Source organism: Chiloscyllium punctatum, chromosome 3 (genome assembly GCF_047496795.1).
Source record: "Chiloscyllium punctatum isolate Juve2018m chromosome 3, sChiPun1.3, whole genome shotgun sequence".
NCBI lineage: Eukaryota > Metazoa > Chordata > Chondrichthyes > Orectolobiformes > Hemiscylliidae > Chiloscyllium > Chiloscyllium punctatum.
The window spans coordinates 17,636,401-18,114,762 of record NC_092741.1 but is presented as its reverse complement, the minus strand read 5'-3'; the positions used below and the strand labels follow the sequence as shown (position 1 = coordinate 18,114,762).

At 45.3% G+C, this 478,362-nt stretch overlaps 3 protein-coding genes and 1 non-coding gene across 14 annotated transcripts; 3 read left to right on the top strand and 1 right to left on the bottom strand.

The window, feature by feature from the left end:
- Positions 1-12,232: 12,232 nt before the first annotated feature.
- LOC140456405 (toll-like receptor 5) lies at positions 12,233-43,157 on the top strand. 3 transcript variants are annotated; one of them, XM_072550734.1, is made up of 4 exons: positions 12,233-12,833; positions 12,914-13,077; positions 35,141-35,208; positions 39,960-43,157. In XM_072550734.1, exon 4 carries the CDS (start codon positions 39,969-39,971, stop codon positions 42,618-42,620), a length of 2,652 nt encoding a protein of 883 aa, XP_072406835.1. In that variant the 5' UTR covers positions 12,233-12,833; positions 12,914-13,077; positions 35,141-35,208; positions 39,960-39,968; the 3' UTR covers positions 42,621-43,157. The 3 variants fall into 3 exon arrangements, with proteins under 3 accessions (XP_072406835.1, XP_072406836.1, XP_072406834.1); XM_072550735.1 differs by lacking the exon at positions 12,914-13,077; XM_072550733.1 differs by having other exon boundaries at positions 12,233-13,077.
- A 20,430-nt stretch (positions 43,158-63,587) lies between these two features.
- Positions 63,588-68,111, top strand: LOC140453979 (toll-like receptor 5). Its single transcript, XM_072548878.1, has 3 exons — positions 63,588-65,517; positions 65,986-65,989; positions 67,674-68,111. The coding sequence occupies exons 1-3, from the start codon at positions 63,593-63,595 to the stop codon at positions 68,109-68,111; spliced, it is 2,367 nt and encodes a 788-aa protein (XP_072404979.1). The 5' UTR covers positions 63,588-63,592.
- Positions 68,112-87,455: 19,344 nt separating this feature from the next.
- Positions 87,456-448,336, bottom strand: disp1 (dispatched homolog 1 (Drosophila)). Of its 9 annotated transcripts, none has more exons than XM_072550729.1 (10): positions 447,955-448,336; positions 399,747-399,856; positions 331,328-331,447; positions 221,173-221,355; positions 128,534-128,563; positions 113,771-113,894; positions 110,357-110,484; positions 101,698-101,795; positions 96,443-96,540; positions 87,456-93,802 (listed from the first exon to the last, which is right to left on the bottom strand). In XM_072550729.1, the coding sequence occupies exons 4-10, from the start codon at positions 221,298-221,300 to the stop codon at positions 90,947-90,949; spliced, it is 3,462 nt and encodes a 1,153-aa protein (XP_072406830.1). In that variant the 5' UTR covers positions 221,301-221,355; positions 331,328-331,447; positions 399,747-399,856; positions 447,955-448,336; the 3' UTR covers positions 87,456-90,946. The 9 variants fall into 9 exon arrangements, with proteins under 9 accessions (XP_072406830.1, XP_072406824.1, XP_072406831.1 ...); XM_072550723.1 differs by having other exon boundaries at positions 220,781-221,355; positions 447,955-448,334; XM_072550730.1 differs by lacking the exon at positions 331,328-331,447.
- An 891-nt stretch (positions 448,337-449,227) lies between these two features.
- On the top strand, positions 449,228-449,309 carry trnas-gcu (transfer RNA serine (anticodon GCU)). Its single transcript has one exon. It is a non-coding gene; the product is annotated as a tRNA-Ser (tRNA).
- The last annotated feature ends 29,053 nt before the right edge of the window (positions 449,310-478,362 follow it).

The window sequence follows — 478,362 nt, the reverse complement described above, 5'->3', positions numbered from 1 at the left end:
CCCCTCAACCCCTGGTTCCCACACTCACTCCCCACCCCCTCAGCCCCCAGTTCCCACACTCACCCCTTCACCCCCTCAGCCACCTGCACCCATATTCACCCAACTCCCAGCCCCCTGTTCCCATACTCACCCCTCACACCCTGTTCCCACACCCACCCACCCACCCCCTCAGCCCCCTGTTCCACACTCACTCCCCCACCCCCAGTTCTGACACCCAACCCCACCCCCTTAGCCCTCACTAACCCCCACATCCCTCAGCCCCCTGTTCCCCCACTCACCAGTCATTCCCTCAGCCATCCATAACCACACTCACCCCCCACCCCTTCAGCTCCCTGTTCCACACTCACCCCCTACCCCCTCAGCCCCCGGTTCCCAAACCCACCTCCCACCGCCTCAGCTCCCTGTTCCCACACTCACTCCCCACCCCCTCAGCTCCCTGTTCCCACACCCACCCCCACCCCCTCAGCTCCCTGTTCCCACACTCACCCCCACCCCCTCAGCCCCCTGTTCCCACACCCACCCCCACCCCCTCAGCCCCCTGTTCCCACACTCACTCCCCACCCCCTCAGCTCCCTGTTCCCACACTCACTCCCCACCCCCTCAGCTCCCTGTTCCCACACTCACCCCCCACCCCTTCAGCCCCCTGTTCCCACACCCACCCCCAACCCCTCAGCCCCCTGTACCCACATTCACCCCCACCCCCTCAGCTCCCTGTTCCCACGCTCATACACCACCCCCTCAGCTCCCCGTAACTACACTCACCCCCCCACCCCTTCAGCCCCACATTCCCACACTCACCCCCCCCACCCCTTCAGCCCCACATTCCCACACTCACCCCCCCCACCCCTTCAGCCCCACATTCCCACACTCACCCCCCCCCACCCCCCTCAGCCCCCTGTTCCCACACTCACCCCCCCACCCCTTCAGCCCCACATTCCCACACTCACCCCCCCCCACCCCTTCAGCCCCACATTCCCACACTCACCCCCCCCACCCCTTCAGCCCCCTGTTCCCACACTCACCCCCCCACCCCTTCAGCCCCACATTCCCACACTCACCCCCCCACCCCTTCAGCCCCCTGTTCCCACACTCACACCCCACCCCCTCAGCCCCCTGTTCCCACACTCACCCCCCCCACCCCCTCAGCCCCCTGTTCCCACACTCCACACCCCACCCCCTCAGCCCCCTGTTCCCACACTCACCCCCCCACCCCTTCAGCCCCACATTCCCACACTCACCCCCCCCACCCCTTCAGCCCCCTGTTCCCACACTCACACCCCACCCCCTCAGCCCCACATTCCCACACTCACCCCCCCCACCCCTTCAGCCCCACATTCCCACACTCACCCCCCCCACCCCCTCAGCCCCCTGTTCCCACACTCACCCCCCCACCCCTTCAGCCCCACATTCCCACACTCACCCCCCCACCCCTTCAGCCCCACATTCCCACACTCACCCCCCCCACCCCTTCAGCCCCCTGTTCCCACACTCACCCCCCCACCCCTTCAGCCCCCTGTTCCCACACTCACCCCCCCACCCCCTCAACCCCTGGTTCCCACACTCACTCCCCACACCACCTCAGCCCCCTGTTCCCACACTCACCCCCCCCACCCCCTCAACCCCTGGTTCCCACACTCACTCCCCACCCCCTCAGCTCCCTGTTCCACACCCACCCCCACCCCCTCAGCCCCCTGTTCCACACTCACCCCCCCACCCCCTCAACCCCTGGTTCCCACACTCACTCCCCACACCACCTCAGCCCCCTGTTCCCACACTCACCCCCCCCACCTCCTCAACCCCTGGTTCCCACACTCACTCCCCACCCCCTCAGCCCCCAGTTCCCACACTCACCCCTTCACCCCCTCAGCCACCTGCACCCATATTCACCCCAACTCCCAGCCCCCTGTTCCCATACTCACCCCTCACAACCCTGTTCCCACACCACCCACACCCTCAGCCCCCTGTCCCACACTCACTCCCCCACCCCCAGTTCTGACACCCAACCCCACCCCCTTAGCCCTCACTAACCCCCACATCCCTCAGCCCCCTGTTCCCCCACTCACCAGTCATTCCCTCAGCCATCCATAACCACACTCACCCCCCACCCCTTCAGACCCCTGTTCCCACACTCACCCCCTACCCCCTCAGCCCCCGGTTCCCCAAACCCACCTCCCACCCCTTCAGCCCCACATTCCCACACTCACCCCCTACCCCCTCAGCCCCCGGTTCCCAAACCCACCTCCCACACCCTCAGCCCCGGTTCCCATACTTACCCCTTCACCCCCTCAGCCACCTGCACCCATATTCACCCCCAACCCCCAGCCCCCTGTACCCATATTCACCCCCTCAGCCCCCTGTTCCCCCACTCACCACTCATCCCCTCAGCCCCATGTTTCCTCACTCACCCCCACCCTCTCAGCCCCCAGTTCACACACTCACCCCCACCCCCTCAGCCCCCTGTTCCCACCATCACCCACCGCCCTTTCAGCTCCCGGTTCCCACACCCACCCCCACCCTCTCAGCCCCCTGTTCCCACACTCAACCCACCCCCTCAGCCCCCTGTTTCCTCACTCACCCCTTCACCCCCTCAGTCCCCTGTACCCATATGCACCCCCACCCCTCAGCCCCCTATCCCCACACTCACCCCCCCACCCCAAGTTCTGACACCCAACCCCACCCCCCTCAGCCCCCTGTTCCTACACTAACCCCCCACCTCCTCAGTCCCCTCTTCCCACACTCACCCCCAACCCCAGTTCTGACACCCAACCCCACCCCCTCAGCCCCCTGTTCCCACACTAACCCCCCACCCCCTCAGCCACCCATAACCACACTCACCCCCCCACCCCCTCAGTCCCCTGTTACCACACTCACCCCCTACCCCCTCAGTCCCCGGTTCCCAAACCCACCTCCAACACCATCAGCCCCCGGTTCCCACCCCCACCCCCCACCCCCTCAGCCCCCCGTTCCCACACTCTCCCCCACTCCCTCAGCTCCCTTTTCCCACACTGACCCCCCCACCCCTTCAGCCCCCACATTCCCACACTCACCCCCCCACCCCATCAGCCCCCTGTTCCCACACTCACCCCCCATCCCCTCAGCTCCCAGTTCCCACACTCACCCCCACACCACCTCAACCCCCTGTTCCCACACTCACTCCCCCGCCCCCAGTACCGACACCTAACCCCACCCCCTTAGCCCCCTGTTACCACACCCACCCACCCACCCCCTCAGCCCTCTGTTCCTACACTCACCCCCCACCCCCCCCAGTCCCCTTTTCCCACACTCACCCCCCACCCCTCAGCCCCCAGTTCCCACACTCACCCCTTCACCCCCTCAGCCCCCTGTACCCATATTCACACCCTCAGCCCCTGTTCCCACACTCACCCCCACCCCCTCAGCCCTTAATTCCCACACCCACCCCCACCCCCTCAACCCCGTGTTCCCACACTCAACCCCACTCCCTCTGCTCCCTTTTTCCCACACTCACCCCCCACCCCCTCAGCCCCTGTTCCCACACTCACACCCCACCCCCTCAGCCCCTGTTTCCTCACTCACCCCCACCCTCTCAGCCCCCTGTCCCCACACTCACCCCCCACACCCTGTTGCCACACCCACCCACCCACCCCCTCAGCCCCCTGTTCCCACACTCACCCCCCACCTCAAGTTCTGACACCCAACCCCACCCCCTCAGCCCCCTGTTCCCACACTAACATCCCATCCCCTCAGCCCCCAGTTCCCACACCCACCCACCCACCCCCTCAGACCCCTTTTCCCACACTTACCCCCCCACCCCCAGTTTCGACACGCAACCCCACCCCCTTAGCCCCCTGTTCCCACACTAACCCCCACATCCCTCAGCCCCCTGTTCCCCCACTCACCACCCAACCCCTCAGCTCCCCGTACCCACACTAACCCCCCACCCCCTCAGCCATCCGTAACCACGCTCACCCCCCACCCCTTCAGACCCATGTTCCCACACTCACCCCCCACACGATCAGCTCCCTGTTCCCACACCACCCCCACCCCCTCAGCCCCCTGTTCCCCCACCCACCCCCCCACCCCCTCACCTTCCCGTACCCACATTCACTCCCCACCCCCTCAGCTCCCTGTACCCACATTCACCCCCACCCCCTCAGCCCCCTGTTCCCCACCCACCCCCCCACCCCCTCACCTTCCCGTACCCACATTCACTCCCCACCCCCTCAGCCCCCTGTTCCCACACTCACCCCCCACCCCTTCAGACCCATGTTCCCACACTCACCCCCCACCCCCTCAGCCCCTGTTCCCACACTCACCCCCCCCGCCCCCTCAGCCCCATTTCCTCACTCAACCCCACCCCCTCAGCTCCCTGTTGTCACACCCACCCCCACCCCCTCAGCCCCCTGTTCCCCCACCCACCCCCCCACCCCCTCACCTTCCCGTACCCACATTCACTCCCCACCCCCTCAGCTCCCTGTACCCACATTCACCCCCACCCCCTCAGCCCCCTGTTCCCCCACCCACCCCCCCCACCCCCTCACCTTCCCGTACCCACATTCACTCCCCACCCCCTCAGCCCCCTGTTCCCACACTAACCCCCCACCCCCTCAGCCACCCGTAACCACACTCACCCCCCCACCCCCTCAGCTCCCTGTTCCCACACTCACCCCCTACCCCCTCAGTCCCCAGTTCCCAAACCCACCCCCCACCCCCTCAGCCCCCCGTTCCCACACTCTCCCCCACTCCCTCAGCTCCCTTTTCCCACACTGACCCCCCCACCCCATCAGCTCCCTGACCCCATACTCACCCCCCACCCCCTCAGCTCCCCGTACCCACACTTACTCCCCACCCTCTCAGCCCCCTGTTCCCTCACTCACCCCCACCCCCTCAGCCCCCTTTTCCCACACTCACCCCCACCCCCTCAGCCCCCTTTACCCACAGTCACTCCCCATCCCCTCAACTCCCTGTTCCCACTCTCACTCCCCCACCCTCTCAGCCCCCTGTTCCCTAACTCACCCCCACCCCCTCAGCCCCCTGTTTCCACACACCCCTCCCCCTCTCAGCGCCCTGTTCCCACACTCACTCCTTCACCCCCTCAGCCCCCTGTTCCCACACACCCATCCCCCTCTCAGCGCCCTGTTCCCACACTCACTGCTTCGCCCCCTCAGCCCCCTGTTCTCACACACCCCTCCCCCCTCAGCCCCCTGTTCCCACACACCCCTCCCCCCCTCAGCCCCCTGTTCCCACACACCCCTCCCCCCCACAGCCCCCTGTTCTCACACACCCCTCCCCCCCAGCCCCCTGTTCTCACACACCCCTCCCCCCAGCCCCCTGTTCCCACACACCCCTCCCCCCTCAGCTCCCTGTTCCCACACTCACCCCCCACCCCCTCAGTCCCCTGTTCCTACACTCTCTCCTTCACCCCCTCAGCCCCTGTTTTCACACACCCCTCCCCACCAGCCCCCTGTTCCCACACACCCCTCCCCCCTCAGCTCCCTGTTCCCACACTCACCCCCCCACCCCCTCAGTCCCCTGTTCCTACACTCACTCCTTCTCCCCCTCAGTCCCCTGTTCCCACACACCCCTCTCAACCTCAGCCCCCTGTTCGCACACACCCGTCCCCCCGCAGCCCCCTGTTCCCACGCACCCCACCCCCCCACAGCTCCCTGTTCCGACACTCATTCCCCCACCCGTCAGCCTCCTGTTCCCAGAGGGAAGTGTGGGAAGTAGGCAGCATCCGAGGAGCAGGAGAGTTGACGTTTCAGACATATCCTTTCCTCAGGAATGTTGGGAGAGGGGGATGTGGTGGGAAGGGGCTGGAGAGATAAATAGGAAGGTTGGGGATGGAGCAAGAAAGCTGGGAAAGTGATAGGTTGATGCGGATGTGGGGTCATGGAGATGTTGGAGGTGAAGGTGGAGTGGAATGGAATAAGAGTTATTCTGTAACTGAGGGAGAGACTGTGGGGACTCTGTAACTGTGGGAGAGACTATGGGGACACTGTAACTGTGGGAGAGACTGTGGGGACACTGTAACTGTGGGAGAGACTATGGGGACACTGTAACTGTGGGAGAGACTGTGGGGACACTGTAACTGTGGGAGAGACTGTGGGGACACTGTAACTGAGGGAGAGACTGTGGGGACACTGTAACTGTGGGAGAGACTGTGGGGACACTGTAACTGTGGGTGAGACTGTGGGGACACTGTGTAACTGTGAGAGAGACTGTGGGGACACTGTAACTGTGGGAGAGACTATGGGGACACTGTAACTGTGGGAGAGACTGTGGGGACACTGTAACTGTGGGAGAGACTATGGGGACACTGTAACTGTGGGAGAGACTGTGGGGACACTGTAACTGTGGGAGAGACTGTGGGGACACTGTAACTGTGGGAGAGACTGTGGGGACACTGTAACTGTGGGTGAGACTGTGGGGACACTGTGTAACTGTGAGAGAGACTGTGGGGACACTGTAACTGTGGGAGAGACTGTGGGGACTGTGTAACTGTGAGAGAGACTGTGGGGACACTGTAACTGTGGGTGAGACTGTGGGGACACTGTAACTGTGGGAGAGACTGTGGGGACACTGTGTAACTGTGAGAGAGACTGTGGGGATACTGTAACTGTGGGTGAGACTGTGGGGACACTGTAACTGTGGGTGAGACTGTGGGGACACTGTGTAACTGTGAGAGAGACTGTGGGGACACTGTAACTGTGGGAGAGACTGTGGGGACACTGTAACTGTGGGAGAGACTGTGGTGACACTGTAACTGTGGGAGAGACTGTGGGGACACTGTAACTGTGGGAGAGACAGTGGGGACACTGTAACTGTGGGAGAGACTGTGGGGACACTGTGTAACTGTGAGAGAGACTGTGGGGACACTGTAACTGTGGGTGAGACTGTGGGGACACTGTAACTGTGGTTGAGACTGTGGGGACACTGTGTAACTGGGAGAGAGACTGTGGGGACACTGTAACTGTGGGAGAGACTGTGGGGACACTGTGTAACTGTGGGAGAGACTGTGGGGACTGTGTAACTATGGGAGAGACTGTGGGGACACTGTAACTGTGGGAGAGACTGTGGTGACACTGTAACTGTGGGAGAGAATGTGGGAACACTGTGCAACTGTGGGAGAGACTGTGGGGAGACTGTTACTATGGGAGAGACTGTGGGGACACTGTAACTGTGGGAGAGACTGTGGGGACACTGTAACTATGGGAGAGACTGTGGGGACACTGTAACTGTGGGAGAGACTGTGGTGACACTGTAACTGTGGGAGAGAATGTGGGAACACTGTGCAACTGTGGGAGAGACTGTGGGGACACTGTGTAACTGTGGGAGAGACTGTGGGGACACTGTAACTGTGGGAGAGACTGTGGGGACACTGTAACTATGGGAGAGACTGTGGGGACACTGTAACTGTGGGAGAGACTGTGGGGACACTGTAACTGTGAAAGAGACAGTGGGGACACTGGATCTGTGGGAGAGACTGTGGGGACACTGTAACTGTGGGAGAGACTGTGGGGACACTGTGTAACTGTGGGAGAGACTGTGGGGACTGTGTAACTGTGGGAGAGACTGTGGTGACACTGTAACTGTGGGAGAGAATGTGGGAACACTGTGCAACTGTGGGAGAGACTGTGGGGACACTGTGTAACTGTGGGAGAGACTGTGGGGACTGTGTCACTGTGGGAGACACTGTGGGGACACTGTGACTGTGGAAGAGACTGTGGGGACTGTGTCACTGTGGGAGACACTGTGGAGACACTGTAACTGAGGGAGAGGCTGTGGGGACACTGTAATTGTGGGAGAGACTGTGGGGACACTGTAACTATGGGAGAGACTGTGGGGACACTGTAACTGTGGGAGAGACTGTGGGGACACTGTAACTGTGGAAGAGACAGTGGGGACACTGGAACTGTGGGAGAGACTGTGGGGACACTGTAACTGTGGGAGAGACGGTGGGGACACTGTAACTGTGGGAGAGACTGTGGGGACACTGTAACTGTGGGAGAGAATGTGGGGACACTGTGTAACTGTGGGAGAGACTGTGGGGACACTGGAACTGTGGGAGAGACTGTGGGGACACTGCAACTGTGGGAGAGAATGTGGGGACACTGTGTAACTGTGGGAGAGACTGTGGGGACACTGTAACTGTGGGAGAGACAGTGGGGACAATGTAACTGTGGGAGAGACAGTGGGGACACTGTAACTGTGGGAGAGACAGTGGGGACACTGTAACTGTGGGAGAGACAGTGGGGACACTGTAACTGTGGGAGAGACTGTGGGGACACTGTAACTGTGGGAGAGGCTGTGGGGACACTGTAACTGTGGGAGAGACTGTGGGGACTCTGTAACTGTGGGAGAGACAGTGGGGACACTGTAACTGTGGGAGACACTGTGGGGACACTGTAACTGTGGGAGAGACTGTAGGGACTGTGTCACTGTGGGAGACACTGTGGGGACTCTGTAACTGTAGGAGAGACAGTGGGGACTGTGTAACTATGGGAGAGACTGTGGGGACACTGTAACTGTGGGAGAGACTGTGGGGACTGTGTAACTGTGGGAGAGACTGTGGGGACACTGTAACTATGGGAGAGACTGTGGGGACACTAACAGTGGGAGAGACTGTGAGGTCACTGTAACTGTGGGAGAGACTGTGGGGACACTGTAACTGTGGGAGAGACTGTGGGGACACTGTAAATGTGGGAGAGAATGTGGGAACACTGTGCAACTGTGGGAGAGACTGTGGGGACACTGTAACAGTGGGAGAGACTGTGGGGACACTGTAACTGTGGGAGAGACTGTGGGGACTGTGTAACTGTGGGAGAGACTGTGGGGACACTGTAAATGTGGGAGAGACTGTGGAGACTGTGTCACTGTGGGAGAGACTGTGGGGACACTGTAACTGTGGGAGAGACTGTGGGGACACTGTAACTGTGGGAGAGACTGTGGGAACAGTGTAACTGTGGGAGAGACTGTGGGGACACTGTAACTGTGGGAGAGACTGTGGGAACACTGTAACTGTGGGAGAAACTGTGGGGACACTGTAACTGTGGGAGAGACTGTGGGGACACTGTAACTGTGGGAGAGACTGTGGGGACACTGTAACTGTGGGAGAGACTGTGGGAACACTGTAACTGTGGGAGAGACTGTGGGGACACTGTAACTGTTGGAGAGACTGTGGGGACACTGTAACTGTGGGAGAGACTGTGGGGACTGTGTAACTGTAGGAGAGACTGTGGGGACACTGTAACTGTGGGAGAGACTGTGGGGACTGTGTAACTGTAGTAGAGACTGTGGGGACACTGTAACTGAGGGAGAGGCTGTGGGAGAGTCTGTGGGGACTGTGTAACTGTCGTAGAGACTGTGGGGACACTGTAACTGTGGGAGAGGCTGTGGGGACACTGTAACTGTGGGAGAGACTGTGGGGAGGCTGTAGCTGTGGGAGAGACTGTGGGGACACTGTAACTGTGGGAGAGACTGTGGGGACTCTGTAACTGTGGGTGAGACTGTGGGGAGGCTGTAGCTGTGGGAGAGACTGTGGGGACACTGTAACTGTGGGAGAGACTGTGGGGACTGTGTAACTGTGGGAGAGACTGTGGGGACTGTGTCACTGTGGGAGAGACTGTGGGGACACTGTAACTGTGGGAGAGACTGTTGGGACTGTGTAACTGTGGGAGAGACTGTTGGGACTGTGTAACTGTGGGAGAGACTGTGGGGACACTGTAACTGTGGGTGAGACTGTGAGGACACTGTAACTGTGGGAAACACTGTGGGGACTCTGTAACTGTGGGAGAGACTGTGGGGACACTGTAACTGTGGGAGAGACTGTGGGGACACTGTAACTGTGGGTGAGACTGTGAGGACACTGTAACTGTGGGAAACACTGTGGGGACTCTGTAACTGTCGGAGAGACTGTGGGGACACTGTAACTGTGGGAGAGACTGTGGGGACACTGTAACTGTGGGAGAGACTGTGGGGACTGTGTAACTGTAGGAGAGACTGTGGGGAGACTGTAACTGTGGAAGAGACTGTGGGGACTGTGTCACTGTGGGAGAGACTGTGGGGAGACTGTAACTGTGGAAGAGACTGTGGGGACTGTGTCACTGTGGGAGACACTGTGGGGACACTGTTACTGTGGGAGAGACTGTAGGAGGAATTCAGACTGTAGGTGGAATGCACTTTGGGAAGGTCTGTGGAGGTGGTTATGGCTGTGGGAGGGACTCTGAGTACGGGAGTGACTGTAGGATGGAATGGGCGGGACTCTGTAACCGTGGGAGGGAGGGACTAAGGGAGGGATACTCTGTGGGAAAGTCAGATTGGAGGAGATAATACTGTGGGAGGGACTCTAACTGTGGGAGAGACTGTGGGGACTGTGTAACTGTGGAAGAGACTGTGGGGACACTGTGACTGTGGAAGAGACTGTGGGGACTGTGTCACTGTGGGAGAGACTGTGGGGACACTGTAACTGTGGGATAGACTGTGGGGACTGTGTAACTGTAGGAGAGACTGTGGGGACTGTGTAACTGTGGGAGAGACTGTGGGGACACTGTAACTGTGGGAGAGAATGTGGGGACTGTGTAACTGTGGGAGACACTGTGGGGACACTGTAACTGTGGGAGAGACTGTGGGGACTGTGTAACTGTGGGAGAGACTGTGGGGACACTGTAACTGTGGAAGAGACTGTGGGGACTGTGTAACTGTGGGAGACACTGTGGGGACACTGTAACTGTGGGAGAGACTGTGGGGACTGTGTAACTGTGGGAGAGACTGTGGGGACACTGTAACTGTGGAAGAGACTGTGGGGACTGTGTCACTGTGGGAGACACTGTGGGGACACTGTGACTGTGGAAGAGACTGTGGGGACTGTGTCACTGTGGGAGACACTGTGGGGACACTGTAACTGTGGGAGAGACTGTGGGGACACTGTAACTGTGGAAGAGACTGTGGGGACTGTGTCACTGTGGGAGACACTGTGGGGACACTGTAACTGTGGGAGAGACTGTGTGGACTGTGTAACTGTGGGTGAGACTGTGGGGACACTGTAACTGTGGGAGAGACTGTGGGGACACTGTAACTGTGGGAGAGACTGTGTGGACTCTGTAACTGTGGGATAGACTGTGTGGACTGTGTAACTGTGGGTGAGACTGTGGGGACAGTGTAACTGTGGGAGAGACTGTGGGGAAACTGTAACTGTGGAAGAGACTGTGGGGACTGTGTCACTGTTGGAGACACTGTGGGGACACTGTAACTGTGGGAGAGACTGTGGGGACACTGTAACTGTGGAAGAGACTGTGTAACTGTGGGAGAGACTGTGGGGACACTGTAACTGTGGGAGAGACTGTGCGGATACTGTTACTGTGGGAGAGACTGTAGGAGGAATTCAGACTGTAGGTGGAATGCACTTTGGGAAGATCTGTGGAGGTGGTTATGGCTGTGGGAGGGACTCTGAGTACCAGAGTGACTGTAGGATGGAATGGGCGGGACTCTGTAACTGTGGGAGGGAGGGACTAAGGGAGGGATACTCTGTGGGAAAGTGAGATTGGAGGAGATAATACTGTGGGAGGGACTCTAACTGTGGGAGAGACTGTGGGGACTGTGTAACTGTGGGAGAGAATGTGGGGACACTGTAACTGTGGGAGAGACTGTGGGAACACTGTAACTGTGGGAGAGACTGTGGGGACTCTGTAACTGTGGGAGAGACTGTGGGGACACTGTAACTGTGGGTGAGACTGTGGGGACTGTGTAACTGTGGGAGAGACTGTGGGGACTGTGTAACTGTGGGAGAGACAGTGGGAACACTGTGACTGTGGGAGAGACTGTGGGGACTGTGTAACTGTGGGTGAGACTGTGGGGACTGTGTAACTGTGGGAGAGACTGTGGGGACTGTGTAACTGTGGGAGAGACAGTGGGAACACTGTGACTGTGGGAGAGACTGTGGGGACTGTGTAACTGTGGGTGAGACTGTGGGGATTGTGTAACTGTGGGAGAGATTGTGTAACTGTGGGAGAGACTGTGGGGACACTGTAACTGTGGGAGAGACTGTAGGAGGAATTCAGACTGTAGGTGGAATGCACTTTGGTAAGATCTGTGGAGGTGGTTATGGCTGTGGGAGGGACTCTGAGTATGGGAGTGACTGTAGGATGGAATGGGCGGGACTCTGTAACTGTGGGAGGGAGGGACTAAGGGAGGGATACTCTGTGGGAAAGTCAGATTGGAGGAGATAATACTGTGGGAGGGACTATAACTGTGGGAGAGACTGTGGGGACTCTGTAACTGTGGGAGAGACTGTGGGGACTGTGTAACTGTGGGAGAGACTGTGGGGACACTGTAACTGTGGGAGTGACTTTGGGGACACTGTAACTGTGGGAGAGACTGTGGGGACACTGTAACTGTGGGAGAGACTGTGGGGACTGTGTAACTGTAGGAGAGACTGTGGGGACTCTGTAACTGTGGGAGAGACTGTGGGGACACTAACTGTGGGAGAAACTGTGTGGACACTGTAACTGTGGGAGAGGAAGTGGGGACGCTGTAACTGTGGGAGAGACTGTGGGGACACTGTAACTATGGGTGAGACTGTGGGGACACTGTAACTGTGGGAGAGACTGTGGGGACTGTGTAACTGTGGGAGAGACTGTGGGGACACTGTAACTGTGGGAGAGACTGTGGGGACACTGTAACTGTGGGGACACTGTAACTGTGGGAGAGACTGTGGGGACTGTGTCACTGTGGGAGAGACTGTGGGAGGATTTCACATTGTGTACCCACACTGGCTGGCATTGCCAGTCGCTGGGAATGAGTACAGGAATCAGTGCCTCAGAGTCTGCAGCTCGATCCTGGAGCTCACAGGAAAGGTCAGTAAAACACCACGTCCTCATTTCCCAATGATTCAGGCTGGGCACTTCACGTTCTGAACATTTCTCTTTCCCGAGAGTCAGAGAGAGAGAGACAGACAGATCGTCAGAGAGAGAGAGGGAGGGAGATCTGGGGAGACTCAAAGGGCCAGTTCCCATTCCGGATTCATTTGCTGTCAATTTAAAAACGAACAACAGCGAATGTTGGAAATCCGAAACGGAAACAGCAGGAGGAAGCCAGCAGGTAAGGTCAGATCCAAGGAGAGAAAGCACAGGGTCCAGTGACCATTAAAACATTCACTCTGCTCTCTCTCCCCAGATACTGTGAGACTGGCAGCATTTCAGAAGTAATTTCCACTTCCCTTCCGGTTAGTGACATCTCCTCAACTTGATTCATCTATTTGTGGACTGAGACAACCTGACTCTCTGTCAATCTGGTCTCACTCACTGTCAGTCTGGTATCACTCTCTGTCAGTCTGATCTCACTCCCTGTCAGTCTGATCTCACTCTCTGTCAGTCTGATCTCACTCACTGTCAGTCTGGTCTCACTCTCTGTCAGTCTGATCTCAATCTCTGTCAGTCTGATCTCACTCACTGTCAGTCTGATCTCACTCCCTGTCAATCTGATCTCACTCTCTGTCAGTCTGATCTCACTCTCTGTCAGTCTGATCTCACTCTCTGTCAGTCTGATCTCCATCCCTGTCAGTCTGGTCTCACTCCCTGTCAGTCTGGTCTCACTCACTGTCAGTTTGATCTCACTCACTGTCAGTCTGGTCTCACTCACTGTCAGTCTGATCTCACTCTCTGTCAGTCTGATCTCAATCTCTGTCAGTCTGATCTTAGTCTCTATCAGTGTGATCTCACTCCCTGTCAGTCTGATCTCACTCTCTGTCAGTCTGATCTCAATCTCTGTCAGTATGATCTCACTGTCAGTCTGATCTCACTCTCTGTCAGTCTGATCTCACTCACTGTCAGTCTGATCTCACTCTCTGTCAGTCTGATCTCACTCCCTGTCAGTCTGATCTCAATCTCTGTCAGTATGATCTCACTGTCAGTCTGATCTCATTCTCTGTCAGTCTGATCTCACTCACTGTCAGCCTGGTCTCACTGTTAGTCGGAACTCAATCTCTGTCAGTCTGGTCTCACTGTCTGTCAGTCTGATCTCACTCTCTGTCAGTCTGATCTCACTCACTGTCAGCCTGGTCTCACTGTCAGTCTGATCTCACTCACTGTCAGCCTGGTCTCACTATCAGTCTGATCTCACTCACTGTCAGTCTGATTTTAGTCTCTGTCAGTCTGGTCTCACTCACTGTCAGTCTGATCTCACTCTCTGTCAGTCTAATCTCACTCACTGTCAGTCTGATCTTAGTCTCTGTCAGTGTGATCTCACTCACTGTCAGTCTGATCTTAGTCGCTGTCAGTCTGGTCTCACTCACTGTCAGTCTGAGCTCACTCTCTGTCAGTCTGATCTCACTCACTGTCAGTCTGGTCTCACTCACTGTCAGTCTGATCTTTGTCTCTGTCAGTGTGATCTCACTCACTGTCAGTATGATCTCACTCTGTCAGTCTGATCTCAGTCTCTGTCAGTCTGATCTTAGTCGCTATCAGTCTGGTCTCACTCACTGTCAGTCTGAGCTCACTCTCTGTCAGTCTGATCTCACTCACTGTCAGTCTGGTCTCACTCACTGTCAGTCTGATCTTAGTCTCTGTCAGTCTGGTCTCACTCTCTGTCAGCCTGATCTCACTCTCTGTCAGTCTAATCTCACTCACTGTCAGTCTGGTCTTAGTCTCTGTCAGTGTGATCTCACTCACTGTCAGTCTGATCTTAGTCTCTGTCAGTCTGATCTCACTCGCTGTCAGTCTGATCTCCCTCACTGTCAGTCGGATCTCCCTCACTGTAGTCTGATCTTAGTCGCTGTCAGTCTGGTCTCACTCACTGTCAGTCTGAGCTCACTCTCTGTCAGTCTGATCTCACTCACTCTCAGTCTGATCTTAGCCTCTGTCAGTCTGGTCTCACTCTCTGTCAGCCTGATCTCCCTCACTGTCAGTCGGATCTCCCTCACTGGCAGTCTGATCTTAGTCGCTGTCAGTCTGGTCTCACTCACTGTCAGTCTGAGCTCACTCTCTGTCAGTCTGATCTCACTCACTCTCAGTCTGATCTTAGCCTCTGTCAGTCTGGTCTCACTCTCTGTCAGCCTGATCTCACTCTCTGTCAGTCTGATCTCACTCACTGTCAGTCTGATCTTAGTCTCTGTCAGTCTGATCTCACTCGCTGTCAGTCTGACCTCACTCACTGTCAGTCTGTTCTCCCTCACTGTCAGTCTGATCTCATTCTCTGTCAGTCTAATCTCACTCACAGTCAGTCTGATCTTAGACTCGGTCAGTCTGATCTCACTCTCTGTCAGTCTGACCTCACTCACTGTCAGTCTGATCTCACTCACTGTCAGTCTGATCTCACTCTCTGTCAGTCTGATCTCACTCACTGTCAGTCTGATCTAAGTCTCTGTCAGTCTGGTCTCACTCACTGTCAGTCTCATCTCACACTGTCAGACTGATCTCACTCTCTGTCAGTCTGATCTCACTCCCTATCCGTCTGATCTCACTCTCTGTCAGTCTGATCTCACTCTCTGCCAGTCTGATCTCACTCACTGTCAGTCTGATCTCACTGTCAGTCGGATCTCAATCTCTGTCAGTCTGATCTCAATCCCTGTCAGCCTGATCTCACTCTCTGTCAGTCTGGTCTCACCCTCTGTCAGTCTGATCTCACTCTCTATCAGTCTGATCTCACTCACTGTCAGTCTGATCTCACTCACTGTCAGTGTGATCTCACTCTCTGTCAGTGTGATCTCACTCACTGTCAGTCTGATCTTACTCTCTGTCAGTCTGATCTCACTCCCTATCAGTCTGATCTGACTCTCTGTCAGTCTGATCTCACTCTCTGCCAGTCTGATCTCACTCACTGTCAGTCTGATCTCACTGTCAGTCGGATCTCAATCTCTGTCAGTCTGATCTCAATCCCTGTCAGTCTGATCTCACTCTCTGTCAGCCTGATCTCACTCTCTGTCAGTCTGGTCTCACACTCTCTCAGTCTGATCTCACTCTCTGTCAGTATGATCTCACTCTCTGTCAGTCTGATCTCACTCACTGTCAGTCTGATCTCACTCACTGTCAGTCTGATCTCACTCTCTGTCAGTCTGATCTCACTCACTGTCAGTCTGATCTCACTCACTGTCAGTCTGATCTCACTGTCAGTCTGATCTCAATCTCTGTCAGTCTGATCTCACTCTCTGTCAGTCTGATCTCACTCTGTCAGTCTGATCCTAGTCTCTGTCAGTCTGATATTAGTCTCTGTCAGTCTGATCTCACTCACTGTCAGTCTGATCTAACTCTCTGTCAGTCTGATCACACTTATTGTCAGTCTGATCCCACTCTCTGTCAGTCTGATCTCACTCACTGTCAGACTGATCTCAGTCTCTGTCAGTCTGACCTCTCTCACTGTCAGTCTGATCTAACTCTCTGTCAGTCTGATCACACTTACTGTCAGTCTGATCCCACTCTCTGTCAGTCTGATCTCAATCCCTGTCAGTCTGATCTCACTCTCTGTCAGCCTGATATTAGTCTCTGTCAGTCTGATCTCAGTCTCTGTCAGTCTGATCTCACTCTCTGTCAGTCTGGTCTCGCCCTCTGACAGTCTGATCTCACCCACTGTCAGTCTGATCTCAGTCTCCGTCAGTCTAATCTCAGTCTGTGTCATTCTGATCTCACTTTCAGTCAGTCTGATCTCACTCACTGTCAGTCTCATCTCACTCTCTGTCAGTCTGGTCTCAGTCTCTGTCAGTCTGATCTCACTCTCTGTCAGTCTGATCTCACTCACTGTCAGTCTGATCTCACTCACTGTCAGTCTGATCTCACTGTCAGTCTGATCTCACTCTCTGTCAGTCTGATCTCACTCTGTCAGTCTGATCTTAGTCTCTGTCAGTCTGATATTAGTCTCTGTCAGTCTGATCTCACTCACTGTCAGTCTGATCTCACTCACTGTCAGTCTGATCTCACTCTCTGTCAGTCTGATCTTAGTCTCTGTCAGTCTGATATTAGTCTCTGTCAGTCTGCTCTCAGTCTCTGTCAGTCTGATTTCACTCACTGTCAGTCTGATATCACTGTCAGTCTGGCCTCACCCTCTGACAGTCTGATCTCACCCACTGTCAGTCTGATCTCAGTCTCTGTCAGTCGAATCTCAGTCCCTGTCAGTCTGATCTCAGTCTCTGTCAGTCTGATCTCAGTCTTTGTCAGTCTGATCTCACTCACTGTCAGTCTGAGCTCACTCTCTGTCAGTCTGATCTCACTCACTGTCAGTCTGGTCTCACTCACTGTCAGTCTGATCTTTGTCTCTGTCAGTGTGATCTCACTCACTGTCAGTCTGATCTCACTCTGTCAGTCCGATCTCAGTCTCTGTCAGTCTGATCTTAGTCGCTATCAGTCTGGTCTCACTCACTGTCAGTCTGAGCTCACTCTCTGTCAGTCTGATCTCACTCACTGTCAGTCTGGTCTTAGCCTCTGTCAGTCTGGTCTCACTCTCTGTCAGCCTGATCTCCCTCACTGTCAGTCGGATCTCCCTCACTGGCAGTCTGATCTTAGTCGCTGTCAGTCTGGTCTCACTCACTGTCAGTCTGGTCTCACTCACTGTCAGTCTGATCTTAGTCTCTGTCAGTCTGGTCTCACTCTCTGTCAGCCTGATCTCACTCTCTGTCAGTCTAATCTCACTCACTGTCAGTCTGGTCTTAGTCTCTGTCAGTGTGATCTCACTCACTGTCAGTCTGATCTTAGTCTCTGTCAGTCTGATCTCACTCGCTGTCAGTCTGATCTCCCTCACTGTCAGTCGGATCTCCCTCACTGTCAGTCTGATCTTAGTCGCTGTCAGTCTGGTCTCACTCACTGTCAGTCTGATCTCACTCTCTGTCAGTCTGATCTTAGCCTCTGTCAGTCTGGTCTCACTCTCTGTCAGCCTGATCTCCCTCACTGTCAGTCGGATCTCCCTCACTGGCAGTCTGATCTTAGTCGCTGTCAGTCTGGTCTCACTCACTGTCAGTCTGAGCTCACTCTCTGTCAGTCTGATCTCACTCACTCTCAGTCTGATCTTAGCCTCTGTCAGTCTGGTCTCACTCTCTGTCAGCCTGATCTCACTCTCTGTCAGTCTGATCTCACTCACTGTCAGTCTGATCTTAGTCTCTGTCAGTCTGATCTCACTCGCTGTCAGTCTGACCTCACTCACTGTCAGTCTGTTCTCCCTCACTGTCAGTCTGATCTCATTCTCTGTCAGTCTAATCTCACTCACAGTCAGTCTGATCTTAGACTCGGTCAGTCTGATCTCACTCTCTGTCAGTCTGACCTCACTCACTGTCAGTCTGATCTCACTCACTGTCAGTCTGATCTCACTCTCTGTCAGTCTGATCTCACTCACTGTCAGTCTGATCTAAGTCTCTGTCAGTCTGGTCTCACTCACTGTCAGTCTCATCTCACACTGTCAGACTGATCTCACTCTCTGTCAGTCTGATCTCACTCCCTATCCGTCTGATCTCACTCTCTGTCAGTCTGATCTCACTCTCTGCCAGTCTGATCTCACTCACTGTCAGTCTGATCTCACTGTCAGTCGGATCTCAATCTCTGTCAGTCTGATCTCAATCCCTGTCAGCCTGATCTCACTCTCTGTCAGTCTGGTCTCACCCTCTGTCAGTCTGATCTCACTCTCTGTCAGTCTGATCTCACTCACTGTCAGTCTGATCTCACTCACTGTCAGTGTGATCTCACTCTCTGTCAGTGTGATCTCACTCACTGTCAGTCTGATCTTACTCTCTGTCAGTCTGATCTCACTCCCTATCAGTCTGATCTGACTCTCTGTCAGTCTGATCTCACTCTCTGCCAGTCTGATCTCACTCACTGTCAGTCTGATCTCACTGTCAGTCGGATCTCAATCTCTGTCAGTCTGATCTCAATCCCTGTCAGTCTGATCTCACTCTCTGTCAGCCTGATCTCACTCTCTGTCAGTCTGGTCTCACACTCTCTCAGTCTGATCTCACTCTCTGTCAGTATGATCTCACTCTCTGTCAGTCTGATCTCACTCACTGTCAGTCTGATCTCACTCACTGTCAGTCTGATCTCACTCTCTGTCAGTCTGATCTCACTCACTGTCAGTCTGATCTCACTCACTGTCAGTCTGATCTCACTGTCAGTCTGATCTCAATCTCTGTCAGTCTGATCTCACTCTCTGTCAGTCTGATCTCACTCTGTCAGTCTGATCTTAGTCTCTGTCAGTCTGATATTAGTCTCTGTCAGTCTGATCTCACTCACTGTCAGTCTGATCTAACTCTCTGTCAGTCTGATCACACTTATTGTCAGTCTGATCCCACTCTCTGTCAGTCTGATCTCACTCACTGTCAGACTGATCTCAGTCTCTGTCAGTCTGACCTCTCTCACTGTCAGTCTGATCTAACTCTCTGTCAGTCTGATCACACTTACTGTCAGTCTGATCCCACTCTCTGTCAGTCTGATATCACTCTCTGCCAGTCTGATCTTAGTCTCTGTCAGTCTGATATTAGTCTCTGTCAGTCTGATCTCAGTCTCTGTCAGTCTGATCTCACTCACTGTCAGTCTGATCTCACTCTCTGTCAGTCTGGTCTCGCCCTCTGACAGTCTGATCTCACCCACTGTCAGTCTGATCTCAGTCTCCGTCAGTCTAATCTCAGTCTGTGTCATTCTGATCTCACTTTCAGTCAGTCTGATCTCACTCACTGTCAGTCTCATCTCACTCTCTGTCAGTCTGGTCTCACTCTCTGTCAGTCTGATCTCACTCTCTGTCAGTCTGATCTCACTCACTGTCAGTCTGATCTCACTCACTGTCAGTCTGATCTCACTCTCTGTCAGTCTGATCTCACTCTGTCAGTCTGATCTTAGTCTCTGTCAGTCTGATATTAGTCTCTGTCAGTCTGATCTCACTCACTGTCAGTCTGATCTCACTCACTGTCAGTCTGATCTCACTCTCTGTCAGTCTGATCTTAGTCTCTGTCAGTCTGATATTAGTCTCTGTCAGTCTGCTCTCAGTCTCTGTCAGTCTGATTTCACTCACTGTCAGTCTGATATCACTGTCAGTCTGGCCTCACCCTCTGACAGTCTGATCTCACCCACTGTCAGTCTGATCTCAGTCTCTGTCAGTCGAATCTCAGTCCCTGTCAGTCTGATCTCAGTCTCTGTCAGTCTGATCTCAGTCTTTGTCAGTCTGATCTCACTCACTGTCAGTCTGATCTCACTCTCTGTCAGTCTGATCTCACTCTCTGTCAGTCTGATCTCACTCTGTCAGACTAATCTTAGTCTCTGTCAGTCTGGTCTTACTCTCTGTCAGTCTGATCTCTCCCCGTCAGTCTGACCTCACTCACTGTCAGTCTGATCTCACTCGCTGTCAGCCTGATCTTAGTCTCTGTCAGTGTGATCTCAATCACTGTCAGCCTGATGTCACTCACTATCAGTCTAATCTCACTCACTGTCAGTCTGATCTCACTCACTGTCAGTTTGATCTCGCACATTGTCAGTCTGATCTTATTCTCTGTCAGTCTGGTCTCACTCACTGTCACTTTGATCTCAGTCTCTGTCAGTCTGATCTCAGTCTCTGTCAGTCTGATCTTAGTCTCTGTCAATCTGATCTCACTCACTGTCAGTCTGATCTCAGTCTCTGTCAGTCTGCTCTCAGTCTCTATCAGTCTGATTTCACTCACTGTCAGTCTGATCTCACTGTCAGTCTGGCCTCACCCTCTGTCAGTCTGATCTCACTCACTGTCAGTCTGATCTCACTCTCTGTCAGTCGTCTCACTCACTGTCAGTCTGATCTCACTCTCTGTCAGTCGTCTCACTCACTGTCAGTCTGATCTCACTCACTGTCAGTCTGATCTCACTCACTGTCAGTCTGATCTCAATCTCTGTCAATCTAACCTCACTGTCTGTCAGTCTGATTGCACTCTTTTAGTTTGATCTCTCTCTCTGTCAGTCTGATCTGAGGTCCTGACCATCTGACCTCACTCCCTGTCAGTCTGATCTCACTCCCTGTCAGTCTGATCTCACTCCCTGTCAGTCTGGTCTCACTCTCTGTCAGTCTGATCTCACTCCCTGTCAGTCTGATCTCACTCCCTGTCAGTCTGGTCTCACTCTCCGTCAGTCTGATCTCACTCTCTGTCAGTCTGATCTCACTGCCTGTCAGTCTGATCTCACTCTCTGTCAGTCTGATCTCACTGCCTGTCAGTCTGATCTCACTCTCTGTCAGTCTGCTCTGGTGGACGGGTATAATTTTGGCTTTAAGAACTGCTCATTTTTTGCGGTATGTTTTGAGCTGTTTCCCTGAAACTATAAGCTGTTGTATTGTGCTGGAGTTTGGGGCAGAAAGATCAAAACATCATCACTTTGAAAAGGAGATAAGGAGGCAAAGGCAGGGAGCACATGGTCAGAGAGAGAGAGAGAGAGAGAAACCAACACTGCTGTCTGACACAGCATTGAATCTGCACAGCAACTGCTTTTGTTGCTTGAGTTCAAGTGTCTCTGGACATCGGAGTGCGCCTTAGAAAAAGAGAAAACAGTGGAAATTCCCAGCTGACCTTGGAGGAACCTGTGTGGGAGAACTCACAGCACAGGAACAGATCAATGCATCGTTTTTCAGTGTAACCTTGATGTAAATCTACAATAGAAAGTAGAGTATGTTCTTCTTTAATTAAATGTTTTATTGAGATCTATCTCTTGATTAAATTTTAAAAATATAAAGCAGAGGTACTCAGTTAGCCTGGAGCAGTGTTTTTCGAGCTGTAAGACGGTGTTATTTTCTGGGTCTGTAGACTGTTAAGGAGCAAAGATGGCCTTTAGTAGAGTAATGTGCTCTTCCTGTTGGATGTTGGAGATGATGGAGGGTTTCCAAGTTACTGATGATTATGTCTGCAGGAAGTGTGTTTGGTTGTGAATTCTATCAGATAGCGTGGATCGGTTGGAGGGGCATTTAGAGGCAATAAGGAATTTACAGCAGCTGGGGGTGTGATAGATGGCAGTTATAGGAAGGGAGAAAAATCACAGATACAGTCAGGTAGACGGGTTACTGCTAGGAGAGAGAGGCAGGTAGTGCAGACACCACCTGTGGCTATCCCCATCTCAAACAGGTATCCTGTTTTGGAAAATGTCGGGGGTGATGGACTCTCAGGGGAATGTAGCACGAACAGCCAAGTTTCTGATACAGAGAATAGCTGTAATGTAATGGGGGGGTACATCAGGTTCCAAGCGATCGATTGTGACAGGGGACTCCCACATCCGAGGTACAGACAGATGTTTCTGTGGCCAGCAGCAAAAAAGCAGAATGGTGTGTTGCTTCCCTGGTGCCAGGATCAAGGATGTGTCAGAGAAGACGCAGAATGTTCCCATGGGGGAGAGGGGCCAGCAAGAGGTCATTGTCCACATTGGAACCAACGACACAGGAAGGGAAAAGGTTGAGATTCTGAAGGGAGATTACAGAGAGTTAGGCAGGAATTTAAAAAGGAGGTCCTCAAGGGTAGTAATATCTGGATTACTCCCAGTGCTACGAGCGAGTGAGGGCAGGAATAGGAGGATAGAGCAGATGAATGCATGGCTGAGGAGCTGGTGTATGGGAGAAGGATTCACATTTTTGGATCATTGGAATCTCTTTTGGGGTAGAAGTGACCTGTACAAGAAGGACGGATTGCACCTAAATTGGAAGGGGACTAATATACTGGCAGGGAAATTTGCTAGAGCTGCTCGGGAGGATTTAAACTACTAAGGTGGAGAGGTGGGACCCAGGGAGATAGTGAGGAAAGAGATCAATCTGAGACTGGTACAGTTGAGAAAAGGAACAATTCAAACAGTCAGGGCAGGCAGGGACAAAACAGAGAACAAGGTAGGACTAATAAATTAAACAGCACTTATTTCGATGCAAGGGGCCTAACAGGGAAGGCAGATGGACTCAGGGCATGGTTAGGAACTTGGGACTGGGATATCATAGCAATTACAGAAATATGGTCAGGTCAGGTCTGGTCAGGTCTGGCAGTTTAATGTTCCAGGATACAAATAGAAAAAGGGGCAATAGAGGAAGAGGAGTGGCATTTTTGTTAAGAGATAACATTTCGGCTGTACTGAGGGAGGATATTCCTAGGAATACATTCAGGAAGTTATTTGGGTGGAACTGAGAAATAAGAAAGGGATAATCACCTTATTGGGATTGTATTACATACCCCCCAGTAGTCAGCAGTCAGTTTAGTAATCAGTCTCTCGGGGATAATAGTGTCGAAGGCTGAACTGTAGTCAAGGAGTAGGATTCTTACGGAGCTGTCCTTGGTGTCAAGGTGTTCCAGGGAGGAGTGAAGGGCAAGTGATATGGCATCTGATGTGGAATGAGCTGCCAGAGGAAGTGGTGGAGGCTGGTACAATTACAACATTTAAAAGGCATCTGAATGGATATATGAATAAGAAGGGTTTAGAGGGATATGGGCTAAGTGCTGGCCAATGGGACGAGATGAGGTCAGGATGAGGTCGGCATGGATGAGTTGGACCGAAGGTGTCTATCTCTATGACTCGATGCTGTCATTCTGATCTCAGTCTCTCTCAGTCTGATTCTGTCACTGTCAGACTGGTATCACTCTCTCACAGTTACATTATATCTGCTCAATTTAATCTTCATTCTGCTGTTAACATACAATCACAAAGTGTTAAACAGCAAAATGACACCAGTCTGGGGAGCATTGCTACATGATGTACACGTGCTTTCTCAAATTTCCTCCCCGATCGCCAGCCTCTTCCCTCCCTGCATACTTCCTGAGGCTTCACTAACCCGGGTCATCGTCTCCTTCCCCTATTGGACAGGAATCAGTGGCTATTGTCTTTGGAATCAAACTGCAGAACCAACTATCCCTCTGCCAGCTCATGAGAAGCAGCTGTTTTTGTTAGAAGCATGTGCATCTGAGTTGTTTGGTGCTGAGTACAATTAAACCAAATTAACTCTGACAAGGAATGAGTGAGATTTGTGCTGACTGATTTATCTAGTCATAGAGATGTACAGCACGGAAACAGACCGTTCAGTCCAACCCGTCCATGCCGACCAGCTATCCCAACCTAATCTAGTCCCACCTGCCAGCACCCGGCCCATATCCCTCCAAACCCTTCCTATTCATCTACCCATCCAAATGCCTCTTAAATGTTGAAATTGTACCAGCCTCCACCACATCCCCTGGCAGCTCATTCCATACACGTACCACCCTCTGTGTGAAAAAGTTGCCCCTTAGGTCCCTTTTAAATTTTTCCCCTTTCACCCTAAACCTATACCCTCTAGTTATGGATTTCCCCACCCCAGGGAAAAGAGCTTGTCTATTTATCCTATCCATACCCCTCATGATTTTATAAACCACCCTTCAGCCTCTGAGACTCCAGGGAACAAAGCCCTAGCCTATTCAATCTCTCCCTATAGCTCAAACCTTCCAACCTGGCAATATATTTGAAAATCATTTCTGAATCCCTTCAAGTTTCACAACGCCCTTCCTTGTGCCTTATATCGCTAGTTGAGCTGCACACTTTGCTGAGATACTTGAGGGTGAAAACTGTACCTTTCTGCATTAAGCCACACCTTGTGTGTGCTGCCCCCTGAACTCTGTAGGAAAACATGGAACTGACTCAAAGCACTCAGGAATGAGGAGAAAATTAGCTAAAGGTGAAATGAAGATTTGTGCTGTGTTAAAATATATGTAACATCAAAGTTAGGTAGTGAAGGGATCTGGGGATATGGTTTAAAGTGGGTAATGAAAGACTGAGATGAGTGACATTTTTATGGTCCATTGTTATTCACCTTTCAAGGTGGGGAACCAGACTTCATTTCACCTTTAGAGTCGAAGAGTGTGGTGCTGGAAAAGCACAGCTGGTCAGACAGCACCCGAGGAGCAGGAGAATCGACTGAAAGATCACTCTCCTGGTTCTTGGATGCTGAATTGAATTGAATTGAATTTATTGTCACATGTACCGAGGCACAGTGGAAAACTTTGTCTTGCGAGCAATACAGACAGATCACAGAGTTGAGTGGCATAGATCAATAAATAATAGGTAAACAGCAGCAAAACAAAAACACAGGTACGTTAAGAGTTTGAGAGTCCATTCAGTATTCGAACAACAGTAGGGTAGAAACTGATTCGGAACCGGCTGGTGCATGTGTTCAGGCTTCTGTACCTTCTCCCCGATGGTAGAGGCTGTAGAAAAACCTTGCCAGGGTGGGATGGATCTTTGAGAATGCTAGTGGCCTTTTCTTGACAGCGGGCCTGGTAGATGGATTCTATAGATGGGAGGTTGGCCTTTGTGATTGTCTGGGCCGAGTTCACCACTCTCTGTAACCGTCTCCGATCTTGAATGGTACAGTTGCCATACCAGGGAGTGATACAGCCAGACAGAATGCTCTCGATGGTGCACCTATAAAAGTTGGCAAGGGTATTCACCTTTCCTCAGCTGCCCGAGGAAGAAGAGATGTTGTTGGGCCTTTGTAACCAGTGCGTCCACATGAAGAGACCAAGAAAGCTTGTTGTTGATGACCACTCCCAGGAGCTTGACAACCTCCACTCATTCCACCTCTGTGATGTTAATGTGTAGGGGGGCATGAGTATCATCCCACCGAAAGTCAATAATGAGTTCCTTGGTTTTGCCAGCATTGAGGGCTAGGTTATTCTGAGTGCACCATTTTCCAGATCTTTCATCTCCCGTCTGTAGTCTGTTACGTCGCCATCTGAGATACAACTGATTATAGTGGTGTCATCGGTGAACTTGTGAATGGCATTAGTCTGGTATTTGGTGACGCAGTCATGGGTATACAGCGAGTACAGTAGGGGGCTGCATGCACACCCCTTGGGGGGCTCGGGTGTTGAGTGTTAGTGAGGATAAAATATTGTCCCCAATCTTCACTGACTGTGGCCTGTGGGTCAGGAAACTGAGGATCCAGTTGCAGAGAGTGGGGCTTAGTCTGAGATCGCTAAGTTTAGTCATCAGTCTCGAGGTGCTGCCTGGCCAGCTATGCTTTCCCAGCCCCACACTCTTCAACTCGGATTGACAGCATCTGCAGTCCTCACTGTCTCCTTCATTTCACCTTTCGCTAATTTTCTCCTCATTCCTGAGTGCTTTGAGTCAGTTCCATGTTTTCCTACAGAGTTCAGGGGGCAGCACACACAGGGTGTGGCTTAATGCAGAAAGGTGCAGTTTTCACCCTCAGGTATCTCAGCAAAGTGTGCAGCTCAACTCGCGATATTGAGTAGGAAGGAAAACATCACCTGGTCAGAGCAGGGCAGAGAAATCGGAGTCTGATTCAAAGCCAGCCTGTTTAGACAGTTCCAGTCAGAGCCTTGGCTTAGATAAATCCTCAGCATGTGTTTTTAATGTTAGTTAAGCAGACCCTCTCATGTGGAGTTTGTAATGCTATGCTGCTGCTCTGTCCGTAACTCAGTCTCTCATTTTCCTCCACTGGAACGTGGCCGACCTCTAGTGGTGATGAGATTCATCTGCAGGATGTGGGCATTGCTGGAAAATGCAGCAAAAAGGGTTAACTGTTGAGCATGTACAGAGGAAGCTTTGCCAATGATGATGCAGAGAGAAAGAAGCAAGAATAGCAACTTGCACCGAGTACTTCGCTGGAGGGTAGAACCTTGATTGTGTATTACTAAAGACTTGCTTCCACAAATCGTCAGCCAGCCAGTCAGAGAGAGAGAGAGAGAGGGAGAGAGCCAGCCAGATCTTCTCAAAGACGTCACGTGAAAATGGCAGGACAATCTCCCCCCGTCTTGAGAAGGTGGTGTGGAGCTGCGTTGTTAAACCATTGCAGTTTGAGCGGTGGAGGTACATCCTCAGTGCTGTTCGAAATTTTGATTTTGATCCAGGAATAGAGAGGAAACATGCGTTCAATTCTGGTCTCCCTCTTTTGGGAAAGATGTTGTGAAACTTGAAAGGGTTCAGAAAAGATTTATGAGGATGTTGCCATTATTGGAGAGTTTGAGTTATAAGGAGAGGCTCAACAGGCTGGGGCTGTTTTCCCAGAGGCTGAGGGGCGACCTTACAGATCAGACCACAAGACATAGGAGCAGAAATTAGGCCATTCAGCCCATCGAGTCTGCCCCACCATTCAATCATGGCTGATAAGTTTCTCACCCCCCATTCTCCTGCTTTTTCCCTGGAACCCTTGGTCCCCTCAAGAACCTACCTATCTCTGTCTTAAATATACTCAATGACCTGACCTCCACAGCCTTCTGGAGCTGTGAATTCCATCGATTCCCCACTCTCTGGCTGAAGAAGTCTCTCCATACCTCCATTCTAAAAAGTTCTCCCTTTACTCTAAGGCTGTGGCCTTGGGTCCTAGTCTCTCCCACCAACGGAAACATCTTCCCAACACCCACTCTATCCAGTCCATTCAGTATTCTGTATATTTCAATTAGATACACCCCCATCCTTCTCAACTCCATCGAGTGTAAACCCAGAGTCCTCAAATGTTCTTTATATGTTAAGCTTTTCAATTCTGTTTACAAAATCATGAGGGGCATGGATTCGATAAATAGACAAACCCTTTTCCCAGGGGAGGGGAGTCCAAAACTAGGGTTTACAGTGAGAAGAAAAAAAAATTAAAAGGGATCTAAGTGGAAACGTTTTCACGCAGAGGGTGGTGTGTGTGTGGAATGAGCTGCCAGAGGATGTGGTACAATTGCAACATTTAAGATGCATTTGGGTGAGTATATGAATAGGAAGGGTTTGAAGGGATATTGGCTAAGGGCTGGCAAATGGGACTAGATTAGCTTAGGATATCTGGTCAGCATGGACGAGTTAGACCAAAGGGTCTGTGCTGTACATCTCTGACTCGATCCAAGTCAGGATGGTGTGTAAATTGGAACACTGATATCCATTCTCAGGATGTGGGCAAGTTGCCCGTCCCTAGTAACTCAGAGGGTAGTTAAGAGCCAGCCACATTGCTGTGGGTCCAGGCTCATGTGTCAACCAGGCCAGGCCAGAACAGCAGCTTTCCCCCCGGAAAGGGCATTGGTGAATCAGTTGGTTTATGTCACTGGGTTGGAATACCATGTTTTGCCATTCCTACCATGTCACATCTGACAGAGTAAGAAAAGAGAATGGATTTATTGGCTGATTCATGGAACATGGACTCTGAATCCAAATCATGAATATCATACATAGACTAGTCAAGGAGGAAGTTAGAGAAATATTTCAACCCCGTTCACCTGCTCTCACAGGGAGGTGCAGCATTGACTGATTCAGCTGCGTTGGCAAATTGGTTTAGTCCTCAGGGCAAAAACCGTCACTTGATGACGGTGTGTTCCCAGAACAATCAGATTATTGTACTCCAGCTGAGGACAGTTTAAAATAGAAACTTCACTCCTTGGAACGAGAGGAGGGTGGGACACGTGGACAAATTCCACCGAAACCAAACAAATTTGAGGGAAACAGCGAGTGAACACAAATACACAAACATCAGAAACAAACAGTAAAGGTTCACAGATACTAGAGACATGAGCCAGATCACGGAGACAGGAGCATTCCACTCCCACAGTCCAATCAGGATCATTATCGCCCACCGAGAAACTATGATCGCGACAGCAAACATCAAACATTGTCTAGGACAGAGCTCCTATCTCTCCCCTCACACTGGGACCCTCACTGATACCACACTCCCCTCACACTGGGACCCTCACTGATACCACACTCCCCTCACACTGGGACCCTCACTGATACTGCACTCCCCTCACACTGGGACCCTCACTGATACCACACTCCCCTCACACTGAGACCCTCACTGATACTGCACTCCCCTCACACTGGGACCCTCACTGATACCACACTCCACTCACACTGGGACCCTCACTGATACTGCACTCCCCTCACACTGGGACCCTCACTGTTACCGCACTCCCCTCACACTGAGACCCTCACTGATACCACACTCCCCTCACACTGGGACCCTCACTGATACCACGCTCCCCTGACACTGGGACCCTCACTGATACCACACTCCCCTCACATTGGGACCCTCACTGATACCACACTCCCCTCACACTGGGACCCTCACTGATACCACACTCCCCTCACACTGGGACCCTCACTGATACCACACTCCCCTCACACTGAGACCCTCACTGATACCACACTCCCCTCACACTGGGACCCTCACTGATACTGCGCTCCCCTCACACTGGGACCCTCACTGATACCACACTCCCCTCAAACTGGGACCCTCACTGTTACCGCACTTCCCTCACACTGGGACCCTCACTGATACCACACTCCCCTCACACTGGGACCCTCACTGATACTGCACTCCCCTCACACTGGGACCCTCACTGATACTGCACTCCCCTCACACTGGGACCCTCACTGATACCACACTCCCCTCACACTGGGACCCTCACTGATACCACACTCCCCTCACACTGGAACGTTCACTGATACCACACTCCCCTCACACAGGGACCCTCACTGTTACTGCATTCCCCTCACATTGGGACCCTCACTGATACCACACTCCCCTCACACTGAGACCCTCACTGATACCACACTCCCCTCACACTGGGACCCTCACTGATACCACACTCCCCTCACACTGGGACCCTCACTGATACCACACTCCCCTCACACTGGGACACTCACTGATACCACACTCCCCTCCCATTGGGACCCTCACTGATACTGCACTCCCCTCACACTGAGACCCTCACTGATACTGCACTCCCCTCACACTGGGACCCTCACTGATACCACACTCCCCTCACACTGGGACCCTCACTGATACCACACTCCCCTCACACTGGGACCCTCACTGATACCACACTCCCCTCACACTGGGACACTCACTGATACCACACTCCCCTCACATTGGGACCCTCACTGATACTGATATTCCACAATGCCGTGAGAATCTTTATGTTTGTCGTACAGATGTGACCTCTCTGTACTGTGTTGAAATGTAGCTGTTGTGTTCGGTCCCAGTGCCTTTTGGTCTGTATCCCAATAAGAGACATGTTCATGATGTCACCACTGTTTTTGCCATGTCACTTGAGTGTTTTCAGTCTCAGACTCCACCTTATCCTGTGATGACCTGGATAATGACACTCTACAGAAGAAAGCCCCTCTGTTGTAAATGTATATCCTTGTCCTGTCCCAGTGTATTTGAAGAAGGTAATGTTTGTGCGTGATAACCTTCTATAGTTCAGTATCCACGCCAGTGTCTTACATTATTAGATATAACATAAACAATTCTCTGTCAGGTAAAACCCCCTCTTAGCTCCTGGTTCACCCCACTGTTACCAATGGCGGCCCTCTGTAAACCAGACTTCATAATCGTGATGGTAAATATTTTAAAAACTATTTGACCACCAACTGGTCAACACCAACCATTGGAGAATTTGGATGAAGAACAGTCTGTCTCTTATTCCTGATTGAAGGGGCTTTTGCCCGAAACGTCGATTTCGCTGCTCCTTGGATGCTGCCTGAACTGCTGTGCTCTTCCAGCACCACTAATCCAGTATTTGCTTTCCAGCATCTGCAGTCATTGTTTTTACCTCACAGTCTGTGTCTCTCCCACTGTTCAACAGCATCAGTTTGTAAAGTCTCTATCAGATTCTTCAGGGGCTGGACAGGGCAAATGCTGAGCAGGTCTTCCCCATCATGCGAGAGGACGAGAGGGCGCAGTCTCAGAATAAATGACTTAAGACTGAGATCTGGAAGGTTCTTCACAATCAGCTCAAGGAAAGAAATGACTTCAGGATCAACAGCCTCGTGTCAAACAGAGAGCAATCCTGAGAGTCAAAGAACCATCTTGTTTAAGGTATTATAGTGAAGAGTGGCTTTCCCCAAACAGGAAGTGTCAGGGAGGCTCATCGGATTAATTATCAGCTCTCCAACAGTTCAACACATTCAGGAGGATCTGTACGGCAAGAAGAGATAGATATTATTGGTCTGTTACTGAGGACTGACACAAATATGGAGCCCTAGGGTAGGTGGAAGACAATCACACGCTTTAATTGCAGCTTACATTGATGCTGTGGTGAGTGAGGTGAACGAAACTGGCAGAGTCTGCCACAAGATGTGGTTTACCATCAGAGCTTCTCCTGATTCTGGACTGTCCATGGTGATAATGGTCCATGGAAGCCTGGTCCCAAAGGCCAAGCCTGACCCCAGAAAAACATGCCACTCAAAAAACAACACTGACAACACAGAGGGTGTTAAGATGAGGCACTGGATAGAGTTCAGAGTGAACCAGGAGAAAGACAAATGTCAGAAGATGATCCAGCTTTCTATTTTGTTAACCTCACAAACCGCGTCAACAGTACAAGGTGACCTGGAGCTGTAACATTGATTAATAAATAGCATGTGCTTGATGATTGGTGAGATTCACACCACGCCACAGTCAACAATATCCAAACAGGGGACTTTGAAGTGAGGAAAATCCAATCTGATACACCAAACAGATTCCCCACCCCCTCACAAAGACCACAATGTTCCTTTTGAGCCACACCTGATGCTCCAGACTGCAGTGTTAGACATGTTCTCGAGGTTAATCTGTTACTTTGGCCAGAGCCTGTGTGAACAGTTGCAATGGGTAACTGCTTAAGTTGAGCAACCACAAAAACTGGTAAAGACTATTATCCAGTGATGGGCTGACAGTAACAAGGAAGACCCTGAGAACATTGGCTCATTTTATACAAGGATGAACTCTGTGTATTACAGCAAGCCATTTCAATGGCTGATAAGTCCATATCAAAATACTACGTTACACCAGGGACACATGGGTATTGAATTCACAGGACAGCTGCAGGGGAGTCTGTAGACTGGCTGGGATGAATCAGGATATCCAATGATTGATGATCATATGTGAGAGATGCCAAATATATCAACCTCAGCAGCAAAGGGACCCTCTACATCCACACACTGTTCCTTCCACTCCTTCGACAGAATCAGCACTGGACACATTCACTCCATTGAATAGACACATGGGGAAATTTACTCCTCCACATTTCCCAGCATTCAATGACTTAGCAACATAATAAGCATGACCATTGCTGTCATGTTTTCAGTGTCTCACAGAGTACATGGTACATACCATCAAAACCATCAGCACGAACCGCTGCCCAGCAAAACTAGGCTTTTGCCCCATATGGCTACATTTTCATGTAATGTCAATGGGAAAGGCATTAACATCCCCCGATTGATTTTATATTCGGAAGGCCTTGGCCAATTATCGAGCCTTTCGGAAACATGGGACACTCTTCCTCAAAGACAGAGGTCAATTTGTGATGATGCTGCTCCTTTAACAAGGTTAGGTTGTCCTTGGCTTTTTTTTTTCAGAGAGTTTATAAAAGCAATGATTCGGAAAGTTCTAGGTTTGGAGGTTTTAGGGCCCATTTGATTATAGCTGACAGACACTGCCTCGGTTCAACGGCTTACAAGTTTAAAAACAACTGCTGCAATGAACGAGGAGAGTCCAGTTCTCCCAGCTCAGCTTTACTCTGGTCTGGTCTGGTCTGGCTGGTTTGGTTTGGTTTAGTTTGGTTTGGTTTGGTTTTTGTAGTCTGGCTGTTCAGAGAAAGCAGTCAGTGAGTTTTTGAGTCTGCTGGTCCAAGAAACAGCTCCATGGAGGAAGGTGTTCCAAGCTGAATCTCTCTGTCATCTCTCTGTCTTCTGCAAAACCCTGGATTTGATTTTACCTTTGGTACCAAGGGGTGTTTATGGCGAATATTGCAAGTATTTGGAACAGCAACGTTACGTTGGGATGGTCAGTTGGCTTTTCGAATAGGTTAAGTTATTCTATATCCTGTTCTGTGTTTCATTCGGTAATCTTGTAAATAAATTCTATTTTATTTCAAACTAAGTGGTTGGACCAGCTGCATCCCTCCTGGAATATCCACTCTCCCCCTGTTTAAAACAACTCACAAAGTTAGGGTCTGGGCGACTTTCTTGAAATGTTTTAAGGGGGTCTGCCCTGGTCCATTATAAATTAAAGAGATACATGACGATTGAGGAACTGGAGAACTATCAAACTGTAAACTAGACAGATAGTCTGAGATCTGAATCCAAACACTGAGGAACAAACAAGGGTTTCTCAAATACCCCACCAGCCTGGATCATGTGAAGTCATTACTGAGTTGGAGCTACTTTGGGAAACAGCGGCTCTAACCAATATCCAGCCCTCTCACCAATTCTTCACGAAGAGACTGAGGAAGAACACTTGGATGATGATGATTGTTGTGATGCTAAGTGATAGCGACCAGCAACAAGATGACCAAGTTGTCAAAGGGGTACAGCAGAAAAACAACCCAAACCTCTCCAGACAGGTTCCAGGTACCAGGTCAGGGACAAACTGACAACCCACCAGAGAGCTCTGTTGTGACCCAGTGAGCTGAGGGACGCTGGGTAATCTGATGGGTTTTGAATGGTCTGTGGACAGGGCTCTCTGTTGGTACCTGGATAAAATAGTGATGTCAATGTTTGATTGATTCGATACTGCTGGATAATCTGGCCTGGGGGGTGGGGGGGGGGGAGGGGGGTGGGGAGGGGAGGTTTATGTACAGAACAGTTACTCAACAAGAAAAGGCCATTTGATTCACCTTCTCCCATTCTTCTAGTTACACACCATAACAATCAGAATGATACAGCACCGTCTCATCCCACACACCTCTGTCAGTTCATTCCATCAATTATTCAATTCAATCCATCCGACTGCCTTTCCCCAAAAGGCCCTAAAATCTCTCCGTCCAGGCATTTATTCAATTCCTGTTGAAAGGTTATTAACTCCACACTTTCAGGCAGTGTGTTTCAATTCCTCTTCGCCTGCTGTTAAAAAAAAGTCTTATCTTGCAAGATCCCTGGATTTTTGCCAGTCACCGTAAATCTCTGTCCCCGATTACAGAACTTTAGAAAGAGGAGCAAGAGTAGGCCATTCGGCCCTTTCAGGGCTCTGCCATTCAATACGATCATAGCTGATGATCCAACTCAGTCCCCTGTCGCCACTTTCTCCCCATATCCTTTTGATCCCTTTATCCCTAAGAACAATATCTGACTCCTTCTTGAAAAAGTTTTCAACTGCTTTCTGGGGCAGAGAGTTTCAGCCTCCCCACTCCCTGGGGGAAACAGTTTCCCCTCCTCTCGGTGACCCCTGGTTCTAGACTCCCCTGTCATTGGAAACAACCTTCCTGTATCTACCCTGGTCAGTCTCGGTAGGATTTTATAGGATTCTGAGTGATCCTCCTCATTCTTCAAAACTCCAGTGAATATTGTCCTAACTGATATGTCAGTCCTGCCAAACCCAGGAATCAGTCTCTGTTCATAACTGAAGACTTGCATCCTTGGGACGATTCAGATTAGATTAGATTCCCCACAGTGTGGAAACAGACCCTTCGGTCCAACAAGTCCACACCAACCCTCTGAAGAGTAACCCACCCAGTCCCATTTTTCTCTGACTAATACACCATAACACGACGGGCAATTTAGCATGGCCAATTCACCTGACCTGCACATCTTTTGGACTGTGGGAGGAAACCGGAGCACCCGGAGGAAACCCAGGCAGACACGGGGAGAATGTGCAAACTCCACACAGACAGTCACCCGAGGCTGGAACCGAACCTGGGACCCTGGTGCTGTGAGGCAGCAGTGCTAACCACTGACCCACTGTGCCACCCTATTTCAAGAAAATACGTGAATTGAATTGATGTAAAAATAGAGGAAGCGTCAAAAATACAACAGACCTAACTGTGAATGATCACACACTTTGACTGTTTTTTGATATTATTTTGTCAGAAATCTTTAAAACAAACTTTCGATTAAGTTGTGTAGAATTAAGACAGTTTTTTAGTTATGGAGTTTTACAAAAATTTCTAATTGCACATTGAGACAATTTATCAGCTCAGCTCAGTTACTTTAAACCAATAATAGTTTTAGCCATTAAACCTGGTCCTTCAATCAAACATATTATCTATAACTGTGATGTTACTAAACTACTCTCACAGGTTCATTTAGTGTACAATATTCTCTTTTGGTTAATAATTTGAAAGCAGAAAGTGAATCCCAGCAGTGAAAACTTGGCTTTTGCTTCTCTTCATTTCTCAGCGTTTTTATTCTTATTGGGATTCAACCCTGACTGTCCTTAAATAAGCAAGGAAGCAGCCATTGAGGGTAGCATTAAAGTATTTCACGTGGTTCTGGATCTGTGCCTGAGTGAGTTTATCCCAGTGATTAATCATTAATAATGATTGTTTCTGCAGATCAGTTTTGAGACTCCCTCACATGAAGTGAAGACTGTGATCTCTGGTTTCTGCAGGCTGTGGACAAGGTAAACCACCACACCACATCCTACATGGTTCAGAATTCATTACACCTCTATTTCCAGTGAGGAGATGTCTGGTTAGGCCTCAGTCCCAGCTCCGTTAGCTGAACAGCTGCTAGGATGTGCAGAGTTCAAACCCTGCACTGGCTTACATCACGGGAAAGGACTCTCCTTCTCAATCCTTCCCTTGCCTAAGGGTTTGGTGACCCTCAGGTTAAACCCCACCAACAACCATCTCCCTGTAATGGGAAAGCAGCCCTATGGTCTGAGAAGACTGTGGTGATTTTACCCTTACTGTCCTTAAATAACGTAAGCAAGGAAGCAGCCATTGAGGGTAACATAGTGGTAATGTAACTGGGCTAGAGCCCCAGAGAGTAATGGGGACATGGGTTCAAATCCCACCATGGAAGGATGGAAGAGGAGCTATTGCAAGTAAGACCACAAGATATCCAAAGATGTGCAGGTTAGGTGAATTGGCTATGCTAAATTGCCCATAGTGTTAAGCTATATGCAAGTAAAGTGTATTAGTCAGGGGGAAATGTGGAGTAATATGGTAAGGGAATGGTTCTGGGTGGGTTACTCTTCAGAGGGTGGGTGTGGACTTGGGCCAAATGGCCTATTTCCACACTGTAGGGATTCTATGATACTATGCTGTATAATTCCAGAGATGTAGAGGAAAGGATAGCAAAGATAATTCTGGATAGGAGTGAGAGTAACAGGGTAGTTGTTATGGGGGTTTTTAACTTTCTAAATGTTGACTGGGAACACTATAGTTTGAGTACTTTAAAAGGGTCAGTTTTTGACCAATGTGTGCAGGAGGGTTTCCTGACACAGTATGGAGACAGGCCAACAAGGGGTGAGGCCACATTGGATTTGGTACTGGCTAATGGACTTGGCAAGGTGTTAGATTTGGAGGTAGGTGGGCACTTTGGTGGTAGTGACCACAATTCGGTTCTGTTTACTTTAGAGATGGAAAGGAATCAGCAGGGCAAGAATTATTCCTGGGGGAGAGGCATTTATGATGTGATGAGGCAAGATTTAGGATGCATAGGATAGGGAAGGAAACTGCAGGGGACGGGCACAAATGAAATGTGGAGCTTATTCAAGGAACAGCTACTGCGTGTCCTTGATAAGTATGTACCTGTCAGGCAGGGAGGAATAGGTCCAGTGAGGGAGCCATGGTTGAGTAAAGACGTTGACTCACCTGTCAAGAGGAAGAAGATGGCTTATATTAAGATGAGATGTGAAGGCTCAGTCAGGGTGCTTGATAGTTACAAGTTAGCCAGGAAAGACCTAAAGAGAGAGCTAAGAAGAGTCAGGAGGGGACATGAGAAGTCATTGGCAGGTAGGATTAAGGAAAACCCTAAAGCTTTCCAAAGGTATATCAGGAATAAAAGAACAACTAGAGTAAGATTAGGGTCAATCAAGGACAGTAGTGGGAAGTTATGTGTCGAATTGCCTTTGATCTTTGTGTCGTTATTGTCTACAGGAATAGTGCCTGAAGACTGGAGGATAGCAAATGTTGTCTCCTTGTTCAGGGAAGGGAGTAGAGACAACCCTGGTAATTATAGACCAGTGGGCCTTACTTTAGTTGTGGGTAAAGTGTTGGAAAAGGTTATAAAAGATACAATTTATAATCATCTAGAAAGTAATAAGTTAATTAGGGATAGTCAACATGGTTTTGTGAAGGAAGGTCTTGCCTCATAAACCTTATTGAGTTCTTTGAGAAGGTGAACAAAGAGGTGGATGAGGGTAAAGTGGTTGATATGGTGTATGTGGACTTCAGTAAGGTGTTTGATAAGGTTCCCCACCGTAGACTATTGTACAAAATACGGAGGCATGGGATTGAAGGTGATGTGGCAGATTGGATCAGAAATTGGCTCGCTAAAAGAAGACATAGGGTGGTGGTTTATGGGAAATGTTCATTCTGGAGTTCAGTTACTGGTGGTGTACCACAAGGATCTGTTTTGGGGCCACTGCAGTTGGTCATTTTTATAAATGACAGAGATGAGGGCATAGAAGGATGGATTAATAAATTTGCGGATGACACTAAGGTCGGTGGAGTTGTGGATAATGCTGAAGGATGTTGCAGGTTACAGAGGGAAATAGATAAGCTGCAGAGCTAGGCTGAGGTGGAAAATGGAGCTTAATGCAGAAAAGTGTGAGGTGATTCACTTTGGAAGGAGTAACAGGAATGCAGAATACTGGGCTAATGGCAAGTTTCTTGGCAGAGTAGATGTGCAGAGAGATCTGGGTGTCCATGTTCACAGATCCCTGAAAGTTGCCACCCAGGTTAATAGGGTTGTCAAGAAGGCATACGGTGTATTAGCTTTTATTAGTACGGGGATTGAGTTTTGGTGTCAAGAGGTCATGTTGCAGCTGTACAAAACTCTGGTGCGGTCGCACTTAGTATTGCATGCAGTTCTGGTCACCGCATTATAGTAAGGATGTGGAAGCTTTGGAAAGGGTCTAGAGGTGATTTATTGGGATGTTGCCTGGTATGGAAGGAAGGTCTTACGAGGAAAGGCTGAGGGACTTGAGGCTATTTTCGTTGGAGAGAAGAAGGTTGAGAGGTGACTTAATAGAGACATAAAAGATGGTTAGAGACATAAAAGAGGGTTAGATAGGGTGGACAGGGAGAGCCTTTTTCCAAGTATGGTAACGGTGAGCAAGAGGGGACATAGCTTTAAATTGAGGGGTGATAGATATAGGACAGATGTCAGAGGTAGGTACAGAGAGTAGTAGGGGTGTGGCACGCACTGCCTACAACAGTAGGAGACTCGCCAACTTTGAGGGCACTCAAATGGTCATTGGCCAGACATATGGATGTAAATGGAATAGTGTGGGCTTGATGGGCTTCAGATTGGTTCCACAGGTCGGTGCAACATCAAGGCCAGAAGGGTCTATCCTGTGCTGTCATGTTCTATGTTCTGTGATGTAGGAACAGAATTAGGCCATTCAGCCCATTGAGTTTGCTCTGCCATTTAATCCACAATCCCTTTGCGATTGAGATTTCTGAAGCCTTTCCCTGTTTAGATTAGATTCCCTACAGTGTAGAAACAATTGTACACACAACAGTTGAACCTGTCTTGTGGAAATGGTAACCAATGCTTAACCAATTATACATTCTAAAACTGACATGGAAAACATTGTTATCAGCCTGATTTATTCGAGGATGTGAGACAATGCAGAGCAGGAGTGAGGGGTTAAGGGTCCTCCTTTTCAATTATGTTTTCAATCTTTGTCAAACAAGCCTCTGCTGTAGTATTGTGTAGAATTCTGTGATCCACACTTTATAAAAGATATCCAGGCACTAGAGAGCGAGTGCAGAACTAACCAGAAGACAAAGATTGGCAAAAGAATGAGAGGTCACCGAGGGAATATAGGAACACAAGAAATAGGAGCAATTGGCCAAATAGCCCAAGTCCACTTCCCCATTTAAAATAGAAGCATTGGTGTACGTTAACACCACCTTATAAAAATCTACCGATCTCAGTCTTAAATGTTTTCACTGCTGGAGTAACCCATAAACAGCTGGGGTAGAGAATTCCAAGTAATGTTTCCTCAACCAGTCTGAATTGGTTGGTTCCTTCTCTTGACCTTGTGTTCAATATTCCCTGAGCAGCAGCACCAATCTCTCCACAACGACCCTGTTAACCCCCACTACAGAACGTGAGGCTTGAATCAGATCATCGCTCATTCTTCGGAAACTCTGGGGAAATGGTTTCCCCCTCAGTGAGTTGTGATCTGGAATGCGCTGCTACAAAGGTTGGCTGAAACAGATTCAATAATAACCTCCAGAAGGGAGTTTGGACTTGGGAAGGAAATTTTACAAGGTGACCAAGGAGCAAGGGAATGGTGACTAACAGGGGGCTAGCTCACAGAGCCAAATGACCAATCCCAATGGTGTCATAAAGGGCGGCACGGTGGCAAAGTGGTTAGCGTTGCTGCCTCACAGCGCCAGAGACCCGGGTTCAATTCCCGCCTCAGGCGACTCTCTGTGTGGAGTTTGCATATTCTCCCCGTGTCTGCGTGGGTTTCCTCCGGGTGCTCTAGTTTCATAGAACATAGAAGAATACAGCACAGTACAGGCCCTTTGGCCCTCGATGTTGTGCCAATCCTAGCCCACTATCCTCCATATGCCTATCCAATGCCCATTTAAATGCCCATAAAGAGGGAGAGTCCACCACTGCTACTGGCAGGGCATTCCATGAACTCACGACTCGCTGAGTAAAGAACCTACCCCTAACATCTGTCCTATACCTACCACCCCTTAATTTAAAGCTATGCCCCCTCGTAATAGCTGACTCCATATGTGGAAAAAGGTTCTCATGGTTAACCCTATCTAAACCCCTAATCATCTTGTACACCTCTATCAACTCACCCCTAAACCTTCTTTTCTCCAATGAAAACAGCCCCAAGTGCCTCAGCCTTTCCTCATACGATCTTCCTACCATACCTGGCAACATCCTCCCACAGTCCAAAAATGTGCAGGTTAGGTGAATTGGCCATCCTAAATTGCCCATAGTGTTAGGTGAAGGGGTAAATGTAGAGGGAATGGGTCTGGGTGGGTTGCTCTTTGGAGAGTCGGTGTGGACTTGTTGGGCCGAAGGGCCTGTTTCCACACTGTAAGTAATCGAATCTATGTTTCTGTGATCAGAAGAGCCAAGGTTATTGAGAGGTGGTAATGTGTAATCCCATCTATGATGAATGGTTGATGATTTCTTGAGCAATAATCTGTCTTTTCTCTTTAATAGGACACCATCATGCTGTTCTCGTTTCTGTGCCTCCTTGTAGCTTTCACTGCAGCTCTGAAACCTTCCATCAAATCTTGCTCCAGGGACCAGAACAACCTGAGCTGTGTGAATCGCAATTTTACTGAGATCCCCCAAGTGCCAACAGATGTCATCCAGCTCAACTTAATCCAAAACAGAATCAGGCTTATTGAAGAGACATCATTTTCTCAGTCACTAGCTCAGCTACAGATTCTCTTAATTGGATTACAGACAGAGCCGCCAATGCGTGTTGGAGCAAGAGCGTTTACCAATCTTCCCAATCTGATTTACCTCGATCTGGGAGGAAATAAAGAATTAGACCTGGACATAGAGGCATTTGCTGGGCTTCACAAACTGGAAATCCTTTATCTTGATTACAACGGTCTGACTGACTCAGTCCTGCAACATGGATATTTTAAAGATTTAACCTCACTGCACACTCTCATTCTTGATGGAAACAATATAAAACAAATCAGACCAGATTCAACATTTTCTAACCTGAACGCTTTGAGCAATGTTCATTTTAAGGCAAATGACATTCGTCAGATTTGTCAGGGTGATCTGGACAATGTCCGACCGAGGTATTTTAAAACATTCATCATCTCCTCAAACAGACTCTTGTACAAAAGTGAAAGCTTTGATTGGAAGCAGTGCGGCAATCCTTTCAAGGGCATATTGCTGTACACATTGGACATTTCAGGAATTGCCCTTAATGTCCAGCAGCTGGAGAAGATGTTTATAGCTATGAAAGGAACACTTATTATCCACCTGAAGATGCAATATCTGTCCACCGTTGGTAGTTCATTTGGTTTTCACAACATAGAAGATCCAAACAAGCAGACACTGGTTGGTCTCGGTGACAGTTCGGTCCTGAATCTGGATATGTCCCACGGGTCCATCTTTACACTTGTAACCCAAGTATTTTCACACTTACCTTCCTTGCAGCTGCTTACATTATCTTTCAACAAGATCAATCAGATTGAAAAGAACGCATTCTTTGGCCTTGACTCCCTTCTCCAATTAAACCTTTCCTTCAATCTACTGGGGGAGATCTACTCATCGACCTTCGAAGGTCTGAGGAATGTCACCTTAATTGATTTGCAACACAACCACATTGGAATTATTCAACACGATTCGTTCCATGGACTGGATCAGCTGACGACATTGAATCTTCGGGACAATGCCCTCTCGGTTATTTCTGGCTTCCACTATCTCCCAAAAATGACTTATTTCTTAGTGGGTCTGAACCGACTCACAACAGTTTATGGCCTGGAGGCAGTTTCCGTGAGCACCTTTCTTGATTTCTCGAACAATGCCTTTACCAACCTCAATGTTTTCTATACGATAATGCACCTTCCTTTTGTGATGCATCTTTTGTTGAGGGAAAACCGTATCTCGATGTGCACACCTGGCCGGACTGATATCATTCCAAAAAACAACCACTTAATCCACCTGGACCTGTCAAGTAACTTCCTCGAGTTGGTCTGGATATCGAAGCAGTGCTGGGAAGTGTTCCATAACCTGAATAACCTAACTGTTCTTCTTCTCAACCAAAACTATCTCACCCAGCTGCCCCAAGATATTTTTAAAGGTTTGGATTCTCTGAAGAGACTCAACTTATCATCGAACTCTCTGTCCCAGCTCAGTCAGGACCTGTTTCCCGGCTCTCTTGAAATTCTCGACCTATCTAAAAACCGCCTTGTCTCACCCAGTCCAGACGTGTTCAGTTTTGTGAGTCACTTGGACTTGAGGGATAACCAGTTCATCTGCGAGTGTAGTCTCAGGGTCTTTATCGAATGGTTAAATAGCACTGAGGTGGACTTGGCAGAACCATTAACAGATATGTACTGTGTGTCTCCAGAAAACTTACAAGGGGTACCTCTTCTTGAGCTGAACACTGATGGGTGTGACGAAGATGCTAAGGTAGAGGCAATTCAGTTTACTCTCTTTGTCGTCTTCACGACCATGTTACTGATTGTCATCTCGTGTGTTCTTCTCTACAATCACGGCAGAGGTTTGTTCTTCATCTGGTACAAGAGAACAACAAACAAGATCATTAATGGTCAGAGGGCAGATGGGGAAGGGAAGGACTACAGGTTTGATGCCTACCTCTGTTTCAGCAGGAATGACATTGAGTGGGTGAAGAATTCCCTTCTGCAGTTCTTGGACTCTCAGTTCAATGAGAAGAGCAGGCTTCAAATGTGCTTTGAAGACCGTGACTTCATTCCTGGGGAGGATCATATTACAAACATACGTGACGCCATCTGGAGCAGTAAGAAAACAGTCTGCATTGTGACCAGGCAGTTCCTGAAGGACGGCTGGTGTGTGGAGGCCTTCAATATCGCACAGAGTCGCCTGTTCCATGAACTGAGGGACGTGATGGTTGTCTTGGTGGTTGGTAGGCTCCCTGATTACCAGTTGATGAAGTACCAGCCCATCAGGGCGTACATCCAGAACAGGCAGTACATGCGCTGGCCAGATGACCCACAGGACCACGAGTGGATCTTAGACAGACTGACCGATCAAATTTCACAAGAGGCCAGAAGGAAAACAGAGAAACCTTTCAGCCGCCTGAATTTCTTCAGAAGGAATAAGGCAAATGACAACATCGGGTTGCAACAGATTGCGACAGTGGCACGATAAGCAACCCTGTTCATTGTCTGCAGGAGATAGTGGCTGCATGCCAACTGCGAGATTCAACTCCATCTCCTTTTAAATGGCTCTTCCAGCCTCTGGACAGCAAAGTACACCATCAATAGGTGACCGTGGCTTCAACACTTGTCTGCTGGAACATAACGACTACCTCAACAAATGTGCTTCAGTAAGATACAGGTCAGGCAGCCTGTTGTCAACCTCCCAGTACCCTCTGAGTTACAGCCCCACCCAGCTCCCCACCTCGACAGAGACCAGGAGAAGAACACACGCCCAAATCATTTCATATCCTTTTTGTTAAAACAGTCTCAGCCTTCAGCTCCTCCCTCCATCAGACAGGTATTCCAACGTAAATAAAACAAGGAACTGTGGGATGCTGGAGACCTGAAACAAAGGCAGAAATTACTGGGGAAATTCACCAGCTCTGGCAGCATCTGTGGGAAGGAAGTAGAGTTTGAACATTTCAGGCCCAATTCTCAGAAAGAGTCACTGCTTCCTTCCCACAGATGCTGAGTTTCTGCAGTAAGTTCTGTGCTATTCCAAATTAGCCATTCAGACAGTTTGTACTGTCAGGGGCACTGCCACAGGCACTGCCAGGGGCACTGCCAGGGACACTGTCAGGAACACTGCCAGGGGCACTGTCACAGGCACTGTCAGGAACACTGCCAGGGGCACTGTCAGGGGCACTGTCAGGAACACTGCCAGGGGCACTGCCAGGGGCACTGTCAGGGGCACTGTCAGGAACACTGCCAGGGGCACTGTCACAGGCACTGTCAGGAACACTGCCAGGGGCACTGTCACAGGCACTGTCAGGAACACTGCCAGGGGCACTGTCAGGGGCACTGTCAGGAACACTGCCAGGGGCACTGCCAGGGGCACTGTCAGGAACACTGCCAGGGGCACTGTCACAGGCACTGTCAGGAACACTGCCAGGTGCACTGCCACAGGCACTGTCAGGAACACTGCCAGGGGCACTGCCAGGGGCACTGCCAGGCACACTGCCAGGGGCACTGCCAGGGGCACTGTCAGGAACACTGCCAGGGGCACTGCCAGGGGCACTGCCAGGCACACTGCCAGGGGCACTGTCAGGAACACTGCCAGGCACACTGCCAGGGGCACTGTCAGGAACACTGCCAGGCACACTGCTAGAGACACTGTCAGAGACACTGCCAGGGACACTGTCAGGAACACTGCCAGGCACACTGCTAGAGACACTGGCAGAGACACTGTCAGAGACGCTGTCAGGGGCACTGCCGGAGACACTGTCAGGAACACTGCCAGGGGCACTGTCAGGAACACTGCCAGGAACACTGCCACAGGCACTGCCAGGGGCACTGCCAGGGGCACTGTCAGGAACACTGCCAGGGGCACTGCCACAGGCACTGCCAGGGGCACTGTCACGGGCACTGTCAGGAACACTGTCAGGAACACTGCCACAGGCACTGTCAGGAACACTGCCAGGGGCACTGTCAGGGGCACTGTCAGGGACACTGCCAGGGGCACTGCCACAGGCACTGCCAGGAACACTGCCAGGGGCACTGCCAGGGACACTGTCAGGGACACTGCCAGGGGCACTGCCAGGAACACTGCCAGGGGCACTGTCAGGAACACTGCCAGGGGCACTGCCAGGGGCACTGTCAGGAACACTGCCAGGGGCACTGCCAGGGGCACTGTCAGGGACACTGTCAGGGGCACTGCCAGGAACACTGTCAGGAACACTGCCAGGGGCACTGTCAGGAACACTGCCAGGGGCACTGCCAGGGGCACTGTCAGGAACACTGCCAGGGGCACTGTCAGGAACACTGCCAGGGGCACTGCCAGGCACACTGCCTGGGGCACTGCCAGGCACACTGCCAGGGGCACTGTCAGGAACACTGCCAGGGGCACTGTCAGGAACACTGTCAGGAACACTGCCAGGGGCACTGCCAGGGGCACTGTCAGAGACACTGTCAGGAACACTGTCAGGAACACTGCCAGGCACACTGCTAGAGACACTGTCAGAGACACTGTCAGAGACACTGTCAGAGATGCTGTCAGGGGCACTGCCGGAGACACCGTCAGGAACACTGCCAGGGGCACTGTCAGGGGCACTGCCAGGTGCACTGCCACAGGCACTGCCAGAGACACTGTCAGGAACACTGCCAGAGGCACGGCCAGGGGCAATGCCAGGGGCACTGCCAGAGACGCTGTCAGGGGCACTGCCAGAGACACTGCCATGGGCACTGTCAGAGACACCGTCAGGAACTCTGCCAGGGGCAATGCCACGGGCACTGCCAGAGACACTGTCAGAGACATTGTCAGGGACACTGCCACGGGCACTGCCAGAGACACTGCCAGGGACACTGCCAGAGACACTGTCAGGAACACTGCCAGGGGCACTGCCACGGGCACTGCCATGGGCACTGCTGGAGACACTGTCAGGAACACTGCCAGGGGCACTGCCAGAGACGCTGTCAGGAACACTGCCAAGGGCACTGCCAGAGACGCTGTGAGGGGCACTGCCAGGGGCACTGCCACGGGCACTGTCAGAGACACTGTCAGGGGAAAAGTCAGGAACACTGCCAGAGGAATGCCGGGGGCACTGCCAGAGTCACTGTCAGGAACACTGCCAGGGGCACTGCCAGAGACACTGTCAGAGACACTGTCAGGAACACTGCCAGGGGCACTGCCAGAGACACTGTCAGAGACACTGTCAGGAACACTGCCAGGGGCACTGCCAGAGTCACTGCCAGTGAGGTGGAAGGACAGCTGGCCTGTAGCAGTAGACAAACACATAGCGTGTGGGAAGGTGATCTTGTGATCTATTGGGGAGCCTCTGAGGGAAGAGCTGTGGATTCTAGTCCATCTCCAGGTTTGGGTGGCGAAGGAAGATGCCATTACAACTCAAGATTGTTTCGGGAGGGGTTGGTTGGCTTACTAGCCAGAGCAGATCAGACCATGACCATCAGCCTGGGGTCTGATCTGGTTCAGGGATAACTTCAGCACTTGCCCTCCTTGATCCCTATGCTGTAGGTTGCACTGTGCTTTAGGCAGAAAACTGAAGAAGTCAGACACTCCATAGGAGACAGGGTCCATTTCATCATTTCAATTGATCAGTGGAGATGTTGAGAGCACGTGGAGAATTTATGACCTAAAAAAGCACAGATATAACCAAATGGAACAATCCATTTTGCCCAACTCATCCACATGGGGGTTGATCTGCTCCATGAGCAGTAATGACTAATCCTATGTGCCTGTTCCCAAATCTCATATTCACCATTCCTTTGGTCACACACATAACTGATTCTTAACTACTGACACCATCCTCCTTTCAACACTGACTCTAGGACAGCATTCCCACAGTCTGGAACCTTCCGTGTATAAAATACAATAAGAATCTCTTCTATCCTGGGGCTGACATCTTGTATTTCCTGGTTCTGGTTTTAGTAAGTTGCAAACAAACGCTCAGATCCCCAGGCACTCTTCACCATTCCATTGAACCATAGCTGATCTGACTGGAACCTCAGATCCACGTCCCCATCTTCTACCCCCATAACCTTTCACCCCTTACTTAACAAGAATCTATCCAGCAAAGGCATAAAAATATTCAAGGCCTTTTCTTCCACCATCTTTTCAGGAGGATCATTCCTAAGACATGTGATCGTCTGAGAGAAAAACCATTTCACCTCATCTCTGTTTTGAATAGATGGCTACTGCTTTTTAAAAGTTGATCTGTAGTTCGAGATTCTCCAACAAGAGGAAGGATCCTTTCCACATCCGCCCTGTCAAGATCCCTCCCCCCACCCCCCAGGATCTTATATGTTCTGACCTCCAGCAGATACAAACTTTGCCTGAATGACTTCTCCTCACACGATACCTGCCCATTCCAGTCTTCTCTGACCTTCTGAAACCATTAGCACCTTTTGTAAATAAGATAACTAACACTGTGCACTGTTTTCTAAACATGCTCTCACTAAATCTCTGTATAACTGAAGCATAACCTCCCAGCCTCTGTATTCCATTTCCCTTCATGATAAATCTGTTTTCCTATTTACTTGCTGTTCCTGCACACTAACCCCATTTCAGCAGAACAACCAGATCCCTCTGCATCTCAGAGCTCTGTAATCTCGAACCTTTCAGATAATATGCTTCTTTTTATCGTTCCTGCCAAAGTTGGAGAATTTCACATCTTCCCACATGATACTCCATTTGCCAATTTCCTTTGCCTCATCACTTAACCAATCAGTATCTTTTTGCAGCTTCTTGTCCTCTTCGTGACTTACTTTCCAAACTATCGTTGTGTAATTTTCTGATTGCAACCAGACCATCCAGCCCTTCCCCACCAAGTCATTCCTCTGAACGGTGAACGATTGAGAAGGTGTTACATTCACTATCTTCCAAACTAATGGACCTTCCCTGGATCAAGGGAGGTTTGGAAAATGAAAGCCTATGTGTCGACGATCTCACTAACCACTTCCTTTAAGTCCCTTGTCAGCCCAGAGCTCCAACAATTCATTCTCAATCAGTGAAATCTACTCGGTCCCATCCTTTGATAATTGTAGACACCTCTTGTTCAATTGTTCCATTCCTCTGCTTTAATGAAGTCAGCTTGTTTTTAAGTCTATGTTTTAATTTCCTTACCGTCAGCAGTTTCCTCCCTGCTGTACCTTCCCCATTGCTTTAACATCTCTCCTGTAGTGTGGAGACCTTAAACTGCACCCAGGACTCTGACTGTGGTTTTAACTCAGGGTTAGTACTGATTCAGTGCTTTATCCTGACTTTTATGTTTTATAACCCTTACCATAATGAATCAAACTCATAGTTCCATTAGAAACTTGGGTCTTGTTTCTGCCGTTGGTTTAGAGTCAGAATTGTACAGTAAAGAAGGAGGCCATTCGACCCATTGTGTCTGTACCAGCTCCTGAAAGCCTATTTCTGAAAGCCATTCTCCAGCCCAATCACCATAGCCCTCTACATTCATCACTTTCAAATATATATCCAGCTCTCGTATGGAAGCCACGTGCACCACCCAGGCAGCTAATTCCAAATTCTAACCATTCTGAGTAAAGAAGTTTCCCTTTATCTCACTTCTTTGTGACATTCTGGAAATTGTGACCCCTGGTCACTGCTATCATAGTAATGCTGTGTGTTATAGAATGAATCATAGAATCCCTACAGAGTGGAAACAGGCCCTTCAGCCCAACAAGTCCACACCAACCCTCTGAAGAGTAACCCATCCAGACCCATTCCCCTACCCCGTATTTACCCCTGACTAATACACCTAACCTACAGATCCCTGAACACTGTGGGCAATTCAGCATGGCTAATTCACCTAACCTGCACATCTGTGGACTGAGGGAGGAAACCCCACGCAGACACGGGGAGAATGTGCAAACTCCACACAGACAGTCGCCTGAGGCTGGAATTGAACCTGGATCGCTGGCGCTGTGAGACAACAACGCTAACCACTGAGCCACTGTGATGCCCCTGTGTTGGCAGTCATGCTTGAGTGAAACTGAGGAAGATCCTTTTTTACTGTCACCATCTCCCTCCCATTTCTGCAGCCACTCCATCTCTCAGACAAGCAACTAGGAGGCAGCGCCTTCAGATAATGTTCCATCTGTGCTTCTGGGAGTGTGTCTGCTACTTTCCCTCTCTCTATATCTGCCCAGGTCAGCTCTTACAATGGGCCCACCATACTGCTCCCTGCATCATGTTGGTTTTCCCAGTGTCAGTTAGTGTCCCATTCCAGTGAGATAGAGCAATGGGTTCCCTCCTCTGTGTGGTCTGGGTGAGTTGCCCAGCTGTGCTGAAGAGGTTTAATGCCACGATTGTAAGACTGTTGAAACATTCTGTGTTGTGTGTGATTGTACTGTGAGTGATCCCCTGCCTCACTTGCCCCTTTGTTAAAGACTGTTATCGTATTGATTTACCAAAATGGACTATGTTGGAATTTGGAGAAAGTGAGGACTGCAGATGCTGGAGATCTGAGCTGAAAATGTGGTGCTGGAAAAGCGCAGCAGGCCAGGCAGCATCCAAGGAGCAGGAGAATCGACGTTTCGGGCATGAGCCCTTCTTCAGGAATGAGGAGGGTGTGCCAAGAGGCTAAGATAAAAGGTAGGGAGGGGGGACTTGGGGGAAGGGGCCTCCAACAAACATGCTCCACAAATGAAATATCAATCCAAATGTAATTCTTTTGGTTTTTAAATGTAGGTAGAAAATGGGAACATTTTTTATATCCTGCTTTTGTATGTTATATATCTTTTTATATCCTACAATAAACGTGGTTATATTTTACTGAATAAAAAATGTGAACATTGTAACGAGCTTTCTTGTGAAATCCTGCACCAGACATTGCGTTCCTGTTAAGGCTGTGTGTCACTGGTATGTAGCCATGACCTCTCACGTTGTACAAGTCCGTGATGATGTGGGATAGCAGCAGGTGATTAGGGTGAACGGAGTGTTTGGGGAAGGTCGTGGCATAGTGATATTATCACTGGACTAACGTTCCAAAGACCCAGGCTCAAGCCTGGACATAGGTTCAGATTCCATCAGAGTAGTGACATTTGAAATGTGGAATTGAAAACTAGCTGAATTGGTGACTATGAAGCCATTGTCGATTGTCACAAAACCCCATCTGATTCTGCTTTTCGACGTCCTGTAATTACCCAGTCTGGCCTGCGTGTGTCTCTAGACCCACAGCAATGTAGTTAATGCTAAACTACCCTCTGAAATGATCTAACAAGCCACTGAGTTCACAGGCAAATAGGGAGGGGTAATAAATGCACCTTGTAAATGAATGAAGACAAATGATTGACTGTCCAACAGCCTCTATTAGGAAGGGGAGCGACTTAGAGAAAAGGTACAGCAGCAATTCCAGCTGAGGATTGAATGGGGGAAAGGCCTGTCTGAAAAATACTTTTGTGACCATGAAAAGGATCATTGACCTTCGAGGACAGCAGTGTCTATGGGTCACAGTCACAAATGTCCTAATAAAGCCCCAACATCACTCAACATTGGGAAAGTTACAGCAAATCCACATTCACCATACTAACGTGCAATGTTCATCAGATACTGAGAATTGTCCATTACGCAGTCCTCAGTTACTGTACCTTATGTTCATGGGCTCAAGGTCTCCTCTCCAAGACTGTATCCATGGAGACAGATTCCATAATGTTACCAGGGCTAATCTTACATAGCAATCTGGTGATTACATGGTCACTACTAGATGAGTTTTTGTTTTAATTCCTGATTATATATAGAATTCATATTGCATCACCCAGCATAGTGGGATACAAACCCTGCCCTAGAATATTAGCCTGTGTCTCTGGATATGTCCATTGACATTACCATTATCGCAAGTACCTCCCCATTCTGAGCACAAATGGAATATTGTCATTTGTTGCAAGTAGAACAGAATATAACAGAAGAGTACTTTTACTGCAGCTGTACAGGGCGTTGGTGAGACCACGTACTGTGTCCAGGTTTGTCTCCTCATTTTCCACAGAATATAATTGCTTTTGAAGCAGCTCAGAGAAAGTTCATTTGACCCAGTCCTGGGATGAAGGGCTTTTCTTGTGAAGAAAGATGGAACAGGTTTGGGCAAAAAACCCCAAAGAACTGCAGGCCCTGGAAAGCAGAAACACAAACAGAAGTTGCTGGAAAACCCCACCACTCCTTGTGGTGGAGTCAAAAACGAGGGGGTCAGAGTTTAATAAGGGATCATTCATCTCAGGCTGAGGTCTGAGGAATTTCCTTGGAGGTGTGTAAGGCTGTGCGATTCTCTTCCCCAGAGAACAGTGAGGCAGGGTCACTGAATCTATCCAAGGCTAAGTTACACAGTTTATTCCTGCTCTGATTTCTTCTCTAGTGTCCAATTCTAGACAGCAGACTCTTGATAAGATATGAAAGCCTTGGACAGAAATGTTACCAGGAACAGATGGGATTTAATTCCTATAAGATAAAACCTTTAATTCCTATAAGTGTGAGGTGCTGCATTTATGGAGGTTTCATTTGGGAATGATACACATAACGAATGGTAAGTCCCTGGGGAGTACTGAGGAACAAAGGGACCTTGGTGTGTAAGTCCATCGATCCCTTAACGCTGTGAATACAACAGGCTGCAGCATCACATCAACATTCATACAAGGTGGTCATACAGCTGCTATCCCAGTACTTTGGCTGCATGGTGGTTAACTTAGCAAGCAGGAGTCGAGAGTGGGTCCAGTTGGAGTTCGAAACAAACAAGTGGAAGATATCCAGGAAGGAGGTAAGGCTGGAGACGGTGGGAACAGCCGCAGTAGGTTATTTGGCCCTTTCAGCTGGCTTTCTCATGGCTGATCAGACTGTAACCTTAACTCCATGTACAATCTCTGTCTCCCTTGTAGATCAAAATCTAACTCTGCCTTGAAGTCACAAGGTGATCAGGCAGCGCCAACAAATCTTTGTGAAACAAAAATCATATTCTCACTAATCTAGTAGATCTTTCAGCTACATGTGCTTTGTCCCACCACCCCAGCCTTTTCCACCTCTGTTGCCCCCCCCCCAGTGTTGTTCTGCCAATTGTTGACCACCCCCTTGCACTATCCTGCTGCCCACTCACTCCTTAAGAGTAACAGTGTCTCTACTAGCACCACTTGAAGGGACAGGATATGATGGACATTTGGAGAGATACATGAAAAGGAAAGGGTGTGGGGGATATGGGCCAGGAGCAGGCAGGTTCACTTTGGGATTATGTTCAGCTTGGGCTGGTTGGAGCGAAGGGTCTGTTTCTGTGCTGTATGACTCCACGAGTGACCCACCAACAATATGGAGGAACAGCAGAGTGCTCCTGTATCTCAGTGTGACACCAGGCTGGGTGGTGTATATGTTGAAGCTGAACACAGCCTTACACAGAGGGAACTACACAGTGAGTAACTTGGAGGGGCACTTGCAAACAGCAGCTGTCAATCCAAAACAACAGAAGATGCAGACAGCCCAGAGGTGACAAAATGTAACAGAGCTCAGGCACCTGGCTCCACCCGTCCCCCTCCCATTCTCTGCATCAGCGTGGACTGTGGGAAGGGAACACCGTCATTATCTCCTGGCCTGCTCTCACTTACAGCCAAACACAATGGTAAAAGATAGGCTTCAGAACCTCACCACAGGCTGTACCTGGCCCAGGGCGGGTGCAGAAAGGAATTAGGGGATTGCAACTCAATTTAAACTAGATCCAGTCTGACATTTTGCTTCCACATCAACAGAATAATGGAACTGGGGTAAGGATTCAGGCGAAGAATCTTCCGGGGTCTGAATCTAACTGTGTAACTACTCTGTTCTGAACCATAAGAATCAAGTGTTTCCTCAGCTCCCCCCCCCCCCGGGTAATGGTGAACTCACAAAGTGAGGGGATAATCATAATGTTGCATTGGCCTCAAAGTACTGGGGGCAGGCTGAGTATATTTACCCAGTCTGCCTGCTCTCGATGGCTGTACAGTCACTCTGGACACTCCCTGGGAATGTGGGAAGAAGCTGATTGGGGATTCAGTGTAACTTCTCTTATTATCACTTGGCTATCAATTCAGAGGCCCAGGTAATGTCCTGCAGGACCTGGTTTAAATCTTGCCGTGGAAGTTGCTGGAAATTTAAGGGTCCAACGATGACCATGAATCCATTGTCAATTGTCAGAAAAACCCATTTCATTCACTAATATCCTTAGGAGAGTAATCTGCCACCCTGACCTGGTCTGACCTTCATGTGACTCCAGACCCACAGCAATGTGCTTGACTCTTAACTGCCCTCTGGGCAATTAGGGACGGGCAATAAATGCTGGGCCAGTCAGTGACACCCACATCCCACAAATGAGGAAATGAAAAGAAAGAGCCAGTTCAGTTGAAGAAGCCAATGATATGTTCTATCCTGTTTCACCCAAATTAAGAAACCTGGGACTGACCCCTCAGCCTGATTAGTGACCGAGGCACGGACTGTTGCAATGTTTAATCTGCAGTGAGGGGCCAAACTCAGCCTCTCTGTCCTGTTTGTCTCCAGGGGCTTATTTCGCCAAAAGTTAAGAGCCAGACACAGATTGTTTGACCTGATGGAAAATGTTTTTCCACAGGTACTGCACGTGGATAAAACTGACCCTCATTGAATCTATCCAAACTACCATCTCCTCTCAGTCTGAGCTAGTGAGCTTTGTGTTCAGAGGCACTGTTTCTCCAGAGGCTGGTTAGAATGTGAAACTCTGTCAAACTGGTTGGTTAGAGTGAGTAAGACTGGTCCATTCAAGCGCAAACTAGGTGAATGTGTGAGAGGGAAAGAATAGAAAGATATATTGATGGGTGTCCATCTGGAGGATTGTATGAAATAGAAATACCAGAATAAGGCCAAAATACTGCAGAGGCTGGGCATCTGAAACGAACACATGCTGGAGAAACTCAGAGTTCACATTTCCAGTCTGACTTCCAGGCTCTTTCAGAGTTGCTGTGTCACCAGCATTCTCTGTGTAAATACCAGGCCACAAAACAACTTTTCCATTTCTAACCCATTAATCTCTGAAGAATCTTAGAGGTTTCAATAAGGTCATCTCTCATTATTCTCTATTCAAACCAGTGCAGGCCTAATCTACTCAATGTGTCCTAAGGCAGCTCTCCCATGTCTAGGGTCAGTCTAGTGAACCTTCCCTGGTCTGTAGCCAATGTCAGTGTACCTTTCCATAGACAAGAGCATTAAATCTGTTCACAGCTCTGGTCTGTCTAGTGCCTTGTATTGGTTTAACAAAACCTCCATGGCTTTAGACACCCTTTCCTTTTGGAATAAAGGTTAGCACTGGCTGTCTGAAATTGGATGCTAGCTTTTTGTGATTCATGAACAAGGATTCTCAAATCTCTCGGTTCTGAAGCTGTTTGCAGTTTTTCTTCCTTTAAATAATATTCAGCTTCCCTTTTTCCTGCCAAAATGTATACCCTCCCATTTCCCCACATTAAATTCCATCTGCCAGGGTTTTGTCCCATTCACTTAAACCTGTCTCTATCTCGGTCAACTGCAACATTGGAGAAAGTACATTCACTTTCCTCACCCAAGTCATTAACCCTTTTTTTAGACAATTATGGCCCCTGTACTGATTCGGTGACATACCATTCGTTTTAAACCGTTCCATCAGAAAAAGAAGCATTTTTCACCCCAAACTCAACAGGATGTTTTTTTTGTTCAGAAATAGCAGCGATCATAGGCCTCATTTTCCCACAACATTTCAAAAGCCTAGTTGTCCAAGCGAGATGAAATAGGAGAACATTTTCACGATGATGTTCAGAACACTTCCCTCTGAGGATTGTTTTGTTTTGGAATTCAGTTCCCAGATTACAGGAGGGTTAGTCAGTGAGGACATTTTAAGGCTGTGTTAGATTTACCCCCTATATTGTCAGGAATCGAGATGGAGGTGGAGATAAGGTCACTATCAGGTCAGCCATGATCCCCCTGAATAGCAGAACGGGCTCAAGGGGCCAAATGGCCTCTTCCTGCTCTTTGTTCATAACTTCCCGGGACTGTGTGGGAGGTGCTCTGTCTGTGTAGGGGGCACTGTCTGTGAGGGAGGGTCTAGTCTGTGTGGGAGGGTCTAGTCTGTGTGGGAGGGCCTCGTCTGTTTGGGAGGGTCTAGTCTGTGTGGGAGGGTCTAGTCTGTGTGGGAGGTTCTAGTCTGTGTGGGAGGGTCTAGTCTGTGTGGGAGGGCCTAGTCTGTGTGGGAGGGCCTAGTCTGTGTGGGAGGGTCTAGTCTGTGTGGGAGGGCCTAGTCTGTGTGGGAGGGCCTAGTCTGTGTGGGAGGGTCTAGTCTGTGTGGGAGGGCCTAGTCTGTGTGGGAGGGTCTAGTCTGTGTGGGAGAGTATAGTCTGTGTGGGAGGGTCTAGTCTGTGTGGGAGAGTATAGTCTGTGTGGGAGGGTCTAGTCTGTGTGGGAGGGTCTAGTCTGTGTGGGAGAGTATAGTCTGTGTGGGAGGGTCTAGTCTGTGTGGGAGGGTCTAGTCTGTGTGGGAGAGTATAGTCTGTTTGGGAGGGTCTAGTCTGTGTGGGAGGGTCTAGTCTGTGTGGGAGGGCCTCGTCTGTTGGGTGGTCTCTGTGAGGGTGGGTCGTTTTAAGTCTGTTGAAAGGAGATACTCTTTCTGTGTTTTTGACTTTCTGTGAAGGAGGTGTAAAGGTCTAGATTTTGTATTGTCAGTGTCAGGCATTCAGCCTGGTGTGGGAGGGACTCTGACTTTGGCAGGAGTCTGACTGTGAAGGCACAGCAAGGATTCCAGGAACGTGACAGGAAGTCTGACTGTGGAAGGGAATTGGGAATCAGGATTGTGACTGTAGTAGAGTGGCTGTACGTGGGACTCTGGGACTGTAGTAGCTGGGATTCTATATTATAGGAATGACTTTGCATATAGGAGGGACTGTGTGGGAGGGACTGACACAAAGTGAGGGCTGCAGATGCTGGAGATCAGCGTCGGAAAGTGCGGTGCTAGAAAAGCACAGCCAGTCAGGCAGCATCCGAGGAGGAGAGTCAATGTCTCAGACATAAGCCCTTCATCAGGAATGTGGGAGATCTGGGGGGGGGGGGGTGCAGATTCATAGTCCCTTGAAAGTAGATTCCCAGTGAAGGAGGTTTTCGCTATGCTTTCCTTTATTGGTCAGACTGTTGAGTACAGGAGTTGGGAGGTCACGTTGTGGCTGTACAGGATCGTTGGAATATTGCGAGCAATTCTGCTCACCTTCATATTGGAAGGATGTTGTGAAACCTGAAAAGGTTCAGAAAAGATTTATAAGGATGTTGCCAGGGTTGGAGGAATTGAGCTGTAAGGAGAGGCTGAATCGACTGGGGCTGTTTTACCTGGAGTGTCGGAGGCTGAGGGATGACCTTATAGAAGTTGATACAATTATGGGGGGACATGGATCGGAGAAATAGAGAAAGTCTCGAACTAGAGGGCATAGGTCTAAGGTGAGAGGGGAAAGATATAAAAGAGATCTAAGGGCAGCTTTTTCACACAGAAGGTTGTACACTTATGGAATGAGCTGCCAGAGGATGTAGTGGACGCTGGTAAATTTACAACATTTAAGAGGCATCTGGATGGGTATGTGAATAGCAAGGGTTTACAGGGATATGGGCCAAGTGGTGGCAAATGGGAGGAGATTAGGTTAGGATATCAGGTTGGCATGCACAAAATGCAGCGAAGGATCTGATTGTGTGCATTATATCACGATAACTACGAGAGTGACTGCAACAGGCAATGGGAGGGACACAAACGTTCGGAGAGACGGTGGGGACTCTAACTGTGGGAGAGACTGTGGGGACTCTGTAGCTGTAGGAGTGTGGTGCTGCAATTGTGATGCTGGAAAAGCGCAGCAGGTCAGGCAGCATCCAAGGAGCAGGAGAATCGACGTTTCGGGTCTGCCCTTCTTCAGGCTCATGCCCGAATCGTTGATTCTCCTGCTCCTAGGACGATGCCTGACCTGCTGCGCTTTTCCAGCAACACATATTCAGCTCTGATCTCCAGCATCTGCAGTTCTCACGTTCTCCTACGAGACAGTGTGGGGAATGTGTAACTGTGGGAGAGACTGTGGCAACACTGTAACTGTGGGAGAGACTGTGAGGAATCTCTAACTGTGGGAGAGACTGTGGGGACTCTGTAACTTTGGTAGAGACTGTGGGGACTCTGTAACTGTGGGAGAGACTGTGGGGACACTGTAACTGTGGGAGAGACTGTGGGGACTGTGTAGCTGTGGGAGAGATTGTGGGCACTCTGTAACTGTGGGAGAGACTGTGGGGACACTATAACTATAGGAGAGACTGTGGGGACACTGTAACTGTGGGAGAGACTGTGGGGACTGTGTAACTGTGGGAGAGACTGTGGGGGCACTGTAACTGTGGGAGAGACTGTGGGGACACTGTAACTGTGGGAGAGACTGTGGGGACACTGTAACTATGGGAGAGACTGTGGGGACACTGTAACTGTGGGAGTGACTGTGGGGACACTGTAACTGTGGGAGAGACTGTGGGGACACTGTAACTGTAGGAGAGACTGTGGGGACACTGTAACTGTGGGAGAGACTGTGGGGACACTATAACTATAGGAGAGACTGTGGGGACACTGTAACTGTGGGAGAGACTGTGGGGACACTGTAACTATGGGAGAGACTGTGGGGACACTGTAACTGTGGGAGAGACTGTGGGTACACTGTAACTGTGGGAGTGACTGTGGGGACACTGTAACTGTGGGAGAGACTGTGGGGACACTGTAACTGTAGGAGAGACAGTGGGGACACTGTAACTGTGGGAGAGACTGTGGGGACTCTGTAACTGTGGGAGAGACTGTGGGGACACTGTAACTGTGGGAGAGACTGTGGGGACTGTGTAACTGTGGGAGAGACTGTGGGGACACTATAACTATAGGAGAGACTGTGGGGACACTTTAACTGTGGGAGAGACTGTGGGGACACTGTAACTGTGGGTGAGACTGTGGGGACACTATAACTGTGGGAGAGACTGTGGGGACACTGTAACTGTGTGAGAGACTGTGGGGACTCTGTAACTGTGGGAGAGACTGTGGGGACACTGTAACTGTGGGAGAGACTGTGGGGACTGTGTAACTGTGGGTGAGACTGTGGGGACACTGTAACTGTGGGAGAGACTGTGGGGACACTGTAACTGTGGGAAACACTGTGGGGACTCTGTAACTGTGGGAGAGACTGTGGGGACTGTGTAACTGTGGGTGAGACTGTGGGGACACTGTAACTGTGGGAGAGACTGTGGGGACACTGTAACTGTGGGAGAGACTGTGGGGACGCTGTAAGTGTGGGAGAGGAAGTGGGGACACTGTAACTTTGGTAGAGACTGTGAGGACACTAACTTTAGGAGAGACTGTTGGGACTCTAACTGTGGGGAAGACTGTGGGAACTCTGTAACTGTGGGAGAGACTGTGGGGACACTGTAACTGTGTGAGAAACTGTGGGGACAAGGTAATTGTGGGAGAGACTGTGCGGCTGAAAATGTGTTGCTGGAAAAGCGCAGCAGGTCAGGCAGCATCCAAGGAGCAGGAGAATCGACGTTTCGGGCATGAGCCCTTCTTCAGCCCTTCTTCAGGCTCATGCCCGAAACGTCGATTCTCCTGCTCCTTGGATGCTGCCTGACCTGCTGCGCTTTTCCAGCAACACATTTTCAGCTCTGATCTCCAGCATCTGCAGTCCTCACTTTCTCCTACGAGACACTGTGGGGAATGTGTAACTGTGGGGACACTGTAACTGTGGGAGAGACTGTGGGGACACTGTAACTGTGGGAGAGACTGTGGGGACACTGTAACTGTGGTAGAGACTGTGGTGACTGTGTAACTATGAGAGAGACTGTGGGGACACTGTAACTGTGGGAGAGACAGTGTGGACACTGTAACTGTGGGACAGAGTGTGGGGACTCTGTAACTGTGGGAGAGACTGTGGGGACTCTGTAACTGTGGGAGAGACTGCGGGGACACTGTAACTGTGGGAGAGACATTGGGGACTGTGTAACTATGGGAGAGACTGTGGGGACACTGTAACTGTGGGAGAGACTGTGGGGACTGTGTCACTGTGGGAGAGACTGTGGGAGGATTTCACATTGTGTACCCACACTGGCTGGCATTGCCAGTCGCTGGGAATGAGTACAGGAATCAGTGCCTCAGAGTCTGCAGCTCGATCCTGGAGCTCACAGGAAAGGTCAGTAAAACACCACGTCCTCATTTCCCAATGATTCAGGCTGGGCACTTCACGTTCTGAACATTTCTCTTTCCCGAGAGTCAGAGAGAGAGAGACAGACAGATCGTCAGAGAGAGAGAGGGAGGGAGATCTGGGGAGACTCAAAGGGCCAGTTCCCATTCCGGATTCATTTGCTGTCAATTTAAAAACGAACAACAGCGAATGTTGGAAATCCGAAACGGAAACAGCAGGAGGAAGCCAGCAGGTAAGGTCAGATCCAAGGAGAGAAAGCACAGGGTCCAGTGACCATTAAAACATTCACTCTGCTCTCTCTCCCCAGATACTGCGAGACCGGCAGCATTTCAGAAGTAATTTCCACTTACCTTCCGGTTAGTGACATCTCCTCAACTTGATTCATCTATTTGTGGACTGAGACAACCTGACTCTCTGTCAGTCTGGTCTCACTCTCTGTCAGTCTGATCTCACTCACTGTCAGTCTGATCTCAGTCTCTGTCTGTCTGATCTCACTCCCTGTCAGTCTGGTCTCACTCTCTGTCAGTCTGATCTCACTCCCTGTCAGTCTGGTCTCACTCACTGTCAGTCTGATCTCACCCCGTCAGTCTGACCTCAGTCTCTGTCAGTCTGATCGCCATCCCTGTCTGTCTGCTCTGACTCTGTGTCAGTCTGACCTCACTCCCTGTCAGTCTGATCTCACTCACTATCAGTCTGATCTCATAGACTCATAGAGTCATAGAGATGTACAGCACAGAAACAGACCCTTCGGTTCAACTTGTCCATGCCAACCAGATATCCCAACCCAATCTAGTGCCACCTGCCAGCACCCGGCCCATATCCCTCCAAACCCTTCCTATTCATATACCCATCCAAACGCCTCTTAAATGTTGCAATTGTATCAGCTTCCCCCACTTCCTCTGGCAGCTCATTCCATACACATACCACCCTCTGCGTGAAAAAGTTGCCTCTTAGGTCTCTTTTATATCTTTCCCCTCTCACCCTAAACCTATGCCCTCTAGTTCTGGACTCCCCGACCCCAGGGAAAAGACTTTGCCTATTTACCCTATCCATGCCCCTCATAATTTTGTAAACCTCTATAAGGTTACCCCTCAGCCTCTGACGCTCCAGGGAAAACAGCCCCAGCCTGTTCAGCCTCTCCCAATAGCTCAAATCCTCCAACCCTGGCAACATCCTTGTAAATCTTTTCTGAATCATTTCAAGTTTCACAACATCTTTCCGATAGGAAGGAGGCCAGAATTGCACGCAATATTCCAACAGTGGCCTAACCAATGTCCTGTACAGCCGCAACATGACCTCTCAACTCCTGTACTCAACACTCTGACCAATAAAGGAAAGCATACCAAACACCTTCTTCACTATCCTATCTACCTGCGACTCCACTTTCAAGGAGCTATGAACCTGCACTCCAAGGTCTCTTTGTTCAGCAACACTCCCCAGGACCTTACCATTAAGTGTATAAGTCCTGCTAAGATTTGCTTTCCCAAAATGCAGCACCTCACATTTATCTGAATTAAACTCCATCTGCCACCTCTCAGCCCATTGGCCCATCTGGTCAAGATCCTGTTGTAATCTGAAGTAACCCTCTTTGCTGTCCACTACACCTCCAATTTTGGTGTCATCTGCAAACTTACTAACTGTACCTCTTATGCTCGCATCCAAATCATTTATGTAAATGACAAAAAGTAGAGGGCCCAGCACCGATCCTTGTGGCATTCCACTGGTCACAGGCCTCCAGTCTGAAAAACAACCCTCCTCCACCACCCTCTGTCTTCTACCTTTGAGCCAGTTCTGTATCCAAATGGTTAGTTCTCCCTGTATTCCATGAGATCTAACCTTGCTAATCAGTTTCCCATGGGGAACCTTGTCCAACGCCTTACTGAAGTCCATGTAGATCACATCTACTGAGTCCCTGTCAGTCTGATCTCACTCATTGTGACTCTGATCTCAGGATCTGTCAGTCTGATCTCAGTCCCTGTCAGTCTGACCTCACTTAGCTGTCAGTCTGATCTCTCTCACGGTCAGTCTGGTCTCAGTCCCTGTCAGTCTGATCTCACTCATTGTGACTCTGATCTCAGGATCCGTCAATCTGATCTCAGTTCCTGTCAATCTGATCTCAGTTCCTGTCAGTCTGATCTCAGTCCCTGTCAATCTGATCTCAGTCCCTGTCAGTCGGATCTTGGTTTCTGTCAGTCTGATCTCGGTTACTGTGAGTATGATCTCACTGTCAGTCTGATCTCACTCTCTGTCACTCCTATCTCACTCTCTGTCAGTCCTATCTTACTCTCTGTCAGTCTGATCTCAGTCCCTGTCAGTCTGATCTCATACACTGTCAGTCTGACCGCAGTGTCAATCTGATCTCCCTCTCTGTCAGTTTGATCTCACTCTCTGTCAGTCTGATGTCTCTCCCTCTCAGTGTGATCTCTGCCCCTGTCAGTCTGATCTCACTTGCTGTTGGTCTGATCTCAGACTCTCTGTCAGTTTAATCTCAGTGCCTGTCAGTCTGACCAGTGTCAGTCTGATCTCCCTCTCTGTCAGTCTGATCTTTCTCCCTCTCAGTGTGATCTCAGTCTCTGTCAGTCTGATCTTTCTCCCTCTCAGTGTGATCTCTGCCCCTGTCAGTCTGATATTGCACTCTGTCAGTCTGATCTCAGTCCCAGTCAGTCTGATCTCACTCTCTGTTAGGCTGGTCTCAGTCTCTGTCAGACTGATCTCAGTCATGGGGAAGGGGAGAGTCCAGTTCTCCCAGCTCAGCTTTACTCTGGTCTGGTCTGGTCTGGGCTGGTTTGGTTTGGTTTAGTTTGGTTTGGTTTGGTTTTTGTAGTCTGGCTGTTCAAAGAAAGCAGTCAGTGAGTTTTTGAGTCTGCTGGTCCAAGAAACAGCTCCATGGAGGAAGGTGTTCCAAGCTGAATCTCTCTGTCATCTCTCTGTCTTCTGCAAAACCCTGGATTTGATTTTACCTTTGGTACCAAGGGGTGTTTATGGCGAATATTGCAAGTATTTGGAACAGCAACGTTACGTTGGGATGGTCAGTTGGCTTTTCGAATAGGTTAAGTTATTCTATATCCTGTTCTGTGTTTCATTCGGTAATCTTGTAAATAAATTCTATTTTATTTCAAACTAAGTGGTTGGACCAGCTGCATCCCTCCTGGAATATCCACTCTCCCCCTGTTTAAAACAACTCACAAAGTTAGGGTCTGGGCGACTTTCTTGAAATGTTTTAAGGGGGTCTGCCCTGGTCCATTATAAATTAAAGAGATACATGACGATTGAGGAACTGGAGAACTATCAAACTGTAAACTAGACAGATAGTCTGAGATCTGAATCCAAACACTGAGGAACAAACAAAGGTTTCTCAAAAACCCCACCAGCCTGGATCATGAGATAGGTATCAGACAGATGTCAGAAATAGTTACAGAGAGTAGTAGGGGTGTGGCACGCACTGCCTGCAACAGTAGTAGCTGCCTGAACTGCTGTGCTTTTCCAGCACCACTAATCCAGAACAGTAGGAGACTCGCCAACTTTGAGGGCACTCAAATGGTCATTGGCCAGACATATGGATGTAAATGGAATAGTGTGGACTTGATGGGCTTCAGATTGGTTCCACAGGTCAGTACAACATCAAGGCCAGAAGGGTCTATCCTGTGCTGTCATGTTCTATGTTCTGTGATGTAGGAACAGAATTAGACCATTCAGCCCATTGAGTTTTCTCTGCCATTTAATCCTCAATCCCTTTGCGATTGAGATTTCTGAAGCCTTTCCCTGTTTAGATTAGATTCCCTACAGTGTAGAAACAGGCCCTCACCTTGGTTCAATTCCCGCCTCAGGCGACTGACTGTGTGGAGTTTGCACATTCTCCCCGTGTCTGCGTGGGTTTCCTCCGGGTGCTCAGGTTTCCTCCCACAGTCCAAAGACGTACAGGTTCGGGGAACTGCCCATTGTATTAGGTGCATTAGTCAGTGGGAAGTCGGTTACTCTTCGGAGGGTCGATGTGGACTGGTTGTGCCGAAGGGCCTGTTTCCACACTGTAGGGAATCTAATCCACCTATCTTTGTGTCATCTGCAAACTTAGCAACAATGCACTTAGCTCCTTGGTCCAGATCGTTAATGTTTAACATGAATAGTTGTGCTCTCAACACAGACAAATGATACTCATGGCTGAGATTATTTCGGTCCGAACAGAACTGGCTGGGTATGGTGCTCTCATCTCGATTGACGGTGCTAAAGCAATGAGGAGGATGTTGTGTTTAGCCCTGTCAGGCTGGGAAAGACAGTGTAGGGAAGTCTAACTTGGCAGCAGTCCCCTCCAGTGTTTATTGTGACTTTAATAAGATGCATTGTGGCAGGAGTTGAAAGCTGTCTGGTGGGATTCAATAGGGAGTCTGGGGAAAGATGGACACTGATTGAGGAGGTGACAAAATGTTTGGAGAATTTGAAGGGAACAGGAAGTTTGAGACAGGGAATTCTGACGCTACAGGGAAAACAGGCCTCTGCTGTAGTATTGTGTAGAATTCTGTGATCCACACTTTATAAAAGTTATCCAGGCATTAGAGAGCGAGTGCAGAACTAACCAAAAGACATAGATTGGCAAAAGAATGAGAGGTCAATGAGGGAATATAGGAACACAAGAAATAGGAGCAATTGGCCAAATAGCCCAAGTCCACTTCCCCATTTAAAATAGAAGCATTGGTGTACGTTAACACCACCTTATAAAAATCTACTGATCTCAGACTTAAATGTTTTCACTGCTGGAGTAACCCATAAACAGCTGGGGTAGAGAATTCCAAGTAATGTTTCCTCAACCAGTCTGAATTGGTTGGTTCCTTCTCTTGACCTTGTGTTCAATATTCCGTGAGCAGCAGCACCAATCTCTCCACAATGACCCTGTTAACCCCCACGACAGAACGTGAGGCTTGAATCAGATCATCGCTCATTCTTCGGAAACTCTGGGGAAATGGTTTCCCCCTCAGTGAGTTGTGATCTGGAATGCACTGCTACAAAGGTTGGCTGAGACAGATTCAATAATAATCTCCAGATGGGAGTTTGGACTTGGGAAGGAAATTTTACAAGGTGACCAAGGAGCAAGGGAATGGTGACTAACAGGGGGCTAGCTCACAGAGCCAAATGACCAATCCCAATGGTGTCATATTCTATGTTTCTGTGATCAGAACAGCCAAGGTTATTGAGAGGTGGTAATGTGCAATCTCACCTATTATGAATGGTTGATGATTTCTTGAGCAATAATCTGTCTTTTCTCTTTAATAGGACACCATCATGCTGTTCTCGTTTCTGTGCCTCCTTGTAGCTTTCACTGCAGCTCTGAAACCTTCCATCAAATCTTGCTCCAGGGACCAGAACAACCTGAGCTGTGTGAATCGCAATTTTACTGAGATCCCCCAAGTGCCAACAGATGTCATCCAGCTCAACTTAATCCAAAACAGAATCAGGCTTATTGAAGAGACATCATTTTCTCAGTCACTAGCTCAGCTACAGATTCTCTTAATTGGATTACAGACAGAGCCGCCAGTGCGTGTTGGAGCAAGAGCGTTTACCAATCTTCCCAATCTGGTTTACCTCGATCTGGGAGGAAATAAAGAATTAGACCTGGACATAGAGGCATTTGCTGGGCTTCACAAACTGGAAATCCTTTATCTTGACTACAACGGTCTGACTGACTCAGTCCTGCAACATGGATATTTTAAATATTTAACCTCACTGCACACTCTCATTCTTGATGGAAACAATATAAAACAAATCAGACCAGATCCAACATTTTCTAACCTGAATGCTTTGATAAATGTCCATTTTAAAGCAAATGACATTCGTCAGATTTGTCAGGGTGATCTGGACAATGTCCGACCGAGGTATTTTAAAACATTCAGCATCTCCTCAAACAGACTCTTGTACAAAAGTGAAAGCTTTGATTGGAAGCAGTGCGGCAATCCTTTCAAGGGCATATTGCTGTACACATTGGACATTTCAGGAATTGCCCTTAATGTCCAGCAGCTGGAGAAGATGTTTATAGCTATGAAAGGAACACTTATTATCCACCTGAAGATGCAATATCTGTCCACCGTTGGTAGTTCATTTGGTTTTCATAACATAGAAGATCCAAACAAGCAGACACTGGTTGGTCTCGGTGACAGTTCGGTCCTGAATCTGGATATGTCCCACGGGGCCATCTTTACACTTGTAACCCAAGTATTTTCACACTTACCTTCCTTGCAGCTGCTTACATTATCTTTCAACAAGATCAATCAGATTGAAAAGAACGCATTCTTTGGCCTTGACTCCCTTCTCCACTTAAACCTTTCCTTCAATCTACTGGGGGAGATCTACTCATCGACCTTCGAGGGTCTGAGGAATGTCACCTTAATTGATTTGCAACACAACCACATTGGAATCATTCAACACGATTCGTTCCATGGACTGGATCAGCTGACGACATTGAATCTTCGGGACAATGCCCTCTCGGTTATTTCTGGCTTCCACTATCTCCCAAAAATGACTTATTTCTTAGTGGGTCTGAACCGACTCACAACAGTTTATGGCCTGGAGGCAGTTTCCATGAGCACCTTTCTTGATTTCTCGAACAATGCCTTTACCAACCTCAATGTTTTCTATATGATCATGCACTTTCCTTTTGTGATGCATCTTTTGTTGAGGGAAAACCGTATCTCGATGTGCACACCTGGCCGGACTGATATCATTCCAAAAAACAACCACTTAATCCACCTGGACCTGTCAAGTAACTTCCTCGAGTTGGTCTGGATATCGAAGCAGTGCTGGGAAGTGTTCCATAACCTGAATAACCTAACTGTTCTTCTTCTCAACCAAAACTATCTCACCCAGCTGCCCCAAGATATTTTTAAAGGTTTGGATTCTCTGAAGAGACTCAACTTATCATCGAACTCTCTGTCCCAGCTCAGTCAGGACCTGTTTCCCGGCTCTCTTGAAATTCTCGACCTATCTAAAAACCGCCTTGTCTCACCCAGTCCAGACGTGTTCAGTTTTGTGAGTCACTTGGACTTGAGGGATAACCAGTTCATCTGCGAGTGTAGTCTCAGGGTCTTTATCGAATGGTTAAATAGCACTGAGGTGGACTTGGCAGAACCATTAACAGATATGTCCTGCGTGTCTCCAGAAAATTTACAAGGGGTACCTCTTATTTTTCTAAACACTGATGGATGTGTTATGCAGTAGTAGGTGTGTGTAGTACCTTTAAGAGAGTGTGGAAGCTGGCAAGGACTGACTGCAAGCACAGAGTGTGCTGAACAATTTAAAAATGTAACATTTGGCTGAGTTGCCATGGCACACAACAAATTTGAATTTGGCCAATCAGTTTAAATTATCCCCCAAGATACCAAAATCCAATCGCTTTTGAATTTTACTGTTTTGATGACATCAAACCAATGAGAAGGTCTGATGTTTTCCAGTGTATAAAATCAGGCGTTTTGAACAGTTAGCTTGAGCAGCAATGAGCACAAACAGACTGCACCCACAGAATCACTCTCTGTAAGGTACCTTTTCATACAAAATCCATGAAGCAGAAGACCGAAGAAAAGAATACAGGAAGATACAGAGGAAGGTACAAAGGGAAGACCGGAAGCTGACTGGTTTTGAAATTTGAATTTTTTGTTAAATTTAATCATGGTTTTCTAAATCAGATCAGTACAGTGGTGTAGAGTGAGTGGTCGATAAATTGATCAGACAAAGGAGGATTACAGTGTAGATAGTTTTTGTTTAATGTTCTCTTTGTTTTTTTCTTTAAACTCAAGAATAAATTGTTATTTTTTTCTTTAAATGGTGGGATTTGGTAGTTCTTTGTCACTCATACTTAAACAGATTACGAGGTGAGGTGAGCTTTTCTGTGTGTCTGGTTTAAATTGGCAGAAGGGTTTAACCTGTGTCATAACAGGTGTGATGAAGATGCTCATGTGGAGCCAAAACAATTTACTCTCTTTGTCGTCTTCATGACCATGTTACTGATTATCATCTCGTGTTCTTCTCTACAATCATGACAGAGGTTTGTCTTTCATCTGGGACAAACAGGATGTACATGTATTTGGAAAGACTGATGAGGGATAGTCAACATGGCTTTTTGCATGGGAAATCATGTCTCACAAACTTAATTGAGTTTTTTGAAGAAGTAACAAAGGGGATTGATGAGGGCAGAGTGGTAGATATAATCTATGTGGACTTCAGTAAAGCGTTCGACAAGGTTTCTCATGGGAGACTGGTTAGCAAGGTGTGATCTCATGGAATACAGGGAGAACTAATGATTTGGATACAGAGCAGGCTCAAAGGTAGAAGACAGAGGGTGGTGGTGGAGAGTTGTTTTTCAGACTGGAGGACTGTGACCAGTAGAGCACCACAAGGATTGGTGCTGGGTTCACTAATTTTCATCATTTATACAAATGATTTGGATGTGAGCATAAGAGATATTGTGAGTAAGTTTGCAGATGACTCCAAAATTGGAGGTGTAGTAGACAGCAAAGAAGGTTTCCTCAGATAACATTGGGATCTTGATCAGATGGGCCAATGGGCTGAGAAGTGGCAGATGGAGTTTAATTCAGATAAATGCGAGGTGCTGCATTTTGGGAAAGCAAATCTTAGCAGGACTTATACACTTAATGGTAAGACCTAGGGAGTGTTGCTGTACAAAGAGACCTTGGAGTGCAGGTTCATAGCTCCTTGAAAGTGGAGTCACAGGTAGATAGGATAGTGAAAAAGGCGTTTGGTATGCTTTCCTTTATTGGTCAGAGTATTGAGTACAGGAGTTGGGAGGTCATGTTGCGGCTGTACAGGACATTGGTTAGGACACTGTTGGAATTTTGCGTGCAATTCTGGTCTCCTTCCTATCGGAAAGATGTTGTGAAACTTGAAAGGATTCAGAAAAGCTTTACAAGGATGTTGCCAGGATTGGAGGATTTGAGCTACAGGGAGAGGCTGAACAGGCTGGGGCTGTTTTCCCTGGAGCGTCGGAGGCAGAGGGGTGACCTTATAGAGGTTTATAGAATCATGAGGGGCATGGATAGAATAAATAGACAGTCTCTGCCCTGGGGTGGGGGAGTCTAGAACTAGAGGGCATAGGCTTAGGATGAGAGGGGAAAGATATAAAAGAGAACTAAGGGGCAACTTTTTCACACAGAGGGTGATACGTGTATGGAATGAGCTGCCAGATGAAGTGGTGGAGGCTGGTACAATTGCAATATTTAAAAGGCATTTGGATGGGTATATGAATAGGAAGGGTTTGGAGGGATATGGGCCGGGTGCTGGCAGATGGGACTAGATTGGGTCGGGATATCTGAACGGCATGGACAGGTTGGACCGAAGGGTCTGTTTCCATGCTGAGCATCTCTATGACTCTATAACAAACAAGATCATTAATGGTCAGAGGGCAGATGGGGAAGGGAAGGACCACAGGTTTGATGCCTACCTCTGTTTCAGCAGGAATGACATTGAGTGGGTGAAGAATTCCCTTCTGCAGTTCTTGGACTCTCAGTTCAATGAGAAGAGCAGGCTTCAAATGTGCTTTGAAGATCGTGACTTCATTCCTGGGGAGGATCATATTACAAACATACGTGACGCCATCTGGAGCAGTAAGAAAACAGTCTGCATTGTGACCAGGCAGTTCCTGAAGGACGGCTGGTGTGTGGAGGCCTTCAATATCGCACAGAGTCGCCTTTTCCATGAACTGAGGGAAGTGATAGTTGTGTTGGTGGTTGGTAGGCTCCCTGATTACCAGCTCATATCTCCTCACACGATACCTGCCCATTCCAGTCTTCTCTGACCTTCTGAAACCATTAGCACCTTTTGTAAATAAGATAACTAACACTGTGCACTGTTTTCTAAACATGCTCTCACTAAATCTCTGTATAACTGAAGCATAACCTCCCAGCCTCTGTATTCCATTTCCCTTCATGATAAATCTGTTTTCCTATTTACTTGCTGTTCCTGCACACTAACCCCATTTCAGCAGAACAACCAGATCCCTCTGCATCTCAGAGCTCTGTAATCTCGAACCTTTCAGATAATATGCTTCTTTTTATCGTTCCTGCCAAAGTTGGAGAATTTCACATCTTCCCACATGATACTCCATTTGCCAATTTCCTTTGCCTCATCACTTAACCAATCAGTATCTTTTTGCAGCTTCTTGTCCTCTTCGTGACTTACTTTCCAAACTATCGTTGTGTAATTTTCTGATGGCAACCAGACCATCCAGCCCTTCCCCACCAAGTCATTCCTCTGAACAGTGAACGATTGAGAAGGTGTTACATTCACTATCTTCCAAACTAATGGACCTTCCCTGGATCAAGGGAGGTTTGGAAAATGAAAGCCTATGTGTCGACGATCTCACTAACCACTTCCTTTAAGACCCTTGTCAGCCTAAAGCACTAACAATTCATTCTCAATCACTGAAATCTACTCGGTCCCATCCTTTGATAATTGTAGATACCTCTTGTTCAATTGTTCCATTCCTCTGCTTTAATGAAGTCAGCTTGTCTTTAAGTCTATGTTTTAATTTCCTTACCGTCAGCAGTTTCCTCCCTGCTGTACCTTCCCCATTGCTTTAACATCTCTCCTGTAGTGTGGAGACCTTAAACTGCACCCAGGACTCTGACTGTGGTTTTAACTCAGGGTTAGTACTGATTCAGTGCTTTATCCTGACTTTTATGTTTTATAACCCTTACCATAATGAATCAAACTCATAGTTCCATTAGAAACTTGGGTCTTGTTTCTGCAGTTGGTTTAGAGTCAGAATTGTACAGTAAAGAAGGAGGCCATTCGACCCATTGTGTCTGTACCAGCTCCTGAAAGCCTATTTCTGAAAGCCATTCTCCAGCCCAATCACCATAGCCCTCTACATTCATCACTTTCAAATATATATCCAGCTCTCACTGAAGCCCCATACAAGTCCGTGATGATGTGGGATAGCAGCAGGTGATTAGGGTGAACGGAGTGTTTGGGGAAGGTCGTGGCATAGTGATATTATCACTGGACTAACGTTCCAAAGACCCAGGCTGAAGCCTGGACATAGGTTCAGATTCCATCAGAGTAGTGACATTTGAAATGTGGAATTGAAAACTAGCTGAATGGGTGACTATGAAGCCATTGTCGATTGTCACAAAACCCCATCTGGTTCTGCTTTTCGACGTCCTGTAATTACCCAGTCTGGCCTGCGTGTGTCTCTAGACCCACAGCAATGTAGTTAATGCTAAACCACCCTCTGAAATGATCTAACAAGCCACTGAGTTCAAGGGCAAATAGGGAGGGGTAATAAATGCACCTCGTGAATGAATGAAGACAAATGCTTGACTGTCCAACAGCCTCTATTAGGAAGGGGAGCGACTTAGAGAAAAGGTACAGCAGCAATTCCAGCTGAGGATTGAATGGGGGAAAGGCCTGTCTGAAAAATACTTTTGTGACCATGAAAAGGATCATTGACCTTCGAGGACAGCAGTGTCTATGGGTCACAGTCACAAATGTCCTAATAAAGCCCCAACATCACTCAACATTGGGAAAGTTACAGCAAATCCACATTCACCATACTAATGTGCAATGTTCATCAGATACTGAGAATTGTCCATAAAGCAGTCCTCAGTTACTGTCCCTTATGTTCATGGGCTCAAGGCCTCCTCTCCAAGACTGTATCCATGGAGACAGATTCTAATCTTAACATTATGTCCGTGGGAGGAAGAAAATAAATACTTACTTTCCTGCAGCACCTTACAAGACAGCAGGATATTCTAAAGTGACTTACAGCCAATTGTTAGAACTCTCACTGAATTTTCATTATTTTTATCCTTTTATCAATTTTGCGTTATGAACTGGAAATGACTCATGGACTTTGGGAGAACTTGTGTTAAAAAGAAAGAATTGACCAAACAGAAAGAGGATTGTGTTTAACCAGCAAGCAGAAATTGGCTACTCACAAGGTTGGGACATTGGAACTGGTTCTGGCAAGTCTGGAAGTGACCCTGTATTTAAGCAGATGGCAGTTGTTGAATGGTAATTGAGGTTTTGGGGAGAGTCAGTCAGTCTATCAGGGCAGAAGCAGGAATGAAGTTGCTGTTTTTTCTGAGTTATATTTTCTGAGAGATGGCTCAAGGCAGCTGCTGAGACAGCAGGACCATTTGAAAGCTCCCTGTCCAATCGGACACACCAGCTTCAGGAAGCCTAACGAGTCGAAAGCTGAGTTGGATGTTTTGCTCGCTTTGCCTGGGTGAACTGAGAAGGTGTGAAATAGTGCACCGTGAAAGTAGATGAAGCGATTTGGCCAGTTTTGTTATTTTATTTATCCTTTGGCTGTTTGTTTGTCTGTCTTTTGTGTCAATGGGAGCTGGCCGGAATCAAATGTTTTGGTCTTTAAGCACTGACATTAACCAGCTCACTATGTTGCTTAACCTTCTCTCTGCTCATGCTATTTTGTGTCGACTAAATAGTTAAGTCTTTACTTTGAGATGCAAAACCAGTATCTGGAAGTTAATTATTCACGAAGTCTGGGATTGGTTATTCAAGAGTCTGATTGGAGGATTTTGACAGTTTGATATTGTGAGTACAGGTTCAGCTGCCTGTCTCTGTGTCATATCATAATGAAGATGTTTATAAAGTATGATCGCTGTTGTCATATAGTCATCATGTTATTGACATCACAGTCCATCCCAGCTCTCTGTGAAATAATCCAGACATTTCCACTCAGGCCATGACCACTCACTATGTAATAAATCCCCCTTCTAATTCTCTTGGCCAAAGTTTTAAATCTGTCTTCCCCCACATGGAGGCTGGTACAAAAGGTAAAGTCTCAAGGGATCCGGGGTGTGCTGGCGAGATGGACACTGGCTTGGTCATAGAAGTCAGACAGTAGTGGTAGAAGGGTGCTTTATGGAATGAAGATCAGTAATGAGTGGTGTAGTGCAGGGATCAGTGCTGTAATGTATATAAATGATCCAGAGGAAAATGCAGGTGCTCTGATCAGTAGGTTTGTGGGTGACACCAAAATTGGTGGACTTGCAGATAGTGAGGGGAATTGTCAAAGGATTCAGCGGATATAAATAGATTGTAGATTTGGGCAGGGAAATGCGAGGTGATGCATTTTGGAAGAGCAAATTCAGGCGCAAATTACACAATAAATGTCAGAACCCTTTGGAGCACTGAAATATCCAGGGATCTGGGTGGACAGGTCTACAGATCCCTGAAAGTGACAACCACAGGTAGATAAGGTAGTCAAGGCAGCACACAGCACGTTTACCTTTATCAACCAGGGCACTGAATATAAATGTTGGCAAGGTACATTACAGCTGTACAAAACTTTAGTTAGGTCCCATTTGGAAGATTGTGTGCAGATCTGGTCACCACACTACCAGAAGGAATGTGGATGCTTTGGAGAGGGTACAGAGAAGGTTTACCAGGATGGTGCCTGGTCTGGAGGGTTTTCGTTATGAGGAGAGCTTGGATAAAATCGGATTGTTTTTGCTCAAAATATGGAGGCTAAGGGGTGACCTGACAGAGGTCTCCAAAATTATGAGAGGCATGGATAAGGTGGTTAGTCAGAGGCTTTTTCCCAGGGTGGAAAGGTCAACTACAAGGGGGCACAGGTTCAAGGTGAGAGGGGGAAGGTTTCAGGGAGGAGTGTTGGGAATATTTTTCTCTCGGAGGGTGGTGACTGCCTGAACCGCACTGCCAGTGAAGATGGTGGAAGCAGACACATGAGCAACGTTTAAGATCTATCTTGATAGACACATGAATGGGAGGTCAACAGAGGGATCGACACCCTGCATGGGCAATATGAGGTGGGTCTAATTAAGGAATAGGAATCGGAGCAGGTTTGGTGAGCTGAAAGGCCTGCTCTTGTGCTGTATTATCCTTGTAGGATCTGACAATAGGAAGCGTTTTTCCTTTCCAGTGTTCAAGCTTGTCATACTCTTGTAGACCTCGATCAAACCTCCCTCCTGTCTCTCTAAGGATTACAACACAAGCTTACCAACCCAACCTTTTAACTAAATAAAGTGTAGTCACTGGGGGAGATTCAAGATGGCGGTAGTCTGAAAAGTCTGCTGTGTTGGGCTCTGTGCCATACCACAGGCAAGTTGGGTTCCTACCCTACCCCTCCATTAGCCATCCCTGAGGGAAGTCTTTAGTATAAAGCAGGCAGAGCACCTAGACCCCCCTGTGAATGAGGGTTTGGAGGCTCTGGAGTCAAAATGAAGAGGACTAAAAGAAAGGGAGCTAGGGGAGTGCAGCAGGCAGAGCATTCCCCTGCTGTGTCGGTACACAGCCTTGACCCCTGTGGTGGTGCCTTTAAGCTTGTTGGAGCAGCAGCACCAACTCACAGAGTTTGCAAAACACCGTGAAAAATTCAAAACAGCGCTGGAACTGATTACCGCCATGCAGACAAAACACGAGCAGGAGATCCAGGCGTTGGAGCGACGTGTGGAAACGGTTGAGAAAAGGACCGTGGCCTCAGAGACTGCGACAAAGAACTCCGAGGGACGGGTCCGAACCTTGATAGTCCTGGTTCGGGCTTTGATGGAACAGGTCGATGACCTGGAAAATCAAGGTCAGAGAAAAAATGTATGTGTCGTGGGTCTTCTGGAGCATGAGGAGGACAAGAACCTGACTGAGTTCCTAGAGAGGTGGCTCCCAGAGTTGCTGGGACTGGAGATCGAGTTGGGCCAGGTGAGTGTGGAATGGATCCAACAGATCACCATGCACAGGTCCGGGTCAGATCAGTGCCCCCACCTGGTCCTAGTGCGACTCCAGCACAATAAAGAAAAGCAGTTAATGGAAACGTCCAGAAGATTGGGAAGAGATCCACAGTCTCTGGTTTATAAAACAGCCGAGTCGGCATATTATAGGTTAGGTTACGATGGGTCACGGCTCTCTGGGCTGCTTTGGACTCTGTGCTCACACATGTGGCGAAAAGAGGGTTCTCCTTTGCAAAGCAAAGGCTGTTTGAATATGGGGATAAGCCATGAGTAGATACCTGGCTCATCTGGCTAGGAAGAAAAGTGCTCCACAGTCCATTGTGTCTGTTAGGGAGAGAACTGGCAACATCCATCACTCATGAGCTGAAAAAGATTAATGCCAGATTGTGGGAATTCTATGGGGAGTTATACCAGTCGGAGGGCTGTGGGGATGGAATAACAAGAATGGAATCCTTTTTTGCAAACCTGGCCCTCCCTGGTAAAAACGCAGATCAGACCTTTTTAAATGCACCTCTGACGATACATGAGGTGCAAGAGGCAGTAGGGCAGCTCCAAGGTGACAGGCACCCAGTCCAGACGGGTACCCAAGTGAATTTTACAAAGAGTTTATACACATGTTAACTGAACAACTCCTGGAGATGTATAGTCATTCATATAGCCAGGACTACCTTCCACCCTCTCTTAGGGAGACCAATATCTCCCTTATTTTAAGGAAAAGGAAAGACCCTGAGGATTGTGCATTGTACAGACCCATCTGGTTATTGAATGTAGACTTCAAAATTCTATCAAAGGTGTTGGCTCTGAGGTTGAAAAGGTGTTGCCCGTTACTATTAAAGAGGACCAGATGGGTTTTATCAAGGGCTGCAGCTCTTCCAATAATATCAGGAGGGTATTGAACATAGTGTAAGTATGACAACAGAGATTGGTTCCGAGCTTGGTGTTCTCCTTAGATGCAGAAAGGCTTTTGATCGTGTGGAATGGTCATACCTCTTTGATGCTCTAGATTGCCTTGGTCTAAGGGAGGGGCCTTCGCCAGGTGGGTGGCAGTGTTATAGAGAGACCCCAAGGTGGTGGTTATTATGAATGGGGTCAAATCGAGCAATTTTAGTGTGGGGAGAGGCAGCTGATAGGGATGTCCGCCCTTGTCACTGCTGGCTACCCTGGTAATTGAGCTGTTGGCGGAGGCCATCGTAAAGCACCCTGAAATAGTAGAACCAAAGATGGGAATTGGGGAACAGAAAATTACTCTTATGCAAAAAATTACTCTTATTACCCTTCTGTTTCTGGTTAACCTGGAAAAGTCCATACACTGGCTAATACAAATAATTAAATTATTTGGCAGCTTTTTAGGATAAATTTTCAAAGTTGGAAGTCATGCCCGTGGGGGGAGAGGTGGAAGTCAGAAGCTGGAGGATGGAATGGAATTTCCTTTTAGGTGGTCACAGAAAGGTTTTCTCTATCTGGGAATTTTGATTATCTCTACCTTCCATCAGCTGTACACAGCTAACTTTGTACAATTGCTTGAGAGAATAAAGCAGGACTTGCAGTGGTAGAAGGGGTTACCCATATCATGCCTTCTATAACCAATACACACGCACCCCCAGTCCCTTGGCACTCTTTCAAATTCTGCTGCTAAATCGACGTGGTCTCTCCTGCTGAAATGCATCACCTCATAACTGCTCTGTATTCTACCTGACTGGCCACAGCTTGGCCCATTCTGCTAGTCTACCCTTCTGCTGCTACAGGTGATCCATATCTTCCTTACCTCACTGTTTGGCACCCCTCACATCTAACATCGTTGTGGTTCTGTTGGCCGAGCTGGGAATTTGTGTTGCAGACGTTTCGTCCCCTGTCTAGGTGACATCCTCAGGGCTTGGGAGCCTCCTGTGAAGCGCTTCTGTGATGTTTCCTCCGGCATTTATAGTGGAGGAAATGCCAGAGGAAACATCACAGAAGCGCTTCACAGGAGGCTCCCAAGCACTGAGGATGTCACCTAGACAAAGGACGAAACGTCTGCAACACAAATTCCCAGCTCGGCCAACAGAACCACAACAACGAGCACCTGAGCTACAAATCTTCTCACAAACTTTGAACATCTAACATAGAACATAGAACAATACAGCACAGAACAGGCCCTTCGGCCCACGATGTTGTGCCGAACTTCTATCCTAGATTAAGCACCCATCCATGTACCTATCCAAATGCCGCTTAAAAGTTGCCAATGAATCTGACTCTACCACTCCCTCGGGCAGCGCATTCCATGCCCCCACCACTCTCTGGGTAAAGAACCTACCCCTGACATCTCCCCTATACCTTCCACCCTTCACCTTAAATTTATGTCCCCTTGTAACACTCTGTTGTACCCGGGGAAAAAGTTTCTGACTGTCTACTCTATCTATTCCTCTGATCATCTTATAAACCTCTATCAAGTCACCCCTCATCCTTCGCCGTTCCAACGAGAAAAGGCCGAGAACTCTCAACCTATCCTCGTACGACCTACTCTCCATTCCAGGCAACATCCTGGTAAATCTTCTCTGCACCCTCTCCAAAGCTTCCACATCTTTCCTAAAGTGAGGCGACCAGAACTGCACACAGTACTCCAAATGTGCCCTAACCAAAGTCCTGTACAGTTGCAACATCACCTCACGACTCTTGAATTCAATCCCTCTGCTAATGAACGATAATACTCCATAGGCCTTCTTACAAACTCTATCCACCTGAGTGGCAACCTTCAAAGATCTATGTACATAGACCCCAAGATCCCTCTGTTCCTCCACCTGACCAAGAACCCTACCATTAACCCTGTATTCCGCATTCTTATTTGTTCTTCCAAATGGACAACCTCACACTTGGCAGGGTTGAACTCCATCTGCCACTCCTCAGCCCAGCTCTGCATCATATCTAAGTCCCTCTGCAGCCGACAACAGCCCTCCTCACTGTCCACAACTCCACCTATCTTTGTATCATCTGCAAATTTACTGACCCACCCTTCGACTCCCTCATCTAAGTCATTAATAAAAATTACAAACAGCAGAGGACCCAGAACTGATCCCTGCGGAACTCCACTTGTAACTGGACTCCATGCTGAATATTTACCATCTACCACCACTCTCTGACTTCGACCGGTTAGCCAGTTTTCTATCCAATTGGCCAAATTTCCCTCTATCCCATGCCTCCTGACTTTCCGCATAAGCCTACCATGGGGAACCTTATCAAATGCCTTACTAAAATCCATGTACACTACATCCACTGCTCTACCCTCATCCACATGCTTGGTCACCTCCTCGAAGAATTCAATAAGACTTGTAAGGCAAGACCTACCCTTCACAAATCCGTGCTGGCTGTCCCTAATCAAGCAGTGCCGTTCCAGATACTCGTAAATCCTATCCCTCAGTACCCTTTCCATTACTTTGCCTACCACAGAAGTAAGACTAACTGGCCTGTAATTCCCGGGGTTATCCCTATTACCTTTTCTGAACAGGGGCACAACATTCGCTACTCTCCAGTCCCCTGGTACCACCCCAGTTGCCAGTGAAGACGAGAAGATCATTGCCAACGGTACTGCAATTTCCTCTCTTGCTTCCCACATAATCCTAGGATATATCCCGTCAGGCCCGGGGGACTTGTCTATCCTCAAGTTGTTCAAAATGTCCAACACATCTTCCTTCCTAACAGGTATCTCTTCTAGCTTATCAGTCCGTTTCACACTCTCCTCTTCAACAATACGGTCCCTCTCGTTCATAAATACTGAAGAGAAGTACTTGTTCAAGACCTCTCCTATCTCTTCCGACTCAATACACAGTCTCCCACCACTGTCCTTGATCGGACCTACCCTCGTTCTCGTCATTCTCAGGTTTCTCACATACACATAGAATGCCTTGGGGTTATCCTTGATCCTATCCGCCAGGGATTTTTCATGCCCTCTCTTAGCTCTCCTAATCCCTTTCTTCAGGTCCCTTCTGGCTATCCTGTATCCCTTATCATTTACAATTTTAAGATTTTACTCTACTCCAAGATTTAAGTTATTTATAGACTGTAAAAAATAACTCCTCGCACCAATCCTTGGAGAATACCACAGCTCACCTCATTCTCTGTCCATTAGACAATTCTTTTTATCTAACTGGACATTACCAAACTGATTCCAACAAACAGCAAACCAACCATTTATTTTGTGCTTTTCCAAATTCATCCTTAAAGTCCAGAAAAATAAGTTCCAATGCATTCCCTTCCATCAACCATCTCTGACAGTTCTTCAGACAATCCAATAGGTTCATTCAGCATGATCTGCCTTTTGCAAACCAGTAGTGGCTGTCCTATTCCTCGGGCTGTATTCCAAAACACTGACCCACGGCGATGTTCAATTGCAAACTGTCGAAGCTTGAGGAAGGAGTGGGGCTCCAAAAGCTTGCATTTTCCAATAAACCTGTTGGCCCAAACCTGCTGTCGTCTGATGTTTGACCTTGTCTACTCTAGTCCAACTCTGGGACCTCCACATCATTTCCCAGGAAGATTCAAAATGGAAGTGAGAACAAATGACATTACTGTGTGTCCTGGTTCCTGCCCAGTACAGAACACTCTCCTCAAGCACATCAGTGAACCTAATACTCTCTGAGGCAACACTTCAGAAACAGGAGTATGCCATTCCGCCCCGCTATTCAACAAGATCATGGCTACTTCCCCTTCTCTAACATTATCGGTCACCATTCCTACTTCAGCTCATCCGCCGAAGTCCCCTCCCATTACATCTCCAGTCTTGATGACACCAATAGTTCTGGTTGGCTTCTCCATAAACTTGAACTCATTCAAAACTTCCACACAGTATCCTGTTCACCCATCTCCCCCGCACATACTGCCCTCTACTGGCTCCCTGGTCCAGCAAACACTTGATTTTAAAATTCCCATAGCTCCACCCCTTGCAGCATCTATGAACGATAATTTGTATTTCTATAGAGTCTTTAATGCAATGAAACATCTAATAAAGCCACACACGGCAAAATTACTCTAAATGACCAAAAGTGTAGTCAGAAAGATTGAAGAAATGCCTTGAGAGACAAAAGTGAGTTGAAGAAGCTGAGTGAGGGAATTACAGAGCGTGGAGCTGAAGGATTTGAAGATGTGGTCACCAACACTGGGGTAATTTGGGAATGAACAGATTACCAGAATGAAAGGAGTTGAGATAGCTCAAACAGTTGTGAGGCTGGAGGAGATTATAGAGTCAGGGAGGGGTTGGGTGCTGGTGGTCTTTGACGAAAAGAATAAAACCCATGTTAAGAGGTTGGTTGATTGGGAGCTCAGAGGAGTTATGGGATTGGATATCCTGCAAGTTATCATGATCCATGCGTTTTGGGAAGAATGCTGCTAGAATTGCATGCGAGACAATCTATTTTTATAATTTGCCTTTGCCCAGGGAGTGTCTATGGGATGTTATTATATTGGAGCAGTTAATTAGTCATTAATACCCCTATTATTTTGTTAAACATTTTGATAGGGTTACAGTGATTCATTTTTATTTTGTCTGTATTTTAATTGCCATGTAAAAACAAAGTATATTTTGCTTTAAGGCCTAGTAGTTTTACCAACTGAAATGCATCTGGAATGCAACACCTTCGACGTACCTTTAAAATGGAAACAGGTTTGGGGGTCTTGGCTGTCATCTGAATATATTGTGAATGGGGTTGGTCTGGTCCATAACAACACCTTTTCACATTTTACAATATGGCAGACTTTATATAAATGCAAGTTGATGTTCATGTTAGAAGAATACAGCCAATTCCTTTTCTAACCCAATATCTGACCCTTCCACAGTGGTTCAGGTCAGGCTACTGCATTGCATCTTGTTAAATATGTTGAATATGTTCCAGAAGTTGCTGGAAAAACCCAGCAGGTTTGGCAGCGTTGTGGAGGATGGAACAGGTTTAGCTTGTACTCATTGGAGTTTAGATGAAAGAGAGATCTCATTGGAACATATAAGATCTTGAACAGACTTGACAGAGTGGATATCTGGAGGAGAATAAGGCTAGGGGACATAATTAAGTAATCTCCCTTTTAAGATATAAACCAGAAGAAGTTTTGACTGAGTGTTGTTAGTGTATGCAACCCTCTTCCCCAGAAGGCAGTGTAGACTGAGAGAGGTTGGTTCTTGATTGACAGGAATGTGAAGCCTCATGGGGTCAGACAGGAAATTGGGGCTAGGACACCAGTCAAAGCAGGCATGATCTTCCACAAAGGGCCAAGTGGCCCACTCTGATTTCATGTGGAACTCGCTACTACAGGGAGTGGTTAAAGTGAAGAATACAACATTTATAGGGAAGATGGGCAAGCTTGTGAGGGAGAAGGATGATAGATTCAGAGGAGGAAGAATGCTCGAGTGGAGCATTAATACCAGCGTGGCCCAGACGAGTGGAAAGACCAGCTCCTCAAATAAGCCACATTAAGAGGCTCCAATAACATTCTCCTAGTCATTCTTGAAGTGATCCCTTCTATTAAACTGCAAATCAGTGAAGCCAAGTTACTGGTCTACATAGATACTGCAGAAAGTTTTCACAGACATAAAGATAACCTTCTCTCCAGCATATGATTTGGTGAATCTTTTCTACTGATGATTGCATTGTTCTTGCTGGTCACTTTACCTACCTAGTGATATAGTCGCATGAGAAACATTTCAGAGAAGCTTCATGAGTCTGGTTCCTGGGATAAAGGAGCTTTGTCACATGGAAACAATCAACAGGTTGGGCTGGGACCCAACAGAGTTTAGAAGATAATCTATTGAAACATATAAGATGCTGAGGAGATGTGGCGGGTTGATACTGAGAGAATTTGTTCTCCTTGTGGAGGAGTCAAAAACGAGGGGGTCAGAGTTTAATAAAGGATCATTCATCTCAGGCTGAGGTCTGAGGAATTACTTTGGAGGTGTGTAAGGCTGTGCGATTCTCTTCCCCAGAGAACAGTGAGGCAGGGTCACTGAATCTAACAAAGGCTGAGTTAGACAGCTTATTCCTGCTCCTATTTCTTCTGTCATGTCCAATTCAAGTGGTTCCAGGAACAGCTGGAATTTAATCCCTGCTAGTGTGAGGTGCTGCATTTACAGAGGTCTAACTAGGGAATGATACACATAATGAATGGTACGTTCCTGGGGAGTACTGAGGAACAAAGGGACCTTGGTGTGTAAATCCATCGATCCCTGAAAGTGGCAGCACAAGTAGATAGAGCAGTGATTGCCTTTATGTAGAATATGGGAACAAGGAATTCTTGTTCGAATTTTATAAAACATTCGCTAGGCTACTATTGGAGTACTGTGTGCACTTCTGGTTGCCACACTATCAGAAAGACGTGATTGGACTGGTGAGGGTGCAGAGGAGATTCACCACGATGTCACATGGGATGGAAAAGTCTCAGTTATGAGGAGGGACTGGATAGACTGGGATTGTTTTCCCTGGAGCAGAGGAGACTGAGAGGGGATGTAATTGAGGGATACAACATTAGTAGATTGTGAGAATCTTTCCCTTGGCAGGAATTTTTAAGACCAGAGGATATTGGTTTGGAGGGGGGGGGGGGGGGTATCTGAGGAATTTCTTTCACTGAAAGGGTGGAAGAAATGTGCAGCGTGGTGCCTGAGAGAGACGAACAGGTAATCTCACAAGACTGACGGGCAGAGGGGGTGGGGTGGCCTTGTTGGTAAGGGAGGATATTCAGTCCCTTGCGCGGGGGGACCTAGAGTCAGTGTGGATAGAGCTTCGAAACACTAAGGGTAAAAAGACTCTCATGGGAGTCATCTACAGGCCCCCAAACAGTAGTCTGGATGTCGGATGTAAGTTGAATCAGGAGCTGAAATTGGCTTGTCGCAAAGATGTTACTACAGTTGTTATGGGGGATTTTAACATGCAGGTAGACTGGGAGAATCAGGATGGTATCGGGCCTCAAGAAAGAGACTTTGTGGAGTGCCTCAGAGATGGATTTTTAGAGCAGCTGGTGCTGGAGCCGACCAGGGATAAGGCGATTCTGGATCTGGTATTGTGTAACGAACCAGAATTGGTCAGTGACCTCGAAGTGAAGGAGCCATTGGGAAGTAGTGACCATAATACAATAAGCTTCAATCTGCAATTTGAGAGGGAGTGGGTACAATCGGAAGTGACAATATTTCAGTTGAATAAAGGGAAATATGGAGCTATGAGGGAGCAACTGGCCAAAGTTCAATGGTGCAATACCTTAACAGGGAAGACCGTGGAGGAACAATGGCGGATATTTCTGTGTATAATGCAGAAGTTGCAGGATCAGTTCATTCCTAAAAGGAAGAAAGATCCCAGGAGGAGACATGGGCGGGCATGGCTGACGAGGGAAGTAAAGAAACATATAAAGTTAAAAGAGAAAAAGTATAACTTAGTGAAGATAAGTGGGAAAACTGAGGACTGGGAAGCTTTTAAAGAACAACAGAGGATTAGTAAGAAGGAAATACGCTGAGAAAAAATTAGGTACGAAGGTAAACTGGCCAAGAATATAAAGGAGGATAGTAAAAGCTTTTTTAGGTATGTCCAAGGCAAAAAAATGGTTAGGACAAAAATTGGGCCCTTGAAGACAGAAACAGGGGAATATATTACGGGGAACAAAGAAATGGCAGAGGAATTAAATGGGTACTTCAGATCTGTGTTCACTGGGGAAGACACAAGCAATCTCCCTGAGGTAACAGTGGCTGAAGGACCTGAACTTAAGGGAATTTATATTTGCCAGGATTTGGTGTTGGAGAGACTGTTAGGTCTGAAGGTTGATAAGTCTCCGGGACCTGATGGCCTGCATCCCAGGGTACTGAAGGAGGTGGCTCGGGAAATCGTGGATCCGCTGGTGATTATTTTCCAGAGTTCAATAGAATCGGGGTCGGTTCCTGAGGATTGGAGGGCGGCTAATTTGGGCCACTTTTTAAGAAGGGTGGGCGGGAGAAAGCAGGAAATTATAGACCAGTTAGTCTGACCTCAGTGGTGGGAAAGATGCTGGAATCTATTATAAAGGATGAAATTATGGCACATCTGGATAATAGTAACAGGATAGGACAGAGTCAGCATGGATTTATGAAGGGGAAATCATGCTTGACTAATCTTCTTGAATTTTTTGAGGATGTAACTCGGAAGATGGACGAGGGAGATCCAGTGGATGTAGTATACCTGGACTTTCAGAAAGCTTTTGATAAAGTCCCACACAAGAGGTTAGTGAGTAAAATTAGGGCGCACGGTATTGGGGGCAAAGTACTAGATTGGATAGAGAATTGGTTGGCTAATAGGAAACAAAGGGTAGTGATTAACGGCTCCATTTCGGAATGGCAGGCAGTGACCAGTGGGGTACCGCAGGGATTCGTGCTGGGACCGCAGCTTTTTACAATATATGTAAATGATATAGAAGATGGTATCAGCAATAACATTAGCAAATTTGCTGATGATACAAAGCTGGGTGGTAGGGTGAAATGTGATGAGAATGTTAGGAGATTACAGGGTGACCTGGACAAGTTAGGTGAGTGGGCAGATGCATGGCAGATGCAGTTTAATGTGGATAAATGTCTGGTTATCCACTTTGGTGGCAAGAACAGGAAGGCAGATTACTACCTCAATGGTATCAAATTAGGTAAAGGGGCTGTTCAGAGAGATCTGGGTGTTCTTGTCCACCAGTCAATGAAGGCAAGCATGCAGGTACAGCAGGTCGTGAAGAAGGCTAATAGCATGCTGGCCTTCATAACAAGAGGAATTGAGTATAGAAGCAAAGAGGTGCTTCTGCAGCTGTACAGGGCCCTGGTGAGACCACACCTGGAGTACTGTGTACAGTTCTGGTCTCCAAATTTGAGGAAAGACATTCTGGCTATTGAGGGAGTGCAGCGTAGGTTCACGAGGTCAATTCCTGGAATGGCAGGATTGCCTTACACGGAAAGACTGAAGCGACTGGACTTGTATACCCTTGAGTTTAGAAGACTGAGAGGGGATCTGATTGAAACGTATAGGATTATGAAAGGATTGGACACTCTGGCAGGAGGAAACATATTTCCGCTGATGGGTGAGTGCCGAACCAGAGGACACAACTTAAAAATACGGGGTAGACCATTTAGGACAGAGATGAGGAGAAACTACTTCACCCAGAGAGTGGTGGCTGTGTGGAATGCTGTGCTCCAGAGGGCAGTGGAGGCCCAGTCTCTGGATTCATTTAAGAAAGAATTGGATAGAGCTCTTAAAGATAGTGGAGTCAAGGGTTATGGAGATAAGGCTGGAACAGGATACTGATTGGGAATGATCAGCCATGATCATATTGAATGGCGGTGCAGGCTCGAAGGGCTGAATGGCCTACTCCTGCATCTATTGTCTATTGTCTATTTAAGAAGCATCTGGACCAGCATTTAAAGTACCAGGTTATAGTAGGCTGTGGACCAAGTGCAAGTAATTGGGATTAGTGCAGTTTGGTGCTTGTTGATCAGCACAGAGACAGTGGGCTGAAGGGCCTGTTCCTATGCTGTACCACTCTATGACTAACATGATGTAACTGGGGCTGTGACTAGAGCAGGGGCGGTTACGGGAAGATCCAAGACTCAAAATTCAAATTCAGGCGAAAGATCCAACCGGCAGTAGGGCCTATAAGTAAATTTATGGTAATTGAGAAGAAAATAGAATAGATTGAAGGAGAATTGTGGGGAGTTGTTGAGCGTTGGACAGACTGCATCACGGGATGGTGGTAACAGGTTGAATTATAACTTCAAAAAGAAATCTAAAAAGTATCTGTAAGGGAAATGCATTTCTTGGTTGTAGGGAGTGATTTGGGGGGTGCGTGATACTTCTTCCAAAGAGCCAGCACCACAATGATGAGCTGAATTGCCTCCTGAGTTCAAGATGAAATATGGAACAGTGTGTTGCCTCCACCTGCTGGTGAGAATACCACAGTGCAGCTCTCTGCCAAATCCATGGCAGCAGCAATGGACTTCATTGAATCTTTTTGGATTAGGTCAAGGTCTTGCTGAGTGGGAGTATCTGTAAAAGGGGCAGAATTGATCAGTGACACTTAATGCCTTGAATTCCCAACATACAACAGGCTGCAGCATCATGTCAACATTCATACAAGGTGGTCATACAGCTGCAATCCCAGTACTTTGGCTGCATGGTGGTTAACTTAGCAAGCAGGAATCGAGAGTGGGTCCAGTTGGAGTTCGAAACAAACAAGTGGAAGATATCCAGGAAGGAGGTAAGGCTGGAGACGGTGGGAACAGCCGCAGTAGGTTATTTGGCCCTTTCAGCTGGCTTTCTCATGGCTGATCAGACTGTAACCTTAACTCCATGTACAATCTCTGTCTCCCTTGTAGATCAAAATCTAACTCTGCCTTGAAGTCACAAGGTGATCAGGCAGCGCCAACAAATCTTTGTGAAACAGAAATCATATTCTCACTAATCTAGTAGATCTTTCAGCTACATGTGCTTTGTCCCACCACCCCAGCCTTTTCCACCTCTGTTGCCCCCCCCCCAGTGTTGTTCTGCCAATTGTTGACCACCCCCTTGCACCATCTGCTGCCCACTCACTCCTTAAGAGTAACAGTGTCTCTACTAGCACCACTTGAAGGGACAGGATATGATGGACATTTGGAGAGATACATGAAAAGGAAAGGGTGTGGGGGATATGGTAAAGGAGCAGGCAGGTTCACTTTGGGATTATGTTCAGCTTGGGCTGGTTGGAGCGAAGGGTCTGTTTCTGTGCTGTATGACTCCATGAGTGACCCACCAACAATATGGAGGAACAGCAGAGTGCTCCTGTATCTCAGTGTGACACCAGGTTGGGTGGTGTATATGTTGAAGCTGAACACAGCCTTATAAAGAGGGAACTACACAGAAACTGCAGCTCTGTAACTCGGATGTTCCACATCCATTCTCCCCTTCAATGTGGGCATGACAGGATAAAACGCCAAGGGAAAACTGTAGATCCAAAGACTCCCAATCTGTAAAAGTAAATCCGAATCTTTGCCAGGTCGACTGAAGTTTAGAATCCCCATTCCAATTACGTCCCAAACCCTGGACAATGCGATACACAGCAGATAGGAATACTTAGTTTAATAGCTGTAGTAACATTTCTTTTTAAATAGCATAAAGCATACATTAAGAATGCAAGTGTTAAATTATTCACCCAAAACTTAACTTGGGTCAAAAAGAAATAAAAAGTGGAATCAGATGGAGGTGAATGGGCTGATCGACTGAAGGATTCAAATTCACTGTCATTTCAAATTGCTCCCAACACGTGTACAAAAACCTCGGTAAAAATATGACATGGGCCCACTTATTCCTGATGTTTACTGGAAACGATGTTATGGGGAGACAGAGCGCGGTGTGAGTAAAGAGAGACATCACTAATCCAATGGTTCATGATGGGCAATACCTGAAAAGGTCTGATGGGATTTGATTGGTTTTCCTGGTCAGGAAGGGGAGCCTGCACTCAGAGATCGGTCAGGCGGGAGGAACAAGTGTTCACTGATAGCCACATAGACCATGTGTCAGCAATGGTCATGTGTCAAACACTGTGTCATAGAGTTTGAACTATGACAGTACATTCCAATTGGCAGGACACTGGCATAGCTCCACAGCTGTCAAAATGCAAACACGTGTGTGCAGTAAATGGAGTGTCCCATATTATTGCACTACGGTCATGGTCTCAGCACTACAACAATGGCATATCAAAAGTAGTCCTCTATTAGGGAAGCATTCTCCTCGAAGGTCTGTGAAAGGAGGGTGGTCTTCTTTGAAAATCCATTCCCAGGAGTGGTGTGTTGCTGGCTGGGTCAGTACGAACTGCCCATCCCTGACCCCTTTTCACAAGGTGAAGCTGAGCTGCCTTCTTGAACCACTGCAATTCATGTGCTGTTGGAGCACCCACAGTGTTGATCATGGAGGGAGGGCCAGGGGTTTGGCATAATGCTGAAGGAATGGGGATATATCTCCAAGTCAGAACAGTGAGAACTTGGAGGGGCACTTGCAAACAGCAGCTGTCAATCCAAAACAACAGAAGATGCAGACAGCCCAGAGGTGACAAAATGTAACAGAGCTCAGGCACCTGGCTCCACCCGTCCCCCTCCCATTCTCTGCATCAGCGTGGACTGTGGGAAGGGAACACCGTCATTATCTCCTGGCCTGCTCTCACTTACAGCCAAACACAATGGTAAAAGATAGGCTTCAGAACCTCACCACAGGCTGTACCTGGCCCAGGGCGGGTGCAGAAAGGAATTAGGGGATTGCAACTCGATTTAAACTAGATCCAGTCTGACATTTTGCTTCCACATCAACAGAATAATGGAACTGGGGTAAGGATTCAGGCGAAGAATCTTCCGGGGTCTGAATCTAACTGTGTAACTACTCTGTTCTGAACCATAAGAATCAAGTGTTTCCTCAGCTCCCCCCCCCCCTTGGGTAATGGTGAACTCACAAAGTGAGGGGATAATCATAATGTTGCATTGGCCTCAAAGTACTGGGGGCAGGCTGAGTATATTTACCCAGTCTGCCTGCTCTCGATGGCTGTACAGTCACTCTGGACACTCCCTGGGAATGTGGGAAGAAGCTGATTGGGGATTCAGTGTAACTTCTGTACCTTGCCCTGCCCCCCACCCCCCACCCATTCCCTGATCCAAGACCCCGCTAACATTGGCACAGTGTGAGGAGTCACCTCATTGGTAAGAACTGTTGGCATTTTCAGGACAGTCTCACAAGGAGATGTGCTGTGGAAGACAGAGGGAGGATAGAGACAAAGAAATACTTTAGAAAACAAATTATCATGGCACCATCTCAGACTTACATTGAGTTTCTTTAACTGCATCTTATTTCAGTTTTTATTGTTGGGCCTCACTCCGATCAGCCCGTGTCCCCCGTCCTACCCACCCACCCCTTTGAAAAGGCGTAAAGGCGTGTGCCTTTAGCTTGAAATAAGCACCCTCGCAGTGTCCTCCCCTTCATATAACAAAGGGTTCACACATTAGTTCTGAGTGCACTGTCCAGACAACAAGGCGTGCTGGCTTCATTCAGCCTTTGGAAGAACAGAGTCGATACAATTGCACTTTGTTATCACCAGGGATCAGTCGCTGAGCTGTGACACAAGGCAGCAAATGGAAGGGAGGGCGCGCTGCCCCAGAACGTGGGGATTCTGTCCACTTCAGTCCTGGCTCAGAGGGCACCGTTTAGCAGTATCGCTGGGCTTGGTTACAATGTGGCCCATTGTAATCTGCTTCATGTGCTCTCTTTCTCCATGAAGTCAGTGGAGTTGATGGATCAAGAACCCTTTGGTTTTGGCATGTGCTGTCCTGAGGAGTTTCCATGATTAAGAGACAGGGACACAAAGACAATACAGGGATTGGTGTTTGTAGACCTCCCAGGGAGATGCTGCTGTCTGAAAGGCTCCCAAGCATTGGTCCCACCTTCAAGCGCCCCCCCCCCCCCCACCCCCACCCCGGTCCTCTCTACATGTGAGAGCTGACACACCTTGTTCAGCTCCTTAATCTCTTATGGGGCGGAAAGACAGGCAGGAGCTTCCAGGAGGAGAACTTCCAGGTACCTGCATCTCTGAAATGAAGACTGGCAGGATAGTAAATAAGGGAATGGGTTACAGGGGGATCAGGGAGAGGGATTGGGGTCAGGATGGTAAATAAGGGAATGGGTTACAGGGGGATCAGGGAGAGGGATTGGGGTCAGGATGGTGAGTGGGGTGTGGGTTGGAGGGGGATCAGGGAGAGGGATGGGGGTCAGGATGGTGAGTAGGGGAGTGGGTTGGGGAGGGGTCAGAGAGAGGGATGGGGGTCAGGATGGTGAGTCGGGGAGTGGGTTGGGGAGGGGTCAGGGAGAGGGATGGGGGTCAGGATGGTGAGTCGGGGAGTGGGTTGGGGAGGGGTCAGGCAGAGGGATGGGGGTCAGGATGGTGAGTAGGGGAGTGGGTTGGGGAGGGGTCAGGGAGAGGGATGGGGGTCAGGATGGTGAGTAGGGGAGTGGGTTGGAGGGGGATCAGAGAGAGGGATGGGGTTCAGGATGGTGAGTAGGGGAGTGGGTTGGAGGGGGATCAGGGAGAGGGATGGGGTTCAGGATGGTGAGTAGGGGAGTGGGTTGGAGGGGGATCAGAGAGAGGGATGGGGGTCAGGATGGTGAGTAGGGGAGGGGTCAGGGAGAGGGATGGGGGTCAGGATGGTGTGTAGGGGAGTGGGTTGGAGGGGGGTCAGGGAGAGGGATGGGGGTCAGGATGGTGAGTAGGGGAGTGGGTTGGGGAGGGGTCAGGGAGAGGGATGGGGGTCAGGATGGTGAGTGGGGGAGTGGGTTGGGGAGGGGTCAGAGAGAGGGATGGGGGTCAGGATGGTGAGTAGGGGAGGGGTCAGGGAGAGGGATGGGGGTCAGGATGGTGAGTAGGGGAGGGGTCAGGGAGAGGGATGGGGGTCAGGATGGTGAGTAGGGGAGGGGTCAGGGAGAGGGATGGGGGTCAGGATGGTGAGTAGGGGAGGGGTCAGGGAGAGGGATGGGGGTCAGGATGGTGAGTAGGGGAGTGGGTTGGGGAGGGGTCAGGGAGAGGGATGGGGGTCAGGATGGTGAGTGGGGGAGTGGGTTGGGGAGGGGTCAGGGAGAGGGATGGGGGTCAGGATGGTGAGTAGGGGAGTGGGTTGGAGGGGGATCAGGGAGAGGGATGGGGGTCAGGATGGTGAGTGGGGGAGTGGGTTGGGGAGGGGTCAGGCAGAGGGATGGGGGTCAGGATGGTGAGTGGGGTGTGGGTTGGAGGGGGGTCATGGAGAGGGATGGGGTCAGGATGGTGAGTGGGGAGGGGTCAGGGAGAGGGATGGGGGTCAGGATGGTGAGTGGGGTGTGGGTTGGAGGGGGCTCATGGAGAGGGATGGGGTCAGGATGGTGAGTAGGGGAGTGGGTTGGGGAGGGGTCAGGGAGAGGGATGGGGTCAGGATGGTGAGTGGGGAGGGGTCAGGGAGAGGGATGGGGGTCAGGATGGTGAGTGGGGGAGTGGGTTGGGGAGGGGTCAGGGAGAGGGATGGGGGTCAGGATGGTGAGTAGGGGAATGGGTTGGGGAGGGGTCAGAGAGAGGGATGGGGGTCAGGATGGTGAGTGGGGGAGGGGTCAGGGAGAGGGATGGGGGTCACGATGGTGAGTAGGGGAGTGGGTTGGGGAGGGGTCAGGGAGAGGGATGGGGGTCAGGATGGTGAGTGGGGGAGGGGTCAGGGAGAGGGATGGGGGTCAGGATGGTGAGTAGGGGAGTGGGTTGGGGAGGGGTCAGGGAGAGGGATGGGGGTCAGGATGGTGAGTAGGGGAGTGGGTTGGAGGGGGATCAGGGAGAGGGATGGGGTTCAGGATGGTGAGTAGGGGAGGGGTCAGGGAGAGGGATGGGGGTCAGGATGGTGAGTAGGGGAGTGGGTTGGGGAGGGGTCAGGGAGAGGGATGGGGGTCAGGATGGTGAGTAGGGGAGGGGTCAGGGAGAGGGATGGGGGTCAGGATGGTGAGTAGGGGAGTGGGTTGGGGAGGGGTCAGGGAGAGGGATGGGGGTCAGGATGGTGAGTAGGGGAGGGGTCAGGGAGAGGGATGGGGGTCAGGATGGTGAGTAGGGGAGGGGTCAGGGAGAGGGATGGGGGTCAGGATGGTGAGTAGGGGAGTGGGTTGGGGAGGGGTCAGGGAGAGGGATGGGGGTCAGGATGGTGAGTGGGGGAGTGGGTTGGGGAGGGGTCAGGGAGAGGGATGGGGGTCAGGATGGTGAGTAGGGGAGTGGGTTGGGGAGGGGTCAGGGAGAGGGATGGGGGTCAGGATGGTGAGTGGGGGAGTGGGTTGGGGAGGGGTCAGAGAGAGGGATGGGGGTCAGGATGGTGAGTAGGGGAGGGGTCAGGGAGAGGGATGGGGGTCAGGATGGTGAGTAGGGGAGGGGTCAGGGAGAGGGATGGGGGTCAGGATGGTGAGTAGGGGAGGGGTCAGGGAGAGGGATGGGGGTCAGGATGGTGAGTAGGGGAGTGGGTTGGGGAGGGGTCAGGGAGAGGGATGGGGGTCAGGATGGTGAGTAGGGGAGTGGGTTGGGGAGGGGTCAGGGAGAGGGATGGGGGTCAGGATGGTGAGTAGGGGAGTGGGTTGGAGGGGGATCAGGGAGAGGGATGGGGGTCAGGATGGTGAGTGGGGGAGTGGGTTGGGGAGGGGTCAGGCAGAGGGATGGGGGTCAGGATGGTGAGTGGGGTGTGGGTTGGAGGGGGGTCATGGAGAGGGATGGGGTCAGGATGGTGAGTGGGGAGGGGTCAGGGAGAGGGATGGGGGTCAGGATGGTGAGTGGGGTGTGGGTTGGAGGGGGCTCATGGAGAGGGATGGGGTCAGGATGGTGAGTAGGGGAGTGGGTTGGGGAGGGGTCAGGGAGAGGGATGGGGTCAGGATGGTGAGTGGGGAGGGGTCAGGGAGAGGGATGGGGGTCAGGATGGTGAGTGGGGGAGTGGGTTGGGGAGGGGTCAGGGAGAGGGATGGGGGTCAGGATGGTGAGTAGGGGAATGGGTTGGGGAGGGGTCAGAGAGAGGGATGGGGGTCAGGATGGTGAGTGGGGGAGGGGTCAGGGAGAGGGATGGGGGTCAGGATGGTGAGTAGGGGAGTGGGTTGGGGAGGGGTCAGGGAGAGGGATGGGGGTCAGGATGGTGAGTGGGGGAGTGGGTTGGGGAGGGGTCAGGGAGAGGGATGGGGTCAGGATGGTGAGTAGGGGAGTGGGTTGGAGGGGGGTCATGGAGAGGGATGGAGTTGTTATCAGTGTGGTGGCACCACCACGTGGGCATTTGCATGACCTTCCAAGCAGCCCAACGGTGGCAACACATGACCCCTGAAGAGCTAGGCACAGAGGAAGTGGGATGAGAAACCACACGCAGTCTGCTAACATTGTAGACTCCAATGCTCTGCACTCCCCTGCCCGGGGTGATGAAAGAGAGGGGGCTTTAATGGGGATTGGTGTGAACCCGGGCAGTGACGCTCTCCAGTGAGTGCGGGACACTGTTCAGCCGCGTGCTGATCTGAACAAAGCGGATTGGAGGCAGCTGCAGGTTGGCTGTGGCTCGGCTCGGTCTGCCAGGGTGACAAGCGGGCACACGGGTTCCGTTGAATAACCGAGGATCAGCGCCCAGCTCATCGCTGTCACCCATGGTGCCTGATCTCTTCTCACCAGCTTCACCACCGTCTGTGGTGGCCAGGGGCTCAAGTTCGTAATGTTCATGCTCAGCGTCCAGGTGGTCACTCTCACCAGTTGCCTGCTGTTTGTGGGTACGGTAGGCCCTCTTACCCTCCCTCTGCCTGTGACCGCCATGGGAAGGTGCTGGCAGCGCCAAGCTGTGGCACTGCAACCTTTTGGGCAGAGGAATGGTGCCACAGGATCCCTGTGGGCCCAGGCAGCGACACATACACTGGAAGAAGAAGGTGGCAAAGCCCCAGCTGATGCACATGATGAGCATCATGAAGGTCCCCAGCTGCGTGTATGCCAAAACCGTGGAGGGCATCATCATGGCGCCTGCCACAAAGGTGGTAAGGGCAGCCATGGCAATGGCTGAGCCCATCCGGCTCAAGGAGAAGACCACTTTGCCCTCGCGGTCTGTCTCCGGTGCCAGGCGGTAAGCCACACCGTAATGGACGGCAAAGTCAACAGCCAAACCCACAGCCACAGAGATGGTGACAGACTCCAGCACGTTCAGCTCCCAACCCAGCAGCACCAATGAGCCCACTGTGACAAAGATGGTGCCGGTGATGGAGACGATGGCGTAGAGGCTGATCACCACGTTGCGGGTGGTGAGTAACATGACACTGAAGGCCACAGCCACTGAGAGGCCCATAGCCACCAGGGTGCCATCGGAGAGGCTGTCCTGAAGGTCAAAGAATTCCAGGCCGCTGACAAACCAGCCGTTGGCAAGGCCAGCTGGAGCGCCCTTCAGCTCCTCTGTGATCCAGGCATCCACCTCCTTGTAGAACTGGCTCATCTTCTCATAGGCCAGCGTGAAGAGGTAGGTGCTCTGAAACTGCAGCACCACAGCCCGGATGGTGTCGTTGATGTCAAAGCGGGGCCCCGGGGTCTTGCTGTCTAAATGGTAGCCAGTGCTGTGCTCCAGCTCCATAATGGCCCGCTTGATGCACAGTTCAAACACCTCTTGCTTGTAGGGGAAGGTGGACTGACTGCAGCACGGGTACAAGGTGGGCTCCTCACAGTCCTGGTTCTCCATCCACTGGCGGAAGGTCTCGATGAAGCAGCTGGTGAAGTCCTGCTCGTCGGTCTGCTGGAAGAAGCTCTGGTTCCTCAGACGCTGGCAGAAGTGCAGGAGCCAGAGCTGGGAGCCGGGAGCGGCCACGTCAAAGGTCGAGTCCAGCTGCAGCTGGCCCTTGTTGTGAGGGTTGAGGGGGTCTCCAGCGTCCACGGGGGCAATGCCCCACACCAGCGTGATGGGCATGTGTAGCTCCTCACCATGGTGCACCCGCTCAAACACAAACAGCCGGCGGAACTCAGCATCGTAGCGCTCAAAGGGGTGCGAGGAGCGGAACACCTGGAACTCGGAGAGCTCCAGAGACGGCAGCTTCATCTTGGGGTCCACGCAGACGATGTAGGCACCGCCAACGGTCAGCGCAAGGAACCAGCAGAGCCAGATGTAGCGGAACTTGATGACGATGCAGGGCAGCACCTTCTCGAAGAATACACGGGAGGTCTCGGAGGCAGTCAGCAGGAGGCGCTGCAGCTGGCAGCAGAGCTGAGCCAGGCAACCGGTGAGCTCCGTTTGCCGGCCAGGCCTCTCACCGCACTGGAACAAATGCAGCAGGTAACGCTCGTGTAGCACCACCACTGCCGGCAGCCAGGTCACCATCAAAATGTAATTGACCAGGATGGCAGTGCCAGCATAGACACCAAAGCAGCGGATAGCAGTGATGTTGCTGACATAGTTGGCGTAGAAGGCAGCTGCAGTGGTGAAGCTGGTGACAAACATGGAGAGGGCAGCGTGATGCAGGGTGATACTCACTGTTTCCGCCAACTCAGCCTTGGGCTTGTCGAACTTGGTATGGTTCCAGACATCGCACAGCACAAAGGCATCATCGGCCCCTATCCCCACCAGAATAATGAGTGCGGTGAGGTTCATGAAAGGGAAAAACTTGAAGCCAAACACAATCCTGTACAGGAAGTAGGAGACGATCAAGGAGCTGATGATGGCGAACATGGTCATCAAAGTGATGAACATGGACCTGGTGTACATGCACATGATCAACAGAACAATCACAATGGCAATGGCAGGATACACAGTATCCATCAGAAGGTAGTCCTGGAACAAGTTGTGCTTGATCCCAAACTCGATCCCTGCAATGGTGGTGACACCATCTGAACAGTTCCAGTTCTCAAAATTGTCCAAGTAAATGTCCATCATGCTTTTCCCTTTCTCGGTGGGGACAAACAGCATGCTGTACTTTAACGCTGGAATCACATAGTCCAATGTCTGTGGGCTCAAAAAGTCTTTGTCCACCAAATAATGAAGGATCTGGTAAACAGCGTTATACTTGGTGCACTTGCGAGGCACGGACATGCACTTGAGCTGGTCTTTACGGCGTGTGGTCTTGTCCCAGCATTCAGGGCCCAGGGTCCCATTGTGGTAATATTTAACACAGGAACGGAGCAGTTTTAGGGTGTGGGCCACATCTCGCTCAGTGATTTTCTGGCAGGAGGATCGATTGTTGAGGATGGCGATGTAATTGCCCAGTGTCCAGCTGGGGCAGCATGAGGCAGCTGAGGTCCTTTGACAAAGTTCCCCAAACTGCGCGTGTGAACGAATCTGCAGTAATAAAGACCACATAAAAAGGATTCAAACCAGTTTTAGATACTGCCAAATAAAAACAGGGCTTTTTGGGTTCTATAAGATAATAGATTTTGTTTTAATGAATTGAGTAATTAGGAAACTCTCTAGATTCATTTCAAGTCTTGGTATTACTCAAAGAGATGGTTGAGTGGAATTAGGATGAGCATCAAATTAGAATGACTCTTGCTGTGGTCCTATATCTCTTGTCTTAAAAGCCAATGCTCCATGATCTTTACCATGGCCTTGGCAACAGGAGCAGTAGCTTTCAACATCCTTTGAATACAACCACCCCCGACCCCAGGCAACCTGCAGCACCAACCTCCCTCTATTATAAGGACAGCAACTTAAACAGGAGGGTCTTCACAAAATATTCCAAAACTGTCATGAAGACTATTGAAGCAGGTGTTAGAAATGGGTTCAACAGTGGGTTGAACAATGGGTGCTCCATGGTGGCTCAGTGGTTAGCACCGCTGCCTCACAGAGCCTGGGGACCTGGGTTAGCACTGCTGCCTCACAGAGCCTGGGGACCTGGGTTAGCACTGCTGCCTCACAGAGCCTGGGGACCTGGGTTAGCACTGCTGCCTCACAGAGCCTGGGGACCTGGGTTAGCACTGCTGCCTCACAGAGCCTGGGGACCTGGGTTAGCACTGCTGCCTCACAGAGCCTGGGGACCTGGGTTAGCACTGCTGCCTCACAGAGCCTGGGGACCTGGGTTAGCACTGCTGCCTCACAGAGCCTGGGGACCTGGGTTAGCACTGCTGCCTCACAGAGCCTGGGGACCTGGGTTAGCACTGCTGCCTCACAGAGCCTGGGGACCTGGGTTAGCACTGCTGCCTCACAGCGCCTGGGGACCTGGGTTAGCACTGCTGCCTCACAGAGCCTGGGGACCTGGGTTAGCACTACTGCCTCACAGCGCCTGGGGACCTGGGTTAGCACTGCTGCTTCATAGAGCCTGGGGACCTGGGTTAGCACTGCTGCCTCACAGAGCCTGGGGACCTGGGTTAGCACTGCTGCCTCACAGCGCCTGGGGACCTGGGTTAGCACTGCTGCCTCACAGCGCCTGGGGACCTGGGTTAGCACTGCTGCCTCACAGAGCCTGGGGATCTGGGTTAGCACTGCTGCCTCACAGCGCCTGGGGACCTGGGTTAGCACTGCTGCTTCACAGCACCTGGGAACCTGGGTTAGCACTGCTGCCTCACAGAGCCTGGGGACCTGGGTTAGCACTGCTGCTTCATAGAGCCTGGGGACCTGGGTTAGCACTACTGCCTCACAGACCCTGGGCACCTGGGTTCGATTCCATCTTGAGACAACTGCTTGCACATTCTCCATGTGCCAGCGTGGGTTTCTTTGGGTGCTCCAGTTTCCTCCCGCAGTCCAGAGATGTGCAGGTTAGGGGGATTGGCCATGCTAAATTGCTGGAAGTGTCCAGAGATGTGCAGGATAGGTGAGTTAGCCATGGGAGATGTGGAGTTATGGGGATAGGATAGGGGCTGGGTCTCGGTGAAGTGCTCTTCTGAGGGCCAGTGTAGACTTGATGGGCCAAATGGTCTACTTCCACACTCTATGGATTCTATGAACAGAACTTTCCAAATAGGGAAAACAAGTCAGGGATATGATTCAAAACTGGGTTGGTGAGGCTCAAATCAATTAAAAGGTCTGCAGTTAGAATCAGACTGTACAGCAGAGGGCCTTTGGCCTGTTGAGTTAGTTTTGCCAAACAAAAACTAACGTCAACAGTGTGGTGCTGCAAGGTCAGGCAGCATCCGAGGAGCAGGAAAATCGACTTTTTGGGCAAAAGCCTTTCATCAGCAATCAGGCTTTTGCCCGAAATGTCGATTCTCCTGCTCCTCGGATGCTGCCTGACCTGCTGTGCTTTTCCAGCACCACTCTCTCTCGATTCTGATCTCCAGCATCTGCAGTCCTCACTTTTGCCGAAAAAATAAACTAACTCTCACTTTTTTAGATTAGATTACATTACAGTGTGGAAACCCTTCGTTCCAACAAGTCCACACCGACCCGCCGAAGTGCAACCCACCCATACCCCTACATTTACCCCTTACCTAACACTACGGGAAATTTAGCATGGCCAATTCACCTAACCTGCACATTTTTGGACTGTGGGAGGAAACCGGAGCACCCGGAGGAAACCTACGCAGACAGAGGGAGAATGTGCAAACTCCACACAGTCAGTCACCTGAGGCGGGAATTGAACCCGGATCTGTGGCGCTGTGAGGCAGCAGTGCTAACCACTGTGCCACCAACAGCACTAGGCCCAGAGGCCTGAATGTTCCGCCATTCCAAGTGCTCATCCACATATTTTTGCAAGGGGTATGGAGGTTTCTCGCCTTAACTACTCTCCCAGACAGTGCATTCCAGACCCCCACTGCCCTCTGGGTGAAAAACATTTTTCCTCAAATCCTGTCAAATTCCTCTCAACCTTCACCTTCAAATACGCCCCCTTGTGATTGGCTTGTTGAAGTCAACAATCTTGCCTTCAATAAAAAGTTGCTCTTTTTTATCCCACCCTTGATGCTCAGGATAAAGCAGAAGCTCAAGGGAACAACATGGAAACAGAAAATAAATATTTGCGATAACAAGAAACCAGTCTGTACATACCCTGGCATTGTCAAGATTGCACATCGATTTAATTGATTGCGTTCGCCATAAGTTTTCCCCATCTGCTGAGGCAAACACGACCCGAGAGTAACGGTCACCTGGGGGTGGGGGGAGGAGACAAGACAGTTAGGAGCTTGCAAAGATTTCAACATATATTTCTTAAAAGTTCAAACAACAGTCCTGCAGTTTCCTCCATGACTTGCTGTGTAAAGGTTAAGGCAGTTACACAACTCGGCTACTGATTAAGAGGCTGGATGTGAGTAAAGGGTAAGGTAATATGACTTATGTGGAACAGAAATCTACAGTACTGGAATATTAATTACTGAGAACGTGAGATTAAATCCCTCTATACCAACTTGAGAACTTAAAATAGGGTTTAAAAATGTGGAAATAATAATTTCAGGATCATTAAGGGAACATAAAACACATTTGGCTGAGGTACAGGGATAGGGTAGGGACTGGGTCTGGGTGGAATGCTCTCCAGATGGCCAGTGTAGACTTGATGGGCCAAATGGCCTGCTTCCACACTGTATGGATTCTATGAACAGACCTTTCCAAACAAGGAAAACAAATCAAAAGTGGATTGGTGAGGCTCAGATCAATTAAAAGAAGCTCTGCAGTTAGAATCAGACTGTACAGAAGAGGCCTGTCGAGTCTGTATTGCCAAATAAAAAAATAACGTCAAGAGTGTGGTGCTGGAAAAGCACTGCAGGTCAGAAGAGTTCCTAAAGCTCAGTGGGGAAGGAAATCTATCAACCTTGCTTCATCTGACTGTTACTTTAATCCGTTCCACATCAATATGAATTATGCCAGTCTATATATTTATAACTAGGAGAAAGTGAGGACTGCAGATGCTGGAGATCTGAGCTGAAAAATGTGTTGCTGGAAAAGTGCAGCAGGTCAGGCAGCATCCAAGGAGCAGGAGAATCGACGTTTCGGGCATAAGCCCTTCAACACATTTTTCAGCTATATATTTATAACTAACATGTTCGGAAATATTATACATACATACATACAGATGTACAGCACGGAAACAGCCCCTTCAGTCCAACCCGTCCATGCTGATCAGATATCCCAACCCACAATCTAGTCCCACCTGCCAGCACCCGGTCTATATCCCTCCAAACCCTTCCTATTCATATACTTACCCACATGCCTTTTAAATGCTGCAACATGTCTGAGACGTGGCATGAGAACACAGAAGCAGGGACACTCCCAGTGCACCAGGCAGCCCTCAGGTCATTGAGAGATGCAATGCACACAAATATTTCAGTGTTCTGTTCATTCATGAGATCCCCAACACCAACTCCCCACTCCCCACTCCCCCACCCTGATACACAGCACTGGCATTCACTGTATTTTGCTTTGATTTATCCTTACTTTTGTAATAATTTCCTTTTATAAGAAAGTACAACATTCCATTCAGTTTGTTGCTCCTGCAGTACCATAAGGCCTTAAGACAGAGGAGCAGAAATTAGGCCAGTCAGCCGAGCAGTCTGCTCCGCCATTTAATCATGACTGATAAGTGTTTCAACCCCATTCTCCCACTTTCTCCCAGCAACCCTTGATCCCCTTGACAATCAAGAACCTATCTATCTCAGTCATAAATATACACAATGAGCTCACCTCCACAGCCTTCTGTGACAGTGAATTCCTCAGATTCTCCCACTCTCTGGCTGAAGGAGCTTCTCCTTATCTCCATTCTAAAGGGTCTTCCCTTTACTCTAAGGCTGTGGCCTTGGGTCCTAGTTTCTCCTATCATTGGGAACATTTTCCCAACATCCACACTGTCCAGGCCATTCAGTATTCAGCAAGTTTAGAGTCGTAGAGATGTACAGCACGGAAACAGACCTTTCGGTCCAACCCGTCCATGCCGACCAGATATCCCAACCCAATCTAGTCCCATCTGCCAGCACCCAGCCCAGATCTCTCCAAACCCTCCCTGTTCATATACCCATCCAAATGCCTCTTAAATGTTGCAATTGTACCAGCCTCCACCAATTCCTCTGGCAGCTCATTCCATACATGTACCACACTCTGCATGAAAAAGTTGCCCCTTAGGTCTCTTCTATATCTTTCCCCTCTCACCTTAAACCTATGCCCTCTAGATTAGATTAGATTACTTACAGTGTGGAAACAGGCCCTTCGGCCCAACAAGTCCACACTGCCCCGCCGAAGCGCAACCCACCCATACCCCTACATTTACCCCTTACGTAACACTACGGGCAATTTAGCATGGCCAGTTCACCTGACCTGCACATCTTTGGACTGTGGGAGGAAACCGGAGCACCCGGAGGAAACCCACGCAGACACGGGGAGAACGTGCAAACTCCACACAGTTAGTCGCCTGAGGTAGGAATTGAACCCGGATCTCTGGCGCTGTGAGGCAGCAGTGCTAACCACTGTGCCACCGTGCCGCCTCTAGTTCTGGACTCCCTGACCCCAGGGAAAAGACTTTGTCTATTTATCCTATCTATGCCCCTCATAATTTTGTAAACCTCTATAAGGTCACCCCTCAGCCTCCGACACTTCAGGGAAAACAGCCACAGCCTGTTCAGCCTCTCCCTGTAGCTCAGACCCTCCAACCCTGGCAACATCCTTGTAATTCTTTTCTGAACCCTTTCAAGTTTCACAACATCTTTCCAATAGGAAGGAGACCAGAATTGCACACAATATTCCAACAGTGGCCTAACCAATGTCCTGTACATGACCTCCCAACTCCTGTACTCAATACTCTGACCAATAAAGGAAAGCATACCAAACACCTTCTTCACTATCCTATCTATCTGTGACTCCACTTTCAAGGAGCTAAGAACCTGCACTCCAAGGTCCCTTTGTTCAGCAACACTCCCTAGGACCTTACCATTAAGTGTATAAGTCCTGCTAAGATTTGCTTTCCCAAAATGCAGAACCTTGCATTTATCTGAATTAAACTCCATCTGCCACTCCTCAGCCCATTGGCCCATCTGGTCAAGATCCTGTTGTAATCTGAGGTAACCCTCTTTGCTATCCACTACACCTCCAATTTTGGTGTCATCTGCAAACTTACTAACTGTACCTCTTATGCTCACATCCAAAATCATTTATATAAATGACAAAAAGTAGAGGACCCAGCACCGCTCCTTGTGGCATTCCACTGGTCACAGGCCTCCAGTCTGAAAAACAACCCTCCACCACCACCCTCTGTCTTCTACCTTTGAGCCAGTTCTGTATCCAAATGGCTAGTTCTCCCTGTATTCCATGAGATCTATCCTTGCTAATCAGTCTCCCATGGGGAACCTTGTCGAACACCTTACTGAAGTCCATATAGATCACATCTACCGCCCTGCCCACATCATTCCTCTTTGATACTTCTTCAAAAAACTCAATCAAGTTTGTGAGACATGATTTCCCACACACAAAGCCATGTTGACTATCCCTAATCAGTCCTTGCCTTTCCAAATACATGTACATCCTGTCCCTCAGGATTCCTCCAACAACTTGCCCACCACCGAGGTCAGGCTCACTGGTCTATAGTTCCCTGACTTGTCCTTACCATCCTTCTTAAACAGTGGCACCACATTAGCCAACCTCCAGTCTTCCGCCACCTCACCTGTGACTATCGATGATACAAATATCTCAGCAAGAGGCCCAGCAATCACTTCTCTAGCTTTCCACAGAGTTCTTGGGTACACCTGATCAGGTCCTGGGGATTTATCCACCTTTACCCATTTCAATTAGATGCCCCTTCATCCTTCTAAACTCCGTTGAGTGTAGACCCAGGCACCTGGGACCATTTGCGTGATCCTTGCATAAAACCATGGTGACTATCCCTAATCAGTCCTTGCCTTTCCAAATGCACGTAAATCCTATCTTTCAGAACCCCCCTCCAACAACTTACCCACCACCGATGTCAGACTCAAGTCGATAGTTCCCAGGCTTCTCCTTACAGCTTTTCTTAAACAATGGTCCAACATTAACCACCCTCCATTCTATTGGCACCTCACCCGTGGTTATAGATGATACAAATATTTCCTTCCAAACCTCCCACAATATCCTGAGATACACTTGATCAGATCACAGAATTATCCACTTTTATGTTTTCGAAGACCTCTAGCACTTCCTCTTCTGTAACGTGAACTTTTTCAAAACATCAATATTTATTTCCCGGAGTTTCATGGTCTCCAATTCTTTCTTCACAGTAAAGACTGACATGAAATATTCATTTAATCTCTCTTCCATCTCCTGCGGTTCAACTCAAAGACGACCTTGTTGATCTTTAAGGGGCCCTACTCTCTCTCCCTAATTGCTCTTAGTGTATTTATAGAATTTCTTTAGATTATCCTTAACCTTACCTGCCAAGGCTATCTCATGTCCCCTCTTTGTTGTCCTGATTTCCCTCTTAAGAATGCCCCTATACTCTTTATACTCTTCAAGATTAATTTGTCTACATCTAATGTATGATTTGTTTTTATTCTGACTAGAACCGCAATATTTTTTTTATCCACTGTTCCCTTTAGCAGCCATATCTTTTACTCTCATGGGACATATTGCCTCTGACCTCTCGTAATTACATTTTTGAAAGCCTTCTACTTGTCAGACATCCCTTTCCTGCGAACAGTCGGTCCCAATCAATTTTTGGAAGTTCTTGTCTCATACCATTAAAATTTGCCTTACTCCAATTAAGAAATGTAACTTTTATGGAAGGCTTATCCTTTTCCATAACAATTTTAAAACTAATAGAATTGTGATCACTAGTCCCAAAGTGTTCCCCCCCTAATCCTTCAGTCACTTGCCCTGTCTTATTTCCCACCAGAAGGTCACGATTTGCTCCTTCTCTAGGAGGAACATTTACATATTGAATACTATGATAATGTACATATTTTCATTATCTGCTCCAGGATCTCTATGTTTTAATCTCTGACAGCCACTACGACAGTCTGTCATTCCCCATTCCCTGCTGTTTTTAATTCTGACCTTGATCAGCTAGCTGAACCCCAGGACAGGAGCTGGTGATAAACAAGTAAATTCAGCAAAAGAAAGGAATCATCCCAACTCTTAGCCTCCACTTGGCTTTAGAATGTGCTTGTTTAGATAGCTCTCATCAGGCGAACTGCAGGGTTAGAAGAGATGAGCCAAGTTAGACATAGCTTCCACTTCAGGTGGTCAACAACAGTCAGGCTGCAGATCTCTATAAAACCCTGATCAATGCTCCTGGAGGTCGATTCAGTGTTTCAACAAAGGCCTAGTGACTCTACCACGAGTATGGCACTTACTGGGAACATCACAGAAGAAGCTGTCCTTGTGGAAATTCCACTCTGCCTGCCGCTTGTCTCTGTCGTAGGGATCATCTGACCATCGGTCATCTCGATGACTTGGTGAAAACAGAAAGAAATCATAAAATGAAGAAACTTTACTATAATTAAATGAGATGGGCTTTGTTAACTTCTCTGTACTTCTCTCATTTTAAAACGGTATAAGAATACAAGTCTGTCAGAGTAGGTCAGAAACCAGAAATATTTAGATCATGGTAGGCACCATTTGATTGTCACAATTTAAAAAAACACACACACACACACACAGGGCAGAAACTATTACTGGTCATACTGATGAATGAATGCACTGTGTAAAAGGAGGCCATTGGGCCCACACTATCTGTACTCTCCCTGTGCCTTTCCATCATAACTCTGCACATCCTTTCTGTTTAAATAACCTTCCAATGTCTTCCCAATTGCCACAAGTGAACCTGTCTTTACCCGAATTCCAGACGGAGCATTCCTTAAAGGATGCCAGCAAGTCACTTCGATTCTCCCTTCACCAAACCATGCTGACCCTTCCCATTCAATCTGCATTTTTGTATGCAACTATTAATTCCATCCCGAATAATTCTGGAAATTACCCCACCACTGACGTTAAACAGAGCGGTCTGATCTTTACAACCAATCCAGGGAAGACTGAAGAAAGATGATGAATGCCTCTTCAATTTCCATTCTCACATCTTTCAATATTCTTGGATATTTCTTGCCTGGCTCTGGTGCCCTATTGACTTTAAATGCCAACTGTTCATCCAATACCACCTCCTTATCAATTTTAAACTCTCCCAGTGATTGAATTTCCTCCTCAGTCATTATGGCAAAGCCAGCATCGGTTTTATAGGTAAAGACAGATGGAGAATACTCATTTAACACCTCAAGCATGCCTCTCGCTTCTGAATGTAAATCCCCTTTGGTCTTGAATTGACCCTGTTCCTCCTTCTATCACTCTCCTATATTGATATTGTGGCCGGACAGGCTGCTCAAATTAATGAATTTATGATGGATTTACAAAGATTGGACAAGGCATGCTGGGAAATGAAGGCCAGCCTTGACCAAAGTGGCTGTGGTAATAAACATGCTGCAGAATCAAGACAGGGTGTAGCTACCAACGAACTGTTTGCAATCGACCCAGAAGCAGCAGACCCTACAATACACACCCAAATTTGGGTTTGAATGGAGTCAATGGAATAGCATCCTCAGGGCGATCGGAAACACCGAGGTGTGTACCAGACACCGGGGCACCTCACACCCTTATTTGGAGGAGGCTATGTGTGCCCAGCACCTTCAGGAATGGATGCCTAAGGACCACCGTACTATCAACATGCCCCAGCCTGGTTGGGTCTGATTGATCAGGGTGATCAAGCTTGGTCAATCTATTGGTGAACAGTGAAGACTCTCCCAAAAGGGCACGAAGACTTTCAGGCAAAAGAATCATCACCACACCACGCTCAGGGCAGTAACTCAAGAGCAAGAAGACACCCCTGGGACCACCGGGAGAAGACGACCAGACGATCATTGCCACGTAGAGCACAGCCAAGCTCTAGTGTGGTGGGATATGATCATCCAGAGTTAAGCTCAAGCATAAGATAGCACTTGTAGTGAAAATTGTTCATTTTATTGTGACAGTATTAATTCTATCAAATAAATGAATATTACTGTTTATTGTTACGAACAGCCGACTCATGAGTTAAAACACTCCGTGTGGCGCACACAACAAGGTGCATATAGAAGACTTTGGGATTGCATTTTATGTTAGTTGTCAGTGTTCTTCCACGATCTCTCTTTGCTTTTTCACTTTCTTTCTGAACTCGCTGTATTTAGTTTGGTTCTCAACTTCTACCCACTACCTGACACAAGCACACCTTTCCTTCATTTCTACCTCCTTTGTCATCCAAGGAGCTCTGGATTTGTTTGTTTAATCTCTTTGTTTTGCAAAAAGCATTTGCTCTCCGTCAGCCTTTGGTGGTGAAAGCCCTGATGTAAGGGGCTGTCCCCTCAACTAGTGTTTGCTAATATTTCAAATCACTATTTTCAGCTTAGCATGTTATACCCAGGTATGAGTGAGCATTTAACGACAGATCGTAGGAACATAGGGTTCAGAGGGACACAGTTCCTGAGGTGTGGTCAAGAAAATTTTCTACAGCGGTATACTTCAACCCAAGGAGAAAAGTAGCACTGTTAGACAGGGATTTTGGGAATGAGCTTGATCCAAGTGAATCATGTACTAGCAGTTAATATTTAAGGGAAAGCGCTCATTGAACCAGAAGGTTCAGGCTGGCGATCATAACATGGAGCAAAGTGGAGTAAGAATAATTAACTCAGGACAATTTAACTTCAGGGGGGGAGAGAATGGATCTGACCCGGATAAACTGGAATCAAAGATTGGATGACAGAACTGTGACTGAGCAATAGGCTACTTTTTAAAAAAAAGATAGTTTGGGCAAATTCAAGGTGTATTCCCATAAAGTGAAAAGGTGGTGCAAGCCATCCAGAGCTCCCGGAGATACCTGGTTGGCACGGAGGAGTTGGACTGAAGGGTCTGTTTCTGTGTCTGTATGACTCCAAGACAAAGTGTGCTCATGACTGATGTCAGAAGCTAATACAAATTAAAAGCTCAGCTGAACAAGGAAGGTTCAGAGAGGAACCGTAAAAATCTTCACCCAATTGAGGATCAGGAGAGTGAGAGAAGAGAATGACAGCCAACACAAAATGTGTTCGGCTGGTAAACAAACAGTAAAAGGATGGTAAAGGGAGTGGAGCTGATAAGCAAACAAAGAGGTAATTTATTCATGAAGGGAGAGGGGGTGGCTGAGGTATTAAATGGATATTTTCCATCCACCTCTCCCAAGGAAAAGATGCTGCACAAATCACAGTGAAAGAGAAGGTAGTTCAGACACTTGAAAGGTTTAAAGTTACTAAGGAAAATGTATTAAATAGGTTGTCTGGACTTCAACTTGATAAAGTACCAAGAGCTGAGGGAACTGAGCAACTGAGGGAAATGAAAGTGGAAGGTGCACAGGCACTGTCCATAATTTACTGCCTTCTTTAGACTCCGGGATGATGTGAGGAATTACAAATTTTGTCCCCTTGTGGGGTGATTTATATTGAAGTTTTCTTAGATTTTGAATTTTAAACTAGTGGCATATGAATACTGATACCTTTTTGTGAAGGCGTTTAAATATTAATTCAGTCAGTCTTTCCAGAACCATAATTTTAAACCACTTCTGGTGCTTCCAAGAGAGTTAATGGAAGTTTTTTTCATACTGTGGGGGTTTATGACTGGAGAGAGAAAATATCAAGCCATTAGCACAGCAGAATCTAGGACAAGCAAGTCTGTTTTAAGTTTAGTCCAAATGCTTCTGGGCAGTTAAAAGGAGACCTCACTGAAGTCAGACACAAGTATAGAATATCCTGTAAAAAGGGAATTGCCTCTAGCAGTTAAGGAAATAAGTTACTTTGGTCTAATAGTTGATGTTTCTAAGAATGTCCAGACAAGCAGAAGCCTGCCTTAGTTATTTATAACTGAGAAAGTCTAAGACCTCAGACGAAGAGGGTCTACAGCTCACAGGGAGAAAGTTCAGACTGCAAATGCTGGAGATCAGAATCGGGAGTGTGGTGCTGGTACCCCCCCCACCTTTTCTTCCACTACATCGATGACTGTATCAGCGCTACCCCGTGCTCCCAGGTGGAAGTTGAACAGTTCATCAAATTCACCAACATCTTTCACCCCAAATTCAACTGGACCATCTCAGACACCACTCTTCCCTTCCTGGACCTCTCCACCTCCAGTGATCGACTAACCACAGACATCCAACGCCTACCACAGCTACCTGGACTACCACCTCCTCCCACCCTTCCTCTTGTAAAAATCCCATCCCATCCACTGCATCTGCTCCCAGGATGACCAATTCCACCACAGAACATCCCAGATGGCCTCCTTCTTCAAAGACCGCAATTTTCCCTCCCATGTTGATTGATGATGCCCTCCAGCGCATCTCCTCCACTTCCCACACCTCCGCCCTTGAACTCCTCCCTTCCAATTGCAACAAAGATAGATCCCCCCCCCACCCCCCCCCCCACCCCCACCCCCAGTCCTTACCTTCCACCCCAGCAACCCCTGGATACATCGCAGCATCTTCCACCACTTCCACCAACTGCCAACACACCCCACCACGAGGGATGTATTTCCCTCCTCACCCCTGTCTGTGTTTTGGAGAGACCATTCCCTCTGCAACTCCCTTGTTAGGTCTATGCCCCCCACCAGCCCTCACCTCACTCCCAGCACCTTCCCCTGCCAACGCAAGAAGTCCAAAACCTGCACCCGGATCTCCCCTGTCACCTCCATCCAAGGCCCCAAAGGATCTTTCCACATCCAATAGAAATTTACCTGTACCTCCACACGTCATCTACCGTATCCGTGGCACCCGATATGGTCTCCTCTACATTGGGGAGATAGGATGCCAACTTGCGGATCATTTCAGAGAACATCTCTGGGACACCTGCACCAACTGACCTCACTGTCCAATGGCTGAACACTTAACTCCCCCCTCCCACTCTACCAAGGACATGCAGGCCCTGGGCCTCATCCACTGCTAAACCCTAACCACCCGATGCCTGGAGGAAGAACACCTCATCTTCCAACTTGGAAGCCTATAACCACGTGGGATCAATGTGGATTTCACCAGTTTCCTCATTTCCCCCTCCACCCACCTTATCTCAGTCCCAAGCCTCCAACTCGACACCGCCCTCTTGACCTGTCCATCTTCCCTCCCACCTATCTGCTCCACCCTCCTCTCCGACATATCGCATTCATCCCCCATCTTCTTCTACCTATCACATTCTCAGCTACCTTTCCCCCCCCCCAGCCCCACCGCCCTCCCGTTTATCTCTCAGCCCCCCTGATCCACAAGTCTCATTCCTGATGAAGGGCTCATGCCTGAAACATTGATTCTGCTGTTCCTCAGATGCTGCCTGACTGACTCCACAGCTCACAGGACGAGAACTGAAAGGAAGCAGTGACGAAAATCCTATAGGTTTGCTGGAGAAGGAATTTCCCTGGACTTTTGAATAACTGTAATATGATGGCATTGGGGAGTAGATGAGATTTTGTTTTTCTTTCAAACTGTGTTATATGTGGACAATTTGGTTTTTTTATTAAGTAATAAACTCCTGTCTTGTTGTTAAAAGCAAATCTGGAGAGTGTGCTTACGCTATGACTATCATGTTAATTTAAAGGAAAACATAATTGATCAGGCCAGATCTCACTTTAGTATTTGACTGTTCAGTGGTAACATCAACTGGGTTTAGAACACTTGCTCAAAAAAATGGTGTAATGATAAGCTCAGCAACTACATTTATGCTAGACTGAATTATGTAGAACAAAGCTAACAGTCAATTAATACTTCCAAAGAGGAGTTACAGTGTGATTGAAATGTCATCTGTTTCCCTCTCCACAGATGCTGCCATACCTGCTGAAGTTTACTCTTCAAATGAATAGCTATTTGACCAAATGTAGGTTAATTAAAGAAAGACAATGTGAACTTGTTAAAGGCAAATTATGTTTACTATCACGCTTGAGTTTTTTGATGAGATACAGATTTGGACGGTGAGGGCAATGTCAGTGTTGTAGCATATACAAACTTTCAAAGGCATTTGATAACATGTCACAGATGAGTGATAGAGCAAAGTGTGCAGAGGACTGTGAAATACTGCAGAGGGAAATAGATAGTTTAAGTGAGTGGGCAAAGGTCTGGCAGATGGAGTACAATGTTAATAACTGTGAAGTCATCCATTTTGGTAGGAATAACATTAAAAAGGACGATTACTTGAATGGTAAAAAATTCCAGCATGCTGCTGTGCAGAGGGACCTGGGTGTCCTTGTCCATGAAGAACAGAAGGTTGGTCTGTAGGTGCAACAGATAATTTAGAAAACAAATGAATTTTGTTCTTCAGTGCTAAAGGGATTGAGTTTAAAAGCAGGGAAGTTATGTTTCAGCTGTATAGGGTGCTGCTGAGGCCACACCTGGAGTATTGCGTGCAGCATTGGTCCCCTTACTTGAGAAAGGATGCGCTGGCACTAGAGGGAGAGCAGAGGTGGTTCACTCTGGAGTTGAGGGGGTTGGCTTTTGAGGAAAGACTAAGTAAACAGGGATTATATCCATTGGAATTCAGAAGAATGAGGGGGGAATCTTATAGAAACATATAACATTGTGAAGGGAATAGATACGATAGAAATAGAGAGCATGTTTCCACTGGTGGGTGAAACTGGGACAAGAGGGCACAGCCTCAAAATTACAGGGAGCAGATTTAGGACTGAATTGAGAAGGAACTTCTTCACCCATAGAGTTGTGAATCTGTGGAATACCCTGCTTAGTGAAGTAGTTGTGGTTTTCTCATTGAATGCTTTTAAAGCTAAGAGAGATAATCTTTTGAGCAGTAAAGGAATTAAGGGTTACGGTGAGAGGGCGAGTAAGTGGAGCTGATGCCACAAAAGATCAGCCATGATCTTATTCAATGGCGTAGTAGGCTCAAAGGGCCAGACGGCCTACTCCTGCTCCTAGTGCTTATGTTCTAGAATAGGTTCGAGCCTATCAGAGTTGAAAAACTGTAGTGCTGGAAAAGCACAGCAGGTCAGGGTGCATCCGAGGAGCAGGAAAATTGACGTTTCAGGCATAAGCTCTCCATCGGGAACATGTGAAGCACTGATGAAGGGCTTATGCTCAAAATGTCAATTCTCCTGCTCCTCAGATGCTGCCTGACCTGCTGTGCTTTTCCAGCACCACACTTTTTGACTCTGATCTCCAGCATCTGCAGCCCTCACTTTCTTCGAGCCTATCAGAGATCAAGGAATAAAAGGAACTGCAGTAAAATGGTTACAAAATTGGTTGAGGAATAAGAAGCAAAGAGATAATAGTTGCTTATCACACTGGGAAAAGTTTTACATTGGATGTACCCGGGGTTAGTGTTTGAACTATATAAATGATTGAGACGTATTGTGAACTGTGAGGTGGATAGGGTAGAATTTCACATGGAGACGGATAGATTTTGAAATAGACAGACCAGTGACAGGTGAAATTTAATGATTCATGTTGGCAGGAACACCACGAAGAGACAATGTAAAGCAAAGGACACAATTGCAAAGATGTAACAGGAAGTGATACATGTACATAAGTCATGGAACGTGGCAGGACAAGTTAAAGCATGAAGCATCTTCATGAGGGGAATAAAGTACAAAGAGCAAGAAAGCTGTGGTAAAACTGAGTAAAATATTGGCTCAGCTTCATTGGCACCACACTTTATAAAGGATATGAAAGTGTTAAGGAGAATACAGAAAAGATTGACAAGATGTTTCCGTGAATGAGGAACTTGAGTTACATCAACAGACTGGAGAAGGTGGGACTGTTTCTTCTCAAGCAATTTGATCGACGTATTGATTGTAATATTTTTAAGGTCAAGTTAGGTTGAATCTCCAGATAATGGAAATCTCAGGGTACAGTGATAAGCAGGAAAGCAGAATCGAGGTCTAAATGAGATTAGTCAGGATCTTATTAATTGGTGGAGCTGGAGTCAAAACAGCCTCCACCAGTTCCTTACTCACCACATTCAAAATCATGAGGGGTCTGGACAGAATAGTGACAGAGAAACGGTTCCTGTTGGTGGTAGCATTGAGAACCACAGACTCAGGGTTAAAGTAAGGAAGCAATGGTGACATGAAAAGAAAGTTGTGACCACTTTTTGAGTGGTTAGGGTCTGGAATATACAGTGTCAGAGGAAATTGGACTATCATCTGAAAGATAAGTGCGTGCAGGGCTAAAGGAAGGCGACATTGATGAATTGTACGTTCTGATAATCAGCGTACATATGGCAGGCTTATTGGATCATTCTGGACTGGAGCCATTCGAGAATTCTATAATTAAAGAATACAACAGCTTCACAGCCAATTAGCTATTTTCCCTCCATAAATGTCTCACTTTGTTGATCTTTCCCCTTGAATACGTGGTGTATTATTCTTCCCCAATTCAAGCACTCTCACTGCACAGTGTTAATAAAAGAGTTCCCAACATCAAATTCATAGAATCCCTACAGAATGGAAGCAGGGCATTCGGCCCACCAAGTCTACACTGACCTCCTACCGAACAACATCCCTCTTATCCTTGCAACCCTGCATTTCCCATGACTAATCCACCTAACCTACACATGTTTGGACTGTGGGAGGAAACTGGAGGAGCTGGAGGAAACCCACACAGACACAGGGAGAATGTGCAAACTCCACGCAGTCACCCAAAGATGGATTCGAACCCAGGTCCCTGCTGCTGTGAGGCAGCAGTGCTAACCATTGAGCCACCGTGCCACCATAATTGTCCTGCTGTGAAACTAATAATGAACCACAAAGTACATTTTCATGGAAAATACAATGATCTGGTCATTTCACAGGAAAACTGTAATCACAGTCAAGTACAACCCTTTCTTGAAGCTTTCATTAGCAGCACATCTTTTCTTCAATGCAAGCTGTATTTGTGACACAAACACAGTCTGGCCAATTTGTTCCCATTGCTCTGTTTTTTTTTAACATGGGACCACAGATAATTACACAATCGTTTTACTGCAGTATCTCACTTACCTTTTGGCTTGTTCCTCTGCGTATTTGAAAGGATAATTTGCAAGTGTTGCTTGATACCCTGTGTTTTTCACCATGTTATTCCAGGTGACCAATCTCTGGCCAATCGCTGTTCCTCTCGGCTCAAAGCCCTACAAATATTTGAAAACTGAACATGAACCTTTTTATTATTCAATCGTTTGGCAACAAGTGCTTCATCTTGCCCTTATAAAGTCCAACCCCATGTGCCACTGTCACATACCAGGCAGTGTTTCCAATGTGTTCAGGGTATCTTTGCTCACTCCTCCCCTCAGTACATGCCAGTGCTACTGCATTTGTACTGGCTCCTGCTACCCTCTGCTTTCCTCTCTTTAGGCACCATCAGATGAAAGACTTACATGGAATTCAAATTATTGTTGGGAGCGGATTAGCGCCAGCATAGACTAATGCTGAAATCTGTGTGGATTTCTGGCTGAAGTCTGAGTGGAATGGACAGACAGCATGACCATCAAACCCCATGAGGTCATGCCATTCACAGACAAACAGGGCTGTTCTGCAGGGGTCATATAATTATGTTGATTCCCTTTCCCTTCCATCACATTCAATGAGTTCTCACCCAATTGTAGAACATCTTATACAATCTAGACTTGTACAGCATGGAACTGACCCTTCGGTCCAACTCATCCATGCTGACCAGATATCCTAAATTAATCTAGTCCAATTTGCAAGGATTTGGCCCATATCCCTCCAAACCCTTCCCATTCATATTCACATCCAGATGCCTTTTAAATGTTGTAATTGTATCAGCCTCCACCACATTCTCCAACAGCTCATTCCATACACACGCCACCCTCTGTGTGAAAAAGTTGCCCTTTAGGCCCCTTTTAAATCTTTCCCTTCTCACCTTAAACCTATGCCCTCTAGTTTTGGACTCCCCCCCCACCCTGGGAAAAAGGTCTTGGCTATTCACCCTATCTATGTCCCACATGATTTTATAAACCTCTGTAAATTCACCCTCAGCCTCAAATGCTCCAGGGAAAATAGCCCCAGCCTATTCAGTGTCTCCCCATAGCTGCTCAGGATCAGCTAGCTGAACAGAGACCCGGGAATGAAACTGGGAAGTTGTTAGCTTTGCTTAGTCACCAAGGAAACAATTGTTTGGGGAAATTTTTGGCACAATTGAATTATGCTCCATTGGCCTCTGCCTCACCTCTCCATACAATAGCCTTGTGGAAGGAAAACAGAGGTCTGAAAATATCTCCCATTCATAGAGCTAGTCACAACATTGGACTGATCAATCCAATTCTTCTAGTTGCATTCTTCCCAGCATCCTGTAGGTGGCAATATCAAACAGCAAACGATCTAAATGTTCTACTGAATTGTCAGCCACATCAGAGGAAACTCATCCCAGTCTTTAGCAAGCTCTTGTCATTATGTGACGTACTTTCAAATTGCTCATTTTAATCAGCTGAGTGTAGAACAATCCAATTACATCGTATAAACATCAGAAGACTGCTCACATAGTTAGTTTCCAAACACTGGTCAGTTCACAGCTCTCCAAAATTACAGAATTGTACAATATAGGAGGCCATTCGCTCCATCATGATCATGCTGGCTTTCTGAAATCTATCCAATCAGTCCCATTCTCTGGATCTTTCCCCATAGCTGAACAAATCTTCCCTGCAAATATTTGTACACTATCCTTTTGAATCTTATTAAACCTGTTTTTCACCTTTCGGGCAGAAGATTTACATCATAACATTGCATTGTTAACACGATGATTTCTGATTCTTTACTTCATTATTGTGAACCACTAGCTTTGGTAAAAAGCTCTCAATATCTTTTTAAACAATTGACTCCTGCAAGCAGCAAGATGCTCTGCTTGCAAATAAAAGCAGTGCCCCATTTGTGCATAGCTTCCTTCACAAAAGCTACAGGATAGATCGCTAAACCCATTTTTAGCAGTTTTGAAGGTAGCCAGGTCATTGCAAGAGCCCCTCAAATTAAAACAAAGTACTGTAGATGCTGCAGCTGTGGAATGAAAATAAAATGCTGGAGAAACTCATCAGGTCTGGCAACATCTATGAAGAGACAAGTGGATTTTAGAATCTGAAAGACATATCAGTCTAGAAATAAAAGGTGAAAGAAATGCGGATGCTGTAAATCAGAAATAAAAACAAATTGCTGGAAAAGCTCAACAGATCTGGCAGCATCTGTAGCAAGACGTCACAGTAACATTTCGGGTCAAAAGACCCTTCCTCAGAATGGTGTTCTGAGGCTGCCAGAGCTGCTGAATTTCTCCAGCACTTTCTGCTTTTATTTCGGCAGGGGACTGTATTTTGCAGTGGATTGTGTTATGGAATATTGAGTGACCTCCATTTAACATCGCTACCAAACAGGTGACAGTAGTAGCTTTGAACTAACACCCCTCCTGAAGAGAAACAGTGAAGCTCCAGCAATGATCTGAACAAGCAGCATTGCTGACAGCAACTGACAGCAATCGGAGTACAATCCTCACTGTTTATTCAGCTGTCACTAGCTCTTGCTAAGGCAGCACAATATACCGACTGGAATTGGAGTTGGAGTCTTAATTGCTCTGGGTTGAATGCTGATCTGTATGTCACTCCACTCACATTTAACAGTGATGGTGATTTGATCTTGACTGGTCTGACTAACTATTCCTGAATCAAACTGTGTCTGTTCCTCTCAGCCCACCTCATTACTTCCTTTCTTGTTGTCTCAGCAGTGTAACTTCCATCTAAATTCTCAAGTTTGACCTCTCATGGTGTTGCGCTGACTGATGTCTCCACTGTCATCAACAAACATGAACTGTCTGGGAGTGGGGTCACAGACAAAGGCATAATCCCATGTGCATGCTGAACTCAGTAATGGGTCCACACGTTTTTGGGGAGAGGAACTTTGGTGAGGTATGGGGAGAAGGAAATAGGGGTTTCTGTGACTGGACGTCTTCCCCGTGACTGGTGCAGACTGCGACAGGTATAAGGTGGGCATGTATTGAGAATGGCAGCTGGAGGTTTGTTGGATAGATGGTGAGCCTCATTGACCAGAGTGTCCATTCCTACTGTGGCACAGTAATATATATAAATAAATATCTGACATTTATGAGCAATCAATTCAGTTGGCAAAAGTAGGTGTGCTGTGGAATTGTTTGTCTCACTGAAGTATTCCTTGATACTAAAAAGGTTGGGAACAATTATTCCACAGACTGAGATATTTTCAAGAATCAGAACCAATTTGCTTTCAAATCTGTTGAACCATTTGCAACAGTTGGACTCTCATCAAAGCGGCAATAGCACAAAAAAAAAAGCCACCGAATTCCGGCCACAAATTTTCACAGAAGGAACAAACCTCCATGAAAGGGAACAAGGTTGCAGTGATCTGTAGAATTCACAACAGAACGATGGGAGAATCACTCACCAGCAATGGGTCCGAGAAGTCGGGAAGATCTGGTACCAGGATTCCAACCAGTGCACAGATCACAATGAGAACTGTGCATAGCCCTAGGACCACCACTGGCCAGTCAGCTATCAGAGCCGCATAGCTGAAAACAGAAACAGCGTCACTACATCAGATACAGACTACAACAGGCAATTCGCTCATTTGAACTAAAAAAGCACATTCATCTGATCTGGGTCCTGGACATTCAAGACCATTTTGCACAATGAGGAACCTCACATATGGCTTTTTAAAAGGCACCATCAACTGGTGACTGGAATCCCAGTTCCAAAGGCTTTTGTTCTTCAGCACCTGACGGAGTGGTCATTTTTTTCCACAGGAACTTAAACAATAAAATTAGCAAATGTCTTTCAAGAAGAATAGATAAAACACTAGATTTACTCTGTTCTTTAAGGGACTTGTCATAGAGTCATAGAGATGTACAGCATGGAAACAGACTCTTCGGTCCAACCCGTCCATGCCGACCAGATATCCCAACCCAATCTAGTCCCACCTGCCAGCACCCGGCCCATATCCCTCCAAACCCTTCCTATTCATATACTCATCCAAATGCCTCTTAAATGTTGCAATTGTACCAGCCTCCACCACTTCCTCTGGCAGCTCATTCCATACACGTACCACTCTCTGTGTGAAAAAATTGCCCCATCAGTCTCTTTTATATCTAGTCCCTCTCACCCTAAACCTATGCCCTCTAGTTCTGGACTCCCGACCCCAGGGAAAAGACTTTGCCTATTTACCCTATCCATGCCCCTCATAATTTTGTAAACCTCTATAAGGTCACCCCTCAGCCTCCAGGGAAAACAGCCCCAGCCTGTTCAGCCTCTCCCTATAGCTCAAATCCTCCAACCCTGGCAACATCCTTGTAAATCTTTTCTGAACCCTTTCAAGTTTCACAACATCTTTCCGATAGGAAGGAGACCAGAATCGCACGTAATGTTCTAACAGTGGCCTAACCAATGTCCTGTACAGCCACAACATAACCTCCCAATTCCTGTATTCAAAACTCTGACCAATAAAGGAAAGCATACCAAACACCTTCTTCACTACACTATCTACCTGCGACTCCACTTTCAAGGAGCTATGAACCTGTACTCCAAGGTCTCTTTGTTCAGCAACACTCCCTTGGACCTTACCATTAAGTGTATAAGTCCTGCTAAGATTTGCTTTCCCAAAATGCAGCACCTCGCATTTATCTGAATTAAACTCCATCTGCCACTTCTCAGCCTATTGGCCCATCTGGTCCAGATCCTGTTGTAATCTGAGGTAACCCTCTTCGCTGTCCACTACACCTCCAATTTTGGTGTCATCTGCAAACTTACTAACTGTACCTATTATGCTCGCATCCAAATCATTTATGTGAATGACAAAAAGTAGAGGATTTATCTTAGTACTTCTGATAGTACAACACTAAGGGGATGTTTTAAAGCATTTACTACTTCTTTTTCAAAATCCCTGTGGCCCCCTCCATCTTTAAAGTGGCTCCAATCAGAACCATGAAAGGAACGGTGGACATAGTTGGTGACAATCACTCTACGGGCAGTCTGCTGTTCGGCCTGAAGAAGCATGTTGTTGAGGTCAGTGTTAAATGAGAACAGTTTAATGTTTTCATTTACTGCAACAGGAATGACAATGTGAACAGGAGCTCATTCAGTCCATTGAAGCTGATCAGTACCATTCGGTGGCACCATGGCTGGTCTGACCATGGCATTAACTCAACATGCCTAGCAGTCCTGCAAGACCTAGATGGGTAATGTTGTAGAACAGAGAAAACCTAGGGGTTCAGGTACATAATTCATTGAAACTTGCATCACAGGTAGACAGGGTGGTTAAGAAGGTGTTTTGCACATTTGCCTTCATTGTTCAGATCTGAGTATAGCAGTTGAAACATTATGTTGAGGTTACACAGGATGTTGGTGAGGCTTCTTATCATAGAATCCTTACACAGTATGGAAGCATGTCATTTAGCCCATCGAGTCCACACCAACCCTCCAAACAGCATCCTACCCAGACCCACTCTCTTAACCTATCCCTGTAACACTACATTTCCCATGGCTAATTCACCAAGCCTGCACACCTCGAGACACTATAGGCAATTTAACATGGCCAATCCACTTAAACTGCACATCTTTGGACTGTGGGAGGAAACTGGAGCACCCGGAGGAAACCCATGCAGACATGGGGAGAAGGTGCAAACTCCACACAGTCACCTGAGGGTGGAATTGAACTGTGATCCTTGGCGCTGTGGGGCAGCGGTGCTAACCACTGGAGTTGCCCTGGAGTACTCTTCTGGAGTATTGCTTGCAGTTCTGTTGGCCCTGCTATAGGAAGAATATTATTAAATTGGAGAAGGTTCAGAAAATATTTGTGAGGATGTTGCTGGGAATAGAGGGTTTGAATTATAAGGAGAGGATGGTTAGGCTGGGACTCTTTTGACTGGAGCATAGGAGGTTGAAGGGTGACTTTACAGAGGTTTATAAAATCATGAGGGGCATAGATAAAGGTGAATAGCAAAAGTCTTTTCTCTAGGGTGGGGGGGGGGTCTTCAAAACTAGGGGGGCAGCTTTTAAGGTGAGAGGAAAATGTTTTAAAAAGGACATTAGGGGCAATGTTTTTATAGGGAGTGGGGTCCATATGTTGAACAAACTGCCGGAGGAAGTGGGAGATCTGGGTACAATTACAATACTTAAAAGACATTTGGATAAGTACATGAATATGAAAGGTTTGGAGGGATATGGGCCAGGAGCAGGCAGGGGAGAGGAGTTTACTTTGGGAATATGGTCAGTGTAGACGAATTGGACCAAAGGGGCTGAGTCCATGCTGTAGGACTCCATGACTCTATGAGAACTCTGTCAAACCCAGCCTTGGACAATTTCAATGACTCACTCCTCAACTTCATCTTAAATGAAATAACCCTTGTTCCCTTGTCCAAGATTCCTCATTGAGGGGCAGTGTTGTTTCAAACCCTTCAGAATCTCGTAATTATAGATAAGGACAAAGATAAAAGTTCTGAATTGGGGAAAGGTCAATTTCATTAGGATAAGATAGGGTTTGGTCATAGTGAACTGGGAGCGGCTACTTGCAGGAAAACCCACATTGGAGCAGTGGGAATCATTCAAAGGGAGACATTCATAGTGAGAGTGTAGGATCGACACGTTCCCATAAAGGTAATGGGTGGAGGCAGCAAGTGCAGAGAACTCTGCATGGCAAGGATTGGATCAGAAAAAAAAACACTTAAGGTAGCAACCAAAGACTCCAAACAGTGGATGCTCCCAGAGGAACACAGAAAGGTGCAGGGGTTGCTTAAAAAATAAAACAAGTAGAGTGAAGAGGGGAAAGTGGAAAAACACTGCTGGCTAACGTTAAGAAAAATGCAAAGGCTTTTTATAAGTATGTTAAGAACAAGTGACTAACCAGGGAAAGGTTACAGCGTATTAGGATCAAACGTAGCGATCTGTGTGGAGCCAGAAGACATAGCTGAGGTTTTAAATGATTTCTTTGCATCTGTATTCGCTGCAGAGAAGGACCATGTAAGTCTAGAAATTAGTGAGGGGGGACTGTGATACATTTAAACAATTAGCACTGAGAGGGAAGAAATATTAATGGTTTTAGTGGGCTGGAAAGTGGATAAACTCCCAGCCTACAGTGGGAGACAAGAGAGGAGATTGCAGCAGCTCGGACACTACTCTGCAGAGAAGGTTGAGCGGGAATTTCATCGAGGTGTACAAAGGTCTGAGAGGCATAGGCAGAATAAACAGCCAGAAACACTTCCCCTTAGCAGAGGGGTCAATAACCAGAGGGGACCATTTTAAGGTGAGGAGGATTAGAGGGTGAGAGGGGATTTTGAGGAAACAGTTTTCTCCCCCAGAGGGTTGTGGATATCTGCAACTCCATGCCTGAAGGAGCAGTGGAGGCAGGAACCCTTTAGGCATTTAAGAAGTAGTTAGATTGTCATATGAAACCTCACAGCATAAAAAGCAAGAAGTCATATGCTGGAAAATGGGATTTGAAGAGATGGATGTTTGATGATTGGCACAGATATAATGGACCGAGAAGCTTCTTTCAATGATGTAAAAACTCTTAAGAGTTATATATTTTAACAAGATCACCTCTCATTTTTCTAACAACTGATGCGTATAGGCCCAACTTGTTGAACCTTTCCTCATTTAAGGCAACCCCTAATCTCAAGAATCAGACCATCAAGGCTTCTCTGAACTTACCCCAATCAAACATATCCCTCCTTAAGGAAGGAAACCAAAACTGTACTCCAGATATCAGAATATCCAATATAGTTGTCACAAAACTCCCATACTTTTATATAAATTGAAGCAAATTTCCAAACTGGAAATTTAAGACAGCAACAGGATATACAGAAGATAGTCATGCCATTCTGAATTGTTATTGGAATCAAAGTGTGAACACTTTCTTTCTTCACCCATGCTGCCAGACCTGCTGAGTGTTCTCAGCAGTTTCTGGTTTACTCCCTACTTTTGTATTCTATTTCCCTCACAATAAGGACCAAGGTCAAAATTTTCAGAGGTGGAATAAGGGAGGGTGCCAACACCTTGCAAACTGACATGGCTGGCTCCGTTGTAGGGCTAGACCATTCCTACACTGTAATTTTTGTGCAGTCAGGCCAGATAACTCCGTGACTCATTGTTCACTGCCCTCAAGAGAGTCAACACCCATTGTCTCTACTTCAAATGGTTCAAAACACATTGCCCATGCCAGTTTTATGCCAATTCAGCACCCCTCTCACTCCAATAGACCTTCGCACTCTCAGTGCCAACTCTTTCCTCACAATTGATCCGCAATGGCCCTTCACAGTCCATGCCAAGTCAATGCCAATTTATGCCTCTTCCATGCCCATCCACCCAGCAAGCGTTAAATACATAGCCAATGAGCCACATAATAGCAATGGCAAGTGTAGAACTGGTGTGAGCGATAGAAATATTCAGAAATTTTATTTAAAAAAGAAACTGCTGTTCCTATAACCCTATAAATGTGCCAAAAGGACAGAAAGTAAAGTATGAAAAATACAGTCTTGAAAGACTTCATACCTCTTAATCTTGTCCAAGCATGCAAGTGCAGCAGGCAATGAAAAAGACAAATGGTAATGAGATGATTCAAGTATAGGGGAAGAGATGCCTGGCTCAGAGCCAGACCCTCGGGAGAGACCACATCCAGAATACCGTGCTGGCAGTTTTCGATTCCTTATCTGGCTATGGAGGGAGGTTTACCAGACCGACTCCAGGGATGGCAGGACTGATGTATGAGGAGAGATTAGATGGGTTAGGACTATATCCATTACAGGTTAGAAGAATGAAGGGAATCTCAGAAATTTATAAAATTCTAAGAGGAATGGACACATAAATACTAGAATGATTTCTTGGATCAACTCCGGAATGAAATTTCTTCACCCAGAGGATAGTGATCCTGTGGAATTCTCTGCCACGGAAGGTGTTTGAGGCCAAGATGTTGAATATTTCAAGGAGTTAGATATAATTTTTCAGGCTTAAGGGATCAAAAGAGTATAGAGAGTGTAATGATTGCAATGAGGTCAGTCACTGGACCTCATTGAGTCCCCTGACTGGGTTGTTAATCTGATCCAATCAGGGAATCCTGACTGACAGATTGAAAAAAAACAAAACAGTAGTGTGAAGAAAATAAAAAAGAAAAAAACCGGAGAGTCAGAGGTTCAGGTCACAAAAAAGAAAGAACAGGAGTTTCAGGCATCCTGTTCACTCTGAGAGCTAGCTTTGAGGGGGCTGGATCAGTGTGTGTGCAAAGACTCTCCTCCTTGACTGTGTCTGAGAGGAAGGGGACTGTCCCTGGACCAGCTGCCTCATATTGAGAGTGCTGAAGGAAGGAAGAAAGAGGAGGAGGAGGAGGCAGAAGGAAGTGAGAGTTCTGAGTCCTGGGCCTACTTTTGGAGCTGCAGCCCAGGCCTCACCCAGGTCAAGGGAGTGTCACTGCTGGTCTCTGGAACCCTGCCCGGACTTGCCTCAGCTGTTACTGCTTGGGGCCTGCCTCACTGCTGCTGTCTGGGACTCACCTTGGGCCCCTCCCAGGACCTCCACCGCTGCCGCTGTTGTCAGAGGCCCACCTCCACTGCTGCTGCCTGGGACTAAATTTTGGGGCTGCTTGGGACTTGCCTTGGGGATCCTCCCCAACAGGTCTGCCCCCACCGCTGCGACCAAGGGCCTACCTGGGACTCGCCCGAGGCCGGTCTCCACCATTGCTGCCTGGGACTCGCCTTGGACACCTCCCCAGGACCTCCGCCACTGCTGCTGCCAGAGGCCCACCTCCACTGCTGCTGCCTGGGGCCTACCAACATCCAGCAGTAGAGTATGGCGAGCCCGAAGGTCGCAGGGCCCAGCCGCACCTACGCCAGGGTAGCCGCTGCCTTAGGCTCGGCTGTCCCAACCCCTGCTGCAACCGCAACCCCCTTCAGGCACCTGACTAAACGCCTGGGGGTCAAGGCCTATCCCCACGCCAATATGACGATCGAGGCCTGCAGCAAGGCCATGGCTAGTGTGGTCGGCCCACTGGCCATCGTCACTGCGGCCTGGATGTATGGGAAGGCCGTCTTCTTCCTGAAGAAGGTCGTGATCTCCAATGTCCTGCCCTTCATTGCCAGTGAGCTCCTTCTTCCCCACCTCAACACCTTGGGGGAGATCCAGTCAGGTGTCCAACCGCTCCTGCTCGGTCTTAAGGACCCTGCCCTGCGGCACGTATACTCCTTCTGACGCCAGGTGTTTATTTGCCTGGCCTGAGAGGAGGTCACCGAGGGCTCGTTCACACTGCTCCACGAGGGCGCGGCCTACCATGTCGTCTGGACGGCGGACGGCGTGCGGTGCCACCTGTGCCGCGAGGTGGGGCACATTAGGAAAAACTGCCCCACACAGAAGGCCAGCCAGCCCACGCCAACGGCTGAGGGTGGCGCCACCGCACCCACTCCCCCTCCTCTGAAGACTACACCACAAGCCCCAGCAGTGGGGGCTAAGCCAGAGGCTTCCAATGCCTCAGCCTCTAATGGGGGGGGGGGGAGCATCCGACCAGCCGGAAGGCACTCAGGAAGACGCGAGTCAGGCCTGCCCACGGGGAGACCATCCTATCCCCTTCCCCGACACTTAGCCCACGACCTGCCCTGCCCTGGCACAACAATGCCCCTGCGGCCATGTCAGCATCGCCCCGGCACGGGAACCCTGATCCCCAAACCCGTACCTGATCCTGGTCCCACACCCAACCCTGCCTCACCTCCTGCAGCGACCATGTCTCTGGGCCCCAGAGAGTAAACGGGGCCCCTGCCCTGCCCTGCCCACCATCACCTGATAAACCAGGGGCAGGGCAGAAAGCAACACAGCTGACGCTCCCCACCCTGGCCACTCGTATTCCGGGAAAGGCTGGGGGGGGGGACCTTGGGCCCCATGACCACCAAGGCGAGCGGGGAGGGGAAGGCCCATAAACTCCCCCCTGTCTCTCTGGGGAAGAGGTGCTGGGCCTTGGAGAGGAGAGACACGACAGCAATGTGCCGGTAGCGCTACTCCTCTCCTGTGGATGAGCCTACGGTGCCTCTTGATTGTCCTGCACTGCAGCCTGACCTACCCAAACCCCCAGGGGCTGCAGCAGGGCCTTCTGGCCCCTGGGGAGGACTTTAATAACCACATGGGCCGTGGTGCGGGTGACAACGGAGAATCCTCTGCTGGGTTGTCAAGTGGTGGAGCGGAGGAAGGTGTTTATCCTTGCTCCTCCCTCCCAGACTGTTTTTCTGGGGGGCCTTGGCCCTGGGGGAGGACCTTTTCCCCGAGGAGCCGGGCGTCCTGGTGCCGGGAGAGGAGCGGGGCCCCGAGTCTCTGCCTGATGACCCGAACTTGGGGCATTCTGGGAAGGGATGTGCTGAGGAAGGTACTGCTGGTGACCCTGAGGGTGGAGTCACTTGGGGTTTGAGGCCAGTTGGCGGTGCCAGACCAGCCCCCATTCTCTCACCCAGGGGTCGGTGACTGAGGGTGACCTCCCAGAGGAGGGGGGATCTACATGAGTCACCTCACCTGCAGATATGGCGGGGTGGCTATCTTGTTGGCCCCGCATTTTCAGCTGGAGATCTTGGTGGTGGGTGGGTGGGTGGGGGTCAGGGAGCCCGTGCCAGGCCGTTTGCTTCACCTGACGGTTCGGCTGGGAGGCGCGGTGCTCCACTTGGTAAACATCTACGCTCCCCTGGCCGGGCCGAGGCAAGCGAGCTTCTTCGGAGAAGTGTCCGCTCATCTCGCCTCCATCGACGAGAACCAGTGCGTCGTCCTCGGGGGAGATTTTAACTGCATCCTCGAGGGCAGGGACCACGGCGGTGCCCGCACTGGCTGGGCGTCGGGGAAGAGGTTGGGGGACTTGGTCAAGTCCTTCGACCTGGTGGACGTCTGGCGGAATCTCCATCCCGACTCCATCGCCTTCACCTTTATGAGGCCCGGGGTCGGAGCGTCCAGAATCGACCGCCTGTACGTTTCGCGGGCGTACGCCTCCTGTTTTCCAAAGGCCTCCACGCGGCAGGTGTCGTGCACGGACCATCACCTGGTGTGGGCGAACTCCTTCCGTTCGGCGCCAGGCTCGGCTCCGCGTACTGGCACTTTAACAACCTGCTGCTGGAGGAAGAGCGCTTCCGGGACTCGTTTCGTCGTTTCTGGGCCGGCTGGAGAAGGAAGTGGGGAAGCTTCCCCTCCCTGAGGCTATGGTGGGACGTGGGCAAGGCTCATGTCCGCGTCTTCTGTCAGGAGTACGTGAGGGGGTCGACCAAGAAGCGGAAATCCAGAATCGTGGAGTTGGAGAGGGAGATGCTCGACCTGGAGTCACGCCTCGGTCAGCCCGACGCGGACCCGGCCCTGCACGGGGTGTACGAAGAGAAGAAGGCCGCGCTCTGGGACCTGCAGCTCGTCGGGGCTCGGGGCGCATACGTGAGGTCGCGGATCCAGCTCCTCCAGGACCTCTGCTCCCTCTTCGTCTACTCGCTGGAAAAAAAGGCGCGGCACCTGTCAGCAGCTCCTTGTGCTGCTGGCCGACGACGGGTCCCTCGTCTCAGATCCGGAGGGCATCAGGGCCCATGTCCGAAACTATTACACGGCTCTGTTCTCTCCAGCTCTGTCCAGCGAGGACGCTCGCAGAGTTCTGTGGGAGGACCTGCCGCAGCTCGGCCCGGAGGACGCCGGAATGCTAGACACTCCCATCCGGTCTCTTTCCTCCTCCTCCTCCTCCCCGCCCCCCCCCCCCCAGCACGGACTACAAAATCTTCGCCAGGGTGTCGTCTTCTCGTCTGGCCTCCATGCTGGCCCACATGATTCACCCGGACCAGTCCTACATGGTCCCGGGCCGGAGGATACACGACAACGTCCACCTGGTCCGGGACCTGATCCATTTCTGTCGACAGGCTGGTTTGCCGAGTGCCTTCCTGTCTCTCGACCAGGAGAAGGCGTTCGACAGGGTCGATCACGAGTACCTGCTCGGGACTCTGCGGGCATTCGGGTTCGGGACGCAGTTCGTCGCCCGGATCCGACTTTTGTACGCCGCCGCAGAGTTTCTGGTTAAAGTTAATGGGTCCCTGACGGCGCCCCTTCGCTTCGGGAGAGGAGTGCGTCAAGGCTGCCCCCTGTCCGGCCAGATGTATTCCCTGTGTGTGCCTTTCCTGCGCCTCTTGCGGAGAAGGTTGTCGGGGCTGGTTTTGCGTGGCGCGGGCATAGGGGTGGTCCTCTCTGCCTACACCGCCGTGCTCCTCACTTTCGCTGACCTGGGGAGGATGCGCGAGTGCCAGGCCGTGTACTCGGCAGTGTCCTCTGCCAGGATCAACTGGGCCAAATGTTCCGGACTACTGGTCGGTCCGTGGCGGGTGGACTCTCTGCCAGAGGAGTTTCGGGGGTTCAGCTGGAGTACCACCCATCTCCTCTACCTGGGGTCTACCTCAGCCCGGCTGAGGAATCCTGGCCGGCCAACTGGCAGGAGCTGGAGGCCAAAGTCTCGGCTCGCCTAGACCGCTGGACAGGACTGCTCCGAGTGCTATCTTACAGGAGTCGAGTGCTGGTCATAAACCAGCTGGTGGCCGCCATGCTGTGGTACCGGCTGGTCACTTTGGTCCCTCCTCCTGGCTTTGTCGCTGACATCCAGAGAATGTTGGTCGACTCCTTCTGGGACAAAAAGATGCACTGGGTCGCCACGCAGGTTCTGAGTCTCCCTATTGAGGAGGGCGGTCAGTCGCTGGTGTGCGTTCGCACCCAGGTCGCAACGTTCCGCCTTCAGACCTTGTGGCGATATCTTTACGTCAAGCCTCCTCCAAGGTGGTGCGCCCTGGCGACGTATTTTTTCTGCCAGGTGCGTAACCTCAACTACGACACGCAGCTCCTGTCCGTCGACCGTGACGGTTTGGAGATCGCCCTCAAGACGCTGCCTGTCTTTTACCAGGATCTGATCACTGTCTGGAACATGGTCGAATCGCGTCGCGCCTACCCTCCGGCTGGAGTAGTGGCTGTCGTCAGGGAGCAGTTGCTCAGGAATCCACACCTCCGTACTCGCGGGTTCGAGTGGCTGTCGGAGGGGAGGGCCGTGGCGGCGAGGGCGACCAGGGTCGGGGACGTGCTCAGTGCCGGGGGCCTGGGCTGGACGCTGCCGCAGGACATAGCGAGCAGGGCAGCGGTAGACGTCCGGTACGTGGCCACCGCCATCCGACGCCTTAAAATGGTGGTGCTCGGACCTGACATAATCCACCAGTTGGAAGACGCTCAGGTGTGCGGTAGGATCCCGTCCGCGCTCACCCCAGCCTGGACGGAATTTCACATTGGCCCCAAGGTCCCGTACTTCCTGCAGGAGCCTGTACCCTACAACCTGAGCCGCCCCCAGAATTTTAATTTTGTTTCCTTACAGGGGGTAAAAAGGCAGGCCCTGTATAGACCGTCCACCTCTTCTCCCTCATCCACTGTCCTGGCGTGTCCATTTGCCACTGGGTGGTGGGGATCCCCAGTGGAGGGCTCTCTACCCAGGAGTCCTCCCCCTTTCTCTCAGGGATCTGGGGTGGAGGGTGCTGCACGCAGCAGTCCCCTGCAACCGCAGATTGCGGTGGTTCACTGACTCCCAGCCCAACTGCTTGTTCTGTGGAGTCCGTGGACCATGTATATATTGGGTGTGGGCGTTTGCACTCCCTTTTTGATTTTCTTTTAAAAACCTCCTCCTCTGCTTTTGGTTGCACTTCAGTCCCACGCTCCTGATCTTCGGGCACCCCGTACAGAGGAGAGAGGGTAAGTCTGAAGACCTCCTCGTGGGTCTGGCCAAACTGGCCATCAACAGGTCCAAACAGCAGGCCGTGGAGGGGGTAGTTAGGGCCGACTGCCTGCCCCTCTTCCGCGGTTACGTTAGAGCCCGGGTGTCCTTGGAGAAGGAGCATGCGGTATCTACCGCCACCCTGGAGTTGTTCAGGGAGAGGTGGGCGCCGCAGGGAGTGGAGTGCATTATTTCCCCCTCCAACTCTATTTTGATTTAATCCCTACCCTTCCCTTCACTGTTTTGATCACACAGCATTGCCCTTTGATGTGAAGGGCACGGCTTGTCACTGGCCACCCGGGTGTTTCCTTTCTTCCTGGTGGTGGAAACTGAATAAAGATTCATGCACCTCGTGTGTCTCACACCTGCACACACATGGGTGCTGGGGGGGAAAAAAAATAAACAGAAGGGTCAGGAAAAAAAAATGTGTGAAAGATTCTGCTCAAAAAAAATGGTGAGTGTCAGTGAGTGATATTCTGGTATCTGACTCTGAATGAGGCAGTGCTATAGTCAAGGTTCATGTGTAAATAAGGGGTGACTTGGGGATGGGATACAGGGGACAGAGTTCGATAATCAGGCCTGATCAAATTGAATTGTCAAGCAGGCTCAAAGAGCTAAATGGTCTACTCCAGCTTCTATTTTCTATGTTTAAGTCAACATAGACATCATCAAAAGCATTCACAGGAAGAACAATTATTATAAATGCTCAAAGATGCCAATTAATGTCAATAATTCACTTCAATGGTCAAAGCAGAGTTGTGTGCTGAGCAAATGCTTTTATTGGTCCTTTGTGGTGGATGATGACAGACAGCAATAGAGGAGGATCATTGGTCAACCGTGTCAAAGGCTGCAGAAAGGTCAAGGAGGACAATTAGGGCAAGTTTATCTTTGTCACAGTCCCATAGGATATTATTTTGGGTGCTCTGGCAGGAAATACAAAACCAGATTGGAGTGTTTCAAACAGGCATTCAAACATTCAATAGGGCTCCTAGTTGCAGTACGACACCCAGCACCTCCACCTCACCAAGATCGTCCTTTGCTGTCTCCAACCTGTCAAACCTGACCTCTCAACCCTCTTTGCTAGGGCTTGCCAATCTAGTCCCAGTGAAAACCCCACTTACTGTGCAGCCTCAGCATTGCTCTCCTCTGGGGACTGCCTATAGTCTTCGCAGTTCCAACACCCCCACCCCTGATTGGTGCTGCTGAGACCACAGAACTGCTCATTGGTTGGCACCTTTCCAAGGCAGGGATTTCTGTTTCTGAGGAACAGAAGTCTCATCTCTAGCCTATTAACAGCCACCTGACCTTTAAGTAACAGTGGTACAGGTTGTTACCCTTGGACAGGCACCTGATTGATTTCTTATGCTAGGGAGTGAGAATTACGTGCCCTCTTGGATCTAGCCCAGAAGTCCTGCTTTCCAAAAAAAGATAGCCATTGAGAAATAAGTTACAATGAACAGGAAAGACAAAACATCCAAATATACAAAAATAAATCCTTCCTCCACATTCAGAGTGTTGAAATGTAGATCAGCTTATTTGTTGTCAGAACCAGAGACTCTTCAACAGGCTCTTCCTTTTCCCAAACTCAACATACTTTGAAACCTCAAGTTTAATCAAATTTCCTCCTGGCTTTACACACCAGTGCTGCTACAGGACTTTGCTTTTAAACCAAATTTCTCACTTAAGATAGAGGCACCCCGTGTGGATTCATCTTGCTCAGCTGTCAATAGCAGATTTTTAATATTTATGACCACTCTCCAAGTTTCGATGAAAGATGTTAGCGTTGGAACCACAGTGTGTACCAGACTATTATTAGGTTAGGCATAAAGCTTGGCAAAGGTACAACTATTGGGTCTGAATCCTGTCGAGGATGGAATTTCCTTCAGACAGCATTTGGCTCTGTTTGGTATCAGTGGAATCCACCCAAGGAAGAAAGGTTGGCAGTCCTATTTTTAGTGCTTCTTCATGACTTGCACTTCCTAGCAGATGTTTGCAAACCCAACAAGCACAGACCACCGACTGTGCTCTTGGAGAAAGTTACATCAAGAAATGCAGGGCACCTTGAATGAGACAGTCACATATTGAATCAGCCCGAGTGTTTAAAAAGGAAGTGGTGAGGGTATTGAGGAATATGAAGGAGGCAGAAAAGTGGGATGCTAAAACATTGGTGAGTCAGGCTCAAAAAAACGGTTTATCTCACTTCTGGTTCTGTAGATCTGGGTAGCTAAGTTGGTTTAGGCAGTGAATAGCTGAGTTGTAATGAGTTTACAGATTCAATCGCTGTTTATGTTGAATTAAGCAATTTTGCAAAAGGGCGGTTTTGGAGGTGAGGGTTAAGGCGCCCACTGTGTGTTGTTGGTGTTGCTAGCAAGGTCAATATTTATCACTAATTGTTCTGATGGTGTCATGCTGAATTGCCTTCATAAATAGAACTGAGTAACTTGCTAAGCTATCTGAGAGCTGTGCTGTGGGACTGGAATCACAGCCAGAGTGGGAAAGGCTGTCGATCACCTTTCCTAAAGAACACTGGGTACTTGCAATAACCTGGTAGTCTCAAGGTGCCATTATTGATAACGTTTTTATTCTGGACTTATTTAACTAACTGAATGTAAAATTCCCGAGCAGGCACAGTGGCATTTGAACTCATGTCCCTGGATTATTAATACAGTAGTATAATCACTGTTGCCATACTCCCTACCATTATCCTTTTCTCTTGCAATTAAATGTGGGTGTCAAGGTAAAAGTAGATAGAATAAAGTCTTAAGTAAAATAAAAATGAATTGCTTTCATGCTTTTAGATACATTCTCTCAAATTATATGGACATCCTTTTGAATTTGCAGCTGTAATACGCTGTTAATGCTCTTCAGTACCTCCAAATTGCTATGCCCTGGGGACAGCAATTAATTGTGTAGTGTAATTATGATCTTTCTTCTCTGGATAGCTTTCATATTCTTTGTAGATACAAAACCGGAGCACGTTTGTTGGTTATCTGTGTCATCCAATAACCCCGACATTACAGCATTATACCAAAAATTCAACAAAACAAAACATTGCAGATGCTGGAAATCTAAAATAAAAACCAAGAACGCTGGAAATAATCAGCAGGTCAGATAGCTTCTGTAGCAAGAAATAAAAAGTTAACATTTCTGACTGAATTCCAGTTTCAATATTCCAGTTCTGATGAAAGATCACCAACTGTAAAATTCAAATATTTTTCTAACTCCAAAGATGCTGCCTGACATGCTGAGTACTTCCAACATATTCATTTACAGTGAATTGTGTAGCTGAATGTGATGATTTCTGAATTGCATCAGTTGATCAGATTCCCAGCGTACTGAGCAGTGCTCTGCACATGTGGCTGTGAAGGTCAGAATGGAGCTGCCCTGGGAAGGTCATGCACACAGGCAGCATTGCCAATATTTTAAACCACTCACCTTCGGGGAAATCGAAAAAGCCTGGGAGGTCTGAAAGGAAAACACAGAAAAAGGTCAAGTTTCATTCTCAAATTAAAAAGAGTGTTCCTTATTTTAAATTAAAGAAAAATTCACCCTTGGTCCTGTCCACAGTTAACCTCAGGTCTTTGAAAGCTAACATTAAAAACGAGCTGACAGGAAAGGCCAAGGGAACTATCTTTACAATCTTTCTTTCTCCCTGTGGAAAGTACTTGGATTCATTTGGCATCTCCCCTCTGTAAGCAAAGTCAACCATATTGCTCTAGTCAGACCAGGTAAGGGCAATAGATTTTGTTTTCCTTATAAAGGTTATAATGAACCAGATGGGCTTTCGTGACAATTGATGGTAGTTTCATGCCACTTTTACAATCCACTGATTGGCATCACATCCACCAGAGACACTCAGCAGCAACAATGCACACCATCAACAAGACATACTGCAAAGATTCTCCAAGGCTCCTTAGACAGCACCTTCCAAACCCACCACCATGACCATCTAAAAGGTCAAGGGTACGAGGTGGATGAAACCACCATCACCTGCTAGCTCCCCATCCTGACATGAAATGTACTTTGCTGTCACTCAGTCAAAATCCTAGAATTCCCTCCCTAACAGTATTGTGAATTTACCCACAACAAACGCACTGCAGTAATGCAAGACCATAAGATGTAGGAGGCAGAAGTAGGCCATTTGGATAATTAAGTTAGTACACACATTCAGTGAAATCATGGCTCATCTGGTAATCTTTAAGTCCATTTTCTTGTTCTATAACCCTTGATTCAAAAAGGGAGACAAAATATCAGGTAACTATATCAGATAGTGAAAGACTGGAGCGACTGGGCTTGTATACCCTTGAGTTTAGAAGACTGAGAGGGGATCTGATTGAGACATATAAGATTATTAAAGGATTGGACACTCTGGAGGCAGGAAACATGTTTCCGCTGATGGGTGAGTGCCGAACCAGAGGACATAGATTAAAATTACAGGATAGACCATTTAGGACAGAGATGAGGAGAAACTTCTTCACCCAGAGAGTGGTGGCTGTGTGGAATGCTCTGCCCCAGAGGGCAGAAGAGGCCCAGTCTCTGGATTCATTTAAGAAAGAGTTGGATAGAGCTCTCAAGGATAGTGGAATCAAGGGTTATGGAGATAAGGCAGGTACAGGATACCTCCCACTTACTCCAGACCAAAGGGGTAGCCATGGGCACATGTATGGGCCCCAGCCATGCCTGTCTCTTTGGTGGCTACATAGAACAGTTGATCTTCAGTAATTACACCGGCACCACTCCCCACCTCTTCCTCCGCTACATTGATGACTGCATTGGCGCCACCTCCTGCTCCCGCGAGGAGGTTGAGCAATTCATCAACTTCACCAACACATTCCACCCTGACCTTAAATTTACCTGGACCATCTCTGACACCTCCCTCCCTTTCCTGGACCTCTCCATCTCCATTAGTGACGACCAACTTGACACTGACATTTTTTACAAACCCACCGACTCCCATAGCTACCTGGATTACACCTCTTCCCACCCTATCTCTTGCAAAAATGCCATCCCGTATTCCCAATTCCTCCGCCTCCGCCGGATCTGCTCCCAGGAGGACCAGTTCCACCACAGAACATACCAGATGGCCTCCTTCTTTAGAGACTGCAATTTCTCTTCCCACGTGGTTAAAGATGCCCTCCAACGCATCTCGTCTACATCCCGCACCTCCGCTCTCAGAACCCACCCCTCCAACCGTAACAAGGACAGAACGCCCCTGGTGCTCACCTTCCACCCTACCAACCTTCGCATAAACCAAATCATCCGCCGACATTTCTGCCACCTCCAAACAGACCCCACTACCAGGGATATATTTCCCTCCCCAGCCCTTTCCGCATTCCGCAAAGTCCCTCCGTGACTACCTGGTCAGGTCCACGCCCCCAAACAACCCACCCTCCAATCCTGGCACTTTCCCCTGCCACCGCAGGAACTGTAAAACCTGCGCCCACACCTCCTCCCTCACCTCTACCCAAGGCCCTAAAGAAGCCTTCCACATCCATCAAAGTTTAACTTGCACATCCACTAATATCATTTATTGTATCCGTTGCTCCCGATGCGGTCTCCTCTACATTGGGGAGACTGGGCGCCTCCTAGCAGAGCGCTTTAGGGAACATCTCTGGGACACCCGCACCAATCAACCACACCGCCCCGTGGCCCAACATTTCAATTCCCCCTCCCACTCTGCCGAGGACATGGAGGTCCTGGACCTCCTTCACCGCCGCTCCCTCACCACCAGACGCCTGGAGGAAGAACGCCTCATCTTCCGCCTCAGAACACTTCAACCCCAGGGCATCAACGTGGACTTCAACAGTTTCCTCATTTCCCCTTCCCCCACCTCACCCTAGTTCTAAACTTCCAGCTCAGTAACTGTCCCCATGACTTGTCCGGACTTGTCCGACCTGCCTATCTTCTTTTCCACTTATCCACTCCACTCTCTCCTCCTTGACCTATCACCTTCATCCCCTCCCCCACTCAACCATTGTACTCTATGCTACTTTCTCCCCACCCCCACCCTCCTCTAGCTTATCTCTCCACGCTTCAGGCTCACTGCCTTTATTCCTGATGAAGGGCTTTTGCCCGAAACGTCGATTTCGAAGCTACTTGGATGCTGCCTGAACTGCTGTGCTCTTCCAGCACCACTAATCCAGAATCTGGTTTCCAGCATCTGCAGTCATTGTTTTTACCTTACTGATTGAGGATGATCAGCCATAATCATATTGAATGGTGGTGCAGGCTCGAAGGGCAGAATGGCCTACTCCTGCACCTATTTTCTATTGTCTATAGACAAGTTATTTGTCATAGGGGAAACATTAGGATTTATTAAAGGAAGAATTAGCAAAATATTTCAAAATACATTATAAAGTCATTTTAGCTTCATGAAGGGGAAATCATGCCTGAAAACTTATTACTGATTATAATCTGTTCATCTCAGGCCTGAATATACTGAATGGCCCACACTCCACAACTATCTGCAGTGAAGAATTCCACAGATTCACTATCCTCTCTGATTCAGGAGCAAAGACTGATATTCCTCTGTGCTGGAGCTTTCTACAGTCTTTCCCCACTTTAAAAAAAATCAGTTCTATTCATCCTTCTAAAGTGCATAAACTCACATTTCCCATATCATAGTCCAGATGCCTAGCGTTTGCCCATTCATTAACTTGTCTATATCCATCTGTAGATGTTTTGTGTTATCCCCACTACTTGCTTTCCCAGCTATGCTTGTTTCATCACAAACTTGCCCATAGTACATTCACTTCCATCATAAAAGTCATTACTAATATATATTCTAAAAAAAATTGTGCGCCCAGCACTTATCCCTGAAGAACTCCACGAATTACAGGTTACTATCTGGAAGATCAATTTTCTGTCTTCTCTTAGTTAGCCAATCTGCTACTCATAATATACTACCCCTAACACCACCGGCTCTTGTTAAGTAGTTTTATATGTAGTGCTTGTAGTGATTATTATGAGGACAGCCAGGTGGACCTCATAGAATAGGAATTCCCTGTTTGCAGCTTTTAATCTGGTTCAATCAGGGAGTCCTGATTGATAGAAATAAACAGTGTCAGAGATTCTGTTCATTCTGAGAGCTAGCTCTGAGGAAGTTGGATCAATGTCAAGGACGATCCAGGTGTAAATAAAGGGGAACTTGGTAATGGGATATCAGCCTCTGTGGAGTTATTTCAGTACCTTCTTGAACATCTTTTGGAAATCCAAATATATTACACCTACTGATTCCCTGTTATCTTTCCTGCTTGTTACTTCCTCAAAAAACTGACATAAATCTGTCAGGAACAATTTTCCTGTCATGAAAAAAATATTGACTCTGCTTGATTTTTTAAATGCATTTCTAAATGTTCTGCTAATATTTTCGATATAATTAATCTGAACAATTTCCTCATGACCAATATTAAGCTAACAGGTGCACAGTTATCTTTTCTTGTCTCTCTCCATTTCCAAATAAGGGTGTTACATTGGTAGTTTGAGAAGATAGCTCATCATTACCTTCACAAGGGAAACTAGCGGTGAGCAATAAATCCTGGCCTGGACAGTGGTGCCAACACTCCTTGAAAGAATTTTTAAAGTTGGTAATTGAATATAGATTCCACCACCTGATATGGTGGGATTTGAAGCAGTGTCCTGAGCCATTAGTCTAGACCTCTGGAATATTAGTCTGGAATATTGATTGTGGATACTGCATGACATACAAATCAGATTTGTTGCTCAACACTAGGGTCTCATGTGGCACCACAAATTATTACAATAACTTGCATATCTATAGCACATTTAACGTAGTGAAACATTCCAAGATTTTCTTTCACAGAAGTTATGATCAGATGGAAGTTGACACTGGATCTGTATATAATTATACAGGCTGTTAACATAAGACTGGTCAAAGAAGTGGGAACTTTTTAATGAAATGCTGATGACTTGATAGCCATGCCTTCAAATGAGAGGCGTTCTGGGCCACTCCAGAGGGCAGTTAAATGTAAACCACATGGCTGTAGGCCAGACTGGGTAAGGATGGCAGATTTCTTTTCCTAAACATCAGTTCTGTACTAGGTGGGTTTTTGTGGCAATAGACGGTGTTTCATGACACTTTTAGTGACACTATCTTTATATTCCAGATCGATAGTTCAACCCACTGATTGGTACCACATCCACCCCCTTATCCACCGACACTGAGTCACTGCATTCACCAAAGATCCTTAGACAGCACTTTCCTAACCCACAACCAATTCCATCCAGAAAGAGCAAAATGGAAACACCAGCCTTCTAAACCACTCACCATCCTGACTTGGAAACATATCGCTGCTCTTTCAGTGTCAGTAGGTCAAACATCTCAAACTCCCTTCCTAACAAGACTGCATGCCTACCTACGTCAAATAGACTGCAATGGTTCAAAAAGGTTTTTCACCACCACCTTCACGAGAGTAACTAGGGAAGGATGAGAAATACTGGCTCCTTGATGTGGTGGCATGGTGGTGTGATGTCATAAGAAGAGTTGGAAATGAGGAGAGAGGCAGAGAGTTTAAGGACGTAACTTCAGAACTATACGGTAACATAAGGAAAGTGAAGGTGGGGATACTTATTTACATATATTGGTATGGCTTAACCGATGAGGAGAAGTTGACAAGGTTGAACTAGGTGGAGACTGTGAATGGTGAGGAGTACATAAAGAGGTTTCAGGGTGATTAAGACAGTCAGGTCACTGCGAAAATGCAGGGCATTGCAGTATAAAATGGATCAGTGTGAGGTGGCTCACTCTGGAAGGAAAACAGAACGGCAGAATACTATTTACACAGTGACAGATTGGGAAATGTTAATCAACAGATTGAAGCACCATACCATACGAGGTTATGCTGATGGTACTGTGTTCATCACATACACACAGAAAGTCAACTATATGGCCCAGCTCACCCGATTGATTTACATAAGACAAACTTGTTACCCGAGGAATTAATGTGGTGAATCTTCACTGTGTTCCCTGTATGCCTCCCTATGTCTATTGTTACAACACGGGGTAAGTTCTCCTGTTTAATGTAAACCAGCAACACAGAAAAGATTTATCCTGAGTACCAATCTGTGAAAATTCGAGAGGTCAAGAACTATTTCAAGTAAATATTAACAACTTTATTTCTTAAAGTATAACAGAGAATAATTAACTAACAACTATTTACAACTTCTTCCTCGAGCCTATCCCTTCTCTAATAGTAGTCTGATAAAACTCCCGATTATAATTTACAAAACCACACTTCTTATCTCAAAACCAGGCAGCTTTCAGTTCTTCTCTGTATTTCAGTCTTTTCTTCTTTGGGATTCTGCTTCACAAGTTACTGAGCGATAAAGAGAGCTTTTTTTTGGGCAGTCTTTTTATGTGTGGGTGGCTTGGCAGTTCTCCTCTCAACTGTTCAATTTTCCCCCATCTTATACCCCCCCCCCCCAAAGCAACGGATTGCGTCATTGGCTTTTAATATTGTCAATATATGAAATTCAAACTGGATTGGAGTTTGGTATTTTTCGGTGTATAATTTAAACTGATTGACCGAATTCAAATCTGTTTTGTCGTTTCCAGGCAACTAGCTAATTGAGTTGTTTGACTTAAATGTTATATTATTTTTGCTCTATCAGCTAGTTATGTTGCTTTAAGCACTCTTAAAGGTGCAGTACACCCGCATCTTCATAACATCTGCCTCCTTAAGAGAAAAATGAACCATCATAATGAAAAGATGGCTTCATTCTTTTTTTTCTATTTTTTAAACACATTAATTTAACATACAGATAACTTCAACATAAGTTCACCTTAACTTCTTCCCATATACCTGTCCATATATAACATTAAGTAAATACAAATCTCATCTCAACTTCATCAGTTAAATCTGTGATAACATATCTGCGATTACATTCTTACAACCCACAACATGTATGATTTTTAAATTAGAAGTCTGTAACATAAGACCCCAAGAAATAGTCTCATATTCCTGTCTTTAAAGCATTCTAATAATGGAAGTGGATTGTGATCCGTGTACACAACCATCTCCAACACATTGTTAGCGACATAAACATTAAAATGTTATTAAGGCAGTACCAAACTCAATAGTTCCTTTTCACTTGTGGAATATTTTCTATGATGGATGTTCAGCTTCTTCAAAAAGTAACTAACTGGCAATTCAATCCCATCTTCATCTTCCTGTAGGAGTACACCTCCAACTCCAATGTCACTGGTGACTTTAAAAGGTTTTGAAAGGTTTGGTGTAGCTAAAACTGGTTTGGGGGTTAATATTGATTTCAAATGATCGAATGCCTCTTGGCATAGTTCTGTCCATCAAAACTTTGTGCTCTTCTTCAGCAAATCAGTTGAACACTGCTGAACTTTGGAACAAACTTCTAATAGACTCCGTTGAGTCCCAAGAATTGAAGCACCTCTTTCTTCGAGGCTGGTCATGGAAATTCCTTGATGGCCTTCATTTTGTGTTCTGTGGGGTCAATCTTCCATGACTGATGTTATGTACCAAGAACGTCACCTCTGCTTTTGCAAATTCAGTTTTATTTAAGTTTGTCACTAGTTTTGCTTCTCGTAGTCATTCAAAGTGCTCTGCCAACTGTCCAGTGTGATATTTCCAAGTCTTACTAAAGAGCACTACATCATCCAAACAGACTGCAATTTGTTAACCCAGCCACAACCATTCATGATTCTTTGGAATGTGGCAGGTGTGTTCTTCATTCCAAAGGGCATCACTTTAAACTGATATAGTCCATTTGGAGTAACCACGCATGAAGCCCAACTTGGTGATGTAACTGACTTGTCAGACTTTCTCGATTCAGTCCTCCAATCTAGGAATTGAATATGAGTCTGATTTTGTAACGGTGTTGATCTTCTGATAATCCACGCAGAAAATCGTTGAGTCCAGTCCGGTTTGGGAAGTAAGACGATCGGCGAACTCCACTCGCTCTGGCTTGGTTCGATAGTGTTGTTGTCGAGCATGGCTTCCACCTTCATCTTGACTTGTCTGGCTTTGAAGGGATTAAGCCTATATGGGTGTTTTTTTTTAATCAGAGCAGTATTCCCTACGTCTACCTCATGTACAATAGCATTAATCCTCTCCATTTGATTCTTACATATGTCCTCATAGTGCAGTAACAAATCTTTCAACTGCGTTCTATGCTCTTGAGACAGATAGCTTACTAACCTATCCCACTCCTCAAGGACTCATTCATTTTTTAATCTATCTTTCAATTGAATTGAATTGAATTTATTGTCACGTGTACCGAGGTACAGTGAAAAGCTTTGCCTTGTGAGCAATTCAGGCAGATCCCAGTGTTAAGTAGCATAGATAAGTAAATAATAGGTAAACAGCGGCAAAAACCAAAACACAGGTACAGGTGAATGTTAAGAATTTGAGAGTGCACTCAGTATAATAACAACAGTAGGGTAGAAATTGTTTCGAAACCGGCTGGTGTATGTGTTCAGGCTTCTGTACCTTCTCCCCGATGGTAGAGGTTGTAGAAAAACATTGCCGGGGTGGGATGGATCTTTGAAAATGCTGGCGGCCTTTTCTTGACAGCGGGCCTGGTAGGTGGATGCTGTAGCTGGGAGGTTGGCCTTTGTGATTGTCCGGGCCAAGTTCACCACTCTTTGTAATCGTCTCTGATTTTGAATGGTACAGTTGCCATACCAGGTAGTGATACATCCAGACAGAATGCTCACAATGGTGCACCTATAAAAGTTGGCAAGGCTATTCACCGTCATTCCAAATTTCCTCAGCTACCTGAGGAAGAAGAGACATTGTTGGGCTGTTGTAATCGGTGCATCCACATGAAGAGTCTAAGAAAGCTTGTTGTAATGACCACTCACAGGGTTTGACATTCTCCACTCATCCTGCTGAAAGTCAATAATGAGTTCCTTGGTTTTGCTGACATTAAGAACTAGATTGTTCTCAGTGCACCATTTTTCCAGGTCTTCCACTTCCCATCCGTAGTCTGTTTTGTCGCCATCTGAGATTCGACCGACTATAGTGGGGTCATCAGCGAACTTGTAAATGGCATTAGTCTGGTATTTGGTGATGTAGTCATGTGTATACAGCGAGTACAGTAGGGGGCTTAGTACACACCCCTGGGGGGCTCGAGTGTTGAGTGTTAGTAAAGATAAAATATTGTCCCCAATTTTCACTGATTGTGGCCTGTGGGTCAGGAAACTGAGGATCCAGTTGCAGAGAGTGGGGCTTAGTCCGAGATCACTAAGTTTAGTAATCAGTCTCGAGGGATAATAGTGTTGAAGGCTGAACTGTAGTCTTTGAGTAAGATTCTTATGGAACTGTTCTTGGTGTCAAGATGTTGTAGGGAGGAGTGAGGGGCGAGTGATATGGCATCTGGTGTGGATCTGTTGGTCCAATAGGCAAATTGGAGTGGGTCAAGAGTAGTGGGGAGGCTGGAGTTGGTTAATGCCATGACAAGCCTTTCAAAGCACTTCATGACCACCGGAGTTAGGGTCACTGAGACATAATGCATGAGTTTTTTTAGGCACAGGGATGATGTTGGCTCTCTTGAAACAGGCAGGGACAGTGACTTGCTGCAGGGAGAGTTTGAAGGTGTCAGAGAAGACCTCTGCCAGTTGATCTGCACATGCCCTCAGTGTATGGCCTGGTACTCCATCTGGTCCCATCGCTTTTCTTGGATTCACACAAAGGCACATCAAAATCCTCATCATCTGGATTTGATTCCTCAGTCTGTGGGACAGTAACCAAAACCTGTTTCTCCAGTTCTTTCTCTCTAGAATAATAGTTTCAACATGTTCACATGACATACTTGATGCTTTTTTTTTCTATCTGGTATCTTTACTACATAGTTCACCTGACAACTTTTTCTCAATTTGATAGGGACAACTAAACCTGGGTTTGAAGGAATCTCCTATCACTGGTAACAGCAGTAACAATGTCATCTCCTCGGGAAAACATCAGAGTCTCAGAGCTTTTATCTGCCACCTGCTTCATTCTACACTGTCCCCTCGTTGAGTTTTGTTTAGCTAACTCACCTACTCTATTTAGTCTCCCTCTCACCTCCGATACCTAATCAAGTGTGAGATCTCTGACTTTGGTCCTGTCAATTTTTCTTTAATTAATTTCAAAGGGCCTCTCACTTAACGACCTAATATTAACTCAAAGGGAGTGAACTGAGTAGATTTGTTTGGGGCGTCTCTAACGGCAAACAAAACAAGTGGATTACCTTTACCCCAATCATTCGGTAATCCCGACAGTACGCTCTCAACATGGTCTTCAAAGTCTGATGTCACCTTTCTAAATCTCCCTGGGATTCAGGATGATACGCTCTGGATTTAAAGTGCTGTATATCTAAGCTATCCATAACCTCTTTAAACAGCCTAGCAGTAACATTAGACCCTCAGTCCGACTGAATCTCTCTGAGTAGCCCATACTGTATGAAGAAAGCTACTACCTCTTCTATGCTTTTTGCCTTGAAACTCCATAATGGAATTGTCTCCAGAAATCTGGTAGACACATTCATTATGGTTAACAAGGACTGGTTCCCACTTCTTGTTCTCTGGAAGAAACCTATAAAATCAAATAACCCACGTCAAAGGTTTTTCAAATGTAGGAATTGGCAACAAAGCTGTTGGTTTTGTTACCGCCTGTAGCTTACCTACTATTTGGTATATCTGACATGCTTGGCAGAAGTTAACCATATCTTTGTGCATTCCAGGCCAGTAGAAATGTTTTTGTACCTTAGCCTGAGTCTTTTGTACCTGTAGGTGACCTCCTACAGGTAGTTCATGTGCTACCCATAACACCTCCTGGCTGTATGCTACCGGCAACACAATCTGGTGCACTTCGGCCCATTTCTCCTCTGCACTAACCTGCCGTGGTCTCCATTTCCGTCTTAGAATTCTACCTTTCAGAAAATAACTCTCCAGAATATTCTCTGTCTCCATTTCAGAGTACGCCTCCACAAATACATCTTTTATTGTCTTGTCTTGCTGTTGCAAGTCCCTTAGCCTTTCAGGACTAAACACTTCTGTCTGACCCTCTGCCTGTTCAGGTTTTAACTGCAGCATTATGTCAAACAAGTTTTCCACGAACTGAACCTCAACTCCTTCATCTTTCTCTTTATTTTTCACTTTGTGCTGTGACTTACGATAGTGGGATCGGGTTACCACACAGTCTGGGAAATTATCAGGATATTTCTGTTTTAACTCCTCAGTTTCTTGGTCTTCCTTGGGCTTCTCCACAACAAGGGGTGTCACTCCCACCTTGGATCTTGCCAACTCATTCCAAAGAGGGGAAAGGTATAAAAGAGCACTGCGCGGCAACTTTTTCACAAAGAGGGTGGTATGTGTATGGAATGAGCTGCCAGAGGAAGTGGTGGAGGCTGGTACAATTGCAACATTTAAGAGGCATTTGGATGGGTTTATGAATAAGAAGGGTTTGGAGGGATATGGGCCGGGTGCTGGCAGGTGGGACTAGATTGGGTTGGATTTCTGGTCGGCATGGACGGGTTGGACCGAAAGGTCTGTTTCCATGCTGTGCATCTCGATGACTCTACGAATCACTGGATCTCACACTCGGTCAATCACACCCACTGTAACTTCCCCAGTTTTGAGTTGGCACTCCAACTTGATCTTACATAGGAGAACGCTAAATTTCTGTCCATCTATCCCACAAATTACCACACTCTCGGGCAACAGATCAGAAAGAGTGCATATTCGTTCACCTCTTACTATCAGTGACTGGTTAGATCCTGTGTCTCTCAAAATTATAACTGTCTTGTCCTTCTCTCCCTGTTTTTTCTGACTAAACTTTACCCAGGGTGGTGAATTCTTTATAGAGATCAGGTACTAACTCCAAACCCAGTCCCTGCCTAGGCTGTGCACTCTCCTGCAGCTCCTCGGCTCTTCTTGGAGTTTCCTTTACTACCTTCACTAATGCCACTAGCTTAGCTTCTTTTATCACATCTTTAACGACCAGCACTGTGACTTTATGTATCCCACTTTGCCACAGTGGAAACACCTGAGGCCTTTCACCTCCTTTCCACTCTCTTGGGCTTCATTTTTATTCTGTGGTAAATTCTTACCACTATTTTCTACTCTTGGTTTCGCAGTGTAGGATCTCCCCTTCTCCCTAGTTCTCTCCCTCACAGGATGAAATTCTGGCCGGAAGCTGGTCTTTTGCACCAACCTGTCCTCACCTGCTAATTCTGCTGCCCTTCTCACTTCCTGAACTTTCTGTACCTCCTCTTACCATCTCCGGAAGTGAGTTTCTAAACTCCAGCAGAATAATCTCTCTTAGACCCTCACTGGTCTATTTTCAAAGCACGCACCCATTGATTAAAATGACTATGTTTAGTTCTTTCGAACTCAACGTAAGTCTGACCTGGTTCCTTCTATGTGTTTCTGAACCACTGTCTATGTGCTTCTGGTACCAATTTATAAGCACTTTAAACAGCCTGCTTAACTTCTTCATAATCTCTTGATACCTCATCTGACAGCATAGCAAATACCTCACTCACTCTGCCTACTAGTTTTGTCTGAACTAGCACTACCCGTAAATTCTCAGACTTCTTCATCTGCCTAGCCAATTTTTCAAATGAAATAAAGAACGCTTCAACACTTTCTCATCAAAATGTGGCAGAGTTTTGACCTATTTATAAATATCATTACCTTCTCTTTTAATCTCCATCCTGTTAACTTGACTTTGGTGAATAAGTCGCAACTTCTCAAGTTCAAATTCTCTCTCTTTTTGCTCAGCTAAGATCTTTCTCTCTCTTTCTTTTTCCTCTCTCTCTGTCCTCTCTATTTCCCCTTCTTCTCTCTCTCTCTTTGCTCAGCCAAGATTCTTGTCTCTCTCTCTTTTTCCTCTCTGTCCCATTCTTCCCTCTCTCTTTCCCTTTCTCTCCCTTTGTTTATCTTCTAACTCCATTTTCCTCAATTGTAATTTAAGTTTTTCTACCTCTACTGCACCTGTCTATTTCTCTTACACACTTAAGTGTTTGAATAACTCCCTTACAATTTCAGTGTTACTTCTGTCCTTGGTTAAACCCAAATCTAACTTATTTGTTAATTCTAAAGGTATGGCCTTTTTCTTTCCTTCTAAACTTTCTTGGCAAATTTGAGAACCATCTTCAAATCCCAGACCTCTTTAGCAATTTTAAGAGCCATTTCTCTCACTTTTCAGTTAATCAGCCACAAGTCACTGAAATTAAACAAATTGTCTCACCTACATTTTATTTAAAGATCTGGGACACTAACCTGCAAATGTTTAAATCTGCTAGGAAATCTATTCAAATCTGTCAAAACCAGTTCAAATCCTGACGATGAACCCCAAACTGTGATGACACAGGGGAAACTCTCCTGCCTAATTTAAAGCAGCAACACAGGAAAGGTTTATCCCATGCAGCAATCTGTGAAAATTCGATTGGCCAAGAATTATTTCAAGTAAAAATTAACAACCTTATTTTGTGATGTATAACAGAGAATAATTAACTAACAACTATTTACAACTCCTCCATCTAGGCAAAAGTGAGGACTGCAGATGCTGGAAACCAGAGTTTAGATTAGAGTGGTGCTGGAAAAGCACAGCAAGATGCTGCCTGAGCTGCTGTGTTTTCCAGCACCATTCTAATCTAAGCTCCTTCATCTAACCTATCTTTTACCTTCCCTTCTATACTAATCTGATAAAACTCCCAATTACGATTTACAAAACTATACATCTTATCTCAAAACCAGGAAGCTTTCAGCCCTTCTCTGTCTTTCGGTCTTTTCTTTTTGGGGATTCTGTTTCACAGGTTACTGATCAATAAAGGTACTTTTAAGAGAACTATTTTTCGGGCAGTCTGTTTACATGTTGGTGGCTTAGTGGTTCTCCTCTCAACTGTTCAATTTTCCCTGGTCTTATACCCCCAAAACATCAGATTGTGTCATTGACTTTTAAGATTGTCAAGATACTAAATTCAAACTGGATTGGAGTTTGGTATTTTTGGGGGTATAATTTAAGCTAATTGGCCTAATTAGAATCTGTTTTGTCATTTCCAGGCAACCAGTTAATTGAGTTGTTCAACCAAATGGTACATCTTTTTTTTCAGAACACTTGGTTCTGTCAGATAGTTCTATTGCTTTTAACTCTCTTAAAATACAGTCACATCTTCAGAACACTATTCTTAGGTAGGAAGATACACATTACACTCAGCACTAAGGCCCTATACAGACTTGCTTGCTGCTGTACTCAAGCCCTCTTACAATGAAGGACAACATGCCAGCTGTTTTCCAAATTGCTTTTAATGACTGATGTACAAGGTAATCAAACCATTAAAGTTTTACTGCACAGAAAGAGGTCCTTTGGCCCATCATGTACCAGTCAGTCATCAAGTACTTATCTGCTCTAGACCCATTTTCTAGCACTTGGATACAAGAACTCTGAAACAGAATTACACGTTACTGGAAAACTTCAGCAAGTCTGGCAAAATCTGTGAGGAGAAAGCAGAGTTAATACTCCTAAAGGAACTACCCCTTACCCTCAGACTATAATTCCTGGTCATCAAGAACGTCCTTTCCACATTGATCCTATCTAATCCTGTTAGAATTTTATAAGAAATACCCCTCATTCTTCTAAACTCCAGTGAATACTGTCCTAACCAATGTGGTCTCTCCTGTCATTCCAGGAATGAAACTGTAAACTTTGCACTCCTTTAATAGGCAGAACACATCACTGATGATCGACAGTAGCCTGATGGGTAGTAATTAGTGGTTTTGTCCTGCTTTCTGTGTACAGGACACACCTGGGCAATTTTTCATATTGTCAAGGAGATACCAGTGCTGTAGCTGTACCGAACAGCCTGGTTAGGGGAGCAACAAACTTTGGAACAAACATTTTCAGTATTATTTCTGGAATGTTTTGAGTCTCGTAACCTTTGCATTATCAAGTGCCTCCAACTGTTCCTTGATATCACATGAAGTGAATCGATTTGGCTGAAGACTTGAGAGATGACCACTGGAGGAGGCCGAGATGGATCACCCACTCGGCACTTCTGTCAGAAGATTGCTGCGAATGCTTCAGCCTTGTCTTTTGCCCTGATGTGCTGGGTTCTTCCACCATTGAGGATGGAGATATTTGTGGAGCCTCCTCCTCCAGTGAGTTGCTTAATTATCCACCACTATTCACAACTAGATATGGCAGGACTGTACAGCTTAGGTCTGAAGTAGACCAGAATTTGCTCAGTTCTGAAAAAGAGTCACTTGACCCGAAACATTAATCCTATTTTCTCTCCTCAGACCAACTGAGTCTTTCCAACAATTTCTGTTTGAGCTTCTGATTTCCAGGATACACAGTTCTTTGGTTTTTCTCCAGACATTACTTGGATGTCTTGATTACTAGGTCAGAGGTATTGCCACTACGTCACTGCCACCCAGATGCAACCAACTATGAAATGGACTGACATGCTGCCCTGGAATCCAGGTGTTAGGAAGATGGAGTGATGGTAGTGGGCTGGGGGTCAGGGGGAGGGGCTGGGGGGGGGGGGGTGACTGAATATTATCAAAGCAGAGGATAGTTGTTTCCTCACCAATAAGGAAGTGAAAGGGTGTGAGGACCACATAGGACAGTTGTGCCAGATCAAATAGTGAAGCAGGTTTGAGGGACTGAAAAGCTTATTCTTGCTCTGCATTTGTATGTTTCATGACTTTTAGCTATTCTTGGCATCTCATGTAAGGGCAAAATCACAAATATAAAATCTTGAGGGGCATAAATGGGGTCTTATCCCTAAGGATAAGATCTCCTAAGTATGCAAGCACTCATTACGTAGAAGTGGCTCTGGCAGCTTTGCAGAAAGGAAGATGGTTACATAGCCGAGGATATCCTGTCTAAAGAGATAGTCGGAATACTCAGAGCTAGATGAACATTAGATGGCTGAAACTCTGGTTCGACGATACTTCCAAACACACTAGCCTAATAGCCCAAAATATTTTCACACGTAGGAGATATTAGCCAAACACTGTGAGTAATAGGAATATTACCAGGCCTGGCATGTGCCCCTATGATGATCAATGCAGCAGGATGCCAGCAGACATCAACACTGGAAACAACTTCCCACAGTGACACCTAGTGACCTTCTCACACGCTGCAGTGATGGAACTGCTTCCGATAGATCCGTTCCTTCAGCCAACAGCGGAAGTGAACTGTGTGAAGCTATTGCATTGCCAATGGATTTGCTGCTGACCAACGCTCCAGATATGAAACAAGCAATTTCTGTCCTTGAAGTAACCCAGATTTCTGGATCAGGCTTTATCTTTCTGAATGGCAGAGGTTTGTTCTTGGCAGTGTGCTTGCTGCTGACACCAAGTAATTTCTTCTTGTTGTGGAGTGACCTTACAGAGATTCATAAAATCATGAGGGGCATAAATAGGGTCGATAGACAAGGTACTTTCCCTGGGATGGGGGAGTCCAGAACTAGAGGGCAAACATTTAGGGTGAGAGGGGAAAAATATAAAAGGGCTCTAAGGGGCAACCTTTTCACGCAGAGGATAGTGTGTGTGTGGAACAAGCTGCCAGAGAAAGCGGTGGAGATTGGTACAATTACATTTAAAAGGCATCCGGATGGGTACTTGAATAGGAAGGGTTTAGAGGGATATGAGTCAAATAGCAGCCAATGGGACCAGATTAAGTTAGGATATCTGGCCGGCATGGACAAGTTGGACTGAAGGGTCTGTTTCCGTGCTGTATGACTGTATGACCATGTCCTGAATCTTTGGACACTGGCCTAGCTTTTAGGGAGTTGACACAGCTCATCTCCCCTGATATTTTAGTCACCTGAGGAGATGATGGAGTGGTGCTAATGGAAGTTGGTGACATTTAAATTTAATGACATTGGGTGAGAAGCTCAGGAGAATATGTTCTCTAAGTTCAGATGAGGGGTTAGTTAACCTGATGGTGTGTGTTACAAGTGTTGTAGCTCCTTTTATGGCTTATGTTGGATGTTTGGCAGATGTGTGACATATAGTGCATCATGGTACTATACTAGCAGCTGCAATGAAGTGAGACACAGATTGCACATGACACACACCCCACCACCAGTGCAGTAGATCATTCATCCTCTTGTATTGTTAGAGCCAGGATCTCATGAGATGGCACATGTGCTGATATTCACAGCCACCTCTGTCCAGCTGCCTTCACCAATCAGGATGAGCTCTTGTTGTCATCCACAGAGAAAATACTCGATTGACTGATTGATTTATTGTTGCCACATGCAGCGAGACACAGTGGATGGTGTTGTACAGGCAGATTGTAATATACAAAGTGCATTAGGAAGCAGAATAAAGTGCAGAGTACAGTGTGACAGCCACAGAAAAGGTGCAAAGAAAGAGAGAGATCAGGATTAACACATGAGAGGTTATAGTGTGTTTTAAGAAGATGTGTAGCTCAGGTTGAGGTTGTGGATCTAAGTTTGTTCGTTAAGCTGGAAGGGACAATTTCAGATGTTTCGTCATCATACTAGGTAACATTGTCAGTGAGCCTCCGGTGAAGTACTGGTGTTATGTCCTGCTGTCTACGTATGTGTTTTGGGTTTCCTTGGGTTGGTCATGTCATTTCCGGTTCTTTTTCTCAAGGGGTGGTAGATGGGGTCCAAATCCACGTGTTTGTTGATAGAGTTCCAGTTGGAATGCCATGCTTCTGGGAATTCTCGTGCATGTCTCTTTTGGCTTGTCCTAGAATGGATGTGTTGTCCCAGTCAAAGTGGTTTCCTTCCTCACCTGTTTGTAAGGATACTAGTGATAATGGGTCACGTCTTTTTGTGGCTAGTTGATGTTCATGTATCCTGGTGGCTAGTTTTCTGCCTGTTTGTCCAATGTGGTGTTTGTTACAGTACATGCAAGATATTTTGTAAATGACGTTTGTTTTGTTTGTTGTCTGTATTGGGTCTTTTAAATTCATTAGCTGCTGTTTTAGTGTGTTGGTGGGCTACCATAATGCCAAGGGGTCAGAGTAGTCTGGCAGTAATTTCTTAGATGTCTTTGACGTAGGGGAGAGTGGCTAGGGTTTCTGGGGGAGTTTTGTCTGCTTGTTTGGGTTTGTTGCTGAAAACTCGGCAGACCATGTTCATTGGGTATCCGTTCTTTTTAAATACGCTGTATAGCTGGTTTTCCTCTGCTCTTTGCAGTTCCTCTGTGCTACAATGTGTGGTAGCTTGTGAAATAATGTTCTAATGGAGCTTTGTTTGTGTGTGTTGGGATGGTGTCAGAATTTACAGGATATCTCCAGAAACAGAAAAGATTGGAAACCATTGTCTTATGCAGCCTTGACATTTTGATTAGGTTTTCTCTATACCGTTCTCAGTGCTATTTGCCAACCCTCCTCTCGCATGCCATGTTAAACATAAACAAAAATAAAGACGGTGAAAATAAGCTGTGAGGAAAAACCTGTAAGTAACATCAGGATGGAGAGCAAGAGATTATTTAAATATATGAAAAGAGAGAAGCCATAGTGAACATAGGTCCCTTAGAGGACGAGGCTGGGGAAATAATAATGAGGAAATCAGAGTGGCCCAGGAGTTGAATAAATACTTTGCATCAGTCTTCACAATAGAAGGCACGAGTAACATTGCAAAATTGCTGAATATTCAAGAGGCAAATGCAGGTGTGGAAATACACATATAAGACCTATCACGAGAAAAAAATGTGCCAGGGAATCAAATGGGGCTGATGAGATCCACACTCAGATATTAAAGGATACAGCTACAGAGTTAGTGGATGCACTGGCAGTAATCTTCCAGAAACCCTTAGACTCTGGAAAGTCTCAGATGTTTGGAAAACTGCTATTGTAGCACCTTTACTTGAAAAGGGAAGGAGACAGAAAGCAGGTAACTATCAGCCAGTTAGCTTAATCTCTGTAACTGGGAAACGTTGAGTCCATGATAATGTCTGCAATGGCAGAGCTTTTAGCAATATAAACTATGATCAAGCAATGGTTTCATGAAGGAGAAATCATATTTACTAGAATTTGGTGAGGAGGTAACAAGTGGGTTCGATCAAGGGTAAGCAATGGATGCAATGTATTTCAATTTTCAGAAGGTGTTTGATAAGGTGCCACACATTAGGCTACTTAATAAGATGAGCCCATAATGTTGGAGGTAATATATTCATGAGGATAAAGGATTGGCCAACTTATGGAAGACAGAGGTTTGGGATTTGGGAGCATTTTCAGGATGGCACCCTGCAACTAATGTTGTGCCACAGGGATCAGGGACAATTATTTACAATAGATTAACGACTTGGATGTGAAAAGTAAATGTATTCTCGCCAAGTTTGTGGATGACACAAAAATAGGTGGGAAGGCAAGTCGTGAAGATGACACAGAGAGTATGCAGAGGGAATAGAGACAGGTTAAGCCAGTGGGTAAAAGCTTGGAATATAATGTGAGAAAATGTGAGGTTATGCACTTTGACAGGAAGGTTAGAGGAGCTGAATATTATGTAAATGGAGAAAGACTGTAGAAAGTTGCAGCACAGAGGGATTTGAGAATCCTAGTTAATGAATCTCAAAAATCTAGCATGCAAATTCAGCAAGTTAAAAAAGGAATGCAAATGAAATGTTGGCTTTTATTTCAAAGGGAATAGAGTATAAAAGTAGGGAGGCTTTTAATCAGAGTGGCACAGGAGTTGAATAAATACTTTGCATCAGTCTTCACAATAGAAGGCACTTGTCAGACTACAGCTGAAATAGTATGACCACTTTTGATCCTTTTATCTAAGAAGAAATACACTGATATTGGAGGCAGTCCAGAGAAGGTTCATTAGGCTGATACCACATATGGAGGACTGTCTTAAGAGGAGAAATTGTAGATTAGGCCTGAACTCATTAGAGTATAGAAGACTGAGGCAGTCTTATTGAAACATACGAGATTCCCAGGGCCGAGATCTATGAGCTGAGGTTATAATCTCAGAATAATAATCACACTTTTAAGACAGAGATGAGGAGGAATTTCTTATTCTTTACCACAGAGGCTAAGTAAGTTCAAGGCTGAGATAGATATTTAATCACAAGGGATAGGGAAAAGGCAGAAACATGGAGTTGAGGATTATCAGATAAGTCATGATCTCATTGAATGGCAGAGTAGACTTGTTGGGTGAAATGCCCTATGGCTTATAGTTTTACATCATAAAAATGGAAAGAAATTAGTGCCTATAGCCATATTATTGTCCTCTGGTGATAGTATCTGAGGAGAGGAGAGTGGATTTACCTATCACCTGATCTTTGGTACAATAGTGCATGACTGGCACATGCTTAGACAGCAGCTGTGCCTGCTCACTCTAGTGCCATTTACCCACTTGTTCACACTAATCAATCACTGCCTCTCACTTGCTCATTATTGCATAGCTGAGAACAGCTCTGTTAGTTAAACATCCCCTTTGAAGTGATTGCCAAGTTTCATAGTATTCAGAAGCTATGTTTTGAAACATAAAACACAGGATGGAGGAAAAGTGCCTGAGGAGATTTGATAGCTGTACTCATACAGTCCATCCCCCTCCCAGAACCACTTAAATTTCATGAATTGTAAGGATAATGGACTGCGTTTGATTTCAGAAAATAAATGCTTCCTAAAATTCCTGTTTGTGGTAACAGTTAAGACGCTAACAGACTACGAGGCTGAGACATTGCTCGCACAGGTCTCTGGGGTCAATCCAGTGATGGCGTGGTATTTAGGAATCATCCTTTTTGGTTTTAGAAAGAATTCACTGACTTTTTGCACATTGTATCCTTTCGCTGGCAAGGATTCTGAATCTGTGCTTGCAGTCACTTTCAAACACAGTAGAATGATGTGTATAAATTGATAACAGGTTCCTAGATTACAACAGTGCGTACAACTCAAAAAAGTACTAAATTGGATGCTATGAGTTTAGGAAAATCTTGAGTGTGCCTTCCCATCTCGCTATTAAAGAAAACGGTTACTCTCTTCATATTGAATGCAAAATATTTCAGCACTGCCTCGACCACCTTGCTCCTTTTAAGGTTTAGCACACACAGGATGGGTTCAATAGTCTTGCTCTGTTCTATAAACCTCTTTCTAATAGTTGCTTCCATCTTGAGTTGGCTTAATGTTTATGTCACTGCATCTTGGGTCCTGAGCACTAATCGCTTCAAGAGTTAACAAGCCTTGGAAGATTTTTAAGCACATTCTCTATTGTGTTATTACTATACATTAAATAAATGATAAATACATGCACACATTATTCTGCTGAGTGAGTACAATACACTGACACCTTGCTTCAGCAGTAGTCTATATGCTACAAATGATCTTCTACAATCAATAGACCATCAGGCAACAAATATTAGAAATAAGCCTTAAATTGAGGCATAGGATTAAAGAGCACTGCATCCACTTACTTGCTGTGTTGGTGCCTATCTCATTCTTCATCGCTTGTTACAACCAGGTGTGGAGGCTGTTGGAAGGTGTGTGCAGGGGCGGGACTGTGTGTGAGGGGGCAGGACCGTGTGAGGGGCGGTACTGAGTGTGAGGGGGCAGGACTGAGTGAGGGGGCAGAACTGAGTGAGGGGGCAGGACTGTGTGAGGGGGCAGGACTGAGTGTGAGGGGGCAGGACTGAGTGTGAGGGGGCAGGACTGAGTGAGGGGGCAGGACTGTGTGAGGAGCGGGACTGAGTGTGAGGGGGCAGGACTGTGTGAGGGGGCAGGACTGTGTGAGGGGGCAGGACTGTGTGAGGAGCGGGACTGAGTGTGAGGGGGCAGGACTGTGTGAGGGGGCAGGACTGAGTGTGAGGGGGTGGGACTGTGTGAGGGGGCAGGACTGTCAATGAGGGGGCAGGACTGTGTGAGGGCGGGACTGAGTGTGAGGGGGTGGGACTGTGTGAGGGGGCAGGACTGTCAATGAGGGGGCAGGACTGTGTGAGGGGCGGGACTGAGTGTGAGGGGGTGGGACTGTGTGAGGGGGTGGGACTGTGTGTGAGGGGGCAGGACTGAGTGAGGGGGCAGGACTGTGTGAGGGGGCAGGACTGTGTGAGGGGGCAGGACTGAGTGTGAGGGGGCAGGACTGTGTGAGGGGGCAGGACTGTGTGAGGGGGCAGGACTGTGAGAGGGGCAGGACTGTGTGAGGGGGCAGGACTGAGTGTGAGGGGGCAGGACTGTGTGAGGGGGCAGGACTGTGTGAGGGGGCAGGACTGTGAGAGGGGCAGGACTGTGTGAGGGGGCAGGACTGTGTGAGGGGGCAGGACTGAGTGTGAGGGGGCAGGACTGAGTGAGGAGCGGGACTGAGTGAGGGGGCAGGACTGAGTGAGGGGGCAGGACTGTGTGAGGAGCGGGACTGAGTGAGGAGCGGGACTCAGTGTGAGGGGGCAGGACTGAGTGAGGGGGCAGGACTGTGTGAGGGGGCAGGACTGAGTGTGAGGGGGTGGGACTGTGTGAGGGGGCAGGACTGTGTGAGGGGGCAGGACTGTGTGAGGAGCGGGACTGAGTGTGAGGGGGCAGGACTGTGTGAGGGGGCAGGACTGTGTGAGGGGGCAGGACTGAGTGTGAGGGGGTGGGACTGTGTGAGGGGGCAGGACTGTCAATGAGGGGGCAGGACTGAGTGTGAGGGGGTGGGACTGTGTGAGGGGGTGGGACTGAGTGAGGGGGCAGGACTGAGTGAGGGGGCAGGACTGAGTGAGGGGGCAGGACTGTGTGAGGGGGCAGGACTGTGAGAGGGGCAGGACTGAGTGAGGGGGCAGGACTGAGTGTGAGGGGGCAGGACTGTGTGAGGGGGCAGGACTGTGTGAGGGGGCAGGACTGAGTGAGGGGGCAGGACTGAGTGAGGGGGCAGGACTGTGTGTGGGGGCAGGACTGTGTGAGGGGGCAGGACTGAGTGTGAGGGGGCAGGACTGAGTGTGAGGGGGCAGGACTGAGTGAGGGGGCAGGACTGTGTGAGGGGGCAGGACTGAGTGAGGGGGCAGGACTGAGTGAGGGGGCAGGACTGAGTGAGAGGGCAGGACTGTGTGAGGGGCAGGACTGTGTGAGGGGGCAGGACTGAGTGTGAGGGGGCAGGACTGAGTGTGAGGGGGCAGGACTGAGTGTGAGGGGGCAGGACTGAGTGAGGGGGCAGGACTGAGTGTGAGGGGGCAGGACTGAGTGAGAGGGCAGGACTGTGTGAGAGGGCAGGACTGTGTGAGGGGGCAGGACTGTGTGAGGGGGCAGGACTGAGTGTGAGGGGGCAGGACTGTGTGAGGGGGCAGGACTAAGTGAGGGGGCAGGACTGAGTGTGAGGGGGCAGGACTGTGTGAGGTGGGCAGGACTGTCAATGACGGGGCAGGACTGTGTGAGGGGCGGGACTGTGAGGGGGTGGGACTGTGTGTGAGGGGGTAGGACTGTGTGAGATGGGCAGGACTGTCAATGAGGGGGCAGGACTGTGTGAGGGGCGGGACTGAGTGTGTGGGGGTGGGACTGTGTGTGAGGGGGTAGGACTGTGTGAGATGGGCAGGACTGTCAATGAGGGGGCAGGACTGTGTGAGGGGCGGGACTGAGTGTGAGGGGGTGGGACTGTGTGAGGGGGTGGGACTGTGTGTGCGGGGTTGGAACTGAGTGAGGGGGTGGGACTGTGTGAGGAGCGGGACTGAGTGTGAGGGGGCGGGGGTGGGACTGTGCGTGAGGGGGTGGGACTGTGCGTGAGGGGGTGGGACTGTGTGTGAGGGGGCGGGGCTGTGTGTGAGGGGGTGGGACTGTGTGTGAGGGGGCGGGGCTGTGTGTGAGGGGGCGGGGCTGTGTGTGAGGGGGCGGGGCTGTGTGTGAGGGGGCGGGGCTGTGTGCGAGTGGATGGTAGTGAAGTTAAAAGGAATAGCATGGGGTGGGGTGAAGAAGTGGTTTCAGAAACAGACCGCATATATGGAGCAGACACAGTGAGGTGATTTCAAAATCAGAGAAAGCAGCGAGACAGTGGTCAACATAGAATAGTACAGCACAGAAGCAGGCCCTTCAGCCCACTATGTCTGCACCGACCATAATGCCATTCTAAACTAATCCCATATGTCTGTACATGATCCTAATCACCCTATTCCCTGCCTGCTCATGTGTCAATCTAAATCCTTCTTAAACATTTCTATCATATGTTTCTACCAGCTCCCCTGGCAGCATGTTCCAGGTACCTACTACCCTCTGTGTAAAGAATTTGCCTCACACATCTCCCTTAAACTGTTCCTCTCTCACCTTAAACCTATCCACCCTAGTACTTGTGATTTTTCCCCTGGTAAAATACTCTGACTCACCATCCTACCAATTCCTCTTGTAATTTTATACACTTCTGCCAGGTCCCTCAGCCTCCAATGCTCTAACAAAAACAGTCCAAGTTTGTCCAACCTCTCCCTATAGTAAGGCCGTTGTCACGGACATGTACCTAAACCTTTGAGGGGAATGTGACTTTCAGAATTGTTTTATGTTTGGAAATGATTCTGGCAGCAGTGCAGGTTAATGGCATTCTGCAGTCTTGCCTTCTCACATTCTGAAGTTTTTGTGAGTCTTTTTGAATCTTTCCCTTCCACTGTTTGATTGCTCAGCTTGTCCTGAGTCATGGATGTTGCAGAGCGAAATAACATGGCTTTGCTGCTGTCTCATGATAAATTGTTGGAAATTGCTCATTTTGGCATCAAGGTCTTTTGGTAGTGATTTTAGTCTTCTGCCACAACACTAGACATTTGTAACCCATTATGTGGCTACTGCAACTAGCTATCCCTTTGAAATTGCCACTGGAGTTTGCCTTGATTCAATTAAGTGGTTATACAGGCATTGTATTTCTGGTGACAATATAACCATTCTGACAATTCCCAAAACCTATTCAGATATAATCAGCTCCTCAAGACCAGGCCAGGCTCATCCCTCTTCCCAATGCACACCTGGTCTTCGGCATCTTTCTCACAGTGGATTTATTCTTCCACTTCCGTTCTACACCGTTTCTCACTAACACTAAATTCCATCCTGTAGCGCGGTTTCTGATGGATGGGCAAACATTACAGCTTTTGTTTGAACCCAGATTTGTATTTCATTTGGTTTGCCAGTGGATTCATTCCTGTTGATCGTACTCTGTGCGGTATCTGCTGTTGGAAATGTCTACATGTCCATATCACGTGCTTAATCCCATTTGTTGACTTACTAAACGAGTAAAACGACTTACTAAGGTGAGAAGTTGATGCAAATTTCTAATGCAAATTAGGTACTGAATAATTACTTTGCATCAGTCTTCACAATAGAAGACATGAGTAAAATCCCTAAAGTTCAAGAGAGTCAGGGGACAGAGCTGAGTATGGTGGCCATCACCAAGGAGAAGGTGGATAAATCACCTGGACCAGATGGACTACACCCCAGAGTTCTAAAAGAGATAGAGGAAGAGATAGTGGAGGTGTCGCTAGAGTCAGGGAGAGTCCCAGAGGACTGCAAACTTGCTAATGTGACATCCCTGTTTAAAAATGGAGTAAGGCAAAAGACAGAAAATATAGCAAAGATGTATGACAATGTAACCTTTTGCTATAAATTCTGTGTCTTATGATCCCATTCCACAGATATCTGATGAAGGAGCAATGCTCCGAAAGGTTGTACTTCCAAATAAACCTTTTGGACTATAACCTGGTGTTGTGTGGTTTTTAACTTACGAAAAAGAAGCCATTGCTACATTATTACTTTGACACTAGATGTCACCATCACACGTTGCTGGAACAGTAGGAATAATTGATTGACCTTATTAACCACTCTTAAAACAAGAAAAGCCATGGTTCTGACTGTCGCCTGAACAATAAAACTCCTATCCTCACTCGGTGTTTCAAGTTTGACTTTCTGATCTTAAAGACAAATATTCTTGTTAAAAAGCATATTTGATCTTTGGCTTTATAAAGGGAGAAAGCACAAACTAAGAAGATTCTGTTAAATAATTATGAAAGACTGATTAGGTTCCAGGTGGAGTATTGTGTCCAATTCTGGGCACCATATTTTAGGAAGGATGTCAAGACCTTAATTAATTTATTAAAACTGTACCAAAAGTGAATGACTTCAGTTATGCAGAGGGACTGAAGAGGAGAAAATTATGGCAATATTTAAGAGAGGTGCTTAAATTCATGAGGGTTTTCATTAAAACATGGAGAAATGATTTCCAATTGAAGCAAGGGTCACCAACCAGAGGAAACACACATTTAATTGAATTGGCAAATGAGCCAGAGGGGAAGATGAAGAAGGTTTGTTATAGTGAGATGTTATAATTTGGAATGAACTGCTCAAAAATATGGTAAAAGTAGATGAAAATGACTTTGAAAAGAGAATTAGATTGATATTTAAAGAGGGTGGGACTAACTGGATAGCTCTTTAAAAAAGTACAGAAATGATAAGCTGAGTGGTTTCAAGTGCTGCAGGGTTCTGTCATTCTATGATGTAACATTCTGTCCTTATAAAATACTCAATTCTCCAATTACCCACAAACAACATAATGCTATCCATGAGTAATGTCAGAAAGATCCACTGACTTGTATAAAATATATTAAATGTGCTGTTCATTACTCCATCACCAATCTCTCCATCTGGATGTTTTCAATCTGACAGTGGGCTACAAATGATTCAATAGGAGTATCCATACATTAGGCTGCTTCATAATCCTTGAATTGGCCGGGGGTTTGGCGTCAGGGGAGAGAACTGATACATCTCACAAACACCAAGCCGCTACACATTCTTATATCCTAAGCTAACTGCAATTGTCAGATGCTTTCTGAAATTTAAAAATGTACTGTCTCCCTTTTGTAACGTGATTCATTTTGTGATTATTAATCTTGATTTGTCAGGTCTTTTGTGCTTTTTACCCCTTCTGGCAGTTTAAACTCTGGGCCTCTACCATTTTCATAGGTTTCTGGAGCACCATCTGGAGCACCATCTGAGTTTACAGGAGCAGTCATAGACTCACAGAAATGTACAGCACGGAAACAGAGCCTTTGGACCAACTTGTCCATGCCGACCAGGGATCCTAAATTAATCTAGTTCCATTTGCCAACATTTGGACCATTTCCCCTTAACCCCTCCTATTCTTATACCTATCCAGAGTCCTTTTAAATGCTGTAATTGTACCAGCCTCCACCACTTCCTCTGGCAGTTCATTCCATACACGTACCACCCTCTGCATGAAAACCTATGCCCTGTGGATTTGGACTCGACTACCTTGAGAAAAGGATGTTGGCTGTTCATCTATCCATGTCCCTCATGATTTTACAATTCTCTATAAGGTCACCCGTCACCCTCCTAACACTCCAGGGAAAACAGCCCCAGCCTAATCAGCCTCTCCCTATGGCTCGAACCCTCCAACCCTGGCAACATCCTTGTAAATCTTTTCTGCGCCCTTTCAAGTTTCACAACATCTTTCCTATAGCAGAGAGACCAGAATTGCATGCAGTACTCCAAAAGTGGCCTAACCAATATCCTGGGAGAAAGTGAGGACTGCAGATGCTGGAGATCAGAGCTGAAAAATGTGTTGCTGGAAAAGCACAGCAGGTCAGGCAGCATCCAAGGAGCAGGAGAATCGACATTTCGGGCATAAGCCCTGAAGAAGGGCTTATGCCCAAAACATCGATTCTCCTGCTCCTTGGATGCTGCCTGACCTGCTGCGCTTTTCCAGCAACCAAAATCCTGTACAACATGACCTCACAGCTCCTACACTCAATGTACTGACCAATAAAGGTAAACCTAAAAAATGACAAATCTACAGGTAAATAGTGTTCATAGAAGGTTCTGCAGTAAAGTGTACAATGAAAAGGAATGATTTCTCACTTTGTGAGTTTTGTGTCAAGTATTCTTCTATTTTGCATTCCCAGATGGAAGAAATAAATCATCATAATATTGTGTCTCATCACACTGTCAAAATATCTCAAAACACTTCACACAGTGATTGCTTTTTAACGGCAGCAACTACTGAGCAGGCAAATAAGTCATCATCTGCCTTTATCTTAGTGCTGTATGAACACTGTCAGATCAAATGGGACTAGATTAGTTTAGGGTATCAGGTCAGCATGGACTGAAGGATCTGTTTCCTGTGCTGTACATCGCTATGACTCTGTAACTACATATCCTATCAAGCAGGATCCATGGAGCCAGAACCGCCACTTTTACTAAGGCTGTAGCTGGGAAGATCTAACACAGTGGCCACAAAGGATCAAATAAAACCAGATTGGAGGAAATAGTCAAAATACTGAGTAAGGCCAGATCAGAAGGGGTAAGAATTGGTACAGAAAGAAAGTTAGAGGAAGACAGAAGCATTTAATACCCTTCTGAATGCCTCAAAACTGAGGATACTGTTTATGTTAGTACCACTCACACAGCCAGTCCTTCAGTGACATCTTTACAATGATTTCTCAGCATCTGGCTATCCTTCCCTACTCACCACTGACAAGGTTGTGGTCAGCCATTTTCTTGAACCATTGCAATCCTGTGGTGTCGGTGTGTGCACACTGCTGTTCGAACAGGATTCTACAATTCTCACCCAGCGACAGTGAAGGATTGGCAATATGTTTCCAAGTCAGGACGGTGAATGCCTTAGAAGGGGGCAGTGTTCCCATATATCTGCTGGCCTTGTCCTTTGAGATGGGAGTGGTCATAGATTTGGTAGTGCTGCCAATTGAGCCTTGGAGAATTTCTGCAATGCATTTTGTATTCAGTACACACCGCTGCCGCTGCTGAGTGTCGGTGGTGGAAGGAGTGGATGCTTGTGGATGTGGTGCCAATCAAACAGGCTGCTTTGTACTGGATGGTAGGTAAAAACAATGACTGCAGATGCTGGAAACCAGATTTTGGATTAGTGGTGCTGGAAGAGCACAGCAGTTCAGGCAGCATCCGAGGAGCAGTAAAATCGATGTTTTGGGCAAAAGCCCTTCATTCCTGATGAAGGGCTTTTGCCCCAAACGTCGATTTTACTGCTCTTCGGATGCTGCCTGAACTGCTGTGCTCTTCCAGCACCACTAATCCTTGTACTGGATGGTGTCAAGCTTCTTCACTCGTGTTGAATCTGCACCCATCCAGGCAAGTGGGCAGCATTCCATCACCTCCTGACTTGTTCCTTCGCGATGGTGGGCAGGCTTTGGGGAGTCAGAAGTCGAGTGACTTGCTGTAGTGTTCTTAGCCTCTGACCTAACCACAATATTTATTAGACTTGTTTAGTTCAGATTCTGCTCACTTGTAACCTCCAGAGTATTGATAGTTGGGAAATTCAGCGATGGTAATGCCATTCAATGTTCAGGGTCTTATTGGCAATGGTTATCACCCAGCATTTGTGTGGTGCAAATGTTACTTGCCACTTGTTAGCCCAAGCCTGGATATTGTCCAGATCTTACTGCATTTGAACATGGACTGCTTCAGTATCTAAGGAATCATGAATGGTGCTGAACATTGAACAATCATCAGTGAACATCCCCACTTCTGACATTCTGATGGAAGGAAGGTCATTGATGAAGCAGCTGAAGATGTTTCGGCCTAGGACACTACCCTGAGGATGTAACAGCTCTTGCAGTGCAATGGTAGTGTCTCTTCCTCTGAGCCAAGTGGCTCAGGTTCAAATCTCACCATCTCCAAATGTGGAAACAATGTGGAAACAGGCCATTCAGCCCACTGAGTCCAAATAAATCTTCTGAAGGGCAACCCATCACACCCTACCCTACCCTCTGTAACCTCACATTTCCCATGGCTAACCTACCTAGCCCACACATCCCTGGACACTATGAGCAATTTAGCATTGTCAATCTACCTGACCTGCACATTTTTGAACTGTGGGAGGAAACCGGAGCACCCAAAGGAAAACTATGCGGACAGGGGTAGAATGCACAAACTCCACATAGTCGCCCAAGCGTGGGATCAAACCTGGATCCCTGGCACAATGAGGCAGCAGTGCCAACCACTGAGCCACTGTGCTACCCACATAATAACATCCCTGAACACCTGCAGGTTTGTCCTGGAACTGAGATCACTGACCTCCAACAACCACAGCCATTTTCCTGTGTGCCAGGTATGTTTCCAAACAGCGGATAGTTCTCCCCCGATACCCATCGATTCCAGTTGTGTTAGGGCTCCTTGATGCCGCACTCAGTTGAATGCAGTTTTGATATCAAGGGCACTCTCCTTTCACCTCAGGAATTCACCTCTTTGTCCATGTTTGAACAACGCTGTAATGAGGTCAGGAGCTGAGTGATCCTGGTGGAACCCAAACTCTGTGGCACTGAGCAGGTACTGCTTGACAGAACTGACAATCACATTTTCCATCACTTTACTGATGATAGAGAGTAGACTGATGGGGCAGTAACTGCCAGGTTGGATTTGTCCTGTTTTGTGTGTACAGGACATACCTGCACAATTTTCCATATTGTCAGGTAGATATCGGCACGGTTACTGGTGTATTTAAAATCACAAGCTTTCAGAGTACTGTTCCTTCAAAAGGTGAAGTGACTTCACCTGACAAAGGAGCAGCACTCCGAAAACTTGGGATCTTAAATAAACCCGTTGAAGTCAACCTGGTGTCATGAGACTTCTGACTTTATCGATCCCAGTCCAACACGGGCATCTCCACATCAGTGATATAATCGTACTGGAACAGCTTGGCTGGTGGTGCAGCACGTTCTGGAGCACAAATCTTCTGTAGTATCGCTGGAATATTGTCGCTGCTGTTTGGTATGTAAGTAGTCCTGATTGATGGCCTCAGCAGATTGACACCACGTTTTTAGGGACACCTGGTGCTACTCCCAGCACTCGCCATTGAACCAGGGTTGAGCCCCTGGCTTGGTGGTAATGGTTGGGTGGGGTATATGCTGGGCCGTGAGGTTACAGAATGTGCCGGAGTACAAAGTCTACTGCTATGCATGGTCCACAGCGCCTCGTGGATGCCTAATCTTGAGCTTCTGCTCATGTTAAGAATAAATATGTATGCAGTATAATTACTTGATTTTCCTTCCTCTTCTCCAACTCAAATGTAATAATCATACCGTTTGTCACCTCTCACCTCTCAATCTCTGAAGATTTGTGGTCACAATGCTCAAGCTAGCCAATTGAGCCCACTATGTAGGATCAACGTAACATCCTTCTTTTGTCTTCAATCACTTTATGTCCTGCTTTGCTAATCACTTTCTCAAAATGTATTGGCATCTTCAAAAGTTACAAATTCGATCTCACTCTCTCACCCTCACTACTCCAGCTCCTCCAATCACACAATCTCACTCTCCCACCCTCACTGCTCCAGCTCTTCCAATCACAGATTCCCTTTCTGTCACTCTTTCTGCCAATGACTATCCTCCAATTACAGAGTCTAGATTGAGATAAAAAAACTCTGCAAATGCTGGAATCCAAAGTAGACAAACGGGAGGCTGGAAGAACACAGCAAGCCGGACAGCATCAGGAGATGGAGAAGTCAACATTTTGAGTATTAACCTTCTTCAGGACTTCAGAATGATGCTGATTCTGATGCTTCCTGGCTTGCAGTATTCTTCCAGGCTCCTGTTCATCTACAGAACTGCAGGAGCAGAAAGTTGGAGCAGTGACGGTGGGATAGTGAGGTTCTGTGATTGGAGGAGCTGCAGCAGTGAGGGTGAGATAGTGAGGTTGTGTGATTGGAGGAGCTGGAGCAGTGAGGGTGGGAGAGTGAGAATCTGTGATTGGACGAGCTGGAGCAGTGAGGGTGGGAGAGTGAGGTTCTGTGATTGGAGGAGCTGCAGCAGTGAGGGTGGGAGAGTGAGATTCTGTGATTGAATGAGCTGGAGCAGTGAGGGTGGGAGAGTGAGATTGGAGGAGTTGGAGCAGTGAGGGTGGGAGAGTGAGGTTCTGTGATTGGAGGAGCTGGAGCAGTGAGGGTGGGAGAGTGAGATTGGAGGAGCAGGAGCAGTGAGGGTGGGAGAGTGTGATTGGAGGAGCTGGAGCAGTGAGGGTGGGAGAGTGAGACTGTGTGATTGGACGAGCTGGAGCAGTGAGGGTGGGAGAGTGAGAATCTGTGATTGGACGAGCTGGAGCAGTGAGGGTGGGAGAGTGTGATTGGAGGAGCTGGAGCAGTGAGGGTGGGAGAGTGAGACTGTGTGATTGGAGGAGCTGGAGCAGTGAGGGTGGGAGAGTGAGATTGTGTGATTGGAGGAGCTGGAACAGTGAGGGTGGGAGAGTGTCAGTGGAGGAGCTGGAGCAGTGAGGGTGGGAGAATGTGATTGGAGGAGCTGGAGCAGTGAGGGTGGGAGAGTGTGATTGGAGGAGCTGGAGCAGTGAGGGTGGGAGAGTGTGATTGGAGGAGCTGGAGCAGTGAGGGTGGGAGAGTGTGATTGGAGGAGCTGGAACATTGAGGGTGGGAGAGTGTGATTGGAGGAGCTGGAGCAGTGAGGGTGGGAGAGTGTGATTGGAGGAGCTGGAGCAGTGAGGGTGGGAGAGTGTGATTGGAGGAGCTGGAACAGTGAGGGTGGGAGAGTGAGACTGTGTGATTGGAGGAGCTGGAGCAGTGAGGGTGGGAGAGTGAGACTGTGTGATTGGAGGAGCTGGAGCAGTGAGGGTGGGAGAGTGAGATTGGAGGAGCTGGAGCAGTGAGGGTGGGAGAGTGAGATTGGAGGAGCTGGAGCAGTGAGGGTGGGAGAGTGAGATTGTGTGATTGGAGGAGCTGGAGCAGTGAGGGTGGGAGAGTGAGATTGGAGGAGCTGGAGCAGTGAGGGTGGGAGAGTGTGATTGGAGGAGCTGGAGCAGTGAGGGTGGGAGAGTGTGATTGGAGGAGCTGGAGCAGTGAGGGTGGGAGAGTGTGATTGGAGGAGCTGGAGCAGTGAGGGTGGGAGAGTGAGATTGTGTGATTGGAGGAGCTGGAACAGTGAGGGTGGGAGAGTGAGATTGGAGGAGCTGGAGCAGTGAGGGTGGGAGAGTGAGATTGGAGGAGCTGGAGCAGTGAGGGTGGGAGAGTGAGATTGTGTGATTGGAGGAGCTGGAGCAGTGAGGGTGGGAGAGTGAGATTGTGTGATTGGAGGAGCTGGAGCAGTGAGGGTGGGAGAGTGAGACTGTGTGATTGGAGGAGCTGGAGCAGTGAGGGTGGGAGAGTGTGATTGGAGGAGTTGGAGCAGTGAGGGTGGGAGGGTGTGATTGGAGGAGTTGGAGCAGTGAGGGTGGGAGAGTGTGATTGGAGGAGCTGGAGCAGTGAGGGTGGGAGAGTGTGATTGGAGGAGCTGGAGCAGTGAGGGTGGGAGAGTGTGATTGGAGGAGCTGGAGCAGTGAGGGTGGGAGAGTGAGATTGGAGGAGTTGGAGCAGTGAGGGTGGGAGAGTGAGGTTCTGTGATTGGAGGAGCTGGAGCAGTGAGGGTGGGAGAGTGAGATTGGAGGAGCTGGAACAGTGAGGGTGGGAGAGTGAGATTGGAGGAGTTGGAGCAGTGAGGGTGGGAGAGTGAGATTGTGTGATTGGAGGAGCTGGAGCAGTGAGGGTGGGAGAGTGAGATTGGAGGAGTTGGAGCAGTGAGGGTGGGAGAGTGAGGTTCTGTGATTGGAGGAGCTGGAGCAGTGAGGGTGGGAGAGTGAGATTGGAGGAGCAGGAGCAGTGAGGGTGGGAGAGTGTGATTGGAGGAGCTGGAGCAGTGAGGGTGGGAGAGTGAGACTGTGTGATTGGACGAGCTGGAGCAGTGAGGGTGGGAGAGTGAGAATCTGTGATTGGACGAGCTGGAGCAGTGAGGGTGGGAGAGTGTGATTGGAGGAGCTGGAGCAGTGAGGGTGGGAGAGTGAGACTGTGTGATTGGAGGAGCTGGAGCAGTGAGGGTGGGAGAGTGAGATTGTGTGATTGGAGGAGCTGGAACAGTGAGGGTGGGAGAGTGTCAGTGGAGGAGCTGGAGCAGTGAGGGTGGGAGAATGTGATTGGAGGAGCTGGAGCAGTGAGGGTGGGAGAGTGTGATTGGAGGAGCTGGAGCAGTGAGGGTGGGAGAGTGTGATTGGAGGAGCTGGAACATTGAGGGTGGGAGAGTGTGATTGGAGGAGCTGGAGCAGTGAGGGTGGGAGAGTGTGATTGGAGGAGCTGGAGCAGTGAGGGTGGGAGAGTGTGATTGGAGGAGCTGGAACAGTGAGGGTGGGAGAGTGAGACTGTGTGATTGGAGGAGCTGGAGCAGTGAGGGTGGGAGAGTGAGATGGTGTGATTGGAGGAGCTGGAGCAGTGAGGGTTGGAGAGTGTGATTGGAGGAGCTGGAACAGTGAGGGTGGGAGAGTGTGATTGGAGGAGCTGGAGCAGTGAGGGTGGGAGAGTGTGATTGGAGGAGCTGGAACAGTGAGGGTGGGAGAGTGAGATTGTGTGATTGGAGGAGCTGGAACAGTGAGGGTGGGAGAGTGAGACTGTGTGATTGGAGGAGCTGGAGCAGTGAGGGTGGGAGAGTGAGACTGTGTGATTGGAGGAGCTGGAACAGTGAGGGTGGGAGAGTGAGATTGGAGGAGCTGGAGCAGTGAGGGTGGGAGAGTGAGATTGGAGGAGCTGGAGCAGTGAGGGTGGGAGAGTGAGATTGTGTGATTGGAGGAGCTGGAGCAGTGAGGGTGGGAGAGTGAGATTGGAGGAGCTGGAGCAGTGAGGGTGGGAGGGTGTGATTGGAGGAGTTGGAGCAGTGAGGGTGGGAGAGTGTGATTGGAGGAGCTGGAGCAGTGAGGGTGGGAGAGTGTGATTGGAGGAGCTGGAGCAGTGAGGGTGGGAGAGTGTGATTGGAGGAGCTGGAGCAGTGAGGGTGGGAGAGTGTGATTGGAGGAGCTGGAGCAGTGAGGGTGGAAGAGTGTGATTGGAGGAGCTGGAGCAGTGAGGGTGGGAGAGTGAGATTGTGTGATTGGAGGAGCTGGAGCAGTGAGGGTGGGAGAGTGAGATTGTGTGATTGGAGGAGCTGGAGCAGTGAGGGTGGGAGAGTGAGACTGTGTGATTGGAGGAGCTGGAGCAGTGAGGGTGGGAGGGTGTGATTGGAGGAGTTGGAGCAGTGAGGGTGGGAGGGTGTGATTGGAGGAGTTGGAGCAGTGAGGGTGGGAGAGTGTGATTGGAGGAGCTGGAGCAGTGAGGGTGGGAGAGTGTGATTGGAGGAGCTGGAACAGTGAGGGTGGGAGAGTGAGACTGTGTGATTGGAGGAGCTGGAGCAGTGAGGGTGGGAGAGTGAGATTGTGTGATTGGAGGAGCTGGAACAGTGAGGGTGGGAGAGTGTGATTGGAGGAGCTGGAGCACTGAGGGTGGGAGAGTGTGATTGGAGGAGCTGGAGCAGTGAGGGTGGGAGAGTGAGATTGGAGGAGCTGGAGCAGTGAGGGTGGGAGAGTGAGATTGGAGGAGCTGGAGCAGTGAGGGTGGGAGAGTGAGACTGTGTGATTGGAGGAGCTGGAACAGTGAGGGTGGGAGAGTGAGACTGTGTGATTGGAGGAGCTGGAGCAGTGAGGGTGGGAGAGTGAGATTGTGTGATTGGAGGAGCTGGAACAGTGAGGGTGGGAGAGTGAGACTGTGTGATTGGAGGAGCTGGAGCAGTGAGGGTGGGAGAGTGAGATTGTGTGATTGGAGGAGCTGGAACAGTGAGGGTGGGAGAGTGAGACTGTGTGATTGGAGGAGCTGGAGCACTGAGGGTGGGAGAGTGATACTGTGTGATTGGAGGAGTTGGAGCAGTGAGGGTGGGAGAGTGAGATTGGAGGAGCTGGAGCAGTGAGGGTGGGAGAGGGTGATTGGAGGAGCTGGAGCAGTGAGGGTGGGAGAGTGAGATTGGAGGAGCTGGAGCAGTGAGGGTGGGAGAGTGTGATTGGAGGAGCTGGAGCAGTGAGGGTGGGAGAGTGAGATTGGAGGAGCTGGAGCAGTGAGGGTGGGAGAGGGTGATTGGAGGAGCTGGAGCAGTGAGGGTGGGAGAGTGAGACTGTGTGATTGGAGGAGCTGGAGCAGTGAGGGTGGGAGAGTCAGATTGTGTGATTGGAGGAGCTGGAGCAGTGAGGGTGAGAGAGTGAGATTGTGTGATTGGAGGAGCTGGAGCAGTGAGGGTGAGAGAGTGAGATTGTGTGATTGGAGGAGCTGGAGCAGTGAGGGTGGGAGAGTGAGATTGTGTGATTGGAGGAGCTGGAGCAGTGAGGGTGGGAGAGTGAGATTGGAGGAGGTGGAGCAGTGAGGGTGGGAGAATGTGATTGGAGGAGCTGGAGCAGTGAGGGTGGGAGAGTGTGCTTGGAGGAGCTGGAGCAGTGAGGGTGGGAGAGTGTGATTGGAGGAGCTGGAGCAGTGAGGGTGGGAGAGTGTGATTGGAGGAGCTGGAGCAGTGAGGGTGGGAGAGTGAGACTGTGTGATTGGAGGAGCTGGAGCAGTGAGGGTGGGAGAGTGAGACTGTGTGATTGGAGGAGCTGGAGCAGTGAGGGTGGGAGAGTGAGATTGTGTGATTGGAGGAGCTGGAGCAGTGAGGGTGGGAGAGTGAGATTGTGTGATTGGAGGAGCTGGAGCACTGAGGGTGGGAGAGTGTGATTGGAGGAGCTGGAGCAGTGAGGGTGGGGGAGTGAGATTATGTGATTGGAGGAGCTGGAGTAGTGAGGGTGAGAGAGTGAGATTGTGTGATTGGAGGAGCTGGAGCAGTGAGGGTGGGAGAGTGAGATTGTGTGATTGGAGGAGCTGGAGCAGTGAGGGTGGGAGAGTGTCAGTGGAGGAGCTGGAGCAGTGAGGGTGGGAGGGTGTGATTGGAGGAGCTGGAGCAGTGAGGGTGGGAGAGTGAGATTGGAGGAGCTGGAGCAGTGAGGGTGGGAGAGTGAGATTGGAGGAGCTGGAGCAGTGAGGGTGGGAGAGTGAGATTGTGTGATTGGAGGAGCTGGAACAGTGAGGGTCGGAGAGTGAGATTGTGTGATTGGAGGAGCTGGAACAGTGAGGGTGGGAGAGTGAGATTGTGTGATTGGAGGAGCTGGAGCAGTGAGGGTGGGAGAGTGAGATTGTGTGATTGGAGGAGCTGGAGCAGTGAGGGTGGGAGAGTGAGATTGGAGGAGCTGGAGCAGTGAGGGTGGGAGAGTGTGCTTGGAGGAGCTGGAGCAGTGAGGGTGGGAGAGTGTGATTGGAGGAGCTGGAGCAGTGAGGGTGGGAGAGTGAGATTGGAGGAGCTGGAGCAGTGAGGGTGGGAGAGTGAGATTGGAGGAGCTGGAGCAGTGAGGGTGGGAGAGTGAAATTGTGTGATTGGAGGAGCTGGAGCAGTGAGGGTGGGAGAGTGAGATTGGAGGAGCTGGAGCAGTGAGGGTGGGAGAGTGAGATTGTGAGATTGGAGGAGCTGGAGCAGTGAGGGTTGGAGAGTGTGATTGGAGGAGCTGGAGCAGTGAGGGTGGGCGAGTGAGATTGTGTGATTGGAGGAGCTGGAGCAGTGAGGGTGGGCGAGTGAGATTGTGTGATTGGAGGAGCTGGAGCAGTGAGGGTGGGCGAGTGAGATTGTGTGATTGGAGGAGCTGGAGCAGTGAGGGTGGGAGAGTGAGATTGTGAGATTGGAGGAGCTGGAGCAGTGAGGGTGGGAGAGTGTGATTGGAGGAGCTGGAGCAGTGAGGGTGGGAGAGTGAGATTGGAGGAGGTGGAGCAGTGAGGGTGGGAGAGTGAGATTGTGTGATTGGAGGAGTTGGAGCAGTGAGGGTTGGAGAGTGTGATTGGAGGAGCTGGAGCAGTGAGGGTGGGCGAGTGAGATTATGTGATTGGAGGAGCTGGAGTAGTGAGGGTGGGAGAGTGTGATTGGAGGAGCTGGAGCAGTGAGGGTGGGAGAGTGAGACTGTGTGATTGGAGGAGCTGGAGCAGTGAGGGTGGGAGAGTGAGATTGTGAGATTGGAGGAGCTGGAGCAGTGAGGGTGAGAGAGTGAGACTGTGTGATTGGAGGAGCTGGAACAGTGAGGGTCGGAGAGTGAGACTGTGTGATTGGAGGAGCTGGAGCAGTGAGGGTGGGAGAGTGAGATTATGTGATTGGAGGAGCTGGAGTAGTGAGGGTGGGAGAGTGAGACTGTGTGATTGGAGGAGCTGGAGCAGTGAGGGTGAGAGAGTGAGATTGTGTGATTGGAGGAGCTGGAGCAGTGAGGGTGGGAGAGTGAGACTGTGTGATTGGAGGAGCTGGAGCAGTGAGGGTGAGAGAGTGAGATTGTGTGATTGGAGGAGCTGGAGTAGTGAGGGTGGGAGAGGGTGATTGGAGGAGCTGGAGCAGTGAGGGTGGGAGAGTGAGATTGGAGGAGCTGGAGCACTGAGGGTGGGAGAGTGTGATTGGAGGAGCTGGAGCACTGAGGGTGGGAGAGTGAGACTGTGTGATTGGAGGAGCTGGAGCAGTGAGGGTGGGAGAGTGAGATTGGAGGAGCTGGAGCAGTGAGGGTGGGAGAGTGTGATTGTGTGATTGGAGGAGCTGGAGCAGTGAGGGTGGGGGAGTGAGATTATGTGATTGGAGGAGCTGGAGTACTGAGGGTGGGAGAGTGTGATTGGAGGAGCTGGAGCAGTGAGGGTGGGAGAGTGTGATTGTGTGATTGGAGGAGCTGGAGCAGTGAGGGTGGGGGAGTGAGATTATGTGATTGGAGGAGCTGGAGTACTGAGGGTGGGAGAGTGAGATTGTGTGATTGGAGGAGCTGGAGCAGTGAGGGTGGGAGAGTGAGATTGGAGGAGCTGGAGCAGTGAGGGTGGGAGAGTGTGATTGGAGGAGCTGGAGCAGTGAGGGTGGGAGAGTGAGATTGGAGGAGCTGGAGCAGTGAAGGTGGGAGAGGGTGATTGGAGGAGCTGGAGCAGTGAGGGTGGGAGAGTGTGATTGGAGGAGCTGGAGCAGTGAGGGTGGGAGAGTGAGATTGTGTGATTGGAGGAGCTGGAGCAGTGAGGGTGGGAGAGTGAGATTGTGTGATTGGAGGAGCTGGAACAGTGAGGGTGGGAGAGTGAGATTGGAGCAGCTGGAGCAGTGAGGGTTGGAGAGTGTGATTGTGTGATTGGAGGAGCTGGAGCAGTGAGGGTGGGAGAGTGAGATTGGAGGAGCTGGAGCAGTAGGGTGGGAGAGTGTGATTGTGTGATTGGAGGAGCTGGAGCAGTGAGGGTGGGAGAGTGAGATTGGAGGAGCTGGAGCAGTGAGGGTTGGAGAGTGTGATTGGAGGAGCTGGAGCAGTGAGGGTGGGAGAGTGTGATTGTGTGATTGGAGGAGCTGGAGCAGTGAGGGTGGGAGAGTGAGATTGGAGGAGCTGGAGCAGTAGGGTGGGAGAGTGTGATTGGACGAGCTGGAGCAGTGAGGGTGGGAGAGTGAGATTGGAGGAGCTGGAGCAGTGAGGATGGGAGAGTGAGATTGGAGGAGCTGGAGCAGTGAGGGTGGGAGAGTGAGATTGGAGGAGTTGGAGCAGTGAGGGTGGGAGAGTGAGATTGGAGGAGCTGGAGCAGTGAGGGTGGGAGAGTGAGATTGGAGGAGCTGGAGCAGTGAGGGTGGGAGAGGGTGATTGGAGGAGCTGGAGCAGTGAGGGTGGGAGAGTGAGATTGTGTGATTGGAGGAGCTGGAGCAGTGAGGGTGGGAGAGTGAGATTGTGTGATTGGAGGAGCTGGAGCACTGAGGGTGGGAGAGTGTGATTGGAGGAGCTGGAGCAGTGAGGGTGGGAGAGTGAGACTGTGTGATTGGAGGAGCTGGAGCAGTGAGGGTGGGAGAGTGTGATTGGAGGAGCTGGAGCAGTGAGGGTGGGAGAGTGTGATTGTGTGATTGGAGGAGCTGGAGCAGTGAGGGTGGGAGAGTGAGATTGGAGGAGCTGGAGCAGTAGGGTGGGAGAGTGTGATTGGACGAGCTGGAGCAGTGAGGGTGGGAGAGTGAGATTGGAGGAGCTGGAGCAGTGAGGGTGGGAGAGTGAGATTGGAGGAGCTGGAGCAGTGAGGGTGGGAGAGGGTGATTGGAGGAGCTGGAGCAGTGAGGGTGGGAGAGTGAGATTGTGTGATTGGAGGAGCTGGAGCAGTGAGGGTGGGAGAGTGAGATTGTGTGATTGGAGAAGCTGGAGCACTGAGGGTGGGAGAGTGAGATTGTGTGATTGGAGGAGCTGGAGCAGTGAGGGTGGGAGAGTGAGATTGTGTGATTGGAGGAGCTGGAGCAGTGAGGGTGGGAGAGTGAGATTGTGTGATTGGAGGAGCTGGAGCAGTGAGGGTGGGAGAGTGAGATTGGAGGAGCTGGAGCAGTGAGGGTGGGAGAGTGTGATTGGAGGAGCTGGAGCAGTGAGGGTGGGAGAGTGAGATTGGAGGAGCTGGAGCAGTGAGGGTGGGAGAGTGAGATTGGAGGAGCTGGAGCAGTGAGGGTGGGAGAGTGAAATTGTGTGATTGGAGGAGCTGGAGCAGTGAGGGTGGGAGAGTGAGATTGTGTGATTGGAGGAGCTGGAGCAGTGAGGGTGGGAGAGTGAGATTGTGAGATTGGAGGAGCTGGAGCAGTGAGGGTGGGCGAGTGAGATTGTGAGATTGGAGGAGCTGGAGTAGTGAGGGTGAGAGAGTGAGATTGTGTGATTGGAGGAGCTGGAACAGTGAGGGTCGGAGAGTGAGACTGTGTGATTGGAGGAGCTGGAGCAGTGAGGGTGGGAGAGTGAGATTGTGTGATTGGAGGAGCTGGAGCAGTGAGGGTGGGCGAGTGAGATTGTGAGATTGGAGGAGCTGGAGTAGTGAGGGTGAGAGAGTGAGATTGTGTGATTGGAGGAGCTGGAACAGTGAGGGTCGGAGAGTGAGACTGTGTGATTGGAGGAGCTGGAGCAGTGAGGGTGGGAGAGTGAGATTGTGTGATTGGAGGAGTTGGAGCAGTGAGGGTGGGAGAGTGAGATTGTGTGATTGGAGGAGCTGGAGCAGTGAGGGTGGGAGAGTGAGATTGTGTGATTGGAGGAGCTGGAGCAGTGAGGGTGGGAGAGTGAGATTGTGTGATTGGAGGAGCTGGAGCAGTGAGGGTGGGAGAGTGAGATTGGAGGAGCTGGAGCAGTGAGGGTGGGAGAGTGTGATTGGAGGAGCTGGAGCAGTGAGGGTGGGAGAGTGAGATTGTGTGATTGGAGGAGCTGGAGCAGTGAGGGTGGGAGAGTGAGATTGTGTGATTGGAGGAGCTGGAGCAGTGAGGGTGGGAGAGTGAGATTGGAGGAGCTGGAGCAGTGAGGGTGGGAGAGTGTGATTGGAGGAGCTGGAGCAGTGAGGGTGGGAGAGTGAGATTGGAGGAGCTGGAGCAGTGAGGGTGGGAGAGTGAGATTGGAGGAGCTGGAGCAGTGAGGGTGGGAGAGTGAAATTGTGTGATTGGAGGAGCTGGAGCAGTGAGGGTGGGAGAGTGAGATTGTGTGATTGGAGGAGCTGGAACAGTGAGGGTCGGAGAGTGAGACTGTGTGATTGGAGGAGCTGGAGCAGTGAGGGTGGGAGAGTGAGATTGTGTGATTGGAGGAGCTGGAGCACTGAGGGTGGGAGAGTGAGATTGTGTGATTGGAGGAGCTGGAGCAGTGAGGGTGGGAGAGTGAGATTGTGTGATTGGAGGAGCTGGAGCAGTGAGGGTGGGAGAGTGAGATTGTGTGATTGGAGGAGCTGGAGCAGTGAGGGTGGGAGAGTGAGATTGGAGGAGCTGGAGCAGTGAGGGTGGGAGAGTGTGATTGGAGGAGCTGGAGCAGTGAGGGTGGGAGAGTGAGATTGGAGGAGCTGGAGCAGTGAGGGTGGGAGAGTGAGATTGGAGGAGCTGGAGCAGTGAGGGTGGGAGAGTGAAATTGTGTGATTGGAGGAGCTGGAGCAGTGAGGGTGGGAGAGTGAGATTGTGTGATTGGAGGAGCTGGAGCAGTGAGGGTGGGCGAGTGAGATTGTGAGATTGGAGGAGCTGGAGTAGTGAGGGTGAGAGAGTGAGATTGTGTGATTGGAGGAGCTGGAACAGTGAGGGTCGGAGAGTGAGACTGTGTGATTGGAGGAGCTGGAGCAGTGAGGGTGGGAGAGTGAGATTGTGTGATTGGAGGAGTTGGAGCAGTGAGGGTTGGAGAGTGTGATTGGAGGAGCTGGAACAGTGAGGGTGGGAGAGTGTGACTGGAGGAGCTGGAGCAGTGAGGGTGGGAGAGTGAGACTGTGTGATTGGAGGAGCTGGAGTAGTGAGGGTGGGAGAGTGAGACTGTGTGATTGGAGGAGCTGGAGTAGTGAGGGTGGGAGAGTGAGACTGTGTGATTGGAGGAGTTGGAGCAGTGAGGGTGGGAGAGTTTGATTGGAGGAGCTGGAGCAGTGAGGGTGGGAGAGTGAGATTGGAGGAGCTGGAGCAGTGAGGGTGGGAGAGTGTGATTGGAGGAGCTGGAGCAGTGAGAGTGGGAGAGTGTGATTGGAGGAGCTGGAACAGTGAGGGTGGGAGAGAGATAGAATTTGTAACTTTTGAAGATGCCAATACATTTTGAGAAAGTGATTAGCAAAGCAGGACATCAAGTGATTGAAGACAAAAGAAGGATGTTATGTTGATACTACATAAGGTTCTGCCTAGGCTCCAACAAGACTACAGTGTCTAGTCTGGTCACTACAGTTGAAGAAAAATAGGAGCAATGGACGAATACCAGTAATACTCACACTGAGTGAGTAACTAAAGAAGAGTGCATGAATGTTTGACATGTATGCATTGTACCAAGTGGTTTGCGCTCTGTAAAACCTATTCAATATTTTCTAAACTTGTTTTGGAAGAAAGCACTGTATTCTGGGATAATTCAAAATCAAATGGACATATGTTTTGTTGAAAGTAAGATAGTGAAAATACAGACAATGTGAGGGATGGTGTTTATTTCCCTCATGGTCAGAGACCACATATTCTTATAGGTCGCCAATGTTAAATAACTGACAATTATGTACAAGTTCATATCATGGAAACAGTCCAAAGAATAATTTTCACTTTATCACATTTTAAAGAGGAATCCTTCATGTAATAAATCCAAGAAGGAATTCAAGAAAATGTGTTGATTCAGAATCATTGGGATATGGAACTTATTGCCAGGTGTTTACCTCAACTACAGCGCACACAGTTCATTGGAGTAACTATGCATACCCCGTATATAGGGGAAAGAAACAAAAGGAGACAGTGACTGTACTATGAATTGTAGTGATAGGTAGTGGAGTGGAACTTAAAGGCTGATATAAATGGTCCTTTTCTACATTGTACACTCTATTTCATAAAATTGTAGTCCCACCTCTTTTTCTCCCTCTGCAAGGTGTCAAAGGCTCATTTCTTCATCACCCCAAGGTAACTCTGCCACAGCCAAGTGAGGTGTATGATAGGCAGGTTTGTTTGTCACCTCCTCCAACCTTCCCTCTGTCTGGACTCAAGAAAGGGGACACTTTGAAATAGTTACTTCAAGGTTGAAACATCTTCAAAAACAAAGTTGGTGTGGTTGTGATGGGAGGGTTAAAAGGCCACAGTATTTTCCTTTTACCTTGTTATGGGAAATTTCTGGAATGTAGTAACTAGAGGTTGCTATGGGAGTCAGAGGCACAGATAATAAAAAACCATAGGTTAGAATGCTCGCGCCCAGCTGGGAGGTTGTTGGAGCTCCTTTAGTGGTGGTTACTGATAGCAGTACAACAAACAGACGTGGGATAAAGGAAGAGCAGATAGGAAAAAAATATTTCAACTATTTGTTCACTTATTTCAGTTTTGATAGAAATTCACCTTGATGTGTTCATGGTTGGAGCAATTACTAAAGTTTTGTTTTTGAGTCTGAACTTTTTGTAAATTGTAAGAGATAGATCTAGTCAATTGTTATGATACAAATCAACATTAATCCACTATGTAAATTGCTGATGTGTGAAAATAGTGTTTGTATCAGGTGCCAGGTTGGTTTAGCTCGACAGGGGTAGCAGCTAATGATGGTACCATTGATATCAATGTGTCACTTACTCAGCAGTCGGGTAAAAAATAACAAGAGAAGCAGAGGATCAATGTCTAACTGCTACCCTGTGACTTGGCTGTGATTATTCAATTCTCTGCCTGATATTAGGGGTGCATAAGGACAGGATTAGGTCAAAGGCCCTTTTGGTCAACTAACCCACTTACACTACACTGGTTGTGTCCCTGTATAGATAGTACCCATTTTGGAGATGTATCAGAGGGAGGCAGCCAGTAACCATCAACGACAGCAGGGTAAAGGGGCTGCTCAGGTCAACGTGTCCATTTTAATGTTTATACTCCATAAGAGCTGTAATTCCAATCATATGTGCCTACTCAAACACACAATGCTAGAGCAACTAGTGACGAACTCAGAGCATGGATCAGTACTTGGAACTACGATGCTGTGGCCATTATGGAGTCTTGGATATCACAGAGGCAGGAATGGTTGTTGGATGTTCCAGGGCTTAGATGTTTCAAAAAGAATGGGGGGTGGGGTGGAGGCAGGAAAAGAGCTGGTGGACTGGCATTGCTAATAAGGGATAGTATCACAGCTGCAGAAAGGGAGATTGTCAAAGAGGGTTGTCTACAGAGTCAGTATGGGTGGAAGTCAGAAACAGGAAAGGTGCAGTCATTTTATTAGGAGTTTTCTACAGACCCCCCAGTAGCAACAGATTGGGAGGCAGATTTTGGAAATGTGTGGAAGTAATAGGGTTGTTGTCATGGGTGACTTTAACTTCCCCAATATTGATTGGAACCTACTTAGTTCAAATAGTTTGGATGAAGCAGTTTTTGTCAGGTGTGTCTAGGAAGGGCTCCAGATGCAATATGTAGAGAGGCTGACTAGAGGGGAGGCCATATTGGATGTGGTCCTACGCAATGAACCATGCCAGGTGTCAGAACTCTCATTGGGAGAGCATTTCAGTGATAGTGATCACAACTCCATGACCTTTACTATACTCATGGAGAGGGATAGGAGCACATGGTATGGGGAAGTAATTTCTCCTCCCCCAATTAAATACAATGCTGTTAGGCAGGGGTGCCTAAATTGGGAACAGATGTTCTTAGGGAAATGCACAACAGAAATGTGGAGGTTGCTTAGGAAGCACCTGCTGATAATGCTGGATAGGTTTGTCCCACTGAGGCAAGGAAGAGATAGTAGGGTGAAGAAACCTTGGGTGATAAGGGATATGGAACATCTCGTCAAGAGGAAGAAGGAAGCTGACTAAAGGTTGAGGAGGCAAGGTTCAGACAGGTCTTTAGAGAGTTACAAGGTAGCCAGGAAGGAAATGAAGAATGGACTCAGGAGACATAGAAGGGGGCATGAGAGGTAGGATTAAGGAAAACTCTAAGGCGTTCTACACTTACATGAGGAACAAGAGAATGGTCAAAGTGAGGGTAGGGCTGATCAGAGATAGTGGAGGAAACTTGCGGCAGGCATCAGAGGAGGTAGGGGAGGTCCTTAATGAATACTTTGCTTCAGTATTCACTACTGAGAGGGACCTTGACATTTCTGAGAACAGCATGAAACAGACTGACGTGCTCGAACAGCTTGAAGGTGGGGAGAAAGATATGTTGAAAATTTTGAAAAACCGAAGGACAGATAAATCCCCTGGGTCAGACAGGATATACCCAAGGTTACTACAAGAAGTGAGGGAAGAGATTACTGCGCCTATGGCGGTGATCTTTGCATCCTCACTCTCCGCTAGAGTAGCACCAGATCATTGGAGATTGTCAAATGTTATTCCTTTGTTCAAGAAAGGGAATAGGGATAATCCTGGGAATTTCAGACCAGTCAGTCTATGTCAGTGGTGGGCAATGTATTGGAGAGGATTCTGAGAGACAGGATTTATGATTACTTGGAAAACCATAGTTTGGTTAGAGATAATCTGAGAATGTGACAAAACACACTGATTAAGGTAGAACAGTAGATGTGGATTACATGAATTTTAGCAAGGCTTTTGATAAGGTTCCCCATGGTAGGATCATTCATAAAGTAAGGAAGCATAGGATACAGGGAAACCTGTCTGTCTGGATTCATAATTGGCTGGCCCATAGAGGACAGAGGGTGGTAGTAGAAGGAAGATATTCAGCCTGGAGCTCAGTAACCAGTGGTGTTCTGCAGGGATCACTTCTGGGACCTCTGCTCTCTGTGATTTTTATAAATGACTTGGATGAGAAAGTGGAAGGGTAGGTTAGTAAGTTTGCCAATGACATGAAGATTGGTGGAGTTGTGGATAGTGTGGAGGGCTGTTGTAGGTCGCAACAAGACATTGACAAGATGCAGAACTGGGCTGATAAGTGGCAGATGGCGTTTTCATCCTGGAAAAGTGTGAAGTAATTCACTTTGGAAGGTTTAAGTTGAATGCAGATTACAGGGTTAAAGGCAGGATTCTTGGCAGTGTGGGGGAACAGATGGACCATGGGGGTCCATGTCCATAGATCCCTCAAAGTTTTCAATAAGGTCGATAGGGTTGTTAAGAAGGCATATGGTATGTTGGCTTTCATTAGCAGGGGGATTGAGTTTAAGAGCCGTAAGGTTATGCTGCACTTTGAATATTGTGTTCAGTTCAGGTTGCCTCAATATAGGAAAGATGTGGAAGCTTTAGAGAGGGTGCAGAGGAGATTTACCAGGATGCTGCCTGGACTGGAGGACATGTCTTATGAAGAAAGGATGAGGGAGCTAGGGCTTTCCTCATTGGAGCAAAGCAGGGTGAAAGGTGACTTGATAGAGGTGTACAAGATGATGAGAGGCATAGACAGAGTGGATAGTCTGAGACTTTTTTCCATGGTGGAAATGTCTATCATGAGGGGGCATTATTTTAAGGTAATTGGAGGTAATTAGTCTGATCTTAGAGTAGGATAAAAGGCTGGCACAACATCAAGGGCTGAAGGACTTGTTCTGTTCTATGTTCTCACAATTTATCAAATTTTATTTTTCCTGTTTAGCTAATCCTTTCCATTTTCCTTCCCATTTACAGTTCAAAGTTATTTGGCAAGTTTTTTTTTATTCTTTCAGGGATGTAGGCATCACCTGTTGGCCTAGCACTTATTACCTCACCCTATTAGCCCAGAGGACTGAAAAGTATCAACAACATTGCTGGGATTCTGGAGTCTCATTTAGACCAGGTAAGGACAGAACACTTCCTTCCCTAAAGGGTATTAGTCAACTAGATGGCATGTTAATAATTTACAGTGCTGTGGTTGCCATTAAATTAGCTGCTCCATATTTTTTATGAAATTCTGTGACTTCCAACATAGAGATTAAGCAGACTGTTGATACGTAACACCCTAGTCAAACTCCTCTTACAATTACACCTGGTTCTGACTCCCTATTCAGCACTCTCACAGTTGCCCCATGAGTCACCCATCTCTTCAGTCTGCTCCAATATCTTACAGTACTGTCAATAGCCTAATCCAGTCAACTTGATTGAGTGCTTTTACAAAATCAATGAAACAAACATAATTTGTGACCAAACTCTGCTCATTAACCTTACAATGCCAGTGGCTTTTCTTGCCTTTTTTCTTCTCCAGAATCTAAACTGGTCGTCTTCGATGAAATTTTGTACTCACCCATACATTCTTAACATAACCATTGATGTACAAAAGTCAGAGCATTGGCATGCCTTTGATTTTTTTGTTAGGGCTATCATGATCATCTATATAACCTCCTGATGAGTATATGTTTTTCCACAGCTTAGTAAACATTAATCTTTCAATAAATCCAACAGGGAATTAAAATGCATTTAGATGTGATGGCAAGGCTATTGGCCAGGTGCTACAAAATGGAATTAGAAAAATTAGATGGTTGTTTTTGACTGGTGTAGACTCAATGGGCTGAAGGACCTTTTTCTGTGTTGTAGACCTCTATGACTCTATTCAGAGAAACCGGAGAGTGGTTAGAATCTGCAACTCACCATAACAAAACAGTAGAGGTGAATTACATTGATTATATCTACCTAAATGGAAACTGGGGAGGTTCTTGTGGCACAATGGTGGTGTCCCTATCTCTGAGCTAGGAAACCCTGGTACAAGTCCCACTTGCTCCAGACGTGTGTCATAACACATCTGAATAGATTTACTAAACATATCTAAAGGGAAACTAGGAGGGTTCTTGTGATGTTGTGGTCATGTCCTTGTGTCTGGCTCACGAGGCCCAGAAATGGGCCTGAACAGGTTAATTAGAGAATATCTAAAGGGAAGTGGTGAAATTTAAAATTTAGTGTCCTATCTCTGAGCCAGGAGATCTGGTTCAAATCCTACTTGTTCCAGAGGTGTGTCTTAACATCCCTGAACAGGTTGATTAAAAATTTTAAGAAAAGGGAATCTGGGTAACTATATGAGGGGAAGAAGAGTAGAATGGTTATAGCATTAAGCAGAGTGGCTGCGTGTTTGTCTGGAGTGGACCACTGGCATGGGAGATAGGGACCAACTCTTATGAAGTAATATAAGAGCCACTTTGACCATGGGACAGGAGGGCAAATGGTGTCTTTGTGAACCAGGGCAGTGCTGGTGCAAGTGGACAGAGAGTCCTTAATAAGAATTCTGTGACTGAAAAATTAAAATTGCCCAGTTCAAGTTTTGCTGGTCACTAAGGACATCAACTTCACCTTGTGGTCGACTTCAGGAGTGTAGTGTGACTGTGTAACTCATGAAGTGGAGACCATAGGGAGTCTTCTAGAACATTAACTCAGATGGCTGGCCATACATTCAATTAAATGGTGGAACAGGCTGAGGGACAGAATCCTGTTTCCACATCCCAAAAAAAACTGTCGGTTCCATTGAGGCACAGAATGAGAACACTATCCCTATTCCTTACTGGACCAACTTAGACACAGTGCAGTTAATTATGTTGGTATTATATTGGGACCTATATATTGAGTTCTGGTGGCCCAGCGCAGGATTATGTGCAATCTGAAGCTAACTAAAGACAGGTCTATATTTCGGCTGGGATGCTTGGTCAGCTCAGCCATTCATACTCTGCATAGTCACAGCTGTGATATTTTAATGCGCTCTCTTTTTATTTCAGATTTTGACCATGTGGATTTTCTTTTACCTTACTTAAATGCAAAATGCTGAAACAGGCTGTTGATTTGTTTTGAAATATACATTTGTTATCATTAACAGTGAATTGATTTATTCAATCCATCAGCGATTATTGTGAAAACAGCAACCGACATTCATCGTGCAATATCTGTGTGCTGATGGACAAACAAAACAAATACAAAACTTTCCAATAACAATCATCAACCCAGGTTGATGATTAATCTCCCATGTCATATCCCAGTTGTGGAAAATTCCTGCCCAAGCAATGTGGATCACTTCCATCGCTTTTACTGTGACTGACTCATTGAACACATGACTGAAAAGAGACTGTCACAAAATATATACTGCCCATTTACACCAGAACTCCCAAAGCAAAATTCACAAAAAATACAATTCTAAAATCTTCAAATAATATTCTATTCTTCACTGTCTCATTTTACAAAATGCCTACAGATAACCCAATCATAGGTATCATTTTAAATTTCTCTTGACTTTGATTTCATCTGATATCAGTATAATCTACCAACTTGTCTATGTTGTCATGAATTTACTTGCAGTCACATTTGTCATAACGCCCGATCTAGTTTAACACTGTCAGTTAAGGATTAAAATCTGCTATTCTTATCTGATTTGGTTGAGAAATAAACTTTAGATTAACAGCGAGGTGGCTGATTGTTTTGCTTGGCTGTTCCAGAGGATAATTAACATTCAGCTTACTATCACCTTCTCAAGGACAATTTGCAAATTACACCCACATCCTACAAATAATCAACTAAAACTTCAGAATTAAGCCTAGTTGCATGACATGAACACAGCAAATGATGAAAAAACTCAGCAGGTCTGGTATTATCTATAGAAAGAAAGTAGAGTTAATGTTTCAGGTCCAGTGAACCTTCTTCATGTTCTGATTTCCAGCATACACACTCCTTTAGATTTTTTTATATCTGTATGCTATTTGTACACTTGGATATTATATCTCCAATGAAAAATAAGATCATTTTTAGAATACAGTGTACCCAATGTTCCAGGGAATAACACTGCTTCAATTTCTTGGGTCTGAAAAATATCCATTAATCAAATTTTAATAAATGTCCTAACCAGGCTGTGGAATTCCCTTTATTATCGCATATGTTACTTTAACAGACTGAGGTAAAGGAAAGAACTTTGAGTTTATGCAATGTCTTTCACAAGAACATCCCAATACCTTAACAGTTGCCAATTTGTAATGTTGGCTTTGCAGCTGTCAATTAGTGTATAGCAAGATATCAGAAACAATAATAAAAAATCAATTAGTTATTATAATGTTAATAGGTAAATATAGACCAGTTTGCCAAAGAGAACTCCTCTGCTCTTTTTTGCAATAGTGACATGCAATCTTTTACATCCACCCAAGACTCTCGACATTTCATTCAAAAGATAGCAATCTTTGAATATGACCCTGAAGTATTGGCCTTAGTAGCTTTTGACATTCTTTATGTGAAACATTCCTTTGTCATTGCATTTTGCACTTTACTTGAATATCTTAATTCTTTGATCAATCCTGCCATTTGCCACCATTTCAGTTGTCTTCAGTGTCAGTAAAGTGATTAAGGTACTATTGACCAGCTCACTGACATCATTCTGACCTCATTCACCATGCATGACAAAAGAACAAAATCATAGTGGGGAGGTGAGAATGAGTGTCCCTAATATCAAAGTTGCATTTGATTGATGGCCTCAAGGAGCCCTAGCAAAACTAGCATCAATGGGAATCGGAGAAAAACTCTCCAGTGGTTGGGGTCATACCTAGCACAAAGGAAGATGGTTGTGGATGCTGGAGGTCAATCATCTCAGCTCCAGGATATCTCTGCAGGAGTTCCTCAGGGTAGTGTCCTAGGCCCAACCATCTTCAGCTGCTTCATCAATGACCTTCCCTCTACCATAAAGGTCAGAAGTGGGTTTGTTCAGTGATGATTGTGCAATATTCAAGACCATTCGCAACTCTTTAGATACCGAAGCAATCCATGTTCAAATGTAGAAAGACTTGGACAATATCCTGGCTTGGGATAAGAAGTGTCAAGTACGTTTCATGCCACAGAATTGGCAGATAGTAATCATCTCCAGTTGGCTTGATAGCTGGTTTGTGATACAGAGTGATGCCAACAGTGTTGGTTCAATTCCCACATGGACTGAGGTTACCATGAAGGCCTCTCCTTCTCAACCTTTTCCCTTTTCTGAAGTGTAATGACCCTCAGGTTAAACCACCACTTGTCCCTCTCCCTCTCTCTCATGAGAGAGCTGCACTATAGTCTGGTAGGACTAAAATGACTATCTTTATTGTAACTGGTCAAAATCCTCGAACTCTGTCCTGATAACACTGTGTGTATGCCTACACCACATGGACTGCAATGATTCAAGATGATTCATCACTACCATGTTAAAAATATTGAGAATAGGCTTAAATCCCATAAAAAATTACAAGAAAATCTATTAGATAGAGTGAATAAAAGGTAAGTGGTTTACATCTATTGCTATATCGAACAGACACTGTGGTGATTATCCTTTTTCTCTGCAGCATCACTTTCAGATCCAAAAACTGGTTGTAGTCAGAACTTCTGGTATTCTCTCTCTCTGACTTCCCTTACATTCTGGGATGAATGCTCTCAGGACACCATGCATTTCCCAATTGGAGATCCATCAGCACCTTTCTATTTATCCCATCTAAATGTTGTGTCTCATCCATCTCTAACCTTTCATTCCTGTGAGGACCAAACTGAAGATATGAAGAAAAGCTTGGCAGAAAGCCATCAGAAATAAAAAATAAATCTGCACTTAACATACTTAAAGGAGTATTGTGCATTTCAGAAATCAACTTTGAAGTTCTTTGAATAGCTAAGATTTGTGACCAGTGTGAAACACAGTCCAGGAGGTTCCAGATTGGACTCTTGGGCCAAGATTTTCATGAAGTCAGTGCCGAAAAGAAACAGATCCTAGTTTTGCCTAGAAATAGCCTTAAGAGAGATTTTAAATTAATGGAAGAGATGCTACTGCTGGTGAGGTGCAGATAACATCAGCAGTACGTCAAGTTTTTAGCTTATTTCACACCTGAAGAAGTGTGTACAGTTTTCCTATGGAAGAATATACTTAACATAGAGGGATTCCAATGGACATTCACCAGTCTAATTCCTGGGATGGCAAGACTGAGGAGACTGGGCCTGTATCTCTAGACTGCAGAAGAAACACAGGTAATCTAATTGAGACTTACAAAATACTCAATGGGCGAGGCAGAGTGGAGGCAGAAATGATTTTTCACCTCACTGGAAGTCTAGCACCAGGTGACACCAATTTCAGTGGAAGAACAGCAATTTGGAATGGAGATGAAGAGGAATGTTTTTCATGGGTTGGAATTCTCTACCCCAAAGAGTTGTGGAAGCTCAGTCACTAACTGTGTTCAACAAAGAGACCAACAGATATCTAAATATTAAAGATATTAAAGGAGAGGGGGAATACTGTGGGAAATGATCTTGAATTAGATGGCTAGCTATCATCTAGAATGGTGGAGCAGACTTTGACAAGCGTAATGGCCTACTCCTGTTCCTAAGTTTCTAAAATCCCATATTTTAAAAACACTGAAAATGAAACAATCTACATGTGTCAGTATGTTGAAAAAAAAATGCTCCATCCATTATATCAGCTGCTTGTTGACATTACCTCAAGGGACATTATTTTCTCATTATTAATGCTAGCTGCTTTCCAAAGTCTTCAGCAGAGGACCCTAGCTTCACAGTTTAATTGACAGTTCAAAGCTGTTATTAAAGGAATGCACCTTTGATGTATCACCACTTATTTTATTTTTCTAAGGGATTAAATACTTGCGAAGCTTTTAAAATTTTGAATGGGTTTCATGAATGGAATTTTTTTAATATAGGGAATGCTGTTAATAGATAGTTAGATCTCTATTTTAGCATAACAGAACTCCTGCCATAGACGCTTGCTGAATGGAAGATAAAGGGTGCTGGTTGCATTGGCAGGAATTGGCATTAAATTGGCAAGGAACCTTATGAGAGGACATTAGTTTGGTTGAGGGTCTGAGTTGGCATTGTGAACATGAAGATCTTTCAGACGGAGGGCCATAATCTTCAAGGATAGACAGGGGAGTGGGTAATGAGACAAATGTTTGAGGGTTAGAGGACCTAAAGTTTAAGGAAACACTGGGATCAAGTCCTAGTGAACAGCTTGCCTCAGCAGTCATGGCTCCTTTTAGGTTGTTCATGCATGCATGGTGGAATAGCAGCTGGCCTCACTCTATCCTGGTTCTGACCCAGTCCCCTAGCTCCACCCCAATGTAAAGACATGATCTGATGGGTCCCTTTCTCCTGAGGCTGGTCTGTAGAACCAGGTCACACATTGTGAACCGGGGACATGAACCCAGCTCTTTGTCTGTGCTCACTCCGTTGAGCTCAGGTGGGATACAATAATCATGTGGGTGACGTGAAGTTATTTCTAGGAAGACCCCAAATTAGCGACCAATGATACCTGCTGGGGTGTGCACATGCACACATTGGAAAGAAAGGCAGGCTAGGAAGAAACAGCAATTTATTCACAGGATCAAATAGCCCGATAATGCTCTGAAACATGTTTGCAGGAACAACAGTTACAAGGAGCAGACACTGCCTGTACATGGGTAGGCACCGGCCTGGGGATGGGAGGTAGATATAACTCACTATAAAAAACCCAGACAGAACAAAATGTCAGCATTTAGATACCATTTAATTTTAATTATTATTACCATCTAATAAAAATGATTTTCAGGGGGGGGGAAAACATCTCCTTGAAGGAAACAGTGAGAACAAAGAAAATAGTTGATCTGGCCATTTGCCCGATTTTTATTTACTATTATGCTGACAACATTTGTTTTATAAATGTTGTAGTATAAATTCATGTAACTGCAGCACTAAATACTGCAACAGACCATACAGATGGAGCTACTGCATTCACGAACCTGACATCATCATAATCTGAGATTACTGCAGAAGTGCTCCACGACGCTGTATTGCTGCACAGAGAGTTCTTTCTTTATTCATTCTTGGGATTTGGTTAGTAGTAGTTACGCCGCTGCAAATAAAATAAGGAATAGGTGCAGGAGTAGGCCAGTTAATCCCACTCCATCATTCATTGAGATCATGCCAGATCATCTACTGCAACGTACATTTTTCTTGCACCTTCTCCATTTCCTTCAATGTTATTATGTGTAGAAATCTATCGGTCTCAGTCTTAAACAGACTCAGCAACAGCCCACTCGGGTAAAAAAAAATTCCAATGATTCACAAACCCTGAAAGAAGCTCCTCTTTATCTCAGTTCAAAATTGTCTACCCCTTATTCTGACATCATACTTTTAGGCCCATCTCCGGCCAGGAAAGTTATCTTTCCTGCATCTAACCTGTCAATCCCATTAGAATTTTGTATGCTTAAACTAAATCACCTCTCATTCTTCAAAATTCTAGAGAGTATAGCCCTGTCTATTTAATCTTTCCTTGGAGCACTGTCATCAACAGTGCTACCAAGCAGCACCAGCTCAGCAATAACCTGCTCAGTGATGCCCAGTTTGAGTTCCACTAGGACCACTTAGCTCCTGACCGCATCCGAGCCTTGGGTCTTCCGTGGACAAAACAGTTGAATTCCAGAGAGGCGGGGACAGTGACACAGAACATAGAACATAACAGCTCAGTATAGGCCCTTCGGCCCCTGATGTTGCACCAACCTGTGAAACCAATCTGAAGCCCATCTAACCTGCACTATTCCATTATCATCCATACATTCATCTAATGACCATTTAAATGCCCTCAAGTTGGAGAGTTCTACTACTGTTGCAGGCAAGGCATTCCATGCCCCTACTACTCTCTGAGTAAGGAATCTACCTCTGACATCCATCCTATATCTATCACCCCTCAATTTAAAGCTACATTCCTTCGTGCTAGCCCTCACGATCAAGGAAAAAGGCTCTCACTATCCACCTTATCTAATTCTCTGATCATCCTGTATGTCTCTATTAAGCTACCTCCTAACCTCCTTCTCCCTAAAGAAAACAGCCTCATATCCCTCAGCCTTTCCTCGTAAGATCTTCCCTCCATACCAGGCAGCATCCTAGTAAATCTCCTCTGCACCCTTTCCAAAGCTTCCACATCCTTCTTATAATGCGGCGACCAGAACTGTACACAATACTCCAAGTGTGGCTGCACCAGAGTTTTGTACAGCTGCAACATGATCTTATGACTCCAAAACTCAATTCCTCCGCCAATAAAAGCTAACACACTGTATGCCTTCTTAACAACCCTATTAACCTGGGTGGCAACATTCAGGGATCTGTGAACATGGATATCAAGATCTCTCTGCTCATCCATTCTACCAAGAATCTTACCATTAGCCCAGCATTCAAAGTGAATCACCGCATTAAACTCCATTTACCATCTCTCAGCCCAGGTCTGCAGCTTATCTAAGTCCCTCTGTAACCTACAAATTTCTTCCACACTACCACAACTCCACTGCTTGATTGTCATCCGCAAATTTACTAACTCATCCTTCTATGCCCTCATCCAGACCATTTATAAAAATGACAAACAGCAGTGGCCCCCAAACAGATCCTTGTGGTATACCACTAGTAACAAAACTCCAGGATAAACATTTCCCTTCAACTACCACCCTCTGTCTCTTTACAGCTAACTAACTTCTGATCCAAACCGCGAAATCACCCGCAATCCCATGCCTCTGTACTTTTGCAATAGCCTACTATAGAGAACCTTAAGAAACGCTTTACTGAAATCCGTATACACCACATCAACCGCTTTATCCCCATTCACCTGTTTGTGAGGCAAGATCTACACTTCACAAAATAGTGTTGACTATCCCTAATCAAATTATTCCTTTCTAGATGATTATAAATCCTATCTCTTATAACCCTTTCCAACACTTTACATACAACCAAAGTAACGCTCACTGGTCTATAATTACCAGGGTTGTCCCTACTCCCCTTCTTGAACAAGGGGACAACATTTGCTATCCTCCATCTTCTGGCACTATTCCTGTAGACAATGATGACATAAAGATCAAAGCCAAAGGCTCTGCAATCTCCTCCCTGGCTTCCCAGAGAATCCGAGGATAAATGCCATCAGGCCCAGGGGACTTATCGATTTTCACACTTTCCAGAATTGCTAACACCTCCTCCTTATGAACCTCATTCCCATCTAGACTAATAGCCTGTATCTGAGTATTCTCCTTGACACCATCGTCATTTTCCAGTTTGAATACTGACAAAAATATTCATTTCGCACCTCTCCTATCTCTTCAGCCTCCATGCACAACTTTCCACTACTGTCCTTGACTGGCCTTAATCTCTCTCTATTCACTCTTTTATCCCTGACACACCTATAGAAAGCTTTAGGGTTTTCCTTGATCCTACCCGCCAAAGACTTCTCATGTCCCCTCCTGGCTCTTATTAGCTCTCTCTTTAGGTCCTTCCTGGCGAACTTGTATCTCTCATGTGCCCTAGCTGAGCCCTTGACTAGGTTGCATTTAATTGAGTTTGACAAAACTGGAATAAATGGGAATCAAAAGGAAAATTCTCCATTGGTTGAAGTCATTACTAGCATAACGAAGATGATTACGGTTGCTAGAGGTCAGTCATCTCAGTTCCAGGACATCTCTGTCGGAGTTCCTCAGGGTAGAGTCCTCAGCTGCTCCTTTGATAAGGTACCACACATGAGGCTACTTAATAAAAGAGCCTATGGTGATGCAAGTAGAAATATTAGCATGGACACAGAATTGGCAAATTCACAGAAAAAACAGAGCTGGGATAAGGGAGGGCATATTTTCATGATGGCAACCTCTAACTAATGGTATACTACAGGGATTAGTATTGGGGCCACAATTATTTACAATACATCCTCGGGGAGAGGCAATGGCCTAGTGGTATTATTACTGGACTATTAATCCAGAGACCCAGGTCAGGTTCTGTGGAACTGGCTTTGAATCCCGCCATGGCAGATTTTGAATTTAACACATTGCACTTACTTGTAGCAGGTTGTATGGAACCAGCATTTTTTAAATACCTCAGGACAATAACTCTGAATGGAAATCATCCTTGTTTTGCCTAAGAAGTGTCAACATGGGTACAGACCAGTTCGCTATATGTTCAATGTAAACTCTGATTAAGATGCTGCATTATGGTTGTCAACATCTCCATCACTCACTAAATGACTGGTTCGTCATTCTTGGCCAGCAGGCTGACATTTTAAAGTTCCCACAGGACCACTATCATCATCCCTTGCCTCAAAAGACCCCGTGTTCTTGTTAGATACCATGGATTTCAATTCTCTAAAGTCCTTCAGCCTCTTGCCATTTCTCAAATCCCTGCATATTTTTTCCTGTTTCTCTTTGTTTGGATCACATCATCCTCCCTCATCAGCCTGACTTGGACATTCCAGGAATCAGCATCATGAATAAAGATTATGCTGCATTTCCCCATATACAATAGTAAGCACACTTCAATAAAATTAATTAGATATCGAGTCATAGAGCTGTACAGCAAAGAAACAGATCCTTCGGTCCAACCCGTCCATGCTGACTGGATATCCTAAATTAATCTTGTCCCATTTGCCAGCATTTGGCCCATATCCCCCTAAACCCTTCCTATTTGTATACCCACCCAGATGCCTTTTAAATGTTGTAATTGTACCACCCTGCGGCAGCTTAATCCATACACGCACCACCCTCTGCATAAAAATGTTGCCCCTCAGGTCACTTTTGAATCTTTTCCCTCTCACCTTAAACCTATGCACTCTAGTTTTGGACTTCCCTACTCTAGGAAAAAGACTTTGTCTATTTACCCTATCCATGCCCCTCATGATTTTATAAACCTCTACAAGGTCACCTCTCAGCCTTGGACGCTCCAGGGAAAAAAGTCCAAGCCTATTAGCCTCTCCCTACTAAACTCTCTAACCCCAGCAACATATTTTATAACTCTTTTCTGCACCCTTTCAAGTTTAACAACATTTTTCCAACAACAGGGAGACCAGAACTGAACACGTTATTCCAAAAGTGAACTAACCAATGTCCTGTACAGCTGTAACATGACATCCCAACTCCTCTACTCAATGCACTGAGCAATGAAGGCAAGTGTACCAAAACCCTTTCTTCACCACCCTATCTACCTGGAACTCCACTTTCAAGAAACTATGCACCTGCACCCTTAGGTCTCTTTGTACGGGAGCATTCCCCAGAGCCCTACTTTGAGTGTTTTAAGATTGCGAAACTCACTATAGAAACCTAATGTCCTTTTCCATCTTTTCTTTTGCTCACCTGAGAGACGTAGGCATTGCTGGCTGGGCCAGCATTTATTGCCCAACCAGAGTAGTCCTTAAGAAGGTGGTGGTGAGCTGTCTTCTTGAGCCGCTGCAGGTGTACCAACAGTGCCACTAGGAAAGAAGCTCTTTCTTTCTAACTGCAACCATGATGCATTATTCTTCCCCTTTTCTTCTGCAGCCTCTGACACAGGCAAGCACAATGTTAACATTGTTAATCCATGGTCCCATTGACATGAGGAATTTAATAGAATTAAAGAGTGACAAATCACCCGGGGGTGTTAAAGGAAGTAGGGGAGCGCGTTGTAGACATCCTATCTATAATCTTTCAGAGTTCCCAAGATACAGGAGTCTTACTCTGGATTAGAAAATTGTACTTGTCACTCCATCTCCCATTAACATTAATTTGTTGGTCAATAATCATAGAGTCATAAAGATATACAGCATGGAAACAGATCCTTCAGTCCATGCCAAGCAGATATCCCAACCCAACCTAGTCCCACCTGCCAGTACCCAGCCCATATCCCTCCAAACCCTTCCTATTCATATACTCATCCAAATGCCTCTTAAATGTTGCAATTGTACCAGCCTCCACCACTTCCTCTGGCAGCTCATTCCATACACGTACCACCCTCTGTGTGATAAAGTTGCCCCATAGGTCTCTTTTATATCTTTCCCCTCTGACCCTAAACCTATGCCCTCTAGTTCTGGACTCCCCCAACCCCAGGGAAAAGACTTTGTCTATTTACCCTATCCATGCCCCTTGCAATTTTGTAAACCTCTATAAGGTCACCTCTCAGCCTCTGACACTCCAGGGAAAACAGCCCCAGCCTGTTCAGCCTCTCCCTGTAGCTCAAGTCCTCCAACCCTGGCAACATCCTTGTAAATCTTTTCTGAACCCTTTCAACTTTCACAACATCTTTCCGATAGGAAGGAGACCAGAACTGCACGCAATATTCCAACGGTGGCCTAACCAATGTCCTGTACAGCCGCAACATGACCTCCCAATACTCTGACCAATAAAGGAAAGCATACCAAAAGCCTTCTTCACTACCGTATCTACCTGCGACTCCACTTTCAAGGAACTATGAACCTGCACTCCAAGGTCTCTTTGTTCAGCAACACTACCTAGGACCTTAACATTAAGTGTATAAGTCCTGCTAAGATTTGCAGCACCTCACATTTATCTGAATTAAACTCCATCTGCCACTTCTCAGCCTATTGGCCCATCTGGTCAAGATCCTGTTGTAATCTTTGCTGTCCACTACACCTCCATAGCTAGAAGTGACGAAATGACAAGCTTAGTTAGGGAAGGCTGTCTTATACAGAGTAATGGATTCTCTGAAGTGAGGTACAGAATGTAATCTAATCAACAGCATCAGATAGTTTATCTGTAGAAGAATGGGTGAACCTAATTGAGAAATAGTGAATTATAGAATAACATAACTGCTAATGATTACATGGCTGCAATATAATTTAGAGCTTTACCTGATCTTTGCATATAGGATAATGGATAGCTTAAAATAATAAAAGATGAAATCTAATTGAAGGTTTCAGGTATCAACAACCACAAAAGTAAGGCTCAAGGAGCCTTAGATATTAGATTATAGCATTGAGGTTGCTGTTGATATTTTTCTAATCATAGACGACTAAGTTTTACCTTTTTCTCATCTTTCATAAGTATTCATCTTTGTACTGACAATCCAATAGTAGTTTCCTCAGCTGTTTTCATACATCCAACCTTCTCTATATTATGACATATTACAGAAAACCGCATTAACATCTTAGTAGGCCCATTCTCTAATCTACCCAAAGACCATTTCACTCGGATATTGTATAGATACCTAGTGATGTCACTAGCTTTGATCACACACTATAATCACAGAGTGTTATTAAATTAATTGGCACCATTTGTGAAAGCTGTAAATAGTAACACAACTGGGTTACTATATAATGACACCATAACCCCAAGGTGAGATTACTGCAGCCAAGGGGACTAAAGATGATGACTCTCCAGCAGCCGATATTAAACACAGGGATGTGGTATCCAAATGACTTGGCATCTTTTTTGTGCCAATGCCCAGAGGAAATGGATCTTTGAAAAAAAGTCCAAAGAAGCCTGCAGATCATTAAAAATCTAAATCAACAAGGCAGTTTATTTTATACAAGGTACACAATTATTGTTAAAGTTATTTACTTACAGAATATTCCTTGAACTATTGGGAAAAAGAAATCATCTGCATAACTAACAGGAAATGCAACTACTCTGCTGGGTTAGAATATGAAGAACATGCCAGAATCTCCATCCACCACCAAAATGAAATTCATGTTCTTCAATCCTAGGGTTATTCACTGGGACAAATGAGAGAGAAAGGCTATACTCCGAGCTCACCATATCATTGCTCTTACTGGGTTTTAAAATGACAAAATAAGTATTATTTTCTAATACAAAAAGAGGGAAGAACCATTTGGCACAAAAATAGTCCACCCACGTACTTCTGTTTCCAGTAATTGCAGAAATGTCTGAAGAGGCAAGGGTGGATTATCATGATCTAGGGAGTATCTCCAACCGGCTTCTACTGCAGCCATTCTACCACCAAGCCATTCCCTCAGGTTTTGTTTTGTATAAATCCTTACTCTGACCCTTCCCTTGTGCTACAGTTTAAAGGCTAGTGTTCCACGCTCAGATGGCACTCGGTGTGGCTGTGGCTTGGGCATTAAAGTGCAGATACCCAGAGATGGACCCTCACAGTGGGGAGCGCAGATCTGAAACTATATTCTATCCATGTTTTCGAACACCCTGTACAACTGTGCCTAATCAGGCTATTCCTTCGTAGTGCTCAGGCTGCCACTTTATAAGTGACTAGTGTTTCAGTGGGATAAATCTGAGCCAAAATTCTACCTCGATTGATCTCCTTTCCAATCAAAATGTTGTGTCTTCAACAATTTGTAATCAGCGTTAATTGCTTAATGGAACTAATGAGCCGCTTTATAATAATGAAAAACCAAGTGGAAACATCTATCGCTAAAGCCAGCAACTTTCCAGACACACCATTGGAATAAAGCTCTTCCAACTCTTATTATGTGAAATGAAACCAGAAAACACTGAAAACCCTCAGCAGATGAGGGAGTATCCAGGGGCAGAACAAACAATTCACTGTTTTAAAAATGGAACTATACTCAAAACATTAACATGTGTGTTTTCCCTACAAACACTATCCTTTCACTTCTTTATGGGATATGGATATCACTGACAAGGTCAGTGTTAGATGAGAAATGTCCAAACCAAATGCATGCACCCATCAAAATAGACAAACAATTTGCTTATTCCACAGGGGGAAAATATGACAAACTTGAATAATACAGGATGTTGATAATGAGAAGGGATCTCACAAAAGGGGCATTTTAAGCATCTTGGATATATTTCTTCCACAAAGGGACTGCTAGCTCTTTTGGGGATGACAGTTTTCGCAAGGTCTGGCAGTAAGCATGGGACAATGCTCTCAAAAAAGAAAGAGTTTTCTCATAGTTATCTGGCATATCACTACATTTAGAGGTGGGAAAGGGGAAAAGGGGGAGATAAGAAATGAAATTGTGGCTTAGGATATGCAAAGGTAAATGTCCTCATAAGGAATGAGAAAGAGTACGTGCAATTCAATAGCTGGCAAGTGAGTAAGAGGTGAGTGAGACAAGCATTTTGCTGTGAAACTAATCCTGCTTTCACTCAGGACTGCTGTAGTTCATGAATTAATTATAAATACACAATGATTGCTCAGTAAGCAGGCTCTTCACTCTCGTGTGCCATTGAAATAAACAGCCTGCTGTGTATTGTTTACTGCAAGTCCTGCCTTAAGTCACACCCTAACGAGAATTCATTGGCTGAGTCGTGTCCCCAGTAGAAATGGGCACATATATGTGTTTCTGTGGACAGTGTTACCACATGGCAGCATATGATGGGGATTTGTATAAATCGTGAATGGCTTTGGAGTTAACAGTCTTGTGAGTGAAGTGGATCCATTGTTAAAGATACAATAACTGTACACAAAGGACCAGAACAGAATCTTGTCTTCTTGTTACTCCTTTGAGCTGAGGATGATAGGATTCATCCGGGTGTTAGTAGGGTTCCAATGGGTGGGTGACTGCTAAAGGCCAATTTGCACACAGAAGGCTCTGCTAGAAAAAGAACCTGATAATGTTTTGAACAAATTGCTGCCTCAGTATTTCTTCCCCTTGTGTTTTCACTCTGCCTCTGATTTGTATTTGCTCTCAATGGAGGCTACAATTGTTTGCTTGGTTGTTCCAGGTGCTGCAAACCAAAGAACTTCTTCCAGGATTCAAACTCAATGTCAAAACTTCTAAATGAGGCATTCAGAGAGATCCTGTAGCAGTCCCTTTGACAGCCTGACCTGAACTCTCCTTTGGCAAATTGAGTGTTAGGCTATCTGGGTCCACAAGGTAAAAACAATGACTGCAGATGCTGAAAACCAAATACTGGATTAGTGGTGCTGGAAGAGCACAGCAGTTCAGGCAGCTGCTCGTTGGATGCTGCCTGAACTGCTGTGCTCTTCCAGCACCACTAATCCAGTATTTGGGTCCACAACCAAGTCAATACAATAATGACTGGCTCAAAATGGTGTGAACATCTGGCACACTAACTTGAGTGAGTACCTCAGTGTCTGGAATTTTGTGCTGCCATCTGAAGGCAGATGAAGAGAAAGCAGTTGAACTTCTTGGCATTGGCAGTGGTACACCATTCAAGTCAACAATCCAACAACAAATCAGAATGGTAGGGTACCTTCCTCAAACTTGGGAGACAAAGAGGATGAGGAGGGAGAATCTACCCCATTCAAGGATAGTGATCATGAATGGATTTGACTGGGCCCATTTCAGTGCTGAGAGAGATGTAAAAAAATGAACTGAAAGCATTTGAACAGATTTTTAAAAGTGAGATGGACAATTGAGCTGGGAGGCAAAAGTACGCTCAAGCACTTTAGAGAAGAAAGGAAAATGCAAAATTTGATGGAAATTGGCAACAACAAAGCATAACAATAAATAGTTTGAGAAGGAGGGCAGTTCTGACAATTTTGAAGGGAAGTTAAAGCAGTGCCTACATAGAGAAACCTCACTGACAACATCAAATAGCCTGGCTGCAAGATTCAGTATCTTCAGGACAAGAGAAAATTGGAGGGAGCGGTGTAGTAAAAATAAATATTGCTCATTAGTGTGGAAAGCATTCAGAGCCTGGGTATGTGTCTATTTGTTAAAACATGTTTCAGTTACCTGCTGGTGACAGTTCAATTTGGCGTAGCTTCCCACACTGCATTAGGGCTTACAACCCATCATCTGTTTAAATGAGATTTGTCATGTGTGGCACCATGATAAAGCATGAAGTTAAATTTAAAACACTTTAGTGCAGTTTGTAATTATCCTCTGGATTGTTTATGCATTCTCAGTACACAGGATTTATTGACTGTCACTATTACCTCTCACTTTTATAGCCTGGGTCTATCACCCTTGGGACTGAGCTAGTGATAATAAATCTTTACTCCAGCTCTATGGGGCTGTGAACCTGTAATACTTGAGAAAGCTGAAGTGATTTCATCAAATGTCAGCCTCTACAATTAATGTTGCATTCACTTAACAAGTCCTGGCAATAGTTGGTCCCTACTGCCCTAACCATCTCTATCAGAAACCTTCTGCAGTTAATGTAATCATTTACTAACACATCAGGGCACTTCACTGTGACCACTTTGTTTTAATACAATTGTTACAAAATGATACCTTCTCATTGGCGTAGGTTAGAAGTGGCAACGTTTGCCAATGATTGCACAATATTCAGCACCATTTGCAACTCCTCAGATACTGAAGCAGTTCATGCTCAAACGCAGTAAGACCTGAATAATATCCAGGCTTGAGTTGAAAAGTGGCAAGTGATATTTATGGCGTAAATATCTACTTCCTCAGGAGGCTAAGGAAATTCGGCATGTCCACAATAACTCTTACCAATTTTTATACATGCACCACAGAAAGCATTCTATCCAGATGCTTCACAGTTTGGTACGGCAACTGCTGTGCACAAGACCCAAAAGAAATTACAAAGAGTCGTGAGTGCAGCCCAGTCCATCACACAAACCAGCCTTCCTTCCACTGACTCTGTCTATGCTTCCCACTGCCTCGGGGAAGCAGCCATCATAATCTCAGAGCCCTCCTACCCCAGTCACACTCTCTTCCACCAGCTTCCATTGGGCAGACGATACAAACCTTTTAATATGCGTACCAACAGCTTCAAGAACAGCTTCTTCCCTGCTGTTTTCAGACTTTTGAATGGACCTCTCCTTTATTAAAGTTGATCTTTCACTGTATATGTAACACCCTAATCTGCATTCTGTTCTATTACCCTAATATAATGATGTAAGGTATGGTTTATCTGGTTAGCATACAAAACAATAGTTTTCACTGTATTTTGGTACGTGACAATAATAAATCAAATCAAATAAATACCAGGCAATGATCATCTTCAACAAGAGGCGGCATGGTGGCACAGTGGTTAGCACTGCTGCCTCACAGCGCCAGAGACCTGGGTTCAATTCCCGCCTCAGGCGACTGACTGTGTGGAGTTTGCACGTTCTCCCCGTGTCTGCGCAGGTTTCCTCTGGGTACTCCGGTTTCCTCCCACAGTCCAAAGATGTGCAGGTCAGGTGAATTGGCCAAGCTAAATTGCCCGTAGGTAAGGGGTAGATGTAGGGGTATGGGTGGGTTGCGCTTCGGTGGGGCGGTGTGGACTTGTTGGGCCGAAGGGCCTGTTTCCACACTGTAAGTAATCTAATCTAATCTAATCTAAAGACAATCTAACCGTTAATGGCATTACCATCACTGAATCCTTCCCTACCAATCCTGGGGGTACCCAGGAGTGGTTGCAAGAACAGGTCAGAGGATAGGAATTCTGCAGCAAATAACTCACCTCCTGACTCCCCAAAGTTTGTCTACAAGGCACAAGTCAGGAGTGTGATGGAATACTTCCTACTTGCTTGATGGGTACAGCTCCAACATCATTCAAGAAACTTGACACTACCTCGGACAAAGCAGCCTTCCTGATTGGCACCACACCCACAATCATCTACACCCTCCATCACCAAGGCTCAGTAACATGCACCACAGGAATTCACCAAAGCTCCTTAGGTAGCACCTTCCAAACCCATGGCCACTTCCATCTAGAAAGACAAAGGCAGCAAACAAATGGGAACATCATCACGTGCAGGTTCCCCTCCAAGCCACCCACCATCCTGACTTGGAAATATATCACTGTTCCTTTAGTGCCACTGGGTCAAAATCCTGGAACTCCTTCCCAAACAGCATTGTGAGTTGACCTGCAAAACATGGATTGCAGTTCTTCAGGAAGGCAGCTCACCACCACCTTCTTAGATTAGATTAGATTAGATTACTTACAGTGTGGAAACAGGCCCTTCGGCCCAACAAGTCCACACCAACTCTCTGAAGAGCAACCCACCCAGACCCATTCCCCGACATTTACTCCTTCACCTAACACTACAGGCAATTTAGCATGGACAATTCACCTAACCTGCAGATTTTTGGGCTGTGGAAAGAAACCGGAGCACCCGGAGGAAACCCACACAGACACAGGGAGAATGTGCAAACTCCACACAGACAGTTGCCCGGGTCTCTGGTACTGTGAGGCAGCAGTGCTAACCACTGTGTCACCGTGCCACCCCAGTGACAATACGGGATGGGCAATAAATGCTGGCCCAGCCACTGAAGCCCACAGCTCTGAATGAATACAAATTAAAGAACAGTAGATAACTATTTCATGCATTGAGTCTGTGCTGCCTCTTGGAAAGGGCTACTGAATTAGCCCCACTCCTCTGCTCTTTCCACGCAGCTCTGTTACATTTTGACCCATTTAATTTTTAATTGAATTCCTTTTTAAAATTATTCTTAAAGTTTCCTCAATCCTTTCAGGCAATGCATTCAAGATCATAACTACCTGTGTAAAATGATGTCACCTCATCTCACCCCAATTCTTCTGTCAATTATTTTAAATCTGTTACTGACACATACTCCTCCACCAACGAAGAATGTTTATCAGCAGCTTGAATTATAACAAAACAAAAAGAACACTAACTCAAAAAAAACATATCACCATTGAGCTTGGCTCTACAATTCAGGCATGGCACCAGGCCATCTAAAACCAGGACAGCCCAACATGAATTAACTGGTTTCAGCTGTGGTGCGGGAATCGGTCTCCACCTCCCACCACTCGCACGGAAAAATGATGAAGCATGGGTTAGATGTGACAAAATCCAAAGCTCTCTACAATCCATGACATGGCTATAGGCCATCTGTGAACCATTTTCTCTTAACCCTTGGCAAACACACTGCTCTCCATATGTGGCCTGTCTGATTACAGAAGTTGGCCAAACAAAGTTTTTCTTGCTTTGCAGCAAAACAACAGAGAAATGTTACAGGGAAGCAGGGTCCTCCCAGCTGTTATGAGGAATCCCAGCAAATAGCTCAACATAACAACTGATCTTTTTGTTTTTTTATCCTGTGGGTGAGTTTCTGGCCTCTAGTTAATAACTGTCTACAGTATCTATGCTGGAAGATATTGATTTTTGGAAGGGTGATTGCAGATAGGGGACCATTGGTAATCATGCTTTAATTTCCCACTTGGTAGACTTTATCAGACTTTTGAGTGAGTTGTCTGACATAGGGCAAGATTGCGCCAGATTATGGATAGCATTGTGCTGTGACCTGTAATTTCTTGAAACTGGGAACTCACTGTCCAGACTTCTTGTGCTATCATCAAAAGTTTGGTTGACATGGTTGACTACTTTGATTTCCTTTAATGGCTCCCCACCCTCACCAACAGACCCAGTTTCTTGGGTCTGTTCTTGCTAGATCCATGCCACACATCTGTAGGCAACCAGGCATTTCCTTGTGATGCCATCCCTGACCACCTCAGTTATCTCCAGGATGTTCCAAGAATCCATCCATAGTTCCCTCTTCTCTAGGAATTCCCACGTGTCTTTGTTTAGCTTGTCCCAGGATGGATGTATTGTTCCAGTCGAACTCGTGTCCCTCTTCATCTGTGTGTATGGATACCAGTGGTACTTGGCCTGCCTTTTGGTGGCTAGTTGATGCTCATGTATCTTGGTGGCTAGTTTCCTCCCTTTTGTCCAATGTAATGTTTGTTGAGTCCTTGCAGGGTATTTGGCATTTGGAGATGACGACCAGATTAGGCATTATGGTAGTCCACAAACCTAACACGACATTGAAACAGCTCCTGATGAATTTAAAGGATCCTGTACCAACAACCAGCAGAATGAACATTGTATACAAAATATCCTGCAAGGACTGCAACAAACTTTAAATTGGACAAATGGGCAGGAGGCTAGCCACCAGGATACATAAGCACCAACTAGCCACCAAAAGACATGACCAACTATCACTAGTATCCATACACATGGACGAAGAGTGACACCAGTTCGACTAGGACAATACATCCATCCTGGGACAGGCTAAACAAAGACACGCACGGAAATTCCTACAGGGCTGGCATTCAAACCGGAATCCATTAACAAACATATTGATGTGGACCCCATTTACCAACCTCTCAGAAACTTAATCAGAAATCATATCACCCACCACAACAAACTGAGACGGATAAATAGCCAGCGGGACAGAACACCAACACTTCATTGGAGGCTCACTGATGATGTTACCTAGCATGGTGACGAAACATCTGAGAACAAATCTACCAGCTCAGTGAGCAAACTTACAACCTAGCCATTGGTGCCATTTCGTCCACCCACACACTCTTGAGGCAGCTGGTTGTAACCTTGGCATTCTGTTCAATCCTGACTTGTGATTGAAATGTGAAGAAAGTAAATGGCATGTTGGCCTTCATAATGAAAGGATTTGAGTATGGAAGCTGGGAAGTCTTGTTGCAATTAAACAGAGCCTTTGTAAGATCACACCTCGGATATTGTGTGCAGTTTTTGGTCTCTTTATCTCAGGAAAAGTGTTTTGGCTGTGGAGGGATTGCAATAAGGGCTTACCAGACAGATTCCTTGAACAGCGGAACCGATTTAAGGGGACAGACTGGATTTGTTAGGACTGTATTCATTGGGGTTTTGCAGAATGAGGGAGAAACGTACAAAATTCTGGACAGTGTAAACACAGGAAAGATGTTCCTGATGAACATGAGTCCAGAACCAAGGTTCGCAGTTTAAGGATACAGGTTAGGCCATTTCGGGCCAGATGAGAAAATGTTTGTTCACCCAGAGAGTGACAAGATTGTGGAATTCTCTGCGACAGAACACGATCTAAACCCAAAAGTCAAAAGTTATCATGAAGGCGTTAGATATAGTTCTTAGGGTAATGGGGATCAAAGCATACAGGGAGAACTGGATGACCTGTCATGATCAAATTGATTAGCTTACTCCAGTTCCTATTTTCTATATTTCTGTGTTATGTATTATAATGTATTTTGCCCAGAACTAATTTCCCATCCACCATCCTGCCTTGCTCCACCTTTAGAACTTCCATCACTGACAATATATTATCTCAAGATTCAGTCACTTGAATGCTATTATCCACAAACTCCAACTTGTCCAAACCTTTGCTATCTTCCTTCTATCCTCCACCAAACCCTAATCCCCCATCTCCCATACCCTCGATCCAGCCCCCAGAGCAATCAGTTCAAAATGATGGTTTTCATTGACAGTTCTTTCCTAGGAGGCAACTTTAGTATAACTGAGGAATTGGTCAGCACATCAAAAAGAAACTTCAAAATACCTGACAAGAAGGATAAAGAAACCCAATGAAGTAGTGGAGACGTTGTGGACCCAGATACACATTGGTGTCCATTTCTGAATACAGCGTGATCTCATTAGCTCCATGCGTTGCACTTGTATCCAAGTTGAGTTAGAAGAGAGTTGCGATTCATATCGCTCGAAAAAATATTTGCAGAAGACATAGTTCATGAAAACTTATAATCAGATTTTGAAGGAAAGTCCAGAGTTCAAACATTCCCATAATTTTGCTTGATTAGACCACATTAGTTAGTAAATGTGCCAACTGCTAAGGTTAATGCTTTAAATTGGAGGTTTATGAAGTGGTTCAATGCCACATGAATCTGAACTATATCTACCTGATGTAAGCAAGAAAAAAATGCTTTGAACATCATCTGCCTCATGGGATTTGGAAACTCTTATGTAGTGAGGCATGAAGACGAGGTGGTGAAAATTATTATTTAAAACAAAGGTTCTGAAAGAGTTAAATGTTGAAATAACATTAATTCCACCCAATCCCAGTCTTTGGTTGGAGGCGGTTGAGTTCTATACTCCCTTTTCCAAGGAGCAGATATATTCCATACACTTCCTAAGAGTCTTAGTAATTAGTGAGTTTTGAGAAGATTTGTAGCTCACTAAGGAGGTGGAAAACAACAACAAACTGTCATTCCTAGATGTCACAGTAGAATGAACAGCTAATGGGGGAACTTCAAATCAACATCTACAGGAAAACAACACATGCAGACTAAATATTGAATTACAGAAGCAATCATCCCAACATCCACAAACACTGCATTATAACACTATTTCAATGAGCCACCACACACTGCAGTACAGAGGTATTAGGCAGAGCAGATGAAAATCACCTATACAGTGTATTCAAAAAGAACAATATCCAATGAACACAGGCCGGGTACCAAACAAGCAAACAAAACATGTCCAAAAACCCTGGCCACTCTCCCCTACATCAAAGACATCTCGGAAATGACTGCCAGACTACTCAGACCCCTTGGCATCATGGTAGCCCACAAACCCACCAACACACTAAAACAGCAGCTAATGAACTTGAAAGATCCTGTACAGACACTAGCAAAACTAATGTCATCTACAAAATATCTTGCATGTACTGTAACAAACACTACATTGGACACACAGACAGAAAACTAGCCACCAGGATACATGAACATCAACTAGCCACAAAACAACATGACCCACTCTCACTTGTATCCTTACATACTGATGAGGAAGGACACCACTTCGACTGGGACAACACATCCATCCTAGGACAAGCCAAACAGAGACATGCACGAGAGTTCCTAGAAGCATGGCATTCTGACCAGAACTCTATCAACAAACACATTGACTTGGATCCCATCTACCACCCCTTCAGAAAAAGAACAGAAAATTACATCATCATAGGAAATGATGTCACCATAGAAAATGACATCACCAACCCAAGGAAACTCAAACAGATAAATAAAAAGCGGGCTACACCACTAGTGCTTCATTCGGAGGCTCACTGAAGATGATACCTAGTATGGTGATGAATTGTCAGAAAACAAACCTTCCAGCTCAGTGAGCAAACCTACATCCAGTCCAGGTAATTATGACTGTTGCTATCATGCATTAAACCATCTTGTTAACTAAGGCAAGTGCTTCTTCTGCAAAAAAAGTGACATGGTGTACCCTCCATCACTGATTGCTAGCACATCTCTGGAACTAAATATATCCGCATGTATAGATGGTATGGGAGAAATGGTGAGAGAAAATATCAAAAATTCAGAAAGTGTTTGGTTCAACTTGATGCAGAATGAACATCTTCTCTCAGCTATTGTTTAAGGAAAAGTATATATCTTATCAAAATCACCAATTTTTGCTACTGATATGATATGATGATGTGAAGCACTGTCTCGGTGACAAAAACCAACACACAACTCCTCTAATTACAAATATATGGACAAGAAACAAGATCATAGCTGATCTGATTTTAACCTCAACTCCACATTCCTGCATATCCCTTATAATCTACGTTCCCCTTGGTCATCAAAAATCTGTCTAACTCTGTCTTAAAAATATTTTTAAAATGCAGGGATTTCCAAAAGCTCACAATTCTCAGAGAAAAAATGATCCCTCACCTCTGTTTTAATTCTTCTTTCAGAAGTAATAACTAGTTTACCAGATATGAAGTCATGAAATCCTACGCTCCTTTTGACTTAAGGCAACACATAGGCTCCTTATTATTTTGTATAATTGTTTCACGAGATGACAGCATCACCAGCAAGGCCAATATTTGCCAATTCTTAATTGTCCGAGTGGTGTTGGTGAGCTGCCTTTACGACCTGCTGTAGTTCATGTGCACCCACAGTGCTGTTATGTAAGGAATTTCAGGGTATTGACCCCGAACATGAAGGATGTACTTCCAAGTCAGGACGGTGTGTGACTTGGTGGGTAACCTGTAGTTGGTGGTGTTTCCATGCATCAGTTGGCCTTGTTCCTCTAAGTGGTAGGGATTGCAGTTTAACATAGAACATAGAACATAGAACATTACAGCACAGTACAGGCCCTTCAGCCCTCAATGTTGCACCGACCTGTCATACCAATCTGAAGCCCATCTAACCTACACTATTCCATGTACGTCCATATGCTTGTCCAATGACAAATTAAATGTACTTAAAGTTCGCAAATCTACTACCGTTGCAGGCAAAGCATTCCATACCCATACTACTCTGAGTAAAGAAACTACCTCTGATATCTGTCCTATATCTATCACCCCTCAATTTAAAGCTATGCCCCCTCGTGCTCGCCACCACCATTCTTGGAAAAAGGCTCTCCCTGTCCACCCTATCTAACCCTCTGATCATCTTATATGTCTCTATTAAGTCACCTCTCAACCTTCTTCTCTCTAACGAAAACAGCCTCAAGTCCCTCAGCCTTTTTTTGTAAGACCTTCCCTCCATACCAGGCAACATCCTAGTAAATCTCCTCTGCACCCTTTCCAAAGCTTCCACATCCTTCTTATAATGCGGTGACCAGAACTGTACACAATAATCCAAGTGCGGCCGCACCAGAGTTTTGTACAGCTGCAGCATAACCTCATGGTTCCGGAACTTGATCCCTCTATTAATAAAAGCTAAAACACTGTATGCCTTCTTAACAACCCTGTCAACCTGAGTGGCAACTTTCAAGGTTCTGTGTACCTGGACACCGAGATCTCTCTGCTCATCTGCACTACCAAGAATCTTACCATTAGCCCAGTACTTTGCATTCCGGTTACTCCGACCAAAGTGAATCACTCTCACTTGTCCGCATTAAACTCCATTTGCCACCTCTCAGCCCAGCTCTGCAGCTTATCTATGTCTCTCTGAAACCTACATCCTTTGTCACTATCCACAACTCCACCGACCTTAGTGTCGCCTGCAAATTTACTAACCCACCCTTCTTCGCCCTCATCCAGGTCATTTATAAAAATGACTAACAGCAGTGGACCCAACACCAACCCTTGCAGTACACCACTGGTAACTGGACTCCAGGATGAACATTTCCCATCAACCACCACCCTCTGTCTTCTTTCAGCAAGCCAATTACTGATCCAAACTGCTATATCTCCCACAATCCCATTCCTCTGCATTTTGTACAATAGCCTACTGTGGGGAACCTTATCGAACGCCTTGCTGAAATCCATATACACCACATCAACCGGTTTACTCTCATCTACCTGTTCGGTCACCTTCTCAAAGAACTCAATAAGGTTTGTGAGGCACGACCTACCCTTCACAAAACCGTGTTGACTATCCCTAATCAAATAATTATTTTCTAGATGATTATAAATCCTATCTTTTATAACCTTTTCCAACACTTTACCAACAACTGAAGTAAAGCTCACTGGTCTATAATTACCAGGGTTGTCTCTACTCCCCTTCTTGAACAGGGGAACCACATTTGCTATCCTCCAGTCTTCTGGCACTATTCCTGTAGACAATGACGATTTAAAGATCAATGCCAAAGGCTCGGCAATCTCCTCCATGGCTTCCCAGAGGATCCTAGGATAAATCCCATCCTGTCCAGGGGACTTATCTATTTTCACACACTGCAGGATTTCTAATACCTCTTCCTTGTGAACCTCAATCCCACCTAGTCTAGTAGCCTGTATCTCAGTATTCCCCTCGACAACATTGTCGTTTTCTAGAGTGAATACTGTCGAAAAATATTCATTTAGTGCTTCCCCTCTCTCCTCTGACTCTACACACAACTTCCTACTACTATCCTTGATTGGCCCTAATCTTACTCTCGTCATTCTTTTATTCCTTAAATACCTATAGAAAGTCTGAGGGTTTACCCTGATCCTATCGGCCAACAACTTCTCATGTCTCCTCCTGGCTCTTCTGAGCTCTCTCTTTAGGTCTTTTCTGTCTACCTTTAACCCCCAAGTACCCTAACTGAGCCTTCACATCTCATCCTAACATAAGTCTTCTTCTTCCTCTTGACCAGAGGTTCCACTTCCTTCGTAAACCACGGCTCCCGCGCTCTACAGCTTCCTCCCTGCCTGACAGGTACATACTTATCTAGGACACACAGGAGCTTTTCCTTGAATAAGCTCCACATTTCTAATGTACCCATCCCCTGCAGTTTCCTTCCCCATCCTATGCTTCCTAAATCTTGCCTAATCACATTGTAATTGCCTTTCCCCCAGCTGTAACTCCTGCCCACTGGTATACACCTATCCCTTTCTATCACTAAACATAACAGAATTGTGATCGCTATCACCAAAGTGCTCACCTACTTCCAAGTCTAACACCTGGCCGGGCTCACTACCCAGTACCAAATCTAATGTGGCTTTGCCCCTTGTTGGCCTGTCTACATACTGTGTCAGGAAGCCCTCCTGCACACACTGGACAAAAACTGACCCATCTATAGTACTCGTATTATAGTGTTCCCAGTCAATATTTGGAAAGTTGAAGTCCCCCATGACAACTACCCTGTCTCTCTCACTCCTATCGAGAATCATCTATCCTTTCCTCTACCTCTCTGGAACTATTTGGAGGCCTATAGAAAACTCCCAACAGGGTGATCTTTCCTTTCCTATTTCTAACTTCATAGAACATAGAACATAGAAAAATACAGCGCAGTACAGGCCCTTCGGCCCACCGATGTTGCGCTGACTGAAGCCTACATAACCTACACTAGCCCAATAACCTCCATATGCTTATCCAATGCCCGCTTGAATGACCATAAAGAGGGAGAGTCCACCACTGATACTGGCAGGGCATTCCATGAACTCACAACCCGCTGAGTAAAGAATCTACCCCTAACATCTGTCCTATACCAACCTCCCCTTAATTTAAAGCTGTGTCCCCTAGTAACAGCTGACTCCATACGCGGAAAAAGGTTCTCCCTGTCAACCCTATCTAAACCCCTAATCATCTTGTACAGCTCTATCAAATCTCCCCTAAACCTTCTTTTCTCCAATGAGAACAGCCCCAAGTGCCTCAGCCTTTCGTCATACGATCTTCCTCCCATACCAGGCAACATCCTGGTAAACCTCCTCTGCACCCGTTCCAGTGCCTCCACATCCTTCCTATAGTATGGCGACCAGAACTGTACACAATACTCCAGATAAGGCCGCACCAGAGTCTTATACAACTGCAACATGACCTCAGGACTCTGGAACTCAATTCCTCTACCAATAAAGCCCAGTACACCATATGCCTTCTTCACAGCACTATTTACCTAGGTGGCAACTTTCAGAGATCTGTGTACATGGACACCAAGATCCCTCTGCTCATCGACACTACCAAGTAGTCTACCATTAGCCCAGTAATCCATCTTCTTGTACTCCTACCAAAGTGAATGACTTCACACTTAGCTACATTGAACTCCATTTGCCACCTTACTGCCCAGCTCTGCAACTTATCTATATCCCGCTGTAACCTGCCATATCCTTCTTCGCTGTCCACAACTCCACCGACTTTCGTATCATCCGCAAACTTGCTCACCCAGCCTTCAAGCCCCTCCTCCAGGTCATTTATAAAAATGACAAACAGCAATGGTCCCAAAGCAGATCCTTGTGGAACACCGCTAGTAACTGTGCTCCAAGATGAACCTATACCATCAACTACTACCATCTGTCTCCTTCCAGCCAGCCAATTCCTAATCCAAACCTCTAATGCACCCTCAATGCCATACCTCCGTAATTTTTGCAGTAGCCTACCATGGGGTACCTTATCAAACACCTTGCTAAAATCCATATACACCACACCTACTGCTTTACCCTCGTCCACTTCCTTGGTCACCTTCTCAAAGAATTCAATAAGGTTTGTGAGGCACGACCTGCCCTTCACAAAATCATGCTGACTATCCTTGATCACATTATTCCTATCCAGATGTTCATAAATCTTATCCCTTACAATTCTCTCTAAGACTTTGCCCACAACAGAAGTGAGACTCACTGGCCTATAGTTACTAAGGCTGTCCCTACTCCCCTTCTTGAACAAGGGGACCAGATTCGCTATCCTCCAGTCTTCTGGCACTATTCCTATAGACAACGGCGACATAAAAATCAAGGCCAATGGCTCCGCTATCTCTTCCCTAGCTTCCCAGAGGATCCTAGGATAAATGCCATCAGGCCCAGGGGACTTATCTATTTTCACCCTTTCCAGTATTCCCCGGACCTCTTCCCTACATACCTCAAAGCCATCCATTCTAATCACTTGTGACTCAATATTCACATCAGCAACAATGTCCTGTTCCTGAGTGAATACTGACGAAAAGTATTGATTTAATGTCTCTCCAATCTCCTCTGCCTCCACGCACAACTTCCCACTACTATCCTTGACTGGACCGATACCTACCCTAGTCATCCTTTTATTCCTGACATACCTTAGAAAGCCTTAGGGTTTTCCCTAATCCTACCAACCAAGGACTTTTCATGTCCCCTTCTCGCTGCTCTTAACTCTCTCTTTAGATCCTTCCTGGCTACCTTATAACTCTCAATCACCCCAACTGAACCTTCATGCCTCATCTTTACAAAGGCTGCCCTCTTCCCTTTTACAAGGGATTCCAAGCCCCACATATCATTTGTGTCCTTCCCTTGAAGCCTATTTTTCCAATCCACGCATCCTAAGTCATGCCTCACCGCATCATAATTTCCCTGCCCCCAGCTATAACTGTTGCCCTGCAGTGCACACTTATCCCTCTCCATCACTAGAGTAAAAGTCACCAAGTTGTAGTCACTGCCCCCGAAGTGCTCACCTACCTCCAAGTCTAACACCTGGCCTGGTTCATTACCTAGAACCAAATCCAGTATAGCCTCACCTCTTGTTGGCCTGTCTACATATTGTGTCAGGAAACCCTCCTGCACACATTGGACAAACACCGACCCATCTAATGAACTTGAGCTATAGCTTTCCCAGTCAATATCTGGGAAGTTAAAGTCCCCCATAACAACCACCCTGCTACTTTCACTCTTCTCCTGAATCATCCTCGCAATACTTTCCTCTACTTCTCTCAGACTATTAGAAGGCCTGTAGAAAACTCCTAACAGGGTGACCTCCCCTTTCCTATTCCTAACCTCAGCCCAAACTACCTCAGATGGCGAGTCTTCATCCATCGTCCTTTCCACCGCTGTAATACTATCCTTGATAAGCAATGCCAGACCTCGCCTGCGCGCTTTTATAGAGAAAAGAACCTTCCCAGGTAAGCTAGCGCGACACCAGCTTCCGGGTCCGCTAGGCGTTTAAAAAAAAACTTTAAATTTTAACCATTAAAAAAAACAATAACTGGACTATACCGTGACTTAAGATAAACACCACCAGACAGCCGTTACCTGCTTCGCCGAGAGAGTTAGCCATACTACCTCAGCTGACGAGTCCCCAAACATCCTGTCTGCAACTGTAATACTGTCCTTGACCAACAATGCCATACCTCCCTCTTTTACCATCTTCTCTGTTCTTACCGAAACATCTAAATCCTGGAACCTGCAACAACCATTCCTATCCTTGCTCTAACCATGTCTCCAAAATGGCCACAACATTGAAGTCTCAGGTCCCAACCCATGCTGCAAGTTCGCCCACCTTATTCCGGATGCTCTTGGCATTGAAGTAGACATACTTCAAACCAACTTCTTGCTTGCCGGTGCCATCTTGTGTCCCTGAAACTTGATTTTGGACCTCCCTACTCTCAACCTTTCCTATACTCGAACTACAATTTTGGTTCCCATCCCCCTTCTGGATTAGTTTAAACCCACCCCAATAGCCTTAGCAAATTTTCCCCCCCCGCCCCAGGATATTGGTACCCCTCCGGTTCAGATGAAGACCATCCTGCTTGTAGAGGTCCCACCTACCCCAGAAAGAGCCCCAATTATCCAAGAATCCAAAACCCTCCCTCCTGCACCATCCCTGTAGCCATGTGTTCAACTCCTCTCTCTCCCTATTCCTTGCCTCACTAGCTCGTGGCACGGGCAACAAGTTTGGGAGGCTTGGCAAGTTTGCAATGTTAAAATGTGGAGAAAATCACAAGAACCTTTTTTTTCATTTGCGCCAGTTAATAATTAGAAGCCATGAGCCATTCTGAAGGAAGAAAATGTGTCCCCACCTTATTGAGTCATAAGCATGGAAATAGACCCTTTGGCCCAAATTGTCCATGCTGACCAGACTTCCTAAACTGAACTCGTCCCATTTGCCTGCATTTGGCCCATATCCCTCTAAGCCTTTCACATCCATGTACCTGTCCAAATGTGTTTTAAATGTTGTAATTGTACCTGCACCTACTACTTCCTCTGGCAACTCATTCCATACATGCACTATTCTATGTGCGGAAAAGTTGACCCTCAAGTCCATTTTAAATCTTTCTCGTTTCACCATAAACCAATGCCCTCTACTTTTGGATTCCCCTATCTTGGGGAAAAAAAGATTCTTCCGATTTTCTCCACATTCTTCCATTGCAAACTTGTCAAGCCTCCCAAACCGCATTCTCTATTTACTTTATCTACACCCCTCATGATTTTAAAAATCTCTTGACTCAAAACGTAGCCTTACCAATGTTGTGTATAGCTGTAACATGACATCCCAGGTCCTGTACTCAGTGGTCTTAGTGATGAAGGCAACTGTGCCAAATGCCTTCTTCACCACCCTATCTATCTGTGGTGCCACTTTCAAGACCTGTGTACCTTCTGGGAGGCTCCACAATGCGTGGCTTGCAAACCGCAAAAAATAGCTACAGATAAAATACAATATTCATCTGGAACACTCGCCATTTAAGTGAGAATAAATTGAACATAAATTACTTTAGTAGCAGTATTGTTGAGTCTCAAACAAAAAAAAAATTTACCTAGATAAACTTTTACCAATATGTTTATTCAGCACACATTACAGCTCAAATTAGCGCATGTGGGAGTGTGACACATGCAAAAAAACATGTAATGCTTGAGTCCAAGTGGTTTAAATTTGTATAAAACAGCAACAAAATGTAACAGAATAGAAAACCCATCGAATAACAAGTAGTTTCACTCAGAGTGATGAATATGTTGAAACTGCTGAGGCCAAAACATTGAAGACTTTCAACAAAGATATAGATTATAGTTCTGAGGAATAAAAGAATCTGGGGCGAAAGCAGGAACAGGGGACTGAACTGGATGATCAGCCATGATCATATTAAGTGGTGGAGCAGGTTCAAAGGGCTGAAAGGCCTGCTCCTGCTCCCATTGTCTATGTTTCTAAAAAAAAAGACACTTGCCTCCTGTTCTTTTTCCTTGAACTCTAATAATCCGATTTCTGCCCATGGTGAAGACCTGAGGATCCACAAACACTAATCTAGAACAGATTTTCCTTAGCAGTGGCAATTAGCCTCCAACCGCTATCAGAATGTGCCTATTTCAAACAATTCGACTTTGCAGCCTCATAGAGACAGAGCACTTTATGCATGGCTCCACCTGAACAGGAGAGAGCTTTTCTTGCAGCAATCTGTTTATGCTCATTTGGAAATGAAGTGTGAAGGTGACAACATTTCCCTTTTCATAATGTAACATTACATTATGTACAACTGTTGTCGCAAAATAGCACATCCTATGATTTACACTGCAGGACTGCTATTGTTTAAAAGAAGGGCAAAGGATGCTGGGACTTGGTCAGATTCCTGTCTCTGCTACCAGGGAGAATTTTATTTTCAACCTGGACCCTTCTAACTCCAGTTTTATATTCTTTCTTAAAAATAGAGTTTTTGAACAATCATTGTGTCCTCAGTTTGATGTGATTTAAGTAGTATGTGAAAATCCAAGCCTCAAATCAATCCTGAAATGAGCCAAGACAGAGCTTACATTATGCATCATCACCTTTGGGTTTTGGAAAGATCCCAATGAATGAGTGATCTAAAAAATACAGGAATGAACATCCCATTAGTGCGAAAGAGTACAGGGGAGGAATTAAGTGCCAACACCATTACTAAAGAAGTTGTATTAGACAAACTAATGGGACCAAAGGTAGATAAATCCCTGGCTCTGATGGCTTGCATCCCAGGATCCTAAAGGAAGTAGCAGAGATAGTGGATTGCATTCGTCATAATTTTTCTAAAATCCTTGGATTCTGAAGGAGTACTGCCAATGTGGCATCCCTACTCAAAAAGGGTAGGAGGCAAAAAGTGGGAAAAGTGTTGGAAAACTGTTGGAACTAATTATTAAGAAAGTGAGAGCAGCACACTTGGAAAACCAAAACCTAATCAGAGTCACTACAGTTTTATGAAAGGGACATTGCATCTGATTAATTTATGAGATTTTCTCAAGGTAGTCTCAATCAGAGTGGACAGTATTTGGACTTCCAGAAGACCTTTGATAAAGTACCTCATGAAAGGTTAAGTCATAAAACTCATGGTGTTGGAGATAGTATAGTGGCATGGATAGGGAACTGGTTAATGGGTTGGAAACAGTGAATGGGGGTAAAGAATTCTTTTGCAGGTTGGCAATCTGTGACCAATGAGATTCCACAGGGATCAGTGCTGGGACCACAACTATTTACAGTATATATTCAATTATTGGAGAAAGGAAGTGAATGTATTGTTACCAAATTTGCAGACAACACTAAAATAGGTGGAAAGGCAAGTTGTGAGAGGGACACAAAGTAGTTTACACAGAGATGTTGATTGAGATAGAGTCCTACCGCATGGAGACAGGCCCTTTGGCCCAAACTGGTCCATGCTGACCAAAATGCCCGTCGATGCTAACCCCCCTTGTTAAGTAATTCAGCAAAAAGTCAGCAAATGGAGTGTAATTTTGGGAAAATGCGAAGTTGTTCATTTTGGAAAGGAGAACAAAAGAACAGAGCATCATTTAAATGGAGAAAAACTGCAGAGAGCTACAACACAAAGGCACATTGGGGTACTTGTACACAAAACAAAGAAAGCTAGCACACGTGCATCAGATAATCAGAAAGGTAATGGAATGTTGACCCTTATTTCAAGGGGACTGGAATATAAGGGTTGGAAAGTCTTATTGTAACTGTACAAAGTGCTGGTGAGACCACATCTGAGGAACTGGGAGCAGTTTTCATCCCTTTATTTAAGGAAAGATGTTGTTCCATTGGGGGAAGTTCAGAGAATATTTATTAGGATGATCCTTAGTATAAAGGGATTGTCTTATGAGCAATGGCTAAACAGGTTGGGATTCTATACATTGGAATTGAGAAGAATGAGAGGTGATCTCATTGAAACATATAGAATCTTTAAGGGCTTGACAAGGTAAATACTGAGAGGATGTTTCCCCTCATGGGAGAGTCTAGGACCAGAGGGCAGCATTTCAGAATAAAAAGGGCTCCAATTTAAGACTGAGATGAGGAGGATTTTGTTTTGTCTCAGAGGGTTGGAACTCCTTACCACAGAGAGCTTGGGCGCAAAATCTTTATGTATATTTAAGGTTGAGATAGATTCTTGCTCAGAAGGGGATCATGGGTTCTGGGGAAAGGGCTGGAAAGTGGATGTGAGGAGTGTTGGATCAGTCATGACCTGACCGAATGGTAGAGCAAACTCAAGAGGCCTAAAAGCCTACTCCTGTTTCTATTTCTTCGGAGTTTGTGGAAGTAGGTTGAAGGTATTCTTGGCTGTGGTCACTGTTTTTGATTGATTCATTCATTGGATGTGGGCATCCCTGTCTGGATTTTTGCGTGTTGCTCTGGAGAAGGTAGTGATGTGATTCCTTCTTGACCACTGTAGTTTTTGGGTTAGGGACACCACAGAGTTTTTAGGAAAGGAGTTCCAGGATTTTTGTTAAGAGTAATCTGCAAGGTGCAAATAAACAAATTATTCTTCTAAATCTGATTGCAAAATGAAATTGTGGAATTAATAAAACCTATTGTGTCATAATCAGCTTCTGGGACTGGCCAGTAATGCTTTAGACTCTCCAGTGACTCCGTAGGGAAATGTGTTTAATACCTAATACCCAGGTAGGAAAGTATAAGTACTCTTTCAAGTATGACAAGTATAATTCCCAACTGTGTATTGTTCAACTGACCTCACAAGAGTGGAACTGCACTGTAGGTCTGGTGAGGGCAAGTAAAATCAAAAGGGAGCCACACCTGGTCACTCAGTTAGACACAAAAAAACTGCAGGTGCTGGAATCCAAAGTAGACAAGCAGGGCGCTAGAAGAACACAGCAAGCCGGGCAGCATCAGGAGGTGGAGAAGTCAATGTTTTGGGTATAACCCTTCTTCAGGACTGGGGTGAGGGTGAGGGGAGCTGCAGATAAAGGGGGGTGTTTAGGTGGGGAGAGAGGTGGAGTGGTGAGGTATTGATAGGTGAAGGCAGGTAGAGGGTACAGCCTGGTTGGTCGATGTGTGGTATGAATCCAGCCGGTGACTGGAAGGAAGGGTTAGTAAGTGGAATGGAAAGGAGGAGGGGGGGCTGGAAGGGGAGTCGGGGGATAGGAAGGGTGGTTATTCGTAGTTGGAGAACTCAATGTTGAGACCTCTGGGCTGTAGGCTGCCCAGGGGGAAGATGTTACACACAAGCTTCTTTGTTGAAGGGACTGGGTCAGTAGTAAAGTTTCCTGCTTTTAATACCTTTCCTCTGAGCAGTTATTAGGTGGTGACTAGAATCTTTCCCACATGGACAGCCCAGACAGGCAGCACAATTTTTTTAAAAATTGTAGCAGTAAGAGGCCTAATCATAAGCAAATTTGTGGGGGCCATCTGAAAAGCAGGTTGAGGTGTTGTTCCTCCAATTTGTGGTCCAATACCTCATCGTCTGCCTGGGCAGCCTACAGCACTGAGTTCTCCAATTTCAAATAACCTCCCTTCCTAATTCCCCTACTCCCTTTCCAGCCCCTCCTCCTCCCTTCCATTCCACTTACTGATTCTTCCTTCCAGCCATCAACCGGATTCATTCCTCCCATCAATGAGCCAGGCCGTACCATCTACCTGTGTTCACCTACCACTACCTCACCAGTCCATCCCTCTCCCCACCCAAACACCATTCCCCACCCCCTCCCACTTTATCTGCAACTCACCTCATCCCCACCCTGAGTCCTAAAGCAGGGTTACACCCAAAATGTCAACCCCTCCACCTCCTTATGCTGCCTGTTCTTCCAGCCTCCTGCTTGTTTATGCCTGGTCACTCCCCAGCGACCGTAATCAATAGAACCATTAGGACGTGATGCACTTGACTGTGACAGTTTGTGCTATCAAACATCCTCCCAATGCTGGCTTTGCAGTAACACAGATTTTAAAAAGGCTATTTTGGTAAGGTAATGGAAGGCACAAAAAATGTGTATTCAAAGGGAAGTGGACAAAAGGCAGCAATTTGGATTCAAGAGTACACCAACTGGTTTTTAAATATCTACCATCTCCTTTTCAGGCTCATTTTCTAGTTGGCATTAGAATACAATACTAGCAATGCTAAAAATCTGATAAAATCATCCGTTTGTTACAGGAAGAAGATAGTATTGATTAGATTAGATTTCCTACAGTGTGGAAACCGGCCCTTCAGCCCAACCAGTCCACACCGACCCTCCGAAGAGTAACCCACCCAGACCCACTTCCCTCTGACTAATGCACCTAACACTATGGGCAATTTAGCTTGGCCAATTCACCCAACCTGCACATCTTTGGACTGTGAGAGGGAACTGGAGCACCCAGAGGAAATCCACACAGACACGGGGAGAATGTGCAAACTCCACACAGACAGTCGCCCAAGGCTGGAATCGAACCTGGGATCCTGGTGCTGTGAGGCAGCGGTTCTAACCACTGAGTCACCAGTAAAAATGGGCAAAAGAATATGATAATATCATCCTCCCACTTTGTGCACTTCACGTCCCTCTCCTGATCCCTCAAATGTAGGGCACCACTAGGTAAACACAAAGCTCAGCCTTTCAGTGACAGTGCCTTTAGTGAGAGATACAGGGCACGGGAATTGTATGTTCAAATATTGTTCATTCTTAATGATCACAACATCTGTGTGAAAAGGTTAAGGGATCAACATTTTTATAACAGAGCACTTCATACCAGTCAGTGGCTGGTGTAAATTTCAGAAGTTATTAGAAAAGGACAGTAATGACTTTGCCAGAACTTGCACTGATGGCTCAGGTCCTCTAGTACTGGGGAAGATGGAGTGAAACAAAATGCATTTTGCGTCTTCATTTTCAGCTGATGATGTTGAGGGGCAGGCAAAGTAAACCTGCTCGCGCCAATCGGGATTTAATTAAAAGCAAAGCATTCATTATCCAATGTTTATAGAAACACTTTGTTTTCAAAAGGATTTTAAATACAAATTCCTTCCTCTTGTTTTTAAAATGTTAGTTTTTATGGTTAAGCTCTGACAGTCCTCTGGAACCTTATAATTGCATATTTCTGGAGTGAACACCAATAAAGCAGAACCTCAAACCCCAGAGGATTCCTGGCTTTCCTACCTAACCTGATGACTATAACATACCTTCTGGTGACTGAATACAGATTAATGGAAGATTTGGGGCTTTCATTTCTGTAAAATTCAGAGCTGCACATCTCACGTCTCACCACCAAGTCCGTGGAGATACTAGAAACCTGTTATTAACTGTCTAACACCACGTTACATACAAGCTTCTTTGTTGAAGGGACTGGGTCAGAAGTAACGTTTCCTACTTTTAATACCTTTCCTCTGAGCAGTTATTAGGTGGTGACTAGAATCTTTCCCACATGGACAGCCCAGATACGCAACCCAGATAGGTGGCTCAGTGGTTAGCACTGCTGCCTCACAGCACCATGGACCCAGGTTCGATTCCAGCCTCGGGCGACTGTCTGTGTGGAGTTTGCACGTTTTCCCTGTGTCTGCGTGGGTTTCCTCCGGGTGCTCCAGTTTCCTCCCACAGTCCAAAGATGTGCAGGTCAGGTTAATTGGCCATGCTAAATTGTCCATAGTGCATTAGTCAGACAGAAATAGGTTTGGGTGGGTTTCTCTTCGGAGGGTCGGTGTGGTCTTGTTGGGCCGAAGGGTCTGTTTTCACACTGTAGGGAATCTAATAGTTGCAGTAAGAGGCCTAATCGTAAGCAAATTTGTGGGGGCCATCTGAAAAGCAGACTGATAAAGAGTAACTATTAGGTAGCTTTACATGCAATATTTTCTAAGAAGGTATATTGACAGGTCCAGCAGAAAATTGGTTTATGTTTAGAATTTAGTTTTGGGGAAGGGTGTACTCTTGTGGTGACATTGTCCCTCCCTCTGGACCATCTGCTCCAAAAGAACATAGCAATGTCTCTCAACAGGATGATTAGAAAATATCAATAAATTTTCATTTGGCATTTGAAATGACTCGGAATTTGGAGTTGAATTCACCTACACTGCTTTACTCAGCAGCTTCATGTAATCGAGACGAAGCAACCATATTTAATATCCCATCCTACACTGGTTCCTCATTGGATGAAATACGCTGGAGTTACAGCAAACCTACTTTGTCCAATCAGGGTTAGTGTATTGTTCCAAAGAGCCAAACAATTTGAATATCCATTTAAGGTTAAAATATTCATCAACTCCCCCGTGCAGTATGTTTCCTATTAGCAGGGAATCATTAAACCCATTATGACCAGAATTCCAACATAGTTTTGGGTCTCTTGATGCATAATTTTCTGTATTACAAGCCCAACTCTGATGCATTTTTCTACTCCTTTTCCTCTGTTTTTGTTCTGTGTTATACATTTCCTGCCTGAAAGGGTAGACAAAGGTTGAGGTTCTCCCAGCATTAGGTCTCCCACTGATCCAACAGAAAAGTGAAGAGTTGGGCAAGGCAGCCTGAATGGTCTCTCACTCTGTTGTAACTACCTGTATTCTACAATTCTAAGCTTTTTAGGTGAATTCATGAACTCTCACGCTGAAGTGTTAAAGTATAATAATATATCAAGAGCTTATGTCTCATGTCATCCCAAATCATACACATTAAAAGGAAATGTACACAGCAACTGAAGAGATTTTACATCATTGACATAGCAGGTTAGCAAAGGAAAGGTTGTCCGTTTCCAAATACAACACAATACAACCAATACAACACTTCTGAAGTATAGTCAGGATTGAAATATAGGATGTGACAGACAAGTTGTGAGCATCTGTGCCAGATCTCACAAAAATCAACATGCTGTTGACCAATAATTCATTTTTATTGATCAAGAAAAAGATTGCAATGATATGCCTTCTTGAAGTGATACATTTTAGGTAGGTAAACCTACAATGCTTTTTGGGTAAGGGAGGGGTTCCAGGAATTTGACCCAACGATGGTGAAGGAACAGTAATATATTTTCATGTCAGTATACAGAATGGCTTGGAGAGGAACTCAAAAGTGTTGTTTCCATTTATCTGCTGCCCTTGTTCTCACATATGACAGAAGGTGCAGTTTTGGAAGCTGTTGTTAAAGGAACCTTAGCAGGTTGCTGCATTGCATTTTATATATCGTACAGAGGGCTGCCTCATTGTATGGATGCTGGAGTAAGTGGATTTCAGAAATGTAGCTCAGCTCCTGCAGTGAGGCCTCAGAACTGAGATGACTTGTTTTCAACAACCACTAATTTCCTTAATACAGTAGCACCTTGACTTACGAACTTAATCCGTTCCGGGACCCGGTTCGCGAACCGAAAAGTTCGCCAACTGAATCAATTTTCCCATTGTTTGGATATTCAAAGCGCACGTAGCAAAGCAGAACAATGACAATGAAACCACTGGCTTTTTGCGTTCGTACCTTCGTTCGTACCTTGAATTTCGTACGTGTGTTGAAGCAAACTTTTATGTACAATCCTGTTCGTAAACCGATTTGTTCGTGAATGGGGTCGTTCGTATGTCGAGGCACTACTGTACTAGGAATAATGCCAACCAGTGTTTTTCCCCAAATCTTATTGACTTTAGTTTTGCTAGAGCTCTTTGATGACATGTTCAGTTAAACACTGTCTTGATGTTAAGTGCAGTCACTTCTCACCTCACCTTGGGAATTCAGCTGTTTTGCACATGTTTGGCCAAAGGCTGGAAAGACGCCTGAGCTCCAAAGGAACCCACTTTGAACAAGTCAGCAAGTTATAGCTGAGTGAGTGCTGTTTGATAGATCCAATTAACTTTGTCACCAGTGCCAAGAGATTATTCTTTTTTAAACATAAATCTTGAATAGGTAAGACATCTAATCAGATTTTCTTGCCCTAAAGCGATTACTCATTATAGTACTTACTGGAAAATACTGGAAATATCAAAAGATAAAGAGTAACCAAGACAATACCTGAAGTGGAAAGGCCCCTCCAAATATGAAAGAAGGAAAACGATCACCCATGTTTATTGGCTTCTGATGGTATTTGTTATCTACTAAACAGTAGTCTCAGCAAAGCTGGCTGTGTCCGACAGGAAGATGCCATGATTTTTCCTGCAAATTCCTGCAACAGTTCCATGTTAAATATTGCAGACTGTTGTGAACAGCCCTGCTTTCTCAGTGTGAGTTTACAAGGGAGCTGTGAGAAACTTTGCAGGTATATGTTTCACAATATACCAAGGCAGTGAGGCCATCACAAGGAACCGAGGAAGTTTGATGTGCCAAGGAGAGTAAAATGCTGCAAGTGAGGAATCCATGTTTATTAAAATAATTTTTTTTTAAATCACAAAGAGGTTCAAAGAGGAAACTACTCTCCCCATTTCCTCTGTCTCCGCTGGGTTAAAACTTTATGGACATACATCAATTAGGCTCTAGCACCTCAGCCAAGTGACTGTCCTTCAAACATGAGTCTAAAAACGCAGTATCTGGAAGGCCATTCTACCACAATGGACAGCACTTTTAGGCTCACAGCTTCTGCTCACTAAAGTTCACAAAGGCACATTTTACAGGACTGTCCAGATTATGAAGAGGAGGAAGGGACGATGATTGAAAATCCTAGAAAACAGTTACAGTCCAGGATGTAATGCAGTCCTCCCCCACATCTTCCCCACTGCCCTTCCAATAGTTTCTCTTTGGATACTATCGAATTCCCTTTGAAATCAATGATTAAATCTGCTCCCACCACACTCTCATGTAGTGCATTCCAGATCCTAGCCACTCAACTACAGAAACAAAACTGTAATCCCATTTTGCAGATGGTTCTTTTGGTAATTATATGGAACCAGCACATTCCTGATGAAGGGCTTATGCCCGACATATCGATTTTCCTGCTCATCAGATGCTGCCTGACCTGCTGTGCTTTTCCAGCACCACACTCTCGACTCTGATCTCCAGCATCTGCTGCCCTCACTTTCTTCGAATCGCAATTGATTGGTTCTGGTTCTTGGCCCTTCGGGAATAGTTTCTCTCTACCTGCTCTGTCTAGACACCAATCATTTTGAACAACTCTGCCAAATCTTCTCTATAGATTACAGCAACAGTTTCCCTAAACTACCCAAATGGCAAGTCTCTCATGCCTGGTAGTATTCTCGTAAATCTTTTCTGCATCCTCTCTAAAGCTTTCAGATCCATGGACACAATATTCCAGTTAAGGTTGAGCTACTGCTTTATAAAGTGTAAAGGAACACACATTTTTCCCTGTTTGTGACTACAAAGCTGAAATGGAGTTGAACTGGCATGCAGGTAAAATACCAGGAGGTTTTTGCAACTTAGATAAAGCAAATTCTGCACATTTTAGTTGTGCAAGACAATGTTGGTTTTTGAAACAACAAGGGAGTTACTTTGAGACAAGAAGCGTCACTGAGTTGCAGAAATTCTGCCTGCCATCAGCTTCTCATTGGTTGAGTTGCAGTTTGTTACAAAGCTGCAAGTGCAAGGGCAGCCAGAGACATCCAGTGCCTGCAAGCTGAAAACATCTCTCTCCCAGCACCATGCTCCCTGTCCACGTGAGTGAAAAGACTCGAAAACAAGAAAGCGTAAAAGAAGGAATTCTAACAAAGATCTAGGTTCACCTGATCAATCAGTGAAGTGACCCACTGCATTACAGACAACAGAGTCATCATTGCTGAAATCAGAAGGGCTAAGAGAGACACTAGAAACTCCCTTAGTCATTTAGATGTTCAAAGACTGTAATTTTACTTTCCCTGTCTATTTTGCTCCACTCGTGATATCTGTGTCAAACTGTCTGTTGTCTAGGTAAAAACAATGACAGCAGATGCTGGAAACCAGATTCTGGATTAGTGGTGCTGGAAGAGCACAGCAGTTCAGGCAGCATCCAAGGAGCTTTGAAATCGACGTTTCGGGCAAAAGCCCTTCATCAGGAATAAAGGCAGTGAGCCTGAAGCATGGAGAGATAAGCTAGAGGAGGGTGGGGGTGCGGAGAAAGTAGTGTAGAGTACAATGGTTGAGTGGGGGAGAGGATGAAGGTGATAGGTCAGGGAGGAGAGGGTGGAGTGGATAGGTGGAAAAGAAGATAGGCAGGTAGGACAAGTCCAGACAAGTCATGGGGACAGTTACTGAGCTGGAAGTTTAGAACTAGGGTGAGGTGGGGGAAGGGGAAATGAGGAAACTGTTGAAGTCCATATTGATGCCCTGGGGTTGAAATGTTCCGAGGCGGAAGATGAGGCATTCTTCCTCCAGGTGTCTGGTGGTGAGGGAGCGGCGGTGAAGGAGGCCCAGGACCTCCATTTCCTCGAGGTAAAAACAATGACTGCAGATGCTGGAAACCAGATTCTGGATTAGTGGTGCTGGAAGAGCACAGCAGTTCAGGCAGCATCCAAGGAGCTTCGAAATCGTCGTTTCGGGCAAAAGCCCTGATGAAGGGCTTTTGCCCGAAACGTCGATTTCGAAGCTCCTTGGATCCTCCATGTCCTCGGCAGAGTGGGAGGGGGAGTTGAAATGTTGGGCCACGGGGTGGTTTGGTTGATTGGTGCGGGTGTCTCGGAGATGTTCCCTAAAGCGCTCTGCTAGGAGGCACCCAGTCTCCCCAATGTAGAGGAGACCACATCGGGAACAAGGGATACAATAAATGATATTGGTGGATGTGCAGGTAAAACTTTGATGGATGTGGAAGGCTCCTTTAGGGCCTTGAATGGAGGTGAGGAAGGTGTGGGCGCAGGTTTTACAGTTCCAGCGGTAGCAGGGGAAGGTGCCAGGATGGGAGGGTGGGTTTTAGGGGGGCGTGGACCTGACCAGGTAGTTACGGAGGGAACGGTCTTTGCGGAAGGCGGAAAGGGGTGGGGAGGGAAATATATCCCTGGTGGCGGGGTCTGTTTGGAGGTGGCGGAAATGTCAGCGGATGATTTGGTTTATGCGAAGGTTGGTAGGGTGGAAGGTGAGCACCAGGGGCGTTCTGTCCTTGTTACGGTTGGAGGGGTGGGGTCTGAGGGCGGAGGTATGGGATGTGGACGAGATGCATTGGAGGGCATCTTTAACCACGTGGGAAGGGAAATTGCGGTCTCTAAAGAAGGAGGCCATCTGGTGTGTTCTGTGGTGGAACTGGTCCTCCTGGGAGCAGATACGGCAGAGGAGGAGGAATTGGGAATACCGGATGGCATTTTTTCAAAAGGTAGGGTGGGAAGAGGTGTAATCCAGGTAGCTGTGGGAGTCGGCAGGTTTGTAAAAAATGTCAGTGTCAAATCAGTCGTCATTAATGGAGACGGAGAGGTCCAGGAAGGGGAGGGAGGTGTCAGAGATGGTCCAGGTAAATTTAAGGTCAGGGTGGAATGTATTGGGGAAGTTGATGAATTGCTCAACCTCCTCGCGGGAGCACGAGGTGGCACCAATGCAGTCATCAATGTAGCGGAGGAAGAGGTGGGGAGTGGTGCCGGTGTAATTACGGAAGATCAACTGTTCTACGTAGCCAACAAAGAGACAGGCATAGCTGGGGCCCATACGTGTGCCCATGGCTACTCCTTTGGTCTGGAGGAAGTGGGAGGATTCGAAGGAGAAATTGTTAAGGGTGAGGACCAGTTCGGCCAAACGAATGAGAGTGTCGGTGGAAGGGTACTGTTGGGGACGTCTGGAGAGGAAAAAATGGAGGGCTTGGAAGCCCTGGTCATGGCGGATGGAGGTGTAGTGGGATTGGATATCCATGGTGAAGATGAGGCGTTGGGGGCCAGGGAAACGGAGATCTTGGAGGAGGTGGAGGGCGTGGGTGGGGTCTCGAACGTATGTGGGGAGTTCCTGGACTCGGGGGGATAGGACAGTGTCGAGGTAGGTAGAGATGAGTTCAGTGGGGCAGGAGCATGCTGAGACAATGGGTCGGCCAGGGTGGTCAGGCTTGTGGATCTTGGGAAGGAGGTAGAACTGGGCAGTGCGGGGTTCCCGGACTATGAGTTTGGAAGCTGTGGGTAGGAGATCTCCTGAGGTGATGAGGTTGTATGGTCTGGGAGATGATGGTTTGGTAATAGGGGGTAGGGTCATGGTCAAGGGGGCAGTAGGAAGAGGTGTCCTCGAGTTGGCGTTTGGCTTCAGCGGTATAGAGGTCAGTGCGCCAGACTACCACTGCGCCCCCTTTATCCGCTGGCTTGATGGTGAGGTTGGGATTGGAGCAGAGGTTCCACATTGATGCCCTGGGGTATCTCAATCATGAATGATTGTGTATGTTTAAGGGTTTTAATGGGGGGTAGTTGTAGATTCTGAGTCCTTTCTATTCTGTGTCACTTGTTAAAGTACAATAAATTGAGTAATTTTCTGTTATAGAAGAAGCCTAATGTGAACTGCTTTTTGTTCTGGTTGGCAATCACTCAGGCAATATGGCCATTTTAGTATTTCATTGTGATTTTAAATATTTATACACTTTGTGCCGCATTGTGGAACAGTGGGGGATAATTAATCCTCCTTGTTAATTCATATCAAAGAGTTCTCTTTTCAAATCTTGTTTTTCTGCTCTGTACCTCTACGTATAAAGCCCAGAATTTTGTCTGTTTTCTAACCACTTTCTCAGCTTGTCCTGTTCACTTTCTAAGAGTTGTGCATCTTTCTGAAGGTCTCTGTGTTCTGCATCCCCTTTGTGTTATATTGCCTCTCCTCGCTTTACCTGCAAAATGCACTTCACATTTCCATGACATACTGCATTACATTTAGCTGCCACATGTCTGTCCATTCAGCCATCATGTCTTGAATTTTAACACTATTCTCTTCACAGCTTAAAATATTTCTAAAGGTTACAACACCTTAAAACTTTGTAATTTTTCATTTTACATCCACATTAGACAATCTATACAGAGAAGCTGTGTTCCTAATAGTAATGGCTAGGAAACACAACTGTATACCTTCTTCCAGTGAAAAGAAAATCAACCATTCACCATAATTCTTTCCTGTTACTCAATCTACCTGAATCCATGCCACCAATTTTCCTTTCATTCCATGGTCTTCCACCTTTATAACAAGCCTAGTAGTATGTAGATGTATATAACATGATAGTTTACTAATTGCCTTTTGAAGTCCATGTACAACACATCAATCAATCTACTGTTCACAGGTTTTCCTTTATTAATCCACCATGTTGATGGCTGTTAATTTTGTCTCACTGAGGTTAAACTGACTGGCCTCTGGCTGCTGTACTTATTTATGAAGCACCAGCAGAGAATGGGTCAGACCAGGCAGATGGCTGTGTAGCTGCAATATTACTGAACCAGGAATCCAGCGGGAACATAGATTGAAATGTCATCATGGCAGTGTGTGAAATTTAAATTTAAATAATAAATAGATCTGGAATATAAAGCTGGTGTCACAACTGATGCCATAACTATCATCGCTTGTTGTGATGGGTGGCATGGAAATCGGTCAGCCTTACCTGGTCCTCCAGATTCACAGCAATTTGGCTGAGTCATAGCTGTCCTCTGGCAAGCCACTCTGTTCAAGAGTAATTAGAAATTGGCATGTCGGCCTGACTAGACACTCACATCCCCCAAGAAAACAAAGCAAAAGGGCCTGTCTTTTGGGGCAAAGCATACATCGATGAAATAAACACTTCACTCCACCGCTAATAATTTAACGATTGATCCCGTTGCATAGTGTTATACACCTCAAAATGTTCTTTCCAAATACAACCCAAAGTGTGAAACAAATACATACGTAAACCAGGTTGTACACAAGAGTTTATAAGTCAAACCACACCACATTAAAGTACTTATATTGACCCCCACACAACTGTTCTCTGAAGTCTCTCCTTCACGTAAGGAGAGTTTAAGCAGGAAAATTCCATTTTGAACCCAGACATAAATATTTTCGATTACACATTACACTTGACATATATTTTTGAAGAGTTTTAAGGATATTTTCATTCAATTAACTAAAACTTAATTTTCATCCATCACGGTATACTTATCTGGGATTATCAACAAGGAAAAGGTTTACTCACTACAGAAATGAAAGACCATGTAAGTGGAGCATACCTGATGTCGGGGATGTGTTGCTGTTGCACAGGTTGATGCTGGAAATGGTCAGGCCACCGATGATGAAGACAAAGGGGAGCGTGATCGATGAGAGAAGAGACAGGCTGGAGGCAGCAGCCAGCTGCATGGAGAGGGGAAGTGTTTTGGCACATAGATGTTGGGTACTCGGAGTGAGTTTGCAGGCAGGAAGATGTCAATGGAGAGGTGATGGTGATATTTCCCAAAGAATGGCAATCTGGTTGGTTACTGTGACAACACAAAGGATGATGGTATGGACAATGGTGGCAACATTGTGGCAGCAATGCCACAGGTCTTTGGCTGTTTATCATATTGTCTGTAAAGAGGCAAGGCTTAACAGTACCATTTGGCAGCGTACCGCTGTTGTGACTCACTTTTGCCCTTGAAGTCTCCTTGGCTGACAGCTGCTCGGAGAGGTGGTCTCCATCGCAGGCTGCAGTGACGCTGTTACCGTTAGCATTTGATGGGACACTGCCATTGCTCTGAACCATGAAGTCACCATTCCCGTTGCTCATAGCCATGCTCGTTTCACCAGCTTCTTCACATCCGTCACACGTCTAAAAACAGGATAAAGAAAACAAGATGCTAAACCACTCTCAGATGAAGCATTTAGAAAACTGCAGAATATATCATATTTCCTGAGCCCATGGAGTAATATCTCTTCTCCTGATAAGTGAGCAAAATAGGAGAAGGGACATCTCAAAACACCACCTAGAAAATCTCCGACTTACGTTACCTCACTCCAGAGAATAGAATGACTGAGCAAAGAGCTAGACTAATTCACCTTCATAATAATTTGAAGAGGACCAACCACATTTTCCCTCCAATTTTGTGATAAATAAAAAAATTTAGCTTTGTGAAAAATCATGATAAAGTTCTATGAAGAAACCTGAAACAGCAGATCGATAGCAGACCCTTTCTGCCAGACCCTCTCTTTCTCAGACTTACATACAGCATGCTGCCAAACGCTCAAACTCTTTCCTGTGTTCTGTCTTGTCATATTTTTGAGATCCGATCTACAACAGTGATGTCATCAGCAAACTCGTAAATGGAGTTGGGGTGAAAATTGGCCTCAGGGTTGGGAGTGTATAATGAGTATAGGAAGGGGCTATGTATGCAGCCTTGTGGGAACCGTAGTTGAGGATTGTTGTGGAGAAGGTGTTGTCACCTGTTCTTACTGATTGCGGTCTGTGGGGCAGGAAGTTGAAGATCCAGTTGCAGAAGGGGAGCAGAGTCCTAGGTCTCAGAGGTTAGAGATGAGTTTGTTTGGAATTATGGTACTGAAGGCAGAGTTGTAGTCAATAAGTAGGAGCCTGATATAGGTATCCTTATTATCTGCATGTTCCAGGGATAAATGTAGGACCTGGGAGATGTCATCTGCTGTGGATCTGTTGTGATGATTGGTGAATTGCAAAGGATCAAGGCAATCTGGTAGGCTGGAGTTGATGTGAGCCATGGCTAACCTCTCAAAGCTCTTCATAATTTTGGAGGTCAGAGCCACTGGACGGTGGTCATTGAGGTACACTGTATGATTTTTTTCTTTGGCTCCAGGAAGATGTGATCTTCTTAAAGCAGGTGGGAACTTTGAATGTCTGCGAATACTCCTACCAGCTAGGCTGCACAAGATCTGAGTACATGGCCAGATCAACTATAGCAACTATTCAGGCCAGTTGCTTACTGTGGGTTCACTCTCAAGAAGGCTGACAGTGGGTACAGGTGCATCCAAGGCTGTTGGGAAAGGTGACATCATTTCTCTGACCTTCTGATCAAAGTGAGCGTAGAATGCATTGAGCTGATTGGGGAAGGATGTATTGTTGCCCGCGATTTTCTGTGATTGAAGCATACAAGATTCTACACACAAAGATACATGGAAATGTTTTCCATAAACCCAGTGGAAACCCGACCAGTTATTAACTTTAACTCTGAGCAGATAATTTTCTGTTAAGCAAAGATATTAATATAATGGGCCAGAGGGATATGGAGTTAGGCTACAGATCAGACATGATTCCACTGAATGGTAGAACAGGCTCGAGGAGCTGATTGGCCTACTCCTGTCGCTATGTTCTTATGAGACTTGACAGGGTAGATGTGGAAGGCTGGGCCTAGACTTTCCCACAAGGAGAAACAAGGGGCATAATCTCAGGAATAAGCAGTTGCACATTTAAGACCGAGATGAGGAGGAAGTCCTTTGAGGGTGGTGAATCTGTGGAATCCTTTACCACAGAGAGCAATTGAGGCTGGGCTACTAAGTATATTCAAGGCTGAGGTGAATAGACTTTTAATCAGTAAGAGCATTAAGGCTTATGGGGAAAAGGTAGAAAAACAGAGTTAAGGATTATCAGATCAGTTTTGAAATCACTGATTGACAAAATAGACTGGAGATCTTATAAAGATGCTTCATATTTCATAATTCCTAGAGGGCTTATGCTCTGAAAGATTTATTTCAAATTTTGTGGAAATATCTGGAGCAATTTATTTAAAAGAGGTGTTGAAAGGTCACTGGATACAAGATTGTTTTCAAACAAGGCTTCCTGGAAATCACATGGCTGGTGTAAATACTTTTTTTTTGCTGTAGACTCCTGTTTTCATCAATGACAGGTTTAAAGACAGTGTATTGGTATCTGATATTAGTTGGGGCAACAAGCAGCCTGTGAGGAAGGGCTGCCCACCTGATCTTTCACATTTCTAAAAACAAAACTGTGGTTGAGTTCAGAGTGAAACCTAACTATTCTGAAATAGTGTTTTGAGGATCAATATTCTATTTCCTGTGCAAGCTCACTCAGAAAAATTCCACAGACAACCATGCGTGGGTAGTGACACCACCATATCAGCTAGAACATCAGAGGGACAGACTGCAGAACACTTTATACTTTATCCTTTTGCCTTCAAGAATAATCCATAGGACAAAGCATTTTGTCAGCAAGCCGACCTCTGCAGAGAAATCTGTTTTTTGCCTCTTTTCCTGAAGACAGACTGTGTGTGTGTGCGTGAGAGTGTGTGCGTGATAGTGTGTGAGAGAGAGAGAGTGTACGTTTTGGGGCTATTTAGATGGATGAGCATTTCAGTGTTACTGTCTGTATATGTTAACCAATTATTGCATTGTCATTGAATAAGTTCTGTTTCGATAATAAACCAGAAAGTGTGATGATAGATTTTTTAAAAACTTGATAGGTATTTAATTTGACATTTAGGTAACTGAGAGAATTACAGCGCACTCCTCTAGCTTCGGTTGTACATAAGCGTTTTATATATGTGAATTATTTTTAATATAGTATGGCAAAAAAGCCTACCTGCAATCCCTTGTTCTAACACCACTGCATCTACCTAATGGGATAAAGGAGACACATGCAGAACCACAAAAGGATCCAGTCAAGAGTTAGCTCTGTATCATAACTGGTCTACAACAGAGTTTAGTAATAAGACCAGCAGAATGCATGATGGGAATAGGAAAACAAATGGCATTCACATTAATTATTAGTGAAGTAATTAAAGGAAATAAAAGCAGAAGATACCAAAAATCGTCAGCAGATGAATATACTGTATTTCTGGTATTTATGGTTTTTATTTCAGGTTTTTAGTATCTCTTGCAATTTGGTCTTGTTCAAATGAAAGAAACAGCGTTGTAGCTTTCAACATAATTATCTTGGTTCTAATTTTTAGTGAGAGCTGTTAAAACATACCTCATTACACAAAGAAGGAATAAAAGTGTCAAATTTGAAAAGGCCAAGATCATCAGAAGCATCTGTGCAAGGCCCTTCAAGGTGTTGATGCTACAGATTTCAGTGCAATTAAATGGTCACTTTAACAGGCAATAAATAGGCTAACAATCAGCATGGATTAAAATGATCAAAGGACAGCCTCCACCTGCTTCTGGACTGAGTTTAAAACACACAAAAACTATACAAGATTGTAGCTGGCATGGGAGTGCACGCATCCTAGAAAGCAAGAGATTGGGGGTGGCTAATGATGGTTTTTCTTTTGCTCTTAAGCATTCTAATTATTGAAAGTGCAGGCTTGGCAGCTGCCAGGTGTTAACACAAAACACAGTCTTCAGTCACTGGCTTTTTAGATGCCAGTTTTGGTTGGCAAGGTTGGAGAACCACTGGCTTCCCATCACAAAGGAATGATATTGCATCAAGCATTCATATTATGCACAGTACTCGGAAATCAGGCACATGATGCTACTCAATTCAGATTCTGTGGAATCTGCAACTGTGACAAATCAGAGGCTGCTATCTTTCCAGACCTCTTGTGCATTTCCAGAATTTTCTGTTTGATATGAAACTTCGAAATGGAGGTGCTAGTGTTGGATTGGGGTGGATAAAGTCAGAAGTCACACGACACCAGGTTAGAGTCCAACAGATTTATTTGAAACACAAGCTTTCTGAACACTGCTCCTTCATCAGATGATGTCACGTTTTCCTCTGTTTATCACTTGCTGCTTATGTTTGGCAAATAGGTATTCCTGTTTCATAGCTTCACTCAAGTTAACACCTCATTTTTGGATAGTGCCTGCTGCTACTCCTGCTTATGTTTGCAGATTATGTTTGAATACAATTCTGCTGCTGTCGATGAATGCCCAGTTGAGTTGCTATATCTGCTCGAAGTCTGTCCCATTTAGCACATTTAATGATAGTGCCATACAACACGATGTACAGTATTCTTAAAGGTGAAGGTGGGATTCTGTCTCCACGAAGGACTGTGCAGTGGGCACACTTATCAACACTGCCATGCATATGCATCTGTGGCAGGTGGGTTGGTGAGAAAGAGGTCAAATATATTTATCCCAACTGCTGGTTCCCTCATTACTTGCTGCAGACCCAGTCTAGCAACTATGCCCTTTAAGACTTGACCAGCTTGACCAGTAGTGCTGCTACTTTCTGAGATGGACATTGCAATCCCCCACCCAGAGTTCATTTTGTACCTTTGCCACTCTTAGTGCTTCCTCCAGGTGTTGTTCAACATGGAGGAGTACTGACTCATCAGCCAAGGGAGGACGGTATGTGGTAATCAGCAGGGAGTTTTCTTGTCCATTTTTGACCTGACACCATGGACTTTATGGGGTTTGCAGTCCACGTTGAGGTCTCCCAGGGCAACTCTCTAAAGACTGTATATCACTGTGCCATCACCACTGAGACCATAAGACACAGGTGCAAAATTAGGCCACTTGGCCCATTCAGTCTGTTCTACCATTCGATTGTTGATTATGTGTTTGTCAACCCATTCTCCTACCTTCTCCCTGTAACCCTTGATCCTCTTACCAATCAAAAACCTATCTCTGTCTTAAATTAATGACTTGCAGCATTGCCCTCTGTGGCAATGAGTTCCATAGATTAACCACTCTCTGCCTGAAGAAATTCTAAAGGGTTATTCCTTCACTAGGGCTGTGCTTCTGGGTTCTAGTCTCTCTTACTTATGGGAATATCTTCTTCATGTCCACTATCTATGCCTCTTGGTATTCTGTAACTTTCAATCAGATTCCCCCTAATCTTTCTAAATTCCACTGAGTACAGAGTCCTCAACTGCTCCTCATATGACAAGCCCTTCATGCCTAGGGTCCTCTGGACCCCCTCCAAAACCAGCACATCCTTCTTTAGGCATGGAGCTAAAAACTGCTCACAATATTCCAAACAAAAACAGAAATTGCTGGAAAAGCTCAGCAGGTCTGGCAGCATCTGAGGAGAGAAATCAGAGTTAACCTTTCGGGTGGTGTGACCCTTCCTCAGAACTGACATTCCAAATGTGGTCTGCACAGCCTCAGGAGTACATCACTGCTTTTGTGTTTTAGCCCTTTTGAAATGAATGCTAGCATTACACTTGCCTTCCTAACAATCAACTGAACCTGCATGTTAACGTTATATGTAAAGTCAAATTCCAGGAGTATGACAACATCATGCCTTTGCTCAATTGGTCTGTGAGACAGTTTTTGTTTTACTTTTTTAAAAAAACAGTTTATTCACACACAGGAAGCAGGTGTCAGTGGCTGGCCAACGTTTATTGCCTGTCCCTCATTGCCCCTGAGATAGTGGTGGGGAGCTGGTTTCTTGAATCACTGCAGTCCACTTGACAGGACCCTGCAGACGTTAATAAGGGCTTGGCATGGTCAACTCATGGTGGGTTTGCTGTCCCTAGGTCTATGCCAGGTGGTCAGTCCAGGTTTGATTGCAGTTTGATAGAGCTGAATGGTGCTAGGCCCTTTCAGAGGGCACTTAAGAGTCAACCATTTTGCTATGGGTCTGGAGTCAGATACAGAGCAGAGCAGCTAAGGATAGTAGACACCATTTCCCTAAGGGTTATCAGTCAACTTACATATGTTTTTATAACAATCAACAATGGCTTCATTGTCACCATCACTTTTATTCCAGTTAATTTTAATTCAATTTCCACCATTTGCCCTGATGGAATTCAAACCTATGACTCCAGCTCAGCACTGTCCCCATGACTTGTTCTACCTGCCTATCTTCCTTCCCACCTATCCACTCCACCCTCCTCTCTGACCTATCACCTCTATCCTCCCCCCCATTCACCTATTGTACTCTATGCTACCTTCCCCCACCCTCCTCTCTGACCTATCACCTCTATCCTCACCCCCATTCACCTATTGTACTCTATGCTACCTTCCCCCATCTCTCCACCCTGGAGGCTCCCAGCCTCCATTCCTGATGAAGGGCTTTTGCCCGAAACATCGATTTTCCTGCTCCTCGGATGCTGCCTGACCTGCTGTTCTTTTCCAGCACAACTCTAATCTAAACACGAGACTGTATAAGTTGATATCCAGCCACTCACGCTGGAAGGTGTTTGAAAACCGACCACATTATGTTCTGCTTTGTTGTTCCTACCATCACAGAGCTTAGCAACATAGACCATCTGGCTTTTTGCAGATCAATGAGCAACCTACTAAATGGCTACTGTTGCTGAAGTGCACTCAAGCAACAGTATAAACCTATAGGAGAGGGTAGGAACATTACAACGGAGGAATAAGAGAATTTGTTGCCTAAACCATAAGAAATAGAAACAGGACTTCTGCCCCTTGCATGTTCTGCCATTCAATAGGATCATGACTGATGCAACATTTTTCACATCCAACTTCCTGCCTTTTCCCCATAACCTATGATTCCTAACTGATCAAGAATCCATCTCAGCCTTAAATATACACAAGGACTTTATCCCCATAGCTCTCTGTGACAAGGACTTCCAAAGACACACACTCTCTGAAAGAAGAAACTCCGGCTCATCTCAGTCTTAAATTTGCAACCCTTTATTCTGAGACTATGCCCTCTGGCCACAGAATCTCCCATGAGTGGAAACATCCTCTCAGCATTTACTCTGTCAAGCCCCTTAAGAGTCCAATATTCTTCAATGAGATCACCTCTCAATCTTCTAAACTCCAGTGAGTTAAGTCCCAATCTGTTTAGCCTTTGCTCACAAGGCAATCCCTGCATGCCAGGGAACATCCTAGAGAACCTTCTCCGAACTGCCTCCAATGAAATTATATTTTTTAAATAAGGTGACCAAAACTGCTCACAGTACTTCAGATGCACCATGTGCAGTTACAGTACGACGTCTGTACTCTTATATTCCAACTGCCTTGAAATAAGGGTCAATGTTCCATTAGCCTTCCTGCTTAGCTGCTGTTCCTTTGTGCTAGCTTTCTGTGTTTCATGCACAAGCAGCCCCAAGTCCCTTGTATTGCCTGTTTCTGCAGTTTTTCTCCATTTAAATAATGCTTTTGTACTCCCTTCCAAAATGAACAGACTTGGCATTTTCCCACATTTTATTTCAATTGCCAACTTTTTGTCCACTTACTCAACCTATTAATATCTCTCTGTATCCGTATCACAAGCTGCAATCCCACCTACTTTTGTGTCTGCGATTGGGCTGCAGCACACTTACTTCCTTCTCCAACACATTAATGCATATTGTAAACAGTTGCAATTCAGCACCTGATCCCTGTGGAATCCCACTGGTCACAGGTCACCAATCTGATTTTAAAAAATACCCTTACCCACTTGTTCTTTCCTTCTCATAAGCCATTTCCTAGTCCAAAAGTAAAATAAAGTTTAGTTTAAAGAAATTTCAGTGTGAATCACACAACGCCTACCACTCCATTCCTTAGGATTACAGGTCAGCAACATAAATCAACACGGTCGTAGAAAGAATTGAAAAGCAGGGATTGAAAAGAATGAGGTCTGAGAAACATTCCTTCCATTGGCCACGTATTTATTATCTGATGTATTGTATGAACTACTGAAATATATTTCTCCATGCTAAAATCTAACCTATCTTATGAACTCCCCCTTAGACACACATACAGACAGGCAGGCAAAAAAATGGTGCTACGGGGCAGAGGGAACCGTTCATGTCCACAGGGTTTGCTCAGCTGATCCAAATGCTGTTTCCCAATCTTAGTTCTCCAGATACTTTTATCTCTTTGCAGCAGGCACAGAGTGACTGGCTCACATTTATAAAATATCTGTGTTCAATGTTCTATCTGTGACCTATAACAACTGATGAGGGGAAAGACACTGGGTACATCGAGGCGTGAGATGGTTTTTACTACAGAGGCAAAACTGCTCCTTCCCTTCCAGAAGGTCTAATACCGTCTGCCCAAACATTGACCATCACCACCACCATCACCAACCCGGCCCCCTTCCCCCCTCAAACTGTTCAGCTACCTGACAATTGTTGGCAGGCAGAAAGCCTTTGACATCAATTGGTCACCATTTCACAGAGCAATCAGCTATCTGTCACTAATCAAGTCTTCATTTGTACATATACCTCTGCTTTAGTCAGTTTTGTAACCAGACTTTGCCTCCAGTTTGCACAAGCAGCTGTGGAAACAGTAATTACAAGTGTCAAGTAAGTCGCTTTTAAAAAGTACAGTAATCCTTCAAAAATCCTCAGAATTTAACCCAGTCCTTTTCCCATTTCAGTCCAAATCAAAAATATAAATACAATATTTACACTTCAAATTCCTCTAGGTCTTCAGTTCTCCCTATTTCTACAATTTCCTCTCAACCTACAACTCCAAGACTCAGTAATCCTTCAATCTTTTCCTTTTGTGCATACCTGATTTATACCTTTTTTTCAGTTGCTGTGGTTCAGGGTATCTGAGGGTCAAGTTGTCACAGAGCTCGAAGGTTAGAGTGGTAACAGCTGGGTGGCAACAAGAGATTAATACTAAATAAAAACTGAAAGAATTGTGGATGCTGTAAATCAGGGTCACCTGACCTGAAATATCAACTCTGATTTCTCTTCACCGATGCTGCGAGGCCTGCTGAGCTTCTCCAGCAACTTCTGTTTTTGGCAACAAGAGGTTGATTGGTCATTGGACTAGTGACCAGTTAGCAATGACAAAAGCCTTCTGCCTGCCATCAACCATGTGACTGGCTCTCAGGTAACTAGAGTCATAGAGTCATACAGATCTACGGAAACAGACCCTTTGGGGTCCAACCTGTCCATGCCGACCAGATATCTCAACCCAATCTAGTCCCACCTGCCAGCACCCGGCCCATATCTCTCCAAACCCTTCCTATTCATATACCCATCCAAATGCCTCTGAAATGTTCCAATTGTACCAGTCTCCACCACTTCCTCTGGCAGATCATTCCATACACGTACCACCCTCTGTGTGAAAACGTTGCCCCTTAGGTCTCTCTTATATCCTTCCCCTCTCACCTATGCCCTCTAGTTCTGGATTCCTCCACCCCAAGGAAAAGGCTTTGTCTATTTATCCTATCCATGCTGCTCATAATTTTGTAAACCTCCATAAGGTCACCCCTCAGCCTCCAACGCTCCAGGGAAAACAGCCCCAGCCTCTTCAGCCTCTCCCTATTGCTCAAACCCTCCAACCTTGGCAACATCCTTGTAAATCTTTTCTGAACCCTTTCAAGTTCCACAACATCAGTAAATAGTTCAGGGCTGGACACAAGATAGAGAGAAGTGGTTTGACCTCTATTAGTACAGGAGCTGTTTCTCTGTTGGCTGCAGTTAAACCCATTTTAAACCTGAAGAAAACCAGGAAATCTTTTCTTTCGCAATTGTTGTGAGCTGTAACCTTTGACTGATAAAGGCAAAGACCTTATATAAGTAAGTCAGCCTCATAATGTCTCTTACATACAGGTGGAAGGATCCAATAGAAAGACAAGTGAAAAGCAATGTTCTGATCAGCTTAAGGATAGTATCTGAAAGCTGTGAATAGGAACACTGAACTGCCTCCCAGCTTTGCTCTGCCCATAACTTACATTTTCCAGTCTGTCTGTCTTAATGTATGTAAAGGGCAGTTTGTAAGAGCATTAGAGTTTTAATTGTTGACAGTTTATAACTGTTTATCTATAGCTGGAATCTAATTATTTGTGATAAATAGGGAAGCTTTTTCTTACCTTTCCAAACCCCAAAAAAGCTTCAAAGATGCAGAACTGAATGACCCAGCAACTTAATGCAGCAAACACACCACCAAAATACCAGGTCCCAGAGTTGACTTTGTATTCCAGCCTAGGGTCATTATTAACATTGATTAACAGGAGAGAAAAAGACCAGCCTCATAATCGATTAAAACACACCATTCTCTGTTTCTTGTATCAGGTCACTTCTGCCAAAAGAACTATGCAGGTCCATTTTAAATGTACTAACAGGATCCACTTCGATTGTGTTAATGGACAATCCATACTTCCAGTTTGGAGTAAAACCAAAAGTAAAGAATCCATTCTTAGTTAGCTTTCACTGTTGCCTCAAACATTAGGGACGGAGCAGAGCAGTCTGATATCAACCCAGCAGTGATTGAAGCTCATTACACCACAATTAAAATAAACACAAAATGCTGATTTGATATGAAATCAGTCAGAAACATTAGAAAACTTTTTTTAAAAAGGAAATAAAACTTTGAAGTACAAGTGGCAGAGCACTTTAAATGTGCAATGTTGAATAATTTACCTGCCTCCCAGCTCTTCCATAAACAATGTCCCTTTCCATCAATACCACATTTTGAAACATTAATATCTGTTGTGGTTCTGTTCTCTTGGGAGCACTTCACAGGAGGCTCCCAAGCACTGAGGATGTCACCTAGACAGGGGACGAAACATCTGCAACACAAATTCCCAGCTCGGCGAACAGAACCACAACAACGAGCACCCGAGCTACAAATCTTCTCACAGACTTTGAACATTAATATCTAGCGTGGCTTCAAGGTAGGCAAGAAATAACCATGATCAATTGAGAAAGAACAATGGGGTGTTTTCTAAAGAAAAAAACATGTTTTCAGGGGACACCCACAAAACAGATTACATTCAATATGTTTGCACAGAGAATAGCCCGTTGCAAATTCAGATTAGAGCTACAACTAAGTATTCAGGTCTTATTTTCAGGATGCCATGCACTCCTAGCAGGGTGTTTTTGCACAAACATCGATGACCAACTTTCTGTAATTCCATACAGCAAAAACGTTTTGGATGACCATAAATCCATAGGATACAGGAGCAGAATGAGGCCATTAAGCCCATCAAGTCTGACCTGCCATTCAGTATGATCATAGCTGATCTGGTCATTCTCAGCTTTACTTTCTTACCCTTTCCCCATTATCCTTTGATTCTTTTAATTATTAAAACTTTGTCTATCTCAGCATTCATTATATTTAGTGACCCATCCTCAGTGGATCTCTGGTAAACAATTCCACAGACTCACTACCCACAGAGAGAAGAAAATTCTCATCTTGGTCTTAAATAGGCAACCCATATTCTAAGATTATACTTTCTGGTCCTAGACCCTCCCACAAGGTAAATATCTTTTTGCATCTATCCTGTCAAACCCTCTAAGAATCTTGTATGGTTGCATCTCATTCTTCTATAATCCAATGAGCACAGGCCCAATCTATTCAACTTCTCATAAGACCGTCCCTCCATATCTAGTATCACGTCATCAAACAATCTCTGGAACTGCCTCCAATTCCAGTATACTTTTCATTATATACAGGGCCAAAACTGTTCACAATATTCAAGTTGTGTTCTGACTAGTGCCTTGTATATCTTTAACACAACATCCCTGTTTTTATACTCCATCCATTCTCTTTGAAATAAAGACCAACATTCCATTTGCCCTCCCTATTACCTAATGAACCTTTTTTTTGAGATTCATGGACAAGGACTCTCAAATCCTTCGGTTCTGTAGATTTCTATAGTCTTTCTTCACTTACACAATATTCAACTCCTATTTTGTTCCTGGCAAAGTGCAATATCTTACATTTCCCCACAGAATATTCCATCTGCCAAGTTTTTTTGCCTATTCATTTAACCTGTCAAAATCCCACAGCAAACTCTTTGTGTCATTTTTACCACTTACCTTCCCACCTATTTTTGTTCCATGTGCAAACTTGGTTACAGTGCATTGACTTTTCTCATCCAAGTCATTAATATGTATTCTACATAATTTTAGGCTTAGCACTAGTGTCTGTGGCACTCAACTATCACAAGTTGCTATTCTGAAATTGCCCATTTTCCTAACTCTGTCTTCTATTAATTAGCCCATCCTCTATCCATGTTCATCCTTCATCATCATGGGTTACCTTATTAAGTAAGCTAATGGGTGGTACCTTACCAAATGTCTTCTGAAAATCCATATTTGTTAGATCCACTGCTTCCCCTTTATTTATCCTGTTGTTACCTCCTCAAAGAGGAGGCAATAAATTTGTCAGGTATGAATTCCCCTTCATGAAGCCATAATGATTCTACTTGGTCATATTACATATTTCTAAATGCTCTGATATTGTATTCTTTCTAATAGGCTCTAACATTTTCCCACCAGCAGACATTAAGTTAACTGGCCTATAGCTAGCTGTTTTAAATAAAGGTGTTACGTTGGCAGGCTTCCAATCCTCTGGGACTTTTCCATAATCTAAGGATTCCTGGAAGATTATTGCTAGTTCACTCACTAACTCTGTAGTTCCTTCCTTTAATATCCTCGGATATATCCCATCAGTTCTAGGGGACTTATCAGTCTTTAGCACCACTGGCTTCTTTTACACTTTTCTCAAGTGATATATATTTCCTTTCCTCCTTTTGTCCCTTTGAATATTTAACAACTTTGGAATGCCACTAAGAGTCTTCTATTGTGAAGACTGTCACAATGTATTTATTCAACTCTTCTGCCATTTTCTGATGCCCCATTATTATTTCCCCGGCCTCATTCTTTATATTCACTTTGGCCACTTTTCATGTGTTTTTAAAAAGCTCTTACTGTCCACATTAATAGTATTTTGCAAATTTACTGTCAGTTTATTTCCCCTCTCTTTACTCTTTTTTGGTCATCTTTTATCAGTGGCGAAGAGAGGGAGTGGTTGAGGATATGGTGCCAATCAAGTAGGCTGCTTTGTCCTGGATGGTGTCAAGCTTCTAGAGAGTTGTTAGAGCTGCACTCATCCAGGCAAGTGGGGAGTATTCCATCACACTCCTGACTTGTGCCTTGTAGACAGGCTTTGGGGTGTCAGGAGGTGAGTTAATCACTGCAGGATTCCTAGACACTTGTACCCACTGAGTTATACATAGTTAATGCAGTTCAGTTTCTGGTCAAAGATAAAGCCCCAGGGTGTAGACAGTGGGAGATTCAGTGATGTTTATGCCATTGAATGTCAAGGAGTGATGGTTAGATTCTCTTTTGTTAGGCACTTGCATGATACTTCCCACTTGTCAGCCAAGTCTAGATATGGTCCAGATCATGTTGCATTTGAACATGGACAGTTTCAGTATGTAAGGAGTTACAAATGACGGTGCACACTGTGCTATCATCGAATGGAGCCTAAATATCAACACAGGCAGTTCAGTGCCTTATATCCTATGTACATCTATTTTCAAACGAGCCAAACCATTCTCAATCTTGCATTCCTTTTTGATACAATTAGGAAAAACCTTTAGTTACAAAGCTAAGGTTATTCAACTCTAGCCTCTGTTTGTACTTATCCTCCACACAAGCAGTCATCTTAATCTCATTTACCCTTTTCTCCCCCCATTCCATTTAGCTACCTATTTCTTTGACACTTTCTATCCCCCTCTATCTCATTCCTACTATTTTTCATCAACTTTGAATGAACAATGAACATATGATAGAGATTAGCTATCACCTCACTAGGTGATAGGCCAGGTTGTAGGGATAAATGACCCACTCCTGTGTCATTAATCCTTTACATAGTTAGACCAACTCTGAAAAACCAAGTTACACCCAAAAGCTAACCTGTCTTTTTCTGGTATGTCTCCAGCATCTTCATGCTCATGACAGATTTTCACCATTCAACAGATTTTCTCTTTATCCCTGGTTCAGAATTTGACTGCAAGGCACAGCTGCTATATTTGTTGCCTCTCTGAGCAGAAAACTGTCCATGCACTGGAAAGCTGCAGGGGAACCCACCTGCTATGTTGAACTGCGCAGTGCAATTTTCAGTCAGCACAATAGAACTGAACAACTTCAGCGCCTTCTGCTTGATTACAAACCAGTTCTGCTGATTATTAACTTTCAAGTTCAGGATGATCATCTTAGCAAGCATCACCTGCTCAAAAGCCCACTCTTGAGAACATTGCAACATGTTGTATCATAGTGTAATGGAACCTGGATTTGACCATAATTCTCCACACATCTAACTTGATTTTCAATCATGTAATTAGCAGGCATTTCATATCAAGAGGCCAGGCAATTCCTCATGGGAATAGAAATTAAAACTATAGGCGTCATTGTTTAATTAAATGATTCTATTAAAATAAAGCATTTACATTTCTCTATAATCAGCAATAAAGACCTACCTCCTCACATCTTTAAACTGCCTCATTTACCTAAACAGCACAAATTGGAAAGGGAACAGTACTGACCACAGCATCCTACTGTGAGACTACTTCTGAGTAACCGGCAAATGACAGACTCATTCAATTAGGAAGACAATTCATAGGAAATAATATGGATAGACATCAATTCCGAAAGGTAAAACTCTATTCATTTATTTCATTATAACACATCCTTCTGCAGGCTGAGATCTAGAAGAGATAGAAAATTAATTGACATAAAAGAAAATTGAAAGAATGAAAAACAGGAAAACAATAACAGAATGTGCATTTCACAACTATGAGATTTTGATAGAGTGAGAATGGGGAAAGTGTTGCCATTCATAGAACAAATGGCAGTAGAGGGCAAACGTTTAAGGTAATTATCTATAGAATGGACATGAAGGGAAAACAAACAGGTCCATGAGGATAAAAAAAGTGAATGAATTAGTTGGATAATTCTTTCAAGGAGTGTATGCAGGCATGGTGCACCAAATGACTTCCTTTTGTAACACCAGATTTTATGGTTGAATATATTATTTGGATGCAGTGGGAAAGAGACCATATTAAAGTTAAAAGATAAAGTCTCCTTACCAGATCATAGGGTTGCTGTCTCACTGGAGGGTGGGGGGTGTGGGAGGTGGTGTTGTTGTTGGTGGTGGCAGGAGAAGAGAGAGAGAGGGGGGGTGGACTGGTGGTGGTTCAATCTGAGGGTCATCACACACATGGCGAAAGGTGTTACTCTGCATTGTAAACCACCATTCAGCTAACTGAGCTAACTGACCTCCCTGGTTTGTGATGCACAGTGATGCCAACAGTGTGAGTTCAATTCCCACAGCAGCTGAGATGACCACAAAGGACTTTCCTCTTGTTTGAGGTGCAGTGACCCTCAGGTTAAACCACCACCAGTTGCCTCTCTCTAACAAACAGTAACTCTATGGTCTGGTCAGACTATAGCGATTTTAACTTTTTCTAAGAGACCCCATTGTACAAGAGGAAAAAGACATACAATATCAGCGAATGAGATAAGGAGGAACATAAGGATAGGAATGCACAAGGCATGATTAGTAAGTTTACAGATGACAACAAAATAAGCAGTACTATGGACAGTGAGGCAGGTTATCAGAAATTGCAGCAGGACCTTGATCAGTTGAGGAATTGGATTGAAAAATGGCAAACTGAGTTTAATATAGATAAGTGTGAGGTCTTGCATTTTGGAAAGTCAAATCAAGGTCGGAGTTTCATGTTGAATGGTAGAGTCTTAAGGAGTGTCATAGAACAGAGGGATCTTGTAGTCAGGTGCATGGTTCTCTGAGAGTGGAGTCATAGATAGACAGGGATAAAAGGCTTTTGGCACACTAGCCTTCATCAGTCAGGGCACTGAGTATAGAAGTTGGGAAGTTACATTGCAGTTGTATAGGACATTGATGAGGCTGCACTTGGAGAACTGTTTTCAGTTTTGGTCACCTTGCTATAGGAAGCATGTTATTAAACTGGGAAGAGTGCAGAACAAATTTACAATGGTGTTGCCAGAACTCAACAGTCTGAGTAATAGGGAGAGGTTGGACAAGCCAGGACATTTTTCTTTAGAGTGTGGGGGACTGAGGGGGGGGATCTTGTAGACTCATACATGATCATGAGAAGCATGGGTAGGGTGAATGCAATGTGTAGGACTAGAAGTTTCAAGAGGAAAGAATAAAAGAGAACCTGAGGTGTAACCTTTGTACACAGAGGGAGGTACACATATGGAATGAGCTGCCAGTGAAAGTGGTTGAGGTGGGTACATTACCATTTAAAAGGCATTTGGACAAATACATGGATAGGAAAGGTTTCGAAGGATATGGGCCAATTGCAGAGAAATAGGATTCACATGGATGGATATTTTAGTCGGCATGGACCAGCTTGAAAGACATTCTGGCTATTGAGGGAGTGCAGCGTAGGTTCACAAGGTCAATTCTTGGAATGGCAGGATTACCTTACACTGAAAGACTGGAGCGACTGGGCTTGTATACCCTTGAGTTTAGAAGACTGAGAGGGGATCTGATTGAGACATATAAGATTATTAAAGGATTGGACACTCTGGAGGCAGGAAACATGTTTCCGCTGATGGGTGAGTGCCGGACCAGAGGACACAGCTTAAAAATACGGGGTAGACCATTTAGGACAGAGATGAGGAGAAACTTCTTCACCCAGAGAGTGGTGGCTGTGTGGAATGCTTTGCCCCAGAGGACAGTGGAGGCCCAGTCTCTGGATTCATTTAAGAAAGAGTTGGATAGAGCTCTCAAGGATAATGGAATCAAGGGTTATGGAGATAAGGCAGGAACAGGATACTGATTAAGGATGATCAGCCATGGTCATATTGAATAGTGGTGCAGGCTCGAAGGGCAGAATAGCCTACTCCTGCACCTATTGTCTATTGTCATAGCTTGGGCTGAATGGCTTGTCTCTGTGCTGTAGGACTCTATGACTCTAGATGGGAGAACTGGGAGTAGACAGTGAGGAAGTTAAGCCCTGTTGCTGGAATGCACAATTTCTGGCTTTGCTGAGAAATGACTGCTTTCAGGGCCTAATGGATCAATGTAATGAAATAGTGTATCCCTGTCTCATGTGCAGCAACGAGAAAGGAGGATTACAGGTAGCTTCAGAAACAAACCCTCAAAGCCATCGCTATTTATCAAAGAATGTCCAATATTGTTCCATTAAAATGAAATATCCTAACTGCAAACATTTACCCAACAACCCACCAAGTGAGGTCTCCTATTGCACATGTTCTTTCACTACCAGGAATGATGGCAATGACACTGCATATCAATGATGTGGCTGTGCCTGTGTTGGAGTGGGGTGGGCAAAGTTAAAAATCACAGTGTGGAGGCCAAGGATTGCAACTCCTGCCATGTTCTGGCCAAAGTGCAGAAGGTGTTAAAGTGAAGGGTAGTACCAGCTGAGTTCTGGTTACCTCTGATGGCTGGGAGATGATGCAAGCAGTTGCCTAAGAAATGCAGCATGAAAACGTAGCCATGGGATCGGGAAAGGTCACACATTGAGCCCACGTGACAGGATGCCAGTTCAGTTCTAACTGGAGCTGGCTTTTCAGACATAGTAGGGAGCAGGGGGTCAGTCCGGCCCACGTGAGTTGTGATCGTTCAGTGAAACAATGAGTCTCTGGATCAGAGGAACCTGTGGAGTGAAGTGGTTGGCTGCTCAGTATCAGGCCAACACAGTGGGATGCAGCATCCAAAGAAAAGATTGAGCAGCTGGGACGCGGCCAGTCACTGGGGTATTTTTAGTAGCAGTCTCGTTACCTGAAACTAACTTTCAGGAAGAACAAAGAGGGGGGCATTCAGGCTGCATTGAAGCTGCTGGTGAAAGGAATAGTGGCCAGATCTCCAAATAAGAGGCAATTTCTAAAGGAGAATGAGGAAGACGGTGCGCCTTAAGGTTTTTGAAGAATCATTTTGGTTCACTGTGGGTCTGTGTTGGTTGGATTAACCTTTTCGTAGCAATCACAGTCAGCCGTGGTTCATTCTTTTGGCAATCAGAATTTCAAATGTCATCCAATTTTTAAAATGTTGCTCATCCCCAAGGTAAGCAGTCTCATCCAGGATCATTAAGCACTCTGCTTTAATGTGTATTAAATTATATGGGATTAGATACCCAGGATCATTGAAAAGTTTGCAACTCACATAAGACTTATAATTGTAGGAAACAATAAGGGAACATAAACAGGAGGACACAGACTGGTGAAATGGTCAGACACATGAAACTTAAAGCATAGCAGCGCAAGATGACACATTTTTGTACAAAGGATAAAGAAATAATATATATTAATGATATTATTTGGAAGGGGGTGCAGGTTCACAATTGCCTATCAAGTCTGCTCTGCCATCCAATGGAGATCATTATCTGATCTGAGAATCCTCGACTCCACTTTCCTCTCATTTCCCCCTAACCCTTGATACCCTTACTGATAAAAAATATGTCTCTCTCAGCTATGAATATACTTAACAACACAGTCTCAGCCGAAACAATTCCACAGATTCACTATCTTCAAAGAATATATTCCTCCTCACCTCTGTGTGAAATATGCAGCTCCTTATGCTATGATTATGCTATCTGATCCTAGACTTCCCCATAAAGGGAAACCAGCTTTCCACATCTGCCCCATCAAATTCTCTCGGAATCTTGTATGTTACAATTGCATTGTCTCTCACTCTTCCAATGAGACGAAAAGTGTTATGCTGGAAAAGCACAGCAGGTCAGGCAGCAACCGAGGAGCAGGAGAATCGACATTTCGGGCATAAGCCTAGTCAGTGGCCTTGTGAATCCAGACTCACAGCAATATAGTTGACTCTTAACTGCTCCTCCAGATTAGGTCATAGATGCTGGCTGAACCAGCGATACCCTCATCCCGTGAATGAATTTTAAAAAGTCCCATTTGCATTTCCTATTACCCACTGGACATGGATGCTAGCTTTTTCATGGACAAAGACTCCCAAATCCCTCTATTCTGTAACGTTCTGCTCTTTCCCCATTTAAATAATATGCAGTCCTTTATTCTTCCTGCCAAAGTGCATAATCTCACATTTCCCCACATTATATTTCAGCGACCAAATTTTTGCCACTTGTTTAACCTGTCTATATCTCTCTACAGGCTCTTTGCATCAACCTCACCACTTGCCTTTCTACCTGTTTTTGTGTCATCAGCAATATCGCTAATAGTATATTCATTTTCCTAATCAAGTCATTAATATATATTGTAAATTATTGTGGTCCCACTACATCTACATAGAGTTATAGAGCACAGAACAACTCCCTTCAGTCCAACTCTCCTGTGCCAACCAGATATCCCAACACATCTTCTGATCCGAGATTATTTCTTGTTATCATATTTGTTCCATTTGTAGCAACAATGTTACTCCATCACCCATTCCTTCCTGCCTGTCTTTTCAGAAAGTCACATACCTCTGAATATTTAGTTCCCAGGTTTGGTCTCCTTGCAACCATGCCTCCGAAATGGCTACAAAATCGTACCACTAACCATTTGTGCGGTTAATTAATCTATTTTGTTCCAAATATTATGTGCATTCAAGGAAAGAGCGCTTAAAGTTACATTTTTACCATTATATTCCATTTTGACCCTTCTTACTGCTGTTTTTCTATGTTTGCATACTCTATCCCTTCCAGTCCCATTCTGGATTATCAGTGTAGTCGCCATGTAATTCTATACCCCCCCTCCCCTCCCAAACCCCACACCTTTCTAATTAGTTTAAAGACCCCTCTATAGCCCGAGCTATTTGATTGACCAGATACTGGTCCCAGCACAGTTCAAATGAAGCCAATTCACCAGAACAGCTCCCTTCTCCTCAGTACTGATACCATTGCCCGATGAGCTGAAAGCCATTCCACCCACACCATTCTTGGAGCCAAATAAACCTTTTGACAGGTTGCAAAACAATGAGACTCTCCAAGCTGCATTAAAGCTGATTGTAGAGATCTAAGGTTCAGTGTTTTTTTTTCCCTAATGACAATTTAAGGTGCTAAAACTAGAGGATGAAATTTGAAGGGTTTAAAGTTCATGGGCTGCAATTGTTGGATTAACTGTCTGTATTTAAATCTGATGGAGAAGCAACAGGAATGATTGTGATGTATCCAATGATATTGAAGGATGTAAGAATGGGAATGGGATAGACACTGACAACCATTTCTAATCCTCCTCAGACTCAGGGGCAGTCCCAGAGGACTGGAAAATTGCAAAGGTTACACCATTTTCAAACAATAAGTCTGGCATTTCCAGCCCAACCAGCTTAACAGTGCTGGGAGGCTGCTCGAAACAATAGTTCAGAACAAAATATATAGAAACATGGAGAAAGATGCATTAATTAAGGAAAGCCAGCATGGATTGTTTAAGGACTCTCTGCCCTCATGTTAGCCTGGCCTGGGACTCTCTGCCCCCGCACTGGCCTGACCTGAGACACTCTGCCCCCGTGTTGGCCTGACCTGGGATTCTCTGCCCCCACGTTGGCCTGGCCTGGGACTCTCTGCCCCCGCACTGGCCTGACCTGGGACTCTCTGCCCCGGCACTGGCCTGGCCTGGGACTCTCTGCCCCCGCACTGGCCTGATCTGGGACTCTCTGCTCGCTACGTTGGCCTGACCTGGGACTCTGCTCCTGCGTTGGCCTGACCTGGGATTCTCTGCCCTCATGTTGGCCTCGCCTGGGACTCTCTGCCCCCGTGTTGGCCTGGCCTGGGACTGTCTGCCCCCGTGTAGCCTGCCCTGGGACTCCCTGCCCCCATGTTGCCTAGCCTGCAACTCTCTGCCCCGGCGTTGGCCTGGCCTGGGACTCTCTGCTCCCGCGTTGGCCTGGCCTGGGACTCTCTGCTTCCACGTTGCCCTGGCCAGGGACTCTCTGGCCCCGTGTTGGCCTGGCCTGGTACTCTCTGCTCCTGCGTTGGCCTTGCCTGGGACTCTCTGCCCCCCGCATTGTCCTGGCTTGGGACTCTCTGCTCCTGCGTTGGCCTGACCTGGGACTCTCTGCCCCTGAACTGGCCTGGCCTGGGACTGTCTGCCCCTGTGTAGCCTGCCCTGGGACTCTCTGCCCCCATGTTGCCTGGCCTGCGACTCTCTGGCCCCCGCGTTTGCCTGGCCTGGGACACTCTGCTCCTGCGTTGGCCTGACGTGGGACTCTCTGCCCTCATGTTGGCCTGGCCTGGGACTCTCTGCTCCTGCGTTGGCCAGACCTGGGACTCTCTGCCCTCATGTTGGCCTGGCCTGGGACTCTCTGCCCCCGTGTTGGCCTGGCCTGGGACTCTCTGGCCCCGTGTTGGCCTGGCCTGGGACTGTCTGCCCCTGTGTAGCCTGCCCTGGGACTCCCTGCCCCCATGTTGCCTAGCCTGCAACTCTCTGCCCCCGTGTTGGCCTGCCCTGGGACTCTCTGCCCCCGTGTTGGCCTGCCCTGGGACTCTCTGCCCTCATGTTGGCCTGGCCCGGGACTCTCTGGCCCCCACGTTGGCCTGGCCTGAGACTCTCTGCTCCTGCGTTGGCCAGACCTGGGACTCTCTGCCCTCATGTTGGCCTGGCCTGGGACTCTCTGCCCCCGTGTTGGCCTGGCCTGGGACTCTCTGGCCCCGTGTTGGCCTGGCCTGGGACTGTCTGCCCCTGTGTAGCCTGCCCTGGGACTCCCTGCCCCCATGTTGCCTAGCCTGCAACTCTCTGCCCCCGTGTTGGCCTGCCCTGGGACTCTCTGCCCCCGTGTTGGCCTGCCCTGGGACTCTCTGCCCTCATGTTGGCCTGACCTGGGACTCTCTGCTCCCGCATTGGCCTGGCCTGGGACTCTCTGCCCCCCGAGTTGGCCTGCCCTGGGACTCTCTGCCCTCATGTTGGCCTGGCCCGGGACTCTCTGGCCCCTATGTTGGCCTGGCCTGAGACTCTCTGCTCCTGCGTTGGCCTGGCCTGGGACTCTCTGCATCTGCGTTGGCCTGACCTGGGACTCTCTGCCCTCATGTTGGCCTGGCCTAGGACTCTCTGCCCTTGCGTTGGCCTGGCCTGGCCTGACCTGGGACTCTTTGCCCCTGTGTTGGCCTGGGACTCTCTGCCCCCGGGTTGGCCTGGCCTGACCTGGGATTCTCTGCCCCCGTGTTGGTCCTGCCTGGGACTCTCTGCCCCTGCGTTGGCCTGGGACTCTCTGCCCCCGAGTTGGCATGTCCTGGGACTCTCTGCTACCGTGTTGGCCTGGCCTGGGAATCTCTGCCCCCATGTTGGCCTGGCCTCGGACTCTCTGCTCCCATGTTGGCATGTCCTGGGACTCTCTGCTACCGTGTTGGCCTGACCTGGGACTCTCTGCCCTCCGCTTTGGCCTGGCCTCGGATTCTCTGCCCCTGTGTTGGCCTGACCTGGGACTCTCTGCCCCTGCATTGACCTGACCTGAGACTCTCTTTCCTCTGTGTTGGCCTGGCCTAGGACTCTCTGCCCTCTGCGTTGGTCTGTCCTGGGACTCTCTACTCTTGTGTTGGCCTGACCTGGGACTCTCTGCCCCCGTGTTGGCCTGGCCTGGGACTCTCTGCACCTGCATTGGCCTGGCCTGGGACTCTCTGCCCCTGCGTTGGCCTGGGACTCTCTGCCCCCTGAGATGGCCTGGCCTGGTAAACTCTGCCCTTGCGTTGGCCTGGCCTGGGTCTCTCTGCCCTTGCGTTGGCCTGGCCTGGGTCTCTCTGCCCCCGTGTTGGCCTGGTCTGGGACTCTCTGCCCTCCGTGTTGGCCTGGCCTGGCACTCTCTGCCCCCGTGTTGGCCTGGTCTGGGACTCTCTGCCCCTGCGTTGGTCTGACCTGGCACTCTCTGCCCCCGCGTTGGTCTGACCTGGGACTCTCTGCCCCCGCGTTGGTCTGACCTGGGACTCTCTGCCCCCGCGTTGGCCACGCCTGGGACTCTCTGCTCCCACGTTTGCCTGGCCTGGGACTGTCTCCCACCGTGTACCCTGGCCTGGGACTCTCTGTCCCCATGTTGGCCTGCCCTGGGACTCTGCCCTATGCGTTGGCCTGGCCTGGCACTCTCTGTCCCCATGTTGGCCAGGCCTGGCACTCACTGCCCCTGTGTTGGCCTGACCTGGGACTCTCTGCTCCAGCATTGGCCTGGCCTGGGACTCTCTGCCCCCCGAGTTGGCCTGCCCTGGGACTCTCTGCCCTCATGTTGGCCTGGCCCGGGACTCTCTGGCCCCTATGTTGGCCTGGCCTGAGACTCTCTGCTCCTGCGTTGGCCTGGCCTGGGACTCTCTGCATCTGCGTTGGCCTGACCTGGGACTCTCTGCCCTCATGTTGGCCTGGCCTGGCCTAGGACTCTCTGCCCTTGCGTTGGCCTGGCCTGGCCTGGCCTGACCTGGGACTCTTTGCCCCTGTGTTGACCTGGGACTCTCTGCCCCCGGGTTGGCCTGGCCTGACCTGGGATTCTCTGCCCCCGTGTTGGCCTGGTCTGGGACTCTCTGCCCCTGCGTTGGCCTGGGACTCTCTGCCCCCGAGTTGGCCTGGCCTGGGAAACTCTGCCTTCGTGTTGTCCTGGCCTGGAACTCTCTGCCCCCATGTTGGCCTGGCCTCGGACTCTCTGCTCCCATGTTGGCATGTCCTGGGACTCTCTGCTACCGTGTTGGCCTGACCTGGGACTCTCTGCCCTCCGCTTTGGCCTGGCCTAGGACTCTCTGCCCCTGTGTTGGCCTGACCTGGGACTCTCTGCCCCTGCATTGACCTGACCTGAGACTCTCTTTCCTCTGTGTTGGCCTGGCCTAGGACTCTCTGCCCTCTGCGTTGGTCTGTCCTGGGACTCTCTACTCTTGTGTTGGCCTGACCTGGGACTCTCTGCCCCCGTGTTGGCCTGGCCTGGGACTCTCTGCACCTGCATTGGCCTGGCCTGGGACTCTCTGCCCCTGCATTGGCCTGGGACTCTCTGCCCCCTGAGATGGCCTGGCCTGGTAAACTCTGCCCTTGCGTTGGCCTGGCCTGGGTCTCTCTGCCCTTGCGTTGGCCTGGCCTGGGTCTCTCTGCCCCCATGTTGGCCTGGTCTGGGACTCTCTGCCCTCCGTGTTGGCCTGGCCTGGGACTCTCTGCCCCCGTGTTGGCCTGGTCTGGGACTCTCTGCCCCTGCACTGGCCTGGCCTGGCACTCTCTGCCCCTGCGTTGGTCTGTCCTGGCACTCTCTGCCCCCGCGTTGGTCTGACCTGGGACTCTCTGCCCCCGCGTTGGTCTGACCTGGGACTCTCTGCCCCAGCGTTGGCCTGGTCTGGGATACTCTGCCCCCGCGTTGGCCACGCCTGGGACTCTCTGCTCCCACATTTGCCTGGCCTGGGACTGTCTCCCACCGTGTACCCTGGCCTGGGACTCTCTGTCCCCATGTTGGCCTGCCCTGGGACTCTCTATCCCCGTGTTGGCCTGACCTGGGACTCTGCCCTATGCGTTGGCCTGGCTTGGCACTCTCTGTCCCCATGTTGGCCTGGCCTGGCACTCTCTGCCCCTGTGTTGGCCTGACCTGTGACTCACTGCCCCCATGTTGCCCTGGCCTGGGACTCTCTGCCCTCGCATTTGCCTGGCATGGGACTCTATGGCCCAGTGTTGGCCTGGCCTGGGACTCTCTGCTCCTGTGTTGGCCTAACCTGGAACTCTCTGCCCTCATGTTGGCCTGGCCTGGGACTCTCTGATACCACGTTGGCCTGGCCTGGGACTCTCTGCTCCTGCATTGGCCTGACCTGGGACTTTCTGTCCTCATGTTGGCCTGGCCTGGGACTCTCTGCTCCTGCGTTAGACTGGCCTGGGACTCTATGCCCCCACGTTAGCCTGACCTGGGACTCCCTCTCCCCGCTTTGGCCTGGTCTGGCCTGGATCTCTCTGCTCCCGCTTTGTCCTGGCCTGGGACTCTCTGCTCCCGCTTTGTCCTGACCTGGGACTCTCTGCTCCCGCTTTGTCCTGACCTGGGACTCTCTGCTCCCGCTTTGTCCTGGCCTGGGACTCTCTGCTCCTGCGTTGGCCTGACCTGGGACTCTCTGCCCTCATGATGGCCTGGCCTGGGAAACTCTGCCCTCGTGTTATCCTGGCCTGGGACTCTCTGCTCCCGCTTTGTCCTGACCTGGGACTCTCTGCTCCCGCTTTGTCCTGACCTGGGACTCTCTGCTCCCGCTTTGTCCTGACCTGGGACTCTCTGCTCCCGCTTTGTCCTGACCTGGGACTCTCTGCTCCTGCGTTGGCCTGGCCAGGGACTCTCTGCCCTCATGATGGCCTGGCCTGGGAAACTCTGCCCTTGTGTTATCCTGGCCTGGGACTCTCTGCCCCCGCATTGGCCTGGCCTGGGACACTCTGCCCCCTTGTAGCCTGGCCTGGGACACTCTGCCCCCCACGTTGGCCTGACCTGGGCCTCACTGCCCCCTTGTAGCCTGGCCTGGGACTCTCTGCCCCACGCGTTGGCCTGGCCTGGGAGTCTCTGCCCCCACGTTGGCCTGGCGTGGGACTCTATGCCCTCCGCATTGGCCTGGCCTGGGACTCACTGCCCCCATGTCGGCCTGGCTTGGGACACTCTGCCCCCGTGTTGGCTTGGCCTGGCCTGGGACTCTCTGCCCTCATGTTGGCCGGGCCTGGGACTCTCTGCCCCTGAATTGGCCTGGCCTGGGACTCTCTGCCCCTGAGTTGGCCTGGCCTGGGACTCTCTGCCCTCGTGTTGGCCTGGCCTGGCCTGCCATTCGCCTCCGGGTTTCGCCACCGATGATCTTCAGTTTTCTCCATCAACCTCTAGATAAGTTCGTTAAAAGTTTGAAAAAAAGAGAATAGAATGAAAAGAATGGGCAGAGCAGAGGAGCTCCGGCTGAAGCATCTTATTCTGCCCCCATCTTGGACTGTTGGGCTGTCGGACTAACGTGCTGGTTAAAACAAACTTTGGGGTATATAAAATTATTAGAGATTTAGATTGGGTGGATGGTTAGGGATTTTTTGCCAGGGAGGAGATTTCAAATACTAGGGGGCATAGGATTAAGTGGGGAGGGGAAAGGATTAAAGGAGATGTGCAAGGCAAATGTTTTTTTACACAGTGGACAGTAAGTGCCGAGAACATGCTGCTCTGGCAGATCGCAGAAGCAGGTATGACAGTAATGTACACAGACACATGACCAGACAGGGAGCATTTGTAGACAGATAGGATTAGTTTCTAAAGGCATCATGACTGGTGCAGACATGGAGGGTTGAAGGGCCTGTTCCTGTGCTCCACTGTTCAATGTCTGTTTTTTTTGGCAATACTCAAGCTGTGCACCACTTCGCAACTATTTTCAAAGAATGTGAAATTTTGTCATTTTTGGGAAATTTGACATTTTGCAAATCCAAAATTAGCTTCTTGTGGCCAATTAGAGAATTTAAAGCTAATTATGAAGTTAATACACTGTCAAAAATTCAGTTACACTTCATTTGGGGTGACAAACAGACTTAAAGGAAAAGCTCTTGTGAATTTGATCGATATTCTATTGTTTATAATCTCGAATTGCCTTAATAGTGCATTCCCTGGAGAAGCACAGAATTACTGATCTACAATTCTGTGTTCTTCAGCGCAGTCTATTCTGTGGACTTATGAGGTTGCTGTCAATTTCAGTGATGTCAGTGAATGAAGAGAATTTCATTATTATTACAATAAAATATAAAAACAAGGAATGTAAAAGACACTTATTAAGAAAGGTCTAAACAGAATTTCCAGGTGAAACAGCATTTCTCACCTGTATACCCTCCAATCTTGTGTATTGTATTTGCTGCACCCAATGTGGCCTACTCTACACTGGAGAAACCAAACACAGACTGGGTGACCGCTTTGCAGAACACGTTAAGTCTGTGTGCAAGCAGGATCCCAACCTTCCCATAGCCAGTCGTTTTAACATAACACTTCTCTACATCACTGAGACCAAATGTAAACTAAGGGCATATTTCACAGAGCATCTCAGCCAGTCACAAGGGCCAAACTGACCTCCCAGTCACCATCCATTTTAATTCCCCTTCCCATTCCCTCTACAACATGTCCATCCTCAGCCTCCTCCATTGCCACAGTGAATCAGACCGCAGATTGGAGGAGGAAAACCTCACCTTCCGCCTGGGCAGCCGATAGCCCGAAGCACTCAACACAGAGTTCTCCAATTTCAAATAACCCCCCTTCCTATCCACCAACTCCCTTTCCAGCCCCTCCTTGTCCCTTCTATTCCACTTTTTCCAATCACCAATCGGATTCATTCCTCCCATTGACCAACCAGGCCACACCCTCCCTACTTGTGTTCACTTATCACTACCCCTCTCCCCAATCAAAACCCTCCCCCATCCCTAGTCCTGAAGAAGGGTTCTACCAGAAACATTGACTTCCCCACAGCTGCCTGTCTTGCTGTGTTTTTCCAGCCTCCTTCTGGTCATTTTAACACAGCATTCTGCTCACATGACTAGGTGTCTGTCCTCAGCATGCTGCAATGCTCCAAAAGAATCCCAATACAAACTGGAGGAACAACATCTCATCGTCAGACTAGGCACTTTACAGCCTTCTGAACTTAATAGTGAGTTCAACACCTTTAAATTGTGTACATTTCTTCCCTTCCTTTTAGCTTGTTATCATGTCCTCCCCTCCCACATCCCACTTACTATCCTTTCAAGTCTGGCAGGACACCCACCATTGTTCTGCTATTCTCACATTCCAATCACTTAATCTGAACCATGACCATCTTTTCTTCACCAGCATCCTAACGCTACCCACCTCCCACCATTCCCGTACCCCCCAAACTATAGCATAGATGCTGCTCCCTCCATACTCCCGCTTTTTTTTTTAAGATTACTTACAGTGTGGAAACAGGGCTTCGGCCCAACAAGTCCACACCGACCCGCCGAAGAGCAACCCAGCCAGACCCATTCACCTGCTAATACGGGCAATTTAGCATGGCCAATTCACCTAACCTGCACATCTTTGGACTGTGGGAGGAAACCAGAGCAACCCCACACAGACACTGGGAGAATGTGCGAACTCCACACAGACAGTTGCCCGAGGCGGGAATTGAACCCCGGTCTCTGGCGCTGTGAAGCAGCAGTGCTAACCACTGTGCCACCGTGCCACCCAGCTTTGATAAAGAGTCACCTCAACTTGAAACGTTAGCTCTCTCTCCATGGATGCTGTCTGACCTGCTGTGATTTCCAGTATTTGTTGTTTTCAGTCCAGATCCCAGCATCTGCTGAGATTTGTTCATACTTATTAAAAAAAACCTTGTCAGGCCTGAGCTGGAGTACTGTCTTCATTTCTGGGTATCATGCTTTGATATAGATTGCTGCCCGCAGCAGAAGGATCAGTAACCAGATTACACAGATTGAAGGAGTTGCATAAAAGAGCTTGAGGAAACTAACTTTTTTTTTAAACTGGGAAGAATTGTGATCTGGAAGGTTCAATGCCACAGAAGTGATGGAAGCAGATTCAATAGTAACCTTCAAAAGGGAACTGGATAAATACTTAAAGGCAAAAGAAATCAGGACCTTGGAGGAATAGCAAGGTGAGAGACTGATCTGAATGGTCTCCTCAGCTGTGCAATTCTATGATGGACCTAACCCACATCACAGTACGACAGCTATCAATGTTTTATTTGAGGTAGCCATTTCTGTCTCTGTCCAAACACCCACCCACCACTGCTTCCTTATTAAATGGTGATTTATGAAATTACAGTATCAGGCAATTTTTCTTCTTCGAAGTCAGACAATCCCACAGAGAACTTGAATGTGCAGTCTTCTACAGCTTAACACTTGCGACGTTTCATCAAAACGTTTAATGTGATTTCAGCAGGAATGTTTTTATAAAGTACAAACAGTGGAACTTTTTAAAAAATTTCGACTTTAACGTTAACAGTAAATATTCAGAGCATATTTAAGTGAATGTTGCATTTTTATTTCACAGATTCTGGGGGTAATCCAAGAAGGAGCACGGGAAAAATTTCTGGCTGTAAGAGCAGCAATTAGTTTTATATGCTGTTGCATTGTTTTGGAACTTTGGGGAAAAAAAAGTCAAAACAACAGCAGTTTTAAACGGGAGAAGAACAGACAAAGGAAGCACATGGTGAGGTCATTGCAGGGGGGAGAGAGAGAGAGAGAGAGAGAGAAAGAACCTGCAAGTAACTGCCTTTGATGTTTGAATTCATGTATCGCTGGACATCAGAGTGCATCTGGGAAAAATTATTAAATAGTGAAATTCACAACTGATCTTGGAGGAACTGTTGGGTGAATTTCGCAGCACAGAATCAGATCAGTTAATCGTTGTTTTAAGTGTGGCCTACAGAGAATCTGCAGTAGTGAGAACAGTGGGTTCTTCTTGATTACATGATTTTGGAGATCAGTCTCTTGATTAAACTTAAAATATAAGCCATAAATATTCATTTAAGCTGGGGCAGTGTTTGTAGAGGAATAAGATGGTGTTATTTGCTGGGTCTGTAGATTGTGAAGGGGCAAAAATGGCCTTTAAAGGAGTGATATGTACTTATTGTCAGATGTGGGAGTTTAAAGAGAGTTTAAGGGTTACTGCGGATTATATCTGCCATAAATGCTGTTGGATGTGAATCTTATCAGATCAAATGGATCGGTTGGAGAGACAGTTAGAAGCAGTGTGGAATTTGTAACAGCAACAGTATGTGATGTTATAGGAAGGGGGGAAATCTCAGATACAGTCACATAGCTGAGTTAACTCCAGGAAAGGTAAGAGAGGTAGACACTAGTGCAGGAGTCTTTTGTGGATATACCCATTTCAAACAGGTGTGCTGTTTTGGAAAATGTAGGGGGTGATGGATTCTCAGGGGAACGTAGCACGAACAGCCAAGTTTCTGGCATTGAAACTGGCTCTAATGCAACGGGGGGGTACGTCGGGTTCCAAGAGATCAAGTGTGTTAAGGGATTCTCTACTTCGAGGTACAGACAGGCGTTTCTGTGGCCAGCAGCGAAAAATCAGAATGGTGTGTTGCTTCCTTGGTGCCAGGATCAAGGATGTCTCAGAGAGAGTACACAATGTTCTCACGGGGGAGAGGGGCCAGCAAGAGGTCATTGTCCACATTGGAACCAACGACACAGGAAGAGAAAAGGTTGAGATTCTGAAGGGAGATTAGAGAGTTAGGCAGAAATTTTAAAAAAAGAGAGGTCCTCGTGAGTAGTAATATCTGGATTACTCCCAGTGCCACGAGCTAGTGAGGGCAGGAATAGGAGGATAGAGCAGATGAATGCATGGCTGAGGAACTGGTGTATGGGGGAAGGATTCACATTTTTGGATCATTGGAATCTATTTTGGGGTAGAAGTGACCTGTACAAGAAGGACAGATTGCACCAAAATTGGAAGGGGACAATATACTGGCAGGAAGATTTGCGAGGGCTACTCGGGAGGATTTAAACTAGTAAGATGGTAGGATGGAGGGGGGGACCCAGGGAGATAGTGAGGACAGAGATCAATCTAAGACTGGTACAGTTGAGAACAGAAGTGAGTCAAACAGTCAGGCAGGCAGGGACAAGGTAGGACTAATAAATTAAACTGCATTTATTTCAATGCAAGGGGCATAATAGAGTAGGCAGACTAACTCAGGACATGGTTAGGAACATGGGACTGGGATATCATAGCAATTACAGAAACATGGCTCAGGGATGGGCAGGACTGGCAGCTTAATGTTCCAGGTTACAAATGCTACAGGAAGGATAGAAAGGGAGGCAAGAGAGGAGGGGCAGTGGCATTTCTGATAAGGGATAGCATTACAGCTGTGCTGAGGGAGGATATTCCCAGAAATAACAACCAGGGAAGTTATTTGGGTGGAACTGAGAAATAAGAAAGGGATGATAACCTTATTGGGATTGTATTATAGACCCCCTAATAGTCAGAGGGAAATTGAGAAACAAACTTGTAAGGAAATCTCAGCTATCTGTAAGAAAAATACAGTGGTTATGGTAGGGGATTTTAACTTTCCAATCATAGACTGGGACTGCCACAATGTTAAGGGTTTAGATGGAGAGGAATTTGTTAAGTGTGTACAAGACAATTTTCTGATTCAGTACGTGGATGTACCTACTAGAGAAGGTGCAAAACTTGACCCACTCTTGGGAAATAAGGCAGGGCAGATGACTGAGGTGTCAGTGGGGGAGCACTTTGGGACCAGCAACCATAATTCTATTAGATTTAAAATAATGATGGAAAAGGATAGACCAGATCTAAAAGTTGAAGTTCTAAATTGGAGAAAGGCCAATTTTGATGATATTAGGCAAGAACTTTCAAAAGCTGATTGGGGGCAGATGTTCACAGGTAAAGGGACGGCTGGAAAATGGGAAGCCTTCAGAAATGAGATAACGAGAATCTAGAGAAAGTATATTCCTGTCAGGGTGAAAGGAAAGGCTGGTAGGTATAGGGAATGCTGGATGACAAAAGAAATTGGGGGTTTGGTTAAGAAAAAGAAGGAAGCATATAATCCTTAGAGGAGTACAAAGGAAGTAGGAGTATACTTAAGAGGGAAATCAGGAGGGCAAAAAGGGGACATGAGATGGCTTTGGCAAATAGAATTAAGGAGAATCCAAAGGATTTTTACAAATATATTAAGGACAAAAGGGTAACTAGGGAGAGAATAGGGCCCCTCAAAAATCAGCAAGGCGGCCTTTGTGTGGAGCCACAGAAAATGGGGGAGATACTAAACGAGTATTATGCATCAGTATTTACTGTGGAAAATGACATGGAAGATATAGATTGTAGGGAAATAGATGGTGACATCTTGCAAAATGTCCATATTACGGAGAAGGAAGTGCTGGATGTCTTGAAACACATAAAAGTGGATAAATCCCCAGGAGCTGATCAGGTGTACCTGAGAACTCTGTGGGAAGCTAGAGAAGTGAATGCTGGGCCTCTTGCTGAGATATTTGTATCATCGATAGTCACAGGTGAGGTGCTGGAAGAGTGGAGGTTGGCTAACGTGGTGCCACTGTTTAAGAAGGGCGGTAAAGACAAGCCAGGGAACTATAGACCAGTGAGCCTGACTCCGGTGGGTGGGGAAGTTGTTGGAGGGAATCCTGAGGGACAGGATGCACATATATTTGGAAAGACAAGGACTGATTAGGAATAGTCAGCATAGCTTTGTGCGTGGGAAATCATGTCTCACAAACTTGATTGAGTTTCTTGAAGAAGTAACAAAGAGAGTTGATGAGGGCAGAGCAGTGGATGTGATCTCTATGGACTTCAGTAAGGTGTTCGACAAGGTTCCCCATGGGAGACTGATTAGCAAGGTTAGATCTCATGGAATACAGGGAGAACTAGTCATTTGGATACAGAACTGGCTCAAAGGTAGAAGACAGAAGGTGGTGGTGGAGGGTTGTTTTTCAGACTGGAGGCCTGTGACCAGTGGAGTGCCACAAGGATCGGTGCTGGGTCCTCTACTTTTTGTCATTTACATAAATGATTTGGATGCGAGCATAAGAGGTACATTAACTAATTTTGCAAATGACACCAAAATTGGAGGTGTAGTCGACAGCGAAGAGGGTTACCTCAGATTACAACAGGATCCTGATCAGATGGGCCAAGGGGCTGAGAAGTGGCAGATGGAGTTTAATTCAGATAAATGTGAGGTGCTGCATTTTGGGAAAGCAAATCTTAGCAGGACTTATACACTTAAAGGTAAGGTCCTAGGGAGTGTTGCTGAACAGAGACCTTGGAGTGCAGGTTCATAGCTCCTTGAAAGTGGAGTCGCAGGTAGATAGGATAGTGAAGAAGGCGTTTCATATGCTTTCCTTTATTGGTCAGAGTATTGAATACTGGAGTTGGGAGGTCATGTTGCGGCTGTACAGGACATTAGTTAGGCCACTGTTGGAATCTTGCGTGCAATTCTGGTCTCCTTCCTATCGGAAAGATGTTGTGAAACTTGAAAGGGTTCAGAAAAGATTTACAAGGATGTTGCCAGGGTTGAAGGATTTGAGCTATAGGGAGAGGCTGAACAGGCTGGGGTTGTTTTCCCTGGAGCATCGGAGGCTGAGGGGTGACTTCATAGAGGTTTACAAAATTATGAGGGGCATGGATAGGGTAAATAGGCAAAGTCTTTTCATTGGGGTCGGGGAGTCCAGAACTAGAGGGCACAGTTTTAGGTTGAGAGTGGAAAGATATAAAAGCAACTTTTTCACACAGAGGGTGGTACGCGTGTGGAATGAGCTGCTAGAGGAAGTAGTGGAGGCTGGTACAATTGCAACATTTCAAAGGCATTTGGATGGGTATATGAATAGGAAGGGTTTGGAGGGATATGGGCCGGGTGCTGGCAGGTGGGACTAGACTGGGTTGAGATATCTGGTCGGCATGGACGGGTTGGACCGAAGGGTCTGTTTCCATGCTGTACATCTCTATAACTCTATAACAGTGCACCTCGGATTCACGTAGGCAGTGCCAGGATCGCTCATCTCTCTCGAACTGTGAGAGATGGCTACATGTACCACTTTTTCATATTGTTAAGGGCCAGGTAAGGAAAATTTGGCAGGGGGGGAATCGAGACAAATGCAGAGGCAGATATAGAGGCATGTGGGGAAGGGAAGCAGAGGGAGAAGGGTAAGGGAGAGAGGACGATGTATGGGTTACAACGGGGATGTAACAAATTCCAGTGCTCTGAGAGAAAGGCGGCACAAGTAAATAGGAGTGCAGTGTGCCTTGACTCTCATTCATCAAACAACTTTGGTCTAATGCAGACCAAAAAGGAGCTGGTGAATCCATTTTACTCTTATTGCTTCATTTCCCACCCCCACAGTTCAGGAATGTGCACTATTTCCCAATGGAATTCACAGCTGATTTTGGCCACCTGCAGCTGCTATCTCACTCAGAATGTCTTGCCTCAAGGTCCCAGTTGATTACAAGATTCCCATCTGTTCCATCTTGAGGAGCATTGCTAGTGTCCAGTTCTAAGACGCCACCAATTCTAAAGAAAAGGCATTTTTTCCATAATACTCCACATGTATATACGTGCAAAAGGTGAACGCACAAAAATAATAGGGACACTCAAAAAAAAATCACATTGGGTGGGATAACACACAGAGTAAGAAAATATGCAAAGTACAAGAGTGCTTCAGTCTGCGTGCAGATGAAGAGTGAGCTAAGAAAGAAAAAGAATTAGTGGAGGAGTGTTATTGGGAGGGACTGATATTCAGGGAGGTATGATGTTGAGAAGGTCCAAGATGTCTGTGTAGAAAGAACTGGAGAATGAAAAGTGCAGTTAAAACAAACTCAGCCAAAACAGAAGGCAGGCAAACAGGCTGATCACATACATACACAGTACTTCATAGCCAAAGTTTATATTTAATAAAGACTCTCCACACCACCATCCCACGTTTCCCCCCGCCCCAACCCCCCACACCCCCCACACCCCACCCCCACCCCCACCATTTAACAGATCCACTGAAACCTTGGGAAGTTACTCTGGGACTGATTTATTGACCAAGTTTACTTACAGCTACTAAGAAAAATAATAAACACATTTACCAAAAAAAGTGACATAGCTAAGTGGAAACTATTCCATGCCAGGGGTTATCAGAGCCTTTGACAGTTTGTTAGAAAATGTTTACAGAATCCTAGCTAATTACAGAGAGTTCTACTATTTAAAAAAAACCTTAAACTCAGAAGTTCATTTGCTATGATGTAGAATGACTTGCTACTCAAATGTGGACAAATTACATCCTACTGCTTTATTTTCCTGCCTCACACACATCCACATTCAGCCCAAACTGAGAAGTTTACTCGTCTAACACATCAGAAACAGTAGACATCTTTACACAAGCAAAACAAAGATTCCAGATTATACATCAACAACTTTTCTAGGGACAGAAAATTCTTGGCAAATAAGATTTTAAAACATTATTGCTGAATAATCCTGAGAAATGAGTTCCCTAAAACGGACGTTTTTTCCAATTTTTTTTTTACTGCCATTTCCACTGGGAGAGAAATACAATCCCCAGTAGTAGAATTATTTCCGTCACTGTTCATACAACTTACAAAGATTTTTTAGTTGCTAATTTAGGCACTGCATTGGTTATCAAATTCAAATACTAGGTACAGCCAGTTATTGTGTTTTTGTACACCACTTATTGCAATCTCCAAACCTTACCTCCTCCTTCTTCCAAAGTAGGTGCAACAAATACCTCCTCTCACACTCAAGTGAGGAGAGTTCCGTATAGCCCCGTGCTGTATGCAGTACTGTAACAGTGCAGAACAATTAAACATCAGGAATGTACAGCACATTAAAATTACTGGTGCTGACTTAGTAACACAATCAATGACAGGCATGCGTTGATCATTTTGGGCAGGACAAGTTACGTATGGGGCTGTAATTTTTAAAGCTAGGCCACTCCTCCTGGAAATGACAGCTGGGTACATCTGCAGCTTAAAACTCACAAACGTTGAGCTTAAAGAGGACAGCTGCCCTCATGTGTCACGTATCTGGCATGAGGCTCACAGCCATGGAAGGGGGATAGAGAGAGCAGAGGGAGAGCAAAGCAGAGGAGGAGCAGCTGGTGGAAGGACAAGAGGAATGTGAGTGAGCAGGGAAGGGAAAGCAGGAGGTATGGTGGGGTAAAATGGGATGAAGAGAATGAAGAGGAGGGGAGAGCAAAGAAGGGGTGCTGGGAGAACGAAGGAGGGATGTGGGCAGAGCAAAGGAAGGATGTGAGGAAAGTGAAGGAGGGGTGCGAAGAGAGAAGGAAGCAGGAAAGCAGGGCTGCAGGACATTTTCCAGCTTGTTCTGCTAAGATTACTTACTATTCCTGGTTCATCCTGGATTGCTAAGATAACCATCACCTTCTTCTCTCCTCTGCAATACACCTTTCCAACCTCTCTATCCCCGTCTCCTTTTGCCAATAAAAAAAAGTGTGTAGTACTCATAGAATTCTTTGTTACCAAGATCAAGACAACAGAAGCAGCTCCCTGTCACATCCCTCCCTTCCACTGGCCCATTTGGCCCAAATGTCCTTTGATGGTCTCTACACTCCATCTCTGAACTCACATCATCTGTCATTTCTCTGTAATCTCTCCTCATTCCTTCCCTGAATTCATCTTGTCCTTGTCACCCACTGTCCACTCCCTCTATCCTGTTCCATCTAAACTCCTCACGAGCCAACTTTCCTTCCTTGTCTCCACGTTAGTCTCTCTCTGTAGGTGTTATACTTCTCTCCTTTAAATCTATTTCTCTTTAGGTCTTGATGCCATATGCTAGAAAGCTGCTATCCTATCTCAAACTTCCCTCTTCTTCAAAAAGGCCCTGATATTGAATCATAGCCAGAATAGCACTTCCAAAGGCTTCTCTTCCACATAGGTATCGGGACTTCCATTGTCCTGCAAGCACCTACGCTTGGCTCCCTCCAATATCATATCTATATGCCACTCAGTGAAATTATCCAAAAACACAGCATTAATTTGCAGATGTACACTGATAATAACCAACCTCATTTTGTCACCACACAGAATTGGCTGCGGATAGGCACATTTATACAATCATCGAGTTAGAGAGATGTACAGCATGGAAACAGACCTTTCGGTCCAACCTGTCCATGCCGACCAGATATCCCAACCCAATCTAGTCACACCTGCCAGCACCCGGCCCATATCCCTCCAAACCCTTCCTATTCATATACCCATCCAAATGCCTTTGAAATGTTGCAATTGTGCCAGCCTCCTCCACTTCCTCTGGCAGCTCAGCCCATACACGTACCACCCTCTGCGTGAAAACGTTGCCCCTTAGGTCTCTTTTATGTCTTCCCCCTCTCACCCTAAACCTATAATTCTGGACTCCCCCACCCTAGGGATGAGACTTTGTCTATTTATTCTATTCATACCCCTCATAATTTTGTAAACCTCTATAAGGTCACCCCTCAGCCTCTGAGACTCCAGGGAAAACAGCCCCAGCCTGTTCAGCCTCTCCCTGTAGCTCAATTCCTCCAGTACTTGCTGCTTGCCATTATTGTAATGCTAATCGCTGAGCACATGGACAGAAGCAGGATTAAGCCAGTCAAAGAGGAACATGTCCTCATATCTCTTCCTCACTGTCCATTTTGTCCACATGTTACATGCACGTTGTAGGAGGGAAAGACAACATGTGGGAAAGACAGGATGAACGTATAGGGTTGAATAACCTATACCTGCTCCTTATCTGACTCCCATATTTGTATGAATTCTGCTAAGGCCAGCTTGCAATGCTCAGCACCAGGGGCAAGCCAAGGCCAGAATTAGTTAAAGCCAACTCCTGAACTTGCTTCTGGCCCCCAACCACTTCCCTGGTGACCAGGACTTGGGGCCTATTCCGTTACTCTTCCCAGGTTTGCTGCTAAAATAGAAAAGACAAGCAACCATGTTACTGGGGTGAGGGGCAGGGGAATAAATGATGTTGGCTCTCCTGATTTTAATGGCTATTTCTATTATTGATTTATTCATTTTTATTCTTGTACCAAATTTTATCTTTCACTGTCCCATTGAGTGAGAGACAAACTGAAGTGTGGAAAGATTGGACAATCTTGCTGTGAAGCTTTTTGTTTGTTTTTTTCTGATGGCACAGGAGCATCAGTGCAAAGCCAGCATTTCCTACTTGGTCCCAAACTTACTAGGCCATCTCAGAGGGAAGTTAACAGTGTACCACATTGCTGCAGATCTGCTATCACACGTAGGCCACGGTGTCAGCAAACCAGATGGGTTTTTCTGACAATCACTACCGAAACAAGTTTTCAATTAATTGAATTTAAATTTCACCAGTTGCTGGGGTTGGATTTGAAACCATGCTCCCCAAACGTTAGCCCATGCCTCTGGATTACTAGCCAAGTGGCATCATTGTGCCACCCTTGACACATGTCCCTATAGCCTGAGGCTATTGGCTTGAGCCAGCCAAATGCTGTTACGCTTTAGTGTAGTCAGTACTTGACTTCACTGAGATGGTATTTATAATCAAATAACAGGTCAGCACTCATCGTATTCTGTAGAGACTGTAAAGCCAGCAGACAGCAGCTTTCCAGCAAGTGAAAATTACTCTTTCTTAAAGTATGAAAGTGACCAAATTATGGAGTTAAACTGAAATATTGCTCACAAAGTACACATTCACAAAGAAGCCAAATTCCCACTTTCATGTGAAATGGATCTTAACACATCAGAAGCTGGATAGTGTGCTGTTCAGCAGAATTTGGACAGTGTATGTAATCTAACCCTGGCACTTCTTGGGAAGAGAAGTTATTTCTTTGATATCTTTCTGCATTAACTCATTGGATACTGGAACTGCAAGTCACTTTGATGAATACAACTCATCTTTTATATCCTATTACAGAACGAAGGGACTCAGAAACACCTCTAAACAATAGCCTAAGGCAGGGAGCACAGATTTTCATAGAAAATACAGCAGAAGAACAAGCAATTTGCTGATTCTGCTTGAGATTTTAGAGGGTCTATTCCCAGAGCAGCAATTTGCTGCTTTCGTACCTCTGACTGTAACATACTCCTGATACCAGCAGATCTCTATGTGAGGGGCACATTGAGTTTACTTCAGATACTTTGTTGCTCGAATGTTGTTCAGGTCTTGCTGCATATGGACAGGAACAGCTTCAGAATTTCAGTAAATCACAAATCATACAATCTCTACAGAGTGGAGGCAGGCTATTCAGCCCATCGAGTTCACGCTGAAGAGCATCCTACCCAGCCTTATCCTCCTTACCCAATCGCTATAACTCGGCGTTTCCCATGGCTTATCCACCTAGCCTGCACATCCCTGGACACTATGAGTAATTTAGCATGGCTAATTCACCCGAATCTGCACATCTTTGGACTGTGGGAGGAAACCAGAGTACACAGAGAAAAACTACACAGACACAGAGAGAATGCAAAAACACCAAGCAGACAGTTGCCTGAGAGTGGAATTGAATCTGGGTTCCTGATGCTGTGAGAGAGCAAAGCTAACCACTGGGCAAACATGCCACCAAGTGGGACTGAACATTACGATAGGTGAATATCCTCATTCTTTGTGATGGAATGAAAGTCATTGATGAAACAGCTGAAGTTGGTTGGGCCTAGAGCATTATTCCAAGGGCCTCTTGCAGAGATGTCCTGGAACTGAGATGATTGGTCTCCAACAACCACGAGCATCTTATAGAATCATCGAGTCCCTACACTGTGGGAAAAGGCCATTTGGTCCAACAAATCTACACCGACCCTCCAAACAGTAACCCACCCAGACCCATTCCCCTACCCTATTACTCTACATTTACCACTGAATAATGCATCTAACCTACCCATCCCTGAACACGATGGGCAATTTAGCATGGCCAATTCACTAACCTGCACATTTTTGGATTGTGGGAGAAAACCAGAGCACCCGGAAGAAACCCACACAGACACGGGGAGAACGTGCAAACTCCACACAGACAGTCGCCCAAAACTGAATCGAACCCAGGTCTCTGGCACTGTGAGGAAGCAGTGCTAACCACTTAGCCACCGTGCCACCCCGAATTCATGTTAGGTATGATTCCAACCAGCAATTTTTCCCAATTCCCACTAGCTCCGATTTTGTTGGGGCCCTTTATACCACAGTTGGCCAAAATCAAGGACAGTCACCCTCAACAACTTAGCACTGTTCATGTTGGGCTCAAAAGTGCGAAGGGCCTGGACATTTGAAGATCAATGGGTAATACAACTTGGGGAAGCAGAGAGAAGTGAGCACATTCAAAACTGGGAGTTAATATGGACCAGCTCCTATAAAAAGACTGTGAATATGCTTTAAGGTAGAACCAAAGCGTAGGATTTTTGAGTACATTAAAACTCGAATAGGGGATGTCTTCTCTGTAATTTTGAGTATTGGTAATGTTGATTTTATTTTGTTTGTTATATGAAATATCTTAAATCCTGAAACATTGTTGCATGATGTTTTAAATCAGTCACTGAGAATTAAATTATTTTTAAAAGGTTACTGGTCTCTACAGGGATAGTAACATTATGTATTCCTCATTGATATAATGGTTGAGTGAGGAAAATGCTTAACCATGAGATTTTCGATTGTTGACGAGTAAAAAGCTGATGTTGCCCAAGCCTAAATGTTGGTCAGATCTTGTTGCACACACTTCAGTGTTTGAGGAAGTGAAAATGGAATCACAATAATCTACAAGCATCCCAAGTTTTGAACTCATAATGGAGAGACAGTCATTGACCAAACAGCTGAAAATGACTGAACCTATGACATTGTCCCAAGAAACACTTGCAGCAATATCTGAGGTTGAAATGACCAGCATCCACAGCCATCTTCGTGTGTGAGGTTTGACACTTGTTAGTGGAGTATTTTTCTGTTGATGTACAGCTCAATATTGCAAAGAATGTCAACTTACATTTCAAGGTAACAGGAATGTGATTCAACAATTTTGTGTAAGTAGGATCAAGGCAGAAACCTCACATGTTCAAGTCAGCCTTTTTAGATCAAAACTAAAACACCAAATTACCCAGAAACAATGCTGTCCAAAAACAAACTATTTCCTTACTTCATCTTCCCTTTTGAAGTTTAGAAACTGCAGAAAGTCCAGGCATAGCATCAAGCTTACCTTTAGAGTAGCCTGAAATGCTACAGATAACTTTTTCTAACAGCTTTAGGTCAGAAGTGGGTCTCATGACAGACACACAGTAAATAATAGGTGAAGTCAACTGCATGCAATTCATGCTATTTCTGAAAATAAGACAAATGCTGGCATTCAAAATACTTTCTACAAAGTGACAGTGACTAATGAATTTGAATGTTTTTTTTCTCTCTGGGTAAAAAGTGTGTTTAACTGTGGCAACAATCATTTTAATCATTTGTGGTGCAGTAGGAAATAACATATTATCCAGATCTCAAATCAACTGTATGATGATACTTGGGAGCTAGGGCTTTTAAAAATAGGGTTGACCTACATTTCTGCATTTAATTAGTTAATTATTAGATTTCAATACTTTGAACATTAGAAATAAAAGGTTATAATCCGTGGTCCATTGAAACATTTGGAAAACTGTGTAATGGATCAATGACACACTAATTGGGCACTAACCTGTACAGGGTGGACAGCCTATCAGTTTTAAAAGAGCTGACGCCGAACAAACCTTCAGCCACTAGATGTGGCAGACACTTTTAATGAACACCATACCGAGAACATTGGTATTGTTGCATTTTTTTTTCATTTCTTAAATTATGCAGATATATCAACATACGTGAATCTGGGGAACTACAAACTCTGTGTGAATAAGTGGCTTAAAGTGATCAGAACTGGATACTTAATATTCAAGTCTAGAAAGTGTTCAGAAAAGGGAATAAAAGAGAACTGGGGTGACAGGACTGTTTAGGGAAGACACTGTAGCATTGAAACGGGAGGGTGTTTTTAAGGAGTAAGGACAGAATCCATTTGGTTAGAGTTGAGAATTACAATGGTGTTACACGAGCTATTGGGAGAGGCTGAATAGGCTGGGACTGTTTTCCCTGGAGCGTCAGAGCCTGAGGGGTGACCTTGTGGAGGTTTATAAAATTGTGAGGGGCATGGATAGGGTAAATAGACAAAATATTTTCCCTGGGGTGGGGGGAGTCCAGAACTACAGGGCACAGGTTTAGGATGAGAGGGAAAAGATATAAAAGGGATCTGAGGGGCAACGTTTTCACGCAGAGGGTGGTGCGTGTATGGAATGAGCTACCAGAGGAAGTGGTAAAATTGCAACATTTAAAAGGCATCTGGGTATATGAGTAGGAAGGGTTTGGAGGGATATGGGCCGGGCTCTGGCAAATGGGACTAGATTAGGTTAGGATCTCTGGTCGGCATGGATGAATTGGACCGAAGGGTTTGTTTTCATGCTGTACATTTCTATGACTACTTGAGATGAACTATAGGCATTCAACTAGTAAAGGACCAATAGGGAAACAAATCGGAAGGGAAATCAGAGAGGAGCTTGGGGATTTTGGGGCATTTTAATTACCAAATATTAGAATAGTAGATCAATTGTCTATGAAGGAACATTTTTGTCAAGGTGATCATCATATAAAGTTTGGGTTGGTAATAGAGAGAAAAGTAATGAATTATATAAAATATACCACATAGATTGGAAGAGGGCTACTTTCAATAATAATTAGAACACATCTAGTCAGCTAAAATAATTCAAAGACTGACAGGAACAGTGAGAATGACCTGTAAGGAAGAGATGCTTCACATGCAAGTTACATAAGTTCCAGCAAGGGCAAAACTGTCGGAAGACCAAAGCCAGAGCTCCTTGGATGATGTAAGAAATAGATTTTTCTGTTTCTGTTTTAAAAGCTGAGTATACTAATGAGTTAAGGACTGTTAGAGCAGCACATGTCCAGGAGCAAAGAGGCACGATACTCAACTAAGGAAACTATTTTGTATTTGTATGTTATCAGTCTCTCTGCTAATTAACTCTGTTTGAAATCTGCAAATAAATTGAATTTGTGCTACTTACTAATCCACACTGAGAATGTTCACTCTTGGTTAAAGAAAACAACATAGAAATAACACAGACATTATGATGAAACATAAAAAGAGTCTGATGGACATCAGATGAATTTTCAAGTGTGAACCAGGTCAAAACCAATGTGTTTGGAGAAATGCATTTGTACCTAGTGAGCACACTTGCTTATTTAGGAGATAAAACATTGAAAATATTGGCAGGAGTAGACCATCTGGCCCTTTGAGTATGCTGTGCCATACAATATGATCATGATTGTTATCCTGCTTTCTCCTGCATACACTCTAATCCCTCCAGCTTTAAGAACTATATCTAATTCCTTCCTGAAAATATTTAATGTTTTGGCCTCAAATGCTTTCTGTGGCAGAGAACGCCACATACTCTCTTAGTGAAGACATTTCTCCTCTTTTCAGTCCTGATTGGTTTACCCTGTTCCCACAGATTGTGACCACCAGTCCTGGACTCCCTGGGAATATCCCTTCTGTATTTACCCCATCTAGTCCTGTTAGAATTTAATGTTGTTAGAATCATGTGATCTCTACCTCTGCTGTAAGTGCTTTCAATTTGATTAGAGGCAACCATTAAACAATTTACATGAAAAGCAGCATCAGAAGAGGGGACTGAGATTGAGTGAAATTTCAGAGCTGAACGAACGTCAGCTACTGCAAAAAAAATTAAACCATAGTCTGCAAATTTAAATTACTGGGGGAGTTAGAAAGACTGTAAATGTTCCAGTCCCAGATGCTGTAGAAATGAAATGAGGTATGAAACAGAATTGGAATTTGTTCCACTCTTTGTTGTAAAAGTATGAAATAGCTATAGATTGAATAAAAAGACTGAGAAATAAAATGCTCCAAGCTAGATCTCGGAAGCTGAGCGTTTGAAGGCTTTGAAGACATCTTGAATCTTATATGCACAGTATGAGTTCAACATCAGAGCTCACGAGAGGGGGTGACTATTGGTCAGTATGTGACAGCACTGACACATCAAGCTGAATCTTGCGAGTTTAGACAATTGAAAGATGATCTCATCAGAGACAGGATTCTCTTAGGCATATGTGGTCCTGATAGAATAGCACAACTACTGAAGGAGTAAAAATGGACATTGAAGAAAAGCGCAGGAGCTTGGGGGCTGTCAATAATCAGCTGAATGGATTAATTGGTGAATGGTGGAGGCTTTACATTATGCTGAGAACCAATCCAGGCTGAAGGTGAACAAAGCATTGGGGGAAAAAAGGAAGACATATTTGCCCAAGGACCAATGGAAGATCAAGGCCAAGAGCAGAATGTCAATATTGTAGAGGACATCAGACCAAGGACAAGAAAGCATGTCCAGCATGTGGAAATCAGTGTTTAACTGCAAGATGCTGCATCACTTTACTCACAAGGGTTTAGCTAAAAAGAAGCAAAGCAAGCTTAGAAGCTAGCTGCTGAAGAGATGTCAGATAATGATACCAACAAATCACTCTACGCCATTGAACAGATTGGCATTGTCAAGCTTAAAGCTGTGGAATGGTTTGTGATTGTTAGAATGCTGACTACAGAAGGAGAGCATTAAGTAAACATGAAGTGTCAAGTAAACCGTGAAGTTATGTTTAACACGATGAGCTTGCAGACAAAGTGGCTCAAAATGGTGACTCTAAAATCTAGTCTTGAAATATAGAGATTGGTTGAAAGGTTGTCTTTCCTTTCAAGTACAAGCACTTCTATATTAAATCTTACAAAATCTCCCATATCACTGCTAGGACTAAAGCAATTGATACACGAGTACAAGTTGATGTTGCATAAAGATACATACTCTTTAATTCAAGAAGTCATTCATGTTCTGCATTCCCAAAATTAATGACTTATATATTTATTATTGAGGTGCAGGTGAATTTATGGATAGCAAGAAACAATGCTCTTAAGTAGCACTAACCCATCTATAAGTGCTGTTTCAAGATACAATTTGCGTCAACCATGTTATAGTGGGATCACAGTATATTGTGGCTATAAGAACAGATCACGGCTGAGGTATTCTGTGGTGAGTGACTCAACTCCTGATTACCTAGTTATTCCACATTTATACAATACAATACAGGAGTGTAATGGAATATTTGCCATTGCCTAGATGAGTACAGCTCCAACAACCCAACAACCACCTTCAACAATCACACCCTCCCCAGTGGGCACTCAGTACCACTTAAAAGCAGCACTGCAATAACTTGCATGGCTTGCTCAACAGCACTAGCCTCAACAATGACATCTATCACCAAGAACAATACAGAAAGCAGCTGCCGAGGAACATGCTTGTCAGATTCTTTCTCCTCTCTTTGCCATTCTAACGTGGAATTATGTTGTTTTTCCTTCACTGTTGCTATGTAAATCCTGGAACACACTCTTTCACTGTGGGCTGTAACTCCATCACACACTGGATGTAGGGTTAAAGTAAGCAGCTCAAAACAAACTTCTGAAGGTAATTGGGGCAGCATAGTGGCACAGTGGTTAGAACAATGCCAGGGACCTGGGTTCAAGTCCAGCCTTGAGTGACTGTCTACGTGGAGTTTGCAAGTTCTTCCTGTGTCTGCATGGGTTTCCTCCCATAATCCAAAGCTGTGCAGGTTCGATGGGTTGGCCCTGCTAAGTTGCTCCATGGAGTCCAGGATGGGCAGGCTAGGTGGAATAGCCATGGTAAATGTGGGGTTACAGGGATAGGGTCAGGGGTGGGTCTGGGAAGGATGCTCTTCAGTGGGTTAATGCAGACTCCATGGACTGAATGGCCTCTTTCTGTATTGTAGGGATTCTCGGATTCTAACAAATTAGAGTGACCCCATATTGTGAGACTGACATTTGTTTCTAAACAATCTAATTTCATGCTTTCAACCGTTCCTATTTTGTGGCACCTTATCTCTTTGGCTACAAGAGCAGGGCAGGGAATGGGTATTGCGCAGCAAGTGACTCAACTCCCGACTCCTCAAAGTCTTTCCACCACCTACAAGGCACAAGGCACAAGGCAGGCATTAACATTGGGAAGGCAGGACTAGGAGCTCATTCCAAGACAAAATAAATCAAACTGAGTAAATTTACTTTGTTCACTCTTGTTTTGAGTAAAACAGGCAGTTTGCACGTATGACAGAATTATTACACAAGAATAAGAAAACTATGAAAGTAGTTTTCACAATTCCCTTAAAGGGGTGCAGATCTGCATTGCACTTATATGATATTATTCTGGAAGGATGGTTTATGTGCTACATTCCTTTGATTTTCATCTTTAGTTTTTTTTCTATTCAAGGATCCAAGCTCTACACAAAAGGCATTGAGGAGGGTGCCTAATGTGCCACAGTCAGAGTCATACAGCAGAGAACCTTCAGCCCACCAAGTATGTGCTGACCTACCTATACTCGTCTCACTTTCCACTTGACCCAAACCCTTGAACGTTATGACACTTCAATGCTCATCCACGTACTTGAAGGTTGTGAGGTTTCCCACCTCTACTACCCTCTGACGTAGTGCATTCCAGATTCCCACCACCTTCTGGGAGAAAAACATTTCCTCAAGATCCCTCTCCAGACTTTGACTTAAAAACTATGCCCTCTCATTATTGACCCTTTAACTTAGGGGAATAGCTGCTTTGTATCCACCCTGTTCAAGCCCCTTATAATCTTATACACATCTATCAGGTTCCTCCTTAGCCTTCTCTGTTCTAAAGAAAATAATCTGAGTTTATCCCACCTTTTCTCATAACTAAATTGCTCCACATAAACTGATGCAGCATGATGGGAGTGGCTCGGCTTGCCCTACAGCTGGGTAGTACAGAGTGAAGTTGAATAATTCCATTGTCCAGCGATGTTTTGTGCTTGGCAGATCAAAAGAGGTACAACAATACATTTAGCTTAAAATTAAGGGTGCGAGCAGCAGAGAACCTTACAGCAAGTGTCCTGGCGACATTGATAATTACCAGAGGATAGAGATAAAGGCTCGAGTCTTTGTTGTTTGATACTATGAATATGGTTTACTCAGCTTTATAAATACAGATTCCATCCTCCTCCAGCTTTACCGCTCAAATGACAAAAAAATGTTGCTAGAATTACAAGTTTTCCTTAGAGAATTATAATTACTTCTTAACTTAATCCAGTTTTATTCTCTCATCAATAAACCATTTATCTTGTGGAAAAGAGATCTCAGTGCTTACAGAGCCCTTATACAATCTTAGAATGGTCACAGCACAGCAAGTCATTCAGCCTCTCATAGCCAGGCCAATTTTCAACAGGAACATCTCAACTCCTTCACTTCCCAGTATGGCTTTTCCTCATAGTAGTCCAATTCCCTTTGGAAGGCATGATTAAATCTGCCTCCACCATACACAGAGTAGACAGGCACGAGGCTGGAAGAACACAGCAAACCAGGCAACATCAGGAGGTGGAGAGGTCAATGTTTCAGGTATAACCTTGTTTCAGTTGCCTGTCTGCTCTGGATTTCAGCTTCTGCAGTTTGTTTGTTTCCACCATACATAGGGACAGGGCAACTCAGATCCTAAATTGTTCATTTAAAAAATCTCTCATTTCATCTCTGGTTCTTTTGCAAGTGACTTTGAATTTGTCTGCTTTGGTTCCTAATCCTTTAGTCAACGGGAACAGTTCTACCTCTTTACTCTGTACAGAATCCTCAAGGTTTTGAACACCAAACTCTCTATGAAGTCTCTGCCTTCGATAATGCCAGCAGCAGTCCAGATTCTCCAATCTGACTGGACAGTAGGGATCACTTCGCTCTTCTTAGAAATTGTTTTTCAGCCTTTCTGATCACTTTGAAAATTTTCTTAAAAGGTTCAAGCCAGCATTTGACATTATAATTCAGTTGGTGCTTATACTGTTCTAAAAAGGTTCACCATTTCATCATTAATGCCTGCATTTATTAATGTCCAACATACCAAGAACCTTGTTAAGTAGTTTCACAACCGGCTCTGCCACCTTCAATGATTTGTGCCCATTTTCTTCTACTCCTGCACCAGTTTTACTTGAATTCTTTATTTTTTATTTCTTCTCATTCTTCTTACTGACATCTATCACTTCGTATTTTATCAAATTTCATCTGTCATTCTATCAGCCTATGCCCTGTTGAAATCAAATCACTATCCTTCTCATAACAGAGGATATTTTGAGGATTTGAAATTACACCCTACGTTTCCAAGTAAGGATCATTAATGTAGATCAAAAAAAACCAGTGGCCTCATACTGTGTCCTGGGAACCAGAAGATCATAAGATATCAGAACAGAATTAGGCCATTTGACTCATCAATTCTGCCCCACTATTTGATCCTGGTTGATATGTTTCTCAACCCCATTCTCCTGCCTTCTCTCTATAACCCTTATTCCTCTAACTAATCAACAGCCTATCTCTGTATTAAATATACTCAATGACTTGTCCTTCACAGCCCTTTGCAGAAGAGTCCTATAGATTCACCACCTGTGAAGAAATTCCTCCTCATCTCGGTTCTAAAGGGTAATCCCTTCACTCTGAGGTTGTGCCCGAATCTCTGAGACTGGGTCCTAGTCTCTCCTACTAGTGGAAACATCTTCTCCACATCCATTCTATCCCCACTATCTATCTTTCTCCAGTCCAAAAAACAATGGTTCACCCCACTATTTCCAGTCACTTGGTCAACATTGTGTCCATGCTGATTTTATTTCATGAGCTTTATCTTTGTCAACAATATACTGTTGGCTAGAATCACAGATTGACAACACGGAAAAAGGCCCTTCAGCCTATTGCATCAAAGTTGGTCAAAAACGACCACCTAACTATTCTAATCCCATTTTCCAGCATCTGGCCAAGAGCATCCCAAATGCACATCTAAATTTTGAGTCTTTACAAGCAGTGAGTTCTAGATTGTCACCAGCCGCTGGGTGAAAATGTTTTTCCTCTCCTTTAAACCTCCTGCTCTTTCCCTTAAATCTAAACCCTCCAGTCAGTGATCCCTCCAACAAGGATGTTTGCCTGTCTATGCCCCTCGATATATCTCAATCATGTACCCCCTCAGTTTCTTCTGTTCCAAGGGAAAAAAAACGACAGTCTGTCCAATCTCTCTTCATAACTGAGACTCTCTAGCCCAGGCTAAACCCCGGTAAATCTCCTCTGCATCCTCTCCAGTGCTATCACATCACTCCTACAATGTGGATTCCAGAACTGCTCACAATCCTCTAGCTGCGGTCTAATCAATGCTTCACACCATTCCAGTATCACCTCAAACTGCAGCCGGACTCCAGAAAAACACAAATGTCAGTACACAGGCTGTCAGCCATCCCCAACCACAACCTAGCCTTGAAAATCTTTCTGGTCAATATTCAACAAATGAGTGAGAGCCTTGAGAAAGACTTCACACATAGAAGATCAATCAAAAGCAAATTCTTTCAAAACACTCGCCTTCAATGTGTTTTAGAAACCACTACAGTTCACATTCTCTCCCACTGCATATGGTATGGATCAGTCCTTTTCTTCTCTCAGAATAATAGTCAAAACATAATAAGTCACAATGGAGATTTTCCAATCCAGATGGTTTTATTCAGACAAAAGTCAAGGTGAGCCATGTGTTTTCACAACCCTTTCCCTGTAACTCCTAAGGCTCAAACAGTAAAATCACACAATAACTACCAGATGGAACAGCTAATATTGCTGTACAATGAAAGACTCATCAGTTTACTAATGACACTAATCAGTGGCTCGTAAGCAATTCATCAAGGCAGAAAGCAATTTCTCATTAAAATTAAAGACAAAAACTAAGTACACCTGCTGTGTTTCAGTGGTTTAGGTTAAAATGAATTATTGTACCAGTTTACAGTTAATTGCATATATAATTTATCACATCAAATTGCCCTGAGAACACTTTAACAGCGGTCACTATTTTAATGCTTAGATTGCTAAAAGGACTTCAGAAAACGCTGTTTTCCCGAGGCAAGAAGTTTTACATGCTTTCACTGCACTACTTGGACATCGAAAGAATCACCAACATTCTAATAATACTACTCAAATGTCAAAAGACTTTACTTTTTATAGTACCATTAACTCTTTGGATCTCAAAGGCAGATCTTATCAGAAGGTTTTAGTCTACTCCCTCCCTTCCTTTGTTGTATCTTTAAAGTACAATTTTACTTCCTTTCTCTCACCTTCTTTCTACTGCCCAAGGCTCCTTTAACTTTCTATCTTCCTTCCCTCCTGTAACACAGCTTTTCTAACCTCCGACTGAGCCAACATTTTAGAGGTGGGAGAAGGATTTAAATTAGAATTTTACTGACAATAGAGTAGAATCAGAGACAGGAATAATCAATGTGGATTTGCGATGCTAATTAATTGACTAACAACTTGACGAACAGGCCTCAACACATGCCATCTGAATGTTGTACTCCTTATCTAATTTGCCCACAAGGAATTTAATTCAGATAAATGCGAGGTGCTGCATTTGGGAAAGCAAATCTTAGCAGGACTTATACACTTAATGGTAAGGTCCTCAGGAGTGTTGCTGAACAAAGAGACCTTGGAGTGCAGGTTCATAGCTCCTTGAAAGTGGAGTCGCAGGTAGATAGGATAGTGAAGAAGGTGTTTGGTATGCTTTCCTTTATTGGTCAGAGTATTGAGTACAGGAGTCGGGAGGTCATGTTGCGGCTGTACAGGACATTGGTTAGGCCACTGTTGGAATATTGCGTGCAATTCTGGTCTCCTTCCTATCGGAAAGATGTTGTGAAAGTTGAAAGGGTTCAGAAAAGATTTACACGGATGTTGCCAGGGTTGGAGGATTTGAGCTACAGGGAGAGGCTGAACAGGCTGGGGCTGCTTTCACTGGAGCATCGGAGGTTGAGGGGTGACCTTATAGAGGTTTACAAAATTATGAGGGGCATGGATAGGATAAATAGACAAAGTCTTTTCCCTGGGGTCAGGGAGTCCAAAACTAGAGGGCATAGGTTTAGGGGAAAGATATAAAAGAGACCTAAGGGGCAACTTTTTCACACAGAGGGTGGTACATGTATGGAATGAGCTACTAAAAGGAAGTGGTGGAGGCTGGTACAATTGCAACATTTAAGAGGCATTTGGATGGGTATATGAATAGGAAGGGTTTGGAGGGATATGGGCCGGGTGCTGGCAGGTGGGACTAGATTGGGTTGGGATATCTGGTCGGATGGACAGATTGGACCGAAGGATCTGTTTCCATGCTGTACATTGTCATAACTCTACATAGCGGAGACAGAGGAATTGGGAATACAGGATGGCATTTTTGCAAGAGGTAGGGTGGAAAGAGGTGTAATCCAGGTAGCTGTGGAAGTCAGTGGGTTTGTAAAAAATTTCAGTGTCAAGTTGGTCATCATTGATAGAGATGGAGAGGTCCAGGAAGGGGAGGGAGTTATCAGAGATGGTCCAGGTGAATTTAAGGTCAGGGTGGAATGTGTTGGTGAAGTTGATGAACTGCTCAACCTCCTCGCGGGAGCACGAGGTGGCGCCAATGCAGTCATCAATGTAGTGGAGGAAGAGGTGGGGAGTGGTGCCGGTGTAATTACGGAAGATGGACTGTTCTACGTAGCCAACAAAGAGACAGGCATAGCTGGGGCCCATACGGGTGCCCATGGCTACCCCGTTAGTCTGGAGGAAGTGGGAGGATTTGAAGGAGAAATTGTTACAGGTGAGGACCAGTTCAGCCAAACGAATGAGAGTGTCGGTGGAAGGGTACTGTTGTGGACATCGTGAGAGGAAGAAACAGAGGACTTGGAGGACACTGGTCATGGCGGATGGTGGTGTAGAGGGATGGGATGTCCATAGTGAAGATTAGGCATTGGGGGCCGGGGAAATGGAAGTCTTGGAAGAGGTGGAGGGCGTGGGTGGTGTGTCAAACATATGTGGGAAGTTCCTGGACGAGGGGGATAGGACAGTATCGAGGTAGGTGGAGAAGAGTTTGGTTCTGTCAGAGTCACTGAGTTCCTGGCCTCATTTAAGTTTTGGTGCAAACAGGAAGAAAAGAGTTGAACTCAGAAGTAAGATGAAGATGACTGCCCTGGCCATCAAGATAGCATCTGACCAAGCATGGCATAAGGAGCCCAAACTAAAGACCTTTCCAGTCTGGAAGAACACAGGCAACAAGTGCCTAGGAACACCTCCACCTGCAAAAATCACTCCAAACTCTGACCTAGAACTAAATCATTGTTCCTTCACTATAGTCAGGTCAAAATCCTGGAATTTCTCTGCTTCCATTAGCATTATTGGTCTACCTACCTAATACACACTGCAGTGATTCAAGAAGGAGAATCACCAATGACTTTCTCAAAGGCAATCAGGAATGTGTAACAATTGCTCGCCTTGCCTGTGAGGAACAGAAGTAGGCCTCGGGCCTGTTCCACTATTCAACTGGCTCATGGCTGATCTGACACCCCTCCACTTTCCTCTATTCATCAAGGATTTCTCTATCTCAGCTTTAAATATAAATAAGGACTCTGCCCTCACAGCTCTGACAGAACTGACTCCGTTCTGATGAAGGGTCATCAGACTCGAAATGTTAATTCTAGTTTTCTCTCCGCAATTAGGGCCTGATGTGCTGAGTTTCTCCGGCCATATCTGCTTTTCAGATCTTCAGCACCTGCAGGTTTTTGTTTTATTACATTCCTTAACTTCTTATCTTCAGGGACTGTTTCAGAATCGAGGGACTTTTGAAAAAACAGCGGTCCTAAGGATTTGTTGGAGTTTAGTCCCCTGAGTTTCTCCAGTACTTTTTCTCTGCCTTAATATGGATGGAGGATAGGTTAATACACAGGAGCCCAAGACTGGGGATAAAGGAGGCATTTTCAAGTTGGTGGGTTATAACCAATGGAGAGTCACATAGCTGAATCTCTAACATTGATCTATGTACAATCTACAATTAAATGACATAGATATAGAAACAGAGAGTGACATACTTAGGTTTGCAGATAATAAAAGTTTAATGGGAAATGTAGTTGTGAAGACAACAAAAACAGGCTAGAAAGAGATAAAGGCAGATTGAGTGAGTGGACAACACAATGGTTGATGAGAGTATAATGTGGGGAAAAAATGAGATTATTCACTTTGTAAGTATGGTGCACATCCTGCAACTGCACTGGGACAAAAAATCGGTGTCACTGATGTCAATGTTGTCCTGGAACAAGAAGCTGGTGCCAAGCCCATCAATTTGGGTGTATGTGGTGCCACTGATATGGAAGGAATCCTCAACAGCATCACTCCACATTCAGCTCTGCTCAGTACCCCCACTCACTTGCTTACCACTCTACTTGGTACTCCCTTTCAGAGCCCTCACTCACTGTCACTTGCATCTTATTCTCTCACTCCCGTGGAGGGTGAGCAACGCTCCACAGCAGGGAGCTGTTGGAATGCTCAAATGTTGAGTGGGCAGTAAGCAAATCACAATCCCAGCATTTCAATTCTCCTAAAATATCTGAAAAATCCACTGATTTGATTGCTCCTGTTCTTTGACGCAGACACCTTGCTGGTGTCATAGAATCCCGACAGTGTGGAAGCAGGCCATTCAGCCCACTAAGTCCATACCAATATTCTGAAGAGCATCCCACCTTGACCCAAACCTTACCCTATCCCTGTAACCCTGCACTTCCCATGGCTAATCCACCCAGCCTGCACACCCCTGGGGACTATGGGCAATTTAGCAATCCACTTAATCTTGGGATCATGGGAGGAAACTGGAGCACCCAGAGGAAATCCACACAGACACGGGAGAAGGTGCAAACTCACACAGACTAGGATGGGACCATTCGCCACAGCAGATTCGTCGACGACGATTAGCCACTGCCCTTTGACCACCGAGGACGCTTAGCCACCGCCCATTGGACACTGGAAACGATTCGCCACCGCAAATATGTCGTATATTTTATTTAACAACATTTAAAATGTTAGAGAATAAGCATATCTAAACTATATAAAATTGTTGTTATATTGGTTAAGGTAGGGTTTGCATTGTTTCAGTAACAACTTATTTTCATTACAGGAGAGTTTGTTTTTAAGCTTTATTTTTCCATTTACCCTCAATTCTTCAAAATGGAAGCAGAAATTATAAGTAAACGTGGAAATAAGAAGTTTTACAACGATGGTTTTATATATGTTTTTGATAATACTTGAATCACTCTTGGATAGTTTAAGTTTTGGTGATGTGAACAAAGGGGCCGATGTAATGGACGTATCCACGTCAAGAGTGGCACTGTGATAAAAACAATAAATGAACACACACATTCCCCTTCCGCAGCAAGTGTCCAAGTTGCGAAAGTGAAAACAAGTTTAAAACGTCGTGCAGAAGAATCGCAGGAAATTGTTCTTGAATGCAGTGAAAGAGATTGTTTAGAATATCTTACAGGAATAGCGCATAACTATCAAATGAATTAAAATTTCATTGTTGAATATTAATGTGAGATTTTACTGCCATTATAAAGATTTTAAAATATATTTCCTTTTTCTGGTTAAAGTTTGTATCTCATTTTTATATATGAACCAATAAAAATGATATTTATTTTACCTTTTTTATCAATATGTAGTATGTAGTTGTATAGATAAAGGGGACTGAGAAGTATGAAAGAACTGGCGGGAGGGAAAACAATCAGTACACATATATATTTCCAGTGGCAAATAGTCTCCAGAGGTCAAACAACCCCAGTGGAGAAACGCTGGTGGAGAACCGGCAGTGGCTAATCATCGGCGGCGAATCTGCCATGGCAAATCGTCACCAACCCCACATAGACAGTCACCAGAGGGTAGAATCGAACCTGGATCTCCAGCGCTGCAAGGCAGCAGTGCTAACCACTGTGCCATCCCATCAGTGTCAGTCACTGTCTTGATGGGCTGAGAGTTTATCCCGTGCATTTGCACTGGCGACAATAGACAATAGACAATAGATGCAGGAGCAAGCCATTCAGCCCTTCGAGCCTGCACCACCATTCAATATGATCATGGCTGATCATTCCCAATCAGTATCCTGTTCCAGCCTTATCTCCATAACTCTTGACTCCACTATCTTTAAGAGCTCTATCCAATTCTTTCTTAAATGAATCCAGAGACTGGGCCTCCACTGCCCTCTGGGGCACAGCATTCCACACACCCACCACTCTCTGGGTGAAGTAGTTTCTCCTCATCTCTGTCCTAAATGGTCTACCCCGTATTTTTAAGCTGTGTCCTCTGGTTCGGCACTCACCCATCAGCGGAAACATCTTTCCTGCCTCCAGAGTGTCCAATCCTTTAATAATCTTATATGTCTCAATCAGATCCCCTCTCAGTCTTCTAAACTCAAAGGTATACAAGTCTTTCAGCGTAAGGTAATCCCGCCATTCCAGGAATTGACTTTGTGAAGCTACGCTGCACTCCCTCAATAACCAGAATGTCTTTCCTCAAATTTGGAGACCAGAACCGCACACAGTACTCCAGGTGTGGTCTCACCAGGGTCCTGTATACAGCTGCAGAAGAACCTCTTTGCTTCTATACTCAATCCCTCTTGTTATGAAGGCCAGCATGCTATTAGCCTTCTTTACTACCTGCTGTGCCTGCATGCTTACCTTCATTGACTGGTGTACAAGAACACCCAGATCTCTCTGTACTGCCCCTTTACCTAAATTGATTCCATTTAGGTAGTAATCTGCCTTCCTGTTCTTGCCACCAAAGTGGATAACCATACATTTATCCACATTAAACTGCATCTGCCATGCATCTGACCACTCACCTAACCTGTCCAGGTCACCCTGTAATCTCCTAACATCCTCCTTAAATTTCACTCTGCCACCCAGCTTAGTATCATCAGCAAATTTGCTAATGTTATTACTAATACCATCTTCTATATCATTAATATATATTGTAAAAAGCCACGGTCCCTGCACTGATCCCTGCGGTACCCCACTGGTCACTGCCTGCCATTCCAAAATTGAGTCGTTTATCACTACTCTTTGTTTCCTATCAGCCAACTAACTTTCAATCCAAGTTAGTACGTTGTCCCAACATCATGCGCCCTAATCTTGCTCACTAACCTCGTATTTGGGACTTTATCAAAAGCTTTCTGAAAGTCCAGGTACACTACATCTACTAGATCTCCCTCGTCCATCTTCAGAGTTACATCCTCAAAAAATTTCAGAAGATTAGTCAAGCATGAGTTCCCCTTCATAAATCCATGCTGACTCTGACCTATCCAGATGTGTCGTAATTTCATCCTTTATAATTGACTCCAGCATCTTTCCCACCACTGAGGTCAGACTAACTGGTCTATGATTTCCTGCTTCCTCTCTCCCACCTTTCTTAAAAAGTGGTACAACATTAGCCACCCTCCAGTCCGCAGGAACTGATCCCAAATCTATCGAACTCTGGAAAATAATCACCAACACATCCACGATTTCTCGAGCCACCTCCTTCAGTACTCTGGGATGTAGACCATCAGGCCCCGGGGACTTATCAACCTTCAGACCTAACAGTCTCTCCAACACCAATTCCTGGCAAATATAAATTCCCTTCAGTTCAGGTCCTTCAGCCACTGTTACCTCTAAGAGATTACTTGTGTCTTCCCCAGTGAACACAGATCTGAAGTACCAATTCAATTCTTCTGCCATTTCTTTGTTCCCTGTAATATATTCCCCTGTTTCTGCCTTCAAGGGCCCAATTTTAGTCTTCACCATTTTTTTGCCTTTCACATACCTAAAAAAGCTTTTACTATCCTCCTTTATATTTTTGGCCAGTTTACCTTCGTACCTCATTTTTTCTCTGCGTATTTCCTTCTTACTAATCCTCTGTTGTTCTTTAAAAGCTTCCCAGTCCTCCATTTTCCCACTTATCTTTGCTATGTTATACTTTTTCTCTTTTAACTTTATATGTTTCTTAACTTCCCTCGTCAGCCACGGCCACCCATGCCTCCTCCTAGGATCTTTCTTCTTTTTTGGAATGAACTGATCCTGCATCTTTTGCATTATACACAGAAATATCCACCATTGTTCCTCCACTGTCATCCCTGCTAAGGTATTGCACCATTGAACTTTGGCCAGCTCCTCCCTCATAGTTCCATAGTTCCCTTTATTCAACTGAAATATTGTCACTTCCGATTGTACCCTCTCCCTCTCAAATTGCAGATTGAAGCTTATTGTATTATGGTCACTACCTCCTAATGGCTCCTTCACTTCGAGGTCCCTGGCCAATTCTGGTTTGTTGCACAATACCAGATCCAGAATTGCCTTCTCCCTGGTAGGCTCCAGCACCAGCTGTTCTAAGAATCCATCTCGGAGGCACTCCACAAACTCCCTTTCTTGAGGTCCAATACCTTCCTGATTCTCCCAGTCTACCTGCATGTTGAAATCTCCCATAACAACTGTAGTATCATCTTTGCGACAGGCCAATTTCAGCTCCTGATTCAACTTACATCCGACATCCAGACTACTGTTTAGGGGTCTGTAGATAACTCCCAAGAGGGTCTGTTTACCCTTAGAATTTCTCAGCTCTATCCATACTGACTCTACATCCCCTGATTCTAGGTCCCCCCGCGCAAGGGACTGAATCTCATCCCTTACCAACAAGGCCACCCCACCCCCTCTGCCCATCAGTCTGTCCTTACAATAGCACGTATAGCCTTGAATATTCATTTCCCAGGCCCTGTCCACTTGAAGCCACGTCTCAGTTATCCCCACAATATCGTATCTGCCAATTTCTCCAAGAGCCTCAAGCTCATCCTTCTTATTTCTAATGCTTCATGCATTCATGTATAGTATTTTTAATTTGTTACTGCTCTCACCCTTCCCATCAACTCCTATTTCACTCAACCTTACAGCATGATCCCTTTTTGAGTTTTCTGCCTCATTGATACCGTTGTCTTTCTTGACTTCCCTTGTTCTAACTTTCCCTTCAATTTCCTTCTTAAACTCCCCCCCTTCCCCCCCCCCCGCTACTTAGTTTAAATGTAACTGTACTGCAGTAGCAAACCTGCCTGCCAGAATGCTGGTCCCTAATCTATTAAGGTGCAAATTGTCTCTCTTGTATAATTTATGTTTACCACAAAACATACCCCGGTGATCCAAGATTCCAAATCCTGCACCAGTTCCCCAGCCACACATTCAAGTCCATCATCTCCCTGTTTCTTGCCTCTCCAGCCCGAGGAACTGGAAGCAAACCGGAGATAACCACCCTGGATGTCCTGCTTTTCAGCCTTCTTCCTAGTTCTCCGAAGTCCCGCTGTAATATGTACCTCCTCTTCATTTGTGCCAACATGTACCACCACCTCTGGCTCTTCAAATTTGTCCTTGAGGATTTCCTGCACTCTGTCTGTGATGTCTTTAACCCTGGCACCAGGGAGGTAACACACCATCCTCAAGTCCCGCCTGCTGCCACAAAAACCCCAATCAGTTCCTCTCACTATGGAGTCCCCTATTATCACGGGTCTGTGCGATGTCCAACTCTTCCACTCTGCCTCCATGCCAACTTTTGATTGACAGACCTGGCCGCCTAGTCTTCATGGTAACCATGGAAAAGAACAGTATTTTTTTTTAAATGGCGAGAAACATCTAACTGCTGATATTCAAAGACATATTGTTACGGCATATTGTTCTTTACTGCAAGAAGGTTTAAGTACAAGAACAAAGAAGGCTTGCTACAATTATTCAAGGCTTTGTAAGAAAATACCTGGAATACTTTGTGTGCAGCTGAGGACTCCATATTTAAAGAAAGACATATTTGCATTGAAGAGAGTAAAGCAATGATTCAATAGATTGGTCCCTGGAATGACTGTACTGTGATGGATGTCTGAGTATGTTTGGTCTTTACTCTCTGGTGTTGAGACGATGATAGCTCACCTTATTGAAACTCTGGGGATTATGCAGACACTTGACAGGGTAGATATTGAAATGTTATTTCCTGGCTTAGAAATCTAGAAAATGGGGTCAGAGCCTTGGGATAAGGATGAGGAGAAATTTCTCCACTCAAAAGGGTTGTGTGAATGTTTAGAACTCTCTATCCCAGAGGGTCAGGGATACATCAGAGTACATTTAAGGCTGTGATAGACAGATGTTTTGGTCTCCTACAGAATCAAGGGACTTCAGATGCAGATAGGAATATGCAGTTGGACCTGAGCTGAGCAATGATCATATTGAATGGTGCAGCAGGTTTGAGGGTACAATATCTTCTTTTCTGTTCCTATTTTTATATTGTTCTGACATTGCTGTCTGACCCAGTAAGTGTTTCAAAAGTATTTTTTGCCTTTATTTGTAATTCTCATCCTTGTGCTCAAATTCCTTTACTGCAATCTCTAATCTCCTTTTGTCTTACAACTTTCAGAATGTTCCACGTCTTCAACTTTAGCTCTCAAGAGTTCTCCCTTCACTATTGGCAGCAGTGCCTCCAGCTATCTCAGCTCTCACTTTGGAACTGCCTCCATAACTTATATGCCCTCTTGTCCTTTAAGACCCATCTACTTGACCCAGGTTTTGGTCACTGCAGGATGGCCAATTTATGGGTGTAAAACCCAGACCACAGCCAGTCTCAGACATTCAGTGATGACATGTTCCAAACTGTGCTCAGTCATGAAATATCCTTCAAAACACTGGCCTTTTCACAGTCAGAGCAATTGTTTAATTCCCATTAAACCACTGCTGCCAGATAACTACTTTTTCAGATATATTATACTTCTTTTCTTCACACATCCCAAACAATACAACTTATACAGCAGAATAATTCCCAAAACAGTTACTGGCAAGGAAGCATGCCACTTACTAATGTTTTTCTTGAAGCTGCAGTTCCCCAGCAGAAAGCACTGCATCTCACACTGACAGAATGCATGTCTGGGTTTTCTTAGTTAAATGCTGATCTTGTTTCTGTCATTGGTGGCCATTGCCAATGGAGGTGAGATACTTTCCCACAGGCAGCAAAGAGAAAAAACAATACAAAACGCCTTCCTGCAATACTTCTATTTCAAGAGATGCCAGCCCATTACTCTGTGCATACAGGGGTAGACATGCCACCCTAAGCACTGCCTTGCCTTCTCTGACTTGAAAAACAGAAGGAGAGAGATTGTCTGCAATCTTAGCTCTGTCAGCAACTCTCTCAGTGGGTCATGGTGCAAGTGGTCTTGATCGATGTGCTAGTACGCAGAAAGTGTGCTTTAAAGCAGTTTTTTATTCCCTACAACATAACTCAAACATTGTTCAGAATCAATGGAATATACACACAGACAGACACACACTTCCAGTGAAATCATAAGCAAGAGGAGGACCAGGCTGCAAAGATTTTTAAGCAGAGACAATTTAGACCTTTTTAACCACAGGACAAAGAAATATAAGTTTTCTACATTAAAATCTCAAAAGAAACATGTTCAGCAAACACTTATTGCACATTCAACAGCACTCTTCACACTTACAAAACCTCTTACAGATGAAGAAATACTATCTCATAATGGTTATCCTTTCAATTAGCAACAGTCAAGGTTTAGGTTCTGCTTCCTGTATCTAAAGCAGCTACCAATAAAAGACCTTCTTTACAATTTGCAATATTTGCCTTTCGGCTCTATTTTAGTAATCCCAGTTTTGCTAACAACAGGGTAAAATCCTTCAGTTGTGAAAACAGTCTCAGTCATGGTTCTCTCTGGGGCCTGGGAACGGTTCCACATGCAAAACAACCTATCAGCGATATTTATTTATGGGCAAGAACGAATCAATACAACAGCTCCATTTAGCATTAAGAAAATTAGATCAATAGGCTGTTTTTGCCACAACTCACACTTACTTCCTGTAGTGAAGGACTGTGCAATTGCGGCATGACATTCCCTTACTACCATGGCATCTTGGTTAGCAGCATGTATTACACTCCCTGGTGGGAAAGTGCACTGTGTGGAGTGAAATCAAATTATAGCAACCAGAAATGACCTCAAAATGGACTGGTTACGGACAATGAATTAGCTACTTTCAGCCAGTTAGAAAGTATACAACTGGACTGGGGGGAAAAAAAAGGTATTATTGAACAAAATCAGAGAATCGGTACCCTCTGAGAAGAAAGACCTCCACCTATGTCTTAAATGTGTGATCCTTCATTCTGAGATGATGCCCTGTGGTCCTAGACCCTCCCACATGAGGAAACAACCTTTCTGCACCTGCTTTGTCAAGTCCTCTCAGAATCTATGTTTCAGTAAGGTCACCTCAGTCATTTATTCCAACCAGTACAGACCCAAACTACTCAACCCCTCCTCATAAGACATCCCTCTATAGGTGGACAATGTTAAAAATCACACAACACCAGGTTATAGTCCAACAGGTTTATTTGGAAGTACAGGTAGCTAGTGGGGCTGTATCACAGGACACAGAATTTATAGTAAAAGGTCAAAGTGTCATACAACTAATGCGAAGTATTGAACAAACCTAGATTGTTAAGTCTTAATCACTTCAAATCGGTTGCAGATTTCGATTCATTAATATGTAAATCCCAGAACTTCTTTCAAGTCACAGTCCTGAGAAATCTTAAGGTTTTATTTTTAAAAAAGTGACATCTCAGCTCAGACAACGCATTAAAGGCGTGAGGTTAGAATCTGTCTGTATTCCAACCTTGAGACAGACTGTTCTATTTCTAAAGTAGGAATTTATAAAATGTCATGTGAATTGATGCCTACAGATTGTATGCTTTTTGAACAAAATAAAATGTATCGACAAATATAAATCTGCAAATGCAAATTCACCCTAAAGACTTATGATAATGTGGGTGCGAGCAAGAGAGACAGAGAGAGAAAGGGAGAGAGTATGTATTTGGGGGGGGAAGAGAGGGATAGAGTGTGTGAGCGTGTGTGTGTGTGCATGTGAGGTTGGGGGTTTGTGTGTGTGTGTGTGCCCGCGCCCACGCCCGAGTGTGATGGAGTATATGCCTGTGAGAAGGTGTGCACATGAGTATGAGTGTGGGGGTGTGTGAGTCTGACAGACTGAGTGTATGAGAGCAGGTCTGCATGAGTGTGTAACAGTAGGTGTTGTGTGTGTGTATGTGTGTGAGAGTGTATAGTGTAGTGGGGTTACCTGTAGTGTGACATGAACCAACGCAATCCTCACGGGTACCGAACTTGGCTATCAGCATCTGCTCAGCCACTTTACGTTATTGCCTGTCCCGAAGTCTGCCTTGGAGGATGGCCACCCGAAAATCTGAGGCCGAATGTCCTTGACCGCTGAAGTGTTCCCCAACTGGGAGGGAGCGTCCCTGTCTGTTGCAGGGTGTCCATTCACGTGTTGTCATAGCAGCTGCTTGGTCTCCCCAATGTACCATGCCTCAGGACATTCTTGCCTGCAGTGTACGAAATAGACAACATTGGACGAGTCATATGAGTACCTGCTGTGTACATAGCGGCTGGTGTCCCCACGTGTAATGGTGGTATCCATGTCAATACTCTGACACATCTTGCCGTGACAGGGTTGTACGGTGTCGTGGCTGATGTTGTACCCCTTGTCTGTCTCCTGAGTAGAGCATTATGGTTTCTCGCTGTGACACATCGGAATTGGCGATCAATGAGTTAAGCATAGTATCCTATTCTTATGAAGGTGTCCTTTAGCACCTTCAGGTGTCCATCCTGTTCCTCCTCATCTGAACAGATCCTGTGTATGCGTAGGGCTTGTCCATTGGGGATGGCTGTTTTAATATGTTTCGGGAGGAAGTTCAAGAAGTGAGGTTATCCATGGGTCTGGTTATCCTTGGGCCTGTGGTATATGAGCCATGAGAAGCTTCTCTGCACTGCCTCCAAACGCCAGCATATCTTTCCTGAGGAAAGTGAGCCAAAACTATTCAGAGTATTTCATCTGTGGACTGACTAGTGCCTTGTATAGTTTTAGCAAGAGCTCCCTATTTTTACACTACACTCCTTTCGAAATAAGGGTCAACATTCCATTGGCACCCCCTATTACTCACTGACTTGGATGCTAGCTTCTTTGTGATTTATGCAGGACTCCCGAATCCCTCGGTGCTGTAGCTTTATGCAGTCTTTCCCCATTCAAGTAATATTCAGGTCCTCTATTCATCATGCTGAGTGCATAACCTCATGTTTTTCCACACTATATTTCATCTGCCAACTTTCTGCCCATTTGCTTAATTTGTCTGCATCTCTTTCTGGACTGCTGTATTCCTCACCAAGTGCACCATGAGGGCCATAGATAAGTTGAACAGCAAAGGTATTTTCCCTGGAGTAGGGGAGTTCAAATGTAGAGGACATTTTTTAAGATGAGAGGAGAAAGATTTAAAAAGGAATGATGGGGCAACTTTTTCACACAGAGACTGGTTCAGATGCAGAATGAACTGTCAGAGGAAGTAGTAGGTACTGGTGCAATTCCAACATTTAAAAGACATGTGAACAGACACCTGCAAATGGAAAAGATCTAGAGGGATATGGGCCAAGCACAGGCAAATGGGACTAGTTTAGTTTGGGAAACATGGTCAGCATGGACGAGTTGGACTGAAGGATCTGTGTCCATGCTGTATGACTCAATGAGTCTGAACGAGGCAGGATTTTTTTTAGCTTCTGGCAGTTTTGGAAATGGAGTCCAACAGCTACAAAGCTTTGCACCTTTGAGTTCCATGGCTTCATTCATGCCACAGGTTGTTTGCTCATAAGTCAGATGGGGGTTGAGAAGACTACCTACGGATCCAAGCAGTGGGTAGCCCATTGTCCCACTTAAAGGCCTGTTTAGATCGGTCAGCAATTTGCTGATTTGATCCTGCAGCCTTTCTCTGCCTACAACACAGGGACTACAGCAATTCAACAAAGCAGCTCATCACCACCTTCTCAAGAGCAAACAGGAACAGGTAATAAATACTGACCCAGCCAGTAATGCTGTCATCCCACAAGTGAATTAAAAAAAAAGGATGAATTACACTTCTATACTGGTTGAGAACTTTAATAAAAACATCTTCACCAGCCCAATATTGTTCAGTTCTACAGACCAGATATGGTAGGCATAAAAACTGCACAATTCACCCGCACATATCAGAACTAGAGAAATTAACAAGGGTACTTAGTCAAAGTTACCATCAACCCTGTTGTGCTGGGTAAAGCTGTTTCTGCCATGATGTACCAACCAGGTAGGGAAAGGAGGATTCAAACAACCAAAAGAAAATTCCTTTCAATCCTTGTGTAAGGTTAGTTAATCCAAGAATGAGAAACTCTTGAGAATAAGATTATAAATTAGTTGACAATTTGTAAAACAAATCTGGAACAACATCATTTTATGTTCTGTTGAATGGTCACTCAGGCTTAACCACATGTTGCAAGGACCCTGCTCTTTTCGAAAGCCAAGAGGGTGGCTTTAGAACATTGAACATAAAACAATACAGTGCAGAATACGCCCTTCGGCCCTCGATGTTGCGCCAACCTGTGAACTAATCTAAGTCCATCCCCCTACACTATCCCATCATCATCCATGTGCTTATCCAAGGATTGTTTAAATCTCCCTAATGCTGCTGAGTTAACAACACTGGCAGGCAGGGAATTCCACTCCCTTACCACTCTCTGAGTAAAGAACCTGCCTCTGATATCTGTCTTAAATCCATCCCCCTTCAATTTGTAGTTATGCCCCCTCATACAAGCTGATGTCATCATCCTAGGAAAATGACTTTCACTGTCTACCCTACCTAATCCTCTGATTCTCTTGTATGTCTCTTATCTAATCCCCTCTTAGCCTCCTTATCTCCAATGAGAACAGACCCAAGTCTCTCAGCCTTTCCTCATAAGGCCTTCCTTCCAGACTGGGCAACATCCTGGGACATCTCCTCTGCACCTTTTCCAATGCTCCCACATCCTTCCCGAAAAATGGCGACCAGAACTGTACGCAATATTCCAAATGCGGCCGCACTAGCATTTTCTACAATTGCAGCACGATATTGTGACTCCAGAACTACCAAAAAAACCTAACACACCATATGCCTCCTTAACAGCACTATCAACCTGGGTGGCAACTTTCAGGCATCTACGTACATGGACTCCAAGATCCCTCTGCACATCCACACGACCAAGAACCTTTCCACTGACCCAGTACTCTGCCTTCTTGTTATTCTTCCCAAAGTACATCACCTCATATTTAGCTGCATTGAACTCCATTTGCCACATCTCAACCCAATTCTGCAGTTTATTCAAGTCCCCCTACAACCTGTAACATTCTTCCACACTGTCCACTACTTCACTGACTTTAGTGTTTTCTGCAAACTTACTAACCAACCACCCATGCCTGCATTTAAGAGAAAGTGAGGACTGCAGATGCTGGAGGTCAGAGCTGAAAATGTGTTGCTGGAAAAGCGCAGCAGGTCAGGCAGCATCCAAGGGGCAGGAGAATCAACGTTTCGGGCATGAGCCCTTCTTCAGCTCATGCCTGCGTTTAAATCATTTATAAAAATGACAAACAGCAGTGGTCCCAAAACAGATCCTTGTGGCACACCACTAATAACCGCACTCCAGGCTGAATATTTTCCATCAACCACCACTCACTTACAGAAAGCCAGGTTCTAATCCAAACTGCCACATCACCCTCAATCCCATGCCTCTACAATTTTCTCCAACAGCCTACTGTGTGGAACCTTATCAAAGGCTTTACTGAAGTCCATGTACACCACATCAACTGCCCTACCCTCATGCACATGTTTGGTCACCTTCTCAAAAACTCAATGAGGTTTGTGAGACACGGCCTGCTCTTGCAGAAACCATGTTGACTGGGCACAACATTTGCAATCCTCCAGTTCTCTGGTACTAAACCTGTAGACAATGACAACGCAAAGATCAAAGCCAAAGGCTCCAACACCTCCTCCCTAGCTTCCAGAGAATCCTCGGATAATCCCATCCGGTCCAGAGGGCTTGTATACTTTCACTCCTTCTAGAATTGATAACACCTCTTCCTCACTAACCTCGATCCTTTCTAATCTAATATCTCGTATCTCATTCTTCACCTCTACAATATTCTCCTTTTCCTGAGTGAAAACCAATGAGAAATATTCATTTAGCACATCTTCAATCTCCACAGTGTCCACATACAACTTCTCACTTCTGTCCTTGATTGGCCCTATTCCTACCCTAGTCATCCTTTTATTCCTCACATACCTATAGAAAGCTTTAGGGTTCTCCTTCATTCTATTTGCTAAAGACTGCTTGTGTCCTCTCTTTGCTCTTCTTAACTCTCTCTTTAAATCCTTCCTCACTGATCTGTAACTCTCCATCGCCTCATCTGAATCACCTTGTCTCATCAACACATAAGCCTCCTTCTTCTGCTAAACAAGAGAGATACAATTTCTGTAGTAAACCACAGTTCCCTTACCGTATCACCTCCTCCCTGCCTGACAGGGACATACCTATCAAGCACAGGCAATATCTGTTCCTTAAAGCAGCTCCACATTTCCACTGTCCCCATCCCCTGCATTTTGCTACCCCATTCTATGCATCCTAATTCTTGCCTAATCGCATTATAATTCCCCTTTCCCCATCGATAACTCTTGCCCTGTGGCATGTACCTATCCCTTTCAATTGCTAAACATAACTGAACTATGATCACATTCTGCAAAGTGCTCCCCTACCACTAAATCAAACACCTGGCCTGGTTCATTACCAAGCACGAGATCCAGTGTGGTCTCCTGTCTTGTCGGACCTTCTACATACTGTGTCAGGAAACCCTCCTGCACACATTGGACAAAAACTGATCCATCCAACGTATTTGATCATTTGTATCCTGTTGCACAGAACAAGCAAGTAATTAATACACTGCTAAATAATTTCCTGAGTGGGTACTGCAGAAACCACCAGCCTCAAACTTCTTCACTTGAACTGCCCACATGATACAGACTGGGAGCGGGGAGGATGGACGGACAATTAGACAACTCTGTGCTAGCTACAAACGAGCACGAAAAGGAAGCTATAAACAGGCTGTATATTAAGCCCTTCATCTGGAAATGGAGAGAAAAAGAGAAGAAGAAAATGAGATGGAGGAGAAAAAAAGAAAAATGTACCACGAGTATTATGATGGGAAAGCATCATAATGCTGTTCAGTGCAACAGGCCATTCAGCCTATGGTGTTGATGCCAGTTCTGTGAAAGTAATTGACAATCACAAAAAAAAACCCTGTTCTTTCGCCATTGTCTTGTAAAGTTTCCTTTCCAGGTATTTAGCTAAACTCCCTCAGAGTTGTTATTGTATCTGTTTTCAGAACAACGAAATTAAATTCCCAAATGAATACTCCCCAAACACTCAGTCATTTGGTGCTTTGTTTTTTTCTCTCAGGATAAATTGTTGTCACAGATACTATAATGACTACAATGATCCCCAAGGGGGAACAAATTGGATCCCCATTAAGTAGAATGCTCAATTGCAACACTGGTGATGAGTATTTACAAGTAACTGGAGTGAATAACTCATTACAGTGCAGAAAGCAAAAGTGGTTCCAATTCAAATGTAATGATTGCTGAACACCGACTGCAAATGAATTGCAACATCATGTAAACGTCTTTAAGGCCAGGAAACTTCATTGAGCAGCTGGGGTCAAAGCCAGCTATCTTCTTCCACAAGTGGAGCCCTCAAAGGAAGGAGCAAATTCCCCTGAATTCTTCCTTCTGCCTTCAATCCGTCAGCAATTGCCTGGTGTCCAGCTGTGTCTTCGCATCATGTTGCAGCTTTCAGCTATTTCCACCGAGCAGCTCATCTATACTAAAGATGGATTTTACTCCAATTCAGGATCCATATATCATAAGACCATAAGACATAGGAGTGGAAGTAAGGCCATTCGGCCCATCGAGTCCACTCCGCCATTCAATCATGGCTGATGCGCATTTCAGCTCCACTTGCCAGCGTTCTCCCCGTAGCCCTTAATTCCTCTAGACAACAAGAACCTATCAATCTCGGCCTTGAAGACATTTAGCGTCCCGGCTTCCACTGCACTCCGTGGCAATGAATTCCACAGGCCCACCACTCTCTGGCTGAAGAAATGTCTCCGCATTTCCGTTCTGAAATGACCCCCTCTAATTCTAAGGCTGTGTCCACGGGTCCTAGTCTCCTCGCCTAACAGAAACAATTTTCTAGCATCCACCTTTTCAAAGCCATGTATTATTTTGTACGTCTCTATTAGATCTCCCCTTAATCTTCTAAACTCCCCAGGTTACAATTCAGCAATTGTTTTAAGTGGATGAAAATTAAAGAATGATTCACTTTAAACAATACAAGGTTTTATTCACTCTAAGGAAGTGAGGACTGCGGATGCTGGAGATCAGAGCTTAAAATTGTGTTGCTGGAAAAGCGCAGCAGGTCAGGCAGCATCAAAGGGACAGGAGAATCGACGTTTCGGGCATAAGCCCTTCTTCAGGAATGAGGAGGGTGTGCCAAGCAGGCTAAGATAAAAGGTAGGGAGGAGGGACTTGGGGGAGGGGCGTTGGGAATGCGATAGGTGGAAGGAGGTTAAGGTGAGGGTGATAGGCCGGAGAGGGGGTGGGGGCGGAGAGGTTGGGAAGAAGATTGCAGGTCAAGAAGGCGGTGCTGAGTCTGAGGGTTGGGACAGAGATAAGGTGGGGGGAGGGGAAATGAGAAAGCTGGAAAAGTCTGCATTCATCCCTTGTGGTTGGAGGGTTCCTAGGTGGAAGATGAGGCGCTCTTCCTCCAGGCGTCGTGTTGCCATGGTCTGGCGATGGAGGAGGCCAAGGACCTGCATGTCATTGGCGGAGTGGGAGGGGGGGTTCAAGTGTTCAGCCACGGGGTGGTTGGGTTGGTTGGTGCAGGTGTCCCAGAGGTGTTCTCTGAAATGTTCAGCAAGTAGGCGGCCTGTCTCCGCAATGTAGAGGAGGCCACATCGAGTGCAGCGGATGCAGTAAATGATGTGTGTGTGGAGGTGCAGGTGAATTTCTGACGGATATGGAAGGATCCCTTGGGGCCTTGGAGGGAAGTGAAGGGGAAGGTGCCGGGAGTGGAGGTTGGGTTGGTAGGGTGGGGGGGGTGGATCTGATGAGGGAGTCACGGAGGGAGTGGTCTCTCCTGAATGCTGATAGGGGAGGGGAGGAAAATGTATCCTTGGTGGTGGGGTTGTTTGGAGGTGGCGGAAATGACGAAGGATGATACGATGTATCTGGAGGTTGGTGGGGTGGTAGGTGAGGACCAGTGGGGTTCTGTCCTGGTGGCGATTGGAGGGGCGGGGTTCAAGAGCGGAGGAGCGGGAAGTGGCGGAGATGCGGTGGAGAGCATCGTCAACCACATCTGAGGGGAAATTGTGGTCTTTGAAGAAGCAGGCCATCTGGGTTGTCTGGTATTGGAATCGGTCCTCCTGGGAGCAGATGCGGCAAAGGCGAAGGAATTGGGAATATAGGATGGTGTTTTTACAGGGGGCAGGGTGGGAGGAGGTGTAATCTAGGTAGCTGTGGGAGTCAGTCGGTTTATAGTAAACGTCCGTGTTGAGTCGGTCATCCGAGATAGAAATGGACAGGACCGTGTCAAGGTATGCAGAGATGAGTTCGGTGGGGCAGGAGCAGGCTGAGACAATGGGTCGGGCAGGGCAGTCAGGTTTGTGGATTTTGGGCAGGAGGTAGAAACGGGCGGTGCAGGGTTGTGGGACTATGAGGTTGGAGGCGGTGGATGGGAGATCCCCTGAGTTGATGAGGTTATGGATACCTCATACCTTGACACGGTCCTGTCCCCCTTAGTCCAAGAACTCCCCAGCTACGTTCAGGACACCACCCACGCCCTCCACCTCCTCCATGATTTTCGCTTCCCTGGCCCCCAACGCCTTATCTTCACCATGGACATCCAATCCCTGTACACCTCCATCCCCCATCACGAAGGCCTCCAAGCCCGCTGCTTCTTCTATTCCCGCCAACCCAACCAGTATCCTTCCACTGACACCCTCCTTCGACTGACTGAACTGGTCCTCACCCTTAACAACTTCTCTTTCCAATCTTCCCACTTCCTCCAAACCAAAGGAGTAGCCAGGGGCACCCGCATGGGCCCCAGCTATGCCTGCCTCTTCGCAGGATATGTGGAACAGTCCATCTTCTGCAGCTACACTGGCACCAACCCCCCACCTTTTCCTCCACTACAATGATGACTGTATCAGCGCTGCCTCGTGCTCCCACGAGGAGGTTGAACAGTTCATCCACTTTACTAACACCTTCCACCCCGACCTCAAATTTACCTGGACCATCTCTGACTCCTCCCCCCCCTTCCTAGACCTCTCCATTTCTATCTCGGACAACCGACTCAACACGGACGTTTACTATAAACCGACTGACTCCCACAGCTACCTAGATTACACCTCCTCCCACCCTGCCCCCTGTAAAAACGCTATCCCATATTCCCAATTCCTTTGCCTTCACCGCATATGCTCCCAGGAGGACCAATTCCAATACCAAACAACCAATTCCAATACCAGATGGCCTCCTTCTTCAAAGACCGCAATTTCCCCTCAGACGTGGTTGACGATGCTCTCCACCACATCTCCGCCACTTCCCACTCCTCCACCCTTAAACCCCACCCTTCCAATCGCCACCAGGACAGAACCCCACTGGTCCTCACCTACCACCCCACCAACCTCCAGATACATCGGATCATCCTTCGTCATTTCCGCCACCTCCAAACAGTCCCCATCACCAGGGATATATTTCCTTCCCCACCCCTATCAGCGTTCCGGAAAGACCACTCCCTCCGTGACTCCCTCATCAGGTCCACACCCCCCACCAACCCAACCTCCATTCCCGGCACCTTCCCCTGCAACCGCAAGAAATGCAAAATTGCGTCCACACCTCCCCCCTTACTTCCCTCCAAGGCCCCAAGGGATCCTTCCATATCCGTCAGAAATTCACCTGCACCTCCACACACATCATTTACTGCATCCGCTGCACTCGATGTGGCCTCCTCTACATTGCGGAGACAGGCGCCTACTTGCGGAACGTTTCAGAGAACACCTCTGGGACACTCGGACCAACCAACCCAACCGCCCTGTGGCTGTACACTTTAACTCCCCCTCCCACTGCGCCACGAAAATGCAGGTCCTTGGCCTCCTCCATCGCCAGACCATGGCATCACGACGCCTGGAGGAAGAGCGCCTCATCATCCTCCTTGGAACCCTCCAACCACAAGGGATGAATGCAGATTTCTCCAGCTTTCTCATTTCCCCTCCCCCCGCCTTATCTCAGTCCCAACCCTCAGACTCAGCACCACCTTCTTGACCTGCAATCTTCTTCCCATCCTCTCCGCCCCCCCACCCCCTCTCCGGCCTATCACCCTCACCTTAACCTCCTTCCACCTATCGTATTCCCAACGCCCCTCCCCCAAGTCCCTCCTCCCTACCTTTTATCTTAGCCTGCTTGGCACACCCTCCTCATTCCTGAAGAAGGGCTCATGCCCGAAACGTCGATTCTCCTGCTCCTTTGATGCTGCCTGACCTGCTGCGCTTTTCCAGCAACACATTTTTAAGCTTTATTCACTGTAAGGAAACATTTATACTTAGACATAGCTAATCCATTCGCTTTAGACTATTTAACAATTTATTAACACTTGCTGCTCCAGAAACCTGTAAATATATTCAGGAGTTTAGCATTCAGAAAGAAGAGAAAAGGAGGTGATTGACCAAATGTCAGAGAGATGTAATTGATTAATTATGACACAGGAGAAGGCCATTTGGCCAATCTAGAGGTCTGCTCTAGAGTCATACAGATGTACAGCATGGAAACAGACCCTTCGCTCCAACCCATCCATGCCAACCAGATATCCCAACCCAATCTAGTCCCACCTGCTAGCACCTGGCCCATATCCCTCCAAACCCTTCCTATTCATATACCCACCCAGATGCCTTTTAAATGTTGTAATTGTACTCCACCACTTCCTCTGGCAGTTCATTCCATAGACGCACCACACTCTGCGTGAAAATGTTGCCAATTAGGTCTCATTTATATCTTTCCCCTCTCACACTAAACCTATGCCTTCAATTCTGGACTCCACCACCCCAGGAAAATGACCTTGCCTATTTATGCTATCCATGCCCCTCATGATTTTATAAACCCATATAAGGTCATCCCTGAGCCTCCGACGCTCCAGGGAAAACAACCCCAGCCTATTCAACCGCTCCCTATAGCTCAAATCCTCCAACCCTGGCAACATCCTTGTAAATAGTAATAAGCAATTTTCTCTTGCACTGAGAGAAGAGGAGGGATTGGTGGAAAGTTGAAAGTAAGCGACACAACTGTTGGTGAGATGACACGATTGAACGAGTAGGACATACAGAGACCAGCAGGGTTAGTAGTGTGGGGGCTTTTGGGGCAGGAGGGAGACAACAGGAAATATTCCATTCCCCGTGATGGGAGATGTGCTCAATAGTTGGGATAGAATCAGTCCTGGCAGAATGGAGGAAGTCACTGAATGACTTCTTTCAGTGCTGGGCTTCCCTCCAGACGGCTGAGGTAACCTCAGACCAAATCACAGCCTGATGTTGTTACCTCTACTACTGATCATTGGAACTCTGTCTCCGCATTACCCCATCCACCAGGATCTCCATGTGCCTGTCTGTAAAGACGGGCACTCATTTCCCCTTTCCTAGCAAGTCTAGGTAAACCACAGGATGGCTCCACGCTAATAGTGCTTGTCTGGGTGCACAGCAGCCTTTTAAAAGATTGAACTAACACCAGAAATGACAATTTATCCTGGGACATCCTCCAGTGTGGAGCTTTTCTGGCTATCGTGAGTAGTAATATCAAGCTGGCATCAGGTGAGAGGGTGCGTAGAGAGGAAGTTTGGGATAAGAAAGCTCATTAGCCCTCGCCGAAAGAAAACTCTCCATGAAACTCGGTGAAAATTATACTTAGCCAAAAGTATCGAACGATTCAGACTTCAAATTCTAAAATGGCCGGAACCATATATATCTTTAACAATTTAACAGTTTCTTTCACAAAGAAGCATGTCAATCAGCGATGGAAGGCCTGTGACATCAGCAGTGTAGTTTAGCAGACTCAAAAACAGTCAGAGCATAAGGAAAAAAAGTCCTGAATGGCTTGGAACTAGTAAGAGAAAAATTCCAGCAACAGAAGGTTTTAAGTTGTCAGCAAGGAAGACAGCCGGCAAGATTGCTGAAGGTATGAGTTTAAAGAACATATGTTAAGGAATAAGTGAACTGTGTCAGCAATGTATTTGACGGTCTTATGAAAGAGACATTGATTAAAAGGAGACAGCATCAAATGAATGCAGAAGTTTTCTGGAAAGAAGCCAAGCACAGCAAGACTCACTGAATAAGGTACTCAAAAGTGGACCTTTCACTGAAGTTTGAGCATCTGTAAAGTTGTAGTTAAGGTCAAAGGGTTGAATATCCGTATCTGATATTTTTAACAAGATAATTTCAAATAGTTCCAACATAAATCAAAATAATTTGTGTCTTTTTCCCTTTTTGGGTAATAAACATTGATATTCTTTTGTTACAAATACCATTAGAAACCTCTTGTGAATGCGTTCATGACTGACCACCATGGTAAATAAACAGCAAAAAGGAAATCATCCTGGAATCTGACTTGTCCAATATTACTATCATCTGGGACTATAACAGCTACATTTTTCCCTGTGTTACAACACACAGGCCATTTATATCTCAATAAAAGCAGGGAGCTTTGCAAACATGTCTGACTGCCTACCATCCTCCAGTATGGGAAAAAAAATCAAAACTAATTGAAGCTGAAGGTGTCCAAGTGGGGAAGCTCCCGAAATAACTACTCTGGCTAGAAATCCCTGATGTGGAAAATATCCATTCTATTGCTATGGATATGCTGTCGACCACCAGGTTAGTACAAGGACAGTTAGTACTACAAAAGTTAAGAAGAACATCTGAGAACAGGAATGTTATATTAATGAGAAATGTCCATCAACTCAATGTAAATTGGGAAAATCCAAGTATTAAGAGACAAAGTTGGTGGTGAATGTGATGCATGATTATTTCAGGACTTAAACATGTAATAGAATCTATAAGAAGTAATACTCACCCTGACTTAGGAATTCATAAGTGGCCCAGACATTGTATTGAAGGTACACAATGTCATAAATCATGGTTCTCCTGGGGGTCAGGGACCACAGAATGTTTGTCATGAAATAGGTTCAAATTCAACCTAGGAGCAAGTTTTTTTTTTTAAGAGTCATAAAGATATACAGTACAGAAACGGATCCTCTAGTCCAATTAGTCCATGCTGACCAGATTAGAAATGGAAAATGGCAATATTCAAAGCAAGATTTAAAAAATAAGATCAGTAGCTCTAACATCAAGCCTGACAATAAATGGATTAATAAAAACATGTAGGAAACATGTAGGGCGGCACGGTGGCACAGTGGTTAGCACTGCTGCCTCACAGCGCCAGAGACCCGGGTTCAACTCCCGCCTCAGGCGACTGACTGTGTGGAGTTTGCACATTCTCCCCGTGTCTGCGTGGGTTTCCTCCGGGTGCTCCGGTTTCCTCCCACAGTCCAAAAACATGCAGGTCAGGTGAATTGGCCATCCTAAATTGTCCGTAGTGTAGGTAAGGGGTAGACGTAGGGGTATGGGTGGGTTGCGCTTCGGCGGGGCGGTGTGGACTTGTTGGGCCGAAGGGCCTGTTTCCACACTGTAGGTAATCTAATCTAATCTAAAGAGCAAAACATTATCTCAACAATCTCATCAGGAGAAAAAAGTTCACTGGATCAAATACAAGATCACATAAAGTAAGTTATGAAAGGTTATCAAAGGACAAAGAAGACCTAGAAAACAAAGCAAAGTGTGACAATGGCAGCAATTTGTATTTATAAAGTGCCATTAGCACTCTGTTTTAAGGAGTTTCTCACAAGCGTTACTGGGCAATCATTTTGACACTCAGTCACAAAAAGAGATATTAGGATAGATGACCAAAGTTTAGACAAAATAGGTAGGTTTTTATTTATTTATTAATATGCATAATATATTTATGTGAAGAGAATTATCAGGGAAAAATGAGAACATTCAAAATTTTAAAATGGGGAAATCAAGATGGGGAAGATAATAAAAATTCCGATTGATTTCTTCCTTCAAGCATTCACAAAAGAAAACATAATACACTCTCTTCAAAGATAAAGTACTGAGGTAATATTCAGGACTTCAATACAAATAAGATGGAAGTCTCAGACAAACAAATATTGGCTTAAAGCAACTAAAAGCAGATGGCATTTATCCCAGAGATTCATGAGGCACTGACAGCAATTAAACACAGGAAACAACAACCTAAATTACCCTCAAATCTATGTAAAATAATGGAGTTTATTAAGAGTGAATGTGCTGATTATCCATAGCCACCTAGTACACAGCACACACCATAGTTTCAGATAGGGAAGATCCCAGCCAGCAAAGTTACTTGATTTCTTCCACAAAATAACAATTCAAACTTCTGTAGAAAGTCCAACCACATTGTAATTTCAGATTTTAAAAATGAACCTGACAAGTTTCCCTGAAAAGATGAAAAATTAGAAACTTGGATATGGATAAGAAATGGCTGACGGATCGAAAAAGGTACACTTTGTTGGAAGGGCATTGGAGTAGAAGAAAATTTGAGTGGGGCACTCCAGAGATTGCTGGTTCTGATTGCCATCAACATGTTCACAATTCGTACAAGTTGATGAAATTTGAAATGTTTACTTCGCCAGAGGAATAAAAGGAGGCAGGCCAAAAAATTACACAGCCAGCAAAATGCAAGGACAAGAGACTAAATTGAATGCAGACAAGTATAAAGGCAACATTGCAAATAAGGGAGAAACATTGTGGATGCAGATGCTTCAAGAATAATGTCAAAATTCCTAGCAATGATACTGAAAGAGACTTTGGAATCTTAAGCATGTTCAACAAATTCAGCATGTTAAACTAACTAGCTGAAACTGTAGTGTGCAAATCAGAGAAAGCCAGGACAATATTGCACAGAACACTGATTTCACCTCACCTTGAGTTCTGTGCTCATCTCTCGCTACAGCAAAACCAAGAGATTTTGGAACACTGAGGCAATGGATTTTAGTATCAGAAGTGTGAATTATGAAGAAAGATTGGCAACAGAAAGGCTTTTCATTTTGCAAACAGAGCAAGGGCTGATCGCAGAATTTGTTTCCTCTTTTTGAGTTCTCCATGTAAAAGCTTGTTCATAGATTCTGGATTAGTGGTGCTGGAAGAGCACAGCAGTTCAGGCAGCATCCAACGAGCAGCGAAATCGACGTTTCGGGCAAAAGCCCTTCATCAGGAATAAAGGCAGTGAGCCTGAAGCGTGGAGAGATAAGCGAGAGGAGGGTGGGGGTGGGGAGAAAGTAGCATAGAGTACAATGGGTGAGTGAGGGGAGTTGAAATGTTGGGCCACAGGGTGGTGTGGTTGATTGGTGCGGGTGTCCCGGAGATGTTCCCTAAAGAGCTCTGCTAGGAGGTGCCCAGTCTCCCCAATGTAGAGGAGACCACATCGGGAGCAACGGATACAATAAATGATATTGGTGGATGTGCAAGTAAAACTTTGAGGGATGTGGAAGGCTCCTTTAGGGCCTTGGATAGAGGAGAGGGAGGAGGTGTGGGCGCAGGTTTTACAGTTCCTGCGGTGGCAGGGGAAAGTGCCAGGATGGGAGGGTGGGTTGTAGGGGGCGTGAACCTGACCAGGTAGTTACGGAGGGAAAGGTCTTTGCGGAAGGTGGAAAGGGGTGGGGAGGGAAATATATCCCTGGTAGTGGGGTCTGTTTGGTGGTGGCGGAAATGTCGGCGGATGATTTGGTTTATGTGAAGGTTGGTACGGTGGAAGGTGAGCACCAGGGGCGTTCTGTCCTTGTTACGGTTGGAGGGGTGGGGTCTGAGGGCGGAGGTGTGGGATGTGGACGAGATGCGTTGGAGGGTATCTTTAACCACATGGGAAGGGAAATTGCGGTCTCTAAAGAAGGAGGCCATCTGGTGTGTTCTATGGTGGAACTGGTCCTCCTGGGAGCAAATCCGGCGGAGGCGGAGGAATAGGGAATGCGGGATGGCATTTTTGCAAGAGGTAGGGTGGGAAGAGGTGTAATCCAGGTAGCTGTGGGAGTCGGTGGGTTTGTAAAAAATGTCAGTGTCAAGTCGGTCGTCATTAATGGAGATGGAGAGGTCCAGGAAGGGGAGGGAGGTGTCAGAGATGGTCCAGGTAAATTTAAGGTCAGGGTGGAACGTGTTGGTGAAGTTGATGAATTGCTCAACCTCCTCATGGGAGCACGAGGTGGCACCAATGCAGTCATCAATGTAGCGGAGGAAGAGGTGGGGAGTGGTGCCGATGTAATTATGGAAGATCAACTGCTCTACGTAGCCAATAAAGAGACAGGCATAGACAAAACCATGTTGCCTATCACTGATAAGCCTATTCTTTTCCAAATATAAATAGATTTTATCCCTCAGTATCTTCTCCAGCAATTTTCCCACCACTGACGTAAGGCTCACTGGTCTGTAGTTACCCGGAATATACCTAATATCCTTCTTGAACAGGGGGACAACATTAGCAACTCTCCAGTCTTCCAGCACTTCACCTGTGTTTAAGGATGCTACCAAGATATCTGTCAGGGCCCCAGCTACTTCCTTTCTCATCTCCCAAAGCAATCTGGGATTGATCCTGTCCAGTCCTGGGGATCTGTCCACCTTAGTATTCTTTTGCTTACCCAACACATCTTCCCTCCTTATGTCACCGTAATCCAGAGTAAACAAACTTCAACCTCTAATCTCAACATTCGTCATGTCCCTATCCTCAGTGAAACACTGATGCAAAGTAATCATTCAGAATCTCACCCATTTTCTCAGGTTCGACACACAACCTTCCTTTAGTGAACCAACCCCTTCTCTAGTTACCCTCTTGCTTCTTATATAAGAATAAAAGTGGCGGAGGATGCGGAGGTTGGTGGGGTGGTAGGTGAGGACCAGGGGGATTCTGTCCTTGTCGCATTGGGTGGGGTGGGTGTTCAAGGACGGTGATGCGTGAAGTAGAGTAGATGCACTGGGGGGCATCATCGACCACGTGGGAAGGGAAGTTGCGATCATGAAAGAAGGAGGCCATCTGGGACTTGAATTGAATTGAGTTTATTGTCACGTGTACTGAGGCACAGTGAAAAGCTTTGTCTAGCAAGCAATACAGGCAGATCACAATTAAATAGCATAGGTAGTAAATAATAGGTAAACAGCGGCAAAACAAAAAACACAAGTACAGGCGAATGTTAAGAGTTTGTGAGTCCATTCAGTATTCGAACAACAGTAGGGTAGAAACTTTTTCGAAACTGGCTGGTGCGTGTGTTCAGGCTTCTGCACCTTCTCCCTAAAGGTAGGGGCTGTAGAAAAACATTGCCAGGATGTGATAGATCTTTGAGAATGCTGGTGGCCTTTCCTTGACAGCGGGCTCAGGAGATGGATTCTATAGATGGGAGGTTGGCCTTTGTGATTGTCCGGGCCGAATTCACTACTCTCTGAAATCCACTTGGTAAAAACAATGACTGCAAATGCTGGAAACCAGATTCTGGATTAGTGGTGCTGGAAGAGCACAGCAGTTCAGGTAGCATCCAAGTAGCTTCGAAATCGACGTTTCGAGCAAAAGCCCTTCATCAAGAATAAAGGCAGTGAGCCTGAAGCATGGAGAGATAAGCTAGCGGAGGGTGGGGGTGGGGAGAAAGTAGCATAAAGTACAATGGGTGAGCTCAGCACTGTCCCCATGACTTGTCCGGACTTGTCCTACCTGCCTATCTCCTTTTCCACCTATCCACTCCACCCTCTCCTCCCTGACCTATCACCTTCATCCCCACCTTCAGTGGGGGAGGGGATGAAGCTGATAGGTCAGGGAGGAGAGGGTGCAGTGGATAGGTGGAAAAGGAGATAGGCAGATCGGACAAGTCCGGACAAGTCATGGGGACAGTGCTGAGCTAGAAGTTTGGAACTAGGGTGAGGTGGGGCAAGGGGAAATGAGGAAACTGTTGAAGTCCACATTGATGCCCTGGGGTTGAAGTGTTCCGAAGCGGAAGATGAGGCGTTCTTTCTCCAGGCGTCTGGTGGTGAGGGAGCGGCGGTGAAGGAGGCCCAGGACCTCCATGTCCTCAGCAGAGTGGGAGGGGGAGTTGAAATGTTGGGCCCCAGGGCGGTGCGGTTGATTGGTGCGGGTGTCCTGGAGATGTTCTCTAAAGTGCTCTGCTAAGAGGTGCCCAGTTTCCCCAATCTCCCCAGACACCTGCACCAATCAACCACACCGCCCTGTGGCCCAACATTTTAACTCCCCCTCCCACTCTGCTGAGGACATGGAGGTCCTGGGCCTCCTTCACCGCCGCTCCTGATGAAGGACTTATACTCGAAACATCAGTTCTCCTGCTCCTCGGATGCTGCCTGACCTGCTGTGCTTTCCCAGCACCACACTCTTGAGTCCGACCTCCAGCACCTGCAGTCCTCACCTTCTCCTACTTGAATCGACCTCAGTCAGAACAGGAATCAAATCCTATGTTTTGAGCATTAATCTGACCTACACAGCAGTCCGATAGCTTATTGAGTTCACCATTTTCCCCTAACTGCCTTCCAGAAGTTTAAAAGGCAGCAAATTATGCGAAAAAAAATTAATTTGAAATATTATTTTAACCAAAACTGTATTCACAAGATAGGGAATACAGGATTCAAGTAGTAAATCAAACACTATGAGAAAGATTAGTAGGCCCATTTTACAAAGAATAAGCAACATTGAAATAAACTTCTAAGCAGAATCCTGAGATGTACAGTGAACAGTAGGAATGTTAAAATGAATCAAATTGCTTTCCTCCTTCTGAAGTAGCCTATGAGCATTTCTGGCTTGCTGATAAGTGATTTCAAAACCTAGACAAAAAGGCATATCAAAGACACAACTTGCTTATTATGAAAATGTTGGTAATGTGATAGGAGTGTGTGGTTGTCGGGGAGTGAAAGGATCAGAGTCAGCTGTTGTACACAATCACAGCTCAACACTTCGGGACTTCCATTGTCAAGGCTCAAACACGAAAAATTGTTGAGGTATTATAGCACAGAATGAGGCCATCTGGCTCATCACTGCTGCACCAACTCTTCAAATGAGCATCATTACCAAGCGCCAATCTCCTGTCTTTCCTCAGACCTTTACACATTATTTTTATCCAAATAATCATCCAATGCTCTCTTCAATGTCTCAACTGAAACTGCCTCCACGACACTTCTCAGCACTGCATTCACACACATTGTGCGAAAAAGGCTTTTCTCGCATCATCATTGCTTCTTTAGCACATAATTTTAAAACTCTGCCCTCTCGTTCTTGTTCTTTTAAAGAGCAGGCATAGTTCTCCCTATCTAGCAGCTCATGATTTTATAAATCTCCTCTCAGTCTTCTTCACTCCAAGGAGAGCAGTTTCAACTTCTTCAATCTATCCTCATCCCTGAAGTTTCTCATCACAAGGACCATTCTTATAAGTCATTTCTGCACTCTTTCCAATGCATTTACATCAGTCCTATAACGTGGCACCCAAAACTGCACACGATACTCAGCCGAAGTCTAAATAATGTCTTATACAAGTTTAACATCACGTCCTTGCTCCAGTACTCTGTGCCCCTATTAATAAAGCTGAGAACACTATATGCTTTATTAACTACTCTCTCCTGTCCTGCCACCTTCAATGATTTGTGCACAGATACACCCAGGTCCCTATGCTCCTACAATGTCTTTCATTGAGAGTAGAATTGGCAGCAGTGGGATATGAACTCATGCCTCTGCAGAGACTGGAACCTGCATCCAGTACTTAGACCACGTGGCCATGCTACCAAGGCCTCTATCGAAGCCCTCGAATGGTAAGCTGACAGCATAATTAACAGGGGTGGGATGTCTTTAAATGTTCTTCCTACCAAAGTGCATCACCTCACACCTCTCTGCATTGAACCTGCCACTACCCACCCACTCCATAAATTTATCCACAACCTTTTGGACTTCCACAATTTCCTCCCCACAGTTTACAATTCTTCTAAGTTGGGTGTCATCAGCACACTCCGAACTTTCCCCCTGCATACCAAGATCCCTATCATTAATAAATATCAGGAAACAAAAGGGTCCCAATACAACCCTTGGGGAACTCCACTACGAACCCTAGTTCAAAAAATACCATTTGACTATTAACCTCTGTTACCAATTATTCAGGCAATTTTGTATCCACGTTACTTACTGTCCCTTTTATTCCATGACCTATAACTTTCCTCAAGTCTATTATAGCACTGTATCAGATGCCTTCTGAAAATCCAATCTCGACAGTGTATGTTCATAGGGCCTTTCTGCTAACTCTGAAAAACTGTTGCAAGCTAGCTAAACATTATTTCCCCTTTAGAAATCCAGGCTGATTCTTTTGAATCAACCCAAATTTTCCATGTGATTACTGATTCTATTCTAAATAATTGCCTCTAGAAGCTTCATTACCAATTAAGTAACTGGTTTGTCCTTGCTGAGATGATCCTTACAATTTTCCTTGAATAAAGCAGTTTGCAATTCTTCAGTTTTCTGGCATTTCCCCCAAATCCAGAAAAATTAAGATAACGCCCTCACAATTTCTACGCTCACTTCCTTCAGAATCCTTGTCTACATTTTAAGGTATTCAAGTGCCTTGTCAACTTTAAGTACCAACAATCTATCCAAGACTTCTTCCTCATTCATGTTGAATTGTTTGAGTGACAGAGTCACCTCCTCTTTCACCATGGCCTCGGCAGCAACTTCTGCTTTCCCAAAGACAGGTGCAAGTATTCATTTAATACCTCAACCATATCACCCGTCTCAATGTGCAAATCTCTGCTTTATAGGGTTAAGGTGCCCGTGACTGTGGACCTACACAGGAAAGCAGGAGAAGTCGGGATATGATTGAGAAAAACAGAAGTTGCCTTATTGAATTGTACTTGTGATTTTAGATGCTGATGAGGAAATATAATCGCTACCATTGCATTCTACTGCAATTACAGAACCATATGAGCATTCACTTGATTTTTATAATGTATGCTCTTGCTACATAATTTTCAATCTCCCAAAATAAATATTCCTCAAGCCAATGTTGTTCTCCTTAGAGCAGAGAAAATTTGAACAAAAGCTTTTAGATTTACATGGTTCAGTATCAAGGAATTGTAACTTTTCAGGATAACTTGAACATAATGAAAGTACTTTTACCCAGGAAAGCCAAGACTGAGGAAGGAGCTGATAGTGCTTTTGAAGTTTTAAAGGAGTTTGTTCAGATCGACACAGGAAAGACATTTCCCCCTGTAAGAGACACCAAAATTAGAGGTGACATATGATCACTTCATAAATCCCACAAAACTCAGGAGAAGTTCTTTACCCAGACAGCAGTTAAAATATGGAATATGCCACTGCATGAAGTCATTGAGACATTGAGACATAAACATACGAGAGAGAGAAAAGAATGAATGGTCATATAAGGTTAGATGCAGCAAGGTGGGAGAGGTTTATGCAGATCAGAAAAGACAGCAGCAAAAAAAGGTTGGGCCAAATAATAATGTTTTTGCTCTGTAAATTCAACAGGTAATTACACTTGTTTCACATTGAACAGAATGACAGAGTTTTCACAATCAAACCTGAGAAATGCTAGACTAAATTACAAAGAATGGATGTGTTTATTCAGGACTATTTGACAATTGAAAGTATGCTGCAGGTTTGATTGGATTATTTGGCAATCAGTTTTTATAAGGATTTACGTTTGAATGGTTATTTAAAAAGTAACAGCTTTAAATTCTGGGACTGCTCTAGAATGGAGTAGCTGGTAGAAATATGCTTACATAACGTAATGCAACCAATCCATCTTTAAGGAAAGCAATTTGTGAAATTCTCATAGTAGCTTGAATACAGAAATGGTCATCACTCACTATTGCAGCTTTGCAAAATCTTTAACTTCTGAAGAGATGCAAAGTTGTTTTTCTTTATTTACTCACAGGATGAGGACATCACTGGCTACGCTAGTCCAGAGGGCAGTTCAGGGTCAACCACACTGCTGTGTCTGCTTAGTTATCCAATTATTGCCCAATGCACATTACACTTGCTAGACCATTTCAGGGGTTAGTTAAGAGTCAATCATATATTGCTGTAAGCCTAGACACAAATATAGTTCAGACCAGGTAATGATGGCAGATTTCCCCTCACAAAGGAACTGGATTTTTTTAAAAAGGATAAGCAGTGCTTTCAATTTCAGATTTTAATTCAATTAATTCAAATTACACTAGTTGCTGTAATGAGATTTGAACCTATGTTACCGACTGAATTAGCCTGAGCCGATAGATTACTGGCATAGTGACATTACCACTGGACCATCAATTCCCTTGCTCTTTACTGTACTGAAAAGTGAGTTTAAAGTACATTAGGGATGAAGGATTTCAGACAATTACAGCAACTAGTAAAGCTAACATTGGATTTCTGTGCCATAAGAAGAACAAAGAAATTTAGTAAAGATGATGGCCATATGGCACAGAATTCGTGCCAGAATTGCCAAGTTTTCAAAATCCTAAAAGAGAAATAAACATAAACTATTGCCAGGGCAGTTGGAACCATAAGTAGAAAGTGAGGACTGCAGATGCTGAACATCAGAGTCGAGAGTGTGGTGCTGGAAAATCACAGCCAGTCAAGCAGCATCTGAGGAGCAGGAAAATCGACGTTTCGGGCATAAGCCCTTCATCAGGAATTGAGCTTATGCACGGAATGTCAATTCTCCTGCTCCTCGAATGCTGCGTGACCATCCCTGCTTTTCCAGCACCACACTCTCGATGCAGTTGGATCCATAATCCAAGCGCACAGACATAAGATCCTTAGTTAAAAAATACTGGAGTTACAATGAGGGAAAGTTTTAATGCAACAAAACATTGTGATGTGCAATATACTGTCTGAATTTATAGTGGAAGCAGATTAAATAATAACTATCAAAGGGTACTAGATAAATAGTTGCAGGGGAAAATTGAAAAGGCGAAAGCAGAGCTAACAATTAGGAAAGGGCAGAGTGAGGCAAAGAGACAGCAAAGGCAAAACAGATTGAATGATTTCATTCTACATGAAATCGAGCTACAATCTTCAAGCATGGACTTCTCCTTCTGATGAGAAATGGAGAAGCTCCACTGAACAGAGGGACCTCCATTCAAGGGAGGTGGGTGGAGCATGGAGACAAGCTTGTCACCAAACACCAAGACAAGCTGTTGAAAAGACCCCACATCAGTTCTCTGGGACTTCAACCTTGCTGGTTGCTTACATGTTAGATGCTCAATAACCTTCATCACTTACACTCCTCCCATGGCTCATCCAATCCAACCGTCCGTACTCCCCGTCCTATCCAACCGTCCGTACTCCCCGTCCTATCCAACCGTCCGTACTCCCCGTCCTATCCAACCGTCCGCACTCCCCGTCCTATCCAACCGTCCGTACTCCCCGTCCTATCCAACCGTCCGCACTCCCCGTCCTATCCAACCGTCCGCACTCCCCGTCCTATCCAACCGTCCGCACTCCCCGTCCTATCCAACCGTCCGCACTCCCCGTCCTATCCAACCGCCCGCACTCCCCGTCCTATCCAACCGTCCGCACTCCCCGTCCTATCCAACCGTCCGCACTCCCCGTCCTATCCAACCGTCCGTACTCCCCGTCCTATCCAACCGTCCGTACTCCCCGTCCTATCCAACCGTCCGCACTCCCCGTCCTATCCAACCGTCCGCACTCCCCGTCCTATCCAACCGTCCGCACTCCCCGTCCTATCCAACCGTCCGCACTCCCCGTCCTATCCAACCGTCCGCACTCCCCGTCCTATCCAACCGCCCGCACTCCCCGTCCTATCCAACCGCCCGCACTCCCCGTCCTATCCAACCGTCCGCACTCCCCATTCCATCCAACCCCCCGTACTCCCCGTCCTATCCAACCGCCCGCACTCCCCATTCCATCCAACCCCCCGTACTCCCCGTCCTATCCAACCGTCCGCACTCCCCGTCCTATCCAACCGCCCGCACTCCCCGTCCTATCCAACCGTCCGCACTCCCCGTCCTATCCAACCGTCCCCACTCCCCGTCCTAACCAACCGTCCGCACTCCCCGTCCTATCCAACCGTCCGCACTCCCCGTCCTATCCAACCGTCCGCACTCCCCGTCCTAACCAACCGTCCGCACTCCCCGTCCTATCCAACCGCCCGCACTCCCCGTCCTATCCAACCGTCCGCACTCCCCATTCCATCCAACCGTCCGCACTCCCCGTCCTATCCAACCGTCCGTACTCCCCGTCCTATCCAACCGTCCGCACTCCCCGTCCTATCCAACCGTCCGCACTCCCCGTCCTATCCAACCGCCCGCACTCCCCGTCCTATCCAACCGTCCGCACTCCCCGTCCTATCCAACCGTCCGCACTCCCCGTCCTATCCAACCGTCCCCACTCCCCGTCCTATCCAACCGTCCGCACTCCCCGTCCTATCCAACCGTCCGCACTCCCCGTCCTATCCAACCGTCCCCACTCCCCGTCCTATCCAACCGTCCGCACTCCCCGTCCTATCCAACCGTCCGCACTCCCCGTCCTATCCAACCGTCCGCACTCCCCGTCCTATCCAACCCCCCGTACTCCCCGTCCTAACCAACCGTCCGCACTCCCCGTCCTATCCAACCGTCCGCACTCCCCGTCCTATCCAACCGTCCGCACTCCCCGTCCTATCCAACCCCCCGCACTCCCCATTCCATCCAACCGTCCCCACTCCCCGTCCTAACCAACCGCCCGCACTCCCCGTCCTATCCAACCGTCCGTACTCCCCGTCCTATCCAACCGTCCGCACTCCCCATTCTAACCAACCGTCCGCACTCCCCGTCCTAACCAACCATCCGCACTCCCCGTCCTATCCAACCGTCCGCACTCCCCGTCCTAACCAACCGTCCGTACTCCCCGTCCTATCCAACCGTCCGCACTCCCCGTCCTATCCAACCGTCCGTACTCCCCGTCCTATCCAACCGTCCGCACTCCCCGTCCTATCCAACCGTCCCCACTCCCCGTCCTATCCAACCGTCCGCACTCCCCGTCCTATCCAACCGTCCGCACTCCCCATTCCATCCAACCGTCCCCACTCCCCGTCCTAACCAACCGCCCGCACTCCCCGTCCTATCCAACCGTCCGTACTCCCCGTCCTATCCAACCGTCCGCACTCCCCGTCCTAACCAACCGTCCGCACTCCCCGTCCTAACCAACCGTCCGCACTCCCCGTCCTATCCAACCGTCCGCACTCCCCGTCCTAACCAACCGTCCGTACTCCCCATTCTAACCAACCGTCCGCACTCCCCATTCTATCCAACCGTCCGTACTCCCCATTCTAACCAACCGTCCGCACTCCCCGTCCTATCCAACCGTCCGCACTCCCCGTCCTATCCAACCCCCCGCACTCCCCGTCCTATCCAACCGTCCGCACTCCCCGTCCTATCCAACCGTCCGTACTCCCCGTCCTATCCAACCGTCCGTACTCCCCGTCCTATCCAACCGTCCGCACTCCCCATTCTAACCAACCGTCCGCACTCCCCGTCCTAACCAACCGCCCGCACTCCCCGTCCTATCCAACCGTCCGCACTCCCCGTCCTATCCAACCGTCCGCACTCCCCATTCTAACCAACCGTCCGCACTCCCCGTCCTAACCAACCGCCCGCACTCCCCGTCCTATCCAACCGTCCGTACTCCCCGTCCTATCCAACCGTCCGCACTCCCCATTCTAACCAACCGTCCGCACTCCCCGTCCTATCCAACCGTCCGCACTCCCCGTCCTAACCAACCGTCCGTACTCCCCATTCTAACCAACCGTCCGTACTCCCCATTCCATCCAACCGTCCGTACTCCCCATTCCATCCAACTGTCCGCACTCCCCGTCCTATCCAACCGCCCGCACTCCCCGTCCTATCCAACCGCCCGTACTCCCCGTCCTATCCAACCGTCCGCACTCCCCTTCCAACCAACCGTCCGCACTCCCCGTCCTATCCAACCGTCCGCACTCCCCGTCCTATCCAACCGTCCGCACTCCCCGTTCTAACCAACCGTCCGCACTCCCCGTCCTAACCAACCGTCCGCACTCCCCGTCCTAACCAACCGTCCCCACTCCCCGTCCTATCCAACCGTCCCCACTCCCCGTCCTATCCAACCGTCCGCACTCCCCGTCCTAACCAACCGTCCGCACTCCCCGTCCTATCCAACTGTCCGCACTCCCCGTCCTAACCAACCGTCCGCACTCCCCGTCCTAACCAACCGTCCGTACTCCCCGTCCTATCCAACCGTCCGCACTCCCCGTCCTATCCAACCGTCCGCACTCCCCGTCCTAACCAACCGTCCCCACTCCCCGTCCTAACCAACCGTCCGTACTCCCCGTCCTAACCAACCGTCCGTACTCCCCGTCCTATCCAACCGTCCGCACTCCCCGTCCTATCCAACCGTCCGCACTCCCCGTCCTAACCAACCGTCCGCACTCCCCATTCCATCCAACTGTCCGCACTCCCCGTCCTATCCAACCGTCCGCACTCCCCGTCCTAACCAACCGTCCGTACTCCCCATTCTAACCAACCGTCCGTACTCCCCATTCCATCCAACCGTCCGTACTCCCCATTCCATCCAACTGTCCGCACTCCCCGTCCTATCCAACCGCCCGCACTCCCCGTCCTATCCAACCGCCCGTACTCCCCGTCCTATCCAACCGTCCGCACTCCCCTTCCAACCAACCGTCCGCACTCCCCGTCCTATCCAACCGTCCGCACTCCCCGTCCTATCCAACCGTCCGTACTCCCCGTCCTATCCAACCGTCCGCACTCCCCGTCCTATCCAACCGTCCGCACTCCCCGTCCTATCCAACCGTCCGCACTCCCCGTCCTAACCAACCGTCCGCACTCCCCGTCCTAACCAACCGTCCGCACTCCCCGTCCTAACCAACCGTCCGCACTCCCCGTCCTATCCAACTGTCCGCACTCCCCGTCCTAACCAACCGTCCGCACTCCCCGTCCTAACCAACCGTCCGTACTCCCCGTCCTATCCAACCGTCCGCACTCCCCGTCCTAACCAACCGTCCGCACTCCCCATTCTAACCAACCGTCCGCACTCCCCATTCCATCCAACCGTCCGCACTCCCCGTCCTAACCAACCGCCCGCACTCCCCGTCCTATCCAACCGTCCGCACTCCCCGTCCTAACCAACCGCCCGTACTCCCCATTCTAACCAACCGTCCGTACTCCCCATTCTAACCAACCGTCCGTACTCCCCATTCCATCCAACTGTCCGCACTCCCCGTCCTATCCAACTGTCCGCACTCCCCGTCCTAACCAACCGTCCGTACTCCCCATTCCATCCAACTGTCCGCACTCCCCGTCCTATCCAACCGTCCGCACTCCCCGTCCTATCCAACCGTCCGCACTCCCCGTCCTAACCAACCGTCCGCACTCCCCATTCCAACCAACCGTCCGCACTCCCCGTCCTATCCAACCGTCCGTACTCCCCGTCCTATCCAACCGCCCGCACTCCCCGTCCTATCCAACCGTCCGTACTCCCCGTCCTATCCAACCGTCCGTACTCCCCGTCCTATCCAACTGTCCGCACTCCCCGTCCTATCCAACCGTCCGCACTCCCCGTCCTATCCAACCGTCCGCACTCCCCATTCCATCCAACCGTCCGCACTCCCCGTCCTAACCAACCGTCCGCACTCCCCATTCCATCCAACCGTCCGTACTCCCCGTCCTATCCAACCGTCCGCACTCCCCGTCCTATCCAACCGTCCGCACTCCCCGTCCTATCCAACCGTCCGCACTCCCCGTCCTATCCAACCCCCCGCACTCCCCGTCCTATCCAACCGTCCGCACTCCCCGTCCTATCCAACCGTCCGCACTCCCCGTCCTAACCAACCGTCCGCACTCCCCGTCCTATCCAACCGTCCGCACTCCCCGTCCTATCCAACCGTCCGCACTCCCCGTCCTATCCAACCGTCCGCACTCCCCGTCCTATCCAACCGCCCGTACTCCCCGTCCTATCCAACCGTCCGCACTCCCCGTCCTAACCAACCGTCCGCACTCCCCGTCCTATCCAACCGTCCGCACTCCCCGTCCTATCCAACCGTCCGCACTCCCCGTCCTATCCAACCGTCCGCACTCCCCGTCCTATCCAACCGTCCGCACTCCCCGTCCTATCCAACCGCCCGCACTCCCCGTCCTATCCAACCGTCCGCACTCCCCGTCCTATCCAACCGTCCGCACTCCCCGTCCTATCCAACCGTCCGCACTCCCCGTCCTATCCAACCGCCCGCACTCCCCGTCCTATCCAACCGTCCGTACTCCCCGTCCTAACCAACCGCCCGCACTCCCCGTCCTATCCAACCGTCCGCACTCCCCGTCCTATCCAACCGTCCGTACTCCCCGTCCTATCCAACCGTCCGTACTCCCCGTCCTAACCAACCGCCCGCACTCCCCGTCCTATCCAACCGTCCGCACTCCCCGTCCTATCCAACCGTCCGCACTCCCCGTCCTATCCAACCGTCCGCACTCCCCGTCCTAACCAACCGTCCGCACTCCCCATTCCATCCAACCGTCCGCACTCCCCGTCCTATCCAACCCCCCGCACTCCCCGTCCTATCCAACCCCCCGTACTCCCCGTCCTAACCAACCGTCCCCACTCCCCGTCCTATCCAACCGTCCGCACTCCCCCTCCTATCCAACCGTCCGCACTCCCCGTCCTATCCAACCGTCCCCACTCCCCGTCCTATCCAACCGCCCGCACTCCCCGTCCTATCCAACCGTCCCCACTCCCCGTCCTATCCAACCGCCCGCACTCCCCGTCCTATCCAACCGTCCGTACTCCCCGTCCTATCCAACCGTCCGCACTCCCCGTCCTATCCAACCGTCCCCACTCCCCGTCCTATCCAACCCCCCGTACTCCCCGTCCTAACCAACCGTCCCCACTCCCCGTCCTATCCAACCGCCCGCACTCCCCGTCCTAACCAACCGTCCCCACTCCCCGTCCTATCCAACCGTCCCCACTCCCCGTCCTATCCAACCGTCCGCACTCCCCGTCCTAACCAACCGCCCGCACTCCCCGTCCTATCCAACCGTCCGTACTCCCCGTCCTATCCAACCGTCCGCACTCCCCGTCCTATCCAACCGCCCGCACTCCCCGTCCTAACCAACCGCCCGCACTCCCCGTCCTATCCAACCGTCCGCACTCCCCGTCCTAACCAACCGCCCGCACTCCCCGTCCTATCCAACCGTCCGCACTCCCCGTCCTATCCAACCGTCCGCACTCCCCGTCCTATCCAACCGTCCGCACTCCCCGTCCTATCCAACCGCCCGTACTCCCCGTCCTATCCAACCGTCCGCACTCCCCGTCCTATCCAACCGTCCGCACTCCCCGTCCTATCCAACCGCCCGCACTCCCCGTCCTATCCAACCGCCCGTACTCCCCGTCCTATCCAACCGTCCGCACTCCCCGTCCTATCCAACCGTCCGCACTCCCCGTCCTATCCAACCGTCCGCACTCCCCGTCCTATCCAACCGCCCGTACTCCCCGTCCTATCCAACCGTCCGCACTCCCCATTCCATCCAACCGTCCGCACTCCCCGTCCTATCCAACCGTCCGTACTCCCCGTCCTATCCAACCGTCCGCATTCCCCATTCTAACCAACTATCTGCACTCCCCATTCCAACCAGCCATCCGCACTCCCCATTCCAACCAACCATCCGCACTCCCCATTCCAACCAGCCATCCGCACTCCCCATTCCAACCAGCCATCCACACTCCCCATTCCAACCAACCATCCACACTCCCCATTCCAACCAACCATCCACACTCCCCATTCCAACCAACCATCTGCACTTCCCTTCTATCCTTCATATTCATTTATGACCCGAATCAACCAAATGACCTTTTGTAGCAAATATCAACATAAGGCTAATACAGGCAACTCCTGCCAACCCACCTGCCACCCTTTGACTTTATATCCTCCATATCAACTCAACCATTATCCAAAACTGATAGGTATCAGGTGTTATCTTGAAATGAAATAAATTAAAGCTCTGAATATCTATTACAGCCTTCACTATGTTAAAAAAATTCAAAAATTTATTACCCTTCAAGTACTCAATCCCTTATAACGCACACACCCATTTCGTTGGGATAATTATACATCATGGAAAGTACCCATGTATTAATAATCTCATATTTATAGCCCCTAAAATAATGTCAATAAATGGCTATTGTAAGTATTTCATCAGATTCAAAAAAAACATTTTTTGACATTCCCAGTCATTATTATTATTAAATTTTTATACATCTATAAAACATAGAACATAGACGAATACAGCGCAGTACAGGCCCTTTGGCTCTCGATGTTGCGCCGATCCAAGCCCACCTAACCTACACTAACCCACTATCCTCCATATGCCTATCCAACGCCCGTTTAAATGCCCATAAAGAGGGAGAGTCTACCACTGCTACTGGCAGGGCATTCCATGAACTCACGACTCGCTGAGTAAAGAATCTACCCCTAACATCTGTCCTATACCTACCACCCCTTAATTTAAAGCTATGTCCCCTCGTAATAGCTGACTCCATATGTGGAAAAAGGTTCTCATGGTCAACCCTTTCTAAACCCCTAATCATCTTGTACACCTCTATCAACTCACCCCTAAACCTTTTTTTCTCCAACGAAAATAGCCCCAAGTGCCTCAGCCTTTCCTCATAGGATCTTCCTACCATACCAGGCAACATCCTGGTAAACCTCCTCTGCACCCGTTTCAGTGCCTCCACATCCTTCCTATAGTATGGCGACTAAAACTGCACACAATACTCCAGATGCGGCCGCACCAGAGTCTTATACAACTGCAACATGACCTCAGGACTCCGGAACTCAATTCCTCTACCAATAAAAGCCAGTACACCATATGCCTTCTTCACTGCACCATTTACCTGGGTGGCAACTTTCAGAGATCTGTGTACATGGACACCAAGATCCCTCTGCTCATCCACACTACCAAGTATCCAACCATTACCCCAGTACCCCATCTTTTTGTTACTCATACCAAAGTGAATCACCTCACACTTACCCACATTGAACTCCATTTGCCACCTTTCTGCCCAGCTCTGCAGCTTATCTATGTCCCGCTGTAACCTGACACATCCTTCCTCGTTGTCAACAACTCCACCGACTTTCGGATCATCCGCAAACTTGCTCACCCAACCTTCTAGCCCCTCCTCCAGGTCATTTATAAAAATGACAAACTGCAATGGTCCCAAAACAGATCCTTGTGGAACACCACTAGTAACTGCACTCCAAGATGAACCTGTGGATTTAAATAACTTCACAATTTGATAGAGGGCATTTGCACTTACTCTCAAAAATATGTGACTTCAACATCGCAGTTTAAGGCCCTTGCTGCACCAAAACATTATGTGTCTCTGAACTGGGTCAACAAAGTTCAGATTTCCCTCAAACGAGAATCATTCCCAGCATGGGTTCCATTGGAAATGGAGCCAGAATCCACCATTTTTAAAAGAGTCTCCACAATTCCTTGAAAATTTGGCCCTGATTCTCTGCTAAAGCAATCCAAAACTGATCATTTGTGGTTTTCTCTATTTCAAATGTTAATCCATCTTCACTTCAATGATGCGGCAAGCTCCTGCAACTATTCCCAAGGCAAAGCAGTACATGCTGCAAAAACTGACTACATTAAAACAAGGTTAATCACAATGCAGCTTCCATATGGGAATTTCTAGATAGTAATACTTTGGCTCTTTTTCAGCACTCTCAAGTCATCAGGGTGCCGAAGAATCCCAAGTGTTGGCAATATTGTCTTGTGGGCAATCTTATATTGCCCATTGGCAGGCCACCGCCAATCTCCTTCAATCATTAAATACATTATCTGACTTTGACAGGTTTAAAGCCACTATACTTCACTCAGGATTGACATCAATACCCTCCCCCTTATCCATTTCCCAAAGAAATTTAAAACTTTACAGCATAGGAGGTGACTATTTAGCCCATCATGTCTGTGGTGACGTGTTGAAAGAACTCTCTGATTAGGCCCTTCTTTCTCTCCAAAGTCTTGCAAATTTTCATCTGTAGAAGTATTTTTAGAATCTGTCAGGTGATATACCAAATGTCAGACCTCAACATCCTTCACTCTTGTCTGATTATACCACTAGCCAGTACTTTACAGAAATATGACAGTCGTGTGGAAAATACACATATCAGAGAACAGTGTTTTGGGTTCCTTCTTTCATCAGCAGTTCCTATGCTGTTAATGCACCAAATCTGGCCCCAAATCACAAACCAATGTGGCAGTATTTTCACTGGTTAATGGCAACATTCAGCACTAGAATCTAATCTCAACTGGAAGATTGTACCAATGCTCAAGGCCGAAGAAAGGATAAAAATCAACCAGGTTTTCACTCTGGTCTATATTCAGTCAGGCTCTGCTAAAAAATACATGTGCAGTACCCTCTTAAGTTGCACGACTTGCTGATGCTCTCTGACAAGGCGCACTGAGAAGAATGTACTCCAACAACAATAAGAGGGACACACATTTTGAAAACAAACTTGGTCACGCATGTAGATAGGCTGGTAAAGAAGGTGTATGGATGCTGGCCTTTATTGATGGGGGAATTGAGTACAAGAGTCAGGATGTCAGCTTTATAAGACTTTGGTTAGGCCACACTTAAGTATCACATTCAATTCTGGTTGACACATTACAAGAAGGATGTTAAGGCTTTAGACAGGGTGCAGAAGAGGTTCACCAGGATGCTGTTTGGATTAGAGGGTATGAGATATAAGGATAGGTGAGAAAAACTTGGGTTGTTTTCTCTGTAGCGGTGAAGACTGAGGGGAGATTTGATAGAAGTCTATAAAATTATGAGACGCATAGATAGGGTTGATGGTCAGAATCTTTCTCCCCAGAGTTGAAATGTTTAATACTAGGGCACAGGCATTTAAGGTGAGAGGGGGAAAGTTCAAAGGAGATGTGAGGAGCAAGTATTTTTTCCCCACCGAGAGTGCAAGCATCTGGAATGCACTGCCAGGTGGGTGGTGGCAACAGATATGATCGGTGCATTTAAGAGACTGTTAGATAAGCACATGAATATGCAAGGAATGGAGGGATATGGACCAAAGGCAGGCTGAAGGGATTAGTTAATTTAGCGTCATGTTCAACACAACATCGTGGGCTGAAGGGCCCGTTCCTGTACTGTACAGTTCTATATTCTAATAAGTGCCTTCAATATTTCAAGATAAATGAGATTGGGCTTTATACATGTATTAATAGTTAATGCATTGAACTTGAAGTTGCAAAAAGTCAATAAACTTTCATTTATTACAAAGTATAACGTTTAAATTTTATCGTGAATACTTACTGCAGGAATAAATATCTGTCTTTAGTAACTACTCTATATGGTGCAACACATGTTGGCACACTGCAGGCCACAAATCAGTACAAAGCAATAAAACAGGTAAAATATGGCTGCAGATCGGCAGCATTGGGAAGGGAGCCTAAGCTAGAGCAGGAAAAGCTAAAGACCCTTTCCAACCTTTTCTCAGTTAGAAAGCTAACAATTTTCTTGAGAATGACCAAAACAAATTACTGAACTAGCAACTTGAGCTTCTTTCTTCCTAGTTTTAAATTTTTCTTAAAATACAATTCAGTGAAACTTCTAAAACAAACATAGATTTATTGCTTTTACACAAATGGTGCACTGCCCTTTCATAACAATTCACATACCTTCAGACAATAGAGAAAAATCACTACAAAAAAAAACTCATGAATTTATCCATTATACTCTGAAATAATTCAAATTAACTCACATTTACAGAGATCCTAAAATCTACAAAATATAGTAAATACCAAGAGTGTAAAATTCAAGTTTAATAATCAATCCTTCTGAGCAGTGTAGGAGTTGCACTTACTGTTGTTTCTTGGGGCTGGCTGTACGACAGGAATTGATACGGATGCTGAATTTCCTAAAGTACCACATTCCCCAGTTTAAATCCCAGCGGAATATTTTTTTAAATGGCTCTGAACTCTGCTCACACCAGTGCTCTTATAAAACAGAATTAGTCTGCACTTTAACAAAACGGTCCACAGCTTGGAAACTGACGAACCAGAGCTGCAGCATATTGCCTGGGCTACACCACCTAGAAGAGTAGCTTCCAGCTTAAAAGCTTGAATCGCACAAGACGATAACTGGCTCCTTGCCACTGGTCCCATCCTATTTACTTCTATTTACATCCCTTTAATGGGAACTGACAAACCTCTGGCAAAATGAAAGAAAATGTTCCTGGTGCTTTCAATAAATCAGAAGAATTTGATTTATTTTTCTTTCCTCCAAAGTACATGCGCGAAAGTGAGCAATGTTTTAACAAGAAAAAAAATGAAGGAAGCATTCATTGCCACTTCAAAGAGAGATAAATTTGCCTTTAAAGAGAGAAACAGCCTCAAGATTTCAAGCCTTAATAAAAAGCTGAGTGGTCAGAAAGCAGAGCTCTTTCACCAACTCACATCTTCAATGCGATCACTCTGGAAATCAAGCCATCGTCAGCCTTTTGAAAACCTCAACACTATTATTCAGAATATCAGCACACAAAGCTTTTTGCGTTGCTGCCTTATTTTAGAGCTGGGCTTGGTGCCACAGAAAGACATATCTTAAAAACAGAAATAAAATCAGCCTTACAGATAAATTCACAGCTGTTCTCAAACTCATTTTTAAGAAAAATATCTTGCCCAACAGTGGAAAGCCCGTGGCTGCTTCTCTTGTTGGTTCAATGGAAAATATAGAAGAGAAGGAGGAAATGACTGAGTGATAAGTGACACAACTGAGCAAGTCAGGTGAGTAAGTAAAAGAGAAAGCATTGGAAGGAGAAACACTTGGCCTTTGATCCCAAAAACTTTCATTTCCTTTGCTTAATCCCATTGTCAGATGATCCTGCTAAATATTTACCCTTCCCAGATTTCTAAGATGGGATCAAATGAGGTTCTTTGTTGTGTAGTCCATTTACACAAGTCTGTGGTGTTAAAGTAAGATTCGCCTGTCTGCATCAGAAAACCGGCTACTGCAGCCAGGATCTGTAATATGACTAAGTGAGTCCTCAGCTTTCCTCTGGAAACACTCCATCTCCCAGCAGAAATATTAACTTTTTTGCTCAATAATTTTTGCAAGATTGAAGCAATTTTTTTATCTGTAGGAGACCAGATAGGGAAAATACTACAGGAGAGTTCAGTTTACTTTCGTGCATAGATTTTATTTTAGCACAAATCTGAGATTATACCTGGGTGCTTCATTCAGCCAATTTGACTGAGGGGCAGTCTGGATCATACTGCACAGCTACCTATTTTATGCAACACCTGTTTGCAGGTCTTCCTCATACAGTTATGATAATTCTTTAAGTTTTTCACACAGAGCTCTAATACTGTGTTTACACAGCAGCTGCTGGACACTTTCTTTGGTTTTGCTGTGAATTGTAATGCGATGAGCAAACACATATTTCACCATCACTCTTGCTTGATTGTGGGAACCAAACTCAGTCAAACCGAGATACACACACACACGCACAGCCCACCCACCTCCCCACTCTGTTCACATAGATATTGCTGCAGCAATAAGGTTTACCCTCCAAACATGCACATTCTTCAGAGACATGCTGAACAAGGGAATGAAAGAACTACATTACTGTATTTTTAAAAGATATAAAAGCCAAGATTGCTGGGTTACTCAGCAGGTAACTGCACCACAATATTTTCTTAGATTAGATTAGATTCCCTACAGTGTGGAAACAGGCCCTTCGGCCCAACCAGTCCACACCGACCCTCCGAAGAGTAACCCACCCAGACCCATTTCCCTCTGACTAATGCACCTAACACTACGGGTAACTTAGCATGGCCAATTCACCTGACCTGCACATCTTTGGACTATGGGAGGAAACTGGAGCACCCACGCAGACAGGGGGAGAATGTACAAACTCCACACAGACAGTCGCCTGAAGCTGGAATCGAAGCTGGGACCCTGGTGCTGTGAGGCAGCAGTGCTAACCACTGAGCAACCATGCTGCGGTCCTGTATACAAGAGAGATTGGTGCTGAACCAGCCATTACAACAAGCTGGTGCAGAGATGGACAGACAATAACAGAAACAAGAGAACATACCTCTACACACAAACCTCAACATTTTTGGTTAACAAAGATTTCTCAATCTCAGATTTCAAATTAACCAATCTGGCATCAATTCCAATGTGTGCAAGAGTTCATGGCTTTTCTCACCTCTCAATTGTGATGTGGAGGCGCTCATGTTGACTGGAGCAGTCTGAAGGAACAGGGTTTCAAAAGCTTATGATTTCAAATAAACCTAGTCGACTATAATCAGGTATTGCGTGACTTCTGACCCTTTCAATTTTGAACACACAATAACAGGAGCTTTATTATATCACAGAAGTGATCAAGGCCAAAATATTGAAAGTTTTCAGGAACAGGTTAGCTACAGTTCTTAGGGCTAAAGGAATTAAAGGATATGGGGAGGAGGCAGGAATGTGGTACTGAGCTGGATGATCAGCCATGAAAACAAATATCAGCCATATTGAATAGTGGAGCAAGGTCAAAGGGCCAAATGGTCTACCCCTGTCACTTTTCTCAGTGTTTCTATGAGTGAGATTGTGGATAGCTCAGAATAGGCCGACTGAACTCCTGTGCTGTAAATGTCTATACTTCTAGAAGTGCCTCTAAAAGGTTTTAGTCAGTCGGAAAAGACAAGGAAACAGAGGAGAATGGACACCAAAGAAAGGTAGAAACCATTTTAATTGCTATTATATTCTGCAATGTAAAAAGGGTTCCTACAGTGGATTTTGATTTTAATTTGCATTTCCTGTTAAATTACCTGAAGCTTGGGAAGTTGAACAAAACTCCTTGCCACAGCAAGTGCCCATTTTTAATGCAACTGCTCCCAAACACTCTGACATGAAGCTTTGGCAGGACTGTAATGGAATGCCTCCCACTTGTCTGGAGCTACAACATTCAAGGAGCATAACATTGTCTACTTTATTTGATCAACAGTCCTGTATTGGAGTTGATGTCCAGCCCTTCCATCACTGATATCTTGTGTTTTATATTTATAGATACATTGAACCACTTGCTGAAATTATTTCAACAGAATTTCTTCCCACAACCTGCATCTTCAAGAAAAACGAAAGCAGCGATAGTGCAGGGAACATCATGAATACTGAGCCCAACGTCAGCTTGGTGTCAACATTACATAATTATGCCATTTAACAATATCATGGCAGAACAATTGCTGCAGCATTTGCGATCATTCAAGTAGAACACCCACCATAACCTTACCAAGGCATCAAGGAATGGAAGTAATCATAACCTTTTCAACATGGTCCATATAGAAGAGTAAAAACATACAGATCTTCACTGGTAACTCCGTGAAGCTTCTCCAATGTCTTGGTATGAACAGGAATCAGCAACAACTCTACTGGAATTAAATTAATCACTGTTTGAGAGTACAAAGCTTGAACACTTTGTCAAAGATACTTTGTTAAAGATTTCCATGTTGGACTCATCAGGATAACTTGCAGGTCAACTGGAATATTAATTCAAAGGAAAGCCAACATTTATACTACATGAGAGTACAGTACTGACTGGGAGAGGTGTTGTCCTGGTGAATGCATGAATGAATGATAATTGATAGTGAACAGCCAGAGTTTGTTTAAATTTTAAACCAGATAAGTTATGAACAAATGAAACAGGAGTAGAAGTAGACCATTCGGTCAGTCAAGCCTGCCCTACCATTCCAGAAAACCATGGCAGATGTATGGTGTTTCAGATTTCACATTTCTATCTAGATAAATTAACAGGAAATGTCTGTTACCTATTTCAGAGAGTAATAGAGTCATAGAGATGTACAGCATGGAAACAGTCCCTATGATCCAACTTGTCCATGCCGACCAGATATCCTAAATTAATCTAGTCCCATTTGCCAGCAGTTGGCCCATATCCCTCTACCTTCCTATTCATGTACCCATCCAGATTTCTTTTAAATGCTGTAATCATACCCATCTCCAACACTTCCTCTGGCAGCTCATTCCATACACACCAACCTCTACATGAAAGAGTTGCCCCTATTAAATCTTTCCACTCTTACCTTAAACCTGTGCTCTCTAGTTTTGGACGCCACTACCCTGGGGAAAAGACTTTGGCAGTTGACTCCATCCATGGCTCTCATGATTTTATAAAATTCTTTAAGGTCACCCTTCAGCCTCCAACACTCCAAGGAAAACAGCCCCAGCCTATTCAGCCTCTTCCTATAGCTCAAACCGTCCAACCCGGACAACAGGGTTGTAAATCCTTTCTGAACCCTTTCAAGTTTCACAATATCCTTCCCACAGTAGAGAGATCAGAATTAGATCAGTATTCCAAAAGTAGTCTCACCAATTTCCTGTACAACCACAACATGACCTCCCAACTCCCATGCTCAACGCACTGTCCAATAAAGGAAAGCATACTAAATGCCTTCTTCACTATCCTATCTACCTGCCTTCCACTTTCAAGGAACTATGAACTTGCACCCCAAGGTCCCTTTGTTCAGCAACACTTCCAAATCAATTATACATTTTAAAATGTTATATCCCACTTACTGGATAAATTCCTGACAGTTAAGAATTTGCAGGATTGTCAGGGAAAGAACACGGATGATTGAAAATTAATTAGATAGCTCTTTCAAAGATCTGGTGCAAGTATGAATGGCTTAATCTCTTTCTGTGTTGTATGATTCTGTGTGGCTCCTGTTCCTATTACACAGCTCCTCTGGGTACAGCTGTTTGGTCATCTCGAGGCCGCATACAGAGCAAATTGCAAACCAATGCCCAACAGAAAATAAATCACATTTGCTAACAACATGATGGTAACACGAGTGAAACAAGTATTTTTCTTTCCTTAAACTACATGGAACATGTGCTGAAACCAACAATCCGGTTATAAATTCCAACTGCGCATGTTCAACTCCACTTTTTATTTTCCAAATATCAAGCCAATTTTTAAAAATTATAAAAACTACTTGCAGTTTTTCTGTTCATCTGTAATTTCTTTTTTTTCATTTTTAAGAATTGATTTCATTGCTCTTCATTTCAGAAATGTCACTGTTACTGTTAATTCTCCTGGGTGTCAGCAAACAGCTCTTTTCAAATCCTTCCATGGCCTCATACCTCTGTAGCTCTGTATCCTTCTTCTACATTATAAACTTCTTCGATCAATGAGCTCCTCCAATACTGATGTCATGACCCCCCAGATTTCCATTGTTCCACCATCTGTTGCAAGGTCTTCAGCTTCTTAAGCTTGGGAATTCTTTACCTAAAGCTCTCCATTTCTTCCCCTCTTTAAGATGCTCCTTAAAATCCTTGCTCATTTCCTTATTGAATGTCTAGTTGTTTTGTTGCAAACACTGCTGTGAAATGTTCCATCTTAGTGAAGGTACTTGAACATCAGAAGTTGTGATTGACTAGAGATAAATTGAATATGTGGTTTAGTTGCATGAGATCTGTGCCGGTGCAAACAGATTGAATATTTGTGTACTTGCATCATCTCTGACACATTTGGCAATGAATCAGAGCTGTATTGGCTTCTTATGGAATGAAGTGCAAGCCAAGCCTTGATACCACATGCATTGCTAAAAACTTCCGTGTGACCAAAGCTCTTTATAATTAATGATCATAATCAAAACTACAGGCCACATGCTACAATGCAGACTACAATGTCTAAAAATCTTCCATTGTCTGAGTCTCAAAGTGCCAAAGTGTTAGTACAGTGTGAATCCAGGTAATTCCAGAGTTATAGTAGAAACTTCTGTTGGTAGTTTGACATAAAATAAATTGTGGCTGCAAATATAAACAAGCACACACTCACAAAGATGATCATGTGGGAGGTGATGTTGCAGTGCCAATGTCATGACACATCCAGGACTAAACAGCTTGCATGATTGTCACTACATCCGCAAGCATCCACTCTCTCCACTACCAATGCTCAGTCGCAGTAGTGTGTATGACCTACAAGGTGCACTGTAGAAATTCACCAAAGATCCTCAGACAGCACCTTCCAAACCCAGTCATTTCCATCTAGAAGGTCAAAGACAAGATATATGGGAACACCATCACCTTTAAGTTCTCATCAAACCACTCACCATACTGACTTGGAAATATAGTGCTGTTCTTTCAGTGTTGATGGGTCAAAATCCTGGAATTCCCTCCCCAAGGACATTGTGGGTCAACCCACAGCAAGTGGGCTGCAGAGTTTCAAGAAGGCAGCTCACCACCACCTTCTCAAGGGCAACGAGGGGTGGTCAATAGACGCTGACTAGCCAGCAACACTAACATTCCACAAATTAATTTTTTTTAAAAGGTTCTTGGCCTTGTGATGCAGAAAATCAGACTAATGCTCTGGACATGGCTTCAAATATACTGCTGCATTAAAAGCTAACCCTAATGGTGACCACGCAATCCATGTTAATTGTTGCAAAAAAAAAAAGTGTCCTTTAGAAAAGGAAATCTACTTCCTTACCTGGTCTGGCCTACATGTAGCTCCAGACTCTCAGAAATGTGGTTGGTTGAGTTTTTTGAAGAAGTAACAAAGAGGATTGATGAGGGCAGAGCGGTAGATGTGATCTACATGGACTTCAGTAAGGTATTCGACAAGGTTCCCCATGGGAGACTGATTAGCAAGGTTAGATCTCACGGAATACAGGGAGAACTAGCCAGAACTGGCTGAAAGGTAGAAGACAGAGGGTGGTGGTGGTGGAAGGTTATTTTTCAGACTGGAGGCCTGTGACCAGTGGAGTGCCACAAGGATCGGTGCTAGGTCCTCTACATAAATGATTTGGATGCGAGCATAAGAAGTACAGTTAGTAAGTTTGCAGATGACACCAAAATTGGAGGTGTAGTGGACAGCGAAGAGGGCTACCTCAGATTACAACAGGAACTTGACCAGATGGGCCAATGGGCTGAGAAGTGGCAGATGGAGTTTAATTCAGATAAATGAGAGGTGCTGCATTTTGGGAAAGCAAATCTTAGCAGGACGTATACACTTAATGGTAAGGTCCTGGGGAGTGTTGCTGAACAAAGAGACCTTGGTGTGCAAGTTCATAGCTCCTTGAAAGTAGAGTCGCAGATAGATAGGATAGTGAAGAAAGCATTTGGTATGCTTTCCTTTATTGGTCAGAGTATTGAATACAGGCATTGGGAGATCATGTTTTGGCTGTACAGGACATTGGTTAGACCACTGTTGGAATATTGCGTGCAATTCTGGTCTCCTTCCTATCGGAAAGATGTTGTGAAACTTGAAAGGGTTCAGAAAAGACTTACAAGGTTGTTGCCAGGGTTGGAGGATTTGAGATATAGGGAGAGGCTGAACAGGCTGGGGCTGTTTTCCCTGGAGCATCAGAGACTGAGGGGTGACCTTATAGAAGTTTACAAAATTATGAGGGGCATGGATAGGGTAAATAGGCAAAATCTTTTCCCTGGGGTCAGGGAGCCCAGAACTAGAGGGCATAGGTTTAGGGTGAGAGGGAAAAGATATAAAAGAGACCTAAGGTGCAACTTTTTCACACAGAGTGTGGTACGTGTATGGAATGAGCTACCAGAGGAAGTGGTGGAGGCTGGTACAAGTGCAATATTTAAGAGGCATTTGGATGGGTATATGAATAGGAAGGGTATAGAGGATATGGGCTGGGTGCTGACAGGTGGGATTAGATTGTGTTGGGATATCTGCTCGGCATGGACGGGTTGGACTGAAGGGTCTGTTTCCATGCTGTACATCTCTATGACTCTGACTGTTAACTGCCCTCTGAAATGGTCCTTACAAGCCACACAGATCAAGGTGCAAGTAGGGATGAATACTAAATGTTGGCTCAGCCAGTAACACTTTATTGAGGCTTATAAAATCATGACGGACATGGATGTAGTGAATAGCCAAGGTCTTTTCCCCAGAGTGGAGGAGTCCTAAATTAGAGGGCATAGGTTTAAGGTGAGAGGTAAAGATTTAAAAGGGACCTAAGGGGTAACTTTATCACATGGAGGGTGGTGTCTGTATGTAATGAGCTGCCAGAGGAGGTGGCAGAGGCTGGTATAATTACAACATTTAAAAGGCATCTGGATGGGTTTGTGAAAAGGAAGGATTTAGAAGGATATGGGCCAAGTGCTGGCAACTGAGACTCATTCACTTTAGGATATCAGGTTGGCATGGACGAATTGGACCAAAGGGTCTGTTTCCATTTCTATGACTCTGACACCCATGAATACAATTACTATGTCATTTTGGAGGCAGTCTCCGAGATGGTCCTGCTGAAGTTTAGCTGGACGCAATTCAGGACTCAGGAAGACTGGGACTGACCAAAATAAGCATAAGGATGTGCGGGTACAGAGCTTTACTCGCCATGCTGCTCTGCATCGAGCACACAGGAGGAGAGGCTGTCTTGCCAACTCATCCCTCAGGCCAGGACGCAGTCCATCTCTTTGTCTCTGAGCCTTTGTGAATGTACATTTGGATCATGCTGTGACCACGTGAGGAATGCAGGGGTGTCAACTGCAGAGGCACCAACACTTCCTCCAGCCAGTGATGGCACAGACTGCCTCTTAGCATGTCCAGTTGCCACATTGCATTTGGGTAATGACTCTGATAAATCTCCACACATGAAGCCTAATAAAATTATAAGAAGATAAGGTCATGAAATTAGGATAAATGTTTAATTACATTCAATAGTCACTGCTGAAATATAGTTAATTGACAAATTCTAAAAGCACTTTAATTTGTTATGCTCAGCTGTAGGCAGGTTTCTGGTTGTTAATACTGAGTATAGCATTGACACCAGACAGGATTTCACCTTCCTCATGGGGCAGCCTAATGGTTAATGGAACTTTACAAACAAGTACAAAAAAAAATTTACAATGGCAATCTACTTAACTATTGCACTTAATCAAATGCAGTTTGTTATCTGAACTCGTTGAACTTTCCATTCCTTTACAGGCATAATTACTTCTTCATATTCCTCCTCATTTCATCCCAGGAAAGAGACAAGCTGACCGTATGTACCTCTTCACACCTTGTGTCCATGAACAGAGTGGTTCAATTTTCAAAAGGCTGTTGTGTACTTTCCAAACACACAGGAAACTTTTAAAGTGACGTGCAACAAAAGTGCTTCGATTTAAATGAGTATTATTTGTTCACACACACACATTGCATAATTTCAGGAAAGAGTGGGCTAAAGGGATCAAAGGATATGGGGGAGAAGCAGGAATCGGTTGTTGAGTTGGATGATCAGCCACGGTTAGTAGAGTTGGCTGGACAGCTGGTTTATAACACAGGGTGATGCCAATAGCATAAGTTCAATTCCCATTTTGATTGAGGAATGAAGGTCCCACCTTCTTAACCTTGCCCCCGAGATGTGGTGACCCTCAGATTAAACCATGACTAGTCATATCTCTCTCTCTCTCTCTCTCTCTCTCTATGAGAGAGCAGCCCTATCATCCACTAGGACTATGGTAATTTCACCTCACCTAAGACAAAACACGGTGAAGACGGTAGCAACCCTGAATATCTACTGAAATCTCTATCCTGCAATATTAGACACTCTGTATTACACACTTTAGTTTTACATTATGGATATCTGACATAAGTAGCTCTTTATCTGCTCCCATTAGATCATTCAAGATTATACATCCGGATCAGAAGGGAGATTTCATGCTTAAAAGTACAAAATGATTAAGTTAATACAAAGGCTAAGCAAGACTGAGCAGGAGGCTTCATGTGGGAAGGGTTTGGCCTACAACATCACTTCACAATGTAAACATTCTGAGCAAGGCAGAGTGATCAGGAAGCTCAGGGGCCACGGAGTATAGAGTAATTTGATAAATTGGATCCAAAACTAGTTAGTGGCAGGAAGCAGAGGATGATGTCTGCGTGACTGGTAGCCTGTGTCCATGATGGTCTAAAGGACCTTATTCCATGCTGTAAAAACACTAAGTCTAAGAAGATACAGTTAACTGAACTCACTACAACATATAATGGCAAACAGCGACAATGGAAACAACAATGAAATGCATATCACAGGGTTCGAAAGGGAATCTCTTGCTGTTTGCTGTGTACAGTGATGATCCAGACATGAATGTAGGAGATACAATCAGTAAGTACAGTGCACAGGTGACACTAAAACTATTGTTGTGGTAAATAGCGAGGAGGAAAGCCTTAGACTACAAGGCAATGTAGACAGGCTGGTTAGATGGGCTGAGCAAAGGAATTTAAATCCTGAAAAGTATGAAGCAATGCATTTTTGCAGAACAATCAAGGTAAGGGAGGACACGTTAAATGTTAGGACTGTAAGAAGTACAGAGGATCAGATGACCCCCTGGTGGCTTGCCTACAGACAGAAGGCAACAGACAGGTAGCACAGATGGTTAAGAGAGCATACAAGGATTTTTTTCTTAGTGCACAGACAGAAGAGGGAGGATCTGATTGAGGCGTATGAAGTTATATGAGGTGAACAGAAGAGGAGATAAGGAGAAACCTTTCCCCTTAGTACAGGGGTCAATAGCAAAAGACACGGTTTTAGGATAATGAACAGATGGTTGAAAGGGGACTGAGGATATATATTCCCATCCAGAGGATGAATCTAGAACTCACTGCCTAAAAAGGTGGTAGAGGCAGGAAGTCTCAAACCATCTTAGTAGTATGTAGATGAACACTTGAAATGTATTGAAGGCTACAAGCCAACTGCTTGAAAATGGGATTAGAAATAGAGGGATGTTTGATGACTGGTGTGGACATGATGGTCTAAAGGACCTTATTCCATGCTGTAAAAACACTAAGTCTAAGAAGATACAGTTAACTGAACTCACTACAACGTATAATGGCAAACAGTGACAATGGAAACAACAATGAAATGCATTTATGCAGTCCTGAGGACATGCTGAACTGCTTTTGAATAAGATGTCCACCATCCCAGAGAGATGCAAAACTCCAATGGTGTCATCTCATTGAAGACTAAGGAATCCTGCAGAATCCTTACTAAAGTTTATACTTCAGTCAACTTCAACAAAACACAGATGCAGAGTAGGAGCTGTATGTACCATCTATAAGATGCACCATACTGCAGAAATTCACCAAAATGTCTTAGACAGCACCTTCCAAAGCCACAATCTCTACCAACTAGAAGGACAAGGACAGCACATACATGGGAACACCACCACCTGCAAGGTACCCCCCAAGCCACTCACAATCCTGACTTAGAAATGTATCACCATTCCTTCTGTGTACCTGGTTCAAAATCCTGGAACTCCTCCTCCCCACCCCTCCCCCAACCCACCCTCCCCCCATACCCCCCCACAAAAAGTGTTGTACGTCTTCCTAAGCGCACAGACTGTAGCAATTAAAGAAAGCAGCTTACCACCATCTTTTCAAGGGCAAGTAGTGGTGGCCAGCCAACATTACCAACATGCCATGAATGAATAAAAAAAACTGGTGATTTTCTAATTGCGGTTTATGAGAGAGACCTTGCTGTGAAAGATAGAGTGTGCTTTTTTTTCGGTGGTGCTCCAAAAGCAAATACAATTTACAGAATAAGAAGAGGAAGAAGTGCATTTACAACAAGATTTTACTGCAAGCAAATTGTCTCCCTGTTTCTCTGAATTACAACACTGACCATATTTCAAAACTGAATAAATCCTGCTGGGATTTCCTTAATGTTTGGAAAGTTGCTATGGAAATTCAAATTCATTATTTAGTTTTACTAAAAATGTATAGAATGGGGGTAAAGCAGTATTAACCACATTTTAAATAAAGAGAACGCCACATAGTGGTCTGGTTAAATCAATTCTGCAACCAAAAAAGTCAAGGAATGATCAGGTAACTCACCATGGGGGTAACTGTGACAGTCTTATGGCATATGAACAACCAGTTGGAACTGTGTTCAAGAATTGCAGTGTTTTCCTCCAACAAACTGGGGGAGTTGTATGGCACTTGGGAGGATGCATTTTAATTATGCTTTTGCAACATTAGATGAAAGACCAATGAATCAATTTTTGTACTTTTCATTGTTTTCACAATGCATTAAATTGCCTTCTTTTATGATGTAAGAGTGTATGATGGCACACAGAACTTCTCTGTTGCAAACCTTGGAGATGGCAGAATCCACATCATCTTTTAAAGGGAAACAAATAAGTATTTGAAGAAGAATATCTTTAAAGGGAAAGGGTGAAAGTTGGCAGCTAAGATGATGCAGGTACATTGGGTTGAAAGGTCTTCCTCCTGTGGTGCAAAATTTTATAAAGTACCTCAGCAAACCTGTCCCTTGTTACGAATTCAGATTGGATGTGGAGAGACAACTGTAAAATACAATACTGGGTTTGGCTTCCCCTACCATGATTTCAGGGTTTTGAGACACTAATGCTCCCAACAATAAAGGATGATTTGGACATGCTCCTGAAAGACAGTTGACAACGATGGAAAGGACTGAATGAGTTGTTCTTAAAAACCCAACAGCCTTGAACAAGTCACAATTACCACAAAAGGGATAATGGAAGGACAACATTAGGGTAATTGAGTGTGGAAGAAACAGATGCCTGGAGAAGGATTTCAGCTATGAGGGCCTGTGGCAGAAGCAGAGGCAGGTAACACTATGGAGGTGGGACTAAGTGTTCTTCCTGATGGACAGAATGCAGTCTGTGACGCTCAATTCAGGGTCAAAACTTTGTACCAGTGGTGTACATGGGCAGACAAATCAAGGAGGAGGATTCAGAAGCATCAAAAAGCACCAATTAAATTAGCAACATGATCAGGTTCAAAACGTGAGAGAGGAAAGTAGATTTCAAGTTAGTGAGTGCTGGATTAACTCTGCAATCTGCCATAGAGTACTTCAATTTTTTTCTGCTGTATTAAATTATATTATATGATGACATATCTACAATAGTACACATATATTCTGATTTAATAAAGCTCTCTCACTAGTCCAGAAAAAGCTGACTAGTTGTTATAGTACATTAAGCAATTGTCCTGTATATCAAACCACAGAATTAACAACTATAGGGAGACATGATAATGGATAGCTGGGAGGAGAGATACAAGAGTATAATTCAAATCTTGGAATTCTGATGATGTTGTAAATCGTGAAACAGAGGCTGTAGATTATGGACATTGACAGAGCCTATCACAGACTAACTTACAGCAGTGGTTTGAGTCTGAGGTGCTGGTATTAACTTGGAGTCTAAATGTTTGCAAAGTTCAAATTCCATGCAGAAGCTTAAGCACAAAATCTAGAAATTTCGCTGCTCGTTGGATGCTGCCTGAACTGCTGTGCTCTTCCAGCACCACTAATCCAGTATTTGATTTTCAGCATCTGCAGATTGTTTTTACCTACAAAATCTAGAAAGTCCAGTAGAATTTTTATCATTGTGTCAAACAAAGGAGGTCTGTTACGCCAGTGCTGGTTCTTGAAAGAGCAGTCATGTTTAGTTCAAAGAGCAGTCATGTTTAGTCCAACATCTCCACACTTCATTTACTGTAAACCTACGCATTCCTCATCCTCATGTACTTGTATATCTTCCATTATACATTCTGTATATTAAAAAAAACAAAGGAAATCAGCTTGCACCAACTTTCACTTTATGGCAGTTTGCAGAGTTAATCCAGCACTCGCTAACATCTACTTTCCTCTCTCACGTTTTGAACCTGAGAACATGTTGCTAATTTAATTGGTGCTTTTTGATGCTTCTGAATCTCCTCCTTGATTTGTCTGCCCATGTACACCACTGGTACAAAGTTTTGACCCTGAATTGAGCATCACAGACTACATTCTGTCCATCAGGAAGAGCACTTAGTCCCACCTCCACATGTTACCTGCCTTTGCCCTCCATTACTGGCCCTCACAGCTGAAACCTTATCCAGACTTTTGTCTCTTCCACGTCCAATAACCCCAATGTTGTCTTTCCATTGTCCCTTTTCCAATAGTTCTGATCTGTTCAAGGCTGCTGTGTTTTCAAGACACTCAGTCTCTTCCATGGTTGTCAACTGTCTTTCAGAACCATGTCCAAATTGTCCTTTCAGGTGTACTACACTGGATTCCTGTGGAAAAATGCTCATCTCACAATTTCAACTGGGAAATCTTTCCTTGCCTTCTCTATTGTATAAGTCTAAATTCCACTGAAAAGGTGAATAAGGTAGCTGACCAAGGGACAATTATCAGTCAATCATCTGAAGCATGAAGACGGCGTTAACAGGTGTTAACTCACTATTGAAGCATAACTAGTGAGAGTCATCTCGGCCCTATTTAAAACAGGACCTATTGGAGTCCTCTTGTGGTGCAGTGGTAGTGTCCCTACATCTGAACCAACAGACTCGGGTTCAGGTCCCATCTACTCCAGAGGTGTGTAATAACATCGGAATAGGCTAATTAGAAAAACAGGTTAATTTTTTTTTTAAAAGTCCTGTTGAAGCATAGTTATGGCACAGTGTGCCCCTCCTAGAATTGGGAAACCCGGCTTCAATTCTCACTTGCCCCAGAGCTGTGCAGTAGCATCTCTCTATAGGTTGTTTAGAATAACAGGTGACTTTTTTTTTTTAAAAAGCCCTGTTGAAAACACATGATCTATCAGCTTCATACAGTCAGAAAGAAGAGATCCCATCCAAATCGAGTATACAGTTCAGGAAATTTTGATGAAATCCCCCCCCCATTCTTTTAAACTCCAGTAGATATTGTCCGAACCGATCCAGTTTCTCTTCATCTATCGGTCCTGCCATTGCAGGAATCAATCTGGTAAACCTTTGCTGCACTCCCTCATCAGCCAGAATATTCTTTATCAGGTATGGAGACTAAAACTGCACACATTATTCCAGATATGGTCTCACCATGGCCCTGCATAATTGTAGCAAGATATTCCTGCTCCTTCCACAAAAGGAGAGCAAATTGTTACTAGGGTTAAACTGGACAGTGACTTTTCTTTTTAATTCACCTTTTCCAGATTAACCTTCTTAACTTTCCTGGAATCTGGTCTTAAGTTTGGTTGAGATAGTGACAGCTTGATGAACAAGCAACTAGCCTTAAATAAAGGCAATGTGAATTCAAATACAATCCTGTACAACATTCCCATAAACACAAATACATTTACCTCACTGAAACAATCTGCAGGCTTTCATGGGTTAAGAATTTCAAAAGAACTGGAAAAATAAAGCTATTATTTTACATGAAGCACTCTTTGCCAACTTGTAATATGACCGAGTCAACAGATGTACAACATTAAAACCACCCAGGACATACCAATAGCAGCAATTCATTTGTCACACAGCTTAACTGGTCAGACTCTATAATCCATTCCCATCGTCCCACAACAGGTAATTTCTTCACTCAGAAAAGCTGCCATCAAAGCAGAACAAACTAAATCGGATCTCAACTAAAATCCTTTTTTTTGATGACTACAACTGTTCAACAACAAAGAGAATATCACTATTTAAATTGGGATTGTTGTTAATTAAAAGCTATTCCTTTTAAATTTGAACAAGCAATTGAACAAGACAGACTTGTCATGTTAACAAAGCGCAATTGTGCAGTGAACAGTTTCCAAAATCTTAAAATAAAATTGTTGACTAAACATTTCTGTAACCAACTCAAAGGAAAATTCCAGAAATTCAGTTTTACATAACAGACTCATCTCACAAATCAAAATGGTTGGTAAGCGGGTGGTGATGGTGATGGTGATGGTGATGGTGGCAGCAATAGAATTAGTTCTAATGCTAATGTGCCACTCTTGGAATTGTGGGCCACTGCAAATAAATACTTAAACTGAACTTAATAAGTTTGAACCAAATATGTTGGTATCTGATCTTACCTTTTCTGCTTTATTCCTTTTTGCAGCACTGAATGACAGCTCCTGATCCTCCACACAAATTCCTTAATAAAAATGGCTCATGGGAAAAACTGTCAACATATTGCTCCCTTGACTGTTGAGCTGTCAAAGAGGAAACCGAGGAGAATTAGCATGTCATTTGCAAAAGAAAATCTAGATGACTATTTCCTCCACTGGCTCAGTTAATAAAAATCCAGCATGGAGATGAGCCAAACAGTCCAAGTAGATTCCAGATTTGATTATCTATTCAGTGTCACGGTAGCCATAAAGAAGCTGGTCACTCAAGCTAAAATCTACCGGTTATCCAATGACCTTAGTTAAAACGATGAAACATTTAGCAATCACTATCTTGCATTTTATATGGGGAAATGTCCATGGTTCTTCACAGGAACATTATGAAGCAAAGAATGACCCTGAGCCACATGGTGTGGATTAAAAAAGAAAGCAAAGGACAGAGGCAGAGAGATACAAGTACGGGGTTCCAGAACTTGGGCCAAGACAACAGAAGGTATAGCCACGATGAGTGGAGCAATTATCATTGCACAAGAGACCAAAATGCAGATATCTTATAGGATGATGGGACTGGAGGAGATTACTGAGATGGGCAGGCTATGGCCATGGAGAGATCTGAAAACAAGGACAAACCTAAGCTGTTTCTTGAAAGGAATCAAAGCTGAGTCAGTGAGCACAGGGGAACGGGATTTACGCTGCACAGTATCACACAGTAAGTACGGGGCTTTGCTGTATGAAGTGACATCTCAAGATCTTAGAGAGAAAGAAACAAGAAGGAGGCCATGGGAAAAGTTGAAACAGATAATGAAACATACAGCATCATGAACAACACAATAAAGTACATGATTTCATCCACAAAAACTGAATTTGAATCTTAGAAAAAGAATGTTCAAGCGTTATATTTTGGTATAAATGTCTCAGAGTTATAGTTTTAAAAAAGGCTGGAGATGCTGGGAACTGGAAACATTGTGGGCTCTGACAACATTCCAGCAACAGTACTGAAGAATATGCTCCAGAACTTGCCACACACCAAACCAAGCTGTTCCAGTACAGTGACAACACTGAAATCTACCCAAAAACGTGGAAAATTGCCCAAGTATGCCCTTTACTCAAAAAGCAGGACAAATCCAACCTGGCCAATTCCCATGCTACTCTTGATCATCAGTAAAGTGATGGAAGATGTCATTAACAGGGCTATTAGGCAGTACCTGTTCAGCAACAACCTGCTCAGTGACACCCAGTTTGTGTTCCGCCAGGGCCACTCAGCTCCTGACCTCATTACAGCGTTGGTTCAAACATGGACAAAAAGAGCTGAATTGCAGAGGGGAGGGGACAGTGACAACACTTGACATCAAGGCCGCACTCAAGCGAATGTGGCATCCAGGAGGCGTGGCAAAACTGGAATCAATGAGAATCTCTGCTAGTTTGAGTCACACCGAGCACACAGGAAGTTGGTTGAGGTTGTTCCTCAGGGTGGATATTTCTAATCAACCTGTTCAGGAATGTTATTATAGTATAACATCGCTGGAGCAGGTAGAACTTAAACCAGGCCTCCTGGCTCAGAAGTAAGGGCTGCACCATAAAGAGCCATGTCCTACCATCTTCAGTTGTTTCATCAATGATCTTCCCCCCATCGTAAGGTCAGAAGTGGGGAAATTTACTGCTGATTGCATAATATTCCGCAGCACGTGAGAGCCCTCAGATATTGAAGCAGTCCATGTCAAAATTCAGCAAGACTTAGAAAATATCAAGCCTTTAAGCTGACAAGTGACAAGCAATATTCACACTACGCAAATGCCAGGTTATGACCATCTCCAATGAGAGAATCTAATCATTTTCCTTTGGCATTCAATCACACTACTATCACTGAATCCCCCACTGTCAACCTTCTGAGGTTTACCATTATTTATAAGGCTGGTCCAGAACACTGTGACTACAAGAACAGGTCAGAGGTGAGGAGTCCTGCAGCAAGTAACTCACCCCCTGACTCCCCAAAGCCTGTCTATCATCTACAAGGCACAAGTCAAGAGTGTGATGGAGCACTCCCCACTTGCCTGGATGAGTGCAGCTCCAACAACATTTAAGAAGCTTGATACCATCCAGGACAAAGCAGCCCACTTGATTGGCACCACATCCACAAACATTCACTGTCTCCAACACTGATGCTTTGTACCATTCAGTGTGTACTATCTACAGGATGCACTGTAGAAATTCTCCATGGCTCATTAGATAGCACGTTCTAAACCTACCAATCACAGGGACAAGAACAGCAGATACACATGGGAACACCACCATCTGAAAATCCCATCAAAACCACTCACCATCCTGAATTGGAACTCCACTGCTGTATCTTCACCATTGGTTGGTCAAAACCCTGAAACTCACTCCCTCACATCTACCTACATCAAACAGACTGCAGTGATTCAAGTAGGCAGCTTACCAACACATTCTCACCACTTACTGCAGTGAATTTTATGGGACAATAAGACCATAAGACATAGGAGCAGAATTAGGCCATTCAGCTGAAGAGTCTGTTCCATCATTCAGTGAGATCATGGCAACTAGGGATGGGCAAAACATGCACCAATTGTCAGCAACACCTACACTTCATGAATGAATAAGAAAAGAACAAAGCTATTGATAAGTTGAATTAGTTCAAGATGTGGACAAAAAAGGAAATGTTCCTTAGATAGATCCTAAACAGACAGAAATATAACTCAGAAAACGTTGGAAATGACTGGAGAAAAGCGGAACCTAGTGGAACATTGTGTGCAATTTTGGTCTTCTTTTCGGAGGAAGGATGTTCTATCTACAGACCAGGTTATAGTCCAAGAAGGTTTATTTGAAAGTACTAGCTTTCAGAGCACAGCTCCTTCATCCGTTCTTTCACATGTAAATCCTAGAACCTTTTTTAAAGTTACATTCTCAAGTGCCATGTTAGCTCAGATAATTCATTGAAGGTGTGAGGCTGTCTGTGCCACAACATTCAGACAAATTCTATTTCTAAAAAAAGGGATTTGCAGAATCTTACATGGATTCATGTAGTTTTTGAGCAAAACAAAGAGAGAGACAGTGCGTGGGTGAGTGAAGAGAGAGAGAGAGAGAGTAAGTGTGGGTGAGCAAGGAGAGAGAGAGAGGGGGGGCAGGACAAGCATGAGAGAGAAGGGAGAGCACGAACAAGCGGGTGAGAGGGACAGGAAGTGTTGGGTGACAGAGAGGGCGAGCAAACAGGAGGCAGAGTGCAAGCAAGCATGGGGGCAGAGAGAGAGCGAGAACATGAGTAAGTTGGAGAGAATCAACTAGGCAAAAGTGAGGATTGCAGATGCAGGAACCCAGAGTTTAGATTAGAGTGGCTGAAAAAGCACAGCAGGTCTGACAGCATCCGCAGAGCGGGAAAATCTACGTTTCGGCCAAAAGCCATCCTGATGAAGGGCTTTTGCCCGAAACGTTTTATTTTCCTGCTCCTCAGATGCTGCCTAACCTGCCGTGCTTTTTCAGCACCACTCTGATCTAAATTGGAGAGAAGGTGAGTGAGTGGGGAGGGAAGAGAGCAAGAGAGAGAGAGAGAGAGAGAGAGAATGCAAGCAAGTAGCAGAGAGAATCTGTGCGATCAATCAGGAAAAAGAAAATGTCATAAGGTTCTACAGAAAATGGTCCTTTGGCCCATAAAATCTGGACCAGGCAAGTACAATCACCTTACTATTCTAATGCCATTTTGCAGCACTTGGCCCATAGCCTTGTATGATACTGCACAACTAAATACGTATGAACCGTTATTAGGATTAGGTTTAATGTCAGAGTGAGTTTGGCATAGCGAATAAACAGGAGAAGATGAGACAGAGACAGGATTAGGACAGAAAAGTGCAGGCAGAGATAGTGGAAGAGGAAGAAGTGTAAACAGGAAAGAAAGAGATAAATGAAACAAGTGAAAGCACTGCAGAGAGAAAGAGAAAAAAGGAGAAGCAATAAAAAAGGAATGAAAAGAAGAAAAATAAAGAACAGAAACAACGAAAGGAGGAAAAGGAAGTGAAGGAAATATTGACAATAATATGGCACCCCGCATGAGCACAGGATATTTCTAAAACATCTTAGAGCCAATACACATCTGTAGGGCAATCACTGGTGTAACATCGACATCTGTGAAATTATACTCAAATGTTATACAGAACAAAAAATGAGTACATTTTAAGAAAAATGTATGTACTTGGGAGCAGTGGGCCAAAGGACGGCTGGAGTAGACTGGCAGAAGCAGCCAAAAGCTGAATTTGCATTTCTCAGTTTTATAACGGAGTTACATGGCAGGATTTTACAAAGGTGAGAAAAATTTAATCCAATCTAAAATATAAAAATTATAAATTACACAAAACTGTAATTTATTGACAAGGAGGAAGGTGGCAAGTGATGTCTGTGAGATTTAAGAAAGCTGGCTGCATGGGACTTTTAATACTCGATCTCATGATCAAAAATATAACTATTGTCCTGGTGCTGCCCAGTTACAAAGTATGAAGTCTTCATATGGTGCCTCTGACTTTAGTCACAAATTTTATATCTTACAGAAAATCAACATTTTGTACACCCAAGACAAGTGATTTGGAAAAATGAGGAGAAACAACATTAACAAAAAAGGTGCAATTTTCAAGAGATGGACATAGGCATGTTGAAAGGCAGCAGGACCAGTTGACAAAGATATTAAAATAAAGGATCCTTGGCTTTACAAACAGAATGCAAAAGCAAAAAGGCTACACTGCACCTTTATTTAAAGTAATTGGCAAAAGGATCAGAGATGGTATTAGAAAGAAAATCTTACACAGCAAGTTATAATGGCCTGGAAAGCTTAGACTGAAAGGGTGCTGGAGGCAGATTTATTGATAAACTGTTAGCACTCATGGTCGGAAAGTAATCACTTCAGTGATCTACCCCGAGGATTCCTGGTCCCGCTGAACAGCACTCTCCCACAGTACAGGAGAAAGTGAGGACTGCAGATGCTGGAGATCAGAGCTTAAAAATGTGTTGCTGGAAAAGCGCAGCAGGTCAGGCCACACCTCCCCCCCACTTCCTTCCAAGGCCCCAAGGGATCCTTCCATATCCATCACAAATTCACCTGCACCTCCAGACACATCATTTACTGCATCCGCTGCAAACGATGTGGCCTCCTATACATTGGGGAGACAGGCCGCCTACTTGCCGAACGTTTCAGAGAACACCTCTGGGACACCCGGACCAACCAACCCCACCACCCCGTGACTCAACACTTCAACTCCCCCTCCCACTCCACCAAGGACATGCAGGTCCTTGGCCTCCTCCATCACCAGACCATGGCAACACGACGCCTAAAGGAAGAGCGCCTCATCTTCCGCGTAGGAACCCTCCAACCACAAGGGATGAATGCAGATTTCTCCAGCTTTCTCATTTCCCCTCCCCCACCTTTTCTCAGTCCCACCCCTCAGACTCAGCACCGCCTTCTTGACCTGCAATCTTCTTCCCGACCTCTCCGCCCCCACCCCCTCTCCGGCTTATCACCCTTACCTTAACCTCCTTCCACCTATCATATTCCCAATGCCCCTCCCCCAAGTCCCTCCTCCCTACCTTCCACCCTCATTCCTGAAGAAGGGTTTATGCCCGAAACGTCGATTCTCCCACAGTACAGCAGACTAAATACAAAGGAAATGTTAAAAGTGTAAAAACAAAGAAAATACCTCCATCACTGAAAAGGAGAGAATTCCGATAGGGTGGAGTCATAAAATACTGGATTAGTGGTGCTGGAAGAGCACAGCAGTTCAGGCAGCATCCAACGAGCAGCGAAATCAACGTTTCGGGCAAAAGCCCTTCATCAGGAATAAAGGCAGTGAGCCTGAAGCATGGAGAGATAAGCTAGAGAAGGGTGGGGGTGGCGAGAGAGTAGCATAGAGTACAATGGGTGAGTGGGGGAGGGGATGAAGGTGATAGGTCAAGGAGGAGAGGGTGGAGTGGATAGGTGGAAAAGAAGATAGGCAGGTCAGACAAGTCAAGGAGACAGTAACTGAGCTGGAAGTTTGAAACTAGGATGAGGTGGGGGAAGGGGAAATGAGGAAGCTGTTGAAGTCCACACTGATGCCCTGGGGTTGAAGTGTGGATTGGTGCGGGTGTCTCGGAGATGTTCCCTAAAGCACTCTGCTAGGAGGCGCCCTCCCACTCTGCCGAGGACATGGAGGTCCTGGGCCTCCTTCACCGCTGCTCCCTCACCACCAGACGCCTGGAGGAAGAACGCCTCATCTTCCGCCTCGGAACACTTCAACCCCAGGGCATCAATGTGGACTTCAACAGTTTCCTCATTTCCCCTTCCCCCACCTCATTCTAGTTTCAAACTTCCAGCTCAGCACTGTCTCCTTGACTTCTCCGGACTTGTCCTACCTGCCTATCTCCTTTTCCACCTATCCACTCCACCCTCTCCTCCCTGACCTATCACCTTCATCCCCTCCCCCCACTCACCCATTGTACTCTATGCTACTCTCTCCCCGCCCCCACCTCCTCTAGCTTATCTCTCCACGCTTCAGGCTCACTGCCTTTATTCCTGATGAAGGGCTTTTGCCCGAAACGTCAATTTCGCTGCTCGTTGGATGCTGCCTGAACTGCTGTGCTCTTCCAGCACCACTAATCCAGAATTTGGTTTTCAGCATCTGCGGTCATTGTTTTTACCTTGGAGTCATAAAATGACATGATAACAAACATATGAATTAGGAGTTTGAGTAGGTCCCTCAAGCCTGCTCCACAATTCAATAAGATTGCGGCGATCTGCTTGTGTTCCAAACTCCACATTCTCATATTTCCCCTAATTACCCTCGACTTCCCTATCTGAAAAGAACTTATGCTTCTCTGACTTCAAAATATTTAACTAACCTATCTCTACTGGTTTCTAGGTACGGACTTCCAAAGTCATACAAACCTCAAAACAAAAATTCTCATCTCTATCCTGAAGGAATCACGCCTGATTTTATAACAGTGTTGTCCGGTTCTTTAGTTAAAAACAATGACTATGTCTCCACCCTGAAGGCATCCTGCTCTATTCCTGATGAAGGGCTTTTGCGATTTTCCTGCTCCTCGGATGCTGCCTGAACTGCTGTGCTTTTCCAGCACCACTCTAATCTAGAAGGTTCTTTACTCAGCCACAAGAGGAAATGTCCTTTCCACATCCACCTTCAGGATTATATTCACTTCAATCAATTTACCCCTCACTCTTCCAGACTCCAGTGTAAACATTGCCAGTCTGGCAAACCATAAGCTAACTCATTTATTCCAGGTATCAATCAAGTAAACCTCCTCTGAACCGTCTCCAATTCATTTCCATCCTTTCTGAAGTAAGGAGACCAAAACTGTACATAGTATTTAAGATAAGATCTCATTAATGCTCTGTATATGAACCATGATACCCATAATTTTAATGTTCAATTTATCTTATAATAAAGGAGAGACCTTTTCCAAATGCTTGATGTACCTGCACACTAGTCTTTTGTGATTCATGCACCAGAATATTTAGATCCTTCTGTATTACAGGGCTCTGCAATCTCTCACCATTTATTTTTACGGTTCAATCTCCCGAAATTATATTCCAGTTTCCAGATTTATGTCCACTCATGTAACCTACTTATAATGGCTTTGTACCCTCCTTATGCCCTCCACACAACCTACTTTCTACCTATCTTTGGTGTCATCAGGAAATTTAGCAATCATATGTGCAGTTCCTTCATCCAAGTCATTTACATAAATTGTAAAAAGTCAAAGTCCCTACATTGACTCCTGTGGCACACCACTCATTACATCTTACAAACTAGAAAAAGATCCATTTATGGATACTCTTTATCCTTTAGTCAGACAGTTTTCTATCCATGCCATTACTGCTTACACCATAAGTTCTTATTTTTCACAGTATCCTTTCATATGGCACGTTATTAAATGCAAATGTAGAAAATAAGAGGAGGTCAATCAGTCCTTCAAGTCTGCTCCATCATTCAAATGTGATCACCATGGAGAGAGTGAGTACTGCAGATGCTGGAGATCAGAGACAAAAAGTGTGGTGCACTGGGAAAACACAGCAGGTCAGGCAGCATTCAAGGAGCAGAAGAATCAACGTTTCGGGCATAAGCCCTCCATCAGGAATGGGGGTAGGGGGTGCTGAGAGATGCTTATGCCCAAATGGTTGATTCTCCTGCTCCTCGAATGCTACATGACCTGATGTGCTTTTCCAGCACATCACACTTTTCAACTCAAATGTGATGATCATGGCTGATCATCCAACTCAGTCCCCTGTTCCTGCTTTTTTTACCCATATCCTTTGATCCCTTTAACCTGGAGATATCTATCTAACTTCTTCTTGAAAACCTTCAATGTTTTGGCCTCAACTACATTTTGTGTCAGAGAATTCCACAGGCTGCCCCCTCTCTGGCCGAAGATATTTTTCCTCATTCAAGTCCTAAATAGCCTACCCTATGTCTTTAGACAGTGACCCCTTGTTCTGAACTCCTGGTCATCAGAAATATCCTTCGTATGTTTACCCTATCAGGTTCTGTTAGAATTTTATTGGGTTATATGAGGTCCCTCTTCATTCTTCTAAACTCCAATGAATAAAGTGAAGGTAGTCATAGTCCCGTCAGACTCTGGTAGGATTCTCATGAGAGAGAGATGACTGATGGCGACTTAACCTGAGGATTACCACGTCTCAGGTAAGGAGAGTGATTGAGAAAAACAATATTGGATGAACAGCTAGTATGGGGAATTGAACCCACACCACTGGTATTACTCTGTATTGCAAATCAGCCATCTGGCCAACTGAGCTAAGTGACCCCCAGTGAATACAGTCTTAAACAATCCAGTCTCTCTTTGTATGTCAATCCTGCCATCCCAGGAACTAGTCTGGTAAACTCGTTTTGCACTCCCTCCATAGCCAGAACACCCTCCCTCAGATAAGAAGGCCAAAACTGTGCACAGTATGCCAACATACTTGCCAGGGCTCTCTGCAATTGCAGCAAGATATCCCAGATCCTGTATTCGAGTCCTCTCACTATGAAGGCCAACATCCCACTTTCCTTCTTAACTGCCCACACTTGCATGCTTCACTTAAACAAATGGTTTGAGCAGAAGACCACCCAGGACCTGTTACACCTCCCCCTTTCCTAACCTATAGCAATTCAGATAATAACCTGCCTTCCTGTTTCTGTTAACAAACCTCACATTTCTCCACGTTATTGTACAAGGTATAGTCAGTACTTGATGGAATACTCCCTACTTGCCTGGATAACTGTAGATCCATCAACACTTAAGAAATTTAATATCATCACCCCAGGAAAAATTGACCAACTTGATTGATATCACATCCATAAATAGCTCCTTCTAGTACTGATGCTCAGTAGTAGTAATTGCATCATCAACAAGATGTATCACAGAAATTCACTAAGGCTCTTTAAACAGCACTTTCCAAATCCATGACCATCTCCATTTAGAAGGACAAGGCCAGCAGATACATAGGAACATCACCAGGTGAGAGCGCACTTCTGAGCCACTCACCATCCTGACTTGGGAATATACCCTTGTTCCTTCAGTGTCACTGGGTCAAAGTCTTGGAACTCTCTTCCTAACAGCAATGTAGGTCTAGATTAGATTAGATTAGATTCCCTATAGTGCGGAAACAGGCCCTGCAGCCCAACTAGCCCACACCAACCCTCCGAAGAGTAACCCACCCCAACCCATGTATATCTACATCTCATGGGCTCCAGGGGTGCAAGAAGGCAGCTCAGCATCACCTTCTCAAAGCCAATCAAAGATGGGCAAGAAATGCTGACCTGGCCAGCAAACACCCACATCCCTCAAATGAATCAGAATGGCTGTCCGATTTGCTGAACATTGACACTATTTCCTGTTTTCATCTGCAATAAATAATGGCTTTACCCTCACTGTCTACTAAAATCAGTCCATGGAAAATTTTGATTAAACACAAATCATTTTTTTAAAAATCTAACAAATGATAAAAATTTTTTAAAAAGCATCATTATAGATTTTGAGTACTTATTTAAAATAAAAATTCTTGTGACGATAAGCATGTAATCTATCTTCTGAGCACAATGTATGATTAAGCTCGGCTTTCACTTAACAAAACAGGTATTTATAATAAATGGTATTCTTATTGGTCTTTAATTGCTGAATCAGTGTCCATAAGAGTTACTTCCATAACATTCTTCTTCTAACAGTGTGAAAAAAAACCGACAGATGTAACTCATAATTACAGCCAGAGTGTCTCACTTCAAACAATCCTTTAATTTGCATATCTCTGTCCGTTGTATGTAATTCCCAAGAGCTTGGGATGGAGAATGATTCTCTTCATAGATTAATTTGTTCTATATTTAGCTTGGATTATTAAGGTTGTACACTCGCCACTGCCATGCTGTGTAAGCACACCGCAGAATGATATATCGAACTGGATTTGAACTGCTGCTACACAGCGTTGAACATTTTGTCCTGAACTCCATTCACCACTGAAATGTATCTTTCAAATAAATTATGTTAATGGTATATCACAAAATTCATTTCTGACCCAACATCAATATTGGAGTGGGGTGATTTTGTTTTCTTAAAATGTCTTTAAATATAGTGTTGCCTTTTCCAATGAAGGTAAAGTCTAAATACATGCAGATCATTAAAAAAAGGATAGCAGCAGTTGCCATGTTACTGTGACAGCTATGGGTCGGTCGGTGAATGTCCTGTACAATGGAAATGTATTCAGGCGGGTTCTACGTACGAGATGATTACTAGTATAACACAAAGTGAGGCACAATCTTTAAGTAGGTGACAAGAGCAGAAGGTTAGGTATAGAAAATTTCAAAAGTTGGTGTTTCTTTGTTCTGGATCATAGGAAAATGACTTTGGTGTTTCCTGCACTAAACAGTGCTAAAATTAGCACATTTATCTCTATGGTGAAATTAAAGCACCAAATGTAGAAACACGTTTCGATATCCAGTATGTCTTAATTAGTGTCCATGTATTAGAACTAGGCCACATAACAATGTTAAAATCGCAAAAAACAAAATTTTCAAAAGAACACTCAGATCACTGATTTTGCAAGTAATGCTATTTTGTCAGCATACTGCAAGTTTGCTATGTTGTGTTCAACTGTAACCCCAGAAGTATTTCTAATTGTCTAAGATTTGTTGTGTGTGTAGATTGAATAGTGTTGGAGAAAGTATTTCCCTCTTCACTGACAACATTCTGGTGATCCTTTTAACCTGATGTACATCATTTAGTCCCAGTATAGTCTCGAGATAATTTTCACATCCTTACTGTCAATTTCAGTAACACAGCTATCAACTTTGTATCTGTGATAAACACAATCAATTTTCTTTGCATAATCCAAGAAACAGATGTAAATGTTTTTGCTTACTTCTCGATTCTTATTGAAGGTTGTTCTTATAGGGTTAACTAAATAATAACCTTGCAGTATTGCAACAACACAGCAATACATACAAAACCAGAAGCCCCACACCATGTAATGGATCAAGTAAAGTCTGAAAGGGTAGAATATGGTTCAAGTCTGATAAAACAAAGGTGTAAAAATTAGTGAAGGTTAAAGTTGATGATATCACGCTGGAACAAGTAGATATGTTTATTTATTTTGTAAAAATGCTAACGAAAGCTAGAAGATGTGTTGCGGAAATGAAAAGAACGATTGAGACAGCCAGACATGATTTTTAAAAAATTCACAGGGTGTAAACAGCAAGAAAATTCACATTTTAACAAGAATCATGGACAATAAAGAAAGATCTGTGGAAGCAAACAAAAACCTGTACAATGTGGAAGCTAAGGTGCATGCTTAATATTCCATATGCAATCAGTCAAATTAAGAGGTTCTTGAACTGCAAAAGAAATCTAAAACTACATGAAAAGTAAATGTTCGTAGTTTCGCCATTTGATTGGAGCTGTAAAGCTAGAAATATCTTCTGCAGGACAGTAAAGTGTGGGGCTGTTCTAGACATAGTCAGATGCTAGATGCGAATGGCTGCAACTGAGTTACAGTGGGTGCATGAGGATGGCACAGGACAGACAAGGATGTAATACCAAAACAGCAGATCACTTGGCAGGAATAATTACAGGCACAATCTAGAACTAGGGAGTCGCTGATTAAAATAAAGGAGACACCTATTTAAGACAGAGAGGAAGAGATTTTTGGTCGCCCTCATGATAGTCATGAGTCTTTGGAATTCTCTTCCTCAGAAGGAAGCAGAAGCAGAGAATTTGAATATTTTTTAAGGCAGTGACAGATATATTCTTAGTAAGCAAGCAGGTGAAAGATTATCAGAGCAAGTGTGAAGCAATCAGATCAGTCATGATCTTATTGAATGGCAGCGTAGTCTGAGTGGCCACTTCCTGCTTTTCGTTTATGTGTTTGTAAGCAGCAGCAACTGAGGATCAGTATCTGCCCGATTGGAGGCTACGAATTTCAATAGCCACTTCAACACACTGCTGCTGTACTGGGAAATAACACTGTTTTTAATAAATTCTAAACATGATATTTTCATATTTTTGTTTGCTGTGAGTACAGATTACTCACACCGACTTTAACCAAATGGGTGATATGGTCATATTTATTCCTGCAGTGACTGCATATTGGATAAAGTGTGTAAGCATAGCCTCACTCACACTCAGTTTCCACATACCAACTCCATAAATCAAGAGATCAGAGACCCATTGTTTATTCCAGCATGTCTCTTATTTAATGTTACCACATATCCCAAATCAATTTCCTTTAAAAAAAATTGGATAAGTGCTAATGTGTTTTAGGGTACGTATTTGCCAAGTCACAAAAAAGTTAATAACAGAGAAAAAAATGTTTTAGGTGTTGATCATTCCCATTGCAAGCAATAGGAGTGTTTCAAAAGACCAGCATTAGCAAGGTTTAACTTCACAGCAATTTTGCTGAGCCTCTCAATGAAGGCTGCATAAAAACCTGGTGTGCACTCAAAACAAACCAACACAGTAACTTTACTGAATTCCTTTCAGCTGCTTGGCATAATGCGACAAGAATATTTCAGGACTATTCAGTAGCTTTTGTATCCCAAGATTAATGAAGCTGGATACACAAGAACTTTAATAGGGTGATTTCAATGTTCCATTAGTGCTCCAGTCCACAGAAACCTCTTAATTATTGCTCCCAAATTATAACAGTGTCATGAGAATGATTATCCGCCAAGCTAAAACATTTACCCATTTCTGAATAACTCAGTAAAGGTTTACAACAGTCAGGTGTCAAAGAAATCGAGCACATCTCTATAAATGAATAACCTACGCAGAATACATCTTAATGAATGTCATGTTCAACTGCATCTCTGAAAGGATATCAAAAAACATTTCTAAACCATCAACACTTTTTAGGAATATTTATGATGAGCAGCATAGAAAGGGAAGGCATATGATCACATGAAGGCAAATGGAATAAAATGTAATTCTGGCTGGGTTAGTTTGAAAGAATGGTGGGAAGGGGCTTCCCTGGAGCATAAATAAAACATACATCAGCTGGACTAAAAGAAAAACCAAAATGGGCGGCGCTGGAAAAGCACAGCAGGTCAGGCCATATCCAAACAGCAGGAGAATCGACATTTTGGGACTAAACTTTTCATGAGGAATGGGGGTTGGGGGAAAAGGGCTGAGAGATAAATCAGGGGTGGGGTGGGGGGGCACAGTGGACTGGCAGGGAAGTTACCTGGGAAGACAATAGGTGGATGCAGGTGGGGTGATGGTGATAGGTCGGAGGGGAGGGTGGACCGGAGAGATGGCAAGTGAGATGGACAGGTACGACAGTTCAAGAGGACAGTGCCAAGTTGGAGGGTTCAATCTGGGATAAGGTGGGGGAGGTGAGGAAATTGGTGAAACCGATGTTGACCCTGTGTGGTTGGAGGGTCCCAAGGTGGAAGATGAGGCGTTCTGCCTCCAGGTGTTGGATGGCTTGGATTTGGCGGAGGAGGCGGCCCAGGACTTGCATGTCCTTGGTGGAGAGAGAGGGGAAGTTGAAGTGGTTGGCCACAGGGCAGTGGGGTTGTTTGGTGCATGTCCCCCAGAGATGTTCACTGAACTGTTCCACGAGCTGGCATCCTGTCTCCCCACTGTAGAAGAGACCACATCATGAGCAACGGACACAGTAGATGGTGTGTTTGGATGTGCAGGATATGGGAGGATCCTTTGGGGCCTTGGATGGAGGTGAGGTGGGAGGTGTGGGTGCAGGTTTTACACCTCTTGCACTGACAGGGGAAGTTGCCGGGAGTGGTGGGTGGTAGGATAGGCTGAATGAAAGAGTCGCGGAGGGAATGGTCTTTGCCGACCTAATTCAAGAGTCGCGGAGGGAATGGTCTTTGCCGAATGCTGATAAGCGTGGGGAGGGAAATTTATCTCTGATGGCGGGGTCTGACTGTACATGGTGGAAATAGCAGAGAATGATGTGCTGTATCCGAAGATTAGTGGAGTGGAAAATGTGGACTGGGGTGGGAGTGTTCTATCTTTGTTGTGGTTGGAGGGGTGGGGTTCAATTTCCACAAGTTAATGCCACCACATCCTGTAGCTGACCACTTCATCTCCCGTGCCCACTCTGCCAAGGACATACAAGTCCTGGGTCACCTCCGCCGCCAAATCCAAGCCAATGTGCAATAAAGTGCTTATGCCCAAAATGTCAATTCTCTTGCTCCTCAGATGCTGCCTGATTTGCTGTGCTTTTCCAGTGCCACGCCTATCGACACTGATCTCCAGCATCTGCAGTCCTCGGCAACCTCTACCTAAATAAAACATGAAATGTATGCTGGGAAGAGAAAGCTGGAACCACAGCATCCAACATCACCATTGCTAACTTCCAGTGATAGCCTGACAGCAGAAGTGATTCTAGTTTGACCTAGTTTCACAGTTCGAAATAGAGCATGTCAATTCAGTTGTGCACTTCTGACAGGGTACCTCTTCCTCCTCCACGCCGAAGTCCCTACCTGCTGCAAGAAGACCACATTCAACCCATACCTAAGAAAGCACATGCAATGTGCCTTAATGACTTCCAACTAGTGGCTCTGACCTCCATCATTATCAAGTGCTTTGAGTGGCTGGTCATGGCCCACATCAACTCCCATGTCCCATCCTGCCTTAATCCTCTACGATTGGAATCAACGTTTTGGGCATGAGCCCTTCTTCAGGAATGAGGAAAGTGTGCCAAGCAGGCTAAGATAAAAGGTAGGGAGAAGGGACTTGAGGGAGGGGTGTTGGAAATGCGATAGGTGGAAGGAGGTTAAGGTGAGGGTGATAGGCCGGAGTGGGGGTGGGGGCAGAGAGGTCAGGGAGAAGATTGCAGGTTAGGAAGGTAGCGCTGAGTTCGAGGGTTGGGACTGAGACAAGGTGGGGGGAGGGGAAATAAGGAAACTGGAGAAATCTGAGTTCATCCCTTGTGGTTGGAGGGTTCCTAGGCGGAAGATGAGGCACTCTTCCTCCAGCCGTTGTATTGCTATGGTCTGGCGATGGAGGAGTCCAAGGACCTGCATGTCCTTGGTGGAGTGGGAGGGGGAGTTGAAGTGTTGAGCCAATGGGGTGGTTGGTCCAAGTGTCCCAGAGGTGTTCTCTGAAACGTTCCGCAAGTAGGCGACCTGTCTCCCCAATATAGAGGAGGCCACATCGGGTGCAGCAGATGCAGTAAATGATGTGTGTGGAGGTGCAGGTGAATTTGTGGCAGATTGGAAGGATCCCTCGGGGCCTTGGAGGGAAGTAAGGTGGGTGGGGGGGGTGTGGGCGCAAGTTTTGCATTTCTTGCGGTTGCAGGGAAAGGTGCCGGGAGTGGAGGTTGGGTTGGTAGGGGGTGTGGACCTGACGAGGGAGTCACGGAGGGAATGGTCTTTTCGGAATGCTGATAGGGGAGGGGAGGGAAATATGTCCCTGGTTGTGGCGTCTGTTTGGAGGTGGTGGAAATGACGACGGATGATACGATGTATATGGAGGTTGGTGGGATGGTAGGTGAGGACCAGAGACCAGTGGGGCTCTGTCCTGGTGGCGATTGGAGGGGCGGGGTTCAAGTGCGGAGGAGCAGGAAGTGGAGATGTGGTGGAGAGCATCGTTGACCACGTAAGGGGGGAAATTACGGTCTTTGAAGAAGGAGGCCAACTGGGTTGTTCGGTATTGGAACTAGTCCTCCTGGGAGCTGGTGCGGTGGAGACGAAGGAATTGGGAATATGGGATGGCGTTTTTACAGGGAGCAGGGTGGGAGGAGGTGTAGTCTAGGTAGCTGTGGGAGTCGGTCGGTTTATAGTAAATGTCCGTGTCGATTCGATCTCCCGAGATAGAAATGGTTGGTACGGCGGGAAAGGAAGAAGCAGAGGGCTTTGAGTCCTCCGTGATGGGGGATGGAAGTGTACAGGGACTGGATGTCCATGGTGAAGATAAACCGCGACATTAACCGCCTCAACCTCTCCACCCCTCTCACCCACTCCAGCCTCTCACCCTCGGAATGTGCAGCCCTCCACTCCCTCCGTTCCAACCCCAACCTCACTATCAAACCGGCAGACAAGGGAGGCGCGGTAGTAGTTTGGCACACCGATTTTACACCGCTGAGGCTAAATGCCAGCTCGCGGACACCTCCCCCTGCTGCCCCCTTGACCATGACCCCACCTCCCACCACCAAACCATCATCTCCCAGACCATCCATAACCTCATCACCTCAGGGGATCTCCCATCCACCGCCTCCAACCTCATAGTCCCACAACCCTGCACCGCCCGTTTCTACCTCCTGCCCAAAATCCACAAACCTGACTGCCCCGCCCGATCCATTGTCTCAGCCTGCTCCTGCCCCACCGAACCCACCTCTGCATACCTCGACATGGTCCTGTCCCCCTTAGTCCAAGAGCTCCCCACCTACATTCGGGACACCACCCACGCCCTCCACCGCCTCCATAATTTTCGCTTCCCCGGTCCCCAACACCTTATCTTCACCATGGACATCCAGTCCCTGTACACCTCCATCCCCCATCACAAAGGACTCAAAGCCCTCCACTTCTTCCTTTCCCGCCGTACCAACCAGTACCCTTCCACCGACACTCTCCTTCGACTGACTGACCTGATCCTCACTCTGAACAACTTCTCTTTCCAATCCTCCCACTTCCTCCAAACCAAAGGAGTAGCCATGGGCACCCGCATGGGCCCCAGCTATGCCTGCCTCTTCGTAGGATATGTGGAACAGTCCATCTTCCGCAGCTACACTGGCACCACCCCCACCTTTTCCTCCGCTACATCGATGGCTGTATCGGCGCTGCCTCATGCTCCCACGAGGAGATAGAACAGTTCATCCACTTTACTAACACCTTCCACCCCGACCTCAAATTTACCTGGACCGTCTCAGACTCCTCCCTCCCCTTCCTAGACCTCTCCATTTCTATCTCAGGCGACCAAATCAACACGGACGTTTACTATAAACTGACCGACTCCCACAGCTACCTAGACTACACCTCCGCCCACCCTGCCCCCTGTAAAAACGCCATCCCATATTGCCAATTCCTTCGTCTCTGCCGCATCTGCTCCCAGGAGGACCAGTTCCAATACCAAACAACCCAGATGGCCTCCTTCTTCAAAGGCCGTAATTTCCCCCCAGACGTGGTCGACGATGCTCTCCTCCACTTCCCACTCCTCCGCCCTTGAGCCCTGCCCCTCCAATTGCCACCAGGACAGAACCCCACTGGTCCTCACCTACCACCCCACCAACCTCCAGATACATCGTATCATCCTTCGTCATTTCCGCCACCTCCAAACGGACCCCATCACCAGGGATATATTTCCCTCCCCTCCCCTATCAGCGTTCCGAAAAGACCACTCTCTCCGTGACTCCCTCGTCAGGTCCACACCCCCTACCAACCCAACCTCCACTCCCGGCACCTTCCCCTGCAACCGCAAGAAATGCAAAACTTGCGCCCACACCATCCCCCCCCCCACCTTACTTCCCTCCAAGGCCCCAAGGGATCCTTCCAATCCGCCACAAATTCACCTGCACCTCCACACACATCATTTACTGCATCTGCTGCACCCGATGTGGTCTCCTCTATATAGGGGAGACAGGTCGCCTACTTGCGGAACGTTTCAGAGAACACCTCTGGGACACTCGGACCAACCACCCCGTTGGCTCAACACTTTAACTCCCCTTCCCACTCCACCAAGGACATGCAGGTCCTTGGACTCCTCCGTCGCCAGACCATAGCAATACAACGGCTGGAGGAAGAGTGCCTCATCTTCCGCCTAGGAACCCTCCAACCACAAGGGATGAACTCAGATTTCTCCAGTTTCCTTATTTCCCCTCCCCCCACCTTGTCTCAGTCCCAACCCTCGAACTCAGTACCACCTTCCTAACCTGCAATCTTCTCCCTGACCTCTCCGCCCCCACCCCCCACTCTGGCCTATCACCCTCACCTTAACCTCCTTCCACCTATCGCATTTCCAACACCCCTCCCCCAAGTCCCTCCTCCCTACCTTTTATCTTAGCCTGCTTGGCACACTTTCCTCATTCCTGAAGAAGGGCTCTTGCCCGAAACGTCGATTCTTCTGTTCCTTGGATGCTGCCTGACCTATTGCACTTTTCAAGCAACACATTTTCAGCTCTCATCTTCAGCATCCGCAGTCCTCACTTTCTCCTCCACAACTTGCCTATCAATGAAACAGGTCCACACCAGACGCCATTTCCCCAGCCCTGCACTCATCCCTGGAACACCTGGAGAAGAAGGACACTTACACCAGATTCCTGCTCATCGACTACAGTTCCGTCTTCAACACCAATATCCCCACCTCAAAACTCTGAGTCCGAGATCGCGGCTCCACCCTCTGCAACTAGATCCGCAGCTTCCTGACCCACAGTGAAGATAGACAAATGCACCTCTTCTACAATGACTCTCAACACTAGAGCCCCCCACCCCCTCACCAAGGGTGCTTTCTCAGCCGCCTACTGTATTTCCTGTGCACCCACGACTGTGTTGCCAAATTCCAAATGAACGCTATCTACAAGTTTGCTGATGACATCCCATGTAGGTTGGATGTCAATAAGTGATGAGCCTAAATACAGAAAGAAAATAGGTGTCATGGTGCAATGATAAGAATCTCTCTCTCAATGTCGGCAAAACTAAAGAACTGATCATTGACTTCAGAAAGAAAGGAGGAGGACATGTCTCCATCTATATCACTGAAGCTGAGGTGGAGATGTCCCTGGGAGTGACAAAAACCGACAACCTCTCCTGGACTTCCCATGGAGATGTGATGGTCAAGAAGGCACAAAACCTGTTCTTCCTTAGGTGGCTTAGCAAATTTGACAAGTCTTTAAGGACCCTTCCCAACTTTTCCATACTGTCTAGGTGCGTAATAGCCTGGCATGGCAACTGCTCTGCCCAGGACCATAAGAAACTGCAGAAGGTTGCGTGCATAGCCCAGACCTATGAAGCCAACCTTCCATCCATGGATTCCCTTACATGTCTCACTGTCGTAAAAAGGCTGCCAGCAAAGACCCCTCCCACCCCAGCAATACTCTCCTACAACCTTCGCCGCACTAACAGGTTCAAGAATAGTTTCTTTCTACTGTTATGAGACTGATAAATGGACTCTCTAACTTCAATTAATGTTGATCTTGCTTTGTGCACCTCCTGTGCAGTGTAACCTTATATGCCTTGCTCTGTCTTAGCACCTTTTAAACTATCTGTCCTAGTTTGTTATAATCTGCCTGTACTGCTTCCAAAACAAAACTTTTCACTGTACTTAGGTAGATGTGACTACAATAAACCAAATCAAATCAAAGGTACAGGTAGCACTGACAAGACTATAGTTTTGCCCATCCACTGTTGCCATACAAGTGAGCATCTGTGGGGTGAATTCAGATGGTATCAAGGATCATGCACTCGTGGAAGATTAGAGCACATGTGAGGCAGGTAATGCTCTCAGAGTCGGTCAGTTTTGTTCCATCAACTCCAGTCACACCTTCCCACAAAGAATAATTCAGGCTTAAAGTTTCAAATAAAACAACACTGCTCAATTAATTCAAAGGTTCCTTAAGCAAAACATTCCCCACTGAATGGCTGCCAACTAAACCATGATCAGCTTTCAGTGGGAAACCAGCTGACTTCTAATGACAATGGCTCCACTATAAGAATATGGTCAGTAACTAGGATAATAATGGTCAGTGTAATTCTGGGCAAGACAGCAGTTTAAGACATGACAAGTTTGTGTCCACTACACTCATACTGCAAGTGCTTCTTTTCATATATCTATCATGCAAGCCAATTGGATTTCAAAGAAACATGATCTGCAGGTTGTAATCCCAAAACACTCAGGAGCTCTGAACATTAATCTGGTAGGAGTGGAGCTGATCACATTGGCCACTGGTGTTTATTCAGGACTATTTTTCACTTGTCAGCTCTTACAATGCCGTTATCTGGCTTTTAAGTTGGAACATAGCAGGGTTGCTTTACTCACTTAGCACTAACCTTCAGACAACATGCCTCAGCCTGAACATCAGGGCCCCCATTGTCTCCTATGGAGTTATATTGAATCAATAAGATCCCATCACTCAATTCGAAGTCCCTTCCACCAAAATCTCCTCTAGCTGCACGTTCTCACACTGGTTATCGTTCTGACAATGGGTTCGCTAGTTTTCTGCCCCATCATACATGGATTCTCACTCAACTCCTACACCTTTCTTTCTCTCCCTAAATTCATCCATTTAGTTTACTCTCTTCTGACGTCTAAAATCCTCTCTCTTCAACTAGGTCCTGCACATTCCAACCATATCCTATCAGTTTCCCTCCTCTCTTCTTGTTCACAGTCCAGGTTTTTGTAGGCTATATGAAGTCCTTCAAAATATCTGATACAGCCTGCAGAAAGTTTGAATATTTTGAGTGCTAGATTGTCTGACTTAAAATGTGTTACAGGCAAGGACAATGGGTGAGAATGAGTTGTATGATATTTCACAACTATGGAGCAAGAGGTTTAACAAAAGTCATCATTAGAAGTCTACAGGATAATGTCCTTGCAAAACTGAACACATACTACAAAAAAACAAAAATCTTCAGACTCCCAACTGAAAGACAGCATTGTAGGAGTTGGAACTCTAAAAATCCATTTCCTGCCTGACCCACTAGTTAGTCGTTACAGTGAATATGATCAAACATCACCTCCAAAACTAAATCAAACCAATTCACTTCAAGAGCTTTTGTCAATATTCCACCTCCTGCACTACAGGGCAATCCAACGATGCAGTGACTTCCCTTATTCACCAACAGTAAGAGAACACATGCTGCCTTTACAGTGATAACTTTGCTTCTGACAGTTAAGAGTTCAGATCATAGTAAAATTATAAACTTATAGAATTACCATTCCCTCACACATCTTCATACTTATCCACACATGAAGCAGAATGTAAAGGCAAGTGCCCAGGGGCATGAACATTAAGCAGAAATAAATAAGTCAGATCAGCTTGTCACGGCAAGACCCTGGAGCTTTGTTAAATTCCCAAGTTCACATATTGACACTTCTTAAAATTGTGCAACTTCTGCTATTTTTCCAAATTGCAAATTTATTTCTTTTAAATAACAGAAATCCTACCAGCCTTTAGACTTCTGAAAGACAGTTACAACAATGGATTGAATCTTACTGTTTGGTGGTGTCAGTTCCATCAAGTTACATGGAAGGCTTCTCTCCATGCGGCCTCGCAAGACGTCTTACTGTTTCTTACCAAGCTTGCCTCATTAACTAATTACCCCAGCTTATGGCACCCCTCAAATCCCAATTCTAGCCACATTCGACCACTTTCCATAAACAGAACAAGTTGCCATTGCTGGGAAATCCTAGAATGGACAAGCATCCCTGGCACTGGTGCCTTTTTTAAATGATTGTGCACCTGGAGCTGCCCTGAACAGTATCTGCATTGATCCATGACATAGCAGTCAAGGCAAAATTGACGCCCTGCTTTGACATCAAGGACCTGAGATCCTGCTGGACAGGATGGTGCCGAGGTGGAGAACTGGCAGTGGAAGCCATAGCACCTGCATCATCCTTCCGCACTGTCCACAACTCCACCAACCTTAGAGTGATCCAAACATTGACTAATCTATCCTTCTACCCCAGCATCCAGGTCATTTATAAAAATAACAAACAGCAGTTTGGAATTCTATGGAGACGTTACGAACACTGGACAATGGGGACCCAGTAGATGTGGTGTAATTAGAGTTCCAAAGGTATTCGACAAGGTGCCACACAAAAAGCTGATGCATAAGATAAAGACGAAAGGCATTACAGGCAATGTATTAGCATGGATAAAGCATTGTTTAATCAAGAGGAAGCAAAGAGTGGGGATAAATGAGCACTATTCTGGTTGGAATTCAGTGGTTAGTGGTGTACCTCAGGAACTGCAATTATTCACAATTTACATAGATGATTTGGAGTTGGGGACCATGTGTGGTGTATCAAGGTTTGTGGATGACACTAAGATGAGCGGTGGAGCAAAGTGTGCAGAGGACTGTGAAACTTTGCAAAGGGACATAGATAGTTTAACTGAGTGGGCAAAGGTCTGGCAGATGGAGTACTATGTTAGTAACTGTGAAGTCATCCATTTTGGTAGGAATAACAGTAAAAAGGATGCACAGTTTTGTCTTCTGTACCTGATCTGAAGGTTGTTGTGAAACTTGAAAGGGTTCAGAAATGATTTGCGAGGATGTTGCCAGGATTCGAGGGTTTGAGCTATAAGGAGAGGTTGAACAGGCTGGGGCTGTTTTTCCTGGAGGGTCAGAGGCTGAGGGGTGACCTTAGAGGTTTATAAAATCTTAAGGGGCATGGATAAGGTAATAGACAAGGTCTTTTCCCGAGGGTGGGGGAATCCAAAACTAGAGGACATAGGTTGAGGATGAGAGGAGAGAGATTTGAAAGGGACCGAAGGGGAAACCTTTTCAAGCAAAGGGTGGTGCCTGTATGGAATGAGCTGCCAGAGGAAGTGGCGGAGACTGGTACAATTGCAACATTTAAAGGGCCTCTGGACTGGTATAAAACTAGGAAGGGTTTAGAGGGATATGGCCAAAGTGCAGGCAAATGGGACTAGGTTAATTTAGGCTATCTGGTCGGCATGGACAGGTTGGACCGAAGGATCTGTGTACGTGCTATACATTTCTATGACTATTATTTGAATGGTAAGAAAAACTGCAGCATGCTGCTGTGGAGAGGGACCTGGGTGTCCTTGTGCCTGAACCACAGGAGATCGGTCTGCAGGTGCAACAGGTAACCAAAAACGCAAATGGAATTTTGTCCTTCATTGCTGAAGGGATTGAGCTTAAAATCAGAGAGGTTATCTTGCAGCTGTATAGGGTGAGGCCACACCTGGTGTACTGCGTGCGGTTTTGGTTTCTTACTTGAGAAAGGACATACTGGCACTAGAGGGAGTTCAGAGGAGGTTCACTAGGTTGATTCTGGAGTTGACAGAAAGTGAAGACTGCAGATGCTGGAGTACCAGAGTTGAAAAAGATGGTGCTGGAAAACCACAGCAGGCCAGGCAGCATCCGAGGAGCAGGAGAATCAACGTTTCAGGCATAAGATTCCTGAAGATGGGCTTATGCCCGAAACGTCGATTCTCCTGCTCCTCGGATGCTACTTGGCCTGCTGTGTTTTTCCAGCAGCACATTTTTCAACTCTGATTCTGGAGTTGAGGGGGTTAGCTTATGAGGAGAGACCGATGGGATTATATTCATTAGAATTTAGAAGAATGAGGGGAGATCTAATAGAAACGTATGAAATTACGAAGGGAATGTATAAGATAGACGTAGAGAAGATGTTTCCACAGGCAAGTGAAACTAGGACAAGAAGACACAGCCTCAAAATTAGGAGGAGCAGATTTAGGACTGAATTGAGAAGGAATTTCTTCACCCAAAGGGTTGTGAACTTATGGAATTTCCTGCCCAGTGAAGTTGTTGAGGCTTCCTCAGCAAATGTTTTTAAAGCTAAGATAGATAATGTTTTAAACAGTAAAGGAATTAAGGGATATAGTGAGAGAGCAGGTAAGTGGATCTGAGGCCACAAAAAACAATCAGCTGACTCTCTCTGGCACACGCACTCACTTTCTCACACACATGCTCACATGTTCTTGCACACACACTGTCATCACAATCACCACACTCTCTCATACACACTCAATTATTGAATGGCGGAGCAGGCTAAATGACCTACTCCTGCTCCTAGTTCTTATGTTCTTCTGTAAGGTACAGCAAATGCTGCCAGTATATACAACAGCTAAGAGATAGGCTGTTCCTGCCCTTGTCCCATATCCTTTAATACTGTCACATTTTTAAAAATCTCAGATTTAAAATTAATAACTGATCCAGCATTCACTGCCATTTGTGGAAGAGAGTTCCAAACCTCTCCCCACCTTTCCTAACATCTCTCCTGAATGGTCTGGCCCTAATTCTGAGTATGCTCCCTTAGCTCTAGGATCACTAACCAGTGGAAATAGTTTATCTTTATCTACCCTGTATTTTCCTCCAATCATCTGCAATGGTACACTCAGGATTTCAACAAATTCCAAATATTATCTCGCTATCTCAACTTCAGTCCCATGATGGAACAAATGTGTAAAGTTGCTTTTTAATGCAACAGCTAAACATTTGGCAATATTGTGATGAAGGCCTCCCAACCCAAAGTTACTGTTCAAGTTAAAATTCCTGATCACATCAACAATACCTGTAGATCTAACATTCCATGAATGTGATAAGTGATTTACTGCTTCTCAGAAATAAGCATTTTTACAGCCTCTGGGATTATTTTAATATCAAACTGCGATATTCAGGCTGCAAATTACACTGCAAGCAGCAGCAAAGACATTTGCAAAATATTGCACCAAATTTTGCCGTCATTGTACATCTTGGAAAGAAACAACAGATTACTCTCCTTTTTGTTGCTGAGCAGAGTTTGGGTGTTAATTAGCAAGGGCTTTCCCTAGTTTTTGCTGATTTTCGCTGTAAAACTGAGATTCTATCAGCACCATCAATATTGCAACATTGGCTGTGTGCAATTTCACTTTCATGCCACAACAATTTATTGAAATTTAATTTATTTGATTGCAATAAATTGAATAAATTTATTCTTCCCACTCTGGTTATAGTAGCTCTATTTAATAATTCCTCAGTTCTGTCATTAAAAAGGGTAAACAAATTGCTTTCCTTATCTGTAATTCACTTTAGTTAATTCGTTTACAAAGATCTGCATGTTGTCCATGACAAAATCCACAATGATGCGAATTGACCTGGGTGAAGAAGGATAGCTGGCTTTCCACAAGCTGCCTGCTGTAGCTTAGTAGTCAGCTGGGCACACACTTGATCAAATCAGGTGATTGTGGGTTCAAGGGCTCAAACCAGGGCCCAAGTACAAAACCCAATGTTAACACTTCAGGCCAGTACTAAGATCATGCGAAACCATCAGAGGTGTGTTTGTTTTTAGTGCGATGCCAATCCAAAGCCCTGTTTTTTCCCTGAAGTTGGTGCAAAAGATTCCATGTCACACCTTATCTCAAAGATCTTAGCCAATATTTATCCTCCACTCATCATCACCATTTATTCCATTGCAGTTTGCAGGACATTGCTATGTACAAATTGGCTACAATGTTTCTTACATTGCAGTAGTGACTACATTTCAAAAGTACATCATTGGCTTTGAAGTGCTTAGAGACATCTAGTGTTATATAAATGTGAGTCTTTTCTTCCTTTTTCACAAATACCATCATAGATCTGTTTGGCTGAATGATACATGCCAATATGACAAATTCTTGTTTCATTATTTTTGCAGGGTTGTGTTTTGATTATTCTACCTGTAAGCAGCTTCCATTTACTGTGATGTGGAGTCTAGTCTTAGTCATAACTTAATACTGGAGACATACAATGGGGAGAAATTTATTTTGTTGTTCTTTTTAATTCAATCACTTTTCCTTTCTTGTATCATAGTGACTCCAACCATTTACACTGCTTAAAAAAAGTCTCTCTCTCTCTCAAACTTTCATCAAGAATCAGTTTACCCCAAATACAAACCTCAGATGTTGGAAACCTGAAATATAAGGGGAAATATTGGCAATACTCTGCAGATTAGGTAGAATCTGTGGAAAGAAAAAGAGAGTTTATGTTTCATTTCCACCATCTTCTATCAGCTCTGATAAAGGATCATCAACCTGATCCATTAATTTTCCTCCTTCTGTGCTGCCTCACTTGCTGTGTATTTGCACCATTGTATTAAAAATTTTAAACAATTTATCCTGCAATATTAGAGGAATAATTACGATTAAAAATCAAGGATCTGGGCTATTACACCCCTGCTGCAATAATGACTTCTGTGAAATATGGAAACTCTTGGGAAAGCGTACACAGCAATCACGCTGGAACTGTCCAGGCTGGCTAACAAGGCAGGGCTTAAAAAGGAAGTTTGCAAGTTAGCTGGGCTAGGAAATACGCTCATTTCAAATAACCTCCAATTGGCAATGATGACAAGTTAAGGATACAGTGTCAAATGCATATTTGGACACTCCAATGTGTGTCACACCATCTACAGAAAGGCAGGTGCCTTTGTCAGAGACGGCAAAAGAAATTTCTGCGTTTGTAACCCTAGGTGGGCTATATCAATTTAAAGTGATTCCCTTTGGAAAATGAAGAACGCACCCGCCACATTCCAAAGACTCATGAACAGGTGGTGGCTGGGTTAACAAACTGTGCAGTCTATTTAGACGATGTCGATATCTTTAGTCAGTTCTGGAAAGATCACATGGTACAGTTGGCAGAGTACTTTGAACAACTACGAGAAACAAAACTGGTAATAAACTTAAAACAAAACCGAATTTGCAAAAGCAGAGGAGACGTTCTTGGGACATAACATTGGTCATGGAAAGTTGACCCCACGCAATGCAAAGACGAAGGCCATCGAGGAATTTCCATGATGAACTTGAAGAAAGAGGTGCTTCGATTCTTCAGACTAAGCAGGTTCTACTGGAAGTTTTTTCCAGACTTCAGCAGTGTAGTGTGACCGTTTACTGATTTGCTGAAGAAGAACGTAAAGTTTTGGTGGACAGAACAATGCTAAGAGGCATTTGACCATTTGAAAGTAATACTAACCACCACACCAGTTTTAGCTGCACCAAACTTTTCAAAAGCTCTTAAAGTTGCCATCGATGCTGGTGACATATGAGTTGGAGCTGTACTGCTACAGGAGGATGATGATGATGGATGAACTGCCAAAGACCAATAAATGTAGACTGCTAGCTGAAGAGCTTTTTGAAAGATACCAGTCTGTGGGGAGGTTGTGCAGCAGAACATCAAGGCTGACCTAGAGAGAATCTACACAGGAGAATCAGCAAAGCTGACTGGTTTTGAAAAGTGGTTTTTTGTAAATCTTAATCAGGATTTTTTTTAAAAATCGGACTAGTATTGTAGAGTGGGAAGTAAAAGATAGGTTTAAGAAAAAGGAGTTGTAAATAATTGTTGGTTTTAATATTGTCTGTTGGACTTAAAGAATAAAGTTGTTAATTTTTACTTCAAATAGTGACCTCTGGGACAGTTCTTTGCCTCTCGAATTTTAACAGATTACAGTCTGGGCTAAATATTTTCTGTGTGGCAGGTTTAAATTAGCAGAGGGGTTTACTCCATGTTGTAACTGTCTTTGGCAGTTCTTCCCCTAACTGTTCAAAATATCTGGTATTACACCCCAAAACATTGAATTGTTTCATTGGTTTTAATATTATCAAAATACTGAATTCAAATTTGATTGGAGTTTGGTAACTTGGGGCATAATTTAAACTGATTGGCCAAATTTGAATTTATTTTTGTTTCATGGCAACCCATCTGCTGCTATTTGTTTCGACCAATGTTTTGAACATTGTTACCTTGTTCAAGGCTCTCTGTGCTTTGTCTGTCCTTGCTAGTCTTAAAGGTTTGGTACACCTCTACACTTTCAACACACCATATCCTAATAGGCTGGTACCATAGCCACAGGTTGGTAATAATGATTTTCAAGTAATTTTGCTCACAATGATGCAGGGAGAGAGGATAAACAAAATTATTTATTTCTGGAACAAGCAGTTCAAATTAGGGATAATATTGTTGGTCTGACTTAATGTACTGTGTACTGAGTATAAAATAACATTTTTTTTATTCATTCAAAGGATGTGGACAGGCCAAAACTTACTGCCCATCTCTAACTGCCCAGACGGTAATTGAGAATCAACCACATTGCTGTGTCTCTGAAGTCAAACGTAGGCCAGACTGGGTAAGGACCACAGATTTCCTTCCCTAAAGGACATTAGTGAATCAGATGAGTTTTTCAGACAGTCAACAATAGTTTCATGGTCATTATTACACTCTTAATCCCAGATTTCCTTTTTACTGAATTCAAATTCCACCATCTGCCATTACCACCATTACTTGGGTTTCTGGATTAATAGCACAGCGATAATATCACTTGGCATTGCCTCCAGTTTATAGGTTAGGAAGCAATCATGTTTGCCAGTTGAAAGAGTGTGAAAGAAATCTCAAATTTGCATTTGCAGCCACCTAGTTTAGATCACTTTATTCTGAGGCTCTGTGTGCTTTCTCAGGTGGATATAGAAGACCTTGGGCACTAAGTCAAAGAAAAGTAGGGGACAGCTCTTTGCTATTCTGAGTTAGAAAACAAAACAGTATGTGTATTATAAGTTCACCAAACCAACAGTTCACTTTAGTTTGTATTATGTAGTTGTTACGAGTTACTTGAGCTGAAAATGTGTTGCTGGAAAAGTGCAGCAGGTCAGGCAGCATCCAAGGAGCAGGAGAATCGATGTTTCAGGCATGAGCCCTTCTTCAGGAATGAGGAAAGTGTGTCCAGCAGGCTAAGATAAAAGGTAGGGAGGAGGGACTTGGGGGAGGGGTGTTGGAAATGTGATAGGTGGAAGGAGGTCAAGGTGAAGGTGATAGGCCGGAGTGGGGGTGGGGGCGGAGAGGTCAGGAAGAAGATTGCAGGTTAGGAAGGCGGCGCTTAGTTCGAGCGATTTGACTGAGACAAGGTGGGGGAGTTGAAATGAGGAAACTGGAGAAATCGGAGGTCATCCCATTGTGGTTGGAAGGTTCCTAGGCTGAAGAAGAGGCGCTCCCAGAGGTGTTCTCTGAAACGTTCCGCAAGAGAACACCTCTGGGACACCCGGACCAACCAACCCAACCACCCAGTGGCTCAACACTTTAACTCCCCTTCCCACTCCACCAAGGACATGCAGGTCCTTGGACTCCTCCATCGCCAGACCATAGCAATACGACAGTTGGAGGAAGAGCGCCTCATCTTCCGCCTAGGAACCCTCCAACCACAAGGGATGAACTCAGATTTCTCCAGTTTCCTCATTTCCCCTTCCCCCACCTTGTCTCAGTCCCAACCCTCGAACTCAGCACCACCTTCCTAACCTGCAATCTTCTTCCTGACCTCTCCGCCCCCACCCCCACTCCGGCCTATCACCCTCACCTTGACCTCCTTCCACCTATCGCATTTCCAACGCCCCTCCCCTAAGTCCCTCCTCCCTACCTTTTATCTTAGCCTGCTGGACACACTTTCCTCATTCCTGAAGAAGGGCTTATGCCCGAAACGTCAATTCTCCTGTTCCTTGGATGCTGCCTGACCTGCTGTGCTTCTCCAGCAACACATTTTCAGCTCTGATCTCCAGCATCTGCAGTCCTCACTTTCTCCACAAGTTACTTGAACCACAGCGCTTTACGATACCAAATCTAAGTGTTTAAACTACAATGTGCTTCATGAAGAATCTCATTTCCCTCTCATTCGATTATCTAAATTAACACCATATTTTGCCTTTATTGCTTTTCAGTGACTGCAAGCTGATCCTGCAATTCAAGCAAAACAAAACTAATAAAATAACGTCCATGCTAAATTTTATGCCACTGCAGTCCCTGACAGGGCAAAGGAGAATACTTTTACAAATTCTTCCCATGGCTTATCAAGAAAAAAAAATCATAAAAGCCAATACATCTGGCAAAACCTGTTAAAATGAGATTTGAGAGATTTGGGACAGCTGCACTGATGAAGCATTATAAATTCCTTCAGCACACAAAGGATCAAACATTCACAACACTAATGTCAAATAATGATTCTTCATGGTTACAAAAAGACTCAGCAACTACACCCTTTCTTCTACTGACCCCTTTTTAACATTTTACTGAGTAACACCTCCTCTAGGACCCACCATATGCAAGACCATTTTATGTTGGACTAGAAGCAGGCCATTTGGCCCATTGACTCTGCTCAGTCATTCAATGACATCATGGCTGATCTGGTAATCTTCAAGTCAACTTTCCCACCTTTTCCCAATAACTCTCAATTCCCTTACTATTAAAAATCCATCACCACTTTGAATATACTTAACAACTCGGCTTCAACTGCTCTCACTCTCTCTCTTTTTGATCAAGGGTCTTATGTTGACAGTTTTCCAATCCCTTGGGACTTCTTCAGATTCTAAGGAAACTTCAAAGATTACTCCTATGGGCAAAAATAGTAGTTACTTCCTTTACAATCCCAGGGTATAATCCATCAACTTCAATTAGCTTCGAGTATTTCTTCTCTAGTAATAGTTATGTTTATTTCCTGAATTCAACCTCCTCCTCTGCTTTACACCTTCTGCAATATAGTATTTTTGGAATGCGATGGTATCCTCTCCTGTGAAGACTGTGCAAAGTATTTATTCAACTCCTCTGCTATTTCCTGGTTCTCCATTATTATTGCCCCAGCCTTTGTACTCTAAGGGCCCTACGATAACTTTGATTTCTCTCTTTCTTTTATATCTTAAAAGAGACTCTTACTGTCTGTCTTTATATTACTTGCTACTTTACCCTCTGTTTATTTTTCTCCTTTTTATCAGATAATCTTTTGCCAGTTGTTAAAACTCTCCTATCCTCCGGTCTACCACGAATCTTTGCCACATTTTATGGGTTTTTTTCTTTCAACTGGATACTATCCTCAACTTCCTTCTTCAAATCCTTCTTCCTCACAGCACTACATTCTTATGTGACTGATTCCTTGCAGAGAGCAATGGGACACCCGAGTGGGATTCCATACGTAGTGCAACCTCAAGTGTTATTAGGAGGGTGCCCAAATGCTGCTGTGCGAGGTTGCACTGGGTCACTTTGATCCTTTAGTCAGTTGGATTCGTGAACACAGCTGGGTTTCTCCACGCACAAGATGTCACTAACTGCACACATGGCAATGAGAGGGACATATCACAATGCTGCAGAATATATTTTTTAAAAAACGATATAATTCAATTACTGATCTGTAACAGCTATCCTGGCAGCTGCTACAACTCCTACATTCTGAAGTATTCTCAATTACCTGCTGTGTTTGAGGACCCAGGCACCTCACACAGGGGCTAATTACTGAGGGACAGGAGCTACCTGTTGTGACACCAGCTCATCACATCATTGCACAAACCCTCTGACTGATGGGGAGCGCAGATACAATGCTGTCTGTGCTCCCACAGGGCTGTGGCAGAATAGATGACAGAGCTGGTGATGGCCAGCTGCTTGGACCGTATGGGATGCCCCGCAGTATAGTCTTGACAAATTGTGATGCATCATCCTGGCATACAATTCAGCAGGCAGTAAGGTGACAGAGAAACTGTGAAAATGGGAGCCGTCTCCCAAGGAGAACAATGAGGGTGTTTTGGTCCATGACAGAACTCAGCTGCATCGGGCACTTCCAGTTAGACAGAACCTCACTGACAGACTACCTTTTTCAAATGAACAAAGCTGGGTGCAGCAAACAATCATTGAGCAGAAGATTTTTTTTTGGCCATGATGCCAAAAGCTGGTTGAAATTGTGGGGAGAAAGTTCAGCTCTGTCAACTTCATTTCTGATCCCTTTTCCTTTCTGCAAGTAAAAGGTCACATTCATAATTGCCAATTGCTTGCCAGTACCTGGTGCTCCCCCACGAGATAGTGACAAGGTTTGGGTCTGCAGTGGGTACTGGGGATATGGTAGCAGTCATTTAGAGAGACTGTTCAGATGGGATGTAGCTGTGGACAGATAATCTGTGTGGCATGGTAGTTTAGCAGCGACAAAGGCAAAAGAATACCATTGTATGCGTGAGGGAGTCAGCTACACTGGATATTTGTTGTGCCATAACCTTACCTATTCTGGATTGCCAACATTTGTCCAGATGCACAGTGGTCTTTCAAAGATGTCACAGGTGCAGGAATAGTAGTGGTTCAGCAGATATCTCCTATGAGTTGTTGAGGGAACTGCCTGTGGTAAGATGGGGCAGAAAATGGGGCAAAAAGACAATCCCTCCAGACCTCCCACTCACTGAGGACGAACAATCAGTCCTCAGCAAAGGACTCACCTTCATCCCCCTCCGTCCACGCATCAACGAATTTAATACACGCCGTGACATCGAACACTTCTTCCATCACCTCCGCCTCCGAGCTTACTTTCACAATCAGGACTCCCGCCCACCTTCCGAGGACCCTTTCGCCCACCTCCAACACACTGCATCCACCTGGACACCCCACGCTGGCCTATTACCTGCCCTCGACCTCTTCATTTCCAACTGCCGCCGGGACATTAACCGCCTCAACCTGTCGACCCCCCCTCCCCCACTCCAACCTCTCACCCTCACAACGCACAGCCCTCCAATCCCAACCTAACCATTAAGCCAACGAATAAAGGGGGCGCAGTGGTAGTCTGGCGCACTGACCTCTACACCACTGAAGCCAAACGCCAACTCGAGGACACCTCTTCCTACTGCCCCCTCGACCATGACCCCACCCCCCATCACCAAACCATCATCTCCCAGACCATACAGAACCTCATCACCTCAGGAGATCTCCCACCCACAGCTTCCAACCTCATAGTCCGGGAACCCCACACTGCCCGGTTCTACCTCCTTCCCAAGATCCACAAGCCTGACCACCCTGGCCGACACATTGTCTCAGCATGCTCCTGCCCCACTGAACTCATCTCTACCTACCTCGACACTGTCCTATCCCCCTAGTCCAGAAACTCCCCACATACGTTCCAGTCACCACCCACGCCCTCCACCTCCTCCAAGACTTCCATTTCCCCGGTCCCCAACGCCTCATCTTCACCATGGATATCCAATCCCTCTACACCTCCATCCGCCATGATCAGGGCCTCCAAGCCCTCCATTTTTTTCCTCTCCAGACGTCCCCAACAGTACCTTGCCACGCACACTCTCATTCGTTTGGCCGAACTGGTCCTCACCCTTAACAATTTCTCCTTCGAATCCTCCCACTTCCTCCAGACCAAAGGCGTAGCCATGGGCACACGTATGAGCCCCAGCTATGCCTGTCTCTTTGTTGGCTATGTAGAACAGTTGATCTTCCGTAATTACACCAGCAGCACTCCCCTCCTCTTCCTCCGCTACATTGATGACTGCACTGGCGCCACCTCGTGCTCCCGCGAGGAGGTTGAGCAATTCATCAACTTCACCAACACATTCCACCCTGACCTTAAATTTACCTGGACCATCTCTGACACCTCCCTCCCCTTCCTGGACCTCTCCATCTCCATTAGTGATGACCGACTTGACACTGACATCTTTTACAAACCCACCGACTCCTACAGCTACCTGGATTACACCTCTTCCCACCCTATCTCTTGCAAAAATGCCATCCCATATTCCCTATTCCTCCGCCTCCGCCGGATCTGCTCCCAGGAGGACCAGTTCCACCACAGAATACACCAGATGGCCTCTTTCTTTAGAGACCGCAATTTCCCTTCCCACGTGGTTAAAGATGCCCTCCAACGCATCTCGTCCACATCCCGCACCTCCGCCCTCAGACCCCACCCCTCCAACCGTAACAAGGACAGAACGCCCCTGGTGCTCACCTTCCACCCTACAAACCTTCGCATCAACCAAATCATCCACCGACATTTCCGCCACCTCCAAAAAGACCCCACCACCAGGGATATATTTCCCTCCCCACCCCTTTCCGCCTTCCGCAAAGACCGTTCCCTCCGTGACTACCTGGTCAGGTCCACACCCCCCTATGACCCACCCTCCCATTCTGGCACTTTCCCCTGCCACCGCAGGAACTGTAAAACCTGTGCCCACACCTCCTCCGTCACCTCCATCCAAGGCCCTAAAGGAGGCTTCCACATCCATCAAAGTTTCACCTGCACATCCACTAATATCATTTATTGTATCCGTTGCTCCCGATGTGGTCTCCTCTACATTGGGGAGACTGGGCGCCTCCTAGCAGAGCGCTTTAGGGAACATCTCCGAGACACCCGCACCAATCAACCAAACCGCCCCGTGGCCCAACATTTCAACTCCCCCTCCCACTCTGCCGAGGACATGGAGGTCCTGGGCCTCCTTCACCGCCACTCGCTCACCACCAGAGGCCTGGAGGAAGAACGCCTCATCTTCCGCCTCGGAACACTTCAACCCCAGGGCATCAATGTGGACTTCAACAGCTTCCTCATTTCCCCTTCCCCCACCTCATCCTAGTTTCAAACTTCCAGCTCAGCACTGTCCCCATGACTTGTCCGGACTTGTCCTACCTGCCTATCTCCTTTCCCACCTATCCACTCCACCCTCTCCTCCTTGACCTATCACCTTCATCCCCTCCCCCACTCACCCATTGTACTCTATGCTACTCTCTCCCCACCCCCACCCTCCTCTAGCTTATCTCTCCACGCTTCAGGCTCACTGCCTTTATTCCTGATGAAGGGCTTTTGCCCGAAACGTCGATTTCGCTGCTCGTTGGATGTTGCCTGAACTGCTGTGCTCTTCCAGCACCACTAATCCAGAATTTGGTTTCCAACATCTGCGGTTATTGTTTTTATGTAATTAATGTAGCAGGCTTGGCAAGAGAGGAAGAGAAATCTTGCTAGGCCTCACAACCAAAATCTCTCCGTAAAACCTGACTTAGCCAAAACAAAATGTAAGCTTCAACTTTCTGAGATCATTTATTGATGCTGTTCCTATGTGACACCTCCCTTCAGTCCTCCCGGTATTTAGATGTCACATGGGAACAGGATTACACCACTTAGCGTCTCAAACCAGTTTTGTCATTCAATGAGATCATGGCTGACCTAGAACCTAACTCTATATATCCACATGCCTTAATAACAAATGATGCTGTTAAGTCAAGGCACTTGCAGAAGAGAGAGTTCCAAATTTCTGCAATCACTCCCTTGTAGAAATTTCCTGGTGTCACTCGTCAGTAAAAACAGTTTCTCTGTATCATATTGCTTTAAGAGCTTGAAAACATTGATCAAATCACATTTAAAATTGCTGAAACTCAAGCAATGCTTGAGTCAGACCCTGGTTTTTCAATTCACAAACTTTTCCTTTAGATTAGAAAACTGCATATGCCGTGCACTATTTTGAGAAAGATAGGGATAAACCTGTGAATTATAAATTGATTAGTCTAACATTCATTGTTAGATTAGATTAGATTAGATTACTTACAGTGTGGAAACAGGCCCTTCGGCCCAACAAGTCCACACTGCCCCGCCGAAGCGCAACCCACCCATACCCCTACATCTACCCCTTACCTACACTACGGGCAATTTAGGATGGTCAATTCACCTGACCTGCACATCTTTGGACTGTGGGAGGAAAACAGAGCACCCGGAGGAAACCCACGCAGACACGGGGAGAACGTGCAAACTCCACACAGAGAGTCGCCTGAGGCGGGAATTGAACCCGGGTCTCTGGCGCTGTGAGGCAGCAGTGCTAACCACTGTGCCACCGTGCCGCCCACTATTATTAGTAAATTACTAGAGTCACTAATTAATGATATAGGGACTGAACAGCCTGAATATTTTCATCTGATCAGAGAGAACCAGCATGATTTAAAGGGTACTCTGGTGTCACATCCCCACAGCCTTGTTTGTTCCCACCACCAGCCCCATCCACACTTCGTGTTTAGATCACCTGCCCCACCATCAAGCTACCATATGGCCTACATTATTTAACTGCTCAAAACAACAAAGCAAAAAAATCTCCTGACACAGTTTGTGAAAAGTAAATAACTATTTATTAATATTCAACTCAAAATTAAAAATGTTAGGAAAGTTTGCTACAGTTAGAAATAACATGTCTTTCACCTTAGGAGAAGTTGTGCACCCAGAAAGGTTTCTCCACACAATGAAACATCTTCACAATATGCTGGATTCCTTTTCAGCTCCAGCGCATACAGATGCCATTTGGAAACTATCCGAAACATCTGCTTCTGATTTCATTCACACCTACAACTTGACAATCTCACCAACTCGGAGAAAGGCAATGCAACATTTGGTGATAACGCCTGCCCTTGAAGCCTGTCTGTCTACCTCCAGTTCAATGCATCATGAGTGAGTGGGAGAGGGTAGAAAGAAAGGTCCCTAATTACCAGAAACCCGGGTGGACTATAATTATTGCCTAGCTTCAGTCACAAAAATAACGAGCTCCTTAATCAAAACCAACTTGAAGTATGATCCACCACAATGCATACTGTGCTTTTAAAAGAATGCTGTTTGAAACTTCAATAAAGGGTTGAGCAGAAGCTCACGGAATAAGTTTCAAAATTGACAATCATTTTCGGTTTCATATCAACACAGCTGGTTCACATCAGAACTCTGAGAAACAGTGCTGTTCCACCTGACAGGGAAAATGTTAGATTTAAATGCCACTTATCCAGCTGCAAAATAACTCTCCTCCAACTGCATGCCTGTCCACCCACTACCATTCACTCAGATTTCTATGTCGCAAAATGCATCAAAGATATGAACGGTTAAGCAGACAGTAGCCTGCATTCTCCTGTTGGTGTTATTTTAAAATGCGCTAGCACCAGTACATGTCACAGCTCATCTGCCCTTGCTCGAAGCAATATACCTTCATTCAAAAAGAATTTACTCAAACCTTACACATTATTTTTTAGTTATCCAAGAGCTCCAGAAGTCTATAATTTCCTCATTGTGTTGTCATGAAGTAAACATCAGCCAGAGGTGACTTGCCAATCAGTAAGCATCCTTTCCTACTCTAGTTTGAATTATTATGGTCATTTGAAGTTTCATATTCATGCATTTACCCTGCATGAGGGAAAGCTTCAACACATTTCTCTTCCAAGCAACATTCAAGCTCCATCAGAAGAAGCTCAAGCCATCTTTTGTGCTTCTTATAGGCAGTGTGAAGAAGTTCTCGCAGGGCAGCAGCAGAATGCCAACTGATAGAACATGGAACAGTACAGCACAGGAATTGGCCGTTCTGCCCACCATGCCTATGCCATCCACAATATGCTGAACTAATCCCATCTGCCTGCACATGGACTACATCTCTCTATTCTGTGGCTGTTCATGTGTCTGTCTAAATGTCTCTTAAACGTTGCTGTTATTTCTGTTTCTACCACCTTCCCTGGCAGTGCATTCCAGGCACCTAAGACCCACTGTTCAAACAGCTTGCCTCACATATCCCTTTGCATTTTCTCCCTCTCACGTATATTTCACATTTCCATCCTGAGAAAAAGACTCCAACTATCCACGCCTCTCAAAATTTTATATCCTTTGCAATTTTTGAGAAGATTTGTAGCTCAGGTTGATAAGTATAATAATAACAAAGAAGGACACCACTTTGATTGGGACAACACACACATCCTAGGACAGGCAAAACAAAGACATGCATGAGAATCCTTACAGGCATGGCATTCTAATGAGAACTCCATCAATAAACACACCTACCTACCCTTGAAAAAAAAACCGCAAATGACACATCCATCTTAAGAAACCACGATCTCTAAATAGAGAGGCGAGACATATCACCGGACACTCTCACTGATGATGTTACCAGTGATAGAACATAGAACAGTACAGCACAGAACAGGCCCCTCAGCCCACAATGTTGTGCCGACCACTGATCCTCATGTATGCACCCTTACATTTCTGTGACCATATGTATGTCGAGGAGTCTCTTAAATGTCCCCAATGACCCAGCCTCCACAACTGCTGCTGGCAACGCATTCCATGCTCTCACAACTCTCTGTGTAAAGAACCTGCCTCTGACATCCCCTCTATACTTTCCTCCAACCAGCTTAAAACTATGACCCCTCGTGTTAGTCATTTCTGCCCTGGGAAATAGTCTCTGGCTATCGACTCTATCTATGCCTCTCATTATCTTGTATACCTCAACCAGGTCCCCTCTCCTCCTCCTTTTCTCCAATGAAAAAAGTCCGAGCTCAGTCAACCTCTCCTTATAAGATAAGCCCTCCAGCCAGGCAGCATCCTGGTAAACCTCCTCTGAACCCGCTCCAAAGCATCCACATCTTTCTTATAATAGGGCGACCAGAACTGGACGCAGTATTCCAAATGCGGTCTAACCAAAGTTTTATAGAGCTGCAACAAGATCTCACGACTCAAACTCAATTCCCCTGTTAATGAAAGCCAAAACACCACATGCTTTCTTAACAACCCTGTTCACTTGGGTGGCCATTTTAAGCGATCTATGTACCTGCACCCCAAGATCCCTCTGTTCCTCCACACTGCCAAGAATCTTATACTCAGCTTTCAAATTCGACCTTCCAAAATGCATCACCTCGCATTTATCCAGGTTGAACTCCATCTGCCACCTCTCAGCCCATCTCTGCATCCTGTCAATGTCCCGCTGCAGCCTACAACAGCCCTCTATACTGTCAACGACACCTCCAACCTTTGTGTCATCTGCAAAATTGCTGACCCATCCTTCAATCCCCTCATCCAAGTCATTAATAAAAATTACAAACAATAGAGGCCCAAGGACAGAGCCCTGTGGAACACCACTCACCACAGACTTCCAGGCAGAATATTTTCCTTCTACTACCACTCGCTGTCTTCTGTTGGCCAGCCAATTCTGTATCCAGACACCTATGATCCCCTGTATCCCATTCCTCCTGACCTTCTGAATGAGCCTACCATGGGGAACCTTATCAAATGCCTTGCTGAATTCCACATACCCCACATACCCCACATCCACAGCTTGACCCTCATCACCTTTTCTAGTCACATCCTCAAAGAACTCGATAAGGTTTGTGAGGCATGACCTGCCCCTCACAAAGCCGTGTTGACTGCATTTAATCAAGCCATGCTCTTCCAGATGGTCATAAATCCTATCCCTCAGAATCCTTTCTAACACCTTGCAGATGACAGACGTGAGACTTACTGGTCTGTAATTGCTGGGGATTTCCCTATTTCCTTTCGTGAAGAGAGGAATTACATTTGCCTCTCTCCAGTCCTCAGGTACGACTCCAGTGGAGAGCGAGGATGAAAAGATCTTCGCAAGTGGCGAAGCAATTGCATTTCTCGTTTCCCAAAGCAGCCGAGGACAAATCTGGTCCAGGCCTGGTGACTTGTCAATCTTAATGTTTGACAAAATTTTCAGTACATCAGCTTCCTCTATCTCTATTCACTTCAGCATGCACACCTGCTCTTCAAAGATTTCATTCACGACAAAGTTTGTTTCTTTCATAAAGACAGAAGCAAAAAAACTCATTTAGGGCTTCCCCTACCTCCTCAGACTCGACACACAAATTCCCTATGCCATCCCCGATCGGCCCTACTCTTTCTTTGACCATTCTCTTATTCCTCACATAAGTGTAAAATGCCTTTGTGGTCTCCCTAATCCGTTCTGCCAAGCCTTTCTCGTGCCCCCTCCTGGCTCTCCTCAGACCATTTTTAAGCTCCTTCCTCGCCTGCCTGTAACCCTGTAGAGCTGAGCTTGACCCTAGCTTCCTCCTCCTTATGTAAGCTACCTTTTTCCTTTTGACGAGAAGCTCCACCGCTCTCGTCATCCAAGGTTCCTTTATCTTACCACTTCTTGCCTGTCTCAGAGGGACATATTTATTCATCACTTGCAACAACGGTTCCTTAAACAGTCTCCACATGTCTATCGTGCCTTTACCATGGAACAATTGCTCCCAGTCCATGCTTCCTAACTCATGTCTAATCGCATCATAGTTTCCTCTTCCCCAATTAAATATCCTCCCATTTTGCCTAATCCTCTCCTTCTCCATAGCTATGTAGAATGTGAGGCAGTTGTGATCACTATCATCAAAATGTTCTCCCACCACAAGATCTGATACCTGCCCCGGCTCATTGCCGAGCACCAAGTCTAGAATGGCCTCTCCCTTCGTCAGCCTGTCGACGTACTGAGTTAGGACACCCTCCTGAACACACCTTACAAAAACAGCTCCATTCAAATCTTCTGCTCGAAGGAGGTTCCAATCAATATTGAGAAAGTGACGAATGTGACGAAACATTTGAAAACAAACCTTCCAGCTCAACGAGCTTACTTACTTATTTTATATCCTTCCATCAGGTCACCCCGAGGCTCTAGTGAAAACAATCCAAACTTTTCCAACCTCTCTTTATAGCTAATACATTCCAATCCAGGCAACCCTCTCCAAAACCTCTACATCCTCTGTAAAACGTGGCAACTGCACACCATACTCCAAATGTGGACTAATTAAAGTTTTATAGAGCTACAATATGATTTGCCAACTATTATATTCAAGGCAAACATGCACCTATTCACTGTGTTGCTGCTACCAGGGAGCTATGAACTTGCACCCCAAGATCCCTCTGCATATCAATGCTCCCAAGGGTCCTGCCATTTAGATTAGATTCCCTACAGTGTGGAATTTAGCATGGCCAATTCACCTGACTTGCACATCTTTGTGACTGTGGGAGGAAATCAGAGCACCCGGAGGAAACCCACGCAGACACGGGAAGAATGTGCAAACTCCACACAGTTTCCCGAGGTTGGGATCATACCTGGGACCCTGGTGCTGTGAGACAGCAGTGCTAACCACTGAGCCACCATGCCACCCATTTACTGTATACCTTTCTCTTGCATTTGACTGCCTGCAATGCATCACCACACACTTGTCCAGATTAAACTCCATCTGCTATTTCTCCACCCAACTTTCCAATTCATCCATATTCTACAGCATTCCTTGTCAAACTATCCACAAATCCACTAATTTTAGTATTGCCTGCAAACTTGCTAACTACCTACATCTTCATCCACATATATATTACAAACAATAGAGGATCCAGCACTGAATCTCGTGGAACACCACCACAAACTTTCAGTCAGAGAAACACCACTCCACAATTATCCTGAGTCTTCTGTGACCAAATTAATTTTGGATCCAACTTACTGACTAACCATGGGTCCCATGTAACAATCTTCTAGACCAGCCTACCATGAGGGACTTTGTCAAATGCTTCAGTAAAGTCCATGTAAACAACATCCACTGCCCTCCCCTTATCAATCACCTTCATCACTTCCTCAAATAACTCAATAAAAATTGTGAAACAGGACATGTCCCTGAACAAAGCCACACCGAATCATAAGTCCATTCTTTTCCAAATGCAAGTAAATCTTGTTCCAAAAAAACTTCTCCCACCAGTTATTAATGGTGAAGGTGGGGACAAGTGAGTAAATGGGGTGAGTGGTGAGGGGAGGGAGGGAAGCTGAGAGCGGGTTGAGTGGGGTGGGTGAGTGGAGTGAATAAGTGGGGTGAAGTGACAGTGTGAGGTAAGCTAAGGCAGCGCCGAGGGCACACCAAGTCATTGTTGTCAGAGGTTAGGGTGGGTGACTGCGAGTGATGGAAGATGTTGCAGGCATTATTGTGGGTGGTAGAACATAAGCCTTGCTGGGAGCTGGGTACAGTAGCAGAGAGGGAGAGTGAGAGGTATCATCTGGGTACTCCTTCCACCAGCTGAGACTACTCTACCCCGATGGTAGCTTTAACCCAAGTTGCATAGCCTGGTATTGTGGTTTCTGGTGCTGGAGTTCCTACTGATGGACTGGAGCTGATGCAGGACTTCATTTACCTCCAAGCCCTTACTCACATAGCAGGGTGCCTACTCAATTCCTCCTGCCAACTCTGTGACAAATGTCAGCAACCCTTCACTGTTTATCAGGAAAACTGAAATGTTAGTATTTAGAAATTCTCACACATTCCCAGGAATTTCTACTCAGAGGATGTCAGGACAAAAGCTTGCAACTTCTAAAAGGTACCTTTTTTTAATTTTGCATCTGCAGAACAGAATTTTAATCTAGAAATGGTTGCTAGACAACTATTAGCATACAGGCAGAAGTGGGTACTGCAAATGCTGGAGATTAAAGTCAAGATTACAGTGATGCTGGAAAAGCACAGCAGGTCAGGCTGCATCCAAGAAGCAGGAAAACCGAGGTTTTGGGTAAAAGTCCTTCATCAGGAATGAGGCTTGGAGCCTCGGGGATGGAAAGGGGGGAATGGGGCTGGGGAGAAGGTAGCTGAGAGTGCAATAGGTGGATGGAGGTGGGGGTAAAGGTGATAGGTCAGAGAGGAGGGTGGAGCGATAGGTGGGAAGGCAGATTGACTGGTGAGACAGGTCATGAGGTCGGTGCTGAGCTGGAAGGTTGGAATTGGGGTAAGGTGGGGGGAGGGGAACTGAGGAAACTGGTGAAGTCCACACTGATGCACTGGGGTTGAAGGGTCCTGAGGAGGAAGATGAGGCATTCTTCCTCCAGGCGTCGGGTGGTGAGGTAGTGGTGATGGAGGAAGCCCAGGACCTGCATGTCCTTGGCAGAGTGGGAGGGGGAGTTGAAATGTTCGGCCAGGGGACACAATGTAGAGGAGGCTGCATCAGGAGCAACAGATACAATAAATGGCTTGTGTGGAAGTGCAGGTGAAAGTTTGATGGACGTGGAAGGCTCCTTTAGGGCCTTGGACGGAGGGGAGGTGTGGGCGCATGTTTTGCAATTCCTGTGGAGGCAGGGGTAGGTGGGGATTGTTCGGACGTGCGGACTTGTGCCGACAGTGCAATAGGTAGATGGAAGTGGGGGGTGACTCTGCAACTACCTAGTCAAGTCCACAGCCCCCCAACAACCTACTCTCCTGCCCTGGCACATTCCTCTGTCACCGCAGGAATTGCAAAAGCTGCACCCACACCTCTCCCTCACCTCCGTCCAAGGTCCCAAAGGAGACTGATTCGTAACAGCACAGACCAGTGTTTGGATGGTGTTTGAACTAGTTAGGGCTTATATTCAAGAATACAGGAGTTTTAAATACAGGAGTTTGAAAGACTATGGCCCCCAACCTGAAAGATAGTGTTTGAGAGATAAGCACCAGGAACATTCCAGATTACATTGGATACATCCGTGAAAGAAAGGTGGTTAAAGCTTATCCAATGTATGTAGAACAAAGTGCAGTATAAATGCTGGCAGAGTGGGTCAGTTTTGCATTATGACTTCAATGTGGCTTTATATAATTTAACATTCAATGTAAGAAAAGCAAAAAATTGTGAATGCTGAAGAAATTCAGCAGGTCTCGCATCAGCTGTAGAGAGGGATACAGATTTAATGTTTTGATCCAATTTGACTCTTCTTCAGAATTCTTGTCTATCTCTTTTCAGACCTGCAGAAGAGGAGTTATATTGGACTCAAAGTTTTGTTGCTCTCTCCACTGATGCTGCCGAACTCCTGAGGTTCAGCAGCACATTCTGTTTTTATTATACTCTTTAGAGTGTTGATTAGTTGGATTCAGACATGCATCATCATGGCTAAGATGACAACCAGGTCTCTTTCATATTCATTCTTATCCATTTCAACATCATTCATAAAGACTTCCTTCTACCACTGTTCTGCCAACTGAGGAGCACATCTATAATCTCTGTGCCTGCCAATTTCACTCCTGTTTGTATTTTGTCACATAAACAATTACAGCCAGTGAAGGTTCACTGGTCTATTCAGCTTTTCCCAAGTAACACACCCTGTGCATCTACATAGACATCTATCTACACCAACCAAAACTACAACATCTCAAAGTAGATACGAGAAATCAGATTAAAAACTCAAATAACATACAGAGAGAAAACAACTAGGAAAGGACTTGTCAAGGCTGTTACAAGATCTTTCCTCCCATTAGCAATTTGTTTATCTGATATCTTTGGAATGTTTATAATGTCTTTCAATTCCCTGTTTCCTATTATCAATTCCTCAGTTACATTCTCCAAGGATCTGACACTTACTTTAGCCACTCTCTTTCTTCTTAAATTTCCATGGAAGCTCTTGCTGTTTGCTTTTACATTCCTTGTCAATTTACCTTTGTAATCAATTTTTTCCTGCTTCTTATTTTTTTTAGTTGTCTCCTAAGTTCCCAATCTTCTGAAACACCAGTTGTTTTCACCACTTTATGCCTTAGTCTTTGATGTGTACTCTCCTTGACTATCTTTGACATCCAAAAGTAATTTCAGTTTATTAACTCAGATTGGCTCATTTGGTAACAGTCCTGCCTTGGACATTTGGGAACTTGGAAGGAACCTCAATGCAGACATCTGTTGTTTGTAGCATTCCAAATTCAGAATACTGCCCACAGCCCTTGACTTCCATTGTGCAGATAAATAGGAGAGGAACTATACAGAAACTTGAAAACATAAAACTGTGATAAAACGACCATAAATAAATATCTTCAGAACACATCCTTTTTTTGTCTCAGTGGCTTGAAGCAATATCAAAGAACCACTCTAAACTTATCTGAAACTGACACAGAGACAGAAATTTGTCACAGGATTAAAAGGTTCTTTCTAAAGTAACACATTTCTTTACTCAAAATGAGATGCCGACAAATAGCAATTCTCTAGATGGAACATGGTTTAACAAGCCGACAGACAACAGCTGCTCTCAATCTTTCAACTAAAATTCAGCAACCTTTTGAGTTTAGTTTCAAGCTCCTGAAACAGTGAGGCGCCATTGCAGTTAATTATCCAGACATTAAGGAATCTCACGGCCTTCACTAATGAGCAGCTGCCAAATTTCACAAACATCAATCTAACAGAGCAACCATTTCTCCTCTCTACCCCCCAACACTCACAGTCGGAACTGATGTGTAACTTCATTGCCTAAAACTCAAATGATAATTTTTAAAACATTTTCTTTGCTGGGTCCTGGCAACATTTCTTACACACAGTTCTGCTTCTCCACAATTCTGGAGGACCCGAAAACATTAATTCCACAATTTTTCACACAAAAGTGGGGGAAGGAGGAAGAGAGACATGAACTGAACTGATTTTCTATTTAAAGGTTTCACTGCTTTGAACCACAGAGCTACATCTGCAACTACAGTACCGAGGTACTGACGGCATTTATTTTGGGTGGGGAGCAGTTAATTTTCAATTAAAACATTGATAAACAGCCTGTCAATACTCGCTGTCCATGTTCGTATGCTAAGAACTGCCATTCCTGGAGGCGATCACACCTCCAGGAGAGAGAAGCAAGAAAGTGCAGAAATGTAATAACAATTGGATTCCACACCCATACCAAGTTGTAAAGCACACTAAATACTTGCTCTCTTGTCAAGTCATATGTCGTGCAGACTTCAGGAAAGACGGGAATTCCTTTTCCAGTCCTGTATGCTTGATCTAAAATTCTGAAGGAGAGAGTTAATTTCCACCTGGAGAGGCAATGTTTGATCAGGGATGGTCAGCAAGGCTTTGTCAGAGGGAAGTCATGCCAGACAAATCTGGTTGAGTTTTTTGCAAAAGTGACCAAGTGTGTAGATGAGGATAGCGCATTTGGTGCAGTTTGTATGGATTTCAGAAAAGCCTTTGATAAGATCCCACATGGGAGACTGATAACACAAGTAAAACACACACAACCTGGCAAGTTGGATCCAGAATTGGTTTAGTGGCAGGAGCCAAAGGGTGGTGGCAGAAGGCTGCTTGAGAGACTGGATGCCAGTGTGCAGTAGCATACCACAGGGATCAGTGCTGGGACCCTCATTGTTTGCAATAAATATAAGTAATATAGAAAAAAATGTGTGCATGCGCGGGAGGGGGCAAGGGGTGAGAAGTAAAGGTGCAGATGACACCAGGATTGGCTGGGAGGTTTACACCAAGGAAGAAGGTTTTAGGCTACAGAAGGACTTAGGTAAAAACAATGACTGCAGATGCTGAAACAGAAGGACTTAGACAGACTGGTCAGATAGAGAGATTAGTGGCAAATGGAATTTTACCTGGAGGTGTGAGGTGTTGCAATTAAGGCTATTGGCCATGTGCTGGAAAGGGATATTACTGTAGATTCAGAGTAGCTTTTTAATGTTGGTGTATTTAATATCAATGGGTCAAAAGGCCACTTCTGTAATGTATGAATAAGATAACGTCATAGAATCAAAGCAACTTATTCAAACAACTAAAGATAAACAGGCTGTGAATGAAAAGTTGTTGTCTTCACTAGACTATGAAGCCTATTGGGCCCACTACTCTTTCGTTGCAATCATGATTGATTTTTTTTTGCCTCAACATATGCTCACAGACTCCCCATTTCCTTTGATTCCCTGAGATATCAAACATTTGCTTGTCGCAGTCCTAAATATATTCAGCAAATGGGTATCCACAACACTCTGGGGTAGAGATTTCCAACAAGTTTCACAAACCTTTGAGTGAAGAACTTCATAGCTTCAACTTCAAACTAAACAAACAAAGCTTTTTTTTAAATTCACTCACGGGAAATTAAAGTAGGGGTGGCTGCTTGAGGATAAATCCACCTTTGACATGTGGGAGTCGAGAGAATAGCTAATGTCGTTCATTCCTAATTGGCCTATAGAACATGGCAATGAGATGATTTCTTGAATCAGTGTAGTCCTTGATTTAGGTACATCTAGCCTCTGACCTGCTTGTGAAGTCACAATATTTATACGGCTAGTCCAGTTCCAGGCAAATGGGTTGAAGTCAGAAATAAGAAAGGTGTAATCACGATGATGGGATTATACTACAGGTTCCCAACAGCCAGTGGGAAATAGAGGAATAGATAATGTAAGCAGATCATTGGAAGATGTAAAAACAGTAGGGTTGCTGTAGGAGATGATTTTAACTTCCCCAATACTGACTGGGGCTCCCTTAGTGCCAGGGGCTTAGATGGGACAGAATTTGTCAGGTGCATCCATGAGGGTTTCTTGAAGTAATACGTAGACAGACCAATTTAGAAAGCAGCCATAGAAGACCTATTATTGGGAAATGAGCATGGACAAGTGATTGAAGTTTCAGTGGAGGAGCATTTTGGGAACAGTGATCACAATTCCATCAGTTTTAAGGTAGTTATGGATAAGAATAAGACAGCTCCTTGAATGAAAGTGCTAAATTGGAGGAAGGCTAACCGGAACAGTATTAGGCAGCAACTGGAGAAATTAAATTAGGGGTGGCTGTTTGAGGATAAATCCACCTTTGACATGTGGGAGTCAAGAGAATAGCTAATGTTGTTCCTTTGAGGTGGTCAACAAGGATATCCAGGAAATTATAGGCTGGTGAGCCTTACATCAGTGGTAGGGAAATTATCAGAGAAGATTCTTAGGGGCAGGATTTACATGCATTTGAAGAAGACTACTTGAGAAAGTGTGTCTGTATATGTGTGAGAGAGAGCGAGAGCGAGAGCGAGAGCAAGAGCGTGAGTGAGTGAGTGAGTGAGTGAGTGAGTGAGTGTGTGTGTGTGTGTGTGTGTGTGTGTGTGTGAGAGAGAGAGATACAGAGAGAGAGAGAGCGTGAGGGCGAGAATGAGTGTGAGTGAGAGAGAGAGAGAGAGAGAGAGAGAGAGATCGTGAGAGTGAGTGAGTGAGTGCACGCGCGCGTGTGTGAGAGAGGGAGAGAGAGAGAGCGTGAGGGCGAGAGTGAGTGTGAGTGAGAGAGATCGTGAGAGTGAGTGTGAGTGAGTGCGCGCGCGTGTGTGAGAGAGAGAGAGAGAGAGAGAGACACACACACACACAAAGTATGTGTGTGAGAGTGAGAGAGAGATAAAGTGTTTATGTGTGAGTGAGGAGAGAAAAAGTCTGCATGGGTGTGTGTATGAGTGAGAGAAAGTGTGCGTGAGAGAGCGAGAAAGAAAGTGTGTGAGACAGTGTCTTGAAGCAGTTCATATAAACGGAAGAAAATACAATCAAACTTTGCACACATCAAACTTTCACTTACAATCAAGGTATGAATATCATTTGTTCATGCTACTGATTGAGAACACATTGGCCAGATATCAATGAAAATCTCTCCTCTTCTCAAATACTATCACAGAATATTTTATCCCTACATGAACCAATGAAAGCAGGTAAGGTCTCAGTTTATTGTCTCATCAGAGGAATTGCACCCCTGAAAAGGCAGCCCCCTCTCAGTGCATTGCATGGGCATTCGGAGGACATTTTCAGATGATACAAGGAAAGGTAGTGGGTCAGATAGTGTTGAGGAGGTGGGGAGGCTGCAGAAGGAGACAGGTTAGGAGAGTGGGCAAAGAAGTGGCAGATGCAAGACACCATGGGAAAGTTGTTGTGGTTCTGTTCGCCGAGCTGGGAATTTGTCTTGCAAACGTTTCATCCCCTGTCTAGGTGACATCCTCAGTTTTTCTGGCTTGTCTTAGCGTCTCTCGCCCATAGGTGTTCAAAGTTTGGGAGAAGATTTGTAGCTCGGGTGCTCGTTGTTGTGGTTCTGTTCGCCGAGCTGGGAATTTGTCTTGCAAACGTTTCGTCCCCTGTCTAGGTGACAACTGAGGATGTCACCTAGACAGGGGACGAAACGTTTGCAAGACAAATTCCCAGCTCGGCGAACAGAACCACAACAACGAGCACCCGAGCTACAAACCTTCTCCCAAACTTTGAACATGGGCAAGTGTGAGGTCATGCATTTTGATAGGAACAATAGAGGCATATACTATTTTCTAAATGGGGAGAAAATTCAGAAATCTGAAGTGCAAAGAGACTTGGGAGTCCTCGTCCAGGATTCTTTAAAAGTTAACTTGCAGGTTAAGTTGGTAGTTAGGATGGCAAATATAATGTCAGCATTTATTTCGAAAGGACTAGAATATAAAAGCAGGGATGTACTGCTGAGGCTTTATAAGGCTCTGATCAGACCACATTCAGAGTATTGTGAGCAATTATGGGTCCCATATCTTAAGAGGGATGTACTGGCCCTGGAGAGCGGGTTCAGAGGAGGTTCACAAGAATGACCCCAGGAATGAAACGCTTAACAAATGAGGAATGTTTGAGGGTCCTGGATCCAAACTCGATGGAATTTAGAAGGATAAGGGGCAATCTAAATAAAACTTACAGAATACTGAACAACCTAGACAAAGTGAACTTTGGGAAAATGTTTCCATTAGCAAGACAGATTTGGACCCAAGGGCACAACTTTAGAGTAAAGCTTTAAAACGGAGATGAGGAGAAACGTCTTCAGCCAGAGAATAGGGAATCGATGGAATTCATTGCCACAGAAGGCTGTGGAGGCCAGGTCATAGAGTATAGACATAGAACGTTCCAGCACATTACAGGCCCTTTGGCCATCGATGTTGTGCCAATCTGTGAAACCTATCTGAAGCCCATTCAACCTAAGCTATTCCATCTCATCCATTTGTTTATCCAATGACCATTTAAATGCCCTTAAAGTTGGTGCATCTACTACTGCTGCAGGCAGGGCATTCTATACCCCTACTACTCTCAGAGAAACTAAACTACCTCTGACATCTGTCCTATATCCATCACCCCTCGTGCTGGCCATCACCAGGCGAGGAAAAAGGCTCTCACTGTCCAAACTATCTAACCCTCTGATTATCTTATATGTTTCAATTAAGTCACCGCTCAACCTTCTCTCTAACAAAAACAGCTTCACGTCCTTCAGCCTTTCCTCATAAGACTTTTCCTCCATTGCAGGCAATACCCTAGTAAATCTCCTCTGAACCCTTTCCAAAATTTCCACATCCTTCCAGAATTGTATGAAATACCCCAAATGCAGCTGCACCAGAGTTTTGTATAGCTGCAACATGACCTCATGGCTCCGAAACTCAATCCCCCATATGCCTTCTTAACAACCCTATTAATCTGGGTGGCAACTTTCAGGGATCTTTGCACATGGACACCAAGATCTCTGCTCATCTACACTACCAAGAATCTTACCATTAACCTAGTACTCTGTATTCCTGTTGCTCCTTCCAAAGTGAATCACCTCACTTTTCTGTATTAAACTCCATTTGCCACCTCTCAGCCCAGCTCTGCAGCTTATCTACGTCTCCCTGTAACCTGCAACATCCTTCAGCACTATCCACAACTCTGCCGCCCTTAGTATCATCCACAAGTCTACTAACCCATTCTTCCACACCTCATCCAGGCCATCTATAAAAATGACAAAAAGCAGTGACCCCAAAACAGATCCTTGCGAAATACCAGTAGCAACTGAACTGATAAAAATTTCCAATCAACCACCACCCTCTGTCTTCCCTCAGCTAGCTAATTTCTGACTCAAACCGTTAAATCACCCTCAATCCCATGCCTCCATATTTTGTGCAATAGCCTACCGTGGGGAACATGATCAAGCACCTTACTGAAATCCATATACACCACATCAACAGCTTTACCTTCATCCACCTGTTTGGTCACCTTCTCAAAGACCTCAACCAGGTTTGTGAGGCATAACCTACTCTTCACAAAACCATGTTGACCATCCTAATCAATTTATTCCTTTTTAGGCGATTATAAATCCTATCTATTATAATCCGTTCCAACACGTTACCCACAACCGAAGTAAGGCTCACTGGTATATATTTTTCAGCATTGTCTCTACTCCCCTTCTTGAACAAGGGGACAACATTGGCTATCCTCCATCTTCTGGCACAATTCCTGTAGACACTGACGGCATCAAGATCAAAGCCAACGGCTCTGCAATCTCCTCCCAGAGTTCCCAAGAGAATCCGAGGATACATCCCATCTGACCCAGGGGACTTATCTATTTTCACACTTTCCAGAATTGCTAATACCTCCTCTTTGTTAGCCTCAACCCAGTCTAGTCTAGTAGCCTGTATCTCAGTATTCTCCTCAACAAAAATATCTTTTTCCAGTGTGAATACAGACAAAAAAAAATTCATTTAGCACTTCTCTTATCTCCTCTGACTCAACACACAACTTCCCACTACTCTCCTTGATTGGCCCTAATCTTACTCGTGTCATTCTTTTATTCCTGATATACCTATAGAGTATATTTAAGACTGAAACAGATTCTTGAGTATCAAGGGGATCAAGGGTTACTGGGAGAAAGTGAGAGAATGAGGTTGAGAAACTTATCAGCCGCGATCAAATGGTGGAGCAGACTCAATGGGCTGAATGGCCTAATTTCTGTTTTATATCTGGTCGACATGAACAAGTTGGACCAAAGGGTCTGCTTCCATGCTGTACATCTCTATGACTGTATGCCTTATGGTCTATTGTCAGTCAGCCTAGATTGTGGGCACAGATATTGGAGAAGGTTTGTGTCTATAAGCTCTGAATTACCAGCATGAATAACATTTTCAATAGGCAAAGTAAAAACCAAATTATGACAATTGACCTCTCGTAATATGGAGTCAAATTGTTCAATTGTTACAATATTTCACACTCCAACACCTTTGTGCTGGTAGGTTAGTAGCAACATTGGCAGCAAGCTGTCCAACTGGCCACAAGTGAATCATTCTGAAGGTTGCATATAAATTTTTTAAAAGCATCTGCAGGTTCTTAGCCAGCAAACTCTCAGAAGGCAAACAGAACAAACAGAGATAAATTAATGTTTGACAAATAAATAAATCTGCTAACACACTGCTCACTGTCATATTAGCTGAGCTGATTATGAATAACCCCTGCATCTTTGAAAGGGAAATAAACATGTAAGAGCTGTACAAGAGGTGACAGATGAATCAGTGCTGATCCCTTGTATGGCTCATCTTTCAAAAGAGAGGCGCTGCACTCTTGACCCTAATGAGCTGTTGTGCAGAGTGATTTATGGTGGGGGTTTGTGCCTGCCACTTCTGTGCTGTGTATCTACTCATTGTCTAATAGTTCAGGAGTGCCAGGAAATCATTGGAGAGATGGGCTTCAGCTCATTTGATTTCCATTCTGTTGCAATATACGATGGATGAAGTCACCTGAATGATTTGAGCAAAACAGCAGCAACACATTCAACCCAGCCTGCCAGACATATACAAATAATAAGCTTGCTGGGAAATCTTGAATTGCATCTAAAGTATGTACTTTCCCATTCAAATTAAGAGTCAGATCATTCAGTTCTTCCAGTCACTGTCCCATAGACCTTGTTCATATGTTGTGGTTCTGTTCGCCGAGCTGGGAATTTGTCTTGCAAACGTTTCGTCCCCTGTCTAGGTGACATCCTCAGTGCTTGGGAGCCTCCTGTGAAGCGCTTCTGTGCTGTTTCTTCCGGCATTTATAGTGGCCTGTCTCTGCCACTTCCGGTTGTCAGTTCGAGCTGTCCGCTGTAGTGGAGGCTTCACAGGAGGCTCCCAAGCACTGAGGATGTCACCTAGACAGGGGACAAAACGTTTGCAAGACAAATTCCCAGCTCGGCGAACAGAACCACAACAACGAGCACCTGAGCTACAAATCTTCTCCCAAACTTTGAACCTTGTTCATATATTGAGATGCCTTGGGAGCTAGTACTCGATTGGCAGAATGATTCCTGCCAGGGGAGTGGGGGCTGAATAGGAGATTGTAATGCAGAGAGTGGTCTATGCTGATCTTCCCCTTTCTCTCATGTATCATCCATCGTGATACAAGGAAAAACCAAATCCAGACTTATAGTGTTCCACAAAGTGATTGAACATCAACCACTTTGCCTCCAATTCTGCTGTTACTTCCAATGCATGGTAATATCCAAAACCAAAATTCAGGTAGAGAGCTGGCAATCTTCCCCCAAATATACTTCTCCCTTAGTTGTTCTTGGGATACAAAGCGTGGCTGGCAAGGCCAGTATTTATTGTCCATCCTCAACTGCCCTTGACCTGCTGCAATCTATCTGATACGGGTACAGCCCCAGCCACAATACCAACAAGGAGGAAGCTTTGGGATTTTGACCCAGCTACATGTAAAGAAACACTGATTTAGTTCTACATCAGGATGATGGGAGGCTTGGAGAGGAACTTGCAGATGGTGGAAGAAGGAAAATCTAATCAAACCAGATTGATTGATATTCTATGAAAAGTTCTGCCTCACTGTAATAATGCTCTTATTCTGTATAGTCACAGGTCATTACCATTGAGAAACTACTTAGAACATCATTTATTCTGCAATAGCAAGACCAGCATTAATCCATTCCACTGATTCACTTCCTAGATACCAGAGCTTGACAAACTTTGGTTCCATCACCCAACATTCACAATGTCCTCTGCAATTCTGAACACTTGCATGTGGCAGAAGTTAATGCTCACACAACACATTCCGAGTTTTCCCACTCTTTGCAACAAAGCACACTTGCCAGAGAATCTGACCCAACTGGATGCAAAGTTCAAATACTTCAAAGCGGATTGTTGCGATACAAAACAAACTGACGCAGCCAAGTCCTTTTGCCACAGATTTTACTCTCTTTCCATTGTGCAATGTTACAAAAAGTGTGTCAGAGACATCTAGGGTTACTTTACAGCTACTGCAACAGTTTCTGTTCTCCCAATCTTTTCAAATTTCTTGCTCCTAGTTCTCAGCGAATCTTGATCTGCAATTGAATAGGAAACCAGACAGGAAATTCCAGGGCTGGTCATTCAACAACCCAGTCAGCTTGTTCATCATCATGCCAGGCTATGAGAAGAGTGAGAGAGGGAAGCTCACTGGATAAGTCTGTCAAAGAGCTGATATAGACATGATGGGTCAAATGGTCTCCTTCTGTGTGATTCATAGAGTCATAGAGATGTACAGCATGGAAACAGATTCACTGTCAGCTTTCCAATCGTGACTTAAACTATACCCCCAAGTAACCTGCAGTCAGAGTGTTAATTTAATTGTATTAAGTTCAGCCATAGAAAAGAATATATAAACATATGAATGAAGAGCCAAAGTGGGCCATTCAGTCTCTCCAACCTGCCCAACATTCAACAGAATCACAGAACCACAGAACCCCTATTCGGCCCATTGAGTCCACACCAACCGACCCAGACCTATCCCCCTAACCGATCCCTGTATCCTTAAAGATAAGGGACCCCCTTATCAAATGTTTTAGTAAAGTCCATGTAGACAACATCCACTGTCTCATAATGGTTGATCTGTTTATGTTTTGAATTCCACATTCCTATCTATCCAATTAGCCTCAATTCCCTTGCCTAAACAAAATGCAACTACCTCCCTCTTAAAAATATTCCATGACTCCACCTACTGAGGCAGCGGGTTAACTGTCAGAAAAAAAAACAAATCTCATCTCTGTTCAAAAAGGGTGACGCTAACTTTTAAAGAAGTACTTCCTACCTCTGCACTCAACCACACATGGCAACACTTTCGACATCCAACTTTTCAAGACCATTTTGGATCATAGACTCTCCAATCAAATCACCCCTTCCTTCCTGTGGAAACAAACCCACCCCTTTCTTCATAAGACACTTGGTCATTCCAGATATCAATCCAGCAAACTTCCTCTGAACTGCTTCCAAAATAATTGTAACCTTCCTGAAGGAAGGGGACCAAACTACGCAGGTGTTTGTGACAGGACACAGAAATGACCCAGTGGGATTCCATTCCAGTTACTGGGACTCACTGTGAAGTGATCCTCGTGCCAAATGCCTTGTCAATTGCTTAGTGATGGCAAGTTTCAAAATGTTGTGCTTCAACATCAAGAGCTATAGCCTGGGGTTTTAACCCTAATTTGGCCAGAATTTAATGACATGCAAATAGCACCTATTTGTGGGAGTAGGATTAAGTCAGTTAGCTTTTCAAGCCCAACTCAACCATTCAATAAGATCTGGCTGTGGTCTCAGCTGTACTCTCCTGTCTGCACTTCATAATTCTCAAATCTCTCGTCAATCAATAACATCATTCAGTCTTGTCTCAGGCTGTGTTTCAGGAGGCAGAAAATGGCCTCAAATTCGGTTGGTGGTCAGGAACAGGAGGGTGTGACTATGAGCAAGGCAGGTAGAGGGATCTAGGAGGAAATGCTAAAGGTGCCTCAGGTCTTGTGAAGACTCTTACTCCACGGAGGATGAGAAAAGTGACTGTAGGGAGGATGAATATATTCATCATTCGCCATGGTACAGGGAGCCATTCAAGAGGGGCAGGAAAGAGAAAAGGAGTTGCATTCAGGGATAGTATAGCCAGGGGGATGGACACTGTTCTCTATGGCCAAGATCAAGAGTCCCACAGGCTGTGTTGCCGGGTTTGGGATGGCTCATCTGGGTTTGGAGTTGGAGTGGAAAGATCCAGTTGCCATGGTCCATGTAGGTATCAATAAGAAAAGGTAGAATGAGAAAACAAGTTCTGCTGAGGGAATATGAGCAGCTAATGACTAAATTAAAAGCAGAACCAAAAAGGTAATAATCTCTAGATTACTACCTGAGCCACAAGCAAATTGGCACAGGATCAGCAAGATTAAAGAGATAAATGCATGACTCAACCTTTGATGTGGGATAAATGGTTTCAAATGCATGGGAGATTGGCACCAGCACTAAGGAAGGAGGGAGCTGTTCCAAGGGGAGGGGTTTCACCTGAATCATGCTGTGACTAGATTCCTGGCGAATTGCATAACTAGGGCTTTAAACTAAAAGGTGGGGCAGCGAGCAAGTCAGAGATCGAGAGAGGGAGAGAGGGGGGAGGGAAGGGGGAAGAGTTCAGGTGAAAGGAAAATTAGGAAATCAAAGGAGAAGGCAGGATGCAGGTTCATGATGAGTCCAATTGTTGCCAGAAAAGGAAGAGACAGAATGCATGAATGCCACATCGCACCAAAGAATCGTATAAGAATAGGGAAATGTGATAATAGAACAAACCTAAAGGCTTTGTATCTGAATGTATGAAGCATTCAGAATCAAATGAACAAGTTAACATTGCAAATAGAGACAAATGCGTTTGATTTGATAGTGATTACTAAGTCGTGGTTGCATAGGGACAAGATTTGGGAATTGAATATCCAAGAGTACTCTGTTTCCGAAGAATAGGCAGGAAGGAAAAGGAGATGATGTCGCTTTGTTGGTAAAGGACAATGTCAGTGCAGTCATGAGAAATTAAGATTAGCACCGGAGACCAAGCCATCGAATCAATCTGGATGGAAATAAAAAATGGAAAGAGAAAAAATTCCTTGTGGGAGTGATCTACAGGTTCCCAAACAATAGCTCCGTAGTGGAGCACAGTATAAACCATGAACTACTGTGGTATATAAGAAAGATACAGAAATAACCATTGATGATTTTAATATGCATACAGAGTGGATTAAACAAATTGGCTAGGATAGCCTCAAGGGAGAGTGCATTGAATGTACTGGAAATTGTTGCTAAGAGCAACATGTTGAATAACCAACCAGGAAGCTGACTATTCTGGATTTGGTATTGTGTAAGGAGGTCAGATTAATTCATGATCTCATAATATTGAATCCTCTAAGGAAGAGTGATCATAACATACTAGAATTTCAAATACATTTGGTGAGCGAGAAAGTGGTGTTCCACACTAATATTCTGGAGTGAAACAAAGGTAATTACATAGGCATAAGAACAAATTTAGCCCTGATGGACTGGGCAGGAAGACTGAAAGGCAGGACAATTGATGAGCAGTGATAGATATTTAAGGAAATACTCAATTGCTCCCAAATAACAAATGTTTCTGAAAAGATTGTAAGAGGGGAAATAAAGCATCCATGGCTAAGCAAGGTAATATAAAGACAAAAACTAAGTCATATCATATCATAAAGGTGAGTGACAGGCTGCAAGATTGGGAAATCTTTAAAGATCAACAAAGGTTAACTAAAAAATTCATAAAAACATTAAAGGTAAATTATGAAATAAAACTAGCATAAAACATAAAAACAGATAGCAAAAGTTTCTATTTGTATATGAACGGGACAAGAGTAGCTAAAGTCCCTTGAAGGATGAGTCCGAGGAGTTAATAGTGGGAAACAAAAATGGTGGAGTCACTAAATCAATATTTTGCCTCAGTTTTCACAGTGAAGGACACTAGTATATTCCAAGTAATGCAGAAATTATATAAAAGGAGGGAAACTTAGAACAATCACCCCAAGGAAAAAAGTACCATGCAAACGACTGGGATTAAAGATAGGGTCTGATGACCTACATCCTAGAAATTGGAGAGGGTGCAGAGAAGATTTACCAGGATGTTGCCTGGAATGGAGAGTAGGTCATACGAGGATAGGTTGAGAGTTCTTGGCCTTTTCTCATTGGAACGGCGAAGGATGAGGGGTGACTTGATAGAGGTTTATAAGATGATCAGAGGAATAGATAGAGTAGACAGTCAGAAACTTTTCCCCCGGGTACAACAGAGTGTTACAAGGGGACATAAATTTAAGGTGAAGGGTGGAAGGTATAGGGGAATGTCAGGGGTGGGTTCTTTACCCAGAGAGTGGTGGGGGCATGGAATGCGCTGCCCGTGGGAGTGGTAGAGTCAGAATCATTGGCGACCTTTAAGCGGCATTTGGATCGGTACATGGATGGGTGCTTAATCTAGGATAGAAGTTCGGCACAACATCGTGGGCCGAAGGGCCTGTTCTGTGCTGTATTGTTCTATGTTCTATGTTCTATATGGCAGCAGATATAATGCAGCCATTGGTTATAATATCCCAAAATTCCCTGGATGCAAGAAACATTCCAGTGGATTGGAAAAATGTTAATATTTCACCCTTATTCAAAAAGAGAGGCAGAAAGTAGAAAAGTACAAACCATTTAGTTTAATGTACTTGGTTGGGCAATTGTTGGGCAATTATTAAGAAATTACAAAGGGACATTTGAAAAGTCAAAATACAATCCATCAGTATCATCATGGTTTTATAAAGGATAAATCATGTTTGACTAATTTATAAAGTTCTCTGAAGATATAAAAAGCAAAGTGGATAATGGGGCTCGTGTAGTTGGAGTATATCTGGATTTCCTGAAGGTATTTGACAAGGTACCGAATAAAAGGATAATATACAAAGTCAGGTCAAACGGGTTTCGGAGTAGTCTATTCACTTGTGTAGAGGCTTGGCGAATCAACAGAAAGTGGGGAGTTGGCATAAATGTGTCTTTCTCTGGTTGGCAACATGCAACTAGTAGGGTTGTCACAGAGTTCAGTCCTCAGTACCTATTTACAATCAATATGAATGACTTGGATGCAAGGAAAGAACATACAGTAGTTAAATTTATAGTTAACACTAAAATAGGTGAGAAAGTAAACTGCAATGAAGAAATCTCCAAAAAGATATGCATAAATTAGGTGAATGTGCCAAAATTTGGCAGATGAAGCTTAAGGTAGATGATGTGAGGTTATCCATTTGAGTTGGAGGAAAGGAAAGGCAACATATATCTAAATGGAGAAAAATTTCAGTGAGCTTCAGTGCAGAGGGATCTGGGTATGCATCTGCACGAGTCGCAAAAAACTAGCATGCAGGTATGACTCCTCCAGCGACCCTCTGAAAGAAAATATTTCTCCCCATCTTTATAATAAAAAGTAGATCCCTTATTCTTAAAACTATGCCCCATAGTTTTAGTCTGCTCACAAGAGGAAACATCTGCCAGATATCCATCCTATCTAGATCCCCTCAAAAGAGATCACCTCTCAATTTTCTAAACTCTAATGGGTACAGACCAAACCTGTCCAACCTTACTTCGAAAGGGACAGTCAAAATACTTTCATCATTTCATCCAAGAAGGAGTTGAGTGAATCTGTGGTGAATGATTCAAAATTTTGATTTATACTTTTTTCAGGTAAGGAGATCAAAGTTGGAAATAGCACTCCAGATGTGGTCTCAAAGCTTATACAGCTGCATTCCCTTGCAATAAATGGCAACATGCCATTTGCCTTATGATCATTTCTGTGCCTGTTATCATAGTGTATGGCCTGGGAGTTATGCGTGAGATGATTTTAACTAAGGGCTAATTGGACAAACACTTGACTGTATATAGAGGATACTGGAATCCTATGTGGTTGGAGTTTGTGATGCATGGACTAGAAATAAAACTCTGACTAGGAAAATAAATGACTGGACTTTGTCAACAAGCATTTTAACCTTTGGTATTTACTGCATACTAAATTTATATGACTCATGTCACCCAGGTCCCTCCACACCCACTAATTCCAAAAGAACATTTTCTCCAGACATTCATGGTAAAATGAATGGATTCTCCGATAGAGATACTGAACTGGATGCCTTAAAGTTCTATATGCAAATGAGTTGCATTCTCAAGCAATTTTCAAATAGAGCAATGTCAGAAAGTTCTTTACAATTGAGGAGGACAAAGAACAAACGCCAAACAGTAGAAAGGGGAAAGTGAGGACTGCAGATGCTGGAAATCAGAGTCTAGATTAGAGTGGCTCTGGAAACCACAGCAGGTCAGGCAGCATCCGAGGAGTAGGAAAATCAACGTTTCAGGCAAAAGCTCTCCATCAGGATTCCTGGAGCTGCCTGACCTGCTGTGCTTTTCCAGCGGCACTCCAGTCAAGTAGAAAGGGAAAATAGAGAGGACACAAGGTCCAAAAGTACAATTGAAGTGAACTGTTAAAGGCCTAGAATGGAGAATCAGTTAAGTACATGGATGAAAGACAATTCAGAGGACAGAACGATCATAGCTCAGAAGACGAGCATTAGCCCATACCAGAAGTCAAAAAGAGCACCAATGAGCATATAAAAGCAGCATCGAGGATTGTTGGGATGAAAATCGTTCAGGGTTTCAAAGCTGTGCACAAAAAAAAAGTACCAAACAGAAGGAGAGAAAATAACTAGTCAATCTATTTTGGTTGACTGATTAAAGGATAAATGTTGTGTAGGATATCAAAGGAACTCCTCCATCAATACCTCTGAGTAGGGCAGATGGGATCCCGGTTTAACGCCTTAGCCAAAAAGATGGCTGTGGTGTATTAGCCTGAAGTATCACCATATAAATGGATTTTTCAAAAGGCAAGTACTGTATATTGCAACAAATTATAATTATATAAACAAAAAAAACTGTTATCAGAAATCAAAATTAAAAACAGGAAATATTGGCAATATTCAACAGATCTAGTAGCATGCGTGGAGAGAGAAACAGATTTAACATTTCGAAGCAAATATGACTTCTTAAGAACTGAAGAGAGGCAGAAATGTGATGGATTTTTTGCTGTTGAAATGCAGAGGTGGAAAGTAGAGCAAAAAGAAATGCCTGGGATAGGTTCGAGGATGGGTGAAATTAAATAACAAAGATGTCATGGGGTGATAGCCGGCTAAAGTAAGTGGTATTTTTGCAGTATGGAAACAAAATTCTGGTCTTTAGTGTCTATTAATGGCAGAATAATGACCAGCTTTCTCTCAAAAATATAATTCAGATTGACTCGAGGGGAAAATAAAAACGAATGGAAAGGGGAGGTGGGACGTCAGAGGTCATAGAGTCATAGAGATGTATAGCACGGAAACAGCCCCTTCGGTCCAACCTGCCCATGCTGACCAGATATCCCAACCTAATCTAGTCCCACCTGCCAGCACCCAGCCCATATTTTCAGCTCTGATAATAAAACCAGCAACACATTTTCAGCTCTGATCTCCAGCATCTGCAGTCCTCACTTTCTCCCATATCCCTCCAAATCCTTCCTATTCATATACCCATCCAAATGCCTCTTAAATGTTGCAATTGTACCAGCCTCCACCACATCCTCTAGCAGCTCATTCCATACATGTACCACCTTCTGCATGAAAAACTTGCCCCTTGGGTCTCTTTTATATCTTTCCCCTCTCACCCTAAACCTATGCCCTCTAGTTCTGGACTCCCCGATCCCAAAGAAAAGACTTTGGCTATTTACACTATCCATGCCCCTCATAATTTTGTAAACCTCTAAGGTCACACCTCAGCCTCCGACGCTCCAGGGAAAATAGCCCCAGCCTGTTCAGCCTCTTCCTATAGCTCAAATCCCCCAACCCTGGCAACATCCTTGTAAATCTTTTCTGAACCCTTTCAAGTTTCACAACATCTTTCCAGAACTCCATCTGCCACTTCTCAGCCCTTTGGCCCATCTGGTCCAGATCCTGTTGTAATCTGAGGTAACCCTCTTCACTGTCCACTACACCTCCAATTTTGGTGTCATCTGCAAACTTACTATCTGTACCTCTTATGCTCGCATCCAAATCATTTATGTAAATGACAAAAAGTCATGGGCTGAAGTTCTGTGAGTTTAGAACTCTGTGAAGTGCCCAATCAGAAGGCAAGTTACTTTTCCTCAAGCTGGAATTCAGCCTCACTGGGACAGTCTGGCAAAGCAAGGCCACAATGTGAATGTGACAGGAAGAGGTCAGTCAAAATGGCATGGGTCATGCTTGCAAACTAAGCAAAGGTTTTGACAAAGCAGTCATCCAGTCTGTATTTGGTCTCTCAAATGTGGATGACTGCATTGTGAGCAGTGAATGCAACAGATTAAATTGGAAGGAGTATTGGAGTATTGGTGCAGACTCGATGGACTAAGTGTACGGATTCTACAATTCCTTCTCCAAACTCCATTTGGATGGTCATGTCTATTGCTATAACTACTGGAAATCCTTTCACAGTCAAATGAACATAGAACAAACAGTTCATACAATCTCTGTTATGCATCAATACCTTCCTGAAAGCAACCTACATCACCACTCTCTGAAACGGTTTTGTCATTAGTAATATTAACCAAGTAACAATAATGTTAAGTGAGACAAAAGAGTTAGGTCAGGAACAGGAGACAGAAGGTGGTGTTAGAAGGCTGATTTTGTGACTTCTGCACCACAGGAATCAGTACAGGGTCCCTTATCACGTGACATTTATAAATGATGTAGATTAGAATGTAGTAAGTTTATAATGATGTAAAAATTGGTTGGTGGTTGACAGTGGTTAGGTGTTAGGCCACAGGAGGATATAAATACATTGGTCATATGGGCAGGTCAGTGGCTGATGGAGTTTAACCCTGATAAATGTGAGGTGATGCACTTTCGAAGAAGAATCAAGACAAGGGCATACTCAATGGATGGCAGGACACCAGCAAGTTCACAGGAACAGAGGGTTCTTAGGATGCTTGTCCACAGATTCCTAAAGGTTACACGAGAGGTTAATAGGGAGTTAAGGAAGCACACAGGATGCTTGCCTTTACAGTCATGGATTGTGGTACAGATTACAAGAGCAGGGAGATTATGTTGAAGTTGTACAGAAATTTGGTTAGGCCACAGCTGGAGTATGGTGTGTAATTTTGGTCACACTATACGAAGGATGTGATTGCACTGAGGGGAATGGATAGGACATTCAACAGGATGATGCCAGGAATGGAGTCTTTCAGTGATGAAGAGAGGCTAAATAAGATGAAGTTGTTTTCTTTACAGTGGAGAAAGTTGAGAGTGGGCCTGATAGAGGTGCATAAGATTACGAAGGGCAGTGAACAGGATAAATACAATTAGCTGTTCCCCTTAGTCAAAGACTCAAGTATAACAAATAATTTTAAAATGAAAGGCAGGTGGGTTAAAGCGGATTTGAGGAAAGCTTTGCAACCAAAGGGATGTGGGGCTCTTGAAAGGACAGCCTGGAAGGGTGGCTGAGGCAGGAAACCTCACAATCTTTAAAAATACTTGGATGCGCACTTCAAGTGTCATAATCATTCAAAGCTATGGTCCTAATGCAGAAAAGTGTAAGTACTACTGTATTTTTAGGCAGTACAAATTCAATGGGCCAAGTTGTCTCTTCTGTACTGTGTGGGGCTATGCTACTATATATGATTCTGAGGAATAATGTGAATCTATTTCTTTTCAGGGTTAGAAAATTGTCAGAGCTTCCACTACAGACTGATTCTCCGTAATATTACAGTGGAAAAAAAGACAGCAAACATCAGCATTCCTGCTCAGCAGGAATTCTGTTGCTTCCTGTTATTTGCCTGCCGCAGATTCCATATTCCTCTCACATGTGTACCCTCTGTGCTGGAGGCATGCCACAAGACTGAGACATTCCAGTTGATAAAAGTCGTGCTAATGGATGAAACAAAATCCAATGTTCAACATGCATTAACAAATCCAGTAAATCAGGATTATAAGAGAATTAAGTAATTAAACAAACATTTCTCTCATTCTTTTTATGCTCAGTACTTGCAATTGTAAATGAGAAACTGGTTGAATGCAAGCTTTTAGCACAACAATATGTTCTTACAACAGTCTACATTTAACATTTTTAACACAGTAAATAAGCTACATTATTTGCAAGAGTGAAAAAAGGAGAAATTGTCAACAGGGTCTTTGATGACAGAAGAGGCAGGGACACAGCGGTGCTGACCAAAAGCTCAGTTGATGGTCAGATTTGTACAGGTTTTATAAAGTAATGCAACCGAAACACAGGTGAAAACTACTCAGAATGGGAGTAGGGATTAAAACTAGCGGCATTTGCAGCAAGAAGACTCGACAAATCAGTGCATGCATAGTGGATAATTTTTAAGTCAATTTGGTGGTGATACTGGTGTAGGGAAGGAGCTAGGAGCCACTGGATGTCAGTGAACACACAAATATGCATGAATTAGCAACTGGAAGACTTTTTAAATTCATTTGTGGAATGTGGGTGTCTCTGACTGGCCAGCATTTATTGCCCATCCCTAGTTGCCCTTGAGAAGCTAGTAGTGAGCTGCCTTCCTGAACCGCTGTAGTCTACCTGCTGTGGAATAATCCACAATGCCATTAGGGAGGGAATTCCAGGATTTGACCAAGCCACAGTGAAGGAATGGGAATATATTTCCAAGTCGGGATGTTGAGTGACCTGGGGGGCGGGGGTGGTGGTGGGGTGGGGTGGAGAGGAGGGTGGTGACTTGAAGCTGGTGGCGTTCCCATGTATCTGCTGCCCTTGTCCTTCTAGTTGGAGGTGGTCATGGATTTGGAAGGTGCTATCTGAGGATCTCTGGTGAATTTCTGCTGTGCAATGCATCTTGTAGCTAGTACACACTGCTACTACTGAGCATCAGTGGAGGGAGTGGAATCTTGTGGACATAGTACAAATCAAGTGACTGCTTTATCCTGGAAGGTATCAACCTTCTTGAGTGTTGTTGAGGCTGCACTCATCCAGGCAAATGGGGAGTATTCCATCACACTCCTGACTTTTTTTTTAAAGATTACTTAGTGTGGAAACAGGACCTTCGGCCCAACAAGTCCACATCGACCCGCCAAAGTGCAACCCACCCAGACCTATTCCCCTACATTTACCCCTTCACCTTACACTATGGGCAATTTAGCATGGTCAATTCACCTGACCTGCACATTTTTGGACTGTGGGAAACCGGAGCACCCGGAGGAAACCCCACAAGACACAGGGAGAATGTGCAAACTCCACACAGTCAGTCGCCTAAGGCGGGAATTGAACCCTGGTCTCTGGCACTGTGAGGCAGCAGTGCTAACCACTGTGCCACTGTGTCGCCCACTCCTTGTACCTTGTGGGTGATGAACAGGCTTTGGGGAGTCAGGAAGTGAGTTACTTGCCGACAACAACTAATGCCTTTTACAGTTACAGTGACATTTCCCTACTTTTATAGTCTAATCCTTTAGCAATTAATGCCAAAATTTAACTTGCTTTTCCCATTATCTGCTGTCCCTGCATTCTAGTTTTCTACGATTCATGCACGAGGACACCCACATCCCTCTGTACCAAAGAACTCCAAAAAGTTTTTCTCCATTTAGATAATATGTTACCTTTCCACTTTTACAACCAAAATGGATAACCTCACACTTCTCCAGGTCAAAAACATTTGCCAAACTTTGGCCCATTCACCTAACTTATCCATATTCATTTGTAAAGTTCCTTTTTCTTCATTGCAGCTCACTCTCCCACCTGTTTTAGTGTCATCTGCAAATTTGTCTACTGTACATTCTATCCTTGCATCCAAGTCATTCGTATAGATTATAAATATTTGAATCCAGCCGACCAAACTCTGCCAGACCCCATTAGATACATGTCGCCAACCAGTAAAAGATCCATTAACCCCAACTTTCTGCTTGCTGGTTAGTCAATCCTCTATCCAAGCTAATAAACTACCTCTAACCCATATGATCTCACCTTGCGTATAAATCTTCTGTTTGGCACCTTATCAAATGTCATCTGGAAGTCCAGATATACTACATTTACAGGATCTCCATTATCCACTTTGCTTCTTGTGACCTTCAAAGAACTCTAGCAAATTAATTAAATACAAACAAGAAGGCAAATGGAATGTTAGCCTTTGTTTCAAAGGCAACCGAGTAGAAAAATAGGGAAATCTTGCTAAAACTATCAATTGGCACTAGTCAAAGTTCATCTGGAATACTGTGCAGAGTTTGGCTTCCTTATTTAATATAGATACTGAGCTGCCACCATGAATTTTTCATAATCAGAGTTTTATTGCTACTTTTGATTTTCACGAACAGTTATATTAAACTGGTATCTCATTTGGAACAATACCTTATTTTTTTGAAGTGGGAAATACATAGCAGTTTTAATAAAAATGTTATAGAAAATATCTTTTCTTCATTCATAAGATGTGGGCATTGCTGGATGGGTCAGCATTTTAAAGCTTAAATGGTTTGAAAGGGACGTTTTAGGATTGGAGCTTCTAAGTTACTGCGCCTCATGTACTTATATTAACAATACACTACATTGTGTTATGAAGCAAGACAGATCTCTTGAGCACCTCCAGTCCACAGTCTCATTCCACGTTGATGATCACTGATAATGAGTCACAGTCTGGGAGAAGACAAAGCATAGGTAGGTAAAAGGTGTTGTGCATCTTCCCTTCCAAGGGCAATGCACAGTTTACAGAGGGACCTTGATTATCCGAATACTAATTATCAGCAAATCAGATTATCTGAAGGAGATCTCGAGGTCCTGATGGAAACATTACATCAAAGAAGTGTTTCCAACAGTGATCACATCTTTTGTTTACAATGATTAAACAGGCACCGTCTCCAAATGACTGACTTCCCGCCCTCTCTCTCTCTCCCCACACTTTCCCCAGAGCTCTACAGAGGGGTGCACCCTAAACCTCCCTCCTCTTCCCCCTTCCCCAGATAATCTGACCAACATTGTCCTGTACATGGCAGAAGTGGAACCTGTCAAAAAGTTGCAGATAATTGTGTGTGCGCGCTCGCATGCGTGTGTGTGCGCTATTTGGAGTCTTACCCCACAAAGGCAGCACTTATTGTTGGTGTCCAGCAGCCGGACAGAGGGCAGGGCAGTTTGGACAGGGATTGGGGGGGGGGGTGGAGACGGCAGGGGGTGGTTTTGGACGCTCGGGTGTGGTGTTGGATGGGGTTGGGGGACAGGGGAGGTGTTGGACAGGTTTGGGGGGGGCGGCGGGGAAGTGGTGGAAGGTTTTGGGGTGGGGAGGCGGGGAGCAGAATTCAAAAACTCTGAGCCCCAGAGGAAAGGATTTAATCGATTAACCAAATAATCAATTATCCGAACTAAATAGTGTCCACCCATCTCGTTCGGATAATCGAGGTTCCCCTGTATTCCACAACAATGAATGATCTGCATTTACACAGCACACTTCACAATCTCAGGACATTCCAAATCACTCGACAGTCAATGAAAACCTTCTACCTTTTTTAACAGAAAGAAAGGGCAGCCATTGTTTTAACAGAAAAAATAAATCACAGGCCCTATCTCACAGATATAATCACCTAAGGAAAGACTTCTGCAAAATTTGATCCAATCAGTGAAAGGTAAATCAAGTGATACTCCAGGCCTTACATCTCATACTGTCGATCCTTGATCAATCTATACCTTCCTTCATCTGATGCCAATAAAGCAGGAATCAGCATGTTCTTAGGAATGTCTTGGAAATAAACAGCAAGCAAAGTTGCATCCGTAGAGTCAAATAAGTGAAATGTAAACTCCATTTCTCTTTTCCAAATGCTGCCCAATTAAATATTTTCAGATGTATTCTGCATTTAAGAATTCCAGTAATTGACTTTTGCGTTTAATCTGTTTTACTCAGCACCTAAACTGCATTTGTCTTCAATTCCACTCCTGAATGGATCTTCATCAAGATGTGCCTTTGAAGGCAGGATTTCAAAACAGATGGTCTCAGCTAAGATCAACATGAAATTACAGTAAATAACAAACAGAGGCCCTCAATACAACTGAATTCCAGAGGTGAAGTGAGAATGACTGCCATCACAGCTATATTTAACACAGTGTGACATCAAGGAGCCATAGCAAAACTAAAGTCTATAGGAAGCAGGTGCAAAATTCTCCACTGGCCAGAGTTATACCCAGCACAAAGGACGATGATTGTGGAGGTCAGTCTGCTCAGCTCCAAGGACATTTCAGTTGCTTCATCAATTACCTTCCTTTCATCATTAGGTCAGATATGGGGATGTTTGTTGATGATTATGTGAGGTGTCATGGATGTTGCACAATGAAGCAGACCATGCCCAAATGCAGTAAGACCTGGACAATATTCAGACTTCAGCTGATTAGTGGCAGGTAACTCTTATATCATAGAAGTGCCAGATAATGACCAATGCCAAAAAGAAAAGAATTGAACCATTGCCCCTCTACTTTCAATAGCATTATTATCACTGAATATCTTACTATGAATATGCAGGAGGCAAGGGTGGAGGTTATTATTGACAATCATCTGAATTAGACTGGCCATTGAGATCCAGTGGCTAGGAATTCTGCAGCAAGGAAATCACCTCCTCTTCCCCCCAAAGCCTATCCACCAGCAGTCTGAGGTGAGATGGCATCCACTTGCCTGCTTGAGTGGAGCTTCAATAACACAATCACACAATCCTGACCTGGAACTCAACATGGTTCCTTCAGTGTCATTGGGTTAATATCCCAGAACTCCCTTCGTAACAGCAGCTACCCCGACATCACAAGGACTACAGCAACTCAAAAAGACACTGGGTCACAACTTTCCCCAGGCAATTTAGGATGGACAATAAATGCTAGCTAAACCAGCAATGATCATATCCCATAAACAAATGAAAAGTAACCATTTTCTGGCCTACATATCTTTAGGGCACAAGGAGGTACTGTGTTGATAATACCTTGACATTGACTGAATATTTTAGGTGAATGCTAAATAAATTCACATTCAAAATCATTTTCTACCACCTAGCCACAGAATGGATTTGCTGTAAACAGCAAAAGGAACAGTGCCAATATGAAATGCATTTCCACCATGGGCTGAATGGTTTCCTCTGAGCTGTAAGACACTATGATTCACGAGTAATGGTGCAGATGCTATGAGCATGCCAAGTCTAATGTTGATCATTCCCCACTTGCTCCCACTCTTAGGTTTATTCCATTCAAGAGCAAAATAAAACTTTGTCCACCAGGGGAAACATATTGGAGGTAAGTCAGCGATGAGATCAGAATTGTTCAGTCATGTGCTCAGCTGCTTATGTTTCCTTGAAATTCATTATTGCAAATGTTAAGGATGTCCATCATGCAATATTACATAATTCTCAGTCAAAATCCCCAAAGACTTACAGTTGTTTGAAAAGAAGGGTTCAGTTTGGTTCAAGCACAAAGTGATCCACGGAGCAAAAATTCTTGAACTGTTCGAGTTGCATCACAGAAACTAGCACAGCTTTGGCAATCTGAAAGGACAGAAGAAATTATTGATAACGTCTGCATAATATATGAGAAGAATATGGACCCATGAAAGCTGGAAAGTGGTAAAAGGTCAGTGGAAAAAAAAAGTGACAAAACAGAAATGATTTGCTAATGTACAGAATCTTCTTCAGAGCAATGAGGTAATATGTCAGAGAAAACAATAAGAAACAAACACAAGCAGTGGTGAAGCATGAAACTCGAACAAGCCAGACAAAACACAGCAGGACAAGTAGGATTAGGGCTGTTCAGTCCCGGAATGGCAGGACTATCTTACGCTGAAAAATTGGAACGACTGGGCTTGTATACTCTTGAGTTTTGAAGGCTGAGAGGGGATCTGATCGAGACATATAAGGTTACTAAAGGATTGGACACTCTGGAGCAGGAAGCATGTTTCTGCTGATGGGCGAGTCCCGAACCAGAGGACACAGTTTAAAAATAAGGGGTAGGCCACTTAGAACAGAATTGAGGAGAAACGTCTTCACCCAGAGAGTGGTGGGTGTATGGAATGCTCTGCCCCAGAAAGCTGTGGAGGCCAAGTCTCTGGATACTTTCAAGAAAGGGTTGGATAGAGCTCTTAAGGATAGTGGAGTCAAGGGTTATGGGGATAAGGCAGGAACAGGATACTGATTGAGGATGATCAGCCATGATCATAATGAATGGTGGTGCTGGCTTGAAGGGCAGAATGGCCTACTCCTCCACCTACTGTCTATCGTGTATTGTCTATCCTTCCAGACTTCTAAAATTTAAAAATAGATCTCTCTCTTTCTTGAATATATTCAGTCACTTAGCCTCTATAGTCTTGTGGTAGAGAATTCCATAGGTTCACTACCTTTTAATGAAGAATGTTTTCCTCATCTCATTCCTAAATGGTACATCCCATATCCTGAGGCCATATTCCCTGGTTCTAGACTTCCCAACCAGTGAAAACATCCTCCCTGTATCTAGTCTGTCCAGGCCTGCTGGAATTATATCCCATCTCATCCTTCCCACTCCTAACCCTATCACAGGTGAATAGAGGCCCAGTCAAATCAGTCAGTTCCCATAGTACAGTGTTGCCATCCCCTGTATCAGCCAAATGAATATCTGCTATATTCCTACTAAAGCAAGTGAATCCTCTCTTAGGTAGGGAGATCAAAACAGTACACTATACTTCAAATGGGGTCTAACCAAGGCTTGGGATAACAAGGCACAAAATACTAAGCCACAAGAAGGTGAATGCAACTCATTTCTTCAACAATTCCTGGATCAAGGTCTTGGTCAAAATCTCAGAATTATTGGATTGAGCCTTTCGGATTGAGTTAGCACATTCAAAAAGGAAAATAAGGTGCACCAAATAGACAAGTAAAAATGAAAGCTTAATATTGGAAGGATTAGCATGGGAGGTTGAGGGGAGACCTTACTGAGGTTTTTAAAATCATAAGTAAGGACATAGGTAAGGTGAATGACAAGGATTGTTTCCCTATGATGGGGGAGTTCAAAATGATATGGCATATTTTTAAGGCGAGAAGGAGAAAGGTTTAAAAAGGACTTTAGGGTTTTTTTTAAAACAGAGAGTGGTTCATGTATAGAGTGAACTACCAGAGGAAGTGGTGGGCACAGGTACAGTTACAATGATTAAAAGACATTTGGATAAGTTCGTGAGTAGGGAGGGAAATGGGCTAAGCAAAGGCAGGTGGGACGAGTTTAGTTTGGGAACATGGTCGACATGGACTGGTTAGACCGAAGCGACTGTTTCCATGCTATATGATTCCATGACTCTAATAATGGCAGCAACACCTAGTGGAGAAATGGTAAGCATGATGTCACATTCACATGGCAGGGGACCGCAAACAAAGAGGAAGCCCACCATCCAGCTGCATTGTTACAATCTAAGCTATCACATGCTCTGGCTCCTTCAAGAATACAGAGGACCAATGCTTCAATCATGCCTTCAGTTGCAGGTTGCAGTTTTCAGGCTGGTTGTTGAACAAGTTGCTTCCTAAAGGTTCAGGAGTTCGTTGCAACCATCTGGTATGGTTACAAACCCCCTAGACATAATTTGTACTGAGCTATGTCATCTCAGCCTTGCAGGAGTGAAGGGGTGGGAGAACAATCCTGCTAGTGCAAATGTGAATCTGAGTCATGAGGATGGGCATGAGAGAATAGGATTGCTCTCAGCTCTTGTATTTATAGAGATTTATAACATGCATCAAATAATCAGCCTATAAATGACAAACAAAAAAAAAATTGTGTTGTAAATCAACATCAACAACATACTCTCTTTCCCAGAAGGATTTTTAATCTCTACTTGTTACTGTATTAGGAACTGGTGGGAAAATTCACATGCACCCTTCAGTGGGTGCCATGTATTAGTAAAAGAAGCCAGAACTCTCAGAACGACATTTTCTCTTAAGAATGTTCAGGATGTTTTTGAAGTGCATTGGAGACAGACGACAATTCAATAGTATTTTCCAGCCAGTGTCAGCACATAATAGCAGGCCAATTACAATCATTGTTAACTGAATGAAGCTCATCCTGCACTGCACAACCACAGAACTTAGCCACAGTTTATCATATTTTGATTATTTTCCCAACAGAAACTGCTTGGGAAAACAAGATAATTATACATTTGTTTTAAAATGCACTGCATTCATACAAATGTTTAAAATACTGAAAGGTGTTAATTTCTTGAATTTATAGGCTTCAAAATCTTCTCAATAGCTTAATCCCCTCACTAGGACTGTAACTAAGTAAACTATTTATGAAGACATAAAACCTTGGAAATGTTCAGCAGAACATGCAGCATCTGTGGAGAGTGTGTCACAGTTAATGGTTTCAGTCTGTGGCCTTTCATCAGAAAATCCTCCAATTGTTTCATCACTGACCTCCCGTCACCCACAAGGTCAGTAATGGGGATGTATTCAGATAACTGCACATTGTTCAATATCATTTTCTACCCCTTAGATCATCTCTTATAAGAGATTATTAGGGGTCTCAAGGGTTACAGAGAAAACACAGTATAGTGGACATGTCATATAAGCAACAATCCTATTGAATGGCAGAGCAGGCTTGATGGGCTGAATGGCTCCTGCTCTTATTTCTTTTGTCATATGGCCTAAGAATGAGTCAGACCATCATCACATCTCGACAGCCAATGACATGACAATCACTAACTCCTCCCACATCAACAGCATTCATCAGAAATGTAAGTCAAAACAGCCATTTTAATATCGTGGTGACAAGAGCAGGCCAGAGGCTGTAATGCAAAAACATGCCTGTGGCAAGTAACTTAATTCCTGACTCCTCAAAGCAAACAAGGTATAACTCAAGAGTGTGACTGACAACTGTCCACTTGTCTGGAATTGCTATAACAACAAAACTCCAGATGCTCAGCACAAGTGATAACAAAGCAGCCCACTTGATCAACACCCTGTTTGCCCACCTAAACATTCAATCCCCATGACATCTGGGCTCAGTGGCAATAGTGTGCACCATATACAAGATACACTGCAGCCACACACCAAGGTTCTTTCAACAACACCTTCAAGCGTACCATGAGTACACCACCAACTGCAAATTCCCCCTTCCAGCATCTCGGCTTGGAAGTAAAATCACTTTTTCTTCATTTTCACTGGGTCAAAATCCTGCAATTCCCTTCCTAACATCACAATGGGCACGCCAGCAAAGTATGGACTGTAGCTATTCAAGAAATCAGCTTGCCACAGTCTGCTCAAGGACAACTCGAGGTGGACAATAAATAGTGGTCTGGCCAGTGACACACTCACTTCAAGATCAAATTACTTTTTTTTTTAAAATTGAAATGTTAGAAGTGCAATTGATTTTAAGTAGCTGAACAGAGAAAGGTACGAAAAGAACAAAAAGGGTCTGTGTTAGGATGAAAGATAGAAGAGATTAAATGACCAACAAGTTAGTTGTAGAACGCCAAATGGAGCAGTGGATTGGGCAAGAAAGAAATGCAACAATGTGTCTAGAACATCTCTAAATGGTTGATGTCTCTTTTGGGAGATTTAACACCTCGCAAATATTGGACAATCTTGGATCCATGACTTCCTTTGACAATTGGGTGGCACAGTGGTTAGCACTGCTTCCTCACAGCGCCAGAGACCTGGGTTCAATTCCCGCCTCAGGAGACTGACTGTGTGGAGTGTGCACATCCTCCCCGTGTCTGCGTGGGTTTCCTCTGGGTGCCCCCGTTTCCTCCCACAGTCCAAAAATGTGCAGGTTAGGTGAATTGGTGATGCTAAATTGCCCCGTAGTGGAAGGTGTAGGGGAATGGGTCTGGGTGGGTCGTGCTTCGGCGGATCGGTGTGGACTTTTTGGGCCGAAGGGCCTGTTTCCACACTGTAAGTAATCTAATCTAAAAACAGAGGAAAATAAAACACAAATGTAAGTAATCAGGTCACAGGCAAGTAAGTTTTATTTCAAATCTAACCAGTCAAATTAGGTTTTGGATGTGCCAAACTACATTTCATTCTCAATACAGTGCTTAGAGGGAGACCGAAAGTTAAAAAAAAAACCCACAGGGAACAGGGTACAGTTTAATTCATAGGGATGTCACAGGAAATCTGCAACATTATTGATTGGCGAGAAACTGTGTAAAACTAATAAAAGTGTAATTTTATAAAGAAGAAAATGCTACTTGGATTTCAGGAAGGAACAAAGGAAAGAGAAGTAAAATTAAATCTGATCAAAGTAAAATAAACAGTAAAACATTGAGGATGTAAAAAAGGTTAAAGTAAATGAAGTTAGGTTGCTGGTAATTTTTATGGTAATATTATATTTATTTTAAGGGCATTTTCAAAGTTATGGGACGGTAAGTCAGCAGAGACAAGTGAAGTGTATATCCTACAGTCCTGATTTCCTGTTAAATCAGGGACATACTCTGTGTCCCAGACAAACACATCTGAATATGTGTCTTTGCTTACACAAGCTTGATCGAAGTTTCAGAACGCTAGGGTAGGGGGTTCAACCAGAAGTTATGGAACACAACAGTACCAGAGATATGGAGAGGGATGAGGTCCTGAAGGTAGATTTCAGGAAGTTAGGAATGAAATTTAAAAAACAGGACCTCAAGCACGGTAATCTTAGGATTACTCCCAGTGCCATGTGCTGGTGAGTTTAAGAACAGACGGACTAATCACTTAAAAACATAGCTGGAAAACAGTGTAGAAGGAAGCCCATTAGACTTCAGAGGCACTAGAACCTGGGGCAGATGGAATCTGTGCAAGCTGTTCAGCCTACACCTTAATAGGACTGGAGCTGATATGATCTCAGGGATATTTATTAATGTATTTGTGGTAGGTTTAAAGGAGCCTTTCACTCATCCCTAAAAGGTTCTCACAAGATTATTAATTAGCCATTTTCATTGCATGATATTAGGTTCAATGGAGAGTGCAGAATCAGCACCAGATATACCTAAAAATGAGGGGATAACCTGGTGAAACTATAATACAGGACTAATTACATGCCATATATCATAAGCATAGAGTGATGGACAGAGCAATCCTATAACCAACAGGTCGGAAATAAACTCTGCAATCCTGCCACATCTGCTCAGGAATGGTGGTGGAAAATTCCACAAATCAGTGAGGACGTGGCTCAATACAAATCACTTTCCTCAAAGATGGAAAAGGCCAGGATATCAGTTCAAAAGATAAGGCTGAAGCATTTGCAATAATCTTCAGCCAGAAATGCAAAGTAAATTATCCACCTCAGCGTCCCCTAATGGGTCTCCAGCATCACAGACGCCAGTCTTCCAGTCAATTCAATACACTCCATACAGTAAAGCACTGGTATGCAAAGGCTCGAGGCGGTGACAAAATTCGGGCAATTGGACTTGAAACCTTGTGCTCCAGAACTCACCACTCTGCAAGTCAAGGTCTCCCTGGCATCGACTTAACAATGTGGAAAATTGCCCAGTACACAAAAAGAAGGACAATCCAACCTGGCCAATTACTGCCTCTTCATTCTACTCTCAATCATCAGTAAAGTGATGGAAGGTGTGATTAACAATGCTACCAAGCAGCACCTGTTCAATAATAACCTGCTCAGTGACGCTCGGTTTGGGTTCTGCCATGGTCACTCAGCTACTGATCTTATTACAGCTTTGTTTCAAAAATGGACAAAACAGCTGAATTCTAGAGATGAGGTGAGAGTGACAGACTTTGACATCCAGGTCACATTTGATCATGTGTGGCTTCAAGGAGCCCTGGCAAACCTGAAATTAATGGGGATCAGGGGGAATGCTCCATGCTGGTTGGAATCATACCTATCATATAGAATGATGGTTGTGGTTGTTGGAAGTCAGTGGGTGGCACAGTGGCACAGTGGTTATCACTGCTGCCTCACAGCGCCAGAGACCTGGGTTTAATTCCCACCTCAGGGGATTGACTGTGTGGAGTTTGCACATTCTCCCTGTGTCTGCGTGGGTTTCCTACGGATGCTCCGGTTTCCTCCCACAGTCTAAAAATGTGCAGGTTAGGTGAACTGGCCATGCTAAATTGCCCATAGTGTTAGGTGAAAGGGTAAATGTAGGGGAATGGGTCTAGATGGGTTGCGCTTCGGCAGGTCGGTGTGGACTTGTTGGGCCGAAGGGCCTGTTTCCACAGTATAAGTAATCTAACCTAATCCTCAGCTCCAGGACATCTCTGCAAGAGTTCCCCAACCATTTTCAGCTGGTTCATCAAGGTCAGAAGTGGGGATGTTCACTGATGATTGCACAATGTTCAGCACCATTCCCAACTCCTCAGAGACTGAAGCAGTCCATATTCAAATGCAACCAGAGTTGGGCAATAATTGTTGACTCAGCCATAGACACCCACATCTCACAAGTGAATACAAAAAAAGTCGGATCTTCAACTGCCGATCTAGAAAACCATCCCTAACACACTCCAGAAATTTGTTCTCTATAGCTTAGTGCCCAATTCGTTTATATGCAGACTGAAGACACCCAAGCTTAAGATTACTTCTGCCATGCTACACAACTTCTCTTATTTCCAGATTCTACATGTTCCTGATGACCACTACTAATCATTTTGGAATTCTCTCTGCCTGAGGGCTGTAGTAGCTCAGTTTTTAAGTACATTTAAAGAATGATAGATTTCTGTTTAGCAGTTGCGTAAAGGGTTATCAGATAGTTTGGATAGAAAGCATTGAGGTATCCAATCAGTCATGATTGTAGTATATGGTGGAGTAGGTTTGTTGAGCTGAATGGTCTATTCCGACATTCCCATAAAAGTACTGCATTGATTAGCTTGTTTTATTATATGGAAGTCATTTACACTAATTGAATGACGTGAATCAATTTTAACTGTTGCACAGTGTATTCACTTCATTTTGAAAGCATTTTATCTACTGGTATCAAGCCTCACGATGCTGTACAAGCAACCTGTATAGTCAGGTCACCAATTACTTTGAGTAGAAGATGCAATTACAGTCACTCTGTCCCTGGTGGGTAATTGGGATAGCATCATTCAGTCAAAGTGGAATTAGAGAGAGTACAGACCCAACATGTTTTCTTTGGGGTGAAATGTAGGAGTAACAAGCCCAGAGAAGGGGGTTAAAATGTATACTTCACATTTATTTTCACTTTGGAAGAAGAGTATATGAGTGCAGATAGTGTCCATCTTACGACACAGTGGTAACACTCCCTATACTGGGAGGCCTGGGTCAAGTCCCACCAGCTCCAGAGGTGTGTAATAATATTTGCCAACAGGTTGATTAGGAAAAGTAGGTTAAATATTTTTTTTCAAATGTACTTACATGTGCAGAATGGGGGCTCTATTATGGTGCGGTGATAATGTCCCTTCCACTGTGTCAGAAGGCTGGGCTCAAGCCCCATATGCTCTTGGCTGACAGATATAAACAGGAATGTCAGAAATCCTGTTCACTCGGAGAGCTGGCTCTGAAGGAGCTGGATCAGTGTCAAGGACTATCCATATTTAAATAAAGGGTGACTTGGTGACAGGATTTCAGTAACAATGAGAGAAAAGCAAGCTCGTGAAGAAATTCACAATGATCATCTTTGAGTTGGGGCAAGCATTTCAAGCGCCATGCTGCAATTTGGGTAGCTTGAGCTGTTCAATCCTGCCAACAACTGGGCCTCAGAATGTGGAAAGAATGTAGTACTTTTACCAGGCAAGTAACATTGGGGCAGATGTAAAGCAACAAAAAATTGTCCTCACAACTTGTGCACCCACACCTTTGTCAGTTGTTAGGAGACTAACTTCTTGAGGCACCAGATACTAAAACTGTTCAAGAGTAGACTGATTTATTAAGGAACATTATGACCCCACCTACTCTAATTCTAAGGCACTATTTGTTTTACTTAACAGTTCGAGAACCAAGGGAATCCATATTGAGATTTTTGACTAGGTTAAGATGACTGGCAGAGGCACAAGACTTTGGTTTAACCTTTAATGAGATGCTGATGGACCATTTGGCATCTGGAATTAATAACATAAGCATGCAAAAGCGCCTACTAGCTGAAGCCAGCTGGATATCAAACAGGCACTACAACTGGCTTTATAATTGAAAAATGTGGCCAGTGGAGCATATGAGTTACAGGGTATTCCAACAGAAGTGGACACACTCCACAGGTGGACTGAGCCTGGGGGACATCACGTGAGTGAAGGCAATTGCATAGCCTCATCAGGCCACATACTGGACAGAGGGGGACACTTGGTCAGCCCTCAGCAAAATCCCAAAACAAAGCCAAGCCTTGGCCAAACAGTTAAAGTTTTCTTCAGGCTCCGGGCCAGCAAGCCATTGTAATTGCTGCTGCTGCTGTGCAAACTCGAGACAGCAAAAAAGCTCCACTCGACCTAAATTGAGTAATAGAACTCGTAGGCTAGTATCCAGGACAGTGCACACCCTGGAATGTCCACCTACATTTTGTTTGGAACAGTTAAATTGCCTAGCAAAATCTAAATCAGAACCAGTCAAAATAAACATCTGGTTATTTCAATGATAGCAGAACAAGTCTTTAACAAAATTCACTTAGGATTCCAACCCTTATGTTTGTGCAAGACCTTGGCTAGACTGAGAACCTATACTGAGGAACCGTTGCAGATTAAGGGTACAATTTCGGTTCCAGTCTTTTATGAGAAGCAATTGGTTCAGTTACCACTGAATGTAGTAAAAGGCTCAGGTCTAAGCTCGATGGGGCAAAGTTGATTGAGAAAAATTCATCCTGAGTTGCTCAACATTTCTCGATTAGAAAATGGCTGCGTGAGTGAAGTCCCAATTAAATTTGCCGGGAAGGTTTTCAGGAAAGTCAAGGGACTATCAAAGGAGCTAAGGCCAGTTTGAATGCAGGAAGCAATTCCATGATTCTGCAAGGTCCACCCAGTGCCAACTGTCTTACGGGCAAAACTAGAGGCAGAAATCAGAAGGCTAGAAAGTGAAGGAATCATCAAACTAGTTGTGGAATGGGCAGCACCAGTCGTACTAATTATGAACCCCTTTGGGATGATTCACCTTTGTGGAGATTTTAAACAAACTGTAAACTGCATTTCACAGCTAGATATATACCTAACCCCTGGAGTAGAGGATGTATACGCTAAGCTGGCATTGGGGGCTGTCATTCACGAAGCTGGACATGAGCCATGTGAACTTGCAATCGCTGTTAGATGAGGATTTATTTTGATTTATTATAGTCACATGTACCTAAGTACAGAGAAAAGTTCTGTTTCCCATGTGGTACAGGAAGATTATAACATACAAGGACATAGCGATCATACAGAGCGAGGCTTACAGGCTTACGGCTGCACAGGAGGTGCACAAAAGCACGATCAACATTAGCTTTGAAACTGGAGAGGTCCATTCAGCAGTCTAATAACAGCAGGGAAGAAGTTGTTCTCAGTCCCTGATGGGGGCTGTTTATCTGGTCCAATCAGGGAGCTCTGGTTGATGCTCAAAAACAGGAGTGTCAGAGATTCTGTTCACTTTAAGAGCTGGCTCTAAGCTGGATCAGTGTCAAGGACTTTCCACTCAGTAACTGTAAATAACGGATGACTTGGTAATGGCCTCTGTGGAGTTATTTTGATAGGAAATAGCTGCTCCTCTTAGTTGAAGGGAGCATAATTTTAAGACAGTAGGAGGGATTTAAGGAAAAACAATTCACCCATAGTGTGGTGGGAATCTGAGGGCACTACCTGGGAGAGTAGTTGAGATAGGAAGCCTCAAGCTTTAAAATGTACTTGATTGAGTATTTGAATTGTCATAACATTCAAAGCTATGGGCCAAGTGCTGGAAAGTGGGATTAGTAAAGACTAAGAATAGAATTTCTTTGTCAGTGCAGACTTGATGGGCCAAAGGACCTCTTCTGTACAAATAAATAAATAGCGACGTCACTTGATAATTCTGTGATCCAATTATTGGCAGTATCTTTCAATTCTTTAGATTACTTTGCTATTTTATTACTGGATTGAAGTTTACATCCAACCAGCTAACCCATGTTGCTGGAGCATGAGCCTGGTCCTCTGGATTACTGACCCAATGACAGCAGCACTATGCTTGTGTCTCCCATTATGTTTCAGGTCTCTTATGGAAGCAACAGCCCTGAAAATATGGACAACAGCACAGAATTTGTAACACGGATGTGTTGCTGCATGTACGGACACATTTATTTTTATCCTATTTTCTTTGAAGCAGAGTTCAAACACTGCTGCAGTTCAAGGAGGCCCACAACTAAGTTCCCAGGGCAACCAGGAATGGCAATAAAGTGCAGCCTTGCTAAAGATCTCAAAACCAAAAGGGACAAAATGGATCATGAACTGTTCTGATGAATTATCCTGGACAGTATATAATCATTTAATTAGTGTTTTTTTTATGTTGGGAAGGGGAACTTTAAGTTTGGTGTTTGAGACAGGTACTCATTCTCACCAAGATATAAATTTACTTCAGTCATTAAATCATTTTAGTGGCCTTCCTCCATCTGGATGAGTGTGTCTTACTTGTTCAATACAAAATGTAAGAATAATAACCATAATATTTCATCAAAACTTTAAACCTGGGTAATGCATTAAGATTAACAAGTACATTTACATTAACTTACATCAGTAAAAATTCTGTGTGTGATATCTCTGTAACTCAGTAAGAGTGATCAGTGGAATGGACATCAGTTTGTGTCAGCTGAGAATGCTAGAATTGGCTTCCATTACTACTGCTACACTTCCTTTCCAAAGTATGAGACATTTCCTTGCTCGGTGTGTTGGATTTTGGCGAATCAGTTGTTAATTGTTTCCACCATGGAACTAGGAAAAGTCAGATGCTAGGCCAGGGATCTTTTGGATATTATTCATGGGTGAAATTGGCAAGTGCTTAAGTGTTATTGGAGCTGAAATTGCAAATGGCAGCAGCATTTGAGCCAAGCCTGTACATACACTCATCTATCACTTAATTCTTTAGCAGGGGTGGCTGAGTAATGACAGTGAGGCTTTTACTCATGGATTTTACTCTCTCTCTCTTCACCCAAGTCTTTCAAGTTGGCAGCAGAGTGGGAGGTCTGAGCCTAGAGCTTATCCACTCATTGTTTTTTTTCTATTTTTTCTTCTTTTTACTTTTTCACTTTTTCTTTTCCCCTTTTTTTTATTTATTTTGTCTTTGTTTACTTTTAAGTCTGGACATTGGTGGGTGAGGGAGGCTGCCTCTGGGTGCAGTGGCAGTAATGCCAGGACTAGCTGCACATGGCTCCACCCCAGCCCGGGGCCTCCTGACATCCCCAGCCTGAGCCCAGGCTCCAAGTCCGCAGCTAGGCCCGGGTGCCTTAAGGAGAAGAAAGATGGTCTCAGCCCATCATGGCAACCTTGTCCCAGCATGGAGGTCTCGTCCCCATATGGAGGCCTTCCTTGTCTTTCAGGTATTCCAGCAGCCCTGGAGGCAGTCTCGTCCCTACTAGGCAGTCTTCCTTGGCAAAAGCCTCCCACTCTCCAGGGACCAGCGTGGTAGTCTTGTCCCTGAATGGCGGTCTCCTCCCAGTCGTATCTTCAATGATTTCCATCATTCCTTAAAACGGCTTTCCCTGAGTTCAGGAGCCTGTAACTGAACTTTGTCTTACTTTTTTTAAAATCATTATGTATGACTTCTGTCGCTGATGTAGGCACCATGGTCTGGGGACTTATAAAACTTTCACTGTAATTTTTCATGTAAAAGTACATGTGACAATAAATTTCTTTTCTATTTCTTTTTTCCCCTCCAGGACTACACAGGCCAAATGCAGCACAGCCACTATCGCCATAAAAAATGGGAAATCATCTTTCAAAGGAAAAGGATTTACCCTCAAATACTGCAGAAAATAGCTGAGAAACATGGGACCATGTTCAAAATTAACAGTGTGCTTTAAACTACAGCGCTGACATATAGATTACAGACAGAATAACATGGCCATGCTTCTCAAATTCTAATTAAAATGGTCTTCATTTAAGTTTGAGTCTTTGGCACCTGGTCAATTCCTCCAGCTTGCCCTGCATCTGCTTCCTGTTCACCCATTTGCTGTGCCAAAGATCCTGCACCAAATCTGTACTCAGTTACAGCAAACATAGACTTAGTTTCTGAATAAGGGCATTTTCTTCATTGGATAGCAAGTGAGAATTCTGCAGTATTATAAAGAAAATTCTAAAACACAATAAAATCTCTAGTCAAGTGCCCTCCAATTGGAACTACAACAATGCAAGAACAAGTATAGCAAGTATTTCCAGAGTGTGTGCGCATTAGGATGGTGTCAGGGAGGAGATTGAAGAGAGTCATGGCATGCAGACAAATACCACAAGATAACAGGATGCAAGGTTATTCTTGCAAGCACCCAGAGTGAGTGCCCATATGTCCATTTTGCCTGGTAGTGCCATGCTCCTCTCCAACTTCAGGCAATGCAGGCATTGATTAAGCGTTATCATCTATAGTTATCCCTCACCTCCATTTCTGCACCAGCATATTCTGGGGAATGGCTACTGGTGTTTAACGGCACTACCTACCTAAAAGTAGTAGTATGTGGTAAGGGGAGATGTCCGCCCTTGACACCAAGAGAGCATTTGACAGAGTATGGTATCAAAATGAGAGTCAATGGAATCTAGAAGAAAACTCTCCATTGGTTGGAGTCATACCAGTAGAAAGGAAGATGGTTGTGTTTGTTAGAAGTCAGTCATCTCAGTCCCAGATGAACACTGCCTCAGGGTAGTGATATTATTACAGAGTTTTGGACCAGGTGGGACTTGAACCCAGGCCACTTAGCTCACTGTACCACATGGCCCCTAGTTCTTCATGTACAAGTACTCCCCACCCGGAGTATGAACACAGTTTTTAAAAAAAAATTTAATCAACCTGCTCAGACATGTCATAACCTACCTCTGGAGCAGGTGGGACTTGAATCTGGGCCTTCGTGCTCAGAGGTTGGGACACTACCACTGTACCAAAAGAGCCCTCTTAGTTCTTCAGGTAATGTCCTGGGCTCAACCATCTTCAGCTGCGTCAATTACCTTCTTTCCAAAAGCTCAGTAGTGAGGATTTGCAATCAGTTAAAATAATATACCAAAGCATACATCATCAGTTGCAGTAAGACTTTGCGAACAGCTAGGTTGGGCTGATAAAAGGGGTTTCCAATTTACAAATATCTGAATTACAAATGTTCATATGAATGAAATCCCATATTACTATTAAAGATCCAACTTGCATATGTTTGCTCATGCCAATGGTTATTTTACACTGTACCGTCTTGTATTGTGTTGTTCTCAGACTTGCGTACAAAATTGGCATACAGACATTCTCAAGAATGAAGTCTATTTGTATCTCAGGGATTGCTACAGTAACATCAATATTTGTAATATTTGCACCACACCAGAACCATCTTCTTTTGACATCCAATGACCTCCAAATACAGTATAGACAAGATGCACTGTAGCCACAAACATGCCTCCTCCAAACAGCACCTTCCAATATTTCAACCTCTACCATCCAAAAGGACAAATGTAGCAGGAACCCCACTATCTCCTCCAAACCATACACCATCCTGACAAGGAACTTCAATGTCAAACTCCTAGAACATGTTTCTTAACAACATTATGGTATATCTACTCTCAAAAGAGTAGTTTAAAAAAAGGCTGCTAATTTCCATTTTCTCAAGGAAAGTTAGGAATGTGAAATAAATACTGGCCTTGCCATGAAAACTTTTTAAAAAGTTAACTTCCTTTTGAGAGTTGATTACACCAATAGCTGGTCCATTGATTCTCAGTACGATCCAATTAAACCCAGGTGATAGACAGTGAACTGAAGTAATCACCCGTCCCTTGAATTAAGGAACAATTCAGGGGTGAGAGTGTCAGCCATGGGCCCTCATTCAAGTGAACAGACTGATTCATTCAGCACATGGGGCAGGGTGCCCATGTGGTAATCAGATCTGGATTAAAGCATTTAATTTCTTTTCATTCTGTGTCCTCTGCTGCTCTGACTCATGGTTAAGACATTGGACTGAACCTTACATTTTTTGGCGAAGTGTCAGGTTTTTGGAAGTGGCAGGGGTCGGGGAATGGAGGAAGCAATTTGCCGCAAGGCTTAGCAGGTTTTATCACAGTATCAGACCTAACACACCTCATTCACAATCTCTCCAGTCATGGCAACAGCTCTCTCTCATCCGATTCTATCCCCAGTTTACCATATGCCATTCCCTGAACACATGGCCATAAATAAGATATCCCAGAATTGACCAGTATCCCTGGTACTGTCACCATCTTTAAAAGGGTGTTGTGCACCTGGTCATGCACTGTCAGTTCAGAGCTGCCCTGCACAGGTCCTGACATATGAAGGAAAACTTGATGTCCCACTTTGCCTGGTGCTTCTAGCTGAATAGGATGGTGCAGAGACAGGATGTCCTCTTCCCCTAGAACCAGCTGCAATGCCAGGACATCAGACCATACCTGTCTGGTGGAGGTTGCCACCCAGGTTAGACCAGTTTGAGCACAGCACTGCAGGAAACAGGTCAATTAGAGTCACATAGCATGGAAAAAGGCCCTTCAGCCCAATCAGTCTATGCCAAATGTAATCCCAAACTAAACTCGTCCCACTTACCTCCCCCAGACCATATCCCTCCAAACCTTTCCTATTCATGTACTCACCCAAATGTCTTTTAAATGTTGTAGTTGTGCCTACATCCACCACTTCCTCTAGTAGTTCATTCCATACACAAATCACCCTGTGTAAAATAATTGCCTCTCATGTCTTTTTAAATCTCTCTCCTCACACCTTCAAAATGTGCCCCCGAGTCATGAAATCCTCCATCCTAGCGAAAAGACCTTTAACTCATCTATACCTCTCATGATTTTATTTCACCCCTCAACCTCTATGTTCCAGGGAACAAAGTCCCAGCCTATCCAGCCTTTCCTAGTAACACAAACCCTCCAAAGCTGGCAACACAGTGGTAAATCTTTTCTGAACCCTCTCCAGCTTAATAATATCCTTCTTATAATGGGGTGACCAGAATTGGACACAGTACTCCAGAGGAGATCTCACTCCTTCAGCAGGAGCATACCCATCTTTGTTCCAATACCTCTCACTTACCCTATTTGTCCTCCTGTTCTCATCTGTCACCAAGAGTCATGCTTTCCCACTTTCACTGACACCTACAACATCTTCCTCCTCTCTGTCCCACGACTGTGGATTATCAGGTCAACCATGACCTCACTGAATGGAGCAGACTCAAATGAGCTGAATGGTCTACTTTTACTCCTCTCTCTTCTAATGTTATGACCCCAACTCCAACACCATTAACCCTAAATGCCCTCTGTGTTGCCTGCTCGCTTGATCACAACACCTCCACACCATAACCAAGTATCACTGTCATCTCCCTCAATACCTGCCTCACTCTCATTCCTGGAGGGAAACAGCCCCCAGTAGGGCAGCAAGAGTCGATTTGGTGGTAGACTGTCAGACATTTAGCTCCTCACCCATTATATATAAGTAAGCCACCAGTTGTTTCAATAGCTCCATCTTTTCTATTCCCGTCTTATTAAACAAACATGGGAAACGTCCAGACTTCCATTTGCATTAGGTGTTCTGGCAATCACTAAAGTATCTTAATTACCTTACCTTCCTAGCTGTTAAATGTTGAGTCATGTTGCTTTAAGAGGTCAACAGCACTAAACAGCAGGGGGTTCAATCATATTTACCCCTTTTCTTCCTGTTAAACATCAATTGCTCAACCATAAATTACATACTAAAACACGAGCCACAAACTTGAAATTTGCAAAACCACACATTCACCTCTGTAATCTCACTTGTCCTATTCCTATTTGTGCTGAGGTAATAATCTAGAGATTACACTTGAAGTTTGCTTATTAATTTAGCTCTTAGCTACTCATATCTCCCAAGCAGAACCATTTCCTAAACTTCTACATGTCAGTGGTACCGAGACAGACCGCAACCACTGGATCCTCCCCTTCCACCACAAGTCCATTTCCAACCCAATGCAGGGTGATTAAGAGGCAGTTTATCAGGAAATTAGAGTTTTATTAAGTAGAATTATTTGCCAACAACTCATAAATCTTCATCTGTAACTAGACTCTATTTATTATAAATAGTAATTCATGTTCAATACATAAACCTGTTTGGTGTTTTAAGTCAATATGGGTTTGAAATAGAGGAACCTGTATAATTTCAAAACCTTCAACTTTTGTAATAACAATGGGAATAGCAAAGCTTGATTTTCAGTGCAATAACAGAGTAAGACACAAGAATCTACTGCATTTGTGATTCAAAATGGTAATGGCCATGGGTCTGGAAGGTGTGGTCTAAAGAGCTTCAGTTAATTTCTGCAGTGCATCTTGTAGACGGTACACACTGCTAACACTGAGAATCGTTGCTGGAGGGAGTAGATGTTTGTAGATGGGATGCCAGACTGCTTTGTCCTGGATTGTGTCAAGCCACTTGGAACTACATCACCATTCCTACAATGTCACAATATCAAAATCCTGGAGTTCTCCTTCAAACAGCACTGTTGGTATATGTAAATCATTTGGAATGTAGCAACTCAAGAAGGCAACCCAGCATCACCTTAGGGATGAGCAACAAACATGCTCCGAGCGGTGTTAACAGCTGCATTTAAAATTTCTGTTTTATTTAAGAGTGGGCATGGCCTAATAGTCAATCACTAAAACTGAAGTCCAGTCCCAAAAACCCAGCATAAAGATAGCTTTTTCCTTACACTCTAGATTAAACAGCTCCCTCCTTCTCCTGTTCTATCAGTTCTCTCACCCCACCATCATGGTCACTGTCACAGGTCTTCCTTTCCACCCACCCACCACTGTCAGATTCTCCTCCCAACTCACATTTGTCACAGGTCGGGAGTCACAGCAATCTTTGAGCACCAAGTTGGAGTCATAATGGAAATGTTTGGGAAGCACTGTGCTAAATGTTACAGACCTCAATAAGTGCCTCCCAAGTCATCTCTTCATTAGTCTACATTCTATGTGGATCCAATACTTTACGCAGCACTGAATTTTTGCTCATCTCTATGTAACAATTTTTAATATCCAAGCAAAACACTGTCAATCTCACAGAACATTTGTGTTCAAAATAAACAATATATTAATTAAAGAGTAGCTAACAAACAGACAGTTGTCCTGTATACATTAAAGCATTAAAATGGCAGCCTGCAAAACACAGTTCTAATTTTTTTTTAGATTTTTTTTTAGATTACTTACAGTGTGGAAACAGGCCCTTCGGCCCAACAAGTCCACACCGCCCCGCCGAAGCGTAACCCACCCATACACCTACATCTACATCTACCCCATTACCTAACACTACGGGCAATTTAGCATGGCCAATTCACCTGGCCTGCGCATCTTTGGAGTGTGGGAGGAAACCGGAGCACCCGGAGGAAACCCACGCAGACACGGGGAGAACGTGCAAACTCCACACAGTCAGTCGCCTGAGGCGGGAAATGAACCCGGGTCTCTGGCGCTGTGAGGCAGCAGTGCTAATTAAAGCAAGAACTCAATGACTTTACAAATGAAGTAAAGCTGTAAAAACTTTAAAGGGGCCTTCCTCTCCAAATTCTTAACACAACACATAACAGTCTATTTGTTTTGTACACCAGTTAAGCAACCAAAGTGTATGATCTGTATATGTGGCATTATTCAACACATGAAACCTCAGTTGTTTGATAAAACCAGTAATGTGTGTTCTAGTTATACTGCTTCAATTAATATGGAGGTGCAGACTGCAGTAGGGTTTCAGACAACAGGGGGCCTCATTTTCAGGGGTAACTAAGGCATCCTTCCAAAAGGAAGACGCATTTTCAGTTGTTCAATGATTTGGAGGATTTTCAAATCTGAATTCTTTAAAACATAAGGTTTAAGGTTTGGAAAAGTTACTAACTGAAGATGAATCACTGTTCAATAACGTGGATAATCACTGCATTATTTGGTGAACACTTAGTGTGCATAGCAATTTCCAATTCTGCATATTTTTCAAATCTCTTCTTCACAAAGGCAGACTTAAACAACAAAATTCATTATTGCCTCCAATATGCCAATTCAGCCTTCGAGCATAAGTGCATGTGAGGAGCAGGTCACACACAGCTGCTATGGTCTGAGAGTTTCAGTTCTAGTAGTGGTGAATTTGAATGCTTCAAGAAACATTCCTATTTGTGTTCAGATAACCAGCAAAGCGGCAATGAATTTCATATCTCTCCCACCCAGCTCTCAAAGCACAAACGTCCTTGGGGCGACCAGGGCAAGATTCTGAAAAATGTGGACTTCTCTCTATCTCTTACAATCTCTGCATGAAGTCAGACATGGAGAACAAAATTTATAAGCTGCTCCAATACTCCACCTCAACTTTAAGCTGACTGAGGATAATGGTATTTGAGGACTAGGATCTCAAACCTGAGATTAAGATTACAGTCCAACAGTCAACAAGGATCCCCACATTGTTGTTGTTCTTGAGAGCTTGGACAACAGCAACAAACACTTCAAACTATCGCCAATGTGGAATCCTCCAAATCCAGTGGAAATGTCTGAAAATGAAACTTTCTGCTCAGCGAGCTAACTTACATCCAGAACCTCAACCTGAGCTACAAGTCTTCTCAAAACTCACTAAGATCTAGCTAATTTAAAGCAAATGCCAGAGAGGAAAGAAATCTTTAAGCTGAGATGGGTAGATACGCATCATGAACAATTGGCTTGTTTCACTAAGAGGAATGACTCAACAGAAAAATTGTTTAAGGTCCTAGAGGAAGGATGTCTTGCTATGTAACAGTGGAAATATGAAGTTGTGTTTTTTTTAATATCTATGTAGCCTTGCATAAAGGCACTTTAAGAACTGACTGCTTTTCCCCTGGTGGGCAGGGTTTGTAATTTGGATAATTTGTTTACTTGGTGGATTTGGTTTAAAAAGAGTCGAGTTCTTCCCGGGGGGAGACGATATGGAAAGCATCCTGAAGGAAAGACAAAAATTGATGTTTGTACTGTCACACACGAGATGCAATTTGCACAAACCAACTTCTGCAAACAGTTAAAGTTTATGAAAGCCTGTACAAGCTAGGTGACCCCTTTGACACTCTTCACAGCTGTGTGAGGTTGAGTCAAAGAGGCATCTGGACAAAACAAACCACATCTCCTTTATACAGGTCAGTTGATAATGCTTACAGATACTCTGACCACACCCTCACAGTCACCTGTTACCCCAGGTACAACGGTAGTTGAGGTCATCCTTGGAGATAAAGTAAATGCTAATGCCCTAATCCGGGGGAAATGTTATGCAGACGATTTCCTGACTCAGTTATTCCCTAACTGAAAATGTGTTGCTGGAAAAGCGCAGGTCAGGCAGCATCCAAGGAGCAGGAGAATCGACGTTTCGGGCGTGAGCCATTCTTCAGGCTCATGCTCGATACGTTGATTCTCCTGCTCCTTGGATGCTGCCTGACCTGCTGCGCTTTTCCAGCAACACATTTTCAGGTCTGATCTCGAGCATCTGCAGTCCCCCCTTTCTCTCAGTTATTCCCTAAGACAATGCAGTGTGACATACCTAGCTTTGGGGAATGGAAGGGATTAAATGATCATTTAAGTTGATAATAGTAGGGGAGTAGTAGCAAATGACTGTCTATATGGAGTCTAATTTATCCACATTCCTGCATGAATGTCGTTCCCCACCCATCTCCAGAATGTTCAGTCAGTGCAGCTTAACCCTTCAATATTAATGTCCAGACAGACATTCCAATGTAATCCTTTAACATTACTATACTCTAAATTTACAATAAAACCTTTGTAATCACCAAAAATATTTTGCTCCCTATTTCAACATATGGATATCAGTATATGTAAACTTTTTCCGTCCCCTTTCTGTAAACTTTGTGTTTGTCATGGCCAACCTTCCAGGCCACATTTGTAACATCTGCAGTTTGGTATCAATTCTTTCTATAATGTTTTTGTGATGTGCCTTGAGAGATTTTCATTGGTTAATTGTGCTATGTAAACATAAATGGTGGGTTTCCTACCAAAATCTGTGGCTGAAGTTTTAGACCCTGACTGCTTTGTTTGTAGACACTGTAGCTTGACAATTTTAAACTTTGCTGTAACTTTGCTCATGTCTCATCTCCTTTACGCATTGAATCAGTTGGTATTTTCCAACTGGCGCGGATTATATGAATGCTCATGTTTGTTGATTTTAGGAAATTCACAGTTAGCTAATCTCGGCAGCTGATGACTTATAGCAATTTTCTAATAGTGTATTGAGAAGCAGCATTTTAGATGTAGCATACTAGGTAATTAGGCAAAGAGAGGAAAAGCACGTCCCATGACAGTTGAGAATCCTTTATTGATCCTGGAGCCATTCTATAGAATGGAGGAGTAGACAGTGCACTCCCACATCCCAATGGTCCTATTCCCCTGGTACACTTTGGTGCTCTCAGTACCAACAGTCTTTGGTTTTTCCTCAGGCTGATATTGGGAAGCTGCTGGTCTTCTACCAAGAAAATAATGTAGCTCATCTCCCTGAATCTTGCCCTTTCCTCCCCTCCTGACCCTGTTAATTTTCCTTATTTTGGGGTTTGATCATCAATGCTATTTCAGTCACCTGTCTAGCCCTTCTTGGCCAATGGCCTAGGACAGTTACTCATGATATCAGATGACTGTTGCCCCTTTGCTGGCCTTCATCTGAGGGTTAATTTACTATTCCTTCTGAGAACAAATACTCACTTTTAAAAAGAACACACTGATAACGGGGTGCATTTGATACCAGATATATTGTTCAATGAACATTGTATCCTCTGTGTTTCTGTAATTCTTCCCATGCTAGAATTTTTTAAAGTTATGTCCTGCTGTAATAGCTGTTAATTGAAATCTCATGCTACATAGTCAGTAAGAGGAAAATTCAATTTTTAAGGAAACCCAATATTCAACACTGACTAACCAAATTCCTCTATACATTTTGTTAAGTAGATTAACAGCCATGATTTAAAAATGCAAACAAAGTATAGTGTAAGTATCTGACAAGGGCGTTGTATGTAATATACCTCAGTGTATTTATCTTCCCAGCTCCAATGCATGTCTCGACCTGTTATAATCCAATACTGGAACATGCTCTTCAATCTTGGTCTGATCGAACGTGAAATCTCAGTCTAACATCTGTAATATGTGATTTCTTTGATTGAAGCAATATCTCCTAGAACTCTCTTTTGAAAGATATCCTTAGCCATAAACCATTTTCAGTATAGTCTCTCTTTTTGCCTACTTTTAGAACTGTTAGAAAATTTAGCAAACTTTTGTTTATTTTTGATCCTCATGTAATTTAGTGGTTCGAGCATGGAATCTCTGCTTGACTCTATGCAGCATATCTGACACAGTCATGTTATACCTTCGATAAATATTTTTTCAAAATTTTAAATAATTTTCTTTTGATCAAATTTGCCTCCAGGTGAGGTGATGTTTGAATGTGGGTCATTCTTAGATGCTCGTTGCATAGAGCTTCCCCTCTATTCTTAGTGCCTTCTTTGGGGGCTGTAAGAATAATTCCCTCTGAATCAAATAGCCCTGAAGGAATGCAGCTTTGCTATCTACAGTTAAACTTCCAAAAGAAGGTGTTAAAATGGCCAAAAAGATTTTCAAACTTACCTTTCCAACTGTAGGAGAATCTACCCTAATCTCTCTTGCCCCCAAGCATTCTTCAAAACCTCAAGCTACAAATATAGGCTTAACCTTAGCAGAGTCTAGATTAGAGTGGTGCTGGAAAAGCATAGCAGGTCAGGAAGCATCCAAGGAGCAAAAAAAAATCACGTTTCGGGCAAAAGCCCTTCATCAAGAGTGGTGCAGGGAGCCTCTGGGCTGGAGAGATAAATGGGAGGGGGGTGTGGCTCGGGAGAAGGTAGCCAAGAGTACAATAGTGGATGGAGGTGGGGATAAAGTTGATAGGTCAGAGAGGAGGGTGGAATGGATAGATGGCAAGGAAAATTGGCAGGTAGGACAGGTCATGAGGATGGTACTGAGCTGGCAGGTTGGAAGTGTGGTATGGTGGGGAAAGGGGGAATGAGTAAACTAGTGAAGACCACATTGATGCCCTGGGGTTGAAGTGTTCCAAGGCTACCCCTCTGATAGGAGCTATTCTGTACAGACCCAGCAGTGACACAAAACACGTTAATTTTCCAAAATTAACCACCAACTTCCAAATATACTCCAAATTCTTTCCAGATCTTTAGCCTCTTTGAATCATTCTATTTTCCATTCTACTCGTAGTCACAAACAATTCCCGAAGACAGTTGTCCGAGAAGGCTCTCCATTCCCAATACTACCTGGTTACCTGTGGCCTTTTTTAGAGTCATAGTGTCAGAGAGATGTAAGGCACAGAAACAGTCCCATTGGTCCAACTCGTCCATACCAATCAGATATCCTATATTAATCTAGTTCCATTTACTAATATTTGGCCCATATCCCTCTGAACCCTTCTTATTCATACACCCATTCAGATGCCTTTTAAATGTTGTAATTGTACCAGCCTCCACCACATCCTCTGGCAGCTCATTCCATACATGCACCTCCCTCTGCATGAAAAAGTTGCTCCTTGGATCCCTTTTAAATTTTTCCCCTCTCACCTAAAACCTATGCCCTCTAGTTCTGGACTCCCCCACCCCAGGGAAAAGACCTTGTCTATTTACCCTATCCATGCATCTCATGATTTTATAAGCCTCTATAAGGTCACCCTTTAAGCACCACTCTCCGTCTTCATTCAGCTAGCCAATTTCTGATCAAACCACTAAATCGACCTCAATCCCATGTCTCTGTATTTTATACAGTAGCCTACCATGGGGAACCTTATCAAACGCCTTACTGAAAGCTCTGTCACACTCCTCTCCCAAAGCAAAGGGGCACCGTTAGGGACCCATTAACATTTATCAGACACTCTGCAGCAGTGTATAGAAGTCAGATCTGGGTGACATACTGCATCCTGAACCCGCATGCGCGCAGAGTCCGAAGTAAATTGCAAGTCACCCTGTTGAACGCCTTCACCTGACCAAGGAATAGAAGATACTCAACAGACCAGTCCTCTAGGAAAATAGATAAGGTCCCAGATCAGATGAACGTTGTCATAGATCCTCTGGCCCAGGATGGTGTAGGGCTGGTCAAAGTGGATCACAGGCCCAGCACAGATCCAGAGTGAAATGACAACACTCTGGAAAACACTTTGAAATCCATGCTGAGAAAGAAGCCCAGTAAATGGAGGTTCCCCTTCTTTAACGGCAGGACAATGATCACCCGGCAACTAAGAAAGGGACAGCTCTCCGGCAGCAACACAATCCTGCAGAACTCGAACCTGCTCACAGTCGCTCTCCAGGACGTCCCAGAAAACCCTAAAAAACTCCAGCCAGCACACTCAGCCAATAACAGACTTATAATTATAGAGTAGGACTGACATCAGCACCAAATTGGAGCCTGGAGCAGGAGGCTGTCCAAGCCAAGGATGGTCTGGGAGACAAGTCCGGAGGCAAATTGTGGGCTGAAGCCTAGAGCAGGAGGCAATCTGAGACCCAGAGGCAAGTCGCAGGCAGCCAAACTCAGGCCAGCCCGGGAGATGATCCTGGTACCAAATCGCGGGCCAGAGCCCAGAATGGGAGCCAGTCCGAGGCTAGGCCAGCGTGGGAGACAAGCCCTGGATGCAAGTCGCAGGCCGGAGCCTGATACAGTGAGGCCTCGTGGTCTGGAGCCCAGTGGGCACAGACTCAGTGAAAAAGGACTATAATTTGAATACTTATTAAAAGATACATTTTATTCTTATTCAGGACTTAACAGTAATTGAGTACTTTTAAAAACTTTCTTTTCCCATGATGGACTTTCGTTTACTCCTGCAATTCTATAACAAACACTTAAAAGTTTCTGTACCTAGGTACCCTGTTTCTAAGATGGCGCCAAAGCAGCGGCATTACAATCTTCCCACTGCACTCATTCGAGCGCATGTGACAATAAAGGCTATTCTATTCAATTCAAATCTATTATTGTCAACTTTACTCAGAGCCCCATTCCCTCACTCTCTTGTTACATCATCACATTCGAGAAAAGGACAGTGTCTCAAAGTCAAAGAGACATAGAGCTGTATAGCACAGAAACAGATCCTTCGGTACAACTCGTCCATGCCGACCAGATATCTTAACTTAATCTAGCTCCATTTGCCAGCACTTGGCCCACATCCCTCTAAACCCTTCTTAGATTAGATTAGATTACTTACAGTGTGGAAACAGGCCCTTCGGCTCAACAAGTCCACACCGAGCCGCCAAAGCGCAACCCACCCATACCCCTACATTTACCCCTTACCTAACACTACGGACAATTTAGCATAGCCAATTCACCTGACTTGCACATCTTTGAACTGTGGGAGGAAACTGGAGCACCCGGAGGAAACCCACGCAGACACGGGGAGAACATGCAAACTCCACACAGTTAGTCGCCTGAGGCGGGAATTGAACCCGGGTCTCTGGCGCTGTGAGGCAGAGTGCCACTGTGCCACTGTGCTGCCACCATTCCTATTCATATATCCATCCAGATGCCTTTTAAATGTTGCAATTGTACCAGACTCCACCACTTCCACTGGCAGCTTGTTGCATACACACACCACTCTTGCATGAAACAGTTGCTCCTCAGGTCCCTTTTAATTCTTTCCCCATCACCTTAAACCCATGCCCTCTAGTTTTGGACTTCCCTACCCAGGGGAAAAAGACCATGTTTATTCACCCTAGCCATGCCCCTCATGATTTTATACATCTCGAGAAGGTCACTCCTCAGCCTCTGACACTTCAGGGAAAACAGCCCCAGCCTATTCAGCCTCTCTCTTTAGCTCAAACTCTCCAATCCTGGCAATATCTTTGTAAATCTTTTCTACATCAGGGAGACCAGAATTGCACACAATATTCCAAAAGTAACCTAACTAATGTCCTGTAATCTGCAATATGATCTCCCAATGCACTGACCAATAAAGGCAAGTGTACCAAATATCTTCTTTGTTACCCAGCCTATGTGCGACTCCACTTTCACAGAACCATGAACCTGCATTCCAAGTTCTCTTTGTTTGGTAACATTCCCCAAGACCTTAACATTAAGTGTATAAGTCCTGTCATGATTTGCTCTACCAAAATGTAGCACCTCACATTTTTCTAGATTAAATTTCATCTGCCACTCCTCGGCCCATCAGCCTATTTGATTAAGATCCCATTGTACTTTGAGGTAACCTTCTTCATTGTCCACTGCATCGACAATTTTGGTATCATCTGCAAACTTACTAACCATACCTCCTTTATTCACTTCCAAATCATTTATATAAATGACAAATAACAGTTATCCAACAACAATCCTTGTGGCACACCACTGATCACAGGTCTCCAGGCTAAAAAACCCTCCACTACCATCCTCTGTCTCCTACCTTCAAGCAAATTTTGTATCCAAATAGCCAGTTCTCCCTGCATTCCATGAGATCTAAACTTGCTAACCAGTCTACCATGCCTTACGAAATGCCTTACTGAAGTCCATGTAGACCACATCCATCGCTCTGCCTTCATCCATCCTCTTTGTTACTACTTTAAACAAAACTCAATCAGGCTAGTGAGACACTATTTCCCACATACAAAAGCATGTTCAAGGAGCATGATATATTTTTAGTTTTTGACAGTGTGTCAAAGAACAACAGTTTTTTTTAAACAAAGAATAATATATTTTTTAAAAAGATGTTAATTAATTTTCACCTCACTTCTCTGAAAACGGTTGACCCGTTGTGATGGCAATGTTTATCAAATGCCCTTGAATACTTATCAAATGGACTATTACACATGTAGGAGTCTCAAATGAAATACACAGGCACCTGACTCTAAAGGGAAAGACAGGTTAACCAAAAAAAGTCCATCTCAACCTGAACTTGCCAAGAGCCTGTATAAAAGTTCCAGTGGACGAGAAGGAATGGTGACATTTATGTAGTCTTTCATTGACTAAAAACAAAAAGCACTGAAGAAACTCAGCAAGTCTGACAATACCTGGGGACTTTGCACATATAATCGGACTCGAAACATTAATTCTGTTTCTCTCTCCACAGAGGCTGCCAGACCTGCTGAGTTTCTCCAGCACCTTGTTTTTTTTTAATTTCAGATCTCCAGTATTTGCTTTTACTCTTGTTGGAAAGTTGTGCTCAGGGATGAGGGATGATGCAGGAACAAGCTAAAAGAAAATTAATTTAATATTCAGAATATACTCAATGTCAAAAAGAAATGTACTTCCACAGTTCCTGAAAGTTAACCTAATCTGGATGACGATCATACACTCAAATCCAAACAACACAATTTTGCTAAGAATAGTTATTTTCCCATTAGAATGTTTACACTGGGAATTGTATAAACTGTAAATAAACAACCAATTGAATGGGACAAGAAAGAGAGAGGAGCTAGATAGCTGAGTGGATCAGACACTGAGCTTTCGCCCCAGGTATCTGGATTTAAATCAAAACCCAGTCACATTGAAATAAATTGTTTGCTGTTTCTTAACTTAAATTCCTGTGTGAATAATATTTGGCAGCCTCATTCACTCCGATAGACCTAAAGTCAAGAGGTATAAATGCAAAAATATCATATTGCTCAGGAAGAAGGTGCACTTATGAATTTCTTTTTATTTCTGTTCATTCTGTGAATGTGGAACATCTCTGGTTGGGTCAGCTTTTAGTGCCCATCACTAATTGCCCTTGAGAAGGTGGTAGTGGTGGTGATGGTGATGGTGGTGGATGATGGTGATAGTGGTGATGATGGTAGTGGTGGTGAAGATGGTGGCAGTGGTGGTAGTGATAGTGGTGGTGGTGGTGGTAGTGATGGTGATGATGGTGGTAGTGATAGTGATGGTGGTGGTAGTGGTGGTGGTGGTGGTGGTGGTGCACTCCCTTCTTGAACTGTTGGAGGTAGCCCCGTGATGCAGTCAAAGAGGGAGCTCCATGATTTTGACCAACTAATACTTTAGGAATGGTGATATATTTCCAAGTCAGGATGAAGGGGAACATGCAAATGGTGATACTCACACGTTTCTGATTCTTTTGTCCTTCGAGATGGTGGTGGTCATCAGTCTGGAAGGTGGTGTCTAAGGAGCCTTCCAGAATTTCTGCTGTGCATCAGTGGGGGTGTGGATGATTACCCAGTGCAGGGTTTCTAACTTCTGACCTGCTGTTTATGTGGCCAATTCAGTCTTGCTTCTGCTCAGTGGTAACCTCTCCCAGAATGTTAATAATCAGAAACTCAGTGATGGTAAAGTCATTGAATGTAAAGGGGAGATGGTTAGATTCTCTCTTGATGGAAGTAATCATTGCCTGTCATTACATGGAGTGAATGTTACTTGCCATTTGTCATAGCAAGTCTGAATATTGTCTAGATCTTGTTACATTGAGGCATGACTGCTTCAGTACCTGAGGGGATTGACAGTGAACCACATGGGCAGGCAGTGTTCATTAGCAACAAATAAGTTCTCAGGTGACAACTTTAACATATCTCAAAGGGTGGATGTGGCAATGACTTCAAGCTCAGCAGACAGGCATTGGTCATCAGAAATCCATCCAACAGTAAGCAGTTCTGAGCACCCAACTTGTTTCACAATGCTTAAAACACAGGCCTCCATTAGTTACATTGGAGGATACTTCCCATCCAGGCAACCAGAATGAAGTTGCAGATTAGGAAAGACTTGACCCGATGTTAGAGTGGCATGGGGACTCAGTGGTTAGCACTGCTGCCTCTCAGTGCCAAGACCCAAGTTTGATTCTAGCCTTGGGTGACTGTCTGAGTAGAGTTTGGACATTCTCCCATGTATTTGTTAGTTTCCTCTGGGTGCTCCAGTTTCCTCCCACAGTCCAAAGGTGTGCTGGTTGGATGAACTGGACATACTGAATTGCTCTGTAGTGTCCATGGATGTACAGGTTAGGTGGATTAGTCATGGGAAATGCAAGGTTACAAGGACTGAGTGAGTCTGAATGGGATGCTTTCTTCACTGGATCAGCATGGACTTGATGGGCTGAATGGGCTGCTTTGATACTGTAGGGATTCTGTGATTCTATGTGCTTCTCACTTGGCAGGAAAATTGTTACTGAACTTGTGTTAAAAAAAACACTATCATGTCTGCAACTATATTGTATATGAACATTTCTTGTAACATTCTTTTATATTAAAAAGCAAGAAACTGTGGATGCTGGAAATCAGAAATTGCTGGAAAAACTCAGCAGTCTGGCAGCATATGTACAGGGAAAGCAGAGTTAACGTGTTGGGTCACTTTTACAGACAAAACGTAGGTGTTCTGCAAAGCAGTAGTCTGCCCTTTGTCTCCCCAGTATAGACACCACATTGTGGTGCAAATCAGTAGACTAGGTTGAGTGATGTTTAGGTGAAGTACTGTTTCATGTGGAAGATGTGTTTGGGTCCTTGGTTATGGAGGAGGGAGAACGTAAACAGGCAGGTGGTACACCTTTTGTGATGGCAATGGGAAGGTGAACATGTGTGCACGTGCATGTGTGTAGTATTACGAATGGAGGAGACGTAAACCAGGGTGTACCAAGACAGACAAGGGAAAGGAAGAGGGGAAGATCTGTCTGGGATGTTATCCTGCTGTAGGTGGCGGAAAGGGCCATCATTTGGATCATCAGCTGCCATTTCTAGGAGCTACTGGTTACCTGCCTTTTCATCACACTACCGTCTTCCCTGGTCAACATCCCTGTCTCGGGCTTACTACAATGCTCCAGCAAAGCTCAGCGCAAGTCGGAAGAACAACACCTCATTTTCTGCTTGGGAACTCTGCAACCTGCTGGACTCAATATTAAGTTCAACAATTTTAAGGTTTGAGTGCCTTCTCCCATGTCCTTACTCCAACCCCCACAGACCATGCCTAGTCATCACAATGACTGTTTCCACAAACATCCATTGTCAGCCACTAAGGATCCCCATTAGTAGCTATTCATTCTCCCAGGCTGCCCTTTACCCCATTCTTTTGTCTGCCCAACTGTTTTTCTCTTGACATGGACTCCATTTCCACTTATTGTTTACTCTTTCCCCCTCCGCCCCACTCCTTCTCTAGCATATATACCAACGTCTTCCCAGATGCTGTCAGTTATAAAGAAGGGTCACTGTACCCAAACCATTGACTCTGCTAATTCTCCACAGATGCTACCAGACCTGCTGAGTTTTTTCCAGCAATTTCTAATTCTGATTTCTGATACAAGTTGACAAAATTAAAAATCACACAACACCAGGTGGTCCAACAGGTCTATTTGGAAGTACAAGCTTTCGGAGTGCTGCTCCTTTGTCAGGTAGCGAGTGGGACAGGATCATAGGACACAGAATTCTAGCAAGTTAATATAAATTTACTATAAATTCTGTGGCCTTTGATCCTGCCCCACTAGCTACCTGACAAAGGAGCAGCGCTCTCAAATCTTGTACTTCCAAATAAACCTGCTGTTGTGTGATTTTTAACTTTGTCCACCCCCAGTCCAACACTGGCACCCCCACATCATATATTAAATTGGACATTCATATTTGCTGCATAATGTTAGTACCCTCCAAGTTGGTTGTTTGTAGTAAAATAAGACTGACAGTTAAATCTGGTTGACTTCCTAAATTAAATGTTTAAATCAGGTGGTGGAGCCAGACAGTAGGATTGGCATGGACCTGCTGTGTGCAAAACAAAATTTGGCAGGAGCTGCGATCATGAAGTGCTTACTGTCCCTGGAGCCAGGCAGCATGTAATACAAAAGTTATTGCACAATTGGCACTACTTGTTTCCCCTTTCTCCATATGTTTGCTGTAAGATTCTACCCATATTCATTCCATTCTTAATTTATCAGGTAGGCAAGTGAGTTTGAAGATGATTTTCTATTCAACCTATATTAGTGTCACTCCATAATGACAGTAGCAAGGCTTTGCCCATGCCTAGATTTTTTAAAAAATCCATTACTTATCCATCTCCATTATTTTTTTGTAACCTTTATTTGCCCAATGCAATGCCAAATATGAATTTTGTCAGAATTTGACCGATCACAAATTCAATAACCCAAATGCGAAAACAAAATCTCAGAATCCAAGTTTTCATTGCAGGGTTGCGAACAAAGTAGAAAAAATAAAGACGAATACTGCATACTACTGGAAAAAAGCATGCCAGTATTGCTCAAAACTGTTTTCTCAGCAGTACTGTGATATTTTTAGATATCCACATTAAATACAAAATCATTACTGGAGACACACACACACAGAATACCCAATTTATAGCAGACTTGAGTGCTAATTACATAGGTGGAAGCCCTTGATCTTATTTGAAAGATAAATCATTAGTTGAAGAAAATCAGCACACAACCTTAAAAACCACTCTGCAAGATCACAGACTGTTGGTAGACAATGGTGGGTGGCAAGGATTAGAACTAATTTTGCATAAGACTCGAAAACACACATGCATTGAGATTTCATGAATATATTCTTTTAACCTACAATCACCTATCGTTATTGTTTTACCCTTCTCCTCCCACTCACCAACAAAAAAAACATGGAAAAGAAAAAGTGAACAATCACATCTATACACCAACAGGGTTGTTAAACATTTTGTTATTATGGGGCTGGTCATAGAGTTATATGGCACAGAAACATACCCTTCAGTCCAACTCATCTGCAACGGCCAGCTATCCTAAACTGACCTAGTCCCATTTGTCAGCATTTGGCCCATAGCCCTCTGAACCCTTCCTGTTCATATATCCATCATTTTAAATGTCGTAATTCTATCAGCCTCCACCATCTCCTCTGGCAGCACTACCCTCTGCACGAAAAAGTTGTCCCTCAGGTCCCTTTTAAATCTTTCCCCTCTATCTTAACTTATGCCCTCTAGTTTTGGACTCCCCTTCCATATTTACCCTGTCTGCCCTCATGACATTATAAATATGCACTGGTCACCTCTCAGCACCTGACACTCCAGGGAAAACAGCCCCAGCCTATTCAGCCTCTCCCTATAGCTCAAACCCTCCAACCCCAGCAACATCCTTGTACATCTCTTTTGATTCCTCTCAAGTTTAACAACATCCTTTCTAAAGCAGGGAGACCAGAATTGTATGCAGTATTCCTCAGCAATACTGGCCTCAACAATGTTCTGTATAGCTGCAACATGACCTCCCAACTCCTATACTCAATGCTCTGACCAATGGAGGCAAGTGAATAAAAGCTGCCTTCACTATCCTGTCTACCTGCGACTCCATTTTCAAGGAAGTAAGCACCTGCATCCCTAGGTCTCTTTGTTTGGCAACACTCTCCAGGGTCTTATCATTAACTGTACAAGTTCTGCCCCAATTTCTTGTGCTGCATTATTGAAGAAAAGTTGCAAGAATCAAAGGTACTTTCAAGTAAACTGTTTGTCCAACATTTTAACAGTTGTATATAAGTGATGTAGTACAAAGTCTACACTGTTGCTTCAGTGTATCTCAATCATCATTGTATAACAATGACCTTGGCTTACAACTTATACATCGATGTACTGATCCTCTACATTTTCCCCTGCAACCCTATCCAAAATTTTCTTCTCATTGCTACTAATGCACTCCTGCGCAGTTGCCTTCTTCCTTGTCTGCTCCCTCCTACACCACATCCACCTCCCCCTTGCCACCTCTCTCTTTTAAAGGATGCCATCCTGAAAATGGAGAACCAACCTGCTCTGGTTGTTCAGTTGGCATCCTTGGCAATACTACTGCTCTGGTTTGATACTGTCCCTGAAAATATCCTGTTGTGTCACATCTATTTCTTTTGATTGGAATCTTTGCATCCATGGTGGTATTTTAGCAATATCTTTGCTGTTCAACAATATTATTATTTACTTTAGTTCCTGCTGTAATTTGCAATACTGGAAGATGATCAGAATCTTTTTCTGCATGCATCTGCTACGCTTTTTTTAATAATCACAATGCACCTTAGTTCTGTTCCCGTTAATTATCTAAATGCATTGCAAACTAGTGCTCTCTTTCCACCTTACTGAATATAGCACCATAGAATATGGAATAATACTGCCCCAGTCTGGTTAATGATGCATCAGTTACTAGTATGCTTCATAGTTCAGGATCATAATGAGCTAGAATTTTGGATGAGAAGAGCTCAAAAGGTTTTTTGTTCATTTCTGTTCCGTCATTACGTTTCCTTCTGTTTGAGGGTTGTTGCAATGGTTCATTTATTTGTGCAAGGGATCAGACCATTTAGATCTGGTGATGTGTACTGAGGCAAGTCTAATAAATTATCTTGGAGCAAAAGATCCCAGAGATATCAGTGACCATAACAAGGCAGAACTTAGCATTCAGTTTGAAAGGGAGGAATTTGGATTGAAACAACTGTGCTAAACTTAAGTAATGATGTGGAGGTGCTGATGTGGGGTGGACAAAATCAGAAGTCACAAAATACCAGATTATTGACCAACAGGTTTATTTGAAATCACAAGCTTTCAGAGTGCCGCGCCCTAGTCAGGTAAAGTGACTTCATTTAACAAAGGTGCCACGCAACTATAACCTGATGTTGTGTGACTTCTTAAATAAGGACAATTTCAGGGAAATAAGCACAGAGCTAGCTGAAGTGAACTAAGAAAGGAATTTAACAGCAAAGCCAATTGAGGAGACAGCATATAAAGAATAGTTCCTGGCTCACAGCGAAGACATATCCCAATAAGAAAGAAGGATTCAAGCAAGGGGATAAGCCAATCATGGTTGGCGAGGGAAGTTGAGGATAGAATCAATTTCCAAGAAAATAAAAACATATCTTGTAACACTAATTGGTAAAATTAAATCTTCTATAGACTGCAAGAAATCGGATATCGTTTCCGCCAAATCTTTGTGATCAGACCTCAAATCGGGTTGTCGCTTAAGTTCTGCCATTTCTCAGGTGGTCATAGGCCTTGCAAGATTCTGGTAGTGGTAATGTTTGTTCCAGGCCTTGCCCTCATTAGAAAATGCTTCCAGTGTTGTTTCATCTTCAATCGCTATGTTGCCAGACAACTACTCATTCAATTTGCTTTATGTGGTACAAGATCCCAAGATTCTCGAAAGGAGCGTCATCAGACAGCCTTTTACCCAGACTCATATAAAGATATATTTGGACAGGTGACCAAAATCTTAGTCAGACAGATATGTTTTAAGTAGTGGTTTAAGAAGATTTTATAAAAATCAGGGATGCTTAAGTAGCCTGAATTAGACAAACACATCGCTTGGAGGATTGTACAACCTAATATAGAAGAACTATGGAAGGCAATGTTGTGAACAGAAATATAAACAAGGTTAAGAATGGATGTAGGTTTGCCTGCTGAGCTGGAAGATTCATTTTCAGACGTTTCGTCACCATATTAGGTAACATCTTCAGTGAGCCTCCGGACGAAGGATAAGAATTTTAAAATGAAGTATTGCCAGAAAAACTAGTGTCACTTAGATAAATGCCAGTGGAAATAGCAAGGCAGAAGGTTATCTACTGAACTAGAGCTCCGATCTACAAGTACTATTTGCGCAAGGCTTGGACTTCTGTGTGATGGGCAAGGACAACTTATTCAGTCTTTCTGGTGAAGAACCACATGAAAGCAATTTATCAAACCAATGAGTCTCTGCTAGGTTATGATGTCATGCCACACCTTACCTGCAAGGTATTTTTTCACTCATGTTAACTAGTGGAGTGCTGCAATCTCAACCATTTACAACCTATATTAATGACTCAGATGAACAAACAGACAGCATTGTAGCCAGACTATCTGATGATACAAAGATAGTTAGGAAAACAAGTTGAGAGGATGACACCCAGAGTGCAGAGATCCCAAGATCTCGGTTAAGAAAATGGACAAAAAGTGGTAAATCAAGTATAATGGAAGAAAATGAGATTGTGTCCACTTTGGCAAGAATAGAAAGGTAAAATATTACTTAAAAAGAAGACAGAGATAGCTGTGGGTCCTTTTAGCTGAATCACAAAATGCATGTATATGCATAAACCACAGTTAAAAACAGCAAACCAAATGTCAGCCTTTATTATAAGAAGGATGGAACATAAAAACAGGCAAGTTCTGCTATAGCTGTACAGATCAGACCCCAACTAGATACTGTATACAATTTTTGATTGTCCATATTGAGGGTGTGGACTGTCTACAGCAGACATTTCAATACACTGGAGCAATATGACCAATGCTGCCTGTGCAAGATCCTGTAAATCCGCCGGGAAGAAGGACAGACTAACATGAGCATCCTCAACCAGGCCAACATTCCCAGCAGAGGCATTGACCATCCTTCACCACCTTCAATGGGCTGGTCAGGTCATCTCCATGACCAACAAGAGACTCCCCAAACGGGTGCTATACTCCCAGCTTCTAAACAGCAGGCAAACCCCAGGTGAACAGAGGAAGTGCTTCAGTGATACTCTCAAAGCCTCACTGGTGAAGTGCAACAGTCCCAAAGACACCAGGTAATCACTGGCCCAAGACCATCCAAAGTGGAGGAAGAGCACTTGGGAAGACAACTTGCCATCAGAGCACCAGGGACCAGGGTTTGGTTCCAGCCACAAACAACTGTGTGAAGTTTGCACATTTGCCATGTTTGTGTGGGTTTCCTCCGGGTACTCTGATTTCTTCCCAGAGTCCAAAGATTTAGTGGTTAGATGGATTAGCCATGGGAAATTGTCCATAGTATCCAGGGATGTGCAGGCTAGGTGGATTAGCCATAGTAAATGTGTGGTTACAGGGATAGGGTGGGAGTGCTGGGTCTGGATGGCTGAGGGTAACTTCAGACTCTAACTTCATGCAGAGTTTCTGTGATATCCTTTTTTGTCATTACTCTCAAAACATCGATTAATTTCAGTCTTGAACATGCTCAATGATGGAATTTCCACAGCCCTCTGGAGTAAAGAATTCCTAACATTCCCAAGATTCCAAAGATTCCCTTTCATGTCAGTTTAAAATGGCCTGCCACTTTTTCTAAACCATGTAATTTTGTTCTGCCACATCTGTATATATCTGCCCAGTCACGCCTTGTAAGAACAATGTAAGTTGCAATTGAGAGCACCTCTCATTCTTTGGGGCTCGAGAGCACACAGGCCCAGTTTCCTCAATCTCTCCTCATAAAACAATCCTGCCACCCTCGGGATTAGTCTGGTAAACCTTTGCTGCACTCCCTGTATCCTTCCTTCAATAAAGCTGATCAAAACCGCACAGTATATTCCAGGTACAATCTCACCAAGGCTCTAAGTAATTGCAGCAAGATATTTTTAAATTCTGTACTCAAATTCCTTTGTGATCAAAGCCAACAAGGCCACCATTTATCATCTGTCCCTAGTTGCCCTGGAGGTGGTGATGGCGGGCTACCTTCTTGAACCGCTGCAGTCAGTAAGTTGATCCACAATACCCGGAGGGAGGAAATTCCAGGAGAAGGTGCTGTTGGAAGAGCCTTAGTCAGTCACTACAATGCATCTTGTACGCACTGCTGTCTGTTTAGTGATAAAGGAAGGTGAATGTGGAATATAATGAATAGGTGTTAATCAAGTGGGATGCTTTGTCCTGGATGATGTTCAACAACTGTTGATAAAGCTACACTCATTCATCTCAAGTGGAAAGTATTCTCCTACTCCTCACTTGTGCCATGTAGATGGGCGGGCATTAGGGAGATTGGAGGTAAGTATCTCATTGCTGAATCCCTAGCCTCTATCTTGCTCTTCTCGCCACTGTGGCTGGTTTCGTTCTGTTTCAGTGGAACTGTAACCCCTAGGATATTGATAGTAGGGATTCAGTGATGGTAACGGCATTGAAAGTCTAAAGCAGCCGGTTAGACTCTCTCTCTTTTCGGAGATGGTCATTCACTGGCATTTGTGTGGTATGATCGATACTTTCCATTTATGATGCATATAGATACAGGGTAACTAGGAAAGTGGTAAAGTGCACTGATTCTCTAATCCTGCTGTTGCCACAAACGTTATTTAATCAAAGAACACAAAGTCTCCAATTTATCTGGATGTGGAACCAAATAAACAGAAAACACTGACCACTTTGCTGTACATATTTGTAATTGACAGTAATTCTAATTACATAAATTCTAACTGCAAGTGAACAGCTAGTGAACAGTAAACAGGTCTCAAGCAGTTAAAACTCTAATTCCCTCTTTAATCTCTTCCCCACCAAGTCTTCCAGCTACACACACACACAGAGACAGAGACAAATATAAACAAAACAGTTTTATGGGTGGCAGGGAACCACAGTTTAGTAGCTCTAATCCAGAGGATTCACTCAGAATTGGTTTTCCAAGGCTTTGTGTTCTTCAATTTGTTTTCTCCACGTTCCTTCACAGGAGACAACAAGATGAGGGGACACTCATTGCAAAGTCTGTTAGTTACTGGTTAAGGGAAACAGCTCTAGGAACAGGAACTAAGCACCGACTTGTTACCAGACAAATACCATTCTGAAAGGTCTGAAGGTGAATCAATCACCCAGACTGGATAGACTACACGCCAGTGTTCTGAAGGAGATAGCGGAAGGGATTGTGAAAGCGTTGGTGACAATCTATCAGGACTCCCTTGAGTCAGGGAGGGTCCCAGAGGACTGGAAAGTGGATAATGTACCACCTCTGTTTAAGAAAGGAGGGAGGAAGATGTTAGAGTCCATTATTATGAATGAGATTTCAGAGTTCTTGGAAATGCATCGTAAAATATGGCCAAGTCAGCATGACTTTGTCAAAGGCAGGTCATGCATGACAAATCTGTCAGAATTTTGTCAACAGGTAATGAGCAAGTTAGACAAAGGAAAGCAAGTGGACATGATCTACTCGCGTTTCCAGAAGAGCTTTGACAAGGTGACACACAGGAATAACACAAGACCCCTAGGTGTTGGGGCAAGGTACTGGCAATGATAAACTGGCAGAAGGCAGAGAGTCGGGATAAGGGGATCGTTTTTAGGACAGCAGCCAGTGATGAGTGGAGTTCCACAGGGGTCACTGCTGGAACTATTCATGTTATACATTAATGATCTGCACAAAGGAACTGGCAGCATTGAGTCATATGCAAATTTCACATTAAAGGTTGGGGAAGGGCAGATAATGTTGAGGAAGCAGGAGGCTGCATAATGTCTCAGTCAGGGTGGAAAAGTGGGCAAAGAAATGGATGATGGAATACATTCTGGGAAATTGTGAGGTCATTGGTAGGGAAAAGCAGACACTGTTTTCTAAATAGGAAAAGGCTTTGGAAAGCTGAAGCACAAAGGGACTTGGGAGTCCTAGTTCAGGATTCTGTTAAGGTTGAGATGCAGGTTCAGTTGCAAGATAGGAAGGCAAACACAATATTACTACTCATTTCAAGCCAGCTAGAATATAAAGGCAAACATATCCTGCTGAGGCTGTAAAAGGTTCTGATCAGACTGCATTTGGAATATTTGTGATTAGTTTTGGGCCTCATACCTAAGGAGGGATGTGCTAATGTAGGAGGGGGTTGCAGAGGAGGCCTACAAGAATTATCCCAGGATGAAGGGCTTGTCAGTTGAGGAGCGGTTGAGGACTTTTGGTCTGTACTCAATGGAGTTTAGAAGGATGAGGATGTATCTCATTGAAACTTACAGAACACTAAGAGGCCTGAATAAAGTGGAATTGGAGAAGATGTTTCCAATAATAGGAGAGACTAGGATCCAAGGGAACAGTGTCAAAATGAAAGGATGGCCCTTTAGAACTGAGAAGACGAGCAATTTCTTCAACCAAAGGCTAATTGTTGTAGATGGCTGTGACATTGAGTCTATGACAGAGATAGATAAGTTCTTGATTGGTAAGGGGATCAAGATTATGGGCACAAAGCAGGAGAATGGGTTGAGAAACATGTCAGCCATGATCAAATGGCAGAGCAGACTCAGTGGGCCAACATCTTATGGTCTTATAAATGTGAAATGATTGTAACAAGGTCAATCAGCAAGACCTCAAAACAAGAGTTCGCTGATTGGACCAGATTAAAAGCCACAATCAGGGAGCCCTGGCTGACATACAAGAAGGGGTGTGTCATAGATACTGATACTCTGGTACATAACTCTGAATGAGGCAGTATAAAGTCAAGCACTGTTCATTGGTAAATAAAGGGTGACTTGGTGACAGAATATTGGCTTCTGTGGAGTTATTTCAAAATGCAGCTTTGATGTCAAAGGGCAGTCATTCTCAAAAACAAAAGCAAAATACTGCTGATGCTGGAAATCTGAAATAAAAACTAAATGCTAGAAGAACTCAGCAGGTCTGGCAGCATCTGTAGAGACAGAAATAGATATCGAATTGCAGCCCAGTGACACTTTGGAAGAATTCTGATCAAAACTTATGAAACACGGTGGTTAATTAAACAACTAATGTAAGGAAACAGCTCCACAAATATCCACCTTGTTTCTTCCAACACACAGACCAGCAACCCAGGACAAAAGACAAAGCTGAAACACTCACATTCATCTCTGACATTAAATGCCACATGGAAGACTCCTCCTGGATGGCTGCAGCATCACAGGTGCCAGGCTTCAACCAATTCAATTGACTCCACATGACCTAAAAAAACAGCTGAAGGCAATGAATACACAACAAAGGCTATGGACCTTGACAACATTCTCACTATGGGTACTGAAGACTTGTGAGCTGGCCTTAGCCATGCAACAAGCTCAACTGTTCCAATACAGCTACAACACTGGCATCTGCCTCACAACGTGCACAAAACATTGGACAAATTCAAATCTACACCATTTGACCAAGTATAGCAAAGAGCCTCAGCAAAACTGAAGTGAATGGGAATCCAGGATCAAGTCATACCCATCAAAAAAGAAAGTAGTTGTGGTTATTGAAAGTCAGTCACCTGAACTCCAGTACTTCACTGCAGGGACAGTGCCCTCGGCCCAAATATCTCCAACTGCTTCATCAATATCCTTCCCTCGATCACAGAGTCAGAAATGAGATGTTTGCTGATGAATGCAAAATGTTCAGATCCATTTGAAACTTCTCAGGCACCGAGGCAATCCGCAGCCACATGCAGCAAAACCTGGACAACATCTAGGCTCGTGCTGATCAAGTGGCAAATAACACACATGACAAAATGGGCTAGGAAATTACCATCTCCAACAACGCAGAGAACGTAACCACCAACCCTGACATTCAATGGCAGGATCAGCATGGAATTCCTCCACCATCAACATCAACAGTAGTCCAGAAAGTGTATGCTGCTGTCTGGGAAGGGCATCCCACAGACAGAGTCAGGGTGAAACAGACTGGGAAAGGCATTCTGCAGACAGCGTCAGGGTGAAGCAGGCCGGGAAGGGCGTCCCGCAGACAGCGTCAGGATGAAGCAGGCCGGGAAGGGCGTCCCGCAGACAGCGTCAGGGTGAAGCAGGCTGGGAAAGGCATTCCGCAGACAGCGTCAGGGTGAAGCAGGCTGGGAAGGGTGTCCCGCAGACAGCGTCAGGGTGAAGCAGGCTGGGAAGGGTGTCCCGCAGACAGTGTGAGGGAAAAGCAGGCTGGGAAGGGCATCCCGCAGACAGTGTCAGGATGAAGCAGGCTGGGAAAGGCGTCCTGCAGACAGTGTCAGGATGAAGCAGGCTGGGAAGGGCGTCCCGCAGACAGTGTCAGGATGAAGCAGGCTGGGAAAGGCGTCCTGCAGACAGTGTCAGGATGAAGCAGGCTGGGAAGGGCGTCCCGCAGACAGTGTCAGGATGAAGCAGGCTGGGAAAGGCGTCCTGCAGACAGCATCAGGGTGAAGCAGACTGGGAAGGGCATCCCACAGACAGTGTCAGGATGAAGCGGGCCGGAAAATGTCGCTTACTGATTTAATAGGCTTTGTGACGTGACTCTTGCTCTTCCAAGAAAAGTAAACAGTGACTACCAAGAAACTGATGTCAGGAACTATCGTTATAAATTAGAAAAGGTGTACTTTTAAGCACCAGAAATTCGTAGAAGTCAGGACCAATGTGATAATGTGGTAGGTGGGAAATGTACAAGTCTGACAGGTAGTATCTGGTTGGATCAGGCCTAACCTCCTTGTTGGGAAGTCTGCAAGTGCAATTGGGATTTAAATGAATTTGGTCATGGGAATTGGATGTGGACAAGAGTAAAGCGAGGGGTTGACGCACAGACAAATATGGATGAAGAACCAAGTCAGTCTAGAAGGTTATCCAAATATAGCCGTATTAAGGCACCAGGGATTTATTTCAATGCATGGTGCCTTGCAAGCAAGGCAGATGATTTGGGGGGTGTTAATTATTTCATGGGGATGAGATTTCATTGCTTTTACAGAAAGATGGTAGAAGGAGGGACAGGACAGCTGGTAGCTCAACATTGCAGGGTATAGAGTCTTTAGGCAAGATTGAGATTGTGTAAAAGAGGCAGTGGTATTGCAATATTGCTGAAGGAGTAATTTATTGCATTAAGGAAGAATGATATCTTAGAAGAGTCCTCAAATAAGGCCATGAGATAAAACCTAAAAACAAAATGGGGGCAATCCCTTTGCTGAGGGTATACTATAGAACCTGATACAGTCAGGGAGAAACAGAAAGAAAGATATATAGGAACATCTAAGAACTGTAAAAGTAATAGGATAATATTTCCCAATATTAACTGAGATGGACAAAGTGTGAAAAGCTTAAAGGGGTCAGAATTCTTAAAATGTATCCAAGAAGGGCTTTCTATGCAAATACACAAAGTCCTCCAAATGGGGGGGGGGGCCATGCTGGACCTAATTTTATGGATCAAAGCCAGGCAAGTGGTAGATATGGCAATGGGGGAGCATTGTGGCAGCACTGCTACCTCACAGCACCAAAGACCCGGGTTCAATTTCCGCCTCAGGTGACTCTGTGTGGAGTTTGCACATTCTCTGCGTGGGTTTCCTCCAGATGCTCCGGTTTCCTCCCACAGTCCAAAAATGTGCAGGTTAGGTGAATTGGCCATGCTAAATTGCCCACAGTGTTAGGTGCAGGGGTAAACGTAGGGGGGTGGGTGCGCTTTGGCAAGTTGGTGTGGACTTGTTGGGCCAAAGGGCCTGTTTCCACAGTGTAAGTAATCAAAGTAAATTATGTTAATTGTACCCATAATTCATTAAGATTTCAGGTAATTATAGTTCAGGTCAAAGATGGTCTAGAAATAAAGGTTCTGAATTCGGGGAAGGCCAATTTTAATAGTAGTAAGGTAAAGGGATCATTGTGAGAATGCAAGGGCAAAATGTTCCCATAAAAAGTGAAGGGTGGAACTGAGTGCTGAGAATTCTGGATGTGAAGGGATATACAGGATTGGATAAGAAATAATAATGCTCGAAAAGGTGGCTCGCTTGCATCAAGAGCAATTAGAGATGGACAATAAATACTGGCTTTGTCAGTGGTACTGATATCCCATGAACAACTTAAAAAAGGTTTTAATATTAATATTTACATACCACTGTGGTTGCTGAGAGGTGTCTAGCAATGGCAGAAAAGCATAGTAGCATATTATCAGCAGACACATAAGATTGCAATGTTATTCATAGGTACAGAGTCAAAGAGAATATATAAATAGCGAACTTGGGGAGAGCTTTGAAGCGTAGGAACTGACACCATTATAGAAAATCATCTGGAAGGAGATATGTGCAAGTAAATTAAGGTTGTATCATAGTGGATAGGTGGTAGTGTTAGACCAAGCTCATTTAATTACACAGAATTAAGGAAGAGGACTAAGATACAGTAGGTGGATCTTGTGAATCAAGGGCTGGAATATACAGGGCAGAAGAGGAGAAGTGTTTAAGTGGTTTAAGCTGACCAACAACTTAGGTTAAATTTTGTGAACCTGCAGCCACTAGAAAGCAAGTGAATACAATATTTGATATAGCATCCTTACAGCCGCAGGTTTACAGGTTTTGTCATCTCGATAAATGTGGTGTGCTGCATTTTGGGAAAGCAAATCTTAGCAGGTCTTATACACTTAATGGTAAGGTCCTAGGGAGTGTTGCTGAACAAAGAGACCTTGGAATGCAATTTCATAGCTCCTTGAAAGTGGAATTGTAGGCAGACAGGATAGTGAAGGTGGCATTTGGTATGCTTACCTTTATTGGTACACTTTCCTTTATTGGTCGGTGCATTTAGCATAAAAGTTAGGACATGATGTTGTGGCTGTACATGACATAGCTGAGGCAATTTTTGGAATACTTCGTTCAATTCTGGTCTCCTTACTATAGGAAAGCTTGAAAGGGTTTAGGAAAGCTTTACAAGAATGTTGCCAGGGTTGGAGGGTTTGAGCTATTGAGAGAGGCTGAATAGGCTGGGGCTATTTTCCCTGGATTGTAGAAGGCTGAGGGGTGACCTTATAGAGGGTTATAAAATCATGAGAGCCAAAGAGTCCAAAACTAGAGGGCACAGCTTTAAGCGAAGGGGGGAAAGATTTAAAAGGGATCTAAGGGGCCAGCTTTTTCACACAGAGGGTGCTGCATGTATGGAATGAGCTACTGGAGGAAGTGGTGAATGCTAGTACAATTACAACATTTAAAAGGCATCTGAATGGGTACATGAATAGGAAGGATTTGAGCGTTATCGGCGAAATACTGGCAAATAGGACTGGATTAATTCAGGATATCTAGTTGATAAGAACGAGTTGGATTGAAGGGTCTGTTTCTGTGTTGTACAGCTCTGTGACTCAAAGTTCAAGCTCTTTCTTGAGAAAGAAGAAACAAGGTGACATTTAAAAGTAGAAGAAAAGTTAGTCACCATTTGTTGGCTTAATGAGACAGAAAAGTCAACTGTCAGTGGATTTCTCTTCCTCTTCTTTACAGGTTATGGCCATGCAATAATCAATTACATTATCACTAATAGCCATCCAACATTGCGGGCCAAGTATAAACATATGGTGACTGAGCGCACTCAACACAGGGAGCAATGATGTTTCCACAATGACAGACAAGGACATTGGTCCACATACACATACAGGGTTGTAGTCACCTGGTTCCTGAACCTCTCATCAGAACTATATTCACCCAATCAGCAGTAGTTTTAAACCTCACCATTATAATATTCTTTATGTGCTACTGTGCGAATAACAACAAAGAATCTTCACAACTCAAGTTATTTACAGTATACTTGTACAGTATCTGGGGAGTTTTCATAGGCATCTCAAAAGTAAAATGAACAGACAGAAGTCGTCTGTAAATTAGACATTCTGTTTACATTTAAAAGCTAAGCTACCCAAGGATGATGAATTTAAAACGGGACAGCTTGCAGTACAGTTATTATTAGTTCACTAAGCATCTCTTACTTTGTGGTCAGGTTTGTATTGGCTGTGGGGGAAATAAGAAACCAATCAAAAACTCTGTTTATCATACAACACTATATTGTGTTTAACATTTTCTATGACCTTCTGATGAGAACACTTTACTGTACATTCAGATTTACATTTCATTACATACTCAGTGATATCAATGAAGACAATGATATTGAAATCTTATTCTTCCCTCATTGAATTTCCAGTTTCAACCAAGGCTAATTAAACCAAAGAGGTGAAAGAAGATAGCAATGCACGATTCAAGATATCTAAGAATTATGCCATGACATTCATGTAGGGTTTACAATGTAAAAGGATTGAATTGTATGTTGTTATGACTGCGATGGGAAGATTGCAGTGGCCCCTCTACTTCACCAGTCGCACCAATATACAAACATTTTGATTCAATTACTAAAATGGCCAATTGATTCCCTTCTTTATTGCTATCCAGAATAAAGGAAACTTTCACCTGGCTTTTTAAATGAACTCAAAAGTAAACTATTATAAAACAAAACACATTTCTAAAAATCAGTAACAGAACTGGTTAAAATCTAAGATACAACCCAGAATTAGAACAAAATCCCTTTTAATCCCACCACAAACACAGTTACATAGCATTATAAACAACAAAGATTCTGCAGAGGTGATATTTTGAAAAAAAAAGAGTAAAAGGAAAAAGAGCTTTACTGGCCAATGATCTGAAAGACAAAGATAGAATCTCTCAAATTCTCAGAGGTTTTTTTCTTGATGAAATCAGATTGCTGACGAATGAAGACCAATAGAAGATTTTCCAAACAATCAAACTTAGAAAAATCAAACTTGGGCAGTATGGTGGCTCAGTTGTTAGTACTACTGCTGCACAGCACCAGGAAACCAGGTTTGATTCCCACTTTCTGTGAGGAGTATGCGTATCCCCTGCAGGGCTTCCTTCCCCAGTGCAAAGACGTGCAGGTTAGGTGGACTGGCCATGGTAAATCGACCATAGTGTCCACTGATGTGTAGGTTAGGTGGATTACTCATGGGAAATGCAGGGATACAGGGATGGGATGCGTCTGGGTGGGATGCTCTGGGTGTGGACTCGATGAGCCAAAAGGTCTGCTTCCATACTGTCGGGATTTGCTAATTCTAGTAAGGAGCCACACTTCAACTTCTCAGGATTTACAAGGTTGTTAAAAAGCTGAGATATAGCAAGTTTATCAGATTCCTAATTACTTCAACAGGAAGAGAGAGGGAGAGACTTGCAGGTTCACAGCAAGTTTTGGAGATTTTCTTCCTCTGATTTTCTGGACTTTTGAAATAGAAAATTAAGATCTGAAAGAATTGATAAATAACAATCAGCAGAGGAGCCCCAGGTTTTCCATCAATTTAGAGCAATAAAAAAAAACCCTATTTCTTATCTCTTCAAAAGATTTGCTTGATTTTTTTCCCAAAAGTTTCTGAGTTTTTGTACTTAGCAGGTGGATCAGAACATTCATTAAATTACTGACCTTATTTTTCAAGAAGTCACAAGCTCCCTCTCCCTTTATTAATCTAGAAAGTGTCCAAACAGTTCAATACCCCACCAATTTTCACAAGTCTATGAATATTGATGTGAAGCCTCAATCATGTAGAGAACCAAAGCAGACCATTCACACAGTTAATATTTTTGCTGTGTTCAAGCTTTCTTCTACGCCTTGTCCCTAACGCTATTAGCATAATCTCTTACAATGAAGTGATTTTACCCAGACGGTGATGAGAACTTGGAACTTGATGGGTTCAAGTGAACAGCACCGATATCTTTAAGGGGAATCCAGGTACGTATGAGGGATAAAGCATTAGAAGATATTATGGTACAGTGAGATGAAAGGTGGGTGGAGATTCACATGAAATGTACACACTCTCTCACAGACCAGTTGGACCAAATAAGAGGTTACAGCACAGAAAGAGGCCATGTAACTCTACATAATGTACCAAGACACCACCCAGGTAAAATTTCAAGAAAGCTGAGCCAGAAGGAAAAAGCTGGAGTTACTGAAGTGTTGGATAGAAGTTTAGTTGTTTATACGTCATTAGTGTCAGATAATTGGAAATCACACGTTGAAATTCGTTTATTATGAATGTGTTTCCTACAGGGAGAAAGTGAGGACTGCAGATGCTGGAGATCAGAGCTGAAAATGTGTTGCTGGAAAAGCGCAGCAGGTCAGGCAGCATCCAAGGAGCAGGAGAATCGATGTTGCGGGCATCAGCCCTTCTTCCTGAAGAAGGGCTGATGCCCGAAACATCGATTCTCCTGCTCCTTGGATGCTGCCTGACCTGCTGCGCTTTTCCAGCAACACATTTTCAGCTGTGTTTCCTACAGTCAAATTTCACCTGTTTTAATTCTCACCAGAAGGTTTTCAAGATGCTTTTGGAATATGAATGGTTTCCTTTAACATTATGATCATAAAAGTTGTTAGACTCAAGAAAAACGATTGCTACAATTCAGGAAGCAAAGAAATTTTCTGAAAAATATAGAAGCCATTTGTCTTTTAACAAGATAAAAGTTAGACATTAGCTTAAATAGATTAAGGAATCTTTTCAAATTCTCCTAAATAAGGAACGACTGAGACCCTACTTCAGTGACGTATATTACTATATGTTCTCTCAATCTGGCTCCAGGCAGCCTGGCCAAACAATAATAAAGAACTCAGGGTGGAACTTCCCACACTCTCAGCTTCCTTATCCCAAGTAAATAAATAAAAAGATAATATTTCCAATCCACTGAATTACTATTAAAAAAAGCTAAGGTATCTTCATATCACAAACCAGCACAATTACTAAAACTAGGAACTAAAAGTATCAATTCGCCCATCTCTGCCCCAGGAAATATAAACCACAATGTTATGTATCATTTAGGATACACAAGACTCTTACTATAATTTGCTTTCAAATTACTTTCTTAAAATAGTTTAGAATCTGAGCTGATTATTTGTCAGACACGAACTCTTTAAAAACTTAAACATATGTTTCCCATACAAATCGTATAATTTAACGATCAACCTACAGAGGCTTCTTCAGACAGAAGTTCTAATAATAGAAATTTTCTAGACTTCCATTTTTCCTTGGGTACTACTGCTTCCTGACACATGGTGAATGAAAAGTTCAATCCCAAACTAACTGACAATGAGTTAAAGATTGTGACAAAATCAAAATTATCCTCAGAGTTTTTGAATCTAGGTTAATGCTTAGTTTATAAAGAGCCCATTTGCAATAGCCATGACAGATACATTTTACTAATTTAAAGAGAAATAAAAAAAATCAAAGAGTGCATCTTCGTGAAAATCTCAGTATAGAGGGTGATGAAACAATACAGCAATTTAAGTGATGCCTCAAATCTCAGAATGGTGGCTTAGATTCCACTTTAAAACTACGGGATAACTCCTCCTCTAATCTATGGGATCTACAAGGATCCTACACGTGATGATTTTGAACAATCTGAACCCCTGCCTATTATACAAGACTGACTCGGAAGCACGACAGGATGTCTAGTGTGGGAACTTAAAATGTGGTGGTAATGCAGCAAGAAATGCTGATACTTGGAACTCAATAGCCAGAATCTTACTCTGCAATTAAACACATTTAATGCTACATGCTGACATTCATTTCGAAAATGAGATAAAATCCATTTTCAAGCATTAACTCCAAGCGAGGTTTGGAACAATAAGTTATATAGACTAATGGCTTTCTCCTGATCTACGTTACTATGATACACAACAATATCACTATAACGGGTAAGCCGAATTTCTTCTAAGCAATATTTATCTGACCTTGCCACAAAAACTGCATCCATTCAGATGGACATCTGTAGCGCTGACAATCATTTTTAACCTCTGATCTGGTGAAATGCTATTTTAAAAGCCAAAGTGCACTGCACGAATCAAGAATTACACATTTTAAAGTTCGTGGCTGACATCGTACTGCTTTACTTCAAACCTCATTGCTTACAAAACGTGAACTTGTCGTGACAAATGTGGAGAATGAGCAGCTAAGATCGGTTCACTTGGACTCCCAACACTTCGGAGTTGTTTCCATACTGGTCCCATAGCAACAAAATCTGCGCTTCGTTCATAGTTAATGTGGGAAACATTGAAACTTGATGCAGGAGCGTGCAGCCTGGTTTCATTAAGTTAACACACAGCACGACGCGGGGACGATCTATAGTTTGCTAAGTTTTTTCTTTAAAACCTCAAACTGCAATTCAAGGCCTGGTTTGAAATCTGCACAGATCAGTCAGTCACTGGGCGCAAAGGCCACCGACAGGCACCGACCGAACTTTCATCGCCCCTTTCCTTCAGATGATGTGAACGGAAAAGTTGCAGAGCTGCAAGTGTTTCTCTCAGAGACATACCTGAGGAGGGGAATGGTCGCTGAGATTCTCAGTCACACACAGTTTCTCTCAAGTCTCTCTTTCTTCTTCAATCCTGTGAGTGAGATCTGTGTTTACACCAACAATTCACCTACCCCCCCACCACCTCCTCCTCCTCCTCCACGCCACCCGCCGCCGACACCATCGAGACAGTAGGCGGTGCAGGACAACGGCCACCAGGACAGTGCCGCTGCCGCCGCCGCCGCCCGCCAGCCACTCAACCTTCGTGTTGACGTTTCACTCAAGTCGCCCTCGCTGGCAGCGACCAACCCCTCTCACCAAACAAGAACGTGAGAGGAGGCGGGGTTACCCATGACTGACAGCTTCCCTGTCCACTCGAGGAAGCCGTCCGTGCCGCTGTTTGGTTCCGATTGGTCCTTGGCGCGACGGCGGGCGCCAGAGGACCGCCCCCGTCCAAGTCCTGCCCCCCTCCATCGCCAAATTCCTCAATACCCCGCCCCCACACTTTGATTGACCGCGGCATCCACCAATGGTAAGCGAGACCTTCCCTTGTCGGGCGACTTTTGACCAATCCTGGTTTGATGTGACTGCTCAACTCTTCTCACCTTCTCGCGTCGATGCGACAACCGAACTTGAAGAAGATGATGATGATGATGCGCCTTCCGAAGTGAGTGACAGCGACCTGGATTAATTAGATGGAAGCAACCGGCAGGCCATGTAGCCAATGGGAGCTTGAGGTCTGCAGCTGGAGGCCAGCCTCCCCGTCTTACCTGCTCCGCCCCAGTCACCGTGACCCCGCCCCTCCCCTACCCGATCTGACCCGCCCCCATCCCCACACCTTTCCCGCCCCCCCCCCCGCCGCATGCCCCGCCCCTCACCGCGTGCCGGGGCAGCCTGTCACCATCCAGAAGCTTCCACGTGAGGAAGGTCCCGTTACCGTCGCCCGGTCTGGGTGCTCGAGCAACTTTTGTTTCGTTCGGAATCGAGACGCCCTTTGCGCCTGCTGCTTCAAGCTGAGGTGACGGGCCGCCCCTTCATTGAAATGTTATAGAAATAAATAAAACCAGTCGATCAGTTATAAATAAATAACCGGAGCGGGAAGTGCCTGCTCGGGGAATGTTCGTACACATCGGCGTCGGTGGGGTTTGAACCCGTGCTGCCTGATCTAAATGTAGGGATAGTGTTGCTGTCAGAGCCCTGAGGCCCCTGGATCAAACACCGAAAGGATTGCAGTGTCGGCCAGCCGCTCGGTTAGTCACTGTAGGAGGAATAGTCGGCCGGTGTCGGGCTGTAGGACGAGGTGGCCGAGTGGTTAAGGCGATGGACTGCTAATCCATTGTGCTCTGCACGCGTGGGTTCGAATCCCATCCTCGTCGGGGGTCTTCCACGTGCAAGTACCTCCGTTTTTTTTTATATTTTGTTTTGTCATTCCAATTGCTTGATGTGACCGTGAAATGAAAACTGCAAGCTTGTGTTTTTTTTTTCTCTATTTCTGTCTTTAAGGAAGTATTCCAAATCGGCAGCAAGCATTCCTTTGAGCTTGATGAAAATCGACACCCCCCCCCCCCCCCCCCACACACACACACTTTGAAACTGCTCCTCCAAAAGCCAAAAGTCTTCACTCTAGTTGAGTTATCTGTCGATTTTTTTTTAAATGTTTCTCCCTCTCTGGGGTTCTGTCGCGTTAAAGTGTTAGTTTGGAGGGTGTGCTAATCCGTGCAATAGCTGAAAACAGAAGTTAAGAAGTCATGTTACAAAAGCAAAGCCCCTCAGGTGGCTGGGATTTGAAACACGAAGGTGGTGTTGGAGAAGCTTAGCAGGTCTGGTAGCCCTTTTATTCCTGATGAAGGGCTTCTGCCCGATTTCGGACGCTGCCTGAACTGCTGTGCTCTTCCAGCACCACTCTAACCTAGTCATTGTTATTTTTTTACCCCCCTGTGCAGGGTCAATGTCCAGCACCACTCTAACCTAGTCATTGTTTTTTTACCCCCTGTGCAGGGTCAATGTCCAGCACCACTCTAACCTAGTCATTGTTTTTTTATCCCCCTGTGCAGGGTCAATGTCCAGCACCACTCTAACCTAGTCATTGTTTTTTTACCCCCTGTGCAGGGTCAATGTCCAGCACCACTCTAACCTAGTCATTGTTTTTTTACCCCCTGTGAAGGGTCAATGTCCAGCACCACTCTAACCTAGTCATTGTTTTTTTTTAACCCCCTGTGAAGGGTCAATGTCCAGCACCACTCTAACCTAGTCATTGTTTTTTTACCCCCTGTGAAGGGTCAATGTCCAGCACCACTCTAACCTAGGGGTTGTTATTTTTTTACCCCCCTGTGCAGGGTCAATGTCCAGCACCACTCTAACCTAGTCATTGTTTTTTTACCCCCTGTGCAGGGTCAATGTCCAGCACCACTCTAACCTAGTCATTGTTTTTTTACCCCCTGTGAAGGGTCAATGTCCAGCACCACTCTAACCTAGTCATTGTTTTTTTTTAACCCCCTGTGAAGGGTCAATGTCCAGCACCACTCTAACCTAGTCATTGTTTTTTTACCCCCCTGTGCAGGGTCAATGTCCAGCACCACTCTAACCTAGTCATTGTTTTTTTACCCCCCTGTGCAGGGTCAATGTCCAGCACCACTCTAACCTAGCCATTGTTTTTTACCCCCCTGTGAAGGGTCAATGTCCAGCACCACTCTAACCTAGTCATTGTTTTTTTACCCCCATGTGCAGGGTCAATGTCCAGCACCACTCTAACCTAGTCATTGTTTTTTACCCCCTGTGAAGGGTCAATGTCCAGCACCACTCTAACCTAGTCATTGTTTTTTTTACCCCCTGTGCAGGGTCAATGTCCAGCACCACTCTAACCTAGTCATTGTTTTTTTACCCCCATGTGCAGGGTCAATGTCCAGCACCACTCTAACCTAGTCATTGTTTTTTACCCCCTGTGAAGGGTCAATGTCCAGCACCACTCTAACCTAGTCACTGTTTTTTTTACCCCCTGTGCAGGGTCAATGTCCAGCACCACTCTAACCTAGTCATTGTTTTTTTACCCCCATGTGCAGGGTCAATGTCCAGCACCACTCTAACCTAGTCATTGTTTTTTTACCCCCCTGTGCAGGGTCAATGTCCAGCACCACTCTAACCTAGTCATTGTTTTTTTACCCCCCTGTGAAGGGTCAATGTCCAGCACCACTCTAACCTAGTCATTGTTATTTTTTTACCCCCCTGTGCAGGGTCAATGTCCAGCACCACTCTAACCTAGGGGTTGTTATTTTTTTACCCCCCTGTGCAGGGTCAATGTCCAGCACCACTCTAACCTAGTCATTGTTTTTTTACCCCCTGTGCAGGGTCAATGTCCAGCACCACTCTAACCTAGTCATTGTTTTTTTACCCCCTGTGAAGGGTCAATGTCCAGCACCACTCTAACCTAGTCATTGTTTTTTTACCCCCCTGTGAAGGGTCAATGTCCAGCACCACTCTAACCTAGTCATTGTTATTTTTTTACCCCCCTGTGCAGGGTCAATGTCCAGCACCACTCTAACCTAGGGGTTGTTATTTTTTTACCCCCCTGTGCAGGGTCAATGTCCAGCACCACTCTAACCTAGTCATTGTTTTTTTACCCCCTGTGCAGGGTCAATGTCCAGCACCACTCTAACCTAGTCATTGTTTTTTTACCCCCTGTGAAGGGTCAATGTCCAGCACCACTCTAACCTAGTCATTGTTTTTTTTTAACCCCCTGTGAAGGGTCAATGTCCAGCACCACTCTAACCTAGTCATTGTTTTTTTACCCCCTGTGAAGGGTCAATGTCCAGCACCACTCTAACCTAGTCATTGTTTTTTTACCCCCCTGTGCAGGGTCAATGTCCAGCACCACTCTAACCTAGTCATTGTTTTTTCACCCCCCTGTGCAGGGTCAATGTCCAGCACCACTCTAACCTAGTCATTGTTTTTTTACCCCCCTGTGCAGGGTCAATGTCCAGCACCACTCTAACCTAGTCATTGTTTTTTTACCCCCATGTGCAGGGTCAATGTCCAGCACCACTCTAACCTAGTCATTGTTTTTTACCCCCTGTGAAGGGTCAATGTCCAGCACCACTCTAACCTAGTCACTGTTTTTTTTACCCCCATGTGCAGGGTCAATGTCCAGCACCACTCTAACCTAGTCATTGTTTTTTACCCCCTGTGAAGGGTCAATGTCCAGCACCACTCTAACCTAGTCACTGTTTTTTTTACCCCCTGTGCAGGGTCAATGTCCAGCACCACTCTAACCTAGTCATTGTTTTTTTACCCCCATGTGCAGGGTCAATGTCCAGCACCACTCTAACCTAGTCATTGTTTTTTTACCCCCCTGTGCAGGGTCAATGTCCAGCACCACTCTAACCTAGTCATTGTTTTTTTACCCCCATGTGCAGGGTCAATGTCCAGCACAAACGGCTCCGAACAATTTCTCCAGCGCTTTGTTTTTCATCCAAGGGCTGTGTTCCACCTTGGCCGTGTGAAGCAATTTTAATTGGCACACGCCAATATTAAATAACGTCTTAGTAAACAGCAGCGAGTGTTCAGCAGCAAGGCCGGAGAGCCTGCAAATGTAACTGCTGGCGACACGCACTAACACAAGTTGCATGTTTTCACAGCACAGTCCGAGCTTTGACAAGAGCGAGGCAGGTCATTTCATTCATCTTTGTTGACTATCCAGAAATATGACTTTCCTGTTCCGTTATCCAACTTTTGCACCCTTCACGTTGCGGTGGTTTAATTTGTTCTGGACGTATATTCTCTATTTCAGTCGACTTTTTGAAGTGTTACTACGAGGTCACGTCTCAGTCAATTACTTTCAGCGGTGAAAACTCAGAAAAAAGTTGCTGATACAATGAAGACTCAAACTGGCTAAGCATCAATCTTGCGCATCATTTTCTGTCATTGGAATATTACAGCCAGAGTCGCAGAACAGCTTCTCGTACATGAATCAGCCTTACGTGATCCTTTTTCCTCCTAAACTCTGCCCAGCTTTTCGGGAATTAGTACAAAAAAAACTTTTTTATACTAGTCCCAAACAAAAAAAAATTGGCACCCAAGTCATAATAGAGCAGGTGGAGAAAAATTTGGTCGGAGGCATGATTTGAGGATTTATAGGAAGAGAGGGGGTGAACGGTTTAAAGAAGTTGAGATTAATCAACTGAAGGTACCGATCTGTGGGATGCACCAGTGACCAGAATCGGAAGCAGAAATGTAATCCCAGAGGAAGTTCAGAGATTAATAAACATAAGAATAAAAATGTTATCGGTCTACCCCGTATAAACTATACATTTCAGCATAGAAACATAGGAACAGAAATAGACAATTCAGTCCCTTCAACCTGTTATGTCATTCAGTGAAAGCATGGCTGATTTGTGGTATATACCTTTGGCCTATATCACTTAATGCCTTTGCTTACAAAAAAATCATCTATCTCAAATTTAAATTAACAACTAATCTAATATTAACTGCTCTTTGTGGAAAAGAGTTCCAAACTTCTGCCGTCCCTTGTGTGTAGAAGTGCTTTCTAACATCTCTTTTGAATGGTCTGGTCCTACATTTTCGAGTGTGCCCCCTAGTTTTAGAATCCCCAACCAGCGAAATATTTTGACTTTATCTACCTTGCCTTTCCCTGTTAATATCAATACCACCCATATTGAGCTGTTTTTACATTAGAATTGATTTTTAAACACAAATGCATAATTATAGCACAATTTTGTCATTAAGATATTAAACTAAAAATGATCTATATTTGTTTAATATCTAGGAAAGAATGATATAATTTCAATTAAATTGTGCAGATGGATTGAATTAAATATGACTTTATTAAATCATTTTTATTAAGATATTTAACCATCTAAGGCAGTTTGCTAAATCCAGTCCTGCAACAGTTATGCACACAGATTTCCTGGTTGCAGGTATTGGATCTGAGGAACATCAGCTGATTTTCCCCCTCCCTGGGCTCATTGTGGCACGGTAGCAATACACCTGCCACTGCTCCAACTGAAATAAAGTTACTAGTGTGGAATGCCAAACCCTGATGAGCCACGCTAGGTAAGCAGAACTGGGGCGGCAGGATAGGGGAGGGAATTAAATCCCTGCCTCTTCACCTCATACCCACACAGACACATATTTTTGCCATGGTTTGTTTTGACTCATTAACATTGGCTCGGTCACTCACCAATCGAAACATTGATGGAGCTCTAAATATTTCTTGCCTGCACATCAGTTTTATTTTAATTTTGTTAAAGGCTTGAGCCTAATGGAAAAGGAATCTGGCAATGAGTCAAATATTTGAAGTTTTTTTTCAATTTTGCAATGATCAAATGTATTTTTATTACAATTATTAATAAAATGTTTCAACTTATTACTTTAAAATAATTTGCTTTGGCATATCCTAGATAATTAACAATTCAATTTGTTGTGATCACCACCCTTTTATCTAAATTCCCTTTTGTTACTCATGCTAATTTATATAGACTACAACATAAAAGTTTGTGTTTTAATTGCAAGGTTCTGCATCAGAATAGCCCAGACTAATATAATCCCACTTGCTGAGTGAATTTATTTGAAAAATCAGTGTGCTTGTTAAAAAGGCTTTTGTGTCCATGTCTATATTTATTATTCGGGTGTGATGAATCCAGTCTAATAAATAGTCTGTCCAACTATTCTTCTCTTTGGGCTTTAACCCTACCTATCATTTACTCCTCACCTCCACCCCCAACCCTATCTTCTGCATGTAAACCAACATTTTCTGAGCTACCATCAGTTCTGCCAGACCTGCTGAGCTTTTCCAGCAACTTCTGTTTTTGTTTCTAATAAAGCTTGTCTTGGTGTATGCAATCTGATGTGATATGACCAAGTCCAACTATTATTGGTACTATTCAGGAAACTGCAATTACAGCCCCTACGAGGTCTGACTTCACCTGACTCTTTCTCACATGAAGCAAGACAGGAAATATTCAAATACAAATAAAAAACTGTCTAGAAATCTGAAATAAAAGCAGAATTGTGCTGGAGAAAATCAGGAGGTCTTGCAGTTTCAGTGGAAAGAAGAACAAAGTTAATGTTTCAGATTAATGACAGAACACAAAAACCAGGAAAAGTTACAACTGTAACAAATCGAATCTAAGCAGATGAGTGGGTAAGTGTTGGAAAGTATGCAATAGGGTGGAAGACAGGAGTGATTGAATGACAAAAAAGTCAGTTGTGCAACTCCAAATGATGTGGTGATGGGTCAAGAAAAGAAATAGAACATAGAACATTACAGCGCAGTACAGGCCCTTCAGTCCTCGATGTTGCGTTGACCTGTGGAACTAATCTGAAGCCCATCTATCCTACACTATTCCACTTTCATCTGTATGTTTATCCAATGACCATTTAAATGCCCTTAAAGTTGGCGAGTCTGTCACTGTTGGAGGCAGTGCATTCCACGCCCCTACTACTCTCTAAGTAAAGAAACTGTCTCTGACATCTGTCCTATAGCTATCACTCCTCAATTTAAAGCTATGTCCCCTTGTGCTAGCCATGACCATCCAAGTAAAAAGGCTCTCACTGTCCACCCTATCTAAGGCTCTGATTATCTGATATGTTTTTCCTAAGTCACCTCTCAACCTTTCTTTTCTCCTCAAGTCCCTCAGCCTTTCCTCATAAGACCTTCCCTTCATACCAGGCAACATCGTAGTAAACCCCATCTGAATCCTTTCCAAAGCTTCCACATCCTTCCTATAATGTGGTGATTAGAACTGTATGCAATACTCCAAATGCGGCCGCACCAGAGTTTAGTACAGCTTCGGCATGACCTCGTGGCTCCAAAACTCAATCTTTCTACCAATAAAAGCTGACATACCATATGCCTTCTTAACAACCCTGTCAACCCGAGTGGCAACTTTCAAAGATCTATGTACATGGACACCGAGGTCTCTCTGCTCATCTACACTACAAGAATCTTACCATTAGCCCAGTGCTCTTTATTCCTGTTGCTCATTCCAAAGTGGTTCACCTCACACTTTTCCGCATTAAACTCCATTTGCAACTGCTCAGCCCAGCTCTGCAGCTTTTCTATGTCCCTCTGTAACCTGCAACATCCTTCAGCACTATCCACAACTCCACCAACCTTAGTGGTATCCGCAAATTTACTAACCCATCTTTCTACGCCCTCATCGAGGTCATTTATAAAAAATGACAAACAGCAGTGGCCCCAAACAGATTCCTGCGGAATACCACTAGTAACTGAACTCCAGGATGAACATTTCCCATCAACCACCACCCTCTGTCTTCTTTCAGCTAGCCAACTTCTGATCCAAACCGCCACATCGCCCTCAATCCCTTGCCTCTGTATTATGTGCAATACTGGATTAGTGGTGCAATAGCCTACCGTGGGGAAACTTTATCGAACGCCTTACTGAAATCCATATACAATAGACAATAGGTGCAAGAGTAGGCCATTCTGCCCTTTGAGCCTGCACCACCATTCAATATGATCATGGCTGATCATCCTTAATCAGTATCCTGCTCCTGCCTTAACCTTTGATTCCACGATCCTCGAGAGCTCTATCCAACTCTTTCTTAAATGAATCCAGAGACTGGGCCTCCACTGCCCTCTGGGGCACAACATTCCACACACCCACCACTCTCTGGGTGAAGAAGTTTCTCCTCATCTCTGTCCTAAATGGTCTATCCCGTATTTTTAAGCTGTGTCCTCTGGTTCGGCACTCACCCATCAGCGGAAACATGTTTCCTGCCTTCAGAGTGTCCAATCCTTTAATAATCTTATATGTCTCAATCAGATCCCCTCACAGTCTTCTAAACTCAAGGGTATACAAGCCCAGTCGCTCCAGTCTTTCAGCGTAAGGTAGTCCCACCATTCCAGGAATTGACCTCGTGAACCTACGCTGCACTCCCTCAATAGCCAGAATGTCTTTCCTCAAATTTGGAGACCAGAACCACACACACTACTCCAGGTGTGGTCTCACCAGGGTCCTGTACAGCTGCAGAAGAACCTCTTTGCTTCTATACTCAATCCCTCTTGTTATGAAGGCCAGCATGCTATTAGCTTTCTTCACTACCTGCTGTACCTGCATGCTTACCTTCATTGACTGGTGTACAAGAACACCCAGATCTCTCTGTTCTGCCCCTTTACCTAAATTGATTCCATTTAGGTAGTAATCTGCCTTCCTGTTCTTGCCACCAAAGTGGATAACCACCATTTACCCACATTAAACTGCATCTGCCATGCATCTGACCGCTCACCTAACTTTTCCACGTCACCCTGTAATCTCCTAACATCCTCATCACATTTCACCCTACCACCCAGCTTAGTATCATCAGCAAATTTGCTAATGTTATTACTAATACTATCTTTATATCATGAATATATATTGTAAAAAGCTGCAGTCCAAGTACTGATCCCTGCAGTACCCCACTGGTCACTGCCTGCCATTCCGAAATGGAGACGTTTATCACTACTCTTTGTTTCCTATCAGCCAACCAACTTTCAATCCAAGTTAGTACTTTGCCCCAATACCATGCGCCCTAATTTTGCTCACTAACCTCCTATGTGGGACTTTATCAAAAGCTTTCTGAACGTCCAGGTACACCACATCTACTGGATCTCCCCTGTCCATCTTCAGAGTTACATCCTCAAAAAATTCCAGAAGATCAATCCTGTTACTACTATCCAGATGTGTCATAATTTCATCCTTTATAATAGACTCCAGCATCTCTCCCCCCACTGAGGTCAGACTAACTGGTCTATAATTTCCTGCTTTCTCTCTCCCACCTTTCTTAAAAAGTGGTACAACATTAGTCACCCTCCAATCCGCAGGAACTGATCCCGAATCTATCGAACTCTGGAAAATAATCACCAACGCATCCACGATTTCTCGAGCCACGTCCTTCAGTACCCTGGGATGTTGACCATCAGGCCCTGGGGATTTATCAACCTTCAGACCTAACAGTTTCTCCAACACCAATTCCTGACAAATATAAATTCCCTACAGTTCAGGTCCTTCAGCCACTGTTACCTCAGGGAGATTGCTTGTGTCTTCCCCAGTGAACACAGATCTGAAGTACCAATTCAATTCTTCTGCCATTTCTTTGTTCCCCATAATATATTCCCCTGTTTCTGTCTTCAAGGGCCCAATTTTAGTCTTAACTATTTTTTTGCCTTTCACATACCTAAAAAAACTTTTACTATCCTCCTTTATATTATTGGCCAGTTTACCTTTGTACCTCATTTTTTCTCTGCGTATTTCCTTCTTAGTAATCCTCTGTTGTTCTTTAAAAGCTTCCTAGTCCTCCGTTTTCCCACTTATCTTTGCTATGTTATACTTTTTCTCTTTTAACTTTATATGTTTCTTAACTTCCCTCATCAGCCACGGCCACCCATGCCTCCTCCTAGGATCTTTCTTCCTTTTTGGAATGAACTGATCCTGCAACTTCTGCATTATACACTGAAATATCTGCCATTGTTCCTCCACTGTCACCCCTGCTAAGGTATTGCACCATTGAACTTTGGCCAGCTCCTCCCTCATAGCTCCATAGTTCCCTTTATTCAACAGAAGTATTGTCACTTCCGATTGTACCCTCTCCCTCTCAAATTGAAATACACTACATCAACCGCTTTACCCTCATCCACTAGTTTGGTCACCTTCTCAAAGAACTGAATAAGGTTTAAGAGGCACTACCTACTCTTCACAAAATCATGTTAACTATCCCTAATCAACTTATTCCTCTCTAGATGATGATAAATTCTATCTCTTTTAAAACCTTTTACAACACTTTACCCATAACTGAAGTAAGGCTCACTGGTCTATAATTACCAGGGTTGTCTCTAATCCCCTTCTTGAACAAGGAGACAACACTTACGATCCTCCAGTCTTCTGGCACTATTCCTATAGACATAAAGATCAAAGCGAAAGTCTCTGCAATCTCCTCCCTGGATCCAAGAGAATCCCGTCCAGCTCAGGGGACTTATCTATTTTCACACTTTCCAGAATTGCTAACACCTCCTTCTTATGAACATTAATCCTGTCTAGTATAGTAGCCTGTATCTCAGTATTCTCCTTGACAACATTGTCATTTTCCAGTGTGAATACTGACAAAAAATATTCATTTAGCACTTCCCCTATCTCCTCGGATTCCACGCACAACTTCCCACTACTGTCCTTGATTGACCCTAACCTTACTCTCGTCATTCTTTTATTCCTGATATACCTATAGAAAGCTGTAGGGTTTTCCTTAATCCTACCTGCTAACGACTTCTCATGTCCCCTCCTGGCTCCTCTTAATCTCATCTCATCCTAACATAAACCGCCGCCTTCCTCTTCACAAGAGATTTAACTTCTTTTGTAAACCATGGCTCCCTTGCTGGACCACTTCCTCCCTGCCTGACAGGTATATGCTTATCAAGGACACGCAGTGGCTGTTCCTTGAATAAGCTCCACATTTCAATTGTGGTAGCATTACAGCTGTGCTGAGGGAGGATATTCCCGGAAATACATCCAGGGAAGTTATTTGGGTGGAACTGAGAAATAAGAAAGGGATGATCACCATATTGGGATTGTATGATAGACCCCCTAATAGTCAGAGGGAAATTGAGGAACAAACTTGTAAGGAGATCTCAGCTACCTATAAGAATAATAGGGTAGTTATGGTAGGGGATTTTAACTTTCCAAACATAGACTGGGACTGCCATAGTGTTAAGGGTTTAGATGGAAGGGAATTTGTTAAGTGTGTACAAGACAATTTTCTGATTCAGTATGTGGATGTACCGACTAGAGAAGGTGCAAAACTTGACCTACTCTTGGGAAATAAGGCAGGACAGGTGACTGAGGGGTCAGTGGGGGAGCACTTTGGGGCCAGCGACCATAATTCTATTCGTTTTAAAATAGTGATGGAAAAGGGTAGACCAGATCTAAAAGTTGAAGTTCTAAATTGGAGAAAGGCCAATTTTGACGGTATTAGGCAAGAACTTTCGAAAGCTGATTGGAGGCAGATATTCACAGGTAAAGGGACGGCTGGAAAATGGGAAGCCTTCAGAAATGAGATAACAAGAATCCAGAGAAAGTATATTCCTGTCAGGGTGAAAGGGAAGGCTGGTGGGTATGGGGAATGCTGGATGACTAAAGTAATTGAGAGTTTGGTTAAGAAAAAGAAGGAAGCACATGTAAGGTATAGACAGGATAGATCGAGTGAATCCTTAGAACAGTAAAAAGGATGTAGGAGTATACTTAAGAGGGAAATCAGGAGGGCAAAAAGGGGACATGAGATAGCTTTGGCAAATAGAATTAAGGAGAATCCAAAGGGTTTTTACAAATATATTAAGGACAAAAGGGTAACTAGGGAGAGAATAGGACCCCTCAAAGATCAGCAAGGCGGCCTTTGTGTGGAGCCACAGAAAATGGGGCAGATACTAAATGAATATTTTGCTTCAGTATTTACTGTGGAAAAGGATATGGAAGATATAGACTGTAGGGAAATAGATGGTGACATCTTGCAAAATGTCCATATTACAGAGGAGGAAGTGCTGGATGCCTTGAAATGGGTAAAGGTGGATAAATCCCCAGGACCTGATCAGGTGTACCCGAGAACTCTGTGGGAAGCTAGAGAAGTGATTGCTGGGCCTCTTGCTGAGCTATTTCTATCATTGATAGTCACAGGACATTGGTTAGGCCACTGTTGGAATACTGCGTGCAATTCTGGTCTCCTTCCTATTGTGAAAATGTTGTGAAACTTGAAAGGGTTCAGAAAAGATTTACAAGGATGTTGCCAGGGTTGGAGGAATTGGGATATAGGGAGAGGCTGACAGGTTGGAGCTGTTTTCCCTGGAGCGTCGGAGGATGAGGGGTGACCTTATAGAAGTTTACAAAATTATGAGGGGCACGGATAGGATAAATAGACAAAGTCTTTTCCCTGGGGTCGGGGAGTCCAGAACTAGAGGGCATAGGTTTAGGGTGAGAGGGGAAAGATATAAAAGAGACCTAAGGGACAAGGTTTTCATGCAGAGGGTGATACATGTATGGAATGAGCTGCCAGAGGAAGTGGTGGAGGCTGGTACAATTGCAACATTTAAGAGGCATTTGGATGGGTATATGAATAGGAAGGGTTTGGAGGGATATGGGCTAGGTACTGACAGGTGAGACTAGATTGGGTTGGGATATCTAGTCGGCATGGACAGGTTGGACTGAAGGGTCTGTTTCCATGCTTTACATCTCTATGTCTCTATGACTCTACCTCCTGCAGTTTCTTTCCCCATCCTATGCATCCTAAACAATGCCTAATCACATCATAATTGCCTTTCCCCAGCAATAGCTCTTGCCCTACATTATCCACCTATCCCTTTCCATTGCTGAATTAAACATAACCGCATTGTGCTTACTACCACCAAGGCACTCGCCTACCTCCAAATTTAACACCTGGCCAGGTTCATTACCCAGTACCAAATCCAATGTGACCTTGTCCATTGTTGGCCTGTCTACATACTGTGTCAAGAAGCCCTCTGCACACATTGGACAAAAATTGACCTATCTAAATTATTCGAACTATCGTATTTCCAGTCAACATTTGGAAAGTTAAAGACCCCCATAACAACTACCCTGTTACTCTCACTCCTATCCAGAATTATCTTTGCTATCCTTTCCTCTATATCTCTGCAACTATTTGGAGTCCCTTAGAAAACTCCCAATAAGGTGACCTCTCCTTTCCTGTTTCTAACCTCAGCCCATACTACCTCAGTGCACAAGTCCTCAAACGTCCTTTCTGCTACTGTAATATTGTCCTTGACTAACAATCCCACACCTCCCCCCTCTTTTACCATCTTCTCTGTTTTTACTGAAGCATCTAAATCCTGGAACCTGCATCAACCATTCCTGTCCGTGCTCTATCCATCTCTCCAAAGTGGCCACAACAAGGAAATGAGGTATGGAATAAGACTGAAATGTGAAAAATAAACAAAATTGCAGAGATATAATATAAATTTCTTAAACACCCTGTTCCAATATGTTATGGTTCCCAGAAACTGGAAATAATCTCACATTTAGATACTGATACTGGGAATTTTTGAGAGTGTATTTTTCTAGATCGCACCATTGAAATGCATAAGTACGTACAAAGGCATTCTGGATACCGATGTACTGTATAGATCAGTGGTTTCCAACAGAGAAATTTTCAAGAAGTAGAGTCACATTATCCGAGCATTAAGACCCGTGACTATTCTTCTGATATTCTCCAGAGCCTCAGTGTCTATTATTGAAGACAATATCTGCTGACATCCAGTGCCACTATCAACTGTAAGCCACAAGAGTTAGGGATGTATAGACTTCTGGTATCGTGCACACCAGCAGGCCCAGGTTTCCGCTAACCTGGTAAATTACAAATTGCTCCACTTTATGTTTTGCTCTATTGTTTATGAATAGTTAGACATTGTTGATGTAAGCAGAATTTGAAAATGTGTGTTGTGCTCGCAGTTGGAGATGGTGTATTTTTGCTCGTCGATTTTATTCCTTTCTTAGTTTGCTATGTGCATTATAGCACAAGCAAGGTGGATAATGGGGATTCTGTCGTTGGAATGTATCTAGACTTACAGAGGCATTTGATCCTGGCAGAGGATTGGTTAATCAATAGCAAGCAGATATTCGAGATAAATGGATCTTTTTCTTGGTAGGAAAGATGTAAGTATGTAGTGGCAAATGTAGTGGGTTCAGTCTTTGGGGCTCCAACTACTTATAATCTGAATTCATGAATTAGGTGCAGGAATAGAAAGTACAATAGCCAATTTAGAAGATGACACTAAAATAAGTGAGAAAGCAAGTTGCAATGAAGAAATAAGAAATTTAAAATAGATATGAATGGAAAAAAATGGCAGACGAAGTTTAAAGTGGAATGAGTGTGGGAGATTATCAATTTTGGTCAGAGGAACAGAAAGGCAACTTATTATCTAAATGGAGAGAAACTTCAGAATGATTTGATGCAAAGTGATCTGGGTGTCCTTGCAAGAATTGCAGAAAACTAATGTGCAAATACAGCGGGTAATAAGGAAGGCAGATGGAATTTTGGCATTTATTTCTTAGGGAATAAAAGTGTTGCTGCAACCGTATAAGACATTAATGGATTGCATCTGGGGTATTGTGTACAATTTTGGTGCCCTTACTTGAGGAGTGATATAGTTCCTTTGGAGGCAGTTAAGAGGAGATTCATGAGATTGATTCCACAGTTTATCTTATGGAAAGAAGATGTGGAGGAGCCGGTGTTGGACTGAGGTGGACAAAGTGAAAAATCACACAACAGGTTTATTTGGAAGTGCTAGCTTTCGGAGTGCTGCTCCTTCATTAGGTGATTGTGGAGCAGGACCATAAGACACAGAATTTATAGCAAAAGATTGCAGTGTCGTGCAATGAAATGATATTTTGAACAAACCTAGATTGTTGTTAAGTCTTTCATCTTTTAGAATGAGTTGCAGGTTTCAGTTCATTCATATGTCAATCCCAGAACTTCTTTCAAGTCACATTCCTTAGATAAGTTAAGATTTTTATTAAAAATGTGACAACTCAGCTCAGACAATGCATTAAAGGTGCGAGGTTAGAGTCTATCTGTATCCAATCTTGAGTCAAGCTGGTTCTATTTCCAATGTGGAATTTACAAACCATTACATGGATTGACTGCCTGCACTGACTGTTTGCAGATTGTGCATTTTTGAGCAAAAACAGAATGTATCTGCAAATACAAGTTCACCCCATAGACTTGTATGTGTGTGCGTGTGCATGAGTGAGAGAGAGAGAGAGAGAATGTGTGAATATGTGCATGTGAGTTTGTGGGAGTGAGTGAGAGTGCATGTGAGAAAGTGTGTGGTTGTGGTTTTGTGTGTGTGGTTGTGGTTTTGTGTGTGTGGTTGTGGTTTTGTGTGTGTGGTTGTGGTTTTGTGTGTGTGGTTGTGGTTTTGTGTGTGTGTGGGGGGGGTTGCGTGTGTGGGGGGGGTTGCGTGTGTGGGGGGGGTTGCGTGTGTGGGGGGGGTTGCGTGTGTGGGGGGGGTTGCGTGTGTGGGGGGGGTTGCGTGTGTGGGGGGGGTTGCGTGTGTGTGGGGTTGCGTGTGTGTGTGTGTGTGTGTGGGGGGCGGTGGGCGGGTGTGGGGCGGTGGATGTGGGGCGGGTGTGTGGGGGTGTGGCTGGGTGTTTGGGGGGGTGGGTGTGTGGGGGGGGGGTGTGTGGGGGGGGGGGGGGTGTGTGTTGGGGGGGTTGTGTGGGGTGGGGGGTGTGTGTGTGTAGGGGGCGTGTGTGGGGTTGTGGACCATGACCTTATTGAGAGACTTTAAGCCCATACTCACTAGCATTTCAAAGAATGAGAGGAAATCTAATTGAAGTACAGAAGGTGCTAAAGGGGATTGACAAAGAACACCTGCAGAGGACATTGGGCAATCTAGAGTGAGAGATCATAATTTTAGAATAACATGTAACAGATTTAAGACAGAAATGAAGAGAAATTACTTCTCTCAAAGGATCATGTACCTGTGGAATTCATTCCCCTAGAGTGTGGTGGATGCCAGAACATAGAATCATTGAATCATAGAATCCCTACAGTGTTAGCCCAACAAGTCCATACCAAACCACTAAACAGTATCCCACCCAGAATCATACTTATGCTTACATTTCCCATGACTAATGCACCCAACCAACACATCCACGAACACTATGGGCAATTTAACATGGTCAATTCACCTAACCTTTGGACTGTGGGAGGAACTGGAGCACCTGGAGGAAACCCACGCAGACACAGGGAGAATGTGCAACCACCACACTTGAATAAATTTAGAAAGAAAATAGATGATTTTTATTTACACGGGGAAAATGTGCAAACTCCACACTTCAATAAATTTGGAAAGCAAATAGACGATTTTTATTTAGTAATGGGTTGAAGGATTATGGAGTGTGAGCAGGAAAGTGGAGTTGAGGCTGAGATGAGATTGGTATTGATTTTATTAAATAGCAGAGCAGGTTCAAGGGGCTGAATTGCCTACTTCTGTTCTTAGTTATTATGCTGTCAGGTTGTAAACCTCTCTAGTCAGCCATGATCATAGTAAATGCAAGTAAATGTGATGTTTTATTAGCAATCAATTCAGCTAAAAGGGGTGGCTGTGCTGTGGATTCATTTGTCTCATTGAAGTGTGCCTTGATCCTGAAAAGGTTGGGAACCACTGGTATAGCTACAAATGGGAATATGGTTCCTAATTATTTTGAATAATATAACAAAATAATGTCATTCTTAATTTAAAAGGTATAATGCATTATATATCAATATTCCAATCATTTACTTTTTTACATTGTGTTGCAACTAAAGAAATTAATAATCAACTTGTAACTAAACAGAACTCCTTATGAGTCTTCATTTCAGGTTCAGAGATCCTTCTTCAGAACTGACTGTAGCTAGGAAAGGCTAGTATATTTGCTGAAGATGAGGTGGGGGCGGGCGTAAGGACTAAACAATAGGTGGAGATGGAGCCCATAGAGAGAGAACAGCAATTGGCCAGACAAAGAAATGTACAATGGTCAATCTGGGAGACCATTAGCAGCTGACAATGGTTTTTCTGTAGCGACAGTCCATGTGATGTCAAGGTCTGACATGTAATGGTTGAGGTAAGCTCATGAGAAAAGGTGCCCAGTCCTTAAAATTATGGAATTTGATATTGGGTTCTGGAGGTTGCAGAGTTCCCAAGCAGAAAATGAGATGGTGCTCTTCCAGCTTGGGCTGAATTTCACTGGAGCAATGCAACAAGCCCAAGACTGAGATGTTGGCTAGGGAACACGGTGGTGTGCTGAAGTGGCAGCCAACAGGAACCTCAGGCTCGTATAATCTCCCAGTGTAGAGATCTGCACTACATTGGGGAGACAAAATGCAGACTGGGCGACTGCTTTGCGGAACACCTACATTCTATATGCAACAATGACCCTGACCTTCCTGACCTTCCTGTTGTCTGCTACTGCCATACACCAGTGTTCCCTGGCCAACATCTTGGTGTCAGGCATTGCTACAGTAAAGCTCAGTACAAGCTGGAAGAACACCATTTCATTTTCAGCTTGGAGACTCTGCAGCCTTCAGAACTCAATATCGAGTTGAATAAGTTTAAGACCTGGGCACTTTTTCCCCATCAAGGAGTCCCATTTAATTATAAGTTGATTGTTCATTTCTCAGTCTCAGGCTTGTTGCAGTGCTCCAGCAAAGCTCAGTGCAAGCTGGAAGAACATATTTCTGCTTGGGGATCCTGCAGCCTTCAGGACTCAATATTGAGTTCAATAATTATAAGGCCTAAGGACCTTCTCCCACTTCCTTATCTCAACCCAACACATCAGGCCTTGTCAACCCATGGGCTGCCACCACAATCAACCTGTTGATTCTCCCAGATGATTTTTACCCATTCCTTTGTCTGCCCAATTGATGTTCTTTCTCTCTGGGCTCCAACTCCACCTATCATTTACTCCTCCCCCCTTCCCTCACCACATCTTCAGCATGCAATCCAACCTTTCCCTAGCTACAGTCAAATCTGAAGAGGAGTCACTGGACCCAAAACATTAACTCTGTTTTCTGTATACAGAGGTACCAGACCTGCTGAGTCTTTCTTGCAATTTCTGTTTTTGTTTCTGATTTCCAGCATCTACAAGTCTTTGATTTTGTCTATCCTTATGAGTCTTTTCATGGTTACTTCCTTTTTCCAAAATCTATTTGCGGTAAAAAGAAAAAGGTAAAGCAGCCATGGTTGTAATGAACCATAAGGCTGCTCTATCATTAGAGAAAGAAGACTAGTGGTGGTTAAATCTGAGGGTAACATTAACTCAGGCAAGGGAGAGGTTGGGAAAGAAAGTTCTTCATAGGAACGCCAGCCAGTACAGGGTTTGAAACAACATTGTTGGTGTTATTTTGTTGAAAGCCAGCCATTCAATCAAGTGATCTAACCAATCAACTCCCAAAACAGGGTATTCATGGTATTGTCTCGGTGATAGGTGTGTCTCCATCTCATAAATTTGTTATTCTTTGCCATCAACAGTTAGTGGATTGCAGCGGAAATGTTGTGCATGTTACTTGTGAATGACGTTCATGTAACATCATTTGTTGGTGATGTTGTTGGACCTGTCTTGCTTGTTAGTAATGTTATTAGTGGAGATCCAAGATGGTGGCGACTCAGTTAGTCTGAGTCAATAGTGCTCCTCCCAAGACTTGTGCAAAGTGGGCCACCCGCCTCCACCACACTCACCAAATCATTTAAAATAGTTTTTACTTAATGTCATTAGTTGCTCAGTACTAAATTTAAACAGTCTAGTCTCCTGTAAAAATGTCTAGGGAGAAAGGAACCCGCAGTTCTCAGCAGGCAGGAGCCCCTCCCCAACCGCAGCAGAGGCGTCTGCAGCCACCCCGGGGGACTTACCTACAGTGGCGAGCCTCGCGGAAATAATCTCTAAACTCAATGTGAAGATTGATGCCTTCATTGAAGAGTCCCGAAGCCGATGGAATTCACTCTCTGCCGCGCTACAAAAGCTCGGCCGAGACATCGAGGAAATCGAGCGCCGAGTCGGAGGGGCGGAGCTAAAGGCCGCGACCTCCGAGACCATAGCAGAATCGGCCGTGGATCGGGTCCGGACTCTCGAACAGCAAGTCAAACCTTAGAGAATCACATTGACGACCTCGATAATTGAGGTCGTCGAAAAAATATTCGTTTGCTGGGCCTTCCCGAACGGGAAGAAGGCGGCCAGCTTACAGCGTTCCTTGAGCAGTGGCTTTCACAGCTGTTAAATCTGGAGGCTGGATCAGGCCAGGTAAGGGTGGAATGGGCCTACCGGGTTGTGGTGCATGGGCCTGGCTCGAACCAGCGCCCCTGCCCGGTCCTGTTCGGCTGCAGAGCTACAAGGAGAGGCAGATGCTCTTGGAAGCTTCCAGAAATCTTGAGAATGATCCCCAAGCCATGATTTATAAAGGATCCAAGGTTATGTCATTTCAGGATTTTTTCCCAGCTTTGGTCCGAAAGAGGAAGGCGTTTGACGAAGTGAAGAAGCGTTTAAGGGACTTAAACATTATTCATTACTCCTTGTGCTACCCAGCTACGCTACACTTCAGCTATGAAGGGTCCGTGTATAACTTCGGATCACTGGAGAAGGCCAAGGAACTTTTGGACTCTCTTAGATAAATTATAAGAGTTAATTGATGTTGTTTTGCCTTCCCCCCACCCCGGTGTACCCCTTTTTTTCCCTTTCATTACCTTACTGTTTAATATTATCTCCGGGGGGGTGGGAAGAGGGGTTTATTTATTTATTCTTTACTTAGCGATTTTCTTACCCCTTTTGTTTTATATATATATATATATATATATAGGCCAGGGGGTCGAGTTAATGTAGATGGAGGGAAGGTGGTTACCTTATCCTATTTTATCTCTGTCCTTAGGAGCAGGGTTGTTTTCCCTTGTTATTCTGTCTTACTATATTTAATTATTATTTGCTGAGACTGTAATTTTATAGTCATATATGGTATTAATATTACCAAATATATCCAGGTGTTGGTGTGGGTGGGCGGGTTGGAGGGGTAGGGTACTCATTGTGAATTCTAGCTCAGTAGTATATTTGAATTTTCTTTATCCTATCGTGGGGTGCCTGGGTCAAGGGTGGGCACTGGTTGGGAGAGGTTATGATGGGTCTTTGGAAAGGAAGTGATGCCCCCTGGGAATGGGGGAAGATCTCTGTTTAAATATGTTTTATATTTTTTTATTTAGAAATAGTTTTTTATTATATTGATCTGAGTGTATTAAAGAGCCTTTATTTTTGTGAATTTTATGTGTTCTATGCTCGGGATGTTTTAGATAGGGTTTCTTCTCCCGGGGGGTCTTGGAATTGCCCGGTGATTATCTCCGGGGGGGTGGGAAGAGTGGTTTATTTATTTATTCTTTACTTAGCGATTACCATCAGTAATCGGTCAATTAAATGGTGCACCTGGAATGTCACGGTGAGTAACTCTCCAATCAAAAGTAAGAAAATATTATCAAGCCTCAAGAAAGAGAGGATCGATATAGCTCTTCTATAGGAGACACATTTATTGGATAAGAACACCTGAAATTACGATAGGGAAGAGATTATTTTCCATTCTCTCTTTCTGTACAAGGAAAAACATTATGGTAAACTGGGTGGCTGAGGGCCCTCATGGATTTTCAAGTTGGCACAGAATAAGTATAGAATATACTCCCCCTGACTTCCTTACAAATATGGTGCACCAGGGGAAAAACCGAATTACTCCATAAAATATGGCAGCCCTTCTTGAATTACACAAATATAGATATCTTGGTCATCCTACAAGGGCCTTTATTTAATTGAGAGGGTGAACCTGGCTGGTCCGGGGCCCCTTAAGAGAGGAATCCCGCACGAATATGGGTTTTGTTGTGATCTGATGTTAACACATTCCGAGCATGTTTATCACTACTCAATTTTTGTGTTATCTGATTTTTTTTTCTCTTGAATAATGTAAGAGTTTTAATCATACACTATGGTTAGTTGTAGATTAGATGAGTAGTTAATTGAGTTTTTTTTCTCTCTGTATTTCTTTTTTTCTGTTTGATAGATTTTGGTAATTATTTATTTAGTCAACTTCACACTTTCGCACATTGTGCTCCATCTGTCTCATTTTTGCCTCTCACTTAGATGACAAAAAATTGTAAACAGTTTACTTTCCTATCTGCTGTTGCCTAGAGGCTCGTTTACTGAAGTCATTAATTAATCCGGTCTTGAAGCATATTACAAATTCTAAAATAACCTGTTCCCGAATGGCAGTAGAACATACTGCCCTACAAAGTTGTCTGAAATACACTTTATGAACTCATCTTGCAAGCTATCTTTACCAATCTAATTGATTCAGTTTGTATGAGAATTGAAATCACTCATAATTATTGCAGTACTTTTCTTGTAAACCCAGATTACTTCTTCCTATCCCACAATGTACTACTGTACAGGGGACTATAAACTGTTCCAAAAGTGGCTTTGTATCTTTACTGTTTCTTATCTCCACCAATCATATTCTACATCTTGATCTTCTGAACTAAAGTTATCTCTCAATACTGTTTCAATGACTTCCTTAGTGGTGAGCAACATCACCATTTTTTCCTAACTTCCTGTCCTTCCAAAATATGAAGTATCCTTGAATATTTCAATCCCAGCCTTGTTGGCTGACAATTACCTGTTCAGTGACGCCCAGTTTGGTTTCCACCAAGACCACTCAGCACCTGACCTCATTACAGCCTCGGTTCAAACATAGATAAAAGAGCTGAATTCCAGAGGTGAGAGTGAGGTGAGAGTGACAGCCCTTGACGTCAAGGCCACATTTGAGTGAATGTGGCATCAAGGATTCCGAGCAAAACTGGAATCAATAGGTATTGGGACAAACCCTCCGGTGATTGGAGTCATACCTGGTATACAGGAAGATGGTTGTGGTTGTCGGAGATTAGTCATCTCAGCCTCAGGACATCTCTGCAGGATTTCCTCAGGATGCAGTGTTGTGGGTATGTTCACAGAGCTGGGAAGTTGATTTAAGTCATTTCATCCCCTTTCCAGATGACATCTGCAGTGCTGAGGAGCGTCCTGAGAAGTGCTATGTACTGTGTCGGTTGAAATTTATTTGATTTTATTCCTGCTGCTTCCAGTTGCCAGTTCTGGTTGATCATTGCAGTGGTTGGTGTATTTGGTCCAGGTCAATGTGTTTATTGATGGAATCTGTGGATGAGTTCTAAACGTTAAGACATGACTCTCATTAGGGAATGGTGATACTCCTATTACTGGGGAGTATTGCTCATTATCATCCTCATTAATACCCAATTTCAACTCATTAATATGCAGATTCCAGTCATACCACAGAATAGATATAAACCTATTGCCGAAAATTCCCAATATAAAAGTCCAAGTGGTTACCTGGTAACTCTAGATTGCTGCTAGCTGTTCCAGACCACCATCTTGGATAACTGCCACCAAGGTTTCAGGGCTGCTTCAGGGCAGCAGTCACACACACCCTACATTCACAGACATTGGCATCTGACACATCATGACACGTCAGAGATCCACTTACAGTGCATTCATTTGTGGACTGTAATGCTGCCTCAAACTTGGGGAGACTTCACCAGTTGTCAATGCAGTACAAATGCAAAGGGGTACTTGAATGCAAGAACAGTTCACAGACTGGATCAGGCTGCATCTAAGGGCTGTTCACTTAGCCTTTTAGAACATGCATGCCCACAGCAACCTGCCTTGTCCTGACTTGCCTGACCTCGTCTTACCTTGCTTCGTCTTGAATTGCCTTACCTTGCTGTGTGCGATGCCATGTCTTTTAGTGCAGAAGCACCTCGAACAGAGCTTAAACGCTCATGTTTTTTCTGTCTTGACATGCTGTTTAGTATGTACACGGAGCCAGGCAACAAGACATGCTTGATAGTAGTAATCAGTGCAGAGGCTGGTCATCTTGTTGTATGGTACAGTGCTGCATCAATGGCACATTTACATGTGCCAGCTGCCAAGACAGCAAACACTCTGCATGTGCTTCAAACAAATGGCCATTACTGGAAGTTCATGGGGAGTATTTCACAGTCAAGGTGTGCTGCTCTCAGTCAGGACGTCCCAGTGCAGTCAGTCCAGAGTATAGGGAGTGGAAAGTTGACAACTTGGAGTGACCACAATTCAATTCCTTCTCACTACAGTGGGCCACAGTCAGTCAGTAGATCCAGTACAAGCAGGCAGGGGATTTATGGATTGCCAATTGGTGACCAGGAAGCAGAGCGGTGGTGGGTTTAGTCAGTCATGCACTAGGTCTGTCCATCAAAGTCTGTCAAGGGAGTAGGGAACAGTCATTCCTCGGGTCCCTTAATTGTGTGTTGCAGTGGAGGGGCATGGACATTGAAGTTATAGTGAAGTGGAAAGGTTCAGAGCTGGGGAGAAGGGCCAGAAACTTGGTATAGTGATTGTAAAGAGGTCAGCCAGGTGGACTCATAGAATATGAATTCCCTAATTTGGACTGTTCCTCTGAACCAATCAGGGAATCCTGGCAGCCAGATAAAGTGGAGAGTTTTTTTGTTTTTCTTTTCTTTTTTTTCTTTTTAGTGACAAGCAGTGGCCTTCTAACCAAAGGGCAATGCGGTGTGATCAAAACAGTGAAGGGGAGGGTAGGGACTAAGTCAAAATAGAGTTGGGGAAACACCCCAGTATATTTTTTGTTTCCCTTTTTTTTATTTAACCCCCACACTACCGCCTGACAGCAGTAGTGCTTATTTTTTCCACAGCACCCATGGTGTGTGTGTGTGTGTGCAGGTGTAAAACACAGTGAAGGACACAAAGTGCACGAATCTTTATTCAATTTCCACCACCAGGAAGATAGGAAAAACACCCGAGTGGCCAGTGACAAGCACTGCCCTTCAAACCAAAGGGCAATGCTGTGTGATCAAAACAGTGAAGGGGAGGGTAGGGACTAAATCAAAATAGAGTTGGAGGGGGAAATAATACACTCCACTCCCTGTGGCACCCACCTCTCCCTGAACAACTCCAGGGTGTTGGTGGACACCGCGTGCTCCTTCTCCAAGGACACCCGGGCTCTAACGTAACCCCGGAAGAGGGGCAGGCAGTCAGCCCTAACGACCCCCTCCACGGCCCGCTGCTTGGACCTGTTGATGGCCAGTTTGGCCAGGCCCAGGAGCAGACCAACGAGGAGGTCTTCGGACCTGCCCTCCCTCCTCCGTACCGGGTGCCCGAAGATCAGGAGCGTGGAACTGAAGTGCAACCAAAAGCAGAGGAGGAAGTTTTTAAGAAAATCAAAAAGGGAGTGCAAATGCCCACACCCAATATATACATGGTCCACGGACTCCACAGCGCCACAGAACAAGCAGTTGGGCTGGGAGTAGTGAACTACCGCAATCTGCGGTTGCAGGGGACTGCTGTGTGCAGCACCCTCCACCCCAGATCCCCGAGAGAAAGGGGGAGGACTCCCGCGTAGAGAGCCCTCCACTGGGGATCTCCACCGCCCGGTGGCAAATGGGCACGCCAAGGCGTGTCCCGACGGTGGATGAGGGAGAAGAGGTGGACGGTGTGCAGCAGCAGTCGATACAGGGCCCTCCTTTTCACATCTTTGAATGAGACAAAATTAAAATTCCGGAGGCGGCTCAGGTTGTGGGGCACAGGCTCCTGCAGGAAGTACGGGGAAAAAAAAAGAGAGTTTACCTGGTTGATCCTGCCAGTAGCATATGCTTGTCTCAAAGATTAAGCCATGCATGTCTAAGTACTCACGGACGGTACAGTGAAACTGTGAATGGCTCATTAAATCAGTTATGGTTCCTTTGATCGCTCCAACCATTACTTGGATAACTCTGGTAATTCTAGAGCTAATACGTGCAAACGAGCGCTGACCCATGCGGGGATGCGTGCATTTATCAGACCAAAACCAATCCGGGCTCACCCGGCGACTACTTCTGGGACAAAAAGATGCACTGGGTCGCCGCACAGGTTCTGAGTCTCCCTATTGAGGAGGGCGGTCAGTCGCTGGTGTGCGTCCGCACCCAGGTCATGACGTTCCGCCTTCAGACCTCGCAGCGATACCTTTACGTCGAGCGTCCTCCTAGGTGGTGCGTCCTGGCGACGTATTTTTTCCGCCAGGTGCGTAACCTCAATTACGACACGCAGCTCTTGTTCGTCGACCGTGCCGGTTTGGAGGTCGCCCTCAAGACGCTGTCTGTCTTTTACCAAACCTGATCACTGTTTGGAACACGGTCGAATCGCGTCGCGCCTACCCTCCGGCTGGAGTAGCGGCTGTCGTCAGGGAGCCGTTGCTCAGGAATCCGCACCTCCGTACACGCAGGTTTGAGTGGCTGTCGGAGGGGAGGGCCGTGGCGGCGAGGGCGACCAGGGTCGGGGACATGCTGGGTGCCGGGGGCCTGGGCTGGACACTGCCGCAGGACATAGCTAGCAGGGCAGCGGTAGACGTCCGGTATGTGGCCGCCGCCATCTGATGCCTTAAAACGGCGGTGCTCGGACCCGACATAGTGCACCAGTTGGAGGACGCTCAGGTGTGCGGTGGGATCCCGTCCGCGCTCACCCCAGCCCGGACGGAATTTCACATTGGCCCCAAGGTCCCGTACTTCCCGCGGGAGCCTGTGCCCCACAACCTGAGCCGCCTCCGGAATTTTAATTTTGTTTCTTTCAGGGATATAAAAAGGAAGGCCCTATATTGACTGCTGCTGCACACCATCCACCTCTTCTCCCTCATCCACCGTCCGAACACACCTTGGCGTGCCCAGTTGCCACTGGGCGGTGGAGATCCCCAGTGGAGGGCTCTCTACGCGGGAGTCCTCCCCCTTTCTCTCGGTGATCTGGGGTGGAGGGTGCTGCACGCAGCAGTCCCCTGCAACCGCAGATTGTGGTGGTTCATGGACTCCCAGCCCAACTGCTTGTTCTGTGGCGCTGTGGAGTCCATGGACTATGTATATATTGGGTATGGGTGTTTGCACTCCCTTTTTGATTTTCTCAAAAACCTTCTCCTCTGCTTTTGGTTGCACTTCAGTTCCACGCTTCTGATCTTCGGGCACCCAATATGGAGGAGGGAGGGCAGGTCTGAAGACCTCCTCGTGGGTCTGATCCTGGGCCTGGCCAGACTGGCCATCAACAGGTCCAGGCAGCGGGCCATGGAGGGGTCGTTAGGGCCGACTGCCTGCCCCTCTCCGCGGTTATGTTAGAGCCCGGGTGTCCTTGGCGAAGGAGCACGCAGTGTCCACCAACGCCCTGGAGTTGTTCAGGGAGAGGTGGGCGCCGCAGGGAGTGGAGTGCATTATTTTCCCCGTCCAACTCTATTTTGATTTAGTCCCTACCCTCCCCTTCACTGTTTTGATCACACCGCATTGCCCTTTTTTGTGAAGAGCAGTGCTTGTCACTGGCCACGTGGGTGTTTTCCTATCTTCCTGGTGGTGGAAATTGAATAAAGATTCGTACACCTTGTGTCTCTCACTGTGTCTCACACCTGCACACACACACACACCATGGGTGCTGGGGGAAAAAAATAAGCACTACTGCAGTTAGGTGGTAGTGTGGGGGGTTTTAAAAAAAGGAAAAATAAACAGTTTAGCCAAAGGTTCTGTTCAAAAAGTAAGAGGAGAGTTTGGGGTGGGGATGGCGGTGATAGGTCAGAGAGGAGGGTTGGAAGGGCGATTGGCAGGTAGGACAGATCATGAGGACAATGTTGAGCTGGAACGTTGGAGCTATAGTAAGGTGGGGGCGGGGAATTGGTGAAGTCCACATTGATGCCCTGGGGTTGAAGTGTTCTGAGACGAAAGATGAGGTTTTCTTCCTCCAGGCGTCGGGTGGTGAGGAGCGGTGAAAAAAACAAAAAAAAAGTGTCTTCGCTGTTTGATCACACATCATTGCCCTTCGATGTGAAGGGCACTGCTTGTCCCTGGTCACTTGGGTGTTTCCTTTCTTCCTGGTAGTGGAAATTTGAATAAAGATTTGTGCACCTTGTGTCTCTCACTGTGTCTCACACCTGCACATACACAGCATGGGTGCTGGGGGAAAAAATAAGCACTACTGCAGTTAGGCGGTAGTGTGGGGGTTAAATAAATAAAAAAAGTATAAGTTAAAAAAAAATTAACAGGAGTTAAAAAAACAGAAGTGGCAAGGGTTCAAAAAGAAAAAAAAGGAGAGTTCACAACATGGGTGCTGGGGAAAAAAATAAGCACTACCGCAGTTAGACGGTAGTGTGGGAGTTTTTAAAAAAAGAGTCTACAAAAAAAAGGTGTCAGACATTTCAACACACTGCAGGTTTGCTCTGTGAGAGCTAGTCCATTGTCAAGGACTTTCCATATGTAAACAAAGGGTGACTTGGTGATGGGATGCCTGCCTTTGTGGAGTTATTTCAGTGGCAATGAAAGTAAAGGGCATTCCTGAAGAAATTCGTTCACAATGATTGTCTTTGAGTTAGGGTAAACATTTCTGGTATCATGCCGTTATTTGGGAAGCTTAACTTGTTCAACCCTGCCATCGAAGACTCAACCAGGATGTGGAAAGAGTGCATTTTTTTTCAGGCAAATGACATTGAGGCAGATGAAAAGCAAGAGTAACTCTTCTGACAGGTTGGGGACCCACAGCTTTTTCAGTTATCAGGAGACTAACTTTCCCTGAAGTACTAGATACTAAAAACTTTCAAGAGTTAATGGGTTTATTTAAGGAATATTATGACCCAAGCCTCCTCTAATTCTGATTGTTTTTACTTGGCAATTTGAGAACCAAGGGAATCCATATCGGGATTTTTGACCAGGTTAAGACAACAGGCAGAAGCATGTGACTTGGTTTAAACCTTTAATGAGATGCTGAGAGACCACTTGGTATGTGGGATTAATGATGTAACCATGCAGAAGCACACACTAGCTGAAGCCCAACAGGACTTCAAACAAACATCACAACTGGCTTTGTCATTGGAAAATGTAGCAAGTGGAGCATATGAATTGAAGGGTATTCTGATGGAAGTGGACAGTTACCAATCCGACTGAGTTTGGGCAACACCACTTGAGTAGAGGCAACTGTACAGCCACATTCAGGACTTGTCCTGAGCAGAGGGAATCTAGGTTAACCAACAGGAAAACCCCAAAGCAAAGCCAAGCCTCAGTCAAACGGGTAAAATTTTCTTCAGGATCCTGGCTGGCAAGCCATTGTAGTTGCTGCCGGTGTGCAGACTCAAGACAGCAAAGCAGTCCTGCTAGACCTAAATCAAATAAGAGAACTCATAGGTTGGTATTCAGGAGAGTGCACACTCTGGAATGAAGAGCTGGCTTAGAACAGTTATATTGTTTAGCAACATCCAAATCAGAACCAATCAAAATAAACATCTGGTTAACTGGTCATCCAGTTCTAATGGAGGTTGATAGTTTTGCAGAACCTTTAACAAAATTTTCTCTGGACTCCAACCCTAAAGTTTACTCAAGATCTCAGTCTGACTGAGAACCTATGCCAGGGAGCCTTGACAGATTAAGGGTATAACTTCGGTTCCAGTCTGTTATGGGAACTGTGGTTCAGTTACCTCTGATTGTAGTGAAAGGCACAGGTCCAAGCTTGATGGAGCAAAGTTGGTTGAGAGAGGTTCACCTGGATTGGATCAACATTTTTTGATTAGAAAATGGTTGCCTGAGTGAACCTCAAATTAAATACATAGAGATCTCGGGATTACCAAAGGAGCCAAGTCCAACTTGCATGTTGACCAGGAAGCAATTCCACAATTCTGTAAGGCCTACCCAGTGCCATTTCCCTTATGAGCAAAAGTATAGGTAGAACTCGGGAGGCTGGAAAACAAAGGAATCATCAAACCAGAAAGGGCAGCATGGGGCATACTGATTGTGAAGCCTGATAGGCCGGTTCGCCTTTGTGGGGATTTTAAGTAAATGGTAAACCACGTTTTGCAGCTGGATAAATACCCAATCCCTTGCACAGAGGATTTATATGTAAAGCTGTTATTCATGAAGCTGGACTTGAGCCATGTGTACTTGCAATCAGATGAGGATTCCCAGACGTATGCTACAATTAATACCCATTCAGGATTTGTACCAATATAGTAGACTGCCATTCCAGGTCTTGTCAGCCTGTGCAGTGTGCAATGGATGATGGAGAACGTTTTACAAGCTCTACCCCAGGTCACTATTTATCGAAATAATGTGCTAATAACAGGGAAGACCAATAAGGAGCACACGGAGACCTTGGATAAAGTCCTTAAGCATTTCTCCTAGGTAGGCTAGGCACTTTCAAAAGGAAACATGTGTGGTTCAGGCACTCCAAATGATCTACTTGGGCAACAGAGTCAATAAGACTGGGTTACGAATGTTGGAAGGTAAGGTGTGTGCGATCACGTATGTACCAGAGCTTAGGTCTTCCCTTGGGCTGGTGAACTATTCCGGAAAATTCATACATATCCTGGCACTTAAAAAAGGGTCAGCCTTGGAAATAGTCGCTTAGCCAAGGCACAGCTTTCAGGGAAGTGAAGAAACAGTATCCTCCTCTAAGGTGGTGGCACGCTATGATCTAAGCAAGATCTGATATTGTTGGATAAGGCTAAAGGAACTGATCAGTGGCTTAACAATGGGCTGATATGCAGGTCTGCTAAGAGTTAAAACTGCAGGAAATCAGTAACTGCTGGTTGTAGCAAATAAGGCATACATTTGGCCAAAACATTCAGAATTGGTCATGTGCAGGGATAATTCCAAACAAGGTACACATTTGGCACAGAGACTGGTGTATGAAAAGCCTGAAGAAATCCTTTTGTTCAGCATAACTTCAAAGATTAACATTGCAAGAAGTACCCTATATCAGGAGGTATGGTGAAGACATCAAGCAAAGTTTCAGCCTGGCTAGCTGCGAACTCTGCTGGGTAATAATGTTTGAGTTTAGTTAC

Bases quoted from the DNA above. Each gene is read 5' to 3' on its own strand.
- disp1 (XM_072550725.1), bottom strand. From the start codon at position 221,319: ATGGCTATGAGCAACGGGAATGGTGACTTCATGGTTCAGAGCAATGGC. The intron at 101,796-110,356 runs GTAAGTGAGATA...GTTTTCACCAAG, and splicing joins GCAGAGGAACAAGCCAAAAG to TCATCGAGATGACCGATGGT. The intron at 93,803-96,442 runs GTATGTACAGAC...TTATTACTGCAG, and splicing joins GCAATCTTGACAATGCCAGG to ATTCGTTCACACGCGCAGTT.
- LOC140453979 (XM_072548878.1), top strand. From the start codon at position 63,593: ATGCTGTTCTCGTTTCTGTGCCTCCTTGTAGCTTTCACTGCAGCTCTG.
- LOC140456405 (XM_072550735.1), top strand. From the start codon at position 39,969: ATGCTGTTCTCGTTTCTGTGCCTCCTTGTAGCTTTCACTGCAGCTCTG.